General features: G+C 39.8%; 7 protein-coding genes, 2 long non-coding RNA genes and 3 pseudogenes across 36 annotated transcripts; 6 read left to right on the top strand and 6 right to left on the bottom strand.

Annotated features, from left to right (window-relative positions):
- The first annotated feature begins 515 nt into the window (after window positions 1-515).
- On the top strand, window positions 516-45639 carry CCDC90B (coiled-coil domain containing 90B). Of its 3 annotated transcripts, none has more exons than XM_045894532.3 (9): window positions 516-1037; window positions 6932-7051; window positions 8420-8523; window positions 23362-23463; window positions 24116-24157; window positions 24253-24324; window positions 24418-24471; window positions 25803-25917; window positions 27722-35046. In XM_045894532.3, exons 1-9 carry the CDS (start codon window positions 737-739, stop codon window positions 27784-27786), a joined length of 975 nt encoding a protein of 324 aa, XP_045750488.1. In that variant the 5' UTR covers window positions 516-736; the 3' UTR covers window positions 27787-35046. The 3 variants fall into 3 exon arrangements, with proteins under 3 accessions (XP_045750488.1, XP_064432895.1, XP_045750489.1); XM_064576825.1 differs by lacking the exon at window positions 27722-35046 and adding an exon at window positions 44807-45639 and having other exon boundaries at window positions 517-1037; XM_045894533.3 differs by lacking the exon at window positions 27722-35046 and adding an exon at window positions 38409-38885 and having other exon boundaries at window positions 518-1037.
- ANKRD42 (ankyrin repeat domain 42) lies at window positions 34627-114754 on the bottom strand. The gene is made up of 12 exons (XM_064576824.1): window positions 113668-114754; window positions 109908-110071; window positions 99069-99188; window positions 97077-97212; window positions 81552-81752; window positions 70766-70891; window positions 66483-66588; window positions 63074-63249; window positions 48560-48686; window positions 46013-46154; window positions 42557-42639; window positions 34627-39538 (listed from the first exon to the last, which is right to left on the bottom strand). The coding sequence occupies exons 1-12, from the start codon at window positions 113723-113725 to the stop codon at window positions 39508-39510; spliced, it is 1470 nt and encodes a 489-aa protein (XP_064432894.1). The 5' UTR covers window positions 113726-114754; the 3' UTR covers window positions 34627-39507.
- Window positions 106302-106759, top strand: LOC123857574 (transcription factor BTF3-like; annotated as a pseudogene).
- A 51-nt stretch (window positions 114755-114805) lies between the features above and the next one.
- Window positions 114806-124224, top strand: LOC135362363 (uncharacterized). The gene is made up of 2 exons (XR_010406957.1): window positions 114806-114939; window positions 116451-124224. It is a non-coding gene; the product is annotated as an uncharacterized LOC135362363 (long non-coding RNA).
- PCF11 (PCF11 cleavage and polyadenylation factor subunit) lies at window positions 123112-145765 on the bottom strand. 4 transcript variants are annotated; one of them, XM_064576822.1, is made up of 16 exons: window positions 145245-145765; window positions 141423-141548; window positions 139322-139510; window positions 138789-138983; window positions 136539-137656; window positions 135968-136148; window positions 135375-135858; window positions 133266-134830; window positions 132484-132583; window positions 128641-128760; window positions 128034-128136; window positions 126077-126260; window positions 125431-125586; window positions 125085-125177; window positions 124528-124563; window positions 123112-123639 (listed from the first exon to the last, which is right to left on the bottom strand). In XM_064576822.1, exons 1-16 carry the CDS (start codon window positions 145434-145436, stop codon window positions 123424-123426), a joined length of 5058 nt encoding a protein of 1685 aa, XP_064432892.1. In that variant the 5' UTR covers window positions 145437-145765; the 3' UTR covers window positions 123112-123423. The 4 variants fall into 4 exon arrangements, with proteins under 4 accessions (XP_064432892.1, XP_064432893.1, XP_045750481.1 ...); XM_064576823.1 differs by having other exon boundaries at window positions 135768-135858; window positions 145245-145763; XM_045894525.3 differs by having other exon boundaries at window positions 128034-128139; window positions 135768-135858; window positions 145245-145762.
- A 689-nt stretch (window positions 145766-146454) lies between these two features.
- On the bottom strand, window positions 146455-213315 carry LOC123857570 (uncharacterized). 12 transcript variants are annotated; one of them, XR_010406953.1, is made up of 7 exons: window positions 212842-213315; window positions 211841-212305; window positions 184108-199343; window positions 183447-183535; window positions 161137-161208; window positions 160084-160245; window positions 150964-153736 (listed from the first exon to the last, which is right to left on the bottom strand). It is a non-coding gene; the product is annotated as an uncharacterized LOC123857570 (long non-coding RNA). The 12 variants fall into 12 exon arrangements; XR_010406955.1 differs by adding an exon at window positions 172501-172557 and having other exon boundaries at window positions 211841-213315; XR_010406956.1 differs by having other exon boundaries at window positions 184114-184169; window positions 199199-199343; window positions 211841-213311.
- Window positions 213316-213473: 158 nt separating this feature from the next.
- Window positions 213474-297896, top strand: RAB30 (RAB30, member RAS oncogene family). Of its 6 annotated transcripts, XM_064576826.1 has the most exons (6): window positions 213474-213686; window positions 249110-249212; window positions 276026-276126; window positions 279177-279260; window positions 283584-283767; window positions 287929-297896. In XM_064576826.1, the coding sequence occupies exons 3-6, from the start codon at window positions 276034-276036 to the stop codon at window positions 288177-288179; spliced, it is 612 nt and encodes a 203-aa protein (XP_064432896.1). In that variant the 5' UTR covers window positions 213474-213686; window positions 249110-249212; window positions 276026-276033; the 3' UTR covers window positions 288180-297896. The 6 variants fall into 6 exon arrangements, with proteins under 6 accessions (XP_064432896.1, XP_045750479.1, XP_064432899.1 ...); XM_045894523.3 differs by lacking the exon at window positions 249110-249212 and having other exon boundaries at window positions 213475-213686; XM_064576829.1 differs by lacking the exons at window positions 213474-213686; window positions 249110-249212 and adding an exon at window positions 262350-262371.
- Window positions 297897-308236: 10340 nt separating this feature from the next.
- On the bottom strand, window positions 308237-331132 carry DDIAS (DNA damage induced apoptosis suppressor). The gene is made up of 5 exons (XM_045892826.3): window positions 330978-331132; window positions 320793-320921; window positions 313597-313758; window positions 312634-312751; window positions 308237-311337 (listed from the first exon to the last, which is right to left on the bottom strand). The coding sequence occupies exons 2-5, from the start codon at window positions 320903-320905 to the stop codon at window positions 308839-308841; spliced, it is 2892 nt and encodes a 963-aa protein (XP_045748782.1). The 5' UTR covers window positions 320906-320921; window positions 330978-331132; the 3' UTR covers window positions 308237-308838.
- On the top strand, window positions 331098-479737 carry PRCP (prolylcarboxypeptidase). Of its 7 annotated transcripts, XR_010406958.1 has the most exons (12): window positions 331958-332426; window positions 370716-370856; window positions 374433-374534; window positions 379641-379822; window positions 380054-380211; window positions 380780-380952; window positions 391118-391282; window positions 392088-392275; window positions 443276-443384; window positions 444009-444166; window positions 446746-446839; window positions 447165-447326. XR_010406958.1 is itself a non-coding variant. In XM_064576833.1 (10 exons), the coding sequence occupies exons 2-10, from the start codon at window positions 332259-332261 to the stop codon at window positions 403915-403917; spliced, it is 1494 nt and encodes a 497-aa protein (XP_064432903.1). In that variant the 5' UTR covers window positions 331098-331168; window positions 332244-332258; the 3' UTR covers window positions 403918-405903. The 7 variants fall into 7 exon arrangements, 6 of the variants coding, with proteins under 6 accessions (XP_064432903.1, XP_064432905.1, XP_064432904.1 ...); XM_064576833.1 differs by lacking the exons at window positions 443276-443384; window positions 444009-444166; window positions 446746-446839; window positions 447165-447326 and adding exons at window positions 331098-331168; window positions 403701-405903 and having other exon boundaries at window positions 332244-332426; XM_064576835.1 differs by lacking the exons at window positions 443276-443384; window positions 444009-444166; window positions 446746-446839; window positions 447165-447326 and adding exons at window positions 331186-331204; window positions 403701-405903 and having other exon boundaries at window positions 332244-332426.
- Window positions 479738-483908: 4171 nt separating this feature from the next.
- FAM181B (family with sequence similarity 181 member B) lies at window positions 483909-486760 on the top strand. The gene has a single exon (XM_045892825.3). It carries the CDS (start codon window positions 484104-484106, stop codon window positions 485388-485390), a length of 1287 nt encoding a protein of 428 aa, XP_045748781.1. The 5' UTR covers window positions 483909-484103; the 3' UTR covers window positions 485391-486760.
- Window positions 486761-501050: 14290 nt separating this feature from the next.
- Window positions 501051-501654, bottom strand: LOC123856522 (peptidyl-prolyl cis-trans isomerase A-like; annotated as a pseudogene).
- Window positions 501655-535636: 33982 nt separating this feature from the next.
- Window positions 535637-545016, bottom strand: LOC123856521 (tigger transposable element-derived protein 1-like; annotated as a pseudogene).
- Window positions 545017-576716: the final 31700 nt, after the last annotated feature.

Below are 576716 nucleotides of genomic sequence, written 5' to 3' on the forward strand. Positions count from 1 at the left end.
ATCCAGTGTTGTTCCTTTAATGGGCCCCAGTGCTTAGAATGGTCTTGTTATGCAGCTGATGCTTACAAAGCTTTGAAAACAAATAGGTAGGAAAATCCAGGGGTAACTGTTTACATCCTTTATGAGAATACCCTTGATCTCAGCCAAAAGGCCGAGAAGCATACATCCTTTATGAGAATAATTAAGCCTCTAAAACCTAACGACTGTGACCACTTTAGAATTTACTAAGAATACATTAGCATACTTGAACCCCACAACTACTGTGTACTGTTATTTTCAGCATTTTTACTGTGTGGAACAAAGTCTGAAGTAACAGGTCTCAGAGGGGTAAGTGGTGAAAATCAGGTCCACTCTGGAAACGAAGTTTCCCTCCAGACGGGGACTAAACCAACTGAAGTTCGTCCTCCTCTACACAAGAGGGCGGAGCAGCAGGCCATGAAGCCGCACGAATAAGGGCCTCGTTGGACTACACTTCCCAGGTTTCCGCGCGATCCCCCGGAATGCTCAGCTGACGAGGAGTTCAGGTTCCAGGTTGCCCGGCGGTGGGCTGTGACTCCGTCTCCCACCCACGCGCGTAATGGTTGCTGGCTTTTCCGGGGAACCACTGCTGTTGAGCTGTACCTCATTGCTAGGGAACGGGCACTGGAAGGTCTCAGGCACGGTCCCGCTCTCTTAGGGCGGTAACGTCCTGCGCCGTTGGGAAGGGAAGGTGGGAGGAGCGAAGCCGCTGTGAACCATGCTCGTGAGCTGTGGGTCCGTCTGTGAAGAGGCCCCTCTTTGCCTGACCGCGGCTGGAGTCTGCGCTGGCGGTTTGTTTTTGCGGCAGGCGGAAAACTACACTTCCCAGCATCCTCGCGGTGCCAGAACTACCTTGCCCGAAAGCCTGAGTGTGATTCAGCCAGCCTTTCGCCTCCTCCCGCCAGCCCGAAAACCGGAAATGTGGAGTCGTTGTGCTTGGCGGCTGCTGCGGTCTGAGGGCCATGGGAGCCCCTGGGTTTCGAGCCTTTGCGGGGATTTTTCGCCGGCCCTGCGAAGAGGTGAGATGAGTCAGCTTGTCACCGAAGCCTGAGTGCTATCTGGGGAGACTGCCGGTGCTTCTTGCCTGCTCGGCCGCGCGAGGCGACACTGCCACGCCCCTCCCAGCCCCGCCCGGTGCAGACGACCCCGCCGCCGCTCTCGCCAGGTTGCGCGGGGGCGAGGACCCAGTAGAGCGCCGCCTTCTCCGAGAGCCTGGGGTTCCACCTGGTTCCATCGCTAGAGCGTGCCCCGCCCCCCGCCCCCCGCGCCGGCTTCTTTCTCAGGCCTTGTTTCCTTCCTGCTGTCTAATGAGGCTGGCAGTCCTCGCCTTCTGGGAGGTATGTCGGGAGCAATCTGTGTTCTGAGAGTTCTGGTTTCTCTCGTGGCCTGTTCAAACTTAGGCTGTTATTCGAGTGCTGTCTCGAGCCCACGTTTTTGGAAGACCACAGCATACATTTCAGGTCAGGCCGGCTTTATTTTCGCTGTAATTTCTAGTACTCTGCAATCACATAGTAGCCATTCAAAGCAAAACAAAACGTGAGTGCTGGAACCTGCAAGTGTTGAACTTGGTGGCGCCCGTTAGCATTGTGTCCTGAAGGACGTCAGACTTGATGCTGAAAGAGGATTCCAGACTCCATCTCCCCTCACCCTTTTTAAAAATTCTGTAAGGTTGTCTACAGAATAGGCACTTCGTACCAATCTTACCATTCTCTGTTCAACTTAAATCTTCAGTGCCATGTGAAATGAGCCACCCAGTGCCCACCGTACTTTGTGCCATTCTGCTAATTGCTTCATTTCACGCACACAGTAAGATTGCAGTTGTAGATCGCCCATCTGTAAGACTGCTGTTGAGCTCCCAGTGTCTGTCACAAGGTATTTGGTTACATATTTAGGTCTTGGGTATCCTTGTACATTATGATGGACTTTACAAAAAGGAGATAGCATTTTTTGAACCCTAGGAAATCACCCCATTTTCAATCTAATCGTTGTAAATTTTGAGAGAGAATGTTTTCATTTGAATATGTAAACAATATTAAACAATTTTGGAGAATGAACTTTGAAGTACTAGAAAATAATAAGTAAGCAGTGTTGTCTTAACATATTTGTTGAGTTACCCTACTTGAATCTGACTTTCTTGGAGAAATCTTAAGTGGCCCCTTACAACTAATATGATTGTGTCCCTCATCACTGAACAAACAGTAATTGAATGCTTACTGTGTAGTTTAAACTTGCCTAATAATGTCAGTAATGAAGGAACTTAAAAACCTTGACCTTGACCTATGGAAGGATCTCAGTTATTTAGTCCAGTATCCTTTTTAAAGATAAATAATAGAAGGCATGGGAAGGTGATGCAATTTGTCTAAGTTTTAATAGTGCTGGATTCCTAGTTCATTACTGCTTCCCAAATTTAGCAGAATAGAAACCCTGCGGATACTTTCTAAAAATATGTAGTTTTAAGCCCTACTCCAGAACTACTGTGTCAGTCTTCAGGGGTGGAGACCAGGGATCTCTGTGTTACGTATTAATTCTGGTAATTCTGATGTAGCTAGCAAAGCGCCTGCCAACAGATCAGCATATAGAAATATATATTAGTAACCAGCTATGTCACTAAAGTATTGCACCTCTGAAGTTAGCAGTAAGTTAATATAAAACTTGTAGCTTAGATTTAATGAGAGCATTTTACATGTATTATCGAAAGTAAAATCTGGCCTTTCCTGGCAAAGAGGCAGCTTGGTTCAAGGTAAGTCAGAGTGCTAATCCAAGATACACAGTTTAACAGCTTCGTGATGCTGGTTAAGTCTTTAAATGGAGTTTGTTTCTCACTTTAAGAAAACTACAAGATAGGTATGAAAGGAAGGGTTTGGGGTTTTGTACAATTGTATAAGTTCTGGGAACTTCTAAGGTGTTAATGACCTGTTATCCCACCTGAGCTAAGAACAGTGATTCTTGTTACTTCATCTCCTCTACCTATTAATATGCTTGCAAAGACATACTCTTAAAAGTGCTTATGAGGCCTGGGTGGCTCAGATGGTTAAGTGTCTGCCTTCGGCTCAGGTCATGATCCCAGAGTCCTGGGATCGAGTCCCACATTGGGCTCCCCGCTTAGCGGGGAGCCTGCTTCTCCCTCTGCCTCTCTGTCTCTTATGAATAAATAAATAAAATCTTTAAAAAAAAAAAAAGTGCTTATGAGGAAAAAATAAAGTGCTTATGAGTTGAAGTCTTGTGAAGCCCTACTGTGGATATCAAAGCTTTTCCATTTCCTTATTCCCTCCAAAGAAGAGTGCTCTCTAAAGTCCTACTGCAAAGGAGGGTGTAAACACCTACTTCTTAGGATTGTGAGGACTTAGTCAAAGATTACGTAACTATTTGAGTACACCTAAGGAATGAATATTCCACAGATCCTTTTCTATTCTTGTTTCTTCTTATCCCCACAGTAAATAGAGCCCAAGGTAGAAATAGCAAAGGCAGCTCATGTCTTTGTGAATTTTGCTCATCCTTTTCCTCCTGCCTGGCTAACTCCTTTAAAATTTACTGTAACTAGTATCTTTTCCAAATAGCCATTTTTAGAAACTTTTATTTAAATTCAATTAATTAACATATGGTGTATTAGTAGTTCAGAGGTAGAGTTCAGTGATTCATCAGTTGCATATAAAACCCAGTGTTCATTACATCATGTGTCCTCCTTAATGCCTATCACCCCATTCCCCCACTCTCTTCCCCTCCAGGAACCCTCTGTTTGTTTCCTGAGAGTCTCTTATGGTTTGTCTCCCTCTCTGATTTCATCTTAATATATTTTTCCTTCCCTTCCCCTATCATTCTGTTTTGTTTCTTAAATTCCAAATGAGTGAAATCATATGATAATTGTCTTTCTCTGATTGACTTATTTCACTTAGCATAATACCCTCTAGTTCCATCCACATTGCTGCAAAGGGTAAGATTTCATTCAAATAGCCATTTTTTAACCCTTTATTCTCATCGAGGACCAAATATTTCTCCTCTGTATTCCCTTATGGATATATCTTGATAGCACATGAGTTAAAACCACAGTCTTGATCTTCATTGTACCCACAATACCTAACACAGTTCCTGTCAATCAGCAAATGTCTGCTGAGCACCCAGAATTGTATTAGGCATTGGGGATTCCATGATGAGCAAGAACAGGTATGGTTCCATCTCACAGGGACCTTACCATCTTACACAGTGGTCGTCAGTTTTTCTGTAACGAGCCAGGTTATATTGTAGCCATTGTGAGCCATACGGTCACTGATACTATTCTTGTCTTGGTAGCATGAAAGCACCCATAGGTGTAAAAAGGACTGGCTCTTTCTTTTTTATCATTTGAACTTAGAGTTTATATTTAGATACTGTTTTTTAAATTCTCATGTTTTTCATTCATAAGTGAATGAGCATGGTGGTGTTGCAATAAAGCTGTTTAGAAAAATAGGTGGTGGTGGCCTGCAGACTGTGGTTTGCTGACCTGACCCCTGGCCTGGTGGGAAAGGTAAGCAGTTAACAATCATATAAATGTGTAAATTGTGAGGTGCGGCAAAATAATGTCCTAGGATCCTGTGAAAAACCCTAACAAGAAAAAACCTGACCTAAAGGAGTCTGGGCAGGCCTTCTGGTGGAGGAGACATTTGAACTGAACACTGGAGGATAAATATGAGCAGGCAAAGAAACGGGGAACTTTCTTAAATTATTAAGAGAATTAAAGAATTAAGAGTCCTTGAGAGCGGAGGGCCAAATTGAGCACAGTGGGTCATGAGATTGCAGCTGCACCCGGCAGAGATTTGCAGCAGTGGTAGGTATTTATTTGGTCTCTCTCCCATATCAGTGGGAAGCTTCCCTTTGTGAAAGGAGGAAGAATTGTGCACTAATCTGCCTAGCTCTGAGACCATAAGATCTCAGGCAGTTACTTAGCATTTCTGAACCTGTTTTTCTCATCCATAACATGAGAATTTTAAGGATAAATAATAGGTGTGAAAGCAGTATCGTGTTATATAAATATTACTCCCCTTCCACACAGTAAACCCCAAATAAAATACTAAACTTCTAATGAAGGATGGATAACTGTGGGTACTAATCATTCCTAATGCAGTTGTTATTGGAAATATTACTGAAATCTGCCCCTCTTTTTCCTCTAATATTTTCTTTTCTCTTCCTTAGGTTTAATATTGACACACAAAGGCACATTGCTTAACTCTTCTAGATGGCACTCAGAGCCAAAAAGATTGCTGACCACTGCGCTAATATGTGTGTGTGTGTGTGCACGCACGCGCATGCGTGCAAAATTGATCCATCTTTACATCTGATTCCTATTACCTGTAAACAGAATTTATCTGAGTATTTGAATGAATTGATATAAAGGACTGGCCATTACTTTTTCATCATTGAATTTAGAGTTTATATTTAGATACCGTTTTTAAACATATCTTTCCTGCCTACTAGTCCACAAAGTCAGCAAAGACATCAGTTATGTCTGGTTTTGCACATCATCCCCCAGGCCTGGCACTCAAGTATTTGTTGGCTGAAAAGATACATAGGAAAGAATGACATTTTCCCTACACTACCTAGCAGAAACGTAATACCTGAGGTTGCAGCTATGTCTTTTAAGTACCTAGATAACTTAAGCGATTAGGATAAAAAAAGAGACAGCTTAGGGTGACAGAAAGAGCATGAGCTTTGGAGTCAGAAGACTTGAGTCTCAATTCTGATTCTACCAATGACTCTGTAACTTTAGGTAAAATGCTTTATCTTTTCTAGGTTCAGTTTTCTTTTCTAAAAATGTAGATAATATCACCTTGCGTTCATAGTATGTAAAATATCTGGTATATGGGGTGCCTGGACGGCTCAGTCTGTTAAGCATCTGCCTTCAGCTCAGGTCATGATTCTGGGGTCCTGGGATCAAGCCCCGTGTCAGGCTCCCTCTTCAGTGGGGAGTCTGCTTCTCCCTCTGCTCCTCCCACTGTTCGTGCTCACTTGTTCTCTCTCTTTCTCTTTCAAATAAATAAAATCTTCTATAAAAAAATAGGATAGTACCTAGTGTTCAATTAATAGTTACACTAATTAGCTGTTATTTTACTTAGTACATAATAATAGTAATGAAGTTGTATATAGACAGAATTCTGAAAAAGAATGAAATCTTTTAATGAAATTCATCAGTAATATATGGAAAAGGACCAGACTGTGTCTGGGTTAAAAATTGGGAATTTATTGAAATGGGACAATTTATTGCAAAAATGAGAAATTTGCTAGGGCTTTTGTGTTGACAGTAGTAAATACCCCAGGATTTAAAATCAAATACATGGATTGATTCAACAGTAAAATATTGTGACCCAGTTATCTGCCAAGCACCTTTCTAGGTACTGAAAGTACAGTGATGAAAAACCCAAAGTGCCATGGAGCTTACATTCTGGTTCAGAGAGACAAACCAGACAATTACAGATTAGAGCTGAGAACTATGATGGAAATAAAATGGATATGTAAGAGAGTGGGCATTCAAAAAGCTACTTTATATGGGGATGTAGGTATAAATAATTACCATAGCTCTATGAAAAACTTCTGAGCCCCTAGGAGAGTTGGGTGGTTTCTACTGTTCCAGTAATGAGAGACGTGGCAGTGATATCCAAAGCTTTTGATGTATATTACAACTTTTGACTGACTCTTAACAAATAAAATATATCCGAAAGAAGGAAAGGAAACATTTATTCAATGTTTGCCAGGTATAGAATAATGTTAGAAACTTTTCAGATAAAAGAGTGGGCCGCTCAGAAGAATCCGTTTTCTTCCTTGAAATTATAGAATTCCTAGGAGCTGGAACCGTGTGGTAAATAGATAGGAGTGATGCCTTAGAAGCTAAAGTGTCACACTTGTGTTGGTTACTACAAGGAAAAAACCTGTCTTCCTTTTTCAGACTTCTTCACCACCACAACCAAGGAAGGATATGATATGAGGCGAGTGGACATAACTCCTTTAGAACAAAGGAGATTAACTTTTGATACCCATGCACTGGTTCAGGATTTGGAAACTCATGGTGAGAAACGGGTACCTCTTGAAAGAAGAATATTAACAGTCACAGTAAATTACCTAGTGAAGACAATATCATTATTATGAACAATTAAGAGTCACTTTAAATACAAGTGCCATCCATACAGTGGAATATTCTACAGTCATAAAAATGGTGTTGAGGAATATTTACTGATCTGAGAAATACTCAGATTAAGTGGAAAAAAAACATAAAATTACATGTGTAGTATGATTTCAATTGTAGAAAAGAAAAACGAGTTTCTAGGCTGATACTAAAGTTCACGTGGAAGTGCAAGGACATTTAAGAATAGCAAAAAAGAAAAAGAACAAACAAAAGATTACCAGGTATCAAAACAGTAAGTTAAATTATGTGATAGTACAGGAATAGAAAAGTTGATTAATAGAATGGTATTCAGATAGATATAGACATTTTTAGCGAACAATAAAGAAGGCATTACAAATTAGGGAAAGGAAGGGCTATTTAATAAATTGATAAGATACATTACTAGCTGTTTGAAAAAAACAGATACTCTCACTGAAAAATAAATTAGATTGACTAAAAGTCAAATGTAAAAAAAAAAAAAAAAATGAGAGGGCGCCTGGGTGGCTCAGTCATTAAGCGTCTGCCCTCGGCTCAGGTCATAATCCCAGGGTCCTGGGATTGAGCCCCACATTGGGCTCCCTGCTCAGTGGGAAGCCTGCTTCTCCCTCTCCCCCACTTGTGTTCCCTCTCTCGCTGTGTCTCTCTCTGTCAAATAAAATTTAAAAAAAAAAAGAGAAAAGCTATTAAAAATACTAGAATATAGAATATTTTAAGACTCTTAGATTGAGGAAGCAAGACCTAAAACTCAAAAGCAGAAGAGTAAAGACAGATGGGACTACTGAAGTATTTAAAAATGTATATCAAAGGGTATCATTTACAAAGTTAAAAATGTTAGGAACATACATGACAATGAACATATTGCTTTAATATACAAAGAGTTCATATGAATCAATAAAAAAATTTCAGTAATTTTAAAGAAAAATGGTCAAAGGCCAAAAATAGCTCACAGAAAAATATAAATAGGCAATAAATATATGTAAAGTTAGTTGACTGAAGTGCAAATTTTAAGGATAAATAATGCAATGCCATTTCAGTTTTTAATGCCAATTATAAACTCAAAACCACTAGCAATATCCAGTGTTGATGTAGACATGGGGAAATGGATCAGTGGGAATTAAAATTGTAGAGTGCTTTTGGAGAGTAACAATCTGAAAATTTTAATTGTAACCCTTTTTTAAGTGAAAAATTTGATGAGGAAAGTTATTTTAGCTGTTTATGTTGATAAGGATATGCATTTTTAAAAAAACATAAATATGTATTTGCTGTCTACAGGATTTGACAAAGCACAAGCAGAAACAATTGTATCAGCATTAACCACTTTATCAAATGTCAGCCTGGATAGTATCTACAAGGAGATGGTTACTCGAGCTCAACAGGTAATATTTTCATTATTATCAGTTCTGACAGTTTCATCAGTCTTTTTTATACTGCATCTCTGACTACCCACCCACCTTCTAAACACACCTACATCTTCCTTATACTCTACAAGGGAACCAAAGAACAAAAAGCAAAACCCTTTAGTAAAGTCACTATCTAAAGAGATTGAGGAGGGGGCACCTGGGTGGCTCAGTTGTTAAGTGTCTGCCTACGGCTCAGGTCATGATCCCAGGATCCTGGGTCCAGGGTCCCTGCTCAGCGGGGAGTCTGCTTCTCCCTCTCCTACTTGTGTTCCTGTTCTCATTATCTCTCTCTGTCAAATAAATAAAATCTTAAAAAAAAATAAAGAGATTGAGGAGTTAGAAGAGTCATAATAAAATTATTGTAGCACAGAGAATGAAATTTTGTCAAATATTTTGTTATGTGAGAAAATTATTATTTGAATTATTTGAGGTGGTGGTGGTAGATGATTTGTGAAATAACTTTTTTCCCATAGAAAACCTACCACAGTAGAAAAGCTAACTTATAAGATAAAAACATTTTGGGGGCGCCTGGGTGGCTCAGTTGTTAAGCATCTGCCTTCGGCTCAGGTCATGATCCCAGGGTCCTGGGATCGAGCCCCACATCGGGCTTCCTGCTCCGCGGGAAGCCTGCTTCTCCCTTTCCCACTCCCCCTGCTTGTGTTCCCTCTCTTGCTGTCCTCTCTGTCAAAAAATAAATAAAATCTTAAAAAAAAAAGATAAAAACATTTTAGTGTAGTCACGTATATGTTCTGGTTAACTTTCATGAACTTAGAAAGCTGGAAGGGATATAAACATGGCTGGGAACAACTTCATTAATATGCTTTTATTTGGATACACAAATCCTTAAGGTCAAATAATGCCGTTTACTAAGAACTTAGGATGAGAGATGCACAGAGCTGTGGATTTCTCATGTATTATTTTACGTAATTCCTATAACAATCTTGAGAAGTAGGTAGAATTATTCTCCTTTGCCACTGAAGAGTGAATTGGGTTGAGTAATTTTTAAGAATCAATAAAAAAATTTCAGTAATTTTAAAGAAAAATGGTCAAAGGCCAAAAATAGCTCATAGAAAAATATAAATAGGCAATAAATATATGTAAAGTTACTTGACTGAAGTGCAAATTTTTAAGGATAAATAATGCAATGCCATTTCAGTTTTTAATGCCAATTATAAACTCAAAACCACTAGCAATATCCAGTGCTGATGTAGACATGGGGAAATGGATCAGTGGGAATTAAAATTGTAGAGTGCTTTTGGAGAGTAACAATCTGAAAATTTTAATTGTAACACATGTCACGTGGTGCTATGGAGAAAAAGCAATAATTTTATATAAAGCATAGAATAAGCTAAATGAACTTAACTGTGGAATAATTCATAGAACTCATAATAATTCATGAATTAATTCACTGTGTTTAAGAATTTGTTTCCTTCCGGGGGCGCCTGGGTGGCTCAGTTGGTTAAGCGACTGCCTTCGGCTCAGGTCATGATCCTGGAGTCCTGGGATCAAGTTCCGCATCGGGCTCCCTGCTTGGCGGGGAGTCTGCTTCTCCCTCTACCCTCCTCCCTCTCATGCTCTCTGTCTCTCATTCTCTCTCTCTCTCAAATAAATAAATAAAATCTTTAAAAAAAAAAAAAAAAAAAGGAATTTGTTTCCTTCCAATGAAGGGGGGGAATCGGAGGGGGAGACGAACCATGAGAGACAATGGACTCTGAAAAACAAACTGAGGGTTCTACAGGGGAGGGGGGTGGGAGGTGGGATAATGGGTTAGCCTGGTGATGGGTATTAAAGAGGGCACGTTCTGCATGGAGCACTGGGTGTTATGCACAAACAATGAATCATGGAACACTACATCTAAAACTAATGATGTATGGTGGTTAACATAACAATAAAAATTTTTAAAAAAATGTGTTTCCTTCCTATAATTTTATATATATATATATATATAAAAGATGTATTTATATATATCAGTTAGATCTCCCTCCCCCACTTTGGAGTTGACAGATACTTTATTTTTACTTAGGAATTAAGATTTGTCTTTTTTATTCCTCCTTTCCCAAGTGATATACTGTTAAAAATGTGGTTTACAATTTGCAGAAATACTCTTTTTTAGCATTTATTATTGAAATATAATTGATATACAATATTGTATTAGCTTGAAGTGTACAAAGTAGTGATTTGACAATTTTGTACATTACTTAGTGCTCCCCCATGATATATGTAGTCACTGTCACTATACAATGTTTTTACAATGAATGTTATTGACTATATTCCCTATGCTGTCCTTTTTATCTCCAGGATTTATTTATTTTATAACTGGAAGTTTATACCTCTTAATTCTCTTTACCTATTTCACCCATCCCCCCACTTCCACCCCTCTGGCAACCACTAGTTCTTCTGTTTCTGCTTTTTTTTTTTCATTTGTTTTGTTTTTTAGATAATACATGTAAATGAAATTATATAGTGTTTGTCTTTCTCTGTCCGATGTATTTCACTTAACATAATACCCTCTAGGTCCATCCATGTTGTAACAAATGGCCAGATCTCATTCTTTTTTATAATTGAGTAATACTCCATTGTATATATACCACTTCCCTATACATTCATCTCTCCATGGACACTTGGTTTCCTTCCATATCTTGGCTATTGTAAATAAGGCTACAATAAACCTAGGAGTGCATATATCTTTTAAAAAATTAGTGTTTTCATTTTCTCTGGTAAATACCCAGTAATGGAATTACTGGATCATGGTATTTCTATTTTTAATTTTTTGAGGAATCTCTATACTGTTTTTCACAGTGATTGCATCAGTTTACATTCTCACTAGTAGTTCACAAGGGTTCTCTTTCTTTCTACATCCTTATCAACACTTGTATTTCTTGTTTTGATAGCCATTCTGACTAGTGTGAGGTGATCTCTCGCTGTGGTTTTGATTTGCATTTCCCTGAGAATTAGTGATGTTGAGCATCTTCATATGTCCTGTGGCCATCTGTATGTCCTCTTTGGAAAAATGCTTATTCAGTTCCTCTACCCACTTTTTTTTTTCAGGAATAATTTGTGAATTAATTCACTGAATTTAAGAATCTGATTTCTTATATCTTTTTTTAATTTTTCAGATTTAGGTTTCCTTTCTCAGATAAATATTTAACAGCAGAGAAAAATTAGGATTTCTTTCCTAATAAAATTAGAACCTTTTGCATAAAATTTCAATGCTTAAAGAGTCATGAAGCATTGAAAGCTTTTAAAAATTTTACTATCATTTCCAATTAATTAGACTTTAGAATTAAAAGCATTCAACCCTTAGATTTTACTTACCCTTAAATTTTTGTGTGCGTTATTTTAGCTTACTTTATTCAGGATCATGACAGACTACTAAATCCACTAAAAAAAAAAAACAAAAAACTGTCATTTAATTAATTCCCCAGAACCTCTGAGCTACTCTGAAAGGGCTAATGAAGCTACTGACACTTTTTAAAGGTATAAGAAATTAATTTTTCAGGTTCTTCTCAAATATAAAATCAACTTTCCACATACTCAGTGAATATTAAACTTGAAAACAAAGCACTGTAAGTAATTTATCTTTTTTATGAAGTTTTTAATCTTTATTCCTATAAACAAACAATGTTATGGTAGTATCAGATGTACAATATAGTGATTGACCAATTCTATACAGTACTCAGTGCTCATCATAAATGTACACCTATTTCACCCGTCTCCCCTCTTGTAACCATTAGTTTGTTCTCCATAGTTAAGAGTCTGTTGCTTGGTCTCTCTCTCTTTTTTGTTTTTAATCTTTGCTTGTTTGTTTTGTTTCTTAAATTCCACATATGAGTGGAATCATATGGTATTTGTCTTTCTCTGACATATTTCACTTAGCATTATGCTCTACCTCCATGTCGCTGTAAATGGCAAGATTTCATTCTTTTTTATGGCCAAATAATATTCCATTGTGTATATATATATATCTTTATATATCACCATATCTTCTTTATCCATTCATCAATTGATGGACACTTGGGCTGCTTCCATAATTTGGCTATTGTAAATCATACTGCGATAAACATAAGCGCACATGTATCCCTTTGAATAAGTATTTTTGCATTTTGGGGGTTAAATACTCAGTAGTGCGATTACTGGTTCATAGGGTAGTTCTATTTTTCATTTTTTGAGGACCCTCCATACTGTTTCCCACAGTGGCTACACCAGTCTGCATTCCTACCAACAGTGCAGGAACGTTCCTTTTTTCTCCACATGCTCACCAACATTTGTTGTTTCTTGTTGAGTTTAGCCATGAGGTGTTATCTCATTGTAATTTTGATTTGCATTTCCCTCATGATAACTGATGTTGATTAGGCATCTTTTCATGTGCCTTTTGGCCATCTGTGTATCTTCCTTTGGAGAAATGTCTGTCATGTCTTCTGCCTATTTCTTAATAGGATTATTTGGTTTTTTGGAGTGTTCAAATGTCTAAGTTGCATACATATTTTGGATACTAACCCTGTATTGAACATGTCATTTGCATTTCTCCCATTCAGTATGTTGCCTTTTAGTTTTGTTGACTATTTCCTTTGCTGTGCAGAAGCTTTTTGCTTTGATGTAATCCCAATAGTTTATTTTGTTTCTATTTCCCTTACCTTGGAAGACATATTTTAAAAAAATGTTGCTACTGCCAATGTCAGAGAAGTTACTGCCTGTGCTCTCCTCTAGGACTTACAGTTTTGGGTGTTACATCCATTTTGAGTTTATTTTTGGTATGGTGTAAGAAAGTGGTCCAGTTTCATTCTTTTGCATGTAGCTGTCCGGCTTTCCCAGCACCCTTTGTTGAAGAGGCTTTTTCCTATTGCATCTTGTCTCCTGCTTTGTCAGAGATTAATTGACCATATAATTGTGGGTTTTTTTCTGGGCTTTCTGTTCTGTTTTTGTGCCACTACCATACTGCTTTACTTACTACAGCTTTGTAATATAACCTGAAGTCTGGAATTGTGTACCTCCAGTTTTGTTTTGGTTTGTTTTTCAAGATTGCTCTGACTATTCAAGGTCTTTTGTCATTCCGTGCTAATTTTAGGGTTGTTTGTCCTAATGCTGTGCAAAATGCTGTTGGTATTTTGATAGGGGTTGCATTAAATGTGTAGATTGCTTTGGGTAGTATAGACATTTTAACAATATTCTTCAATCCATGACCATGGAATATCTTTTTTTTTTTTTTTTTAAGATTTTATTTATTTATTTGAGAGAGAGCACCAGCTGGGGGAAATGGCAGAGGGAGAGTGATAAGCAGACTCCCCCACTGGGCAGGGAGCCCAATGTGGAGGGCTCACTTCCAGGACCCTGGGATCATGACCTGAGCCAAGGCAGATGCTTAACCAACTGAGCCACCCAGGCACCCCTATCTTTGCATTTTTTAAATTTCTTTAGTCAGTGTTTGAGTTTTCAGAGTACAGGTCTTTCACCTCCTTGGTTAAGTTTATTCTTAGGTATTTTATTATATTTGGTACAACTGTAAATGGGATTATTTTCTTCATTTCTCTTTCTGCTGTTTCAGTATTAGTGTATAGAAATGCAACAGATTTCTGTACATTGATTTTGTATCCTACAACTACTGAATTCATTTATCAGTTCTAGTGGTTTTGGGTGGAGTCTTTAGGGTTTTCTATATATCGTATGTTATCTACAAATAGTGAAAGTTTTCCTTTTTCCTTACCAATTTGCATGCCTTTTATTCCTTTCTGTTGCCTGATTGCTGTGGCTAGGACTATATTGAATAGAAGTGGTGAGAGTGGACATTCTTGTCTTTTCTTCGCCTTATGGAAAAAGCCCTCAGTTTTTCCCCACTGAGTATGATGTTGGCTGTGGGTTTTTCATAAAGGTCTTTACTATGTTGAGGTTTGTTCCCTCTACACCTGCTTTGTTGAAGGTTTTTATCATGAATGGGTGTTGTACTTCGTCAAATGCTTTTTCTGTATTTATCAAAATGATAATATCATTTTTATCCTTTCTCTTATTGATGTGATGTATCATGTTGATTGATTTGCAAATATTGAACCATCCTTGTGTCCCAGAAATAAATCCCACTTGATGCTGGTGAATGATTTTTTTAATGTATTGTTGGATTCAGTTTGCTAGTATTTTTGTTGAGGATTTTTGTATCTCCGTTCATCAGAGATATTGACCTGTAGTTCTCTTTATTTGTGGTGTCTTTGGTTTTAGTATCAGGGTAGTGCTGGCCTCATAGAATGAAATTGGAAGTTTTCCTTTCTCTTCTATTTTTTGGAATAGTTTGAGAAGAGTAAGTATTAACTCGCCTTCTAATGTTTGGTAGAATTCACCTGTGAAGCCATCTGGTCCTAGACTTCTGTTCGTTGGGGCCTCCAATGACTATCTGTCAAATACATACATTTTTAAAAATCTTAAAAAAAAAAAAGTCAGATGCTCAACCAGATGAGCCACCCAGGCTCCCCAGTGATAGGTCCTTTTTAACTCAACAAAGTAAATTCAAGGGAGTTGACCAATGAAATGCCATTCTGCTTGTGAAAAGTTAGGGACACAGATTTTTTTCTTAGCCCAAAATAAAAGAGGTTACCACCCCTTTAGCAACTGTACTGGGAGATACAGATGAAGGTATTATTTTTGTTGGCCAATACCAGAGTAAAGGAAAAGATGTCAGGTACTTATCTTCCTCATAAATTACATTTAGAGGTCTCTAGCATCTTTTAATTTTGCAGCATTGTCAGTGGTCAGGAGCACTTGGTAAAGTCCCTGTCCACCGGCCTTGAAGGCTGTCTTCCTCTGATGATATTCTAGGATACCCTGTCACCAGGCTCTAGACTGTGACTGACGTGTTCTTTTGAATTGGGATCCAGGAAGAACCTGCTGATGATAGGCTTGACCATAAGACGTTAGAGAGAGATTTACAGTAGCTTGGTCATACCAGCATGAGACAACAGGGAATCAGCAGAAGGTTGTATACTAATAGAATTCCAAGAAGCTTGTAAGGTTTGTGCTGAGGCTCCTATGATGTAACTCAACAAAGTGAGTGTCTTGATCACTAGAGGTAGTTGAAAAGTACACCCCAAGTGAGAAACACATTTTTTAACAGTTATGTTTTGTTTTTACTGTGAGGGCATGAGCCTTGCAGCAAGGAAAGGCTTTATCTCATCCAGAAAACACACATACAAGAACAAGAACACTGATAACCCATACTAAGTGGCAGTTGAATGAAGTCCAGCTGCTGGTATTCAGAGGGTCCAGAAGGAGATCTGAAGCCACTGAGAACGAACAAAAACAATTTTTCCAGGATTGTGGACCAAACAGGTCAGACCTTGCTGGTAGACCGCAAGTCTTCACCCCAGTACCTATTCATAATTTGAGTTATCTAAATGTACTACCATGGGTGTGAAGGTATGCAAAAAATGGAAGATGGGATTTGTCAGGGAGCCAGGAAGAACCAAGCCACTGTCTTAGGCTTCCCATACGCTTGTTTATTCAGTTTATAACCATTACTTACCCATCTTAATTTTTCTGATTCAGGAGTACACTATTGCCATGTTACAAGGACATTAGGATGGCAAAAGTCTGGCAGTGAGGTGCCATTTTTGCAGAAGCAGAATGGACTTTGTCCACATGAGCCACAGTTTTACAAATATAAAGAAGGCTTCATATTACTTATTTGACAATGCTTTCCATGTAATTTGCATGTCAAATAAGCCTGATTGGTTTAACAAATCCTTTGGAATATGCCAGGTCAAAAAGACTTCATTTAGAATTTGATTTGGAAAAATTCATCAAAAAGACCATCAAAGATTTTTAAAAATTATTTATTTTGGAGAGAGAGAGCGAGCATGCAGGCGTGGGGGGAGGGGCAAAGGGAGCTAGGGAAAGAATCTACAAGCGGACTCCACGCTGAGCGCAGAGCTGGAGGTGGGGCCACAACCCTGAGATCATGACCTGAGCCAAAATCAAGAGTCAGATGCTTAATGACTGAGCCATTCAGGAGCCCCAAAAATATCAAAAAAGATTTTAAAGCACTTGCCTAAATAAGATAACAGATCATTATGAAATTTAATATTTAGAAGAGAAAGGAACTTTTACAATCTTACCAAAAACAGACCGAAAGTCCAAGAAAACGTTGTCCCTTTAATAGAAAACTAAATTCTAATTTTGCAACAGCTTACTTTTCATATTGGAACTTTTTTAAATAAATTTATTTTAATCTTAACCAGTTTGTGACCACACATTAAAATTCCTTTTTAATGATTCCTTTTTCAACCTTCTGTAATTATTTTTTCTACATCCCAGTTCTGTCCTATGTTTAGTAATTAATGGTTTAGTATTTTCTCTTATTTGGAAATGATCTAGATATTTAATAAATTTAACTTAACAAAACTTTAAGGTTTTACACTACTAAAAAGATTTAGGGAGACTATTTAAAAAGATTACCTAAAATTTTTATTTACTTGTTCTTAACAATTATATTTAAATTACTTACAAAAACTTCATTAAATCTTTGAAAAAGTCAGTCATTATCCAAAGCTATTATTTTTTGTATGACACCTTCTTGAGGTGGCAAACAGTCTAACAGCCTCTAAATGCTCGACTTCTGTCCACCAATTTTTGTGGCTTTTTGGACTCCTAGATACGTGCTCGCAAGAGCCTTTATTTACATAAAGCAAGACAAAATGTGCACCTGAATATACTGGAAGTACTGTGTCCTGGCCACAGGGCCCTGTGTACACCATCAGCAATTCCCATAGAACCTTGCTGGGGTTTTCCACATGGGGAATTGTGGTCTGAAAGCCTTGGCTCCTGGAAGACCCTTCTGCCGGCTCAACTGGGCTCCAGCATAACCATCTGCCATTTCAAGCTGACCTGCCTTGTAAAGGAACGCCAGTCAGGTCAAGAGCTGAACTGAAAAACACCGAAACCAAAAGAGAGAGTCGAGCTCAGAAACAAGAGGAAATTACCACAGCCCTCAGAAACAAGAAAGACTATGAACTCAAAGAGTTTGTGGGCACCATGTCTGTGTTTTTCGTTCTCCTTGAATGCTGCCAGAAGAAGTTTGCTTCGGTTTCTCTGACTGCCACCATTCAACCCAGTAATTTTTTTTTTTAAGTAAGCTCTATGCCCAATATGAGGCTTGAACTCATGACCCCAAGATCAGGAGTTACATATTCTACCAACTGTGCCAGCAGGCACTCCTCAACCAAGTAGATTTAAAGATCTACTTGGCTTTATTAAATGATTCATAAATCAGACAATAGCTCATTTGGCAAGTACAGTGTGGCTCTGAGGAGTTGTACAAAATGGAAGGTTTTTATAGGAGGGTAGGGCAGGGAAGTTATTAGCAGAAGAAAAGGATTGTCCCTTAGGGGAAAAGCATAGGGTCTTATGCAGATAACCTCATCTTTCCTTAGGGGATGGAGTGTGCCCATGTGGCAGACTCATTGACACTGATCCAAAATTTCCTAACCAGATTCTTTTCTTCCATTGTATATTCTTGCCCTTCTTTGTTGTAGATTAATTTACCATACAAGCATGGGTTTATTTTTGGGCTTTCTACTCTGTTCTATTGATCTGTGTGTCTGTTTTTATGCCAGTACCAGGCTTTTTATCACAATAGCTTAATAGTGTATCTTGAAATCTGGAATTTTGACACCTCCAGCTTTGTTCTTTCTCAAGATTGCCACCGCTATTTGAAGTCCTTTGTCATTCTATACAATTTTAGGATTATTTGTTCCAGTTCTGTGAAAGATGCAGTTGGTATTTTGATAGGGATTGCATTGAATTTGTAGATTGCTTTGGGTAGTATGGACATTTTAACAATATGAATTTCTCCAGTCCATGAGCCTGGAATATTTTCCCTTCTTTGTGTGCCATCTTCAGATTCTATCATCAGTGTCTTAAAGATTTCAGAGTACAGTTTTTTCACCTCCTTGGTTTAGTCCTAGGTATTTTATTCTTTTTGGTGCAATTGTAAATGGAATTGTTTATTTCTCTGCTACTTTGTTACTAGTATATAGAAATGCAGCTGATTTTTGGGTATTAATTTTCTGTCTTCCAACTTTACTGAATTCATTTATTACTCCTAATAGGGTTTTTTTGGTGGAGTTTGGAGCTTAAGGTTTTCTGTGTATAGTTTTAGGATTTTCTTTGTATAGTTTCAAGTGATCTGCAGATAGTGACAGTTGTCCTTCCTCACCAATTCTGTGCCTTTTCTTTTTGTTGTCTGATAGCTGTGGCTAGGACTTCCAGTACTGTGTTGAATGAAACTGGTGAGAGTGGACATCTTCATCTTGTTCCTGATCTTAAAGGAAAAGCTCTCCATTATTCACCATTGAGTATCACGTTATCTGTGGGTTTGTCATACATGGCTTTTATTATGTTGAGGTATGTTCCCTCTACACCCACATTGTTGAGAGTTTTTATCATGAATGGATGCTATATTTTGTCATATGCTTTTCTTTGCATCTGTTAAGATGATCATATGGTTTTTATCCTTCCTCTTGTTAATGTGATGTACCACATTGATAGGTTTGTGAACCATCCTTGCATCCCAGGAATAAATCAAACTTGATCATGGTAAATGATCCTCTTAATGTATTGTTGAATTCAGTTTGCTAATATTTTTTGAGAATTTTGCATCGGTGCTTACCATAGATACGGGCCTGTTTTCTTTTTTTTTTTTTTTTTTTGTAGTGTTTTTGACGGGTGGTTTTGGTATCAGGGTAATGCCAGCCTCATAGAATGGATTTGGAAGTTTTCTGTCCTATTTTTTGGAATATTTTGAGAAGAAGTGTTAACTTTTGCTTAAATGTTTGGTAGAATTCACCGTGAATCTATCTGGTCCTGGACTTTTGTTTGTTGGGGTTTTTTTGATTATCAGTTCAATTTCATTACTAGTAATTGGTCTGTTCAGATTTTCTATTTCTTCCTGATTCAGTTTTGAAAGTTTATATATTTCTAGAAATTTATGTATTTCTTCTAGGTTGTCCCATTTCGCTGGCATGTAGTTTTGTAGTATTCTGTTCTAATCTTTTGTATTTCTGTGGTGTCAGTTGTTACTTACCCTCTTTCATTTTTTATTTTATTTGTGTCTTCCTCCTTTTTTTCTTGATGAGTCTGGCTAAAAGTTTATCACTTTTGTTTATCTTTTCAAAGAACCGGCTCTGGGTTTCATTATTCTATTTCTATTGGTTTTTTAGTGTCTATTTCATTTATTTCTACTCTCATCTTTATTGTTTCCTTCCTTCTACCAATTTTAGGTTTATTCTGTTCCTTTTTCTAGTTTCTTTACACGTAAGGTTAGATTATTTATTCGGAATTTTTTTTGTTTCTTGAGGTAGGCTTGTTTCACTAAGTATCTCCTTAGAACTGCTTTCACTGTGTCCCAAAGATTTTGAACCATTGTGTTTCATTTTCATTTGTCTCCATGTATTTTTTTATTTCCTCTTTGATTTCTTTATTGACCCATTGGTTGTTTCATAGCATGTTGTTAACCTCCATGTGTTTGTTTCTTCCACTTTTATTCTTGCGATTTATTTCTAGTTTCATACTGTTGCGGTTGGAAAAGATTACTATGAATTCAGTTTTACTAAATTTAGGGAGACTTGTTTTGTGGCCTCACATGTGACCTGTTCTGGAGAATGTTGTTACGTGTTCCCTTGAAAAGAATGTATAATCTGTTGTTTGGGGGTATGTCCATCTGGTCTAATATGTTGGTTGAAAGACCACTGTTTCCTTATTTATTTTTATTCTGTATGATCTATCCGTTGTTGTAAGTGGGGTATTAAAGTCTCTCAGGATCATATTACTGTCAGTTTCTCCCTTTATCTATTAATATTTCCTTTATGCATTATTAGATGCTCCAGTGTTGGGTGCATAGATATTTATAATTGTTATATCCTCTTATTGGATTGATCCCTTTATTATGTAATGCCCTTGTTTGTCTGTTAGTCTTTGTTTTAAAGTCTATTTTTATTGATTTAATTACTGCTACTCTGGCTTGCTGCACCCCCCACAATCAGTTTGCATAGGGTATCTTTTTCCATTCCTTCACTTTTAGTCTGTATGTTTCTTTAGTACTAAGGTGAGTCTCTCGTACACTGCATGTAGATGGGTCTTTTTTTATCCAATCTGTCGCTCTGTGTCTTTTGATTGGAACACTTAGACCATTTAATTTAATTATTGATGTATATGTTCTTTTTGCCATTTTGTTGCTTTTGTAATTCTCCATTCCTTTCTTGGTCTCTTGCTCTCATTCCTTGTGATTGATGACTTTCTTTAGTGTTTTGCTTAGCCTTCTTTCTCTTTATTTTTTGTGTATCTCTTGCAGGTTTTAGGTTTGTGGTTGCCATAAAGTTCATATATGACATCCTAAGTACTTAGCTGTCTATATTAAGTTGATGGTTACTTAAGTTCAAACACATTCTAAAAGAAACCCATTTTTATCTACCCCCTCCACATTTTATGTATATGTTGTCATATTTCATATCTTTTTAGTTTGTGAATCCCCTTAACTGATTTTTGAATATAATTGACTTTACTGCCTCTATCTTTAATCTTCAAACTCACTTTTTAAGTGTTTGCTGTACTACCTTTACTTTGTTTGCTTTTACTCATGAAAGTTTTTCATTTCATAATTTTCTTCTAATTTGACCTCTTCTTTTCCCCTCAAAGAAATCATTTTGTATTTTTTATAAGGCTTCTAAAGGTGATGAACTTTTTAAAATTTTGTCTGGAAAACTGAACAGTTCCTAATGATAACCTTGCTGGGTGGAGGATTCAGGTTGTAGGTTTTTACAACCTTAAGCATTTTTAATATATCGTACTGTTCCCTTCTGGCCTATATAGTTTCTGCAGGGAAATCAGCTGATAGTCTTGGATTTCCTTTGTATATAACTCATTGTTTCTCTCTTTCTGGTTTTAAATTTCTCCCTTTTATCTTTGACATTTTAATTACTATTTGTGGTGTGGACTTCCTTGGGTTCATCTTTAGTACTCCTCTGCACTTCTTGAACCTGGAGGTCTGTTTCCTTCCCTAAGTGAGGGAGGTTTTCATCTATCGTGTCTTCAAATAACTTATCTGCCCCCCTCTTCCTTTTCTTCTTTTGGGACCCCTATAATGCAAATGTTTTTTTGCTTGATGTTGTCCAAGAGATCCCTTAACCTATCCCTTTTTTTTTTTTCCTTTTTACTGTTCAGCTTGGGTTCTTTCCATTGCCCTCTTTTCCATATTACTAATCTCTTTTCTATCCTCTAATCTGTTGATTCCCTTTAGTTCATCTTTCATTTCATTTATTGTGTTCTTCAAGTCTGATTGGTTCTTTTTAATTTTCTGTCTCTTTGTTCAAGTTCTTACTGAGTTTATCAACCCCAATGTCCAATCCAGTGGGCATCTTTATGTGCATAATTTTGAACTATTTATCAAGCATATTTCTTATTTCCATTCTATTTAGTCCTGTTTCCGAGGTTTTGGTTTTGTCTGAAGCAGACTCCTTTGTCTCCTCCTCTTGCTTTACTTTGTTTCTGTGAATTACATGCAACAGCTACTTTTCCAAAATAGAGTGATATTGTGTAGTCATCCCCTGTGGAGGATGTGTGCCTGATGACTTTGGCTGGCTTTCTGAATGTGAGGATGTCGGAGGCTTAGATCCTGGGGCACCTCGTGTTAGGGCCATTTTGGTGGGATGTACAGAACCAAAGCAGGTACAGGCCGGGTACAGGCCTGGACAGTCTCACAGCTCTCCATGTAGATTGCACCCTGGCCAGAGAGCTGGTGCTATAGTGGGTATTGTCTGGAGGCAGTCCCAGGGTTCTCGCCTGGTAAGACAGCTGAAGCTGAAGAGGTTTCATTCTAGGCAGCTTGGGGCTCTTCGTGGAGCTAGTGCCCTGGCAGGACAGCTTAAGTTTAAGTGAGCCTGGGCCAGGGGCTCCCAAGACCCTTCGTGCAGGTGGCACCCTGGTTGGGTGTGAGCTAATTTGGAAAAGTCCTGGGATGCTCTTAACTGGGGGTATCCTGGCAAGTTATCTGGAGGTGAAGTGTTGGGGGCCTGGGTTATTCTGGGGTGCTTTGCACATGTGCCACCTTGGCGAGTCAGCTGTTGTGAACACTGACCGTGGGTGTTCTGGTGTGGTCTCCGCTGGGGCCACCTTCACAGACACTGTGTTGGTTTGGGCCAGGGGCCTAGTGCTTGCTGAGGTGGTAGGCCAGCTGTGGTGTCTGCTCGCGTCTGTGCTCTCAAGGTGGATGGGGAAGATAAACAGTGATGTTCACCACCCGCTCTGAAGCAGAAAATACCTGCTGAGCTTCTGCACTGTTTGGCAGAGTTCTGGGGCAGGATCTTTTATATTCTAGTTACCCTTTGAAGCCTCATTGTTTTTTCTGTATCCCAGGGCAGATAGATCTGCTCATGGTCATTCAGTACTATCACTCCCACCGTGGCTCTCAGTGTCGGGATTGGGGGTTCCCTTCATGACTGTGTCTCTGTCTTGCCTTTTTGTATGTGATACATCTTTTGCTGTGCAGAAGCTGTTTGGTTAGCTCTGTGTTGTTCTTCAGGAGGAAGTGCTTTATAAATAGGTGTAGATTTGGTGTGTCCATGGAGGAGGTGAGTTCAGGGTCTTCCTGTGTGGCAACCTTGGACTGGAACCTCCTTTTCATTTTGATATGTGGTTTTCACATGGCTTGGTTTTGTTTAGTTAGCCAAGAAACATTATACCTTATAGCATAACAACAGATTATTTTACATTCCATGAAAACAATTCTGTATAAGGTGATGGCATTCTATATCACTAGGTTATTTTAATTTTGCTTTCCAGGAAATAACAGTACAACAACTAATGTCTCATTTGGACTCCATCAGGAAAGACATGGTCATCCTAGAAAAAAGTGAATTTGCAAATCTGAGAGCAGAGAATCAGGTGATACAAGTTTCGGTTTATTACTAATAAAATAACTGATCTCACATGTATTCCACTTGGTGACGAATAGGACCAAATAATGATTTTATGTGGTCAGTCAATAATTATCAAGGTTTTAGATCAAAGTATACTACATGTTTAACCATAACTAATGTTTCTATATATAAATTATGGTTTCTTGACCAAAGATTAAGGGTTGTACCTTACACATGTAAAAGTCACATGGAAGGGAAAATCTTTGAGCTCTATATTTATTATTATAAAATTTCTCATATAGCTCAATATAATGTTCTCAGAATTTAAAGTAATGTGACATTTTCCATTTTATATGATTCTGTGCTAACTTTTGTCAGTTAAAATTAGAAAACTTTCTGTACTTCAGTTGGAATTTTGATCGCTAGCTTAAATATTTTTAAATTTAGAATATCAGTCATGGTTTAAAAATAAAGTAAGTAGAACAAATACTTTTTTTGTATTGTAAAATTCATAAGAATTTTTTGAATATGATGAAATACTACTTTCCTTTTTTGTGTAGTTTTAGTTAATGGTTAATTAGAAATGTGTAGAGATCGTCCAGTTTTTGCTAATGCAGGGTTTCAGATTTGTTGTGTTTGGTATAATGGCAATTGCATGTGATTTTTTTTATACCTAGAAAATGAAAACTGAATTGGAACAAGTTAAGCAGCAACTGATAGTAAGTTTAAGTACTTTTCTCACTTTAGAATATTTTACTAATTTCAGAACAAACATTATGAGATTTCTTTTTTAATATTTTGGTTTTCTTTAAAGAATGAAACCAGTCAAATCAGAGCAGATAATAAACTGGACATCAACCTAGAAAGAAGCAGAGTAACTGATATGGTAATGTGCTTCTTGTGTTTTCTTGGTAACTTAATTCCTTTATTATTCCTTCTGGTCTTTTTTTTTAACCTCTTGATTCATCATATCCTTTAGTTTACAGATCAAGAAAAGAAACTTATGGAAGCAACCACAGAATTTACCAGCAAGGTAAACTAGTATGTAAAAATGTCTTTTATACTGCTCTCATGCCCTGTACCTGAACTGTGATTTCTGTCAGAATCCAGGTAACATATTTTGTAACTAAATTATTTGTATATACAAAGGAACTATTTTTTGAAAGCAAGGATTCACAATTAGCATTTAAATGAAGGCAGAGACTAACAGTAAATATTTATTGAATGCTTATTATGTATCAGATACTGTTTTACTTGCTTTACTTCTGTTAATTCTCCTTATCAGCCTCTGAAGTAGGCCCTCTTTAGTCCCATTTTACCAATTTGGAAATGAGACACAGGGAAGTTAAAGTCACATAGCTAATAAGTGGTCGAGCCAGAATGTGACCCTGGATTCTGAACTCCATACTCTACAACTGTTTACCTTCTCCTAATCCTAAATTGTAATCCATGTTTAATCTCTATAGCTTGAGTAAAACCCAGCTTTTTGACTCAGCCTACAAGTTAAAAGCCATTTGGTCTACGTTCTAACAGAAGAGACATCACTCTTTTTTGCTGTTGTTTTTATTTATTTTAGAAAGAACACGAGGAGAGGGAGGGAGACTGTCTTAAGCAGACTCTGTGCTGAGCTCAGAGCCACAGGCAGGGCTCAGTTTCATGACCCTGAGATCACAACCTGAGCCAAAACCAAGAGTCGGCAGTTTGTGCCACCCAGGTGCCCTGAGACACCACTCTTTCTTAATTATTAAATAGAAGGGAAGGTCTCATTTGTCTTTCCAGGTATCCTATTCTGTTCTTTTCTTGGCCAGACAAAAGAGATAAACAAGGAAATCAAATTCTCCAGAGCTTATTTCTAAGCTCCATATGCCATCTTATCTCTCTCCCTGGTGTTACACAACAAAAGCATTTCTGCCATTCCCTTTAATACTGCTGCCAGTTCACATTATAAATCTGGGTGAGTTTTTTCTTTAAATTGTGCAAAAGTTTTAACTGTGATGTCCTAAGGATTTTTATACACAAAGTGTTTATAGTTCTAGGACTAAAACTTTTTCCTTTCCTTCCTAGTTTACCTTCTTAGTTTATTATCATATATTTTAGGTCTCAAATTTTTTACTATGAGGCTTTTAGTAGAATGTACCCAAAATAAGATAATCCAAAGAAATTAATAATAATCTCCAAATATCAAAAATTGAATATTCTTTTTGTCCGTTTGTAATGTTCATGTTTTTTCTGTCACTGTGCTTTTACTGTTTCCCCAATTAAGACCCTTGCAATACAAAGTTAGCCCTAAGTAAGGGTTTCTAATGTAAATGTTTTGTCCATAATATATAGGGACAGAATTTGTCTCATTTTTATTTACTGCAGGATACCAAAACCAGAAGTATTATTTCCGAGACCAGTAATAAAATTGACACTGAAATTGCTTCTTTGAAAACACTGATGGAGTCTAACAAGCTTGAGACAATTCGTTACCTTGCAGGTAAGGCAATTCGCTATCTTGTTAAAAAAACAAAATTCAGTATAGTAAAGCCGAAGATGTAATTGGCTTTTTTAAACAATTTGGGCAGCTTCTTATTTAGCACGTAGAGGGAATGGAAGCTCGATGCATTGTACATTATAGGAAGGAAGGTGGGGTAAGAAAGTTACTAGCAAAAGAAAAGGATTGTTGCAGGCAAGGTCACTTTCCCATGAGGATAAAAACAAGGGGTCTTTTACCCTCTGGGAGAAGGGAGAGGGCCCATGTGGCAGACCCATTATCACTAATCAGAAGATTCCCTGTTTGTTCAGTTAAGACTACATTTCTGGGAAAGTTTGAAACTGCAGTTAATGTAGGTATTAAGTCCTGGTTTGCAGAATAAGCCTGAGTGATACCATTTGGGGCCTGTGGTTTAACAATTCCCCCATTTGATCAATCTCAGCTTAATTGAAAAATGTGATCAAAATTTAAGGCATTAGTGCTGCTCTCAGTTCCCACTATTTTGTTGTTGTTTTCTCTGGTATTATCAGGGAGGCAGAATGTCCTTTGCCCTTCTAGCTGGTCTAAGAAATTGACATGAGACAGATTAACAGGAGAAAACAGACGTGAAATTTCAAAGACATTCAGGCAATGTGAGGCTTATATGACATCCTGAGCAAAGGACTGGGGGGGTAGGGGGTCGGCGGATATAAAGGGAAGGACAGCCATTGGCAGGAAGGTGAGAGGAGATGTTTGGAAAATAAAGGTTGCTGTTACACAAATAAGCGTCTTAGGTAAAGAGGAATCTCAGTTAATAGCTCTGTATAGGCTGTCCTTTCTGTAAATGTAAACTTAGGCAGTTGATGTGGAGGTAAGGAGCTTTTCCTAAATCTTCTGGGTTTTGACTGCTTTTAAGTCAAAGTAACATTCACGGGCAAAGTGGCCTATCTTAGGGCAACCTGCCCTTGGCACTTGAAGTTTCACACATTTAAAGTTGAGCCCTGGTAGATTGTTCCATCTTGTTGAACCAGTCTTTTAGTACTGGCAATAGATCAGCTCAGGTATAATCTCATTTCAGGAGGCCATGATGCAGGTATATTCTCAAAGTTAGGCCTGTGATTTAATTAAATAATCAGGTGTTCTGTTTCGTTAATTTTTCTGAGTTCTGAGGGTAGCTAGCCATGACTTGTAGATGTCAGGCTGGACGCATCTTCAGCTGGAGTGGGAGCAGGCAATGACAGTCTGACAGATTTTCCTGGTTCATAGTCCACATGTCTCTGATCTTTCAAGTGGCCCCTAGAACAACAGGCATACAGGTTGTCTAGATGTGAGGTAGTGTGATTTTTCTGAAGGTTACCTCAAGTTGTTTTTATTTGGTTTGCAGGGCTTCAGGGAAAAGGGCAGTTTTAGTTCTCAAATAATTCCAAGTCAGAAAGGTAGGAGAAAAATTGAAAATACGAGTTTAAAGAGTTGTAGCTAGTCATTGGAGAAAACTAGAGGTAATCTGGATCTAGTCTAGTTTTTGATGAGCAGTATTAAAATCTAATACACAGGGGTGTGTTTTTCTTTTCTGTAATCACCATTTCCACCAAAGATAACCAAATTGATGCTAGTTTGCAAAATAAGTTTGGTTTTAAAAAAACTTGGCCTGATTAATTTACATAAGTGCAGCAAGAATAGCAGTTGACCATATAGGCTCTTTAAACCTGCTTTCCTGGAACTATTCCTAAGAAATCTCCAGATTAAATTTTCAATAGCCTCTCAACTACTTGCCATAAGACTTCACCTGCAGTACCTATAGATTTGGGTGAATTCTTCTTTTCTCTAGGTTCCTGCATTGGCCAGGAAATGATCTTCTTTACTCACCTGGTAAAGCTGCTGGGAACTCTGTAAGCAATAGTTATTTCCAAGGAAGCTTTATAGGCTCCATAAAGTCCTTAAAGCTGTCTGGTAATATCTGAGTCTGTGTAAATCTATGTCTAAAATAGGACATTCCGTTCAAAGCCTTGATCATATAACCAATTTTCCCATTGTGTCCTGTTACAAGGAGAATAGATTCTTATTTAAATTAAGTAAACTTCCATGAAAACAGAATACTCACTGGGTTTCTGAATGCTGGAGGGATCAGATAGGGAGAAAAAGATAAATGTTTTAAATTGCTGTGAATCAGTTAGCTTAAGAAACAATCTGGAAAAACAAAACATTTTAAAAAGTCAGCAGTGTTTCAAAGTCATAAAAATAATTCTCAGTTCATTCAGTCCGATTTATTCTTGTTCTGTCTAAATCTGGTTTTTTTACTAGTTCAGAAATTCTTACCTGGTTCAGTTTTATGATCTTAAGATTATTGGAAACTTGTACTCAGAGTTCTTTACATGAGTCTCACTGAAGACATTTGCATTAGCATCAGAGTAAAACAGTAACTTAAAGATGACCGTGGTTATAGATCTGATTAGAATTCATTACAATGCAGTTGATAATTCAGTTTATTCTGTCTTATACAACACTTCAAGGTAACATACCAAGATACCAGATTTTTAGGAGTTTCACTTACTTTATTAACATGTCTATACAAACACAATCTAAGAGGGTTTGGTGTCACTTTGACAGTGCTTCCACTGCAGTTTACTATACCAAATTTTCACAAAATCTGAAATGTTAGATTATGATCCAAAAATTTTAGGGTTTGATTTTTGGAAGTATATTAAAAAAATATTTAAAAGGTTTGAACATTTGATTAATTATTATGAAATAGCATTTAATTATTTAACCAAAGTGACAATAAAAGATTTCAATGGCAAATAGAAATGGTTACATCCTTGTGAGCAAAATTTAGCTCTTTCAATATTAAGACTCAGTTTTCTTAAGTCCTCAAAGATAGCCAAAGAATCCTTGTTTTCTCGGCAGATGACTTTATAAAGGTAAAGAAAAGCTTTGTTTACAATTTCTTATTAAGAGCAGACCAGTAGTTCAAGAAAATTATTTACTTAAATTCATCCTGTTCTTTTCTAAAATTATTGTTCATAAACCTTCTACAGCTTTATTTTTTACATTCAGGTTTTGTCCTAAGTTTTCTCTCTTTAAATAACCACCCTCACTTTAGGACAAAATTACTATCTTTTTGTTCAGCAAAACTGTATTTTGTCAACTGAAAGAAAACCAACCTCAAAATAGGTTGGTAAATGCTTTTTTTGTCTTACCAAGGACTAAAGCCTGGGAGACCGTCTTTCATACTGCTTTGAAGAACTGCTCACAAGCACATATACCCCCTCCCTTTCATAACTACAAAGACCCGTAGGTCATCTTAATACATTATGTTTCTCTCATATCTGATTATTTGAAAATATTGCTTGCATGCCTCTGCTTAACTGATCTTCTGTTTCTACCTGTTTGATTTCTCCTTGAGGTCACTTGAGACATCAAGTCAGATAAGGCCAACATTGGTTGCATACTGCAGTTTTAGTGCACAGTTTGTATTCCTCATACTTTCCCTGCATATAGTGTTGTTTCCCTTATTTCTAGTCGTAATTACATTATAATCCTTAACTCTTAGAAACTAGTTTCTAGTGAAAACTATGTAGTAAACAATTGTGAACTGTTCGTAATTTTTAGAAACCTGTGCTTCATAGCAAAGCACAAAACATTTTCTAACATCCAGATTTATCTTTAATTTCTCTGTAAGACAAAAATAGATAATGTAATGAATTTATCTTAATTCGATATTTAACTTAGCAGAACATTAAAGTTTCAAGGTTACCAAAGATCTTGGAAGACATTTAAAAGTTTACACTACAAACAAAAAAAGAAACCTTTTTTTATGTTTATTTACTTGTTCTTAAGAATTATGTTCAGACCACCCATAAAACTTCATGAGGCAATAAAGTCAACCACTGTCCTAAGTTTATTTTCTGGTAAGTTTTGCAAAAGAGATAACATGAACATATTTAACTCTTAGTAAACACATGCATAGTAGACGTGTCTTTAACCAACAATACTAAAGTTAGTCTCTAGCTTTCTGAGTTTTGGACCACCCAGTCCTTACAAGCACTTGTCTTTATAACTTTTGTTTTTATTCATACTTGTCTAGAGGACATTAAAGGCCGGATTTCCAAATACTCCCCCCCACCCCTCCATGAAAAACTTCTCCCTAACACTGGTATTTCAAACAAGGGCTCTTTAATCCTAGAGATGATGGGGGTGGAAAATTTACATCCCAAAGGTATGGAGAGATTATTAAGGTGGAGATAGAACATATCTGCTTGTTATCAAAGACCCTTTTAGAAGTTTGCCGTTTTAATTTTCAGTCACAGGCAGTTGTGGGCTGTGTTTACATTTTAAAGATCTAAGAATTTCAAGGGACAGTGAAAGACTGCAAAACAAACTTTTTTCCTTCAGAGTTTCAGATTGCTATTTAAGATTTGGCATTTTTTCTTAAGTGCAGGACAATTTTGTACCAATATCCTGATCTTTTAAAATATCTATAGACATTGTGAGAGGCATAGGTGGGCTTTGATTTGTTTCTAGAATTGCATTTCTGGTTTTATAGAGATTTGTAAGACAAAGTTGTTACTAATTCCCACAAAATTGGAGTATGGCCTGAATATCAGGGGCTTGGCCTGTTTTTTTAACTAAATTTGCTTTATATCAGATTTTTAACTAAAATTTTAATCAGAAACTTTATGCCTTTGTAAAATCTTTCTGAAGCACTTTAACAAAAGCCTTTTTACTGGGTATACAGTTCACCCTTGGCTTTTCTGTTAGCCCCTGAGTATTGGCATTTCACAAACCATTTGTAGGAGGGTCTAGGAGAAATTTTGGTCATTGTCCCTCTCCAAAGGGGGAACTGTGAATAGTCTAAATTTGGTAGGATTGTCTGAAAGTAGAGGTAAAAGCCTTTACAATTTAAAAGATTTTCTGCTGTCCGGGGAACACAATTTCTTTTGTGGCAGGTGGTCTAGGATCTACTTCTAAAGGACATTGCATAGGAATGCCTGAAGCTGGCAGAGCCTGATTCCAGAGCCCTGGAAGATAGGAGCAAAGAGAGCCTTACTGCCAGTCTTGGGTGCTTTGGTTAACATTTCTGGCTTTCAGCATTTATATGAGCAACATGTATACTTTTAACCTAGAGATTAGGCCAGAGTTCTCTGTGAAATCCTGAAGGGAAATGGGAATGAAAACAAACAGATGAGGCTGGATTTTAAGAAGGGACATTTATGTTGGATATGGACATTGATTTTTGTCTGAAGTCTGATTTCTCTTCATCTTGTCAGGGGAGTCCCTAAGGCTAGCCATTATACTAATACAGTTGAGAGCGCTCTATAAGATAGGTATTTTTAAACCTGTATACCTCTGAAACAAATAATACATTATATGTTAAAAAAAGAAGATAGTAGGAAGGGAAAATTGGAGGGGGAGACAAACCATGAGGGACTATGGGCTCTGAAAAGCAAACTGAGGGTTCTAGAGGGGTGGGGGGATGGGTTGGCCTGGTGATGGGTATCAAAGAGGGCACATATTTAATGAAGCACGGGGTGTTCTATGCAAACAATGGGTCATGGAACACTACATCAAAAACTAATGATGTAATGTATGGTGATTAACATAATAAGATTAAAAATATATATATGTAGCCAATTTAAAGGATCCATTGTCTAGGCATTGACAAATAAGATCTATCAGTAGTAACTCAAATCAATAAGCCTTTAATGGCTTAACCAAAGCCACAAGAGGCATCCAGAGAAGGGTGGAGATAATGTAGCTCCCGTGATCCGAAAGTTTACTCCCAAAATTAATCTAAGGAAACAAAGGCCTTCATTGCACAGGTATTAAGGATAATGCAATGAAAACCGTGTCTCTGATCTCCCACAAAAATGTGAGACTCCTGTCACAAAACCACTAATCTTTGACACCAGGCAGGTGCCACTTAGGAATGGGACTTTCCAGCACTAACAACAAAGGTCCCTATGGCCTGGGACCTCTCATAGGAAACTCTGCTGAGAGGGGCATAGCTAGACAGGGTCAGAACCCATCTATTCAACTGGCCATCAGGGTGTACCCTCTGGATAGCGGAGACCAAAAAGAATATTCTCAGTGGTCACAAAGCCAAGCTCTGAAGACCTAGAATAAGACAAAAGGGAAAAAACCATCCAGTTTTTCTTGTAGCTAAGCCGTGGGGGTCTCTTGGAACAACACTAATACCTGGGAGGCTTATGCTATGGATTGTGTGTTTTACAGCCTACCTTGTTGCACAGAAGTTTTCTGGAAGTTGGCAAGTGACCTTTGTCAATCTAAGCTGTCCAGGACCAACATAGCATGGGAGTCTTTGAGCTAGGTGGCAAGCACTCTACTGGCTTTTAAGTGCCAAAGCTGTGTCCACCAATTTTGTGGCTTCCAAGATGTCCCTTAGCAACAGCCTTTACCTCATGTATGACAAATGACATAAAAGACACAGGAAAACAAAGACAGTCCCTGGGATGAAATGCATCCATAACCAAGGAGTACTCTACTTAATTTACCAACAGTCATTAAGCACAAGGAACTAGTTCCACAAATATTTTCTCCCGCTCATCTTCATTTAGAAAAAGGGTTCTCACCACTCTTGCTCTTGACTCAGATTCCATAGAGATTCCAGGAGATACACATGATAAGAAATCTTACCCTCTGCTGGCTATATGTCAGATTTCCCAAGGATCTCTCTGCTGCAGCAGTGCCGGGGGAGAGTGGTATCCAGTGAGTTTAAAGCATCCTGCTGTTTATGCCAACTGTCTGTCAGGAAGAAAGAATGTCCTCTGCCCTTCAGAGTTCTTCTAGCTGGATCAAGAATCAAATTGACATGACACATTAACAGGAGAAAATCAAATTTGGTTTCATATGGACATGGGGAATCCACAGACATGAAATCCCAACAGGCAACATGAAGCTTACATGACATCCTGAGCTAAGGAGAGGGGTTATGGATCCTGGGGATAGGGGAGGAAGGTCCATTAGCACCAAAATCAAACAAGTCAGAGACTCTGGAAGGAATCATCTTTTTAAGCCAAGCAACCTGTTCTTTGATCTTTCGTAACTGAGTTTCAGCTTCCCCAGAAAAGTTGCTCTAGGCATAGCAGGTGGTCACCAGAGCATAGATACCGCTTTGCTCAGCAAAAAAATAATCAAGAGCTATTCTATTATCAAGGACAACTTTGGCTACAGAATCTAAGGATCTTTGTTGGGCTGCTATTTTTTTAGCAGCAAATTCTGTAATAACTTAGGAATTAAGGAGAAGTTCTTAATCATAGTCTCATTTATATATTTATCCCTAAACAGGGAAATAGGGATTGGCCAAAAGGAGTGAATCCTGAATCAGAAAAGCATCCTGGTATAAATCCTTTAAACTTAGGGGAGTCGAAACACTGTGATGTGTTATTTTGCTTGTGAAAAGTTAAAGGCCTTTATTTACACAAAACAAGACAAACATGTGCCTCAACACAACCAGCAGTAACCAAAATATGTCACTGCAGACTGTCCAAGAGAAGGCCATGCACACCACCAGCAGTTCCCAAACTGAACTCAAGCAGACTTCATTCAGGGACTATGGACTAGAAATGAGGAAAGGACTAAACCAGTAAACCCCAATAACTGGGGGAAGGATTCCAATGTGGAATTGTAGACTGAACCAAGGGTTAAGTCCATTAGAGCCTTCTTTGTTAGTCTAGACTGATTCATTAACCCTGGACTGGAAAGCCAATTAGATGGGTGGCTTGAACCCAAAAAGAGCTGAAACTGACTTACCAAAGGCCCTCAAATGACAAGAAAGTGAACTCTCAGCATTTGTGGGGTGCCACACCTGTGTTTCTCATTGTCCCCAAAAGCCAATAGATGTTTGCTTCAGATCTCAGCGCTGCCACCAAATCTGTTAAAAAAACAAACCTAGTAAACTTGAAGATCTAATTGGCTTTATTAAATGAACTGGGCAGCATCTCATTTAGCCAGTAGAGGGGAGCTCCCAGGAGTTGTCCAAAATGTAAGGTTTTGGGGCACCGGGCTGGATGGCTCAGTTGAGAGAGCATGTGACTTTTGATCTTGAGGTCATGAGTTTGAGCCTCATATTGGGTATAGAGATTACTTAAATAAAACTTAAAAAAAAAAAATGGAAGGTGAAAAGGAGAGTTGGGCAAGTAGGTTATTAGCAAAAGGATTGTTCCAAGTAGTCACTTTCCCTTAGTGGAAGAGCGGGAAGTCTTATGCACATCACTTCATCTTCTTGTGGGGTATGGAGAGGACTCATGTGGCAGACTCCTCGCTGATCCACAGAATTCCTGACTGACTGGTTAAAACCACACTGTTTAAACTACAATCAGATATTAAGCCCCAGTCTGGGGACTTGGCCTCAGTGACACCATTTGGGGCCTGTGGTTTTAACATTGTGTTTTTCAGAGAAAGTAATTGCTGTCATTTGATACTGAGACCTGTTAGCTCCTATCTCCCAGGGTAACCATGGAGCACAAAAGAAAAAAAAGAGCTAGAACACATTTCCTTTATCACTTGACAGTGCTGGAAGAATAGAAGTTTAACAGGCAGTAAGTTTAAGATATAAGTTTAACTGGTGACTCTGCAACCTACTAATAGGAAAAAGCATATGGATATCAAAGAAATACATAAAAACAAGTACAAAGTGATGCAAAGATAAACTGGTTATTCCACAATGCAAAAAAATGAAAATTTTACTTTTATTCCTATGTTTTTCCATAAGGACTTACAGAGTGGACTTACAGAGAAAGATCACTAAAACAGAGGCAAAAACCATAGCAAGCATAGGGGGAAAATTACCCTATACTTTGAATCCAGCTGAGTACAAATATTAGAGACCCAAAAATTAGATTGTCACATACTGAGCTCCTCAAGTACCATGTGACTGACACAGGGCCCAAAGGAATGAGAAGAGTGCCCTACTTTTGTAGTACTTTTCTCTTTCTTTTTATAAGAAGTAATGTGTTGGGCGCCTGGGTGGCTCAGTCGTTAAGCGTCTGCCTTCGGCTCAGGTCATGATCCCGGGGTCCTGGGATGGAGCCCCACATGGGGCTCCCTGCTCAGTGGGAAGCTGGCTTCTCCCTCTCCCACTCCCCCTGCTTGTGTTCCTGCTCTCGCTATGTCTCTCTCTGTCAAATAAATAAATAAAATCTTTAAAAAAAAAAAAGTAATGTGTTTTACTATTAGAGTATATCTCTTTCTAGGCTTTTTCTTCTGTATATAAATATTGCGGATTATTAAAAATAACTAGATTGTATTGTACAGACTACAGCTTTTTCAAATTTAACCAAATGTTTTGAGTATCTTTACATATCAATACATATGTATGTTTTTACTAGAAAGTATTCCATTATATGAAAATGCCATAATTTATTTCTCCAGACCTCTGTTGGCAAACATTCTGCTCCCAATTTCTCATTATTATAAATGATATTGTACCCAACAGCCATGTGTGTGAGACACGCATGTGCGCGCACACACACACATATCTTTCTGCCCTTATGCTAGTAGTTCTATATAATTGTTTAGGACCATCTAAAATTGGGGGTCCAAAAGATATGCACATTTAAAATGGCTTATATTACTGAATTGTTGTCCAAAATAAAACTGCTGATTTATACCATCAGTGGTTTTTCTGGGCAGCCTCTATGAGTGAAGGTGAAGCCCCCAGCCCTCAGCTGATACATACCTCCTTTCCTTTCTTCACCTTGAATCTTTTAAAATATTTTCTCTTTTTAAAATACTTAGCTTCTGTTGAAGATTTATTTGAAAAATTCTAAGGCTAAAGTAAGTTTTGAAAACAACTAGCAAAGTCTCTAACTAGAGATCTTCAGTTCACTGCTGATGCTCAGGGGAAATTACATAATTGCCCAGTTTGCAGTGTTCATTCCCACTCTCAGAATAGATCTCAGAGCAGCCTAGGTTAGGAGGAGCTTCCGATTCTACTCAGCTTCGTTTACCTAGATAGGTATCTTAGTTAAAGTCCCTTTTACCCTCGGTTTGAAGATGGTGGTGATCTCCAGAAAGCTTCCTTTCAGTAGTGGCTGAATGTAAGGCAGACTTGAATAGACTTAGTGGCAGTGACAAAAGAAACATGTCATTGTTTACAAAATACTTTTTCTGAGTGACCTTCCTTTCCTTTTTTCACTGAGGATTTGCAACCAGCCATTCTGAAGGCATTTTCTTTCTTCTACCTTATCCTTCAAATCTGTTATTGCTGCTGTTATTGTTAAGCCTTTTAGGAAATTAAAATTCCATACTCTTCGTGGAAAGGTGTAACATCATGAGTGGATCCACTGCGTGTAGAATACCTGAGATGTTGCCAATAAAACAATAATATTTCACTTATTCACATACTGAATTTAATCAAGAGCAGAGGGGGAGAAAATGAAAAAAGATACTAATAAAGCCCCAGCATTCAAGATCTTGGATTTCCTCAGAGAAGAAACCCTTAAAAAATTATAAATTGTAATCAGTTTGGTTATTTGGTTTCCCAGCATTATCATACATACAAGACTCTTACTTTCAGTGATCATACATCCAACTTGAACTAGCTTAGGCATAAAAAGAAAATGTGTTAGTTTACATATTGAATTATGGAAGGGCACAGGTATAGCTTGACCTCAGGGATAATTGGAATCACAGTTTACTCTGTATCTTGTCTCTGAGTATCTGCCTCATTCTCTTATGCCATCTTTCTCCAACTCCACTGGAAACATGGCTACTTGTAGCTTCCAGATTCCTATCATTCGAGTTTCACCAACCAAGAAAAATTACCCCTTTCCTTATTTCCAATTCAGAACAGCCCTGGGAAGGTGTCTGAATGGCCCATTTTTGAGTCAGACACCACCCTTTGACCCAGATCACTGTTGCCAAGGAGAGAAGAGCTCTAAGATAATGGCCACTCCAGGTGATAGATATAGTTAATGCAGCAGATTCTGTTCTAAACAGACAAGTAAGAAGACAATCTAACATTACAGAGTACTTAAGAGGTACCAGATACACACTCACCTGAGCATCCTGTGTAGGGATGTGTCCTTCACAGGCTACAGAAGATAAATAGCAAAGGTGAAAGCAATTTGGGTGGCGAAATAACACCAGTGAGACATAGTAACCACTCACAATAGAAACTCCAATACAGTAACCATTGTGTTGTATATTCTAAAAAGGAATGAAATGCCTCCTTCCTCAATAATTTAAGTGTTCATTTGGTAGTCTAAGAAAATTCACCAGCTGCTTGACAGGTTAGCAGAGAGTATAATCACCTACACAGCACTATGTGCCTTCAAGAAATGACAGATTAGATTGAATCCCTCAAGTGGCAAGAGGTGAGTAAGATGAACAGAATGGTTTTTAAACAGTAACTCTGGACTCAAGTACACATAATATTGAGTCCTTGTTCCACCACTTGCCAGCAATTTATAACTTTGGGCCGGTTGCCTTATCTCTGCAATGGGATAATATCACCAATCTTATATGGTTTTAATTGTGGTTAAATAAGGTAATGTATATAATTGTTCAGCACACTGCTGTGGAACATGGTACAGAGTATAGGATCCAATGGATGAATGTATAATTGACCAGAATGTATAATTGACAAGAAACTTAAAGGTTACTCTTTCCTCAAATATCCAGCCTCCCTGTGTGTCTTAGGCCTAATCCCATTTCTTAAAATTAAGGAAATGAAAAAAAATTAAGGAAATGACCTTGTCATTAACCAAATTTCAATTAGTTATTAGGATCAAATGGGATAATGTGTAGAGTTATATGTTTAAATTACAGTAGCTTTACTATGAAAGGCTGTTTCTTGAATCTTTAGTCATAAAAGTTTGCCATTCAGTTCTGGGTCTCTATTTTAAAAGTCAAGGCTATTTAAACAAACTAGAAACTAGGAAGTCCCTGAAAGCCTCACCAGATTTAATTTCTTAAAGGAGAACAAAAATGTTTTCTGTCCAGAATCTAGCAAAGAGTAGGTGGCACATTAACTACTTTAAAAGCCTTTTCTTCTACCTGTGATTTTTTTAGAGGATCTTTGTTTATAATCATGAAATTGTTTTTAAATGTACTGAAAAGACAAAGTTTTCTTCTCATGGATGATATGGATGTCCGTCCATTTTATTACATCATTTTTTAATTCTGGTAAGAAGGTTTTCCCACTTAATAAGATCTAAAATTAGATTGCATAATCATTTAAAGTAGTCATTGTTAATACTAATGTTAATGACTTGAAGCACTGTTTATAGATTCTAACTGACATAATTTGTAAACTGTCATCCTTGTTCTGGTTTAAAATACAGGAAGCCTTTAAGAACTGGTATTTATCCTGCCCTAAAGGATATACTTTATCCTTAGCGTAATTTTCTGGGAATAAAACACCTAAGGTAGAAAATTGGTTGGACTTCCTTTGTTTTTTGCTCTTCATTTAATTTGAAGATGACATTATTGTGTCTGTCTCTGCAAAATAATATCAAATGTGTGACCCATAAAATGGTATCTTCTTTTCACAGCCTCAGTGTTTACTTGCCTGGCAATAGCATTGGGATTTTACAGAATCTGGAAATAGTAGAGAAACTACTATATTATGCTGCTGTGGACTTAGAACACTATGCCAGGATACATTTATTCTGAACATGGAAGTTGTGGCAGATACTCAATACAAGGTTATTCAGAGTACATATGGACTAAAAAATATTTTTAAATGGGAAGATGTGCTTTGAGTTTGTGTTTTGTGTGTGTCTTTATTATGTTGAAAAGCTGTCATTCAAACCTGATTGATTTGAGATAGAGGCTTTTTGTCTTTATCCTTTTCATAGTTCATAGAAACCAATCCAGAGTTTTCTTGTGTTTGCTTGAACAAATGTATTTCGTAATGTCTGCTGCAAATTTAAAAACTATTCCCAAGCTTACATACTTGTAATTGTATTCAGCTTCCCTGGTAACTACTGCAGAGTTACCTTTTCATAGAAAATAAAATCTCGTTTTAACAAAGTTGTTTGGATTTTAAAGGCAACTTACCATATATGGAGATTGGGTTTCTTGGTAGTGAATTAAAACATTGAACTTTAAAATAATGTGTGCCCTAGTGCAACTGTAGGACACTTGGTATGAAATCTTCAAGTTGCTATGTCTTGGGCTCTGATTATTACATATACTTCATTTTTTTTGATTCACAAAAACCAGTTTATCCCTGCTTCTTAGGAACCCATCTTAAATTTACATAAAATGAAGAGGGTTTTTTGGGGTTTTGTTTGTTTTTTATGAGTCACTTAAATTCAGTAAACTTCTATTTGGTGACTAAGTAGACCAAGCAGGGTTATATAAGGACTAGTCTAGGGTCAATAAAAACCCTTCACCGTATTTGAAAAACAAAGTTTATAATTCCCATTTCGTCAATCTTTAAGAATTTTGATACATGAATATTTAAAAGTATGCAGTATTTTTTTAATATGAAGAAAAAAAATGAGGCAGTGGAAACAGCAATGGTCACCAATGCTGAACTTAGTGATTGTTGTTTTGTTGAATAATAGCTACCACTGCCTATACAAGGGGGACTATGCTAAATAATATATAGCAACTCACCTTTTTTTTTTTTTCAAAGCAGTCCTCTTAGGTGGGTGGTATTATCCTTATTTTACAGCTGAAAAAACAAGCTAAAAGAAGTTAAGGTCACACAGTTGTAACTCAAACAACTGAGGTTGCCAAGGCTATACCGCAGACAAGCCACACAGTCTTTAAATTCCAGTCTTTAACTTCTTTCTTACTCGGTATTCTAGTCATCAACAGGTTGAGGCCTCTATCTTGATAGATGGGCAAACAATCTAAGGCATGGGAAAAAAACATTTCATCTCTCTAACGTCTTTTTCACTTCTGTTTTTGTGTTTCACTAACATAATGTGCATTATATATATATATTTGGTCTTTGTCCCCAATTCCTGTTCTCCTAAAACCCTTGTACTTTCTTGATAGGGGTAATTACAAGCTTCTGTTTTCTTGGCACAAAGCTCCTAAAATCCTCCAGATCTCCTGAATGGTAAGAGTGTATTCTGTATGTTGAGGGGATAGGCGGCTGGGAGTCCTTCTGTAACTTCAGAATGGGGACTGGTTGCCAAATAGACCAAGGCATGATTATAGATTGGAACGTTCAGCCTCCCTGATCTCCCAACTCAACCTCTGGGAAAGGGAGAAGACAGGAGAGGAGCTGAAGGTTGAGTTCAGTTCCCACTGGTCAATCTACTGAACGCATCAGGGTGCTAGGAGGGTGGCACACAAAAGGAAGTCATGGAAGCCCCATGCACCTCTCACTCCGCACCTCGTCCTTCGCATCTCCGTTTGGCTGTTGCTGAAATGTATCCTTTCTATTAAACTGGTGACAGTCAAGTATTTTTCTTCTGAGCTCTGTCAGTCATTCCAACCAACTGTGGAACCTGAGGAGGGGGTTCAGGACGCCCCCAGATGTACCACTGATTAGAAGTACCAGTGACAACCTGGGACTTGAAAAAGGGTGTCTGAAGTGGCGACATTCTTGTGGGACTGAGCTCTTAACCTGTGGTCTGACACGAACTCCTCTGGGAAGTTAGTATCAGAATTGAATTGTTGAACACGCGACGGTGTCCAGAAAATCCAAGAATTGGTTGTGTTGGAAAACACCACACCTAACAGGACAATAATACATATATGTGATTTATGATTAAATACATATAATTATTTCAGGATTGTATTAACAATTTTGATTCAGTGGCTATAATAAGACCCAAAATAATAATGGTTTAAGTAACAAAGAGGTTTAAGTTCTCTCTTACCTACAGTCTAGGTATAAGCTTTCCCAGGCTAGTAATGTCGGCTCCACGGCTCCACAGTATCCAGGCACAGGATCCTTTTTATCTTATTCTACTATCCCTGGTGTTGCCCTCATTCACAAGGTCCAGTGACTCACAACCATATCCACATTCCAGAAACAGAAAGGGGCAAGGTGTGTGGGCAAGCCCCTTCCCTTTAAGGTCAGGACCCTGAGGTTATATACACACCATTTTTGCCCACACTCTATTGGCCACAACTTGGTGTTTTAGCTGCAAAGGAGATTGGGAAGTTAGCCTTTATCCTGAGCAGCCACAAGCCCAGGTAAGTCCTAACACTGCGGAAAAAGGGGAGAACGGGTACTGGGGGACAACCAGGGAACCTCTTCCTTCAAGGATGCACGCTTCTATGACAACACTCTTCTAGTTATTTCCTACCTCAGTGGTACAGAGAGACTGGAGATGTGGCCTTGAGAAAACTGGAGCAAGAATAACAAACTATGTCCAGAGTAGGGATTCACCTTAGGGTCACCAGCCTGGAAGGAAGAAGGAAGGCTGTGTGTAGTCCCAGAAAGTGAGAAACTGGGTTCGGGAATTCCTGTAGTGGTTAAGAACGCAGACTCGGAACTTGCCCCACTGAGGTGAGAATCCTGGCTCCACAGTGCTGTGTGATTCTGGGCAAATTACTTAATTCCCATCTGTAAAATACACCTATCTATCTCCTACTGCTGTGGTGAGAATTAAAAGATAATACGTGGAAAAGACTCAGCACAGGTCTCACACATAGTACGTACCAAATAAATGTTTTATTAGATCGAAGACCTCTTGCAAACCAGAGAAACTAACAATGATCAAAAGGATAGGTGAAGCATTTTTTAAAACTGGCTTACAGACCCCTGACCAGCCTGAACTGGTCTCACATGCAAACACGCTTCATGTCAGGGCAAACTGGTCCCGATGATACTGTGTCAGAATGGCCTTTAAGCGTTATGGAAAGTACGTGCCAGGGCCCAGAGGGTGGGCAGTCGGGGGTGTGGTGAGAAGGCTGTGGCCAGCAAGGCCCAAAGCCAACGATCAGATCTTCAGGGGGAAGCAGATCTAGACAGCTGCCCCAAGACAGTCACAAATTGGCTACATGGAGGAGGAAGTGGGTAGAGTTAGAAAGGAGGGCATGAAGTCAGGGCTGAAATGCTGTGGTGGTTTTTTTGGTCAGCAACGTCAGGAGGCGGGGGAGGGAAGAGAGAATAATAAAGCCATGTATTTATTATCCTGTCCAGTTGGCCTCATTTTTATATTGCTTTCTTATAAAGCTCGCAAGACAGAACAATGGTTGAATTCTAAAACAGATTATTTAAATCAGTATTTTTAGCAAACATATTATGGGTTTTTTTTCTTTTACAAGAGCAGATTTTTATTTTATATAAAACTATCCTGAGATATTTGGTTGCCCTTTTCTAAAATTTACTCGTCTTATTTGCATTATCTCCTGAGTCCAGATGCTTTTTTAAAAGTCATTTGAAAAGTTAAAAAATGATACTCTCTAGTAAGTAAAAGATAATTTTTAATGTCTATATTTCTTTTGATTACTAGACCGTACCACCTTATATTTTAAAGTTTGTGTGAATACTTGCAAAATCAGTTACTCATAAATATATAAAGTATTTTGGGTGGGGGAGCCCAGCTGAGTACATGTAATTTTAGCAATCCCTTTGATATTATATAACATATTTCTGCCTTCAGAATTGAAATAGTATATAAGATTAACTCTGAGGAGAATTTATATAGATTTACATTTCTATCAATTTAAAAATAAAAGAGAAAAATCAAGGAAGTTTATTTAAAGTTATTTCACTGATCAGTACCTTCTCACAAAAACTCCCCCAGAAGACACCTTTTTCTTAATTCGCCTCTTCTCTTTGCTTGACTCACAAGAAGAGTCATCTTCCTACAAACAGGAAAAGAGGGCCAAATGAGAAAGCTACACTAGACACAATTTCATCTTTCTACATTATCTGTTCCACAAGAAAAATTTTAACCATACTAATATTTTCAACTCTGGATTAAATTTCTTTTGGGATTTTGTGTGAATAAATTTTCCAATCTGAAGTACCAGTACATCATATTCTGTGCTGACTCACAGACTAGAGGACACGTAGAGAAATCAACCAGTCCTGTCTCTACCGAATACATCCCCAAAAGAGAATGCCTAGTTATTTCTGCTTTTATCTTAGCCTAGCACTTCTCAATATACTGCTAACTGACATAAACAGTGTTAGAAAGGCCTCCTTTGGATTCGCTGCAAGCCCCATAGTGCTAGGAATCATTTCTTGGTTCCTCCATTCCCTCCTCTGTATTCACACAGCCTTCTACTGCCCACTCTGCCTGCCACCACTGTTCCCAAATATTTCTCATCCAGCACGGTATTCTCAGGACCCTGCACAGAAGATTCACTTAATGAATGCCATGGAAAGGAGCAAGAGAGGGCTAGAAATACAGTGGATGCTCACTGGATGTTAGTCATCCTCCCTGCACCCAGCTGGTCAGGACAGAGCTGAATGCAGGGGCTCCGAGAACAGCACAAGGCACAGGGTCATGGGCAGAGCCCACCCCTGGACTGAGTATTCCCCAAGCTGTTCCTGCCCACACCCTTGGGCTATAAAAATAGTTACTGTTATCAAAACAGTAATAGTTATTATCAAAAACTAGTTAAGTGCATTATATATGTCAAACTACCCTAAGAAACTACCCTGAGAAATTTTTTCCTGGAGAGAAATTATACTATTACAGATTGTTATTTAGAGGGGGAAAAAGTCTTAAAGGTACAGCTGAATGCAATCATAGGTCCTGACCAGAAGGTGGCAGGAGATTGAGGCAGAATTTCTTGAAGAATCTATAGAAATGAGCACTGAATGGAAAGTTCATTTCATTTCTACTTTATATGTTTACACTCCCAAATAAACAAATTCCTTGTACTTGAGAAGCACTGGGCTCTATACATTTATCTACTGACAATGTTTATTAAACTCGAATACAGAAAATGAAAGGAAGGAAAAAGAAAAGATACACAGAAGGGGGGAATGTACTACCATGAATACTACTAGATAGAAAATACCTCAGTATTTCCACACAGTATTTCATTTAACATCAATACAATCTCATGAGATAGGTTTTTCCCCTTTTTAAAGATGAAATTGAGACTCAGAAGCTTTTGCAGAAAAGCAATGCCAGACTTGCAGCTGCCATTAGAGGTCAATGACATTTGCTCATTTACAAAAATTCGATTAACCTAAAGCAGGACTGCAAAAAAAAAAAAACGATGGGCCCAGAGGACAAGGGCCCTCGAGTCAGCTCTCCTGAAAACCTACACATTGTTGGTAGAGAGCCAAGTTTTGAGGGAGGATGTGCTGGAGAGCATGGAATCAAACCTGACCCTGAAAACAGACACTTCCGGGTAAGAAAATATTTAAACAGCCATTAAAAAACCAAAGTTTTCTAGGCAGACAAATCAATTTGCAACGACTCAAAAGAAGGTGAGGCTTGGGTAATCTCTGAAAGACCGAGGAGCGGGACAAAACCACACACGCTCCCGTCACGGCGGCGGGGTGTGCAGAGCGCCTGCCCCAGGGTGACAAGGCAGCAACAGGGCTGGGACTGCCCGCGGTCGTCAACGGAAGGTAAGTGTCCGCTGGTCCTCTAGCCCACAGCCTGTGACTGCGCGGGCTGGCCTCGCTGTACGAAAGTCCCCCGGGGGCTGAGGGCGGTACAAGGTGAGCACCGCAAAAATGAAGAGAATGGGTTGTTATAATTAATTACGTCTCTTGGAAAATTAAGGACTGGTGAGATACCAAAATTCGGCGAAAGCGTCTGAATTTGTACATGCAGAGAAATACACATACGTGTTTGTAAATGCATCACATGTTGTGTAACAGGCATACCAAATCGTTGCCAGTAGCCTCCTCTGGAGACTGGGGCTTGGTGCGGGAAGGAACGACTGCCCTGTTTGTAACATTTTACAACAAGCACATAGACTATTTTCATATTTTTAAAGTGGCTTTAAGTGGATAAGTTTGTGCTAACTATAAGGAGCCAGGAAGTTTTTTTTTATCAATCAGGTTCGAGGTGATACAGGTCTGGGGCAGAATTAACTCACCCGTGATGACTGAAGAAAACATCTCTGGCTGGAAGGAAAATACGAAGCGTACCTGAATCCCTACGCTGCGCCACAAGAGCTTCCCCAAAGGCCACATCATGGCCGTCTTCACTCACAGAAGAGAGTGAGGGTCACAGAGAGTCCCCAGCGTGCTCTCTGCCTGTCCACTCTGAGACAAGGTGGCCCGAATTTCTTGCTGTTTTCACTCTATTCTCTATATTCTACCTGCTTTTCTGTATTTGTTCTTTGTATCTGTTTGTCATATCCATTTCTTTTCAGCTTCCTTCTACATAGTTGTCCTTCCTGTCACTCTAAAGCATCTTTCTGTATTTTAGAGCTGTATTCTGAATTCCAAATTCATAATTCTAGCTAGAAATTATGAAAAGAGCTAAGGCTAAGGGGTCAAAAGCTAGAAATTGAATACTGGTCCCACCATTACTAGCTGTGTGAATTTAGACAAGTCACTTAAACTCTCTGAGCCTCGGTTTCCTCACATGTTAAATGAGGGCAGATCAAATGACATATGATAACACACGAAAACTTTGTAAAGGTGAAGTGACAAGTGTTAGCTTTCATTACTCTGTAATCTGAACAAAGGACGCTATGGCAACTCCCACTCTGGCTCCTTTCTACTCTTCAAACTCCTCTTGAGGATATGCTCACTTTGGCAGCACATATACTAAAAACTTCTTTTGATGAGCTGACGCTTTCTTACATGGACTCCATTCCACTTTATTTTGGCTATTTAGAATATTAAAATATACATACTCTAGGTGCCTGAGAATTCTTATCACTCTGCTTATAAAAAAATATTTTTTCTTATATGTCTCAATACTTAACTGTACACTTATTAATGAGGATGTTCTAACCAGTGCAAATATGGATATATATGTATGCACGTGTGTGTACATATAAAGTTTTATACAGTTATATATATAAAGATATAGCTATGTAGAGAGATATATTCCTTTAGTCTTTACAACACTTTACAAAGTATAAATTATTATCTCCAGTTTAAAAATAAGGCAGAGAGGTTAAATGACTTGTCCAAAATAAAAAAGGTTGTGGCCAAGAACCAAACCCAGAGTCCCAGTACAAAGCTTATGCTCTTAGCTACTCTTATATACTACTTCTTGAGAGAGATAAATGTGTTAAGAAGGACACCAACCACAGCAAAGTTGGGGACCTGAATCCTTTCCAGTGTCTCCCTGAGTTGATCCACCTCTGCACGATACTCATCCAGCTGACCTTCTAATTTTTCTCTACGAAGCCGTTCGTACTCCAGCTGGCCCTGCAGCTCCTTGATAGTCCTGTCAAAAAGAAGTTTTCTCAATCAATCTCTAGTATCAACTAATAATTATTTTTGGCCAGAGTGAAAAAGCATCCATGGATTGCATTTAAGGCAAATAAAACAAATAATTTATTTGACAAATATGAATGGGGAGTCTACTATGAGCTAGCACTGATCTAGACAGCAGGGATACAGCAGGGAAAAAACAGGCCAAATGTGCCCTCCTGGGGCTTACCTTAGCAGTGGAGGAAGAAAAACAACGAAGAAACAAGTAAATACATGGTACGGGGAAGGTGAAAAATGCTAAGGATGAAAAAAATAAAGCAAGAAAGAATAATATCAAATGTTGTCAAGGAGGGAATTAACACTTTGTACACAGTGGCCAGGGAAGGCCTTACTGAGAATGGATCTTCTAAACAGAGTCCTAAAGGAAATGAGAGGTAAGCAAGTAGACATCTGGGGGAAGAGCATTCCAGACAGAGGCAAGAGCAAGTGTAAAGACCCTAAGGCATAAGTATGACTGGTGAACTGGAAGAAAAGCAGAAGCCAATGTGGTGGAGTAGTTTAAAGGACAAGTTGCCTCGGAGAGGCAAAAGGGAGCCAGAAGAGGCAGCGCCTTGGAAGTCATAGCAAGGACCTACACTCTCACTCTGAGCAAAGTGGGAAGCCACTGGAGAGTCTGAGCAGAGAAATGGCATGATCTGACTGAGATTTGTTTTCTTTTGCTTTTGTATTTTTTTAATGATCTACAAGTTACTATGAGTAAAATACATAAATATCAACTGAACAATTCAATGAGTTTTGATTAATGTGTAAACCCTGTAATCACCACCACAACCAAGATATAGATTTCCATTGCCTCAGAAAGTTCCCCCATGCCCCTCCCAGGCAAACTTCGTTTCCCATAGGAACCACATTCTGAGTATCTATCATGTTAGATTAGTTTTGCCTATGCTTATAAATGAAATTGAATATTATATACTTTTATGTGCCTAGCTTCTTTTAGTCAAAGGTATGTGAGACTTACTGTACCTAGGTTTTAACATGATTACTCTGGACACTGTGTTGAGAACAGACTGCAGGGTATGGGGACTGGGAATTAGGGGGCAGGGAAAGGAAGCTGGGAGACATATCAGGAAGATGTTAAAATAAATCCAGATAAGAGATGATGTGACTTGAACCAGGGTACTTTTCTGTCTTATTGCTGGATGGTGGGGGGACGAGAATTCCCAAAGCAGCCTGGGTAGGATGTCAGGTTCCTAGAAGGGTGATCTAAGAGCATTCAGTAGTAGCTCTGGTATGGAAGTGTGTAGGGTTACGACTGGGAATGGGGAAGAAGAATGCCCACTGTGAAAGCCTAGAATTGAGCGAATAAGAAGAGAAAATCATTCCCAGGACATGGTAATACAACCATGCTTTGTTGTATTTTGACTCTGATCTAACTAACAGATCACAACAAAATTAAGAGGATATCCCTCAAACCAATACTTACCCAGTTTTTCTTGACAATTAGACCTAAAAGCAGGAGTTTGTACCTAAAGAATAAATGTCTTCAGATGTACTCAACACCAAGTGGGCAACCAATGCTAGAAAAGTACTAAAGCTCACTCAGAAGATACCCTTCAGTCTCAGCTGACATCAAAGTACATTCTGGCTCAAAGGCAAAGCAATCTTGAAAAAAAAAAATCTGTTCAAAATCACATCAATAGTATAACCATTTCACAGTGAAATGCTATTATTAGAGCTAGAAGTTCCAAATCATAATCCTCTTGGATAACAGGTTTGCAGGCCAACAGACTCAGGCTCAAATTCTGGCTCCATGTCCCACCCTTCCAGTCCAATTGGATAGGAATGGTTAAAGACGGTTGGTTGAAAAGCTCAAAGTAGCTGTGGTCTCAAAACAAAGTCTTGGGGTGCCTGGGTGGCTCAGTCAGTTGAGCATCCAACTCTTGATTTCAGCTCAGATCATGATCTCGGGGTCCTGGGATTGAGCCCCATGTCAGGCTCCATGCTTAGCAGGGAGTCTGCTTGCGATTCTCCCTCTCCCTCTCCCCTTGCTCATGCTATCTCTCACTCTCTCTCTAAAATAAATAAATATATTTTTTTAAAGTCTTAACTCTATAGAGTTTCAGTTTCACAAGATGAAAAGAGTTCAGGAGATTGGTTGTACAAAAGTGTAGAAGTACTTAACACTACTGAATTGCACACTTAAAAATGGTTAAGATGATACATTTCGTGTTATGCGTATTTTACCTTAACTAAAAATAATCTTAACACCTTCTCCATCTGGGGCCTTAAGAGAAAAACTGGATAGAACCTTACACTCTTTGCTAAGGATGGAAAAACAAGTTGTTCATCAACAAACCTTCACATAGCATTTAGAAAGGTAACTAAAACAAACCATTAGAGTTTTGAGGACATTACTTTTCAGACTCAAGCTGTTCTTTCTTCTGCTTTAGATCTTCTTCTGTTATCCCCCCCAGGTGTTTATAGTTGCTCTCAGCAATTTCCAGCATGTGTCTCAATTCAACAATTTTCTTATAAGCTCTCACTGCAAGACAAAGTTGAAGACAGACCTAGTTTAGACAGACAACAGCTCATGGGCTCACAGGATGCTGCTCCTGAAATACATGCTTCTTCTAGAGCCAGTACCTGAGTGTGGAAGGAAGGTGGCATATACATAGAAGGGTAAATATCAGTAATAAAAGAGCAGGATAAACAATCACTGAAAGACCTAAATGGAGGATTCTTTTTCTGCTATTAGAGGATGTATCAAATTGATATGGCTATTAATACTATAAACAGGAAGGTTTAAAGAAGACCACAGTTTCTTAGGATTAATGGTGTATTACAAGACCATGCATAATCTACTATATATAAGAAAATTAGAAAAACTGAAATATGGTTGATATATTTAAACCAGATCTAACCCAGCCCCCCAATTTTATGTTAGTCACTTGTAATATCTATTTATGCAAGAGAACACTGAGAGAAAGAAATATTGAGGGCTGCTTTTAGCTATTATCCAACTACCAAAACTAGGATTTTTCTATTCTTTGTGGCAGTGGCTCTTAACTTGGGGTGATTTTCAACCCCAAAGGACATATGGCAACATCTGGAGACATTTTTGCTTGTCACACTTGGGGGATGGAGAGGAATAGACGATTGGTATCTAGAGGGTTGGAATGCTATTAAAATCTTAAAATACAAAGGAGAATCCCCCTCAACAATTAAGCATCTGGCCCAAAATATCAATAGTGCAGACGTTGAGAAACCCTGCTTTATGGGACCAAGTTAGCAGTCACAGCCTCTTCTTCCTAACACTTAATACTGTGATTTATCTCTCAGTAGGTTATAGAGCTGCAGGTTCCAAACTGCATACATCAGAATCAACTGGGGTGCTCTTTAAAAATGTATATTTGTGTCCCGTACCAGACCTACAAGTTCAGGTATTATTGGTACTTAGTTTTACTATATTGGGAACCACTGTAACCACTAACAAGCAAGTAGAAACAATTAAAAAAAAAGAAGAAGTTACAGAAGAAAAGATCAAAAGAACTGTGGCTATTTAGCTTATATAATAATTCTTTAATATTTGAGGGCTATGTTTTGAAAGAGCTGTTCTATGGGGTCATAAGAGGTAAGAGGTAGGATTAAATGAGATTAGCTCCAGGAAGAGAGATTTTAACTCAACAAAGCAGAAATTTTCAACAGAAACAATAAGAGCTATCATGCATTTTTGGACACTATACTAACTTCCTTATACATTTTAATCCTCACAAGAACACTGTCAGATGAAAATGGGACCCCTGAGAAATAATGAGTATCTTGTCGCTGAAGGTGACTAAGTGGATGCTGGATGACATGTGACAGGAGTGTTGAGCCAAGAGTCAAACTGCAAATGGGCATAGGGCTCTACAATGCCATAGACTTAAGTATAATTTACTAAAGAATGCTTTGAATTAAGGCTCAGTTCCAGGAATGCTGGGATGACAAGAAATCCAATCAGTCCCCTGTAAGTTCTCTGGCAAAACCTAGTGTCCCAAGAAGAGGCTCTCTTGTCCTTTGGGTTTTGCTCTGGAATAAAATTAAATAGGGACAAGAAAACAGCACATGATTTCATACCTTCACCACCTGCAAACACACTAGGTAGGTATCAGTGAGCTTCACTGTATGGCAAGGGGGTAAGAATACATTTTTATCAAAACACATCACAATAGGAAACTATTCTAGTCACATTCTTGCTCTTTTCTAAAACATCTTTTCAAAATTTTATGATTCACTGACAATGATCCCCTTAAAACATCTCTTACTCAAATAATTTCAGAAGTAAACTGTAAGTCTACAAATCAACTACTCATTTTATGAGGTCCTATGTCCTTGCTCATTCTCAACAGAATCACCAAGAGTAACTTAAGCACAAATAAGAAAATAAAAAGTACATAAACCGAATTTCATCAAAATTAAAAACTTTTGCAAGATTCCAGTCTAAGATGGCGATGAAAGACTCTAAACTCACCTCCTACACAAACACACTAACTCTACACCTATTTATAGAGCAGTTGCCCCTGAATAAGAACCAAGGGCTGACTGAACAGCTTCTGCACAACAAAAGATGGAAAGACCACACAGAGAACAGCAAGAGAGACAGAGACATGGTAATGAAGGGAATCCCCATTCCTGATGTTATGAACTACAGTGGGAAGGGACTAACTACTGAGGAACCATGAGCAGATTCGTCTGCCCAAAGGCCCAGAAAAAAAGCTAAAGCTTAAAGAGGCAACTAGAATACAAAGGAACCACCATTAGAATCCTGTCAACCAGTGGAGCAACTGTTGGAACTCTCTCTGAATCAGAAGGGCTGGCAAGCTGCACGGCTCACATTCCCACTCCACCTCGACAGCACAGATGGAATCAGGATCTGATGGCCATAGCCAGCCTATCCCCTCAGTAAGCCGGAGGCCCCTAGCCCACACCAGCCCCACCAAGACGGGTCCCAATGTGGTGCACACCAGGACACTCTGGTCAGCACTCATTACAGCTCCAGCCACCTCGCCAACATGACACAGGCTCAAAGTGCTCTAGAACATCAAGGCCCATACTACACTGGCTCAGGATGACTTGCCAGGGGATCCCCAGCACAGTGCAAGGAACCCCCAGGCCTGCATCCACCTCAGCTTCAGCCAGGGCATCCTGATTTGCACCCACTTTGGTTTCAGCCCTCCTGCCAGGGCACACTCTGTGCCAAGAGCAGTGGGACACCCTGCCTTCCACCCACTTAAGCTCTACCTGTCCTGCCAAGGTGCCCTCAATGCAAAGAGCCCTGAGCCACACCCACTTCAGCTTCAGCTGTCCACCCAGCATGCCCTCTGCAACTAGAGCCCCAGGAATACCTTGCCCTGCACCAACCTCTGCTCTGGCAATGCCACAAGGGCAGCCCCAGCAGAGTGCTCCAGGACCTCCATCCAGCCAAAGATCCAGCCAGCCAGCCAAAGTCACCAGGCACACACAGACAATACAGGGGACATCCCTACATAAGGCCATTCCTTCAAGTTTAAGAGAAGTAGCTGTTCTGCCTAATTCATAGAAACAAACATAGAAAGCCAAGCAAAATGAGGAGATGGAAGAATATGCATCAAATTAAAGAACAAGATAAAACTATAGAAAAAAAACCTAAATGAAATGAGGATAATCTGCCTGATAACTTGTTCAAAATATTGACATGAAGATGCCCATCAGACGGAAGAGTGGATGAACTCAGTGACACCTTCAACAAAGAGATAGAAAATATAAAAAAGAACCAAACAGAGTTGAAGAATATAATAAATGAGATGAAAAAACACTAGAGAGAATCAACATTGGATCAGAGAATACAGAACAGATCAACAATCTGGGAGACAGGATAATGGAGAGCACCCAGGGTGAAGAGAAAAAGAAAAAAAGAACTTTAAAAAATGAGGATAGGTTAAAGGATCTCTGGGACAACATATATTTGCATTATAGGGTCCTGGAAGGAGAAGAGGTAAAAAGACAGAAAACTTATTTGAAGAAGTAATAGCTAAAAACATCCATAACGTGGGGATGGAAACAAACATCCAGGTTAGGGAACTCAGAGAGTTCTTAAAAAGATGAACCCAAAGACATCCACACCATGACACATAATAATTAAAATATCAGGGATTAGAGAGGAAGTTGGGAAGATGGTGAAGTAAGAGGACCCTAAGCTCACCTCATCCCATGGATACAACTAGATAACACATCAGCATAAATAACCCAGAAAAAGAACCAAAGAATGCAGAACAAACTCCACAACTAAAGGTAAAGAATAGGGCACACCTAAGAGGGTAGGAAGGGAGGAGACACAGTGGAGAGCAAAATGGACCACAACCATCCACAGTCAGGAGGGAGACACCAGTCCAGAGTAGGGCAAGAAAGACTATCACACGGGGGAGTCTACATAAGGAAGATGAAACCCCACAACATTTAGCACTGAAAGCCAGAGGGGCTGAATTTTATGAGTTCTAAAAACCAGAGAGACTTAAAGCATGGAATTTTAAAACCCTGCGTGCTCAGTTCTGGGAGAGCCAAGAGAGTGATAAGAAGCTGAGTCCTCCCCCTTAAAAAGACAGCAGTACAAACAGCCTGCAGATATATAACCCAGAAGCAGCAGTTTAAAAAACCCCAGGGGCACATGGGAGGGACGGACAGTTATTTACTCCTGTCAGGGAGTGTCCTGGAGGGGTAGGGCTCACAGGAAGACCTCTCCAGAAACAAAGGGAGCTGGCAGGCACATTCTCCGTCCCTTGCCCCCCAGCATAAAAACAAGGCCACCTGCGGGAGCCTGCAGGAGCCAGCACAAAGCCAGTATTCAGCAACTAACTTGCTTACACCAAACCCCACCCACCTGTGTATGAGCAGATCTGCCCTTCTCAGCTACTTTTTGCCTCAGTCCCCTCTCCCAAAAGACCTGCAAAAATCTTGCCAACACCATGTCATCCAACCAGTGAATTTTGTGGGGCCTTGATCCTCACAGCAGAAGCAGGTCTCATTTTGCAAGCAGACCTGAGCTCACCTTGTTAAAACTGTGCACCTCACCCTGGCTGGGGACCAAATGATGTCCACAATAGGCAAAGTGAGCCTCTGCAGATGAATGAACTGAAGGAAACAGCAGCCAGGACACAACAGCAGGGTGCATGCAATACACAAAGGAGATCCTCTGAAGTGCCAGGGAACAGGGGTTGCTGCACTGTAAGGCACTATAGGACCTATCCTTCTTAAAGCCATTGCTTTCAAGAGCAGGAAACATTGCTGACTTTACTAATACACAAAAACAGACACAGAGAGGTAGACAAAATGAGAAGACAGAGAACTATATCCCAAATGAAAAAACAGGAAAAAACCACAAGAGACCTAAACAAAATGGATATAAGAAATATGCCTGATAGAGAACTTAAAGTAATGATCATAAAGATACTCACTGGACTTGAGGACAGTGGAGAACATCAGTGAGACCCTTAACAAAGAGATAGAAAACATAAAAAAAGAACCAATCAGAGATGAAGAGCTCAATAAATGAAATTAAAAATACAGTAAATGGAATAAATAGTAGACTAGAGGAAGCAGAAAAATGGATCAGTAACCTGGGGGACATAGTAATAAAAAGCAAGCAAGCTGAACAGGAGATAGAAAAAAATAATACAAAATGAGAACAGACTTAAGGAACTCAGTGACAACATCAAGTGTAATAACATCCACATTGTACAAATCACAAAAGGAGAAGAGAGAGAGAGAAGGGGGTGGAAAATTTATTTGAAGAGATAATAGGTGAAAAATTCCTGAATCTGGGGAAGGAAAAAGAAATCCAGATCCACAAGGCACAGAGAGCCCCCAATAAGTTCAACCCAAGGAGGTCCACACCAAGACACACGGTAATTAAAATGGCAAAAACTAGTGACAGAGAGAGAATTTTAAAAGCAGCAAGAGAAAAGAAGATAGTTACATACAAGGGAAACCCCCATAATGCTATCAGTGGCTTTTTCAGCAGAAATTTGGCAAGCCAGAAGAGAATGGCATGATATATATATATCATATATATATATGAAAGTGCTCTATATAGAGAGCAAAGTAAGAGTACCCTAGGCTTGCCTTATCCCACAAATACAATGAGGTAACTATCAAATCATCCACTAGAGTCATCCAGAAAAATCTGAAGAATGGCAAAACAAACTCCACAACTAAAGGTAGGGAAGAGTTCACACTGAAGTAGGTAGGAAGTGCAGAGATGTGCTTTAGCGGGGAAACAGATGCTGGCTGCCGTGGAGGGGAGGGAGCCGTGGTCACAGATAAAGGCAAAAGAGAGAGGAGCACAAAGAGGAACACACAATTAGAACATTTCCCATAGCCATTGGCTTGGAATGTGAGAGGGGCTGAATTTTGTGAATTCTTGCAACCAGAGGGGATTAAAGCCTGGAGTTTTAAGTCTCAGTGGGCTGGGATTTGGAAGCAGCCAGAAGTATAGGGGCTGCTCTTAGAGAGAAGGCAGGCAAACAACCCAGGGGCAGACTGCCTGTGAACAGTGATCTGAAGAACACCTAGGGCATACAGTGAGTAAATTATTTGCTCTTCTTGGAGCGTATCCCTGAGAGGAAGCATTTGAATGTAAATGGACTAAATGCTCCAACCAAAATACACAGGGTGACAGAATGGATAAAAAAACAAGACCTACCTATATGCTGCCCACAAGCGACTCACTTAAGACCTAAAGACACATACAGACTGAAAGTAGAAGGACAGAAAAAGATATTCTATGCAAATGGAAGCAAAGGAAGGAAGGAAGGAAAAAAGGGAAGGGAAGGGAAAAGAGAAGAGAAAAGAAAAGAAAGCCAAGGTAGCAATACTTATTTCAGGTAAAATAGACTTTAAAACAAAACAAAAACTGTAAACTCACTTCAGACCTGAAGACACATAAAGACTGAAAGTGCAAGGACAGAAAAAGATATTCTATGCAAAGGAAGTGAAAGAAGAGGGAGAGGGAAAGGAAAGGAAAGAAAGCTAGGTAGCAATATTTCTTTTAGGTAAAATAGACTTGAAAACAAAAACTATAAACTCACTTCAGACCTAAAGACACATACAGACTAAAAGTGAAAGGATGGAAAAAGATATTCCACAAAGTGGAATTGAAGAAAAAAAAAGCTGAGGTAGAAATATTTATATCAGACAAAATAGACTTTAAAACAAAGACTGTAACAAGAGACCAACAAGGGCATTACATAATGACTAACAGGTCAATACAACAAGAGGATATAATAACTCTAAATATCTGTGCTCCCAACATCGGAACAGCTAAATACATAAAGCAAATACTAACAGATATGAGGGATAAATGTAATACAGTAAGAGTAGAGGATTTTAAAACCTCACTTACATCAATGGATAGATCATCCAGGATGAAAATCAGTAAGGAAACAGTGCCTTTCAATGATACATTAGACCAAATGAACTTAACAGGTATATACAGAACATTCTTTCCAAAAACAACAGAATACACATTATTTTCAAGCGCACATGGAACATTCTGCAGGACAGATCAAGTTAGGCCACAAAACAAGTCTCAATACATTTAAGAATACTGAAATTACATCATATTTTTCAACTACATTATGAAACTAGAAATAAATCCCAAGGAAAAAAAAAGTGGAAAAAAGCACAAACACATGAAAGCTTCAAACAACATTCTACAAAACCACCAATGGGTCAACAAAGAAATCAAGGAGGAAATTTAAAAAAAAATGGAGGCAAATGGAAATGAAAACACAACAGTCCTAAATCTTTGGGAATATAGCAAAAGCAATTTTAAGAGGGAGAGTTATAGTAGAACAAGCCTACCTCAAGAAACAAGAAAAATGTTAAATAAATAATCTAACCATATATCTAAAGAACTATAAAAAGAACAAACAAGGCCCAAAGGAAATAATAAAGATTAGTGCAGAAATAAATGAAGTAGAGACTAAAAAAAAAAAAAGAAACACAAGAGAAAAGATCAATGAAACCAAGTGCTGGTTCTGTGAAAAGGTAAAACTGGTAAACCTTTAGCCACATTGAACACCACATCAAAAACTAATGATGTACTCTATAGTGACTAACTGAACATAACTAAAAAAAAAAAACTTTAGCCAGATTCACCAAAAAAAAAGAGAGAGAGAGGACACAAGTAAAATCCAAAATGAAAGAGAAGTAACAACCAACACCACAGAAATACAAAGGGTTATAACAGAATACCACAAAAAATTACATGCCAACAAAGTGCCTAGAAGAAATTCGTAGAAACATATACTTTCAAAACTGAATCAGGAAGAAGTAGCAAATCTGAACAGACCAGTACCAGTAATGAAACTGAATCAGTAATCAAAAAACTCCCCAACAAAAAGAAGTCCAGGACCAGATGTATTCACAGGTGAATTCCACCAAACATTTAAAGAAGAGTTAATACCTATTCTCCTCCAACTATTCCCAAAAATAGAGGGAAGGAAAACTTCCACATTCAACAAAGCTAGCATTACCCTAATACCAAAACCAGAGACACTACAAAACAAAAAACAAAACAAAAAAAACAAAAAAACCCACAGGCCCATATCTCTGATAAACATAGATGCAAAAATTCTCAAAGGAATATTAGCAAGCCATACTGAACAATACGTTAAAAGGCTCATTCACCATAATCAAGTGGGATTTATTCTGGAATGCGAGGTTGTTCAATATTTGCAAATCAACATGATACATACACCACATCAACAAAATAAAGGATAAAAACCATATGAACAGCTCAATAAATGCAGAAAAAAGAATTCGACAAAATGCAGTATCTGTTCATGATAAAAAAAAAAAAAAAAACCTCTCAATAAAATGGATTAAGATGGGACATACCTGAATATAATAAAAACCATATATGACAAACCTGCCACTCAGAAAATACTCAATGCTGAAAAACTGAGAGCTTTCCCTCTAAGATTAGGAACAAGATGAGGATGTCAGCTCTCACCACTTCAATTCAACATAGTACTGGAAGTCCTAGCCACAGCAATCAGACAATAACAAAAACCTTTAAAGACATCCAAATTGGTAAGGAAGAAGTTAAATCGTCACTATTTACAAATGACATGATACTATACATAGAAAATCCTAAAGACTCCACCACAAGTAATAAATGACATCAGTAAAGTTGCACAATACAAAATTAATCCCCAGAAATCAGCTGCATCTCTTACACTAAAATAGCAGAAAGAGAAATTAAGAAAACAATTCCACTTAAAAATGCGCCAAAAAGAATAAGATATCCAGGAATAAACTTAACCAAGAAGGTGAAAGACAAAACTGGGGGCATCACGTTGCCAGATTTCAAGCTGTATTACAAAGCAGTGATCACCAAAACAGCATGGTACTGGCACAAAAACAGACATATAGACCAATGGAACAGAAGAGAGAGCCCAGATATGGACCCTCAACTCTATGGTCAAATAATCTTCGACAAAGCAGGAAAACATATGCAATGGAAAAAAGACAGTCTCTTCAATAAATGGTGCTGGGAAAATTGGACAGCCACATGCAGAAGAATGAAACTCGACCATTCTCTAACACCATACACAAAGATAAACTCAAAACGGATGAAAGACCTCAATGTGAGACAGGAATCCATCAAAATCCTAGTGGAGAACATAGGCAGTAACCTCTTTGACATCGGCCACAGCAACTTCTTTCAAGATACATCTCCAAAGGCTAGTGAAACAAAAGCAAAAATGAACTTTTGGGACTTCATCAAGATAAAAAGCTTTTGCACAGCAAAGGAAACAGTCAACAAAACAAAGAGGCAACCCACAGAATGGGAGAAGATATTTGCAAATGACACTACAGATAACGGGCTGGTATCCAAGATCTATAAAGAACTTCTCAAACTCAACACCCAAAAAACAATCAAGTACAAAAATGGGCAGAAGACATGAACAGACACTTCTCCAAAGAAGACACACAAATGGCTAACAGACACATGAAAAAATGTTCATCATCATTAGCCATCAGGGAAATTAAAATCAAAACCATATTGAGATACCACCTTACACCAGTTAGAATGGCTAAAATTGACAAGGCAACAAACAACAAATGTTGGAGAGGTTGTGGAGAAAGGGGAACCCTCTTACACTGTTGGTGGGATTGCAAGTTGGTACAGCCACTTTGGAAAACAGTGTGGAGGCTCCTCAAAAAATTTCAAATAGAGCTACCCTATGACCCAGCAATTGCACTACTGGGTATTTACCCCAAAGACACGGATATAGTGAAAAGAAGGGCCATATGCACCCCAACGTTCATAGCAGCAATGTCCACAATAGCCAAACTGTGGAAAGAGCCAAGATGCCCTTCAACAGGTGAATGGATAAAGAAGATATAGCCTATATATACAACGGAATATCACTCAGCCATCAGAAAGGATGAATACCCAACTTTTACATCAACATGGATGGGACTGGAGGAGATTATGCTAAGTGAAATAAGTCAAGCAGAGAAAGTCAATTATCGTATGGCTTCACTTATTTATGGAACATAAGGAATAGCATGGAGGACATTAGGAGAAGGAAGGGAAAAATGAAAGGGGGGGACTCAGAGGGAGAGATGAACCATGAGAGACTATGGACTCTGAGAAACAAACTGAGGGTTTTAGAGGGGAGGGGGGTGGGGGGATGGGTTAGCCTGATGATGGGTATTAAGGAGGGCATGTACTGCATGGAACACTGGGTGTTATATGAAAACAATGAATCATGGATCACCACATCAAAAACTAATGATGTATTGTATGATGACTAACATAACATAATAAAATAAAATTTAAAAAAGAAAAAGACCGATACTCTGAAAACTATAAAATGCTGATGAAAGAAACTGAGACAACATAAACAAATGTTAAGACATATCTTCTCATGGTTATAATGTCCATACTACCCAAAGCAATCCAAGATTCAATACAATCCCTATCAAAACACCAATATTATTTTTCACAGAACTAGAACAAATAACCCTAAAATTTATGTTAAGTACATAAGATTGTGAGTAGCCAAAGCAACCTTAAGACAAAGCTGGAGGTATCAGAATCCCAGATTTCAAGATATACCACAAAGCTCTTTAAAATAAAGTTATCTGGAAATACTGAAAGGATCATTAACTCTGAGCCTCACTACAGGGTGATCTCGGTGGGCTGTGTGTCGGGAACCCCTGATATCAGCATCTTCAGGTCTTCCCTTGGTTGCATTCCCTGGGGAAGAGGCTCTCACCATCCCCTGGAGAGTAGCAATCTGCCTGACAATGTTCCGGGAGCTCTTACAAATTTTATTTCTTTGTTCATCTGTTTTGTTTATTTATATTCCATATACAAGTAAAATCTTATGGTATTTGTCTTACTCTGTCTGGCTTGTTTCACTTAGCATAATACCCTCCAAGTATATCCATGTTGTCACAAACTGCAAACAAACAACAACAAAGAGAGAAACAGACTCATAAATATGGAGAACTGGGGGCTGCCAAAGGGGAGCAGGGTAGGGAGATGAGTGAAATGGGTGAAGAGGATTAAGAGGCACAAACGTCCAGTTATAAAGTAAATAAGTCACCAGGATGAAAATAGAGAATATAGTCAATAATAGTGTAATACACATCATGGTGAACATTCACAATGTACACAATTACTGAATTACTATGTTGTACACCTGAAATTAATATTATACATCCATTATACTTCCATTAGATCTTCTTAATTTTAAATTTTTAAAAATCTAGACATGAATTAGAAATTTTCCTTATAGAACACATCTATGTTGGTCCATAGAACTGGTCCATAGTTCATAGTTGGTCCAACTAGTTCTTCCTGCCTGAAAAACCAAAAATATTTTCCACAGATCAAGAGGAAGGGAACGGACATTTACTGAGCCTCTATTACGGGTTAGGTACTTCCCATTTGCTAGTGTATTAATTTAATCTTTATAATTCTGTGGGAATGACATTATAATATTCTCATTTTTATAGATGAGGAAACTGAGGCTCAGAGATTAACAAAGCTTGAAAGTCGTGAAGCTCTGATGTCTGAATCCAATGCCCAAGCTCCACTTATACAGCTGCCTTTGTTTTGATTAGCCTCAGTTCAATAGATCCTTCTCACCTTTCTTCTATGAAAGAGCTCCACTGAAACAGTTCTTCTCATTCATTCATATGAACCATGGCTCTCTAACCAAATACCATAAGAAGTAAATAGAGTTATGTGGCATGAAAATACTCCTGAGAGGAGGCCATCTGTGTTGTGACAAGAGCACTATATAGAAAAATCCGAAAGCCTTACTTCCAGTCACTGGGTGACTCTGGACAAGTAATTTAGCTTTTTTGAACTTCAATTTCTTTAGGGGCACCTGGCTGGCTCAGTCAGAAAAGTGTGTGACTCTTGATCTCAGGGTCGTGAGTTCAAGACCCACAATGGGTGTAGAGATTACTTAAACTGAATTTATCTATCAAATATGAATATTCTACTAAACGAGCTTTTCTTGAGATAGAAAACAGAGATATTACCTATTTCACAGGCTTACTGTGAATGATGTATGTAGAAGTATTCTATGAGTGTAAAACACTAGGGAAATGTAAATAATTACCATTAGGATTTTGGAAAATGAAAGTTCTGACACAAGAGTTCTATGCCATACCACCAGTAGAAATGTTAGAGGAATTAAAATTTGCTCCAATTACTAGACATCAAATGAGATCCAGTATGTTCAATAATATAAAATAAAATAAGCCACAGTCCTGCTCATTCTTGAATATTTATTTGCATCAACCTAGTAACATGTCTCCTGAAGAGACAGAAACACATCCACTTTTACTCACTAATTTGGAGTGCTTTAATGTTTAATCCTTTGTTATGGACTCAATGTTTATGTCTCCTCTGAGTTCATATGTTTAAGTCCTAATTCTTAACGTGACAGTATTTGGAGATGGGGCCTTTGGGAGGTAATTAGTTAGATGAGGTCATGAAGGTGGGGCCCTGGTCCAATGGGATTAGTATCCTTATAAGAAAACACACCAAAGTTTGCTTAGTCTCTACCATGCGAGGACACAGAAAGAAGGTGGCTGTCTCCAAGCCAGAAAGAGAGACCTCACCAGAAACAGATTCTGCCAGACTCTGATCTGGGACCTCCAACCTCCAAAACTGTGAGAAAATAAATTTCTAAGCCACTCAATCAATGGTATATTGTTATGGCAATCCAAGCACAATAGGATATCATTTAATGAAGTAAGACTGTCCTTCATTGCTAAATTACGAAAATTAAAACTTTGTTATATATGTCTCCATAATGCAATTCATACGAGAGAAAAAATAAAATGTATTTTTATATAGTTATAAATTTGTATTTCATAATAAAGTGACAACACTATTTTAGGAAATCCCACCAACAAATATGTTATTAATTGTAGGAATCAAGATATCAAGACTTTTAGAGCTTGAAAATGTAAAAAAATCAAGCCAGTTTAAGAAATAAACAAATATGGGAGCACCTGGCTGGCTCAGTCAGTAAAGTATGTGACTCTTGATCTTGGGGTTGTGAGTTTGAGCCCCACACTGGCTACAGAGATTACTTTAAAAAAAAAAAAGAATTATACAAATATGGAAAAATTATCTCTCTGTTCACCAATGTAAACCTAACACCTAGAACAGTGTAAAAGGTATTCAATAAACCTATGTTGAATAATGGGAAAGAAAAAAAGATTTAATTAATTAATTAATAAAGCACAATTTCAGTCACTTATTTTAATACTATATTGAGCAGGTTCAGAATGTTTTCTGAATTCCAGAAAGCAGGACTTTTTCTGATGTCCTGCTCTAGTCCCTTAGCCTAGAGCTGTGCACACAGTATATACTGGAATATAAGTTGGATAAATAGAATGCTTTTTTATTTTTTTGCCTATCTAAATTCTGGCCACCCTTCAGGGCAACTGGGTGGCTCAGTCGGTTAAGTGTCTACCTTCGACTCAGGTCATAATCTCAGTGTCCTAGGATTGAGCCCTTCGCTGGGCTCCCTGTTCACTGGGGAATCGGCTTCTCCCCCTCGCTCCACCCCTTCCCTCTGCTTATACTCTCTTTATCATGTGCATGCACTCTCTAATAAGTTTAATTAATTAATCAATTAATTAATTCTGCCACCCTTCAAGGAAAAGTCCAAATTCCACTTCTGAAAAGCCTCCCCTGCTACTCTATCCTGAGAGAACAGTCTTTTTAAACTCACAACCTAGTAGCCCAGGCCAAGAATCTAAGAGTCAACCTTGATTATTCTCATTCTGTAACACCTCAGATCCAAATCTATGAGCAAATCCTATCAGTTCTTTTTTTTTTAGATTTTTTTTTTTTTTGAGAGACAGAGAGAGAGAAAACGTGTAAGCGCATGTGCCTTGGGGGGGAGGGCAGAAGGAGAGAGAGAGAGAATCTCAAGCACACTCACCGCTAAGCGTGAAGCCAAGATGGGGCTCGATCCCACAACCCTGAGATCATACATACAACACTGTCTGGCACAAGGTAGATATTCAATAGATATTTGCTATTATTATCTGTAAAAATCATTTGCCAACTAACCATGGAAATCCTTGAGATGTTTATTTCCCTGTTTCCTATGATCCACTTAAGTAATTTTTCCTCCTATGTAACTTTTTCCTCCTTGGGGGACAGAGATCATGTCTTACACTCTTTATGTGTTCAAAAACCCCTAGTACAAATATTTGTACTAGGTCTGGTTCCCCCCCAAAAATATCAAAGTATTTTACTTTGCAGATGGTAAATGTCTTTAGAATAATTTCCAGATTTGTGGTAAAAACTGGCTATGGCATTTCTTAAACAATAAATCACAACAGAATTGGCACACTTACTTCTGGCATCTGTCTTATCCGACTCACTGAGACATAAATCATCCTTGGCATCAGTGCTTCCCTCAACACCATGTCTTAAAAAAAACTTTATATCATTTTCATCAATTTCATTCTCATCATCTATGTCATATTTCTGTAGCCCCTCTAGTAGCTTTACAGCTGCTAAATGGGCAAACCTGTAGGAAAGAATCAGTAATTAACAAGATTCACAATGTTCTTCAAATTGAAACTGCAGTTTGCACTTAATTTAGCGAATTACACTCTGTACATTATGTCACCAACCCTACCAGTAAAGGAGCAAAACTGCACCTGAAGGTCAGTGACAATTCGACATACATCCAGCTCAAAGAGTTACTGGACACTGAGGACAAATAGTCATGTTAAAGGCTATTCCATAACTGTTACTGGCAAAAATCCAACTGGGAGAGGAGACCCAATACCAAAAGAATATGTGGGGTGCCCCCAGACAGTTCTGCTCAACTGAATAGAAAGCCCAGAACCACCCTACTTGTTACCTATACTTACTACCTTTTTGGATAGCCAAATTTAGATTTCAGAAATAGTTCTGGTTCCAGTTTCAGGGCTAACTATAGCTCTAGGCCCCTTAATTTTCAACCTTCCTCAACCCAAAAACCTGGCATGGCTTTGAAATTTAATGAAAAATAGTGACTTTTCCATCCACATTTTCTATTTTCTTTGATCTTTACCACATCTCTATGAAGCTGTTGTGATTGCATGTAATCTGCATGGTTTTCTCACATTCTTGCTAATTGAAATGTTTAATGTTTTCTCTTATGACATGGAGAACTACTCAAACACAAAATCTCAAATCCTATTTTTTTCACATACTTATATAACCACATACACACAAATATCCTTACCTTTCACCAGGTACTACACATAATTAAAGATATAGTAACAAACATCTTAGGAAGATGTAAGGTTAATAGAATTCATTATCTCTACTACTAGGTTATAATTAACAGCTATCATTTACTGAGTACTTGTTTTATACCAGATTCATAGTGTTTCTATAACACTACACACACATCTGGCATTTTTTTGGTGCATGAATTACAAAAATTCTAATAGATATATTGTGGAATCTCATTGTGCAAATTTTAATTTGCATTTTCCTAATGAAAGTGATTTTGAGCATTTTTTTCATATACATATTTGCCATCTGTATATTTTCCTTTGGTGAATGAACAATATCAAATACTGGCAAGATAAGAAACAAAAGAAACCCTCATCCACTGCTGGTGAGAATACAAGTTGGCATGGTCGCTTTCAAAGGCACTATGGCAATTTCTTATAAAGTTAAACATACTCTTAGTATATGACCCAGCAATCCTACTCCTAAGTATTTACCCAAGTGAAGTGAAAACTGATGTTCACACAAAAAACTGTAATGACTGTTTAGAGCAGTTTTATGCATAATCACCAAAAAATGGATATAATCAAGATGTCCTCTGACAGGTTACTGGATTATCAAACTATGGAATACTATGGAATTCAACAGCCAATGGAATACTGCTCAGCTATAAAAAAGAAATGAACTACAAATACACATGAAAGAATCTCATATAATTATGCTTAATGAAAGAAGCCAGATATATAAGCGTATGTACTGTACAATTCCATTTATATAAAACTCTAGGAAATACAACCTATGGTGACAGCAGATCAGCATTTGCTTGGGGAAGGGGAAATGGAGAACAGTGGGAGGAAGAGAGATTACAAAGGGGGCACAAGAAGACTTTTGAGGATGATAGGTATGTTCACTATCTTGATGGCAGTAATGGTTCCATGGGTAGGTACATATGTCAGAATTCATCAGTTTGTACTGTACAAATATGTGTACTTTGTCATATGCCAATTAAACCTTGATAAAGCTGTTTTCCAAAATAAAAATAAAGTGGGCCTAAATTGATAATGATCCTAGGTATGTGGTACCACAAAACCATGCTCCAAGGAACTCAAAGAAATCTCTCAAAATTGTAAGGAACATGAACTCTTAAAAATTGCAGAGCAATCACTGCATGATTAGCATCCTGTTGGGCCTCATTTGCAACTTTTTAGCCTACATTCCTACTTTAGATTCAAGCAGTTCTGGACCACATGCAGTTCCTCAAACACACAAGGTACTATCTTACAAGTCTTCCTCCATCAAACATCAGCATAAATGTTGCTTCCTCCAAAAAGAAAAATTTTCCCTGACCTCTATATAAATTGTTTCCCTTCAGTTTCCTTCCTAACTCCCCCAAAACTTTAAAACAGGAAGACCTGGGCACTTTTTCTCCTATGTTCTTATTGAACCTTATACATAACATGTAATATGTTACGATGATTATAATTAATAATAATTATGTATGTACAGTGTGTCTTTACAAGATTGTAGACTTGAGGACAAGGACTGTGTTTTTTGATCTTTGTAATCCTAATACTAACCATAGCAGTAGAGACACGCAAAGTACATAGGAAGTTGAATGAAAAACAACCAAATGAACAAATGGAGGGACTAAATTTTCCTTGAGGACTTGACCTGAATGAGCAGGAGATGCTCAATAACAGGTGTTATATTTAATTCAAAAGTAAATATTAAAATTTGTTTCAAAACCTATGTGACTCCTTTTGATTATTCCTTTTAATAACACAGTATTTCTCAACAGGTAGGGCATTTGGGTGACACAATTTTTCATTCTGTACCACTGTTCTAAGCACTGTAGAATGTTTAGCATTCCTGGACCTGACCTCACTATATATCAGTAATGGTCTCCAGTCATTGTGACACTCCTCCACACATTTCCAAATCCCCCCTCCCCACTAGGAAAGGGGACACTACTACTTCTCAGTTGAAAATCATTACTTCAGTTAGAAGTCAAGCAGAGAAAGTCAATTATCATATGGTTGCACTTACTTCTGGAACATAAGGAATAGCACGGAGGACATTAGGAGAAGGAAGGGAAAAATGAAGGGGGGAAAATCGGAGGGGGAGATGAACCATGAGAGACTATGGACTCCGAGAAACAAACTGAGGGTTTTAGAGGGGAGAGGGGTGGGGGGATGGGTTAGCCTGATGATGGGTATTAAGGAGGGCACGTATTGCATGGAGCATTGGGTGTTATACGCAAACAGTGAATCATGGAACACTACATCAAAAATTAATGATGTACTGTATGGTGACTAACATAATTAAATTAAATTAAATTTAAAAAAAGAGAAAAAATCATTACTTTAGTGAGATGAACTGATTTATCATTAAATGTCAATTCAGCTTGAAAATTGTCATTCCATCACCATTTGATGGAGTCTTATAATTCCATTAAATCCTAAGAGTTTTCTGAGTGTAAGAGAGTATATTTAAAACCTTAAAAACAAAAGAAAGTAGTAAAGCAGACAGGGATACCTCTTAGCCACATCGCTGGGTTTCTCCCCTGCTTTGTTGGTAATATTACTGTCTGCTCCCATTTTAATTATCCACTGCAAACACTCTATGTGGCCTTGCCCAGCAGCTGTTCAAAAAACAAACAAAAAAACAGAAAATACACACAAAAAGTTATTGTTATTAGTAACAATTGTCTCATATCTCGGACAGTAACATTAGAGAGTATTTTCATAAATACTGATCCTTGTAATAAGCAACAAAAGTTGGGCAGATGTCATTCTCTGTTCATTTATGTATGTATTATTCATTAGACAAACAATCAAAAATCTACTGTACTCAGCCCCTATACAGAGGACTTTACATACAGATATAAAAGTTGAAGCTCAAAGAGGTTATTTATTTAACATCATGCAGCATGCAAGTAATGGGTTTGAAACTATAATCTAGGTTTTCCCAATCCTTATCCAGTGTTCATGTGCTGCTATCTATAGCTTCTGACGAATCTTACATCTGACCAGAATATGAGCACAATCCAGCCACAGGGCCCCACACTGACTTCAAAAATCTTGTGTCATCTTATGTAAACAGGTTATTCTTCTGACTCTCACAACTCAAAATTTACAGGCCCCTCAGTAATTACCTGAACTGTTTACCACCTTTTTCTAAATCTTGTCCTTAACACATACATTCAGGATTAATTTTCACCTCCACAACTCTGTTTATGTGTCTTCTTGCCTAATGCCCAGCACTCAGCTATATGTTCATCTAACTTCTATCCATCCTTCTAGATCCATCTGAAGATTCAGGGAAACTGGGGGGAAAAAACTTCATAGATTTAACTGACTTTAGGTCTACTAAACAGTGAGACTGGAGGACAGGACAGAACTTAGCAAGTGGCTGGCACATACAGACCCTCAATAAATGTCTATAAAGTTGATGAATGAATAAGTGAATGAGAATATTAAGAAAATGTCAGCTTTGCTCTTACCAGATGTGTAAGCTCAGTCAAGAAAACTGATCCCTCTGGACCTCAATTTCCTCATCTTTTACAGAGATGATTTCATATTTAGAAGGAGGGTTCATAAAATTACAATAAGGATTAAATGTGATGACAGTTTTACACCCCATTAAGTATCATACAAACATAAGGTATTATTTCTGAATTCCCATGAACACTTCTCTAATAATTTAACCCTTATCAACTTCTGTTCCTCGGTTTCTACTCCTAAATTCCTACTGCATGTATTTTAAGAACCAAATAATTTTTGCCATTAATTACATCCTGACTTCTACAAATCTCTAGTTGTTCATGATTTAAGTATGTAGCTCCTTAACAGTAAGGTCTAGATCTCATAATGTCTACGTGGTGCAGACATATGATTGGTGCTGACTCTAAGTGCCTCTGTAAAATGAATCAAAGACTAGGAACTTTTGGGGAGGGGGGTGGGGAAAGGGGTTAGGCTGGTGTGGGTATTAAAGAGGGCACGTACTGAATGGAGCACTGGGTGTTATACGCAAACAATGAATCATGGAACACTACATCAAAAACTAATGATGTAATGTATGGAGACTAACATAATAAAATAAAATTTAAAAAAAAAGACTAGGAACTTTTGGTATAGCTCTAGTGCCTCAAAAAGTGAATCCACCTCCAATACTGGCAACAGAGAAAAGAGGGCACAAAGTCAGATACAGTGACAAAGTAAGAACTCTTCTGCCCTTCTCTAGTTCACTCAGAGCCATCAGAGTTGGCCCCTGAAAATCCTGGGCTTTCTTGCTCTCCCCTAGAGCAAATCCAAAACCAGTTAAAAACAGTACAAGAGGGGCGCCTGGGTGGCTCAGTCACTAGACGTCTGCTTTCTGCTCAGGTCATGATCCCGGGGTCCTTGGATCGAGCCCCACATCAGGCTCCCTGCTCGGTGGGAAGCCTGCTTCTTCCTCTCCCACTCCCCCTGCTTGTGTTCCCTCTCTCACTGTGTCTCTCTCTGTCAAATAAATAAATAAAATCTTAAAAAAAAAAAAAGTACATGATTTCCCAGACCTCTAGAAATAACCTCACTTTAGACAAAAACAGCAACAAACTCCATCTTTAAGAGTTACAAAATGGTATTTATGAATCATGGATAATTGTTTTATGTAAGATCAATGAGTTTAAGCCAACATTTCCATTTTATTACACAGGTAATATTTACAAAGAGGGGGAAGGGAGGCTAAGTAATTTCCCTAAAATGAAATACAATAAAAGGATTTTTACCCAAGATCCTTGTTGTATATTGGTTAGGATATGTTGATTAATTTTATCAGTGTTTTATAAGAGAACAGATAAAATTATGCTGTGGCTAGAAATTTTTAAGAAATCATTTGAAATACTTATGGCTTAGCAAATGAAAGAAAGGAGCAGTCACAGTGGATTTAACAATCATTAAATGACTAAGAAGAATGCCTCAATAATAAACACAACTTATTTACTGAATCAAAATTAAAATTAAAGAAAAAGAAGCAGAGAGATTAATAAATGTGGAAAATGTGAGTTAAGTTATAAAGAGACATCAACTTTTATTTACCCAATTTGGATATAATCTAAACATACAGATGTTCACCAGGAAAAGCAAATGTACACAAAACGCCCCTTCCCCTATTTGTTGCCACTTATCACCCTCCTATCACACCCCCTGATCCACCCCTGGCCCTAGGAATCCTCAATGGACAGACTGACAAGACAAGGGGTGAAGGGCAAACACTTTTGGTTCCTCAATTCACCCTCACATCTTCTCACAATGGCTGCATCCCAAACGCCCTATTGTTATATATCAAGTCCTTTAGAACCTACTTCCAAATCCCTCATTTCAATCTTAGTTCCAGGGGTGAAGAAATGACTGAGAAAGGCTGAAAACCAGCCATCAATGAAAATCCTTCCTGTGAAGATGCAATATACGCACCACGATCACATTTATCTTTTGCTACAGTGTCTGAATGATACCCCATATATACATTAGTAATAAAAAGTGGTTATATCTAGGATATGAAATGGGGGCTTCACTCCAGGGCAACACATTTTAAAATATATATACATATACATAGCGCACATTTTAAGTTTCCTCCCCATTCACAAATACCATGGTGAAGAATTAAACCCCTAGACAGCCAGCTAAGATGGAGGAGCGAGATTTTCCAAGTCTAGGATAGAGTGTTTGCCAAAATAGGAACCTCTCTGTGTGTAGGAGAAACCCCCTTTGCATTCCCCTTCTTCTTACTTCACCTAACCTCTCTTATAAAACTATTAGTACACATGATGTTTAGATTCTATACTGGAGATTCATTATGAAGTAAACCAACTTTAACAATTAAACTAAGAACCTAACCAACAGGAACATAATCTATGATTGGGACCATCAGAAGTTATTTATAAAATAAAATCTAACTTGAACACATGACTGCATTAACTACCTTACCTGTCTTTTTACTCTAACCCTTTTTTTTTAAGGGTTAAGTAATCTCTATGCCCAACGTGGGGCTAGAACTCATGACCCCAACTTCAAGAGTCACATGCTCTACTGACTGAGCTGGCCAGGTGCCCCTTTAACATTTTTACAAGAATTACCTGTCATTACATTATGAAATAACTTATAATATCACAAATGAAGCAGAATGGAAATTTCACATGCATTAGATTAAAGATTTGGTTTTTGATTTTATAAATAAAAGGAAGACTGGTAAGAATAAATCCTAAAGTACGCACTCCCAAATAAGGAGCTGACAATTTGACAAAGTCTGATTAATTAATATTTTAGAATTCCACAGAGAAGGAAGAAGAGAATGCAGACAAAAGTGGCGGACATCTTGAAAATGTGTTTAAATCTAATGTTCATTGATATTTCTATAAAAGTAAAAACATTTTTGCAGAGTACAAGAAGAAAATTCTGCTATACCTTTTTTCAAATTCTGCTATACCTTTTTCATGCTTTAGCAAGAATTAATAGATCACTTTTATTCCAAAGAAAATATTAGTCCTAAGAAACTTCTCCAGCAGTGAATTTCATATCTTATCATATCAATGTCTTAAGAGATTTTCCACCCGAATTACCCTAAATGTGATAGTGAATTTCTAGCATCATAAAAGGAGTATCACAATTGAATTGAAAATTAAGTACTCTGTATACCATATAAGGTAGACTGATATCCCTTAGGATATTAGGAAAAGTTTTACATTTTCACGTGTTTCTAAGGGACAATTATTTTAAAAGGTAAATAACTTCAACAGTAATTGTGTCAGAACTGAAAATGAAGCAGGAATCATAACTCACCTTTATGCAAAGGAGTTGATCCATTATTATCACGTTCATTAATATTGATTACTCCATCTTCTATTAATTTCTTAAGCATTTCCAAATCACCCTTAAAGGCAGCCACATGACCTGGAAATGCTAAGGCTATGAATAAAAATTCAGCATTTCAGTAAACACATGTGTTCATTCTTTTTCCCTGCCTTAAGCAGTCACACATTTCAGATTTCAATATTAACTCAACTATGACAATGTTATACTGGAATTAGTTTAACTGATGCAATGACAAGTAATAAAAAGAGAATCATAAGATAAGATTATTATTAATTGTGTAGCCCTTTCTCCCCACAGGACTTCAAACATGCCAAGAATATACTGTACCAGAACTATTCTTAGCCATATTCCATTCTTTCCTCAGACCAACACAAAACACAAGAAGATGGCCGTTTTCAACCCTTTGTATAAAGACATACTTGGTCTAAAGTCCTACATTTGCACAGACCACTCCCTCTCTGTTTGCAAGGAAGTGAAGAAAGCAAAATAAACTGGAAGCAGATAAAGTATATGTACATATACAAACACATATACATATACACACGCTTGTGTAAATGTACCTGACCTAGTGCCTAACCATAAATACTTGAGAAAATGTTTTTAATGTAACAACCACATATATTGAGCCCTTACTGAATGCCAGACATGGTAGTTAGCCCTTGTAAGGAATGCCTCATTATAAACCTCTTAACAACGTTGAGATATAGGTATTCTCATTTTTAAATACAGAAACAGAATAGCCAGAGTATTTTTAAAGATTTATTAATTAATTAATTTATTTATTTTTAGAGAGACAGAAACAGAGAACACAGTGAGGAGAGGCAGAGGGAGAGGGAGAGAGTCCCAAGCAGACTCTGTGATGAGCATACAGCCCAACACAGGGCTCGATCTCATGACCATAAGAGATCATGATATGAGCTGAAGCCAAGAGTTGGACACTTCACCAACTACACCACTGAGGCATCCCTTCAAAGTTTTTTAAATAACAAAGCTGGGGAAAAAAAAATAAAACAAAAATAAATAAAATGAAATAAAATAACAAAGTTGGAGACTTACACTACCTGATTCTAAGTCTTACTATAAAGCTATAGTAACCAAGACAATTGTAGTATTGGCAAATAAACAGATATATCAGTAAAACAGAATGCAGAGGCCAGAAATACACCCATACGTATACAGGCAACTGATTTTTTACAAAGCTGACAAAATATTTCAATGGGGAAAGAGAAGCCTTTCCAAAAATATGCTGCCATGACAAGTAGCTATATGTGGGGGAGGGGGGGACCAAAACATACATTTTTCATTTCACCCAAAATTCCACATAAAATTTAACTTGATGTAGATCAAAGATCTGAATTAAAAAACTAAAACTGATAAACTTCTAGAAAACTATAGAAGAACATCTTGCTAACTTTGAGGTGGACAAGTATTTCATAGATAGGACACACAGAAAATGACGTGTAGAAAAGATTGAGAAATTCTACTTTATCAAAATTTAAAACTTTTGTTCTTTGAAAGATACTCCACGGGGCACCTGGGTAGAGTGCCAGTTAAGCGTCCAACTCTTGATTTCAGCTCAGGTCATGATCTCAGGGTCGTGAGATCAAGCCATGTGTCAGGCTCCATACTGAGTGTGGAGCCTAAGATTCTCTCTCCCTGCCCCTCTCCTGTTACTCATGTGCACTCTCTCTCTCTCTCTAAAATAAAATTTTAAAGTATATATATATATATACTGCCAAGAAACCAGGCAAGCTTCAGAATGGGAGAAAATATAGGCCATAACATATATCTGAGAAAACATAAAGAACTGTTAAAAGTCAGTAATTAGTAGACAAACAACCCAATTAAAAAATGGGCAAAAGATTTAAACAGATACTTCATAAAAGATATACGAATGCCCATTTGAAAAGATGCTCAATATCATTACTTTCCAGGAAAATGTAGATTGAAACCACAGTAAGATAACACTACACATCCATTAGAATAGCTAATAAAACAGACTGACCATATCAAGTGCTAGCAATTCCATGGAGCAAATGGAATTCTCATACATATCTGGTGGGGATGTAAAGCAATACAACTACTTTAGAAAATAATAACTTTTTTTTGTTGTTGTTAAGTAGGCTTCACGCCCAGCATGGAGCCCACTGTGGGGCCTGAACTCATGACCCTAAGATCAAGACCTGAACTGAGGTCAAGAGTCAGACTCTTAACCAACTGAGCCACTCAGGTGCCCCAGTTACACAACTTCTTAAAGTTAAACATACACACACCATACACCATACCCCGTACACCCCACTCCTCCATATTTACTAACAGAACTGCAAACATATGTCTATGTAAATGTTCAGAGCAGCTTTATTAATAATAGCCCAAAACTGGGAACAATCCAAATGTTCATCAGGTGAACTGTTAAAAAAAATATATATGGTACATCCATATAATGGAATGCTATTCAGCAATAAAAAGGAATGCACTAGTATTAATATACTTAACAAGGATGAACCTCAAAATGGTTCCATTAGAAAATTCAAACTAATCTACAGGGACAGAAAGCAAGTAAGTTGTTGTGTGAAAGTAAGGGTGAACTTTGAGAGGATATAAAAAAAACTCCAGAGGTGATAGAAATGTTTTATATCTTGATTGTGATGGTTTCATGAGTGAAAACATACTTCAAAACTCACTGCACACTAAACGAATACAGTTTATTCTACATAACTCATACATTAATAAAGATGATTTTGGGGTGCCTGGGTGGCTCAGTTGGTTCAGTGTCAGACTCTTAACGTGGCTCAGGACATGATCTCAGGGTCCTGGGATTGAGCCCCAGGTCAGGCTCCATACTCAGCATGGAGTCAGCTTGAGGATTCTCTGCCTCTCCCTCTACCCCTCCCCCCATTTGTGCACTCTCTCTCTACAATAAATAAATCTTAAAAAAAACAAAAAAACTTAAAGTTGATTTTTTAAAAAGGATATCCTAATCAGAGTGAAAAACCAAACCACAGTGTGAGAGAAAATATCTATATCAGAATTAATAAAGGATTGGAATCAAGACTATACAAAGAACTCAAATTACTTAGAAAAGGACAAAGAACATGATTATTAAAAAGGGAGTATAGGGAGTAAGATGGCAGAGGAGTAGGAGACCTGGATTTCGTCTGGTACCAGGAATTCAGCTGGATAGGGATCAAACCATTCTAAACACCTACGAACTCAACAGAAGATCAAAGAAAAGAATAGCAACAACTCTCTGAACAGAAAAGTGAGCACTTTCTGGAAGGTAGGACATGAAGAGAAGTGAATGTGAGGCGATATTTGGGAGGACAGACAGCGGGGGAGGGGGCCTCCATTGACCGCTACTGGCAAGTGATAGAGCCACGGAGCACAAAATCAGAAGTTTTAGAAGTCAGCTCCACTGAGGGACGTCGCTCCAGTGGCTAAGCAGGGGGTGGAACCCTCACTGGGACAGTGTGGTCTCAGGAACCTCGGGGTCACAGAAAGACCGGGGGTGCCTGAGTGTGGCAGAACTCCCAGGGATCGGAGCAGGGAAGCCAGCTGCAGAGATGGAGCCAAGGAGTGGGCTCTCAGCTGAGGGTTACAATAAACTGTGATCCACGGCACAGTCAGGCCACTGCTCCTCCAGCAGGGACCCAACAAGCAGCAGATATGGGGAGACTCTCCTTCCTCCCCCAGGAGGAGCAGCACGGGAGCACACCGCGGGGATCTGCTGGGTTTGGAGATTCCACATGGGGTTGTGTGCCAGAGATAGAAACGCTCGGTCACAGGCCGGGTGAACGCAGAGTGTGGCCGGAGACCAGGGAGAGGGGAGGGACTGACTGCTTTTCTCTGGGGGCTCACTGAGGAGTGGGGGCCCTCAGTTCTCGGCTCCTCCGGGGCGGAGATTGGGAGGCTGCCATTTTCACTCTTGTCCTCCAAAGCTGTAGGAAGCTTGCAGGGAACAAAAGCTCCTGAGAGCAAACCCGAGCAGATTACTTAGCAAGGAGCTGGCAAGGGTGGGCAATTCCGCCTCCAGCAAAGACATTTGAGAACCACTGCAACAGGCCCTTCCCCAAGAAGATCATCAAGAACAGCCAGCCAAGACCAAGTTTACCAATCAATGAGAATGGCAGAACTTCAGCGCTAGGGGTATACTGCACATAGAATTCATGGCTTTTTTCCCATGATTCTTTAGTCTTTCAAAAATAATTCTTATTTTTATTTATTTTTTATTTTTCTTTTTCCCTTTTTCAATCAACATCTTATCAATCCCTTTCTTAAAAACCTTTTTTATTTTACATTTTTAGAGCCATATTCTATCCCTTCATAGTAGTAACCTTATTTTCGGTATATATATATATATATATATAAGATGTCCTCTCTTTAAAATTCTGGGATACAGTTTCTTCTAACAGATCAAAATATACCCTAAATCTTTAGTGTATGGCTTTGTTCTAGTCTCCTGCCTGATCACATTCTCTCCCTTTTTATTTTTTTTAAATCCTCTTCTTTCTTTTTTCAACCAACTTCTTATCAATTCCTTTTATAAAATCTTTTATACTTTTCATCTTTACAGTCATATTCCATCCCTCCATCATATTTACCCTTATTTTTGTACATATATAAGTTTCTCTTTCTTTAAAATTTTGGGAGGCACTTTCTTCTAACAGACCAAAATACACCCAAAATCTAGTGTGTGGCACTGATCTATGCACCAGCCTGATCATATTTGATCATATTCTGGTTTTGTTTTGTTTTGTTTTTAACTTTTTCTTTTTTTCTTCTTTTTTTCCCTTTCTTTTCCCCCGGTTTCAAGTCTTTTCTGATCTGTTTAGTGTATATTTTCTGGGGACGTTGTTACCCTGTTAGCATTTTGTTCTCTCATTCATCTATTCTCCTCTGGACAAAATGATAAGACAGAAATATCACCTCAAAAAAAGATCAAGAGGCAGTACCGACTGCCAGGGACCTAATCAATACGGACATTAGTAAGATGTTGGAACTAGAGTTCAGAATGATGATTTTAAAGATACTAGCTGGGCTTGAAAAAAGCATTAGAGAAACCCTTTCTGGAGAAATAAAAGAACTAAAATCTAACCAAGTCGAAATCAAAAGGCTATTAAGGAGGTGCAATCAAAAATGGAGGCTCTAACTGCTAGGATATGTGAGGCAGAAGAGAGAATTAGTGATATAGAAGACCAAATGATGGAAAATAAAGAAGCTGAGAAAAAGAGACATAAACAACTACTGGACCATGAGGGCAGAATTCGAGAGATAAGTGATACCATAAGACGAAACAAGATTAGAATAATTGGGATCCCAGAAGAAGAAGAAAGAGAGAGAGGGGCAGAAGGTATATTGGAGCAAATTATAGCAGAGAATTTCCCTAGTTTGGGGAAGGAAAAAGGCATCAAAATCCAGGAGGCACAGAGAACCCCTCTCAAAATCAATAAAAATAGGTTAATATCTCAACATCTAATAGTAAAACTTACGAGTCTCAGAGACAAAGAGAAAATCCTGAAAGCAGCTCGGGAGAAGAGATCTGTAACCTACAATGGTAGAAACATTAGACTGGCAACAGACCCATCCACAGAGACCTGGCAGGCCAGAAAGGACTGGCAGGATATATTCAGAGCACTAAATCAGAAAAATATGCAGCCAGGCATACTATATCCAGCTAGGCTGTCATTGAAAATAGAAGGAGAGATAAAAAGCTTCCAGGACAAACAAAAACTGAAGGAATTTGCAAACACAAAACCAGCCCTACAAGAAATCTTGAAAGGGGTCCTCTAAGCAAAGACAGAGCTTAAAAGTAGCATAGACCAGAAAGGAACACAGACAAAATACAGTAACAGTCACCTTATAGGCAATACAATGGTACTAAATTTATGTCCTTCAATAGTTACCCTGAATATAAACGGGCTAAATGCCCCCAATCAAAAGACACAGGCTATCAGATTGAATAAAAACACAAGACCATTGATATGCTGTCTGCAAGAGACTCATTTTAGACCCAAAGACACCCCCAGATTGAAAGTGAGGGGGTGGAAAACCATTTACCATGCTGATGGACACCAAAAGAAAGCTGGGGTGGCAATCCTTATATCAGACAAATTAGATTTTAAACCAAAGACTATAATAAGAGATGAGGAATGACACTATATCCTACTTAAAGGGTCTATCCAACAAGAAGATCTAACAATTATAAATATCAATGGCCCTAACATGGGAGCACCAATTATATAAGGCAATTAATAACAAAAGCAAAGAAACACATTAACAACAATGCAATAATAGTGGGGGAGTTTAACACTCCCCTCACTGAAATGGACAGATCATCTAAGCAAAAGATCAACAAGGAAATAAAGACCTTAAATGACACACTGGACCAAATGGACTTCACAGACATATTCAGAACATTCCACCCCAAAGCAACGGAATACACATTCTTCTCTAGTGCCCATGGAACATTCTCCAGAATAGATCACATCCTAGGTCATAAATCAGGTCTCAACCAGTACCAAAAGATTGGGATCATTCCCTGCCTATTTTCAGACCACAATGCTTTGAAACTAGGACTCAATCACAAAAGGAAAGTCAGAAAGAACTCAAATACATGGAGGCTAAAGAGCATCCTACTAAAGAATGAATGGGTCAACCAGGAAATTAAAGAAGAATTTAAAAAATTCATGGAAACCAATGAAAATGAAGACACAACTGTTCAAAATCTTTGGGATGCAGCAAAGGCAGTCCTAAGAGGAAAGTGTATAGCAATACAAACCTTTCTCAAGAAACAAGAAAGGTCTCAAATACACAACCTAACCCTACACCTAAAGGAGCTGGAGCAAGAACAGCAAATAAAGCCTAAACCCGGCAGGAGAAGAGAAATAATAAAGATCAGAGCAGAAATCAATGAAATAGAAACCAAAAGAACAGTAGAACAGATCAACGAAACTAGGAACTGGTTCTTTGAAAGAATTGACAAGATTGATAAACCCCTGGCCAGACTTATCAAAAAGAAAAGAGAAAGGACCCAAATAAAGGAAATCATAAACGAAAGAGGAGAGATCACAAGCAACACCAAAGAAATATAAACAATTATAAGAACATACTATGAGCAACTCTATGACAGCAAATTAGATAATCTGGAAGAAATGGATGCATTCCTAGAGATGTATCAACTACCAAAACTGAACCAGGAAGAAAGAGAAAACCTGAACAGACCTATAACCACTAAGGAAATTGGAGCAGTAATCAAAAATCTCCCAGGGCCAGATGGCTTCCCAGGGGAATTCTACCAAACATTTAAAGAAGAATTAACACCTATTCTTCTGAAACTATTCCAAGAAATAGAAATGGAAGGAAAACTTCCAAACTCATTTTATGAGGCCACCATTACCTTGATCCCCAAACCAGACAAAGACCCCATCCAAAAGGAGAATTACAGACCAATATCCTTGATGAACATAGATGCAAAAATTCTCACCAAAATACTAGCCAATAGGATCCATCAGTCCATTAAAAGGATTATTCACCATGACCAAGTGGGATTTATCCCTGGACTGCAAGGTTGGTTCAACATCCGCAAATCAATCAATGTGATACAATACATTAACAAAAGAAAGAACAAGAACTGTATGATCCTCTCAATAGATCCAGAAAAAGCATTTGACCAAGTACAGCATCCTTTCTTGATCAAAACTCTTCAGAGTATAGGGATAGAGAGTACATACCTCAATATCATAAAAGCCATCTATGAAAAACCCACACCGAATATCATTTTCAATAGGGAAAAACTAAGAGCTTTCCCCCTAAGGTCAGGAACATGGCAGGGATGTCCACTATCACCACTGATATTCAACATAGTATTAGAAGTCCTAGCCACAGCTATCAGACAACAAAAAGAAATAAAAGGCATCCAAATTGGCAAAGAAGAAGTCAAACTCTCACTCTTTGCAGATGATATGATACTTTATGTGGAAAACCCACAAGACTCCACCCCAAAACTGCTAGAACTCATACAGGAATTCAGTAACGTGGCAGGATAGAAAATCAATGCACAGAAATCAGTGGCATTCCTATACACCAACAACAAGACAGAAGAAAGAGAAATTCAGGAGTCGATCCCATGTACAATTGCACCCAAAACCATAACATACCTAGGAATAAATCTAACCAAAGAGGCGAAGAATCTGTACTCAGAAAACTATAAAATATTCATGAAAGAAATTGAGGAAGGCACAAAGAAATGGAAAAATGTTCCATGCTCATGGATCAGAAGAACAAATATTGTGAAGATGTCAATGCTACCTAGAGCAATCTACACATTCAATGCAATCCCTATCAAAATACCATCCGCTTTTTTCAAAGAAATAGAACAAATAATCCTCAAATTTGTATGGAACCAGAAAAGACCCCGCATAGCCAGAGGAATGTTGAAAAAGAAAAGCAAAGCTGGCGGCATCACAATTCCAGACTTCCAGCTCTATTACAAAGCTGTCATCATCAAGACAGTATGGTACTGGCACAAAAACAGACCCATAGATCAATGGAACAGAATAGAGAGCCCAGAAATGGACCCTCAACTCTATGGTCCACTAATCTTCGACAAAGCAGGAAAGAATGTCCAGTGGAAAAAAGACAGTCTCTTCAACAAATGGTGTTGGGAAAATTGGACAGCCACATGCAGAAGAATGAAACTGGACCATTTCCTTACACCACACACTAAAAGAGACTCCAAATGGTTGAAGACCTCAATGTGAGACAGGAGTCCATCAAAATCCTAAAGGAGAACACAGGCATCAACCTCTTCAACCTCAGCCACAGCAACTTCTTCCTAGAAACATCGCCAAAGGCAAGGGAAGCAAGGGCAGAAATGAACTATTGGGACTTCATCAAGATAAAAAGCTTTTGCACAGTAAAAGAAACAGTCAACAAAACCAAAAGACAAGCGACAGAATGGGAGAAGATATTTGCAAATGACATATCAGATAAAGGGCTAGTATCCAAAATCTATAAAGAACTTATCACACTCAACACCCAAAGAACAAATGATCCAATCAAGAAATGGGCAGAAGACATGAACATTTTTCCAAAGAAGACATCCAAAGGCCAACAGACACATGAAAAAGTGCTCAACATCGCTTGGCATCAGGGAAATCCAAATCAAAACCTCAATGAGGTACCACCTCACACCAGTCAGAATGGCTAAAATTAACAAGTCAGGAAACGACAGATGTTGGCGGGGATGCGGAGAAAGGGGAACCCTCCTACATAACATAATGATAAAAAAAAAGGGGAGTGAAGTATAGGCAAGCAATTTATAGAAGAGAGAACTAGAATAGCCAATAACTTACAGAAGGATGTTCAACCTCATTCATAATCAAGAAAATGCAAATTAAAATACAAATTAAGCCTTTTCATACCCAATTGGCAAAAATTTTCAGTCTGACAATACTGAATATCGTTTCTCTAAATTCCCACCAAACATTGCCGATGAGAGTGTAAACTTCTCCAACTACTCTGATGAAGAATCTAGCAATTGCTATTTATACTGAAGATGGGCATATCCCACCAAGCAACCCTGAAGTAGAACTGCACACCTATTTACCCAAGCCAAGATCTTAACTCTCAGTCTTCAGAGCAGATAGGCAGTGCCTCAAGAAGCCACATCCAACAATCCCAGTGTGCCATACAAATGGGCTATGTGTTAAAAAGGTAGTGAAGCACTTCTCTAAAGAATCTCTTATACATGTACTTATGGAGACATGTACAAGAATATCCATGACCACACCTACTGTAATAGTGTAAAACAATCTAAATATCAAATTGGAAAATGGATAAATAATGGTTTTCATAAAATGCAATACTATACAAACAAAAAGAATAATCTAAGATACTTCCATTGGCCTAATAAATCTCAAAAACATAGTATTTTGCGGAAAAAAGCAAGGAATAGAAGAATGCATACTGTTTTATATGCCATTTTCATAAGATTTTAAAAGAAGTTTCAAGGACTGCTAGCTGTCCACTAAAATGCTCTTCCTTCAATAGTAAGAGAATTACAGCTGAGGTGAGTCTTCTCAGCTAGGTATTAAATCCTCCAGGCCTCCTCACAGCTAGTATGCCCATGTGATTAAACTTTTGCCAATGGAAAGTTGGCAACAGTGATGAGTACAAATTAGACCTTGAAAATCTCTGGTCCTAATCTTATAGTCTTGCTCCCTCCCCACCTCCAGCTAAATTCGTTACAAGCAGAGAGAGCTAGTTGGGAAGAAAGCCAGTTACTGAACAGATTCACTCTTCAACCTGGGCCGTCATACAAATCCTTAAGCTGCTGAATTTTAGGAGTTCTTAGTTAGAACATGTTAGTCTATTACTCCCAAAACACACACAGTGCATATTTTTGTGAGTACATATACATTAAATATAAAACCTGTAGAAAGGAATTATAAATCCAAAACAATAGTTACCTCTGAGAAGAAAAAGAAATGAATGATATTAAAGAGACAGAGCCAAGAAGCTTTTAAATATATAGCATTCTATCCTTTAATCAGTGGCATAAAAAATGTTCATTACATTACATTAATCTCTATAGATTTCTGCCTAAAATATTTCATAATAAAGAAGAGAAACTGAATGACTGTGTGGACAGTTATATGTAACATATTTAAACGTAACATTCGCCCTATAACTTCTTTTTTTTTCAACTTATTCTACTTATTATATGCTAAAACATTTCAGGTTTATTACTTACTTTCCTGATCTTTTGGATCACTTCCTTCATACTCAGCTCCCTGGATAAACTGCAAAATATTCTGCTTAAAGAACCTCTGGGCCAGATCCAATACATTTTCTCCATTATCATTGAAGGCTTTTAAAGCTTGTGTTGTACTGTTCATTCTACTGAGTAGGAATTTAAAGCAGTGAAGGTGACCCTCCATGGCTGCTAGGTGAACTATAGGAGAAATAGAAAAAATTTAATTTTTAAACTGATTGTAAAATAACTTGAAGAAAGAAATAACAACATTGGCTCTCATCTTCACAGGAAGATGCCTATCCCCTCCCTATTAACAGGGACATACTCTGAGCATGGTAACACCTTTTTTGCAAGCCCACAAGTCCTTACTCAGCCTTCTAGTCATGCCAAAGCAACAGACTAAATTATTAAAGAGTTATACATACTGTGAATGTACAGATGCCAGAAGAGAGATACCAAAGAGCAGGCCCCAGAATATTTTCTTGAAAAGTGAAATCCCAATTATGCCACTTATAATTACATAAGAAAATACTTGCCATGTAAGACAGATGATAAGTAAACTCATTTTAATGTTTTGGAAAAAAGTGGAAGAAATACACCAAAATAGTCACTATGCAAATATGAATGATATTTTTATCACTATGTATTTTGTCACCTTTCCATAGACATTATTTTTATTAAAAACAGGAAGACTGGATCAAAACGCAGACAAAGCCCACATACTACCTCACCATTTCTATTCTCAATCCTTGAAAATAAAAGATATTTTTTGAAGCCAAAAAAGACTAGAAAAATGAATGAGAACACCAAGAACAAACAACAAATGTTAAGAAACCCCTGAAAGAAAACATACTCAGTCAGACTGAAGGAGAACCACAACCCAAACTCTGCAAAAAATAGGAACAGTTCTGGGGTATTACAAGCTTAGAGGCAGCGATTACAAAGGGAGGCTTTACATCTCTGGAGAAGTGACTATTTGGGAAATAGCCCAATCAATATACAAACCTCACCTCTGGAGAAGTAGGGCAGTGCCTAAGTGACCAGTGTAATGCAGGGAAAACAAGATGTAACAACACCCAAAAGATAAGCTGCTGGCACATGCCACTCTACACTTTCTCAGCTGAACCTCAAAAAACCAAAAAACTCCCCATAAAATTTGAGACTCCTCTAACACCTCATTCATTGTATATACACTTACATGTCTTACAGGCACTGGGAATTTAACATCAAAAACTCAACTTCTCATCCCTCTTGCATACATTTTCCTTACGTAGTTTTCCCCATCTTACTTGATAGGAACTCTCTTTTCCATGGAGTTCATGCCCTGGAGCCATCCTTGACTACTCTCAACACCTCATCAATCAGCAAATCTTACTGATTCTATCTTTAAAGAATGCACAGACCCCAATTACTTCCCACTATCTCTGCTACCTCTGCTCTGCTCCAACCAAATAGCAGCATTAAATTATTGCATCAGGCTCCCAACTGCTATATTTCTCCCCTTGCCATCCTCAATCCTCAATAAACAAAATAGAGAAAATGTTCTTAAATGTAGTCAGATCATGTCACTGCTGTGCTCAAAATCCTTCAATGGCTCCTGTTACCTCTCTGACTTCATTATCTATAACTCACCCTCTCACTTCTGTTCTAACCATACTGACTCACTTTACTACCTGCTTTCAAATACACTCCTGGCTCACGAGCTTTCACTGGCTGTTACCTCTTTCTGAAATACCCTTTCCCCATGATGGTCACAAGACCTGCTCCCTCAACTGCTTCAGGTCTTTACCCAATGATCACCTCCTCCTTGAAGGCTTCCCTGACCACCATATTTTAAACTTCATCCTCTTTAACATTCTACTCCCTTCTCTGATTTTATCCACACATATAACCCTATAATTTATATTCTTTCGATTATTGTCTGTGTCCCCACCACCACCACCACATGAAGGCAGGGATTTTTGTCTGTTTTATTTGGTGTGACAGCCCTAGCACCTAGAAGAGGGAATGACACATAGTAGATGCTCAGGAAATAAATGCTGAATTAGTAATTTAAGATAGAGATTTGAACACAAGTAGTCTAGTACTGAAGTCACATTCTTAACCTCTATATTATACTATTAAAAAATATACTATATATGGTCATAAAAAATTATACATGTTTAAAGAAATAAAAGTCGATTTTTTTTTTTTATGAGCAAGCAGAAAGACTTTTAAAAATGATCAGGCATATTTAATAAAGAACCAAATAAAAAAATTGCCCCCTACCTTGTATTACAGAAAAGTTAGTTCCAGGTGGGCTGGAAACCTAAATGTTAAAGTAAAATAATAAAATTTCTAGAAGATAATATAAAAGAATGTTTCCATGATCAAAGAGTAGGGAAAGACTTTTTTAACAGGATGCAGAAAGACTAACCATAAAGGAAGAGCTTATTAAACTTGACTACATTGCAGTTAAAACTATCATCAAAAGAAATCTGAAAAGAATGAAAAGGCAAGCCATAGAATGTGAAAGATATTTAAATAAAAAAGATATTTGCAACACATATTAGTGACAGAGAGCTTGTATCTAGACTATATAAAGAACCCCTACAATTAATTTTTAAAAAGAGAGAAAAACTCAATAAAAAATAGGCAAAATATTTGAACTGGTACTATAAAAAGAAAATAACCAGGGGCACCTGGCTGGCTGTCAGGAGAGCATGCAACTCTTGATCTCAGGGTTGTGAGTTCAAGCCCCACATTGGGTATAGAGATTAGTTAAAAATAAATATGTTTTTAAAATAAGAAAAAGAACAGTAAACATTTTTTTTAAAAAAGAAAGGAAATGAGATGGCCATTAAATATATGAAATGATGTTCTATAATACTGATCAATAATTATTTTAAATGTAAATAAACTATTAAATACTCCAATCAAAAGACATAGGGTGAGTGAATGGATAAAAAATACAAGATCCATCTAAATGTTGACTATAAGAAACTCATTTCAGACCTAAAGACACATACGGACTGAAAGGAAGGGATGGAAAAAGTTATTTCACACACAAATGGAAGTGGGGGGGAAAAGCTGCAGTAGAAATACTTATATCAGACAAAATAGACTTCAAAATAAAGACCGTATGATAAACAAGGACATTAGAAAATGATAACCAATTGTGCAATAAGAGAATCTAACTGTAAGTATCTATGCACCCAGTATTAGAGCATCTAAATACATAAAGCAAATAGGAAAAGACATAAAAGGGAGAAACTGATAGTAATAAAATAATAGTAGAGGACTTTAAAACCTCATTTAAATCAATGGATAGATCATCCAGGATGAAAATCAATAAAGAAATAGTGGCTTTGAGCAACAGATTAGACCAGATGGACTTAACAGATTACATACAGAATACTCCACCTCAAAACAGCAGAATAATACTCATTGATTTCAAGTGCCATGAAACATTCTCCAGGACAGATCACATTTGGCTACAAATCTCAATAAATTTAAGAGGACGAAATCATATCAAGCAACTTTTCCAACTACAAAAGCATAAAACTAGAAATCAAGCACAAGGGAAAAAAAAAAACAGAAAACAACACAAACATCTGGAGGCTAAACAATAGGCTACTAAACAACCAATGGGTCAACAAAGATATCAAAGAGAAAATTATAATACACATGAAGACAAAAGAAAATGGAAACATAATGGTCCAAAATCTTTGGGGTGCAGCAAAAGCAGTTCTAAGAGGAAAGTTTATAATGATACAGGCCTACCTCAAGAAACAAGAAAAATCTCAAGTAAACAATATAACCTTACACCTAAAGGAACTAAAAAAAGAAGAACAAAGCCCAAGTTGCAGAAGGAAGGAAATAATAAAGATCAAAGAGGAAATGAATGAAAGAGAGACTAAAAAATAACAATTATAATAATAAAAAAAGATTAATGAAACCAAGATCTGGCTCTTTGAATAAACAAAACAAAACTGATAAACCTTTAGCCACACTCATCAAGAAAAAAAGAGAAAGAACTTAAATAAATAAAATCAGAAATTAAATGGGAAAAGGGGCACCTGGCTAGCTCAGTTGGTAGAGCACTTGACTCTTGATCTCGGGATTATGAGTTTGAGCCCCACATTCAGTGTAGAGATTACTTAAAAATTTTAAAAAATCTTTTAAAAAATGAAAGAGAGAAGTAACAACTGTCACCACATATACAAAGAATTATAAGAGACTATGAAAAATCATATGTCAACAAATTGGAGAACCCAGGAAAAAAAAGGATAAATTCCTAGAAATATAAAATCTTCCAAAACTGAATCAGGAAGAAATAAAAAAATTTGAACACACTATTTACTAAAATTGAACTGGTAATCAAAAACTCCCAACAAACAAATGTCCCAGATCAGATGGATTTACAAGAAAATTCTACCAAAGATTTAAGGAAGAGTTAATACCTATTCTCCTCAAAATATTCCAGAAAATAAGAGAAGGAGGAAAACCTCCAAATTTATTCTTGGAGGCCAGCATTATCCTGATAGCAAAAACAAAGACACTACAAAAAAAAAAAAAACTACAGGCCCATATCTCTGATAAACCTAGACACAAAAATTCTCAACAAAATATTAGCAAACTGAATTCAACAATTCATTGAAAAGCTCACTCACGCAGGAAAACATGGCAGAGGAGTAGGGGACCCTATTCTAACTGGTCCCTGGAACTGAGCTGGATATCTACCATACCACTCTGAACACCCACGAAATCAGCCTGAGCTGTAAGAAGATAGATTTGGATCTCTACAAACAGAATATTGCAGGCGGTTGATTTCAAGGTATGAAGCGGGAAGCCGTGACTCCACTGGCAGATATCGGCAGATAAACGGAAGGGGGAGGGAGCTGCCATTAGCACTGGTGCCGGGAAGGTGAAATAACACAGGAGTGCAAAATCCTCCCCCGCTGGGGACGGGGCACAGACTTGCAGACTGGTAGCAACAGGGAAAGGACTTTAGGGCAGCTCCCCGGACTGAAACCTAGAGCATGGGGGCGACGCATGAGAACTGGGGGCAGCTGGCAGTTTTAGAAGCACAAAGGACAGAGACATGCCCCCACCTGGAGGCGAGGACTGGGAGCCCTGCTGAGGGGCACACAACCCAGGATGCAGCAGTTTATAGCAGCACAGACAGAAATGGACATAGTGTGGCCTGGAGAGCTGACTGAAGAACAGATTGCAATCTCTTTGCTCTGAGGTAGATGGTTGGAAACTATCTCTTCTGCTCTCTCAGAAGAGATGTGGAAAACCGCCAGCGAAAGCTGCCAGAGAACAAAAGCCCCAAAAAACCGGTTTTCACTGAGCCCATCCCCCCCCACACAGGAGGCAGGGCAAATCTGCCCAAACAGGTTTGCCTGAGTAACAGTGCGGCAGGCCCCTACCCCAGAAGACAGGCTGAGAGAACAAGAGGCTGGCAACCCTAAGGTCCCTATAAAACAGGTGCATCTTGCTTTGGCTGTGGTCAATAATTTGGACTCTGTACATTCCCTCAAACACCCCTCAACAGAATGACTAGGAGGAGGAACCCACAAAACAGGAAAGACTCAGAGACTGTGACTTCTGCCACAGATTTACAAATGGATACAGATATAACCAAGATGTCGGAAATGGAATTCAGGGTAGCAATTGTGAAGACAATAGCTAGAATGAAGAAATCGATTGGGAGTCTGCTTCTCCCTCTGACCCTCCTCCCTCTCATGCTCTCTGTCTCTCATTCTCTCTCTCGCAAATAAATAAAATCTTAAAAAAAAAAAAATTTTTTTTTAAAGAAATCGATTAATGGCAACATTGAGTCTCTAAGGGCAGAACTAAAAGCAGAACTGGCAGAACTTAAAAATGCTATCAATGAGATTCAATCTAATCTAGATAATCTAACAGCTAGGGTAAGCAAGGCAGAAGAACGAATTAATGATCTAGAAGACAAATTGATGAAAAAGAGGAGGCCAGGGAAAAACAACTCAAAATCCATGAAAATAGAATCAGAGAAATAAGTGACACCATGAAAAGTTCCAATGTCAGAATTATTGGGATCCCTGAGGGGGTGGACAGACAGAGAGGACTAGAAGATATATTTGAGCAAATTGTAGCTGAGAACTTCCTGAATCTGGGGAATGAAACAAACATTCATGTTCTAGAGGCAGAGGGGACCCCTTCCAAGATCAAAGAAAACAGGTCAACGCCCTGGCATGTAATAGTAAAACTCGCAAAACTTAGAACCAAGGAAACCATCTTAAGGGCAGTTAGGGGAAAGAGATTCCTTACATACAGAGGGAGGAACATCAGAATAATGTCAGACCTATCCACAGAGACCTGGCAAGCCAAAAAGGGCTGGCAAGACATATTCAGGGTACTAAATGAGAAGAACATGCAGCCAAGAATACTTTATCCGGCAAGGCTGTCATTTAGAATGGATGGAGAGATGCAGAGCTTCCACGACCGGCAGAAACTGAAAGAATATGTGACCACTAAGCCAGTCCTGCAAGAAATATTAAGGGGGATTCTAAAAAGGAGAAAGACCCCAAGAGTGATATAGAACAGAAATTTACAGAGACAATCTATAGAAACAAGGTATTCACGGGCAACATGATGACAATAAATTCATATCTTTCAATAATCACTCTCAACGTGAACGGCCAAAATGCTCCCATAATACGGCACAGGGCTGCAGATTGGATAAAAAGACAGGACCCATCCATGTGCTGTCTATAAGAGACTCATGTCAAACGTAAAGATACATCCAGACTGAAGTTGAAGGGATGGAGATCCATCTTCCATGACAATGGACCTCAAAAGAAAGCTGGGGTAGCAATTCTCATATCAGACCAACTAGATTTTAAGCTAAAGACTGTAGTTAGAGACACAGAAGGGCACTATATCATTCTTAAAGGGTCTATCCAACAAGAAGATCTAACAATTGTAAGTATCTACCCCCCCAACATGGGAACAGCCATCTACATAAGCCAACTGTTAACCAAAATAACAACACCTTAATTGTAGGAGACCTCAATACTCCACTCTCAGCAATAGACAGATCATCTAAGCAGAAAATCAACAAAGAAACAAGAGCTTTGAATGATACACTGGACCAGATGGACCTCATAGATATATATACAGAACATTCCACCCTAAAACAACAGAATACTCATTCTTCTCGAGCACACATGGAACTTTCTCCAGAACAGACCACATACTGGGTCACAAATCAGGTCTCAACCAATACCAAAACACTGAGATTATTCCCTGCATATTCTCAGACCATAATGCTTTAAAACTGGAACTCAATCACAAGAAAAATTTTGGAAGAAATTCAAACACTTGGAAACTAAAGACCACTCTGCTCAAGAATGTTTGGGTCAACCAGGAAATCAAAGAACTTAAACAATTCATGGAAACCAATGAGAACAAAAACACATCGGTCCAAAACCTATGCGATACTGCAAAGGTGGTCGGAAGGGGGAAATACATAGCCATCCAAGCCTCACTCAAAAAATAGAAAAATCCTGGGGCGCCTGGGTGGCTCAGATGGTTAAGCGTCTGCCTTCGGCTCAGGTCATGATCTCAGGGTCCTGGGATCGAGTCCCGCATCGGGCTCCCTGCTCCTTGGGAGCCTGCTTCTCCCTCTGCCTCTCTCTCTCTCTCTAATGAATAAATAAATAAAATCTTTAAAAAAAAAAAATAGAAAAATCCTGAATTCACCAACTAACTTTACACCTTAAAGAACTAGAGAAAAGGCAACAAACGATGCCTAAGCCACGCAATAGAAGAGAAATAATTAAGATTAGAGCAGAAATCAATGAATTAGAAACCAGAAACACAGTAGATCAGATCAACAAAACTAGAAGCTGGTTCGTTGAAAGAATGAATAAGATCAATAAACCACTGGCCAGACCTATCCAAAAGAAAAGAGAAAGGACTCAAGTTAATAAAATTATGAATGAAAGGGGAGAGATCACGACTAACACCAAGGAAATAAAAACATTAGAAATTATTATCAATAAAAAAATGCCAATAAATTAAGCAACCTGGAAGAAATGGATGACTTCCAGAAACCTATAAACTGCCAAGACTGAACCAGGAAGAAACTGACAACCTGAATAGGCCAACAACCAGTAATGAGATGGAAGCAGTGATCAAAAACCTCCCAAAAAACAAGAGTCCACAGCCTGATTGATTCCCTGGGGAATTCTACCAACCATTCAAAGAAGAAATAATATCCATTCTTCTGAAGCTGTTTCAAAAAATAGAAACAGAAGGAAAAAGCTTCCAGACTCATTCTATGAGGCCAGCATTACCTTAATCCCCAAACCAGGCAAAGACCCCATCAAAAAGGAGAATTTCAGACCGATAGCCCTGATGAATATGGATTCCAAATTCTCAACAAAATCCTAGCTACCAGGATCCAACAATACATTAAAAGGATCATCCACCATGACCAAGTGGGATTTATCCCCAGGATGCAAGGATGGTTCAACATTCGCAAGTCAATCAATGTGATAGAACACATTAATAAGAGAGAGAAGAACCATATGGTCCTCTCAACTGATGCAGAAAAAGCATCTGACAAAATACAGCACCCTTTCCTAATTAAAACACTTCAGAGTATAGGGATAGAGGGACCATTACTCAAGTTCATAAAATCCATCTATGAAAAACCCACAGTGAATATCACCCTCAATGGGGAAAAGGTGAGAGCCTTTCCCTTAAGATCAGGAACACGTCAAGGATGCCCACTCTCGCCACTATTGTTCAACATAGTACTAGAACTCCTGGCAACAGCAATCAGACAAAAAAAGAAATAAAAGGTATTCAAGTTGGCAAAGATGAAGTCAAACTCTCTCTCTTCACAGATGACATGATACTTTATCTGGAAAATCCAAAAGACTCCACCCCAAAATTACTAGACCTCATACAGCAATTCAGTAATGTGGCAGGATACAAAATCAATGCACAGAAATCAGTTCCGTTCTTATACACTAACAATGCAACTGTAGAAAGAGCAATTAGAGAAATGATTCCATTTACAATAGCACCAAAAACCGTAAGATACCTCAGAATAAACTTAACCAAAGAGGTAAAGGATCTATACTCTAGGAACTACAGAACACTCATGAAAGAAACTGAAAAAGACACAAAAAGATGGAAAAACATTCCATGCTCATGGATTGGAAGAATAAACATTGTTAAAATGTCTATGCTACCCAGAGCAATCTATACCTTCAATGCCATCTGATCAAAATTCCAATGATATTTTTCAAAGTGCTGGAACAAACAATCCTAAAATTTGTATGGAATCAGAAAAGATGCTGAATCACCAAGGAAATGTTGAAAAAGAAAAACAAAGCTGGGGCCATCACATTGCTGGATTTCAAGCTGTATTACAAAGCAGTGATCACCAAGACAGCATGGTACTGGCACAAAAACAGACATATAGACCAATGGAACAGAAGAGAGAGCCCAGATATGGACCCTCAACTCTATGGTCAAATAATTTTCGACAAAGCAGGAAAACATATGCAATGGAAAAAAGACAGTCTCTTCAATAAATGGTGCTGGGAAAATTGGACAGCCACATGCAGAAGAATGAAACTCGACCATTCTCTAACACCATACACAAAGATAAACTCAAAACGGATGAAAGACCTCAATGTGAGACAGGAATCCATCAAAATCCTAGTGGAGAACATAGGCAGTAACCTCTTTGACATCGGCCACAGCAACTTCTTTCAAGATACATCTCCAAAGGCTAGTGAAACAAAAGCAAAAATGAACTTTTGGGACTTCATCAAGATAAAAAGCTTTTGCACAGCAAAGGAAACAGTCAACAAAACAAAGAGGCAACCCACAGAATGGGAGAAGATATTTGCAAATGACACTACAGATAACGGGCTGGTATCCAAGATCTATAAAGAACTTCTCAAACTCAACACCCAAAAAACAATCAAGTACAAAAATGGGCAGAAGACATGAACAGACACTTCTCCAAAGAAGACACACAAATGGCTAACAGACACATGAAAAAATGTTCATCATCATTAGCCATCAGGGAAATTAAAATCAAAACCATATTGAGATACCACCTTACACCAGTTAGAATGGCTAAAATTGACAAGGCAACAAACAACAAATGTTGGAGAGGTTGTGGAGAAAGGCGAACCCTCTTACACTGTTGGTGGGATTGCAAGTTGGTACAGCCACTTTGGAAAACAGTGTGGAGGCTCCTCAAAAAATTTCAAATAGAGCTACCCTATGACCCAGCAATTGTACTACTGGGTAGTTACCCCAAAGACACAGATGTAGTGAAAAGAAGGGCCATATGCACCCCAATGTTCATAGCAGCAATGTCCACAATAGCCAAACTGTGGAAAGAGCTGAGATGCCCTTCAACAGATGAATGGATAAAGAAGATGTGGCCCATATATACAACGGAATATCACTCAGCCATCAGAAAGGATGAATACCCAACTTTTACATCAACATGGATGGGACTGGAGGAGATTATGCTAAATGAAATAAGTCAAGCAGAGAAAGTGAATTATCATATGGTTTCACTTATTTGTGGAACATAAGGAATAGCATGGAGGACATTAGGAGAAGGAACGGAAAACTGAAGGGGGCAAATTACAGGGGGAGATGAACCATAAGAGACTATGGACTCCGAGAAACAAACTGAGGGTTTTAGAGGGGAGGGAGGTGGGGGGATGGGTTAGCCTGATGATGGGTATTAAGGAGGGCATGAACTGCATGGAGCACTGGGTGTTATATAAAAACAATGGATCGTGGATCACTACATCAACAACTAATGATGTATTGTATAATAGATTAACATAATAAATTTATTTTAACATAATAAAATTAAGTTAAAAAAAAAAAAAAAGAAAAGCTCACTCACCACAATAAAATGGGATTTATTCCAGGAAGGAAGGATGGTTCAATATTCACAAATTCATCAATGTGAAACATCACATTAACAGGAGGGAGGATAAAAACATTAAGGTCATCTCACTATATACAGAAAAAGCATCTGACAAAAGACAACATCTGTTCATGATACAAACTCTCAACAAAGTGGTTGGAGAGGAAACATTTCTCAACATAATAGCCATATATGACAAACCCACAGCCAAGATCATACTCAATGCTGAAAAACTAAGAACTTTTCTATTTTTTTTTTAAGATTGTATTTATTTATTCATCAGCAGGGGGAGTGGCAGGAAGAGGGAGAAAGAGAAGCAGGCCCCCTGCTCAGCAGGGAACCCGATGCAGGGCCCAAACCCAGGATCCCGGGATCATGACCTAAGCCGAAGGCAGATGCTCAACCAACTGAGCCACCCAGGCACCCCCTAAGAGCCTTTCCTCTAGATCAGAAACAAAACAAAGATGTCCACTCTCACCACTTTAATTCAACATAGTACCCAAAGTCCTAGCCACAGCAATCAGGTAAGAAAAATAAAAGGCATCTAAATCAGTAAGGAAGAAGTAAAATTGTCACTATTTGCAGATGCCATGATACTATATATAAAAAACCCTAAAGACTCCACCAAAAAACTATCAGCAGTAATAAATGAAGTTAGTAAAGTTGCAGGATACAAAATTAATATACAGTAATCAATTGCATTTCTATACACCAATACTGAAGTAGCAGAAAGAGAAATTAAAAAAACAATTTCACCTATAATTGCACCAAAAAGAATAAAATACCTAGAAGTAAATTTAACCAAGGAGGTAAAAAACCTGTATTCTGGGGCGCCTGGGTAGCTCAGTTGGTTAAGCGACTGCCTTCGGCTCAGGTCATGATCCTGGAGTCCCAGGATCGAGTCCTGCATCGGGCTCCCTGCTCGGCAGGGAGTCCGCTTCTCCCTCTGACCCTCCCGACCCTCCCCCCTCTCATGTGCTCTCTCTCTCAAATAAATAAATAAAATCTTAAAAAAAAAAAAAAACAACCTGTACTCTGAAAATCATAAGATGACAGTGAAAGAAACCGAAGATGATACAAACAAATGGAAAAATACTCCAGGCTCATGGATTGGAAAAATCAATATTGATAAAATGTTTATACTCTCCAAAGCAATCTACAGACTCAATGCAATCCTTATCAAAATACCAACAGTATTTTTCACAAAACTAGAACAAATAATCCTAAAATTTGAATGGAACCACAAAAAAAACCAAATAGCTGAAGTAATCTTGAGAAACAAGAACAAAGCTAGAGGTATCATAATCCCAGGTTTCAAGAATAACTACAAAGCTACAGCAATAAAAACAACATGGTACCAGACACATAGATCAATGGAACATAATACAGAGCCCAGAAATAAATCCACAATTACACAGTCAACTAATCTACAACAAAGGAGGCCAAGAATATACAATGGGGAAAAGACCATCTCTTCAATAAATGGCACTGAAAAACTGGACAGCTACATGCAAAAGGATTTAACTAGAACACTTTCTTACACCATACACAAAAATAAACTCAAAATGGATTAAAGAACTGAATGTGAGACCTGAAATCATAAAGCTCCTAAAAGAAAACACAGGCAGTAATCTCTTCAACATGGGCCTTAGCAACATCTTTACGGATATTATCTCCTCAGGCAAAACAAAACAAAACAAAAACCCAAAAGCAAAAATAAACTACTGGAACTATACCAAAATAAAAAGCTTTTGCACAGCAAAGGAAACATCAACAAAACAAAAAAGCAACCTACTGAATGGATGAGGTTATCTGCAAATGATATCCAATAAGGGGTTAATAACCAAAATATATAAAGACCTTATATAACTCAACACTAAAAACACAAATAATTTTATTTGAATCTGAACAGGATCTGAATAGACATTTTCCAAAGCAGATGTACAGATGGTCAACAGACACATGAAAAGATGCTAAACATCACTCATCATCAGAGAAATGCAAATCAAAACCACAATGAGATATCACCTCATACAAGTCAAAATGGCTGGCATCGAAAAGAAAAAGAAATAAGTTTTGGAGAGGATGTGAAGAAAAGGGATCTCTCATGTACTGTTAGTGCAAATGTAAATTGGTGCAACTACTGTGGAAAAGGGGGGTTTTTTTCTCTTTTTTTTTTTTTTTTTTTTGAGGAACCTCAAAAAATGAAAAATAGAAATATCATATGATCCAGTAATTCCACTACTGGGTATTTACCCAGAGAAAATGAAAACACTAATTCAAAAAAATATATGCACCCCTATGTTTACTGCAGCCTTATTTACAGTAGCCAAGATAAGGAAACAATCTAAGTGTCCACAGATAGATGAATGGATAAAGAAGATACTTATAGGGGCGCCTGGGTGGCTCAGTCGGTTAAGCGTCTGCCTTCGGCTCAGGTCATGATCCCAGGGTCCTGGGATCGAGCCCCGCGTCAGGCTCCCTGCTCAGTGGAGAGTCTGCTTCTCCCTCTCCCTCTGCCTGCCTCTCTGCCTACTTGTGCTCTCTATCTCTGTCAAATAAATAAATAAAAATCTTTAAAAAAAAAAAAAAAAGAAGATACTTATACAGATATATATACAGTAGAATATTATTCAGCCATAAAAAAGAATGAGATCTTGCCATTTTCAACAACATGGATGGAATAGAGAGTATTTTGCTAAGTGATATCAGTCAGACACAAGACAAATACCATATGATGTCACTTATGTGTGAAATCTAAACAACAACAACAACAAAAAGAGACAGATTCATAAATACAGAGAATAATCTGGTGGTTGCCAGAAGGGAGAAGGGTTGAAGGGCTGGGAGAAATAGGTAAAGAAGATTAAGAGATACAAACTTCCAGTTATAAAATAAGTAAGTCATGGAAATTAAAAGTACAACATAGGGAATATGTATGGTGAGGGATGATAATACACTTATCAAGATAAACACTGAGTAATATATAGAATTGTCAAATCAATATGTTGTACACCTGAAACTAATATAGCATGTATGTCAACCATACTTCAATTAAAAACAAAAAAGAGGGGCACCTGAGTGGCTCAGTTGGTTAAACAACTGCCTTTGGCTGAGGTCATGATCCCAGGGTCCTGGGATCGAGCCCCGCATCAGGCTCCCTGCTCGGCAGGAAGCCTGCTTCTCCCTTTCCCACTCCCCCTGCTTGTGTTCCCTCTCTCGCTGTCTCTCTCTCTGTCAAATAAATAAAATCTTTAAAAAACAGAGAGAGAGAGGTCCAAACTTCCAGAAAAAAAATGATGTTCTACATCTTTAATCAAAGAAAATGTAAATTAAAACCACAATGAAGTATTACACCGAAAAGAACGACTAAAACTAAAAAAAACAAAAAACAAAAAACAAAAACTAAAAATACCAAGTATTAATGAAAAAATGGAGCAACTGAAAGTCTTAAATACTGCTCGTGGGTGTATAAATTCATAACAACCATTGTGGAAAATCAGGTCAGACACAAAAGAATACGAGTGTATTATTTTATCCCATAGAATTCAGAAAGAAAAAAAATACTAATTTTTATGTTAGGAGTCAAGGTAAGTAACTTTGGAAACTCTTGGTAACCAGAAAGAGGACATGAAGAGACTATTCCATTTCTTGATCCGGCTAATGATTACAGAAAAGTACTCATTTGTGAAAATTCAATGAGCTGTGCATTGGAAATGGGCACTTTTCTTCAATAGTTATACTTCAATTTAAAAATTTATTTTAAAAAATAATAAGAGCAAAACAGTAATTTCTAGATATACAAAAATTAAGAATTCATACCAACACACCTTTACTATATGAACACTAAAGGATGTACTTCAGAAAGAAGTAAAACATTCCCAGACAGCAGTGTAAAGGGATGGAAGATGAGGCCAAGGAGGTAGGTTATAGCCAAATTAGGAAGGTACAGCATGCCAAGCTAAGAAATCAGAGCTCCTCAGCAATCTCGGAAGTTTTTAAGCAACAGAGTGATTTGATTAAACCTGTTCATATCATTCTGTCTGGACTTCACTTCATTTGTTTGCTACTTAAGATTCTTTTAAGACACAATTCAAGGATTATTTTTAGTAATCCTCACTCCACTCTATGATCTATCCCTCCTCTGCATTTCTACAGCACCTCTTGGAAGAAGACAGGGTGTTTAGAGTATAGGTTTCAACTGGCCAGCTAATGGCAGACTAGCCAACTGCAGTTAGCAAATTAACTCAAATACGCTAGTGTCCACTATTTATACTATTTTTTATAAATAGCAATCTGGGGGGTGGAGCTGTATGAAGTTAAAAAATAATAAACTAGACAGCAGATGAAGGAAATAGCTGGTGGGAAGAGTAAATCCAAGTTCAATTTTGCCAATTTCTCTTTTGCTGGCATGGCTCCAGAAAGAAAGTCATATGACAGGTACATAACATAGGTGTAGGAGTAAAAAATTAGTTTTCTGGACTGTTAGAATGATGACAGTTTAAATTTCATAAACACAATCAATCATTTAAAAGTTTACATTAACGAAAAACCAAAACATTTGCTTTTGTGAATACCTGGAAGGTTTCCATTGTAGTCCACATCTTCTATTCCACAACCCCATTTAATGAGAAGCTGCAAACAGCCAAGTCGCCCATGAAAAGCTGCATAGTGCACAGGCTTCCATTCTCTCTTATCAGTCACACCGGGATCCTAGAGGTAACATTCACAAGAACTCAGTTTCTTTCCATTTGTAGGAGAAACAGTAAGTCTAGCAGCTTAATTCTGCAAATAAAAATTGGAGGCTGCTCTTAAAAATACAAGGCAAACAATAAATGTAGTAGAAAAATTTACTACTACCACTGATTTAAACATATGAGCTAATAAGGCACTAATAAAATTTTATAAAATAGTCTTTTTAAAAAAAAGAATGTAACTTGATCCATAAAAATAGTTTTTAAAAAGGAACTTAACTAGGGGTGCCTGGGTGGGTGCATCGGTTGAGTGCCTGACTCTTGGTTTCAGCTCAGGTCGTGGTCTCAGGTCACGGGATCTGGCCAAGTTGGGCTCCACACTCAACACAGAGTCTGCTTGGGGTTCTCTCTCCCTCTCCACCATGCCCCGCCCCACCCTCTCTCAAATTAATAAATAAGTCATGGGGTGCCTGGGTGGCACAGTCCATTGAGCATTTGACTCTTGGTTTCAGCTGAGGTCGTGAGCTCATGGTTGTGGGATCAAGGCGCAGGCGCGGCTGCGTGACCAGCAAAGAGTCTGCTTGGGATTCCCATTGCCTCTCCCTCTGCCCCTCCCACTCATGCTCTCTCTCTCGCGCTAACAAAAATAAATAAATCTTTTAAAATAAATAAATAGGGGCGCCTGGGTGGCTCAGTTGGTTAAGCGACTGCCTTCGGCTCAGGTCATGATCCTGGAGTCCCTGGATCGAGTCCCGCATCAGGCTCCCTGCTCAGCCGGGAGTCTGCTTCTCCCTCTGACCCTCCCGACTCTCATGTGCTCTCTCTCATTCTCTCTCTCTCAAATAAATAAATAAATAAATAAATAAATAAATAAATAAATAAATCTTTAAAATAAATAAATAAATCTTCACACACACACAAAAAAAGGGAACTTAACTAATCATTTTACTGGTCACAGGCTTCTGACCAATAAAATGAAAGGGATGGATTCAAATGATCCAATCATATCCCTGAAAGCATAAAGAGTTAATAAAAAAAATACCTAATAGGCCCTTCATTATTTCTCTAACTACAGAAACACCAACTCTTACCATAATGTCTTCAATAAAGGTAGTTCTTTTCTTATAAGTTACTTTTTTACAACCACTGCGTAATATTGAAAATAAATATCACAATGAATGGAATTTCTGGAGATAAAAATCACTTTCTAAAAAAAAAAAAAGAAGATGGCAGGAGGGGAAGAATGAAGCGGGGGAAATCGGAGGGGTAGACGAACCATGAGAGACAATGGACTCTGAAAAACAAACTGAGGGTTCTAGAGGGGAGGGGGGTGGGAGGATGGGTTAGCCTGGTGATGGGTATTAAGGAGGGCACGTTCTGCATGGAGCACTGGGTGTTATGCACAAACAATGAATCATGGAACACTACATCTAAAACTAATGACGTAATGTATGGGGATTAACAACAATTTAAAAAATTTTTAAAAATAAAAAAAATTAAAAAAAAATCACTTTCTAAATTAGTGTATGAAATAAGTTACAAAACAAATAGGTAAACACACAGAAATTCAGAAAGATTTACAATCACTGGTTGAGATGTGTTTGGAAGCTTCAGAATCTTCCCAGTTAAACTCTGAACTGACATGAAGAACCCACAGCCTCTGAAATACTTTGTACTGTTAAACTGGGGTTTTTTTGAAGCTTTATCTAAATTATTGCTCCTATGTTTTAAGACAGAAAAGCTAAACAGAGAGATCAAATTACTTCCCCCAAGTCATAAAAGGGATTTAAAAAGTCAGGGAGAGGTAACTAGGCTACCAAATGCTATTCCATCTATATGATTACACATTCTCACATATTAACAGGAATCTCTCACCACTCCACTTCGGAGCATTATTTGTAAAGTGAAAGAATGTCCATGTGTTGCAGCAAGGTGTAAAGGAGTGCATCCACGATCATCTTGAGCTGCCAGATTTGCCCCGTTGATTATGAGAGCCTAAAAATAGAGAAATAACAGTGAGTGTACATAAATATGTTAAATCATAAATGCAGATATGTAATAGGCAAGCAATTTATCAACCTATAGCTACATTATATAAGTTCTTATACATGTGCCACAAACAAAGTATGAGAAATTCTTAGCTAATCCTAAGAAAATGCTTGAGATCCTTTTTAACCTTGCCTAGGAGGTATTTATAATACTGATTTCACTCATGTACATACAATTTATAAGGCACACTTTTCAGAAACAGAGATTAATAATCACTAAGTTAAATACTTTAATGCTAAGCTAATAAACTGAAAAGTAAACTCACTATTTCAAAAGCAGAGTAATCTGTTTAAAAGAATTATTAGTTAATATTTTTTAGTTTTACTCCCTCAGACCTTCTTTTTTTAACCAGCCTGTATTTACCAGTATCTTAGCAAAAGATCCATCATAACTCATATCAAGAGTTTTAAGAAGTCTTCCTAATTAGCAAAGTAGTCAATAATCATCACAAACCATACCCTGAGTATTTACTGGACTTTAAGAATCACTACAAGGAATATGAAGACATGTCAACTTAGAGAATTAGGACATATGTAGAGACAATGATAATCAATTATATAAAGCAGTCCTTGATAATTCAACAACTACACAGTATAGTACCAAAAAATACCACAACATCTCTGAGAATGAAAAGATCCCTTTGAGGTAGAAAAGGACAATCAGAGCCACGGGAATGGTTTGATCTAATGCTTAGAGGAAGGAAAGCATCACGTAAAGCTTCATTTGACTTGAATGTCCCCTAAAGTTACTATTTTATTTTCTCTTTCACTGCCTACTTCTCAAATTAATACCTCAATGTTTCAACTTCAAACTGACCTGCAAACAAGGTGCCATCCCTACCACTGCATGGAAATACAGCAAACCTCACCCTATAGTGAGCTCTCAAGTCCAATGGCATTCCCTTAGTTTCATCCCATAACTCTGACACTCGGCCTAACACTTCTTCCTTCATTTGTACAGCCCAATGCATCCTGGCTCTCCGATCTCTGACTTCGTCCTCTGAATTCTTTACTCATTTCTCTGCTTCCTACTATCACTACTGGTAACATTCTTCAACATTCAATCTTCAATACTCTATTCTCTTCTCTATACTTTATTACTCCTGAAATCTTTGTCTCAGCACCCTTTTCAACTGCCTGGACCTTCTGCACCAAAATGACCTATAAGCCCCCTAAACAACATGTGCCAAATTGAATTCAACATTTTTGCTCCCCTATCTCCCTTGCCTTTCAGATTTCCTTATCTGTAGTGTCATTATTATCTGCCATTCTGCCTCAAAACTCTAAAATTTTCACTCTACTTTGTCAACTCCTGCTTTGCAAGAGGTCTTCAATCATTTTATTTCTTTCCCACTGTCACCACCTAATTTCTCCCTCTGGGGTTAGTGATGACACCAAAAGTCTCTAACTGCTCTTCTTGCCTTCAAACTGTCTCATCCTAGGTAATCCCAGATATATCTTGTTAGAATAATTTCCTGAAATACTGCTTTCATTACTTCATTCCTCTGTTAACGTTCATGTGCATGTGTATGTATGCATAAGTATGTATGTGTGTTACATGTATGTGTAAGAGTATATATTAGTACACATATAAAAACTCTCTTATACAAATGAATCTTTATTCTACTTCTAAGACATTTTACATACCTGGCTATCCAAACTTAATTCATAACAGTATACAACAAAACATCTACAACTCAGTCAAACTCATATAATAGTTTATCCCCTGAACACACCTAATTTTTCCAATTCAAGTACCTCACATAGAATTACAGCATAGAGATTAATAGAATAAAATCTAGGTTCAAATCCTGGTTTTGTCACTTACTTAGACAAGGTACTTAACTCTCTGAATCTGATTCTTTATCTATAAAAAGGGGAACTCATAAGATTGTTGTATTAAATGAAGTGATGCATGGGAAACTGTAATTCACACATAAAAAATGATAATCATTTTTCATTGCTACTTAACTTTCTGAAATCAACCTGTTCTTTTTGGCTTAGTGAAGTCTTATTGCCTCCATTAATGATTTCTCTATCTCCTTCTAATCATTAGGGCCTTAATCATAGACTATACTTTGTATCATTTTGTAATTCACTGAGTAGAGAGCCTGTTATTCCAAATAGAATCTCAGGCTTCTTAGAGGCAGGAACTGTTTGCTTATACAATTTTGTATTCCTCCAAATTCCAGTCTATTTCAGTATATTGATTATATCTAGTTAATCTAATAAGCTAGATCCTGCACATATTAATGTGAAATTCTGGCCAGGAAATACATTAAATAAGAAATAATAGTTCCATAGTAAGAAGGCATGACAAGCTATTAAGGAGATAATCTGGTCATGTCTGTGATATCCCTTTAAAACAACCCATCAATAGCCAATTACTTCAGAGATAAAAGGATCCCCAGACTTACACAATTTGTTTAAGCTGTATTTGGTACCAAATATCTGAGTCATGGAATTCAATAAATACTTGTTTAAGACAAAGAACTAAATCTATGAGTCAAATTATTAGAATAAAAGCAACAGCCCAACAAAACTATGCTAAAGTTATTAAATGTATTGATTTTTTAAAAGTAGCCAAAGTTGTTATTACCTGCATACAAGCATCCTGACCTCTGATTGCAGCTATGTGAGCTGCTGTCCAACCTCTCAAAGTTACTTGTGCGATATCAGCTCCATGCCAGAGGAGCCAATGAAGACACTAAATTAAGAAAATAACCATGTTAACAAGTGATAAGGCAGATTTTTTTTTAACATCTTTAGATCTTTGAAATTTAGTCTATCATCATGAAATACCACAGCCTGGGAAGCATCATAAGTAAATGAGGGGCTTAAGAAAAACAAAAGCACAAGAACAATGATATGGTAACCCCCACTTGGCCTTATTATTGGGTCAACTGAACAGTGGGAGCTGTGGCAAATTGGGAGATCACATTCATTGTCCATAAGGCGTAATTGCTACTTAATCCCAGCCACTTGTTACTGTAAGTGAAATGCTGATCCCAATCTTATATTTCACCCACACTGTATAAGCCAAACAAAACACATCTATGAGTCAAATTCACTCAATGGCTGCCAATTTGCAGCCTCTGCCACAGATCTTTAAATGGGCCCAAATGCTTCTGTATCAGAGCAAACATTGTTATTCTGATACTCTCTAAAAAAGAAAAAAAGTGGCTTATAAAAAAATGGGGGGAGAGTCAAATGCATCTTCCTTTAATATCTTTTTTAATTAATGTAAATCTCAATAGAATACATTGTGCCACATACAGTGGTACTGTCTTTGTATGTTCAAGTTTGGAGATTCTATCTTCAAGAAGTTTCTTTTTAAAGAATTGGTTGTATCATTGGGATATACTGTCACATCAGTCATAGCCATATCATGTGTTGAAAGGCTTAATATTTAGGTATCATTGGCCTATCACAGAGATCAGTGGCCAATAAAATACAAAGATTAAATAAAAGCTCAACATCACTACTAATCACAGTAAGTCCTCCATTTATCAACAAGTATTTATGGAGAGACTACTACATGCTAACACTGTTCAGTTACAGGAAAATAAAACCACTGCAAACATTCATGTAACAAGTTTTCTATTTCTCCTGGGTAAATATGCAAGCAGGATTACTGGAACATAGGTAAGTATAGCAATGTATAAGAGTTGCAGCTGCTCCATATTCTCGCCAATATTGGTAGTATCATTTTTTGTTTTTATTTTGCCATTCTAATAGGTGTGTATTGGCATCTGATTTTGTTTTTAATTTGCATTTCCTTAATGGCTAATGATGTTGGACATCTTTTCATGTGCTCAATTGCTATCCATATGTCCTCTTGAAGTGTCAAAGTCATTTGCCCATTTTTTAATTGGGTTTTTTGTTTTCTTACTATGGAACTATTAGAGTTTCATATGCTCTGGCTAGAAGTTCCGAGAGATATGATTTGCAAAGATTTTTCTCTTATGTTTTCTTCTAGAAATTTTAGAAGGTTAAGTGTTACATTTGTTTATGATCTGTTTTGAGTACATTTTTACATAAGGTGCCAGATATATCATTTTCTCACTTATGACTGTCCCATTGTGCCAGTACCATTTAATGAAAACACTATCTGTTCTCTATTGGATTTCATTTGCATCTTTGTCAGAAGTCAACTGATCAGGGGCACCTGGGTGGCTCAGGTGGTTAAGCGTCTGCCTTCGGCTCAGGTCATGATCTCAGGGTCCTGGCATCGAGCCCCAAGTCAGGGTCCCTGCTCAGTGGAGAGTCTGTTTCTCTCTTTTTCCCCTCTGCCCCTAACCCCCACTTGTGCACTCTCTCTCTCTCTCCCAAATAAATAAATAAAATCTTTAAAAAAAAAATCAACTGATCAATCAGTAAGACTTCAGAAATGGCTAAGTGAGGAACTTGGCAAATCATTCCCAAGCAATGATGAAACTAGACAAAGTAGGGGCACCTCAGTGGCTCAGTCAGTTAAGCATCTGACTTCAGCTCAGGTCATGCATGATCTCAGGGTCCTGGGATAGAGCCCCGCATCAGGCTCCACCCTCAGCAGGGATTCGGCTTGTCCCTCTCCCTCTGCCCCCTTCCCACTCATGTGTGCATGCGCTCGCTCACTCTCTCTCTCAAATAAATAAATAAAATCTTCCAAAAAAAAAAAAAAACTAGACAAAGTTGTCAAAAACAACCATGTAAAGACTGGGAATTTGTCAGAGGCACATAACAAAATAAGAAGCATTAACTCAAGAAAATGTTCTGAATCTCAGTAAGAACAGGTGGAGTCTGCAGCAGAAAGTCTGAAACTACAACTATCCCTACCCCGAGCTACACTGTGCAGAAGTTCTACCCAGCTGGACAGCTCCATTGCCCTGCTGGAAGGAGTAAAAATTCCATGCCTAGGCACAAAGTCAAAAACAATTCCAACCTCAGGGGCCAAAAACCTAGGAAAGCCAACATCAGAGCTCACCTGAAGTCACGACACTGGTGAAGGCAAACAACAAAACTAAAGACCACCCAGGGTGCCTGGGTGGCTCAGTTGGTTAAGCGACTGCCTTCGGCTCAGGTCATGATCCTGGAGTCCCGGGATCGAGTCCCACATCGGGCTCACTGCTCAGCAGGGAGTCTGCTTCTCCCTCTGACCCTCCTCCCTCTCATGCTCTCTGTCTCTCATTCTCTCTCTCGCAAATAAATAAAATCTTTAAAAAAAAAAAAAAAAAACTAAAGACCACCCAGAAAATTAATGGAAAAATCCAAGAAATGAGACAGCAAGTGGACCTTGCTAAGATTCCACTTATCCCTTGTAATCTACAAGGCCATGTACATGTACAAAGCTGCTTATATTCAGGAAAGACTGAAGAGGGCCCAAATTGACTAGACATCCCTGGCTAAACATAAGGCCTTGCAAACACATTTGGGGGGGAAAAAAAAAAAAAAGGAAAGTCAAGTTGACTTGTAAACTGCTTGGACTTGAAAAACATTCCCCAAGCCACACAGACTCAGCAAAAGATGGAATCCTTACTAGCTCAAGGTATATAAACACAACCTCTGATCAATCACTGACCCAAGAGTGACCCCCAGGAAACCAGACTTAAAAATAGTAACAAGAATTTTTAAAAATCAAAACAAACAAACAAAAAAAACTGAGTAGTGACTACATACTGTGGGGAAACAGACTCCACACAATTAGTCTAAGCAAGTCAATCAAGCAAATACATAGCAACAAGCACATCTGGGAGGGATGGGGTGAATAGCATCAGAATTCAAAGCTGCTACAATATATAATCTAAAATGTGCAGTTTTCAAAATGTCTAGGCAAACTAAAAAATTATGAGATTATAATTATACAAAGAGTGTGTGACCCATACACAGGGGAAAAAAAAAATAATCAATAGAAACTATCCCTGAGAGGGCCCAGATGTTGGACTTAGCATGACTTCAAAGCTGCTATTATAAATAGCTTCAGAGAACTAAAAGAAATTATTTTTAAAAGAATTTATATTTAAAGAATTAAAGGAAAGTATGATGACAATGACTCATCAAATAGAAAATATAGACAAAGAAAAATAAGTCAGAGAAAGATAAATACCATATGATCTCCTTTATTTGTAGAATTTAAGAAACAAAACAAATGAGCAAAGGAAAAAAAGAGAGAGACAAACCAAGAAACAGACTCTTAACTATAGAGAACAAACTGATGGTTATCAGAGAAGAGGTAGACAGGGAGTAGCTGAAATAGGTGATGGGGATTAAAGAGTACACTTATTAAAATATATATATATACATGGGTGCCTGGCTGGCTCAGTTAGTGGAGCATGTGACTAAGGGTTGTGAGTCACCCAATGTTGGGTATAGAGATTACTTAAAAAATAAAATAAAAATCTTCAGGGGTTCCTGGGTGGCTCAGTCAGTTAAGGATCTGTCTTCGGCCCAGGTCATGATCTCAGGGTCCTGGGACCAAGCCCGATATCGGGCTCCCTGCTCAGTGGGGAGTCTGCTTCTCCCTCTTCTTCTGCCCCTCTCCTCGCTTGTGCTCTGTCACTCTCTCTCTCTCTAATAAATAAAATCTTTAAAAAAAAAATAAAAATAGACCTAATCTCAGCTGGTCCACCCGAGACCCCCTGAGCGCCAATCCTTTTCCCCCCGCACGGTCCCATTTCCGCTCCAACAAGATGAAAGAAACTTTCATGAACCAGGAGAAACTCACCAAACTGCAAGCACAAGTGCGCACTGGTGGGAAAGGAACTGCTTGGCAAAAGAAGAAGGTGGTTCATAGAACGGCTACAGCAGATGATAAAAAACTGTAGCTCTCCTTTTTTTTTTTTTTTTTTAAGATTTTATTTATTTATTTGACAGAGAGAGACAGCGAGAGAGGGAACACAAGCTGGCAGAGTGGGAGAGGGAGAAGCAGGCTCCCTTTTGAACAGAGAGCCTGATGCGGGGCTCGATCCCAGGACCCTGGGATCATGACCTGAGCCGAAGGCAGACGCTTAACGACTGAGCCACCCAGGTGCCCCAACTGTAGCTCTCCTTAAAGAAGTTAGGGGTAAACAATATCTCTGGTATTGAAGAAGTGAATATGTTCACAAACCAAGGACCAGTGATCCACTTTAACAACCCCGAAGTTCAGGCGTTGCTGGCCGTGAACACTTTCACCATTCAGGCCATGCTGAGACAAAGCAGCTGACAGAAATGCTACCTAGTATCTTAAACCAACTCGGTGCAGACAGTCTGACTAGTTTAAGAAGACTGGCTGAAGCTCTGCCCAAACAATCTGTGGATGGAAAAGCACCACTTGCTACCAGAGAGGATGATGATGATGAAGTTCCAGATCTTGTGGAGAATTTTGATGAAGCTTCCAAGAATGAAGCAAACTGAATTGAGTCAACTTCTGAAGAAGATAAAACTTGAAGAAGTTACTGGGAGCTGCTATTTTATATTACGACTGCTTTTTAAAATTTTGTTCATGGATCTGATAAAATCTACATCTCTAATATTTTTAAGTCAAAGCCCCTTGGACACTGCAGCTCTTTACAGTTTTTGCTTATACACAATTCATTCTTTGCAGCTAATTAAGCTGAAGAAGCCTGGGAATAAAGTTTGAAACAAGGTTAATAAAGTTCTTTGCCTAGGAAAAAAAATAAAAATAAAATCTCCAATAAAAATTAATATATAGGGATGCCTGGATGGCTCAGTCACTTAAGGGTCTGCCTTCAGCTCAGGTCATAATCCCAGGGTCCTGGGATGGAGTCCCACATCGTGCTCCTTGCTCACCAGGGAGCCTGCTTCTCCCTCTGCCTGTCACTCCCCCTGCTTGCGCTCTCTCTCTCTGACAAATAAATAAAAAAGGTATCTTAAAAAAAAACCTATTTAAAAAAATTTATATATATATGGGCGCCTGGGTGACTTGGTCTTTAAAAAAAATAAAAATAAAATATCCAATAAAAATTAATATATAGGGATGCCTGGATGGCTCAGTCACTTAAGGGTCTGCCTTCAGCTCAGGTCATGATCCCAGGGTCTTGGGACAGAGCCCCACATTGGGCTTCCTGCTCCGAGGGAAGCCTGCTTCTCCCTCTCCCTCGGCTGCTCCCCCTGCTTATACTCACTCTCTGACAGTAGTTACCAGTACCACAGAGTAAAACAAGTATTATGGGAGATGAGGTTGGAGAGAGAAGTCCCTTCTAGTAAATATCTTAAACTTTATTATGACTTATAGGGGATAGAATCACTACATGGACTTAAGAAAGGTTTCAAGTAACATCAGATATTAGTTTTAGAGGGATAACTTTATACTGAATATGAACTAAAGGTGGATGAGACAGAAAAGAAGAAAATCAATTAGCTCGAAAGCAGTGGCTAGGAGGATGGAGAGGACAAACTCAGGAGACAAAGACGGAACAAAATCAAGGATCTAGTAATCAGTTCTCACTGCATCAATGTGCATTATGAAGTGCACCTTCAGACACATGTTGATACTGTGCTTTGCCTCTGGAAAAAACGGAGACAATGCAATAATGATGCAAAGTCATTAGCCTGGAAAACTAAGAAAGGGAGGGAAAAGGATACTTGGTTTAGTTTTAAACCAACTTGAGATCCTATTAGATATGCCTGAGCTGTTGATCAAGCACCTGATACATAAGCCAGAGTTCAAGAGAGAAAGCAAATCAATGAATTATTATGCAGTAGTGATAAAGCCAAGGAACTCTAAAAGACTACCTAGAGAGAGGATATAAAGTAGGAGAGAAAAGGTCATTAGCAGAAGAAAAAAAAAATATCTGTATCTGTACAGAAGGCAGAGGAGGTTAACCAAAGAAGACTGAGAGTAATCAGAAAGGCTGAAAGGATACCAGGAAAGAGAGGACACCCCATCCTATCTGAATATGGCAGAATAAGATCACTTCTTCCTTTCTTCAAAATCATCAAAAAAAAAAAAAAAAAAAAGGCAAGATAAACAGGAAGAAAACCCCATCTTTGATGAAACTAGGAGACATCTGAAACCAGAGAACATATGGGAAATCTGCCAAAGTGTAGATCCAAAAGGGATGCGGAAGGAAACAGAAAAAATACCCACCCAGGGTTATAAACTCAGAAAGAACTGGCAAGGCACATTTCTCCTAGGTGAAAGGAAGCCACTAAAAGACCAAAGCAAAAATCCTTGTTTACAACAGTTCAAGCAGGGCACACAAACTGGTGGAGAGTATGAAGTTATCAGTAGAAAATTATCGCTCTCAAAATAATATCTGATGTTACTTGAAACCTTTCTTAAGTCCATGTAGTGACTCTATCCCCTATAGGATAAAGTTCAAGCTATTTAATATAATTCTCTGGACCAGATTTGGTTCCAAGAAGCAGAGAAGGCCAAACAAACAAGAAATCACACAGAGAAACCATATTCATAGAAAGCAGTCTCTGTGTGGCAGGGGCAACAAGAGACTTTGTAGTGAACAGACCCACTGCAGCCTATATAGGCTGGAGAAATGTAGTCATGAAAATAAGCTCCACACAATCTCGAATCATGAGGAAAAAGTTCAGGTGGCTTTGCACAAAACCCAAGAATAAGTTTTGCATAAGAATATTCACTAAGGGGGCGCCTGGGTGGCTCAGTCATTAAGCATCTGCTCAGGTCGTGATCCCAGGGTCCTGGGATCGAGCCCCACATCAGGCTCCCTGCTCAGCGGGGAGCATGCTTCTCTGTCTCCCACTCCCCCTGTTGTGTTCTCTCTCTCACTGTCTTTCTCTGTCAAAAAATAAATAAAATCTTTTAAAAAAAAATATTCACTAAGCACTACCTGTACTAGCTAAAAATTGAAACCCACTAAATAGCCATCAATCAATAAGTGGATAAATTCTGATATTAATCTAAGAAGACGTTATTGGAACGTGTCTGAAAGAAATGGAGTACATAGATGTAACCACATAGTTAAGGCTCAAAAACACACTGTTGAACACAAAAAGCAAGCTACAAGATGATACACAGGATGATGTCATTTACATAAAATGTCATTAAAAACAACGCTATAACCATATGTGATAACAACATAAAGTATAGATGGGAATATTAAACACCATATTCAGGGTTGTAGTTTTATCTCTGGAGTTGGAAGGAGAGGAATGGCACCTGAGAGGGGTGCTAAGGGACTTCACATGCAACTCTAGGAAAAAGGTTAGGATTGACAGAGCTAGATAGTCATGTTACCCTCTATAAATTACCTTCCCTGCTTGCCTTTGGAACTCAGTCACCACATTGTAAGGAATCACAAACGAGCCCAGGTGTAGAGACCTCACATAAAAACCCACATGGAGAGGAATTAAGGTGGCCAACGTAGAGCCAGCATCTTCCACTAGACATCTGCATAAACAAGCCTTCAGAAGATTCCAGACCCAGCATTTAAATCTTCCAGCTGAAGCCCCACACATCACGAAACAGGAACAAGCTGTCTCTGAGATCCAAATTCCTAATTTACTCCTGAGCACAAATGGTCACTTTATGCCACTACCTTTTGGGATAATTTGTTACAAAGGCATAGTAACCAGAACAACAAATATTACAATGAAATGAAAAGTATTTCCAGTGCCTAGCATAAAGTCTCAGTCCTGTTTGCTAAATTTTCAAAACTGCTAACAGTTGTAAACTTACTTCAGTTTAATAATTTATAGAGCTTCTTACCTCCAAACTTCCAGAATGTGCTGCCCAATGTAAAGGGCTAAACTTATGGAGAATGTCAACTTCATTAATGCAGACTCCTCGTTCTATTATATCTGAAAGCTGCTTTACATCTCCAGCCCGTACTGCATCATGTATGTTACCAAAATGCACCTTCTTCCGGGCACCTATTGAAAATCAAATTGCTTAACATATATTACAAAACTTAAAAAAAAAAAAAAAAAAAAAAAAGACTAAAGCAATGATTCAACAGAAAGCACAAAATCACTTTGGTTTTCCAAACAATTTACCACAAAGATGTTTGTGATTAACATCTCAATCAGACTTCCATTTCAGCTCTAACACATGAAGAGCACCGAAGTTATCACTCCCATAGGTAGAGGAAAAGCTGAACAAACAGAAAATCAACAACTTTTCTTGGACTCATCAGAGAACCAAGGTCTCAGGGCCAATTGCCTCCCTGAGTCTGGAGAGACACACAAATACAGAAAAACACAAACAAGTTCAGCTTACCTGGAGCCAAAACCACTGAAATGGTAATTTTGACAAATTGCTAGAGGCTGGGCAAGTATTAGCCTATGAGTGAGAACTCTCTGGGGCCACAGTCTTAGAAGGCCCCCACATTTTCATAGATTTTTGTCCCACCAGGGTAAATCCCACCAGGTTATCACTGTGAAAAGTCAAAAAGAATCACTTCATGTCTTTGTCAGGGAAAGGGGGAAAGTAACCATTTTGAAATATACCCAGTGCATTCTCCATAAGAGAGACCTACTCTCCAGTGATTTTACCAGAGCCTTATCTCACATAGGCTGATATATTCTATCAATCTATTTTTCTTATCCTTCTCATATGTACTACACTAAGAAAGGAATGGCAGGTCACATGTTTACTTCATACACCCAGTGGTCTTATATTTTATAATTTAATGTTCCAAACATCGAGACTACATTGCGACTGTGAAGTATTTTAATGTGTACCTGAAGCCAGAAGGAACAAAGGTATCTAAGCATGAACAAACAGTTGTTGGAGGAGAAAGAAGAAGAGAGTTTAATCAAAGCATTTCCTAAACAAAAAGACATGATTCCTGACCTCAAATTGTTTTCGAAAGAACTCACCAACATTTCTGGTAGATAATCTATGCAATCTGTACTACTACTTATCTATGTATATCTCCTTTCTCCACAACTCAAATGTTAATTTCTTGAGGGCTGGAATCATATCTTACACCACCCCTTAACAAAATGATGCACATTTTATTCAAAAATCCTTTCTGAGCATCTACCATGTGCCAAGCACTTTGATATTATTGAATAAGGAAAGGGTTAAGGTATAGGCAGGGAAAGACTGGGGGCTCCTGGCTAGGCTCTGAGACTCTTCCTGGCAGGCAGAAGCGCTAAAACAGAGTGAACAGGATATAAGAAAAGACCACGTGGCTTCGGATGCTTGGGAGTATTCTTCTTTGGCGGCTACAGTGTATCACAGAAAATGACCAAACCTCAAAAAATTAAGTCATTAAGGGTGTTATCAATAGTCCTTGCTCAAACCAAGATGGCACAAGAATCCCAAGGCCACAAATTTCCCAGTCAGTTCTCAATAAAAGATAGCCACTAAAAACCCTCAGTGGCAACCCTCTCACTCTCGAGAGCTTTTTCTGTATCCTTGCTTAACAAAACTCTACCACTTTACTCACTCTCCTTTGACTATGAGATTCATTCTTCGATTCCATGAGACAAGAACCTAGCTCTCCCACTTCAATATGATGGAAAATGGACATGGATTTAATACATTTTCTTTCCACCAACACTTTAAAATCTACTTGGATATAACATAACAATAAAAAATTAAAAAATAAATAAAATAAAATCTACTTGGATAAATTCGATAAAATAAAAAAAAACTGACTGATGCACTAAGAAAGTACAGGTAAAATTAAGACTTTGGAGGAGTAAACATTTAAGCAAGACCTTGAAGAACAATTAAGATATATCCATATGGGGAAGGGTACAAGGAAGGGACCAAAAATAACCAAGTCACTTAATAAATGTTTAATGATGTTAATCCCTTAGGTCAGACCTTCATTCTTCTCCTTTAAACTAATACTACAAGATCTACAAATGATGTTCTACCCACTCTAATCCACTTTATACAGAGACACTATCCTGATCACTTCATGCCTCTACTCCACTAACTGCTTCTGGTTATCCACTGCTGGTCTAGAGAACAAAGTCCAAACTCTCAGAATGACAATATATGCAAGCCCATAATTTGGCTCCATCTAATTTTACGCCTTTTTTTTTTCACCCCATCCCATCCCAATTCATTCATTCATCCACCCATCCATCCACTCAACATTAATTTGGTGTCTACCATAAAGATAAAAAGATGAAGACAACATGGTCTCTGTCCTCAAAGAACTCACAGAAAGATACAAATACAAATTTTAAAATAATATGGTAGGAGCAATGACAGAAATAGTCATAAAAACTTATGGAAGCACAGAAGACATCTAACGCAGCCAGGGTAGGAAGAAAGGGGAACAGAACGGATTTCTGGGGAAGGTAAGATCTAAAATGAATCTTCAAGGATTAGCAGGAGTTTGCCAGGTAAAATGGGGACAGGGAAAGGCAACCTAGACAGCATGAACAGTAGGATGTGGTCAAGAAACCACACACACACACACACAAAACCATCCTATTGCTGAAGGGGAGCAAAAAGGCAAGACTGGAGACTCAAGAAGACCATGTTAGAAGAAAGCTACAGTAGTCTACACCAGAGAGGTTGAAACCCTCAACTAAAAGAGTGGCAGTAGGAACAGAAAGGGAGACAGATTCAACAAATATGCAAATAGAATGAATTGAACTTCGATGCATACAGTGGATGAAATAAGGAGGAGAAATAGGATGACTCCAAGCTGTCTGGCTTAGTTACCTGTAGCAGACACCGAAGGACAGAGAGGGCATATGGATTCAAAATCCTATTTTGCACATGTTGATCTTGAGGTGCCAAAGGAAGAGTTCCAGAAGGGAGCTGTATATATGAGTCCGCAGCAGATCTCAGTGTTAGGTGTCCCTCAGTTTTTTCTGATACCCATCCTCACCCCATACTGAAGCCAACAGCACACTACTCTTTATAATATTCATCACACTAGTTATTATTTGCTCAGTATTTATCTTTCTTCCTAGAAGGTAAGGAATGTGCCTGTCTTCTTCAGTGATATAACCTTAAGATACAACAAATAGTAGGCACTCAATTAATATTTACTGGATGATTGAGTAACGCAGAATTCACTAGGGTTTAAGTCATAGTACACGACCAGAAAAAAAGCACTAGTGATGGCATTATCTCGGGCGGGGGGGTGAGCAGCATACTTCTCATACTTTAAGGAGAGGATGGAAGAAAAGTCATCTAAGGGAAAGGGAGAGTCAACAGAGTGGAAGGAAGAAAACTAGGTAAGTCTAAAGTCATCTCCGCAGGGTCAAATGCTGCAGAGAAGCCAAGAGTCCGTAACATTTAACAAGCGTTTATGTCAATCTGGGCAAGAAGTTTCAGGAATAATGCAGGTGGAAAGAAAGAGAGGAAAGCTGAAGTGAAGGAGGATGAGAAACAGATGAACAGCTTTGAGACCCACTTAAAATAGGTCAGTTAAGGGAAATTAGGAGTCACAGCTGAAAAAGGAAACTGCCAGAAAGGGCCAACGCTACTGTGGGTGAAATGAGAAAAGCACAGTGGCAGAGACAAAGGTAAGCGAAGTAGTCTGACTCACACGGGGTTGCAGTCTCCCTAGAGGAGGTGGAGGGGCCTGAATCGGACACCCCTGGCATGGTGCGATCCCTCGGACTCCGGGGAGGACTCGAGTCCAGGCCCCCGCTGCTGCGGCGATCTTCACTTGCTGTCACCCACGAGCCACTGCAGTGGCTGCCTTCGTCGTCGCTAAGACCGGGGACCCGGTCCTCCCTGGTTTTCTCCCAAGAGCTCCGGCAGCGGAAACCCTCGTCTATACTTTCTCTCTCCCAGACGCCACGGAGGCAGCGGCTGGCATCTACGCTCACGCTCACCTCGGAGGAGTCGCTGGCCGCGTAGCCGCGGTCTTCACTTACTCCCTCCCAGGAATTACTGAGGCTGTGGCCGCCATCGACACTCCCTTCCTCCCAAGAGCCACTGAGGCGGCGTCTGCAGTAGTCACTGCCTCTCTCCCCGGAGTCGCCGGGTTGGGGGCCCGGGACTTCTCTGACACCCTCCCAAGAATCACTAAAGCAGAGGCCGCGGTCTTCTCCGACCAGTCCCTCACAGTCACTAGTTCGGTGGCTGCCGACCTCACTTAAATTCACGTCGCTGCTGCTGAAGCCTTGGGCTCCCCTTACTCTCTCCCAGGAGCTGCTGTGACGGCGGCCACCATCTCCCGTAAGTCTCTCGCGAGAGACACTGCCCAGGTCTTCATGGACTCTTCTCGAGTCACTGCGGGAGAAACCGAGGTCTTCACTTAGTCTTCCTGTAGAGCCCCGACAGAGATGGCCGCCGTCTTCACGGATTCTTTCCCAGTCTTCGCTGGGACTAAAGTCCTGGTCTTCGCTAACTCTTTCTCTTAACTGGCCTCCGCGTTGGCCGTGTCGGCCGTTGATCCTCCACACGCGATGGCTACTGAGGCGGCCGCCGTCTTCGGTTACTACTCCTCGCGAGTCGTTCTGGCGGCGGCCGCCGTGGGCTGGTACCCTCTCCTCGGAGTTGCTTTCCAGCGTCTCGACTCCAGCCAACCTGTTGGAGGGGTGGTGGAGCCGTTGCCTTGGAAACGGGTAAACTTCCGGCGTGCTGCCGTCATTTCCACTTCCCCCATGGCCTTGCGTCACTTCCGGCTTCCCCTCAACCTTTTTCAAGGCTTCGCCTCTAGAGAAATCGGAGGATGGTAAGAACCCGTGTTCGTGAAGTTCGGCACGGTCTCACATCCAGCCTATCTAGGCCCTGTCTCTCTAATGGCCTACCATCCATCGCGCTTTCCATGCCTCAGCGACGCAGGTGGAGACTCCAGAACTGCAGTTGCGTAGGTGACCTGTGTGGCGCGGGCCGGGTGGGGCCTTTTTTCGTCCTTGGAAAACCTAGTATAATTTTTCAGTGCTAGTTGGAACATTGAAAAAAATATGTGCGTAAGCTAGCATTTCACAGGTATGGAGAAAGACCCAGAGGAGAAGTTAGCAGCTGCAGCCTCTTTCATTACTGAATGCTTGTTAGTGCCAGGCTCTTGGGTAATTGCTTGGTGCTTAATTCTCAGAATAATTTTGTAAGGTAGGTGTTGTCCCTGATTTGTAGGTGAGGCGATTTAAGGTATCAGTAATTCGCTGAGGACAAACAGGTAAGTTGTGGAGCCAGTGTAAACACAGGTCAGTAGTCAAAAGACTGCCCCAGGATTCCTGACTCCCAATTCCAAGGTTCCTTTTGATGTAAAATGTTGACTTTCAACAGTTTGGCCCACATCTTTTTCTCTAACCTTATTGCTTAATGTGTATTCTTCCATTCACTCTTTATTGAAAATACAGGGGAATGGGAGGGGGCATCTGGCTGGCTCAGTTGGTAGAGCTTGCGACTCGATCTCAGGGTGGTGAGTTCCAGCCCCACGTTGGGCGTGAAGCCTACTTAAAAAAGAAAAAGGAAATACATGGGTTTAGCAGTGGAGAATAGAGAAATTAGAATTCTCTGCCCTCCAAGGGTATCATCCACCTTAATTCCCCTTTCACCCTTTTTTGTTTTTCCCATCCTATTTCTTTGCCACAGGTTTTGTTCTTAAAACACACTTGGGAAATTTCCTTCACCCTATCTTACCTCTCTTGAAATACAGTAAATTGACTTTAACTTCCATAGCCTCTTGTAATATTGGTAATATTAATAATTGCCATTTGCTGAATTCCTGTGAGTCTGACACTGTACTAAGTACTTTATATTAGTTTTGTTATTTAATCCTTAACATAACCTACCAGAACAGTATTACTCTTCCTTTTTACAGATAGAGACAAAAAGCACCAAAGTTAATTGCCTGAAGATTCGCAGCTAGTATTAAGTACCTGAATTAGGTGTCCAGCCTAGATCTTTGATTTTGCTGGACATACTTCTCAAAGTCTCTGAATTTTCACAGCCTTTATTAGACCACTATCGCATTATATTAACATTACCTATTTAACAGTTGATCCTCACCCCGACTCCCCAAGGACTCTGAGTTTCTGGAAGGTAGGGACTATATCATCATTCATCTTGGTTTTCCTGACATTCAGAATACTTAGTTCAAGGGGAGGGCTTAGTAGCTGTGGTGTGGGTTAGCAGGTGGCTTGATGATCAGCTACTTGTCTGGTGGATGAACTGATAGAATGAAAATCATCTTTTTTACAGTCGGGAGGGAATTTGGGATTAGTCATCCCAGTCCCCTTATCTTTAGAAATAGGGCAACTAAGGTGTTTTGTCTTACCAGAAGTCTATTGAGTTATTAATAGGGGCCAGTTTCTAAGCTAAATGATTTGCAAATAGTTTCAAACTTAATCTGTATTATTATTTCTGTTTTTACAGATGAAGAAACTGCTCACATGTGGCCAAGATCACTTAAGTAGGAGGTGGGGAATTGAACCCACTCTGACTGACTCCAAATTAATACAGAGTTTGTAGCCACTTACATAATAATGGTAAAGGCTTCGTTTATTGTGATGTTGTATGGATAAATTTACTGAGGGTCAGCACATCCTTAAAGGATGCACAAATGGCAGGAAGGATCAGAAAAGAAAACTGAAATAGCAGAGAAGCAGAAAAAATAAAATCTCCCAAAATAAACTTAAAGGAATTAATAAAAACAGATACTAATGAAATAGAAAATAAAATTAATAATAGCTTCTGTTTGAAAAGAACAATAAAAAGGGCACCTGGGTGGCTCAGTCATTAAGCGTCTGCCTTCAGCTCAGGTCATGATCCCAGGGTCCTGGGATCGAGTCCCACATCGGGCTCCCTGCTCCGCTGGAAGCCTGCTTCTCCCTCTCCCTCTCCCACTCCCCCTGCCTGTGTTCCTGCTCTCGCTGTCTTTTCTCTGTCAAATAAATAAAATCTTTAAAAATAAATAAATAAATAAATAAATAAATAGACACTTAGCAAATCTAAAAAGAAAAGAAAGCAATATTTGGAAACGGAACATTACAGATACGAGGGACTTCCATAATTAGAAGTGAACCTAGAAGAGCCTTATACTAATAATCTTGAAAATTGACTTGAACAATTTTCCAGGAAAATAGAGATTTCAAAAAATTGGCTCAAGAGTTAGAAAACCTGAATAAACTGATAATCATAAAAGAATGCCCTATATATATATCCCTGACAGAAGTCACCAGGAACAAAGCATAGAGAAGATTGGAGTATGTCCCAACTATGAACGCATAACCATAGCAGAATCGAAAAAGACAATAAAATAAAACCTAGCTCAGTCTCACTTATGAATAGTCATGCAAAAAACCTAAGGAAACAAGCCAACAGTGCATTTAGAGAATGATGTCATAACCAAGTTGGGTTAATCCTACCAGTACAAAGATGGTCAACATTAGACAAGTAATGAAAATTTTCTACATTAGTAGATAAAGGAGAAAAACTATATGGCCGTAAGTGGTAATGAAAACACTTGAAAAATTAGCATCTATTACTGATTTTTAAAAAAATACAATTTATATTAAGCAAGTAACAAAAGGAGGCTTGCTTAACTGGATGAAGGGTATCAACCAGAAATAGCACACTTAATGTCATGAGCCAGGTTATATCTCCTGTCATTCATACAATTCAACATTCTTCTGAGACTTTTGGATCCAGTATAATAGTAATAAGCGAGAGAGAAGTAAGGTATGAAATTGAAAAGGAAGAAATTAAGAAAAATTAAGATAAATGGTATCGTTTACCTGGAAAATCTGTAAGACAGGAAGATGGTAAGCTCTCAGCAACATACAGAAGATTTTTTATAAACTAGATACAATCGACTTAAATGTAAAGAACGCACGTTAGCAACAGTGGTGAAACATTCTAGAAATCTACCAAGAAATAAGCAAAACCTACCTTAAAAAACCATAAAATTTCATTTATGGATGTTATAGAAAATCAGAATAAATGGAAAAATCTGCTGTGTCCCTAGATAAGTAGGCTCAGTGTTGTAAAGATAAGATTCTCCTCAGATTATAAATTTGTTGCATTTCAAGTAAAAATTCTAACAATTTCTAGTGGAAATCAACAAGATGATTTTTTTATCTGGAAGAATGTAGGTGCAAGATTAACCAAAACATTTTTTTAAAAAGAAGAATGAGGGGCGCCTGGGTGGCTCAGTCGGTTAGGTGTCTGCCTTCAGCTCAGGTCATGATCCCAGGGTCCTGGGATCGAGTCCCGCGTCGGGCTCCCTGCTGAGTGGGGAGCCTCCTTCTCCCTCTGCCCCTTCCCCCTGCTTATGCTCTCGCTCTCTCTCAAATGAATAAATAAATCTTTAAAAAATATATAAAAAGAAGAATGAGAACTCCCCCAAATACCCATCAGAACTACAAAGCTAGGGTATTTGTAACAGGGAGGTACTGGAATGGGACCAAATAGTGGAACAAACTAAAATTCAGAAATAACCCCATGAGTACATTTATTATAGAGGTGGCATTTCAAATAGAAAAATAAAAGCTCTTTCATATGCGAAAATTTCAGAATTAAAGATATTAAAGTTCTAGAAGAAAATAGAGAAATTTGTTTTACATATCTAAGGCAGGCCTTCCTAAGCAATGCAAACTCCAAAGATCACAGAGAAAAAATTTATAAACATTTAAAAGGCTACAAGATGCATTAGCATGAAGTTGAGACCAGAGGTAGACAATATTTATTATCAAGTCTGAGAGTAACTCTAGAAGAACTAATGAGCAAAAAGTGTGATTAAAAATACCAAAACAAGTACACCCGAGACTAATGAATGTTGTATGTCAACTATACTTCAATTTGAAAAAAAAAATTTACTCAAAACTCATTGAGAAAGAATGCTCTTAGCACGTTACTATGATAAAAACTAAAAGATGGATAATGAGTGTTGGAAGAGGTCTGAAGCCTCTGCTGGTGAGATTTTAAATTGGTGTGACCCATGAAGGACAATTTGGCAATATCTGTCAAAACTCTAAACATACATTACCCTGAGTCGGGAACTATCCAGTTGTAAAATCTTCAAAATAACGTTCCGTTCTGTTGCAGTAGGATAGTCATTGCAACGTGTTATAGTTGTAAATAATGAGACACTTGGATATCCGTCAGTGAAAGAATGGCTAAATTATGCTACATTTCTATGAAATACAGTTTAGAAATGAAATCTACATCATTAACATGAAAAAAGGGGCAAAATGTATGTAATCTTAGTATTTTAAAATTTCTTTTTAAAATTTTTTTTTACATTTTTTTAAGATTTTATTTATTTGACAGCGAGAGAAGGAACACAAGCAGGGGGAGTGGGAGAGGGAGAAGCAGGCTCCCTGCCGAGCAGGGAACCCGATGCAGGGCTCGATCCCAGGACCCTGGGATCATGACCTGAACCGAAAGCAGACGCTTAACGACTGAGCCACCCAGGCACCCCTTCTTTGTAAAAATTTTTTTCCAAGAATCTATAGATGATTAACTCAGTACTTTATAAAACAAGAAAGATGTGAAAGGAGACTTTTTCTGTATTGATTTTTTAAGTTTTACAAAAATTCTTCCTAAATAAAAATACAGAAGCACAGAAAAACGTTATATAAAGCAAGACAAAGTACTTTTAAGGAGTACATGGGCCAGGGAAGATTAAGAAGTTAAGAAAAACACTGGTTTTGGCAAGGAGTCATTAGTAACACTCAGGAGTCAAGATGTAAAAACCCAGAATGCACGGGATTTCAAGGTAAGTGAGGGACTGATTAAAGGAAATGTCTCAAGTGAAGCATTCGAGAACACAATGAAGTGGGCATCTCAGCATTCCAGAGAAGTGGAGCTCTTAGGAAATTTATGGTTCCACCTCTGTTTTTTCAAAGAGGGGTCTGCCTAATTTCCCATAAACCAGCTCTTTGCGTTTAGTTCCAGAGGAGGGAGCAGGGCCAACCCCAGACCAAAAATTCAATTAAATGCGTTTTGGTAACCAACTTCCTTCTGCCTAAATACTCTCTTCTCTTGCTTCCCAGGCATTCTTGCTCTCCCTTTGATGCCCACCTCCAAACTTTCACCCTGTAGGTGAACTTTTTTGCTCTTAACTTGCTTTTTCCCACCTGCACAGCAAAGTGACCCCATATAGGATTAGGAGAAAACCCTACTTCTGCAGAAGTTCATGCCCTTTTTGATAATAGCCTGACTTTCACATTTTTACCTCCAGATTACCTCCTCTTTAGTCTGCTAAAACTTTCCACTTCCCTGCAGTTAGATGCTGTGTATTTTTCTGAATATTTCATATAAACCTCTTGTAGCATTTAGTAATTGCTAAATAGGTTGTAAATAAAGTCTGCTGGGAAAACAAAACTAGAATCGTCTATTTTAGGTTGGTTGTTGCTTGAAAATCTTTGAATTTTTATCGTATGAGGTTTTTTTTTTTTTGCTAAAGCTTATTTTATTTTTAGCTAAATAACAGATTACTTTGTAGTATTTTCCAGAACAGTAAAGTTAAAACTAAGTTTTAACCAATTATGTTAAAATCAGAACATTGTAGAGTATAAACAATGAAATTTGCAGGTTTTAGGAAATAAAATGCTTTTATCTGTTCTCACAAACTTCAACTGTTACTTCAAAAAACAGTATTCCATCTTACATAAGGCTTCCTTTGGTTTTCCTTGCTACACTTGCCGTTGTAGATTACTCATTCTAGTTCCCAGTAGTAAGTGTTGACTATTACTTTTCCATCTTTTGGGGCTACAGTTCAGTGTTGCTTTCTAGATCAGTTATCAGATCTAGCTGTTCATTAAAATCAACTATGGGGTTTTTTTAAATTCAGATATAATTGACATTATTTTCATGTATAACTATGGAGCTTTCTAAATGGTAGAGGGATCTGAATGAGAATCTACTAAATGAGACCCTCCAGAGATAAACAATCTGTTCTTAATATTCACTGATTGTAATGCGGTTAAATTTGGGGGCCACACATCTAAATCACTACCCAATATCCAACCTCCTACCTCAACGAAAAACTAGGAACTGGATTTTCAATTCCAACTGAATACCTATGATCATCTCAGAGGAAGTATTGCCCCTCTGCCACTCCAGAGCTAATTACTTTCGTGCTATTGATAATCTCTTTTCAACTCTGAGACTGGTCTATCATCTGTCTTCAAGTCTCTCCCATTAACTCCTTTTAACATATATGTTAACATCTTTTTGTCTCATTCTGACTAAATTTCCAGTTAAATTTCATAAAGAGTAGCTCTTACAATTTTGTCACCTCTCACCCAACACAACCCATTGCAACTGGTGTTAACACCCATACTCACCTGTTCTTCAATCAGTTGTTAGAGGATATTTCTATATCGTTCCATATTTTCTTGACTTTGTTTACTGCCCATTCTTCGAAATTTTTTTTACCATTACGGTTTGTTTTCTTTTTTTCCTCAATGGTGCTTTCTTACCCTTCTACTTAAGTCTATATGTTTGCTCCTCAAGGACTTGACCCTTGATATGGATACTCTTGATACACTGGTAGGTTTGAATGTCGCCTTTCTTTTGTCATATACTTTTAAGCATTTGATAAAAGTTATGATCCCCCCAAAAGAAGACAAAAGAAAATTTTGCCTATGTTTTTGGATTAGACCCCAGCATTTCTTCCATGACAGTGTTCGTTTATATTCGTAAATTCAGCTAGCACACAATGTTTTCACCTCTCAAATCCAGTGGACACCTACCAGTTTTTCTTACTGAACCCCTTTATAACATTTGACAATCTCATAAATTTCTATTCACTTGATTCTTAAAAAAGATGCAGATAGGATTTGTTTAAAATTTCTGGTGGCTCCCATGCTCACCAGTGTAATACAAACTTTTAAGCATGACCAAAAAGACTCTTCATAATCTATTCAAAGTTGTTGGATTTTAACCATATAAAAAATTTTTTGAAAACACATGTGTTTTCAAGCCTTTATGTTTGCTGTCCATTCTCCATAGATACCCTTCCCACCAGTGTGGACTCCTAGTTATCCTCCAAGACCCAATACCCCAAATACCACCACCTCCATAAAGTCCTCCTTAAGCCACTTCCAGGTAGTTTGATGTACCTACTTAAGGTATTCTTTTTAATTGTAGAGGTAGTACAGAATAAAATGAAGCAAAACCAGGTCTACATTCTTATTCTACATTCTTATTGAGTGATTCAATCTGTACGTTGGGGATACCATCTACTATGTAGGATTATCTGTAAATACTAAAGATACATATAAAAAATTTGCCAGTGCCTACCCCACAGTAAATGCTCAACAAACAAAATTGTTTTATATGCCCATCTCCTCCAGTAGATGGCAGAAAAGATTAATCTTCATCTCAGAGTTCCTGGCTTATAGCAGGTGCCATGTTCATGTTTTAAAGAACGGTAATGAACAAAGACATAAGAAAAAGAAGTCACATTCTAAAGTCATCCAAGAAATAAAGAGATACAAACTGGAAGTTTCTTCATCATTCTATTTATTACATGTATGAATATTAACATCTCATGGTATCCATCTAATTCAGTCAAAACCAACAAAGGAAAAAGGTTAACCATGTTTCAAATGAACATTCTTACAGATTCCCCTGTAACTTAAAATAGAAATATGTTCATCTGCATTAAATCATTTGACATATTTGAAAAATGTCATTTAAAAAAAAAATCACCTTTAGTACTTAAATATATTTATTAATCGTTTGATGGCATCAGTGTCCAAGTTCAATAAAAGTTGCTTCATTAGATACTTTTCAAAAATGGACATCTGGATGGTTCTCTATAGCTAGAGAGATATATATGCAAAGTCCTATTTCGTTTTTAAAATTTTTTCAAATCTGGCTTTTCTATTTGAGAAAAGTCCTGCAGTGCTCTCTCACACCCCTCTTTTGAAGGATAAAACTAACCAGAATTTGCTTCTTTAATCATGGGAAGCTACTAGAAAAAAAAATCTTACGTTGAGGTTGCTGTTTAATTCCATTTTCACCCAATAAAAAGTACAGAAACACTGTCTTTATTTGATGGTGTGCATAAATATTACACTCCATGGATAGCAAAAATATTTTTTATTTATAATTTACAGTTTCACAAGTGAAAATCGTACATTTTTACACATACAATTTCATTTTGTTAAATTTGCACACATCTACAGAACTTTCACACAACAAGCACCTGAAACTGTGCAGGCAGTAGGAAATGCAAATACTAAAATGTATTTATTAACCAAATGATAGCTGAAGGCCCTGCCTCAGCTAGACAATTTATATAGATATATGTCTATATATACATAAAAAATTCTTCACCTTCTATATCCAACAGCAGCTTTTTTTTAAAAAGAAAAACATACCTTTCTCATTTTATTTAAACTGACTCGACTGTATCATTTTCTGTTTTAATTTCAGTGGGTGTTGCTATGCTTTCCTCTGTACAAGCTGGTGGGGTATCAATTCGTTCTTCCTTAACTTTGGGACTTTCACAGGGTTCCTGTAATTCGTTTTTGACAATGTTCAACATAATGTTCAAAGGGTTTTCAACTGGTGTCTTGCTGGGAGATGGTGTACAATCAAATGAAGATGTCTACAAAATGAAAAGCTCTGTAAGTTCTGATTAAAGTTCAAAAGTATCACATTAAATGACATTTAGTTTAAGACCCCTTGTATGGGCAAAAAAACATACATATACCGAATGCAACTGAAATACCTGCTTCCCCATAAAAAGCCATGAAAGCAGCCAAATAAAAGGTATACTGAGCATTTAATACGTATTCAGCAATGATCTAAGCCAAGAAAAGCAGTAACCAATTTAAGGCCAAAAGAAGTTGATTAGACATACCTCTATTGTTAACCCCAGAGATGGTAACCACTACACATACTCTGGAATTTTTATGACTATCCTAATTTCAAATACTCTCACCTCACAGACCATCAAAACGTCCTAGAAAGTCTACTCTTTCAATGACCTAAATAAATCTTCCAAACTGCCTCCTGAACCAGTGTGTTGTTTGGTTTAAAAAAAAATGGTTACTCTCAAATATGAAAATGTGAACTTCTAAGGTCAATAGACATGTCTTTCAGATTTCACTTGTGATCATTTAAAAATTATTCCTATGTTATATGGCTTAAAAAAAAAAAAAAAAAAAGGCAGTAAGTGCTACCCATAACTCTAGAAACCTGTTCCCATCATGATCCCGATCTTCAGTTTCTCTCACATTTCTCTAGGCCTACTGCTCTAGTTAAAGACATCAAGACTCAAGTGAATAGAATGCAAGGAATACAGAAATTTCAAAATTTAAATCAGATCCTATCAATGTAGCACCAATATTTGGTGAACAACCTAAATGATACATCAAAACACAAAACAGCTGAATACATCAGTAAGGTTAAAATAACAATATTGCTCTGATGCAAAAAAATAACAAAATTTATTCATGTAAATAAGAACAAAGAGTAACCAAAAAGAACTTACATTCTGATAATCTTCATAACATGATGGATGATAAATCTGAAGCAATAAGAAAAAAAAGCAGGTATTCACATGTATATTCATTTCTAACAGACTATTCTGATATGATTTTCTTTTTAAATTTACACCAGAAAATAGCTATCTTTGAAAAGGTAACAAAAACCAATTTGTCACAAATGTGGATTAAAAAAATTTCATCCCAATTTCTCCTTAAACTTGGTTTATACATTTAAGTAGGTAACATGGTATACTCTGAAGACAGTAACAGTTTTTTATAATGAAATATAAATTCAAAATCAAAATAGTGTGGTTAGGCAGAAAGAAGACTAACTAGATTTAGAAGACCCAGTCTGGGTTTATCATTAAGTAGTTATGCAACCTCTTATATAAAATAAGTATAGAACCAGTTGATGGCTAAGATACCTTCCAACTCAAACACTATCAAGTCCAACACCTTTCTTATAAAAATCAAAAAAACAAAAATATTTTTATTTCAAAGTGGCAAGTTACCCCTACAAAAAAATATAATCTTAACACTTTTATAAAGAACTGAAAATTACCTTTCCATCTACTCTAATAGCATTTTTTAAATGCCATTCCTCCTCTTCTTCATCCCAATATTGTTCAAACTGTTCTTGACAGATTTCACAACTCTAAAATAGAATCATATAAAATGAAATTTATAGAACACATTCAATCACATGAGGTAAATATATATAAACAATTAAGGTAGAAGAAGGAATTTAAGAGTTATCTGAAAGTTCAACATATAGTACAGATACAAAATAAGTTTTAAGGATTTTGCATTCTTCCATGCAAAAATAGTTAACATTTCACTGTTTTTGGTAACTGATAAGGAAGTCAGGGACATTACGAGAGGTAGAAAATTTAATATTCTTCTCTTACCTCAACTGCTCCAGCTGGTCCAGCAGGTACACTTTGGAACTCCTTTTCTTTAGCAGCCTCCTGAGTCTTGAGCACGACTTCTTCGTGCACCTTTTCAAAAAACTGGCTCTTTGCACGTTCTTCTAAATCAGCTATTTCCTCAAATTCTATCCAGTCCTTAAAAGGAGTTGATTTAAAAAGAATATTTTCATTTGTTTCTAAACTTTTACTGCTTATCTTTAATATAATGCCACTGAAAGATAAGGGTACAGTTGTCTACAAAATACTTTAATACTGGTTTTTTTTAATTATACCTTCTCTATGAACCCCATAACTAATAGACTACATAAAGCAACTACTGAAAAATTAAGATCTTAATGTTCATTGTCCATTACCTCTAGAATTACAACTACTGATCTAAACAAGATAAACTTCACATACAATTTTTTTACCAAAAAAAAGTCACAGAAAAATTGGAATTCTAGAGTTAGAAGAAACATATTATATACTCTTCAAATTTATTTAAAAATACCTTTTATATTCTAGGGGTCAAATTCTATTCAGAAAATTCATGAAATAGCTCCCAGCAATTTTTTAAACTAATACACTTATAGAACTATATGATTTAAAGGTTAAAAGATGGTTTGGAGGTATACTGATTACTTACCGTTAAACTGTAGTACCAACGTCTATGAGTGACTTTTCTGCTAACATCTTTTTCAGTTCTATTTTGCCGATAATGCCAGTCCAAGTGATCTGCATATACATCTGTCTGTGATGTTGTAAACCTCATTCCACAGGAGTAACACTGAATACCAGTGTACAGTCGATTTATAACACTATCATAACGTCTATTTTGAAAAACACAGAAATCATCTTTAGTTTTGATAACATGGCTAAATGGCCTTTAAAAAAAAAGACAGTTACAAATATTTCAGTTTTCCATATTTTAATAATGGTGAAGCCATTATTATGTGATGAAATAATGTTTCAACCAAAAGCCGGCTGAAAGAATACCCCAAAGATCAGTATTATTCTCTAATAGTGTGTCATTAACCCTCTTTAAAATAACTGGTGAATTTTAGAACATGGGAGTCTATCCTCTTATTGATAGGCCTGGTGCAGTTATTTCCTTTCTAGCTAAAAATGGGAATGATCACCTGCTAACTGCCCCACCCCTCATCTAAAGAAAGGTCAAAGTCGGGCGCCTGGGTGGCTCAGTTGGTTAAGCGACTGCCTTCGGCTCAGGTCATGATCCTGGAGTCCCGGGATCGAGTCCCGCATCAGGCTCCCTGCTCGGCAGGGAGTCTGCCTCTCTCTCTGACCCTCCCCCCTCTCATGCTCTCTCCCTCATTTTCTCTCCCAAATAAATAAATAAAATCTTTAAAAAAAAAAAAAAAAAAGAAAGAAAGGTCAAAGTAGTACACAAGAAATAATGATAGTACAGATTACTAAAAAGAAAAATTAAACTAATGGCAAACTGAGGTCTGCATCAATCCTTAAAATTCTGGGCTCCCTATTTGGAAAGAAATAGGTATACAGACCAACTAACTGAACAAAGACAGCAGTTATTAACTGTTAATACTGAATTATGATTTAATAAAAAATGGTTTTATAACTGTATGAGGAAGAGTTGGTAGGACAATAAAAGAGCTAGCTCAATCTTCATTTTCAAGAAGTCAAGATTGTCTAAATGTGATAAATCAAGAAATGTGACAAATCAGAAAAATATGAATCTTTTAAGAAATAGAGAAGTAAATATAAGGAACCATAACTAAAGAGTTAAAAATGGTTAAAAAATGATTCTGGGTGACGACTAGTACCAGAAGAAAAGGATGCCATCTTTTATTATAAGCCTTTATTGTAAGCCTTTCATTATAAAACTTTAATTATGTGAATTACTTTGAAAAAAAGTTTATTTTAAAAGGTATAACCCACTAGGTGCCTGTATTTTTATAAAGTACCCATGAGGATATAATGAGTCCATAAAGCACCTTTAAGTATTTTTATATGAGCGATACAGGCAATAGAATATTGGGAAAAAATATGCACCAAATGTTAAATGAGTGGTTGTAAGTGAGAAATGTAGGTTGTAGGTTAATTTTATTTTCTTGACCCTGAGATCAAGAGTTGCATGCTCTACGGACTGAGCTAGCCAGGCACCTCAGAATTTTCTAATGTTCTACAATGAACGTGTATTACTTATGAAATGAAAATAGATTTTTTAAAAATTTAAATACTAGACTCTAAAAATCTTTTTCATATCTTCAAAAGCACAAGAATATCAAATAAAGAAAATGTAATGATTAAAGAGAAATGAAGATATAAAAGGAAGACATGATTATCAATAGCTAATATTTTAACTCCCCATATTTACTGTACCAAACACAGATAGTAAAAAATAGTAATTTAGAGAAGACCTTTTGGCCTAAATACTTGTGCAGCAGACATATTTTAAAAGAGAATTTAAAAACTTAAAACTGGTTTAAAAAAAAGAAAATGTGCTTCCTAAATTTTATAAACAGTAAGAGGGGTAAAATGAATAGCACTAATAATAATATCCACTGTTTAATTAAAGTCACTGTCCTTTTTATCTTGGAAAATAAGAAAATCAGATTACATACTGTTTCAATTCTTCAATTGTAAAATTGGTAAGATCTGGAACATCTTGATCTTCATTTTGATCTTCCTCCTCTTCAGGGGGAGGCTGAGCAGCAACTTCATTTACTTCTTCAATTGAAAAAAAAAAAATTTTCTCAATACCATTCTCTAAGCATTCTTATTATAGGGGAACACTATTGTGTATTGTAAGCATAGAGAATCCCATCTTGTCTATTCGTTGTATTTACTGGCCAAGGAAATGAATACAATTCTTTATTTTGATAAGCAATACTAGGTATGATTTCTTAAAAGTCAATTTTCATGAAATTTTATTTCACCAATATTCAAATTATTTTAAAAAGCTAAATTAATAAAGAATACCTAGTGAAGAATCTGCACATGACATTTGTAGGAATGTTAACTGAAACAATGTGCACTATAAAGGTATTAGTGCCATCTTAGAAAATTTTTGAAGAATTTCATTATAAACCAATTTTATTTGATTTTCAGAAAAAAAATAAAAAATCCAATTATTGTAAGAACTTTTATCATAACTTGTATCATATTATACATACATCTTTATAACAGTGAAATTTTGTATAGATGAACATCGTATAGAACCATACTTACGTGTTGTAGCTGAATCAGGCTGAGACAATTTGAGAATTCCTGTTTTTAGCAGTTTTGAAAATAATTCATTTACATCCACCTGACTGAGATGATTATCAGGATATGCCTTAGGAAGAGCTCCTTCAAAAAAATAACACTCTTAATTGAAAGAACTTAAAGATGCATATTATACTAAGCATTTTTTAAAGTTTTCTTCAAGATGCCTTATTAACAATTAATTTGACAAAATCTTGTTAAGGATGAGTGTGATTAGCTCAGAAGCTCCTAAAATGAAGTTTTCATTTAGGTTAGCAAGTCATCATCTCTTAAAAATATATTCTAGGATAAATACTAAAAGCTAACACTGAAAACACTGATACTTTATAAGTATTTATAAGTACTTTATATGTATTATCTTTAAAAAAAAAGTTATTACCTACTTTTGCCCAATTAAATCCATGCCAAAGAAAAGCAGAATACACAGAACAGAAAGCCTCATGCTCCCTTCTACTTAGTGCGGCACCACCTCTAGACCCAACTTCCACCTTTCTAATTTTCTATTTCTCATCTTCTAACCACACTGGGAAAGATAGTTTTGTACAGATGGATAGACTGCTATCTCTCAGCATAGATTTCCAGGAGGGAAAAAAAAACAACCCAAAGCCTAAGTGAAAGTATTCCTGTCCCCCATCCTCCTCCCATGACTACCCAGGGGAACGAAGATGAGCCATGTGGCTCAGAGTATACCTGCCCCTCCGACCTTTGCTGAAGTACTACAATTGCAAAGCAGCTCAGACTACTGCTGAACAGGTGTCAGGGTTATTAAAGCTTCAATAATTTGACTAAATGCGACAAGGATAACAGTCTTCTCTTTAAAGCTCATTGGTGAGGAATCAGTCTTACATATTTTGCTAAGCACTAATCTAATAATTACTATTCTTTAAATCAACTATAAACACAGTATTTTAATGTATCTGTATGTCACTATTATGCACCTCCCAATACGTCTAGAAAAAAGTTCTGAAGTACTATAAACTGCTCTTAAAGGGAGAAAATTCAGTTGGATCCACAATACACATAACCACCACATACTCTACACTTAGCACAGCCCCTTGTACAGAGGTAGGTTAATTAGTATCTGTTAAAATGAAATGTCTGAACATATGAATGAATAAATTAGCCTCAACAGTCAGTTACAACAGCATTTCACACACTAAACATTTGTATTTCATTAGAATTAGCTATTTATGTTTCAGAGTTGTAACTAGCTATCCACAAGTCTGCAGGCAGCCAAGTTTAGTGATCAAGGGCATGAACCACGGAACCAGACACCAGGGATTCTAACTAGAAATTCCACTTTCTAGTTGTGTGACATGACCAGGTTGCTTATTGTGCCACAGTTTTACAAAAGGGTAATAATAACTGTTCTTGCCTAAGGTTGTTATTAGGATTAAATAAATTAATATTTGTAAGGCAATGAGGTGTTTGGAATTAAATACAGTGTTTACTTTTTAAAAAAATGGTCAATAGTGGGCCCTTGGGTAGCTCAGTCGGTTAAGCATCTGCGTTTGGCTCAGGTCATGATCTCAGGGTCCTGGGATCAAGCCCCAGGTCGGGCTCCATGCTCAGTGGGGAGTGTGCTTATCCCTCTGCCCCCCTCCTCACTCGCTCTCTCTAATAAATAAATAAAATCTTAAAAAAAGTCAATAAATCCTGCTACACTATAAATACTTATCATCCCAGCACAATGCCTGGCATACAGCAAATGATCAATATGTTTAAATAAATAAATGAAATGGGGTGCCTGGTGACTCAGTCAGTTGGGCTTCCAACTTTTTCAGCTCGGGTTGGGATCTCAGGGTCGGGCTCAGCAGGGAGTCAGCTTGAGATTGATTCCCTCTGCCCCTCCCCCTGCTCTCTCTCTCAAATCTTTTTTTAAAAAATAAATGAATGAATGAATAAATGAACATATAAGTCTATTTACTACTAAGGAAGGGGTGTTTTTACTTTCATTTTAGAGAAGAAACTTTAAGAGAAGCTGAATATAGAACAATGAATACTTTTCACATCTTTAATAGTAAGAAGAACTTGAAGAAGGAAGGCATATCTAACATCTCAATACCTCCAACCTAGAAGAAAATCATGTGATTTCCTCTGTGACGTGTCTATGCCCTGTATGTATGCACATGCACCCCAAGGTTATAAACACAAAAAGAAAATTTGCAGCCTTTTTATCTCCTACAAAAAGGAAAAAAATTTGCAATTTTTGCACACTATCTCATGCCACCAACCCCAACACAACAAATCCTCTACTCAACAAGAAAAACTTGAGTTCTAAAGGAAAATATATTAATATAGCAGAAGTTACAAAGTACTTTTGCATATACTACCTTATTTTAATCTCTTAAAAAAAAATTCCCAGGCAAATACTGACTTTATTGTCTCCTGACTACAGAGGAAGCAGTTGAATCACAGAGAAGATATTTGCTTATATCCTGCCCACCTATAAAGTAGGAAAGTATAGGGGCGCCTGCGTGGCTCAGTCATTTAAGTGTCTGCCTTCGGCTCAGGTCATGATCCCAGGGTCCTGGGATCGAGCCCCGCATCGGGCTCCCTGCTTGGCAGGAAGCCTGCTTCTCCCTCTCCCACTCCCCCTGCTTGTGTTCCCTCTCTCGCTGTGTCTCTCCCTGTCAAATAAATAAATAAATAATCTTAAAAAAAAAAAAAAAGTAGTAAAGTATAGCTTCTAAGACCCTGGTCTGATTTTAGATCCCAATTCTTTACTTCCCTTTTCATTATAGGGACAACAAAAAACATTAAAAATATATATTAATTAATCCTGTCAATCCAGAAATTTTTTTCAAAAAACTTTCAAATTAATTGAATGAATTCTTGTGATGCCACAGTTTAAGAACTAAAGCATAAACTAGAGCTTGACTAGGACTTCCCTAGTTACTTCAGAAGTTTTGGAAAACTCCCTAAACAGTGCCATGCTAGAGCATGTTTCTGAAAATGTCTGTTTTAGTGATTCAGAAATAAAGCAAGTACCGCTACAATTTGGCTGGGCTAGTTCTCAGTACACTAAAACTTTGCAGTTGTTTTATAAATCACCATAATTTATATACTTCCCATTTTTCTTGTATTAAAACTAAAATTCACTTTTAAAGCTCTCATATCCAATATTGTTATTATATCCATAGCAATATTGTTATGCCTCACCCATAGTAACAAAAGAGCTTAGGGGACCTGGCTAGGGAGTCACAGCTTTTTCCTACTTTTTGTTTTGTTTTATTTTTAAGTAAGCTCTAGGCCCAATGTGGAGCTTGAACTCACGACCTCTGGATCAAGAGTCACATGCTCTACTGACTGAGCCAGCCAGACGCCCCATTTCTACTTTTTTTTTTTAACATATCATGTACGATTATTATTTGAGAGCCCATAAAGACATATGAATTAATCAACTTTAGGCAATATCCCCAGTATTCACTTAATGTTTACTGGATCATCACATACACACACACACAAAACCTCAAAATATCAAATAATTGAGATTTCTGAGATTTATCATTTATTTCATTTTACCTCAATACAAATGTCACCCTCCTATCCCACCCCCTAAACTTCTCCCTTCTCTCTTTTTTATGGTCTGCAAAATCCTGGCTAACCACCTCTAGTTGTAAACGGGATCAGTGTGAATATACATCAACAATGTAAACTCAGAAAGAGAACAAAAAATTCCAACCAGCTTAAATTTCTCTAAATTATATATGCCCTCTCAAAATTGTCATTTCATAAAATTGACAAAGTAGCTACTCAACAAAACAATATTTGTTCAGAAAAACACAAAGTTCAGAAAGTACATACCTGAAGGATTCTGAACAAATGCTCCAGGATTTTGTGGATGAACTGGCAAAAACTGTTGTCCTTGGCCAAATGCTACCGGCTGAGCAACACCAGTAAGAACCTTTAAGAGAAACCTTGGTTTTAAGAACATCCTTTCTATATTTTAACTGAAACTTTAACAATCTAAACATATAAAAACATTGAAGATATTGTAAGGCCTCATTTCTATAATAAAAATTTACAAGTTTAACTTGACTGGGTTGCTTCATTTCTAGACTTTCTACAAAAAAGGAAAAATAATACCTTCCCTTACCTGTTTCATAGCATTATAAGGAACTGAGAATGAATGTGAAGCTTCTTAGGAAAGTTTAAGATACTATGCAAACATAAGGTAGCCAACAAGCTGTGTGACCTTACGCAAATCACTTTACTAGTGCTTTCCCTTGTGCTTTCCCTTATTTTACAAATAGAACTGATATCCAGAGATGTGACCTGTACACAATCATAACAGCTAGTTAATAGCAAAGCTGAGGCCAGAACTCCTGACTTCTTCCCACAGATATCAAAAGCCTGCTTTAATCAATCAATCTATAAATTCTTTTTTGATCATCCTGCTTGGACATCATACTTTGCGTTGCAAAGTAGATTGTAAAAAACAAACTACTGTACAGACATATAAATATTGTATTTGTTGTCAGAGTGAAGTAGGACTTCTGTATGTTGCTGCTATGTAAATATCCAGAAATATTAAAAACAGTTTATATCTGTATAACATCATTCTAGAGTAACTGCAGCAGACTTACCTGTTGAGATGCCTGAATATTTCCTACTGTTATTGGAGCAGGTAAATTGCCAAAGTTTCCAAATTGGGAACTCTGAAGATTCTTTTCATCAAAATAGTGTCCAGAAGCTCTGTTAAGGGGATTGGAGAAGCTCTGGTTTCCAGGGCCATGTGGTCCATTAAAATTTGGTCCTTGAGGTGAATCAAACATTTGTTCATGTCTTTGGAACTGTAGTCCTTGGGATGGGGCATTAAAAGCATTGCCAGGTGGATCATTATATGGACCAGTCTGATTGAAAGATACTGATTCAAGCCTCTGTGAAGGATGATTGTCAAATCGTGTGCTTTGAAGACCAAGAGGAATATCAAACCTTGATGCTTGCTGGTGTTGTGGACCATCAAATCTTTGAGGTACACCATCAAATCTTGGTTGAACCTGCTGTCCAGGTGGTCCATCAAATCTCTGTGGGCCTGGCTGACCAGTTCTTTCAAATCTAGGACCTGGCTGCCCATGCAATCCATCAAATCTTGGCAAGAGTGATGGCTGACCTGGCTGCCCATCAAACCTTAAAGCATGACAACCTTCAAATCTTGGACCACCTTGACCCAGAGGCCCTTCAATTCTCAGGCCACCTCCTGGCACAGAAGGACCCTCAAACCTCATTCCACCTCCTTGTTGGACTAATGGTCCTTCAAACCTTATCCCAACCCCTGGTTGACCATGTGGACCCTCAAACCTAAGGTTCCCACCAAGCTGATTATGTTGTCCTTCAAACCTCAAACCGGCTACTGACTGACCATGGGGGCCCTCAAACCTCATTCCAACTCCCTGCTGTAGCAAAGGGCCCTCAAATCTGATCCCACCTGCTGGCTGACCATGAGGTCCATCAAACCTAATTGCAGCCCCTGATGGACCATGACCCCCTTCAAATCTAAGTCCACCAACAGGCTGACCTCGGGGATTATCAAATCTAAGTCCACCCACAGGCTGACCATGAGGTCCCTCAAACCTTAGACCACCCACGGGTTGACCCCGATGTCCCTCAAACCTGAGACCACCCACAGGCTGGCCCCCCGGTCCTTCAAATCTCAAACCACCTGCAGATCCCTCAAACCTCAGACCAGGGGAACCTTCAAACCGAAAACCACCTCCTCCTGCTTGACCAATTGGCCCCTCAAACCGCAGAGGTGTCCCTACTGGTCCTGGAGGACCTTCAAATCTCAAAGGACACCCACCTCCTAACTGACCTTGTGGGCCTTCAAATCTCAAAGGGCCACCTCCCCCCATTTGTCCTGGTGACCCATCAAACCGAAGAGAACCTGGTGTAGGAGGTCCATCAATTCTAGGGCTTAATTTATTAGGTCCTTCAAAAATCATCTTGGTTGGGCCATCTCTTGTTACTGATGGCCTACTAGGTCCATCAAATAATGGTCTATCTTCAGCTAAAGCTGTAAGTCGCTGATTTGTATCAAGGCCGGCAAATCTTGATGCTGGACTATCTACAAATGGTTTATCTGAATCTTCATATCTAGGTCGCTTAAGTGGAAAACGATCATTGAATGGTGATCTCTGCTCTTCTCGTACACCTTTTAAAAAGGAAAAAAAGTTATTCTCCCTGAATCTGAATTTTTATCAAAATATCTTCTATCTTCTATTTTCATGTAAATGTTTAGCCAAAAATATCCAAAACTATCTCACTTCATTATTACAGGGGAAGGAAAAGACAGCATAATCAAGCAGCAGGTAAGAGGATGCCCGCTAGAGTCAGACACACCTGGGTTTAAAAAAAAAAAAATTCCCCATTCTGTCAACTAATTATTTGACTTTGCGAGCAAGTTATTTAACCTCTCTGGTCTTGATTCCTATCTATAAAATGGGATAATATATATTTAATTGGGTTGTTGTGAGGATTAAATCAGATTACATATATAAAGAACCTAAGAAAAGGACCTAACACATAGAGTGGCCTAGTAAATATTAGCTCCCTTCCCTTCCCTTTGAGGGGAAAAAATGAAACAAAACAAACAAAAGGTAGTCTGAACAGTCACAAAAATCCATCCCCACTTAGCTTGTTCATTTTCCCTTCACTGCTGTGATTCAATAGGGATAATCTGATTTAACTTTTTCTACCTTTAGCAGAGACTTGCTCGTCATGTCTTCTCCGGCCCTCATGGGGTGAAAGATTCTCAGCATAAGTACGACTCCCAGATATAGGAGAAAGACGTCTTGCTCTTTCACTAAATTGTTCTTTTCTGTCAAACTGTGCTCCACTATTCCTACTTGCATGTTTACTTTTGGATGGCTCACATTCTATTCCAGACAACAAGGCATCAGTCAAAGGGTAGTCAAAAATATCAGGATCTAAGAGATCAAGTCTTGGAAATGAATGCTGAACCTGTGTCCTTTTCAGTTTTGCTTTATGTTCATAGTAGGTTAATTCAGCATCAGATAAGAGAGGTTTCTTTTTTAATCCACCTTTATTTTCTTCTGTAGGACTATCCCGTACATTGCATCTATGTTTACCTTCTTGATACTGAAATAGCTGTCGAATTTGATGCACAACAACAAGGAACTCATCCTGTGTAATTTCACCAGATGCTAAACGTTCACTCGTCTGTGTAGGGGTGATAAAAGGAAATCAGATATTTTAAATATAAAAAGTACTTACAAAAAAAAGCTTAGACAAAAGAGAATAATGACTACATGTGATCATAGTTAACTACCTTTTGAAGTAATTCTCTTTTGCTTGCAAGAGTTAACTCTTTAGGAATCTGAAGGTTGGCATCTACACTTAATCGATGCTGCTGCTTTGGGGCTCGAGGTGACAAGATTCCTTTAGTGCTTGACCAGCTCTCCCTATGCCTTAGATGAGGAGATTTACTATGTTCATCACCCTGTTGTAAGCTGAAACCATAAAAGCAGTATGTTACTTCGTAAAAAATTTTTAAATTTCTCAGGACCATATTTCAAAGGATCTGGTTAAACAAATATATTTAACTATAAAAGTTAACTAAATGATTAAGAGCACAAACTCTGAAGTCAGGAAAAATCACACATGAATTCTAATTCTTGCATGTCCTAGATGTGCAGCTTTAGGTAGATTAACCTTTCTAAAGTTTAGTTTCATTATCTGTAAAACAGGAATAATGGTATTTCACCCACAGAGTTATTAAGAAATAAATGGAAAAATTAAGTACTAATATAGCATCCAGTAAGTATTACCCAACTTTTAAATAACACTCTATTTTAAAATGTACAATTTATTTTACTTGATTAAAAATGTTAACATCCTACCTTTTATTTTCTTCCCAACCGGATTTCCATCGTTTGGTAGACTTAGAACTTTGCCAATTTTCTACATTCTCCTTTGGTTCAGTGCCTGACTTTGTAGAATGCTGATTTGCAGCTTCTTGTGGTCGTTCCTCTTCAGTCTTTTTTATTCTCCTTGGATCTCGAATATCTTGTTTATTACTTCTCTTAGCATTTCGCTCTTCCCTGGAAGGTAGTGTAAACTCTTCCATGTGTGACTGCTTAACTCCTGATTGCCGAATCTTTCCAGCTTTGGGTGTCGAAGTTGGAGACATACTCCTTTGCCTTCGTTTGGGTGACCGCCTATCTCTTCTCTTCGGAGAATGTATAATTGGTGACCGAGACTTGGGTGATCTCGATCTTGATCGCTTTCTAGTACTTGATCTCCCTGGTTTTGTCCCTTGTTTTTCTGATTCTTCCATTATTGTATCCTGTTTTTGTACAATGCCATTGATGATTTTATTTCTACTTCCAGCCAGTCTGTGTTCAGATGATTTCATGTGCTCATCTTTATCCTTTTTTTCTGCAGTTTTTCTCTTCTCTTTTACATCATCATCTTTGCTATCAGTCTTATCCTGAAGATGTTTCTTTAACCTTGGATCTCTCTTGCTCATATCAGACACCCTTGCACTTTCAGATTCTTGATTTTTCAAGTCCTTTGTGTGGGATAATTTGTTTTTCAAAGGTGATGGTGATTTAGATTTAGATTTAGATTTAGAATCTAATTGGTCAAGTTCTTTCTTGGTTATTTTTTCACCTGATTTACTTTTCTCTTGCTTGGATGAATTTAGTTTTTCAGAGGGTACAGTTTTACTTGTCTTAGTATCAGATTGGTTCAATGTGTTCATTAGGAATTCTTTCCTGTGACTCTGATCTTTTCCATGAGAAGAATGTTGACTCATCCTATTAAGACGGGGATCCCGATTAGTTCCTTTCAAATCCTGAATTTGTAAGGATGGACCTGGACGGCTTTTCTCAGGTTGCACAGGAACCTGATGGGGAGGTTTAACTGCCATAGGGGGAATTTGTGGAACATGTAATTTGGATGGTGCAGATCCAGGACCTAAGTTGGATGTCTCCTGCTGAACACTAAGAGAAACTGCCTGAAATACAAAAATAAATGTTCATGTTAATACATAAAACACGCAGATTATTTGTCAGGAAATCAAAAACTAAGGAATGTAATGTTTATTCAATAAATCCATTCAATACTACACTTACACTGTATACTTTTAGTGCTCAAGTAGAGATTAAAATGAAAAGAAGAGATTATGGGACTTATTTCTTACTAGTCCTTTACTTACTTTGGGGGTTTTATAATATAATCTTTAAGTAGAATGGAAAAAAAAAATTCTCCATCTTCCTAATTCAGGATTCCTAGCCAGACTTCTACTAAGAAACTGCTAAATAAATCACTGCACTCCACGTACACAAGCATCAGAGTCATTCCAGCTAAATTTTAGGTCATAAAATTTAGTTCCTCCAAATGTCAATGATAATGAACTTATAAAATTTTGCCTTCCTATACTTCCTTACTCTCAAATTCAGGTGCTAAGTAAAATAACTTAGTAAAAGCTTATTCATGCGTGGAAATATGTAATCTTCTTGCCCTCCTTAGTTTTGTGATGGCTTTTCTTTTGTAGGCTTTTTTTCTTTTTTTTTTAAAGATTTTATTTATTTATTTGACAGAGAGAGACACAGCGAGAGAGGGAACACAAGCAGGGGGAGTGGGAGAGGGAGAAGCAGGCTTCCTGCTGAGCGGGGAGCCCGATGTGGGGCTCGATCCCAGGACTCTGGGATCATGATCTGAGCCAAAGGCAGACGCTTAACAACTGAGCCACCCAGGCGCCCCCTTTTGTAGGCTTCTAAGAACCGTATTTCTACTCATGAAACCTAAGCTCATAAAACATTAAAGATTATGCAAAAACAACACACCTACCGTTTTGGGACAGGTATTAAATTCACAAAATGTTAATAAAACTAAGGTGTTATCTTAAAATATGGCAATTTAATAGAAAAGTATTTGAAAGAAAATAGTGTAGTTTACATTCAAGTGACTTTTACAATAAGGAATTAAAAATTTGGTCTAACATACCATAATCTGCAAAATAGAAGTGGAAAAAGAATACACTACTAATAAAAATAACATGCTCATACAATTCAAACACAAAATAATTACTTCTCTATCAGAAGACAGGTTTAAAATATTTAAAATGCCAAATATCCTCTACTTACCAGTTGTGCCTTAGCTTGCTCTAGCTCAAGCTCTAGCTTTTTCTGCTGAAGTTCTAACAACTGTTTTTGTTTTGCCAGTAACTGCTGCCTTATTAGTTGTTCTTGGGTAAGATTCTTTTGTATATCAGGAACAATTGGAGGAGTGGAGATGCTAGGGGAACTGACCACTGTGCCAGGTGTTGAAGGCTCTTCAGGCTATAAGAAAAAATAGTGGGTTAAAAAATATATTTCACAGCTAAAAAAGCAGCTAAGGGGAAACTAAAAATTATCAGCTTATCTCTTAAATACTATCCATAATCATAAATGGCCAATCATGTTTATAAGTGCACAGAAAATTTTTCAAAAACTTAAAAACCAAAGAAAGTATATTTTGTGATACCCAAAAAAGGAGAATGTATTTTTAAATGCACTGTGAACCTGAGTGGAAAAAACATTTTTTTTTTTTTTAACTAAACAGATTCAGCACAGGGTTTTCTTGAGATTTCTTTATAGCAAGAAATTTTAGATAAATCAAAATTCATATTAAAACTTACCGATTTATTTAAAAATTTAGGATTCACATGGATGCTAGATGTATTCACATTGGGGGGCAGAGGTTTAATAGGCCAAGCAGGATCTAACGAATTGACTCTGACATCCAGGGCATAAAGTTTCTTCAAAGGGAATATTTCATCCCATGTGGAACGTAATTTAAATAAACTTTTTCTAGTATTTTCATCCACCTAGAACAACAGAACAATTCTATGGCTTGTTAAGTTACTATAGAATGTTTTAAATATTAAGTATTAAAGCTACATAAATCTCTGTTCTACTCAATATAGCAAACATACTACTCATCCACAAACATATACAGTAGTAATAACTTATTAAAGGTCTATTTTGTTTGTAAACATAAAGTTAATAAATTTCTCCCTCAAAAAAAAAAATTAGAAAAATTAGTCACTATCCCCTAGCCTGTATGAAAGCAAACAACTAAGCAATTCTTTGTATTTTTAAGAGTACAAAATGTTTCCAAATTTTAGGGCTTGATACAGCATTCCTTATGTTACTCTTACTCTGAACAGAAGTCTAAAACAACTAGAAAATAGTTCACTTGATGGCTTAAATTTTATTAAAACAAAACTATCTCACTAACCAATTTTCTGCAATACAATTTGGTTCGCACAAATGAATGAGTTATTTGTGGTATGAAAGGCACCTTAAAAATTGAAATTCACAAAAATCTTACCCACTGATGAGCTTCAGTTTTATAATTTATCTGCTCATGCTTGTGATGGGAATAACAACAATATTCAAAAACTAGCTATCAGAGAAACCTAGTACTTGGGAAAACTGAATTAGAATGTTAACTTTAGGATAAAGCCTTGACCATATTTGAGTCTTTAGAGAATTATACTTACTATAAAGTCATTTTCATCAAATGCAGTGTCAAGGCCCTATTAGATTCAGTAAAAGGTATTCTAACCAAACACCCAACTAAGTTTGAACATAATGAAACTGAAACCGAGAGGCTGGTTTAGCTCCCCAACTTCTTTAATACAAAGTCAGCTTCTCCTTAGACTACAGCTTCAGGTAAGCAGTATTTAGCCAAGGTCTACAATATACTATTAATTAACAAGCTCCTTAATACAATTTGAAATACAGCTTTCCAAATTTCTTCTGCATACACTAACAGTATTTTTTTAGGAACTTAGAAGAAAAAAATTACTCCAAGTAACAGCTACACATTTTCTTTTCTAACAAACAAGTAAAATCCCGTAATAGTTCTTTCAAAATAATCCCAATTCTCCAAGTCTGACAACTGTTAAGATTTCTCCAAACACAACAGGTGCAGCTAATAAAAGAACTACCAATTTTTTGTTAGGAAACAATATTTAAAACTAAACTGCTTATAAATGTCCTTTTGCTCAGTGTGAAAGATAAAGCCTTCCAGGAAGAGAATTGATTACTCCAGCAAATCCCTTGTCTTCCTCAACATAACACTCTATTAACCAAACTACCGGATACAATGTTATGGAAGGAATTTGCAATCTCTAGGTATAGAAACTAACAAGCTTCTAAACACTAAGTGGGGGTTAAAAGTATTTCCAAAATAACCTAAAGCAATTAACTGGCCCACCATTCACACATACCTAGAACATTCACATAAAACACACTTGAACAAAGTAACAAGAGGAAACATTTCAAGAAAAAAAAAATCACAAAAGTTTCAGGCACCAATCACAGGTTGAGACACTGGTAGATTATGCTTTTCTTTTTCAGATAGGAATTGTCAACATCCTAACGCCAGAAACCTAAACACTGAAATTTGAAGTACTCTTTGACAGCTTCAGATCTTTTTGCCTATGTCCTAGTGATGGAACAGATCTTCAATCAAATGAACAAACTCAATTAAAAACGAAACAAAACAAATTCTAAAAGCAAACCCATCTATTCTTGAACAGATAATGTAAAACCCCTAAAATCTGCTCTAAAAATCTAACATAAAACACTAACTTTAGCATGGTACTTGATAAAGATCCAAGAGAATAAAACATTTCACCACCCAAGAAAACCCAACACAAAGACAAGTATTTATTTAATCAGGAACACATTTTTTTTTAAAAATTCAAATGTTTCTAAATGCATATATACCTTTTCAAACACACAAATAAATGTTGCAACTAGATTTTTAGTAAAGGCAGTGAGATACTCTCTTCCAACGTTTTTCACGATAGAATCCATAAGGTACATAACAGGAAGCTTCTCTGAGGAAGGAGCCTGAAGTGATAAAAAGAAACTGAGAAGTTTAGTATAATGAATTGTCACCATACCATAGAATTACTTTTAAAAGTGAGGTTTCAAACCTACAATACAGACTTCTATTTTCGTTGACACTAAATACTTTTGAATTAACCTTTATGAAACTTAAATGTTCAACCAAGTTCTCATCTCTTACAATGATCTTTAGTTGAGCATATAAGCTCAGAACTACAAGAAAAACTGTAACCTTTAATACATTCATTTAACACTCAATGGAATTTCAGGTTCATATGGTAAAGAAACAAAACAAAAAAAAAAGACCTGTGTTTTAAGTGACCACGGGGTGGTAGGGGTATTTTCTGTAACCCAAGTGTAAGTTTTGTGACATTAACTTATTATAGTGTGCCTAGACTCAATGAAGTTTCCAGACTTCTGGCAGAAACCCTAATTTCCATAGGCATATTTTATATGTTAAAGTCTATGACACTTTTGTTACCTGTAAAATTATTAGGATTACTTCTTTATAATCCAATGAACAAAGAAATTAAGTACACTTCACATATGAAGTTAATGGCAAAAAACACTCTTAAACTTGCACATGAACATGCAGGAAGGTGCAAGTTGTTACTGATACAAGAAAAACTGGATGGAGCAGCTGCCGAGTCATGTAAATCAGGTCGAACTTGACTCTGGAAACCAGGATTTGTCCTGAAGATTTTCTTCACAGCATGGACTCTCCGTCGAAATATTTTTCCTCTGACATGCACAAACCAGGGTTTCTAAATTTGTGCAACGCCAGTGTGGTGATGCTGATACAGGTAGCCCTTTCCAAAGCAAAGCAATGTTGCCCCAGTTCAACTGCAATGCCTACCCACCACTGGCTTTTAGAATGTACAGCAAGTTTCCAGAAAGCATCAGCAGGTTCACAGACTTGAGGAGCATTAAGACACACCATATCAACTAAGTGTTAACTCCGACTCCACAGGAGCACCCATGATTTAGAAACAAAAACAAAAAAAACCCCATTTACCCAGCCCATGTGTATCGGAATCTTAACCCTGAACAACACTTACCCATAGCTACCTGTAGCTAGGGTAGGCTCAAAGTTCTGCAGTACACAATGCCATATTTCACAAAACCAATTGCCCATACAAGTGTGTGGAAGTGCTCTTGCTTCTGATAACACCTTTACAACCAAAGTTGGCCAAGGAAACCTTTGAATAGCTTTGTATGAAAAATTTCTTTTACGGTCCTTTCTAATAAAAGGGTTCACAAGGCCACTGCATGTGGGTAAACTAGTAAATACCAACATGTCAAATGCTTTATTGCTGTGTCTTTATCTTACCATGTCATGTTTTACACCATTTTAGTCATTGTTGTACTTATGAAGACAGGCTCTCTTTTAAACCAAAATCTGTTCAGTAGGCTAATTTTTTATTGTACAAGTGAATCCCGTATGTAATATTTTTTCACTACTACTGCCTCATGGGAGGAGTCAAATTAGGTGTGAATCCTTAAGTTTAGTAATGCTGAGACGCTAGAGAATAAGGACACAAACATTCACCTCCAGAAAACACAAAACCAAGCCAGTTTGCTACCAAATGACAGAAAATCCCTCCCCTCACCCTCAACCCCAACCCTTATTATTTCCCCAGTGACTTTTACATCTTTTCCTCAACCTGGCTTTCCAAAAATAACCAGGAAACGTGTGCCAAAAAAAATTTCAGCTTTTATCAGCAAATAGTCCATCTATTTTCACCACTCGTGTAGCCATACACAAATACAAATTTTAATGTGGTCACTATGTCAGCATTTAGTTTTCACTTCTTGAAGGTCTTCTGGATCCATTAAAAACCAGCAAGGAAACTGTTGAGTGACAACCTGAACTGCTAAATATTAGGCTCTGTGGAATATTAGTAATCCCAAAAATACTAATTAGATTTTTTAAAATCAATGTTATTTAAAAAAAAAAGTGGTTTTGTTTTTTTTAAAAAGGCATTCAATGTCAAGTTAAGCCTTCAACACAAGGCAAAAACTAAGTTTTCACGTCCAACATGTTTGTGGTATCAATAAAAAGGATGTTGAGTATGAGGAATGCTTCCTTTTTAAGTCTCATACTTTAAAAAAAGAACAATAGCTGTTTCACAGACATTCACAGGAAAAGGTGAATGAAGACTTGGATTTTAGCTGTCAGACTGAGCATGACAAACTTGTTGGGCCCTTAAAAACAAAACAAAACAAAAAACCTTTACTTTTTGTCCTCTTTAAATTAAGGTATGAAAGGACCACCTGAAACCGTGTATCTTGTGAACAGATTTACCCAAAAGAGTGGATGGAACCTAAAGAATGAACCCAAGTCACTTAAAGACTTTTGTTTAAAACACACAACCACGTAGATAAAAATAAGTCTTGGAAACAGATTCTACACCTTACAAAGGTAAATAAAAAAGACAAGTACATATTTTATATGTTTTATTCACAAATTTTATAATACCAGTCACACATTTCAAAACCATTTATTAGAGTCAGACCACTCAGTTGTACACTAGACAGAAACCGCCTCTAAACAATATATTGGTGGTTGTTGTTAAAGTGGCCTTTTAAAAGGGGTTCACTCTGCTAAAAGGAGGCTCATCCTGTTAATTTCAATCACTAACAACTAGAAAAAACTAAACCATAAGTACAAGCTTGAAAAATAAGAACGTAATACTGGGAAGCTATTAAAACTCATTATGATAACTAAGTTTAACAGTAACTTAAATGACATATCGCTCCCACATGAATCCACAGAAGAGGAGAACTACAGGGAAATAAAGGGTGGCAGAGGACCACTTCTGTCAAGGGGTGAAGAAAAGCACGTCTTCACTATCAGGGAAGGGAGGAAAAAAGAGAAAAGGAAGAGGAGGAGGGACTGAACTTTTCAAAAAAAAACTCCAAGTACGTGTTACCCACTGGGTCAGTTCTCCACCTACAGGTTGGATAAGATCTCCTCCCCCCACCCAAACCCCACCCTCACCCCCAATTTCCCGTATTTTGGGGCAAATTAGACCCTCCGATAGGAGAATAAAAGTTTTATCTAGCCGCCCCCACCCCAAAACGGGGCTGACGGGTGTGAGCAGCTGCCTGGCTGGCAGGGAACGGATTCTCCTCTCTTCCCTTTCGCATCATGTGCTTTTCAGGCGCCATGTTGGGCTCCTAACAGGCGGCTGCTCCACTCGGGGCCAATTCCCTATTCCCACCCCCCAACAGCTCGCTCCCAGGTCCCCCTTCACCTCCTTCCAACCCACAGAGCACAATTACCCAAAAGGGTACGGGGGGTGGGGGGAGGGCTGGGAATGGGAGAACCACCACTCCCCACCCTCCCGGGGGTTAAAATGGTTTTAACTCATACTTCCCCACACCACAAACTGCCTTTTAAGTCTCCCCCTCCCCAAAGGGCTCTATTCAAAGCGTGTGTTCGGGATATACAATGCGGTGGCCTAAATAGGGAGTTGGTAAGCGGAAGTGGGACTCCACCCTTTATCCTCCCCACTCCCTCCCCCACAAGAGAGGCCCACGCTCGAAGCCTGGGCCAAAGACCGAGCCTGAGTTGGAGGTGGAGGGTTGGAGAGGAGGAACACTGTCCCCCTCTGGATGGAAGCGAGACCTGGGATGAGGCTGACACTAAAATCAGGGAGTATTAGAAGAATAGGAGGCTGCGGGGTGTATAAAAACCTTGGCGGTTTGGGCCTCGATGAGAGAGACGATCTCCTTGGCGAAGGGCAGGTTCTCCTCGGCTAGAATGGTCAGCATATTGATGTGCGGTTTGCTATTGAAGGTCAGGTCTTCGAGTGATGACTGATAATCCCGACAGGCGTCCTCCCGGGCCCCCGCAGTACCGGCCTCGGCCGGCGTCTGCTCTGACATTGCGCCGCGGCCCCCCTCCGAGGTCCGCCGCAGCTGAAGCTGAAGCCGCTCTCGACACCCCGCCTCCCTTCCGACTCCTCTTCCTCTCCCCGGGTCTCTCGCGGCTCCGGCTTCACCACATGCTGACCGCGGAGGGGGGTTGGGGGACGACACAGGGGGAACCTCGGGTATGAAACGCCGCCGTCTCAGGGGTGATCTCCGTCCACTTCCAGCCGCCACAGTAGCTTCTTTCTCCACAGACACAAAATGGCGGCGGCAGTGGCGGCTCCAGCTCCGAAAATGTCTGTGTTCCCAACCGCTGCGTCGTGCGAAATGAGCAAGGGGAGGGGAAATGTGCGGTAAAAGGGCGGGGCCGTTGAAAAAACCAGGCGTGATTGGCTCGGCCAGTAACGTCACAAGCCCCGCCTTCGTCCCTTCCGCAGGACGTCCTGGCACCGCCTTCTTCTACGGGCCCTACCCGGGCTTTCGCAACACCTCCTGTTCAGAGGTGCGGTAAAAAAGACGGCCCCTCTCATTGGCCGATTCATAAGGGACTGTTCGGTCATTTGTTACCATAACAACCCATTCGGAGAGGCCAATAGGCTTGGGGAAGGCTGTTTCCCGAGGCCCAACCCAACCAGTTTAAGGGGAAAGCTCCGCCGTTCCCCCTCTTCGTCCCTCCCTCCGCAATCCCCTAGCCACTGAGCGGTTCCGTCCATCATCCTCCCTCCCGCCTGCCCCGGCGGCCGCGGCCGGAGAGTGGGGGCTGAGGAGAACGAAGGCTTTTGGCCCTCCTCACCCCACCTCGCACCTCGCGATTCAGGTGCTCCCGAGAGCCAGGGAGGGTCCAGCTGCGGGGCAGATTGTTCCTCCCGGAACTGAGACCCGGAGTGAGACGCTGAATTTACCCCGACCTGGGGATGAGTCGTTGGAGATGGGCTCCAGCACGGTGCTTCCCACATCTTCAAACAAAAACACCTAGGCCGGCCTTCTTGAGTCGAATCCCCAGGAAAATGCTTTTATTTAGAGGTTGTGTGCGAAAGGCTTTTCTCCAGGGATTTGGGGGATCTGGGGGAGCCTACTCAGATCTGGAGGAAGGGTGTCTCACAACGGCCACATCCAGCCTCGAGCCTGATAGCTTCTCTATCAGTTTTCACTTCGGAACAGCCTAAGAAAACGCTATTTGGGGCACGTAGGAAAAAAATACACGTTTTACTTCCAAGAGTCTTTTCCCAGACTTCTGAAATCCTATTTGGAGGCTGGTGATGATGCTCTCGAAATACAAAGTATTCAAATAGTTCTGCCGTAGAGCTTCATTATAGCACAATAAACTAAAAGGGTGCGTTTTTTTTTTTTATTGACTAGATGATAACCTAAATGTAGTCTAAAAAAAGGTATTAATTACATAAAATTTGCTTCACGATTGTCCTCCTTTGACCACTAGGTTCTGCAGAAATACTTTGTTCCCCAGTAGAAACCGCTCTTAATAAATTAATTCCTTTATTTGTCCCATATAAAGTAACATTTTCATGTCTTACTTTTGTTCGGCTTTGAGTTTTGTTTTTTTTTTAAGATTTTATTTATTTGCGAGAGAAAGAATGAGAGACAGAGAGCATGAGAGGGAGGAGGGTCAGAGGGGGAAGCAGACTCCCCGCCGAGCAGGGAGCCCGATGCGGGACTCGATCCCGGGACTCCAGGATCATGACCTGAGCTGAAGGCAGTCGCTTAAACGACTGAGCCACCCAGGCGCCCTGTTTGTTTTTTTAAGTAGGCCCCACGCCCAGTGGGGAGCCCAACATGGGCTTGAACTCACGATCCTGAGATGAGACCTGAGCTAAGATCAAGAGTCAGTCACTTAACTGAGCCACCCAGGCATCCCTGTTTTGTTTATTTATTTATTTTTAGATTTTTTAAAGATTTTATTTATTTGCGAGAGAAAGAATGAGAGACAGAGAGCATGAGAGGGAGGAGGGTCAGAGGGAGAAGCAGACTCCCCGCCGAGCAGGGAGCCCGATGCGGGACTCGATCCCGGGACTCCAGGATCATGACCTGGGCTGAAGGCAGTCGCCCAACCAACTGAGCCACCCAGGCGCCCTCGGCTTTGAGTTTTTTAAAGCAGCTTTATTGAGGTATGATATACTGTAAACTGCACATACTTAAAATGTACAAGATTGTTTGATATGATATTGTGCTTGCACGTGATATCTCATATGAATGAGAAGTAAAACCTGGGGAAGAGAGCTTGTCTTTCCTCATTTGAAGCTAAGAAATATTGTTGAATAGATTTTATTGATTCAGTAATTTCATACTATTGTTAGTGGTGATATTTATTTATTTATTTATTTAAGTACGCTCCAGCCCAACGTGGAGCCCAGGGGCCTGAACTCACCACCCCGGTATTAAGACCTGAGCTGAGAGCAAGAGTGAGCCGCCTAACTGAGCGTTTGTGGCTATATTTAGACTAACAGACACGGTTAAAATAAAGGAACTTTGAAAGTTCTTGTTTTCTGGGGGGAAATGGGGTAAAAAAAAAAAAAACAGTTTTACTTGTAGTTTTTTTTTAAGATTTTATTTATTTATTTGACAGAGAGAGATACAGCGAGAGAGGGAACACAAGCAGGGGGAGTGGGAGAGGGAGAAGCAGGCTTCCCGCCGAGCAGGGAGCCCGATGTGGGGCTCGATCCCAGGACCCTGGGATCATGACCTGAGCCGAAGGCAGACGCTTAACGACTGAGCCACCCAGGCGCCCAGTTTTCCTTGTAATTTTAAAGGTGAATTTAGTAACTAAACTTTGAGTTATGAACTCTATCTGCCTTTTGTTATTTTTTTTTTAACCTGTTAACAACCAAGTGTGCTTCAGAAAAAGTTTTCAGGGGGGCCTGGGTGGCTCAGCCAGTTAAGCACCCAGACTCTCGACTTAGGCTCAGGTCGTGATCTCGGGGCCCCTGGATCCCACCCTTCCTCTGGCTCTGTGCTCAGTGGGGAGTCAGTTTGAGAATTCTCTCTCCCTCTCCCTCTGACTCTCCCTCCTGCTTGTGTGGGCTCACACTATCTCTCTCAGATAAATAAATCTTTATACATTTTTAAGATTTTATTTATTTATCTGAGAGAGAGCGTGCATGCACACAAGTGGGGGACCGGGCAGAGGGAGAGAATATCGAAGGAGACTCCAGCTGAGCCAGGAGCCCAACCAACACAGGGCTGGATCTCACAACCCATGAGATCAGGACCTGAGCGAAACCAAAAATCAGAGGCTTAAAAGCCTGAGCCACCCAGGCGCCCCAATAAATAAATCTTTAAAAAAATTAAAATAAAGGGGGGCCTGGGTGGCTCAGTCAATTAAGCATCTGCCTTCTGCTCAGCTTATGATCCCTGGATCCTGGGATCAAGCCAGGCAAGGGGCTCTCTGCTCAGTGGGGAGCCTGCTTCTCCCTCTTCCTCTGCCTGCCGCTCCCCCTGCTGTGCTCTCTCGCTCGCTCTCTGTCAAATAATTAAATAAAATCTTTAAAAAATAAATTAATTAAATAAAATTAAAAATTAAAAAAGTTTTCAAAGCTCTTATTTGACTTCTATTGTATCCCTCACACAGTGCACAGAATAAACAATATATGCTTGGCATTTAAATCAAATCTGTGTACCCTCAAAAGACAGGGAAAACTCAGGTGCTGTAGCAATCTTTTTCAAATCATGTGCTAAACTACAACAAGAATCTTTTTTGTTTGTTTATTTTTAAGTAAGCGCTATGCCCAACGTGGGGCTCTAACACACAAGCAGAGATCAAGAGTTGCATGCTCTACCAACTGAGCCAGCCAGATGCCCCAGGAATTTTTTTTTTTTTTGGTATCCTCAGGACAGACTACAGATTAGATAATCAGTATTTTTAAATATACAAATGAATAAATACAAACTTCTCCCATGATAATTTCAGTGCCAATTCTTTCATCAGAATATGCAACTAATGCACTCTTTGCACCAACCTTAAGCCCCAGTTATCTGCCCTCTCTATGCTAGATGCAGTGGTGAACATGATAGGCCCTTAGCCTGGCCTTAATGAAGTTTATAGTCCAATTATAATCTCATGGAATAATATGAAAAAGTACTGCATCTGACAAGGAAATAGTGGGTATACCAGAGCTATTTTCAAAAATCAAACCCACTAACTATTGTGTTTCCACAAAATATGAAGCCTTTCCATTTTTTTGAGGAAAATAACTATACTCCTCCGTTGGCTCACAGAATGTTTACAAGAGGAGTTAATTCCTCCCAAAATAACCTCTGTTCTAGGCAATCAACTACCCTTCTGATGTAAATTATTAATTAGCACTGCCAGTAGGTGGAATTCCCCTTTAATATGTGAATCCACTGTGTGTAAATAATATGCGGGAATAATATCTACATTTATTTATACATATATATATATGTACATACACACACACACAGTTGACCTGTGAGCAACACGGGAGCGGAGGGGGGGGCGGTTGGGGCACTGACCACCCGCATGGAGGAAAATCTACATATAACTTTAACTCCCCATATACTTAACTACTAATAGCCTACTGTTGACCAGAAGCCTTACCAATAACAGTCAGTTAACACATACTTTGTATGTTAGATGTATTCTATACTGTATTCTTACAATAAAGTAAGCTGGAGGAGAAAAAATGTTAAGAAAATCATAAAAAAGAGAAAATACGTTTTATAGTACTGTAAAAAATCCACCTATAAGTGGACCAACACAGTTCAAGTGCCAACTGTACATATGTGTGTGTGTATATATATATATATAAAATATTTAGACATTATACATTATATATATATATATTCTTACTAAAAATATGGACAAGCTTTTTACCTATTTAATCATTCTTTAAAAAAAAAAAAAAGATTTTCTGGGGTACCTGGATGGTTCAGTCAGTTAAGCGTCTGCCTTCAGCTCAGGTCATGATCCCAGGGGCTTGGAATGGAGTCCTGTGTGGGGCTCCCTGCTCAGTGGGGAGCCTGCTTCTCCCTCTCCTTCTGCTGCTCCCCCTGCTTGTGCTCTCTCTCGCTCTCTCTTGCTCTCAAATAAATAAATAAATAAATAAATAAATAAATAAAATGAGCGGAGTGAGGGGCAGAGGGAGAGGGAGAAGCAGACTCCCAGCTGAGCAGGGAGACTGACATGAGGCTCAATCCCAGGACCCCGGAATCATGACCTGAGCCAAAAGCAGATGCTTAACTGACTGAGCCACCCAGGTGCCTTATCTATTTAAACATTCTTATTGTTTACACATTTTATGATTACAAAAATAATTTATGCTTATTCTAAAAAATTCAAATACAAGTATGTAAGTAAAAAATGAAAGTTCTCCCTCTCTGCCCTCGGCAACAGGGTAACTACTGTTCACAGTCTAACATGCATCCTTCCATGCCTTTTTCAATGAACACACAAACAAGATGTGTATAACTTTTTATTTTTGATCTTTACTAAAATAGGATCATTATAAGTAGTTTGCTACTTGCTTTTTTTTTTTTTTAAAGATTTTTATTTATTTATTTGACAGAGAGAAACACAGCAAGAGAGGGAACACAAGCAGGGGGAGAGGGAGAAGCTGGCTTCCCGCAGAGCGGGGAGCCCGACGCGGGACTCAATCCCAGGATCCTGGGATCATGACCTGAGCCAAGGCAGACACTTAACGACTGAGCCACCCAGGCGCCCCTGCTACTTGCTTTTTAAACTCAAGGTAATATGGACATTCTTTCATGAGCAGTCCTAAAACTATATAGTTCAAAATATTTGTTTTTCAAGTTTATGACTTAGGAAGATAACTATCACAAGAATAGAGCCATTCTGGTGTTAGCTCAAAAGGAGACTCTAAAACTGGCATGTAACAGACATTCAATGAATATTTGTTGACTGATCCAGAGCTTCTGATTTCAATTTCACCTTGCTTGTCCCTGTTGTGTTCCTCTGGTTCAAACAGGCAAATGCAGGATTACCTGAGAACCTACAATAGAGGTTGCACTTGACATTACAGAGTTTAGAGATAAGGATTATCAGGGAGGGAGACTGACAATTCAAGTGATGTGAAAACCAGTTCATAGTTTGGGGGCTTAAAATTTTTATTTTGTCAGCAACTCTAGTCTTAGCAATCTTTTTCACATTTTCAGAAAAATATGACTGAATGGAAATAATTTCTCAATTTAAATTTTGCCCCTATATATTTATCTTAACCATTTGTCATTTCCTTCCAGTTGTGGATGAAAAAGGAAAAGAACGTGTAGCAAATGAATAGTAACAGAAAACCTCCCAAATATTATTTCATAACAAGGTATAAATAGATTTTCTCACAAAAAAAAGCTGTTCGTTTTTTCGTTTGTTCATTCAGCATGACCCCTGCTGTCAGGGAGCTCATAGTCTGCTGGGTGAAATAAACAATTAAACCAACAATTACCATACAGGATGACAAGAGTCATACCATACAGTGTGAAAAGATAGCAGCATAAACTGGGAGCATGAAAGAAGCATCTAAATCAGACAGGAGTGAATTGGAGTACCTAGATTAAGGAAGAAAACAGGAAAAAAAAGAAAAAAGAAAACCAACCCAGAGGTAGATCAAGGTTTTGTGGGGCTCAAAGCATATACAACAGTGGAGAAAATGAACACAATATTATAAATATAAAATTTTATGGCCCATGTAAGGGAAGTTTCGCTAGGTTCACTATATATCCACCTGTTTGAAGAGACCTGTTCAAAGGAAATAGATCTTTGAGATCTGTATTTCAAAAGAGATCAAAATGTGTGTAGGAGAGTTTATAAGAACCAATCATAAGTAATCTCTTATGAGCTTTATAGTACAAGAAATGGGAGTCCACTGAAGGATTTTTATGGGAGAGTGGCCAGATGTTTGTATCAAAAAGATAATTCTGGCAGTGCCAGGTTTGGTAAAAATTAAATTACATTTCTTTAAAAATACTTAGGGTTCTCTTTTTTGTGTGTTTAAGGGGAAAATGATGTAGTACAGTGTAAGTTTCATGGGGGGTAAAGTGGATAAAAATCATGTTATTTTGTAGGTTTGTTTATAAAGTTTACTCTGAGAATTACATGAATTAGTTTTAATTAAATGCATCACTGTCTAAAATTAATTTCCCAGACTGTATGGTGGCTGAAATTCTGTGAGTCAAAATAAAAAGCTCTATTCTTCTTATCACTTAAGGAGTTTTCTGGTACTGACTTTTGCTTTGAGCGGCCCAGTTCATCTAATTCCAAGACTGTTCTGTGCCAGGAAATAATTTAGGCCAAGGCAAGAATAGAGCCTGTTATCAGATCACTGAATATGTACATGTATTGCTTGGAGAAACCATAGCTCAGAATAGTGGTTCAAAGTCTGATAAAATGGTTTCACTCCTGTCTGCAGCAGCTTCTTAGCCTGACGACTCTAAGACAGTCATCTAACTTCTTTTTTTTTTTTTTTTTAAGATTTTATTTATTTTTTTGACAGAGAGAGACACAACATGAGCAGGGGGAGTGAGAGAGGGAGAAGCAGGCCTCCTGGCTGAGCAGGGAGCCTGATGCGGGGCTCGATCCCAGGACCCTGGGATCATGACCTGAGCCGAAGGCAGACGCTTAACCACTGAGCCACCCAGGCGCCCCAGTCATCTAACTTTTTTAAGTCCCCATTTTCTTATACATAGAAAGGAATTAATGACAACTCTCACTTCATAAGGTTATTACGAGGATGAAATGAGATGATATACTCTGTATGACTTTACCATAGTATATTTGACCCAGCAATTCCACTTCTAAGAACACAAGATGGATTTTCTCACACATGTGGGAAACAAAATATGTAGAAGAGTATTCATTTTGGCATGGCTTGAAGTTGCAACTAATTGAAAATAACTGAAATGTCCATTAGCAGGGAATGGGTTAAATTAAGGTACATCTGTGCAATAAAACAGCAGTTCTCAAGCTTTTTAGCCTCAGGACCATGTTACACTCTTAAAAATGATTGAGGACCCCAAACAGCTTTAGTTTATATGCATTACATCTATCAATGTTTATCGTTTTAGAAATTAAAACTTAGAAAGTATAAAAAATATTTATTCATTTAAAAATAGCGATTATAAACCCTTTACGTTGAATATAAACAACATTTTTTTAAAATAACTCTGTTTTCCAACACACAAAAAATCAATAAGAAAAGTGGTCTGGTTTATATTTTTGTAAATCTCTTTAATGCCTGGGTTAATAGGAGACAGCTGGATTTTTATGTCTGCTTCTGCGTTCATTTTGTTGCAGTAACACACAACATGTAGGCTCTGGAAAACTCCACTGTACTCTGGTGAGAGTAAAAAAGGAAAATAACATTTTGGTGTTATTATAAATATAATTTCTACCTCAACACCCTCCTGTCATTTTGAGAATCACTGCATGGGAATATTACATGGCTCTAAAGAATGAGGAAGCACTATATGTGTTGTTATAGAATAATCTCTAAGATGCATTGTTAAGTGAAAAAGAAATAAATAAAAGCAAGGTACAGAACTCTGTAATAGTATATTAACAGTGCATTCATTTTAAAAAGTCAGGGAAATAGAACATATCCATACATATAAATACATATTATGTTTATATGTGCAGGTAATATCACTGAAAGAATATGGTAAAAAAAAAAACTGGTAAATTAATTGTCTCTAGATGTGCAGCCTGGGACACAGGGTAAGAAGGAAACTTTTTCTTCATTTGCTTTTTTGCCTTTTGAACTTTCTACCTTATGAAACTATTAACTAATCAAAAAAGTAAATTTGTTTTTAAAGGAGGAGATGATATATATACTTTTCACAGTGGCTGGCAGATGCTTAATAAATTACACATAGTGTCTTTTTATTCTGAGGTAAAATAATTATTTTAAAAGCTTTTTAGCAATCGGAAAAATGTAAAACAATTGAAAATCTTTTATTCTGAATATACACACTCTTATTAAACTGACTTAGAATTAAATACACAAAATCTAAACATCCTGATAATTGTGGTTATTTTATTTTTATTATTTTTTTAAGATCTTATTTATTTATTTGAGAGAGAGCAAGAGCACGTGTGAGCAGGAGGAGGAGCAGGGAGAGGGAAAGGGAGGGGAAAAGAAAATCTTAAGTAGACTCCATGCTGAGCACAGAGCCTGACGTGGGGCACAATCTCACAACCCTAAGATCATGACCTGAGCCAAAACCAAGAGTCGTACGCCTAATCGACTGAGCCACCCAGGTGCCCCGATTGTGGTTGTTTTAGATTTGTTATTAGACTGACCATAACAAACATAGAGATAAGCAAACAAGTGTCTGAAAATAATGTCCAATTCAATCATGCAGCAAATAGATGAGCAACCTGATCCAGAAAGAAACCTTAGACAAATTAGAAAATTTCATAGAGCCAAATCAGCATTAAATTTTATAAAAATGTCTAATACTAACCATTGGTTTGAAACAGTTTAGCCGTATATCAAACAACTTTAAACTCTCAGGGGCTTTTATTTTTAAAGATTTATTTATTTATTTTAGAAAGAGAACACAGAAGAGAGGGGCAGAGGGAGAGGAAGAGAGAGAATCTCAAGCAGACACCCCGCTGAGTGTGGAGCCCAACAGGGGACTCGATTTCACAACACTGAGATCATGACCTGAGCCGAAATCAAGAGTCAGACGTTTAATCGACTGAACCACCAGGGCGGCCCCTCTCAGGGGATTTTAGCAACAAATATGTATTTCCTCTTTCACAGGTCCATAGGCTGGATGTAGCTCCACAAGGCTAGTGTGGAATCAGTTAGGCTTGACTCCACTCCAGGCTGCTGGTTGGGTGCAAGCCTGCTCTGCATGTTTCCTCCTTCTCCTTGGACCAGTGGCTACCTGGGACATGTTCTAGAAGTAACTAGAGTCCAAGAGATTAAGCAGAAACATAAGATGCCTCTTGAGGTTTTTGGCCTGGAACTGGCACGCTCGTTACTTTGGCCCATATCTCGTTGACCAAAACAAGTTAAAAGGCCAAGCATGTCATCATTTGGGGTGAGGAGAGATGTCCTCTGCCTCCTCTAGTGGGAGACACCGAAAAGTCCTATGACAAAGACATAAATGTAGAGGGGTGCCTGCGTGGCTCAGTTGGTTAAGTGACTGCCTTCGGCTCAGGTCATGATCCTGGAGTCCGAGGATCGAGTCCTGTATCAGGCTCCCTGCTCAGCAGGGAGTCTGCTTCTCCCTCTGACCCTCCCCCGTCTCATGTGCTCTCTCTTTTTCTCTCTCTCTCAAATAAATAAATAAAATCTTAAAAAAAAACATGAACATAGAATTCCAATGTAGGAAGGTCATGAAGTATTGGGAACAATAATTCAATCTATCATATAATTTTATTTAATTAATTAATTTATTTATTTGAGAGAGAGAATGAGTCTGAGCACAGGGGAGGGGGAGGGGGGAGGGAGAGGGAGAGAGAATCCCAAGCAGACTCTATGCTGGGCATGGAGCCCAAAGCAGAGCTCAATCCCACAACCCTGAGATCATGACCTGAGCCGAAATCAAGAGTTAAAGGCTCAGCCAACTGAACCACCCAGGAGCCCCTCAATCATATAATTTTTAAAGAGCTCAATAAGCTCCTTAATGTTTCAAGAATAAGGACTGGGTATATGCAGCCCAAGGTACAACATCTCTGGTCCATAAACCATCTTATCCTGCTGAACTAAGAACCTAGGTTCCCTTGGGTGGTAAACATAGAGACAATGAAGTGAATCAAACACTTTTGGAATAATCTGTATAGATTTGGTATTTATCTGAGGAAGAGGGAACCAAGATAGTGGCAGTAGTAGGGGTTTGTGGCCAGTATGAGCTGCCACTTTGCTCTGGCCTGAGGCTGGGTCCTCAGCTTTGAGCCTCGCTGAGCAGAGCAGCTCGAGGCGCCTCTGCCACCACACACTGGGTTGTCATGAAAGACAAGAATACCCAGCAGCAGGGGTTTTGCTATGTGCACGGCAGAGCATGCAACTGAAGGCTGGGCTAGATTGCAAGGACAAGGTCTTGTGGTACTTAGTTCCCAACATGCTACTAGAAGAGAGTCCTCTAATATACACAGAATCTATCTTTTCCTCAAGTCAAGACTAATTAAAGATGCAATCCATTCCTGACCATCTCAACTATTTTTTTTCCACCTCAACTATTGATTAGACCAAAGTGATCGGCGACTCATCCCAGAGGCCTAACAGACAAAAGGACAGGGAGGTAATATGTACTCCAATCTCTATGGTTTGGTTTTTTTTTTTAAACAATGGCTGACATAAATTAAAAACTAAAAGACTTGAAAAGAAGCAGGGCACTGTGACCCAAAAACAAGAGGAAAAAAGTCAATGGAAATAGATCCAAAGACGACCCAGACGTCAAATTAAAATAAAAGGATTTTAATACAGATATACCTTGTTTTATTGCACTTAACTTTAGTGTGCTTCACAGATAATATCTTCTGTACAAATTCGAAGTTTGTGGCAACTCTGTGTTGGGCAAGTCTATTTAGGCCAATTTTCCAACAGCATTTGCTTACTTTGTGTCTCTGTGTCATCTTTTGGTAATTTTCACAATATTTCAAACATTTTCGTTATTATTACATTTGTTATGGTGACCTGTGACCAGTAATTATGAGTCACTGAAAGGTTAGATGATGGTCAGCACTTTTTAGCAATCAAGTTATTTTTAAAGTTATTTTTACTTTAAAATTTTTTAACATTTTTTAGACAGAATGCTATTGAACACTTAATAGACTACAGTATAGTGTAAACACAACTTTTATATGCACTGGGAAATCAAGAATGTTTCATTTGACTCACATTATTGCAATATTTGCTTTATTATAGTGTCTGGACCCGACCCCGCAATATCTCTGAGGTATGCCTGTACAGCTATTATTAATATGTAAAAACAAATTGAGGAGAAAAAAGAACAAAATGAAAGAAAAGAAAGAAGATTTTAATAGGTAAATGAATCTCTAAAAAATGGAAGTTACAGAAATAAAAGAAATAATATGAAGTTAAAAATGTAGCTCAGTAAATTTCTGGGCATTATTTCCTAGTCACCTTGATTCAGTATGTGAGATAGTTTGGTATAGCTGATAGACACCTAGATCCCATCGGCAACATATTAACATGCTACTTCTAAAGTAAATCTAAAGTAAAGTAAAGAGGATTTGTTTCATTCTCTTTATGTTAACAGATATGTTACTTTTTGCCAAAAGTCTGTGAATGCACCCTGTTTAGGACTCATGACCTTGTACACCTTCACCATCCAGAACATTTCAGAGTTCTATTATAAACAAACAAATAACTGTATTTACTTTAAAAATTGTTTTTGTGTTTACAGATTAATCCAGAAAAATCAGCTGCCCTACGATCTCGGAGGAACTAGGGTTCTCATATGCTTCTGTTTATTCAATTCATTTTAAATCAAAGAAAAATTCTGATTGTAAGACATTTTACATGGTTTGATTATTTCCATCCTTGAAATGTTTTTACTCTCCCTGCAACAAATCAGAGGCCTCAACAACTAAAGCCTTTTTTCTTTTCTTTCTTTCTTTTTTTTTTTAGATTTTATTTATTTATTTGTCAGAGAGAGAGAGCACAAGCAGGGGGAGTGGCAGGCAGAGGGAGAGGGGAAGCAGACTCCCTCCAAGCAGAGAGCTGGACATGGGGCTCAATCCTAGGGCTCATGATGTGAGCAGAAGGCAGATGCTTAACCAACTGAGCCACCCAGGAGCCCCCAAAGCCTTTTCTAAGAACATCTGCCTCTGAACCAGAACTGTGACACTATGCCTCAGATAATATTTTTTATACCTTTTATGATATGCTGAAAGAATTCTCATTGTTTTGAGATGAATAGTATTATTTAAATAAACTGATATTACATCAATTTAAGTAAGTCACTTTTAAAAGGTTCTATTTGTAGGGCACCTGGGTGATTCAGTCATTTAAGCATCTGATTCTTGATCTTGGCTCAGATCATGATCCCAGGGTCGTGGGATCAAGCTCCGTGTCAGGCTCCGAGATGAGCGGGATGTCGGTTGGAGATTCTCTGTCTCCCTCTGCCCCTCCCTGCCATGTGCTCTCTCTCTCTCTTTCTCTAAAATAAATAAACAGGGGCGCCTGGGTGGCTCAGTCGTTAAGCGTCTGCCTTCGGCTCAGGTCATGGTCCCAGGGTCCTGGGATCGAGCCCCGCATCGGGCTCCCTGCTCCATGGAAAGCCTGCTTCTCCCTCTCCTACTCCCCCTGCTTGTGTTCCCTCTCACTATGTTTCTCTCTGTCAAATAAATAAAATCTTTAAAAAAATAATAATAATAAAATAAAATAAAATAAATAAATAAATCTTTTTAAAAAGTATTATTTGTAACTTTACAGAATTTAGTATATTAGAGAATCTGACATGTAACTTTATAATTTTGAAACAAAAATATGTAATTGAGGGGCACTTGGGTGGCTCAGTCGGTTAAGTTCAGACTCTTGATCTCAGCTCAGGTCTTGATCTCAGGGTCGTGAGTTCAAGCCCTGTGCCAGGCTCCACACTGGGCATGCAGCCTACTTAAGGAAAAAAAAAATGTAATTGAGTAATTGATTTTAGACTTACAAAACAATTTTACTGTTCATAAATATTATTGCAATATTTAAAAGAACTCAGGAACTTGGAAAGGTTTTGCTTATGAGATCAAGCATTTAAAGTGCTTAAAAGAAAATAGAATGTACTAAGTTTACAAATGCAGTTTAAAAGTTTAAAGAAATGCAATTAACTATGTTGTAAATAGGGTTAGTTGTCTGATGAAGATTTATTTACTCAAGTGGAGTCGATTGAACTTTAATCAGGCAATTTGTAACATTTTTTAGGTGTATAAATAAAATAATCGAATTTGTTATTTTAACTTAAAGACATAATGAATACCAAGTTTCTTTAGTTGTCATCTTAATATGTTGAATATTAATTTTTAAAAACTTCAATACTGATAAAAAGTCTTTTCAATGTACAAAGGGACTCTTGGACAGTTAAAACTTTGCATTAATGAAGTCCTTTGTTGAACCGGGTGAGGTAATAAAAATTAAAAGTATCTCTGATTATTTGAAACGAATCTATCATTCTTTTGTTTTAAATACCACAATAATCACCCTGTTGGAAATCTTGGAATACATTCTTGACAGCCTGACCTTCTTCACTTTGCCAAAGACCTTAGAGGCCAAGCAGTACAGTGTAGGTTCCTACTTTCTCTATTCTGCAGTCAGAGCCATCATTCTAAACATCTGCTGCAAAAACTTACACCCTTCCAAGCTTCCCATTGCCCCCAGGATCAAGTCCCTAATCCTCCAGTGCTTGTCTGCCCCTGAGGCTCAGGAAGCCAGTCTGCCCTGGTTCTCTATATTCCAGCCACTTCGGCAAAGCTCCAAGCCTCTTCTTTTCTCAGGGCTTTAGTGATGGCATCCTCTGCTTGGATTGCTCCCCTCAGTATTTCCGAGCCCCATCATGTGCATGGCTACTATCACATGCCCAAAGAGGCTTTCTCTGACCCTCCAGACTAGGTTAAGGACTCCTGGTTCTAAGTCTTCGAAAAAGCTCAACAGAAACCATCTCTTCATCCTAAGGTTGTTCAGGCAACCTTAACCAATCCCCTCTAAAGAGTACTTACGGGGCGTCTGGGTGGCTCTGTTAAGCGACTGCCTTCAGCTCAGGTCATGATCCTGGGGTCCTGGGGTGGAGTCCCACGTTAGGCTCTCTGCTCAGCGGGAAGCCTGCTTCTCCCTCTCCCACTTGCTGCTGCTCCCCCTGCTTGTGCTCGTGTGTTCTCCCTCTGTCCAATAAATAAGTAATATCTTTAAAATATATATATATACCTACATTGTTTATTGTGTTTAACAATTTTACACAATGACTCATTTAACATCTTTGAATGTTATTAATACACTACAACAGATGCTGTTGGCGCCCTGCAGATATTCCTTTGGCCCTCCCTGTTTCGTTATACTTGGGGATCTCTTTCTACTTCAAGCACTCAAGACTCCTCCGCCTTAGGCTTTCTCAGTGGGAGGAGAGAGTTTGGTCCAGGTATGGGCAGGGCATTAACAACCCAGCAGCCCACCATCCAATGATGGATGGGAATTTGTGGAAAACTACCTCAAGTTTTTGGGTAAGACACCTCTGAGCCAATTCTGTATAGTCCCCCTGAGTAGGACTGAGCCCCAGTTACCCTCAGTAGTAATCTGGTAATTAATCTTGCACCCTGTATGGCTTCTATCACTTTCCTCTCTCACTTCCCTATGCCCTCACCAGTGACTCAGGTCACTGTCCAAAGAAACCACCTACACTGAAATCCTCGTTCAGGGACTAGCACGGGAAGAACCCAGCCTAAAATATTATCATATATTTGCTTACTTAGATTCACTTGATAATTACTAAGGTAACTGGCTCAAGGGATAAGCATTTTAAAGTGTGATCTGTAATGCTAAATGGCTCTCTAAAAAAGTTGGTCTAAGGAATTCTTATATAACAAGGACCATTTAAATTAAAAAAATTTATAACATATATCCTATTTTATTTCACATAGAATTTGAGACACATTTGTAGCAGGATGCAACTGTTTGCCAAATTATTTACTAGGATGTTTTGGTAGCTTGTTATGAGAACAGGGGCTTTGGAGTCAGGTAAACCCAGGTTGGAGTCCCAGATCTACTTATTAGCTTACTTGTTAATCTTACTTGGTAACGATGTGACCTTGACAAGTTATTCACATCTCTAGGCATCATTTTCTTTATGTCTGAAACAAGTAAAAAAAATTTTTTTAAATAATAATACCAATTTCACAGGATTAATGAGATGATATAGTTTAAAAATTTTTAATAGAGTACCTGGAGAGCCCAATAAAGAGTAATTATTATTATTACTGGAAAGAAAGAATAATGACTTATTCATACTTATGACCTATGGTACCAAGCACAGTATATGGGACCTAGAAAATGCTCAAATGCTTATTGAATTGAACTACCTAATCTACACAGCTGCTGTAGAGATCAAGTGACAGAATGTGTGTAAAAGTGTTTTGAAAACTAGAAAATACTGTAGAAATGTGGTGCTACCTGTCCCCTTGCCTGGTCAGGCAAAAAGAAGCCTCACTTCCTTTTCAGAGAATAGTTGGCTAAGTGGGTGTCACTCTTCCTGATATTCTGAAAATCAATATTTTGAGGCATTTTTATTTTATTTTGGGGGATCTATTTTCTTTTTTTTCTTTCATTTTTTAATTTAAATTCAATTAATTAACATATAATGTATTATTGGTTTCAGAGGTAGAGGTCAGTGACTCATCAGTCTTATATAGTACCCAATGCTTTGAAGCATTTTTAAACTTCACTTTGTGTGAAACTGCCAATTCTGGGCCCATCCTGCTTCCAGCAGCCCCGCTGATCTGTCAGGAGCAACAGCTCTGTGCAGACGTCTACTGCCAGTCATCCTAAATCAAACTGCCTGGGCCCACGGGTTTGTGTCACAGGCAGTCAGGTTTTTTTTAAGATTTTATTTATTTGTCAGAGAGACACAGAGAGAGGGCATGCGCACAAGCAGGGGAGCAGCAGGTAGAGGAATAATCAGGCTCCCCACTGAGCAGGGAGCCCAATGCTGGACTCGATCTCAGGACGCTGGGATCATGACCTGAGCCGAAGGCAGACGCTTAACCGGCTGAGCCACCCATTCGTCCCTGACCCAGAATTTTGGGGACAGTCCGAGTTTTAAATATCCAAAGATTTTTAAAAGAGGTTTGTGAATAGTTCTATTTCTTTTTCCTATTAATTCATTATCAACGTATTCCTTCCTTCCTTACATTTTTATTGAATACCTATTATAAGATAAGCAAGTCACAATATTGAACAAGACAAATGTGATCCTGCCCTCATGGAGCTTACAACCTTGTAATTATAGGAGTCACTAGATAGGGTTTAATTTTTATGCTTTTGTAAGACTTTTTATATGAAGAAGTTGGCCAATTGAAAAAAAGTTTTTAAAGCTTATGTCCACATTTTTCATTTTAAAAAATATGAAATGGGGCTCCTGGGTGACTCAGTCAGTTAAGTGTCCCACTCTTGATTTCAGCTCATGATCTTGGGGTCATGGGGTTGAGCCTTGCGTTGGGCTCCATGCTGGGTGTAGAGCTTGCTTGGGGTTCTCTCTCTGCCTCTCTCTGCCCCTCCCCCCCCACTCCTCTAAATAAATAAATAAATAAAGTAACAAAATAAAAAATATGGTCACTTTAGCTGTGAAGAGGTACAAAGGATCATATAAACTTTCCCAATAGGCCTCTCAAGAAAGAGGAGGAGGAAGAAGGAAGAGAATTTTATTTTAGAACCAGGCACTTCACTTAAGTTATCTAATTAAATCATAACAACTTGAGAGGAAGATGTTCTCATCTCCATTTTAAGAAGAACTGAGACTCGGAGAGGCTAAATGTCTTGCCAAAGTCTATCACTAACAAATGCCTTTGCTAAAATTAGACCCCAGCACTGCCTGATTCTCCGACCCAAGCTCTTTCTCCAGCTCCATTCTACCCCAAATTAAGCAACCAACTAGTAAGCCAAATAAGTATTAGCGAATGTTATGCATCATGGATGAGTACAAAAGAATGTGGTTCTTAAATTCCAGAGGCTTAAATCTGTTTGTGACACAAAAATAATAGGAACTAATCTAAGTGACTCCAAGTATGATAAGAGTTCCCAGAAAATACACATAAAAGTGATCTTGAATGGTTCAAACAGTTTCATAGAAAATAGATAAGTTGGCAGAGGACATAAATAGACATTTTTACAAGGAAGACATTCAGATGGCCAACAGACACATGAAAAGAGGTTCAGCATCACCCATCATCAGGGAAATACAAATCAAAACCACAATGAGATATCATCTCACACCTGTCAGAATGACTAAACTCAAAAACATGAGAAACAAGTGTTGGTGAGGATGTGGAGAAAAAGGAATCCTCATGCACTGTTGGTAGGAATGCAGACTTTTACAGCCACTGTGGAAGACAGTATGGAGGTTCTTCAAAAAATGAAAAGTAGAGGGGTACCTGGGTGGCTCAGTCGGTTGAGCATCCAACTCTTGGTTCTGGCACAGGTCATGATCTTGTATCTTGGGATCAAGCCCTGCATGGGCCTCCATGCTCAGCAGGGAGTCTGCTTGAGATTCTCTCTCTCCCTCTCCCCCTACCCCTCCCCCCACTCATGTGCATTCTCTCTCTCTCAAATAAGTAAATAAATTTAAAAAAAGGAAAAGTATGATATGATCCCTGGGCTATTTACCCAAAGAAAATGAAAACACTAATTTGAAAAGATATATGCACCCCTATGTTTTTTGCAGCCTTATTTACAATAGCCAAGATATGGAAGCAACCCAAGTGTCCATAGACAGGTGAATGGATAAAGAAGATGTGATATATAGATATATACAAAAACACACATATATATACACATATACACAATGGAATGTTACTCAGTCATAAAAAAGAATGAAATCTTATCATTTTCAACAACAAAGATAGATCTAGAGGATATAATGCTAAGTGAAATAAGCCTGTGAGAGAAAGACAAATACCATATGATTTCACTCATATGTGAAATTTAAGAAACAACAACAAAGAAAAAAAAGGAAAAACAAAAAAAAGAGTCTTAAATGTAGAGAACAACCTAATGGTTGCCAGAAAGATAGGTGAAATAGGTGTTGGGAACTAAGAGTATACTTATTGAAATGAACACTGAGTAATGTATAGAACTGTTGAATCATAATGTTGCACACCCAAAACTAATATGACACTGTTAATTATGCTTGAATAAAAAAATTAAAAATAAATAGATAAACAAACTAAGGGTAAAAAAGAGAGAGAGAGAGCAAGAAAATATATAAGTTGGCCTAAATTCTTCCAGGCATACGTAGGTCCTGTGTGGCTCAGTGATATCTTTGGTCACATTGTATTCAATGAGTTTTCCTGCCTTCCTTCTCTCCAAGAATATGGGCTCTGTGGGGTGAGGAACCACATTCTTATTTCACTAACCTTTGCGTCCCCACAATCTAACATAATGCTTACTATGTAACAGATAGTAGGTGTTTGAGAAAATTTGAATTAAATCAAGACGGCTCTTGGGTATGGGTATGGGAGGATGATTTAAGATTAACAAGGGGGGCGCCTGGGTGGCTCAGATGGTTAAGCGTCTGCCTTCGGCTCAGGTCATGATCCCAGGGTCCTGGGATTGAGTCCCACATCGGGCTCCCTGCTCCTTGGGAGCCTGCTTCTCCCTCTGCCTCTCTCTCTGTCTCTCATGAATAAATAAAAATAAAAATCTTTAAAAAAAAAAAGATTAACAAGGGAAGCATACTCGGTGGGGTGCGGGTGATAGTGGGGGCAATGGTGAGGAAGTAAGATTGAATGCGGTGAGTGTGGTAGAAGCAGTCTGAAGGGAGTAGAGGGAGAAGGCTGAAAAACTAAACGCCATAGTTGTTGCAGTGTTCATGGGGGCATCTGTGACTTGGAAAGGAGGACTTTTCAGTCCAAACAACTAACCTGAGATTATAAGCACCATAAGGGAAAATGGGAGAAGGTAGTCACAACCATCATGAAAACAGAAGCAGTCGGAGCGCTGGAGAAACGTGCAAAATGCTCACGATCTCCGAACAGCAACGCAGACCCTCTGCAAGCAGCCAGCGCAGAGGAATCAGACTGTAGCTATCACCTCATCGGTGCTGCTAGACCGCATTCCAAGGCTGAGTTAGTGATCCCATCTTTCCATTTGATCCTAAGTATAGCTCTAGGTGAGGCCCATGAAAACATCCCTGCCCTTCTTCCACCCTCTCCACTAAATCATAATGACTCCCTCTCATTGGCTGAGTTATTAAATTCCTTAGCTTGCTAGAGCAAATCAAGGTGAGACTCAAAGGACAAGAGAGAAACAAAAAATGAGTTACACTGTTTCTCACCGAACTAAGAGGAGGCCAAGTTTTAGAGGCTGAGGGAAGCAGGGAGGCCAAGTTTTAGAGACTGCTGAAGCCATGTAACCCAGTTTCCAAGCACAAGAAGGGATTTTGGCTGTTATTTAGTGTTAGATTTGCTGAGGGCAAGGAAAGGCCTTGTCAGAAATATTAATCCTGAATGAAACATGTGCGTGTCCAGGACTGGCTATATCAGAGGAAAGGACAGATCCGAGATGAGGGGCCTCCAAACAGGGGACAGCGTCCCAGAGAAAGTGATGATGAAGCTAAAACTTCAGATTTAAGTAGGAGTGTGCCTGGGGGATGAGGGAAAAAGGCATTCCTGGCAGAACGCACAGCTCATGCAAAAGCATGCAGGAGTGAAACAGTGCGACTTTCTGGTGCAGCTCCTTCCATCAGCACACCCAGCCCTGCGATTTGTACCAGGTACCATTCATTTGTTTTTTTCATTCATTTCCCAAATATTTATCAAGCCCCTGCTGTACAACAGACTCTATTCTAGGGGCTGGGGCCACAACAAAACAAGCAAAATTCCTGCCTTTAAGGAACCTACATTCTAGTGGGAGGAAACAGGAAATAAAAAATAATACATTAGGAGGTGATAAGGGTTACGTCAACATGTATTCACCATAGCATAGAACCTCAGTTCCAGAAATACATTACTTAGTATTTGTTTGGCTGTCCATAACAGAAAAACCCAATATTATAGAGACTTACATAGTATAGAGTTTATTTCTCATGTAAAAAAGGTAATCTACTGCTGTAATGGCAAGTTACCAAGCAGTCAGAGACCCAGGCCCCTTCTAATTCTCTATTCCACCATCCTTAGGGTGTGGCCCTACTTCTCATGTTCCAAGACAGATGCTGGAGCTCCAGGAATCACATCATCACCCAGACAGCACGATAGAGGAATAGAGGAGGGTGGGCCCTCTTCCTTTTCAAAAGATATATGAAGAACAATATATCATTTCTACTTACTTGTGGTTCCACCTAGCTACAGGAAACTTGAAAAATATATTTTTTTAACTGAGGAGCAATGAACTCAGGTAAAAATGAGCATTCTGCTTCTGAAGAAGGGAAAAATGAATACTAGGAAGTATTAACAGTCAAGATCCCAACAGGAAACAATTAATCTCAAAATCAAGGCTGATTCATTTTCAAAGAGACTTTTTCTTTTAATCCCTTTCATCTATTTCACCCATCCCTCTACCCACCTCCTCTCTGGTAACCATCAGTTTGTTTTCTATAGTTAAGACTCTTTTTTTTCCTTTTTCTTTGTTCATTCATTTCTTGAATACCACATATGAGTGAAATCATATGCTATTTGTCTTTCTCTGACTGACTTATTTCACTTACCATTATACCCTCTAGATCCATCTGTGATTTGTTTTGTTCAAAATAGCAAGATTTCATTCTTTTTTATGGCTGAGTAATACTCCTCTGTGTGTGTGTGTGTGTGTGTATCACATCTCTATCCATTCATCTATCCATGGACACCTGTTGCTTCCATATCTTGGCTATTGTAATAAGGCTGCAATAAACATAGGGGTGCATATATCTTTTCAAATTAGTGTTTTCATTTTCTTTGGCTAAATAACCCAGTAGTGGAATTACTGGATCATATAGTATTTCTATATGACCCCGAGATCATGACCTGAGCCAAAGGCAGACACTTAACAGACTGAGCCACCCCGGAGCCCCTTGTTATTCTTTTTCAAGATTGCTTTGGCTATTCGGGATTTTTTGTGGTTCCATACAAATGTTAGGATTGTTTGTTCTAGTTCTGTGTATTTTGATAGGGATTACATTAAATCTGTAGATTGCTTTGGGTACTATGGACATGTTAACAATATTTGTTCTTCCAATCCATGAGCATGGACTATCTTTTCATTTTTTGGGGCATCTTCAATTTCTCTCCTCAGTGTTTTATAGTTTTCAGAGTACAGGTCTTTCACCTAAAAGGGACTATTACAAATGTGAAGATCAGGGTCCCACAAAGCACAGTGGGAGCTGGTAGTGTCAGCCTCGCAGCTGAGCTCTCTTGAAGCTCAACCAACCTCAAACCCAACGTCCTTCCTAACTAATATAGAAATGCCCACCATTAAAAGCATTAAATGAGGAAGGTAGGTCTGAACTAGGTGAAATAGAGGGAAGGTAGAGGTTTAAGGACCTTGATTAAATGAAACAGCTAAGAATAGGGTATACATGTGTACAGATTATTTTCTAAAGTGTGTATAGTATTTTCTAAAATACTTGCTTAGAAATCATGGTTTAACTTTTTAATTACAAAAATTATATGTAGCTACAATTATAAATTACTGCATACTCATTAAATTAAATACAATTTGGAAAAACAGAAAAGAAGAAAAGATTAATTTCCCATAGACTACAAATTAAAAAGAACCACTGTTATATTTCAGTTATTTTTGTCCATTTTTATTTGGTAATATACATAAAACTACACTATATTTTGAACACCCTCTGTGGTTTTGCTGATTTTATTAATTTATACCCTGAGACTGTAATTCCCAAACTTTTCACCATTTAGGCCTTTCTTTCTTTCTCTCCTTCTTTGTACACATAGACCTTATCCCTGCCATCATGGATCCCAGATTTTGAAACATATTGTTAACCAAACTATACTAATTCACAATAATTACTTGTTTCATTATTTTTTAAATAGTCAAGACCATCTGTGATGGACCATCAGAGCTGATTTGTCCCACTGAGTCGACCATTACAAACCCAAAGTTACCACTTTCATTTCATACCCCTTAAATATCCAGGAACCTCATACCGTGAATTAGTCTTACAGGAAAAGTATTTGCTAAGCTAAGGTAAATTTACCCTAAACCCAGTCAAAATTATCACCACAAGTCTAAGTAGGTGATATATAGATTAATGAGGGTTCAGAATCCATTTGTTCTTATGCTAAGTGCTCAGTCCTCACCTTGGAACTAGAAATTTTTCTCATTAAAAACATGCCTTGAAATGGAATAATTTTAGAATCTCTTTTTGAATAGAGTAGAGGTTCTTCTTGAAAATATAAATGTGTGCAGGGCGCCTGGGTGGCTCAGTCGGTTAAGCTTCTGCCTTCGGCTCAGGTCATGATCCCAGGGTTCTGGGATCGAGTCCCACATCGGGCTCCTTGCTCAGCAAGGAGCCTGCTTCTCCCTCTGCCTGCCTCTGTCTCTCTCTCTCTCTGATAAATAAATAAAATCTTGAAAAAAAAAATTAAAAAAAAAAAGAAAATATAAATGTGTGGAAATTCTAGTGGTTACACTGCTTACTTCAAGAAAAGTCAGTGTCCCTAATGATTTCACTAAAAAATATCAACGTAAGAGGTGTCAACCATATTTCCAGCCACATCGTTGAATGTCTTCAGAGGCACACAGAGCAAAACCTACCCAGCAAGGTGAGATGTTAACATTATTGAATCAGAGTTAAATATAACCAGAATCCAGATGTTTTACAATTGGTCTTTATCTTCAAGGTATTTTGGTATCATTAAATTGATGGATAGAGCCACAGACTACCTAGAACAAAATGCTCTCCGGCCCTTATCATGGCTTTAAGTTGGAGCGACTAACTTGGTGTCCCAAAGATTTACTCTAAACGTCATCCTCTTCACACCCTGGGGTGTTTATTATTACAGAGTCGCTGGCCCTGGGGGAATTAGACCTTTGACAGTAGAAGACAGCCCAGTTTCCCCGGCTCCTTTGCACCAGACTGGGTTGGAATTTTAGCCTATGTGCAAAGCAGCTAACAGTTTTGACCAAAGAATAGGTAAGGAGTGCTTTCCTGGGAGTGTGTGGTGGTTCTCTTTACTTTGGTCAAAGGAGTTAGAAGGAAAGACTTGAATATCTCTTTGGTTCCTACTATGTGTGAGGCATGAGTGAGAAAAGTAGAACACAGCGGTTATGAGCATGAACACTGGTACTACATTCCCTGCTCTGCTTCTTACTAACTGTGAAACTGTAGGGATGTCAGTTTCCTCATCCTAAAATTGGAGTTATAATAGTACCTGTTAGGAGGATTAAATGAGGTAATGCTTACAAAGTGCTATCAGTAGAATAGGTGGCGATAGGAAGTGCTACGTGTTTGATAAATTAATTTTGATTGTATTTAGTGTTTATCTATGTAAGTCTTGTTTTTTTCCCCCCACTGAATTATAAAACCCCACGGAACGAATAAACCTGGGAAAAAGAAGGGGAAATTCACATTTCCCTTTGTGTTAGAGAATGCCTTTGTATCTACTCTGACTTAGATTGTATCTTATGCTTTACACACGTTTAATTCCAACCCTCTGAGACAGATGTTATCACCTTTTTACAGTCAAAGAAGCTAAAGCTCAGAGAGTACAGTACTGGAAACAGATCCAAATCTGGTCTAATGACAAACTCCATACTCACTACCTCAAGAGTTACAAGGATATGGAGGGAAAGATCTTGTGCTGGTCACATGGTCCCATTCTCCTGTTGTTCTCTCTTATCAGTTGCTCTAAAGTGTTCAGTGTATGTTTCTGAAAATATACAAGGACATATAGTTGGGGTGCCTGCATGGCTCAGTCGGTTAAGTGTCCGCTCTTGGTTTTGGCTCAGGTCATGATCTCAGGGTAGTGAGATCAAGCCCCATGTTAGGCTCTGCACTCAGCACAGAGTCTGCTTGAGTTTCTCTCTCCCTCTCCCTCTTCCTTCTGCCCCTCCCGCTCATGCGCTCTCTCTTTCCCTCTCTCTCTCTCTCAAATTAATAAATAAATCTTTTTAAAAAATACAAGGACATATAGTCAATATCAGGCCAATGGGTCTTAAGCACAAAAGCATTCATCCTACTTTCCCGGAGTAAATACAAATTTATGTGAGAGGAAAAGAAAAGAATAATAATTATATTCTGGGGGGTGGGGTAAAGGAGTGGGAGGGATAAAGGGGGAACAAGAAGAAGGAAAGGGGGGATATTTGGCTGACTAATAAATTCTATAAACTTAATTCATAAGACTGATGAACGCAAACATGCAGGAAGGATCATAAGGAACATAAAATGAGCTTCTGCCTGGAGGAAAGAAAAGGCCAACAGACAAGCATATCACCGGCCACCAGGAAGCACCCATGTGAACAGACTCAGGTGTGGTCAAACATAGGCAGCATTCCGAGGACAGATGAGTTTCAAGCCAGGTATTAATAAAATAAGAACAAGAGTGAAGAGAAGACTGGGACCCATTGTCAATGCTGCTAACCTTCAGGTAAGGCTGACAAATCAGCGGCTTTTGGAGTTGGGCTTTGAAAATGCTGTTCAGACACTTATGAAAGATTGTTCCATAAGACAAGGAGTTTAATGAGAAGGAGAAAGGAGATTGAGAGAACAGATGTGGGCTAGGGAACAGGAAAGGAAGAAGGGAAAAAGAGAATAGGGTCAGTAGAGAAGACAATTAAAGGTACAGATTAAAAAGATCAGACCATCAGTCAGATATTTTAATTAAGGACCTACTATATGCAGAACACTGAAACTATCTGCTGAGGACACAGCAGAATAATAACACAGATACCACCATTTTCTGAATGTTTACAAAACATCAGGTACTACAGGGGTGCCTGGATGACTCAGTCTGTTAACTGTCTGCCTTTGGCTCAGGTCATGATCCCAGGGTCCTGGGATGGAGCCCTGCATCAGGCTCCCTGCTCTGCGGGAAGCCTGCTTCTCCCTCTGCCTCTGTGCGCGCACTCTGTCTCCCTCTTGCTCTCTCTCTCAAATAAATAAATAAAATCTTAAAAAAAAAACCCATCAGGTACTATGGTAACAAGTTACACACTTTTCCTGTGTTTTAATCTTCACAGCCCTGTGAGCCAAAGTCTCTAGGCTTGAGAGGTTAATCACAGCTAGTTAGTGGTAATCATGGATTCCTAAACCAGGTCTATTTGGCTTGTTTTTTTGTTTTAAGATTTTATTTATTTATTTGAGAGAGAGAGAGCATGAGTGGGAGGAAGGAGCAGAGGGAGAGGGAGAAACACACTCCCTGCTGATCATTTGAATTAAGATAAGGTACTCTCCTTCTCCTCTCTCCTCATCTATCTTTAATTTTTATAGGATTTTTTTTAAAATGCATTTGTTTATATTGTTAATCATAAAAAGGATCTATATTTATTGTAGAAAAACTGGAAAACACTATTTGTACCGTAAAAAGGTAGTAAGATTTTTCAAACTTTTGCTATTTTAAAAAAGTATAAAAAACATCCTCCTAAAGCATGTGTGAAAGATCCTGTTCTTGCACTCATATCAACATTTAAAAAATGAATAGAATAACTCATTTTTAAAAAATGCCCATTTGATAAAAGGAAAGGAAGCTCGTTATTTTAGTTTGCATTTCTCTAATACTACTGAGGTTTTATGGCTTTCTATGTTTCTGGCTTCTTCTACTTTGTTCCATGTGTGATACACTAATATCTCTTCTTCATTTGCTTTTGGAATGTCTGTTTCACACTGATTTGTAAAATTATATTAAAAATATTAACTTTATTACATGTAGCAAACATTTTCCTAGTTTCTCTTGTTTCGTTTATAGGACATTTTGACATAAAGAAGCTTTTCATTCTTGTGTAATCGAATCTATTGAACAATTTGTGTTTTCCTCTTTTGTTTCCTTCCCCTTGGAACGGCCTTCTCCACCCCCACGGTTCACGGTGTTATCTTCCAGTGGGTTGGGTTTTGAAGGAGGCAAGGGACCTGGATTAACCCCGAGGAGGAGGAAGGGACTTAGGGACTCAGGGCAAATGCAAAGATGGGGCTGACGCAGCCAGCAGCAGGGATGAGGCCCAGGGACGGGCAAATAGAAATTGGATTGCCTCAGTCTATAAAAGGCCGACAAGGAGAGGAAACCATAGAGAGCTGGGGCCTGGAAGGCCGGGGTGCAGAGCCCAGTATTGATTGGGTAAACAGAAAGTGGGGACTCCCACCAGCTTCTCCCAAAAGGGAATCCCAGGTGGGAAAAGGACAGTAAATAAGCATAAATTTGCAGGAAGTTGCACAGATCCAGGGAGCCAGAAGAGCTGGGACACTGTTGCTGTAATCCAGGCCCCAGGTGATGACATACTGAATTAGCACAGCTAGCTAGAGAAGTGGAATGAAGAGGCAGGTCCAGGAACTGTTTCTGTAGGGAAAGCAACAAAAAATAAATAACAGCAATAAGAACAAACTCAGGACTCAGTGATTTGGTGCACTAGGAGGCATACAAAAGACAGAGGCTGTGATTTCTGGGTGTTGATGGCAGATCCACAACACCTATCCAGTGGCTGGCATGGGAGAGAGCAGCTCCCTGGTGGAATGAAGGAAGCTTGATGCAAGCAGGAAACCGAGGGGCTTGAGTCTCTCTTCCCCAACACATGACTGTGAGCAAGGCCTGTGCTTAAAGGAAGATAAAGCAGCTTTCTGTCTCCTTGGGGATGTTTGGGAACCAACTGATCAATGAGCACAGATTCTCAAAGGTGTAATTTTGAGAAATGACAACATCCATGTTGGTATCGTTGCTTATGGTAAGACCCTCTCAGAAGGGTTACCAGGTAAAAATACAGATCTCAGTTACGTATGAATTTCAGATAACAGTAAAAAAAAATTTTGGTACAAGTATGACCAAAGGCTTATATGGGAGATAGTTATATCTAAAAAAAGTATTTCTTGTTTATCTGAAATTCACATTTACCTTGGTGTCCTGAAGTTTTATTTGCTAAATCTGGAAACCCTACCCATCAGGAGAGATTCCAGAAGCCTCCAAGAATATGGTAATTTGTACTAGAGGTTGGTGACAGTTGGGAAATGGAAACCATGGCCAGAAATTTCAACTTCCCAAAGCAAAGAAGATGAAAATCAAGTGGGAGGAAGAGATGATAAATGCTGAATTGATGAATTAATCAATTCTTGTTTCTTGAGCACTTGCTTTGTGTTGGGCTGTGTACTTTGGGGGCTTCACTCAGGAGCTTACGGTGCATGTTAAATTAATTCCTAGAGGGCGCCTGGGTGGCTCAGTTGGTTAAGCGACTGCCTTCGGCTCAGGTCATGATCCTGGAGTCCTGGGATCGAGTCCCGCATCGGGCTCCCTGCTCGGCGGGGAGCCTGCTTCTCCCTCTGACCCTCCCCCCTCTCATGTGCTCTCTGTCTCTCTCATTCTCTCTGTCTCAAATAAATAAATAAAATCTTTAAAAAAAAAATTAATTCCTAGAGTCAGTCACTTAACAAGCATGTATTGAGAACCTATGTGCTGGATTCAGGCCTTGGCACTAATGTCTCAGTCGAAGAAGATAGCGTTGGAGCTTAAAACAATAGGAGAGCTTAGAATAACTCAGGAAAAAACATTTGGAGACCAATTCAAGATGGAATCTAACTGGAAACGAAAAGCATGGCTTCTAAGAGCAACAGGGTGTGCTAAGAAGTGATGTCTCCTCCATCTTCAGGGCTTTCCTTAGTTAGCTTAGTTAGGCCATAGTTCAAGGGAAGTATCGATCAGCTGAAGGTCACACATTAATTAAAGGACAGGGGCTTTGAGGCAAGCCTTGAGTCACTCCGAAGCTCTTTCCATGACACCACACTGCTGCTGTAAGAAAGAGCTCATGAAACATGCCGATTGTTTGCCCTGATGTGAAGGTGGAAAAAGTCTGTTCTCCTCACAGGAATATCTTCTGAGGAGAAGTGCTGAGCAGGAGCATTCCTCCTCCAGCCTTCTTTCTCCCAAGACCCTGGATTCTTTGGGAGAGGAATTTCTTCTGTGAGACAGCTGAGAGTGTAGGTGAGTTTTCCTGATGAGGATGAAAGCTGGTGAAGGGGTCCTTGCTTGACCAACCTGGGATAGCTGACCTAGCCCTTCCTTGTGCCAGAGCTCTCCTTCATGTCCTCCTCCACCCTGAAATGTCGGTGGCTCAGCCTCTGACACAGAGTGGCTGGAAGGTTATGAGACATCCACAGTCCATCTGCTGGGAAACCTGGCACCTCCCTTACAGCACTGTATCCTTAGGGCACGACGAGGATAGGACCAGTGACAAAGGGACTAGTGTTTTTAAGAGTACTTCACGATTTATGAAGGGCTATCATCCACGTATTTCTCTTGTTACTTAGAAAAATCCTGGGAATTGTTTTCAGATGGAGAACCCAGATCTCAGAGATGATAGGTGACTAATCCAGGTGCTCACTGCTTAGAAATGTTAATTAGGGTTGGGACTTGGGGTGTAGGTTCTTCTAATTCTAAATCTCACACTTTGCTCACATCATAGCCGCCTGTCTTCTTGGCAATTCCTTCTAAACCTGCAAATAAAACTCTGTTTCTATGACCCATCTTCTGAAGACTTGAGCCCTTGGATATGAGAACTTATTACAAGGGATTTGCCTCTAACTCTCACCCTTCTTTCTCTGGCAATAAAAGCTACCATTTACTGGGCACATTCTGTGTAGCATGCATCATTGCGCTAAGTAGTTTACAGACTCCATCTATTTAATTCTTCACTACCATCATGTATGTGTATATATACGGCTTGTACGTGTGTGCGTGTGTGTGTGTGTGTGTGTGACTTGCTCAACCTCACATGATAGTACTTGATTGGGCCAGAATTCTAGCATTCTATACTTCACTATTATTGTATGTATTTATATTATATACTTTCACATTCCTCTTTCTAGACCGTTGTCCTCATCTCTGAAAGGCACAAAGTGACAGTCAAACATGCTTTCATTTTTAAATTTTCAAATTTCTTTCCTACATGTTTGTTTTGTCACAGATATAAGAAAAGAACAAACTATACTCCCCAAAAGGACATTCAAATTTGGGCTTGATTTTACTAGTTGACGAAGAGCAATCATTTGTGAATACAGTTTTAAGATTATATTTATATTTCTACTGTAAGTCAAAATATTTGTTTAAGCTCTCCAAAGCTTAACTATTGATTTATTTAGGTTTCAACATGTTCTTTTCCAAAACAACAAGAGTCCTCCTATCTCTAAAAATGTTACAGTCTTTCAAGAACCTACCTTTAATAAAGACTCTACCACAATTTCTCAATTATATGTGAATGGCTCACTTTTTTTTTTAAGAGAGAGCGCGGGGTGGGGGGAGGGCAGAGAGAGAATCTTAAGCAGGCTCCAGGCCCAGTGTGGGGCTCAATCTCATGACCCTGAGATCATGACCTGAACCGAAATCAAGAATCAGATGCTTAACCAACTGAGTCACCCAGGCACCCCAGTGAATGGCCCATTTTTTAAACTTCAGGTGAAATTTGCAAGGTTGGGATTTCAAGGAAGGCTCAAGTTTTTTGTTTAAGGCATATATCTTCTCACCTTTCAGTGAGGAGGGCCCTGTGTTGATTTTCCTGAAGCTTCAAGATGAGGGAGGAAGTCACAATGAAGCGGGGGGTTGGGACAGGAATGGGGGCCGATATAGCTCCTGGCAAGGAAGATCCAGAACAGAGTCCCTGTGTGCTCACCCCTTACACTTAGTTGAATAACCAAATAATTACTGAGCACCCTACAATGCCTATGTGCTGGCTGCCTAGATCTCTAGCCATACCCTCCCAGCACATAGGAGTAGACAGAAAAGTTAATAGGTCATTTCAAGTTTCTTCTTCCTACACAAAATGCATGCAGAGTATTATAAAGGGTCAGTGCCTGCCTTTAAATTCTAATCATAGATCCTGATCTACTGGTTGGAGACCATCGATTTGTCTTTTTTTAAGGTCACATATTTTGAGTTTTTAGCATTTGCCTGGTGATGTGCTAAATAGTTTTAGATTCTTCATCCAAGACTCTGTTTCCTTGTCTGTAAAACAGAGGCAATAAAGCTAGCCACCTTTCAGGGTAATATTAAATGAGATGATAATAATAGCTACAATCTGTTGAGAGTGAACCCTGTGCCAGGCACCTACGTGTGGTAATTATTTCATTTAACCCTTGCCAAGCCCATGAGGTGGGTACCATTTTTTGAACACATTTCATAGATAAGCACATTGAGGCTCAGACTGGTTAAATAAATTACCCAAGCTCACACACACAAAATGAGTGGTAAGAGTTTGGACTCTGATATAGGTTGGTCAGAGGTTAAAGCTATATGCTCAATTACTGGTCCATGGTGTGTTCACATAGTAAAAGTACAAGAAGATTCTAAAGCATGGTTTAGTGATGGCTGCTCTCTGTTGGTTGTCTCCAATTCATTCTGCAACACTACAGATAGTTTCGAAAATTAACATCTTAAAATTTTCTCCATTAAACCACATTAGACAGACTTATTTTTGACCAAACAAATAGAAAAACAAGGCCATCCCTCGGGGGTTTGGAAGCTAAAGTGAATATATTTCCACTGCATGCTCCCTTTCTGCCTTAATTATTTTTTTTTCTGGTTAAAAATAGGCTTTGGTGACCTTCAGGAGTAACCTTGAAGGGGAAAAATTCACCAAAGGGCAACACATACACTGAAGTGAAAGTGAGAAGGTGCAGAGTGGGAAGGGAATTAATATTTATTAAACTCTTGTATATGCTGGTTATCTTACGTATGTTATTCACTCACTTTGCTTAACAAGATTTATTGAGCACCTATTGTGTGCTTGGAACTGTGCTGATGATCTATCAAGTTCTCAGCACAACATTGTAAAATGAGGACACAGAACCTCAAAGAAGTTAAGTAATTTGCCCCAGGTCACATGATCAGTTGTTGACAGAACCTAGTTTCAAATTCTGGTCAGCCTACTTTCAATCTGTGCTCTTTTCTTTTCTTTTCTTTTTCTTTCTTTTTTTTTTTTTTAAGATTTTATTTATTTATTCGAGAGAGAGGCAGGAGGAGCAGAGGGAGAGGGGCGAGCCTGACGCGGGGCTTGGTCCCAGGACCCTGAGATCATGACCTGAGCCGAAACGGAGAGTCCGTCGCTTCCCGGCCGGGCACCCCGGTCCGTGCTACTTGCCTTAAAGCTTTCTGCTTTGCCCAGGTGACGTCGGGAAAGGATTCTCTGGGACTCTAAGTTGACAAGCCCATGGTTTTTTGTTTTTTAAATTGGATTGGCTTGTATCACTTGATTTGGAGGATTTTTTTGCTCCAGATGTATTTTACAATGTGTGCTCAGGCAGATACTTTTCTTCATATACTTTATTTACTTATTTTAAAGATTTTATTTATTTATTTATTTATTTGAGGAAGAGTCAGAGAGAGCAGAGCACAAGTAGTGGGGCGGGGCGAGGGAGAAGCAGGCTCCCCGTTGAGCGCAGAGCCCAGACATGGGGCTGATCCCAGGACCCCGAGATCACGACCGGAAGTGAAGGCAGACGCTTGACGGACTAAACCACCCAGGCGCCCCGACAGGCCCGCGTTTAAGTCCCAGCTGGTAGACCCGTCCCTTGTTCTCCATTGGTTGACTCATACTTCCGGAGAAGGTGGAAAATTAGGGGAGACCAATAAAAGATTTCTGTAAGAAATCTTTCTTATAGACTCAGGAAACTAAATGTTGCTTTAACACAATTTTGTAACATTTTCAGTAACTTTGAGTTTGGGTTTGAAGAAATGAATGCCTTTTAGGCATTGCTGATTGCTCTGGAAAGTCTCTAAATACCGTGGTTTCCCAGAGGCTGGAAGTACTGAGTGAGTGTAGTGTGTGCACATCTCAGAGGCAGGTCACTACAGTTGGGGGGGACACAGGCTTATTCACTGACATGTGACAGAATCCTCCAGCCACAAATAGGCTGGGGGCCAACCCCTGCTCTGAGCAGTCTGAATGGAGCTAGAAACAAGAGGCAAGGAGTAGGTATATTGAAGTGGAATAGTCACACAGAACAATTTGACAAAGTATGTCATTAATAAAGTGGTTTTGCAGAAAGGAAAAAAAAAAAAAAAGAGGCAACGAGTAAAATGTTTCACAGGATAAACCACAGGGACAGTCTTACTCTTGCCCCTGTCAGCTATGTGGAGAAGCACATGTTTTTAGAAAGTTTTGAATTATTCTCTTATGCACTGGAAAACAAACATCCAAAAACTCAGCTTGCTCTTTAATTCTGTGGCTGCAGCGATGACCATCTCTATCTCATTTTTTCCTTCTTAAATTGCTTGGTATGATGAAGACACAAATAAACATAGTCTACCTGTCTGCCTGGTGAAAAAAAATATAAATAGTACTGAAGAGTATGAGGTGTAAGCTCTCTACCCCTACTCCCTAATTCAGCCCCTCAGAGGCAACAACGCTCTCCAATCCTTTCTATATCACCCCAGAGAGGTTTAATACTTACAATATCTATCACATATATATCTTTTAAAATTTCATACAGATGATAGCATCCTATACATACCGCTCTGATTTTCGTTTTTTATTTTTGAGATCTTTGTATATGAGTACACATAGATTGCATCATTCCTTTTTAGTGGCTCTGTAGAATTACATTTTAAGGACATACTGCAAGTTACATAACCATCACTCCATTGATAGACATTTTGGTTATTGTCCATCTTTTGTTGTTACAATGGTGCAATGAATATTCTTCACTTATATCTTTGCATGTATATTTCTGTAGGATAAACGGGATGTTGGGTCAAAGTTATGGTCATTTTTTTGTTTTTAAAGATTTTATTTATTTATTCATTTGACAGAGAGAGACAGCGAGAGAGGGAACACAAGCAGGGGGAGTGGGAGAGGGAGAAGCAGGCTTCCCGCGGAGCTGGGAGCCCGACGCGGGGCTCGATCCCAGGACCCTGAGATCATGACCTGAGCCGAAGGCAGTCGCTTAACCAACTGACCCACCCAGGCGCCCTTATTGTCAAACTTCTTGATCTTTGTCAAACTGATGAAAAATAATATCCTACTTAGTTTTAATTTTCAGATCTCTTTTTTTAAGTAAAGTTGAACAATTTTATCATATATATTTTTTTTAATTTGAGAGAGAGAGAGTGAGCACAGGAAGAAGCAGAAGGGGAGGGAAGGGACAAGCAGACTCTGTGCTGAGCAGGGAGCCCGACGCGGGGCTGGATCCCAGGACCCTGGGATCATGACCTGAGCTGAAATTAAGAGTCCATCACTCAGGGGGCCTGGGTGGCTCAGTTGGTTAAGCGACTGCCTTCGGCTCAGGTCATGATCCTGGAGTCCCAGGATCAAGTCCCGCATCGGGCTCCCTGCTCAGCAGGGGGTCTGCTTCTCCCTCTGACCCTCCCCCCTCTCATGCTCTCTCTATCTCAGTCTCTCTCTCAAATAAATAAATAAAATCTTAAAAAAAAAAAAAAAGAGTCCATCGCTCAGCTGACCGAGCCACCCAGGCTCCCGGCACATTTATATCATATTTCTGAATCTTTTTTTAAATTATATGTTTAAAAGCCACCTGTAGATCTTTTTGTTCAGACATAACCTATTCCAATAACAGGTAATTGAATAACATAATAGAAGACAGTGGTTAACATAGAACCCTGTTTGGGGTGCCCGGGTGGTGCAGTCGGTTAAGCGTCCAACTCTTGGTTTTGGCTCAGGTTGTGATCTCAGCGTCATGGGATCAAGCCCCGCATCAGGTTCCGCACTCAATGTAGTCTGCTTGAGATTCTCTCTTCCTCTCCCTCTGCTCCTCCCATTCATGTCCCCCTCTCACTCTCACTCTCTCAAATACATAAATAAATCTAAAACAAACAAAACAAAACAAAAAACCCCACTAAACCCTGTTTGACATCAAAGACAAAAGTTGAGGAATACAAGGTCTGTGCAATAAAAATTGGACATTAAAAGTATTTAGACAAGGGGCGCCTGGCTGGCTCAGGTGGTGGAGTATGCCACTCTTGATCTCAGGCTCCTGAGTTCGAGCCCCATGTTGAGGGTAAACTTACTTTAAAAAATAAAATCTTTAAAAAAAGTTTCTCTAAAAAACAAAAGTATTTAAGCAAGAAAAGTTGACTCATAATCAGAACTGTGTTTTGAGAAGATCTGCACAGTGTGGAAGATGGATTAGAAGTAGCATTACTGGGAAAAAAAAGCAGCTAGACTTGGAGACAAGGGTGTAAATTAAAAAGTTGCGGCAATAATCTAAGCAAGAGAAAATAATATCCTGAACTAAGGCCTTGCCAGAAAGAATGGAGATGATGAAACCAATTTGAGAAGGCTTTTGGAAGCAGAATGACCCAGTAAATGTCAGATATGAAAGAAAGAAGTAATTTAGGGGCGCCTGGGTGGCTCAGTCGTTAAGCGTCGGCCTTCGGCTCAGATCATGATCCCAGAGTCCTGGGATTGAGCCCCGCATCAGGCTCCCTGCTCCGCGGGAAGTCTGCTTCTCCCTCTCCCATTCCCCCTGCTTGTATTCCCTCTCTCGCTGTGTCTCTCTCTGTCAAATAAATAAATAAAATCTTTAAATAAATAAATAAATAAATAAAAAGAAAGAAGTAATTTAGGCGAAGTAATGGATTAAAAAAAAAAGGAATACATGGTAAAGAATTTGGCCTCTAATATTACTAAATATTAAGTAAGGGTTTTGTTAAGTGTATATACATTTATGAAAATCAAACAAGGGGGGAACCTGGCTGCCTCAGTTGGTAGAGCATGTGACTCTTGATCCCAGGGTTGTAGGTTCGAGCACCCATTGAGGGTAGAGATTGCTAAAAATAAAATTAAAAAGAACATGCATTGCATTTATTCAATTTCACCTTATTAGAGAAAACATTATAATCCACTTAACTCTTAAAAAACTAAATTAGAAAAGTTAAGTAACATGCAAAATTAAAAAAAAAACCTGTCAGATTGTCCTGATTCACATCAGAATTCAAAGTCAGACATATCTGACTGCAAAACAAATGCTCTTTATGCTATTCCAAGTTACCTATGCTTAAAGAAAAGATTTAGGGAGAGAAAATTATCTTACATCATGCAGGGAAGTAAACTGCCCACAACACTTGCAAAACACCAGGAATTATTCCCTGAGCTACTGTATCATCAGTTTAGTTTAAATCTGACAATTCTCAGAGGAACCCATTATAATTCACAGCTGTCTCCATTCTGGATTGGCCAGGGTCATCCTCTTTACAGAAAAAAACCTCTTCCTTTCTCCCCTGTCACTTCTCTGCAACTCATTTGGGAAAACCTGTCAAATTGTATTATGTCTTTTGACACTGTAAATATAGTCATATTCAAATGTTACACAAGAATGCCTCACCAAGAAGATAACATGTTCATTAAATATATTGACCGTTAAATTGGATGGGGATTGTGAACACATAATTAACATAACTACTTTGGAAGAGTAATGGGCTGTTGGGGGCGGGGGGTGGAAAGCCTGATTATTTGGAACTGGATGTTACGTAATATGTGTAGAAGTAGACTCTATATTACTGCCTGTCTTGAAGAAATCATATATTTATATTTTACTCTTAACACTAATCAGCTTGCTAGCTTCCTTCCATGTGCATTATTATTTTATTCTCAGTCTTTTCATTGAAAAAAATGCCTTCAGCCTTGTAACAACTAGGGTTTGCTGAGTCTAGCAATGTAACTGATTGCACGGCTATTTAGTTTTTTGTTCCCAAAGCTAATTATACACTTCATACGTTAAGTCCTTAATGAAGACAGTCTTTTAAAAAAGATAAACACTAAGCCAAAACCAAAAATATGAACAAAGTTATCTAACAAATGAACATTAACTTCCCAGGTATTGAATTATAAAATAAAGGTTAAGAAATGACATAATAACGCTTCAGAAAAGTAACACTGAACTACAAGTTTCAAGTTTCCCAAATTTGGATCAAGATAAAGAGGGAATCTGATGTCAGGTCAAGCTCAGAAAAAGGGGGAGGAAGGCTGCCTGGATGGCTCAGTCAGTTAAGCGTCTGCCTTAGGCTCAGGTCATGATCTCAGGGTCCTAGGATTGAGGCCCACATCAGGCTCCCTGCTCAGCGGGGAGTCTGCTTCAACCTCTCCCTTTGCCCTTGCACCCCACTGTTTTTCTCTCTCTCTCAAATAAATAAATAAAATCTTAAAAAAAAAAAAAAAAGGAAGAGAAGATGAGAAACCCCAAAAAGCGACGATCACCTTTGCAAACACCTGAGGAGTAAGCCGCCCACGGAGAGAGGTCAATCTCGTTCTGAAAGAGGATTAAGACAGGAAACTAGAGGACAGGGTCTGCCAGGAAAGAGACCTTCGAAGAGAGTTGTTCCTCTCTCTGAGCTTTCCCAGGGAGGGCAGTGAGGGTTGGTTATTCATGTTTCCTAGAGCCCCGTATAGTACCTGACAAAGAGCAGGGTTTGTGGAGTGAAATGAACAAATGGAAAAGGTGCCATGGGAGATAGTGAGTTCTCCTTCACTGGAGGTGGTTAAGAATTTGGAGTGAATCCAAAAAAACATAGGGTTGGAGGACACACTTGATTATATTTATGGTCCATTCTAACTATGATTCTTAGGTTCTAAGGTTTCCAAGAAGTTGGCAAATTATTAGCATTATATAATCAGCCTGTTCTCTGCCATGCTTCAAAATACATTTCCAGTCTACCTGTTTCTGTCCGTCTCTGTTGCCACTCTCTTAGCTGGGGGACCATCTTTTGGTATCTGCACTATACTGTACTGGACTCCTAAGATGGTTTCTTAGCTTCATTTTTGCAGCCAATGTAGTCTTTATTATTGCAATCTGATTAAACAGCCCTCCTGTTTAAAACTCCTAAATGGAAAAAAACTAAGAGAAATGGAAAGTAGAAAAGAGGAAGTAAATTGTATGTTGTTTATAGATGATTTAACTGCTTACCCAAGGAAAAACAAGAGAATCAACTGAGTAACTATTACAGACAAAAGAATTTACTTTGGTGGTTGGGTTATAAAATTAACCCACAGAAAAATTAATATGCAACCTTTAAGCAAACGAATAATGACCAGTTTGAAAATATAATGGAGTAAATATTTTCATTAACAATATCAACAAAAAGGACAGATGTCTAGGGAGAAACTGTTAAGAAATGCACAAGGTCTATATTAAAATGCTAAGGAAGACAAAAGATTTGAACAATTAGAAAAGCAGCCCCTGTTCATGGATAGGAAGACTCAAGAAGAGACACAGAATCTATAATTTAAAGCTTACCTGGTGTGCCTGGCTGGCTCAATGGGTAGGGCATGTGACTCTTGATCTCAGGATCGTGAGTTTGAGCCCCATGTTGGGCCTAGAGATTACTTAAAATAAATAAATAAATAAATAAATCTATCTCACCTAATAAAAATTCTAACAGAATTTTCTTTTGGAAACAGATAAACTGGTCTCAAATTCATATGAATCAAATAAATAAGAATATCAATACGTATTCTAAAAATAAATTTAAAGTACTATCAGATATTAAAACATTTTCAAGTTACAATAACTAAAGCAGAAATCAGTGACCAGAAGAAAAACTATTAAAGATACAATCAAATATATGTGAGAATTTAATATAGAGAGAGGTCTCATTTCAAATTATTGGAGAAAGGTGGCTTATTCAATAACTGTTGCATAGAAATCAGGATATCCATCTGGGAAAAAAAATGGGCTTAAGGCATACCTCATACTGTATACCAAAAATAAATACCAGATAAATTGAAGATGTATCATTATTCTAAAATTACTAAGAGAGAGGAAGCATTTTATAATTTCAGAGTGAAGAAAAGCAATAAATAAGTTACCACTATTCATACACAATATGGTTATATACAAAGAAAATCCAAAATAATCTACAGATACATTACTAGAATTAGGCTATTGAATCACAGACCTGTACCTCTGAAACAGACAAGATCGGGCGTGCTCAGGGTGGGATGGCCGTAGATTGTACCTCTGAAACAAATAATATATTATATGTTAAAAAAACAAAGAAGAAGAAGAAGAAGAAAAAGAAGAAGAAGAAGAAGAAGATAGCAGGAGGGGAAGAATGAAGGGGAGAAATCACTGGGTGTTATATGCAAACAATGAATCATGGAACACTACATCAAAAACTAATGATGTAATGTATGGTGATTAACATAATAAAAAAACAAAACAAAACAAAAAAGTGAGTTTAAGAAGGTTGCTGGATAAAGAGCCAATGAACAAATCAATTCTATTTTCTATATGCCAACAACAACAAGAATGAAAATTTTTAAAAAGATAACATTTAGAAATTGCAAATACTTAGGAATAAATTCACATACACACAAATCTGCAAGACCTCTACATAGAAAAGCATAAACTTTATTGAGAGAAGTTGAAGAACTAAATAAAGGGATGGCTTTACTATGTTCATGGATTGGAAGATTGAATGATTTTTTTTTAATTTTTTTTTTAAGATTTTATTTATTTGCGAGAGAGAGAATGAGAGACAGAGAGCATGAGAGGGAGGAGGGTCAGAGGGAGAAGCAGACTCCCTGCTGAGCAGGGAGCCTGACGTGGGACTCGATCCCGGGACTCCGGGATCATGACCTGAGCCGAAGGCAGTCGCTTAACCAACTGAGCCACCCAGGCACCCCAGATTGAATGATTTTAAAGATGTGAATTTGCCCCTTATTATCTGTAGATTCAATGCAATTCCAATCCCAAGAAGACTTTTGTTTTATTTATATAAACTCTATAAGCTGATCCTAACATTTATAGAGACATGAAAAGGGCCAATAATAGCCAAGACATTTCTGAAAAAGAACAAGATGGAAGTAATTGCTCCAGCAGATATTAAGACTTATTATAAAGCTATAATAATTAAGCCAGTATATTAATGGTACAAGGAAAGAAAATAGACCGATAGAATAAAACACAAAGCCCAGAAAGGAACTGCCAAATGAACACCTGATTTATAACAAAGGTGGCACTTCAAAACAGTGGGGAAAGGACAGTCTTTCAATAAATGGTGTTGGGTCATTAGATATCCGTATGCTAAAAAAAGGAAAGGCAATATATAAAACTATAAAGAAAAGCAAGAAGTTATCACTATGAAAATTCAGGATGATGGTTACATCTTGATGGGTGGGAGGGGGCATAAGGAGGCTTTGGGGATGCTAGCAGTGCTCTATTTTCCTGATACTGGTGGGGATTACATGGATGTTTGCTTTGTGATCATTCCCTGAGTTATACATGTTGTTTTGTGGACTATCCTGTACATGTTTGTGTTTCACAGTTTGAAAGAATGTTTAAAAAAAAACAAAACCCTCTCTCTCGAGCGAAAGCAAAGGTGGCAAAATGTTAACTATTGCTGCAACTAGGTGAAGGGTGTATGGGTATTGTACTGTTCTTCCAACTTTTCTGTAGGTTTGAAGATTTAAAAACGTTGGAGGAAAAAAATAAAATAAAAGTAAAAGCAGTTAGAGGAAAATCTCTTTTGATCTAAGTTCCCCTGTGGCCACTGCCCCGTTTCATTCCCTTACATTATGGCAAAACTCCTTGAAGTATCTAGAGTCAGGGTCTCCAGTCCCCTGCCTCCAACCATCTCCCTGACATACTCCTACAGGGTTTTGCTTCCACGCAGCAGTGAAACTGCTCTTCTCAAGGTTACCAATAACCTCCCCGTCACTAAACCCAATGATCACGCCTCAGTCCGCATCTTTATATACTATCTGCAGCATTTTACACCGTTGATGTCTCTCCTCCCTAAAACACTTTCCAGCTTCCAGGACATTTACTTGACTTTCCTTTTACTATTCTACATGCTTCTTGTCTTTCTCCTTTCCTTTTCATCTTCCCTGACCTCTAAATACTGGAGTGCTTTGCCCATGGACAGCGTAGAAACACTTCAAATCTTTAGTTAAGTGTAATTTTTTTCAGGGACGCCTGGGTGGCTCAGTCAGTTAAGTGTCTGACTTTGTTCAACTCAGGTAATGATCTTGGGGTCCTGGGATTGAGCTCAGTGCTCAGCAGGGAGTCTGCTTGTCCTCTCGCTCTCCTCCTCCACATCCCCCTCATTACCCCCTCCCCAGCTCGCACTCTCTCTATCATATAAATAAAATCTTTAAAAATATATAATTTTTTTCAGTGAGGACTTGTCTGGCCACTTTTATCTAAAATTGCAACCCTATACTTCTTAACTCCTTTTCTTAGTTTGTTAAAATACTCTCCCTGGAGTGCCAGGCTGGCTCAGTCTGTAGAGCATCAGACTCTTGATCTTGGGGGTGAGTTCAAGCCCCATGCTGGGTGTAGAGATTACTTAAATAAAATCTTTAAGTGGCACTTGGTTGGCTCAGTCAGTTAAGTATCTGACTTTTGGTTTCAGCTTGGATCATGATCTCAGGTTTGTGAGATTGAGTCCTCCATCAGGCTCCATGCTGGGCATGGAACCTGCTTAAGATTCTCTCTCTTCCCTCCCTCTGTCTGCCCCAAACCCCCGCACACACACACGTGTGCAAGAGCTCTCTCTCTCTCTCTCAAATTAAATAAATAAAATTTTAAAAAGGAAATAAAATCTTTAAATTAATTATTATTCTCCCTAGCACTATCTAAAAATGCTATTTTACTTATTTACTGTCTGCCTTCTGTGATATAATGTAATTTTCAAAAGTTACTTTCAGTACAGGTGGGACTAATGCAAAATTGCTTGTCAACTATACTTTATATTAAAAAAAAATTTTACTTTCAATGTTACTGCTGCATGTTCAGAGCCTAGAACAGTGCCTGGTGTACATTAGGCGTTCAATCAGCGTTTGCTGAATATTTAATGAATTGAACTTAAAGTAAAATCCATACTCCTGGCTTATCAAATCCTGCTTTATTTGTTATCTGTCAGCCTCTCCCCTCTTACTTCATACCCCTTTAATTTCTCTACACATACCAAGCCCTACCCCCTACTCAGAGATTTTTGCATTTACAGTTCCCTCTGCTGAGAAAGCTTTTTTCTGGCTACTCACAAAACTGGCACCTCAGGGCTCACTTTAAATACACCCTCCTCAGAAAGGCCCACTCTGGCCACTCTTCACTTCCCATTCTATCTAATTACTCTTTTATACATTTCTCTGTTTAGTTCCTTCATAGTACTCATCTATCACAATTTTTTAAAAAGATTTTATTTATTTATTTGACAGACAGAGAGAGATCACTTGTAGGCAGAGCGGCAGGCAGAGGGAGAAGGAGAAGCAGGTTCCCCACTGAGCAGGGAGCCCAATGTGGGGCTTGATCCCAGGACCCTGGGATCATGACCTGAACCGAAGGCAGACACTTAACCGACTGAGCCACCCAGGCACCCCTATCACAATTTTCTTGTTAATTTATTTGATGACTTTTGTTGTTGTTGTTTGTCTGCCCTGGTAGAATGTAAGCTGCCTGAGGGTAGGGGTTGAGTCTGTCTCTTTTTCATTGATAGATCCCCCAGATCTAGCACAGGTTTGGCACATAGTTAGTGGTCAGTAAATGTCTACTGAGTAAATGAATAAACAACTAAGTAAATAAATGAAGAAAACAACTTTTTCGGGGTTTAAAGCAGGGTTCAAATAGACACAAAGAAGCTGGGCCATCTCTATTCAGAGGACAAAGGACATTTGTCCTGATGCATCAAGAGCCCAAGAAGCACATACTCAGCATTCTTTTAGAGTCAACTTCTTTACAAGATCCTTTTTCCGTCTGAATAGTCTGACCAGTTACTGAAGGATAAAGAGCAAATGTAAAAACAGTCCACCTGCACCGAAAGGGCTCCTTTTGATGTACCAATCAGAGATGCCTTGAAATTCTTGGTTATGGACAATTAAGGAATGACTGGCCTTTGAGACCCAGTAGTTTGTGCTGGAAACAATGACGACTGTGTGGGAAGAGGAGTGGGAGGGTGGCTTCCTGATGGGGGGCAAAGTACACTCTGTGTCCCACCCACTTCTCCATTTATTTTATTATTATTATATGTTTGAGAGCTGGTTTTACAGCAAATTAAGATCAGGCTTAAAGGGAAAAAGAAACCACAAAGAAAAATGCAACTTGGAATGGAGAAGTTAGAAGGACAGACAGCCCATCAATTCATGAGAAGGAGGAGCCACTAAGGGCCAGGCACTTCACTTAACTGACACCATAGGATCCTCATTATAATTCTTCACGGTAAGTATTTAATTCCCATTTAGCAGATGAAGAAATGGAGGTCTAGAGATATGAAGGATTTGTTCAAGTTTACACATAAAGTAAGCAGCACCTTGCTTTAAACTTCCATCCCTCTGATGCCAAGCATATGCATTTTTCACCATATTTGGCAGTGTACCTCCTCCTCTTCCCCAAAAGGAACCCCCAGAACTGTGATGCCTGAGAAGACCGTCCCAGAGTTCCTTTTTTGTAGTGCTAACTTACAATATAATCTTCTCCATTCTCAATGACTAGCATAGTGCCTAGTACATTGCTGGCTCCTCAATAAAGATCTATTGCAAAAAAATTAAAATAAAATAAAAGAATGAACAAATAAACAAAGGAGATGTCTTATACAATATGGCTTCCTTTGTAACTCATGCTGAGAACCAAAAGCACTTAGTTTGTGGGGGCCTTCTTCCCCACTATAGCTCTCCAGAGAAAGGATATCTCTTTAAATACAGTACAAAAGACCTGGCAAAAAAAAAAAAAAAAGAAAGAAAAAAAGACTGCAGTCAGTTTGGCATTGTGCTTCCTCTACTCTGATCTGGGAAATATTCTGATTGTAAAACTTGTAGGATTATCTTCTAGTGACATAGTAGCTGCCAATAGCAATAGCTAGCATTTACTGAGCACATACTATGTGCTAGGCATTGTGCTATGCCCTTTTCATGTTTCACTTTAATCCTAAAAAGACTGAGAAAGAGAAAAATTTATTATCTCTCTTCACAGGTAAGAGAAAGGAGGTTTTGGCTTGACTATAAAAACGAATTGCGATTTGTGAGGAAACTACTGTAAAGTCCCTACTCTTCGCTTTCCTTGCTCTCCCTCTCTTCCCTTCCTAAAGTGTAAAGTATAATGCCTACAGAAACTCAATTGTTTGAGAATAGAGGCATAGGGAAAAGATTTGTTCAGTCAAAAGACTCAAGACCTTGAATTTGCCCTGATGAATGTACCATGATGATGGTACGACAGGGCTGCTCTAAGAAATGCATTGTTTTTATAGAAGATAATCCATCAAATTTGGTATCAAAGGCCCTGGATTCATGACTGACTGTGGGTCTTTGGTTGCCTCAGTATTCTTATATAGGAAATGGGATAATACAAATCCTTTCCTCTCAGGCTTGTACTAAAGGTCAAAAGAAGGAATGTGATTTGGATGGAGTGAATCCATCTATAAATGTTGACTATTCTTCTTCTGTTTGGAGATGAGCTGGGCTTTCCCAGAACTTTCAAAGATCAGGGTCTACCATGTAGACGCAGTACAGTCCTTGCTAGACCTGGTGACAGTGAGCTTGTTTCCAGGAATGGACACAACAGTGCTAAGACTATCAGGAGCTGTTTCTTTAGTTTTGCTTTCTAATACAAGTGTTTGTTTACAGCAACAAAGAAATGGAGGCAGAAAGGTCTCTGAGGCACCAGGACTTGGGTTCCAAGCAGGGTACTGTATTCAGAGCACTAAGAAGCAAAGTAAAGGGGTGCTTCGCTGGCTTAGTTGGTAGAGAAGGTGACTCTTGATTTCAAGGTTGTGAGTTCAAGCCCCATGTTGGGCATAGAGCTTAAATAAATAAATACATAAATAAATAAACAAATAAATAAATAAATAAAAGGCATACATGTATTTAAAAAGAAGCAGAGTGAAGAAGACAGTCTGAACATGGTACATTTCTCCATTTCTTTTTGTCTTTTCTAATGTCTCTGAACAAAGTTTTAGTCTTCCCTTTAGAGATAGACATCTTTTATTAGATTATTCCTAGGCTCTTGGTATTTTTAGTGTTTAATTGTAAGTTGTCTATTTCAGATACTTTTAAAAAACTATATATATTTGTGATATATAAAATGTAATTGATTTTTATATATTATTAGTCTTGTATCCAATGAACTTCCCAAGCTCTTTTTATTTTTTATTTTTTTTAAAGATTTTATTCATTTGACAGAGAGAGACACAGTGAGAGAGGGAACACAAGCAGGGGGAGTGAGAGAGGGAGAAGCAGGCTTCCCACAGAGCAGGGAGCTGGATGTGGGGCTCCATCCCAGGGCCCTGAGACCATGACCTGAGCTGAAGGCAGACGCTTAACGACTGAGCCACCCAGGCGCCCCTTCCAAGCTCTTTTTAAATTTTAATAATCTATATGTAGTTGTTTTGGATTTTCTTTCCTCCTGAATATCTATCTCTCTCTCTCTCATCTATCTATCATTTAAATTTTTTTCTCCTTAGCTGGCTAGGATCTCCAGGACAATGATAAGTAAAAGAAGTTTCTTATTCTTTTTTAAAAATTATATTATTTTTATTTATTTATTTATTTATTTATTTATTTATTTATTTATTTATTTATTTATTTAAAAGTAATCTCTGGGGTGCCTGGCTGGCTCAGTTGGTAGAGTGTGTGACTCTTCATCTTGGGTTTGTGAGTTTGAGCCCCATGTTGGGTGTAGAGATTACTTAAAATTAAAATCTTAAAAAAAATAAAAATAAAAGTAATCTCCACATCCAACATGGGGCTCGACTCACAATTCCAAGATGAAGAGTCACATGCTCTACCAACTAAGCCAGACAGGCATCCAAGAAGTCTCTTATTCTTGACCTCAAAGGGAAACTTTTCATCTTTTTGTTTGTTTGTTTTTGGTTTTTTATTTTATTATGTTAATCACCATACATTACATCATTAGTTTTTGATGTAGTGTTCCATGATTCATTGTTTGCATATAACACCCAGTGCTCCATTCAGTACGTGCCCTCTTTAATATCCATCACCAGGCTAACCCATCCCCCCACCCCCTCCCCTCTAGAACCCTCAGTTTGTTTCTCAGCATCCATAGTCTCTCATGGTTTGTCTCCCCCTCCGATTTCCCCCCCTTCATTTTTCCCTTCCTACTATCTTTTTTTTTTTTTTTAACATATAATGTATTATTTGTTTCAGAGGTACAGGTCTGTGATTCAACAGTCTTACACAATTCACAGTGTTCACCATAGCACATACCCTCCCCAATGTCTATCACCCAGCCACCCCATCCCCCCCCCAACCACTCCAGCAACCCTCAGTGTGTTTCCTGAGATTAATAATTCCTCATATCAAGGGGCGCCTGGGTGGCTCAGATGGTTAAGCGTCTGCCTTCCACTCAGATCATGATCCCAGGGTCCTGGAATCAAGCCCTGCATCGGGCTCCTTGCTCAGCAGGAAGCCTGCTTCTCCCTCTCCTTCTACTGCTCCCCCTGCTTGTGCTCTCTCACTCTCTCTGTCAAATAAATAAATAAAATCTTTAAAAAAAATTCCTCATATCAGTGAGATCATATGATACATGTTTTATGCTGAGCGAAATAAGTCAATCAGAGAAAGACATGTATCATCTTTTTTTTTAAAGATTTATTTATTTGAAAGAGAGAATGGGGGGAGGGGCAGAGGGAGAGGAAGAAGGAGAGAATCTCAGACAGACATGGAGCCCGATGTGGGGCTGGATCTCATAACCCATGAGCTCATGACCTGAGCTGAAATCACAAGTTGGATGCTTAACTGACTGAGCCACCCAGGGGCTCCACTTATTTGTCTTTTAACCATTAAGTATGATATACTTTTTTAAAGTTATCCTTTATCAATTTAAGAAAGCTTTTGCTTCTTTAAGCATAATTTTTAAAATAGCTATACTTTGTCAATTTAAGAGGTTCTCTTCTATTCCACTTTGGCAGAAGTTTTGTTTTTATGAATGGATGTTAAATTTTATCAAAAATTTTTCTTTATCTATTGTAATGTGTTTATCCCATCAATCAGTTAAGATATAAACTACATTTTGATTTTTAAAAATATTAAACCAAACTGGGCGCCTGGGTGGCTCAGTTGGTTAAGCGACTGCCTTCGGCTCAGGTCATGATTCTGGAGTCCCGGAATCGAGTCCCGTATCGGGCTCTCTGCTCGGCGGGGAGTCTGCTTCTCCCTCTGACCCTCCCCCCTCTCATGTGCTCTCTCTCTCTCTCATTCCCTCTCTCAAATAAATAAATAAAATCTTAAAAAAAATATTAAACCAAACTTACATTCTTGATATAAATAAATGGTTATGAGGTATATTTTGGATTTGGTTTGCTAGTATTTAAGATTATTGTATCCATATTCAAAAGTGAAATTAGCCTATATATCCCACTTACCTTTGTAATGTGGGTTTTACCATCTCCATTTTAGTTGTAACTCTTAAAAAGTTGAATAACTGACCAACGTCATATATAGCTAGTTGGTGGCTATGCCGGGGTTGGAAATCAAGTTTGTCTGCACACAAAGCCTGTTTGCTTCCTCTAAGCCACATAGCTTCTGTGACCATTTATCAAGGCTTCAAAACCAATTGCCTACCTCCAGAATGTTTTGAAAATATAAGACTGAGGGGAGGAATTTGATAAGGATAATAGCAACAAAATGTCTTGGAAGGCTGTGCTACTATTCTAATTCACCAAAGTCAAGAAGAAATAATTTATCTGCATTTGAGGAGTAAATGTGAAGCCAGGAGCCTAAGTAGTTATCCGTGCAATTCCATAGGAATCAACTTTGCCAAATAAGTATGAAGGAGGAAGAGGAAAATACAATAGTAGTTACTACATAAAAAAATATGATATGAGATCATTCAGAGACCAAGGCCAAATTATAGGAATTAAATTTCTCAAGATTAAAAATACAGCTCCAGCTAAGTACTATAATGTCCAGAAAATGTGTTAGAGCAAAGGAAACTACTCAGAGAGAAATGACTTGAGAGTAACTTGAGAGAAATCTAAAACACACATTTTAGCTCTTGAATTTGAATAAATGAGGAAAACTTAATCAAGATGGAGGAAGGAGGGGTGCCTGGGTGGCTTAATCAGTTGAGCACCTGACTCTTGATTTCGGCTCAGGTCATGATCTTAGGATCCTGAGATGAAGCCCTGAGTCAGGCTCTGGGCTTAGCATGGAGTCTGCTTGTCCCTCTCCCTCTGCTTCTCCCCACTACAACCCCGCTCGCTCTCTCTCTCTCTCAAGTAAATAAATAGAATCTAAAAAAAAAAATAAATAAAAAAGATGAAGGCTTCCCAGTACATGATTAAAAAATGTATTTGTACTTATTACATATTTTTATAAAACTTAGGGAAATGTGCTGAACTGATTTAGCAGGCTACAGAGTATGAGGTACTGCAGGACTGGTATCTCTATTTCTTGAGGTCTGCCCAGTGGTATCTATGAAAAGCTTTGGAAACCAGAGTGTATGTCAGTGATTCCTGACATTTTCTCACACTCTATCCAGAGGAGTTTTAGATAGTTGCTCATAAGCCCTCTCCTAAAAGTAACCTTCATGTTTCTTAATGAGGTTAATCAACTTTTTTATTGTACATCATGTGCCAGACACTGTAAACAATTTATCTCTCCCTTCTCTGGGTTCTTGTCAAATCTTGTTGTATTAGTCAGGATACGTTAACTGCTATGACAAATAACCCCCACATCTCAATGACTTAACACAATTAAGAGTTTATTTCTAGTTCATATCACAATCCAGTAAAGTTGGAGGTGGGGGGAGAAAAAGACAGGCCCTTGCACTACTGGTTTTGCTGGATCCTCTCCCAGATGAGAGAAGAGAGCATGGAGAATTAGAAGGGCAAGTTTCATGGGCCAGGCCTGAAGGTGATGTTGATCACTGCTGCTCATTTTTCACCGGCCAGCACAAAACAATGTGGCTGCAAGGAAATGTAGTCCTTTTGTGTGCCCAGGAAGAACAGGAAAAATTTTTTTTAAGATTTTATTTATTTATTTGACAGAGAGAGAGCATAAGCAGGGGGAGCTGCAGAGGGAGAGGGAGAAGCAGACTCCCCGCTGAGCAGGGAGTCCGATGTTTGGCTCTATCCCAGGACCCTGGGATCATGACCTGAGCTGAACGCAGATGATTAACCAACTGAGCCACCCAGGTGCCCTGAAAAGGAAAATGTTTTAGTGAAAAATTAGTTAGCTTCTACCACCCTAGTGTATCATGAAGACTAAAAGAATTCTTGTAAATAGTTTAGCTCAGCATCTCTGCACATAGTGAGGGTTCAATAGTATCACATTAAACTTCTTAGTGAGGTAAATACTGGCATTAATCATTCTTATTTCAGAGATGAGAAACAAACTACAAGAGGTTGCTGCTTTCCCCAAATTGCATGGCTAGTAAATAGCCGAACTGGGATTAAGCGTAAGTAGTACTGACATTTTCTTCAAAACTAGAATGTATTTCTTTGAAGCACTTAAAGAATATAGGCTCTGCCTTTGTACAGACAGGCCACATTCTCAAAGTTCCAGCTCTGCTGAGCTCTTCTGATTTCCTGAGAAGTCATATTGTGCCCTTCTCATTTGTCATTCATAAATGAATCTGGATCAGTCATTGCTGAAGATAAGATTGGATATTCCCACTTCATGGCCACAGGTCCTGTTGCTTAGACCACTGACCTACAAAATGGAGTGTGCTCACTCTACAGGTATGCAAGGCAATCTGAGGTGTGACAAGAGTTTTTCTTATACATGTTTCTTATTCATAAAAAAAAAATTAACCTCTATTAATATAGACTGAGTTTGGCATCTCCACATTGTCCCTATATTTAGTGCTCACATGAAGTGTGAATGGGAGTTCTTTCACTTTCAGAATTTAGTGACATATTGCAGTTCCAAAGAGGATTTAGGGGCACCTAAGTGGTTCAGTTGGTTAAACGTCCCACTCTTGATTTTGGCTCAGGTCATGATGTAGGTCGTGGGATGGAGCTCCGAGTCAGGCTCTGTGCTCAGCGGGGAGTCTGCTTGAGATTCTCTCTTTTCTCTCCCTCTGCCCCTCACCCCTGTGCACACGCTCTCTCTCTCTCTAAAATAAATAAATAAATCTTTTTTAAAAAAGAGGATTTATGGATTTTTTCTAGTCTAATTTTTGCTAAATTAAATCTCACAAAATAAACAATTGATTTAAAAAGATTGCTTTAGAAAAACTCTGAATTGAAGATGATACATAAGAGGACCAAAAAATTGGCAGAACTGACACTTCTACTTAGTATCAGTCATATTATGATCGTAAATACAATGATCATTTAATCAAAACTGACAAATGACCAAAAAAAATCCAAAACTATTAAGTAGCCTATTTGAAATATTAATTTATATCCACTATTAATAACAACATGCAGAATCCCAAGAATATTTTGCCCTGAGATAAAATAGTTTATTTCAACTTCATTTCATCCCTTACAATTTTTGGTTGTATATCTGCATTTCATAGTGGACATCTTATACTAGGAAGTAATATACATATATTGGGGGTATTTACCCAAATTAAGTGTACTTAATTTGAGATTATTGGTTTAGACAAAGTCTTTCCACCTTTCTCTAGTTAAAAGTTCTGCTCTGTGAGGGGTACCTGCATGGCTCAGTCGGGTAAGCACCCAACTCTTGATTTTGGCTCAGGTCAGGATCTCAGGGTTGTGAGATTGAGTTGGGCTCCATGCTGTACAATAGTCTCTCTCCCTCTGCCCCTTCTCTCTCCTCTCTCCCTTTCTAAAAATAAGAGAGTTCTTGCCTGTGAACACAGTAGTGACTAGTATCTAATGATCATGCAATAGGAATTAGTTGCTATTATTGTTAGTTCAGTTACAAAGCCCAAGGAGGTACAGATACTTCTGATGCAAACAGACATTATTTGTATATAACTCCTACCATTCCACTTCAAGTAAACAACATAATCTGTGACTTGGAGACACAGAAAGACCTCTCTTGAAACCCCTCCTCTACTAGCAAAAGCCCCACTATTATTTATTTATTCCTGTGAAGATGATGAACCTTATTCCACCCAGGCACACCCCTGCCCGGTTCACCTTCCCTGTTCTCTGCTCCCAATCATGTAGTATAAACCTCAATAACATCACTTTGAATGTAGATATTTGTTCATGTGTCTGACTGCTTGCTGAATAATATGTTCCAATGGGGATAAAGTCTATTTTATTCATAGGTTTTGGAGTTACAGTTGCTGACTATACAATCTTAATCATGCTACTGAACTTCTCTCAACCTAGGGTCTCATTAATAAGGTAGGAAAATACTTTGTAGGGCACATTAAATGAGAAAATATGTTTTTAAAAATATTTGGCTCATTTTACATGTTCAACAAAAGTTGTTACTGTTTTCAGCATCCCTGCCACTGAATACAATAATAAATGCTTTTTGAATGTGTTAAGTAAAAGAAAAATAAATCAATTAATTTAAGCCCAGAGATTCTTATAAAATACGAGTTTTCTCTGAATGACTGTTTTTCAAGAGAATTTACTATGTCTCAGGTACTGTGACATATGCTTTATACTCACTTTAACCTTCACAACAAGTATATGAAGTAGGTACTTAATCCCCATTTCGCACATGAGAAAACTGAGGCCTAGTAATCAATTTATTCACAGGAGAGTGGTAGAGCCAATATTGAAATCGAGGTCTAACTCTAGGATTCATATTCTTAAATGCTGTATTTACTGCAGAGGAATACTTAAGATTTAAATACCCAATTTTAAGCCATGCTTAGGTCTGATCTTGTGTTTTTTATTGCTAAACCTAGAACAAGCTGTGTATATTTGGATTTAGAGCAAATACTGCCTTGGTCTTTTGCAAACACTTCCTTGAGGCCATCCTGTTCCCTCCCCCATAAGGTTCTGCCCTCTGAAAAACAACGTGCATAGCAGTGCCAGGAATCAGATCCTTTGAAGTATACAGCCCATGAAATTAACCTGCCTGGGCTTTGGCCCATCAGCCAGCTCTGAGTCAGCTGGCAGGCAAAAGGGCCAGAGGCTCAGATGTAATCAGTTCCTGAACAGGTTCAACCATGCCACCTCCACCTTCTTCAACCTTTTTTATCTTTCCAACCTGATTTCAGCACAAGAAACTTGTTTGTGGGGGAAGGTACCACTTCTCTCAGAAAAGGCTCAGTAACTCCCCCTTAGTCCCACATTTATGGCCTCCCCCACTATGGACAGCCATATGGACTTCGCAAATGATTGCAAAGATTAATGGTTATATGCTAGAAGCTTTGGTAGTGTACTGGAATGGAGTACAGACTTCAGAGTCAAATCAGCCAGGGTTCAAAGTCTCAGCTTTGCAACATTGTTGGGCAAACTGTCTAATCTCTTTAAATTCCAGTTTTCTTATTGTTGGTGATGACAATGTTAACAGTATTTTACTGAGTTATTACAAAGATTGAGAAACATGTGAATGAAATAAATGCAAATGCACCTGGAACAATGCTTTTGCTTACAGTAAGCACTCAAATGTTAGCTATAACTCTGTATATAGCCTGGGGTAAGTGTACAATGGAGACTCTGTTATTCTTCACCCAGAAATTAAAAAGCTCCTGGCACATAATAAGTGCTTAAAATACTAGTCCATTTGATCGACAAACTCCCTATTTTTCACTTTAAAAATATAATAATAATAATAACTCAATTTTCCTCTATCACAAGCCTGGATGAGATGCTGTCTTGCTGTCAAGTAAAAGCACAGGAGATATTGGAAATTAGATAAGCATCCAAATAACTTCTCTGTACTAGACCCTGGATTTTATATCAAGGTAAGGGCCAGTTGTGTTCAGAAAACTGTAGAGTTTACACAACACTGTTTTCCTTCAACCAATTTGATTCTCACAACTTTATGGGGGAGTTCTCATACCATATTTGGAATTACTTAGAATATTTGTTTTACAAGTCATTGTCTTCCCTTATGAGACAAGGTCATTTCTTTTCACCATCTTTCTCTACCCAGATGAAATTTCACAGATGAGGACACTGGCCTAACAATACTTTAAGTGGGTTTCTGAATGAGAAGTATTGAAGGAAAGGGAAGGGAAGGGAAGGGAAGGGAAGGGAAGGGAAGGAAAGGGAAGGGAAGGGAAGGGAAGGGAAGAAAGAGGGAGGGACGAAGGAAGGAAGGAAGGAATGAAAGGAGGGAGGGAGGGAGGAAGGGAGGGAGGGAAATCATTCCATTTAGAAAGCCAGAGATATGATACTCACATAAAATAAACTTTGGGACAAACCTAATTTCTTCATCTGTACAATTAAACAATTCCTACTTCAAAAATCTTAAAAATATAATGATCTTTGGTTGTAGCACATATTAATGAACCAAAAAGCAAGTTGGATATAATTTCTGCTCATAAAAAAACAAACAAAACAAACTGAACAGTCAGGAAGCATGGTGCGATTTTCTCAAACCTATAAAGGACCAATAAAGATGACAACTCTATAAGCATTACAAGTTAATGTAATTAAGCTCCTAGGCTGTCTAGATATCCAGAGATGTTTCCAGGCCTGAGTTCTTAACCTGGGACACATGAATAAATTGCAGAAAGGCAGAAAACATTCCAAAATTATGGATTTTGCACAAATACAGACATGGAGGTACTTAGGGCAAGGAGAGGGAGTTGGCTGTTTTTTATTTTGTTGTGTTTGGGTAGTGAGAGAGGAGACATCCTAGGTGGGTCCATAGCCTTTATAAAATTCTTAGAGGTCCATGGACCCAAAGAACCACTATTCTAAGGACATGAGAAAAGTCCCTATTCATTCAATAAATATTTGCCAAACACTATGCAGAAGCGCCGTGCTGTTTGTGCCCTCATATGGGAGAAAGACATGAAAAAATATATATTCTGAATAATTCCAATGATTTGTGGGACGAAAGAATTTTTTCCTTTTTGTTATCAAGATAAATAGGCTCCCTTCCTGTCTGTTTTAATCAATGACCTAAAGAAGATAGGCACATACAAGGTACCTAGCACATAGTAGGTCCTCAACTGTTAGTTCCTTTCCCTTCACTTACCAATTGGAAGCCACACACATCTTCCTTCCCTTCTTCCCCTCTCTAATGCTACTTGTAATATTTACTGAAATGAGATCTTATTGTAGGGATATGTTATCCAGGATAGGGGTGGGAGGCATGGTGTGATTTTCCCATACTTGTACACCTATAAAAGACAGCAGCAGTGTAAAATTTCTTAAATAACAGAGGTCAAATACCATACATTAAAAATTCTGGCACACAGACGTACTGAATGAATAGTGACTAATACCTCAAAAAAGCAAAATCAGAATAGGTACAGACCCAGAGGAAATGAGAATAGAAATAACACTGTTAAGTTTTAATGGGTTTCATGTTCATAAAATGGGAAACTGCAAGGAAACTTAAAGTATATCCAGTCATTCTACAAATGAGAACACTTGAGGGCCAGACAGCTAGATCACTGGAGTCCAAATGAGATCAGCATTAACTTTGCCTTGCAGCTTCTGACATCAAACTACATGACATTTTAAGAGATTTTAATACTTGTTAGTTTGATTATTGTTATCTACAGATGTGCCTCTACAGTTAAAATGGGACAGAAACTCAGAACCAACCCCCAACCCAGATACACATACCCAAAAGTTTCACCTCTAGTTGGAGAATACTCAAATAGACTTGAGAATATACTTAATCCAACATTTTTTTTTTAAATAGATGATGAATTTGAGGCCCAGAAAAGGAAAGTGACTTTTCAAGAATGAGTTACTAGCCGAACCAGTTCTAGAATCCCAGGACTGTAGTTCCAGATAACGATATATTGACCAATCTTTACGTGAAGACCACCCCTCTTCAGGACTCATCTCTTCTTTGGTGCCCCCTGAATCTTTGAGAACCCAGGGATCCTATTCAAACATGTTATCCTTATCCTTCTATGCATGCTATTCCACTGTCAGGCCCTAATCTCCTCCTCTACCCCAACTCCTTTCCTCTTTCTAACCTAATGTAACATACCACATACACCCTTTACCTTTTTGAGTCCTAATTCTTTTCAGCAGCTTGATCTACGTAGATGACTTATGATGGTGTAGTGATTTAGCCCTTCCTTGGATATATATATTCTCCAGAGGCTTATTAGAACTTATTAGAAAAGGTACTATCTTAACCCAAAGACATACTTTTTTTGATAAGGAAAAGATGTACATGAAACAGTCAAACCTTATTTTTGGAAAATAATTTTTTTTACCAAAAATTATGAAATATATAAAATTATAAAAGGGGCAGTACAAAAGAACTTTTTGAGGTGATGGAACTGTTCTGTATCTTGATGGTGATGGTATTACAGGACTTTCATGCATTTGTCAAAATTCATGAAATTATATACCAGAGTGAATCTTACTGTATGTAAAATTAACAAAAAGGTTTTAAAAAGAGGGAAAAAGTAATTCCACAGCCCATTGATGCCCCTTAGTTCTCCTGCCCAGAGGCAATCACAATGCAATAATGGTCTTATAAAGAATGACATCCTAATGGTAGAAATTTAGTCACTGAGGCAAGTTTATTAGGGAGATATTTTTGGAAATGATTTTTTAGTCCTCTTAAACCAGGAAATGTCCTATTCCACTATAACATCATATTATACTGCAGGGTTTTTGGTTTTGTCTTTTTGGCTTACAAATATCTTTTTCCACCTCTCTCCCACAAGACAGATTCCCAAGGGCATGTCTGTACCTAGTTATCTTGGTGTTCCTAGAATCTACCTAGTATATCTGACACCTAGTGGATATTCAGTGAATATTTGCCGAAGAAATAAAGGTCCCGTTTTAAGCACACAGGAAATGTGAAAATAAATATGGTATAGCTCCTGCTCTCAAAGAAACGTACAATTTAGTGGTCAGGTACCTTCAATATAGTTACTACAAAAATGTAAGTAGGAGATAAAAGGGCAGAAGGTAGGGAAAGATTGAGTGTAGGCAAAATTATGGAAGCTTTCAACCTATCTTAATGTTCTATTACGAACATTAGTGCTATAGTGTGTAACAGGAGACTCTTTAATGTCCTTTCAGAGCTGGTTGAGGATGAAAAACATTACTGGGTAACAGGAAAATAGACCAGATGGATGCAGTCTATCCAAAAATGCTTTACCTAATTTTATTTTTTTAAAGATACTGAAGATGAAACAGTCTTTGACAAACTGCATCATTTTGGAATCTGTTACTAGAAAGAATCAGGTCCCCTAAGAAAACAATAATTAATGTCACTAAAAACCAAGTCATTCTGGGGTGCCTGGCTGGCTCCGTCAGTAAAGCGGGTGACTCTTGATCTCAGGGTCATTAAGTTAAAGCCCCACACTGAGCCTAGAGCTTACTTAAAACAAACGAACAAACAAAAAAACCCCCAGGTCATTCTGGAGACATTTCACAAGCTTCCTTTAGAAGATAAATGTGTTATAGGAATGGCTTAATGGTCATGGCATTAAACACAAGGACATAAAGCTCAGCTATAAATAAACAAGATTTTATTCTCAAATATCATGGCCCTCTCTACCTCTCCCTTTCAGACTAGTTAAGATATACTGGGAATCAAGGACTCCAATTCAGTCTCCTGTCCAGGCCAGGGAAGGGGGGGTGGGGTGGCTTTCATCAATTAATTAAAGTTCTGTTTCCTTCATTGTCTGAAACAGTCCACTAGTAGAAAATCTGTCACAAAAGCATCAGGTGAGGGGTGCCTGGGTGGCTCAGTCGTTAAGCGTCTGCCTTGGCTCAGGTCATGGTCCCGGGGTCCTGGGATGGAGCCCTGCATTGGGCTCCCTGCTCTGCAGGAAGCTTGCTTCTCCCTCTCCCACTCCCCCTGCTTGTGTTCCCTTTCTTGCTATCTCTGTCAAATAAAACCTTAAAAAAAAAAAAGCATCAGGTGATAAGGGGTGAGGTAAGTCAATGCTTACTTATAGGACTAAACAATCCATCAAAATTTTAACAACTGACTTATCCATTAAACAATTGTTGCATGCCAACTGTGTAGGTACCAAGCAGAATAGCATGTTACCTACTGATAGCAATAACACCTGACTGGTTTATTAGCCAGTCACTTTGCAGCACCGTGCTAAAAGGAAAGGAGATAATGCTTATTTGCATGAAAGAAACTTTGGTTGTTGAAGTTGCTAAAAAATAAAAAAATAAAAGGGAAGGAGAGTGTGAAGATAGAATTAAGCTGTTTCCTAGACATTGTAATCAGCTTTGAAGGAGCACTGTGAATAATAAAGGTGATTTTCTAACCCCGCCTTTGGCCTATAATTAGTCACTGGTTCTACCTTTTTCAAGTCAATGAATGATAGTTATTTATAATTATTTTCAAAATATAAAACTGTCATGTGGCCTGCACAAGAACCACAAGTTAAAAAGAATGCTTGAGGGCGCCTGGGTGGCTCAGTTGGTTAAGCGTCTGCCTTTGGCTTGGGTCATGATCCCAGGGTCCTGGGATCGAGTCCCACATCAGGCTCCCTGCTCAGCAGGGAGCCTGCTTCTCTCTCTCTCTCTCTCTCTCTCCTTGTGCTGTCAAATAAAATCTTTAAATAGAATGGAAATAAGGTCCATACACAACATGCTGTGAAACGTCCCCAGTGGGGTCCAGGGCAGCACACTGTGATCAGTATTTCTGCAGTGAAGTCAAGGAATGTTCACTCCTAGTAACATAGGTAAAACCTATAAATGGCTTCATATTAGTACAGGTTAGACCAGGTATTATTTCCCAGCTATTCAATATCATCTATAACATGAAGTCCTGTTTAACTTCAAGTTATGGATTGACCAACATGACTGCTTCTGTGTTTAACTTCAAGTTATGGATTGACCAACATGACTGCTTCTGTATCACACGCTAATTTAGATATTGGTCTGGGTCTCCCTGTGTGACTCAAAAGTTGAAATCACTCTTCACTTTCGTTAACATTTTCTTAGTCCAAACAATGATGCCTTTGTCTAAACTGCTTTACTGCCTTCTAAACAGGCTAGGTGAAAACATACCCATCCACGGTGGGTGGGAAGAATGGGCATTTAAAAAGCTCTATTAGGGCGCCTGGGTGGCTCAGTTGGTTAAGCGACTGCCTTCGGCTCAGGTCATGATCCTGGAGTCCCAGGATTGAGTCCCGCATCGGGCTCCCTGCTCGGCAGGGAGCCTGCTTCTCCCTCTGACCCTCCCCCCTCTCATGTGCTCTCTGTCTCTCTCATTCTGTCTCAGATAAATAAATAAAATCTTAAAAAAAAAAATAAAATAAAAAATAAAAATAAAAAGCTCTATTAGCTGTAAATTACCAACACAAACCCCTGAAACTTTCAAATGCTTTTCTTGGAGGGTAGAATATAAAAGATGAAAAGATAACAAGTACATTGTGAACACAAAGCAGAAAAAATAACTTCAGCATAGACTGTAACTTACCTATATTTAAAGTTAAAAAAAATATTTTTAAAGACTTTATTTGACAATATTTCTAAATAAAAACTTTTAAAGATGTGCTTAAATAGCTATGGAAATTGTTTTGTTACCCAGTCTGTTTCACACGACTGTACCTCTTTGTGAAATGTGAAAGACCACGTTTGTGTCTTGGCCAAATGGGAGGTAAGATACTTAGGTCTGGGACAGTCATTTCGTATTGTTTTCCAATTCCTCTACTAGTTAATGGGTAACTCTGGGCAGATTTGTGCCTTAATTTTATTTTATTTTTTTTTAAAGATTTTATTTATTTATTTGCGAGAGAGAATGAGATAGAGAGAGCATGAGAGGGGGGAGGGTCAGAGGGAGAAGCAGACTCCCTGCTCAGCAGGGAGCCCGATGCAGGACTCGATCCTGGGACTCCAGGATCATGACCTGAGCCGAAGGCAGTCGCTTAACCAACTGAGCCACCCAGGCGCCCTGTGCCTTAATTTTAAAATGATGGCAATTCCTATCCTCAAGGACTGTTGAATGAAAATGGTAGCTAAACTTACTAAACTAAACACGACAGCATTTATTAGCTTTCTGCTGAGGAGAAAATAAAATATCCCTCTTTATTCACTTACTGAATGTCTAAGGAAGAGGAGCTATTTTTAATTTCTAGTTTGTGGTAGGTTAACGCTAAAATGTTTCAGCAGCATCTAGAGAAATGGAGATACACAGATCTGAGGCTGATCAGGTAAGTAGATTAGCTGTGTGGCAGGCACTTTCCTAAATTTTTGGAATAGATCAGATACAATGAACAAAACAGACAAAAATCCTACCCTCACGGAGCTTACATACTAGTAGGCCCACTTGAGGATGGTAGCCCTACTTGATTCATCTACAAGTGACATCACTTGGGTTACAAACAACCCCTCAATCTGTTCATTTATAGAGCAATGAGCATCTGGTCCCTATTATAGTATTCCACACATGGTGTTGTACCTTAATTTAATGTTCTCTAAAATTATGAACCCCTTATGGAAAAGATAATGCATTTTATTGCTATTGAGCCCTTACTATATACCCAGTGTGGTAGATACAATCTTAAATAATAAACCCATACTTTCACACAACTGCAGCCTCTCCTCCTGTTCATCCGTGATGAAACAAATGAAGTACTTTGGTACTTTTTCAGAAATAACTTTGTACTTTCTAAAAAGTATCAGAGTCTTCACCAGGAAAAACAATTGCATTAATCTACTTTATGGTGTAAATATTGATTTTGAATTGCATCACAAGTTTTTCAGTGCCTACGTACCTAAAGATCTTACTTAGGCCTTGCATACAGCGTGAAAAAGAGAAAGTTCCTATATTAAATAGTTTAACCAGGGTTCTTAATAGAATTCAGTGGGCCCATGAATTTGGATGGGAAAAAACTGCATCTCTATTTTCAATAACTTCTAATAAAATTTGAACGTAGGAACAGATCACAGTAGTACTAGCAGTAGAAGATAATTTTTTATAGTTCAAATTGAACTATACTTTCATATATTACAACTGTTGGAAACAACTTGAAATATCATTTATGCTCACCACTGTTGAAACTGCAGATTAGAGTTACTGCTAGATCTTGTCAATGAGTTAATAAAGCATTTATATTTCTATATAAAAATTTTTGGTAACTATCACTGGCTCCCTTTGTAATCCAATATACTGTACTTTATACATTTTAAAAACTTTTTTGGAAAAGTGATCCATAGACTTCACTAGATTGACAAAGGGGTCCATGACACTAAAAACATTAAGACTCTAATGTGTAGAGGGTCATAGTCCTCTATCTCCAGGGCATTTAACTTGGGAATTCCTCAATACATACAGAATCAAAGAAATGGATTTAGGATTGAAACTGTGCCCCCAAATATTGACACTTTGGATGTCTATAATACTGTAGGGCTTGATTTTTTTTTATCAAATGCTTTAGACGAAGATATAATTTGTTCATTTCCCTAAAAAAAACCTGTATTACATACCTTAATTAAGCAATACTTGTTCATGTGGTTGAGTTTGATTTTTCACTGAATATATGTATGCAGAAGTACTTTATAAATTTTGGCATCTGTGTCTTGGAATAACAGCAGGAATAAGAGCTACTGAGCATGAAGGAAAGTTAGGAACACAAAAAAAGGGGGCCTATCTTTAGAAGTAACTATGGCAAGTTATTTCACCTTGGTGCTTTCAAGTAAGATTAGGTAGAAAGAAATCATCTGGTGAATTTATTTAAAATGCATATTCCCAGGGGACACCTGGGTGGTAGTCAGTTAAGCATCCAACTCTTGGTTTCGGCTCAGGTCTTTTTTTTTTTTTTTTTTTTTTAAGATTTTATTTATTTATTTGACAGAGAGAGAGAGAGAGAGAGCAGGAACACAAGCAGGGGGAGTGGGAGAGGGAGAAGCAGGCTTTCCGCAGAGCAGGGAGCCCGATGCGGTGCTCCATCCTGGGATCATGACCCGAGGCAAAGGCAGACGCTTAACGACTGAGCCACCCAGGCGCCCTCGGCTCAGGTCTTGATCTCAGGAGTCTCCTTGAGATTCTCTCCTTCTCCCTCTGTCCCTCCCCCCATATGCTCATGCACCGCATACGTACTCTCTCTAAAATAATCTTTAAAAAAAAAATAAATGCAGACCCCTGATCCCACCCTCAGATTTTTAAGCAGTGTATCTAGGTGGGACACCAGCATCTGCATTTTTAGCATGTATCCCAGATTCTGATGCTGGAAGCCTGTAGATCATACTATAGAATGTCACCGAAAACCATGTATTTGATGTTAAATGCTACCAGATTCTTAAACACAGATTCAGGGGTGCCTGGGTAGCTCAGTTGGTTAAGTGTCTGCCTTTGGCTCAAGTCATGACCCTAGGGTCCTGGGAATCCAACCCTGCTCAGCAGGGAGTCTGCTTTTCCCTCTCCTTTGCCCCTCGGCCCACTCCTGCTCTGTCTCAAATAAATAAAACCTTAAAAACAAACAAACAAACAAACAAAAAACAGATTCAAAGTTAATTTGCCTAGGCTGACACCTTAGTTAATAATTATCAGACCAGGAATCCAGAACTCAGGCCTGACTCCACAGTATTTCAAGCTATGCCTTTGGAGGTTTTTTTTTTTTACAAATTAACATTAAGTGGGCCATAAAGGCTTAAGTCACTTCAGGTATTAGCAGACCAAACTCTGAAAATGGTTTTTAGACAATACTTCTTTATCTTCTCAATCTTTAAACTGTGTGATACAGTTCTTCAGTTAATTATAAATCATGATATAAACATTATATATAATACACATTATATATACACACACACACACACACATTGGTGAGAACATGCTGTTAAAATATTTGTGAACTAGTTGAGGTCAAAACAGAACTACAGCCTATGCTGTAGTGTGTATAATGATATAAACATTATACATTTTTTTATATACACAAATAGGCTGTAGTTCTGTTTTGACCTCAATTAGTTCACAAATATTTTAACAGCATGTTCTTGTATTACTGGAAAAATTACTTTCCAGTTACCTGCGGACTATTAAGTGCATTTGTTTTTTTTTAAGATTTTATTTGAGACAGACAGTGATAGTGAGAGAGTGCATGAGCAGGGAGGAGAGGGAGAAGCAGGCTCCAGAGCCGAAGGCAGATGTTTAACTGAGCCACCCAGGTGCCCTATTAAGTGTATTTTAAGTGCATTTGACACAGTACCAAAATATATTCCAGAAATTTAGGGTTATCTCAAGTTACAATGGGGTCCTATGTAACTTTCAAGTTTCTACTTAGATTACTGAAAACCAGAACGGGCTCAGGCACATGAATGAACGCCTATGTAAAGTCTACCTCTTAGCTTGGACAACTGAGCAGGTAGGTATTAATTAATAATTACTTGCATTAACTTGGTAGTGTAAGCAGGAGTATCAAATAGGTCTCTGAATCTGGGTATAACTTTGGTCCCATGACAATAAACAATTACACAGTTAACATTTGTTTTCATGTCTTTCCCTTCCTCCAGTTGGAAGTGGTAGAAGAGTGCTGTATAGGCTTACATTCATCAGAAATAGGTATCAGCTTGGATATAAAGTGTTAGCTAACTTGGGGAGTTACGCTGCATGTACAGTGCCTTGCACTATGCGTTATAGTTTGAAATGTAACTTGTAACAGAGAGCAACTCAGTTGGTAGCCACAAGTGTCTTTTTTTTTTTTTTAAGATTTTATTTATTTGTGAGAGAGAGAACGACAGACAGCATGAGAGGGAGGAGGGTCAGAGGGAGAAGCAGACTCCCTGCCCAGCAGTGAGTCCGATGCGGGACTCGATCCCGGGACTCCAGGATCATGATCTGAGCCGAAGGCAGTCGCTTAACCAACTGAGCCACCCAGGCGCCCCACAAGTGTCTTTTTAAAAAATACCTCAAGTTGGGGCACCTGGGTGGCTCAGTCGTTAAGCGTCTGCCTTCGGCTCAGGTCATGGTCTCAGGGCCCTGGGATGGAGCCCCACATCGGGCTCCCTGCTCAGTGGGAAGCCTGCTTCTCCCTCTCCCACTCCCCCTGCTTGTGTTCCCTCTCTCTCTCTCTGTTAAATAAAATCTTTAAAAAAAAAAAAAATACCTCAAGTTATTTCTTCTGGTGCCTATCTCATCAAAGGAAATGAAATCACATTTGGACAGTGAGTTACAGTGTCAGGATCTAGTAATAACCAATCTCTTTTGATATTTTTGATTATACTGAATCCTTACCTGTCTTGGCTATTCCCTTCTTTTGCTGACATCTTTCCATTTATTTTGCCCGTTTTAGTTAAACCTCTGAGGGGAAATGGCAGCTCACTTAAATTATTAGGTAATGACAGTGAATTCAAGCAATGGAATAGTTCATAACTGTCAGACCTGGATTTTCCACTTTTTGTTGAGAGTTCTGTTGCTGTTAATAAGTTAGTTGATGATTTTCTCTTGTGCATTTTTTTGTTTCTACAATCATACCTTCCTCCCATAAATAATTAAAAGAATCTATCTCAGACTTCTCCTCCAGGTAATGTGTCTTGGTAATCATAGCTAGGCAAGGACAAGTTTTGTTCAAATTTAATCTCCTAGTCAAATGAGCAGTTTTCTCTAATAGTGGTTGTGAGGATCCCAGTCAGGTTTGGTTGGTAAGTATTAATGATACTGGTATAAAAGGCAAATACCACCTTTTTAGGACGAGTAATTTCTCAAAAGAAACCTAGACTCTTGGTCATTGCTACGCTTTTTTGGAATGGTCATAAAAATGCACTATTCTTCCAGCAGAAGGTTGGTTAAATATGCAGCCATCAAAGCCTTGAAGGTACACGAACAGAACAGGAATGGAAAGGAAAAATAATCAAATGAAAAGTATGGAGTATTCAGAAAAAAATTACCTAAGTACTTCAGAGCTCTTCCACTTTTCCCCTGGCTCAATCCTGATTCCTTTGGGAAATGGTCAAACTGCCCTGAAGTAGACTGTGATTTTGGCCTCTAAGTAGGAAGATTTAAATAAAAACCCTCTTCATTCCCACATACCCTCTTATTATTTCTCATTATTTCTTGCCTCTTCCAGAGCCAAACTTCATAAAAATAAGTTCTCTATATTCAGTACCTATTTCTTTCCTCACTCCCCAAACTCCTGAAATGTGGCATCTTAGTACTCAATTCTTCAACTTTTCCATTACAAGCAACCCAGAACTCCAACAAATGCCAAACAGGTCCCAGGAATGTGAAAGAGAAGAGCAGAGTTTATCTGGAAAATGAGAAAATCCAGCAACCCATTTCAGGCGAATACACAGCAACATGAAAAGCAACAAAAATTGCTCATAAATTATCTCAGGACCAGCAGGAAACAAAGAAGAAAACAATTTTGGAAAGACTCACAAAGATGAATACTGAAAACTGTTCATGGGACTGAAACTCAAAACAAGCATAATGCCCAGCATTAAATATACAAAGAGTAAACAAAGCAGACTTGAAATGAACATTCTTGCATTGAGACTGTCAAATGTAAAAGGTAATAAATGTAAAATTCATCACCAAAGTAACACTTAACTTTCAACACATTCACAATTGTTGAGACAGAATAAATGTACCATACTATTGTTAGTATTCCATTGAAATAGCAGAAGACGGGACGCCTGGGTGGCTCAGTAGGTTAAGCGTCTGCCTTCAGCTCAGGTCATGATCCCAGGGTCCTGGGATCGAGTCCTGCATCGGGCTCCCTGCTCCACGGGGAGCCTGCTTCTCCCTCTGCCTCTGCCTCTCTCTCTATCTCTCATGAATAAATAAATAAAATCTTTAAAAAAAAAAATAGCAGAAGACTGGTAAAGGTCATTTACTACTACACTTCTGTAAGATGCTAGTTTCAATATAGCAATTTTAAGTGCACTAGTATGACAATGTTGTTTGCAGTTTACTTTTATGTTACCACTTCTGCAATTACTTTATTTCACCATGTGTGAAAACTTGAATTTAAGTTTTTCTCTATTTTTGTCTTATATATAAAATAGTAGGAAACACAAGGAAATGGCTCTAAATATACCTACATTGAGCCAAGAGAATAAATGCCATCTAGTTTGATGAGGACAATTACTAAGAAACTGTAAGATCCCACTTCATACTATACTAACAAGTAAGAGTCTGCAGCGAGAGGGTAAGGAAGGAAGGAAAGCTGAGTTCTGGGCTCAAAGTGTTAAAAAAAAAATTGTCACTTAGGTTATATCAAAGATTATGGTTCCTAATTTTTATCTTCTGGTGGTGGAGTAGCTCAAACAAATCCCCAGGCTATTCAATTTGATAAAGACCTATGTGCTAAATTCATCAAATCAGGAATTAGGTGTTAAGAGGGAAAGTGATGAACATTTCCTAAAAGGTTTTAAGATACAACTCACTGAGAATTAACCTTTACAGCAAATTCAAATCCATATAGCATCCTCAAAAGACTCTATATCAAGTTAAGAATTTTAAATATGTGCCCACTTGCATAATTGCTTACAACTGCACATCTCTATAGTTCCCTTAAAAGGCTTTATATTCATAAACATTTATATTTGATTAAATTCATCTTCACATACTTACTCTTGCAAAGAAATAATTTTCTAGTGCTACAATTATCCAAACCTATTAAAAATTGAAAAATAGAATCGTAGAATAAACAGGGCTCACTTTTCTGGTTAATCATTAACTCTGCACATTTGGATTTTAAATCTTGACCCAGGGATATTTACTGCATTTACCTTCAGTGGCCTATAAAATAAAGCAGCTAAAATTATGCCAATTTTTTACAAACATAATGGGTCAACTAAATAAGACTAGGAAACATACATTTCAGTTATTACTAGTGTAATGCACCACAATAAACACAAATACAGGATGTGGAGGACAACTGTACCCTACCCCCGTATACTCAGTTTTAAAAAATATAGAATAACTGGTTCCAACCTGGCAGAATAATTCAACAGGGATGAGTGGATGATAGCTATACATTTTTAGAGTTCTACAGGTGATCCTGACACTTAACACTGCTGAAAAAACTCTTGCCATAAGAGCAAATGACTCAATACTCTTTAATGAGCTACCTATAATTATAATACAAATCAACACCCTAATTGTAAGTTGTTTTATCCGCCTAAGGCATTCTTAATCCCACTTTTCAGTTTTTCTAACCCAGTGTTTTCTCTGGGACACTGAGGTTATTCTTTCAGAAGCTGGTATCACCAATCCTCAAATATTAACTTTGTAAAAATTTCTAAGGAAGACTGCAGAATTTTTTCCCTAAAAGTTAAAGGTTAAATCATGGAGTTTTTTTTAGATATTAAATAGATGTTTCATTTCATTATGGTTAGATGTCCACCGGATAGAAGCCTGGAAAAACTTCAAACTACCCAAACATATGACAAATTATAAATTATAGAAATCACTGCATTATATAGGTCTAGTTTCTCACCCATAAGATATCTAAGCAATCTGCCCCCACCCCCAGAAAATTTGTCTTCCATAGTAACTCAGACTTGCTTATATAAAGAAATATTTTATACCACGAACAAGAGTCACTATAGGTTTGTAAAATAAGACACACCAGCGAACCACCAACCCATAAAAATAATTTAAGAGTTTGAAACTAAGCCTAAATGCAAAGCTGTCCACTGTTTTCCTCTCTGTTAAATGTAAAATACCTCTATAGTTATACTGAAGGTCAGAAAGAAAACAGCATTTTGTTTCCTTTCCTATACTTACCACAATTACTTGCAAAGGTGTTTCTGAATAACAGAAATATTTGTATGAACCTTTCCCAGTTTGTACTGCATGGATGAGACCAACACATATTATATCACCTTTGTCAAAAATGAAACAAAGCCTTTCATCTTGTGACTTGTGTCCAGAAACATGACAGACGATGATTCTTCTGTTTTTGTAGTTATCATCTGTATACATCTGAAAGACTGTTTCTACCATGTTTTATTATTTTCAATCACTCTGCCTAGCTTTTCCGGATAGGAGAATCCATCCATCAGCTGTAATATTACTAACTACTAACAGAGAGGTGAAATGCATATCCTTAATGACCCAAAGTAACAAGTTAATTTTGTCTTCAGAATAACTGTGCAAAAGGGAGGGAGAAAAACATAAATATATCGCATTTTTAACCCTTCAGACACCCTCAGGAGGAAAAGAAATTTTCCATCTTTCATAGTGTAGACTCTGAAAAAGAACAGATACACAGCATTGTTTTAGTAACACAACTGGAAAAAAAATACAGTTCATTTGAGATACTGAGCAAAGTAACTTAAAGACCAGTAACTTTGGTTTCAGTTAGTTAAAAATAATTAGTTCTTAAGGTAATTGTATATATTGAGTACCACAAATTAAACACTAACTGTATTTTTAAAATAAGTTGGTGATCCATGCTAATGAACATCCTGCCTTCTCAGTATCTACACTCAGTCTATCCAGGAACCCACGTTACTTCGGAACCGACCGCCAGCGGTCAATAGGGCTATCATCAATAATACCCCTGGCACTTTAAACCGGCTGTTACTCCTTTAGACCTTAGTCTTTTCTTAATTGGGGCGCCAAAGCACCGTCCCTTTCCAGGTTGGCTACTAGAGCCAAAATCGATTTCTTTCGGCAAGTCATTCTTGTATGAAAAACCAATGAGGGTCCGAAACCTTGCGGAGGAGTAAGGAAGGTTGGAATATAAGTGACAAAAAGATAAAAATAAAATCGGGAGGTACAACCCAATTCCGTGGGTGGAAGCTGGCTTCTCCGACCGAAGTGTGAAGGGTCGCCGTCCCGGGTCTCCGCACCCCAACAAGGACGCCAAGCGCTCCAAGGGTCCTGCTAGCGTGCCTAAGTGACGCTCTGGGCCCAGAAGTAAACTGACTCCCTCAATCCCTTGGTAAGGAAAAGGACCAGGACGGGTAGGGCGCCTATACAACCTGCTGGACCGTAAGGCCGAGGCCCAGTCAACCTCTTGATACTGCCTCCAGCCGGATCCGCCCTACAATGTCCCCAGTTGCCGCGTCCACACCCGGGTCCCCAGGTTTGGGCCCTAGGCTCTCCAACCGGTTTATCCTCCGCCTCACCGTCCCCACCGCACCACCAATCGGCTCGCGCGCTGCCTAAAACCTCGGCCAGGCTCCGCCGACTGTTCCCGGCACTCCTAACATGGCGGCCGAGTCCCCTTCGCTCCTTTGGCCCACTCTGGGCGCGACCGACCTTGGCGCATTTTGGGCATTGTAGTTCCCGCGATAGCCTCGGTGTCCTGCCAGGCCTTTAGAAGACTACGATTCCCAGAATGCACCGCTCCTGAGCATGGCTATTGGGGCCTTTCGGACAGAGGGATGATGTCATTGCAAAAACCCCACTGCATTCATTGTGCTACGGTCTATCCACCCCCCTGCTGCTGCTGGGCTTGCGATTGCCGCTTGCTCCAGCTGAGCTAAGAGTAGCAGCAGCACCAGGGCAGGGACTGACTCCAGCCCTTGGACTTAGGACATCGCAACACGTTCCCTTGCCTGCGTGACTCATTCGCACATCAGTTCTGTTTATGCCTGGGGTGGGGAGAAATATCCCAAACCAGGTGAGTTGAAGTGATTTATTCAAACGGTTCTACCAAGTTATTCCTCCCGCTTAATTCTCAAGGCTTTCTTTTGGGAAGATGGGGGCGGGAGGATTAGAGAGGTGTTCGCAAGTGCTGCTAAGTGAAAAGCTCTGTGCAATTTGGGTCAGTGCAAAGAACAACTCTAGCAACCTTCCCCCGCCGGAGGACCGATTCCTGCCAATTCCCTAGTCGCAACTCCCCTCAACCTTTTTGAGGATTGGAGAGGGGGGCTGGGTTGGGGAGGATGTTGGGAAGTGCTCTTAGAAAATCAGAAGAAGGCAGAGGTGGGGGACTGCAGTCCTGTCACATACGGCCCCGAGTGCTGAGGTTTGAGTGGGAAGGGGTGACGCGTGGGGAGAAATGGAGACAGTGATTTAATGTGGTTGCACTACTTTAGAACATTTCTATGTCGCTTGGGCAAGTACACGCTATTTATTTTTAAGATGAGCGTGCTTCTGAGTAGGTTAAGTTTCGTGGGGCTCTATTTCGTGTGTATGTGTCTGTGTCGTTTGTCTCGCCTTTTCTGCTGATTTGAGGTGACAGTGTCCTTTAATGGTGCACTCCCCTGCCAGTCAGAAACATTTCACGTGTCTGGGGAAGCTTCTTTTAGGCTGCTGGAAGCAGCATTTTTGTTAAGTGTTTTTCTTCTTCCCACTGCAGGATTGTTTGGAAGTGGACAGATTTGTGCTCGTGTGAGTGTTTTAAATTATGTTGCAGTAGGCTCCTTGCCACTGACAATGGTACCATAATGAGCTGCCTTTTCGTGAAGCACAGTCACCAGTCACAACTAACGGTTTGGAGAAGGGGTCATTAGGGAAACCCTGGTTCATTTTAACGCATTAGGGAAAGGGAAAGTTAGAAGCACTGTTAACCTTCATTTGCCATTACTGAAAGGTACCCAAAAGGTACCTTCTGAGAGGGAGAGTGATCCTAGCCAGGGAAACCAAGGCGCATAGAAGTGGAGGTTTTTTTGGTTTGTTTTTTGGGGTTTTGTTTTTAAGCGAACTGACACATTTAATAGGACAGAAAGCATTCTGGCTTACATGATTTTGGCTCTTGTGAGAGTTATTAGGATGATTAGTGCAATAAATGTTACTTTGGAATAAACAGCTGGCTGACTCCAGAACAGATGGGGCCAGTCTTAGCTGAGAGATCTACAACCTTGGAAATGAATGGACTTGGGGTCAACCACACCCCCTGCTGGAATGTCAAAAGAAGGAGAAATGCCAAAGTATTTTATGCTTAACTCTAAAATGCCAAACCTTTTTATAGCCAGGTCAGGCATTGGGTGAAAGTCATTCCTGGTTCGCTTCTGCTGCTGAACAAATTTTCTTCATTTTCCATTCAGACCCTTAGGTCTCTAAAGTTGCAGCTGGGTAGTGCTTCGTTAAACGCTGCTTGTTACTGAATGCAAAGGACAGTCCATTGTATGGGCTTTGTAGTAGAGTGATTTATTGAGATGCAATGAGCAGCTTTGGGATTTGGGAAAAGACTGCCTGGCTTTGCTTCTCTCTCTGTTTCTCTGATGCTTACTGTCTATTCTCCTGGGCACCTTACCCTTTTTGCCTGTACCTTCCTTGCCCCACCCCTCTATGTCCCTTGATGTTCTTTCAGTTTCTTTCCCTGTTTCTCCATTTACAATTCTCACTTTTCCTCTCTGTTTCAAAATTTCCCTCTTATCACCAATACATCAAGTCTCTTTAAGTCTTTTTCCAATCTCTGAATACCCTCCCCACCCCTTCTCTACCTCACCCAGAAACTCCAGGGTAGAGGTAGACTGTGTATTTATTCCACAGAGTCCTCTTGGAAGCTTTGACTTTTCTTTTTCTTGCAGTGGGTGCTAGGCAGGATGAGCAGCAACGAGCCTGACACTTTGGCCTGGTTTGTGGCTTCTGTGACAGACATAATTTGGCCTCAGCAGCTTGTGGACAATGCAATGTTGCAGTTGAGCCCATGTCACTGTAGTTTTCATTGGTACCTGTATTAAGAACTGCCAGTGCATTAGCAAGGTTTTAAAATACTATATATGAGGGGCACCTAGCTGGCTCAGGAGGAAGAGCATGTGACTCTTAATCTTGGGGTTATGAGTTTGAGCCCCACGTTGGGTGTATAGAGATTACTTAAATAAATAAAAACTTAAAAAGAAGGGGCACCTGAGTGGCTTAGTCAGTTAAGCATCTGCCTTTGGCTCAGGTCATGATCTCACAGTCCTGGGATCGAGCCCCGCATCGGGCTCCCTGCTCCGTGGAGAGCCTGCTTCTCCCTCTCCGTCTGCCACTCACCCTGCTTGTGCTCTCTCTCTCTGTCAAATAAATAAATAAAATCTTTAAAAAAGAAAAAAACTTAGAAAAAAAAATCAAATGCTTTACATGAAATGTTCTCTTAAGTCCCAAAGGAAAAAAAAAAGACTTCAAAGGGCTTCTTCCTCATTTAATACTTTTTTTTTTTTCCTGATTCCTGCTCCAGTAAGTGGTGCAAAGGCCATCTTTTCTGTTGATTGCTGAGGAGCAATCCAGGTGGACAAACTGCCCATTTGTTTTATTTTTTTGAAGACACTTGGAGTAACAACAGTGTTGCCTCCTGTGGTGTCTTCTTTATGGATGAAAAAAAATTTTTTTTATTTGTTCTCTTAAGGAGAAGGGTGTGGTGGTGGTTACGTTTGTCTGTTTAACGTTTATGCTTTATCAGGCATAGAGAGTCTAACTGTTGTTGGTATGGAGGCAACTAGTGTGACAGGCAGATTCAGAAGTTGTCTTCCTAGACCTCTCTCTCACCACCTTCTCATTCCTAATTTTCTTATTCTAAGATGCTCCATCTCCTACCCATGCTGTTCAGTGTTTTGGGGGGACAAATGGGCTAAATGATGGGTTAGATTTGTCTCCATCACTATGTCTGTGACCTTGAATAACTGTGCATTTCTTTCTGCCTCTGTTTACATATTTGCAAATGGATAATGATCCTTGCCCCTTGGCTTACTTAGCCTCATGGCATAGCCTGCTACAGTTTGCTCCTAGCCCATAATTCTGATGACAAATATTAATTGAGCAGCTACTGTGTTTTAAGAACTATGGATACATCAGTGGAAAGAGAAGCTTCCCTGGGTGCCTCAGTTGGTTAAACGTCTGACTCTTGTTGGCTCAGGTCATGATCTCAGGGTTGCGAGATGGAGCCCCACATTGGGCTCTGCACTCAGTGTGGAGCCTGCTTGAGATTCTTTCTCCCTCTCCCTCCGCCCCTCCCTCTGCTTGCTCATGCACATGTGTGCTTTCTTTCTTTCATTTTTTTAAATTAACATATAGTGTATTATTTGTGTCAGGGGTACAGGTCTGTGATTCATCAGTCTTACACAATTCACAGCACTCACCGTAGCACATACCCTCCCCAATGTCCATCACCCAGCCACCCCATCCCTCCCACCCCCCTCCACTCCAGCAACCCTCAGTTTGTTTCCTGAGATTAAGAGTCTCTTATGGTTTGTCTCCCTCTCTGGTTTTGTCTTGTTTCATTTTTCCCTCCCTTCCCCTATGACCCTCTGTCTTGTTTCTCAAATTCCTCGTATCAGTGAGATCATATGATACTTGTCTTTCTCTGATGACTTATTTCGCTTAGCATAATACCCTCTAATTCCATCTACGTCATTGCAAATGGCAAGATTTCATTTTTTTGATGGCTGCATAATATTCCATTGTATATATATACCACATCTTCTTTATCCATTCATCTGTCGATGGACATCTAGGCTCTTTCCATAGTTTGGCTATTGTGGACATTGCTGCTATAAACATTGGGGTGCATGTGCTCCTTCGCATCCCTACATTTATATCTTTGGGATAAATACCCAGTAGTACAATTGCTGGGTCATAGGGTAGCTCTGTTTTCAACTTTCTGAGGAACCTCCATACTGTTTTCCAGAGTGGCTGCACCAGCTTGCATTCCCACCAACAGTGTAGGAGGGTTCCCCTTTCTCCACATCCCCGCCAACAGCTGTCATTTCCTGACTTGTTAATTTTAGCCATTCTGACTGGTGTGAGGTGGTATCTCATTGAGGTTTTGATTTGTATTTCCCTGATGCCAAGTGTAGCTTTCTAAATGAATAAATAAATAAATAAAATCTTAAAAAAAGGAGCGAGAAAGAGAATTTCCCCCTGCCCTTATGGAGTTTCTGTTCTAATAGGGAGACAATCATTGGACAAGTAATCACAGTGTGATGAATGTTACTGCCAAAAGGGGATGTACTATATGGTGGAATAGGAATGCCTCACTGGTACTTTCACCTTCTCTAGGGAAAGCAGGGAAAGATTCCGGTAGGAGGTGACACTTCAAGAAAGTTTTAAGAGTGAGTGGAAGTAATTTAGATTGGCAATGAGAGGTGATTACAGGGAGACAAAGAGGATTTCTGACAAGGGAAACTGCATGTTCAGAGTACAAAGGAAAGAATGGTAAATATGAGGATTCGAAAGGAGGTCAGTCTGTATATGGGAACAGAGCAAGGGGAGAGAGACCAAACCAGACTGGAGAGGTGGGCAGAGTCTAGAAAGTGGACAGTTTTCTGAGCCTTGTGTGAATTTTGGTCTTTATCCTAAGAGCAATAGGAACCTAATAAAGGGCTTTAAATAGCTAGGTGAATTATATATGTAGAATGATATGAAAAACATCACCTTGGCTGTTAAGTGAAGAAGAGATTGGAGAATATTGGCCAAAGTCAATGTGTGGAGGACAAGTAGCAAGTCATTCTTGTAGTCTATGTGAGGGATAATGGTGGCTTGGATTTAGAGTGGTGGCAGAGGGCTTGGAGAGAAGGAAAGAGATTAGGGAGATGCTAAACTTGAAAATTATAATTGATAAGATTACTGATGGATTGGATGTGGGGATAGGGAGAAGGGGGAGTAGAGATGTCCTTGAATTTTTCCTTGAGCAACTGGCAATGCCATTTTCAGAAAAAGAGAACACTGGATAGAGACCAGATTTTTGTTTGTTCAAGGAGGGACCTTTGGCCATCTTGAGTTTGAAGTTCCAGACAGACATCTAAGATCTTTCTCTCCTTCACCCTGTCCAAGTGTAGGGTGTAGCATAGTGGACTTGAAGGGAGCTCTGGTGAAGCTTGCTACATTTTTATTGCTGTATGATGTTGGACGTATTATATTCTTTTTCTGAACTTTAGTTTCCTTATCTGTGAAATATGTTAGTCTGCTAATTTATACTGATTTCCCCCTAGCTGTATATGTATGGTGCTAAGAATACAGAATTGAATAAGATAGTGTTTCCTTAGAAAGAATTCACTCAGGTGAGGGAAACAAACATAAGTAGCTACATAAAAAGAGTTATGTGGGCCATGCTAGGAGAGCACAGCCCCAAGGAAGGCTTTCCTTCTTTCTTATTGGTGAGAGGGGCTGGAGACCTTTGACCTGAGACATAAAGCAAGAAGGAGCTCTCCAGACCATTCCCAGGCACCTAATAGCATGTCTTGCAAAGATTAGGGACTCTGAATGTTTGTTGAGTATATTAACTTAAGCCACTGAGGGTCCATTCAAAGGAAATATCAATACATTGGAAGAGGGCATTTAGTAATGCAAGTGTCAAATCTGAGGCACTTTTAACAAATCCATTAAAATGTATTCCTGAGACCTGCACCCTTTGAGGTGTTATGTAGATGACTTGTAGGGAAATTCAGATATATTTCAGATCTGGTTTCTTTTTGGGCTGAACTTCCTTTATTCAAGTTAGTTTCTCAAAAAATAATTTTATAATTGTATAGAGTTCCCTAAATCAATGGGTCTCACACTTATGAATTGTATAGATAAGCAAAATTACAAAAAATAAGGTAAAATTGGCTGAGCTGTTGACAATGGTTATTTTTCTATAGTAGAGATAGATTTTTTAAAAAATGACCCCTTCACTTTTATCTCATAAAATAAAGGACATTTAATAACAAAAATTGAGGGAGACCATACTTTTAAAATTAACAATATATTGAGCTTTATGAAAAATTCTCTACATTGTCTTTATTTTTCTCATTTTGTTGCAGACTAGTAAAAAAAAAAAGATGAACAAAACATTAGAATGTTATAATAATTTATGGAACCATTGCTGTATTTTCTTGGCTATGGTAGAAATGTGGCCCATCTCCAAATAAGAACACTTCCAAGTATGGAAGAATTTTGTACAGACCACAGATAATTTATTTTCAGTTCCTTCTCCATAGTAATCTAATTGCTGAAAACTAGATAGGTCTACTCAAGATGTGTCTAAGGTCACAGTTCTTCACTTGTCCCTGGAGGATCCTCACGAAGACCATGATCCCTGGGATCATATGTTAAAGTGTGTGTGTATGAGAGAGAGAGAGAGAGAATTCACGTGCATATATTTTTCTATCACTATATATGTGTCTTTGGGCAAGTTATTTAACTTCTTTGAACCTCAGTTTTTTTGCAAGAGGTTTATATGAGATAATACATTTTAAATGTCTGGCACTATGCCTGGTATAGCTGATGCTCATAGTAACTGTTTTTAACATTATATTTATTTATTTATTTATGTTATTTTTTTTAAAGATTTTATTTATTTATTTGACAGAGAGAGACATAGCGAGAGAGGGAACACAAGCAGGGGGAGTGGGAGAGGGAGAAGCAGGTTTCCCGCGGAGCAGGGAGCCCGACGCAGGGCTCAATCCCAGAACCCTGGGATCATGACCTGAGCTGAAGGCAGACGCTTAATGACTGAGCCACCGGTTTAAATATTTTATTTATTGGCTGATCCTTGCTTAGTACCCATAGTGGTAACACAAAGAAAAAGATAACAGTGTAACTAGACAACCTGATGCAATGAGAAGTAAACAACATCACTGATGCAGAATTCTTGCCAGAAATGCTTACCCTAAATCTAATCATGAAGAAATAATCAGGCGAATCCAGACTGTGGGACATACTGCAAAACAGCTGGCCTGCGATCTTTGAAAATGTCAGTGTCATGAAAGACAACCAAAACAAAATAAAACAAGATATATAGGGGACTGATCTAGATTAAAGGAGACTGGAGCTATGACAACTAAAAGCAACATGTAACCCTTGATTGGATTCTGGACTTAAACAAACAAACAAAAAGCTGTGAGGGACATTTTGGGGGACAAATGGGGAAATGTGAATGGGAGTTGTATATTAGATAATCAGTAACAATGTTAGTTTTCTTGGACATGATAATGCTTCCATCTGCTTAGCCTGACATGCTGTGGATATTGGTGTCTAGATCAGTTGCCATTCCTGAATGTCGTCGTTAGGAATGTCACACCAAAGCTAGAAGACATCAAGGGCTGCTTCAGAAGGTAGTGATTTTCTTGGTCACTGCAAGTATTTAATCAGCCTACAGGCTGTAATACCACTTACTGGGAATATTGTAAGTGATTTTTAAATGTCCTTTCTAGGGGTGCCTGGGTGGCTCAGTTGCTTAAGTGTTCGACTCTTGATTTCAGCTCAGGTCATGATCTTGGGGTCCAGAGATCGAGCCCCACATTGGGTTCCACACTCAGTGCAGAGACGCTTGTGCTCTCTCTCTCAGATGAATAAATAAATAAACAAATAAATAATCTTTTTAAAAAAGTGTCCTTTCTAAACACTATCCTGTCATTCTTCTGCAAGAAGAATGCAAACTTCTAGAGCTGGTACTCTACCTTTGATATCACTAGAGATAGTAATACAGGTGGAGTACTAGCTGCTTCCAAAGTGAAGAGGAAAGAATGGCAAGGGGCACATAAATATATATATCTTAAAATTTTTTTTGAGTCTAGACGTACGATTAATCAAAATTTATTTTAGAAATACACAGTGAACTGGATAGGGGAAATTCCCCTTAATTCCACCTCACAAAGATAATCAACTTTGAGGTTTTGATGTATATTCCTCTGTCATTTTTTTCCCCACCCATATACTAATGATATTATTATATATAATTCTGCTTGCTGTCTCTTAATATATTTTGAGCAGTTGCCCCACGTATTTGCATGTCGCTCTAACTTACCTGTTTTCATGGCTGTTAGGCACCGCTGCAGTGAGCATTTGAGAAGGCATCCTTTTGTGATGAACTTGTGGGAATATTTCTGTAGAATACATTTCTGGGGGTAGAAATACTGGGTCAGAGTTCCTCTTTAATTGCCCCCTGATTTAAATTCTTATCATTTCTACATACCTTTGCCAAGTCCATTAGCCACTTGAGCTAAACTCTTACTAAAGGAAGGAAGTTGTGATGGGTGAACAGAAAGTGGGCAAAAATGGAATCACAGAGTTCCTGCTGGTTTTTGTGAAGGCTATAATAATAAAGGTTAGTATGTAAATAATATGGAAACCTCTGGAAAGAGACATAAAATACATCATCTCTACCTACAACACAGCATGATATTTAAAAAGTGAACTGAAACAATAAAGCAGCCAAGAGTTTTCCCCAGAAAATTCTGCAGAAAATTTTTATTTTTGAGTTATGATTAGCTTCACTAAAATGTGGCAGCGTCAACCTTGAGATGAAAATAACCCCTTCTGCTCACTTCCTCTCTATCTCAGTCACACCACCACACTAGAAAGGGGAATTTAAGCTCCACTTTTTAAATATCTGAACCAGGTGGGTAAAAGGTCTGATTTTTATCTTTCTGAATATTGATAGAAGCAATCCCAGGGCAGATTTTTGGCATTTTTCTGTAGAACAGGTATGAATTTAGGAGTGGTCATCAGTGACTCACTGTGCCCTAGCAGAGACCCTGGGGAAAAGACTGTGAGAATCACAAGCTATGAATTATTTCTATTCTTATGTGGCTGGGTGGAGCAAACACAGATTTGAGCTCTGCACTATGTGGAAATTTATCTTTTCAAGTCTCAGTTTCTTCTTCTGTAAAATGGGGGTTATTGTGACACCGAGATGAGATAATGTATATAAAAGGACTTTGGCAAATTTATATGTGCGTGCTGTTGTTAAGGTGCTGCTGTGTCTGACTGGGCCACCTCATGTCGTTCTTTCCTTTAATTCCAATGGCATTTGTATGCCAAAAGATTTTTTAAGGCATTCTGTCTCATAATGTCTTATTGTTACTTCTTCAACATTTTTGAGCATAAACTAAATGCGAGATTCTTTTTTTTTTTTTAAGATTTTATTTATTTATTTGAGACAGAATGAGAGAGAGAGAGAGCACATGAGAGGGGGGAGGGTCAGAGGCAGAAGCAGGCTCCCTGCCAAGCAGGGAGCCTGATGCGGGACTCAATCCAGGGACTTCAGGATCATGACCTGAGCCGAAGGCAGTCGCTTAACCAACTGAGCCACCCAGGCGCCCTAAATGTGAGATTCTGTGCTGGGTTTTCTGGTAAGTAAATAAAGATGAAACCATCAGGAGCCTTCCTTCTTCCCCACTTTTATTCTAGGAGACTAACATCTTTTAATGAGAGTCTTCAATAAAAGATGTTTTACAAAGGTATATTATGTATGCTGTTTTATAATCTTAAACTTAGGTGGTAGATTTTAGTTCCATTTTTTCCAGATAAATGAGGAAATAATTCTTAGTGAGGTTAAGTAACTTTTTTTTTTTTTTTTAAGTTACCTAGTTTAAAAAAAAGTTGCAGATGGAGCTAGGTAGATTTTCTGGAAACAAAACCAAAAGCATCTCCAGCTGCTTCCTATTTTTGCCTTGCCTTCTGATCGAAAGCATAAGCTTCATGAAGGCAGGACTGGCTGGTGGCATTTACTTTGATATGGCTCATTTTACCTGCAGGCACACAAGGAGGAGCTTTCCTTCTGCCTGTTGAGTTTGTTGAGTTAGTTGAAGCCATGATGTGAATTATCATAGCATCTATTAGGTGCCAAATGGTTTACATGTTTTATTTGATTTATTTCCCCCAACTCATTTTGAAAAGTTTCAGATATGTAGAAAAATTGCAAAAATTTTACCATGAACATTCATATACCCTTCATCCAGATTAATTTTTCTCTTTCTGCATCTGTGCACACATGTGTGTCCACACACACACACACACACACACACACAGTTTTCCCCAAGAAATCACTTAAAAGTGAGTTGCAGACATTATAACACTTTATCTCTGCCCACTGGAGCATGTATCTCTTAAGATGCAGGAAGTTCTTCCATCTAACCATAATACTGTTACCCTGAAACATTGAAATTTTGAAGAGTCCAAGTCTGTTGCCTTGGTAATTGGATTGGTCTGATTGTTTTCTCTTTATCAGACTCAGGTTCAACACTTGTAGTAGGAATTCCAAATAGACAGTGTTGCATCTTTTTCTTTGTATCACATTAGGTGACACATAGTGTCAGTTTGTAACATCACTGGTGATGTAAGATTTGGTCATTTGGATGAAGTGGTATTGCCTGATCTCTTCATTGTAAAGGTACCTGTTTCTCTTTGTAATTAATACAATAGTCTGTGGGGAGATACTTTGAGATTGTTTGAATATCCTGTTCCTCAACAGTTTTTATCCACTGGGTTTGACATCTATTGATAATCATGGCCTAGGTCAATTGGCATCTATAAAAGGATGATTTTCTAATTTGCTCTTTCCTTCTATATTTATTACCAGGCATTTTCTGATAGATCAGCTTTCAGCTCCTTTTCTTCCTCCTCCCCCTCCTCTCCTCCTCGTCCTTTATTTAAGCATTATCTGGACCCCTGGATTATTTTTTACCCTCAGGGTGTTATAATCCATTACCAACCTTCTGCCTTTTTCCTCAGAGATTTTGCCCATTTTACAAGTGAGGAAATTAAGACCCAGAAAATACAAGTAACTTTCTGAGAGTTCCAGCTAGTTAGCAGAGAGGGCCAGACGCAGACCTAGTTTTGATTAACTCTGAAGTAGTTTCTGCTCCTTTGTGCCTCGCAGCAGTCCAGGGACAAAAGATTACCTGATGAAATCAAGTTAAAAAGAAAAAACAAGCATTGCATCATTGTTGCTAATAGCAAATGATTGGAAACAACCCTAAGTGTATCAGTGGAAACAGGTTAAATAAATGGGTATGTTCACACAAGGGAAAACTATTAAACCACACACAAGAATTAAGGTGTTCTCTAATACTGATATGGAAAGATCTCAAAGGATATACTAAATGAAAGAAGGAAGAGTAGGTATTTTGTGAAAGAAGTGGGGAGAAGAAAGTATATTTGAATTTGTACAAAGAAACCCTGGAAGGATATAAAATAACAAAGTAACTTGTTACTGGAACAGCGCTGTAGAAGTGAGTGGGGTATGTGTTGTGAGATTTCTTAAGATTTACTATTTTATAATGTTAACTTATAAAATAGCTTTATTGAGATACAATTCACACCTCACACAATTCACCCAATTAAACTGTACAATCAGTGGTTTTTAGTATGTTCATAGAGTTGTGCAACCATCACCACAATCAATTTAGAACATTTTCATTATTCTAAAAGGAAACCTTTTACTCATTAGCATTCATTTATCATCTCCTCCACTCCTGTACCCCACCCTCCCAAACTGCCCCAAGCAACCACTTTCTTGTCTTTACTTTCTGTCTCTATAGATTTGCCTATTCTGGACATTGCATACAAATGGCATCAGGTAATATGTGGTCTTTTGTGACTGGTGTCTTTCATCACTATGATCTTTTCAAGGTTTATCTGTGTTGTAGCATGGATCAGTTCTAGTTTTATTACCAAATAATATTCCATTGTATGCATATACCACACCAATTTATGGACATTTGGGTTGTTTCCCCTTATTTTATTATATTATATTATATTTTATTTTATTTTAGAGAGGCAGAGGGAGAGGAAGAGAAAGAATCTTAAGCAGGCTCCACACCTAGCGTGGAGCCTTATACAGGGCTTGATCTCACAACTCTGAGATCATGACCTGAACCCAAATCAAGAGTTGGACACTTAACCAACTAAGCCAGCCAGGCACCCCTCACTTAAAAGAAAAATTATTTAAGTAATCTCTACACCCAACATGGGGCTTGAACTCAGGACCCCAAGATCAAGAGTCACATGCTCCTCTGACTGAGCCAGACAGGTACGCTGGCTTGTTTCTACTTTTTGACTATTAGGAATAATGCTATCAACATGTACATACAAGGTTTTATTATTATTATTTTTTATTTGCGAGAGAGAGAATGAGAGAGAGCACGAGATGGAGGAGGGTCAGAGGGAGAAGCAGACTCCCTGCTGAGCAGGGAGCCTGATGCGGGACTCGATCCCGGGACTCCAGGATCATGACCTGAGCCAAAGGCAGTCGCTTAACCAACTGAGCCACCCAGGCGCCCTACATACAAGGTTTTAAATGTACATTTGTTTTTATTTAATTTGCATCTGTACCAGGAGTGGGTCAACTGCTAACTCTATGAGTGAACTTTTGAGGAACTGACAAATTGTTTCCAAAGCAGCTGTACCATTTTACATTCCCTCCAGCAGTATATGAAGGTTCCCTTTCTCCACATCCTTGCCAATAGTGCTGGTTACTATTTGTCTTCTTCATTATGACCATTCTAGTGGGTATGCCACATTGAGTTTTGAATCATAGGAATGTAATACCAATGTATTTCAAAAATAAAATTAAAACAAAAAATTTAGAAAGGAATGGCAGCTCAAAAAGAAGTTTCAGTTGGAGAGCCAGAGGTCAGTTTGTGACGAGATGGCCTTAGGGTAGGGATAATTTTAGGTTTTCCTTGTTCAGCCTGGTGTCCTGATGCATATACATTTCCATCTTCTGCATTTTAGTACCAGCTGACTTCTCCTCCAGTGCTCTCCTAGATTCATTGTCCAGAGAGTAGGGGGCTTGGGTATAAAGTACTGTCCTCAGAATTTCTAGCACTTTAGAAGCAGTTCTAGAGATTCAGTGGCTAGGACCATGCTAGTTCTTAAGACCAGAGAAGTACCAGGATTCTGTGTGGGCCATGATAACCTCATACTGTTTTCCCCAGTGCTGATAGTAAGGGCATTAGAATAAGATGCTTTAGCTATTGGCGACTGGTCTAGGAAGCAGTGGGATGCTTTTGAAGAATCTCAAGTGTGAGAGCCACAAAATGGAGTTTGAATTTGTGTTCTGGCATGTTTAAGCTGTGTGATCTTGGACAACTCATGACTTCTCTGAGCCTCAGTTTTTTTCATGAATAGTAGAGGAGCCTACCTAAAGTATCTCCTCACAAGATACTTATTGGGTATAAAGGAGGCGAGAGTGACTTTACAGTGGAGAAACATGGCAGACACCACTTTTACTAGATGATTAAAGTTAATACCAGTGATGGGACAAATCATCATCTGAGAAGGACACATCACCTGTGTGGCATTCCTGCCAAAAATGCATAACTTGAATCTAATCACAAGGAAATACCAGATAAATATAAATTAAGAAACGTTCTACAAATCAAATGGACTGTATTTTTTAAAAATGTCAATGTCATGAAAGACAAAGACAGGAATAGTTCTAGATTAAAGGAGACTAAAGTCACATAGAAACTAAATACAACATATGATCCTGGATTGATTGGATCAGAGAAAAGTTTTCTCTTTCTTTTTTAAGATTTTATTTATTTATTTGTGAGAGAGAGAGTGCGAGCACACGAGTGGGGCGGGGGGGAGAAGCAGAGGGAGAGGGAGAAGCAGACTCCCACTGAGCGGAGAACCCAATGCAGGCCTTGATTCCAGGACCCCGAGATCATGATCTGAGCCAAAGGCAGCTGCTTAACTGACTGAGCCACCCAGATGCCTGGAAAAATTTTTTCTTTTGCCATAAAGGACATTATTTTATTTGGTCAATTGATGATATTTGAATAAGGTTGAGATTAGATTATATAAGTATTAATATTAATTTTCTGATTTTGATCATCATATTGTGAAGATAAAAGAGTATGTCCTGATTTTTGGGGAGATACTATGTTTAGGGATAAACTAATATCTATATCAGAGAGAGAGATAAAGCAAAGTGGTAAAAAATTAACATTTGGGTAATTTGGGTGAAGGGTATATATGAATTCTTAGTAATTTTCTTGAAGTTTTTTTCTTTTTTAGTTTAAGTCTGAAATTAATTAAAAATAAAGAGATAAAAAAGGAGGGAAGGAAGATGCCAGTACTTAGAGCATAGCGTTGCCGTGAGGATTAAACAAGGCCCTGTATGTCAAGGCTCAGTATGGTGCTATCACCTGGCAGCCTTCAAGTACACGTGGACATCCTGGGATGGGCATGGCAGCCAGTCGCTCTTAGCTATTATTGGGGAGCCAAACTGAAATTGACATGTGGCATATGGTGACAATACTGTTCCGAATCCAACATTGGGATTCATGGTCTGAGAAAGAATTTATTTAATTGCAAGTCTTACCAAAAAGAAAGAAAGAAATACATATATACATATATATGTATATATATAGAGAAATACAATCATATTTGGTTACCCATTTAATACATTATCTCAGTATAGTGTTAAATTTACAAGAAGGCATGATTATCCTAGGAAAGTTAGGGGTTATGGTCCCTTAGGGCTATTTTTGGACCAATATTAGCATTTGGGTCACTTCCTCTTACCTTCTCTCTCTTTTTTTTTCCTCTTCCCCCAACTACACAATCAAGTTTCTGATTTTGTCTGTGAGAGTCATTTGAATTAGCCATGTCAAATGTTAGTTGTTTTGGCAGAGAAAAAGAAGCTTGGATAAGCTTTTCCTTCTAAGACTCAAAAACTTGCCTTTCTAAGAGCTAACTTTGGAAGGAATGTTTCTGGTCTGGAAAATTCGGATAGCAACCTCAAAAGGAATTTATGTCCTAGAGGAACTGGGAGTGGGGTGGGGAGCTCAATTTCCTCTGAGACAGATTGAAATAAATTCTTCTGTCTGAAATAGTAATAAAGATCTATTTATTTCTTTCATCTTTTTACTAAAAGCTTCAAAACATGAATTATGATTAAATTCAAAATAGATTTAGCCCAGGCACCAAAAAAACCCTCAAGTAATCCTGATTAAAAAACATTTATGAGAATTTGGACAGGCTGCTTTGCTGAATAAGATGATCCTTAGTATAACGTTTAAGTCTGCCCCTTTGATGTGACAAAATTTCCAGCTCGTGAGCTGCAATTGTATAATTCAAGATTCCACATTCAGTGATACCAATCCAGATTCATTGTTGCTGCTGTAGTAGGGGCTTTCTGTGTTGACTGTTACCTGCTGTAAATTGTTTGGTCTCAGAATTTTTCATATTCTTTGCTTTTAAAGTTACCATGGCCAGGAAGCTAAATGGCATGTTTGTATGTGCAAGTTTGTTTGTTTGTTTGTTTTAAGTAAGTTCTATGTCCATCGTGGGGCTTGAACTCATGACCCTGAGATCAAGTGTCGCATCTTCTACCGACTGAGCCAGCCAGGTGCCGCCAAGTTACTTTTATTATAGAACTTAATAATAATAATAATAATAATAATAATAATAATAATAATAATAATAATAATAATAATAATGGCAAACATTTTTTATGATCTGCCAAGTGCTGTTCTACTGCTTTCCATAAGTTATAGCATTTAGTTGTGGCAAAACCACATGAGGAATCTGAAGCTCTGAGAGCTGAAGTAACATGCCCAAGATTATATGACTAGTAGGAAGCAGATCCAGGGCCAGAAATCAGGGCAGTCTTACTGCAGAGCCTGTGCTTTTCTGCTGTGTGATTTGCCATTTTGCAGATTTTTTGTGGAAGATGATTACTTTTTTGCTTCATCTTTGGAGCAGAATCCTGTCTTAAGTGATGGGTATTTATTGAGTGCCCATCACATGTTAGCCACCTACAGAAGATTGAAACCCAGGCTTTGTCATTAAGAAGTTCACATTCAAGTAGAGGAGATAAAACACATTCATTCCTATATATCCATGTTCATAACATTATTCATAATAGCCAAAGGGTAGAAGGAACCCAAATGTCCATCAACAGATGCATGGATAAGCCAAATGTGGTATGTACATATAGTAGAATATTATTCAGCCTCGAAAAGGAAGGAAATTCTAACACATGCTACAACATGGATGAATCTTGATGACAATATCCTAAAAGAAATAAAGCAGACATGTATGATGAATATTTTATGATTCCACTTATATGAGGTTCCTGGAATAGTCAAACTTATAGACAGAAAGTAGAATGGTGGTTGCTAGGGGCTAGAGGGAAGGAGAAATTGGGGAGTTGTTATTTAATGTGTGTAGAGTTTCAGTTTTGAAAAAAGAAAAAGTTCTGAAGATTGGTTGCACAGCACTGTGAATATACTTAGCACTACTGAACCCTACACTTAAAAATGGTTAAGACTGGGGGCGCCTGGGTGGCTCAGTCGGTTGAGCGTCTGCCTTCGGCTCAGGTCATGATCCTGGGGTCCTGGGATCGAGCCCCGCATCGGGCTCCCTGCTCAGTGGGGAGCCTGCTTCTCCCTCTCCCTCTGCTGCTCCCCCTGCTTGTGCACTCACTCACTCTCTCTCTCTCAATGTCAAACAAATAAAATAAAACCTTTTAAAAAAAAATGGTTAAGACTGTAAATTTTATATTATGTATATTTTATCACAATTTAAAAAACGCAAACAGATATACCCCCCTACTATGTGGTAGAAAGCAATTAGTGAGACAAGAAGGACTGATGAAGTCTTAAGAGTTAGAGAGGCTTTCTAGACAGGATAGATCTGGCTAGGCAATGGAAGATGGGTCAGATTTATGTGGCAATGAGGAAGGTGGAAAGAGCAACCCAGGTGAAGGGAACAGTGAGCAGTTATAGAGGTTTGGTGCTGCTTAAAGATCCAATCCTAGCAAGGAACAAGTCTCCAAATGGCTCTGTAATTATGGGTGTCCCAGCCACCTTCCATGTGGGCAGACTTAAAAGCAAAGTCTAAACCAGGTTCATGAAGTTGTGGTGCACTGGACAGGGACTCATTCATGATTCATTCAGTCAACATGTATTTAGCACATAGTGTCCGTGCTATGCTAGTCACTTTATGTATGTTGGCAGATGCAATACTCCCAACAACTCTGAAGTTATTAATAGCCCTAATTAACAGATGTAGAAATTGTGACTCAGAGAGATGGGGTAATTTGCCCAAAGTCACATGACTGATAGGTAGCCGAAGCAAGACTTGGCCTGTGGAGCCCGTGCTGTCTGTGTCCACGAAACTACACTATCTCCTCTTGGGGGTGAGTGTGAAGTGATGTCTGCCTTTGAACTCACAGTAAAAATGGCATGTGACTGCTACCATTTGTCATTCTCTTGCTGCTTTTGAGACTACCTTGGCTGAGTTACCGACAGGTCTGAGACTCTGCTTCCCTATTTGCGAAACGAAGACCTTGTATTGGACTAGATTATTTCTAAAGCTTCTCCCAGATCAAAACCCCCTATTTATTCATTCATCTAATCCATATGTCCATCCCCCATCCAACACCAGTTTGGTATCTATTATATACCAGGTACAAGCTGGTGGGTGCTGGGACTGGGAATTGAGGTTTGGCCAAACACTGTTCTTTCCTGAAAGGAGGTTGTAGAATAGTGAAGGAGATGAAATGGATGGTTATTGTACAGTATGGTCATAGCACTGGTAGGGGTATAAACAGAAGACTGGAGCATAGAGAAGAGGCACCTGTCCCTATCTTGGATAAGGGGATGTCAAGAGGAGAGGAAATCATCCCAGAGACCAGGAGGGTAATGAGGAAGACTGTAAGAACCTCATCCTTCCTGTTGTTCTAATGGTTGTCAGCACAGTACAAATTTATTAAATTCAGTTAAGCTTTTTTTTTTTTAAAGATTTTATTTATTTACTTGACAGAGAGATAGAGAGCACAAGTAGGCAGAGCAGCCGGCAGAGGGAGAGGGAGAAGCAGGCTCTCCGCTGAGCAGGGAGCCCGATGTGGGGCTCGATCCCAGGACCCTGAGATCATGACCCAAGCCGAAGGCAGCCGCTTAACTGACTGAGCCACCCAGGCACCCCTAAATTCAGTTAAGATTTGTTGACCTTAGAGCTCCTTTTGATTTTAAGCCTTGTGGAAAGCTTAGTTGAATTTAACAGTTAAGTGCAGCCAAACATTGATATAGTTTGGATTCTCTTTCAGATTGGAGAAAGATTATAAAGTTGAAGAGAGACCTAGGAGTTAATTTTTTTTAAAATGGAATTTAGGAAGCATGGGGTAGACTAGTAAGAGGCCTAAGGGCCCAGGGTTATTTGAGGTGTTCACAACTAAAGTCACAGATGATTAAATTTCAAAGAGACAAGTGAAATGGCCAACATATTGGATAACATATATGATTCTTTCAAGACTACTAAGGACCAGTGGATTGCTAAGAATTAGAATGACTAAATATTAGAATTCCAATACCAAGGAATTGAAATGAGGGTTGAGGAAAGGAAGTTAAAAGAGCTAACATGTATTGCACAATTAATATGTATAGGCATTGTGCTATGCCCTTTACGTTTATAATTTTGTTTTATTCTCCCCACAGTCTTACAAGGGTAGGTGTTCTTATCCTTCACAGATACGGAAACTGAGGCTCAAGGAGGTTTGACTTGCTTGTCATAACTAACAGGAGACTGAGCAGGGACTCAAGCCCAAGTTTGTTAAGATCAAGGCCTTTGCCTTTTCTACCCCATGCTTCTTCAGGTTTCTGGAATTTCTACTTCTGGAGAAACTGCACCAGGGTACAGGGCTTCCCTCTCATCCTTGGAGCATAGAAAGTAGTGATATTTAGGGGTGGTCAGCTCTTAAAATTTTCCAACATGCCAAAGGATAGCTCCCCCAATTTCCTATGTCTTCCTTCTGAAGTGGTGGGTCACCAGCTCCCAGAGATAAATGGCTCTTACTAAAATACTAATCCTCCCACTCCTTTTTTGCCTTTCCCAGGTAGTATATGAGTGTTTGATCTTGGCAATTTGTCTCTTAGAAGTGGCTCATAAAAGTCATCTGAGAGAATGCTGATTGAGGCCAGGTTAGTTTATGTATTTGATCCCTTCTCTTTCCCCAACAAAGGGTAACTTCAGGTCATTTGCCCCAGATTCTGTCTTTGGGGTCCTGAGAGAGCTTGTTGCCAAGCTCTCAGAGACCTCCAACTCTGAAGTTCTGACAGGATCACACGGAGGTCTCCACCATTAACCCCTTATATTTTAGGCTCCTTCCTCCTCTCTCTCAAGGTTTCCCCGTGGGCAAAAACTATAGTGTCTTCTCAGGGAGCATTTTCCCAGCTTATTTTGGAGGCCGGCCAGGCATTTGGCCCTGGGCCTTTAACCCCCTAGAAAATTCCCACATGTGGCTGCCCAAATAGCAAACTGTTCCTCCAAATGGGTTGATGAATTATGGCAGTGGGGAAAAGTCTCCAGCAGGCCATTTCTCTGCCCTCGTATTCCACAGTTTGGGCTACTACAGTGAAATGGACAAAGGATGTGGGGTAAAGAGATTGGAGCTCAAGTCTTGGCTCAAGGCACAAATTCTGGGGCTGTGAGACTTGACCTGTCTGAGCCTATGTTCTTAGCTCTAAGTGAAGGACTGATGACAATCCTAACTTCATACTGTTGTTGTGAGAGGCAGATACCTCGATGTATAGTATTGAAGTGCTGTATAACAAGCCCATAGAATGTATAACAGATGTCAGTGCTTGTTGTTATAAAACACATTTGGCTCAATGAGAGACATTTCTGGAAACTGAGCAGGATGCATGCTCTGTCATCTCTGGCCCCAGTTCCTGGCAAATCTTTTCATTGCTCAAGTAGGCATGCATGATATTATTCTCATGTTTATTTTTGTAATCTTTTCACTTATAGTCATAAATACTCCTAGAAGCTTTGGTGATTCTTGAATATTTATCTTTGAAAACTCTGGTCAGGGTTGTACACTCATACCCAGAGCTAGTCACCCCAGAGCAATTATTTGGATTCTCAGAGCTGTATGTGGATCCATTTCCCAAGAAATCCTGGGACAGCAGAGTTGGCTGTGTATGATAAATGAGGTTTGTCTTACTTGCTAGGATTCAGATGGTTGAGAACTCCTAAGGATATTTGATTGTAGGTATAACAGGACTGTTATAACTTCGTATATGTTTCTGGTAAAGAAATGAGAATGGGAAGAGAGTACCTTACTGTAAGTGGTTTGTGAGTTTAGAGCTAGAAGCCCTTGGAAACTGATGAGTCTTTTGTGTATTGTCATAAATTTGTTTGGATTCTTACTCTGTTCTGAGAAATTTTCTAGGTATTCCTCAGACACTTGGGGATTGTTGCTTACCACTATATTCTTGCCATTTCAAATGGTTGTAATTCATTCTTCTTGGCTATGTTTCTCGGAACTCTTTGAGTTGGTAAATGAAAGAAGCCCAACTCAAACTAGCTTGGGCAAAGAGGAAATTGATGGGAAGAATACTGGGTATTTCATATAATCATAGGAAGGATGGGTGCAGCTGGAACCATGACATATTAGAGCAGGTAACTGCCCTAACAACCCCCAAATTTTGGTGCTTAATGCAAACAAAGTATATTTATTGTTTATACAGCAGTTCAGCATAGTTTCTCCTGGTTAAGCCACTTTCTGTGTTTTGGGAACACAGGCTCCTTCCATCTCCCTTCTCCTCTAGATGTGTCAGAATTCTTTCCTTTTAACCTGCAGATGGAGAGGGAAATTCAAGGATCTCATGTGGGAGATTTTCATGGGCCAAGTCTAGAAGTGGCTTATATTATTTCTATACTCATTCCACCAATTATTATTCAGTGCATGCTTCCACCTAATGGTAAATGAGGCTGAGGACTATGGCCTGTTTGCCCAGGAAGAAAAAGACATTTTCTTTTGGTGAGCATGTAGCTAGTTTGAACCACACAGGCAGTCAGATAATGTCAAATTCTGTCTTTTGCCTTTGCTTCTCTCCTACATGGCAGGGAGCATGGCCACGGAAAGCTCCTGAACTTTAAATCTCACTATTGTAGAAAGAAAATAACAACAACAACAACAAAAATCTCACTGTTGTTAAAGCAGAGATGTGACCTATATTCCTACTGGCTCTAAGTAAAAAAATTCAGTGATTGGCTCACTTTGGATCATGTGACCATCCCTGAACCAGTCAGTGGTGGGCAGTAGGGCAGGGTTATTTCGCATGGATGTGGCCACTAGGGCTGCTCTTAGAGAAGGGGAGTCCTTGTGAGCCACATAACCTCCCCATTGACCCAGCCACTAAAAAGGCCCATCCTCTTTTTTTGTTTCTACTCTTGTGGAAAATTCAGTACAATTTTATAGCATCTTTCCAGCCCCTCTTACTACAGCTTTTATTTCCCTGAATTGGTAACAACCATCATTTCTTTTTCTCTCTTCTTTCTTTTATGATTTTATTTTTAAGTAATCTCTACACCCAACGTGGGCCTCGCACTCACAACCCCGAGATCAAGAGTTGCATGCTCTTCTGACTGAGCTAGCCAGGTGCCCCAGACACCATCATTTCTAGCATGTATGACTATTCTATGCACCACTGAGAAAAAAAGAAAAAGTAAGGTTCCAAATAAACTATGACACCATGCCAAGATGCCATCCATTGTAAAAATGCATCCTAATTTCCTGTCAAAATGTAAAAAAAACCATGTTTTGGAATTGATGAAAGTTGACATTCATTACTCTACAGCCAAGCTCTATACTTTCATGCCTTAGTACTGCCGTTCCTTTGTTTCTTCAGCCCATCCATTAATTCCAAAAATATTTATAGGCCAGGCACCAAGGAATAAAACATTCAGTTTGAGCCTTCTTAATGTTTACTGCCTATTCTCCTTTTCCATCCCGTTGTTGTGAAGCACCTGCTGTGTGCTCTGTGCTGTGTGCTGTTGAGCATTGAGGGCTCAAGAAGGAAGATGAAGTCTTTGTCCTTAAGAGACTTAGAGCCTGGGGGAGTAGGAACAGTGGAGTGCGGGAAGACAGTCATACAAACAAAAGGGTAAATAAAGGATCACAGGTCCCGTTATTAAGGCCATTGCAGGGTACAGTGGGCCCCCAAAGTAGAGGGGATGGTCAATTCTGCTTTGAGGAGTGAGAATGGTTGTACTGTGTTTAAGATGACTGTGCACTGTCGAAAGAGGAAGCAAGTCTTATTTGAGTAATAATATGCAATTTTTCCATATATATATATATATATATCTGATAATAACTAAGTAGGCCAACATGTTTTCCAGTGCCTATTTGCTCAAACTTCGTTATTAAACTTCACAATCAAAAGGCACACGTGGGTCTCTTTTCTTTGCGCAAACATTAATGAATAGTCTGCAAAGGCTTTTTTAGAGACAAAGTGAATAAATATCAGATTTACCCTATGGTGGAGGCAGCCTGCACTTCTGTACATTAATTACCTAGACTCCTTCCAGGGATTCTTTTTAATGGTGTGATGATTTTTCGGTCCCTAGTGGATGCTCTGGATCACATCCAGGGGGAGAAGAGCAGGAACATTGAAGGGCTGATGCAGTCACTCAGAGCCATGCTGGGTCCCCACAACAGGGTTTACAGTGATGGGGTTTGGAGAAAATGGGGATGAGGCTGTTTGGGCCTGGGAACAGAGAACAGCCACTGCAGGACTTTTTTTTAGACAGTTCCAGAGCTCTGACACTATAACCTGAGTGCTGGATCCTTGTCTCTGGAGCAAGGGTGCCAGCGAAGGTTAAACCCATTTTTATTGGTTGAAAAACATGAAAACAAGACGACTCTGGGAAGTGAAGAGTTTTTGTTTTTGTTTTTGTTTTTGAGGTTCATGCAGAGGTCCGCAGAGGGTTAGTGTCTGTTTGACTGTTCTGGTGGCTTAATGAGTCAGGAAAAAGGGGGTGCCTGGCTGGCTTAGTTGGTGGAGCATACGACTCTTGATCTCTGGGTTGTGAGTTCGAGCCCCACATTGGGTGTAAAGATTACTTAAAGACAAAATCTTACAAAAAAAAAAAGTCAGGAAGAGAATCTAAATTTAAACTATTCTTCACTCCTCTGGTTTGTGAAGAGCCTGGAAATGAGCATTGAGATATACAGGGTTTTTTTTGTTTTTGTTTTTGTTTTTTTTTTAACTTTCCAGGCCATTATGTCTGGAGCATAGTGCCTGGGGGTGGGGGTGGGAGTGAGATGTGTGAATCCACTCATCTTTGGGTGTGGGGTGGGGGGGCTTCCGATTTCTCAGGTCAGCTGAGAAAAGAGAGAGCTCTAAGTAGCTTCTTTAGAGGAAAGTAGAGAGGGTGGAATCTGTCCATCAACTTTGTAATTCCTGAGGAATAGTCTGACAATGAAATACGTGGTTGGGGTTTACTCTGCCTATCCTAGAGGTGCTTAATTGAGGGATGGCAGAAAAGCATCCCCAGCTCCTTTTAGAACTCCTTGTAGGCATACAGAAAGAGGAAGAGCAAAGGGAAGGTTTTAAAAAACCCCACAAGGGGTGCCTGGGTAGCTCAGTCAGTTAGGGGTCCGACGCTTGATCTTGGCTTGGGTCTTGATCTCAGGGTCATGGGTTCGGGCCCTACCTTGGGCTCCATACTGGGCATGGAGCCTACTTAAAAAACCAACAGCACACAACCAGAAACCCATCCTTTGAAATCAGCACAAGGTATATGCCCAGGAGTGATTTATGGGTGCATGGAGAAGGAACATTAAAAGAATAATTGTTGGCTGTTTATTTTGGAAAAGTATGTTACTGAGAGCAGAACCAGGGAGCTTTATTTTCTCTTTTACCTTGCTCCAACTTCCATTAGTGTTAATAGGATCATATATTCTAGACCTTACTTGGCTTCCTGCCTCACATAAATGTTTGAATTCATTGTTTTGGTATTATATATGAACAGCAAAAGGGAAGGAGAAACAGAATGTTGAAAGCTCAATTATTCTATATGCCTTATTGTGAATGGGATTTATTCTCTTGGGTCTGCCACCATTAAGCTTATCTGATCAGATGATCTGTGTTTCTGATAGCTACATCTAGACAGCTTTATAACTTGTTTGTTTGAAGCAGTTTGTTCACGGGATGGTTAAATGTATTTTTTATTTGGTGGAACAAGGTGAGGCTTAATCGGGTTATCTGAGCTCCAGGCCATCACAGGTGTCACTGTTACCCAAAGTGCCAATAGAACTGTGTGTTCCCCTGTGGTGAGTCGACCCTGGGGGCATTTGTTAGGTGGTCATTTGATACACATTGACCCAACTTACCGTCCTGGTTTGGGATTCAGTTCCTAAGATTGCTGCTACAGATCCATTTATTCAATTAAACAAATAACAGTTGAGGTCCTGCTGTTCCTTGGGTATTGTTTCAGTCTTGGAAATACTCTGTGCGAGGAGCCAGCATCCGACTGTTCAAGGAAACCAGTAGAGTTAGAATGCTAACATTTCTGGGTTTGAAGGGACCTTAGAGATAATCTAATCCAGAGTCTAATCCAGAGAAAAAGCAAGCTTTTTCTGTAAAGGACCAGAAAGTAAGTGTATTTGGTTTAGGGGGCCATATATGGTCTCTGATGCATATTATTATTTTTTTTACTACCATTTAAAAATGTAAATATCATTTTAAACTGGAGGTGGGAGACATAAGCAGGATTGGGCCCATGAGCGATAGTTTTCCCACCCCTGATCTAACCCATTCCCCCCTCCCGTTTTTTAATCAAAGAGGAAACTGAGAGCCAGGGGGTGAAATAATCCCTCTTTGTACAACACTTCCCACCACCACCAGCAAGAACACAGCCAGTTCTTGATACTGCTGGATTGCTGACCCTTAATAAAGGATCCCTAGAGGTTCAGGCCCACAACTCAAACTGCCTACTTACTTTGCAAATATATAGTTTTGGTCCTGAGGGAAGTATGAATTTTTTTTTTTTTAAGATTTTTTACTTATTTAATTGACAGAAACAGGGAGAGAGGGAACACAAGCAGGGGAGTGGCAGAGGGAGAGGGAGAAGCAGGCCTCCCGCGGAGCAGGGAGCCCACTGTGGGGCTCCATCCCAGGACCCTGGGATCCTGACCTGAGCCGAAGGCAGACGCTTAATGACTAAGCCAGCCAGGTGCCTTGGGAAGTATGAATTTAATTATTCAGTAAGTCATTAGGTGCCTACCACATTCCAGGCACTGTGTTTGAAACCGAGGATGTAAAATTCGCATGACAAAATACCAGCCCTCCATCAGTTCGGGCAGATAAGATGGCTGAATGGAAGGTACCACGTGGAGATCAGGAGTGGTTGTCTTAGGAGCACAGGAAGGCATTCCTCCCTCAGTATGTGGGATGCTTCTGTGGGTGTAGAAAGAAATCCACTCATTCATGGCACCTCCCACACTTGTGTTTTGGAAGCCACCACCAGACTAAAGAAAGGGGACAGAGACGTGGCTTCCTCCATACTTGCTTATTTTTTTCTGTAGGGACCGATACCTTCTGTACATCCTGTGTATGCATGGGTGGGTTATGAGATGAAAGGAACTAAGGTGAAAAAGGATAAAGACAGTTTATCTGGCTCTTGAGCCAGTTTATCTAGGCAGTGGCACTGAGACACAGATGAAAACATAAAAGATCAATCATAGAGCCTTTTAATATTTTTGAGCTGGAAAGGATTTTACAGGTCACTTGGCAGATAATGAGCATGAGGCCCAGAGATGTCAAATTTCTTAGTGTGGGTCACACAGAATCTCAGAGTCATAAAGGCCCATAACAGATTTAGTATAGCTATCCAAATAATAATAAAGAACAATAATCAGAGCCAACATTCTTGAAAGTTTTTTGACATGTAATACATATTACCTCATTTAATTCTGACGATAACTCAATGTAATAGGTAAGATTACCATCCCCATTTTACAGCTGAGGAAACTAAGCTTGAAGAGATTAAGTAAAATTTGTCTGAAATCACCCAGTCATTAAGTAGCAGAGCCAGGATTCAAGTACCAAGCTCAAGTGCTTAACCTGCTCAGAGCCCTTTACTCCCATTTAACTGTGACAACTGAATGGGAACTCAGTGGCTGAGGAGACGCATGCCAGGTCTGTGGATGTCTCATCCTTTCGCCAGATGTATATGCTAATATGCAGATGTGAGCCAGGAAAGCCTCTTGCTCTGAAGCTGTCTTTACAGTGGCACAGAACAGTTCTGAGAATTAATGTGCACAGAATTCTGTTTGAACATCAAAGTTCCCTTGAAGACGGGAGAGCCTGGTTGGTTTCCCTGCATCTAATGAAGTTTGTGGAGGCAACTGGAAGATTCTCTCTGCATGTGTTACCTTCTTCCTTTTGCACAAGCATTTAGATTTAAAATTGTAGTTTCAAACTGTAGTCTGAGGCATCCTGGGGTTTGTGGGCTAAAAAACTGAGGGATTCTGTAGGAAAAATTGGTCGTGGATTTGACTTTGATCCAAATGATGTCTAAAACAAATATCTTTGCTGCATTAATTTTTTAGATCTGACGGATAAGAATAACCAACTAATTAGATGTATGGTACCTTGTGATGCTTGTGGTGTTTTCTTGCCTTCTGGTAGAAGTTGAATGTTTTTCTCACCTGACAATGGTAATACATGGATTTGCTTGGAGTTTTTTTGTTTAAGTCAAAGACATTTTTACAGATTTGTAGAGGTAATTCTAAGAAAGCCCTCGTTACCTAGATCACTTCTTTATGTAAGGAACATTGTGAGTTTGTTTGCCATTCATTCATTGTAAGCAGTTTTTCTGTATGGCATAGGAAAGCCAAGGTTCTTAGATTTCAGCTCAGAAAGCTCTATCCTTTGAACCTAGGCCCCTGGGTTGGTATGTATAAGTCAATACACAGCATTATAAAATTGCTGCATATCACTTGGAGGAAGATCCAAATTAAATAAAGAAGGCTTTCATTAGGTCGTGAAAAAACAGATTTAGGCTATCTTGGTAAGAATCTTGAGGGATTTTGCAGAGGGAAGAAATGTAATGCAAGATGGTCTTCTCATTTGTAGGCGTTTGAGAAATCCCTTAAAATAGAGAAACACATGAATATTTGTTTTCTAACAGAAAATAATTCAAAGACCTGCCCATGTGTCTTGCCAAAGCTTTTTTTTCTTTTCAAGCCTCAGCCAACCCGCCAGAAGTTTTTTTCTGATTATATCAGGGAGAAACCTCACTTAGTGATTATGTGCTGTTAATACCTACCTTATTTTTTTTAAAGATTTTATTTATTTGAGAGAGAGAGCGCACGAGCACCCAAGCGGGGGGTGGGGGGCAGGGGGAGAAGGAGAAGCAGACTCCCCTCAGAGCAAGGAGCCCGACGCAGGACTTCACCCCAGGACCCTGAGATCATGACCTGAGCCAAAGGCAGGCACTTAACCCACTTACATTTCTTATCTATTAATGATTGTTTCTTTTAACTATACCAGGGCATATCACTGGTTTACTGCAGCTTATACCTACTCCACTTCCCGCTTGAGCAGCAGTGATCACCTTCAGAAGGAGGAGTAGGAGGTAGACGATAGCTTAAAGAATGAGAAGGGTCTGTTCACTGCATGGTAGTGTGCTGTGTTACCAGATAAATATTCAGCGTCACCATGTTCTGGAGATAGGTGTGCATTTTTTTCTTTCTATCTTTTATTTTAAAAATTTCAAACAAGCAGATTAGTGAAAAGAACATTCAAAAACTCTTAGATCTATAAGTTGTTAACATTTTGCCACATAGGCTTTATTTTCCTCTCTATAGGCAGATTTACATTTGGGTAGGGGGGGCAAGACATCATGATACTTGGTTTCTAAATATACTCGTATTTCTCTCCAAAGTGTAAGGACATTCTTCTTCATAACCACAATAGCATTATCATGCCCTGGAAACTTAACATTGATTCTATAATATTGTCTAATACACAGTCTCTATTTAAATCTCACCTTCAGGGTGCCTGGGTGGCTCAGTTGGTTAAGCGACTGCCTTCGGCTCAGGTCATGATCCTGGAGTCCTGGGATCGAGTCCCGCATCGGGCTCCCTGCTCGGCAGGGAGTCTGCTTCTCCCTCTCCCACTCCCCGTTTGTGTTCCCTCTCTCGCTGTGTCTTTCTCTGTCAAATAAATAAATAAAATCTTTAAAAATAAATAAATAAATAAATAAATAAATAAATAAATAAATAAATCTCACCTTCAATCAGTTGCTTTTTTGCTGTATAACAAACTATGCCAAAACTTTGTGGTTTAAAACAACCACCATTTATTAATACTCATAATTCTGTGGGTCAACTGGTTGGTTCTTCTAATGGGGATCAGGCTCAGCTGATCTTTGGCTGGGGCTCTTCAATGTCTGCAGTCAGCTGCTGGATCCACTAGGGGCTGGCTGGTCTAAGTTGGCCTCAGTTTGGATGGCTTGTCTCTTCCCTAGAGGATCTCTCATCCTTCAGCAGGATAGCCCACACTTGCTTCCATGGCACTGAGGCAGATTCAAGAGAGAGTGGAAGTGTGCAAAATGTTTTGAGGCCTAGACTTGGAGCTAGCACAGCATAGCTTTTGTGTCAGTCTTTTGGCCGAAGCAAATCACAAGTTCTTGATGGGAGGAACTGCAAAGTCGTATTACTCAGGGGCATGGATACGGGGGAGTGAACAATTGCAGGCACTTTTGTAATCTATCATCCCCCTGTTGTCCAAATAATATTAATAGTAATAATGTTAATTTGATAATGCTAATAATATAATTGTTGATCTGTCTTCAAAGATCCAATCAAAGATTACACATTAAATTCAGTTGTTATGTAATCTTTAGTCTTTCTCTCTGTTCTTTAGTCTTTTTAATCTATGATTTTCCTTTTTTATATTTTATGAAATTGATATTTTTAAGATTCTAAGAGTATCTCACAACCTTATTTGTCTAGTTATTTCTCCATGATTATATGCAGGTTAAGCATTTTTGGCAAGAATTCTAAATAGCTGATTTTGTATACCTGCCATTGCTGTGTGAGGGGAAGCACATAATGTTAGTTTATCCCCATTGTTGGCCATGCTCAGTGCAATCACCTGGCTAACGTGGGGTCTGCCAGATTTTGCAATCATAAAGGTGCCATTTCCAGGAGATAGATTTGCTTAAGTCTGGTGCTAAAGTTCTCCCAAATATGTTAACATATATTTATTTTTTTAGATTTTATTTATTTATTTGAGAGAGAGAGTGCATGCATGAGCATACAGGGGAGGTGGGACGGGCAGAGGGAGAGAGAGAATCCCAAGGAGACTCCATACCTAGTGCAGAGTCCGATGGGGGGCTTGATTTCATGACCCTGAGATCATGACCTGAGCCAAAACCAAGAGCTGGTGCTCAACCAACTGAGCCACCCAGGTACCCCATCAACATTTATTTATTAGATACCTACTGCACATCTAGCCTTGCATTTAGTAGTGTGATGAATCTAAAAGAATTGCAAAGAATGTTGCCTGTCTGAAGGAATATGTAGTTTTCTTGAGGTTCAGTTACTCTTTTAAAAACTGACAAAAAGTATAGGAGTGGTGATTCTAAGTTAACTAATTTATAAAAACTTTTTATTGACATATATGTAGAGAAAAGTGTACTTGTAAGTGTAATAGCTTGATGATGTTTTCTTTTTTTTTTTTTAAAGATTTTATTTATTTATTTGAGAGAGAGAATGAGATAGAGAGCATGAGAGGGGGGAGGGTCAGAGAGAGAGGCAGACTCCCTGCTGAGCAGGGAGCCCGATGTGGGACTTGATCCCGGGACTCCAGGATCATGACCTGAGCCGAAGGCAGTCGCTTAACCAAATGAGCCACCCAGGCGCCCCTTGATGATGTTTTCAAACTGAACACACCAATGTACCCAGCACCCAGATTAAGAAATGGAATATAGGGGCGCCTGGGTGGCTCAGTCAGTTAAGCATTCAACTCTTGATTTCAGCTCAGGTCATGATCTCAGGGTCTTAAGATCAAGTCCCATGTTGGGCTCCACACTGCGCGTGGAGTTTGCTTAAGATTCTCTGTCTTCCTCTCCCTTTGCCCCTCCCTCCCCCAAAGAAATGGAATATAAGCACATCTCAATAAGCCTGGTTTTTTTTTAAAGATTTTTATTTATTTATTTTGAGAGAGAGAGAGAGCATGAGCAGATGGGAGGGGCAGAGGGAGATGGAGAAGCAGACCCCCTGCTGAGCAAGGAGCCCTATTCGGGACTCAGTCCCAGGACCCTGGGATCATGACCTGAGCCAAAGGCAGACGCTTAACTGACTGAGCCACCCAGGTGCCCATCAATAAGTCTGATTTTTAACTGTGTAGAACTATATCCAAATGATGGTTGACTTTTTCTATAGCAACTTATTTATGAGTGGCCCAAGGAAATCAATATCATTTTAAGCTTAAAATGGTGTTCCCTAACTTGATTGGTTTGGGGATCCATCCAGCTTGATTCAGAGTAATTTTCACAGTGTCCATCCACGATAGTCTCTCCTCCTTCATTCCTGTCTCAGAACAGAAGATGACCTCTCCTTTCCCATGGGTAGCCTCTCCCCTGTGCATTCCATCCCACCCCTCTTGACTTCCTTGGGTCTGGTCTTTCTTTTTCTTCCTTGTGTCTCTTCCATGTATCATTGGTCTTTGGTTTCTCCTTTCCTTTTGATTCCTCTCTTTCTTTTTTATCACCAAACTTCTTAAAAAACAACCTCCTCTTCCTCTTTAAACCGTTCATCCAAATGCCCTTTGAGACTTGGTTTCTTTCCCCACAATTCTAGTGAAGTTCATAAGCAAACTCCTGGGTGTTAAGTCAGCCTTTTTTAAAGCCTTTGTTCTCTTAGATTTCTCCTTCCTATTGAAGTCTTTTTCATCTTTTCTGCGAGACTGTCTCCTCCCTTGGCTTCTATTTGTGTGCTCTTAGTTTTCAGCTACTACTCTGAGCACCCCTCTAACGTTGGACTCCCAAAGAAAGAACAGTAATTCTGGCTTCTTTTGGTATGTCTGAGAATGACATTTCTTAGGACCTTTCTTCATGGGTTATGGATCAATATCTGAATTTATCTATGACTGGAAGGTAATGGTTTTAATGGCAACCTCTCAATGAAATGAATGTAAATTCTGTGTAACCCTAGTTTCTTAATGCTGTGCCTGGTAAGAACTCAATGTGTGTTTGTTGGAATCATTTAATCATTCAGTTATTCATTTATATGTTCAATAAATATTTACTAAATGTCTAGTCAGTGAATTGATTGTTAAGTTCCACAGTAGGTTACATTTTTTAAATATCTAAACATTTATCTAAATATGTATTCTTTGTCTTTTTTTTTTTCTTTTCATTTTGTTGACTTTTTTTTTTTTTCCAGTTGAGCAATTACTAACTATATGACTCTTAGGCAAGTTACTTAATCTCTAGAAATCTTTACTTTTTAAAACAGGGATAACGGGCGCCTGGGTGGCTCAGTTGGTTAAGCGACTGCCTTCGGCTCAGGTCATGATCCTGGAGTCCCTGGATCGAGTCCCGCATCGGGCTCCCTGCTCGGCAGGGAGTCTGCTTCTCCCTCTGACCCTCCCCCTTCTCGTGTGCTCTCTCTCATTCTCTCTCTCTCAAATAAATAAATAAAATCTTTAAAAAAAAAAAAACAGGGATAACAACGGTATCTCCCTCCTGGGTTGTTGTAAAGATTAGGTGACAAAAAACGCACAAAGAGCACATAGCACATACTAGGATATAGCAATGACTCAATAAATGTTAGTTATCATTATTATTCTTGCTGTAATGGGTCAGTAGTGGACTTTGGTCCTCACAGCAAACATCCTGAATTAGGCATTAGTCTTCCCATTTTTCAGAGAGAGTAACGGAGACTCAAGAGGATTTAAATAACTTGCCACAGGTCACAGAGCTAATAAATTGCAGATCTGGGCTATCTGATTCATATCTTGTGCCTTTTACAAAACTACACAAAAGTATACCAGTATATACTATACTTTCAGCATCTTGTAGGACACTTAGAAGTAAACTAGAGGTCACTTTATAGTAGCTGAAATAAGCTAATGTTCTCGTTTGCCTTCTAAAAGGTAGGGCATACCAAGGAAGTTTTGCCTGATTGGGGAAACTCCAGCCCTAATGGTCAGATTAACAAAGATTGTGTCTTAAAATCACAGGATCCTAGGGGTTAGAAAGATTTTAGGCTTAGAAGGAATTGCCCACCTGATTATTGAATTTTCTTGCTAACCGTCCAGCCAAGGGGTCATTTGATTTATTCTTTAACATTTCCAATGACAGGGAAGTCATTGTCACTTGGAGGCAGCTCATTTCCCTTTCCACAACTCTGTCTTTCTCCATCCAACATCCATCTGAGCTTCTCCTGTGTCTGCCTTCCACCCACAGGTCCCAGCTTGGTTGTGGATGGCCACATGAAGTACGTGGAACCCCTGTTTCTTAGATCAACCTTTCAGGTTCTTCCTGTTTATTCTCCATTTTCATTCCCAGCAGCTCTTCACCAGGTTGAGCAGCTTCAAGCCTTTAATTTACAGCTTCCCCAGAAAAAACACAACTGGGTCTACTCTTTTTTCTTGGTGTAAAAGAGAATAAAATGCATGGCTATCTCATGAGCATTTTGCTTTTCCTTCAGTCTTTCTCATTATATTTGTAGTACCACCGTCCACCCAGTTGGTCAAGCTAGGAACCTAAGAGTTTGTTCCCTCACTATTTACATACAGTCCATCAGCTACTCTTTTCAGTCCTATCTCCAAATATAAAATCCATCTCTTCTACCATCACCCTGGTCTAAGCCACCATCATCTCTCCCCTGATTCCTAACTCCGGACCCCTCCTTGCACACAGCAAGCAGAATTATCTCTTTAAAGCACAAATTCCGGGGGCGCCTGGGTGGCTCAGTTGGTTAAGCGACTGCCTTCGGCTCAGGTCATGATCCTGGAGTCCCTGGATCGAGTCCCGCATCGGGCTCCCTGCTCGGCAGGGAGTCTGCTTCTCCTTCTCCCACTCCCCCTGCTTGTGTTCCCTCTCTCGCTGTGTCTTTCTCTGTCAAATAAATAAATAAAATCTTTAAAACAAAACAAAACAAAACAAAAGCACAAATTCCGGGTGTCTGGGTGGCTCCATGGGTTAAGTGTCTGAGTCTTGATCTCAGCTCACGTCTTGCTCTCAGGGTTGTGAGTTCAAGCCTTGCCTTGGGCTCCACATTGGGCGTGGAGCCTACTTAAAAACAAAACAAAATCAAAATCAAAAGCACAAATCAGATCATGTCAGTCCCCTAATTAAAACTCTTCTTTGATTTCTCATTGCCCTTACAACAAAATCGAGACTCTTTTCTGTGGTCAACAAGGCCCTGCGTCATCTCAAATATTCTTTCTTCCCTGTTATTCATTCAGCCTTGGTCCCTGGTGGCCTTTATGTTCTCTAGACATGACAAGCCTTTTCCTGCAGCCAGCCCTCCTACTTCTTGTAACTTCTGCCTGATCTTTCAGGTCTCAGCTCAAATACCACTTCCTCAGAGAAGCCTGCTCTGATCACTCATCAAAGGCCCTAATCTCATTATTTTGTACCTGTCTTTCAGATCTGCGCTGCCTCTCTTAAGAGCATAAGTTCTTTAGTGACTGGACACAGGCTATCATGTTAGCAACCATATTTTCTGTATGTGGCATAGTAGGTGCCCATAGAAGGTGCTCAATAAATAGCTGCAGAATAAATAAATAGCTCATGATTGACTAGGTATAAGGGTGTTGGAGTCATATTAAAAATAGATTCAATTCTGAAGTTGCCATTTCCTGTGTGATTTTGGGCAAATTATGTTACCTCTCTGGACTTCAGATGCCTTATCTGTACAAAAGTAATCCTATCAAGAAAAAAAAAAGCAGTCCTATCTACCTCATGAAATGTTGTGAATATTTTCTTTGGATGTTGTATGAATTAAGATATTGGCTGCGAGTGCACCTGCCATGGTACCTGGCACAGTTTCTGTGGTGTGCCTGGGAGTGCATGACCCATAAGCCTGGGTGTATCATGCCTGCATCTTCTCTCAGGTAACGCTTGCCTGGCTGGGAAGACAGTTCTAACCCTGGATATCAGCTGTTGTGCTGCGTGATGTTCAGTCTGATAACCCAGAGGTGCCAGGGCCAGAGCCTTCACTGGGGTGCTGAACACAGACCCCAAAACCCTAAACGATCAAACCTGACATTGTGTGGCCCATTTCTTGTCAAGATGGATTGGGGTGCTCTGTCTAGACAGTCATCTCCTTTGGGAAATCACGGTTGCTCTAAGAGGAGGCACATGGTCTCCTGTTAAGAATACAAAATAGGCCTGTGAGCTGTTGGGGAGGGGAGGAGTTGCCGTGAGGTGGGTGGGCCGGTGCAGCAGAGCCTGCAGAAAGGAGCTGTCAGCTTCTGTACTCACAGGCATCTGGGGATCATTGCTGGGAGCCTTCTCCTTCACCCATGCAGTGTCAACAGAGCCCCCCAGTCCATAGGAAGGTACAGATGTCACTGTCAGCCGTCCCAGAGCCAGTGACTCTGTGTCCCCACTGAGGAGTGCTCAGATGACTTGAAAGGTAACCCTGGAACGGGGATAGCCTGCTGGGAAGGGGGGCTGAAGTCTTCGTGCAACTTGTTTGGTCGGTACGATGACCTACGTGATTCTCCTGTCAGTTGTTAAGAGTGAGTATTCTAACATGGGGCTCTAGAATTAGATAGACCTGGTTCAAATCCTGGCAATGTCATGACCTTGGCTGAGTTACTTGACCTCTTGCCTTAGCTTCCCCATCTAAAATGGGGATAATAAGGACTCCCTATCTTATCTGGTCACTGTGAGGTTTAGGTGATCTAGTACATGCAGAAATCTTAGTTAAGTTCCAGGCACAACTGATGTTCAGAAATGATTGTTCTCTTTATTAGGCAGGACAGGTTGGAATTTTGAGTTTATTCCTGAGGAGCCTCACCCATCTTGAACTTTGGGCCTTGATTCTCTGTTTGCCAGCTAGGTCCCTGGGACAACTTGTCTAACCTCTCTGTGTCAGTGTTTTTATCTCTTACATGCAGTTTATAATTCCCACCTCATAGTGAAGGTTCCATGAGATCAAAGTGCCTGACATATGTGTGAGCACATTGTAAGTGCTCACAATACTCATTTCTTCCACCTTTGGTTATGGAGTATCTGAAATACGGTCCCTTTAAGCTTGTTAAGATTCCTCACTAGCCTTGTATGCAGCTGTGTTCAGACAGCTTTGGCAGAAGGAAAGGCTTTTTTTTTTTTTTTTTTTAAATAGACTGTTTCATAATCTGTTGGCTCAGATCTGTTGCTGCTGCACCGTGTGCTTCTCAGGGTCCCTGGGTCCTCCTGCAATCAGCGTGTACCTTGCCTCTCACCTAAACGACCCTGGAAAGTGACTGCCTTGGAAGATGTTGCTGAATGCAGAATGGATTTTCCTCCCTGCTCTTTGGGGTGAAACTGGCTCAGGGATTCTAGGCTGCAGGGAGGAAGGGCTGTCGGGCCTGGACTGCAGTTGGACTTAGTGGCCAAGAGTTTTCTGGTTTTCATTAAAATTCTCTGGCTGTCTTTCAGGATTGCTCATTGGATATGACTGCATTGGAGGTGGTTGTGCTGTTTTCTTGACTACACACACCCAGCAAATCACAGTGGCCCTGAGGATGAGAGAAAATTGAAGGTGGAGATCAGGCTGGCTCAAGGGTCTTGCTCAGCAGTCTTTGTGATAAGGCCCCCTTGTCTACAACTGCATATCATTAGTTTTACAAACTCTTCGATACAGATGGGGAAGCAGGCATAGCCAAGCTGGGAATGGGGTGCAGAAAGAATCCTCTCACACCTTACTCTTGATGACAGACTTGCTCTTCAGGGCAGATAGAAGTTTCCTGGCAGCTGTCAGAGGGTCCCCCAAATGTGACATCAATGACTGAAATCAGTCTGATCTAATCATTTTTCCTGAGGTGCTTATGCCCAAGGGGATGGGGGTTGAGTGGCAGTTCTCTGAGGGTGACAGACTGACATAAAGAAGATTCTGGTTTTTGGGGCGCCTGGGTGGCTCAGTCGTTAAGCGTCTGCCTTCGGCTCAGGTCATGATCCCAGGGTCCTGGGATCGAGTCCCACATCGGGCTCCCTGTCGGCAGGAAGCCTGCTTCTCGCTCTCCCACTCCCCCTGCTTGTGTTCCTGCTCTCGCTATCTCTTTCTCTGTCAAATAAATAAATAAAATCTTTAAAAAAAAAAAAAAGATTCTGTTTTTTAAGAGTTAACTGCTGGTAGTTGAAATCTCACTTGAGATTAGAATTTGAATCTGAAAATCTGGTTTCAAATGATGACTCTGCTATTGACTTGCTTTGTGATCTCGGGCCACTTACTTCCGCGGGATACATTATGTAAAGCTTGTGGCATATCATATGGTCTCAGTAAGTGGTAGATGTTGGTATAAAGTGTGCTAGATTTGACCTGTCACTCCAGCTCACCAAGATGTATCCCAGTTCTGTCATCTAAAACATTTGTTCTACATCCCTCCCAGCTTTGTGTCACTTAAGAATTCGAGGCAAATGTGTTCCCTAGGGCAAGCTGACTCTTCTTTCACTGGAAAAATACATCAAAACCATATTATTATGTTTCCCAGTGAGACGCTTACAACGTTGGATATGTCATCTCTAGGTAACTTAGTAGAAACAAAAAAGGATTTTTTTCTGTCATTCTTGATGGATAGATTGTGAGAGGGCCATTTTAATTGATCTTGGGTATAAATGCCGTAGCCTCCCAAGAGAGCATGACTAAGGCAGCCATTTGCCTTCATCGTAAACTCTGTTTCCAGTCTTTTCTCCTTTTCTCTACTCTTCAAACCCTGTGTTCTAGCCAGACTGGACTACTCACAAAAAAAATAATCACTATGGAACATATCATGTATACCAAAAAGTGTTCTGAAGTGGACTTACAGCTTGAAGAACAATAAAATGAGAATTGTGCATCCACCATTCAGCTTATAAAATTGAATATTATTGGTTCCTCAAATGCTGCTTTTGTATCTTCCGCCCCCAAATCATGTCCCCTTCTCTCCTTGACAGAGTCAGTGTTTATCCTGACTTTTGTGTTGATCATTCCCTTACTTTTTTTTATGATTAACCACACACATTTATATTACTAAACTGTATACTGGTTAGTTTTTTAAAATAAGGAGCAAGTACAAATCTAGCAAGCTTTGTGAGCAAAGGGTGGTAGTGCCACTACTAGGTTTAAAAATCAGCTCATTTGGGTTCATAGTCTGGCTTTAGCTTCTCTAGAGGTTACAAAAGGTCCTAATGGGGAAGTCATTGGGCAAGATTGTAAGTGGATCCTAGGAAATTTAAAGCCCACCATTATTAGGGCATCTGATGGGGCTATAGTGTGGGTCAGGCACTGAATATCTGGTAGGGTATGGTCACAGAGAATGGACTAGTCTGTCTTCTCTACCTCTCATTTCTCCAGCTGTCAGGGAGTAGGTCAGAGAAGAACTCCTCTGTGGGATGAAGTGAATGCCATCAGCTAACCCACACAGCTAGTATGGAAGGGATGAGCAAGTGCTTCATTAGCACAACGTCAAGACAAATAGAATCAGAAAAGAGTCTGGACCAAGTTTACCTATCATTCTTTGGCAAGTTAAAAAGAGAGTATGCAGTTACTATCTATGGAATTTTCTTACCTAAAACTTGACCCCTAAATCTAACCAAACCCTTAAAGCTAACTTTGATTTATTGGAAAGATGGAAGAAATTACACGACACTCTAAGGAAGCAAACAGATAAATGCAGATTGTTGGACGACTGAGTTGGCTTTTGCAACAAGTCAGTGGCATGAAAAAAAATAATGTAACATAAAAATTATGATCAGTGTAATGTATGAATCTTTTTTTGGTTCAGATAGTCTCTGTATTAGTTTGCTAATAACGAAATACCACATATTTAACAGAAATTTATTTAAAATTTTTTAGATTTTTAATTAATTTTTTTTTTTTTAGGGAGACAGATTAGAGAGAAAGAGAGAGCATGAGCTGGGCAGAGGGCAGAAGGAGAGGGAGAGAGAGAATCTTAAGCAGCTTCTATGCTCAGCATTTAGCCCGATTTAGGGCTTGATCTCATGACCCTGAGATTATGACCTGAGCTGAAATCAAGGGTTGGACGCTTAACCAAGTGAACTGCCCATGTGCCCCAGAGATTAATTTTCTCATTGTGCTGGAGGCTGGAAGTCCAAGATCAAGGTGCTGGCAGGTAGATTTTCCCTGAGGTCTCTCTCTTTGGCTTAGAGATGGTCTCCCTCTTCCTCCCTCTTCCCATGGTTGTCCCTCTGTACACATGTGGCCCCAGTGTCTCTCTGTATGTCCTAATCTGTTTTCTTCTTATAAGGATATCAGTCATGTGGGATTAGGGACCACCCTGAAGGCCTCATTTTAACTTAGTTCCTTTTTTAAAGGCCCTATCTTCAATTATAGTCACATTCTGAGATACTGTGGCTTAGGGCTTCAACATATAAATTTGGGGGTCAGGGGAGACACAGTTCAGCCCATAATAGTCTAATTATAAAAAAGCATTTTTGAGATGTTGGGGAAAATTTTATTAGGGACTGATATCAGGGGGTTGCTGTTAATTTTTCTAGGTATAATAATAGTATTGTGATGTTAGAGAATGGGTAATAAAGAGGTGGGTTCTGAAGTACATTGAAATGAAATGATGTGGTATGGAATTTGTTATAAAACATTTGAACAAAGGAAAAATAGAAAAAAGGGGGTAGATTAAGTTAACAGACCAAAATGTTCATATGTTGAATCAGTGATGAGTATCAAGGGCCTACTTTTCAGTATGTTTGAAAATTTTATAATCATATATTTAAAATATTTAGATCAACAACACCGAACAGGGTTTAATGGCAGTAGGGTTTTTGGTGAGGAACATCTTCAATATGTCTGTCCCTTGAGCTCTACTTCTTCCAGTCTGGTAATAGTCATTTTGGGGTCTTCCACTGATGGTCTCTACTCAGTCCTCTGTTTCTTGTATACCACTTGGTGAAAGATATCCTTCAAGAACTTCTTAGGTGAATGGAATGTGAATTTCTGAGATCTCGTATATCTGAAAATATTTTTGTTCTCTTCTCACACTTGATACATAGTTTGGTTAGAAGTCATTTTCCCTCAAAATTTTGAAAGTATTGCTTCATTGTCTTGTTTTTATTGATGATGGTGAGAAGTTGGAAATGTTTTAATTTCTCATTCTTTGAATATAGCCTGTTTGTTTGATTTTCTCCTTTCTGACAGCTTATATAATCTTTTCTTTGTCTGTGGTTTTCTGAAATTTCACAGAAATTTCACACTGTGTTTAGTGTGTGGGACCCTTTGAATCTGGCAACCTGCATGCCTTAGTTCTTCAAAGTTTTATCAAATTATATTACAATTTTTCTTTCTTTTTTTTCTCTTCTTTCTTGGGAATTTCTTTTTTTTTTTTATTTAAAGATTTATTTTTAGAGTGTGTGCGCGCATGTGCAAGTGGGGGAGAGAATCTTAAAGCAGACTCCCCGCTGAGCAAGGAGCCTAATGCGGGGCTCCATCTCATAACCCGTGAGATCATGACCTGAGCAGAAACCAAGAGTTGCTGCTTAACTGACTGAGCCACCCCGGTGCCCCCTTGGGGATTTCTTTTATTCAGATATTGGACTTTCTATCCTGGTCCTCTAGAATATTCTTAACTTCTGCTGATTTCCATATCTTTGTCTTCTGATTCTACCCTACAGAAGATTTTCTCAACTTAATCTTTCAATCCTCTTATTGAGGTTTTTTAGTTTCTGTTTTTGTTTTTAAATTTCTGCTACTAAGTTGTCAATTTCCAAGAGCTCTTTTTTTGTCCTCTTGGTGTTTCCTTTATATAGCATTCTATTTTAATTTCATGGCTGTAATTTTATTTCATTTTTGTGAGAGTATTAATGGTATTTCCCTCCTGCCCTGCTCCCTGCCTCATATAGTATCTATTTCCTTCAAGCTGGTTTTTTTTTGTGTGTGTGTGTGTGTTTGCTGTGGTCTGTATCTTCATTAGAGGCTTTCCCAAGATGTCACTCTGAATGTGATCCTTGGCTGTGTGGTCTAATTAAGGGTGGGGGTAGGGAGAGGGTAGGTTAAAAAAAAACAAAAAACAAACCCAACTGTTAAGACCTTGAGTGGTAAATGAAGGAAGCCACTCACAAAATACTACAGAGTATATGATATCATTTATATGAAATTTCCAGAATAGGCAAATCTGTAAAGACAGAAAATAGAGTAGTGGTTGCCTGGGGGGAATATGGATGGAGTGACTGCTAATGGGTAATGCTTTCTTTGGGGTGATGAAAATGTTCTAAAATTGATAGTGGTGGTGGTTGTAGAACTCTGGGACTATACTAAACACCACTGAATTGTACATTTTAAAAGAGTGAATTGAGTGAGTTTATCTTAATAAAGTTTAATATTTTAATAAACCATCCCAGTGGTGATGGTTGTACAGCTCTGTGAATATACTAAAAACCACTGAATTGTACACTTTAAAAGGGTGAATTGAATATGTGAGTTATATCTTTATGAAGCTGTCAAGAAAACCAAAAAGCTGTCAGGAAACTGAGTATGGGCTGGAGATCATTAACTGGGGGCCTCACTGAGGTGTGATGGGGGTGGGCTGTTTGTTGGAAACCCCTGAGGCATCATCTTCAGGTTTAGGAGTCTTCCCATCTCTTTGCTGGGAGGGGGAGGAGGGAAGTCTCTAGAGGAGAGGGCCTAGGAAACTGTTGTACTTCACCTTCACCAGACATAGTGCCTTTGTCTTTTTTATATTCCCCGTTAACCATACTGGGTACTCCTGGACTAGAGCCACTCTTACTTTTTATTATGGAAAATTCCAAAGATTACAAAGTAGAGAGGATAGTGCAATGAATCCTCATGTTCCTATCACCCAGGTTCACCAGTGATTGCTCCATGGGTATTTTTGTTTCATCCGTGTCCCCCCACCCCCTTTCCCCAGATTCTTTTAAAAACAATGTTGGACGTTTGTTTTATGCTCCCTAGCATCTAAGCCTCCAGAATTCTGTCAGTAAGGAGAAGGATCTAGGGATTTAACTTCTGTTCAAGCAGCTCTCCCTGTTTTCTTCTTCACATCCTGCCCTGCTGCTCTAGGACACGCGATTACTGCCAGTCCTGGGCCAGGTAAGGACTCCGTGGTTCCCAGCAGCTGCACACTCAGCTTTTCCTGACTCTTGTTTAGGATTCAGATTTCTTGCATCTGCGGTCAGTTACTACTTGTTCATCTGTTTCCCAAGCTTCCAAAATTTGACACCATTATCTTCTCTTTCCCTGAACTTGAATGGTTTTGTTATTCAGACAAAAAAGTCTATACTGGATTTTTGTAGGGTTTCGGGAGCAAGTGAAATTAGATGCAGCTGTTCAGCGTGCTGCTTTCCCAAGAAGTTAGCTGCTTCTTTTTTTTTTTTTTTTTCAGTTTTGCTCTATCCTACCTGATTTGACTCAAACCTAGAACCCTATTGGTAGGTAGGTAGGTAGATAGGTAGATAGATAGATAGATAGATAGATAGATAGATAGATAGATAGATAGATAGATAGATTTGCCAGGAAAGCTCCTTTCCAATCTTCTGAGAACTAAGAGGAATCTTCTTATTTTAACACACCTCTCTTTTGACCTGAAGCCCAGGCAGAGTGAAGGAGTGCCTGCCTTTGTGTTTCACTGGCATTTCACACCCACCTCTTATTATAGAATTGTCTGCTTGTACTTTGAATGCTGCATTGCAGTTTGTTTACCTGCCTGTCTTCCCTGTTGGCCTGTGAGGCCGGACTTGGGAGCAGGACTATGTCTTGTTTCTCTCTGTATCTTGAGCACAGTGCCTCACTCCCAGTAAACATTGGTTAACTCACAGACTGGAGAATTGAGCCCTGCGCCTCCAGGGTGGGGACAGACAAGCGTACTATGCCCCCTTCCTCCTGGTCCCTTGCAGGCACTACTGTTTGGTAAATATTAAGGAGGGAAACATCCCTAGTTGGCTCATTATGCAATGCCATTCCCTTTGCTTTTAAGTCTGGTGTTTTTTTACCCAGTCAGCATGTTGGGGAGGGAGGGGGGGGCCGTATATGAGTATAAACATCCTACCATAGAAGGAATGGACTCCAGCAGAGATGGGTTCCTTCCCTCTCTCCCTAGATAGAAAGGCTTGTGGTCTGCACACCGCTTCACACTAAAGGAGGCAGTTTGTTCTGTCTCGACAGCTACTTCTGCAAAGTCTCCCATTGCTTTTCCTTTTGGACCACGTGCCAGGAGAATTTTTTAAATTGCTGATTACATTGTTTAAAAAAATCTGATGTTAAAATATTATCTAGGAGAGGTCCTGTTCAAGTGCAAACATACAACTCTAAAAGGGTAACAGTGACCTCTTGTTTTTTCAAGTACGTTCCTTAAAATGCTACAGATAGCCTCCAGGGGAAAAGGAACAGAGAACTAGTGGGCAAACAAATTTGGGATACAGGATTAAACACACTTAATTAGGGTTCCGTACTTCAGGACTCATCAGAGCCTCCCTCCTGTGAATTGTGAATCTCCTAGGGGCATGCAATAGGCTGCATTTCCTGTTTACCTTACTTTCCGTGGGAGGATCAGGAACATTTTGGTGTTAAGTTTTGTGGAAAACACACAACTCTGGAAACAGCCCCTCGGCTCTTTAAGGTCCGGGTGAAATGCCACTTTCTCTAAGGCTTTCCTGAATTTCCCCAGAGATACATAACCTTTTTCTTCTTTGAATTGTCTTGCCTTCATCTATCTCCCTGCCTCTTCCCTTACCCCCCAGTAGATCATAAACTCCCTGTGCATGTTGTGTCCCTTCTGCATCTGGGACCTACCTGGCACAAAGGTGCTCAAGAAATGTATTTGGTACTGCACTAGTGCCTTAGCTGAGTCATCCTCAGAGTTCAGAGGACACGGTCATGGGGGGGAACTCAAGACAGGTCTGGAGCTTGGGACCCTCGCTGATCAAGGCTATGGTTGAGGGAGAGGGCTCACAGCAAGGACCCAGGGCCAGTGTAAAAGCCTGGTCCTAAAAGGACAGAATAGGAAAGCAAAACCAGGAGATGCTGAGAATATAAAATCAAATGTACTGATGGCTGGTTATATATGCCAGACACCTGTGGTCAACTCTGAATATTTAAACTTCATTCCATCCCTTCGAGTAGGTGATACTCTTCCTATTTCATAGATGAAGAAATGGACATCACAATGGTGAAGTAGAAGTAAGTACTGGGGTGCCTGGGTGGCTCAGTCGGTTAAGCGTCTGCCTTCGGCTCAGGTCATGATCTCAGGGTCCTGGGATCGAGACCCTTGTCCTGCTCCCTGCTCATCAGGGAGTCTGCCTCTCTCTCTCCCTCTGCCCCTCCTGCCCTGCTCATGCGTGTATGCTCTCTCTCACATAAATAAATAAATAAATAAATAAATAAATAAATAAATAAAATCTTAAAAAAAAAAAAAAAGGACGTAAGTACCTATATGCAGCAGGCACTGTGTTGCTGAGGATACAAAGATGAATAAAATTCAGTCTTTTCCTTCAGGGAACCCTTGTTTTATGGCATAGATAGTCCTGTAAACAAATAAGCAATGGGGTGAGTGCAGTGATGAAGCTATGATTGGGGTAATATGGGAGAACCTACCTGAGCAAGGTGGAGTGAGGGTGCAGAGACTGAAGGGACCAAAAGACAAAGCATGGGGTGAGAGATACCATGATAACTTCGTTGTCCTCAGCAGGAAATGTGAGGTAGGCTAGGAGTGAGGAGAAGCTGATAGGATGTTGTGAACAGGTTGAAGCATTTCAGACCTGGTTTTGAAAACCACGGGTTTGTAGAGTTTTCAGCCAAAGAGCAAACTGTCCAGCATGTTTCAGATACATACCCAGGTGGTGGGAGGTCGTCGTATTATTCCTATTTTCTAGGTAGGGGAGCTGCGGTTTGGAAAGTGACTTGCCCAACGTTACTTAGTGTGTTAAGAGTTGGAACAGAGCGGGCGCCTGGGTGGCTCAGTTGGTTGAGCGACTGCCTTCGGCTCAGGTCATGATCCTGGAGTCCCGGGGTCAAGTCCCGCATCGGGCTCCCTGCTCAGCGAGGAGCCTGCTTCTCCCTCTGACTCTCCCCCCTTTCATGTACTTTCTCTCATTCTCGCTCTCTCAAATAAATAAATAAATCTTAAAAAAAAAAAAAAAGAGTTGGAACAGAGCCACAATTTCAAGCCAGATCCACCTTGATCTTTGTACTACTAAGCTACCTCTCAGAGTAACAATGGCCAACAACCGTATTGAATTTCTGACTGGAAAGTACTCTTACTCTCACTGATACTTGAATCAGAGAATAATTTTAAGACTTCATATGATCAAGAGCCAAATTTATGTAGTACTAGTTCTTAGCACTATCAAAGTTCAGAAAAGGAGAGATCAGGGAGTAATTCATGGGGGAGATGACATCTATATTGCCCTGAAGGAAGAGATAAACTAGAACAGGTAATGGGAAGCCAGGTGTGAGAAAGGCGATGCTGTGCCACCATGTGGTCAGGCAGGAGTGGGCCTGGGCCAGATGACGAGAAGCCACTGCTTGGCATCATCACAGTCTCTCGCTTCCTAAGATAGCTGTGTAAAGAAGAGAGAAACAAATGACCATGTACCTCAGTTCCCATCTTTGCTTTTGCTGAATATAAACACACAACTGGCATTAAAAACATATTTTTTTACTTCCTTATTATAGCCACTGGAGAGTTGATTCAACAGTGTGCCCCCTTACACTGCACTGTGATTTATCTCAGTGTCCCTGTCCTCTCCTCAGTCCCACTCTGAATATATAAGGGAAACAACGGAAGGTCCTACAGCTAGTAGAACCACAACCAGGTGTGCAAATAGAAATGACATTTTGGGGCGCCTGGGTGGCTCAGTTGGTTAAGCGACTGCCTTCGGCTCAGGTCATGATCCTGGAGTCCCGGGATCGAGTCCCGCATCGGGCTCCCTGCTCGGCAGGGAGTCTGCTTCTCCCTCTGACCCTCCTCCTTCTCATGCTCTCTGTCTCTCATTCTCTCTGTCTCAAATAAAAAAAAATAAAAATTAAAAAAAAAAAAAAAAGAAATGACATTTAGCCAGTCTGTGGGATGAACAGAGCTTGCTTATATAGAAGGGGGTATATGTTTGTGTTGGTGCTCCAGAGTTCTCTTAAGATTCCTTCTAACTCTGTTCTGATTATCTTGAGGCCTGGAATTGGGATCTTTTGTAAATGCTACTGTATTATATTACAGTCAATGGTGTGGTGAAAAAAGGATGCGCTTATGAGTCAAAACAGTTCTGGATTAGCATCCCAGCTCCCCAGACTACCAATTCTTTTACCTTGGGCACATTATTAATTTTGTTAAGATTAAGTCTTGTAGATTTTTGATCTTGTAATTATGCCCCTTCTCTCGGCCATCATCAGATTTACCCTCATCACTGGATAATTCTCAGTAGCAAATAAACATGCCCCTGTATTTCTTATCTGAAAATGAACAACAACCCCCTCCCCCCACCATCTGAAATCCCAAAATGTTTTCTAATTTTGTCCCTTAACTATTCCAAAATAAATTCACTAATTAGTTTACACCTCTGTTGACATTATATCCCCCTCTAGCTGTCTTCAAGTTCCTTTTCTCAGTAAAACTTATAGGTTGTCCATAGTTTGGGTTTTGACGCCTTTCCCTCACTCTAATCTCTTCCCATTGTTCCACCAGGACTACTCTTGTCAGTGTCAATCAATGAATGACCTTCATGTGACCAAGTCAGTTTCTTTTTTTTTTATTTCATCGATGAATTTTTTTATGTTAATCACCATACATTACATCATTAGTTTTTCATGCAGTGTTCCATGATTCATTGTTTGTGCATAACACCCAGTGCTCCATGCAGAACGTGCCCTCTTTAATACCCATCACCAGGCTGACCCATCCCCCCACCCCCCTCCCCTCTAGAACCCTCAGTTTGTTTCTCAGAGTCCATAGTCTCTCATGGTTCGCTCCCTCTCCGATTTCCCCCCCCCTTCCTGCTATCTTCTTCTTCTTTTTTTTTTTTTTTTTAACAAGTCGGTTTCTTTTAATCTTACTTTTCTCAGCAGCATTTGACAAGGTTGATCGCTGTTTCCTTGGACACTCTACTTTCCTGGGTCTCTCCCTACCTCTCTGGGCTCTCCTCCTTCTCTTCTCCCCCTCTAAATGGTGATGTACTCCATGTTCTGAAACAGCCCCCTTCTCTTCTCTGAGATATAGATATCCTCATCTAATCCAATGACTTTCAATAGCATCCATTTGCTAATGACCTTCAAATTTGCATCTTTATCCTCAAACTTTCTCTGCAACTCCAGACTCATGTCCAGGTAGATGCCTAAGAGGCATTGCACCATTCACGTGGCTGAAAGAGAACTCTTGACTTTGGCTCCCCTCAAAACTTGTTCTTCCTTCAGTCTTCTGCACCTCAGTAAGTGGTGCTACTGTCCCCCACCCACCCCAAGTGCTCAAGCCAAAATAGCCAGGCATTGCTTTTGATTTCTTTCTTTCTTCCCTATCATTATCCGCTCCATCAGCAAGTCCTATCTTTTCTGTCTTCAGAAGCATTCCCAAATGTATCCCCTTCCCACCATCTCCAGCACCCCGCACCCTAGTCCAAGCCATACCACCCTCTACCTAGACCACTTGCAATGGTCTCCTAACTAGACTTCTTGCTTCTACTTGTATCCATACCATAACAACCTCCATCACAGAGACCAGAGAAATCTTTAGCACTGTTTCTCAGTTTGTGCCACACTCCCCGCCCCCCTCCCTGCCCCAGGTAGCCTCCCATTGTGCTCAGAATGAAACCCACACTCCTCACCCTGGCGGACCAAGGTCTCTGTGACCTGCCCTGTGTCACTCAGCCCGCTTCTCATGGACAGTGCATCAGCCTCACTGTGCTGGCTTTGGTTCCTTCAACTTGTCAAAGTCCATTCTCATTTTAGGGCCTTTGCCCTAGTTCTTCCTTCAGCGTGAAATACTCTTCCTCCAATCTGCATGTGCTTGATCTTTCTTGTTCAAATCTCATCTTAAATATAGCCACCTCAGAGAGACCTTCTCTGACCTCCCACTCAAAAATTGCTGTCTAGTCACTCTGTTCCCTTCTTCCTATTTTAGTTCTCTCCTAGTTCTCTACATGTGAGAACTTGGCAGTATCTGATACTTTCCTTGTTCATTAATGTATGTGCTCATTTCCCCATTCATTCATTGCTCTGTTGCCCAACTGGAATGTATACTCTGAAGTGGGGGGACTTTTTCTGTTGGCTTATTGCTGTATCCTCTGCTCCTGGGTCAGTATTTGCACATAGTAGGTGCTCACTAGAAATATGTGGGGTGGGGGAATATGTTTTCCTCATCTGTAGAATGGAGAGGCTAATACTTATGTCTCAGAGTTGTTTAAGACTTACACTATCAAACTTGATAATGCACATGAAGTGCATAGTTCTGTGTCCAGCATATTGTATTTAATAAATAGAAAATATATTATTTTTTAAGTATCTGGCTTATCATAGACACCCAACAAAAATTAATTCTCTTTCTTTCTTACAGTCTAGGTCTCCTGTAGTATTTTATTTTATTTATTTTTTTCAGAGACTATGGACTTCTGTAGTATTTTATATTGAGATAGCCTGCATTCCTGGCAAGGTGAAAGGTTGTCCCCAATCAGCTATGACACTACATTTTTCTGAAGAAGAGGTTTAAAAAGTACTATTCAATGAATAGTCAGCATCAGCTAGTTTAGAACCATTATTAATGTCACTTCTGTACCCATCCCCTAATACACACAGACACTGCATTATAACAAGGTTTGGCTTTCTCCTGGGAAATCATAATTTTCTTCTTCTCTTTGGTTATACGATCTTTTCCAATTAACTCTCCTTAGAGTCAAAGTGTTTGGGGATTTGATTTCTAAATCCTGGTGTTTAGGTTCTCTGAAAAGTATTTCCAGCTTTGTGTGTTCTGATCAATATTTCTTTTGAATTTATATAATAAATATTTAGGGTCGACTGAATGGCAGGCAATGGGGATACAGTTAAGAATTCATAGGGGCCTCTGTCTTGAAGGTCTAGTGGGGGAAGTAGGATACATAAATCAATGAGCATAATAAAGTGTCTATGAAGAGAGTCTTAATAGAACTTCGAGGAGGCACAAAGGAGGGAGTGGCTAATCCACTTGGAGGGGGAAGGAAGGTTTCAGAGATCTATGGTTGCTCACCAGCCAATAAGGAGAGAATGGCTGCGTGAGTAAAGGTGTGGAGGAGTGCAGCTGCCTTGGGGTCTGCACTCTGGGAGCCTGGCGTGGCTGCATGCTCACAGTGGCAGTGGTCATTCAAAGGTCACAAGAAACAAAACTAGAGAGAGGAGCAGGGCCTGAGTCACCGATGGGGCCTGAGTCATGGATGGCTCTGTATGCCCTGCTGGAGAATTTGAACTTTCTCCAACAATAGCAATAATAGGAATAGCACATAACTCTTACCGAGGGCTTCCTTTGTGCCGAGGGCTTTTCTTTGTTCTTTATTGATCCCTTTCTTCTGCACCACGACCCTATGAGGTGGGTACTGTTGCTATCCCTGTTTACAAATAAAGAAACGCAGGCACCAAGAGGATAGGGAACTTGCCCAAGGCCATTCAATTCATAAAGGGCAGAGGCAGGACTCAGTCAGGCAGTTTGGCTCCAGAGTTTGCTCTCTTCACTGGGGCACTGGACTTCCGCTCACAGCTTTGGGCAGCCGGGAGCCCCTGAGGAGATGTAAGTGTGGGAACGACGAGGTCAGATTGGTTCTTTGGATGGGTTGCCGTGGAGTTGCATTGCATCTTGTACCTGGGTTAGCTTCTAAAAGCCTCTAAGGCGAAAGAATGCAGTTACCTTTGTCCTTGAAGTGAGGAGTATTTGAGTGAGGCTTGCTATGCAAGCAGTAGCATCTCATGTCTCACTCAGCTCAAGGCCCCAGCCTTTCCCCTAGCCTTGGAACAGAGGGCAGTCTTTGGTAGAATGCATGTACGAGATGAATAGTCGGTTTGTGTTGAGGGGCCCTGTTGTTCAAAAAGCACAAAAGCGTCACACTCCTGCAGAAACTGAGCCCCTCCATAGTGACAGCAGACTCAGCCTCCCCTCTTACTCTTTCCAGGCCCACACTCACGGAGGGGGCAGCAGAGCTCATGCGCTGCTTGGTGATTTTCCCCGTCTCTGTGTCTCTGTGGAAGGAGTCCACGTGGCCTGGATGTGGGATGGGGGCAGCTACTGCCAAGGTAGGAGAGGTTGGCCCCAATGAAGGTCAGGACAGGTGGACAGGAGAAAAAGGACGTGAGAGATAGAAAGGAGGTTAAATATTCTGGGCCTAACGGCCAACTGGATTTGTTCCCTTCACGCTTTTTTGTGAAAGCTTGGTACATTGTTGTATTTTTTTGTTTTCAAACTCTGGTAAAATTGCTTCCAGTTTCCAACAGTGTCAGCTTTGGTAGCACAGAATTCTCCCTGCTCCTGACTTATGGTTACTGAAATAGGCCTAAGAGTCTCTGCAAGTGTTGAGGAACTTTGATCAATCCATCTGTTGTGACAATGGCGCAATAGGCCCGTTTTTTTGTTTACAAATAGACATTCTGTTAGGTAAATTCTCCTGATAACGCTTGAGAAAACCCACTGCAGTGTTCTCTTGCAGGTCTTATGGGAAGTTCACTGAGTTTTAAAAAAAATTGAAATGATTTTGTAACTGCTTTAAAGAAAACATTGACATGATTACAGTGATAAAAACCAAACCAAACCACCTAGTGCCTAGGAAAAAGAGGGAGGAACACATCAAAATGCTGACAGTGATTGTGTTCCTTTTGGTAATTTATTTTCCCCTTTTCTGTGTTTTTCATGTTTTAAAAAATGTGGCTGTGGTACACACAAAATGTCAAAAACTTGTAAAAAAAAACAAAAAAGGACAAAACTTAAAAAATAAAAAAGCTCCCTGTGTTCTTCCTTTTGAAAAGTCCTTGTTCACATACATGCTTATTCTTCATAGCTGCAGTCCTGAGAAATGCAGCTTTGTGTATTTTCTTTATTTTATAGCCTGTTGTCAACATTATTTCATATTTCCACATAGTTTTCATAATTGGCATTTCTAATGGCTGCCCCGCATTCCATGGTGTTGATGTTCCATATTGAACGATCCCTTGTTGGACATTTGGATTGTTTCCAGTTCTTTTAGATAAGACGTAATGAGCATTTTTGTTCATTTAGCATTTTGAGTTCAGTTCTTTCCTTAAAGTAAATTCCCAGCAGTGAGCTCGCTGCATGAAACGTTTGAACTCTGTTACGGCTTTTGGTTTGTACCTAGTAAGAGCCTGTTTCCTAGAAGAGCAAATTGAATGTGGATGGTCACTAGCTGTGTACGTATGTGTCTGTCCCATGTTTCCCTCAGAGTATCGAGCCTCTATGATATTTTAATAAGGTGTATTATCTCTAAATGTCATGTTTATTGAAGAAAATTTAGAAAAGATATAAATATATAAAGAAGAAAAGAAGCTATCTATAATCCCACTACCCAGAGGTAAGGTAAGCATTTAAAAAATGTATTTCCTTCGGGGTGCCTGGGTGGCTCAGTCGTTAAGCGTCTGCCTTCGGCTCAGGTCCTGATCCCAGGGTCCTGGGATCGAACCCTGCATTAGGCTCCCTGCTCAGCGGGAAGCCTGCTTCTCCCTCTCCCACTCCCCCTGCTTGTGTTCCCTCTCTCGCTGTGTCTCTCTCTGTCAAATAAATAAAATCTTAAAAAAAAAAAAAAAAGTCCAATCTGAGATTCCTAATAAAAGTTCCAGTAAAACAAACTTAAAAAGGCCTATGTTGTCAATTACCATTCTTGCTATGGCTCAGTTGTTAAGCGTCTGCCTTCGGCTCAGGTTATGATCCCAGGGTCCTGGGATGGAGCCCCTCATCGGGCTCCCTGCTCGGCGGGAAGCCTGCTTCTCCCTCTCCCCCTCCCCCTGCTTGTGTTCCCTCTCTCGCTGTGTCTCTCTCTGTCAAATAAATAAATAAAATCTTAAAAAAAAAATAAAAATAAAAAAAAGTATATTTCCTTCCAAGTATATATTTCATAATGTTACATCATGTGGCTCAAAGAAAAACCAAAACAAAAATATAACCTCTTCTCTGTTGTATAGAGGTTTTACTCCTCTCTCCATTCTGGAGCCAATTCTAAGTAATACTGGAATGAACTTTCTTGGGAATAAATCTTTGTACACATCTTGGCATCATTCCTTAGGAAAATTTCCAGAAGCAGAATTGTTGGATCAAAGGGTATGGACATTGTTAAGGCTTTTGATGAATATTGAAAACTTGCTGTTGAGGAATGTGTGCCACTTGCTATACTTCACCTGTTTAGAAATTCATGGCAGTCTGGCTGGGTGACAGTGGAGCTTCGGGCTGGGCCTGAGCCAGCTTAGTGCGGTAGGGACAAAGGTGGTGCCAAGGATGAATTCAGGCTACGTTTCTGACAGAACCTCGCAGGCCTTGGTGACAGAGGGCTTATGGCATGCTGTGTGTGTGTGTGTGTGTGTGTTTTGAGGGGCCATGTTGAGGGAGAGTTTCACATAGGAATTTGCCAGGATGCAGGTAAGACAATTTACAGGGAAGCATTAGCAAACCTGGGTTGCTTTATAGGTGTAAACGCTTATTGGTAGTAACAGTAACTAAGAAATCCCCTCTTCCCCCCCAGGCTGTTTCAAGGGTGAAATGGCCGGTGTGTGTAAAATACATAGGCCCGCAACAAATAGTCATTCTCGTGAGGACCTGGCACACACTTGGGAGAATTCCTGCATTTTATTCTCATCCATTTGAGTCCCAGACCACGTGGACACTTGCTGCCCTTTCCCTTTTTCTCATGCTTTCAGTGAGGAGGGAATCTGTTTAAACAGCTGAAGGAAGGGTCCAGCCTGGAGTGACAGTCTTCTGGCTGGGAAGGAGACACCTCTGTCCTTGAAAGGCTGTGGGTCCCCAAGGCTAGGGAAGTGCTGGAGCCCACCTGTGGGCCGCAGCCCTGCCCCCTGGCTGTCTGGCAAGCCTGCTTTGCGTGCTCTGCCTGGGGGAGGAGGCTGAGGATGCTGATAAGGAGGCCCTTCCGGTCCAGCCAAACAGGCACAAGAAAGCTTCTGCAGAGGAGAGATTAGACGCAGTCTCCAACTTAGAGAACACAACGGGGCGGGCATTGGAACAAACCCCGGAGCACTTTGAGGGCGATATTGTTTATTGTTGGAGAGGGACAGCGAGGGAGCCCGGCCTGCTTGTGCAGAAGACGGAAACAGCAAGTTGGGTCTGGAAAGACCTTTTTTAGAGCAGTTCCACAAACGTGTTTTGCATAAAGAAGCTCCCCATCTTGGAAAGGGATTAATGAGCAGGAAAGGTATCTTTCTTTTCCCTCAGGAAACAAGGTGCCAGTATTTCCTGGCGCATCCGAGACTCTTTGTCAAGCACCTGGGCCCGAGTGCTATGGTGTAAAACAAACTAGTACTGCCTGGGGAGCTGACCGAATGGGGACCCTCTCTCCTCCTCTTACCTCTGAGGAAAATCAGATCTGTGCTCAGTGCAGGGATGCTTTTTCATTAGGGAAGGGGAAAGACCACTATGTCTTCAACAAAAGAATTCAGACATTTGCCTCGGGTAGTGCCGATGAAATGCTGTTTCATGGATTAACTTTCATTTTCCTTACTTGCCTGGTATCCCACATCTGTTGCGTGTTTCTGGAAAATAGGAAGATATAAAGGTGATATATGCGAAGAATAAAAGGAAATGTTTTATTGTGGAGCTCTCAGGCCTACTTTATTTATTTATTTATTTTTTTACATGTCTGAAAAAATATTCCCCGGGGCTGCTTTTGAGCTCTCTCCCACCTGTGGGTCCATGGCAGCCTCCTCTGGTGTTTATGCCTGCAACCTTGCCCAGTAGGGATTTATACTTGCAGACCTCGTTTGTCTGGGTGGCAGCTCTGAGTTAGAGTCAGGGGACCCGGGTGTGTGTTCTTCTGGCTCTGTTGTTCACATGCTGCGTGGCCTGAGGCAAGTCACTCTTTTGATTTCAAATCCCTTTTCTGTGAAATGGGGAGAAAAAGATAGGCCCCTCCCCCTCAGGAGGATTCTGTGTCGGAGGGCAGTGAGTAATTTCTGAGCTATGATTCATGATACATATGTGGGAGAGTTTTGTTTTTACTGGTGAAATAAACAGACTATGGTTCTATCCGTTGTTTTTGGCTGCCATGCAATGGAGGCTTGGTTTTGAGGGAAGTTGGTATGAAAGAATGAGTCCACCATGTAGGGACTTACTGGGCTGGGACATGGTTTAATAGAGAAAGCCGTGGCACGCACAGTGAGCTGGGAAGGGCAGCCCTACAGGCTGGTTGGGACATTCCTTCCCTGTCATGCAAAGGGGTGCATCAGAGCAGAGAAAGAGAAAGACTGAAAGATTGAAACAGAGCACCCCAAACAGATTTTTTTTTTTTTTTAAATAAGGACTTCTCTCACTGTATTAGGAAAACTGTCTTGCCTTGCCTTGCACGCACTGCTGCAGACTGAGAGGAAGGTCAGAATACAATTTGTTGAGTTGGAGGTTACCCTCCTTCCTACAGCTAGATATGACAGCCTCCCCAGAAGCAAACACTGTTGCTGGTTTTCTTGTGTCTCTTTCTGGAGATATTTTATGCATATGCAGATAAATAATTAAATGCCCCCTTTTCATACTATGCACACCATTTTCCACCTTGCTTCTTCCACTTAATGCATCTTGCAGATGTCCATAGCAGGCTGCATGGTATATTGATGTATAGTTTTCATAATATTACAACCATTTTCCTGCTGATGGACTATTGGGTTGTTTTTCATATTTGTTAGTACAGACGTTGTTGTAATGAATATCCTACTACATGTGTCTTTGTGCATGTGTATTATGTTTAAGTGTAGGATAGATACTGAGAATTAGAATTGCTGGGTCAGAGGGTTTGTAATAGTCTTTTTAGTTTTTAATCAATATTGCCCTCCATAGAGGTTGCATTGATTTACCTCCTACCAGTGGTATACCGGCCTTTCTCCATACCCTCTCCTTCACAGAATGAACTCTGCCAATCTGAAATGAAAAATGGCTTCTGATTTTGAATTCATTATAGTTTTCATTATAAATTATCATCTTGTTTAAAATTGTAATTTATAATTATCATCTTAATTGTTTAAAATTATGATTTATAATTATAAATTATACATTGGAGTTTGAATTTACTCTCAGGAGTAAAGCTGATCATTTTTAAAAATATGTAAGTGCCATTTTTATTCCCTTTCTTATGAACTATCTGCTCGTGTTCTTTGTCCATTTTTTTCTATTGATTTATTCAATTTGTCTTATTTTTTTTTAAGATTTTATTTATTTGACAGAGAGAGCACAAGCAGAGGTAGAGAGAGGGAGAAGGAGGCTCCCCGCTGAGCAAGGATCCCGATGTGGGACTCGATCCCAGGACCCTGGGATCATGACCCGGGCTGAAGGCAGCTGCTTCACCAACTGAGCCACCCAGGCATCCCTCAATTTTTCTTATTGATTTGTAGGAACCCTTTAAGCATTTAAGGAAATTAGCCCTTAGTTATATGTATTTCAGATATTTTAATCAGTTCATCTTTTCTTGTTCTGCCATGCAGAGTTTTTAAAAATTTATTTAGTCAAATTTGTCAATCTCTTTATTTTATGGCCTTGATTTTGAGTAATTCTTGGAAAGTCTTCCCCACTTTAAGATTTTATATAGACCCTGCTTTCTTCTAGTACTCTTATGTTTTCACTTTTCAAAATCCAAATCTTTAATCCATCTGGAATTTATTTTAGTATAAGGAGTGAGATAGAGTTCCAACTTGATTTTTTCCCAGAAAGATGTGTGGGTTTGAATCCTGGCAGTTTTGCTCATTAGCTGTGTAATTTTGATGGAAGCTTACAGTGTCCTTTTCTGTAAGCTGGGGATAATAATAACAGTACCCACCTCCCAGGATTGTTGTGAAGTCTGAATGAGCACAGACATGAAGAAGAGCTCCTGGCACATAATAAGCATTGAGTAAGCGTCAGTTATGATTACGGGTATTAACAATGATAGAATGTAAATTCCTTACATCCTCGGTGGCTAGGATGGAGAGGCCACGTTGCACCTCACTAGTGTGGGACTTAGGGTGACACTTCATTACCTCAACTCTCAGTTTCCTCTCTTGCATAATGAATGATAAGAAGCAGCTCATGAGATTGTTGGCAGCTGCAGATGAGATCATGTCTGTGACCACATTTTGTGCACGGTAAAGGTCTGGGTCAGAATGCTGGAGACAATGGCCTGCTGAGTGAGGAGCAGCCATGGGACAGGTGGGTGTTTGACATCCCTGGCCAAAGAGAATAATTAAATTGCAATAACATGAAATAGCAGCTTATGTAAAGCAAGTGAGCTTGCAGCACTTGATTATAGTAATGTTTAGTAATTACCTTCTAGTAATTAAGCACTAATGAGCTTCCTGAGACAGAACCTTGTTAGAGTGAAAGATCAAACACTTTGAATTCAGTGTCTACTTGAACGTGGCCCTGGAATATGCTGGCACGAGTGTCTTGTTGAAGCATGGTCCTTGTCCTTAAGGACAGTCGGGGCAGCAGATGGGTAAAGCACATCCCCCTCCACCAGGCAGGTGCTTATGTGGAGATGGATGTAGAGGAAAGGCCACAGTGCTCTGAGACTGTCCAGAAGGGAGAGACTCCCCTGCAGAACCCTGTTCTATGCCAGTCTGAGCCTGGTCCCTGGAGTCTGGCCTAGATTCTAAAGTACGCAAGCTCAGTAAATGCGTTCTTCAAATGTTACTTGTTGCCCTTTTTTATTCCTCCGTTTGCGGTTTTGGATTCATCAGGCATATCTTGTTTCTCATGCCCTGCCCGTCTCCCTCCACAACTTCTAGGTAGGCATGAGATTGTGTTTAGGGCCTCTGGTTGTAGTATATCTGACTACTCAGATTTTCTCTGGGAAGGATTGCCCAGTAAATTTGAATTTCAGATAAACAACTAATAAACTTTTTAGTATAAGTATGTCCCATGCAATATTTGGGTTACACTTACATACTAAAAAATTATTCATATGTCCCATGCAATATTTGGAACAAACTTATAATATTAAAATGTATTTGTTGCTATCTGAAATTGAAATTTATCTGGGTGTCCTCTTTCTTCATTCCCCTTCCTTTTTCAAAACTTCCTTTCCCTTCTCTTCCTTTATTTTCTTTTCTTTCATGTAGCAACCCTACCTGGGTGGCAACCCGGGTTTCAAGTGCTATAAAATAACATTTACTATACTGATGTTTCGTGGAGCCCTAGGAGCTAGAGATTTTTTTGTTAAGAGGTGTGATATAAGAAAAGAATTCTCAGCTAAAATCACATTTGGTAAATCCTAGGTTAAACAAAGCCAGTTTTCTTCATTATGGGAATTTTTTGGACTTTTAAGTCTTTAAGATTGAGTTATAGTATTTAGTATTTCTTGAAGTTATATCACCATGAAGCTATCTTCTTGCCACCCCTTTCTTGAGTATGTAGGGTCATAGGAGCAAATGTTGAAGGAATGCTGAGGGTCTTTGGTAGTCAGTTCTGTTATTAGACCATGAGTTTTGATTTTTGGGTTTGGGGAAAATACCACTCTATAGAAAACAAAAAAAAAATTGTATGTTATAATTGTTTTGGTTTTTAAAATCCATACATTTAAAAGTCTACACACATACAGATGAATGTATATAAACAAAAAAACCTAGAAGGATGTATACCAAAATGTTAACTATAATTATCCCAGGAGGGGATTTGCTTAGGGAAAGAGATTATAAATGATTTTCTCTTTCTTTTTGTTTGGCTGCATTTTCTGCAATCAGTATATATAACTCTTGTCATATATGACTTGTCAAATATAACATTTGATTATTTTTTTAAATGTCACTTTACATGTATTATCTTATTTGCTTCTGAAGCAGCTCAGTGATAATAGATTCTATTATCCCCATTTTATGGATGAGGAAATTTGATACAGCTCCTCAGCAGACCCAGGTCTCTCTCTCTTTTTTTTTTAAAGATTTATTTATTTATTTGAGAGAGAGAGACAGAGTGGGGGAGGGAGAGGGAGAGAATCCTCAAGCAGACTCCCTGCTGAGGGGAGCCCGATGTGGGGCTCAACGTGGGGCTCCATCCCATGACCCATGAGACCATGACCTGAGCCCAAACCAAGAGTTGGACGCTCAACTGACTGAGCCACCCAGGCACCCCCAACCCAGGTCACCTGATGTCAGTACCCATGCTGCCTCTTTGGTATGAGAGAATGGCAGCACACGCTGTCCTTAGAAGAACCATGGGGCCTATTCACCCAGCCCCTTCAGTTTACTGTTCAAGGTTGAGACCCTGAAAGGAAAAAGGATTTAGTGAGGACACATGGTTTTTGAACAAGGACAAGTCCCCAGAATATAATTTTCTGGAGCAGGGCTGGGGGAGGGGATCAGGCCTCTATTCGCCAGAATCCTTGACTTTATCTGTTATACTGAGCCCTGAAGGGCGAGGGGAAAAGTGTACTGATGTGCAACAGTGAATACAGTGTCATGTTTTTTAAAAGGTCACTTTGATAAATAGTTCATGTTGCGAAAATCACATTGTTTTAGAATTTTTTTTTCTTTTCATAGTATATCGTGTTTCCTATATCTTTTCTAAACTCATTTTTTTCTTTTTCTTTTCTTTTTTTTTTAGGGGAGGGAGGGGTTGAGGGAGAGAGAGAATCCCAAGCAGGCTCCATGCTCAGTGCCGAGCCCAACGCAGGGCTTCATCTCCAGACCTTGAGATCATGACCTGAGCCAAAACCAAGAGTCGGACGCTTAGCCAACTGAGCCACCCAGGCACCCCCCAAACTCATTCTTTTCTTTTCTTCATCTATTTTTCCTTTTTTGAATCTTATTCATATGTCCATTTATTTTGAGCTATTGTGGTAATTCTGATATTTGGGGTTTTGCTGGTTCATCTGAGTAGTCTTCCTGTTTATTGCCCTTGTACCCAGTACTTAGTTACATGGATGAATGAATTGTGGGAGTGGTATCTGGGGGCAAGTCAGCGTCCAGCTCCTAAAAGAGACCTGGGCTCGGAGGGCACAATGAGGAGCAGTGCTTGTATGATCTGGAATCAGCGTGTGGCCCTATCAGTGCAGGTATGCTGCTTCATGAGGAGGGAGATTCTAGAATATTGCAGCTCACAGGGGCTGGGGGTTCCATTCATCTGTGCCTCCAGCTCTTAAGACAGTGCTGACTACCATCGGGCAGGGGACAGTAGCAGCCTATTTTAGGAGGAGCCAGGCTTTGGAGTCAGACGGATCTGGGTTTGAATCCTGGTCCTAAGACTGACTAGCTGTGTGACTTCAGGATAACTTCTCTGTGCCTCAGTTTCCTCTTCTGTAAGCTGGGGATAATGATGGTAATAATACCCACCCCATAGGGTTGTTGTGAGAATTAAATGAGTATATGCAGAAGAGTGCCTGGCATATTATAAGCACTGAATAAGTGTCGGTTCATTACTACTATTAACAATGATAGAATATAAAATCCCTAGAATAGTGCTTGGTCAGTAGCATATCTTATGACATGTTTGCTCCCCAGACAAAGTATGACCTTTGTTGTCAATTTAGCATGTCACTAGCTGATTCTGAATGGTTTCCCCCTCCTGGGATGCTGTCTTATCCCATGGTTATTGGTGATGCCTGAGCTGTTACCTTACTTCCCGATCAGAAGGGCTTCCTCAGAGCATAGTTTTCAGAGCATCTTGTGAGCTTTTCACTGAGCCATGTGATTCCTATTAGAAACAGAACAGTAACCACCGCAGGTAACCTAGAGTTTACAGTCCAGCCTTAGTCACAGACGGTCTGCATTTTTAAAGAGACCAAACATTTTCCCCAGAGGTTTATTAAACACACACACACACACACACACACACACACAAAGAAACAAACAAAAAAGCCCAAAACATTCAACAGAGCATTATAAAGTAATTTCTTAGAGAAATGAGGAGGGCCTTAACGTCTTCTGTGGCTCTCTCTCTCCGGGTAGTAACCACATGAGACGTGACTGTGAGCACGGACTCGGACCAAGTAACTCTTCCCCTTTTCCTGAAGGTGCAGAATTCGGGCACTGTAAACTGCTTAGGAGCCCTGTTTCTCAGGCCTTTCTTTTTGGACATTCTCCTCTGAATGCTCTGCTTTATGTCTTTGACTTCTGCCAAAGATGGAGGAGTAAATGTGTGGCAAACAACCTAAGCACAGAAGGATGCTGTCCAGGCCTATGCTTCCCGTGTTCACTGGCTAATGACAGCTGTGAGTTGTGGTCCATGTGGGGCCCACAGAGCCTCACGTCCTCCTGCTTATCCTTGTCCCTTTCCCTGAGTTTTCTTTTCTTTTCACTTTTAACAGCTTTCTTGAATTGTAATTAACATACCACGTCCCTGAGTTTTCATCCGGAGTCTGTCCTTGATTCTTATTTAAACTACTACAATGTGGTGGAAAGAGTTTTGGATGTGAAGCCAGAGGCGAAGAGAAAAAGGAAATCACATTTTATTGCGTGCTTGCCCTTTATCGTTCAATTCACCAGATTTTTCTTAAGCTCCTGCCACAGGCCAGGCATTGGGAAAGGCACCACAGGTAGTGTGTCAAGGACGTCCACCGGGGCTGGACCTCGGCTACGTGCGTTTGCATTTCAGCTCCACCAGCTAAGTGGGACCTTAACGACTTCTTATTTAACTTCTCCTGTGCCTCAGTATCCCTATATATCAAGTTAGGATGCTAATGGTGTCCACCTGTTAGGAGTGTTGTGAGGATTAAATGAGTTAATAATATAGAATGAGATGAGGATGATGATGATAGTGGCAAGGATGACAGTGACTATAATGGGGAGGGGATAGGATGCGGACTCAACCGGAGAGACACATCACTGCTTCCATGCTGCTCCCGGTCATGCACATGTGTGCGTGTGTGTGTGTGTGTGTGAACGTGTGTGTAGGATGGGGTGCTGAGGGATGGGCTTGGAGCATAAGACAGATGTCAATAAATAAGTACAGTAAAGCATGCTGAGTATGACTGTAGGATGGGGAAGGGTATCATGTGAGCTTATAGCAGGGGGTCGGCCTCCTCCCAGGTCAAAGAAGCATACTAGAGAGTGATGTTTAAGTGAAATTGAAAGGAGAACTCAAAGTTAGCTGGGCTGGAGGTGCTGAGGGGAGGTTGTGTGCTGTGTTCTGGGCAGAAGGAACAGTATTTGTGAAAGTCTGAAGGGGAAAGCCGCCCTATGGCATTTAAGGAACTAAAGAAATCCAGTGAGCCTAGAGCACGGAGTGTGAGCAGAGTGGTGAGAGGTAGGTGCTGGCAGTGAAGGCGGAAGCCAGACCATGAAAACCGTGGTCATATTGAGGAGTTTGGGTGACTAAGAACCAGGTACTGTCCTTGGGGGACAGAAATCCCTTCAAGCATCACAACTCTGTGGTAAAGGTGTTATTAGCCCCATTTTGTTGATGGGGAATTTGAGACCCCCCCAAATTTTCGCTTACCCAGAGGCATAGACTTAGAAGATAGTAGCACCAGGATTTGAATCTAGGTTTCTCCAACTCCAAGGCTAGAGTTCTTTCGGTGACACCTGGCTATTAGCTTTACGACTTCAGGCTCCCCTCAGTTTACTTACCTGTAAACTAGGTAACATAGTAATAAATACCAGCCTCAGAGACTTATAAAAACAAATGGAAATATCCCTAAGGTGTCAAGTATAGTGCCTGGCATATTAGTGAACTCAACACTGCTTATGGCCCCAGATTCTTGACCGAGAACTGTTTTCCTTCACAATCACAGCGAACTGAGAGAGAACCCCATGAGCTGCCACAGGCATTTTGGCTGGGTTGTCAGTCATCTTTCCAAGGATAAGTTAAAACCCACACAGAAATCATCTGTGCACATAGGGATCTGCTCCCCTAGCTACTTGACTGGTTTCCGTGCACTGGGCTCTCTTTCGATTCTGTGACCCTGCAGACACTTGAGCTTCAGCTCTGCTGGTAGGAGTGACCCTGGGGGCTTCTTCCAGCTCTCCCAAGCACCCTTTCCCTTCTGGGCTCGCTGGTTGTCCTTCTCCTCTTCCTCCAGAGTCTACGGGCTTGTTCTGCCTGCACCTTATGAAATGAGCTCCACTGCTGGTTTGAATTGTATTTAACTTTGTGGTGGTTTTTAGCTTTTCTCACATTAGTCTCCAGGGCAGAGACTGGCTCATCTCCATATTTCCTACAACGATTAGCACAGTACTATAGTAGGTACTCAAGAGATAATAATGGTTTTCACCAGGATGGAGCTTTGTGGATGCCAAGGCTCTTTTGTACAGTTTTTAAAGTCTTTACAACTGTTCTCTGAGGTAGACAGAGCATGTGGTATTCTTTTTAGCACAATTGGAGAAACTAAGGCCTAAGCTTCAGCAATAGGCCTATTAATTAACTCTTTAATTCTACAGAGTACACATTTGCTAAATATAACTGTCCCATGCGTGGGCTGGGAAAATAGAGCCGAAAAATATAATCCCTTTCCTCAAGGATGAGGCAGGCCTTTAAAGTTTTAGGACAGAGGAATGATGAAAGTGTTTCACTTTATTTGGGGAAGAGCAGTGAAAAAGTCAGAGAGAAAGAGTTGCTTGCATTGGGCCTTACCAGGATTGACTTGGTGGCACAGAAGGGGTGGGAGGGAGGGCCTCCTGGGCAGAGGATGTGACACATGCCACAGCCCATAGGAATGAGCAGACAGGCACTTGGGGAGGTGCTGCAGGGTTAGCCTGGCTGGCAGAAGGTGTGTAGCCACGGGCTGGTGGTAAGGGGAAGATGGCCATTACTCCCACCGTTAAGACCCCAAGACGCCCAGGACTTGCAGGGGACTGAAAGGTTTCTTCCTAGTTCCTTCCCCTTTGTTCAGTCTCCCGGTCCCTTGGCATACACTGTACGCAAATAAACGGCTTTAAAGCTTTGGATGGGCTCCCCCTTTGTTTCTGCTTCCTTGAACCCCCGGCTTATCTGCACATAGGCTTGTAGTCTCCTTTCCATGCTGAAAGAAAACAGATCTTAACCATAGGAGTGACCTGACGACTTGGAAGAATAAAGGTTACCAGGTGAAAGGACATTTGTGTCATATACTCTGTGTGGCATGAGGTGACTGGGAAGGAGTAAAGTTCGTCTGTGACCAAACACCTGTGTTCCTCTCTCAGTGTCGAGATCACCAGAGGGAAGCATTAAATTGCTCTTCACATGAGTCAGATCTGTTGTTCCTGAGGAGACAAGGCTGGTGCAGCTTGAGCGCTGTGGGCAAGTCTGACCAGGTCCCATCTCATTCTTGCCTGTGTTTGCCTTGCAGCTGCGTAAATGAGTATGGAAGATTATGATTTCCTGTTTAAAATTGTTTTAATTGGCAATGCTGGTGTGGGAAAGACGTGCCTAGTCCGACGATTCACTCAGGTAAGAGAACTTGGAAGTCCGGGGTTGGGTTTCTGAGTCTAACCTGTGGGGTCAGGTGGGCATAAGAGAATGGAGGACTGGGCCCAGTGCTGGCCTCTCAGCTGCTGGTTCTTAATGTGCCCTTTGAGAGTGCGCTGACTTTATAGCCTGGGCTAGAGTTTTTTCAGCCATCTCCAGGGAGTCTGGCTCTGGGGTCACCACCAAGCCTCCCCCATCTTGTGTGCTTCCTTTATGAAAGGAGCAAATGGTTTGCTTTCAGTGAATACTATCAAAATCAGATTATTACATTAAAATAGATTATCAATCAATAATCTAAAGGTGTTAACAAATGAATCTGTACTTCAGACTAAACCTAAATATTAATTTAAAAAAACCCTCAAATACAAATTAAACCAATCAAACTCCCTTCCTATGCCCTCTCACATCCTCCTAGGCAACTGAGTGAGTCATTCTGGTTTAGAACCAAATATGCTGATGTTTTTAAGTCTCTTAAATGGGAATGAAACGAGAACAGTGAAGGACTATCTGAACGAAATTAAATGTTCCCTCTGGACTGAGTCCTTATCGTATGATCGAAGTACAAGTCCCCTTTGGGGCTGCCCTTTCGAGAGTTACTGCCAGAGATTATATGCCTGTTTTTATACAGAAATGAGTGAGAAATCATTCTGAAGTTGACCTTCTTTTGTGTTTTCCCTGGAAAAATATGAATGGCATCCTTTTCAGGATTATCGTGCATACATCTTGCATTTTCATAAAGTGCTAGTTGGGAACGCTGAGACTAGCCCCACTAAGGCATAAGACGGCTGGGTGCTGTGGAAAGAGCACCAGCTGGAGTGTGGAGACTAGGGTTCTGGTCCCAGCTCTGCCCTGGCTCATCCTGTGAACCTGGGTTCCGTTCCCTCTGCTGTGTGGCCTCCCTGTCTCCCTGCCACACAGGAGAGGCTTGGTGACCTGCAAAGCTACCTCCAACGCTGACAGTCTGTGGTTCTGTGCAAAACTGGACAGGATAACACAGACCGCTTTAGGGCAGAGAGTCACCTTTGGAAATGCCACGGTTAACGAACCCAGAAGGGAACTCGTGCTTTTTACTAAGCCTGGGCCTGGTGAAATCAAAAGTAAGATGCTACCAGGCATCCTCGCTTAGTCAGCCGCCGTGCCGTGATACTGGAAACTCCAGCTGGCTTTACTTCCACCTAGCAGTAATCTTTTCTGCTTTTGGCAGGAAGACAAGCCTGCAGAGACGTGGAGGAGTTTTTAGTCTCTTTATCAAAAGTTCCCTTGACCTTGTCTTATTATCTAAGGAAAGATCCCTTAGAGATTATTCAGTCTACTCCTCCCGTTATACAGATGCAAAATTGAGGTCTACAGGGACTAAATGACTACTTAGCATCATACATCCTGTTAGTGGCAAGGCTAGGATTAGAACCCACGTCTCCTGGTTTTTAGCCTGATCATTTTTATTTTTGGTGGCCTAACCTCTGAGACCATAGGAATCTGGCTTTTCTCTTTAAAAAAAAAAAAAAAACCTTTGTCTTTAAAGGTAAAAATGCTTCCATTCTGAAGACTAATTTCTACCAATAAGCACACCACCCCTCTCTTTTCTACTTTTTACCCCCCCCCAGCCCCTTAACTCCCCCCAAGAGTCACATTCCCTAGACAGTATTATGCTTGGTTTTGTTGTTTAGCAGGCAGTTAAAATGAATTGGATTCAGCTGTTTTTGAGGCATGAGGAGTTGGGGAACAAAATGATGAGGGAGACATTGGGAAGGATTTGTTTTATTTTTTTTTGGCATTTATTAGACTGCAAAACAGCTGGAGTGATAAACTCGAAACTTGGCAGCCTTGTGTTTGAGCCAAACCAAAATAGAGGAAAATTGATTCAATATTTTTACGTACAGTTATGAATGTTTATATTTACATCTTTTGCGGACATGCAGTGGAATATTTTCTGTGGGTTTGAAGCTCAGTCTTTTAAGTTCAAACTTTAATTAAAGAACTCGCTTGTTAGGGAACAGACTTAGTTAAAGATGCCCCAATCTTAGCTGCCAGAGCTAATAGAGTCCATTTTACTTTAATTTCTGGCAATTCAGGAATATCAGTGGAAAGGGAATAGAAACTAGGTGAAGAACTCTTCCTTATTAGAATTCCTTCCTACCTCCAGGTCCCTCCCTAAGCCTCCAGGAAATATTATATACCAGTAACCTACATTGTACATGTAATCTTCCTAAAATCCTATCTTTCTAGCTCAGCATCCAGTTTGAGGTACAGCTTTGTTTTATTTTGTTTTCTTTTGAAATGCTCATTGAATTCGAGGCCCAGAGAGGGGGACTGATTTGCCTGAGGCCACATAGAGATCCTCCAGCCTCCTGATTTAGTGCTGTTCCTACTTGACTTTCTCCCGAATGATTTTATTTTTTTCCATGATCTTCCCAGGGTCAAGGGCCCCAATTTCATGTAATTACATATATGTGGTACATTGCATTAAGGGAAATAGTTCTCACCCTCAGAGCAGAGGGAAATTCAAAAGCTTCACTGCCTCGCTCATGTTTCCTGTAAGCGTGTTCTTGTTTGTTCATGTCGGTGGTCCACTCCCATGGCTGTCCATGCCCTAGACTGATAACCAGTTTTAATCTTCCTGGATTGTACCTCTCTGGGAGCACCTATCCGTTTTGCTCCTCTTCTAACAATCCTGATTTCATCCCTGCGGCTTCATGCTCCTCAGTCTTATCCTTGTGTCTGAGTTCTGTTTCAGTCTTTGAAATCCGTCCCTGCCCTTTCCCAGTTCTCTTCCTTCACCCTCTCTGTCTTCCTCCCCCTTTCACGTCCCCCTTTCACTCTTTCCTCTCTTAGCATTCCTCGCTCCTACTTTCTCCCTCCTTCCTCCTCCCCTCAAAGCATACATACAAAATTAAATTCAACACGGCTCCCATGACTCTAAATCTCAACTCAGCCAAGGAAGGGGCTGGTGGTGTGTGGTGAGCGGGGAGAGGGGAGAGAATTTCATTTAACTGAAAGATTTGCTTAATTATTTTCCTTTATGTCATCTTTAGGGTCTTTTCCCCCCAGGACAAGGAGCCACGATTGGAGTTGATTTTATGATTAAGACGGTGGAGATTAATGGTGAAAAAGTCAAGGTAAGATGCTCAGTGCTCAATAAGGCTTTCATTGTGATGAGAGGAAGTAGTGTTTTCATAACGCTTATTAATTCCTAATTGAAACCCACATTGAAAATAATATATTCAGCCATGGTGACTTATTTCCGAATAGAGTTCTTCTATTCCATTTGTAGGTGTTGCATTTATTGATGGAAAGACAGAGAGAAGGTCTGAGGCAAGTGGGTCCTGTCTCCTGTCATGTCAGAGGTGATGTGAAAACAAGGAAGAAGTTTCTTTTCAGGAACTCCTGAGTTGGGCCAATAAGCAGTACTACCTCTTGAGAACAGTAGCTCCATGAAAGAGCCTACTGATTCCCACATTCGTTATGGGTCATTTGGTCATATGGATCACTTATTGGAATTATTGTGTCTCCCACTGTATCCCCTATTTGTAACAAGGGAGAGATCCTAAATGGGAGGTCCAGGAAGGATCCTTGAGCGCTCTCTTTCCCTCTGTAGCCTCTGGACAGTTTGGTACCTGTAAGAACCATGGTATATCTGGTAACCGGAGAAGGGAAATAGTGTTTATTGAGCACCTAATATGTCAGTCACACTGCTACGTGCTTTTATATGAGCTGTCATATTTAACTTAGTCCTCACTGTAACCCCTGTGAGGTAAATGGTAAGTTACCTTCCTTTTATAGGTTTCAGAGAGATTGAGCCACTTATCTATCCATGGCTACACAGTTAGGAAGGGAGGTAGGCGGGATCTGAACCAGTTTTGGGAGTGGGTGCATCTGCTTCCTCCCTGGGGTCTCCCCTGTCAGGAGAGAAGAGGGGGATGAAGGCACAGCAGGCCTGTCACTTTGAAGCAAGGACAGGAGGAAGGTGATGGGAAGAAATATGGAATAGGACTGAATTACGTGGAAGGAGGGGAGGGAGGCTGATCTTTGGCTCTGTGCTCTACCTGCCTCTCAGAGTTAGTGAAATTCCACTCTCAGGTCTTTCAGAGCTGAGTCCCATGGGAAGAAGCAGTGGCCCTCGGATCAGCAGCACAATGAAAACTGTGGCATCGGATTTCCAGCTAGATCCCAACCTAAGCACCCCAAGTTTAAATCCATGTCTTTTGCATCCTTCTCCTGGATGTACCTGCACTCCTGCCTTCAGATGCCTCGGGAAGGGCAGAGAAACTCCAGCCTGCTCTTGCCACATTTCAGAGATACACCGAGAAGTATGTAGGGTGAGGCTCCCGAGTGGGGGACAGAAGCACTCCCAGGGTCTCTTCCAGCCCTGACTCCTCAGAGTGGTTCCTTCTGCAGAGACATCCACACCAAATACAATAGTGAATGGAGAGCTAGGGGCACTGGAAAACAAAGCAGGGTGTGAAATCCATGTCAATGCCAACCAGAAAGCTCAGAAAAATAGTGCACTGAGGTGGGGAGAAGGAGCTAGGGAGGGGGAGTAAGAAGGAGACAGGAGTGCGTGCATCCAGGAGGCATTGGCAGAAAGAGCCACTTGTAACCGTGATTCCAGCAGGGTGGAGGTGATCGCCACCCCTAGGAGTTGAGTAAAGGTAACTGCTGTTGCAGGCATTTTGCTTCCTGAAGTTGGGTTTCCTAGCCATATATACATACCTGTGTGAGTTCACTCCTTCGACCACAAGTGTTAGTGCCTCTGATACGTCAGGCCCTGGGCATGAATAAGGGTGACTAAGAAATGGTCCTCGCCGTTACAGAACAGGCTTATTTTTCTTTTCTGAATCCCCAGGTTCAGGGATTACATTTATTCCATTTTCTGCAAACCATAACCTCATTGTTAAGCGCTTATTACATTCAGCTAAAATCCATCTTTTCCTAACCTCCGATGCTGCCACGAGACCCCAAGCTCCTCAGGAACCAGGTTTGTGTCTCACTCCTCTCCCCATCCACAGCACAGTTCCTGTTCTCTCACCGCTTTAGGCCTCTGGACCTTCATCTTTAAACAGGAGGAGTTGGTTAATCTCCTAAATTAATGAGTCCTAATTAATTTGCTTGAGTTTCTTTCTAGCCATGTATGTGGAACCAAGATTTAGAATGACCCTCTTTGACCCCATTAATCCAAAGGCCTCACAACATGGAGACATGTGAGGAGCAACGTCTTCAATCTTTCCGTAGAAGAGGACAGAGCTGCCCAAGCTTCACCAGGGACACAGTTGTCTCATCGTTGTCCTTGTTCTTTAACATTACTGAACCTCTCTTCTCGGTGATGTTTAAGTCTCTTTTCGCAAGTAGTTTGCGGGCTTTCTCAGAGTCCTGCAGAGTCAGTGGGAAAGAGAAGCTGCTGGTGGTTTGTGGTTTCTAATGATTGACAGTATTAAATTCAATGACAAGTGTTTTTCAAGGCTCACTGTGGTATGAAAACAATAGTCTGTTGTTCTAAGACACATCCTGGCAGAGGGGAACCATGTCCCTAGGTTTAAAGCAGAGCAGAGAAATAGCTTTTGTCCCAGCAAAAGCCGTAACATCTGTATGGTCGCCTTCAGCACACACAGACTTTCATGTACCTCATAAAGAGCAGCTGCGACTTCAGATCAAAGGAGAGCCTTGTGCCACTGTTTGGGGACAGGGACCACCGGTCCCTCATTAGTCTTCTCAGCTAAACTGGTATGAACAGAGGGTGACACCAACTAACTCATCCTCTTTGGATGCAGATGTCTATTAAAATCAGGCTCTGGGGGCAGAGGCAGCATGGTGGTGGGTTGCATCCTCAACTGGGAATAGAAAGCCTGGAGTCCGATCCCCAGCCTTGTGGGTAGCCAGTTAGGAGATGGAGGGGAGGCATAAACTGGCCTACCTCCCTGGGTTGTTGTAAAGATTAAATCAGACCCGCAATAAATATTTGAACATCTACTATCTGCCAGGTAGGCACTTTATTTGGTGTAGGGGATTCTGTGAGTAAAATGGACCACTTCCCCTACATGAAGCTTTCAGTCTAGTGAAAAAGACTGTTATCAAACATATTATTACAAATAAATGATTCAAGTGTGTCAGGTGCCATGAGGCAGAATTACAGGGTGGGTTGCCGAAGAGAAAATGTGGGGATGGGGAACCTGGCCTAATCTGAACGTTCCAGAAGGTTTTCCTTGAGGAAATGATGTTCTCTTAATGGTGTGAATGCATTTTGTGACATGACATTTATGCAGTTTAGAAGGGAGCATTCTTACTATTGTTGATGTTATTTCTCAGGGCCTTCTGCATTGTTCTGCACTCAGGAGGCTCTGGAGTATGGCTCTCTTTGCAGTCTTCTGCTCTGTGCAGGGAAATCTGGGGAGAAGTGTTTTTTATTTTCTTCTTTATTATTAGAACCATCAGTTATTAGGTCTTAGAACTGGTAGATGACTTCAGAAAATATGAACTTCCAGTAGGCTTGGATATTACTAATGTCTTTTTATAGAGAAACCACTGAAACCCAGAGATCAAGTGACTTGCCCATGGTCTCAGAGCTTAAAAGTGGTGGAGGGAAATTATTTTATCTGCCACGCATTGTTCCTGTTTTCATTAACAAAGATAATATCTTAATAGATTCATTTGAGTTTTGAACTGGAAAAGGTGGCTGAGGTTGGATGTTCTCGTGCTCCAGTTGCTGACTGAAATGGCAGCAATCACAGAATGACAGCTTGCTCTGTCCCGACGTTTGTAATACGTCACTGTGGTTACCAGCACAAGCTCTGGGACCACAATGCCTGGTTAAATTGGCTCTGGGACATTGAGCGACTTAATTAATCTCTCCGTGCCTCAGTTTCCTCGTGTGAGAAATGGATATAGTTATAGTACCTACTTCAATGAGTACATTACATGTAAAATGCTTAGAGCTTGACACATAATTAATGCTCAGTAAGGTTTTTTAAAAAGATTTTATTTATTTATTTATTTATTTATTTATTTATTTATTTATTTATTTATTTATTTGACAGAGAAAGAGAGCATAAGCCGGGGAGGAGGGGAAGGGGAGAGAGGGAGAAGCAGGCTCCCGGCTGAGCAGGGAGCCCGATGTGGGACTCCATCCCAGGACCCTGGGATCATGACCTGAGCTGAAGGCAGTTGCTTAACTGACTGAGTCACCCAGGCGCCTCACAATAAGTTTTTTGTTTTTGTTTTTTTTAAGAATAAAAGAAATGCTTAGGTAATATAATAAAGAAAAAACCCCCCAAAACAAAGCAAGCCCCTCTCCATAATCAGATCTACCGCATTAAAAAAAATTTTTTTTGTTTGTTTTTTAGGGCAGAAAATAACCATGAAATTGAGCGAGGTGTTTCCATTTATAAAGCAAGGCAATGCTTTCTTTTCTGCTTCTCCAACCTGATCTTTGTCTTACACCTTTACAGCTTCAGATCTGGGACACAGCAGGTCAAGAGAGATTTCGGTCCATTACCCAGAGTTATTACCGAAGCGCCAATGCCTTGATCCTCACCTATGACATAACCTGTGAGGAATCCTTCCGTTGCCTTCCTGAGTGGCTGCGGGAGATAGAACAATATGCCAGCAACAAGGTCATCACTGTGCTAGTGGGTAAGTGAGGACTAATGAGGAAGGAAATTGATTTGTGGCCATCGGAGAATTTATAATCACATAGTGCTTGTGCCTTGGTACCTTCCAGTAACATAGTCTACAGCCATATAATTCATGAAATCGACATTCGGTCCTTCTGAAATTGAAGAGAAAATGAAATAGGTCATATCTCAAGGCGATGGTTTAGAAAAGTAAAGTAGAAAATATTGCTGATTGATTTTTCTGTCAATGAAGGCTCTAGGGAAGAAGGTAGACTGCCATGAAAGTTCTGTGGGCTGCTAAACATTACCCAAAAAATCTAGTTACAAAATCATAGAAACTGCTGGTCTAGAAGTAAAGCCTATCTCTTAAGTTAATAAAGAATTTATTCTTAAAGTAATTGCTTATTGCCTAAAAAAAATGGACTTCTCTTCTTACATTCATGCTGACTTGAGAAATTCTAACTTAAGAAAGAATCCACTAAGGGAAATTCTGCAGTTTGTTTCACCTTGTGGGAGAGTAGAACCCCTGTTTAGTAAGGGGGGAAAGCAGAAAACAACCCATGATTTTCTGTGGTGACAAACATGCCCATTAACAATGGGATTGCAGTGACATGGATTGGATTGTTAAAAACCCCTGTAGTGTGATGAAAAGTGTTAATAACATATGGCTGTTAAAATGTTTTCTTCCTATAAAGGAACATTGCTGTAGAGTCTAGTAAGACTTGAATTTTGGAAATCCAGGTAGAGAATCTCAGAAACATTGTTAAGTCACAAATTATGGTTAACATTAAGCTAAGTAAACACTTATAGTAAGCATTATAGCTAGCACCCATGTGCCAGGAATCATATTAGGAAATTTATGTGTAATGATTCCTAATTTACATATGAGGAAACCATGGCTCAGAGAGGTGAAGTTCTTTGCCCAAGGTTGCACAGCATGTAAGTGTAATGTGCTGCTTTGTAACAAATTGCTGGACTTTTCTTTCAGGCTGCTGGGTTAAGTATCTGCCTCTCTATGAGCTAGTGCTCTATGCCCACTCCTGAAAACCCTCTTGCACACTGGAGAATGTTTGTCATGAAGCACTTGAAAACACCTATCTCAGGAGTTGGGCTTTCTTTCTATTCCACAGAAAGCCCTTGAGAACTTGAGTCAAAGCATTATTCCTTGGGATTCTAAGGAAGTTAAATGGAGATTTGATGGGAGATAATTAGTCCATTCAGTATGAAAGAGGCACTGGCTTTAAAAAAAAATCTTTTTATTATGGAAAATTTCAAACACAAGCAAAAGTAGAAAAAACAGTATCATGAACTCCCATGTATACATCTCTCAGCTTCGATGATTATCAATTCATGGCCAATCTTATTTTATCTGCTCCCCCTCTATGTTGTCTCCCCTTGTCTTCAGATTATTTTGAAGCAAATCCCAGATGTTGTATTAGTTTATCTTTCAATATTTCTGTGTATATCTTCAAAAGAGGATTTTTAAAGAAATAGAACCTAACCACAAATCCATTTTTTTTTTTTAAGATTTTATTTATTTATTTGACAGAGAGAGAGATAGCGAGAGCAGGAACACAAGCAGGGGGAATGGGAGAGGGAGAAGCAGGCTTCTTGCCGAGCAGGGAGCCCGATGTGGGACTCAATCCCAGGACCCTGTGATCATGACCTGAGCCGAAGGCAGATGCTTAACGACTGAGCCACCCAGGCGCCCCACAAATCCATTTTCACACCTAAAAATTATTAAGTTCTTTAATAGCATCAAAAATTTAGACAGTGTTCAGAGTTCCTTGATTGACTCAGACATTTCTTAAAAATTTGTTCAAATCAAAAATCCAAATAAGGCTCATATATTCTCATTGGATTTTGTGTCTTTTAATTCTCCTTTTGCCTGTAGGTTATCCCTCCATTTTTTCTCCCTTGAATTTATTTGTTAAAGCATATGTTTATCCTTCAGAGTTTTCAAGTCTGAATTTTGTTATTTTGTCACCGTAGTATTCGTTGACATATTCCTCCATCACCTGTATTCCTTGCAGATTTGCAGGTAAATTTAGAGGCCTGGTCAGATTCAGTTTTTTTGTTTTTCCTTTTAGCAAATATACTTCCTAGTTGATATTCTGAGGTACAGTTCTCATAGGACAGCAAGAAAAATGCTTGATTCCCTTTTTTTAAATTTCTCACTTTTTAAAATGAGTTCTTTCCCTAGTATCTTCCAAAAGTAACTACTAAAATTTGTTTATATTTTGAATATTATTATAAGTTTAAATATATTCAGTATATTCTAGGCCCTTGCAACTGTTATCATTGATGGTCCAATTGTTCCAACTCTGAGAGTGGAGCTGCTTCAGATGGTCTCCTAGTCCTTTAGATATGACCTTTTGACAATGACCATCGCTTGCTTTCTGGTATAAGCGTTCCAGGCACAACTTGTGCGTTTCCTGCCCACACCAGGAATTAGCCATTTCTTCGAGAAGCATTGCTTATTATTAATGTGAAGTTATATTTAGAGGCCACACCTAAGGTGATAAGAATCTTCCTTATTAGTGGGTGGTCATTGCTTTTAGGCTTTTCAGTGGACAGAACTAGTGTGTGTGTGTGTGTGTGTGTGTGTGTGTGGTGAATTGTGTAGTGCCCACAGGGAGTTATATATTAGGCTCCACCAAACACTTTGACTGACAAGACTACTCGATAGGCCACACTTGGCATGACGTTCACTTAGATGAATACAGGACAGAAAATATGGCTTCATAGCAGGTCAGCATCAGACATTCCTCTTCAGGGGAATTAATCCTCGATAGCAGTCCACATAGTGGTCCAGGACCTTCCAGGCCAGTTCCAGTATAAGGAAAAAGGCTCATGTCAGGCACCTGATGGACCTGCTGTGACCTAGAAGCCTTAGCAGGGACCAGGCTTTCTTATAACAACTCCATGGACCTAACTTTCAGGGTCTCTTCAAGTGAAGAGTCCCCCCACTCAGGGATGCCCAAAGTTGTGGCTTTCCACTAGAAACTTAGAATTCATACATAGAATTCCCAGGCCAGATGGAATTTATCAGTCAGGGGTCACTTTTACCATAAGCTGTGTTGCCAGATAATGCAGTTGATGTATCACTTTTGTCAGGTTTCCAGAACAGAGGTAGAAAAAATTTTAAAGATAAAATCCACCATGAATTGTTCACACTGATACTTCCATTTATCATTCAGGACTGTAAAAATTTTACTTTACCTCATTAATCTTTCTCTATTTCCTTTTTCTCATGCCCCAAATCTCAGACCCAGTGATACTAGTACAATTACTCATTTGCTTTATGCCCTAAAACCCACAGAGCAGCCTTAGAATAACAGTTCTCACACTGCCTCTGACAGGATGATTACTGTAACAGTTCAAGATATTTTCTTTCAGGTCTTTTTGTCCTTAGAGTATATACCACTGAGGACGCATGGTTAAAATCCTAGATCTTGAACTCACTTGGAATTGTTCCCCTCTGTGTGGTTATGCCATTTCATGATAAACAGGTTTATTTGTTTCATTTTGCTTTTCCATTGGTAGGGGTTGCTTTTTAAATTTAATTTTGTATTAATCATATAGATGTAACTGTATAATTATGTGAAACATTTCTAAGATTCTGAAGTCAAATCTATTAGGACAAGGTATATTTAGAGAGGTTGAGTTTCTGTCCCTCCCTATCTCCTCAACCTTGTTCCTTTCATGGGTAACCATTATTTTTAAAATTAAAATGTTGGCTTATTATCACATCAAGAAAATAAAGTTTGTGAATGTGCATGTGTGTATTTTTTAATCCCTTTTTCTTAGACAGTTGTATGTTCTATATCTTTTATCTGTTTTGCTTTATTTGCTTAACAGTATATCCTCGTGTCTCATTCCATGACAGTATATGGAGCCATTCCTCATTGCTTTTTACCGAGGCAAATCACTGTATTGCGCAGATGTACCATACTTCATTCAAGCCAGTGCCCAACTGATGGGCATTTGGGTTGTGTCCAGTTCTTTGCCATTACAAATGGCATTGATATCTTAAACATTCCAGTAATCACAGCCACATTTGCTTTGCTTTACTTGCCCATGTGTCTGATTTGACTTCAGATATGAAATTGAATTTTGATGCTTCCGAGCCTGTACAAAGTCCAATGATGTTTCCTTCTTTGATTTATCCCTGTTCTAGGCAACAAGATTGATCTGGCTGAAAGGAGAGAGGTCTCCCAGCAGAGAGCTGAAGAATTCTCAGAAGCTCAGGACATGTATTACCTGGAGACCTCAGCCAAGGAATCAGATAACGTGGAGAAACTATTCCTTGACTTAGCGTGCCGCCTCATCAGTGAAGCCAGACAGAACACACTTGTGAACAATGTATCCTCGCCCTTACCCGGAGAAGGGAAAAGCATTAGCTATTTGACTTGTTGTAATTTCAACTAAAGGCTGAGGCAAGGAGAAGCGAGAGGAATCAGCAGCTGCCCCGATGGGCCCCCAAATTGCTGGGGGAGGTCTGGTGATGACTATGGCTCCCGCTCTCAGACCTTCTGACTCCTGTGGGATCCGGGCTTACAAAGCATGGCAGCCCAGAGGTTTTGTCCACAGGCCAGCATTAGCAGAACATATAATGGTTTCACCCTTTTGCAGTCAGGAGTTGGAGCAAGGAGAAAATTGCACTAGGCGCTCCATGATCTGCAGAGCATGTTGCTTTTGTTCTTTTAAAAAAAAAAAAAAAAAAAAGCAAGTAAAAGCGCATTCCTGAACAGTCCAGGGGAAAATGTACCGTAGGGAGATCCCTCCTGCACGTCAGTGGGTGCATGTGGGGGCTGTGCTTTAGGGCTTCTGGGGCCCTGGCTTTCTTGTCTACCAGATAAACCCAAACTGGGAAGGCCAAGTACTGCCTCTGGGGTGTGTGTCGATGACTCTATGGAGACGTTGAAAAGTGTTATTTCTCTTGTCCACAGGCACTTTCAAGAACTTTGCGATGTAAAAATGAAATGAAACCTTTTCCCATGACCAACAGTAACCATCATTGGTTTAATAATATATATAAGCTCCATGACTCCTTTTGGTGCTAATGAGTCCACTCTTTCACAGACCAAACATTTTAGTACATTGATGTCCTTAAATGTATTACATTGAAATAAAAAAAAAAAATAAGGCAAGTCCATGAATCAACACTCTTTCTCAAAGTCTCATTACTACCTTTTCTAGGGTGGATTTGTTGGAAAATAAAATACTTTTCCTTTCATGTTCTTTCCCCTCTAAATCTCTACCATTTTCTTCTTCTATTCTCTCATCTGTCCAGCCCTTTAGGTAAATGAAAACATTAGAAAAAATGAAAAAAAAAATGGCTGGTGATATTCTAATATAAAAGACTAGCTCTAAGACATCACGAGTAGTATGAGAAAACAGACCTGATCTGACCAAAATACTGTGGATGAATGGACTGCGATGCAGAGTTCTAAGCAGAGCACAGTCCTCAATAGCAGGTGACATCTTTTACTTCCTGGTACTATCCATCTTGGACAGGCCAAGGCTTAGAATTTTGTACATGTTTTTGGTATCACAAGTGACAATAGCAACAGATGAAAAGTCTCATGAACCATTTTTGTATCTTCAGTAACCTTAGAAAAATTCTGCTTGTGGAAGCAGGTGGAGCTGGCATTTGTCAACTCATTCATGTAGTGATGTTACTCTCAGACTCACGACCATACATTCTTTCCTATTTCCTTTTCTTTTCCTTTCTCTCCTGTCTCCCCATTCTTTCCTCTCTTTTCCTCCCTCCCTTTATATGCATGTGTTACTGCAAATCTCCAATTCAAATGGAGGTGTATATGCCTTTACTTAGCCAATTTTAAAACAAGACTCGAAATGGAAGATGTGCTGCTGGATACGTGTTACTAATTTCTTTAGTGCCATACTTTGATGCCTTCCAATCTGTTCACTGATATAAATGCAAATTGGGGAAATAATTAAACCTGTATGCTGTTGATGTTGTCGGATGTTTCTGTAGCTTGCCGCTTGGCATCACTGAGGGATGCGTAATGGAATAAGGGCAGGATATGCAGTTCTGTTGTTGTAGATGGTGGCAATCTCGGTCCTGATATGTTGATGTTTGAAAGCTGTTTAATTTTAAAGAAATGAGGCGCATAGAGACACGACATCGATAAAGCATTTCCAGTGTTCCTCTAGCAGATTTCAGAGTGACTCATCTCTTGTATACGGATTATACATATTGTATAAGGGATTGATACTTTTGGTTGGCTTCACTGTGTTTGTTCTGATCCTATGGGTGAGAGAAAGAGATCGTAGTAGTTTGAATTGCTTTTATTTTGAATCTGTTTCTGCAGGAAAGAAAAATCATTTTAATAAATGCCAACCAAAATCATTTATAATAATTGTTGCTTTTCCCTCCCTGTTTCTCCACTAAGCCAGCAACTATAAAAGTTTTCAGAAAACAAGTTGATCAAGGTGGGAAGAAGAACTTCTCTGTTTAAACTGTGAGGAAATGTCCATAGGTTTGTCTTTCATTTAGGGCAAAAATCCAATATCCCATATCATGGCCTAACTTTGTCTCCACAGCAGCAAGCATGTAGAAACTAAAGCTGCTTTGTGAACGTAGACTGTCAGGTTGGACAAATTTAGTCGTAGAACAACAGCTTCTAGAATCGCTCTTGCATTCCGAAATTCTTATTCCCTAGAGCCCTAGGGAATAGGCCATACTCATAGGGGATTAGAAAGTTCTGCTCTTGGTCCCTTCCTTCACTGTTACTCCTCGCAGCCTTTCCGTAAGGTACAATCACCCATCTGTGGCCCGTCAGCAGAGATACATGGGAATTTAGAGCTTTTCTCCCCGCCTTAGTTGTATGAATTCCACGTTAGGCCTTATGGACACTTATTTACTGATACATCTCTAGTTTTAGAACAATCCCTGACCATATTGTAGGTGCTCCATAAATATTAGTTGAATAAATGACTTAGTTCTGAGTGGAGCTTTGCTGATCACATGGAAATTTCTCAAATAGAACTTGAGAAAGGATACTAATTAAATGTGGTCATCTTAACCTAGACCAGGAACTAAACTCACTGGTTTGCTTACTGGTGGTTATTGCCATGGCAACATTTGCTAAGATGAGCCTTCTTAAATAAAAATGAATTTTTATTTCATGGTGGATGAAAAAGAGTTGCTTTCTCATAATTCAGTTTGGCTTGCTTGATCTGCCTCACACTGAGTCCGTGTCTGCTTCCATTTTTTTCTTCTTTTAATGAATTTACTAAATATATGGCAAAACTTCTCCATTTCCAATGAAAATGCATATTTATGTCATAGAGTCAGGTTTGGGAGAATCTGTGAAATCATATAGCTCGCTGACATTAATGGTATGTTATTATGGCTTTGTGTAGACTGTATCCTCATAGGATTTTGTGCTTTTTCCTTTACCTATACAAGGCTTTTTGTTTATATGCTTTTGTTATTTCTATTGTATTTATATTTAATTTTGATTATGCAGGGCCAATTGTCCTTTCTGCAGATTAGATTAGGCCATTAGCATTCCTGGCCTTTCTTTTTCCCTATCTTCTCTACTCATTTCCTGTTACCATCTCTTCCTGAGTAAAGTGGCAAGAGTGTAACTAGAAATGAAAGTCAAATGGATTGATTTGGCAATGTGTCAATTTCTGAAAGAAGGGTAAAAACCACTGGCCAAAATAATATATTTGGATTAGGATTATTTGTTTTAAGCAATTTAGATTTGTTGGAGAGAGGAGGCAGAATTTAACAGAGGACTGGATTCTATACATGAATGATACCTTTGGAGGACACTGGTGATTTCCAGTGTTAGGTCAATGATTTGCCTCATTTATCTTCTCGGCTATTCCATAATTCTTCCAGATTCAGCATCAAATTTCAGTTAATGAATCATTTTGAATAGATACCAGTTGCAAGTGATTTTGAATTGCTCTTCTGACTAAAGTGAAAACATCTTTTTTTCTAAACCAAGCCACATAAGTAAGATATCATCTTATAACCAGAAAAAAACTTTCATTTTCTTACCCACATATCAAACCAATGGCTCTAAAGATAGACATTTTCTATTTCTTAAGCCTCCAGAACTTTACATTTCATAGCCATCCGTACTTTAGGGAATACTGCCCCATTAGCTTCTGGAAGAGCTTTTAGGGTTTGCCCTTTGTTTTCTCTAGATTTTTTTTTTTTTAACTGCAACTGGTTACTTACTTTCCTCAACCATGGTCCTGACAGATGCATTTTAAAGCAACTATAATACTTTTGAGACTTAACTAGAAATTCAAAACCAGTGAAAAGATGTGTATCTCATTGTTCAGACGAACAGTACTCCACACAAGCAATCTGGTTGAGCACTAATTTTGGGATAAGAGGGGGATGTGCTCTTTTCTTTCTTCTTTTCGAATTTCATTTCTGTTCCATGAGTGTATTTGTGTTTAAAAGGAAAGCTGCCTTCCCTTACATTCATCACACTAGGTAGAAAGCATACTGAATTAAGAAGTTATCATCCCTTCAAACAGCTAATTGATATAGTAACCTTGGAACAAGAGAGATGACACTTCATCTTCTTTCCTAAGTCATCTTTGGGAGCTATCCTTTGAAATTAAAAACAAATTGAAGCATAACAAAGATGGTGAAGGAATTTAAAATTTATGACCTTTGAAGAATATTTGAAGGATTTGGAGAGATTTAGCCTGGGAAAGAGAGAGGAATACAATTAGTGAATTAGTGCAAGACTCTGGTTCAGAGGGGGTGGAATGAGGTCCACAGAATGAAGGCTATAGGGCCACAGATTTGGGCTCTGTGTCAGGGAGAACTTTCTCAAAAAGGTGGCTCACCATGGAAGGAGCTGCCTTAGGTAATAGTAACCATCAAGCAGACGCTATATGATGTGGAAAGGATCTCAGCATTGGTTGGAGGTTCGATTAGATGACCTATTAACTTATGTTGTAGCACTTTGCCTCTCACATGTTCAGTTAAATATCTGTTGACCTACAGCTAATGTAGGTTTTTTTTGTTGTTGTTGTTTTTAAGGGTGTTGCTGTTTTGCCAATCCTCCTGGAAGGAGGTTGGTTACATGTTGTTTGGCTAAGAGACTGGCTTGTCATTGTGGCCTAGGCTGGAATTGCTTTGTCAGTCCATTCACTGATGTCCAGTTCAAATCACAAACTGGCTCTTGAGTTAAAAAGAAGAAAAGGTATTATTTTAATAGAAGTTACGTAAAATCATGGAAATTACGTTTTTGTTACTTGCCAAACATGCTCAGTTTAGTGAATAACTGGTATCCAGGATTTCAGACCAGGCCTTTTTAGCAGAACAGAATCTTCAGTTAAAGATCCCATAAATGGACCAACATGAAGTTTTGCAGCTTCCATTAGAGATGGACTGGGGCGTTAATGGCATAAAGCAGACCCTAAGATCTATTTTGGCAGAATCTCAAATGACATTTCGTTAGTTGGTTTGATTCTCTTGAAAAAACATGTTCTGCAAATTATTTTAATAGAACCAAAGCCAAATTTCTTCATGTAGAAAAAGTAACAAAACATGGGTTTTCAGAAATCAGAGATAACTATAAGCAACACTTACTAATAAAGCCCATGACCACATGATTCCACCTACAAAATAACTTACATCCCTGTTAAGCTGATAGATGGCTTTTCATTAGTCTTTATAAGAAGTCATTGGTCTTGCATCAGTATGGTGAGAAACACTTGAGTTTGGGTAAGACTTTCTTTGACTCCTTGAATTAGAGCAGAATTTTTGGAGATGTTGTGTCCTAGTTCCTAATAGAATACTTGATTGGTTATAACTTTAACACTTCAAGGAGTGATGTAGGGAGGTGTGTGAAGGGGGAACACCAGGTTAGATATGAGGAGTCCTAGTACTCCTAGTACATGAATTAGCTGTATCTTTATGCAAAACACAATCTCTTGAGCATCAGTTTCCCCATCTATGAGCTAGACTCATTATACCTGTCAGAATTATTGTGAAAATTAGGTAAGATAAATTGAAAGTTAGGACAGTGCTCAGTAAATAGTAGGCAGTCAAATATTAGTTCTTGTCTCCTTAATTAAGGGCAGACTTTGGATGGTCTGATACAAGTAAAGATCCTTAGGACAAAACAAAGAACCCCTCTCAACTTCAAAGAAAAGAGCACCATTTCTGAAAGGGCCTTAAAAGGAAGTCGCTTATTTGATCCATCTTTCTGCCTTTGGCCATTACCTTCACCCAAGAGTCTCTTTATTTCTTTACATATTTCAGGAAAGGTATTCTTGCACTCTTTCCCAATGGGCAATTCCAGGTTGCAAACTCCTCATTATCAGGAAACTTAACTGTATTACTGAAATACCTCACAGTGCAATTTGAACCTCTTTCTTCTTGAGCCCATTCTCCATGGGAAGAAAAATGGGCTGATCCTATCTTCTTTTTAAGGGACCATGTTTGCCATTTATTGTTGCCCTTTGCCTCATTTTTCTCCTTTAACGACAGTCAGAAAAAGCTCATTAAGGTGATAATCATTATTCTCTTGGAGAATGTCAAACTAGGTATTTATAAATTCTTAGTTTCTTATGAGTATCTGATTTAGATCACAATCTTACTGTTGATTAATTCTTCAATTATCCATGTATTTTTCTTCCTTATATACTTGATAACAAAGTGTGCTTCTGAAGAATTATTCTGGTTGTGTGGTTGTTTTCTCCTCTTGGTAAAAATAGAGTCATGAATCCTAGTTTTGTCATCTGCTTTTAGAATTTCATTTTGTAGATGACGTATATTTGATGGACGTAATTACCAACATCCAAATTTAGCAGGGTTTCTTTCCCTTTCTACATGTGCACTGTATTCTGAAAGAAAAATTGGAGTACCAAATGCCTAATAAAGCAAAAACTCATGTACAGAATAACACAAGAATCTGGTCTGTTAGGATAATTTATCATTAGTTGAATGGTCCACAGCTTTGTTTAAGGTTATACAGTTATGCCTGGGTTAAATAACAATAGCAAAACTTGATAAGCCCTCTGAAAAACAGCTGCTAAACATATAGCTTTCTGGAATGTAATCATTAGAAATATTCTCTTATCCTATACAATTGCAGAATGCTAGTGGAACTTTCTTGTAGGCTATTTGACAATGAATGTCAATTGATTTAAGAAAAATTTTTAATCCTCTTATCCCTTTAAGGCATGTTGGGGCTTTCATGTCCCTTTGTGGAAAATTTCAAATGACTGGAATGCTGGCTTCTAATTTCTGCTCACTGAAGTGTCCTCTAGACATACCAGATGGTTGGAGCTCCTTTGATGATATGTAAGGGAGCTACATAAATGTATTTATGTAAATACACTTACATAAATGTAAGTGTGTGAGTAAAGTTGCTGTTTTCAGCAACACACATGCACACTCTTCCAAAAAACTCGGCTTTTAAAATTTCAAATAATAAAGGATTAAGAAGAGATTTTTGATCATCTAAAGGGAAGAAGTTGTGCCGCACATATATTGTTACTATACCTTAGTGCATGACTTTTAGTGTAGGGATGAAATAAAATGCAAAATATATCATTCTGGAGGTCTTCTCAGCAGCTAGTTAAAATATTTAGAGAAGCTGTTTTATGAAGACTTAGAGAACCCCTGATTTCCCCCCTTTCCTTATCTCTTTCCTTTAAACATGGACCTTTAACATACACATAGTTTTAACAAACATGTTAATCATCAAATCTTATGAACTCCGTTATTAATATTTGGCTGGTTTTAAGCATAGGCTCTCAGTAATATTTGAATACACCAGTGTATAAAATCTATCTGATTCAACACAGGCATAATACTTGGTTTTAAATGTTAATATGCAGCACACTGTATTGTCCTATGTGTTCATGTATTTTGTTTGTTTAATAAAAAGCCTGTTAGAAATATAAGCCCATAATGACCTGAGAGCACTTAGCTGAAAACACTCTATAGAAAGGCAATTGTATGAAAACTTCAATCAGCATTAAAAAGGGGGTATCAGGAACAGGAATGTGAAAAATTCTTTAATGAAGTTGCATCCCTCTTTTTAGAATTAAGATATAATTCACACACAATTCACCCCTTTAAAGTGTTCAGTTTGGTGTTTTTAGTATTTTCACAAAGTTGTACAACACTCACCACTATCTAACTCTAGAACATTTTCAGTATCCCCAAAAGAAACTCTGTACTCATTAGCAATTACTTCTCCACCCTCTCCCCCAGCATCTGGTAACCACTAACCTACTTTCTGTTTCTGTGGATTTGCCTATCTTAGACATTTCATACAATATGTGGTTTTCTGTGTCTGACTTCTTTCACTTGGCATAATGTTTTCAAGTTTCACGTTGTACCATGAATCAATATTCTTTTTATGGCTAAATAATATTCCATTGTGTGTATATTCCAGAATTTACTTGTCCATTTATCAGTTGATAAACATTTGGGTTGTTTCCATTTGGGGGTTGTTATAAATAATGCTGCTATGGACATTTGTGTACAAGTTTCCTGTGTGGGTATATATTTTCACATCTCTCTTAAAAGCGATTAGTCTAACAAATCATTTGTGTTCACTTAAGCAGAACCTCTTAAAATCCCACTTGGAGAATGCAACTTACAATCTTAGGTCAATTGGTCAGTTAGGGGACCCTGAATAATGGCTAACTTCCCAATATGTCCATAGGAATCTTTCTATGAGCCTACCATTTATATATGATAATCAATTTCATGAAGACTGTCTTGTAGAAATTGAGCTGTCATCACATAGAGAATTTCTAAAGTTCTCTGCATTGTTTCAAGGGATAGCTACAAACCATGTTGGAAAGGAGTACTCATTCAATCTTCTAAGATTCAATGAAGGAGCACTTTTAATATATACTTTCCTTTACATATTGACTGTCTTTAAAGTTTGGATTTTCCATCTTGAAAAAAGATTGTCAAATCGCCAAACCACCTGACTGTCCATTGTAGCTTAAGTTTTTATTAAGAAATAATTCATACTGAGAGTAAAAGTAAAAAGAATGTATTTTGTGTGCAAAGGATGAATGTATTAATACTTTTTATTTGTAAAAATTTTTTAAAAAGATGAATGGAAATTGCTTTCTCATGTACTTGTATATAAATAAACATTTCCTGTTACCCACATGTGGAGTATCATACGCTATCAAAGTAGGTAAAAGCAAATAAGCTTTAAGTACATGAATGTCCTTCAGCATGAGGTGGATTGTGCTCTGAATTTGGGCACCTGAGTTTGTTTAGCTCTAATTGGCTCTCCTCTGTATAATAAGGGACTAGACTAAATAATTTTAAGGCCTTCTGATTATAATACTAAATAAGGCTACTCTGCTACATTCAGGATATGAAAGTTACATGCTAATTATTTCTAATGGCAAGAAAGATGCTTTATCTGAAGATAATAGTGGAAGGAGTATTACACTGAGAAGCAAGAGACATAAATTCTAGTCCCAGTTCTGACACGGACAAGCTGTGTGACTTTGGGCTAATCATTTAATTTCAAGCCTTTATTTTCTCAACTACAAAATACACAGTAGATTAGATATCTTTAAGATCACTTCATCTAAAACACATTATATGGTTCTATATTCTTTAGAGACATCACTTAAGATCTTATCTTTCACAATTAGGAATGAAACTACTTACTTATCACTAATAAGGTATTTGTTCATTCACCCATTCATTTATTCACAATTTACTAGCATATGCTATAGGGCAGGTGTAGGAATCTATCCCCACATGTACGGCAGGAGTCATGGATTTGTTCTTTTTCTTGAAATTCATCCCCTCTCCAATCCTTTCCTCTTATCCTCTGTGTTGGGACATGCACTTGAAAAATGAGTGTCTTGGATTAAGAGTGAGTACAGTGGGTCATGGAACATGGTAGAGTTAAGAAGATAATGAATCAAATCTGATTTTGGGCTCCCTGACAAGTGTTCTGAGCATAGGCAATCTGTAATCTTACTTGACATTATCATTTAGTGTTTATAAAGTATTGAGCTTTACAAAATCACTTACTATAATTTTATGTTATTATCTAATTACAGCTTTTCTACAGTTGGTATGAGACTCTTATTTTTGCTATTTTAGCACCTTCATTAAAAAGATGTTTTGTTTTTGAATTTCTCTCCTGAATATACATGCTGTTTTAAGTATTCTATTATTAATATTAATTTGAACCGTATGAAATTTGTAAGTTAAAACCAGTCAGATATGACAATTTCATATCATTCTAATATGACCTAGTATGCTGTCAACTGCAAAGCTTGAGAGGCAAACACTACTAGCTAGAGGAGAAATTTTGACTCATGTGTTTATGGTTTTTTTTTTAAGATTTTATTTATTTTATTTGACAGAGAGACAGCAGAGAGGGAACACAAGCAGGGGCAGTGGGAGAGGGAGAAGCAGGCCTCCCGCAGAGCAGGGAGCCTGATGCAGGGCTCGAACCCAGGACCTTGGGATCATGACCTGAGCCGAAGGCAGATGCTTGACGACTGAGCCACCCAGGCGACCCTCTTATGTGTTTTCATTCTATTTTGCTTTTTCCCACTAAGGAAATTTGGACAAGTTATTTCACCTTGAACATCGTTTTTTCCCATTAGTTCAATGGGATAAATTGCAAATTTGAATAGGATTTTAAAATACGTGTGCATGTACAAATAATCAGATCATTTTAAGTATGAATGTGGTTTATTCTCCAAATATCTAAATGCTTAGATCATTGTGCTTCTCATTTGGGGAATGTAATGCTTCAGGTACAGAATTCCTTGGCAAACTGAAAGTGGTGTTTTGAAAAACTTTGAGGATAACTATCCTTAATTGACTCAATTAGTCCACATCTGCTAACAGGCAGACTGTACCTCATATAAGCTATCTATATACCCCAAAACACATCTGCAGCCGAGAGATGAAACGGGGAGCTATGTTTAAACCACAGTCATGTGCTTGTACTTTTGGCCAGGTGCTCACCTCAGAATATTTCAATAACTGAAATATCTTATTTCCATTACTTACTTGCAGGAAACCACATGTTATTAACATAAGACAGCCTATCTAAATTTTCATACTTGGAATTTATTCAGGTTTCCTAGAAAATAGTTATATTTTCACATCTAGATAAAAATAAGCTTGAAGAAACAGGCTAGTCTGACTTTGATCTTAGAGATGAAACCACAAGAACTAACAACTATATGTGGCCTGACATTCTACAAAGTTTAATGATGCTCATATTCACATTTAATCCTCATGGTAACCTTGTGAAGTACTTTCTGCAGCTGGAGTAGAAAGTACACAAGTTCTGATGGAAGATAAATGTTAAGACCCTGGTTTGAACATGGGAAGCATTCCAAACAAGAGGAATGAAGAGGAGAAAAGCTTTAAGTCAAAGTATCTGTATTGCTTGGGGCAAGTTACTTAGCCTCTTTTTATCTTGCTTTCCTCATTATAAAATGAGGATCTCAATGCTTCAATTATTTGTCAAGCACCTGCTATGTGCCAAGAAATGTTCTAGTCACTGAAACTATAGCAGTGAACAAAATATAAAAACTTACTTTAATGGAAATTATAGCATGGGAAGAATAGAAAATAAAGAAATACATAGTAATGTCAGATGGTGATAATTACTGAGAAGAAAATAAACCAGAGCAAGGGAGAGAAGCAGTGATGGTGGAGTGTCACTCTTTTATACAAGGTGGTTAAGGAGATATCTCAACGATAATGTCATTTGAAAATAGAGCTGAAGGAAAAGAGGGAATGGTGTGTCTATTTTGGTGGAAGTGTTCTAGGCAGAGGGAAGAGAAAATATAAAGGCCTCAAGGTGAGAGAATTCTTGTATGGCTAAAGCACAATGAATGAGTGAGGGTCAAGGGGAGATGAGGTTTGAGGGGAGTGGTGATATGGATCATAGCAGCCTTTGGAAGGTTTTGAGTAGAATAGTGATTTGATTTATATTTTAACAGGACCACACTGCTGCTGTGTTAAGAGTGGATTATATAAGGGTAAAGGTAGAAGCAAGGAAACCATTTGGAAGATGATTGGTATAATCCAGGAAAAGAAGATGACTTGGGCCATAGGAGTAGATGTGGAGATTGTGGGAAGTGTTCATATTCTGACTATATTCTATTTAACTGTTTTCGTCAATTGAGGTATAATTGACATATAACATTAGTTTCAGGTGTACAACATAATATTTGATATATGTAGATATTGTGAAATGAATACCACAATAAGCCTAGTTAATATCCTAAACACACATAGTTAACATTTTTTTTTGGTTGTGATGAGAACTATGGGATTTTTTATTATAGAAAATACCAAACGTAAAGTAGAAGAGTAATGAACCTCCATGGACATACACATCACCCACCTTCAACAATCATCAGCTCATGGTCAATCGTGTTTCTTCTATATCCCCACTCATTGTCTCCATTCTATATTATCTTGAGGCAGGGCCCATACATTATATAATTTCATCTAGAAATATTTCCATAATTAAAATATGTGTTTCAAAAACAATCACAATATCATAATCATATCTAAAAAGTTTTCTTTGAAGATTTATTTATTTTAGAGTGGAGTGAGCAAGCAAGCGTCGGGGGAGAGGAGGGGCAGAGGGAGAAAGAATCCAAGCACACTCAGAGCTCAGTGTGGAGCCCATCTCAGGGCTCGACCTCACGACCCTGAGATAATGACCTGAGCTGAAACCAAGAGTCAGAGGCTGAACCGACTGTGCCACCCAGGCACCCCAATATCTAATAAATTTTAAATAGTTTTTAAAAATACTTAAATATGGATTCTGTATGTACTTGAAAGATCGAGACTATAGGTCTCGCTCAAGGTTTAAATGTAAAGAAAGAAGAGTCAAGCATGACTGCAAAGTTTTTGGCTTAAGCTGCTGGGAGTGTTTCATTGACATTTGCTCACATGAAAAACACTGCAGGAGGGGCGCCTGGGTGGCTCAGTTGGTTAAGCGACTGCCTTCGGCTCAGGTCATGATCCTGGAGTCCCGGGATCGAGTCCCGCATCAGGCTCCCTGCTCGGCAGGGAGTCTGCTTCTCCCTCTGACCCTTCCCCCTCTCATGTCTCTCTGTCTCATTCTCTCTCTCAAATAAATAAATAAAAAATCTTTAAAAAAAAAAAAAAAAAAAACACTGCAGGAGGAGCAGTTTGGGTGGGTAGGGTGAACCAGGAGTTTGGTTCAGGATGTGTTAAGTTTGAGATGTCTATTAGATATCCAAATAAGAGATATTAAGTTGGTAGTTGTAGATATGTGCCTGAAATTTGGGGAGAGATTAGGCTGGAGATAGAAATTTGGGAGTCAGTAATACGGAGATAGTATTGAATGCCTTAAAATGACATCATCAAAGAAGTTAGTGTAAGTGAAGAGACCTGAGGACTGAACCCTGGGACACTCCAACATTTAGTTAGGGATAGGAAAGAACCAAGAATCAGCAAGGGCAATAGAATGTATGACCAGTGAAATAGGGAGAAGAGCAGTGTTCTGAAAATATTCCAAGGAGCTGTGGTCAACTGTGTCAAATGCTGCTGATCCGTTGAGAAAGATGAAGAGTAGGAGATGACCATGGATTTAGTAACCTGAAATTCATTGGTGACACTATTATTTTAGTGGAGTGATGGGGATGAAAGAATGCCTTGCATGAGTTCAGGAGAGAAAGAAGAGAGGAAAAGGACAGTGACTATGGAATAAACTCTTTTAAGGAGTTTTTGCTGAATAAGGGGTGTTGAGGAATGTGAGGCAAAAAAAGTTTTGTTTTTAAAGCAGGATATATTAGTGCTGATGGGAATGATGATGGAATGATTCATGATATAGGAGAGGAAGATAGTATCTGGAGAGGTGTCCCTGAGTGCACAAGGGGAAGAATTAACTTTGAGTCATCACAAGACACTTCATATGAATGAGCAGGAAGGAATGCAGGGTCTCTGGGCACCTAGGTTGTATGAGTGAGACAGTGAGAATGTGAGATAATACACATGAGTACCTAACACATAGGAGGCATACAAACGTCAGTTCTCTTCACTTGGGCTTTTTTTTTTTTTTTTTTAAGATTTTATTTATTTGACAGAGAGAGAGTGTGTACAAGCAGGAGGAGCAGCAGAGGGAGAGGGAGAAGCAGACTCTCCGCTAAGCAGGGAACCTGATGTGGGGCTTGATCTCAGGACTCTGGGATCATGACCTTAGCTGAAGGCAGACACTTAACGACTGAGCCACCCAGGTGCCCCTCGGGGGCCTTTTTTTTTTTTTTTAAGAGTTAATGCTAACAACCTAGAGCCACAGATAGCTGTTTTTACTAATTAATGGGTCATGGAGAACAGAATTAGGTAGCTTTAAAAAATTATGAAAGGCAAAATGTAGGTGTAATACTGATACATATGGCATATTGGTTAGGATTACTTGGCTATATACAATTAAAAAAAGAAAGAAAAAACAAGACAGGGTTTCTTTTTCTCATGTGAAGTAAGTCTAGAGCTTGGCAGCCTGGGGCTAGTACTGTGGTTTCATGGTGTTGTCAGGGGGTATCTCTCAACTCTGGCCTCTATAATTTCAAGACAATGTATTGTCCAAGATGGCTGCTAGAGCCCTAGCCATCATGTCCCTGTCCCAGCAATGGGAAGGAAGGAGGAAGAAGGGCTTGATCCCTTCATTCCATGGAGATTTCTTGGAAGTACCATGCAACACTTCTATTTATAGCTCTCTGGCCAGAACTTGGCCTGCAAGGAAGGCCGAGAAACAGTCTTTCAACAGAGTATATTGCTCCCTTAGTAAAATAGGGGTTTTATTACAAAGGAGGAAGCAGAGAACTGATATCAGGGTAGACAAGAGCATGGTTTTAGGTGATTCCTGTTTGAACTCTAGCTCTACCATATACTGATTATGACCTTGAACAAGTTACTTTATCCCTGTGCCTCAGTTTTCTCTTCTCTAAAATTGAGCCAATACCACCTACTAAATGCTATTCTGAGGATTAAATGAATAATACAAGTAATGTGCCATAGTGTTTGGCATAATAATAGGCACATAATAAGTGATACTACCATGAAATAAAAAAATTAGTCAACTAGCAGGCCTCTAAGAGATACGGTCTTAGTCTTTTCAGGTCGCTTTAACAAAATACCATAGACTGAGTGGTGTATAAAAACCAAGAATTAAAGATTTCATTTTTAAGTAATTTCTTCAGCTAACATGGGGCTCGAACCCACAACCCCAAGATCAAGAGTCACATGCTCCACCAACCCAGCCAGCCAGTGCCCCAACACCAGAAATTTCTCACAGTTCTGGAGGCCAGGAAGCCCAAGATCAGGGTGCTTGTAGATTCCATGTCTGGTGAGGCCTTGTTTCCTGGTTCATAGATGGCTGTCTTTTTACTGTGGCATGACAGAAGTGAGGGAGCTCTCTGTGATCTCTTTTATAAGGTTACTAATCCCATTCATGAGGTCTCTACTCACCCGACCTCATCAATTCCCCAAAGCTCCACCTCCAAATACAATCACACTGGGGATTAGGTTTCAACATATGAACTGAATATGAGGGAGGGCAAGTGTTGTGATGAGCACTGGGTGTTACACGCAACTAATGAATCGTTGAACACTATATCAAAAACTAATGGTATACTATATGCTGGCTAACTGAACATAATTAAAAAAAAGAAATAAAAATATCACATAAATTATGGGCACCTGGGTTGCTCAGTTGGTTAAGCAACTGCCTTCGGCTCAGGTCATGATCTTGGAGTTCCGGGACCAAGTCCCGCATCGGGCTCCCTGCTCGGCAGGGAGTCTGCTTCTCCCTCTGACCCTCCCCCCTCTTGTGCTCTTTCTCTCTCAAATAAATAAATAAAATCTTTAAAAATAAAAAAAAAAATCACATAAATTAAAAAAAAAGAAACCTAATTCAATCTATAGCAGATGCTGAAGAGTTCAGGTTGTTGGCTGCTCAGTTACAGTTTTAATGTTAGAGGAACTGTATCAACTTCAAGGAGAGTTGGAACACACTGTCAAAGGCATTTGTTGATTTTCAGTCCAGTTAATGGACTGAAAATGACTTACGGTCTTTGGGAAAGGATTATAAGCATTGATTAGCTTTATACTTTTATAAACTAAGGGTGCATGGTGTAATTCCTAGGGTATAAACAAAAAGAAACAGCATTTAATTTCCAAACCTAGAAAAAAAACAGGAATGATAAAAAACAAAAAACAAAACAAAACAACAACAACAAAAACCAACCAGAAAAGAGAGAAGGAAAGAAACAATGAACAGGCAGGATAAATAGGAAGTATGAAAGAAGATAAACCCAAATGTATTTTGGTTACATTGCTAATGGACTAAATGTTCAGTTAGAGGACAAAGATTCTCAAACTGGACAACAATACAAAACCCAACTAAGAGTTTTATAGGATACACATCTAAGACATAAAGATACTGGGAGATCAAAAAGAAATGGAGAATAAACAAAGCCCCAAAACCTCTTGCAAATACTAACCAAAACAAAGCTAATGTAGTATAGTAATAACAAGTGGATATTAGCACATAAAAGCGTTCATGGTGGGGCACCTGGCTGGCTGTCCATAGAGCATGCAACTGGTGATCTTGGGGTGTGGGTTCAAGTCTCATGTTGGGTGCAGAGATTACTTAAAAAAAAAGTATTCATGGTGATGAGATGAGCTTTTCCAGATAGACTTTTCAGTCTATCGGGAAGATACAAAATTGAATTTGGTGCCTAATAATGCAATCTCAAAAAAAAAAAAAACCACTAAAATGCAAAACACATTCACAATCATAGAGGGAGATTTAAAAATACCTTCTTCGATAATTGATAGAATGGGGGAAAAATCAGTACAAATAACTTGAACATAATTAACATATCTAGTATATACATACAAAATATTGTGTCCAGAAACTGCAGGATACATGTTCTTCTCAAACATACATGGAACCTTTACAAAAACTGACTATAGATGGGGCCACAAAACAACTCTCAACAAATTTCAAAGGACTGAAGTAATATAAAGTAAATTTTCTGACCACAGTGTATTTAGGTAGAAGTCATTCATAAAGAGACAACTAGAAAAAAAACCTTATGCTTGAAAACTAAGAAACACATTTGTATAAAACTCATGGGTCAAAGAAACCACATGTAGATTATTAAACATTTTGAACTGAATGATAACAAAAATACTAACATACAAGTGTGATCTCAGGAGAAAGTCTAGATAGACAGACTTTGGATTAAACAGCCTATGGGTGGTAACCATAGATAAGTGGATGAATTCAACCAGAGTACATGTAGAAGGGCCAATAACAGAACACTGACAGGCACCATCTTTTAAAGTGTAGGCAAATAAAAAGGCAAAGACAATAAGGGGAGATGATCAGACAATACTTCCAAGACCTGAGTATACAGGGATCCTGCCCCAGCACCCACGCTTCAGGGAGACTGGTGCTTTAGAGTGCCTTCCTCAAGATTTTCTAAGTTCTCCAGTTCCTGGAAGTAAGCAAGACACCCTGAGCCCAGATCTGGTCCCACATGGGATCTGGTTGCCGGAAGTACCTCTTAAAATTTTCCAAATTTCACTTTGGTGCCTGGCATAGGTATCATTTCTCCCCTTTGAGGTACTCTCCAACCCTCTAACTCATGCTAGGTGTGGAACACATGCCCCGAGGAGTCATGGGTCTTGTACCTCTGAAACTGCCTTGGGTCTGAAACAGTAGGCCATTCCTGCTGACTGAAGCAATATTTCTTTCCCATGACACTATGTGATTGGGCTGCAAGAATAGTGCTTTGTTTAGGTGATTCTCCTATTGGACAAACGAATTCCAGGTTCTGGGCTACCAAATGTCACCACTGACCGTTAGGATTGAGGTGTGTGTGTGTGTGTGTGTGTGTGTGTGGGCGGGCCCGTGCATTGGCTCTCACCCGTCTGTTTCACCTGTGGTGCCGTCTCTGGTCTGTAGACCCCAGGCTTGTGAGGGTGGTGGCGGTTGTTCTTCACTCTGTTCACCTCCTGCCTTTGGCACTAGGGAGATCACCTTACGCCTTTGCAGGTTCTGCACCTTGTGTCAGTCCAGGCCCTTCTCATCTGAGGCCTTTTAGGACTGTTGCTCACAATGCCAATTGTCCTTCTAATCAATGTCCTCTCTTGTTTCTTTTCTAAGATTTTATTTATTTATTTGACAGAGACACAATGAGAGAGGGAACACAAGCAGGGGGAGTGGGAGAGGAAGCAGGCTTCCCGCCAAGCAGGGAGCCCGATGCAGGACTTGATCCCAGAACCCTGGGATCATGACCTGAGCCAAAGGCAGACGCTTAACAGCTGAGCCACCCAGGCGCCCCTCCTCTCGTTTCAATTGATAATGACACTGTGCTCTTCAGGTTTGGACTTAAAGCCATGCTGATGAAGGAATGGACATTCCTTGCACAAATGAAACCACTCTTCTTGCTCCACCCCTGGGCCTCTTGCCTATTATTCCTGGGTGTGACCAAGAGATCACAGTCTAGGAATGCAGTAATTATAGCCTAAAAAGTTTAAGAGAAGACATGGTTGGAATATGTATTCTATGTTTATGCTATAGTAGTCCAAATGGTAAATATGACCAGAAAATGTATTATTACTCATTTTATATAAAGAATATATAAAGAAGATATAAAGAATCTTCACATGTACTGACTGAGCAATAAACATGTACTCTTTCTCTTATCATTTATTCTAAATCTTTATTGACAAAACACTCTACCTTATGTGGGCTCATGAATTTTTCAATTTACTTTAAAATCAAACTGTTATATAGACAAAGGCCTTGCAAAAAAAAATCTGCCCTGTAGGCAGCCATGATCAAAGAGGAGCAGAAACTAGGCAAAACCAGGAACCATGAGAATAGTAACTTGGAAAAGGAAGAAGGGCAAAGAGATCAAATAACGTAAGAAATGACAAATCCACTGGATTTCAGGGTTAGAAAACCACTGACACTATAGCCACTGGAGGTAGGAAAGACAGACTGCAGCAGGCTGAACAGTGAAAAAGTTGATAGTGACCATTTTTTAAAGGAGACTGGCTATGAATAAGAGTAACTAGCAGGGACGTAGCAAGTAGTATATAATACAGAGTGTCAAAAAGAATGAGTGCAATTGAATAAAAAAAAGGTACTTTTACAATAGTGAGATCTGGTAGGCAACAAATGAACCAGGCAATCTAATTTATTATCACTAATAGACAGTGACCCTGTCTCCTAATGTGATTCAATATGAAGTACACAACGTAACTCAGGACATATCTCTGCCAATACCTGGAAACTAATCAAGTCTTCAGGCTTTTCTTATAGGAAATACTGGGGGACAGAGTCAAGGTACTGATATTATAAAGAAGAAAACATACAAATCTAAGAAGTGGGACATTCTATAACACAATGGTCTGAATTCTTCAAAAAAGTCAATGTGGTGAAAAATAAAAGGTAAAGTTCTAGGAAAAAAAACCCCAAGAAACACAATGAAACACCATGGATGAAACTTAAATCCTGCTTAAACTCATCAACAATTATAAGACAATCTAGGGCAAGTAGAAAAATTTGAGTATTAGATGATGTTGGACAACGACTGTTATTTTTCTTTGGTATGATAATGATGCAATTATATAGAAGAAAAAACCCTTACTTTAAGGAAACTCAGGTTAAAGTATTTGGGAGTGAAATGTCCTAGCTCTAGCTTATCTTCAAACAGTTTATCAAAAACAACTATGTATCTATCTATACAGATACAGTAAAAGCAAATACACACATATACAAAAGGCAAAGTGTTAAAAATGATTCAATCTAAGTGGTATGTATAGATGTTATATCATTTTACTATTCTTCCAACCTTTCTTTATTTGTAAATTTTCTAAAATAAAAAGTTGGAGACAGGGGAGAGAGCCAAAAAGTCCGTAGTAAGAAAGCAAAGATGGGTGTAATAATCAACAGCCCCAAGAGATTAGCACTAAATAGAAGGTGTGCATCACTTTCTGAGATTAAAGAAGCTGTGGATGAGTACAGACAAGTGGGTAGCTGAGGGAATACCAATGATCTCAATCTTCTCCATGATGCATGAGGCAAGGAGAGTAGTATAGGTTGGAGGTATGAAGAGTAAAGATTTGGAATAGCTGCTGTGGCAAATGGCAAGACATAAAACATTTTATATTTTACATATGTAAAAGATTTCACAGGGTGCAGCTTAGATGCTGCTAAGGAGAGTCTAGACACTTGTTTTTGCTCCTCTAAGCTCTTCAAGCTTATCTCCTATCATAGAGCTTACCAGATGCTTACTGTTTACACTACTAGGCCAGGAGTTTCTTGAAGGAATGGGCTTGACTTTCATTTTTGAGTTCCTAGTACCTAGCCCAGTGCCTGGTATGCAGTAACCATTCAATAATTACTTACTAAATAAAATAATGACAGTTTCACATTTAACTCTAAACAGTAAGTATTTATTGACCTTTCTTGTCCCCAGCCCATAGATGTTGCTGGGTTAATTGATTCTCTACCATGCTCCCATAGCAACATAAATGTTTTAGTACCCATTAAAAACCTCTATCATTACATTTACTGCATTGTACTGAAACTGTCTATTATGTCTGTCTTACCCAGCAGACTAAAATCTTTTGAGATTACGGATCTTGTAGCTTTGTATCACAAACTCAGTACAGTAGTTGGCCCTAATACATAGCAGGCATTTTCTGAGCTGGGCAGAACAATTAAGACTTTAAGTTTTGGTTTGCAAAAGCTTTATTTCTGAATGTGCATGTGATCTTAACAAATACTTTTTAACAAGCAAAATTAACAATATTACTAAAGGACAATCAACAATAAGATAAAGTGCCAAAGTATTTGAACAAGGGTATTCTGGATAAAACACTGGGAAAAATAACGGCTTTACATTTTAAAAAACACAACAGTGCCTATTTTCTATTTGCTTCTGTTCGAGTTTTCAAAATTCCAGATTGCTTTCCATACTACAGGAGGCAAAAATTTCTAAACAGACTTACCTTTAAAAGCTTAACAATTGGGTTCAGGTTGACTTTTTATGAAAATAATTCAGGAGACCAATTGCTTTTAGTCTCAGGCACGGAAGGTGGCCAATTTTCTGAAAATGGAAAGCAACACTGGACTTCTGAACAAGATTCAAGTCCCAAAACTGACTCTTTGGATAGCCAGCCTGAACTTGTTGTTCGTTTGACACATTTCAGTTTTTTTCTTGGTAACTCTTTTTTATCAGGACAATCACAGGCAGCAGAGCATTTCCTTAGACCCACGGCTTGGAATCCAAGCATTTCTGAAGGAAATACTTTTTTTGTGGTAGGGGGGACCCACTCATTATCAGTTTCAGGACACTCAGCAATAGGACTATTGTTGAAAATCTCTGGTTGTGTAATACCAGATTTAATAGGGCTTCTGAATTTCTGGCTGGGTGTCTTTACATTGTTTGGACAGCTAGGGATGGCTTGCTGCGCATCATTTTCAGAGGAAATCCTTTTTTTAGAGTTAACATCAAGCTCCGAATAAAAGGCAAGTAAATTTTTGAAAGCTCCTTTCATCCCATGAGTTGTTTGGTGGAATCCTGCAACTGGAGTTGACTGTGAACATGGAACAAAGTCTTGGCTATCTCCAAACTCATATTCTGAATCTGCCTGAAAATGAGGTGGAGAAGAACATGTTCTTGGACACACAGAGGCAGATATGCTTTGCAAAGATAACTTTTGTGAAAACTGGCTGGAATTCTCAGGAAGTGATCTCAGGGAGAAGTCTGATTCTGTATGATGACTTTCTGTCAAAGATTTTCCCCACTGTAACAAAATATCCAGTGACTTTTTGGTAGTTTCTGTTGTAATGTCCATTTCTTTAGCACTATCATCAAAGAGATCAGCAGAAGCATTGTAGCTACCTTCATGACCAGTAGAATAGTTCTGTGTTAAGTTATTGTTGATATGTCCACAAGGCATTTCTTTCAGTGTATTTGTACTTCTATTTGGACTACTGCAAAGTGCTTCTAAAGGATATGTAAGTTTCCTGCAGACTGTATAACTGTCACCTTGGTTCTTTGGCCACCTACAATGTTGTTGATTTTCTAAGTTGCAAAGGTCAGAAATACTATTATATCTCCTTGAACACAAAGTTACCAACTTTTCACTCATTTCTGAAAGTGATTTTCCTCCACATCTTTTGAAATATTTGCTATTGAGATAAGAATGGTCACTCTCTGAAGTATTGCACTTAAGTGAAATTTCAGCCCTATGCGGTGGAATTCTGGTAGACTTAAGAGTACCTGTTGTTCCTAAACACTTTGAAGATGGAAACAGAGCTGACAGATAAGCATTTGGTGGAAAATATTCAGAAATATCACTTCCATTACTACTTGTAGAGACAGCCTCTGCTGTGTTATTTGACTGTGACTCCTTCTGAACACTAGGACTTGGATTTGCTTCACAGCGGGAAAGGAAGTTATCTTTGCTACAGCTTGCTTTGACAGTTGCTTGAGATGATCTTAAAGCTATAGGCAGTGCATGCACGGCTCCAGTAGTTCTCTGGGAAGTCACAGATAACCTGCTGTGGTCTGCATGTAATCTATCAATGTCATTATCTAGATGACATTTCCTACTACTGGCATGTGTTTGGGTTATAGCAATTTCACTTTCAATAACTGCCAGAAACTCATTCAGGCTTTCAGAGAATGGCAGATCATCCCAAATCTCAGGGTCACAGTTCTGGGAACCACCAGCTATCTCTTCAAGTCTGAGTGATGAAGGTGGACAACATGTAGATCTCTCCTGAAGGCTATCGGCGTTATCTAAATCATGATACTGGTGACATGTTAGCTCCCGTGGGGAGAAATTTTTAATTTCCACTGCACTGTAGAAGGATTTTTTATTACTTGACTCCAGGGGTTCTTGCATTTTCAAAGGGAAAAAATTAGAGTCAGTAACTCTGATTTCCTGACTGCTATGGACTGCAGTGGGCTGATAAGCTTGTAAGCCAAATTCTTCACCCAACTTCTGTGCTGTACTCTTTTTATCCATGTATGAAACAAGGCTCCAAGAACCCTGAAAGGCATCGTGGCAGCTGCTGGAACCAGTGGCGTCTGCAAAAGAGATGCACTTTCTGTTCTGGTAAAGAGTACCAATGGCCTTGCTTTGTTCTGAAGCTGAAAAATCATCATTTGTTAGGTGTGGAAGAGTGGAACTGAGTTCAAGTGATGTCTGCCAGAATCTTGAAAAATTGTCTCTGCTATGGCACTTGAAAAAACAAGAACTGCTGTCAGGGCCACAGATGTTGCTGAGATCACTATTTGTGTGTTCTGAAGCAAGTAAGTGGCTATTTGATGCCTGAGAGCCACCATCAAGTTTCCTGAAATCAGAAATCTGCAAAAGCTGATGGAAGTAGTCAATGACAGTGAAGCCTGCAATACCTGGGTCTGGTAGAACAATCTGGCAAGCGACTAATGCTTTAACTTCTCTCCTGTGGTCAGAGCATTGCTTTAAGAAGTTACTGGAATCTGAACCTTGTCCGTGTCGGTTTCCAAAATTCTGTGAAAGAAGTAAATGAATTTAAATGAGAACAAAAATTTCTTCCTTTGACTCAAAGGTGAAACAAGGGTGTAACATTAAAATAGACACAATTATAAGTCCTACCCCTATAATTTCAATTCCTAATAGGAGTGTTATAGGCAGAGTAGCATAAGTAATAGAAATAAACCTTGGAATAAAGGTTTTACTAGTGTTGGGGCTTTGGACAAATTATTTAAATTCTCTGAACCTTAGTTCTCTCATGTATAATATAAGGATAAATATGCAGAACTATTGTATTATTAATAACACAAGGAAAACTGCAGTGCTAAGCAAATAGTAGTTGCTCAGTAGTACCTACTATTATATTTCTCATTAGATTCCAGAAACTTTGAATGTTTAAGGGAAAGTTCTCACTCATTAAAAAAAAGAAATGAGGGGTGCCTGGGTGGCTCAGTCATTAAGTGTCTGCCTTCCGCTCAGGTCATGATCCCAGGGTCCCAGGATCAAGCCCTGCATTGGGCTCCCTGCTCAGCGGGAAACCTGCTTCTCCTTCACCCTCTCCCCCTGCTTGTGTTCCCTCTCTCTGTCAAATAAATAAATAAAATCTTAAAAAAAAAAAAAAAAAGAAAGAAATGAACAAAAACCATCCCTAAGATTTTAACAACAAAAAGTTCTGTAGCTCCTGATTTCACTGTTACTTTGAGTTTTTCTCAATGTTCAGCTGTGGAATGCTCTATTCCCTCTTTTGAAACCTTGATTCAAGGGTGGGCAAAATTTCCATTTGTTCCCTTTAGCATAGATAAGACAGAAAACGATTATTCCTTCAGAGTCAGTATATTCTTATAACTTCTACAATCACTTTTGTAATTATTTTTGAAGACCATCCTTCCCACCTGTTCTTAGAGTAACCAATACTCAGATACTTTCCTTTCCATGTTAGTTCTCTCCTCCTTTTACAGATAATAGAATCAAACCGGTAAGAGTTGATAAAAGTTTTACTACAGAATTTAAACAAATTTTGGAGAGTGAAATAAACACCAAATATCAAAACAAAATATCTAACTATTCTGACTTTAAAATTAATTTAGATTTTTTAAGCTCTGAAAGCATTTTAACTGGGCTCTTCTGACTTTTGAAAGAGGAAGCTGTCACACATGGTGTTTTAACAGATCATGGTTAGTCTATTTTTACAGTTTAAAGGGCTTCTACAGACTTTCACATTTATGACTCCTAAAGCCTATTCAGAAAATTCAAATTATTTTAGTACAATGGAAACATTAGCAGAATACTAAAAAGAAAGCTAGTCTCAATTACCGTCACTCCAAAAATAAAGCTTTGTCCAACAAAGCAAATTTCAACTGCTTTAGTTAATAGGTTCCGAACTGCATCACTGTCCAGTGTTTCTGAAATTTCATTAGGATCCTGAATGTACCTTGATTGGAAAGAAAAGTAAAAACGTGAAGATAAAAGCTTTGAAATTTTAACTTGCCATTAAAAAATACAATTAGTTTGAAATGCAGCATAAACCTTTTGAATTACATATGGAAAAAAAAAAACGACTATAAAAATAGGCATTTTGCTCCCTCTAGTTTCCATAGTTTAGAAAGTAAAAAAATGATCAAGTGTGTATAAAGTACATGCCTTCCTAGTAATCAGGCCCAGCATTTATTCCAAAAGTGGCAGTAGGAGTAGTAGTGGGATCTCTAGCCCTCAAAGCAGAGGGAAGTCTTTCCTCCTTTGGGTGACTAGGGGAGGAGAGTAGAAGATGGAACGGAAGAAAAAGCTTTAATTGCTTATATCATTCTTACATCTCAGGACACCTCAACAGGTCAAACTATGCAGGTGAAGTTGCAGTGCAAGTGAGAGAAATGACAATTTTCAACCTCTGATATGCAAATATTCCCTCAATGGCTTCTTTCATCTTAAAGGACTTTAGCTACTTGAATGCTAACCTCAGTCTGGATAATCCTTTAGTCTGAAACAATTTTACCTTCTTATCTTATATTCCTCTAATCTCGATTAGAGTATTGTAAACTGATATTTTTACGACAGCTAAATTGCCCTGAATAAAAGGAGCTTGGTTTAACATCAATCACAATATGTAATCAGGAAATAAATACCTTTTTATTTATTTGATTATCTTTTAAAGGAACTGATGAACTGAGGTCAAGTGATTATCTTTCAACTAAATGCATATTACCTTAAAAACACGTATCTTCAAATTCTACTGATTACTAAAAGAGTAGCTAGGGAAAAAAATGCTTTAAATATTCTTACCTGTGCAAACCAGTGGCTGTAAGACCAAAAAATGCATCTAAGCAGCTTCCAAATACAGTAATGCCAAACAATTTGTTTGATTCTGCAACTTTTAAGGAAAGTTTGTATCTGTAACTGGCATTTTCAGCTTCACCAGTAGAGCCACATTTTGGACAATGAGACCTGGAGGAGTGGAGGAAAAAAAGTATAGAGATGTTCACTAATTTTTTTTTATACTATGGAAAACAAATCTGGAAACATAAAGATTAAAAATAATATTTTGTGTACAAATGTACTTACATAACTTAAACGATTTTAGGTCAGCATCTTTTCAATTTCTCTATTCATAACAACTACTTTTACTGACTTAAATTAAGTAGCAGCAAATTGATAGAAAACTGAAGGAGTGCCTGGCTGGCTCAGTTGGTAGAGCATGCGACTCTAGATCTCAGGGTAGTGAGTTTGAGCCTCACACTGGATATGGCGCCTACTTAAAAAAAGGAAAATAAATAATGAGGAAAAACTGTGTGCGTGAGAGGAGAGAGAGAGAAAAGAAGAGGGAGAGGGAGGGAGAGAGAGGATAAGGAGGAGGGGATGAAGAAAGATATTCTTATTAGCTAGCTAAATTACCATTAACAAATTGAGGCATATATTAGTGTGGAATTGGGGGGCAAAGTAAACAATGAAATGAGGACCACACCAACAGAAGACCTGATGTTTAATGTATATCTTTTGTTAAGAGAACAATATCTGTTAAGAGAATGATAATCTTGAAACCTTTAATATTGATAATACAAAGCACCTAGTTTTCTTTTTCTCACCAATATAAGAATAACCTGTACTTTCTTAATTCTTTGGAATATGCTGAGAATTTATTAGGTTACCAAAATTAGGTGTGAAACATCTTTTTAAAGTTTTTTTTTTAATTTGAGAGAGAGGGAGATAGCGACAGAGATTGTGAGAGAGAGCATGAGCAGGGAGGAGAGGGAGAAGCAGGCTTCCTGCCAAGCAGTGAGCCTGATGTGGGGCTCGATCCCAGGACCCTGGGATCATGATCTGAGCCGAAGGCAGACGCTTAATCGACTGAGCCACCCAGGCGCCCCTTTAAAGTTGTTTTTAAGGCAATATATATTTATGGCCAAAGGCTTTCTTGGCAAAAACTACTGTGGTCAACTGTAACTCTACTGTTACATATGTACTAGTGGTCTGGTCTTGGGACACTTATGAAGTACTTAAACCTTGATTTTCTAATCTATAAGAAAAACGGGGTTGAAGAATAAAATGTGACAAAGTATAAGAAAGAAAATAAAGAGCGGCACCTGGGTGGCTCAGTCAATTGAGCATGGGACTCTTGATTTCAGCTCAGGCTATGATCACTGGGTGGTGAGATCCAGCCCCAGGTCCAGCTCCAGGCTCAGCCCGGAGTCTGAGATTTTCTCTTTCCCTTTCCCTTTGTCCTTCCCACCACTTGTGTGCACACGCTTGCATGCGTGCGTGCTCTCTCTCTCTCAATAAACTCTTAAAAAAAAAAAAAAGTAAGGAAAGGATCTAGTGCAGATCTTGCCAAATTAATAAGTGTCAGTCTGCTTCTTCTTCGGAATTACATTAAATACTGTGATGATTAATGTCATTTCTACCTAGTGTTTCCCTTTCTAGTTGTCTGCAATGTCTTTTAACTCTGATAGTCATCTTTCATGTTAATTTAGCAAACTGACCTCTTAATACATCTTATGGTAATGTTAATCCTAGGACTTTATTCTTCCTTCATGTCCCTAATGATCTGGCTTAAAAATGAGTGGCAAAATGCAAATAGAAAATAATGTTAGAGATAGTTGTGTAATTTTGATTACCGCCAGAAAGCCACTAGGGGGAGCTTAAAATCCATAGCTCACAAGGTGACTATTTTGAACAAAGATTAATCCTTTGTATAAGTTACTGATTCACCATCACTAGATCCATGCTAATTATTATTTTTTTTGCCACACTGAAAATGGATCCATGCCAATCCATTCATCTAACCTTACCCTTATGTATTAATAATGCATTCAGGTCTAATGTAAAGCTCTTAGCAAATCTTAGAAAAATATGTATCAGCATTTTACAGTTTACAAATGTTTTTAAGCAACCCAGGGATTTCTATGCATATTAAAGTTTAAAAAGCTCTAGTCTATTACTCCATACTAACATTTATTTATTTTAATCCAGATTTATTCCTCTTGGATTATACATATTTATGTTAAATATTATAATGATAATATAAATATATTAAAGTATATATAAGTTAGTGTGCATGCATTAGTACTAATAAACCTAGTTTTTGTTAGACTATCATTGGTACTCTCTACTTGCAAGATAGTTCATCATTAGCCTTATAGTTCTTACAGTTATCATAAGACATCTTTGAGGGAAAAACTGCAGGCTAGGAATTGAAATCCTGAGATTTGGGTCATAAAATTCACCTCAATTGCTCCATTTGTAAATGGGGGTAAATACCTTGTTTACTTTGTTAAAATAAAGATTCTGATTCATTAAGTTTGGGACAAGGCCCAAGATTCTGCATTTCAAATAAGCTCCCAGATGCTGCTGATACAGCTGTTCTCAGACCGCGTTTTGAGAAGCAAGGGTAGAGACAACACATTCAAATCATAGTCCCCTGATTTAACTTCTAGAGGCACCCCTATTTTCCAAAATGTCATTTGTTACGGAATAGCAGTCTTCAAATTTTTTGGTCTCAGGACTCTATATTCTTTTTTTTTTTTTTTTTTTAAAGATTTTATTTATTTGAGAGAGAGAGAATGAGAGAGAGCACATGAGAGGGGGGAGGGTCAGAGGGAGAAGCAGACTCCCTGCAGAGCAGGGAGCCTGATGCCGAACTTGATCCAGGGACTCCAGGATCATGACCTGAGCCGAAGGCAGTCGCTTAACCAACTGAGCCACCCAGGCGCCCAGGACTCTTTATATTCTTAAAAACTACTGAGAACACCAAAGAGCTTTTGTCTATGTGGCTAATATCTACCTATATTTTTAACTGAATGAGAAATTAAATGAAAATAAGAAGTTAAAATTGAGAAATCTAAAAAAATATTAATTCACTCACATAATAGATCCATTGCATGGTTAACTAAAAAAACTTATTTTTATGAAAAATAACTATGTGGGGCACCTGGGTGGCTCAGTTGTTAAGCGTCTGCTTTCGGCTCAGGTCATGATCCCAGGGTTCTGGGATCGAGTCCCACATGGGGCTCCCTGCTTGGCGGGAAGCCTGTTTCTCCCTCTCCCACTCCCCCTGCTTGTGTTCCTGCTCTCGCTATCTCTTTCTGTCAAATAAATAAATAAAATCTTAAAAAAAAAAAAAGAAAAAGAACTATGTGTTCCAAAATAAAAAAATTAGTGTCAAGAGAGTGGCTTTGTTTTATAGTTTGCAAATTTCTTTAAAGTCTGACTTAATAACTACAGCTGGATCCTCATATTTCCTTCTCTGCTCAATCTGTTGTGTACCTAAACAGTTCAGTCAGAGCTCCCTTACCCAGGGCATCTTAAGCTCTGGGAAAGAGAGGGGGCAGTGATGTCATTCTGGATACAAATTCCACTGCTAATGTGAAGGTAATATAATGATTATGAATGTAGACAGAGGGCAAATTGTTTAGGCTTGAATATGTTTCTTTTTTTTTAAAAAAAAGATTTTATTTATTTGCCAGAGAGATAGAGAGTACAAGTAGGCAGAGAGGCAGGCAGAGGGAGAAGCAGGCTCCCCGCCCAGCAGGGAGCCCAATGTGGGACTCGATCCCAGGACCATGGGGATCATGACCTGAGCCGAAGGCAGCCGCTTAACCGACTGAGCCACCCAGGCGCCCCTTGAATATGTTTCTGCCACTAACTAGCTAGCTGTGTGATTTGGGACATGTTACTTAACTTTTCTAAGCTTTAATTTTCTCCTTTGAAGGCTAGCATTAACAATAGCCATCACTCATAGGGCTACTGTATTAAAAGATATGCTTATAAAGCTCCCAGCATAGTGCTTAGCATATGATGAACATTCATTAATGTTATCTATTGTTATTACCAGGCTGAAGAGTCAACAATGGCAATATTGTTCAACAATATTGGAGTGGAGCTCTGAACTCCACCTGTAGGCTTTCCCACATTTTTACATATAAAAGATTTCTCTCCACTGTGAATTCTTAGATGCTGACTTAGATATGAACTGACTGAAGGTCTTCCCAGCGTTATTTTGTTGCAGATTATCTTGATAAGAAATGACTTGGTAAAAAACAAACAAAACAGTTTTAAAAATATTTCACATGTACTGACTACTGATTATTATTACAGAAATTCTAAGCATTTCATGTATATTAACTCATTAGATCTGTATATAACAACACTATGAGACAGATATTACCGTCCCCATTTTGAAGCCCAGATAATTCAAGTGACAGGGTTGGGAGTTTAGCTCCAGAGAATTATGCTTTTTAATCACCATGATATACTGTAGTAAGTATACTTATAAACACTACCATATTGTCATTTATTCATTCACTTAACAAACATTTTCTGTGTATTTTCTATGAACTAGGCCTTTAGGCTGGATGCTGAGGATTTAATGATGAATAACGAAACAGGGTGTTTCTGAGTTTACAAATGAATGCTTGAGAGAATGGCTCAATAAAAGAACAGTGATAACTACTAGAAGGATCCCTTAGTCTAGATAGGGGTTGGAACTGCTAATCCTTCCCCATTAAATGCTAACTTGACTATTTAAGAATATTGCTGGCATACTATTCTTACTTACATACTACCAAGTACTTACTGTATATTCTCTCCTCTAGGAAGAGAGAAAGTATTCTTTAAAAAAAAAAAAATTATTTATTTGAGAGAGAGTGCACGTGCCAGCAAGTGAGGGGAGGGACAGAGGGGGAGAGAAGAACTCAAGTAGACTCCCTGCATGACCTGAGCTGAAACCAAGAGTTGGACACTTAACTTACTGAGCCACTGAGGTGCCCCAAGTATTCTTTTATCTATTTATTTATTTGAGAGAAAGAGAGAGAGAGACAGCAAGCACCTGAGCACAATTGGGGGACGGGGTGGGGGGGAAGGGGCAGAGGGACAAGCAAAATCCCCATTGAGCATCGTAGGGCTCCATCAGGACCCTGAGATCATGACCTGAATCGAAGGCAAATGCTTAACTGACTGAGCCACCCAGGCACCCCAGAGAGAAAATATTCTTAAGGAACTCCAACCCTAACCCTGACTTGTACTTTAAAAATCAAAGAACCTTAGACTTTCAGGTATAGTTGGCCTGCATCTTAGCACCACAATAAAGGATTATGTGTCAAGCTGCTGAAAGGTAGAGATTTCTCTAACAGTCCCTGTTTCTCGTAACAGTCCTGTTATGAAGGAATTTATTTATTTAAAAAAATAATCTACGGGGGTGCCTGGGTGGCTCAGTCGTTAAGGGTCTGCCTTCAGCTTAGGTCATGTGGGATTGAGACCTGAGACCTGTATTGGGCTCCCTGCTCAGCGGGAAGCCTGCTTCTCCCTCTCCCACTCCCCCTGCTTGTGTTCCCTCTCTCACGGTCTTTCTGTCAAATAAATAAAATCTCTAAAAAATAAAAAATAATCTAGGTATCAAGTGAAAATAAATAAATAATAAAAAAACAAAAAAACCCTACACCATTCCAGGGATATCCCATAAGTGGAATAAGTTTTTGCATCAGGATTGGATTTACTCTCAAGAAGTTATTTTTCTCTTCTAAAGCAGGTACTTAGCAAAGGCTTGGAGGTAACTTGAAACCTCCCTTTGGCACGAGAGTATTACCAGACAATTCTGTTCTGGATTTAAAGAACCAACTCAAGAGAATCTGTCCTGGTATATGGTGATTTTTTTTTTTTTAAGGAATTTATAACTTTTATGTGATCTAGCTCTACAACTGATTAAACAAAAGTACAATTCTGTTTAGAGGTGTTTTCACTTTCAGCCCATTGGGCAGGCTCTTCTTTGCAATGAATTTTCTGATGTCTAAGGAGCTCTGAACTCCACCTGTAGGCTTTCCCACATTTTTACATATAAAAGATTTCTCTCCACTGTGAATTCTTAGATGCTGACTTAGATATGAACTGACTGAAGGTCTTCCCAGCGTTATTACACTTACAAGGCTTCTCTTCTCAATGAATCCTCTGATGCTGAACATGATGAGCACTCCACCTGAAGGACTTCCTATACTCATGACATTTGTAGGGTTTTTCTCCTGTATGAATCCTGATGCTGAATGAGGTTTGAGCTCTGGTTGAAGGTTTTCCCACAGTTGCTGCACTTAAAGGGTTTTTTCCCAGAATGAATTCTCTGGTGGATTATAAGGCATGAGTTATAAATGAAGACTTTGCCACATTCACTGTATTTATGGTCTTCCTTCCCTGTGGGAGTTATCTTATGGGTGACAATCACCTGCCTGAAATGTTTCCCCTGGGCAGGGGACTGCCTCAGTCTTTCCACTTTGGGATCTCTCTGTTGCTGCTCTAAAGTGCCCTCAACTTCAGAGGTAGCTTCAAATGTAGAGGTGCTAGTGGAGAGTTTTTCTGAGAACATCTGTGATTCCACTTCAGTAATGAGTGGTTGTGACGGTGATCCTTTGTCCCCAGACTCTGGGTCATCTTCACTCTCTGGGAAAGGCTGGGTCTCCTGAGATGCACACTTGAGCTAGGCCTCCACACTTGGTGCCTCCTCCTCCCACGGTTCTTCCTGTGCAGGTGCATGTGTAGGACCTGGGACCTGGAGGTGATGAGGCACCACCAGGTCTGTGTGGAACCAAAACTTCCAAGGAGACTTAGAGACTCTCTTCAGGGTCAGCACAAGATGAAGGAAGAGTAGCTAGAGTCTTGTTCGGGGTTTAAGGGTAGAAAAGACAGAGATAGAAACATACACTAACTGCTCTATCTTGCCTCAGAGAGATCTGAACTTGGCAACTCCCCCTATTGCTGTCCCTCTGTCCAGCCTAAAAGCCAGTGCTCTGGCTCCCACAACAGATCACGTGTCCCCTTCCCACCTGTAGTCCTGGTTCAAATAAGTCCTTTCCCTAAACACTCCAGCATAGTTAGTCTCCTTTCCATTCTTGGGATGATGTCTGGAATGGTGAATTTAATCCTTATTTGCTGTTGAGCTGTAGGAAATCTACAGTGTACACATGTATTTCCTCTCTCATGCTTACAGACTTTACTTTTACCTTTTGGAGACCAGGATTATCCGAGAGAAGCACTTCTGACATGAAGGATATATAAAACTGGAATTCTGGAGAGCAAGAACTGAGGCCAGAAGAAATTTTCTTTCTCTATTCATATGTTCTCACCGTGGCCTGCAAAACAAAATAGTCACGGGATGAATGGCAAATGTTTAACTGTATGTATGTAATTCATTTCTCAGGAAAACAACTTAGTCTCCACTGTAAAGTGAATAGATGTCTTTTGTGGTAAGTGTCAAGGTATTGGAAAACTCATTTTATTTTTCTGCCTAATTAAAAATATTAATAGTAAGAAAATAAGATTTAAAACAGAGTAGCTCAAACAAATATTCTGTTTTTGAATAAATGCTGCATCCCTGTAATTTAGGAATGATATCATTTAGCCCTTTTCACATCTTTAGAAGAGGTATAAGAACTTGTTCCTTCCGTTAACAGGAAGGAACTTAAATAAACTTATGTGATTCTTTTAAAGAACCTAAATTGGGTAATGGTTCTTTTAGGCTGAAAAAAAAATCACTTTATTAGATTTCATTGTATATATTTTTATACAACTTAAAGAAAAAAAAGACAATTCTGATTCTGCAAACAGAAAAATAAAAACATCACATGATCAAAAGAGTACAAAGTGCTTTAAGATCCTTGTATAAAACACTGAGAAGTAAAATAGCAATGTTCTCCTCTTTTTAACTTTCTTTTTAAAAATTCAAATGTTGGTTTATCAAAATTTAAAAAATTGATTAGTTTACTTATAGCATAATATAAATGTTCTGAAATAAGTCTCTGTATATGTTCAAGGTAGAACTATATCAATAAATTTTTCATTTGTAAACACATGGCAAAGGTTTCAATTTCTGAAAATGGGTGGAACTGTTTCTGTGACTGCCATCAGCAAAATCAGACAAAACGGAAGTTAGTTTAAAAATCATAAAAGAATCTTTTAGATATAGCTCTTCCTAAGGATGACCATAAATGTAGAAATGTGGTGACTATGGAAGGGAAATCTAAAGTGATACCAATTCTGTCAATCAAAACATTTCTGTGAAAATAAAATCTTGCTACCTAAAGCAATAAGATGAAAATTTGCAAAGATGAAACATAAAAGAACGTATATAAACCACTGACCTATGTTATTAAAGGGAACATAGAAAAAAATCAAAAGTCTAATTCTAATTCTTTGTTGTCATCTTTGTTTTGGGACCCTTAGGATACATGACTAGTAAGGTTCTACCATAAGAAGATATGTATTCCAGGGGCGCCTGGGTGGCTCAGTCATAAGCATCTGCCTTTGGCTTAGGTCATAGTCCCAGGGTCCTGGGATCGAGCCCTGTCTCGGGCTCCCTGCTCCACGGGAAGCCTGCTTCTCCCTACCCCCCTGCTTGTGTTCCCTCTCTCGCTCTGTCAAATAATTAAAAAAAAAAAAAAAAAAAAAAAGATATTTATTCCAAGATTTGGTTGTCATCTAGGTCACATGGCAATCTCTAAGGACAAAGTAGAGGAGGTGAATGGAATACAAGGGGAAGACAGGAAGGCCACAAAATACTGCATTAGTGCTCCTAACCTCAAGTTTCTTTCCAACACAACAAATGATAGAAATGTAGGTCAGCAAAGGCATCTTCCCTCCCTCTACCATCTCCTCTAAAATCCAGTTTGGGGAAGGGTATAACATGGCGGTACACCTACCTATGAGCTTTGGGAGATAAAGTACGGCAAAGCTCCCTAATGAAAAATGTCATTTCTTACCGGCTTAAAATTCTGCTATTTAGAATGAAGCCTCAGTTCCTTACAAGGGCGATGAGGCTCTTGGTCATCTAGCCCCACCTTCTTACCTCACCCTATAACACTCTCCTGCTTAATCTCTGCACTTCAGTCCATGCTAGCCTTCTTTCTGCTCCTCAAACACATCAATTTCTCTTCTCAGGCTTTTGTGCCTTTCTCTGCCTAGAGTGTTCTTCAAATAGTTGGCTCATTCTCATCCTTCAATCTATAACTCTAATACAACCCCTCAGAGAGCCCCACTTAATCTCAAGTGGACACACCTTCCTCTTAGTTTTATGACATCACCCATTTTATTCCTTCATAGTACTAATCCTGCTTGTGATATATCCAACCATGAAAATGCATATATCATCTTATTTTTGCTTGTTCTACCCCTACTAGTCTGAAAGTTCCGGGGCGCCTAGGTGGCTCAGTCGTTAAGCATCTGCCTTCAGCTCAGGTCATGATCCCAGGGTCCTGGGATCAAGCCCCGCATTAGGGTCCTTGCTCAGCGGGAAGCCTGCTTCTCCCTCTCCCACTCCCCCTGCTTGTGTTCCCTCTCTGTCAAATAAATAAATAAAATCTAAAAAAAAAAAAAAAAGAAAGTTCCTTGAAGAAAGGGATGTGGTCTAACTTGTGTTCTACTATATATCCCAGTGCTTAGCACAGAGTATGTTCTTAATCAATATTGACTGAATAAAAAACTATAAGCAGCAGAATTTTGCAATTTAAGAAAAATTTTTATGAGTAGGTATATGCAACATAATAGGATTTCCTTCCTTTTTAATTTAAAGGTTCCTTTAAAAAGTCTTCCACTATTAACAAAGAGGTCTGACCACTTGTTTTCTTTATCTAGTCATTTCTATTTGGTTTTATTCTCCTTAATTCCTTTTTTCTTGGTTCTCTTGTTCTTTATGTGTTAGTAATTTATGCTAAAGAGAACACACAAAAATCATCTGAGTTGCATCCCTTGTTCTCTTCCCTACCCCCCAACACTCCCCTACTACAATATGTTTTACATTTCTCTGCCTTTGCTTCTTCTTCCTCTGTCTAAAATTTTTTCACTTTCCTGGCTAATGCTTATTATTCTTTAAGAAGTCTTCTTAGAGGCCTTCTCCAGGATGCTTTCCCAGGTAAAGGACCCTACTTTTTATTTATTTATTTTTTTTAAAGATTTTATTATTTATTTGACATCAAGACAGAGACACAGCAAGAGAGGGAACACAAGCAGAGGGAGTGAGAGAGGGAGAAACAGGCTTCCCATTGAGCAGGGAGCCCAATGTGGAGCTCGATCCCAGGACCCTGGGATTATGACCTGAGCCGAAAGCAGACGCTTAACGACTGAGCCACCCAAGTGCCCCAGGACCCTACTTTTTAATTTGCTACTTATCACATTCTATTCAGCTTAGCTGTTTAATGCTTTCTCCTGGAACCAGAGTAAGATCTTAGAAGGACCATCGCATTATATCCCCAGGGCCAAGCTCAAAAACCATCCATCTGAACTTCAGCTGTTAACTTCTTTCCTGATTTTCAGTTTGCTTCTTCCTAAGCCAATTTTATCATATACCATAAATATAAAACACAATTTTACCAAATCACAAAATAATCTTATATTTGTATATACATCAGAGGGTACAGAGTAGTTTCATATATAGTATCTTATTTGAAACTTATTTTAATCATTTGCATTATATCCTCATTTCCATTTTCCCCCCTTAATTGCGGTCATATAATGCGCAGAAACTATCTTCTTTAGGGCTCTAAAATAAAATTTTATTTTGTACCACAACTATATGGGCACTTATGTCAAATCATATTCTTCACACAACTGTTATCAAATTCAAACTTTAGGAAATGGATTAAACCTTAAAGATAACTAGGATATTGTGCTAAATGTTGTAGAGGAAACAATGAAAAATAAGATGCTTACTGTCTAATTGGACAGACAGCTCACCAAAAAATGAAAAACACAAGCAGAAATATTTGGGATTTTCTAAATTAATTGTGCAAGCACTAATTGCGATATTTTTAAGTAAAGGTGGTTAAATTGTCTTTATTTAAGGGTCTATTGCCCTCTAGTGCATCAAATAAGTATGTCTAAAAATACTACAGTATTTACAACTTAATGGCAAATTTGAGAACTAAAATGAAAAAGGTCAGTTAACTATTTTTACTATTTGTGTTTCACCTGGTAAGCTCCAGAAAATGGCAAAAAGTCTTCTCATTAATTGTCTAGAGGACAAAAATCCAGTAAGATCCTTTCAGGCAGTCACTGTTACTCTTTTTGCTGTTTTCATAGTATTTCCTTTATGACACTTGTGATCTAGTTTATCTCTTTCTCTACTGCTTGACTTGTAGTGTGGTGAATTCATGTTTGATGGAGAACTGAATGAAGCATCAGGAACAAGTAAATACCAAAGTTATGAAAACCTTATAATGGACTTGGGAACGATTTCATATGTAGTATCTCTTGCAATTTATTTTTCTTCTTGATTTTACTGGGTAGGATGGTGATAAAGCATTAATTTCTTTCAGCTCCATCACAGCCAGAAAATCATATTCCAATTCAATTTATCAGTTATCTGCTGTGCAGCTGCTAAATACCAGGTATTGGGGATAAGTGATGGGCAAAATGGACAATAATCACATAAAAAATTTAACTGATGTGCCAAATTCTATAAAAGAAATGTACATAACGCCATGAGAAAATATAATAAAGGGACTAATCTAGTCTTAGCTGGGAGGAGGGAGAATAGTTAGACAAATACATAATCTTTTTTTGAAAACTATTTTCTCAGAGTTGTCAGATTAAAGGTGATTTTTATTTTCTTTATATGTTTAAAGTATTTTGAAAATGTATTACATTTATACTTTAAAAAATCAATAAATATAAAAATACTAGGTAGAGAACTTAGAAATAACATACAAAGAAAACCCTGGATCCTCTCAGTCCCTCACACATAAAAGTAAAAACAAGGAGATTGAGATAGAAGGGGAGAAAAATATATGTTAGGATAGGTTGATGGGAACTAACTAGGGCCTCAGTTGGCTTTTGTTTTGAAGTCCCAGAAGATTTCCCAGGAATGTCCAAGAATGAAAAAGACTGACTTAGATTTATTAAAATACGTGGGGTCCAGTATTTAACACGGAATACTTACTTTCTTTCTACTCAAGCTATATGGGGATCTAAACCATATCCAAAGATGCTTTACTAATTTACCATGAAAAATTACAGTCACAGGGAAGGGACACATCTTAAACCCACATTTTCTTTTGGGTATAACTATGTTAAACGAAATTATAAAGAGAAAGTTGCTTGAAAAAGGGGCATTAGGTGAATTGAGTATTTTAATGGAATCAGGCTAATATAGCTGATGTGTTCTTTTTTTTTTTTTTTTAAAGATTTTATTTATTTATTCATGAGAGATAGAGAGAGAGAGAGAGGCAGAGGCAGAGGGAGAAGCAGGCTCCCCGCGGAGCAGGGAGCCCGATGCGGGACTCGATCCCAGGACCCTGGGATCATGACCTGAGCTGAAGGCAGACGCTTAACCGACTGAGCCACCCAGGCGTCCCAGCTGATGTGTTCTTTTCTCACTAGAGATGGTTTTGTCAATGGGCCCAGATACATAACTCATTAATTACCATCCATTTTCATACTAGCCAAGTGGTTCTCAAACTTCAGTGTACATCAAAATCACCAGGAGGGCCTGATAAAACGGATTTCTGGGCCCCAACTTGAGTTTGATTCAGTAAGTCTGGGATGAGGGCCAGAGAATTTGCATGTCTCACAAGTTCCCAGATAATGCTTACGGCGCCCACACTTGAAAATCACTGGCCTAGCTACTGAGGCTGTCTGATGGTAAACAACACTTGTGACTGTGGTTATAGTTAAATCATAAAGCCTGAGAGCATTACAGTCCCTTTCACATGACTTTATAAATCTTTGCTCTTTTTTTTTTTTTTTAAAGATTTTATTTATTTGACAGAGAGAGAGAGAGCACAAGCAGGGGGAGCAAGCAGGCAGAGGGAGAAGCAGGCTTCCCGGGGAGCAGGGAGCCCGATGCGGGGCTTGATCTCAGGACCCCGGGATCATGACCTGAGCTGAAGGCAGATGCTTAACCAACTGAGCCAGCCAGGAGCCCCAAATCTTTGCTCTATTATCTGGAGAACTTTTATCTAAACTCCTTCACTACCAATTTCCTGGAAGGCACTTTAATATGAAAAACTATGGGCGCCTGGGTGGCTCAGTTTGGTTAAGCATCTGCTTTCGGCTCAGGTCATGATCCCAGGGTCCCGGGATCGAGTCCCATGTCGGGCTCCCCAGGGAGTTTGCTTCTCCCTCTGCCCCTCCCCCCACTCATTCTCTCCTTCACTCTCGCTCTCGTGCTCTCTCTCAAATAAATAAATAAAATCTTAAAAAACAAAAACAAAAACCATGCCCCTAAATGCACACACACTGACGTAATTTTTTTCTTCTTTGGGCTAGACTAGAAAATCTAGAATAATTTTTATTAAATGTTAGATCATGCAGAAAAGTTTAATTGTTTAACGTTGTTGAGGACATGAATTCCTGTCCTCTTCAAGGTCCTTTTAGCTGCACTAAGAATCAAAATGACATGAGACAGATTAACAAGAAAATCAAATTTAGTTGCATGCATACATGCAGGGAATCCAGACAGACCTGAAAATTCCAGTCAGGCAAAATAAGGTACATACAACACCTCGAACTAAGTAGAAGTGGGTAGGGGTCCAGGACTTCCAAGGGAAGGCATGCAATCCTCAGAAAAAATAAAAAAGGAAAAAAAAAATAAATAAATAAATAAAAAATAAAAAAGGGTAAACATTTGGCAAACAAATGTTTGCTGGGCCACTCAGAAACAATGGGAATTAGAGAGGACTTTGATCAAACAGGCCTTGCTGGGTTTCTCCTTTCTACCATACTTTACTATATATCATAATGTAGATCTCTGTGGTGATAGTTCTCTTCTTGGATGAGGTCCTCTATCTAAATTCTTTTTAGGCAGTTATGGGGGGAAGTAAAGAGCTTTTCCCGAATCTGCTGGGTTTTGATTGCTTTTTAATTCAAAATAATCTTCATGCCAGAGTGGCCCATCTTGGGGTGTTCTCTATACTCCCAAAACTGTTCTTGCTGTGCAAGAAGATCTGTCACCTTGTTGCTCTCAGATTACCTGTTTCATGTTATACAGGCCAAGAGGCCTCAGCTACTTTGAGTTGTTCACTTAAAACTACCTAATGGTCACCCTCAAGGTGCATACTTTGTCTAATTTTTCTAAAAGTAGTCATAACAAGTCCTTGAGAAATGATTTACTAACATTAACATGAAAATTCTAGAAAGGGATGAGAAGGCAGGAGACAGAAAATTAAACAAATAAAAAACAAAACCTCTTTTATTTAGAGAAATATTGGTGAAAAATACTTTTAAAAACACTACCCAAGAAGGGGCTGGGGGCTGGCTCAGTCTGTAGAGCATGTGACTGTTAATCTCAGGGTCATGAGTTCAGGCTCACGTTGGGTGTGGAGCCTATTTAAAAAAACAAAACAAAACAAAACAAAACAAAAAAAACCCCTAACAATAATAACAAAAAACCCAAGAACCACCCAAAAAACTCTTAGTGAGTACAATAGTTTGTCCATTGAATTTGTGGTAGATGAAGTACTATTTTAGGGATGGGGAGGAGGACAGAGTTACAGATAAAAAAACACAGGCTGCTGTGTTCAAGAAATTTAGAAACTGTTGGCTAAGACAATGTGTAACTACTAAGGAAGTGACACAAAGGTACATACAATATCTGCAAGCTCCAGACTTTCACATGGAGGGGACAGTTATGGAGAGCCAACTATTTTGATGTCTCATAGACATCTCAAGTTTTAATAAGTAAAAAACTTCTTAGTTTCCTCTTAAACTTCTTTGTGGAGACCGCTTTTAGACAACAGGCTTGAGCAGTGTAATGCAGAGCAAGGCAAAAGGGCCCACAGTGACCACCTGGCTGAATACAGACAAGCCCATCAGGCGACCTACCTCAAAATATCCATAGGCCCTAACAGACCAATGGGTACTTACAACCAGGAACAGTTACCAAAAAGTCCTGAAGTACCAAAAAGAAAAAATTCCATACGTCGCCATACCTCCTCACTTTCCCCCTTGAAATACAGCCCCACTCACTCTGTTGTGGCAGACGGTCTCTCCTTTGCTGTCCTGCCTGCCACTCCCTTGTGAGGTATTCAATAAACTTCTATCTCCTTTGTGCTGCCTTGGGTGAATCCTTTCACTGCCAGTGCCACTGGTTTCCACCTGGTCATTGCCCCACATCTGGAGGCCCCCATCCGATTGGACAGACACCACATTCTTTTCTTACAGTTTTCTCCATTTCAGCAAATACTCTCCAACCAGTTAAGTCAGGTCAGATACCTAGAAATCATCTTTCATTCCTTTTTCCCCTCAAATCCCACATTATACCCATCTGTATGTTCTTGGATCTATTTCCGTATCTAAAAAGCACCATCCACTTTCCCCCATAAATCTGCCACCCCCTTAATCCAAACCACCATCACCTGTTGCTTCTGCTGCTGCATTAGCCTCTTAACTGTGTGATCTGGTCCCTGCCCATCTCTCAAGGCTCATCTTACCACCTGTCCTTTCTGAATATGTTCCAAGAAGCACGGGTCTTTCCTTAAGTTCTTGAGCACTCAGATGCCAAGCTCTTTCCTGCCTTAGGACCTTTGCACAACCTATTCATTCTGGAATGTTCTTCTTTTTCTCTATTGCATGGCTGGGTCATTCTCATCTTTTAGGCCTTACTCTAAGTGTCAACTCCTTTGTTAAAAAGCAAACCACAGGTCCAAAACGGAGTCATTTAGGCAGAGGGCCCAAAACCGAGTCATTTAGGCAGAGTCCCCCAAATGGGGCTTACTACCTAACCTAACTGCAGTTTTCAACCTCCCTCAGAAATACAGAAATATAAGGGATTTCCCAGATCAACGCCAACAAGAGCTCTGTCCAGACCATCAAAGGTAATCAGCATGGTAAGACTCCCTGCTCTTCCCCCAGAGGGAGAGTGACCTTGCTTGGAACAATCCTTTCTTTTGCTAATAACCTTCTCACCCCACCCTCTTTCCTATAAAAACCTATTTTGTACACCTCTTCGGAGCTCCCCTCTACTTGCTAGGTAAGATGCTACCAGAATCATTTAATAAAGCTAATGAGATCTTCGAATTTACTTGGCTGAATTCTGTGTTTTAAGACCTCAGAGAGGCCACCCCAGACCAACCTAACTCAAACAGTTTCCCTAATTATCCTTTACTCCATCCATCAAAGGTTTAAGTTCTATTTGGTGAGGAATCTAACTTGTTCACCATTGTAATCCCAGTACTTAGTAATTCTTGGCAAGGGAGGCACTTAAAACTATCTGCAGAATGACTAACTACTGGGTACTTTGTGACCCAATCTTGCAGGGTCAGGAAAGGCTTCCTGACTTAAAAGGCTTAATAAACTGAAAGTTAAGGAAGGAGTAAGAATTGGCCAAGGTGGGGATGGGGTTAGAAGAGGTCTGGTGGTGAGGTGGGTTGGTGCATTTGAGGAACTCAAAAAAGACATTTCATTGGGCTGGAGTCTAGGGCTAGAGTGCTGAAAAACAGTGCCTGGAGAGGTAGGCAAAGGCTAGACAAGAAGGGACCTGTAAAATAGTGAAGGAGTTTAGACTTAAACCTGAGGGCAAATAGGAGGCAAGGAAAGGTTTTCAATGGGGAGTGCCCTGACTGCTACTTACCGACTTATCATATAGCCTGGCAATATGGAGACTGGATTGGAAAGTAACACGACTGAAGTAAGAGCCAGCTGGGAGGCCGGTCACCTACCTATGTAGCAGTCTTGGTGTTAAAAGTGGCAAGAATTGTATGGTTTTGAGATATTCAAGAGGCTGGTAATGACTAGCTGCATATGAGATAAGGAAGGAATCTAGAAAACTTTGAAGTTTCCGGTTTGAGCACACTGATAGATAAGCACTTTTTTCTCTAGGCCATCAAAGCCGTTTGGAAAAGACCCTTTTCAGCACGCATTACTCGGCATAGCCTGCAAAATCCCTATCTCTGAGCACCTCAAAAGCTGGAGTAGTGCTTTTCCTCTTTCTATTACCGGTTTCAGACGCTCACCCACATCTAGCTCGATGGCGTAGTAAATGTTGAGTAAACGCTCGCTGAACTCTATCAACAGCGCTGCCTAACATTTAAATGACTGACCTTTTCCCTCTTCACTCCCAGGACCCTTTTACAGAAAAGACTAACTCCTGAAAAAAAACAACATAGAATGCTCTAATTCTCATTTATAACGACACTGAGGACCTCGTTAGGAGTCTCGCCCTTTGCGCTCCCCGAGAATCTCTTCCCACAGCTCCTCACCTGAGGCAGAAGACCGAGACCTGCCCGGGCGACGCTCGGTGGCACAGACCCCCAGGACGTCGCGACAAGACCGGCGCCTTCCAATCGAATCTCCCGCGTCCTTTTCCGCCGGAAGTGACGTTTTGGCAGTGCTTCCTCACAGCCAATCAGAAGAAGGCGCCGCCGAGGGTGGAGATTGAACACTGCATTCTGTGAGTTTTGGGGAACGACCATTTTCGTCAAACTGGGTAGAGACAGGGTTTGGCGGATGTTCTTCTCTGGTGGAGTAGTGGCACAGTCTATAAAGTTGGTTTTGGGGGTAGCGTAGGGATCCCAGGAAGGGGTGGTAGCGCCCCTCCAGTCTGGGTTCAGCAGGGTGACTGGAAGGAGGACTGGAAGCTGGGCAAAGGGGTTGGCGCGGTGAAGACAGAAGGGGGTGTGGAATCGGGGCCTGAAGCGGGCTACCCCGAGCCGGGTGAAGAAAGGGGGCGTATCCTGGAAGAAGGGACCAGGACCTAACGGGATGCGGGGGCTCTCTGGGCCCCGGCGACTCCAGTTAAGGGATGGATTATGTGGGCAACAGGGATGTTTGGGGTGATCCATGAACAGAGTACCACAGGAAGTGGTTGGCTGACTTAATGGAAGTGGGGTGCAAGGAGCCAGACCGAGCGGTTTGCGGAGCCTGCACCCCTGCCTCCTGAGTGACCCAGTGCAAGTCCCTACACCTCTCTCGGGGCATCAGTTTCCTCTGTAAATGGGAGTAGCAGTCATTCACGACACACAGATTGCTGTGATGCTTAAGTTAGATGAGTTGATGTGTGTGCCATTATGCCTAGCGATATAGTGACATGTAGAGAACGCTCAAGAAATTGTCATGGTAGCTATTATTATTATTATATGGGGTTTGCGGAGGGCAATGGGTGTGGCAATGGAATTGAAGCGGACAGGGAATGGCAGGAAAGGGGGGCTTGTGGAGCGCTCTAGGAAAGGATGGGATTCCGGCGGTCAGGTAGGAGGGGGTCCTGGGATGGTAAGGGTCGACTTGGACTGTGACCGCAGTGAAGCTGGACTCTAAAGAGGGGACTGCACGAGAGGAACATGAAAAGTTTTGGCTCCCTCGGGGTCGGGGGAGGTGTGGTTTGGGTGACCAGGTTTAGGCGGTGTTGCTGCGGGCGGAGCTGCTTTGGGTTTCACCGGGGAGGAGCTTATCTGCGGTGGGCGGAGCTGCGGGCTGGGCTCGGGTCTAGCTCCCGGCATCTGCCGGTCTCGTTCCCACCCGCACTGCAGCCGGCATCCTGGGCCATGGGGCGTCCCACCGTCCTGCTCCTGCTCTTGGCTTTCCTGACGCCTGGGGCCGCCATCCGTGTACCGCCGGCCATGAAGGCCCTCAGCAGCCTGCGTTGGTCAACCAGTTTCACATCCCGCGGTACTGTTGCCAAGAAGTACTCGATTCACTACATCGAACAGAAGGTAAGGCGGGGCGGGGTGGGCGTGGGGGACGACTGGGGTTTCGAAGTCCCCGGCCTAATAGACCCGAGCCTAGGCGCCGTAACCCACCCGGAATTTCAGACCCCTAATGCCTAGGACTTGTCCGATCTTTGGCTCACAGCTTCCAGGGGGTGGCATCAAGTCTCACTTCTATTTAAAATCTCTCCTCCCGTTACCAATAATTTAGTATCAATCCTGATTCCACACTCTCTTCTGTAATTGGCTATGACAGTCACTTCAACTTCTTCTCCTAGAGGATGCCCTAATTCAAATTCCCCTGACCCTCCGTCAAATGAAAATTATTTAATGCCAACTCTGCCTCCTACTCCGTGGTGACAGTCATCCTTTGTCCCTAAGCAGCCTCTAAATACACATTTCCAATATCTTACTAGATAGTATTTAGTATTCAACCTAAAACGCCAGCCTGTCATCTCTTGCTTAGCTCAAAGTTGATTCTGTAGCCCTTTGATTAAGAGTTTTTAACCATTCCTATTCTCCATAAGACTGAACATATGTGTAGCCCATGCTTATAGAAGAAGTTGTAGAAGAAAGTCAAGATTTGAGGGTGGGGGTTAGCATCTCTACGGTTCTGAAGCTTGAATTTAGAATTTTAAAATAGGCTTGATGCCTTTGTGCTTGGCTGAAGCATGAGGCACTCTTCTGACAAGCGTGGATAGAAAAGTACATCTTGTGTAAAATGACAGGATCTCTTACAGTTCTGTATTTCTGGGAGCCTGTATAAAGATAGGCAAAGATTAGGGAAAGGTGTGGATTTAGAAAGAATAAAAGAGTCTGAGGTTTGGCTTTTGGAGTCAAGTAGAACAGCATTCCACTCTGCTAGCTCTGTGACCTTGGGAAAGAGTACTTCTCTGAACCCAGTTTCTTGGGGCGCCTAGGTGGCTCAGTCGGTTAAGCGTCTGCCTTAGGCTCAGGTCATGATCCCGGGGTCCTAGGATCGAGTAGGGCTTCCTGCTCAGCGAGGAGTCAGCTTCTTCCTCTCCCTCTTCTCCTCCTCTGCTCGTGCTCTCTCTAGCTTGCATGCTCTCTCTATCTCTCTCAAGTAAATAAATAAAATCTTAAAAAAAAAAAAAAAATCAACCCAGTTTCTTGATCTGGGGATTTGGTGATGGTTAAATGAAAACAGATGACAAGTCCCCAGCAGAGTATTTGGCCCTGAATTTTGAATTTTGATAGAGGGATTGCATGAATTTGTAACATACAAGAAATTATTTTTAACCCAGAAATTTAAATTACAGTTTATGAGGAAGAGAAAATATTATTTCAGCAGAGGTACCAGGAAACAGGGGACTTTTTCTCAGACAACTTACTTAAATTAACTCTCTAGGGTACCATTTCTTCATTTGTAAATTGAGAGGGTTGAACAAGGAACAGCATATTACACACTCTACTGAGGAAAATTAAGGGCTTTTTAGGGAGCTGTCTGGTGGGTAAAGGCCCAAGTGGTGGGCCAAGTTAAGGTGCTCCAGTAACCCCTCTCTCCCTGAAATAACTTTGAGCCTGAGCATTATGCTTTGGTCTGTTTCATATATTGGGATTTTGTAGAGGATTATTTGCAGAGTTTTATTGGCACAGTAAAACTGAAGGGGAACTATTGGAATGAGGATCTCTGAAATCTCTTTAAATGTGATGAAGGGGCACAGCCTGGGTGGCTCAGTTGGTTAAGTGTCCCACTCTTGATTTTAGCTCAGATCTTGATATCAGGGTGGTGAGATCGAGCCCCACATTGGGCTCCCAGCTGAGCATGGAGCCTGCTTAAGACCCTCTTTCTCCCTCTCCCTCTGTTCCCTCCCCACAGTTGTGCACATGTACTTGTGCTCTCTCTCTCAAAAAAAAAGAAACGATGAAAAAGAGAACTATCAGCAGAAAAGGGAGAACAAAAGAGGGGAAGAGACCAAATGATCTGTGAGCCCTTAATTTATATTCCTTCATTATACATTCCTTCCTTGACCACGTAACTATTTAGAAATATAGTTTAAGATCAGTTCTTTTTCCATTTTTGTTCGTTAGCTAAACCTGACTTTACTCAGTCACCTTTTGCTCTCTGGCTTAGTTTATATTTTAGGACACAGATTCCACATATATGCTTATTACTATAGTAATAATTTTCCTTACATCAACTGCAATTGAGTTTTATTTCATTTTTTTTTAAAGATTTTATTTATTTTATTTGAGATAGAGAGAATGAGAGAGACAGAGAGCACATGAGAGGGGGGGAGGGTCAGAGGGAGAAGCAGACTCCCTGCCGAGCAGGGAGCCCGATGCGGGACTTGATCCTGGGACTCCAGGATCATGACCTGAGCCGAAGGCAGTCGCTTAACCAACTGAGCCACCCAGGTGCCCCGAGTTTTATTTCATTTTTTTGAGAAAACATCCACATATGTATTTATTACATAATAATGATTATAGTAGTTGCCAATTCTGGACCATAGATTTTTAGTTGGGACTGACTATGTCTGTATAAACTCAACTTCCATTTTTTTTTAGTTAGAGGACATGAAATACTTTTGTGCCTTTTGATAATAGACATCATAATTAGAATTGTAAAGCTTGGTTTTTATTCAGGGTTGAATTTTTATCAAACTTTGTAATGATTTTCTTGTTTTTTTTAAAGATTTATTTATCTATTTGAGAGAGAGAGAATGAGAGACAGAGAGCATGAGAGGGGGGAGGGTCAGAGGGAGAAGCAAGCTCCCCGCCGAGCAGGGAGCCTGATGCGGGACTCGATCCTGGGACTCCAGGATCATGACCTGAGCCGAAGGCAGTCGCTTAACCAACTGAGCCACCCAGGCGCCCTGTAATGATTTTCTTTATCTGTAGTTATATCTGTCCAGTTGACCAAGCCATTCCCAGCTGTCCTTATATGCACATAAGTTCCATGAATGGTATAGGTATAAAGGCTTAGCCCATGGCCCTTTCCCTCCCCTTCACTCCTCAACACACACGTACACTTTTAGCAACATAGAACATAGACTCAATTGAATTTTACAGTGTTGGAAATTCTGTCTGGAATATTGCTCTCTTCTCCCCAAATTAAACTCATACCTGTATTCCAGCTGAAATGTCACCTCTTCTGTGAAGCCTTCTTGACTTTACGGCAACTTAGTTGTTTTTTTTTTTTCACTCTGCACACTTACTATTTTATATGTGTCCCCTATAGCTAGATAGCACTCTCCAGTACCTAGAAGAGCCCATAAAAAATATAAAGTACAGAATGATTATTTGTTGAGGGAGTGAATGAATGACTATCCAAAAAAAGCCTAAACAAAGCAAAGTCTACCATCATTTAATTGACACGTTATTTTTTATTTTTCTTTTCATTTTTTACTTCTATTCTTCACTAATTATTTTTCCCCTTCTTTCAAAGTCTTCAAAGGTTGTTGATTTAGTAGGAATATTTTTTTTATTTGGTTTCTTGTATCCGAAGTAACTGAACCAGGAGACCAGACAAAGGATATAGTACATCACTTGGTTACATCCGGGCTTTGGGTACATGTGTGATGCCAGGGTTGTAAGGGGCTCCTTGGAATCTATGGCTTGTGGTTACAAGGTTTCCCTTCTTCTCATTACCCTCCATCTCTCACCCTAGCCCCTCAGAGTTGAATGTGAGTCCTGAGGGCATTTTACTGTGTGATGTAGTGGGAAAAGAGAATGGGTCCTTTGAGGCTCTCATTTTCCTCAGTGTTACTAGGAAACAATATTTACTGTATTAGAGTTCTCTAGAGAAACAGAACCAAAAGAATGTGTTTCTGTGTGTGTGTATCCCTCTTTTCACAGGGATTGATTTATTTTAAGGAATTAGTTCATATGATTATGGAGGCTTGGTAAGTTCAAAATCTACAGGGTAGACTGGCAGACTGGAGACCCAGAGAAGAGTTGCAGTTTGAGTCCAAAGAGAGCCTGCTTGCATAATTCCTTCTTGCTCAGGAGAGGTCAGTCTTTTTTGCTATTCAGGCTTTCACCTGGTTGGATGAGACCCATTCACATTTTAGAGGGTAAATCTGCTTTACTCAAAGTCCACTGATTTACATATTAATCTTTTCCAAAAAAACACCTTCCTAGAAACATCCAGAATGTTTGATCAAATATATGGGCACTGTAGCCCAGCCAAGTTGACAGATAAAATTAACCATTACTTCTACCAGTGTTGTTGTGAGGGTTAAATATGGTAACACATGAAAGCACATGCATAGTGCCTGGGAGATGGTAGGAACTTAAGGAACATAATAGAGTAAATGCTGGTTTCTTCCCCAATCTGTCCTAAAACCACAATCCCCATAGTGTTAGCATTTCAGATTGATCCAAATGCATGACAGTTGTGGTAATGCCTCTTCTAGAAACTTAGGGGTCAGTAATCTATACTCAACTATTCTTATTTAACTACTGACCAGTGTTTATGTTAGAACTCTGCATCTTGACCCAGCGTTAAGCTCATGGCCACTGATTTCTGCAAAGCCTTCCCACAGCTCCCTCCTTGTCTGCTGTGAGGCAGTCACATCAGTGGGCTAAGCTATTTCTATTTATGTACATCCATTACGGTTCTTTTAGTTCCTACTCCAGGTTCCCCTTTTCCACTCATGCCACAGTGACCCTAATGTCTAGTAAAATATTGATCTTTCTCCTCCTCCTCTCCTTTTTATTTTTTCCCCTCTTCTCCACTTTTTGTTATTGGTTCATCTATATGAACCATCTATTGATGGCTTTCCTCTTAGGCCCAGAGTATATGTCACAAATATTATGTGACTTCTGAATTGATTTCTGTTTTTACCCCTAGACTCATTGCCAGAAGGGGTCTTAGAGATCATGTAGTCCACCCCTTAGATATGATGAAGTAACTTTGATCTAAATTATGAAGAGTCAGGAACTTGATAGAGATTGATTACCATACAAATTTGAGAACAAATTCTGTTTCTCCCATTAGCTGAGTAACTTCAGACAGATTACTCTGAGCATCTGGTTTTATAATCAGCAAGATGGGGATAATTATACTGTTCATTTCATAGATCTGTTGTGAAATGAGCTAATATGTGTAAAGGACTTAATAGCACAGTTTATATATCACTTTACTCAAAAAATGATAAATATTTTTATTTTATCTTGCGGTTTCTTAATATATATGGCTTTAACTTACCCCCTCTCCACACAGAATAAAATATTCAAATCATCACTTACCATACCTAAAATAGTTATTCTGGAAAATACGAAAATTTGTATGAACTGTTTTCAGTTATTTAAATAGTATATATATTCCTTTTTATCAGTGGGGTATAATTTAATATACTTGTAAATAAGACAAAGAAATTAACTTTTTCCTTGTTTGAAATAATTTTCTTTCACACAAGACTGATCCATAATGAAAAGCATAGGAAGCTATTTCTATTATTTTTTTTCTATGCTATTTTGCGTTTTGGTAAATTGCGGCGGGGACATATAATGCATGTATCCTTTTAGATTTTTGCAAGTATCTTTTCTATTTTATAATAATACTAAATCTAACACTATCTTTCTGATAGCTTTCGATGTTTTATAAGTTAATGCTAAAATATAATTTCGGTAAAGATTAATTTTAGGGTTTTGCACTGTCATATTTATATCTCTGTGCAGCATATTGCAAGGACTTTTTTTTTTTTTAAAGATTTTATTTATTTATTTGAAACAGAGAGAATGAGAGACAGAGAGCATGAGAAGGAGGAGGGTCAGAGGGAGAAGCAGACTCCCTGCCCAGCAGGGAGCCCGATGCGGGACTGGATCCCGGGACTCCAGGATCATGACCTGAGCCAAAGGCAGTCGCTTAACCAACTGAGCCACTCAGGCGCCCTTGCAAGGACTTTAAAGCACTTAAGATATTTTCGAAGTTTGGGTTCTAGTATCAGACTTGTCACTAACTCATGGAATGACCTTGGGTAAGTTGCTTACCTCTAGATCTCAGTGTAAGATCTCTTACGTAAGATAAGAGGATTGGATCTGATGACCTGTGATGCATCTGTAATTCTGTTCACTGAGTGCTTCCTGTCTATAGGGCCCTGTATTAGGAGCAGTGGGGATTTGAGTACAAGTTTTGTTTTTCCCTTTGCCATTAATTGCCTTTGGCATAGCGGACCTAAACAGTTTTTCCATCTCAACTTTAAATTAGACACAGACTCATATCATGTAAAGGTTTTTTTTTTTTTTTAATTAATATTACTCAGCTTTACCATTAACAAAGTATAACATAGAACACTGTATTTATATTTATGATTTTAAAGTTTGCTTGATTATGGGTGGATTGGAGAGAAAAGAATCATAGGGAAGGAAAAGACCTTGATGACATGTCTTATCTTATTTGTCATCATATTGCTAGAGCATTGCACAGTGCCCTCTACATAGTAGTTTTTTTCTTTTTTAAGATTTTATTTATTTATTTGAGAGAGTGAGCGAATGAGAAAGCATGAGAGCAGGGGGAGGAGCAAAGGCAGAGGGAGAAGCACACTCCCCTCCCCGCTGAGCAGGGAGCCGGACTACGACAACGTGGGGCTCGATCCCTGGACTCTAGGATCATGACCTGAGCCGAAGGCAGACACGCTAACAATAGAGCCACCCAGGCGTCCCTACATAGTAGTTCTTAATAAAGATTTTTTGAGTGGAAAAAATTGGCTATAAATTAAAATGAATAAGGAGTAAGAGGAGGGAGAATAAAATGAAATATGTAGTATATAAATTATTGAATGCACTAGTGATGCTAATCATCTGCTACTGTTTATTGAAAGCTTTATATGCCCTAGGTTCTAAGTACGTAATAGACATTCATTCATTTATTTATTAAGATTTTATTTATTTGAGAGAGAGAATGAGAGAGAGAGAGAGAGCACATGAGAGGGGGGAGGGTCAGAGGGAGAAGCAGACTCCCCGCTAAGCAGGGAGTCCGATGCGGGGCTTGATCCCCGAACTCCAGGATCATGACCTGAGCCGAAGGCAGTTGCTTAACTGACTGAGCCACCCAGGAACCCTAGACATTCATTTATTTAATGTTCTATGAGGTAGATGCTATTATTGTTCCACTTTATAGGTGAGAAAACGATCATACAGAGAGGTTGAGTTACATGTTCAAGATGCTTATCTGTCTCATTTTGTTTTTCTGAAAATAAACTGTAATGAGTTTCTAGTTCTAAAGCAAATGTCATTACCTTGCTTATTGTACTAGTCCCGATAAGGCTAGGTTATGCTGCTGTAGCAGAACTGCAAAATTTTAGTGACTTAAACCCCCCAAAATATATGACTCAAACTGTATTTCCATTGGGGTGAGCAGAGGGTTCCCTCATTACATTTACTTAGAGACTAAGGAGCTTATGGAAGCTTTCTCTCAACATACACTTTCGTGATCACCATAGCAGTGAAAGAGGAACATAGAAAAATAATAAATGCTCCAGTCTGGAAATTGCACATCACTTCCTTTCATAATTCCTTGGCCCAAACTGGTTATATTGCTGCATCTAAGGACAGGGCAGGGAGACAAAAAAATACTGACTTTGGAGATCCTAGAAGGAGAAACAACATTAATGACTACCACACTCAATTAGTCTCTTACCCACCCATCCACCTACTCAGTGTTCATCCACTTCCTTTTATATGTCAGGCACTGGACTAGGTCCCAGGAAGGCAGAGATGATTACATCCTGGAGGACTTCACATACTTGTTGGCCATTCCAGTCACACATACTCAAGCTTGTATCTGAAAAATATGTAAAAGGACTGACAAATGTGTAATGTCTTAGCATTATGTGGCTGCAATTTACAGATTGCTTCAAAAAATCCCTGAAGGTGGCACCCCTGGGTGGCTCAGTGGTTAAGCACCTGCCTTTGGCTTGGGTCATGATCCTGTGGTCCTGGGATCAAGTCCCGCATCGGGCTCCCTGCTCAGCAGAGAGCCTGCTTCTCCCTCTCCCTCTGCCGCTCCCTCTGCTTGTGCTCTCTCTCTATCTCTCTGTCTATCAAATAAATAAATGAATAAATAAATCTTAAAAAAACAAAAAAATTCCTGAAGTGAGGCTGGTCTACTTGATATTTTCTTGCTCAACTTATCATTATGAGCTTTCACCGACCTGATGTGTATATACATTGAAGCATGTGATTAATAAAGGAATTCATTTATTCATACTGTCACTCAGTACTTAAAATAATTGTTTTGCCTGTCTTTTTCATAATAAAGGAAACAAAACTGATATAGAGATTTATGTAAAAAATCTGAATTACGCTTTGTAAGTGTCCATCAAAAGGAAACTTTTGCATTGACAATGTGTATGTTATTGGGGAGTTATAAAAATCTTTTTTAAAATATTTTTTTAATTCTGGTTCACAATTTAGGAAAAGTAGTCATTGTTGTTTATGAGCAGTGAATGAATAAACATGATTGTCTTATCTGGGCTAGGTATTATTTTAAACTCTTTTACATACCTGCTTTTAATTATTACAGTCACTTTTAAAAATAGTTGGTTTAATTGAGGTTCATAGAAGTCAAGTGACTTGATCAAGCTATTGAGGGACAATATATTTTAATCTTTTGCTTCCAAGATTTGTGATCTTTCACTCAGTTGACATCCTGATGCCTCTGTTTTCAAAACTGATGTTTCTGTATCTATTTATATTCCACATTCAGTCTTTAAAACAATCCTGTGAGGTAGATATTATGCTCATTTTTAGAGGTGAAACTATTAAGTTTCAGAAAGATCAAAGGAAGAAACATCCAAAATATCCCACTTGTAAATTTCCTGGTTTCTCAATCCCAAATTATAAATAATTTGTGGTACATCCATAAAATGAAATATTATTATGCCTTAAAAATAATGATCTTAAAGTATATCTTTTTTTTAAAGATTTTATTTATTTATTTGAGACAGAGAGAATGAGAGAGACAGAGAGCACATGAGAGGGGGGAGGGTCAGAGGGAGAAGCAGGCTCCCCACCGAGAGCCTGATGCGGGACTCGATCCCGGGACTCCAGGATCATGACCTGAGCCGAAGGCAGTCGCTTAACCAACTGAGCCACCCAGGCGCCCTTGAAGTATATCTTGTAATGTGGGAAATGTTCATGAATTACTGATAAATGAAAAAAGCAAAATAGAAAACTTGAATGTACAACATGTTTCCAAATTCATTTACTCTATTTTTGCTAAGTTCTTACTATTTGCAAGGCACTCTTCTAGGCTCTGGAGCAAGAGCATTCAAGGCATAGAGAAAAGCAAGTACAAAACCTGAAGGTAGATGTATACCTGGCAGGAACAACTCAAGGAGGCCAGTATGGCTGGAAGAGGGTAGCAGGGGATGAAGACAGTGAGGAGGAAAGAGAACAGAAATACTCTTCTAGCAGAGAAGGAAAGTAAATGGACTAGGGACTTACAGTTTGATTACCGGCAGCTTTGAAGTCTCATGCATGTTAGTAAGACCATTTGATAGGCTGTATGTTTCTCTAGCTACCTTTACTTTCTTGGGTATGAATGAAAAGTTGGTGGAGAGTTCTTTTTAACCAGGATTATCCTTTTGCCAAATCAGTAAAAGAAAGTGAGAGAGAGAGTCATGGGGATTCAGGGACATATGCAAGGGAGTAATTTATTCATTGACCATGAAATTTAAGCCAAGTAAGGAAGGGAGTGAGGATGGGGTGAGGGACAGTGAAAGGTGGATTATGTGAGGTTGAAGGTCCTCCTTGCTACCTGCATTTAGCCCTCTACTGCAGTCCCCATGGGTCACATTAGTTACTTCTCCCATCAAGCACTCTTCTCCTCAGAGCCTGCAATGATTCCTAATTGTTTGCTTTTTTTTTTAAGAGATTTTATTTATTTATTTGAGAGAGAGAGTGCAAGAGAGTGCACAAGCACGGGGAGGGGCAGAGGGAGAGGGTCAAGCAGACTCCCCACTGAGCAGGGAGCCTGACACCAGGCCCTATCGCAGGACCCTGAGAACATGACCTGAGCCCAAGGAAGACGCTTAACAGACTGAGCCACCCAGGCACCCCAGCTGATTGTTTGCTTTATTTAGAACAAAATCCTGTAGTATTCAAGGCCTTTCACCCTGTGACCCCAATCCACCTTTTCAGTGTGCTAATCTATTCTTCACACATGCTCATTCTTTTCCTGTTTCAATGCTTTAGCCCACATTGTTCCTTTTGTCTGGAATACCTCTCCCAATGCCCTTCCCCCTTTTATCAATCCTATCCTTTTTTTCAGCCTCGTCTCAGACACCGCCTACCTCCTCCATGAGGTGTTTCTTAATCTCCTGGAAAGTGTGTGATCAGTCAGATCTGTCTTTGTACTTCTCTTCATGGCACATGTCTTATTCTAGCCTTGTGTTAAAATCTTTTGTACTCTTGTCTTACTCCCTTTTTAAAGCAGGAACTCTATCTTGTAAGTATCTGTACTCCATAGCATGCTGCCCATAGTTTTACATAGTTTTATAGTTCTAGAGTATCATTATTACAAATGTTTGTTGAATCTGTATCTTTCCCCCTCTCTCCTGCTTCCCTATACAATGAGATAAGGAAAGTGTGTGTGTGTGTGTGTGTGTGTGTAGGGTGGGAAACGGTATGGAAATTTGATTCTCAACTGTCTAAAATCCTTTTAGGAAACAATGTAGAATGCCAGGCAAATAAAAACAGGCCCACTTATTCACATTCTCTTATTCTGATGATCTGGAAACTGTAGCTAGTTGTCTGTACTGATCCTTCTCCCCACATATGTACAGAGAAAGAATCATGGGAAGGAGTACAGCAAAGTTTGCTCTTTGTTTTTTGTCTGGGTGAGGGCCAGGGAAAGGATAAAGAATGAAGACATTAGGAAAAATGTCCCCTTAAAGCCTACTCCTGTGGCATTTGTGTACTGCCCATATTTATTAGAGAGCTAAGGTAAATGCAGTACTTTTTATGGTTCATTTGCAAAAGGAAGCCAATTAACTATGTATATTTGTAAATCCTTACTTTCTATTATGTACATATGTCAGTTCCAAGTTGCCACACAGTGCTGCACCTGGAGAGGGTCAGCTGTCCTATCTCTGTCAAGCTCATGATGTTCTCTTTCTTGTTGCTCATGTTGTGGGGATGCCAACATGGGTTAAGAAAAGACAGATTTATTAAAGTCAGATTTCTTTAGGAGCTTTCTCTGAACAGCTCTGCAAGGTGGTTATATGATACAATGAAGTATCATTCTGTTACAGTAGATATGATATCTAACATACAGTAAAGAAGCACAATTGTATGTTCATCCAGAAATATTTATTGAACTCTTCCAATGTGCCATACACTATGTTAATAGCTGGGGATAAGTGGAAAGCAAAGACAGACCTCATGAAGTTTACAGTTTAGTGGGAAAGAACATAGTGATAAGTAATTACAAGTGTGACAATGTGTGCTTTAAGGAAGTAGTTTGTTGTGGGATCTACAATGGAGTCCTGAGTCTTGTATATTAGAGAATCCTATAGGCAGCAATGGATCAAAGTAGAGACTGGGAAGCTAAATAGGAATTAGCCAGGAGAATGGAGATGATTGAGATTTCTGCCCAGGTAGAGGGTGTATCCTAAGGTAGGAAAGAGCAGTCCATGTTGGGGGAACTGAAAGTTCAGTAATACTGGGACAGGGGGTCAGACTCTATGAGGCAAGAGGTGGGCACTCAACAGTACGAGGTCAGTATTATTACTATTTCCATTGGCACATGCATGGTATTCCTTCTCTGAATCTTTCATTGACTTTAAGAACATAACTTGGTGTTGAAGTGGTAAGGGGCAAAGCACTGCTCTGCTCCCCAGAGTAAATGCATTCACCTTGTGACAGGTACAGCCTAAGTGCTCTTAATGTATTATCTTCCACCCTGCAAGGAGGTACTACATCTTTTTTATAAAAAAATAAAGGGCTCAGAGGTAAAGTGATATATCCATTATCACATAGCTGATAAATGATAGTGCCGGGATTCAAAATGAGCTCTGTTGACATCAGAGCCCTTGATCTATGTTGCTTCTGTACTAGCTGTATTTCTGGAATAGACAGAAGATTGTGTAATTCATGGCCTAAATTAGAGATAGTGTGGAAGTCACATTTGTTAAGGAATTCCAGATTAGACAGTAATAAAGTCCATTCTCTAGCACCAGGCTGGATAATTTTGGAGAGAAAAAAAAATCATAATGGAGGTTTTAACAATACAGAACTTTCTTCTGACTTGGCTTTTGTGTTTCAAAAAGAAGGCTTTTAAATGAATGCGCTTTAAATAATGGACCATATTAACAACAGAAGGGGACTATGAAAACTTCTAAGATACAGAGTATGAGATCTTTTTGGAAGGCTGTATACATTGTAGAGTAAAGGATGTCAAGAGACCTCCACTGATGATCACAAAAAGGTATTCTCCAAGAAATAAAGGAGGAGACTAAACTGGTGGGGCAGGAGTGAGGTCACTACTTTAGAAATTGTCCCCTTAAATTTGGTGCTCAGTACAGTTTACCCTAGTTTCATTAGGGAATCCTCCTTTTTAAGCTTTCCCAACAGTCTGTGTACAAAATTTGGCTTGGAATAAGTTAATTAAAGTTCATGTAAATGTTGCTCATCTATGCTGCATGAATTAGTTACTGCTATATATTCATCTTCTATTCATTTAAATGTTCCTCTTTTGTCCACTAACTCAAAGGAACAGAGGTCACCATTTGGCACTTGCTCTTGAAAGTCTACCTTGATTAGAAAGTCAAGTTCAGGTAAACATACCTATGTATTTGTTTTCTCTGAAAGCCTGGATAGTGGTCTCATCTTTTTTTTAAAGATTTTATTTATTTTAGAGAGAGAGAAAAGGAGTGAGAGAGAGCAAGAGAGAAAGTGCGTGTGAGTGAGAGAGAACCAGCGGAGGGAGGGACAGAAGGAGAGGGAGAAGCAGGCTCCCCTTATGGGGCTTGATTCCAGGACCCTGAGATCATGACGCCAGTGGAGCCGAAATCGAGAGTCGGATGCTCAGCCAACTGAGCCACCCGGGCACCCCTAGTGGTCTCATCTTTAAACATGGTGCTTAGAATGATAGTATTATTCTTCAGTTTAATAAAGTATTATCATTTTAAAGGATATTAAACTGAAAATTTAAGCTAATCTCTTTAACTACTTTTACGAGAAACCTGGCTATTTGAACGATGAGTCTAATTATATTATTCTGATTCCCAAGAGGAAATAAGCAGTCCTTTGAGATGTGGACTCAGAATCTTCAGCATATGGGGTGATGAAAGTGATGCTACAGATTATTTTAAAATTCTTTAGAAATAAGATATTCAGTCACCTTTTATTTTTGTGATTTGTACCTTTCCTCAAAGCTACATAATTCATATAGTGATGAATGTGTAACTAAAGGTATATTGCACTGTCTGTCACAGCACTGGATAGAAAGTCAGAAGCAGGGGCACCTGGGTGGCTCAGTCGTTAAGCGTCTGCCTTCGTCTCAGGTCATGATCCCAGGGTTCTGGGATTGAGCCCCGCATCGGGCTCCCTGCTCAGCAGGAAGCCTGCTTCTCCCTCTCCCACTACCCCTGCTTGTGTTCCCTCTCTCACTGTCTCTCTCTCTGTCAAATAAATAAAAATTTAAAAAAAAAATCAGAAGCAAAAACATATCACATACCAGGCCATGTAATATTTAGTGTGTTAGAGACTTTCACTGTCACCAAGTCATTGCCTTGTTGCTGTTTTCAGTTCCATGATAACTGCAAATTTTCTTTTTTTTAATTTTGCTTTGCAAGGTCATATTGTTTTAAGCAAAAAGTTGGAACAAATTGCTAAAGTTTTTTTGTTTTTTTGTGGGTTTTTTTTGCTAAAGTTTTATATCACTGGGATACCTGGGTGGCTCAGTTGGTTAAGTGTCCAACTCTTGATTTTGGGTTAAGTGTCCAACTCTTGATTTTGGCTCAGGTCCTGATCTCAGGATGGTGAGATGCATCCCTGCCTCGGGCTCTGTGCTCAGCCAGAGTCTTCTTGAGAGTCTCTTTCTCCCTCTGCCCCTCCTCCAAACTGCACTTTTGTGTGTGTGTGTGTGTGCGCGTGTGTGCGTGCAGCCGTGCATATGCTCTCTCTCAATAAATAAATGAATAAATAAATAAATGAAATCTTTTAAAAAAGTTTTATATGACAATTTCTTCCTCATAAGTAGTAATAGTAAACATATATCTTGTGTATGTTTTTGCATGTATTTGGCAGTGGTTTCAGATTTGGGAGGTGCATGCTAATAAAACATGCTCTACAAAATATACTAGTAACACATCAAGCTCTCACTTCCTTCAGATCCTTGCTAGGTACTTGCATGCATGTATTATCCTACTTAATCATCATAAGACCTCTCTGAGGGGTGCCCTGGGTGGCTTAGTCAGTTAAACATCTGAATCTTGATCTCAGCTCAGGTCTGAGAGCACCACTCAGGGGGGTGAATTAAGGTGTTGGGCTCCATGCTGAGGGTGTGGAGCCTACTTAAAAAAAAAAAAAGACCCCTCTGAGATAGGTACTATTTTTTTTTTTTCATTTTACATATAAGAAAACAAGCCCACAGACATGAAGTAACTTGTTCAAATTCGAATAGCTCTAATAGATGGCAGCATTGGCATTCAAACTCAGATCTGTCTGCAAATTCCTTTCTCTTTTTGCTACCTTACAGATCATTCCTTTGTGGTTTTCAGGAGAGAAAAAACAAAGTTTTTGAAAGATACCCTTGGTACTGATCAGATTTTATTAGTGCAAAAGTGTGTGTATGTGCACTTAAACCTTGACACTGGTATTTTTGATAAGTTTTCCTGATGGCTTATAACTAGCATGTTTGGCCTGCATCATTGTGATTTAATAACCTAATTTAAACAAGAACTACAACCCAAACAATGGCTCTGATTCAGCCGATAGGAAAGTGAGGAAGTACTTGTTATCATTTGTCAGTGAATTCTTATTTTTATACAGTTTGAACCGTGGGTCACACTGCAGACACTATCCTTTAAAACTGCCGGAAACCTCCGTCACTTCCTGAGCACTGATGGCCTCTTCCTTCGAGGGAGCAGCTCATACAACAATTTCTGAAAGCAGTGGTGATGACTCCCTTCTCCTTGGCCCAAGATTCCTCCTTTCTCTTAAACAATTGGCTTTAAATGATAAGGACTGGTGTGGCTAGTGCAGACCAAAACAGGCTTTCTGTTTGCCTTTTATGTAGTCTGATTTCTAGAAAATGACGGTAGTTTAAAAGAGAAGGTAATTACTATTTGCTGACCACCTGTCTGTGATCTCTTCAAAGGCAGCAATGTTGGGTCTCATTCATCTGTGGGTCTGGGAGGCTGCAGTACCAAGGTTTGTACACGTAGAGCTGTGCTGATAGAATGACCCTACATGTCATGTTCTGTGTTATTGAAAACATTAAATGCAAATATCCAACATTAGGCAAGGTATAAAAGAGCTTTCTTGCTGTTACTTACATACCCCCAGTGCTTTGGTTCATCTCTGAAGAATTTGAGTGTAACATGATGAAATGAATGTTGGCTAAGATGCCGGAGAAGTTACTCTCCAAAAAAATGGATCATGGTTTTTAAAGATTTCCAGAAGGGCTTTTTGCAGTTAAATTTTTAACATTGCCAAACCCTTTTATTAGTTTGAATTTATAGTCATTTTTCTATAATCTCTGTTCTCTAGATGATCTTTCTCCATTTCACACTCCAGACAAGCATATACATACATTTACTCTTGCCTATTGGTCTTCCTCTGAAGATTTATTCTTTAAATACTTCTTGAGTCTTCAAGGCATCTGGCCTGTTTAGCACTTGCTTGTTTCCTTCTGTTAAAAAATATTCCCCTCCAGGAAGCCCTTCTTTGTTAATTGGAAAAGTAGTGAGGTCTTCTGTTGTTTTTTTGCTCCTGTTTCACATTCCCACTTAATTCACTGTCCTTGTTTCATCTTTGCTTACACACATCTAAGATGTGCAGACAACTCTAGTTGATTTGTGAATTCCATGTGCTTAATTTTTAAATTCCCAACTGCCTCACCCATGCCTTCCAGGATATTTTGATTGCCCTATCCCTTGTTCAGCGTGTATAGGCTTAGACAAAACAAATGGATTTTAGGATCAGCCTTTAAAAACATAATCAGAGAAATAACTCTGCTAGAAAAGAATCTCTAATATTTTGTTATTTCTTATTGACACTGTGTGCCAGGCATTACACATTGGTCATTTCACTGTTTTGTACACACTGTGCTGGGATGTGGCTCAGACAGTACTGGTATCTCTCTGCTTTATTGCTCTCTGCTATGGTTTATCTTCCTCCTTTCTCTGCCTGGCACTCCTGTCCATCCTTCACGGCTCAGGTCTTATATCACCTCTGTGAAACTTTATGGGACTGCTTTGTTTCTCTTCCCAGGCTGTGTATTGACTAATATCCCCTTTGTGCCTTCCATTGCACTTTGTAAATACTTCTTTTTTACTACTACTCTGGATTGCAGTGATTTGTTTATATGTTGTTCTCTGTATTAGGATGTGAGCAGCCTGACTGCTGGGACAACACCTATCAGTGTATCTACAGTGTACACCCTCAACAGTTGTTTAAATGAATAACTGGCCCAAGCTGAGGTGATTATTCCCTTTTCTGAGTGCTGTTAACACTTGCTTTTGTTATATTTTGCCTAGTACTATCAATATGGCATACACCCTGCCCAATTAGAAGAGAAGCTGGTCATAGAGCTGAGGCCTTTTATAGTGCCATGGGTTAGTTCTTTAGACCTGAGGTCTGGAGAAGGAACTGAGACAGTGGGATGGGTGGGCATAGAGTGGGGGTGGGCATCACTCAAGGTGCTGAGATAATTATTTGCTAACCGGTATAGAAGGATTTCAATATTTTAATAACTGGCTGAGTATCAGCCTTGGTTCTTCCAAGTAGTGGGTGCCTTAAGAATAGGATGCTGCTTAAACTGGTTAGTATCCCTCATATGGATAGTTAGGTGCAACTGAGAGGTATGGGTGTTCAAAGCAAGTTAAACTTTTATAAAAAATATTAATGTCATTACATAATACTCCCTTCTAAAACTCCTTGGATTTTTTTTCACATTACTGTCAATGGCACTAATCTCCTCCTGGTCACCCAGGATTAGAGTATTTTGGAATCATCGGATTCCTTCACCTTCACCTCTATACCAAAGTCCAATTAGCCACCACGACTTTTCCATGATTCCTTCCTACTTTATGCCCCTTCCTTTGCATTTCCAGGGTTACTAGCTTTTATAAACCCACACAATTCCAAGCTAAACTATTACAATAGCCTCTTCAGTCCCTTTGTTCTGTCAGCCTCAGGCCAGGCCAGCTGGCACTATGGTTTTTTTCTCCCCTCCTCTTTTCCAGTCCAGCCTTTACTGGGCCCTGCTTAAAGCCCACCTCCTCAGGGTAACCTTCCCCAGTTGACCCATCCTAGTAAGAGCTATCCTTCCCTGGGCTCCGCTAGTACTTGCTGTCTGTAACATTCGTTAACTCTACATTAACTTTGTGAAATGGCTCTTGTTGCCTGAACTGTAATTACATCTTAGAATGTGATTTAGCAGGCAGTTATCTCTCAAGCAGGAAGCAAACATGCCCTAGAATTCATATCCTTACAGGGTCATAATAGTTCAGGACACTTACAGTTTTAAAATTTCCTGATTGACATAATTTAAAATTCTGTAGCCAGGTTGCTGAATAGCATGTAATTTTGTTTGAAAGAAATGCTGACTGTGACCCACTAACTTGAATTTATAACCATGAATGGATCACAACCTCCTTCTTATGAAACACTAATCTAGACTATATGGATCCTATAAAGATGAATGTTTCTCATATAATGGAGAGGTAAGGCCTGGAAGCAAAAATCTTTACTATAGGGTGAATGTAATATAGAGATATAGATATAGATATAGGATATAGATAATATAGATATATATAGATATCTATATATATAAAACACAAGATTTCAGAGGAGGGAGAATTGCATGGTGAAAACTACTTCCTATTGTAGGAGGATGATTCTGTTTGGGGGAGAAGGCAGTTGGTATCGCTTAACAGTCTTAGAAATTTTCCCTTGATAGTTAAATCATTCCTTTCAGAATTTTTTGGTTTTTGTTTTTTTGTGCTTTATTATTACCTTTTTTTTTTTTTTTTTGCAAGAGCACATAGGAATGATATACATTCATTTCCTTTTTCTTTATTTCAATTCTAGTATAATTAGCACACAGTGTTATATTAGTTTCAGGTGTACAATTTTAGATTTCAGGTGATTCAACAATTCTAGTGCCCATGTCAGTAAGTGTACTCTTAATTCCCTTCGCCTGTTGCACCCATCCTCCTCTCTGGCAACCATCAGTTTGTTCTCTGTTTTCTTGATTGCCTCTTTTTTTCTTTGTTCATTTGTTTTGTTTCTTAAATTCTACATATGAGTGAAATCATATGATGTTGGTTTTTCTCTGACTTATTTCACTTAATATTATATTGTCTAGATCCATCCATATTGCTGCAAATGGCGAGATTCCAGTCTTTTTTTATGGCTGAGTAATATTCCATTGTGTATATACACCAACTCTTCTTTATCCATTTATCTATCCACGGACACTTGGGTTGTTTCCATAATTTGGCTATAGTAAATAATGCTGCTATAAACATTGGGGTGTATACATCTTTTTGAATTAGTGTTTTTGTATTCGTTGGGTAAATATTCAGTAATGGAATTACTGGATCATATAGTAATTCTATTGTTAATTTTTTGAGGACCCTCCATACTGTTTTTCACAGTTGCCACACCAGTTTGCATTCCTACTAACAGTGCACAAAGGTTTCTTTTTCTCCACATGCTCAGCATCACTTGTTTCTTGTGTTTTTGATTTTAGTCATTCTGATAGGTGTGAGGTGATATCTCATTGTGGTCTTGATTTGCATTTCCTTGATGATGAGTGATATTGAGCATCCTTTCATGTGTCTTTTGGCCATCAGGATGTCTTTTTTGGAGAAATGTCTGTTCATGTCTTCTGCCTTTTTTAAATTGTATTATTTGTTTTTTGGGTGTTGAGTTGTGTACTTTAGATACTAACCCTTTATTGGATATGTCATTTGCAGATATCTTCTTCCATTCAGTAGGTTGCCTTTTAGTTTTGTGGATTGTTTCCTTTGCTGTGCAGAAGCTTTTTATTTTTATGTAGTCCCAGTAGTTTATTTTTGCTTTTGTTTCCCTTGCCATAGTAGACAAATCTAGAAGGATATTGCTATGACTGATGCCAGAGAAATTACTGCCTGTGCTCTCTTCTAGGATTTTTATGGTTTTAGGTCTCACATTTAGGTCTCTAATTCATTTTGAGTTTATTTTTGTGTATGATCTAAGAAAGTGGTCCAGTTTCATTCTTTTGCATGTAGCTGTACAGTTTTCCCAGCAGCATTGTTGAAGGGACTTCTGGTTTTCCCATCACCATTTGTTGAAGAGACTGACTTTTTCCCATTGGATATTCTTTCCTCCTTTGTTGACAATTAATTGACCATATAATTGTGGGTTTATTTCTGGGCTCTCTATTCTGTTCCATTGATATATGTGTCTGCTTTTGTGCTAGTACCATACTGGTTTGATTATTATAGTTTTGTAGTATATCTTAAAATTTGGGATTGTGATACCCCCAGTTTTATTATTCTTTTTCAAGATTGTTTTGGCTATTCAGAATCTTTTGTGGTTCCATATGAATTTTAGGATTATTTGTTCTAGTTTTGTGAAAAATGCTGTTGGCATTTTGATAGGGATAGCAGTAAATCTGTAGATTTCTTTAGGTACCATGCACATTTTAACAATATTTGTTCTCCTAATTCATAAGCATGGAATATCTTCCCATTAGTTTGTGTCATCTTCTATTTCTTAAATGAATGTTTTATGGTTTTCAGAGTATAGGTCTTTAACTTCCTTGGTTAAGTTTATTCTTAGTTTTTAAAAATTATTTTTATGCAATTTTAAATGGGACTGTTTTCTTAATTTCCTTTTCTATGACTTCATTATTAATGTATAGAAATGCAGTGGGTTTCTGTATATTGATTTTGTATCCTGTGACCTTACTGAATTCATTTGTCAGTTTTAGTAGTTGTTTTGGGGGAGTCTTTAAGGTTTTTTATATATATAGAATCATGTCATTTGCAAATAGTGAAAGTTTTACTTCTTCCTTATCAATTTGGATGCCTTTTATTTCTTTTTGTTGTTTGATTGCTGTGGCTAGGACTTCCAGTACTATGTTGAATAAAAATGGTGAGAGTGGACATTCTTGTCTTGTTCCTGACCTTAGGGGCAAAGCTCTCAGTTTTTCCCCATTGAGTATGATGTTAACTGTGGATTTTTCATATATGGCCTTTATTCTGTTGAGGTGTGTTCTCTCTAAACCTACTTTGTTGAGGATTTTTATCAAGAATGGATGTTGTACTTTGTCAAATGCTTTTTCTGCATCTATTGAAATGATCATATGGTTTTTATCCTTTTTCTTGTTGATGTGATGTATCACACTGATTTGCTTATATTGAACCATCCTTGTATCCCAGGAATAAATCCCACTTGATTGTGGTGAATGATTTTTTAAATGTATTGTTGGATTCAGTTTGCTAATATTCTGTTGAGGATTTTTGCATCTATGTTTATCAGAGATATTGGCCTGTAGTTCTATTTATTTGTAGTGTCTTTATTTGGTTTTGGTATCAGGGTAATGCTGGCCTCGTAGAATGAATTTGGAAGCTTTCCTTCCTCTTCTGTTTTTTGAAGTAGTTTGACAAGAATAAGTATTAACTCTTCTTTAAATGCTTGGTAGAATTCCCCTGTGAAGCCATCTGATCCTGGACTTCACATTCATTTCCTCTTTATTCACCATCTTGTTTTCCTTCTAAGTGTTTTGTGCTTGCATAATAGCAGAGCTTGTAATTGAGGTTTCCTGACTTGGACTGTATTTCTAAACATTAATGAGCAAAGCAGGATACCATAAGGGAAAAGATTTATTTCTTTTTTAATAGTCATGCATTTTGGGGACAAACAAAAATGACTATTTTTAAAATGGGAAGCTCTAGGAGGTACTAGGTTATGGGATGAAAATATTACTAATGAATAGTTTACCTTCTCATTGTAGGCTGCTTGGATTATAGTTTTAAAGGGTACAATGTCCTATAGCAAGTAGTGTTGGGAGGTTATAATTATTACTCCTGAGTTATATAATTACTCCTGAGTAATTTCCTTTAATGTGCTGTTTGTTTTTTATTGATTTTTCTTTTTAAATGAAATGAGCTCTCGAGGTGAAGCTTTTCTTGGTTATATCCTTTGTGGCAGCTCTTTTCTCTTATAGAAGATCCTTTATGTAAATGTCACCTTACATTATTTTTTCTGCTTCAATGAGGACAGAATTGTTCCTGGGGAAAATGTATCATCAAACTGCTTTTTAGGTTTCCCAGGGGTCACATGCCAAAATATCCAAATGGTTGTAATGTACTTGTGTGTGTGTGTGTGTGTGTGTATGTTTGAATATCACAAGGTGTAATTACTGATAGCTGTCAATTACCAGGGAGTATTTGCTATAATTCAATAAATTGGGGGCCTTTACTGTGGTCAGGGATTTATACACACACTGCCTTGAATCCTTGCAACCTTCTAGGGAAGATATTAGTACCCCTTTTACAGATGAGGCAACTGAGGTTCAGAGATGTGAAAAAATGTGCTGAAATTCACCTAGCTTGAAAGTGGCCCAATCGGCATTTCAACTCAGAGCTGTCAGGCTACAAAGCTGGGCTCTTCCCACTGGAGAAGCAGCACTCTCTTCTGGGCCTGGGGTTGTCCTGGAAAGCCCTACGGCGGGGGTCGGGTGGGGGGGGTGGTGAACAGTGCTTCAGTGAACACATGGATGGATGGAGGATGAAATAGGGAGTTTTCTGTAATGACATGTAATGTCGTGTAATGTAGAATATTCCAGGTGGGGAAATTTCACATGCAGCAGCCTGGAGACTTGGGAAAGCATATTATGTCCAGAGGGTTTCTGAATTATGAAGTAGGAGAGGGCAAGTGATAGAAGATGAGGTTGGAAAAGAGGTGGGCAGGGCCCCAGTATAGGCATTATCATATCCTCTGAGTTTGCCTTCATTGGATTTTATCTCCTCTTTGCTGCTATAACAAACATTCTGTGCTTACCTGCATTCATAATGTGCATCCCTTGTGTAGAAATAGTTTCTTTGCCTGCTCATCTCAACTAGACTGTGACCTCTTTGAGAGCAAAGACTGTGTCTTTTATCCTTGTGTCCGGTGTAGCCAGGAGCATGCAACAGGCACTCGGGAAGTAGTGGGAGGATGAAAGGACCTTGTCCTTGTTGAGAAGAATCAATATTAATCATAGTCACCTCTGTATTTAACACTCTTCTACCCTTTCAAAGTTGAGTTGGATTTTTAACTTGACAATTTTTGGATCTGTTCATATTTCCTGTGGCTAACACACCTGATAGATAACAGTGTCACTGGTGAGACAGGGGCTGAGAACAGAGTTAACTGGTATAATCCAAGTTCAGCTAGGACACTTGGTCTTCTGGTGTCACATTACACTTCTCACTTTTTCTACCCAGTTCAACTCCACAGTCATTGATGAAACAGTCCTATGCCCACTGTGCTTTGTACTGTGGGGATTCACATGTGAACAAGAGAGGGGAGGCAGTATGATGTGGTGGGAAAAGTCACCCTCTACACTTCATAGAGTTTCTGTGAAGAACAGATGAGAGGATGTACCTTTAGGCTTTAGGTGTGGCCCTTGCATTATTCACAGGGGCAAGAGGGACTAATACATATGATTTGATCAACAGATTCTGACATCTTATATGGGGTTACCTTAGTCTTGGGTTAATAACAGTATGACAGGTATAGGATATGTATATATATAAATAACTATAGTGAAAGAGTATATTTTAAAAATGCTATAATAGAACTAAAATTACCATGGAAGCACAAAGAAGGCAGGAAGGCCAAGGACCGCTTAGTGTAGGAAATGACATTGAATAGAATCCCCTGGACCTTTTCACACAATGACATACCTGATAGAAGCCTGTAGAGATTTTTTTTAAAGATTTAATTAATTAATTAATTAATTAATTAATTAATTTAGAGAGATCTCAAGCAGATTCCCGCTGAGCATGGAGCCCAACGTGGGGCTTGATCTCGTGACTCTGAGATCATGACCTGCCAAAATCAAGAGTCAGAAGCTTAACCCACTGAGCCACCTAGGTACCCCTGAAGGCTGTGGAGATTAAAGGCTTAATTAACGATTGTCTGCTCTGAGACCCCTTCTCTGGCCACTGTATTAAAATCAGATCTACCTTTGTATTCTCTGTTGGAATCAAGCCTGCACAATTGTGGTTTCCAAGCGTTTATTTGTGTATTTGCTTGTTTGTTGTCTGTTTCATTCATTAGACTATAAGCACTGTGAGGGCATTGACCATATCTAGCTTGTCCACTGTTGCCTCACTAGCACTTACCTATGGTAGGCACTCAAGAAATGCTTGTTAAATGAATGAATAACTATACCTATTCACTGCCACTTCTATGTACATCCTATTAACTCTGGGCAGTTGCTATAGAAGATGGTGACACAAAGGCAAAAGCACCTGCAAGTAATCAAAGAAGCGACTTGGTCATGTTTGAACTTGTCATTGTTCTGAGTTTTTTGGTTTCAGCTGAGGATATCCTTTTCCTTTCCTTTATCTTTTTTACAGTGTCCTTATCACTCAGACCGGATGAATGCTGAAAACAATGAGTGGACTATAGAGTATATTTTTAAGTTGATGATTAAAGGTCTCTAGAGGCCATTTTATAGTGAAATCAGGACTGAAAACTTTGACCTTTGGAGTTCCCCATGAGGAAAAAGCTACTTTTCTTCAGTTGCTTCCTTTTGTGGGTGATTTTCATATGAGGATTTCATGAAGTTTAATATTTTGAAATGCTAAAAGCGTTTAAAATCTTGTATTATTCAATGTGATAAAAATAATTCATTTTAAAGCAATCTCTAAAAATGAACTCTGTAGATTTTTGTTGCAGTGATTCTCACAATGTGATTCACAGAAGATCTTCCATGGGGGAGGAGGGGATGCATTTTAGTATTGTGTTGTAGTATCTTGTTCATAGGTACCACTTAAAAAAAAGATAGTTTGTTAATTTAACAGAGGTAACAAGGTAAAGATTGTGGTCCTTATGTCTTTTGTCTCATTAGAGAGAAACAGAGACTATAACTGAGAAATTTGGAGTCTCATTTGTACAATTTTTTAAAAGTAGTTTTTGGAGGAAAAAGATAGAAATAGGGTCTACTTTATTAACTTCCATTAAATGCTAAGAGGAGCCTGATGGCCTTCGAACTCTTGCCCCAGTTTAGTAGGGCTCTTACTATTTAGAATGCCCACAGTCAGGGTCAGTGCAGAATTAGTTATTGAAGAGCCGCAGTGGTGCTTACAGTTGTTCAAAAGACTTCCTTTTACTGATTGCTGTTGTGAACATACTGCTGATATTAATTATACACTGGGACCTTTTAGATTGTGATCTTTCCTGGGTGTAGTATGATTTTGGAAAGTGAACATTGTTTTATGTGTTATATATGTAGCAGTTTAAGTGACTTGGGTTGAAACTGAGCTTATTTATCATTCTTGCCATGATCTCTTACCTGGACCTTTCAGTAACCTTCTGTTTAATCTTTCTCCCTTTTTTAAAAGTTTTTTTTTATTTTTTAAATTATTTTATTTAAAAAAAAAAATATTTTTAAAGATTTTATTTACTTGTTTGACAGAGAGAGACACAGCGTGAGAGGGAACACAAGCAGGGGGAGTGGGAGAGGGAGAAGCAGGCTTTCCGCGGAGCAGGGAGCCCGATGCGGGGCTTCATCCTGGGATCATGACCTGAGCCAAAGGCAGACCCTTAACGGCTGAGCCACCCAGGTGCCCCTGATCTTTCTCCCTTTTTAAAACATCATCTCCTTCTCCAAGCCAGCCTCCACAGACAGAGTGATGTCTTTAAAACATGGATCAGAACAAATCTTTTTTTTTAAGAGAAGAGGAGAGAGGTGGGGGAAATAGGAAGGGGCAGGGGGAGAGAGAGAGAATCTTATCTAGGCTCCATACCCAGTATGAGCCCCAAACCCCTCATGAGCCCAAAGCAGGGCTCAATCTCATGATCTTGGGATGCAGGGCTCAATCTCAACCACCCTGAGATCATGACCTGAGCTGAAATCAAGAGTTGGACGCTTAACCAACTGAGCCACCCAGGTGCCCCTGGATCAGAACAAGCCTTAAAACTCCTAAGGCTTCCCATTTTCTTAATGTTAAATTTAAACTCCCTACCCTAAGCCTCATCCCATACTGTTCTCCCTTCTTTTGTACCATGCTCCAGACACTCTTGTCTCCTTTCTCTTTCTAACATGGTAAGCCCTTTCTGGCTTCTGGGCCTTTGTATTTCCATTCCTTCTTTCTGGAATTCTTCCCCTGGCTGGCTCCTTTAAGCTTTACTTCCAATGCCACTCCATGGAGAGTACTTCTGTGTTTGTTTCTTAGGACTGTTGTAACAGTACTACAAACTGGGGGACAGAAATTTGTTTTCTCGCAGTTCTGGAGGCCAGAAGTGCAAAATCAAGGTTTTGGCAGAATTGCTTTGTTTTGGGGGCCCAAAGGGAGAATCTGTTCCATGCCTTTCCTAGTTTCTGGTGGTTGCTGGCAATCTTTGGCGTTCCTTGGCTTGCAGCTGCATGATTTCAGTGTCTCCTTCTGTTGTCACATGGCTGTCTTTGTTTTGTTTATCAGTGTCTTTTTTTTTTAAGATTTTATTTATTTATTTGAGAGAGAGAGAGAGAGCACGAGCGGGGTGAAGGGCAGAAGGAGAAGCAGACTCCCTGCTGAGCAGGGAGCCCAATGTGGGACTCAATCCCAGGACTATGGGATCATGACCTGAGCCTAAGGCAGATGCTTAACCGACTGAGCCCCCCAGGTGCCCCCATTGATGTCTTTACATGGCCCTCTCTTCTCTGTATTTGTCTCTGTGTTTCTTCTTATAAGGACACCAGTTATATTGGATTAAGGGCTCATCCTACTCCAGTATGACCTCAACTTAATTGTATCTACAATGATCCTATTTCCAAATAAAGTCATATTCTGAGTTTCCAGGAAGGACATGAATTTTTGAGGTGTTGGGGAAGACACTATTCAACCCAACATGCTTTTCCTGAACTCTTAAAGTAGGCTGCATTAGTGGAGCTATATCTATAAACATACAAATTATTTTCTTCTAGCCAGTGGTGAGCAAGACACTTCATTAGACCACATTTCATGCATTGCACTCAATTCTGGGCATGCCATCCATGAGAGGAACATAATTGAATTGGGATATGAATGGGATTATGAACATTTCAAAAATGGTGTTATATGGGTAAGAACCAGGGTTGCTCTGTTGGTAAGATCTGAGAAGTCCTCACAGCCCTCTGCAGGAAGACTGTCCCTTCAGAGGAGGGGAAATACAGAAGACTGGGTGGTTTTACATACACAACAGGGCTATAATCCTGTATTTGGAAAGCATGGTTTTGCCTTTTTAGGGGTAAGGGTGGAATCTTTATTTTTTTATACTGTACCTGATTCCAGTCTCCCATCTTTCAGAAGATCTGGCATGGTATACAATTATAACAGTGCTACCAGAAGAATATTTTGCATGTCCAGAAGCATTCAGAACAACAGAGTATAAAGGAAGAAAAATATTAATAATACATCATATTATATTTAACAAAGAGGAGAATATAAATGTGTAAAGCTGTGTTTGGTAATATACAGCATTATATAACTTTTATAAGATTACTGTTGAAATGCTTATGTACTGTATATATGAGTTCTGTCAAGGTTTTTTTACTCCATAAAATGGAATAAATATAGTCTAGATTCCCTTGCAAGTCAGCAAGTGGATTTTGGCAACGTTTGTCTATGGTGTAGAGGACCTCATGGTTCTAGGTATTCATGCTTGCATGGAGATCAGGAATGACCTCAGTTCCCTTTACCCTGGTCCTTCTGTCAGCCTCTTTATGGAATTCATGTTCTAGTTTTATACAGCCGTTAAATGTTTCTGCTCCTACTCCTGGGTTGTGGACCTCTGCTGAAGCAAACCTATAACTAGGCAGGTTGTTGTGCCTGCAAATCCAGCCCCCACCTCAGGGACCCTCTGGAGGCCTAAGCATCAGTTCCTTCTTCCATGTCATGCTTTTACTTCTGTCTTCAAATTGTTGCAACACTATGCTCTTTTAATAGATAGCCCTGCCCCCTACTTGACTGGTTAAAAAAGTTAAGGTGTTGTGTAAGAGGCATTTTAGCTAGAACCCCTTCAGTTTCTTCCCTTTCCACCTAGAAATGTAACTCCTCCTTCACTCATCTGTTACCCAGTGGAGGAGAGGTTCCTCCTCCTGTCCAAGTCAAGTCCCTCCATATTTGCTGTTGACCCCATTCCATCTTGCCTCCTCAGAACCCCCCTACATCACGAAATGCCTCCTTACCGATAGTTTTAACTATTCCCTCTAATCACTTTTTGCTCTTGGCTTTGATACCTTTTATGTGTTTCTTCCTTCTTTATAAAACTCTGTTGTTGAGAAAATGTATCTTAAACATTGATCAAATCAACATTTGGTGGCATATTCAGGTTTACCAAACACCAGTATGCTGCCAGATATATACATTTTATGATGATATACATTTTACAGGTAGCTGTCATTCAGGTTAGATAACTGTGCACTGGCTGAGAGCCACACCTTTAGATCCTTTCCAGCCCTAAAAACTGCGACTATACCCCTGTCACAAGTCAAGTATATTTTAGGTTATATACTTCAGAAAAATGCTGATTAGTTTTCCCCTGCCCCTCCATCCAGATGCTGGCTTTTGGTCTATATTAATTTCATAGTTATTTATCTTCCTGTTTCTACTCCCAGCAAAGGGCATGCAGTTCCTGTGTCCTCAGCAGCCTGTATAAGGCTAAACTGTTCTGAGTTGGTTTTAGATTTTATGCTTGGGTTCTCCCTTGGGCATGTGATTTGTCACTGGGCAAAAGACACAGCCAACCACAGGGTTGTGCAACTCTTCCAAAGTCAGTTACAGGCCCATGCAATAAATGAACCTACACAAACTTGCTCTTGGGCACTTTGATCTCCATTCTCATTGCTTTGAATCATGCTGGTCTTTGAAGCAATGTTGGGTCTTTTTTTAATACCAATAGCAGAGCTAGGATGTATGCATGCAATCATTCATTCCCTGTGTATTCACTGATCTTCTATTACGTGCCAGACATTATACTAGTCACTGGGAATTTCGAGGACAAACCAGATAAAAGTCTTTGCCTCATTAAGGCTCTATTTCTAATGAACCAGTTTCATTCAATGTTAGTTTAGAGAGGCAAACTCAAATTTCAGTTAGGTTTCTCTTGATAGGAAGATTTTCATATCTACATCTGGAGGCAGCCTGATGAATATAATCTTATCTCCCATTTCTTCCCCTCATAAACTATATACCTCCTGCCATAAAACAACAACAGTTCCTGAATATGCTTGTCCTGCACAGCTTAGCTTGCTCCCTTTGCTTGAAATGCTCTTCTGTCTCTTCTGTACCTGAAAAAAAAAATTGTTACTCTTTAGGGTTCAGCTCGGATATTTCCTCCTTGGTGAAGCCTTGCAGGATTACCTCAAGCAGGATGGTAACTTCCTCTTTTGAGCTCTCACAGCACTTTGTAGAACTTAACCACACCATCCTGTGATTGTTTATTAGCATGTTCACCACTTCTGTTAAATTCAAAACTTGAGAGATGGAATACTATCTTAGTTCTCTTAATGCCTGTCATTTAATGAGTACTCAATACACATATTTTTAAATGAAAGAAAAATCTACTATAAATGTGATTTAGTGCAGTATAATTTACATACGATTATAGTGAAATAGAAATGTAAACATACATACATTATAAAATAATTCATATACCTTAAAGGAAATCTTAAAGGTTTATAAGTCTATTTTGTTGATTATCGTATACATATAGAAAAATGCACCATCCTAATTCTAGAATCTCCTCATTCTCTTTTAGAGTCATTTTTCCCCTACAAGAGTAACCACTATTCTAACAGTGTGAATTTTTGAACCCTTACTTTAAAAATGAAGGATGATGAATGCCATATTTCAATTATGTGAATATATCTTTTTTTAAAAAAGAGAGATTTAAAATAATTGGCATCTCTGTATCTGAGATTTTTTCACCTAAGAGTTTGGACTTCAGATCTAATCTGAAATTTTATGAATCTAATATTTAAAACTTAATGGTCTCCCCCACCTTTACTTCTTATACAACAGCGCCCTCTGATGGTGTAACATTTCCTAAAATTTATGTATTTAGTAATCACTGCTGCACTTTCTAATTTGAGAACTTAAAACTGTGGCCAGGTAATTCTAGTAGTACAAAGCTTCCTAAAGCCATTGGGAGTTGATCATGTGATTTATTGATCATGTGGTGCTTTGTGAAAGCCAACAGATGATGCCAGAATCTTCATCTGATGCAACACTTAACTGTTGTTGACAAAACATGTTATTTCTTGATTTACTGTAATGTTTTAGATGTTTCAAGGGCACGATATCTCTACCTCTGTTTTAGCAGTAGAGCAGAGAGTATTTTGTGTTTGTAGAATTTTGGTAATTTAGAGTGTGTTTTCCCCTCTGGGGCCCACGGTCTTTGGTCAGAGGAAAAGGGAGTTACTGAGCACTGCAGTTACTGGAGAGGGTGCATGAGTCCATTTTCTTGCCCAGCATATACTATTTTTTCAAATGTAATTAGACGCTATTGTATATTCATTTATACCAGTATTAAATTTATATTAGCTTCTCTTGTGTATTTTCTCAAACATGGACTATTAAAATAGAACATGCATGCAAATTCCAACATTAACAAAAGGATTTCATACATAAAAATAGGAGGAACCACTGATTAGAAGAATTGAACTGCATTCATTTAATAATTATTTATAAAGTATCTGTCTTATACAGGTACGCTTTGGTAGCTATTGTGTTCTTGCCTTTCTAACTATCCTTTTATAAATATAAGAGGCTGGATAGTCTAACTTTTTTCTACAGGGGACTCTCCCATATCATTTCTTTTCTACCCCCCTTGTCATTTTCTCTTTAAATAAATAATTTATTTCTTTTTTTAAATTTTTTTTAAAGATTTTATTTTTTATTTATTTGAGAGAGAGAGAATGAGAGAGAGAGCATGAGGGGGGGAGGGTCAGAGGGAGAAGCAGACTCCCTGCCGAGCAGGGAGCCCGATGCAGGACTCAATCCTGGGACTCCAGGATCTTGACCTGAGCCAAAGGCAGCTGCTTAACCAACTGAGCCACTCAGGTGCCCAAATAATTTATTTCTAATAGTCTCCTTTTTAAGATTAGAGGTAGGTTACCAAAAATGTATAAAAGGAGGGAATACATTTCTCTCTCCTGGTTAATATGGACAGAGGGGTATGTGCAGAACAGTGTCTTACTACACAGAATGATAATTTCATTTGAAGGGTATATCTGAGGAAACGTCTGCCTTCCTTGTTAAAATGGAAACTATACCTGCTAAGGTTGGCAATGAAGAAAACAGCCCTGTGGGAAGAGAAGGACAGTCCTGTCTCTTAGACCCACCTTCTTCTTGGAGGGATTTGGATCATTTCCTTTGTCACTACCATACTGTCCTCGAGGGATATTGTTGCCCTTTTAATTCTTGAAGTCACATTTACTCTCCAGTCCTTTCTGTTTTCATAATACAGATAAGCAAATGTAGAACATTTTTTTTAAAGATTTCATTTATTTATTTGAAAGAGAGAGAGCACATGAGAGGGGGGAGGGTCAGAGGGAGAAGCAGACTCCCTGCCGAGCAGGGAGCCCGACGCGGGACTCCCATCCAGGGACTCCAGGATCATGACCTGAGCCGAAGGCAGTCGCTTAACCAACTGAGCCACCCAGGCGCCCCGCAAACGTAGAACATTTAAGCGGGATTTTCGCATGGCCTTGACATAATAAAGTGGAAATATCAGACTCATAAGATATGGTTTGCTCTCCCTTCTTGTTTTAGCTTTGGGCTACTCCTGTATGAGGGATAACTTAACTTAGTAGGACTCCATTTGTAGATATTCATCCTTCTCCAACTATAGACCTATGGCTTGCCTGAACCTTACCTTCCTTCCAGGTTTTGACTCCTTCTTTGAAAACTTGTATCCTTCTAACATGAGGGTATCTCCCCTTTAGGGGAGATCAACCTTGCCTAGAAGCAATGTGTCTTCATTTAGGAACTCTAACTGAATGTACTGCCACACTTCCAAAATTAATACAGGACATACATATCAAGTGGAAGAAAGTGGGTCTTATTTCTTTTTACTATCTTTGGATTAGAATTGGGAACCAGTGAGCCATCTTTCAAGGTACTTTGATTTATTGGAAGTGTGACTCCATTTTTTTTTTTTTTTTTTTGGTCCTGTATATCTCCGAGTATACTTTTCCTATCTTTAGTAAAATTTCAGTTAGCTATGATCATATATCTGGGTGCATAAATAAAACTAACTGTAATACTGAGTTTTCTAAAATGAAAAGCTACTGAGTAAGAGTTAGTGTGATTTTGTTTTTTATTAGTGCCTAATTAAATGAGTTAAAAATAGTTGTATAGTAACAGTTATTGGGTTAGGCCAGTGAAAAGACCAATATTTCACAGATTCTTCAGTTTAACTTTTAGTAAATGGCTGGGGGATATGTCCTTCATTTTACAAATTTGGAGAAAGATACTCTAGTGTCTCCTATTGAAGGTTGAAGTTGGTAGTCAGCTCTCTTTGCAATAGGGTATTATAGTGAAAAATCAGACTGGGTTTTGTTGGAGGTAGGATTGGGTAGGGGATAAAAACGTGTGAAAAATTGTATTTGGGGGGGCACCTGGGTGGCTCAGTTGGTTAAGCATCTGCCTTCGGCTCAGGTGATGATCCCAGGGTCCTGGGATTGAGCCCCACATTGGGCTCCCTGCTAAGCAGAGAGTCTGCTTCTCCCTCTCCCTCTGCCACTCCCCTTGCTTATGCGCTCCCTCTCTTTCTCTGTCAAATAAATAAATAAAATCTTTTTTTTTTAAAGATTTTATTTATTTATTTGACAGAGACAGAGACAGCGAGAGCAGGAACACAAGCAGGGGGTGGGAGAGGGAGAAGCAGGCTTCCTGCTGAGCCGGGAGCCCGATGTGGGACTCGATCCCAGGACCCTGGGATCATGACCTGAGCCGAAGGCAGTCGCTTAACCAACTGAGCCACCCAGGTGCCCCAAATAAATAAATAAAATCTTAAAAAAAAGAAAAAAATGTATTTGAGTTTTATTTATTAGTTATGTTATCTTGGGCAAGTTATCTGACCTTTCTGAGTATCAGCAACCTTTTTTAAAACTAGTGTAATGAAAGTGCCCCCAAGGGTAATTGGGAAGATGATGTGATCTGTATAAAGCACCAGCATGGTGCCAGGCATGTAGTTGGTGCTCTGTGTTATTTGCCTTCCCTTCTCCCCCGCACCCCCAAATTGCCAACCAAATTGTGTCTAACATGTGTAATGTTCTAATGGACATTTCTGAATATGACTTTTATTCTTGAACGGTTTTGAAGTCCAAATAATTATTTTTGCTACAATATATTTTATTTAAAGATGTTCTCTATGTTCCTTTTTGCCTACACATTCTTATGGATCTCTTTCTTCTCTACAAGGTGAAGGAGAGAAGTATTTCTTGAAATTTCTTGGACTACATTTTAGAAAGGACTACTATATGTGACTAGAGGTGTGTTTCTTTTTTGAGGTCATGTTTTGTTGCTTTTACAACACTATTATTTATTTTAGTTATTTCAATAAACCGAATTGCAAAAATAATTAAAAGATCCACTTCTGCCTCTAATTTGTGACCTTGGCAAAGTCACTTGACCTCTTTGAGCCCAGTTTCTTTAGTTGAACGACACAGAGCAAATGGTTTATAAAGCCCTTGTCCCCTTTCCTGTTGTGATTTATAAAATCTCTTAATTCAGGAACACAAAGCTGAAAGTGGCATGTGGGTCTCAGTTCTCAACGGCAGAGGGCACACTGCCCCTAGTGTGCTGGGCCCTTAGGTATTGGAAACCTCTGTAGTTATGTAGCCTGAAGTTGATATCCTTGATGATAGGAAGGAGCCAAGGAAATTCTGTAAACTAATGTTTTGCAAAAGAGATTTTATGGCCTGTTTTCTAACTATTTACTATTTAGGTGAAACACACACACACAAAAAAAGGAGATTTCGACATTCCAAGGGTACTTCTTACAATTATATGAAGAACTTCTCTTTTTCTTTTGTGAAGAGCTTTATCATCTCCCTCCACCTTATTTACCCCATCCAAGTACTCCATACTTAGGATTGGTTTACAAATGGGATGGAGAGGAGAACTAACATTTATTGAGTACTTACTATATATTAGAAATTATACCTGGTACTGTAAGTACATTTTCTCTAATTCTCACAGCAATCCTTTAAGTTGTGTGTTATCCTTATTTTATATAGGAAGATACTGGGCTCAGAGAGGTGAAGTGACTTGTGTGAGGCTTCACAGTAGAGATTCAAGTTCAGGTCTGTTAATTCACAAACCTGCTTTCTTTCTTTCTTTTTTTTTTTTTTAAAGATTTTTAAAAATTTATTTGACAGAGACACAGCGAGAGAGGGAACACAAGCAGGGGGAGTGGGTGAGGGAGAAGCAGGCTTCCCATGGGGCAGGGAGCCCGATGTGGGGCTCGATGACCTGAGCCAAAGGCAGATGCTTAACCGACTGAGCCACCTGGGCGCCCCAAACCTGCTTTTTTTCTTCCATACCAGAGTTCTTCCTTTTTTCTCCCAATTTAAACAATTAGGGATGAATTACTAGGAGCAGGCATGGCCAGACAGTGGTCACACATAGAAGTTTGACTTTCTCTGGTTCTAAAGTTTTGGTGACCCTTATAATTCTAGATGGAAGTTTTTCCTCTGACAAGAATTTTTTACCATTTATGTTTAACATGCTATATACAAACACATACCCATGTTTTCAAATTTGAAAACTTTGGATTATTGAAATATGTTTTTTGTGGGCTACTTTTTAAGGGTACAGCAATATCTCATTTTATAAGAAGGCTGGGTTCTAAAGTCAGGTAAGGTGAAAATCACTACAGTGGAATAATCTTTGAGAATCCCATGGTAAGGCATCTTGTTAGAGAGCCATGTACTTCCTTTCTTTAAGTCCAGCACAGCCAGTCTTTCCTTCTTTGGTGAAACAGATCATGGTTTTTCCTGTTGAGCTTCAAATAATGAGGTTGGCTTGTATTTGGGGGTCATGTTGGGTGCAATGCACATCTTTAAACATCAGACTCTCATTCAGCATGGTGAGATGCTTATAGTATTAGAGGTATTCTGAAACCTAGATCAAAGGAAAGAATAGCAGAGTCATCTCCTATTTGAGGGCTTAGGCTAACTCAAAACTTCAGCTGTACATCAGAATCACAGACTACTACATTCTACTCCACAGTTTCTGACTCAGTAGGTTTGGGATTCAGCCAGAGTATTTGCATTTTTAAGAGACTCGCAGGTGATGCTGATTCTGACTTCTGGGGACTTTGCATGTAGGACCGCTGTACTAACTGAATGGAGGCAAGTGGAATCCCTTGTCTTTCTTCCCTCCACTGTCTCTCTTGCTCTATTATTTTTAGGTGAATGGGTATAGTTGAATTCATTTAAATTAAATGTAGGGGGCGCCTGGGTGGCTCAGTTGGTTAAGCGACTGCCTTCGGCTCAGGTCATGATCCTGGAGTCCCGGGATCGAGTCCCGCATCGGGCTCCCTGCTCAGTGGGGAGTCTGCTTCTCCCTCTGACCCTCCCCCCTCTCATGTACTCGCTCTCTCTCATTCTCTCTGTCTCAAATAAATAAATAAAATCTTTAAAAAAATAAATTAATTAATTAAATGTAGGTGTTGTGGCTCAGCCAACACTTTATCCCATTGCTTAGCTTACTTCTTGGCCCAGAATAGGAACTTGGCGATTCAATAGACACTTGTTGAATGAGTGATTGATTATATATGTTGAATTAATATATAAAATGGGAGGGATTTTTAGCACATGGACATCATTATCATATGCGTGTTCTATACAAACCATTTATTATCCTGAGGTGTAGGCAGTGTTTAGATTAGAATAGCTTATATTTTAGGACTATATATAATGATGATCATGGACATCAGAAAGTATGTAATTAGTGCAGTTTTGAGAAACTTGCATTTTGGGACCTCTGGAATAATGTGAAGTAGATATGTGTGTATAGATGGAGCTGGGTGTGAGGAGTCCCATCTGTTTTAGAAGGGCTAGGGAAGTCTTGCAGAGCCTGGTTTAGGTCTGACCCAGACAGTCTGGAGCAGCACTGGGGCATCCGGTGCCAGATGCAGCACTTTCACTTCTGTCTCCAAAGTACTGGGGAAATTCAGCCCCATAATCCTAAAGGCTCAGTGGGGCTCTGTACTATGGATAACACTGTAAATTCAGGTAGTTGCACATGAATCTTACCATGTTGTAGGATTTGATAATTATATTTTAAATGGTGAGTTTATTAAGGAAAGGGTAAAAAAAAATCTCAAAAATTTAAAGTTCGTTTTAAGCTTAAAATTATTGTATCATTTTTCTCATTTTGGACATGTTTTATATTAAGCCTTGCAAAGTCTCAGTATTCTGTGTTTTGTCTCTTTCAGTATAGATTAAATTTTCTTCCTTTAAATTCATCTGACTTTTTTATGCTGAAATATTTTCAAGTAAATTGCAGACAACATGACATTCTATCTCTAAATCCTTCAATGTACAGCTGTAAAAAATAAAAACATTTACTTATGTAGCCACAGTATGATCACTCCTAACAAAATTAACAAGTCATTAGTACTATCTAATACCTAATCCATATTCAGATTAACATAATTGCCCCTAAATTATCATTTGTATCATTTGTTTGAACCAGAATACAACCTGGAATCATGCATTGCATCTGGTTATTTTGTTCCTTAAAGTTTATTTATTTATCATTACATTGACTTACCATTGTCTTATCACACATTTAGATTTGTCTGATTGCTTATTCAGAGTGTCTTTATCTTGGTCATCTACCCTGTGTATTTCCTGGAAACAGGAAATTAGATCTAAAAGAAATTAGATCTGAAGGCTGGAAAAAGATACAAGTTGAACATTTTTTGGCGTGATTTTGTCATAGGTGAAATTTGCTTTTGTTGAACCACCTGAGGAGATGCATAATACATGCCTGCCCCACTGTTAGTGATGCTAATTTTGATCACTAGATTGAGGTGATGACAGCCTGATCCTTCCATTGTAAAATTACGTTTTGCCCATGTGACAAGAAGGTACTCTCCATGGTGTTCCTTTGGTACTAATATGAATCTTCATTTCCCTGTCATTCATTCTCCTAATGCTTTTAACACCATGTGGTAATTCTTACCCAAATCACTAACTTCATAAGGGTTTGCAAAACTATCATTTGTCTAATTTTGTCATCCCTTCTGCTTTAGCTGACATTTAATTGAACAGAGCTCTTTTTCATTAACTGGGACTGTTTGTTACCTTGAAACACAATTCTGCTGGAAAGGCAGGTTAAATGTTGAGTTCTTTACTTTTGTATTCCCAATTTTTAAGTTAGGAGTTGGTTTAATAGACACCTTAAATGGTTGCAAATGACTCTATACTTTGCTTTTTCCTTTTTGATATCCTTCTGAACTAGTAGATTTTTGTGAATTGAATGTTTCAATCAGCTAATGAAACTATAGATTGTAAGGGATATCTGTATTTTTTAAAAGATTTTATTTATTTATGTGAGACAGAGTGTGCACAAGCAGGGGGAGGGGCAGAGGGAAAGGGATAAGCAGACTTCCCACTGAGCAGGGAGCCTAATGCTGGGTGATCCCAGGTCCCCGGGATCATGACCTGAGCCAAAGGCAGATGCTCAACCAACTGAGCCACCCAGGTGCCCCAGGGATATATGTATTTTAAAAGTTAATGGATTCATATCTCTGTTTCCAATTTAGTTTTAACTACTGTGTTTTTAAATAGCTCCTTCATTTTTTTTTTTTTTAAAGATTTTATTTATTTGACAGAAAGACAGCAAGAGAGGGAACACAAGCAGGGGGAGTGGGAGAGGGAGAAGCAGGCTCCCTGCTAAGCAGGGAGCCGGATGCGGAACTCGATCCCAGAACCCTGAGATCATGACCTGAGCTGAAGGCAGATGCTTAACAACTGAGCCACCCAGGCACCCCTAAATAGCTGCTTCATTTTATAATTGTTATCTCTTCTCTTACACTGAAAATCTTGAGTACTGATAACATTGTTTTTTTATTGTTTTCTTTTTAAGATTTTATTTATTTATTTGAGAGAGAGAGCACAAGCGGGCGGTGGGGAGGGGTAGAAGGAGAGGGAGAAGCAGACTCCCCACTGAGCAGGAGCCGACATGGGGCTCAATCCTAGGACTGATCATGACCTGAGCCCTGAGCTGAAGGCAGATGCTTACTTGACTGAGCCACCCAGGAGCCCCTGTTTTTTTTTGTTTTTTGTTTTTTGTTTTTTAATTATGTTATGTTAGTCACCATACATTACATCATTAGTTTTTATGTAGTGTTCCATGATTCATTGTTTGTGTATAACACCCAGTGCTCCATTCAGTACATGTCCTCCTTAATACCCATCACCAGGCTAACCCATCTCCCCACCCCCCTCCCCTCTAGAACCCTCAGTTTGTTTCTCAGAGTCCATAGTCTCTCATGGTTTGTCTCTGCCTCCGATTCCCCCCCTTCATTTTTCCCTTCCTACTATCTTCTTCTTTTTTTTTTTTAACATATATTATTTGTTTCAGAGGTACAGATCTGTGATTTTTTTTTTTTAAGTAAGTTTCACACCCACTGTGGAACTTGAACTCATGACCCTGAGATCAAGAGTGGCATGCTCTACTGACTGAGCCAGCCAGGTGCCCCTAATATTATTTTATCTTACAGTATAAAGAAAGTAATTTCAAAATAACAGTGCCAATATTACTACTGCGACTAAAATCAAATGAAGTTTAAAAAGTTTTGTGATTATTTTTGTAACATAAGTTGATTTTAATAGAAGAATAAATTTACTTTTTTTGCTGATCTCATTTAATTACTTTCCTCTGAAATTTGTCTACTTTGTTTTTGTCATAGGTTAATCATTTTGGATTTGATGCTGATAAAACTTTTAAACAGCGGTACCTAATAGCTGATGAACAGTGGAAGAAAAATGGTGGATCAATACTTTTCTACACTGGTAATGAAGGGGACATTACGTGGTTTTGCAATAATACGGTATGTGCAAATTCCTATGCTCAATATGCCTTTTATTATGGCAAACTGGAAAAAAAATGTTTTGCAGTATATATGACCAAGTATTACTGTAACTAATTCTGAAGTTCTTTAGAAAATAACAGATAAAACTCACTAATAATAGAAAAATGGCAGAAGCATATGAATGGGCAGATCACAAAAGAATGAATACAGATATCCAATAAGCCTACATGTTCTGCCTTAAAGAATTATACATGAAAAGAATGAAATATTATTTTTGGACAATTGCATCTTAGATTTTTTAAAAATCCCACCTTATTTCTAGAGTGAATAAGGATATGAGGGACAAGGGAGTAAGAATGTTATTGCAGGGATACCTGGGTGGCTTAGTTAAGGGTCTGCCTTAGGCTCAGGTCATGATCCCAGAGTTCTGGGATGAAGCCCCACATTGTGCTCCTTCCTCAGCAGGGAGCCTGCTTCTCCCTTTGCCTGCCACTCCCCTTGCTTGTGCTCTCTCTCTCTGTCAAATAAATAAATAAAATCTTAAAAAAAAAAAAAGAATGTTATTGCATATAGATTTTTTTGGTTTTTGTTTGTTTTGATTATGGTCTCTAGAATGTAAACACAAGGGCATGAATTTTTGTTTGTTCAGTGTTGTATATTCAGTCTAAAACTGTGCTAGGCATATAGTTGGTGCTCAATAAATATTTGTTAAATGAATAAATGGATAAAACCTAAACAAAGCCAGGGCAAATAAGAAAAAAAAATACAAGTTTGTTTGTCAAATAGGATTTTTAATTTAGCTTTCCTGTTCTATTTTTCTTATATTTGTGAGGGTTAAAAAATTGTATAGATGTTAGCTTGCTTCCCTGACTATACATTCTATCATCTTTTATAATAACACTTAAATCCATTAACAACATTTAATTTAGAAGGACACTTGAAAGGAAGAAATTTTCCTTTTTTATGTTCCAAAGCTATGACTAGAGAATGTCAACTTTCTACCAAAAAGCTAACCTGTGAACTACCTTAAAGTGAAGACTGAATTATATTTTTTCCACTGCTAATGGTGCCTGGTATTCAGGAGGTCTCAGTAAATGTTTGTTGAACTAAACTGAACTGAAAGCAAAGATATGAACCCAATTATACTGTTATTGCATTTCCCATTTCTGATTATTTCCTTAGGAATGTTGAGTCTAAATATGTTAGTTGAAAATAAAATAATTCCCTGAGAAATGAGATCCTAGGATGTCTGTGTCTCTTAGATCAATGACAAATGAAGTTAAGATTTACTTTCCATCAGATTCCTGCTTACTTTTTCTATGGAACAACTGAGGCTGCTTTAGCTTTTTTTTCTTTCTCTTGTGTGACTTCCCATTTATGCCAAGGCCATGGGGCAGCTTCTCCTGCCCAGTTATTTTTCTAGCTCCTCTTCCTCCTCCTCCTCCTTCTTCTTTTTTGAGAGAGAAAGTGGGAGGGGAGGGGCAAAGGGAGTGGGAGAGAGAGAATTTTAAGCAGGCTCCACATTCAGTGTGGAGCCCAACTTGGGGCTCAGTCTCATGACCGTGAGATCATGACCTCGGCTGAAATCAAGAGTCAGACACTTTAAAAAAAAAATTAAAAAATAAGAGTAAATGAAAAAAAGAAAAAACATTAAAAAAAAAAAGAGTCGGACACTTAACTGAGCCACGCAGGTGCCCCCCCTTTTCTTCTTTATTATAGATAGGCAGCTGTTCCTGCCTCCACTGCTCTGACAGACACTGCAGCATAATTTAAGGCTTGCCTCAGAAGTGGTAGAGAGGAAGAACAATACAGTGTAGGAGCAGTTCCAAGAAGTGGCTAGAAGTAGATCCTTAGGAGGATCCTGTTTTTTTCCCAGCCCTAGACACCTCCCTGTACATACTAAAATGTCCTGGTTGCATAGTCACATATTCTGGACATTCACCTATTAAGAGACAGTGTAGCAAAATGGTCAGGAGTGATAGACTGATAAGGACTGTCAAGAATTGAATTCTGGTTTTGCCATTATGCTGTGTGACTCTGGGCAGTTTCTTCTGTGCCTCAGTTTTCTTATCTGCTAAATGGATATATTAATAATCTGGTTCATAGAGTTGCTGTGAGGACTAAATAAGAATTAGGAACTTAGGACAATGCTATAATATTATTAAATGCTAATATATTACATGGACCTCTTCTGAAAAATAAAAATACCCTGAAATAGATGCAGGCAAATAATCACTTATTATAATGTGAATCATTTCAATTAAATTGCTTCCTTTAAAAGCCTGAGGTCAGCTCCTCAGAGGTGTGGCTATTTTGATAAATGATCCTTACCTTTAAGAAGCTCATAGTCTGGTACGGTAAGACACACATTTAAGCAAATATTGCAACACAGTAATAGAGAGCTATGTCTAGCACAGTGGTGTTGAGAGGCGGGAGTGATCAGCGGTGCCAAAATAGGGCAGGCAGAAGAGGGCATCTTGAGCTGGTTGTTATAAGATATGCGGATAAATGGCAGGGAATGGGCAAGGTGTTAAGAGAGAAAGTGAGGGTTATTGAAACCATCACAGATAACAAGGTAAATTCTCCATCATCACATGCAAACAGATCTTTTAATTGTTCAATTATTGACCAAAATGAGCAAAACCTTTTAGAGGTTCTTAGTTGTTGTTAGGGAGCAGCAGTTCATTAAAAAACAGCAATGTGCCCTAGGAATGACAAATAGTTTTAATCTGTGCTAAATCTAAATCTAATCAATTGATGTTGGCTGCCTAGAGTGCTTTGTCAAGAAGGATTCTGAGGGCACCATTTGAGGTAAGTGAAAAAAATGCAGTGATTGATTAATTACCAGCATTAAGTGTGGACATAAGGAGGTCGAACAGCACTTGATGATTGTGCCGTGAAGCCAGACAGCCAGTGCTCGAATCTTGGCTCTGCTACTTTCTAGCTGTGTGACTGTCATAGGATATTTAAACTACTGTGTCTCAGTGTCCTTGTCTCTAAAATGGGGATAATAAAAGTGCCTATGTCCTAGATTGTTATGATAATTAAGTGAATTAATATATATGAAGTATTTAGAACAGTGCCTGACACACTGGAAGCACTCGATTATTATTAGCTATTGTTAGCTATTGCTTATTTTCAAGTAAATAAGATTAATATGGAACCCAAGGGAGTCCAGTATGCTTATTTGTATTGTTTTTTTTTTCTTTTATGTTGTAAATGTTTACGAGTAGGCAGCTAACTTAGATGTCCTCAGTTCTTTCCTAGACTATTTGGTACACAGTGCAATTTGAAGACTAATATTTCCGACATAATACTGATTCTACAGCTAGAATGTTAGAATAAGGAGAGTTGGAATGACTGGTGTTTGAGTGACTTGGGCTTATTTTTAATTGTTTCACTCTAATATAGTGTGAGATTGATGTGCAACAATGAAACAACAATTTTTTTATCTGTAGAACAAATATAAATTCTGCGGCTTCTCAGAGCTCTTTTTGGTCTGGTTTAACATTCACTTCATATGAGTTGCCAAAAGGTTCAATGACTTTTTTCACATCCTGATTTTTATCCTGTGGATTTGTAAATTCTTCCCAGGGGTTCATGTGGGATGTGGCTGCTCAACTGAAGGCTATGTTGGTGTTTGCAGAACATCGATACTATGGAGAGTCCCTACCTTTTGGTAACAAATCATTCACGGTAAGTACAGGCATACCTTGTTTTATTGCATTTCACCTTACTGTACTTCACAGATCATGTGTTATTTGCAAATTGAAGGTTTGTAGCAACTCTGTGTTGAGCAAATGTATCAGTGCCATTTTTCTAACAGCATTTTCTTTCTTTGTGTCTCTGTGTCACATTTTGGCAATTCTTGTAATATGTCAAACTTTTTCATTATTATTATATTTGTTACGGTGATCTGTGATCAGTCATCTAAGATGCTCACAGAAGATGGCAGACTTAATTGATAAATAATGTATGTGTGCTGACTGCTCCACCGACTGGCTATTCCCCCATCTCTTTCCGTCTCCTCAGGCCTGCTTATTCCCTGAGACACAAAAATATTGAAATGAGGCCAATTAATAATCCTACAATGGTCTCTAAGTGTTCCAGTGAAAAGAAGAGTTGCATGTCCCTCACTTTAAATAGAAAGCTAGAAATGATTAAGCTTAGTGAGGAAGGCATGTTGAAAGCTGAGAGAGGCCAAAAGCTAGGCCTCTTGTGCCAGTCATTCAGCCAGGTTGTGAATACAAAGGAAGAGTTCTTGAAGGAAATTAAAAGTGCTGCGCCAGTGAACATACAAATGACAAGAAAGTGAAACAGCATTATTGTTGATATGGAGAAAGTTTGAGTGGTCTGGAAAGAAGATCAAACAAGCCACAACAGGCCCTCAAGCCAAAGCCTAATACAGAGCAAAGCCCTAACTCTATTCAATTTGATGAAGGCTAAGGGAGGTAAGGAAGCTGCAGAAGAAAAGTCTGAAGCTAGCAGAGGTTGGTTCATGAGGTTTAAGGAAGAAGCCGTCTCCATAACATAAAAGTGCAAGATAAAACAGTAAGTGATGATACAGAAGCTGCAGTAAGTTATACAGAAGATCTAGCTGAGATAATTCATGAAGGTAGCTACATTAAACAATAGATTTTCAATACAGACAAAACAGCTTTTTGTTGAAAGAGGATGCCATCTAGGACTTTCATTGCTAGAGAGAAGTCAATGATTGGCTTCAAATCTTCGAAAGGACAGCCTGACTCTCTTGTTAGGGGTTAATGTAGCTGGTAACTTTAAATTGAAGCCAATGCACATTTATCATCCTGAATATCCTAGGGCCTTAAAGAATTATGCTAAATCTACTTTGTGCTCTATAAATGGAAGAACAAAGCCTGGATGACTGCACATCTGGTCATAACATGGTCTACTGAATATTTTAAGACCACTGTTGAGACCTACTGCTCAGGAAGAAAAAAAGTTCATTTCAAAATATTATTGTTCATTGACAATGCACTGGGTCATCTAAGAGCTCTGATGGAGATGTACAATGAGATGAATGTTGTTTTCATGTTTCCTAATACAGCATCCATTCTGCAGCCCATGGATCAAGGAGTAATTTTGACTTTCAAATCTTATTTAAGAAATACATTTCGAACGGCTATAGCTGCCACAGAGTGAATCCTCTGGTAGATATGGGCAAAGTCAATTGAAAACCTTGTGGAAAGGATTCACCATTCTAGATGCCATGAAGAACATTCATGATTTGTGGGAAGAGGTCAAAATATCAACATGAACAGGAGTTTGAAAGAAGTGAATTCCAACCCTCATGTATGACTGACTGTGAGGGGCTGAAGACTTTAGTGGAGGATGTAACTGCAGATGTGGTGGAAACAGCAAGAGAACTAGAATTAGAAGTGGAGCCTGAAGATGGGACTGAACTGCTCCAATCTCATGATAAAACTTGAATAGATGAAGAGTTGCTTTTCATGGATGAGCAAAGAAAGTGGTTTCTGGAGATGGAATCTACTGCTGGTGAAGATGCTGTGAAGATTGTTGAAATGACAACAATGAATGTAGAAAATTATATAAAATTAGTTGGTAAAACAGCTATAGGGCTTGAGAGGATTGATTCCAGTTTTGAAAGAAGTTCTGTGGGTAAAGTGCTATTGAACAGCATCACATGCTACAGAGAAAGCATTCATGAAAGGAAAAATCAATCATTATGGCAGACTTCATTGTTGTTTTATTTTAAGACATTGCCACAGCTACCCCAGCCTTCAGCAACCACCAACCTGACCAGTCAGCGGCTGTCAGCATTTAGGCATGATCCTCCACTGGTAAAAAGATGAAAGCTCAGAAAACTCACTGAAAGCTCAGATGATGGTTAGCATTTTTTATCAATGAAATATTTTTAAATTAAGGTATGTACATCTTTTTAGAAATAATACTAATGCACACTTAATAGACTACAGTATGGTGTAAACATAACTTTTATGTGCACTAGGAAACCAAAATAGTAATTTGATTCACTTTATTGTGATACCCACTTTATTGCAGTGGTCTGGAACTGAACCTGCAGTATCTCTGAGGTGTACCTGTATACTTTTTATTTTTCAGTTTAAAAGTTTTTTTTTTTTTGAAGTTTAGGAATTACCTGTTCTAATAACATGTCCCACTCTAAGAAAGAAATGATAGCTTTAATTTGAACAGCTTGAAAAATTTTTATTTAATCTTTCCTTTTTATATGCAATTGAACAGATTAAGCCTTTTTAAAACCATAATATTATTACTTATAACGTTGGTCAGTCTAACTCCGTGTGATGAGATTAGCTGTCACCAGCGAAATCTTAAGGTATGGCTGCAGAGACTGAAGGGAACTTCACATTGTTTCAAAAATGTCAGTAAATAATTCTGCTTTATAAGTTATACACTTAAATTCCTGGGTCTACCACTGGAAAAAATACAATCAGCACTCAAATATTTAATAAGGTATTTTTCAGTAAAATGAGGACAAATTATCCCTGGTTCAGTGAGTCCAACGGGCCACTTGGATTCTCTTCTAGCCTGTCCTGATCTCACAAGGAGCTTTGGCCTTGACTTAAGACTCTACACCTAATAAAAAGGATACTTTTTCCGCAACTAAGTCACTCATGTACTACCTTTGTGATTCTGAGTGTATGAATTTGCCATTTGCGTTATTATTTATGTAATGTTTTTCTTGAAACAACTAACTTTTCAAACTTTGCATTACCTTAACAAGGGCTTAATGTACTAGTTATGTTTTTTCTAAATGACATTAAAACAAGTATTAAATTAAAGAAGATTGTGCATTATACTAAGACCATCATGCATACTACCAGTATACACATACCATCTTTTTGGGGAACTCTGAGTTAGAAGAGCTTGGGGACAGTAATTTTCTAGGCTGCCTATTTTGAAAGGAGTTTTAATTTTTGTTCCCAGAGATTTTATTAGCTCATATTATAAATAAATAAATAAAAAGTCCTTGTGTTGTAAATGAAAAGCAGAACAATTTGCTAATAGTTGTTGGGCTGCATGGGAAACTCTATTCTTTAGCTTATTATTCTGCATAATTATCTGATTAGGAGAGTTGATAGGTCCTGAAACCACTGGGAAGTAGTCAGCTTGTTGCAGACAGAAATATAATATCCTTTTCTAGATCCCTTCGGTTCATACTTTGTTAGCAAAATGGAGCAGAAGGCTCTCTTTGATATGCTTCTTTCTCTTCATGTGCTCACAGAATTTGTCAGTAGCATGGGGGATAATATTATAAATATTATGCGAGGATTAGAAAAAAATCGCACTCAACTATATGTAGTGCCATGAAAATTGGAAGTAAAAGACTAGTGACAGACAATAAGAAAGAAGGTGAGAGGTCAGAAGGTATACATCTTGGATAAGGGGGAAGGCTAAAGGAGTAGGTGACATACATAGGAAAGAGGAAAGATGGGAACTGTGTGGTTTTGGAATGTGCCAAACGATGGAAGAAGTCAAACAGAGTGGTGAGACCAAAGCATGAAGATCGAATAGGACAGCCTAATAGGTATATAGCCGTACATACCTATTGCTATGTAACAATATACCTCAAACCTTAGTGACTTAAAACAGCAATAAACATTTATTGTCTCATAGTTCCTATGGGTAAGGAATTAAAAGTGGCTCAGCTAGGAGGTTCTTTTCCGAGGGGTCTCATGAGGTTGAGATGTTAGCTGGTGCTAACAGTTATCTGAAGGCTTGACTGGTGCCAGAGAACCCTCTCCTTTATATGGAGAATCCACCTGAGTGACAAAACATTGCTGGATGTTAGCAAGAGGCTGTAGTTCATCTCTTCCAGGGTTTCTCCAAAGGCTTACTTGAGTGGCCTCATGACAAGGCAGCTGGCTTCCCTCAAAGTCGATAATCCAACAGAGCAAGGTGGAAACTGCAGTGCTTATTATGACTTAACATTGGAAGTCACATATCACTTCTGATACATTTTATTGGTTAGAACCAAGTCACTAAGTCTAGTCCAAGTTCAAAGACAGAGGACTTAGGCCTTGTCTTTTAAAGGGAGATACTTTATTAGCCTCCTTAGCTTAGCAGGATCCTGAGCTCTACCTCCCTATGTTGAAGTGAGGCAGTTGTCTTTAGGCAGAGAATTAGATGATCATGGAACTTACTTTATGAGTATCCTTCTCTCAAGGATCAATGTCTTATGTTGCCTGTTTTCTAATGCCTGAATATAATTGCTCTATTGGTTTTTGTTTTTAACTCTAATTTTATATTGTTTACAACAGGGTAATTTCCAGTTGTTGGTATATCAGACATAATAATTATCTTTCTGATTAGAGAGGATGAAATTTATTTTTATTGATGATTCTTCAGTTTTTCACAGGATTCGGTCTACCTTTGCCTGTATGGTAGCCATTTTAAATGTTTCAAGTTTTAAAATAAAAATTATAATACAGCAGTTGTCCGTTAAGCTGAGAATTGTATTCTGTTACATTTGCTGTTAAATGTTACAGTTTGTTTCTGTTGTTTCTACAACCTCAACAAAATCTTTGGTAAATAGCATTTAATAGAAATTACATTTAAATGCAAAATACATTATGTTTGTCCCACAAACTTAAAATCATTTTTTTTTAATGATTTGTTTAAATCAGCATTGCTATTATGTTGACTGGTTATTTTAACTCAATTGCCTAGAAATTTTATTTGGAGAAAAGCTTATCTGACTGGCTTTTTTCCTGGATCTGTGCTATGCCTAAGCTGCTATTATGTGCACATTTATACGTGTTCTTTGTTACTTTTCTTTAGGATTCCAGACACTTGGACTTTCTGACATCAGAACAAGCTCTGGCTGATTTTGCAGTGTTAATCAAACACTTGAAAAAAACAATCCCAGGAGCTAAAAATCAACCTGTCATTGCCATAGGGGGCTCTTACGGTGGCATGCTTGCAGCCTGGTTCAGGATGAAATATCCCCATATAGTGGTTGGGTAAATACATTTATGTTGGACATGAGCACTTCTTAATGATTATCAAGGCATACCTAGAGATTTGTTTTGGGTAAAACATGTTCTGTTGTACTGATATTTCTACTTTCTATCTCATTAACAACTGTAATTTTTCTCGCCATTTTTGTTCAGTATCAGTTTCAATTTTAAAATTTGAATTCAGTGAGTTACATTTTTTCTCTTTTCTTCTTTCTTATTTTTCTCACCATTTAGAGCTCTTGCAGCCTCTGCCCCCATCTGGCATTTTGGTAATCTGGTACCTTGTGGTGTATTTATGGAGATTGTAACTAAAGATTTTAAGAGAAGTGGTCCAAATTGTTCAGAAACCATTCGCAGCTCCTGGGATGCTATTAATCGATTCGCAAGAACAGGTAAGCTTTAATTAATAGAATGGAATCACAAAGTTTTTTATCCTTCACTTGTTAATTCAACACTTCTCAGTTTTTCAGTAACCTTTTTATTTAAGTAAAACATACAAAAATGTACACAAAATATATCACTTGATGAATTTTTACAAGGGAAAACATAATCAGTATGGTATAATAGTATACTCATCATCCAGTATAATCAGGAACACAGTGTGTATGTTTTGTGTCTGCTGTTTTTTGCTCAGCACTATGTCAGATACATCCATTTGTTTTATTTAGTTGTGGTTTACGCATTCTAATTGCTCTCTAGTGTTCCATTTGTTTACTTTTTACTTATTTCAATAGTATCTTTGAAACAGGGAATACTTCATATAATTTCTGGCAGACTCCATGTGAGGATAGACAACTTATTTATCATGGGATTATCCAAATGCTCTAAAAGTATTTTATTGAATGTTGAAAAAGCATTCTTGGAGAAATGGTGTAGAAGATTGAGTTTTCTAAAATACCAATTAAAGCCTTCTGTCAAGTAGTGCTTTTTAGATTCCAAACAATGTGATTCTGTTCTCAGGTGCTGGCTTGCGTTGGCTTTCTGAAAACCTTGACTTATGTACCGCATTAACAAATATTCAGGATGTCCAGCATTTGAAAGCCTGGATCTCTGAAACCTGGATAAATCTGGCAATGGTGGACTACCCTTATGAGTCTGACTTTTTACAGCCTTTGCCTGCTTGGCCTATCAAGGTAACAGGAAAATGTCCTTTCATCACTTTTAATACAAACTTCTCTCTCTCTCTCAGTGTACTATTAGTTTCAGGATTTTGTTTTGTTTTTTAAACTGGTACTTTCTGTGACTTTTAGCATCAAAGGACTCTCCAGTGACAAAGGGGCTCTGGGTTTGACTAACCTGGGCAGAAATCCTGGCTTCTGTCACTTTCTGGTTACTCACCTTGGACATCTTACCTAACTTTTCTTTCTTTCTTTTTTTTTTTTTTTTTTAAGATTTATTATTTTTTTTTTAGAGGGGGAACGGGTAAGGGAGAAGGAAAGGGAGTCTTAAGCAGACTCCATACTGAGTGTACACAGCCTGATGCGGGGCTCATCTCATGACCCTGAGATCACCACCTGAGCCCAAACCAAGAGTTGGCAGCTTAACCAACTGCACCACCCAGGCATCCATTATGTAACTTTTCTGAACATCAGTTTCCTCTCATTTGGATAAAGGAGACAGAATGTATAGATTATAGAGTTGTATGAATTGGAACTAAGACTAGTAGTTGCTGCTAATGGAATGATTACTATGTGCCAAGTCTTGTGCTGTACACTTTGCATGGACAGTTTACTTTATTACTTCTTTGTGATGTATGTGAGACACATAGACCTATGTCATATATGGTTAGTGCTTAATAAATGGCAATTGCTATCACAGTGCTATGATTCAGTCAACTGCTAATGTGTTCTGAGTGCTACACTTATCATAAAGGAGTGATCTCCATGCAGCAGGGTGGAGTGGAAAGAGTACTGACTCTGGATCCTTGATCTAGAACTACCATTTACCAGCTGTGTGATCTTGGGTAAGGCTGTCTTCTTCTGAGCTTCCATGTCTTCCTCTGCAAAATGAGATAATTATACTTATGTTCTCTGTAGGGTTGTGCTTAGGATCAAATAAAATATTAGATGTGAAAACATTCTGGAAAGTGTGAAGACACATTACATCATAAATTTTTAGGTTCTTTACACTGCAAAATTCTTTATTTTGTATCCTCTTTTAAGCATTTCTTTGTAAAGAACATTCTTCTTAGTTTTAAAATCAAAGTTTGGCCAACTTGATGGTTAAGTTTAGAGAATATAACTGATTCTACAGCTAGAATGAGTGCTGGAAATGTAAATAGACTGATAATATGAGAACCAGTTTTCAAAAGCACTTTTAATTTAACACAGTCCCTTTGAACTTAATATTAAATGAATATTTTGCTTAAAACTTCGTAACCCAAATGGAACAAGGTCATTTGCTATTAGAGATAATTTTCTTCATCTAAGAAGTAGAATGACAAGTGGATGTCTTGTACATAGCAGGCCAGAGGTGAATGTGTATTGAATTAAATTGAATTTAGACAATACAGAATTATTTAAAAGAGCTGATCTCTCTCATGGTAAGAAAACCTGGATCAAAATAATGAGAAAAAACTAAATTTGAGTTAGTTGGCCTCCTTATATGTCTTTGTGCTAATAATCCCTTAACCAAATTATTTTACTATTTGCAGAACACTTTCATATATTCTATCCCATTTAATCCCCATAATAATATAATATTCTATATGTTAATATAGGAAATAATATATATTATTTATATATTATTACAATAATATAATATAGGAAATTATGTAATATAGGAAAAAGAAGTACAATGGAGAGGAAATTTTTGGAGTTTTTTGGAGAGGAAATTTAAGCTCAGTGAAGAGTCGGTGAAAGTGGGATTTGAACTTGGGTCTACTATTGTTGAGAGCCTCTGATCTTCTACCATATTGCACTGGATTAGGAGAGGATTTGGCTGAAGTTTTGGGTGGATCAGTAGTCGCATTGTGACAACTATCAGATTTAACTGTATTCTCTGTACAAAGTGAGAATTACGTTTGCATTTTTGTGCCCACTTGAAGAACAAATGAATTGTCAGGTTATAAAAACATATGGGGCATTCCCTTGTTATTTAGAACAAAGACTGGCAAACTTTATTTGTAAAGAACTAGATAGTAAATATTTTATGTTGTGTGGGCCATTCGGTTTCTGCCGCAATTAGTTCTGCAGCTGTAGCGAGAAAGTAGCAATAGACAAATATAAATCAATGAGGAACACTGTGTCACAATAATACTTTATTTATAAAACAGGCAGTAGCCTGGATTTGGCCTGGGGGCTATAGTATGCTGACCCCTGATTTAGAAAAAGCCGGAGGAATACGGCTTTTTAGTGTTCATTTGTTTATGATTTGGAACAAGGAACACTAACTTTGCTTTTCTCCCCATTTCTTTAATGTTCCTTTTGAGATATTTTGCTGTTGCATCTTAAATGTAAATATTCTATCCTTTCTCTCTCCTAAATATTCACTCAAAGTTAGTGGAGTATATCTCAAATCTTTTGTCATCTGTTTTTGATTTAGCACAATCCTTCTTTTATCTTTTGTATATATACATTATAAAAGTTTATTTTTAAGACAAGGTAACTTGTGTCTTTGCCTGACAATCACCTTTTACTTTTCTTCAAGACTACTTCTTGTCATTCTCTTCAGTTATTTCTTACTAGTTTTATCCTTTCTTTTGGCATATTAAGGAATTCTTGATTTCTTATAATATATTTATGACTCTGTTTCTTGCCTGCACCCCAACCAAATTGCCCCCTGCTTGGGAAATTTCCATTGCCTCTATTTCCAGTTTTATCCTATATGATTTCAGAGTATTTCTACTACATGTCTCCCTCCCAAACTTTTAGCTTCAGATCACTTTCTTTCACTGTTCATTCTATTTCTCCTTTCTTGACCTCATCTCTGTTCTCCCAACCCACTAATCCCAGGAACACTACCCAGTTGGGGACCGCTCTTTCACTTGGATAGTTCCATTTAAGCAGGACTCCTCCTCCCTCTGATACACTTCCTCCTTTTTAAAGGGCTGACAAACAGCCGTCCTTTTCTAAGTCTGTAACTCAGGCTTAGGATAGTGAGATGTGTAACAGTTGGGTTATGAAAAAAAGTAGGTGATTTCCAATTCTGCCTGGACGTTGTATGGTTCTGAAGGATCCATAGGCAGTGATTGAATGTCTTTTCCGTGTCAACTCAAGTATCATTCTTTTTAATTGTTTGTGGGCTTTGCACACTCGGACTCCATTTGCTTTTGTTTACTGTTAACAGAAGCTGCAACATTCATGCAGAAATAATCATGGACTTGGCTGAGGGAACACAAGAAAGAAGAGAAAAGGGAAATAGAAAACCTCTCTGTCATTTGACTGCTCTGTCAGCATAAAAACTACTAGGTCTATTCTCAGCTTAAAGAGCAGTTTTTAAGGATACTATAGAGGTTGTTTATTTTGAGTAAGTTTTTAGCTGATAACTCACCAAATCTTTTGACTTAGCTTTCTGAGCATGCAGATAGATAGAGTGAAATAATAAGACATAAGATGGAAAATCTCTTCCGTTTGTCTTGGTATTTGATAATGTATGCGACCTCTCTGGGTGGTTTAAGCGGTTTAGGTGCATTCTATGAAAAGAGAGCTTTTAATGACAAAACTAATGTGATTATCTGTGAGTGTGAGAGGGGTATTGAAACCTTAGAGAAAGAAAATCTGTTAGAAAAGCTGAATGTATCTGCTTAATCCTTTCTCTAATGTGGATGAACCATGCTTTCTGAGAGGAGGTTGGTCTTTTTTTTTTTTTAACCTATCTTCTTTCCTTCTTTAAAAAAATTCTTTGCCCCCTTTTTCTTTCTCTTATTCAAATGCTTATCCTTATAGGTAAGGGGACACATAAAGTTTTTAAACAAATAATTATCTTTACTTTCTCTAGTGTATGTGGGGTCAAAGGGCAGAATCTAAATATTTGGGTGCAGAGCTAATTAGTTTGGTACTAAGATTGGAATATTCTATCTATTTCTATACTCTTTAAAACCAGAATTCTTAAAATGGATGTGTAATGCTCTTTTTAGGTTTTTTTCCTGAACGTTCACCTTTGTTCTAGGAAATAGAAAGTAAATTAAGTATTTCATATGTTGATTTTTGAGCCTCATATTAATTAGTATTTTACAGTTTTTTTTGTTGCATAATAAAAAAGTTGTATGATTTTTTTTTAAAGATTTTATTTATTTGACACAGAAAGAGAGAGAGAGAGCGCGTAAGCAGGGGGAGCAGCAGCAGAGGGAGAGGGAGAAGCAGGCCCCCCACTGAGCAGGGAGCCCAATGCGATGCGGGGCTTGATCGTGACCTGAGCCGATGACAGCCACTTAACTGACTGAGCCACCCAGGTGCCCCAAAAAAGTTTATGATTTTTATATTGCCACAGAATCCCTTTTATTAAATTTTTTTTTTAAAGATTTTATTTATTTATTTGACAGAGAGAGACACAGCAAGAGAGGGAACACAAGCAGGGGGAGTGGGAGAGGAAGAAGCAGACTCCCTGCAGAGCAGGGAGGCTGATGTGGGGCTTGATCCCAGGACCCTGGGATCATGACCTGAGCTGAAGGCAGACACTTAACGACTGAGCCACCCAGGTGCCCCCTTTTATTAAAATTTTTACCTAAGACAAATAAACTTAGAAAAATATAAAGATAATCTAAGAATAAAAAAATTTGCTTAAAAAATTAAGCATGAGACTACAGGTATATTTAGGCACCGTTTGTGTTGTTATTTTTCTCTTATACTACAACTTTGAAGTTGGGTATGTGTAGTGTTGGTTATTACAAATGGAAGTTCCAGAGTGAGCCTTGCATTTGAATCCCAGCTCTGCCACTTCCTGACTATATGACTTTGGGCAAGTTTCTTAACCTCTCTGTGCTTTAGTTTCCTCATCTGCAAAGTGGGGGTATAGTATTTGTAATGCTTATTAGGGTCATTATGAGAATTTAATAGGACCCCGTGTATAGTAAGCACTAAATTGATACTAGTTATATAATAATAACAGTAGCTATTGTTATTATATAATAATAGAGGGACAGTGTTATGCCAGGACTTTGTGGCCAAAGTCTGGGTTCAGAACTTATATTCATAGTTTTAAGATTGTATATCTGTAGCCAGACCTCTCCGAGCTTGTTTTCTCCTCTGTGATATGGGAATGGCCTTATGCTTTTCCCTGGGTCATTGTAGAGAAAGTACCTGACCTCAAGGAATATTCAGTAGTTGTACTAGCAGCTTCAGTCCCGGATGCCCTCATATCAGTGAATTTATGGCATAAATAGAAATGCTATACCTTATGTAGAAATTGTTTGGAAGAAGCTAATTTGATAGTGTCCACAAAATAAATAGAAAATATAGTACAGAGGCTACATGGGTGGTGAGTATTCTGAATGGAAGTGGTTGGCAGAGACTCTTTCCTTGTTGTCTGAGTAGATCATAGCCCCTAAATAAACAATCAGTAGACCAAGTGCTTGTACTCATCAATTGGCTAATAACTGCAAATTATCAGGCTTACGGTGAAGTGGATATTAGATGAGGTTGAACCAAAGAAGCTGATATCTGACTGTGTTTGACTTATAAACATGGCAATTTCATGTGGTTCCAACCTAACATTTATGTTAAGTGTTTTGTGCATTCTGTGGATCTTTAATGAAAGTACATGATTATCTCCTTTTATTCTTTTTTTGTTGGTGTTTTGTTTTTGAAAGATATTTATTTATTTATTTTAGAACTAGGGGAAGAGAAAGACAGAGAAAGACAGAGTGCTTGTGCGAGTAGGGTGGGGGGAGAGGAGCAGAGGGAGAGGAACAAGCAGACTCTGTGCTGAGTGTGGAGCCCAACACAGGGCTCGATCCCACAACCCCAAGATCATGACCTGAGCTGAAATCAGGAGTCTGACACTTAACTGACTGAGAGACCCAGGTGCCCCATAATTATCTCTTTTTGAATAAACATGGAAACAGTGCTGAGGTTTTGCTAGTATAACTTCAGTATTTTTTTGAAAACGTCATTCATTCTTTACTACCATAATTGTTAAGAAAGTACATAGAGATATGTAGAGATTGTGTTCTTTATGCTAGAAGATGATGCTTTGACTCACAGAAGTTTTGAGCTAGAAAGGAACTTTAAGAGCACTAAAATAATAAAATTCTCTTAGTAAATTTGTAAATATTTTACAAAAAAATTTTGAGTGATTTTTTTAGGCCTTCTATTATCTAGCATACCAGTAGAATTATAAATTGGTACTTTCTTTCTATAAGGCAGCTTGACAGGATGTAGCAGAGGCCTTACAAGTATTTATTTCCTGGGGCACCTGGGTGGCTCAGTCGGTTAAGCATCTGCCTTCAGCTCAAGTCATGATCCCAGGGTCCTGGGATGGAGCCCCGCATCAGGCTCCCTACTCAGCGGGGAGCCTCTTCTCCCTCTCCTTCTGCCCCTCCCCACTGCTGCTCTCTCTCTCTCTCAAATAAATAAACAAAATCTTTAAAAAAATGTTTATTTCCTTTGAATCAATTAGCTCAAGAAAACAATTAAGGGTATATGTAAAGATTTAGCCCCAGGGTTATTTATTGTAGCCTTTGTAGTATGAAAGATTGGAAATTATACAAATGAGCAATTGTAGGATTGCTTCAACTTTTCCTCAACTCCCCATCCTGATTTCTCTGTTGGTCATTGTTCTTCTTAAAGTGTGGTGCTCAGAACTGGACCCAGTACTCCAAAGGAGCCCTGACCTCACAGAGGACAGTAGACCCAGGAGTGGCCTTAATTTGGACATGGAGTTTCTATTAGACGCCAAGTTTCTGACCATGATGTTCTCTCTGTGTAACTGGGGCTGCCGAAATCCAAGTATTGTCAGCTGGTGCCGGTCCCCAGCCATGCTTGTGTCTTTTAAGGAGTGACAGTAACTGCTGTTTGCAGAGATGGCTATTCATGGGGACTCCTTTTCTTTGCCTGACAGAGGGCCAGTGTTCTAGCTCTGAGAGGGGATCTGATGCCAGCATGTGAGTCACACTTAACTTGCTACTCTTCTTTTCCAGAGTTTTAGGCTACTTGTTTATTGTTGCTCATCAGTACTACCTTTTCCTCCTGCCCAGCTTACATTGTCATCCTGCCTCATCTATCGAGCTATGCTTGAACTTAATGCTCTTCTATGCATCTCATGGGTCCATTCCATAGTTTTATGCTGCATTTGGAAAGAGCTGAGTCCACTGTTAGTGTCCACAGTCAAGATGGAATGCTGATCAAATGTTGGCAATAATTAGTTTAACAAATTCTGTGATTGGTTCTTGATTTCCATATTTTCTTGTTTCTGATTGGCATATTTCTTAGGAACATGTTCTGAAAAAAGTGCTATGCAGGGGCACCTGGGTGGCTCAGTCATTAAGCATCTGCCTTCGGCTCAGGTCTTGATCCCAACGTCCTGGGATCGAGCCCCGCATCGGGGTCTCTGCTCCGTGGGAAGCTTGCTTCTCCCTCTCTCACTCCCCCCTGCTTGTGTTCCTGCTCTTGCTGTCTCTCTCTCTGTCAAATAAATAAATAAAATCTTAAAAAAAAAAGAAAAGTGCTATGCAAATATTAGGTATTTTTTGACCTACCATGAATAATTGAAAGTTGTCAGAATAGTAAAACACTATTTTGCCTTTTTTCTTCAGCTTGCATTTTCTTATTCCTTTAGGCTTGATAGGTTTGCTCAATTCTGTTTCTTTATGTACACCTTTTCAGGTGTATATTATTCTTATGACCTCACTGTTACTTTTTTAAATTTATTTTTTAATTTTTTTATGTTCAGTTAGTCAACATATAGTACATCATTAGTTTTTGATGTAGTGTCCAATGATTCATTAGTTGTATATAACACCCAGTGCTCATCACAACACATGCCCTCCTTAATCGCTGTTACTTTTTTAAGGTATATCCAAGTTATTTGGACATCTTAATTTCTGACTTTTCTTTCACTTATTATTTCCAAAACTTACTGGGAATAGTGCACACTCTGTCTTCCTTTTGGAAAGTCACATTGCAGTTGAGCATGTTAAAGGCCCTGAGGAACCCTGCAGTCAAGTAAACTGTTCACATTTGCCAATATAACATTTCTTAAAATTATTTGATTATGAAACCTTTTTTTCACAAAGTACCATTTAACATTTTACAAAAATATTTTTGTGCTGAATGCATTTGGAGAGAGACATTGAATTTTCCCTGATTCATTTCTTCTGCCTTTTCACATTTCCCTTTTTTATCAGAAAGGTGTTGCTGTAGGGGCGCCTGGGTGGCTCAGTTGTTAAGCGTCTGCCTTCGGCTCAGGTGCTTCTCCCTCTCCCACTCCCCCTGCTTGTGTTCCCTCTCTTGCTGTCTCTCTCTCTCTGTCAAATAAATAAATAAAATCTTTAAAAAAAAAAAAAAAAGAAAGGTGTTGCTGGAAACTGGTCCTAAGCAAAACTGTGATGAGAGGCTGGGTTTGCTTTCTGCTGTTCACTTCCTTTCTCAGTGTCCTCCTTTCCTGAGTGGGAGCACGTCTCCAGCCCAGGCCTTGTGGCTTCTGCTGCCCAGAGTCTCTCCCTGAAGTAGAGTAACTAGACTCTTTATTTCTTGGCTTTTTCTTCTCTGGACGTCTCTCTCTCTCTCTTAATCAGAACTTGCCTACTGTATACATTTTTTCCCTATGAAATGAGAAAGGACCAATCACTGACTTCTTGTCAAGGTGTTAGTAGAGGATGCAAGCTTAATGAATGTGTTTTCCGTGCCATCGTGGCTATTTGCAGTTTTACAAGGGATGCTTTCTAAGCTGTGTAGCATAATGAATAAGATGTGTATTTCATAACTAGAGAGATCTGGGGTTGTATCTAGATCTTAACATTTACTAGCTGAGGGACCTCGAATAAAGTGGTTTAACTTAAGATTCAGTTTCTCTATGTAAAATAGTGGACGATAATATATCTGATAAGATTGTTTGAGAACTGTATGATATAATGGTTGTAAACCCAGAACTCAGTAATTAATAGCTGTTGTTTTTCCACTGTGATTTCATTGCCTGTGATTTCCCCCCAACATTTTATTGTGAAGATTTTCAAATATAGAAACATTAAAATAATTAGATAGTGAACAACCATAAAATACCACCTAAATTCTAGAAAAGTATTTCGCTGTATTTGATTTAGCACATATATATTTGCCTAGCCATCCTTCTATCCTTCATTCCATTTTATTTTTTAAATGCATTTCAAAGTAAGTTGCAGATATCAGTACACTTCTCTTGAACACTTCACCTTTATCATCATTAACTAGAGTTCAATATTTGTTTATGATTTTTTTAGATAAAATTTATATACAGTGAATTGCACAAATTGCAGTAAACTGTTGTATGTTGTATAACTGTTTGTTGTCTATGAGGATATGGAATATTTCCCTACCCCTGAAAGTTCCCCGTGCCCCTGTCTAGTCACTCATGCCTTCACTCCTGACCCCGAGTATTGTCTATGATTTTTAATACTAGAATTTCAGGTGCTGATTATAGTCTAGTGATAGCAATATTTGGAAGCTGGGTTGCTGCCTGGTATGCTTCTTATCACACCACAGACGTTGGAGCTTGGTATCGTTTTTCCATGAGAAATTTTATAAATTTTGCAGTTTCATAAAAATGTATTTAGTTGCCAGATATTTTGCTAAGTGCTGAGTGAGATGCTCTGGAATCAAGTGAGTACAGTGCCGTGTTATAGGGGCTCTGCTAGAAACAAGTACATGGCATAAGTAGAAGCACAAAGGGAGTGATTTAGTTCTTTCCAACTTGAGGGCATAGCTAATGATGGCCTTATAGAGGAGGTGATACTTGAGCTAAATATCATATAAAATGAATTAGTGTTTGCCAAACATTAATGGAGTGGGAGAGTGGGAAAAAGGTATTTCAGGGTGAGTAAAGGCAAAGAGGAGAAAAAGAGCCTGGTGTGGTGGTATGGTTTTGCTAGACTGGAACAAAGGATAAGGCTACAGTGGTAGATGTGGAGGACTTCGCATACCATGCAAATGACTTTAATTTATTTCTATAGCTAAGAGAGTAATTTAAATTTTATACTTGCAGTGTAATGGTTTATTCATTTATGAACAGGATTATACTCAAGAGATAAAAATTGTCAAGCAGTGCTGTTAGATGTTTAAGATTGTTTTATAGGCAAATCAAAATCATATTCTTTTTTTCACTAAAAATTATGATTTTATAAATATATCCTGACTCTTCTTCCTTTACATCTCTTTAAAATGACAGGTAGTGTGCCAGTATTTGAAAAATCCCAGTGTATCTGATGCACAGCTTCTGCAGAATATTTTCCAAGCTCTGAATGTCTATTACAATTATTCAGGCCAGGCGAGCTGCTTGAATATATCAGAGACAACAACTAGCAGTCTGGGAACCCAGGGTTGGAGCTATCAGGTAAGTGTGTATTATTTCCTCAAGTAGAACCCACTTTTCACTGATATGGTTGTACTGTAACAGAGTTCATGAGATTTTGTCACTAACCTGGATCCAAATCTGGGCTCCATTATCTTACACTGTGAGACCATGGATAAGTTAGTCCCTCCCTCCCTCCCTCCCTCCCTCCCTCCCTCCCTCCCTCCCTCCCTTCCTTCCTTCCTTCCTTCCTTCTTTCCTTCCTTCCTTCCTTCCTTCCTTCCTTCCTTCCTTCCTTCCTTCCTTCCTTCCTGTATTTAATCATCACCAAATATATTCTGGGTACTTACTGCATGTCAGACAACATTCTAGGCTGCAAAGGTACGAAGATAAATAGGACATGATCTCTCTTTCAAATATAGCTCAGTGAAAAAGATACTTATATTACAATAGATCTTGGTAAGTCCTATAAAGGAAGCATTTTATGGTTACAGAAAAGAAGGGCAGTCTAACTTGACTCTCCCTGAGCCTCCATTCCTTCATATGTATGAGACTAGTAATAATACTTTCCCTCCAGAGTTGTTTTGATGATTATTTATGATAATAGATGTGAAAGAAAGCAGTTTACAAAGGAAAAATATATAGCCCTAACTTTTGTAACTTCTCAGCTGAGCCTTTCCAGGAATAATGAGAGGTGGTATGACAGAGGTAAAGAGCAGGTGCTCTGGAGTCAGACTGCCTGAGTTCAAACCCTAGCTTTGCTACTACTAGCTGTATGACTTTGGATAATTTATTTAACTCTGTGCCTCATTTTCTTACTGGATTCCCTTTTGGTTTCCTTTTTTAGGCCTGCACAGAAATGGTCATGCCTTTTTGTACTAATGGTATTGATGACATGTTTGAACCTCACTCATGGAACTTGAGGGAATTTTCTGAGGACTGTTTTAAACAGTGGGGTGTAAGACCGAGGCCTGCCTGGATCATTACTATGTATGGAGGCAAAAACATCAGTTCACACACGAACATCATTTTTAGGTGAGTTTTTACTGATGCAAAGGAAATCTTTGGTTGATGGAGACATTTGTAGAATAGCTGAGAAGATAGAACAAGAAAAATGCTGACAATAAACAATATAGAATGCAATAGTGGTATTCATCATGTCTTTCCTTGAAAGACAGAGGACTCTGCGTAAGAGATACAATTTTATATTCTATTACCAACATGCTTAAAGGCTTAAAAAGAATAATAGCAACAAAATTTAAATATTTTATTAAAAAAACGCTAGCACAAAATGAAGCATCATCTGCTGCTCTCAATTTGTGTTGCTGTTGTTACTATTGTTATTAATAAAGGTTTTTTAATATTTATTCAACAAATACTTTTGAGGTGCCTACTCTGTTCTGTTTCAGGCACTATGTGAGGCACTTTAAATAAATGGCCTAATTGAATCCTCACAACAGTCGTGTGAAGTAGTTGTTATAGTCCCCTTTTTACTGAGGAGGAAATTGAAGGTCACTGTGTTCAGTCACTTGCCAGACCTCATCTAGCTTTGTTGTAGTTACTAAGTGATAAAGCCAGATTTCAACCTTGGCCTGTCTGACTACAAAACCTGTGTTTGTTCTTCTGTGTTACACTGTTTCTTTAGAAGGGATGTATTTGGTATTGGCTCATGTCAGACTTAATTGAGTAGACTCCTATATGTATCTGATTGTGACTTTAAAATTTCCATATTTTGGTTTGAACACTAGGCTCTCAGCTCTTAAAATAACAACAAATTACTCAAAAAATTTCCCCAAATCTACATGGAAATAGTAGAGAGATAGCATATATACTTCTTAGCCTGGAGCCATTATTTAAACTGTAAATGTCATTCTTTTACAAGCTCTTTAAAATGAGAGTCAAATTTGGCCTTCTGGACATGGCCAATAGCTGAAGGATCGTTCTCTAGATTTAGGGTGGTGGCACTGCCCACTTTGCAAAAGAGCCTCTGTCTTATTAGATTCATGCTGTTTGCTCACCCAACAGGGTACCTGCCCCAAATAAAAGGTGAAACATTTAAATGGGAAACTTAAAGATTCTTTCATTTAATTTCTTTAAGTTGTGTTTCTTGTTCTCAGTAGGATTCTTCAAAACTATACTCTTCAACTTCAACCTTATAAAGTGATGGTTGAGCAAATAAATCTATATAAATATAGATTATTTAAGGAAACTGTGCCAAAGTAGGGTGTGTGAAATCAGGAAAACATGAAGGGACCTAGAGGACTATAAAAGGCTTAAACACAACTTTGGGTGTCCAGGTTCATTTTTGTTCCTCAGAAGAGGAAGTACTTTGTCAATTTCTTGTTTTTCTTTGGTAATTTATCTCCATATAGTATTTAAATGGATTTTGGTAGCATGCTGGTACTTTAAGCTCATCCTTCCTTGCTTTGACCTTATAAAGCTGAAGTTCAAGTTGAATTGTAGAGTCTTTAAATCCTTGTATGAAGGTTTTAATATATGAGTTTTGGTTAAATCCTTTTTTACTGGATTCAGCCATTATAGATGTGTATTTTAGTTATCTGTTTGCCCTTTTATATTATTTTGCTTAGGCTATCAAAATCATCATCATCATTGGGGAAGGGGGCATATTTTGTGAGAAAAGTTTGGAGAATAGAACTGAAGCCAAGAAATGTAAATTATAACTGTTAGAAACTTTTAACTGCGTATTAAGGTGGGACTTTCTAATAGAACTGTGCAAAGTTCGAATGAGCTGTTTTAAATAAAACTACTTAAGCTCTTGGATCCTCAGTCTTTTTTCTGTAAAATGCTAATAATAATACCACTCACCGCACAGTGTTGTGTGATGCTTAAGAGTTAACCCAAGGAGGGGCGCCTGGGTGGCTCAGTCGTTAAGCCTCTGCTTTTGGCTCAGGTCATGATCCCAGAGTCCTGGGATCCAGCCCCGCATCGGGCTCCCTGCTCCGCGGGGAGCCTGCTTATCCTTCTCCAACTCCCCCTGCTTGTGTTCCCTTTCTCGCTGTGTCTCTCTCTGTCAAATAAATAAATAAATAAAAATCTTAAAAAAAAAAAAAAAGAGTTAACCCAAGGAAGTATTTGGCCCAGATTTGACAAATACATATGCTCAAAAAATATTTGTTGAATAAATAAATGGAAATACACTCTCTGCCTTGTACTTATGTCCTAGCCACAGGGAACTTTTTGTCTTTGTATGTCCTTTCCCTTCCTCTTTTTCTCCCTTTCTTAAGACTCAGGCATCCAAGAAACCTTCCCTGAGTCCTCCAGGAAGGTTAGATTTCCCCCAATCCCTTAGGTCCCTTGGTCTGTGAATATCACTTAGCACTCTGTATGGAAATTATCTATTTGTGTTTCTTTCTGCCCCATGAGATTGTAAACTTTCTCAATGACAGAGACTTTGTCTTAATCATAGCTGTGCCTTTAACACTTACTCTGGTGACTGACACATATTGGATGCCCAAGAAATGTGTGTGTTGATAAAAACAAGGAAGAAAATACAAAGCTTAGAAAGGCTTTGGAGGCATATGAAAGTTTAAAGGCAGGACTATGTGAAGATACTGGTTTATCTTTTTGCAGTGGCAAGTCTATTTTTAAAAAAGAAATCTTTATGCTGCTAGGTGTCAGAAATCCAATGTAAAAATTTTAAAGTAAAAAATTAAAAAATTTCCTGCTTTTCTGAAGAAAACACATTCCCAAAGTAAAGAAACAGCCTTAGGTGTCTCTGTTCTGTCTACTTAGTGGCTACCAGCTAGAAAAAGGTTTTGGTTGATGAGTAAGTAAATGTCCAAGGAACCAGGTGTAAAGTATCTTTGTGTCCATGCCTCTCTCCTTAGGTCATCTCACACAAATCCAGTTGTGACCGCTTTTCTGAATGGAAATTTCAGTCTGTGTTTATCAGATAGGAGGTTTGTCAGTTAAATGAAAAGTTTGGGCTTTTAAGTCAAGGAGACCAAGTTAGCTGTATAGCCTTAGGCAAATTGCCAATTTGTTTAAGTTAGTAAAAATGACTACGAAACAGGGTTATTTTAATGAGTAAATAGATTATCATGGAAGTAAGCACCATGAGGGCAGAGATTTTGTCTGCTCACTCTTGAATGCATCATACACACTCGGTAAACATTTGTTGAATGAATGAGGACTTAATAAATAGTAGCCATTAATTGTTTCATTTCAGTAATTTTTTTTATTCCACAGTTGTTTTGTTAGAAGGATTTATTTTTCCCCCAACCCCAACTGGTAACAAATTATCTTACCAATGGTCATACTCAGTTATTTAAATATAAATCCAAAAGGGAGTCCCTGAGGAGCTGGTTAGTTTAATATCATTTCTCAGGCAAATTAATTGTTGCCAGTGATTAGAAGCTTGCTGTTGGGAATTTTATCCAGGCATCTAGACTCTCATGAAAGCCGGTATTTTTTTTTTTTTTTTTTTTTGGTAAATGTCCCAGTAGCTGGTTTAGCTTTCACGTGTCTAGGACCAAGAAATTCAAGTCCATGTGCATCTTGGGTCTCTCGGCAACTCCAAACACTGTTGCTAAGCCACTGGGCTGATTCAGATGACCTTTTAAATCAAATGCAGTTTGCTTATTATGTGGCTGTTGGGATGGCTTTTTTGTTTTGCAAATAATGGAGAGTTTCCTATCTGGGTTGGTCCTGTCAAATTGGAATAATGATAAAGGCTATTTGTTCACAAAAGAGAATCTAACCCCTTGTAGTTTATTTTAAGAATTTATCTGGTAGTTGAAAACTAAGGCTGCTATTTTGCATGTGAGTTATCCTTTTTGTTTTTAACAAAATCAAAAATCTACATCTTTGGAGTGATTTTTTTTTTCTCCCAAGAATGAAGTTGTTAAGTTGCAATTGAATTAACTTTGTTTCTAAAGAGAGGTGTGGTGAGAATAGAACAGGGCCTTCTTTTTTTTTAAAGATTTATTTATTTGAGAGAGAGAGAGTGAGGATATGAGTTGGGGGGAGCATATGAGTTGAAGATAATTCCTTCTGAGCATGGAGCCCATGGTGGGCTTGATTCCATGACCCATGAGATCATGACCTGAGCTGAAACCAAGAGTCGGACGCTAACCCGACTGAACCACCCAGTCGCCCCTAGAACAGGGAGCTTAAAATTGTATTTCAAATACACATACACATACACACACACACACACACAATGTACCTAAGTGCCTCTTTTCTTATTTTGTTTGTACATTTACCTGGAAAAAGTTGATCACATTACTTTTCTGGCCAGATTTCTGTGAGACATGCTTTCACATTCTTTTTCATGATTCATTTACTTCTCAGAAGTATTAACTTTTCATGCTTACAGAATATGATAATAATAATTATAATAATACTGTATGTTTGTGTATTATTTTATAGTTTATACCTTACTGTCACATTATTATTTAACTTGAACCTCACAGTATTTCTGTGACGGAGGGACATTATCTTTTCTTTAAAAAAATTTTTTCGGGGGGCGCCTGGGTGGCTCAGTTGGTTAAGCGTCTGACTTGGTTTTGACTCAGGTCATGATCTCATGGGTCAAGGGATTGAGCCCCATCACGGGCTCTGGGCTGAGGGGGGCGTCAGCTGGAGATTCTCTCTCTCCCTCTGCCCTTCCCTGCTGCTTTCTCTCTTCCTCTCTCTCTTTCTCTTTCTCTCTAAAATAAAAAAAATCTTTAAAAATATAAAATGTATTTCTTTGTAATACATGTGGGAATTAAGGTTCACAGAGGTTAGATGACTTACCCATGGTCATGGGCTGGTAACGGTATAAAACTTAGATCTTCTTAGTTAATTGTTCTGGCCACTACCACACACAGGTGAAGGTCAGTCTCTCTATATTTATATTAATCACTTATATTAACTCTGATTTCCCATGTAAAAAGTACTGAAGTGATTTCATGTTCCTGAACTTGCATACATATATTTATAGATATCTTTTTTTTTAATTTTTTTTTATTCTGATGTTAATCCCCATACATTACATCATTAGTTCTAGATGAAGTGTTCCATGATTCATTGTTTGTGCATAACACCCAGTGCTCCATGCAGAATGTGCCCTCCTCAATACCCACCACCAGGCTAACCCATCCTCCCACCCCCTCCCCTCTAGAACCCTCAGTTTGTTTTTCAGAGTCCATCGTCTCTCATGGTTCGTCTACCCCTCCGATTTCCCCCGCTTCATTCTTCCCCTCCCGCTACCTTCTTCTTCTTCTTTTTTTTTCCTTAACATATATTGCATTATTTGTTTCAGAGGTACAGATCTGAGATTCAACAGTCTTGCACAATTCACAGCACTTACCAGAGCACATAACCTCCCCAGTGTCTATCACCCAGTCACCCCATCCCTCCCACCCCAACCCCCACTCCAGCAACCCTCAGTTTGTTTCCTGCAATTAAGAATTCCTCATATCATTGAGATCATATGATACATGTCTTTCTCTGTTTGACTTATTTCACTCAACATAATACCTTCCAGTTCCATCCACGTCGTTGCAAATGGCAAGATCTCATTCCTTTTGATGGCTGCATAATATTCCATTGTATATATATACCACATCTTCTTTATCCATTCATCTGTCGATGGACATCTTGGCTCTTTCCACAGTTTGGCTATTGTGGACATTGCTGCTATAAACATCGGGGTGCACATACCCCTTCGGATCCCTACTTTTGTATCTTTGGGGTAAATACCCAGTAGTGCAATTGCTGGACCGTATGGTAGCTCTATTTTCAACTTTTTGAGGAACCTCCATACGGTTTTCCAGAGTGGCTGCACCAGCTTGCATTGCCACCAACAGTGTAGGAGGGTTCCCCTTTCTCCGCATCCCCGCCAACATCTGTCGTTTCCTGACTTGTTAATTTTAGCCATTCTGACTGGTGTGAGGTGGTATCTCATTGAGGTTTTGATTTGGATTTCCCTGATGCCGAGCGATATTGAGCACTTTTGCATGTGCCTGTTGGCCATTTGGATGTCTTCTTTGGAAAAATGTCTGTTCATGTCTTCTGCCCATTTCTTGATTGGATTCTTTGTTCTTTGGGTGTTGAGTTTGATGAGTTCTTTATAGATTTTGGATACTAGCCCTTTATCTGATATGTCATTTGCAAATATTTATAGATATCTTTGTAGGGCATTTAGTACAAGGCCACAGACAACTAGACACTTACATTTATTTTTTCATTCATTCAATAAATATTTGGCTCTTACCATGTGCCAGGCCTGGTTCTAGGCACTGAGGATATAGTAATAATCAAAAGAGACAAAATCCCTGCCCTCCTGGAGTTCTAGTTGGAGAGATAGGTAAAGATTGTACCTATAAATACGTTAGAAGGAGCTAAGTGCTAAGGAGGAAAAATAAACCAGGGGAGAGGCTGTGAAATGTCTGGAGGAGGGAAAACATTTGCAATTTTATTTTATTTTATTTCTTTTATTTACTTAAGTAATCTCTACAGTGAATGTGGGGCTCGAACCCATGGCTCTGAGATCAAGAGTCACATGCTTTTCCAACTGAGCCAGCCAGGCGCCCCAAGTTTGCAATTTTAGGTGAGAGTTACCAAGGAAGACCTCACCAAGGGGGAACTTTTGAAAAATGAACTAGTGGAAAAAGAGAGCCATGGGGTTGGTGGAGGTAAGAACACTCTAAACCGAGGAGTAAGCAAGGGCAAAGGCCTTGAGAGGTAAATGTCTTACCATGTTCTCTTCCAGGTATAGTAAGGAGGTCAGTGTGGCTGGAGTGGAACTAATGAGGGAGAGAGTAGCAGGAAAGAAAATCAGAGGCCACAGAGGGCCCAGATTATGTAGAGACATGTAGATCCTAGTAAAGATTTTGGTTTTTAGTCTGGGTGAAATGGGAAAACTCAAGTGTTTTGAGCAGTGAAGTGACATAATCTAATTCAGGTTTTAACCAGATCAAATTGGCTGCTCTAAGCAGGGAGATAAGAATAAAAGCTGGAGGATCAGTTAAAACACTATTTAGGCTAGAGATAATGGTGATTTGGGTCAGAGTGGTGGCAGTGGGGGCAGTGAGAAGTGTTGAAATTCTAGATATATTTTTGAAGATATAACTGACAGGAATTGTTGACCCATTGGGCGTGAAAGAAAGAGAAGGTTAAAGAGTGACATCAAACTTTTTGGCCTAACCAACTAGAAGGATAGGGTTGCTTTTTTTTTTTTTTTTTTTTTAAGATTTTATTTATTTATTTGAGAGACAGAGAGAATGAGAGACAGAGAGCATGAGAGGGAGGAGGATCAGAGGGAGAAGCAGACTCCCTGCCGAGCAGTGAGCCCGATGTGGGACTTGATCCCAGGACTCCAGGATCATGACCTGAGCCGAAGGCAGTCGCTTAACCAACTGAGCCACCCAGGCGCCCAGATAGGGTTGCTTTTAACAAAGATTGGGAAGATAGTGAGAGGGCTGGTTGGGAGTTGGGAGTATTAAGAGCTCTGTTTTGGACCTGGTAAGTTTGAGGTGTCTAATTAGATTTCCATGTAAAAATGTCAAGCAAGATTTTGCTTTTCAAGTTTAGGGGAAAGGTCCTTGCTAAAGATATTATTTGATAGTCATCTGTGTATAGATTGTACTTAAAGATGAGACTTTTAAAAATGAAAAAAAATGATTATGTAGATTATCTGTAATGTGACCCTAAAGATTTGTTATTTCAGGCTTTGTGTCAGCAAGATGGGATGTACATGAGACAAATGTCAGAATGTACATAAAAATGTTCTGTAAGTGAAATCAAGTGATATGTAGATAAAGATATACCAAGAAGTGCAGTACCAGGGGAAAGTGATCTTAAATCCAGGAATTTCAGTCTTTGTTTTATATGAGGAATCTAAACTTCCATGTGATTAGGAAGGAGAGAAGCAGACCTAGGAATGGAACCCAGGTGTGTCTAATCCCAAAGTTCATGCTCTTCTTACTCTACACCACACAAGTCAAGAGGATATGTGCTGTTCATTTCCAACCTGTATCCATGAAATGCAATGTAGTATAAGAGTGAGCATTGGACTGGGGTTACAAGGCCTGAGTTTGTATCTCAGATTTGCCATTTCTAGCTGAATGATTTGAACAAGTCTTTTCATTTGTCTGGATACTAGTTTTCTCATCTATAAAAGAGTTGTAACCTCACACAGTTGTTATAATGGTCAAATGTGAAAGGCTTTGTAAACTCTAAACCACTCTATGCAGGTGTGGAGTTAATGCTAGGGAGCAATTTGATTTACGATAGCATCAAGAATAAAACACTTAGGAATAAGTTTAACAAAAGAAGTATAAGACTTAATACACTGAAAACTACAAAACACTGTTGGAAGAAATTAAAGATCTAAATAAATGGAAAGGCATCTCATGTTCTTGTGGAAGAGGTAATATTGGTAAGGTGTTAATATTCCACAAATTGATCTACAAATTCAGTGCAATCTCTATAAAAATCTCAGCTGTTTTTTTCACATAAATTGACAGAATGATCTTAAAATTAATATAAAAATATAGGGGACCCAGAATAGCCAAAACAGTCTTAAAAGGAAGAACAAATTCGAAGTACTCATACTTCCTCATTTCAAACTTATTATAAAGCTACCATAATCAATACATTATTATACAGTCATAAAGAAAGACATACAGATCTTTCAAAGAGAATTGATAGTCCAGAAATCAACCCTTGTTATGTGTATGGTTAATTGATTTTCGACAAGGGCCAAGACAATTTATTGGGGAAAGAATAGTTTTTTTTACCAGAAATGATGCTGGGAAAAAGGATATTCACAAGCCAAAGAAAGAAGTTGGATCCCTATTTCATAACCATACAAAAAAATTAACTCAAAATGGATCAAATGATTTTAATTGATAACTCGATTTAAAAAGTCAAGGATCTGAATATATATTTTTTCAAAGAAGATATATACCTGGCCATTCAGCACATGAAAAAATGCTCAATACCATCAGTCATTTGGGAAATTCAAATCAAAACCACAGTGAAATTCCATTTCACACCCACATAGGATGACTATAATCAAAAAGATAATAGGTATTGGCAAGGATATAGAGAAATTGGAACCTTTATATTAATGGAGGATAGTCGGAAGAAAGACAGGCAGGGGAAAGGGGGGCCCTGTTCTAAGAGGAAACTACTCTTGGTTCAGGGTCCTCAGGTGGTATGTAGCGTGACTGAGTGGTCTAAGGTGCTGGATTAAGGCTCCAGTCTCTTCAGGGATGTGGGTTTGAATCCCGCCACTGCCAAAACATTTTTTTGGGTGCCTGGGTGGCTCAGGTTGGTTAAGCGTCCACCTTCAGTTCAGGTTACAATCTCAGGGTTCTGAATTTCTATGACATTTATGATATTTAAGCAAAGAGCTTGATCTGGTGGCCTGCGACTGACCAGCATGCCTTAGGGCAGTGGCGGCTGCAGTCCTCTTGATCCCTAAGGCTTCGAACACCACTCTGGAAGGAGCCCTCCACTCTTTCCCACATGAACAACTACCTGATAGGTAGATGAGTGCGTGGACAAAAACTTGATAGGGTGACAGGTGCGTGGAGGGTTAATCAGATTAAATCAACCTGCCAGAAATCTCATAAAAATGCCTGGACTTAGAAACTCTGAGGGCAATCCTCTCAGGTGCTCTCCCTCTTTGCGAGCTTTGTGCTATCAATAAACTTTGCTTTGCTGCCCACCACTGTTTATGGGGTCTACCTCTTCATTCTTTGAAGTGGTGTGACCAAGAACCATGGGCACTAAAGGAAAAGAAACAATATGTTGCTAGTGGGAATGTAAAATAATGTAGCCACTTTGGAAAAAGTTTGACAGTACATTAAAAGGTTAAGTCACCATATATCCCAGAAATTCCATTCTTAGGTATATACCCAAGAGACATGAAAGCCTGCACCCATGCAAAAACTTGTATACAAATGTTCATAGAACCAATGTTCATAATAGCCAAAAACTGGAAACAATACGCATGTGCATCTGATGAGTGGATAAATAAAATGTGATATATCCATACAATGGAATATTATTTGGCATTAAAAAGGAATAATGTACTGATATATGATACAACATAAATGAAACTTGAAAACATGCCAAAGTGAAATAAGTCAGTCACGAAAGACTACATATTATATAATTCCATTTATATGAAATGTAAATGTAAAGGCAAATTTATAGGGGTAGAAAGTTGATTAGTAGTTGTCTGGGGCTGAGAGCGAGGAGGTATGGGGGAGGGGAATAGGGATTGACTGCCATGAGTATGGGTTTTGTTTTGAGGTGATGAAGTTTTCTAAAATTGATTGTGGTGATGGTTGTAAACTCTGAACATATTAAAAACCATTGAACTGTACATTTATGTAGGTGATTTTTGTGATGGGAATTATATCTTAACAAAGCTGTTAACAATATTAAGAATGCTATCAGTGGAGTATTGGGTTTTTACTCAGCTAAACTAAATAGCCAGTTTTAATGACTGATCCTGTTTACATCATTCTGAAATGTTGTGTGAACCAGCCAAGACTAATAAAATACCATTTCTTTAACTTAAAAGGTAATATAAAATGAAGATCTTTGAGTAATACCCAAAGTTTCTGATTCCAGATCCAGGGGAATTTTTTCAGTTCTACCATCCTATTTCCCAAAGTACTGTACTAAGAGGAAAATATTATTTAAAAAGAAAAAGAGGTGCCTGGGTGGCTCAGTCGGTTAAGCGTCTGCCTCTTGGCTCAGGTCATGATCCCTAGGTCCTGGGACTGAGCCCCATGTTGGGTTCCTTGCTCAGCGTGGAGCCTGCTTCTCCCTCTTCCTCTGCTCCTCTCTCCTGCTCACTCTCCCTCCTGCTCTCTCTCCTCTCAAATAAATAAATAAAATCTTAAAAAAAAAAAAAAAGCATTTTTTTTTTTAAAGCTGAGATAAGTAGCATTTTTAAATATGGAAGGTTTTTTTGTTTTGTTTTGTTTTTAATCATTCTGGTAGTTGGGTCCTAGAAAAGAAGGAAACCGGTATTAATTGAAGGACTCCTCTGTGCCTGACACTTGTGCTTATTCAGTACAACCACATCTACCATCTGGTTTAACCTTTATAACACCTTAGGAGGTCGGCCTTATTATCTCTATTTAAACAGATGAGGAAACGGAGTCGGGTAGCTTGTGTGTCATCTAGCATTTGAAGCTGGGATTGAAATTCAGCCTTCTGAATTCCAAGTCCTAGTGTAATCTGGGTTGATTCATGGAGCACCACCTTCAGCCTTCTCTGATTCTGTTTCTTGCACCTGGCTGCAGAAATGTTATAAAACTCCAGCATGAAGCAGCTTTTTATATGACAGATTAGATCCTCATATCAAATACCCCAGGTTATGAACTTGTAATTTTAGATGTTATGCATATAATAGGTTTCTCCTATCTTATCTGGGTGTAGTTATGAAAAACTAACCATCTTATTTTTTCTTCTTTCCCTCACTTAGCAATGGTGAACTAGACCCCTGGTCAGGAGGTGGAGTAACCAAGGATATCACAGACACCTTGGTTGCAATCACCATCCCAGAAGGGGCCCATCATCTAGATCTCCGAGCCAGAAATGCCTTTGATCCCACGACCGTGCTATTAGCCCGCTCCTTGGAAGTTAGACACATGAAGCAGTGGATCAGAGATTTCTATGCCAATCAGAGAAAGAAGCACTGAACAATTTTGATCATTTTCAGTTTCTTCTTTTATGTTCATTCTACCCATGTTCCCATTCACTTTGGTTTTCTGCATGTAATTACTTTTCCTTGTTTGTCATTAGATTTGGTGGGGCGAAGGTTGAGATAGAAGAGAGGGTGACGGTGGTGACGGCAGACATCCCACATCCCGGGTCCTCGCCATCTTCACGCCACCTCCAGGAAGAATCTCTTTGTGACAGCTTTCCTACACCATCAGTGGCCCTCATAACTGGAGCAGAGTTCCTGACTGCCTTTCACAAGAGGGAGAGTCACTTCTTTTGTTTCTCTGCAAGCAGGGCTTTCTCTTGGTTTTGAGGTTAAAGTCTCTTTGGTCCATTTGTCACTCCCCATCCCTCCCCCCCCAAAAAAGAAAAGCAGAAAATAGATAAAAATGATGTAATTGCAGCTGGTAGGAAGGATGTCCGAGCCAATCCAGGAAATGGAAGCCATTTCTTTTGTACTTGATTTAATGACTTTGAACTGTGCTATAAATAAAGAGTAAGGCTGGACCTTATACCTGTGTGTTGCTTCTGAAGCTCACTCCAGCTGTTGGGAATGCTGTGTACCCTGGGCTTGGCTGCTTTTGGAAAGTCCTTTAATTTTCTCTCTTCTATTTGGCAGCTTTTCTCTGTTCTGGGATATTTGCCACTGTGGTACTGCCAGTAAGAAATCTGGCCTTTTTCTGCTCCATTTCTCTTTGTTCCTCAGGTCAGTTTTGTGGTAATTTGGTTACATTTTGCCAGTTTAGGAGAATGACTCTGTTTTGCTTTTGCTTTTACATCTGAGGAAGCTTTTATATACTGCAGTCACTGACAATACTTCAGTGAGAAGCCTTTAAAAATTGGTGAATCAACTATTTAGAAGATAGAATGTAGTTATATTCAGCATTTTGTTTTTTAAATTTTATTTTCTGGTGGTTGTTACTGCTGTCATTAAAGTCAGAAGTGTCAGGGTGCTAAGAGGCAGGTGCACGAGAACTTTTCTGTATGGCTTCCAAAAGACAAGCTGACTAATTCATGCAGGCAGCATATTTGACATTAATAAATGGCCAAGCCATTCCTATTTCCAAGGGGTTGGCTTCTTTCAAGCAGTTCTTACACTGAGACCTTTCTTCAGAAGAGCTTTTCTAGGATAACAAATAGGGTTGGATCAAAACCTTTCAGGAACACAGAGAGAGACTAACAGTTTCTACTCTGTTGAAAGATTTCTTCCCCCTTGTTTCTTTTTATTTTCTCTCAGTAATTTTTTTTTTCTTCACCCTGCCTTGGGAACATTTTCTGCTTTTCAAAAACTGTACCTTGAGCTCAGTCATTTCTAAAGCACTTAGTTTTTTAGAGTGCAGATATAGAGTGCATTCTTGGGTGGGAAACTGAAATATTTCCCTTACTTTCCCAGCATCTGGGAGATAGAGAAAAAATCTTTGTCTGGTTTTGGAAGCCTTCAGTTCTCATTGTAATGAGTTGTCCATCAAAGCATTTGGTCACTATTTTTGTTTCAGCATCTAAGAAAAGTCTGCTGGAGTGAGAGTTTAAGGGTCAAAACAATACTAGTTTTTATTCTGTATCAACTAAGAAGTTATATAATGCAGGGTTTAAGGGCTTAATAGAGGAGATGCCTACTATTTATTTTAGGTACTATTGATTTTGTGATATTTTTCTTGAAAACTTATACTTGTTTAAAATATTTAAAATATTTTGCCATTTGATTTAATATTATTTGGATGAGTTACATTTTTGTGAAGAGACGTATTGCCAAAAATTGCTATATTTTTCTGCAGGTATAATTTGGTCTTATGTACATGTTTTTCAATATATGTTTCATTACAGAAAGCAACCTTAAGTTAACCTAATTATGCTAGAATTTAATTTTAAGTTGAAAAAGAATTGGAACAAGAAATAAGCCTTATTTAAAGCATTTCTCTCATCAGTAGATGATGCTTTTGAAAGACATGGAAAGAGAAACCTAAAGAATTGGGGTGTTTTTATTTCTATTTTTGTTACTTTAACTACCTGGAGTCAATAGATAGAACTAAAGAAATAGGAATCTTTCAGGCACCTGGGTGGCTCAGTTGGTTAAGCAACTGCCTTCGGCTCAGGTCATGATCCTGGAATCCCTGGATCGAGTCCCGCATCGGGCTCCCTGCTCGGCAGGGAGTCTGCTTCTCCCTCTGACCCTCCCCCCTCTCATGTGCTCTCTCTCATTCTCTCTCTCTCAAATAAATAAATAAAATCTTTAAAAAAAAAAATAGGAATCTTTCTTTTTTTTTTTTTTTAAGATTTTATTTATTTATTTGACAGAGAGAGACAGGGAGAGAGGGAACACAAGCAGAGGGAGTGGGAGAGAGAGAAGCAGGCCTCCCACAGAGCAGGGAGCCCAATGCGGGGCTCGATCCCAGGACCCTGGGACCATGACCTGAGCCGAAGGCAGACGCCTAACGACTGAGCCACCCAGGCGCCCCGAAATAGGAATCTTTCTTAAGGGATCTGTAGGATCAAGAGATTACCCAGAGGAATCAATGTCTAGTCTAGTATATTAGAAGGCGAGGGCACTCAGCTATCATCCAGTCTAAACCCATCATTCGTAGGTGATGGCATTGTGGCCCAGAGAGACAGGACTTGTCACAGCTTATTTCTGGTAGAACCAGGTCTTGAATCCAAGTTTTGTTTTGTTTTGTTTTGTTTTGTTTTGCTGTTGTTTTTAAAATTGATATAGTGAAATAGTCTGTTTGGATAAGCAACAAAACCTCACCAAACCAGCTTAAGCAAAAGAGGGAATTTATTGAAACTATGCAGGAATAGCTCCAGGATTTGAATAAAACTAGGAATTGTGAGGGAGTGGAACCAGGGTCTAGCAAGTCATGAAAAGTCAAGACTGCTACTTTCTGTTTCATCTCAACTTTCAACAGAGGTCACCAGCCTATGGATGAGATTTTTATAATTTGGCCAGCAGTATAAAATGTATATGAGCATCAGAGTTACCTAAAGCGCTTGTTAAAACACTGAATGCTGAGCCTCACCCCAGAGTTTGTAATATGTCATGGGGGTGGACCCTGGGAAGTTGCCTTTCTCACAAGTTCCTAGGTGATACTGGGGCATCATACTTTAAGAACCACCAGTTGAAAGAATTGTGAATTTGAGTATCTCGAGACAGGAAATGCCCCGTCAATTCACCTCACTCCTGTTATCCTGCCTGATCCCATCTGAGTGTGGGATCCTCGCCTAAAGCGTCTCATCCCATGGTTGCTTCATTCTTTCTCTGCAGACGAGCTTCTCTGCTGGTACAAGGCCCATGACAACTTCCCAGCATGATGTCCTCAGGCCCCTGTGGCTGCACCATCTCACAAGCCCACGACTCTCAGGTGTTTAGGGAGGGATGAGGTTATAAAACCATGGCTTTAGAGATACACTGTTTAGGATGGAGAGGAAGCAGTTCAGGCAAATATATATATATGTATATATTTGTCTCAGAGTGTTTTCCAGAACATAAGTATCCAACAAAATGCCAATACTTATGTAGTAGAAAGATCCACAGTTAAGCTAGTTTGAAAAATGATGGGCTAAACAAAGTTAAATACTTGTTCTTTTTTGTTTTTAATCTGTAAATATGCATTGTGACTCTCCAAAATGGTAATGGAGAATGCAGCTTTTCCTGTTCTTACAGAGCAATCTACAAGGCATAAGGCATTCTGGGACTTGGAGAAAACAATAGTGAAAGAGCAAACACAGTATCTGTTCTAATAAAGTTTATGTTCTAGTGGTAGAAAGACATGAAATGTCAAGTTATACAATGAGTTGGTATAAGTGCCCTGAAGAGTGGGGGTTATTAGCAGGGAATCTGAGCTAGTCTACAGGAAGAAGAGAATGCTACTTAGAGATGTGATGTTTTAGCTGTGATCTAAGTGTGAATGGAAGCTATATAGGAAGAGGAGTGGAGAAAATGGCATGTGCGAAAGCCTGGAATGTAGCATATTCCAGGAACTGAAAGAAGGCCACTGTAGTAGGATAGCAGACCACAGGGAAAGTGACATAAGATTAATCTGCATATTTGGGCAGGGAGAAAGCTCATTCAAGTAGACGATGATTAGGAGTCATTATAAAGAATGAGAAATCAATGATGGTCCTAGGTCGGGAGTGACATGAACACATTTTCATTTAAAAAGGTCACACTGGAATATGCATTGTAGGGGGCAAGCATGTGATGTAGAGACCACATCATTTTTGCATTTGTCCAGGTTAGAGAAGAGGGTAGCTTTGACTAGGGTGGTAGGTGGCAATGAGAAATAGATGAATTTGGGAGAGATTTAGTAAGGAGTGTCAGTGGGATTTGATGATGTATTCTCTGAGATATGAGTTGGGCAGGTGTCAAGGATGATTTTTGGCTTATGCACTTGGATGGATGTGGTGCTGTACACTGGCAAAAAAGCACCAGAGGGTAGAGGGTGAGCAGGTTTGGCAGGAAGAATATGGGTTCAGTTCAGTTTTGTCAGGCTGAGTTTTATGCAATTTGAAATAGCCACGTAGAACTAGCTGTCAAGTAGGGCTGTTGGATGTAAAGATCTGGAATCCAGTCTGGACTGGAAAGCCTTGGTGAATAGATGGCAATCAAAGCATGGGATGTCAGTTCAAGGAACTAGTGTTCAGGAAACTTCAGGAGCCACTACTCTATTGTATCTACCATGTTACATTAATTAAGCCCTAAACATCTTAATTCTACACTGTAGTACATCTGGCTCCACTTAGCCAACTACCACTTGTGCTGCGGTACAGCCATGGCTTAGATTGGGATCTACCTCTCTGCACTCACTTCCCTTCCTTATTTGCCACCTATTACTTCCCTTATGCCCTGACATTCAGTCAAATCAAATTTCCTCCGACATTCCCTTCCTAGCATTACCCTCCAGTATGTTTTCACTGACAAACTTTTGTGCATCTTTCAAAGCCCAGGCCAACTTGATTACTTCCACTGTGAAGTCTTTCTCAGTTTTCCTAAAGGGAATGAATGGTTTCCTTATTTATGCTCTCAAAGAACAAGGTTCATACCTAGTATGTCAGTGACAAGGTAAGCTCCACCAAGGTAAGGATTGTCTGTTTTATTCATTTCTGCATCTCTAGGACCTTAAACGGTACCCAACTACCTCTAATTTAGTACATATATCCCAAATTGTGATATTTTGCTAAATGTTCTCACTGTCTTTTTAGGAAGACCAAGCTCTTTGAGAGCAGGAACTACGTCTTATTCTTTCTAGTAATCAGCATCTAGAATGGGGTCTGGCAGCCAGGTCTCAGTAGGCCCTCTGTAAATTTATGTGAGTAGATACATTTCAGGGTGGAAAGGCCAAGCTTTCTATCCATTGGTCTCTGTAGCAAAGGACCTTTCACAGCTCTTTTTTTTTTTTTTAAAGATTTTATTTATTTATTTGAGAGAGAGAGAATGAGAGACAGAGAGCATGAGAGGGAGGAGGGTCAGAGGGAGAAGCAGACTCCCTGCCGAGCAGGGAGCCCGATGCGGGACTCGATCCAGGGACTCCAGGATCATGACCTGAGCCGAAGGCAGTCGCTTAACCAACTGAGCCACCCAGGCGCCCCCTTTCACAGCTCTTATGTGCATGTGACCTCCTGTCCCAGGCTTTCCTAGATTTTGGAAAGGGGATGTCTTAGTACTCAATACCCCTAGGACTCAGACTTCCTGATTTACCTTCTCTTCAACTGAGTGTGCTGTTGGCTCCCTCTCCCACTCTGTCAGCCTGGCACTCTTTGTCACGGTGCTGAATGTAACTCTGTCTTGAGGTTAGGTGGGAACTAGACCATTAGAAACAGAGACATGCAAGTGGATGGATATCTCTGAAGCCGTTTTTCAGTGCAAAGGGTTAAAGAAAGGGCTGGTTCCAATAAATTTTGTTACCTACTAATGGAGATGGGAGGATGGAAGCTTCCAGTAGCAGAGCGTGAACTCAGTCTTGGATTGTTTAGTTCTACATGTGTGTTTAATGTGGCTGACACCTTTAATAAGAAGCTCAGGCCTGGAGTGTAGAAGTTACCTGCCCAAGGTCATATAGCTAACATGTTTATTTAATATTAATTTTTAAATTTTTGTTACATCTGCTTCTAAAGGTGTTCTAAAGATATACATTAAACACAGCAAGAGTGGGACAGAAGAGATTTAAAAGGGATAGAGATGTAAAATGGATCTAGGGAAGCAAATCATAAAGCAGCATTTATCAAATAGGTTCCACAGAATGCTAATAAGGCCAGATGTTAGTGGGTGTTTCATCAAGGAAGTATACATGATAAAAATGTTTGAACATGGTTGAAATAAATTTAAACAGATTATCTTTACTACAGAATCTCTCAAACTTTGATACGCTACGTGCATTGTGAAGAATGCAACATTTTCCAAACTTATTTGATCCAGAACCCCTTTTCAATATTTGAAGAACTAGTGCTTTGCCAAACACTCACTGAGAAATACTGCCATGGAATTCTATATATTTTTTAAAGACAGGGGCCAAGAAAATTTAGCTAAGTTTTCTAGCAGCCATCTGCAAAGAAGAAGACAAAATCAGTTAAACAGTTCACACTGTGCATAAAATAAATCAGATCAATCAACCTGGAGGACCCAGGCAGGAATTTCCTGATGGAGCCTCATAGAGGGGGAAAATGTGGTGAGATCTTCATCTTCTTTACACATATTGCTAAATTTCATTGTATTCATCCTTACACAATCCTTTAGTGTAGAGGAAAGGCTTTATTTTTTTTTAAGATTTTATTTATTTATTTGACAGAGAGAGAGCATAAGCAGGGGAAGCGGCAGGCAGAGGGAAAGGAGAAGCAGGCTCCCCGCTGAGCAGAGAGCCCTTACATGGGGCTCGATCCCAGGACCCTGAGATCATGACCTGAGCTGAAGGCAGATGCTTAACTGACGGAGCCACCCAGGTGCCCCTAGAGGAAAGTCTTAACACCATACTACAACAATTATTCTATAATGAGCTAATGAAATACACTACTGGAATATATATTTTTTGCTGATCTGGCTTAATCTAGAAATAGATTCTACAGTGTTTGGAGGAACACTCTTAGCCAAAATTTTGCCAGATAAACGTTTCTTGGCCAGTTTCTAATGCCTTAGTAGACAGTTGAAGAGGGAGAAGGAATGATGTTTTATAACACAAATGAAGTAGTTTGAGAAAAACAAGCCTCAGACATGCGAGTATACTGTGAACTTACGGGACCAACGGTAGCTCACCAGCCATGTGGAGGCAGAGCCCAGACAAGGAATCAGGTGCTTCTTCCACTGCAGAGATGTTTACGTCTGTTATCAAACTTCCTCTGTAGCTATGGGGGATGATTTTAATGAGTATTTTTCTTTCTTCTGTAGCTCCTGAAATCTATAGAGATAAATAGACAAAGAAAGATTTACAGAAACCATCAAGTCAATAACTTCAAGGTAAAGTCTAAATGAAACTTTTTGCTCAGGTGCTATGTAAAGTGCTATGATACTGAGGGTGTACAATAAGTGCCCCTGAATATGTGTAATACAGTGAAGTAGCTAGATGACTTGATAAATAAAAGGCTCCCTTCTCTCATCAATCAGCAAGGGCTATCTATCAGATTCCTGTTTCAGAAATCTCCCTCGTGGGGCACCTGGATGGCTCAGTTCATTAAGCGTCTGACTCTTGATTTTGGCTCAGGTCATGATCTCAAGGTTTTAAGATTGAACCCCTTGTCCAGCTCCATGCTCAGTGGGAAGTCTCCTTGAGATCCTCTCCCTCTGTCCTTCCCCACACACACATGCACACTCTCTCAAATAAATAAATTAATCTTAAAAAAAAAAAAGAAATTTCCCTTGCAGTTGACAGAAGATGTTTTATATGTTACCATGATGTTAGTTCATTTGGTCAAACTTCCTACCTTCAGAATAGAAGGTACAATATAAATCAGCAAAATAAACCATGTGCTTTATCTTTAAGGAACTTATGGTCAGAGTTCCACCATCTCTTTTGTCTGATGCCACATAAACCCTCACCTGCAGGAATTTAGTGCTTAGGTATAAGCAAGTGGTTTTCAACTGGTATCAATTTTGCCCCCCTAGGGGACATTTGGCAATGTCTGGGGGTATTATCGGTTGTCACAACTTGGGGTTAGGCTGGTATCTAGTGAGTAGACCTCCTACAATGCAGAGGACAGCCTCCCACAGCAAAGAGTTATCTGACTCAACATGGCAATAATGTTGATGTTGAGAAACTAGTCTAACCTTTAATCTTCTCTATTGTAATTTAAGTCCCTTCCCTCAAGTTTTACCCTACAAAGGAGATGAAAAACATCATTAATCCAATTTACCTATCAGTCTTACATTGTAAATAATACAATAGCACAATGTTTAGTACAGACACACTCCTCTCTAAAATTTAATAACTTTTATTGTAGAGACTGATTCTTAAGTTACTCCTTGAATTTACCTTTCCTGGGCCAAATAACTGTAATTCTTTAGATCGTTTGTTTATTTATCATTTGTTCATTGAAACATTTATTGAATGGTAACTCTATGCAGTATAGTGTTAGATAGTAAAAATTCGAAGGCAAAGGCAGGTTGTTTTCAAGAAGCCCAGTGTTAACAGGGGGAGGTGGTCACAATGTCAGATGATGGGGCTAAGAATTTGTGTTGCATTCAGGATGCAGTGGAAGCCTGAAAGCACATGTGATGAATTCACCCTGCAGGTTTGAGGGAGTCTTTAAAAGAGAAGTAACATTTGTATGGAGACTTGAGGGATGAGCGTTTGCAGGGTGGATGGAGCTTTGTGAGAAGGGCAACAAAAGCATTATTAAAAAAAAAAAAATTCAGTACACATGTACCAAGCATTAGGCACCAACCATGTTACTGTGAAAAAAAAAAAAAAAAAAAAAAAAAGACCTAGTTTCTATTGTTAATGGGGTTCATAAAATGAAAACCAAGGGAAACCTCCCCTGTAATGCTGGTGTCATACTTTATAGATCTCAGAACTCTGCTGCCTGTCTTTTCTCATTTGAGTCCCTCAACATCCCTGGGCCTCTGGGAGGCAAGGCAGATATTACCTCCATTTTATAAAGGAGGATCATGAAGCCAAGAGAAATGACGTGACTCTTCCACCCCCAACCATGGCCCCAGATCTAGTAAGCAACAGTTGTCTGATTTGTCTGATCCCAAATCTTGTGCTTTTCTACTCTTCCTTGGTTCCAAATGCAATTTTCTGTGCATAGAGGCAAGCATACTTCTTTCTACCCCCTCCTTGCCCTACTGTCTTCATCTCTGTCTTAACTTTTGTTTTCTGCTGGCCTCAATGCTGAAGGAGTTTTCCGGTCTTCCCAGTTCCACTGCCAAGGGAAGGGAGGAGTGAGAATTGTTGCCCTGCCACTGTCTATTTGAAAAATCATCTCTTCCTCTATTTCCCAAAAGTTTTTGAGGAATAAGGAAAACTGAGATGTGGAACAGAAAATCCCTTTTGTTTGTCTTGGTGTTTGATAATGTATGCAACCTCTCTGGGTGGTTTAAGCGGTTTAGGTACTTTCTATAAAAGGGAGCTTTTAATGACAAAACTAATGTGATTATCTGAGTGAGTGTGAGAGGCGTATTCAAGGCTTAAAGAAAATCTGTTAGAATAGCTGAATGTATCTGCTTAATCCCTTCTCTAATGTGGCTGAACAATGCTCTGGGAAGCCATTGGTCCGTTCTTTCTTCTAGTAAATGCCTGTCTCCACAGGTAGGGACTGTTTGCCACTTTTGATACCCTTACGCTTCACCTTCTCAGCTGCACAAAAGCACAGGAAAAGTCTAGAGGAACCCAAAGGACTGGCAGAATGCAAGTGTTTTCTTCTGAATGCTGAGGGCAAAATGTACAACACATGCCTACTTTCTCCACAGCGTGTGGAAAAGCTGAGGCTGTGGTCATCAGCAGGAATGGTATCTCTGAGAAGGGCCCAGGTCTTAGCGCCTGCTTTCATTGAGTGCTGGGTGAGGGATCACTTGTGGAAGCTTAACATCTTACACCTGAGTTAAAGAGTGGCTTAGCTGCTCCTTTTTTTGAGGGCCGGCATGGGGAGATGGGTGGGAAAGGGAAGCTTAAGAGAAGAGCAAAGTGATACAGGTTTGGATTCTGCAAATTGCTCTGTTTACTTTGGGCCAAAATTAGATCCCTCTGAGTCTGTTTCTCTAATCTGTGAGCTCGGGGTAATAATGCCTGCCCCTTAAAGTCACTGTGAGAACCATCCTGAAAATGTGAACATAAATATGAAAGTGCCACAGTCAATCTAGAATATTGTCAAATAACATTGTACACTTTTTATTTTATCTTACTTTATTTAAAGTATTATTTTTAATTGTTCTTTTAAGAATTCTCTTCTAAATGTATAATTCATTTTAACTCAACAAAACATTTGTTGGCTACTTACTATATGCTGGGCATTATGCCTAATTCTGAGAATACATATATGAATAGGTGTGTAACCCTTAAGGAAGTCACAGTCTTGTAGGGGAGGCAGGCATGTAAAATTCAGCTTGATAAATGTGCATCAGAATTGATTATTTCAATAATAATAGCTAACTCTTACACAGTGCTTTTTATTTGCCAGGAGCTTAGCCAAATGCTTAAGTTACTTCATTCAGTCCTTATAGCCCTGTGAGTTAGGAACTGTCATGCCCATTTCACAGATGAGGAGGCTGAGGCTTGGTCAGGACCTCGAAGTCACTTTTCCACTGTGATAAGTGCTGAGCCAAATTAGAGTCCCAGATCTGTCTGACTTGAAATTCTAAAGCCTTACTCATTATGCTGGGCTATGCCTCAAATCAAGAAAGACTACCCAGAGGAATTAACCATAGCTGGGTTTCAAAACAGATCTAGAAATTTTCCAGTATACAGAGGAGAAAGGGCATTCCAAGCAGATGGGATAGCATAGGTAAAAGTACATTGGCTAGAAAAGCATTTATGCCGTTCGAACTAGAACTGGAAGCAGTTTGTGATTAGTCGTGGAGTGGGCAGGTTGGAGGAGTACATAGGAGCCAGATTATGATCTCTCACTCTGTACCTTTGTGAAAAAAGTAGGTAAATTATTTATTTTAATTAATTTCTTGATTTATATTATGTTTATCAAAAGAGTTTTGCAGCAGAGTGGCAACTCTTGCCATTTTATGGTGCAGAAGTACAAAATATACTTCAAATTTTGGAATGAGAAAACTTTCAGAATAGGGAGCACATAATGTAAGAAGAAATCAAGGCTGACTCCATACAAAGGTCTTTATCCAGGTTATAAAGCAGTTTAATCAGCTGATCCAGGAATATCTATGTTTTTTAGATGGATTATGAAGTGAAAGTAAACATTTAATTAGAGTTACAAAAAAAATACAGGATTATCTTCAGGTGCATTTATAGAAATTGGTAAATTGATGGGATGCCTGGGTGGCTCAGCTGGTTAAGTGTTTGCCTTCGGCTCAGGTCATGATCCTAAGGTCCTGGGATCAAGTCCGCTTCGGGCTCCTTGCTCAGTGGGGAGCCTGCTTCTCCCTCTGCCTGTTGCCCGCTTTTCCCTCTGCCTGCCACTCCCCCTGCTTGTGCTCACTCTCCCTCTGATTTAAAAAAAAAGTAAATTGAAAAGAGGGAGAGATGTGTAGTAGATAATTCTGGGGGATGGGTATAATAAAGTCCTTGACTGAAGCTATAGTTTCCCCACTGGGAAACTTAATAACAGCCATCTTTGGAGAAGTGTGTTGGATATGTAAGTGAGTATCTTGGCTGAAGTGACACTGGGAATCAGGTTTGTCTGGAGGAAAGAATTAGGGGATACCTTCCTATGTCTATTTATTAATTTTCTTTGGCTACTTTAAATGGGGGCCCTGCAGAGATGTGGTTTGGTTCTTGTTCTTACTGAGCTCATAATCTGAAAGACAGGACAAGCAAGAAAACAGGTTATTGCAACCAACTGGAGTTAGTCCTATAATAAGGCAAAACCTTTCGTATGGCTATGGCAGTCCCAAATGGGCATGAGTTACCGGACAGTGTTACGGATGGGTGAGGAAAAGCTTTCTGGGTTGAGGGAGTGACACTTAAAATAAGACCTGAAAGATGAGTAAGAGTGTGGTGAAGGTGAGGGCGAAGAGTGCTCTAGATAAAGGGAAGAAGTGCTCAGAGGGGAGAGACTACTGCATTGGGGAACATTAGCTTGAATGTGCTGTTCCCATTTGGTATAGCTGATGTGTAGTGTGTGAGGTGGGAGTGACATGAGATGCTCTTTCTCTGACTCTCCTTTCCCCAATAAGCAAGATTACATAGACAGGTAGTTTACTGGAATGTGTCACAACTCTGACAAAAAAGATTGGAAAACATTTGGGGTGCCAGAGAGAGCAGGTGCTGACGTGCTGCGGGCATACTAAAAGATTGCACAAAACAAAACCTCCAATGTTCCCCCTTCCTATGTCACCACACTGACCTGAGAACTAGTCTCCTCAAAGAGGCTACTTCTTACCTCTAAGATGGAAAACAAAAGGCATGAAATCAATGCTCTGAATGTAAACTAGACAAATAAATGCCAGGGCAGCAGGAGGGGAGAGCAATAAAGTGAGCAAGCCTGAGTGATGGCGGTAACCTGCTGAATTCCCAGGTCACAGAGTAATTTACTGACTGGTCCTAGGCCACTAGATAATTACCCAGACAGGCCCAATTCTGGTGCAAAGACTCCTGCTGCTCAGGTTATTAATACCAGCAGCAACCAGCGGGTGTTGGTGGGAGCAGAGAGGAGCCAACTGAGCCCCCAGGCTGCTGAGTGAACGCAGAGTCACCTGCCAGGGCCCTCTGAGCTGGACCTCCCCAGAAATGCTGGCTAGCTCCAGCATTTAGCTCTTAGCCCAGCTGCTGCATGGTCCCCAGGGAGAGTCTCTCCAAGGATGGATGAGGGCTTGGGCAAAGGAAGAAGACAACCAAGTCCTGAAGTTTGACCAGCTTGTGCCAAAGAAAAATCTGCTCTGTTTCCCCTTGGAGCTGACCGAAAAGTGATTTTGAGGCCTCCCCTGAATAACTTAAATTAATATCCATGGAGTAATGTCAAATACTCCTCTTTGACATGGCGTGGGAATTAGACTTCACTGTGCTCAAATGGGGCAGGAAAAATGATGGTGTCTGTCCTAGGATTAAATCATTTGGGAGCTTGACCTCAGGTAATCCGGAAGGGATTTCTGGGGGCAGGTGGTGTGGGGGTGGGTCTCTCTTATCCCATATTCCTCTTTAAATTATGGTAATATATGTAGTGGTCAGCACTTTGTAGATGTTTTCAACCAACGTGAGTACACTTCCTTCTTCCTCCTATAACATTATCTGGTGAATGGCCACCTGAATGGTCTTTCATTTTCTTTTCCCTTTAGGACAGTGGTTCTCATCAAGGGGCAGTTTTGCTTCCCAGAGAACATTGCCAATTTCTGGAGAGACATTTTTGGCTTTCATAACTGAATTCTACTGGTACTTAGTAGCTAGAGGCTAGGGATATTGTTAAACATCCTACAATGCACCGGATGCTCTCCCACAACAAAGAATTAACCAGTTAAAATATCAGTAAGTGCCAAGGTTGAGAAAACCTGCTTTAGGAGATTTTACACACTATAGCCATGGTAATTCTTTTAAACACAAATCTTAAATCACTTTCTGGCTTCAAAAGTCCCAAATGGTTTAGCCATCATAAATTCATTCCTAATTATTCACTCAATATGTATGGAATTCTGTTCTGTGGTAGACACTGTGAGATTACAGAGATACATCTGCATAGACCCTGCCCTTGAATTCATGATTACAAAACACTGACTTTGTGTCATCTCCAGGATTTAGTCCAATCAACTGAGGATAGAGACAAGATGTAGGCAAATAGAAAATGAGAACTTGGTTTTGGGACACGAGGAGTGATTCTACTTGTGAGACATCTCGGCAAATTGGACAAAAAGGACAAGAAATACCACTCTAGATGGAGCAGAATGTTCTACAACCAGAGGGCTGAGGGTAGGGTATTATTTCTTGTTTCAGTAAATAGAACTTCCACCTTCTCAGGTCCCGAGCCTGAAACCTAGGCTTTCTTCTTGACCCTTCCCTCTTCCTCGGCTACTAAATCTTTCTCATGTATTTCATGAAGGAATTATGCCTCACTGCTTAAAGTATCCATTGTGTGTAATGAATTAACTTTTCTCCATTGCATCTAGAAATGGTCCTAGCTATGCACCATCTTTAGGAATTAAAAAAAAAAGTAGTTCAAAATATTTTCTGTAAGATTTAATTTCATCAGGGGATTCTCATTGAGAAAGATTGCCAAGTATCATGTCTCTATGGCTTGTGTTTTAATTGAAGATAAGATATCATGATCTTTAAATATTTTTCTCTTGGAGAAATGTCTATCTAGGCTTTTTTTGTTTTGTTTTTGGTCCGTTGTTAATCAGGTTATTTGTTTTTTTGCTATTGATTTGTAAGAGTTTCTTATATATTTTAGATATTAACCCCTTATCAGATATATGGCTTGCAACTATTTTCTCCTATTCCATAAGTTGCCTTTTCATTTTGTTGATTGTTTCTTTTGCTATGCAAAAGATGTAGTTTCTTTGATGTAGTCCCATCTGTTGATTTTTGCTTTTATTCCTTGCGCTTTTGGTGTCAGATCCAAAAAATCATTGCCCATTGCCAAGGCCAATCTCAAGAAACTTTTTCCCTGTATTTTCTTCTAGGAGTGTTATAGTTTCAGGTCTAGTGGTGATGAACTCCTTTAGCTTTTCTGGAAAACTCTATGCATATCTCCTTCAATTCTGAAGGACTACCTAGTTGTAGGTGTGCCAAGACCTGGCAGTGTCCCAAAGGGGAAGATCAGATTCAGTGTCCAGATGAAGGCTGATTAGAAGCTGGAGCAGCTACTGGGCAAGTATGCATTTAACCCCATTCCAAGTTTTTACTTGCTTCCTCTGTGCTTGGCCCAAGTGTGTAGCCACAGGGGTGTACTCCTGCACTCATTAAGAACTGTGTCTTTGCTACAGTCCTGTGACAGTTGTGAATGCAAGCCCTGTTGGCTATTAAAGGCAGATGATATGGGAACCCAATTCTTGGGTGGTGGCTGCAAAAACTGGGCACAGACATGTGTATATACCCTTCCAGTTTAATACTGGTGACTTGGAGCAGGCTAGAGGGAGAAAGTGGGGAAGGTGTCCACTGTGGTAAATTAGAAGCCTGACCCTTAGGCAGCAGCTTTCAAAAGTATACAGATAGACTCCTTTTGGGGAAAGACTGGAAAATGGACCTTTTTTTCCCTGTTCCTTCTGCATGGATCCCTGGGGGTATAGCTGTGGTGAGTAATTGTGCACCCATTAAGAACTGCTTCTTTATTTACTGTAGTACTGTGGGACTTGTGAATGCCATCCCTGTAGGCTTTTAGAGCTAGGTGTTTTGGGGACCCATCACTCAGGAGTCTTAAAAGTTAGAGCACTAAAAATGGGATCCAAACTCTGTGCACTTTAGAGAGAAGCCAGGACTTGGGATTTCCCTCCCAAATGCATGGCACTGCCCTGGGGGTAGAGTCTACAATAAGAATGTATCTCAGCCTTTCCTACCCATTTCAATTTGGGCATTTTTTCATCTGCCTTATGTGTAAGAGTTGCTCAGCTAGTTTCTGGATTTCTTTCAGAGGAAATTGCTCTGACTAGCTGTATATTCAGTGTGTCCATGGGAGAAGGGGAGCTCAAAAGCCCCTCTGTTGCCATCTTGGTCAACCTCCTGAATGTCTTGAAGGTTTAAAAAAATGGATGTGATGTGAGGGGAAACATGTATGTGTGTATTTTGACTGGAAGGTGAAGTGGTGTGTGTGTGTGTGTGTGTGTTAGGGGAAGGGGAAGAGGAAGATGCTAGGTGTGTATAAAAGACTTCCTTAGAGGTTGTTGTGATGATAATAATGGTTTTACCATACTTTGGAAACTGTTAAGTGCTGTTGAAATGTAGTTGCTGTTAGTGTTAGTGCCTTGGAGCAATATAATCCAGGCTCTTGGAGGTGGCACCACATTGAGCCAAGCACCAGGATTTTCTCCTCTAACCCCTTCAAGCTTTGTTTCCTCTGTACTACCTTCACAGGGCTTTTCTTGGCTTAGAAGCAGATGGGATGTATAGAAATTATACCACCTGTCCAAGTCAAAACAGATTAGAGAGGAAAGCAGAACTTTGTACTGTTCATGGTCTCATTCTCCTTCCCCTTGCAGCAGGGAGTGAGGACCCGAAAGAGGCTTCTTGGTAGTTTGTATTTGGCCCAAACTGAGATGAGACATCATGTTGGTTCTAGCCACACAGATACTGCCAAAGGATATTGCCTACTTAAAATGCATAGTAGCCAGGCAGTGAGCTGCAAGATAAAATGCTGCTTCTCCAGATACAGGTATAGACGTTTTATTGTCTCTGGAGGGATCTCAAAAGTGAGCACTAGCCTGGGTGTCAGGACACCTGAACTCAAGGCCAAGCTTTGCCTTTTCCCAAGTATGTGACCCTGGGGAAGCTCCTTCATCATTTTGGGCCTCAGTTTCCTTAAGTGTGAAATTAGGGAATAGGATTTAGATTTTAAGGGCAAATACAAATTAAAAATAAGAGACTTAATTCTCCCTGTTGAGAGTAAAAGACTTTCCTTCTCTTTTTTCTTAGAACATTTTCTTTAGACAACTTATAAATTCTTTCTCAGCTTTCTCAGACCCTTTCAGATGTATATAAATCTTTTTAAAAGCGTCCTGCCAGTTTTACAACCCGAAAGTCTTTCTCAAGGGCTTCTCCTTTTTTTTTTTATTGTGGTAAAATATATATAATGTAAAATTGATCATGTAGACCATTTTAAAGTGAATGGTTCAGTGGCCTTAAGTATGATTCACATGGTTGTGCGGTGACACCACCATTGATCTTGTGAACCATCCCTTTGAAACATAATCATCAAGGGAGATAAGATAGCACCCCTACATCCCAGTTCTATGGGAAAGGTAGGAACCTAACTTCAGTGGGTGCCCAGCTCCAAGTTGTAAAACTACCTCCTTTCATAAAGATAGGAAAATTATATTTTAATTTTTTTAAATAAAGCCAGTTAGCCAACATAGATGCTCACCTCAATTACTAGGTGAATCTAGGACGAATTATGTGTGTGATAGATGGTGCTGTCAAGTCCTCTCACCTGAGGACTAGTTATTGTTTATCTTGAGAACATGTATGAAATGGATTGCATCTGCTTGGCTCTTGGTTTGCTAGGGCTGCCATAACAAAATACTACAGACCAGGTGGCTTAAAGAACAGAAATTATTGTTCTCACATTTCTGGAGGCTGAAGGCGTCAGCAGGTTTGGTTTATTCTGAGGCATCTCCTTGGCTTGCACATGGCTGCCTTCTCACTGTGTCCTTGCATGACTTTTCCACTGTGTGCACATCCCTGATGGCTTTTTTTGTTGCAAATTTTCTTTTCTTAGAAGGCTACCAGTCAGCTTGGATTAGGGTGTTCCCTTTAACTACTTCTTTATTTTTTATTTTATTTATTATTATTATTTTTTTTAAGTAGGCTCCATGCCCAACATGGGGCTTGAATTCATGACCCTGAGATTGACAGTCACATACCCTACCGACTAAGCCACAGGTGCCCCTTACCTTCCTCTTTAAAGGCCCTATCTCCAAATGCAGTCATATTCTCAGGTGCTGGGGTTATGACTTCAACATATGAATTATTAAGGGAAAAAATTCAGCTCATAGAAAACTATATAAAAGGGTAAGTTTTCTTTCTGTCTTTGTAATCTCTTTGTGGATTGATTTCCCCTGATATGCATCATACTCTGGTTTAATGCTTATTCGATAATAAAATTGTTTTCTTTCTCTTCAACCTTTGTGGAGAAGTTTTCTGGGTTGGGAAGAGAGTTTGTTTTTAATTTTATTTCCCCAACAGTATAAAAAATACTGAGGTGGGAACCAGGGTCAAAGTTTGAGGTCTGGCTCCTATGGAAAGCTGTATGAGTCACTTCCTGTTTGGGGCCTTGGTTTCCCAATCCTGATGGGCAAGTGGAGGGTTGTTTTTGGTTGGGATTCAAGTGATTTCTTCAAATTCTATGTCTTATGGAAATAAAAGCTCTCAATTCTTTTTCTTATGAAACACATTGGTGATAGTGGTTTGGGGAGAGTGGGGGAGGGGGAGAAACCCAGAGCAAGAACAGCCTACGGGAGCACAGTCTCTGAAAGACAGCAGTTCCAGTTGCCTCCAGACCCCTATTGAAATATCTGGGTGAATGAAGCTCTTCTTATTAGCATTCTTCAAGGGGCTCTAAGACTCACACAGATTACCCTGGGCCTAAGGAGTCACTTGCTGTAAGATGGCCACAAGTTGATCTCTGAACCAGTTTCCTACTTTCTATCCCTTTTTGACAGAGCACAGAGGGGCGGCACCTTTTTTGTTGTTTTTGTTCTGAGTTGCCTTATTCTTCCTCTTTTGGTCTTCCTACTGGGTCAAGTATTCATTTGTGCCCTCCTTCATCCAATGCCATACAGTACATGGAGGACATTAGATGAAAAAGAGGGGTACAATGCTAAGAAGCTGTATTGTATAACAGTTAGCTAACCTTGGGTTCTGGAGCCAGAATGCTTGTGTTCAAATACAACTCTGCCACTTCATGGTTGTGTGACATTGGGAAAACTATTAAGCCTCTCTGAGCTTCCGTTCCTCATTTAAGAAAATCGGGATGCTAGATAGAATTTACCTTATGGTGTTATTATGAGGACCAAAAGAGTTAATTTATGTAACATGCTTAGAACAGTGCCTGACACATAATAAGTGTATAAAAAACATCTATAACTCACTGAGGCAAACCTCAACAATGAGGATATACAATTTATGAATAAGGAACAATCCACTTCTTGGGCTTTATTCTACACACTGTAAAGTACCAGAATATTTATATAAATATATACCAGAATATTTAATAAAGACTTTTTTTGGTAATGCTAAAATGGTGAAAAAGAAAGAACAGCTCTTTCTATAATGATATGGAACAATGTCTAAGGTAAATTGCTAAGTGGAAAAATACAGGTACAGAACTGTGAGTATAGTATAATAACATTTGTGTAAATAAAAGAAAGTATGCAAACATGCTTTTATTAGTGGAGAATATATTTTCCCAGGTAATATATTCTTTTTAAAGATACACAGGAAATTGGTAGTTACCTCTGGAAGGGATTAATGGGAATGGCTGGGGGACAGGTAGATTTCCTTTCCATTGTAACCTTTCATACTTTTAGAATTTCTTTACCATGTGCATGTATTTTCTAGCCAAAAAAAAAAAAATGTACAAGTGGTCAAAAAACTATCTGTAAAAAGTAATTTTTGTAGATTAACTTTACATAGACCTGATTTTTCACTGGAAAACCATTTGACTTTCTAGTTTCAGGTGTTTTTGCAAAATTCAGCAAACTAAATCCCTGGATTTTAACTCAAATATAATCAGTTAAGTCACTTAAGTCAATTCATTAACAGACCTATAGTTTTTTCAGTTAGAGGCTACTATTGTTCCAGCGTTGTCATCTCTTTAAACCAACAGCAGGTGTGCTCACCCGGTTGACAGGGTTGCCAGAGGAATATCTGATAAGGGTTTCAACAGTAATTCATACAGGTGATGGAGTTACAGAAGTGGGGTCTGTTACAATTTAAGGATGTTGGGCAAAATTTAGCCAAGTGTCCTCCCTCCAGCTCATCAATTCCAGAAGCATAAAAGCATCTAAATTATCCCATTGTTGTGGTTTGTGGATCTACTCAGTCTGCTCTTTCCTCTTTACCCTGAATGAGCAACTCTGTCTTGTTTCTTGTGAGATTAATTTGGAGCATCACCATCTTCCTGCCACCAAGCCCACCCTCAGCCATCTTTGACTTCCTCCACTGCCCTCAACCCATGTCCAATCCATTGATAAGTTCAGTGGCTTCTGTCATGGAATCTCTTCATCTGTTATGGAATCTCCACTCATACAGCCCGCAATAGCTGCTTGATGTCCTTTCACTGGTCCTCCCCCTCAGATGGTCCTCCCAGCTTCCTTGACTTGGTGAATTGTTACTTGATTCTCAACACTCAGATCGAATTTGGCTCTTCATTAAATCTGTGCTGAAACTTTCCCGTGAGGGTTACTATTCTGTGTACACTCTACTTCATACTTATTTTGTGCACACCTTTTGTAGCCTTTGTAATATCACAAAATGCAATGGACTGAATGTTTTTATCCCCCACCCCCAAATTCATGAAATCCTAACCCCCAATGTGATGCTATTAGGAGGGTGGCGCCTTTGGGAGGTAATTATGTCATGAGAGCGAAGACCTCGTGAATGGGAACACAGAAAGAAGGTGGTGGTCTGCAACCCAGAAGAGGGCTCTCACCAGAATCTGATGGTGCTGACACCCTGACTTTGGACTTCCAGTCTGCAGAGCTGTGAGAAATAAATTTCTGTTGTTTATAAGCCACCAGTCTATGCTAATTTGTTATAGCTGCCGCAACTGACTAAGACACAATAGGACTACTTGTTTATCGTATTTGTTGTTTTCCCTAGACTGAGGGGGCTCCAGACAGGGACTAACTGCCCTTCCCCTTTCTAAACTATCATTTATTGATTAACTTCTATGTACCAAGCACATACTATATAAGAATTTTGCCTATATTGTCTCATTTCATCACTCCCTCACCAACTCCTGGAAATAGATATGAAATCCATGTTAGAGGTGAGATTCTAAGAGCAGAGAGTTTAAGTGACTTGCTGAGCTGAGATTTGAACCTTTCCTTTTTACATTCTGTGCCATCATCCAGCTCCATGACCAGGCATGTGACAGATGTTCAATGCTGAGTTATAAACTAAAATTCCTGAATGTAAGCCTCGGTTTAGATACCACCCATTCTAGGAATCTTTCTGTAACCTAATGTTGCCTCTTAACACACGAACCCTGATCAGGCCTCTGTTACCACACTTATCACTCTGATTTGTGATCTTTCACCAGGCCAGTCAGTTTTCAAAGTCTGTTGAGTGGACCAGGTGGATTTTGCTTCTCCTCTGGTGAGAGTGAGCGGGGCAGGAATGGGAGGCTGGCCTGCTGAGCCAGCTCAGGAAGAAATGCTCCCAGAGCACCCAGGGCTGAGGCAGTTAATTTGCCCCAGTGGTGAGGAGGAAATTTCTTGTAAAAGCTAGCTCCCCTCAGAACAATGTGGCCTTTTATTTTTTAGCTTTGGAATGGAGCCTAGCTGTCCATGGAAACAAAGAGAGGAGAGAATCACTGAACCAGTCTTGCACATAAAAAACTGACCATGTCTGTCTTTGAAGTCTCCTTTATGTCGTTTAGAAAACTTTGGATTATAGGGGTGTTTTTTCCTCCTTTTCTTCCTCAGTTCCTCACCCACCCCAATTTTTTTTTTTTTTCAGAGAAAAGAGAGAACTGGGTGTAAGGGAACCTTTCTTTGAAACAGGGCAGAAGTCATTAATTAAGGCTCCCATTCATTCCTGCTGACACTTGCTCATCAATCAGATTTCCGCTTAGCATTCTGATGACCCTGCTGACCTGGGGTCCTCCATACTGTCTGCCAGACAGAATTGCAACTCAGACCACACACCAGAACAGAGGGAGTGGGCTCTGGCTCCTGGCTTCCTGAGATTGAGGAGAAAGAGTCTGGGGACAAAGCTGGCTGATCAGGAGCTCTTCTGAGTTGAGGTAAAGGTAAATAGAGAAGATACTTTCTTTGCGGAAGCAAGTGTTGCTCACTTCACTGAAGCAGTGATCTATAGTTGCTCTTCCCTTTCTCCCCCTCACCCAGGGCTAGCCATGGAGCTCGGAGCCCAGCCAGCTGAGCCCGGGAAACGAGGCTAGCAGTTCCCCTTTGCCAACTCGGCACTGCTGAAAGAAGTTAACAACTCTAAGCCTTTTCTCAGAAAAGTCCAAGGAGCTGTTCTGGAGATGACAGTGGCATTTGAGAGGAGGGGGGTAGTTCAGCCTGAGGTGTAGGACCTTTATTTCATTACTTATTCATCATTCACTCATTCAGTAGCCATTTACCTGGCACCCAGTTTGTAGTAGGTGTTGTGGCAGGTGCCGTGGAAGAAGCAGATGCACTCTTCATCCTCATGGAGTTCATAGTCTAGTTGGGAATATATCTGGGACTTTGCTTCAAGAAAAATTAGGGTTAGGCAGACTCATGGTGGTTATGTGCAATTAAAGTTCAATGAATATTTATGGATCTCCTTCTAGGTATTAGGCATTGGGCTAGGAGCTGGGAATACCAAAAATTAAAAACAAAAAGAAAATGCCCCCAACCCAGGTCCTCAAGGAATTAACAGAGTAGGCAACAACAGAGCGGTAAACAAGCTCATTAGTATTCAGTGTGAGAAGTGTTATCACAGTGGTACACACAGGATTCAGAGAAGAGAGAATGGTTTGCTCTATGGAGTTCCTTGGCTCTTATTCTGAAGGAGATGGGAACCACTAACGGGTTCTGAGCAGAGGAGTGAACAATCTGACACATTTGTAAAAGTTTGGAGTCAAGGGAGGAAATAGGGACATTGGTTAGGAGGTTTATTGCAAGAACCCAGGTTTAGTATCCTGGACCAAAGAGGTAATGACGTGGGTATGGAGAAGAGGTTGGATTTTAGATGCTTTCAAAATACAGCCAGCAGAATTGGCTCTAGGTAGGAGCAAAGACTACCCATTCACAGTAACAGGAGGGAAGGTAGAGAATGTAGGCACAGACATGTGTGAGGGCAAATGGGCTGATGTCGCTTCAGGAAGTTCTACGTGACTGTTTCTCCTTCCTCTGAGAAAGAGGAAGCAGTGATGGAAGAAGGGGTGGTGGTTTAAAGGGAGGAAAATCCATGAAATACTTCCTTAGGAAAGCTGGAGAGTGACTAGATCAGGGGGATGACTCCTGAGCAGTTCCAAGAGTCTGCTCCAGTTGAGGAGTCATGAACATAAAGTCAGCCCGGTCAGCACAGCTGTGTGTTTACCTCCAACCAGGTACAGCTGGTCAGAAGCAGCCTGGGAGAAGTGAAGAGGTGGCTCTCACTGAGATTGGAGTTTTCAAGGTGAGTACAATGAAGCAAGAAAGGGAAAAGGAAGTTGAAGGTGCACATAAGGGAGAAACTATTATGACAGAGTATAGACTCTGAGCTGGGTAAAGTGAGGAGTGAAGCCACAGAAGGGTGCTCTAGTGGGCAAGAGTGAAAAGGAGTGGAATTTGCAGATTGCAGGTTACTGTGTGGTCAAAGATTTCTTGGACTTGGAATACTACGACACGAAAGGTAAGAGGGGGTGGTGATCAACAGGTGGCATGTTTGAAACTGAGACTAGATAAATGCCAGTATTGATAATAGTAAGCTGTAGGATAAGACTATAGGAATGAGTGGCTAGGTTGAACTGCAGGATAATATCATGGGAGGAGATGAGGTCGAGGAACACCGAAACCAGGATATCGGGAGGAACATCTATATGATTATTGAAATTATGTCTCAGTGAAATTATTGAATTATAACTAAGTAAGAATAAAAGTGAAACACACTCCAAGAAATAAGGAGGCATGACTTAGAGGTCAGTAGATGACAGAGACCAAGAGTGGGTAGTGGGCAGTATGGTCTGGTGACATGATTTAAAACTAGGAGTTTTAGGGAGATGCAGAGGCATTGTAATAGGCAAGGAGAACCCCACCTGGGCTCCATAGTTTAAGGAATTTGGAGATAAAAAAAAAACCCAACCACTTGAGAGGGTTGCTGGGGAAGCAATGTCCTCCCAGAAGGGTCAGGTTTCTGTTAGAACAAGAAGGCAAAGGGAAAGTACAAGATTGAGGATGTAAGGGTTTTGCTGATGACTGGCTTTGATTTCCAGGGGGATACAGTAGAAGGGTTTCCTAAGGTATCTCCTGAGGTCAGTGGCATCAGAAGAGAGGATATAGAGAACCAAGTGGGGATGAGAACCCAGAGGATGAGGATGTCCAGACTCCTTTTGATGCCCGGCTTTAGCAGGTATAAAGGGCATGTGAGATGAACTCTGACGGTCTCAAGGCAGATGGTAGTATGAGGCTATGGGTGTTGAGCTGGGGGAGGAGAGACAGGTGAGAGTCCCATCAGGAGCACAGAATTCTGAGAAAGGTGGTCTTATCTGGATTAACCCAGACTCCAAGGCACTCTTCCCATATAGCCCAAGGTGCTCTGAGGCTTGCTCCTGCCTCTATTGGTGATTTTTTTTTTTCCTGGTGAAACTAGGTGGCACTCACTTATATAAAACTGTTTGTGTTGACATTATATAATCCAGACCTGCCTTAACTCTCCTTTTAAATTGGGGTCTTGGGAAATGGCCTGGCTGGCCTACCCCTAAATTTGGCTCTAGGAATAATAAATAACTCAGTTTGGCTGAAGATAATCCCTGGATTATTAATAGACCATTTGTGATAGGATAGAAGTCAATCAGAACATTTTTGATTCTGAGATGTCTGGCAAGACATCAGGGAGTAACAAGTCATTGAATCTTGGTGATTTCCTTGGGCCAGGGCTGCCAGTGGTGTACATACTTTTCTGCAAGGTATACTGAGGATCATACTTTTTAGACTATTCAGATGAATTTTAATATACATTTTATTGTCTTGTGGCTTCTTACTCAGTGACTCAATGTCATTATCTTTCACTAGGCCAGATACCACTAGAGCCAAGTGCCCGTTATTCAGCTTTCCTTTTCAGACCTGAGTTCTTTGCTGAATCCTTAGAAAGATAGTTTTGAGAGTCAGACATTTTTGAAAGAAAAACTTGATTTCTAGCGGTCTTAAGCTACTCATATATCAAAAGCAAAGCTTAAATTCCTTAATAAGAATTTAATTTTAGGGCGCCTGGGTGGCTCAGATGGTTGAGCGTCTGCCTTAGGCTCAGGCCATGATCCCAGGGTCCTGGGATCGAGTCCCGCATCAGGCTCTCTGCTCCTTGGGAGCCTGCTTCTCCCTCTGCCTCTCTCTCTCTCTGTCTCTCATGAATAAATAAATAAAAATCTTTATAAAAATAATAAAAAAAAAGAATTTAATTTTAGCCAGGTATTTTCAGACTTTTTGACCACAATTCATGGGGATACATTTTTTTTTCATCACCTAACACACACACAGATACGAATATATTCATGTAAAATTGAAACAAAAATTTCAGGAAATAGTATTGCCCTTCAGGGCAGACATCCCCCCTCTCCTAGCATTGTTAATGTTGAAAGGAAGAAGAGAGCATGGAAGAGGTAGGAAAAAATAGACAGACACCAGAGTCCTTATCCCCTTGCCCCCCTTTTAAGGGTATGATCTTGAGGTATGTTTGTAGGGAGAGAGAGAGAGTGTGTGTGTGTGTGTGTGTGTGTGTGTGTGTGCGCGCGCGCGTACCATAGAAGTCTTCAGGTAAGTGTGAGGGAACTGAAAGCATTGGGACTAGTGGCCTGGGACCAGGGTCCAGGGATGCTACCAGCCTCTAGTAGAAGCTGTACATTTGGCTTAGCACTGAGTCTAAGCAGAGTCAGGAGCTGTGGCTGAGAAGTCTTCTTGCTAGGTGGCATAAGGTAGCACCACTGGTTCCTCCAACTGAATACAGGGCATTCAGACGTTTTCTGCTCGTCTTAGTATGGGGCTCAGATGTGCTGAGATTGGTGGTATGATATCCCCAGAGACCTGGTAGGATCAGCAACACCTCCGTGTGCACCAGTCTAGGGGACAAGCATAAGGAACTTCCTAAAGAGATATGAGGGGCCTCCTCCCCAGCTGCCACCAACCCAAATAACCCCTCCTTGCAGACCCTAATGTCATTTCCTGGGTGGATCAGAGGAAGGAAAAGAAAACAGAATGCCTCAGCATTTACCTCCAAAGACACCAGGATACACGAAAGAGACTGTTAAACCAGAAGAGAAAGAGATATTTAATTGAAATTTTTAAATCCTCTTGCTCCTTCATCTTTTCAGGAAGATTGGAACAATTAAAGAAAACATGAAATGGTAGTTTGTTAAATCTGCATCCCCATTAACTGGAGTACCAGTTTCCAGATGTTTTGTCTTAGTGATCTGGACAAACAAGATCTATAAGCTAGGCACTTTCTTTTTTATTTTCTTATTTTTTTAATTCTCTTAAAAAAGATTTTATTTATTCATTTGAGAGAGAGTGAACGAGAGAGAGAGAGAGTGAGAGAGCATGAGCCCGGGGGGAGGGACAGAGGGAGAGGGAGAAGCAGGCTCCCCACTGAGCAGAGAGTCCAATGCAGGACTGATCCCAGGACGCTGGGATCACGACCTGAGCCGAAGGCAGACGCTTAACTGACTGAGGCACCCAGGTGCCCCAAGCTGGGCACTTTAGACAGTGTATCACTTAAACTTAACCTCGAAAGTGTATGCTATTAGCCCTATGTTACACAAAAACTTAGGACAAAGAGACTTGGAGAATAATAGTGTGTCACATGTCACATAACTAGTAAGAGGCAACACTGGACCCCCAGCCTGTCAACATTCAAAGTCTTGTGTTACCTTGCAGCTGCTGTGGTGATCTAATTAGGCTGTTGTCCCAGTGGCTGAAGTTGCTAATTCCTTCAGTGCCACTGGGCAAACATGGTATACACAGGAAAGAACTGAAACAAGGGGATGGTAAGATGATAAACACATTCAGAACTAGATAGTCTCCAGAGAGTCATCAGGTACTCTTGATAATCACATATACAGTGCTTTACACTTCATAAGGCTCATCACATTCCTTAGCTGACCTCCACAAAAACCTGGAAGCGGGTGTTCATATTATCCTCCTTCTACAGATGGAGAAACCAGGTCTTCGATCAAGTAAGTTTCTGGAAGGCACACAATGAAAGGATGGCATGAAGACCTTCAGCCTGATCTTTTTACTCCTAGAGAGACACACATCATAAAACTCTGCCTTCCTATGTAGATAGAAAGACAGTGGCAAAACATTGTCGCCTTCCTTTCTTCTTCCCTGCAAGTGGGATACAGGCCCCTTGACCCTCCTCATGTCGTTCTTACGCTCTGACTGGTGGTTGCCTTTTTGTGTCTGACTCCTGTTCAGGACAAGCGGAGTCTGAATTTTTGACAGGTGATAAATGGCAATAGTTTATTTGCCTTTCTCCAGTCCGAGGGCTGGCAACGGCTGCAGCTGGGAAGCAGCTGCCCAGAGCTTGGGTGTGTGGTGCGAGAGGGGGCCTCTCAGGATGTTTGGCCATAGGTGGAGGCAGTTATGCAGGCTTCTGTTTCCAGAGCCTTTGCAAGAAGGTCCAGCTTGAATGCTGACCTCTCTGACCAGCTGGTTTGGCACCTTTTCCTTTTTGGTTTTGAGGAGTCGGAGAAGATGAGGAGTAAGGAACACAACTTCCTGCTGACTAGAGACCTAGCTTGAATGTCTGAATAAATGGGCTTCCATATTTTTTTTTTTAAGCTCTAAATGAATCGTGAACAGAAGAACTGATGTGTCTCTTATCAGTCTGCTGCCTGTTGACTTTGGCTGGGAGATAATCACCATGGTTAACAAGGATCCTGGCAGCCAGTTATTACTCATTCCTGACCATTCTCATTCACCATTGTTTTGGCATATAATACCCTGAAAGAATATGAAATCCCAATACTCTGAAGCATTGTGGTTTCTCTTTATGAACCCCAACCTCCTCATCCTTTCCCCAGCTCTCTCTCCCTTCCTGCTCCCTTCCCCCAACTCCTACCAACAGCGAGGGACAAGGAGGGGGCTGAGCAGGCCTTCCAGACCTACCCTCACTCCAGCCCACCACAGGAGCTCTGCTACTATCTGCCTTATGAAATGACTTACTGGGCATCATTTACTCCAGAGTGTTTCTTTGGGAGATAGTTGAAAACCACATGCTCTCAGAGGTTCATGATATACAAGCTCTGACAGGGGTGAGGCATTGCTTGTAGGCTTCCTGTTCTCTGCCCATTGTGTAAGTAAGAGCAAATTATTGTTAGTGTGTGTTAACTGTCCTCCCTGCATCTGCGGCACCAGAAAGCAGGTGGAGAAACCTTGGCACTGATCGAATTCATTTTTTTAGTCAGGCCCAAGCCTCTGAAGGCCGAGCTGATTTTCCTGGCAAGGAAATGAGTCACCAGTCTCAAGTTTACTTAGTCTTGATCCAAACTTTGGTCCTGGGGTAGGTTTGAAGCTCCACAGGTTGACAGTGTCCACATAGTTCTGTTCCTTTAACTAACCAGGGCTGGTGACTCAAGTGCATGGTGGGAGCAGCAAGGGAGCGGCAAGCAATCCTGGCCTCCAGCATGAATTTGGGCATCACCATGGGCTTATTCCCTGGTACTCGATTTGGCTCTCTTCAGTTGACATACTATCTTGGACTCATTTTTCTGTTACAACATCAGCATCTTCCTTTAAGATGTATAAAATTAAAAGTCACTCTCTGGATCCATAAATTGCAACTGGGTATAAAAGTGTTTCCCTGGCCAAAGCCCCACTCCCACCAGGTCTTGGGCGGATAAATTCTAGGGCAGGCTCCTACCTGGATTTTTGTCAGGGAAGAGAAACAGGAACGTGCCCACTTAAGGAAAGTCCAGAGGAGAGAGCAAAATCTCTGTTAGGAATGGGAAATTGGGCTGATTAAAGTCATGAATCATTACCAGGCCCCGAGGCAGGTAATGAAGACCCAGCTTTTTTTTTTTTAATTTTTTATTTAAATTCAATGTAGTTAACATACAGTATATTAATAGTTTCAGGGTAGAATTCAGTGATTCATCAGTTGCATATAATAGCTGGTGCTCATTACATCATGTGCCCTCTTTAATGCCCATCACCCAGTTACCCCAACCCCCGCACCCCTCCCCTCCAGCAACCCTCAGTCTGCTTCCTAGAGTTAAGAGTCTCTTATGGTTTGCCTCTCTCTCTGATTTCGTCTTATTTTTTCTCCCTTCCCCTATGTTAATCTGTTTCTTAAATTCCACATACGAGTGAAATCATACGGTATTTGAAAGATCCAGCTCTTACCTTCATGGTGTTCATAGGCCAATGGAGGAAGCGGCTTCCAAAGCAAATTAATTCCAATACATTTTGTTGAAAGTTATCATAGTTTGAGGCTAAGGCAAAAAATAAAAGAAAAGAAAAGAAAAGAAAAGAAAAGAAAAAGTTATCATAGATTTTGTATCAAAAACCAAAGGAAGGAGAGAGTAAGTGTTGGACTGTAAGCTCTATGAGAGCAAAGATCCTGTCTATTTTATTCACTGCTATTTATCTAGAACTCAGCATAGTATCTGGGACATGGTAGTATTTAATATATATTTGTTAACTGAATTGATTCATTTATAGCAGGTATATCCAATGGTTTGATTGACTCATTCAATTATTTAATCATTCATTTAATCATATTCACTTAAATACTGTTAGCTATTTTTAAGTAGCAAGGCAATTGATCACCATTTAATTTGGATGTGAAATTATTCTTAAATAACAGTAGGAAGAATTTTGATTAAATATAAATGAGGGTTATGAATTTGGACACATCTAGCTTTTACTGGACTATCCCTGTGTGCTAATTCCTTACAAGGTACATGTATCATTCTCCACAGACAGATAAGAATATATAAGTTTATAGAGCTGAAATAACTTGCCCAGCTCACGTAATGGGATTCAAATCCAGGCCAGAATGCCTGACTCCAAAGGCTATGATAATTGCCCGCACAATACTGCCTCTGCTAGAGTGTGTGGGACCTTAACAGCAGGCCCTAGAGAAGTGGAGGGAGCTGGATTTAGGCAGGGACAGGGGAAGTAAACTCTCTGTAAATCTGATCCCTGAGGGGGATGGCCAAGAGCCTCAGGGGTTGTGACGAACTTTATTTGATCTGAGCTGGTATTAGGAGGCAAAGACTTTTATCTGGAAACAGGGCAGGACGTGACTTAGTCCCAGGCAGTGTGGATACTTAGATCATTACAAGGCCTGGGGGGTGGGGGGGTTGGGGGGAGGAATAGGGCAGCCAGGATTTGATATAGGACTATAGTTAGCGAAGATTGCAAGGTAATGGTGAGAAGAGGCTCCGTTTAGAGAAGAGGCTCCTGAGCAATGTTTGGGAGGGCCTTGGAACCCAGGTAAAGCAGGCTGGATTCAGGAAACTAACGCATAAACCAGAAAACCTTTTGCTGAATTGCATTGAATGTTGCTTTTTGGAGCCTACTTCTCATTTCTCCTTTTTGTTGGTATCTTAACAACAAAGCAGCAGTGTGGTGCAGTGAAAAGAGTTAGACTTGGGGCTCCTTTCTTTCTACTTGCTAGCTTTCAATGTTTTGTCAAGTAGCCTCCTCTCCTTGGATTTCATTTTCCTTATTTTAAATGTGGACTTTTTTTTTTAAAGATTTTATTTATTTATTTGACAGAGAGAGAGAATTAGTGAGAGCAGGAACGCAAGCAGGGGGAGCGGGAGAGGGAGAAGCGGGTTCCCTGCTGGGGCTCTATCCCAGGACCCTGGGATCATGACCTGAGCCGAAGGCAGACGCTCAACGGCTGAGCCACCCTGGTGTCCCTAAATGTGGACATTGTAACACTGGCTTCACTTAGTGGTTAACAGGATGATATGAGGGATAGGTTGTGTTTGGATGCTGAGGCTTTGTATCCAATGAAGTCTTATTCTTATGTGTTAAACTTCCCATAAAACCAGGGCTTGAAGCTGTGTGAGAGGACAATAGGCCAGAAAGCAGAAGTTGGAATGGTACATGTCAGTGATTATAGGCAATGGGGCATCGATTAAAAATAGACTGCAGCTTTCTTTGGAAGAGGTAGTGGGACTTAATGGAAAGTAACAAGAAACGCTCATAAAACAGTTCTTTATGCACAGAGGAGCCAGTTTTTGCCTTGTTGCTAAGGTCCCAATTGTTTCCTGGCTGTGTTTTGTGTGTCTGTGTCAGGCCATTCTGTGGGTTCCTTTCAAGAACTTGGTGATATTGGCCTGCAGATAATTAGATCAGTGTCATCACTTTCACTGTCCCCCTTTTTATTCTGCTGGGACCATTTGCATGAAAATAAAAGTGGGTGATACTCCTTTCCCATTAACAAGGCTTAATTTCTTACTGGGATATAATTTGGGAGACTCATCACATATAGCAGCTTTGGAAAAAAGTCCCAAGTCAATATGTAAGTGAGCTTGCTTTAAAGCGGCTTATAAGCGCTGTGAATTGTGCAAGACTGTTGAATCTCAGATCTGTACCTCTGAAACAAATAATGCAATATATGTTAAGAAAAAAAAAAAGAAGAAGAAGGTAGCGGGAGGGGAAGAATGAAGCGGGGGAAATCGGAGGGGTAGACGAACCATGAGAGACGATGGACTCTGAAAAACAAACTGAGGGTTCTAGAGGGGAGGGGGGTGGGAGGATGGGTTAGCCTGGTGGTGGGTATTGAGGAGGGCACATTCTGCATGGAGCACTGGGTGTTGTGCACAAACAATGAATCATGGAACACTTCATCTAAAACTAATGATGTAATGTATGGGGATTAACATAAGAATAAAATAAAAAAAAACTAATGATGTAATGTATAGGGATTAACATAAGAATAAAATTAAAAAAAAAAAATAAAGGGGCTTATAAGACCCAAATGTTCAGCTAAGCCTTCCACTTCCCAAACTGACCCTTCAAAATCTTCCCCTTGTGATATAGAAGATCTTCATCTGGGGTTAATCAGGGTACAGTTTGTGCAAGAGAAACTCTTAGGAAACTTACGTTCTATAGTGAAACTGGTTCTGAAGTTCATAAACATGTATGTTTCTGTAGGTCTTTCCTCAGCTTAGGGCTTTTCAAAGAGCTAGACCTAAAAGAAACCCCAGTTTGCAACAATGAAGTTTGGGAGAAAGATTCACATATTTGTCATTAATTTGTTATAAAGCAATGGAGGTGTAGTAGAAAGAGGATTGATTTAGGTGTCAATCAGAATCAGATTTAAATATTAGCTCTACCATGTATTAATTGTGTGATCTTGATGACCTTGTTTTCTCATTCTAGAAAGGGGATGACAAATCTATCTTGCTACTGTCACTGTCACATATAAAGATGTGACTTGTATAGCAAAGGCCTATCAGGGTAAGAAGCACCATTCATTGCTCACTAATGTTAATTCCATTCCTCTTTCCTCTTTCCTTCCTCATATTCCTTAGTAATTGATAAAAAGATAATGATATCATTTCTGCACCATACTTCCTGGATCAACAGTTTTTACACATGAACTGTTTCCAGAACATGTGAAATCCATGATATAGGCAGTTTCTTTTGATGGTTACTTTTCCAGTGGTAAGAAACGGAAGGGAGAAAAAAAGGGAACATTTTTTGAGTCATTTATGAAGCTAATTTTATTCTTAGGTCAGGATAGATATTTGAGATATTAGTTGTTTGTTTGTTTTCCCCCACACTTCCCCCATTTTCTTTCCCCTTTCAAGCAGGTAGCCAATCTTTGTGTTTCTTGCTTTAGGATTTGTGGTAAGATAGAGAGCAGGGGATATTCACATCCTCCTTTCCTGGCTCTTGTTTTCCAAAAGTCCAAGCTTTCTGAAGGGATCTTGTCATGTGCCCTGAGAGGTAGAGGGAGGGAGAAAACAATTTGAGAAGCAGCAGGGCAAAGAAGAGAGGTTCTAGGAGACTGAGAAAGGGATAAAGATTTGTGGGTCCCTTGAAAATGGCTTTCTACTCCTTGGCATTCTCTCCCCGCCACTCCCGACAGGGGATAGATGTAAAACTTTAGTGGAGTTCCTAGCCTTGCCCAAGGTTCCGAGGCTATAATTAATTAAAGAATAATAATAGCTAACACTTATATACTGTGTGTCAGGTACTTTTGAAAATGCTACATACTGTAATTTATTTTTCACATAAACTCATTAAGTATTATCATTCTCCCCATTTTATAGATGAGGAAATTGAAGCTCAGCTTGGAAGGAGTAGAGACAGGGTTTGAACCTGGAAGTCTATCCCCTGAGTCCATTTTTATAACTGGTTTTCTGACTTCTGGAAAGAACAGAGACTCTGGCCTGAATGGGCCTGCAAATTTTAAGAGACTGTGTCTCAATGAGAATGACCTGTGACTGCTGACTGGAGAATTTATCCTAAAGTTTTAATGCTCTTTTAGACCTCAGAATCTTGCAATACCTGGCAAAAAGGTATCCCCAAGGATGACTGAGGTTAAATTTTCTGTCTGTAAAGCTGGAGGGATGCTTGGTATTGAAGTTAAAATTATTTAGAGAAAATAAAGAAACATAGGGGTTTTTTTTGTTTTTGTTTTTGTTGTTGCTGAAATTCTTACCTGCTAAACTTTGATACCAAAGTTTGGCAAAAGAAGTATAAAAAAGTATTTGTATTATCTTAAAATATTAACATCAATAAAAACTTGCACCTAATTGAGTGCTCACCATGTGCCATGAGACATAGATCTTATTTAATCCTTGTGTGGAAGGAATTAACACTTTAGGGAAATTAAATAAGTAGTTGAAGCTCAGATAGCCATTAAGTTGTGGAGTTAGGATTCAGATCAAGGATGATCTGATTTCAAAGCCAATGTTCTTTTCCAGTATGAAGCACTATAATGCCTCTATACTGCTGCATAGAAATGTCTTTAATAAAATAACTAGGTTTAATTTATGACTATATTAAATGATGAATACATCATATAAAATGTAGTTTAATTATAGAAGTATTAGGCAAATCCAATATTAGGAAAGGTAATAATGTAATATATTGTAATAATAATATAAAATAATTGTAATGTATTATCACCTGTAAATCATCTTGATAAGAGTTAAGACATCATTAAAAAAGAATTATACACCATGCCCAAATGGGATTTATTCTAGGTGTTCAAGGCTGGTTCAACATTCAAAAAACAATTAATATGATTCATCACATCAACAGGCTAAAGAAAAAGCATGAGCATATATCATAGATGCAGAAATAAAAATTTCTAACAAAATCCAACACTCATGCAAAATAATAAAAACTCTCAGCAAACTACAAATAGAGGAAACTTCAAGTTTAGGAACAAGACAAGAATGTCCCCTTTCACCACTTCTATTCCACATTGTACTGGAAGTCCTAGCTAATGCAATAAAACAAGAAAAGGAAATAAGAAGTAGACAGGTTGAGAAGGAAGAAATAAAATTATCTTTCTTTGAGATGATAAGATTGTCTATTTAGAAAACCCTAAAGAATCCACAAAAATACTCCTGGAACTAATAAGTGATTACAGGTTAATATAACAAAAGTTAATATACAAAAGTAAATCATTTTCTTACATGCCAGCAATGCACAATTGGAATGGGATTAAAAAAGTAATGCCTCTTACATTAACACCAAAAAAATCAAGATATGTAACTTATAAACATAAACCTAAAGAGTAAAATGTCTATATGAGGAAAACTATAAGTCTCTGGTGAAGAAATCAAAGAAGGTCTAAATAAATGGAAAAATATTCCATGTTCATAGATAGGAAGCCTAATTATTATTAAGATGTCAGTTCTTCCCAACTTGATTTATAGATTCAATGTAATCCCAATCAAAATCTCAGTGAGTTATATTGTGGATAAAGTGAATCTCAAGTGTATATGGGAAGGCAAAAGAACCAGAATAGTCAACACAATACTGAAAAGGAACAAAGAGCATTGATACTAACTTCAAGACTTACTATAAAGCCATAGTAATTAAGACATTTGCAGAATAATAAACAAATACATCAATGGAATAGGATAGAAAGCTCAGAAATAGATCCATGCAAATATAGTCAACTGGTCTTTGACAAAGAAGCAAAGGCAAATCAATGGAGAAAGGATAGTCTTTTTAACAAATGGGCCTGGAACAACTGGACGTTCACATGCAAAAACATGAATCTGAATGCAAACCTTACACCTTTCACAAAAATTAACTCAAAACAGATCACCAATCTAAACATGGTACACAAAGCTATACAACTTCTAGAAGACAACATAGGAGAAAATCTAGCTAACCTTGGATTTGGTGATTATTTTTTGGATACAACACCAAAACACCAAAAGTATGATCTATGAAAGAAATTATTGATAATTTGAACTTCATTAAAATTAAGAACTTCTGTTCTGTGAAAGACACTGTCAAGAGAATCAAAAGACAAGCCACGGAGTGGGATAAAATATTTGCAAAACACATATATGATAAAAGACTTGTATCCAAAATACAAAAAAAATTCTCAAAACTCGACAATAAGAAAACAAAGCATCCAATTTACCCCAAGGACATTTATATAATATAATTAAAAATAATATACAGATATTAAAAGTGTGGGCTGGGGTGCCTGGGTGGCTCAGTCGGTTAAGCCTCTGACTCTTGATCTCAGCTCAGGTCTTGATCTAGGGGTTGTGAGCTCAAGTGTGGGCTTAAGAACTCACTGAGTGTTTTTTTCCTTGGTTTCTGAATGCATACTTGGAAAAGACCTGACAGAATTTCCACATTGCCTTTCTGACTTGTGGAATGAAGGTCATTATGGTAGGAAAGGCCAAGTGAAAGCCATGGAACTGACTACAGTAAATAGTCTCATAGGGGAAATTCAGAGTTTAGTGTCATCATCAATACCTTGAAAGATATAGGGGTGGTGATTCACCTCATTTAACTTGCTGTTTGGCCTGTGTAGAAGGTGGATGGATTTTGGATACTGACAGTGGATTATCACAAATTTAATTAGGTGATGACTACATTGTAGCTGCTGTTTCAGATACTGTCTTTTTTTGCAAGCAAATCCACACAGCCTTGCCACCTGTAAAGCTATTTATCTGGATATATCTCTATATCTGTATCTATCACTCCAAAATGGAAGACAAGTTGCTACATTATATGCTGTATCATGAAGAAATAAAAACAATTTGGTGTTCCTTTTGGATTTGGAAAGGGACATATGCTGCATTTAATTGTGCTGCTTGGACCTATTTACCAAGAGATATTTCCAGTTGAAGCTCTTGGTTTTCAGTGGAGCCCAAAGAAAGAGAAGATTCTGGAGCAAAATTAGGCTACAGGGCAAGTAACTATGCTGTTTTATGGTCTAACCAAGCTAATGATGCTTAAATTCAATGTGACATATTTGGGTACTATAGAGGCTATGGCATGCTTCTGAAGGAACTCACATTGTAGGCTCTTAGGATTTGGGAACAAAGCTAGACTTTCTCTAGAAAATTACTCTTTTCCTTTTGGGAAAACTTCTGAATTGCTATCAGGCCTTGGTGGGTAGAAGCTTAATACCTACCTGATCATAGGACTCTAAGAGAACATACTGCTGGAGATGCACATTATAAACTGGGCATCACTTAATCCAAGCCATGATGTTGGGTGTGTGCAGCAACCAAGGTGACTAATTTTCCCAGTTTACCTGGACTGAGAAGGTTACTAGGATTTGGGATTTTCAGTGCTAAAACTGAGAATGCCCTAGGCAAACTGGGAAAAGCATTACATCAATTAAAAGTGACTTAGATGTAGAATGGGACTTGATTGCACAAGTAAGTTGTATGATTCAGACATCATGTATCTACTGTTGCTTCGCCAACTTTCCCTAAACCCATTCCATGGCCTCATGGGGAATTTTCTGTGATGATTTGACAAAGGAAGAAAATTCTAGCCTCGTCTATGTATGGTTCCACATGTTTTACTGGCTCAGCTAGAAATGTACTGTAGGAGCAAAAGAGCCCAGCTTTGTAGAAGTCAGTCTGTCTTTTTTCCCAGTCATTCTGATGCTTGCTCAAGGTTCTGCATGGGTTGTTTTTTTTTAAGATTTTATTTATTCATTTGACAGACAGAGAGAGACAGCGGGAGAGGGAACACAAGCAGGGGGAGTGGGAAAGGGAGAAGCAGGCTTCCCGCTAGGAGGGAGCCCGATGCGGGACTCGATCCCAGGACCCTGGGATCATGACCTGAGCCGAAGGCAGATGCGTAACGACTGAGCCACCCAGGGGCCCCTGTGCATGGGTTTAACAACATGGCACCCCCCTCCCCTCTAAGACTGAACCACCTGTGATCACATCTGGAAGCCCAGCTTGCCAACAGCAAAGACGAGTGCTATACACTGGGAGTACCAGCCAGCCACCTGGTAGCAAGTTGATTTCAATCTCCTTTCAATTACTGATGGAACAAATTTTCTCACTAGAATATTTGTTCTGGGTATGGATTAGCTTTTCTTCCCAAATGCTTCTGCCAACTCCGTCACCTATGGACTTATAGAATGTCTTATTTGTCATCATAGCATCTCACATTTCATTGCTTTTATTCAAGGAAATAATTATTGACAGCAGAGGGGGTGAAGCTATGGGCTCTAGCTCATAGCATTCACTGTTTTTGTTGTGCAATCATGTTGCCTACTATTCAGAAAAGCTGGCTTTGCAGGCTAGTAGAATGGTCCAGTTACATTAGCTGGGAAAAAATACTTTCGGAGGTTGGATGCTATTCTACAATGTGGAACATATGCTTATCTAGCAACCAATATACAATTCTATTTATCTTTTAGCTAGAATACACAGGGCTGAAATTAAGGAGGTAAAGTGGGAATTGCTTCTTTTACTACCCAAAAAGCTGCAACATTTTTTCTTTCCATCTTTATGTGTTTGGTCACTGCTGATTTTAGAGGGCTTAACGCATAAAGAATGTTTTTGTTAGGAGACATGCAATAGTTCCATTGAATTGGAGGTCACCTGGCAATGTTGGGCTCCTTATGTCACTGATCTAACATATAAAGAAGGGTGTGACTGCAGTGGCTGAGGTGAATGATTCTAATTTCCAAGAAAAAAATGGATTGCTGCTGCACAATGGGGCAAAGAGAACTATCTGGAAACCAGGGTATTCTCTAGGTGCACTATAGTGACCCAATAAAGGTAGGACTGCTAAATCTTCAGACCCTTTAAAAATGAAGATTTGGGTCATTTCACAAGCTTGTGAACCTTGATCAGTTGAGGTGATAGCTGAAGGAAAGAGGAACAAGTCAGTGGAATAAGAAAGTGTAAAACTCAATTACGGCATTGAGATCATTTATAGAAATGAGACCTATAGCAGATACTATTCTACCCCTTGCTTTTATGTGTATATTAGTATGTATTAACTATTTTCCTTACTCTTTTTCTCTATTATTTTACATAGAAATTGTTCATTGGGATTAACCTTACAGTTTGATATTTAGGTTACAAAATATGCAGGTGGAATTTGACCAACTAAAACAAAAGTTAACCTCATCCAGAGATGGATATGATGGCTTCTGGGCTCTGTCTCCCCTTTTCAGGTGACAGTGTCTTCCTTTGTATAAATGTTAGTTGCATCTTCTTAGGAGGCAGCATGAAGTTGTTACTGTCGTTGTATGGAAGTTTAGTTATGGGTAAAGGGGTGTGATTGGATACTGAGTAGGCTGAGGGATATATTGTGCATCTCTTTTACTTATCTCTTATCTCATAGACCTAAGCCCACTATTCTATATTCTGTTCTGAGATGTTGGAGCTGGGACCCTGCAAAATACTTTTCCTAGATTTCCTTGCTAGCTGGCTTCCTCCAGTTAGGTGGTGCCAATGGGAGACACTGGTGGGAAATTGGAAAAAGAGAAGAGAGGGTATAGGACTTCCTTCCTGCTTCCAGCTCCTGTTAGTGTCCTTCCAGCCTCAGGGAACAGCTCCTTAATGGCACTCCTAGTACCAGTTATACCATATCCCCTCAGTTTGAGCACCAGCTATGTGAAGGCCACTCCTCCACATCTGCAAATTCTGGTAATCCTGTCTCTTCCCTGTGGTTTCTTCAGTCCCAAGGGTGGTCTGCTGCTTCCTTAGGTTACTAATATTTGCCTTCCCTCACATGTCCCTTTTGGCTCTTTCATTCAGTCTTCCAACATCAGTATAAGTAACGCCTTATATTGAATTCCTATGTTTAAATTTCCTAGAGTGGTTTATTTTTTCATGATGCGGCCCTGACTGATGTAAAAAGGATCCAGTGGGGAGAGGTATTTCCTGGTATTAAGAACTGAGTAGGAAAGGTAAATGGAAGATCACAGTAAGCCAACACAAGATAACTATGAATGGCTCAGACCTTTTACAAATGAAGATTTGGATTGCCTTACCAAGTAAAAACACTGACTAGGTGAGGTGCTAACTGAGGCAAAAGGATCATGGAACTGGTAGTGGAAGAAGGTCATTATAAATACCAACTATCGTCTTGTGACCACTTAGAGAAATGAGAATGGTGGTCATTATGCATATTGCTTTGTCATGAATATTGATGTATTTATTAGCCAATTTCCTTTATTCCACTCTTCCTTTCCCTTACTACTTTATATAAGGTATATTGATGGTGCTTAATTTTATAATTTGGTTCATTAGATTATCAAGATGGGATTGTGGCTGAGGTGGAAGAGAAAAGAACATCACCAGTAGATGAATACTGAGAGTGATGGGGCTTTGGGTGTAAGCTCTTTTTTATGGATAGAGGGTAAGTGCATTTTCATTTACATGAGGGATAGCTATATTATATTATATTATGTTATATTATATTATATTATATTATATTATAGCTGCTATTTTGTTGATTGGAAATTTAAATATGGTAGAATTTTGTGTATCAATATTATGTCAGCAGAGGGGTGGAATGTACTATCTATTGTCTACTGGCATTTAGCAATTGTTTCTACCTCTTCTATGTTCTCAACCTCTCCTTATATTGCAGATTTTGGAAAGGTAAAAACTTCATTTCACAGACTCACTTGTTACTAGAATTCTGAATGTAATTTAGGCTCTTCCAATGAGGTACACTTGTGTTAGATTTGGAAGATGGAAGGAAGGTAGAGGCCATTCTTATTGGGTGGTGGCAGCTGATGTATGGACTTTGGCTGGCGAGAGTTTTTGTAGTGACCAGATTCCACATTCTATCGTTCAGCCAACAGCTTTGTGACAGCAGCATTGATTTCCTAGTTCTCTGAGCTTTGGGTAGCAGAAATAGTTTCCTGACTGTGAAACCTAGTGGTGATGTGACCTTAATGTGTAGTACTGGCTCCTTGACTACCATTCCTTTAATCCTTTTAATGCTTTTTAAAAAAGATTTATTTATTTATTTAAGAGAGAGTGCTTGAGCAGTGGGGAGGGACAGAGGAAGAGAATCCTTGAGCAGACTCCCCACTGAGCATGGAGCTCAACACAGGGCTCTATCCCAGGACCATGAAATCATGACGTGAGCCGAAACCAAGAGCTGGCTGCTTGACTGACTGAGACACCCAGGTACCCCCCAGCTTTTAATGATTTTAAAAACATTTAGCTCATAGTACACCGGAATCACCAGAGTATAAAATCCTTGAACTTGAACATAAATCAAATAGAAATCTGCAGTAAAATGCAAAGAAAACAGAGGGAAAAAAACAAAAACAAATAAAATAGAGCATCTGGAGATATGGGGCAAATAAAAAAATAAGTCTAACACATTTGTAATTAGAGTCCAACAAGGAAAAGAGAGAAAGAAAGAAATCAGACAGAAGAAATATTTGAAGAGATAATGGTTGAGTAATTTCTACCTCTAATTTCTTTTTTTTCATCTTTTTTTTAAACAGTTTTATTTATTTATTTGACAGAGAGAGAGTACAAGCAGGTGGAATAGCAGGCAGAAGGAGAGGGAGAAGCAGGCTCCCTGCAGAGCAAGGAGCCAGATGCGGGACTTGGTCCCAGGACCCTGGGATCATGACCTGAGCCGAAGGCAGTTGCTTAACCAGCTGAGCCACCCAGGTTCCCTCTACCTCTAATTTCTGTTCAAGTAAACTACCTTCAACTCATAGCTATTTCTCCTTCAATGTCACCTTTACATTTTTAATTAATATGCTTAAAATATTTTTATTTTGTACTTAGAGATATTTTTAACAGATATATTGAGATATAATTCATATACCATAGAATTCATCCATTTAAAGTGTGTGATTCAATGATTTTTAGTATATTCACAGTGAATATCATCATATCAATTTTGATCCTTTTTATTACTTCAAAAAGACCCCCCCCCAAAAAAGAAACCCCACGTGCCTTAGCCTTCACCCCTTGTATTAGTCAGGGTTCTCCAGAGAAACAGAATGAATAGGAGGTGTTTCTGTGTTTCTGTGTGTGTGTGTGTGTGTATTTTAAGAAATTGGTTCACACAGTTGTGAGGGCTCACAAGTCTGAAGTTTGCTGGGATGAGCAACAAACTGAAAATTTCAGCAGGAGTCAGTGTTGCAGTCTTTAGTTCAGAGGCAATCTGGAGTTCTTTCCTTGTAAACGACTTCAGTGTGTTCTCTTAAGAACTTCAGTTGATTGGATGAGGCCCACTTACATTATAGAGGGTAAGCTGCTTTACTCAAAGTCTGCTGATTTGAATGTTGAACACATCTTAAAATGCCTTCAGAGCAACATCTAGGCTTTCACCAAGCAACCAGGTACTGTAACCTAGCCAAGTTGACACATGGACTTGTGATAATGAGATATAAGTGTAGATTCATCATTGTAACAAATGCACCACTCTGGTATAGGATGTTAATAGTAGGGAGGCTGGGGAGAGGGGGAGTATATGGGAATGCTTTGTATTTTTTTTTTTAATGAGCACAGGATTAAAGTAAACATTTCTCCAAAGTACATATACAAATGGTCAATAATAATATATAAATGCTAAACATCATTAGCCATTAAGGAAATATAAATCAAGGTATAATGAGATACCACTTCACACTCACAGAATGGCTATAATCCAAAAGACAGAAAATAAGTATTTTTGATGAGGATGTAGGAGAATTAGAGCTCTGATATACAGCTGGGGGGAATGTTAAAGAGTATAGCTACTTTGGAAAACAGTCTGGCAATTCCTCAAACTATTAAACTTAGAGTTACCATACATTCCAAAAAATTTAGTAGCATTTTGGGTCACTTGGGAAATGGGTTGGAGTAGCACACCCAAATGAGAAATAGGTTGACTCAAAAAAAAAAAACAACAAAAAACCAAAAAACTAGACATTGTGCCTGTATTTTTGTTGTAGGAGTGACAAGATGCAGCACTTTATCCTTAATCTTAGAAGGAATATCTCTACATGCCCCACACCATTGGACCTCAAGAAATTTCACTGAGGTAGAAGGCCTCTGAATTTTTGTTGGATTAATTTCCCACTCTCTGACACACAAATACCTGACCAGTAAGTCTAGAGTAGTCACTCCTTTGCTCAGTAGGTCCAATCAACATAATGTCATCTCATTATAATGGACCCAGTGTCATATATTGTGGAAGAGAAAGATGATCAGAGTTCCTGCAAACTAAATTATGATATAAGGCTGGAGAGTTAATATAATCCTGAGGTAGGATAGTGAAGTTATATTGCTGGTCTTGACAGCTGAAAGAAAACTGCTTCTTGTTGTCTTAATTCAGAGATTAAGTATGGTATAAGGAGATGTGTATGGGCGCCAAGTTGACAAGGGGCGGCTGGTGATGGTTAATATTATGTGTCAACAAATGTAAAGAGGTACTCACTTTCTCACTCTCATGGTTACTTGCATGAGTTGAGAGCGAGTACGTCCTTCAATTTTGTGCCCTGAGCACCTTGCTTGCCTCACCCCGTCCATTCTTACCCCTCCCACCTCCAACATCTCCAACCCCTTCCTAGTTCTATGTGTATGTTCAGGTCAGAAAAGAGACCCCCGTGATCCAGTAGCTATCCCTTTTCAGACCTTGTCCCCAGGACTTTAGGAGGGTGAAAATAGCCAACCATGTATATGTAAGTCAAGTCTCCCAAACTGCCCAAATTTACCTCCACTCCTCCCAGACTCCATCTCTGTTCTCTTTCTCTTTTCAGACACATTTCAAATCCAAGGGCCCTGTGAACCCGGTGGTTCTGCCCTGATCTGCCCTGCTTCCTTTTTCCCATTCAAAGCACTACCAACATACAGGTAAGCTGATTCCGTTCCCTGTCCTCCCAGGTGGTGTACCTGTACAAAATTGGAAGGGACCAGTTTAAGGAAGTCATGCAGAAGTATTTGGGGCGAAGGTAGAGGTTTAGAAATGGATAGGGACTATTTGTGTTGGACTGTGTTGGGCTCCTATCTAGCTCAGGAGTCTAGATCCCTATCTTTTGTTGCCAAGACTTCAGAGCCTCAGTTTCCTGCCCCATACATTGGGGTCTAGTCCATAGCAGTAACTCTTCAGGAGGAGGGCAGGAACATGTGTGCAGGGAAATGAGTTTAGAACCTGACATCTCTCTCTTTCTCTTCCCAGTTCTTAGCCTAGATCCTCACTTCCATGTGGAGGTCACTAAGTCCAGAGAAATCCAATTAGAGTGCAACTCAGGAGGCTTGTTCCTTCAGCCAAAGGTTTGGTGGATGTACTTGCAGGGAGGGAAAATTCCAGCTGTGTCCGAGTCTCAGATCCAGAACAAAAGTGCTCTGTTCCATGTAATAGCATCACTTCTCTTCAGAGAACCTTCTCAGAAGAATTTAATATGTTCGTTCTATCTGGAACCCAGTACTGAATCAGAAAAAGGAAGAACGATTGTCCATAGCAGGTCAGTTTTCTCTTTCCCTTCACTGTGCCCCCCAAAATGGGCTTTTATGCTCACACTCCATAAGGCAGTGGCACCTCTAACCTGGGTTTGGTGGATATTTTCTCATGTTAGATTTAGATTATGTATTTTAGGCAGGAGTATCTCAGAAATAATTCTGTATTCTTCTTGATGTATTCCATCTTAGTAGAGTGTGATTTCAATTTGTCCCATTACTGATAATGTTTATTTTGATCATTTGACTAATGTGGTAACTTCCAGGCTTTTTTACTATGTAAAGTTACTCTTTTCTACTTTATTATTTTTTATTATGTTATGTTAATCACCATACATTACATCATTAGTTTTTGATGTAGTGTTCCATGATCCATTGTTTGCATATAACATCCAGTGCTCCATGCAGAATGTGCCCTCCTTAATACCCATCACCAGGCTAACCCTTCCCTGCACCCCCTTCCCCTCTAGAACCCTCAGTTTGTTTTTCAGAGTCCATTGTCTCTCATGGTTCATCTCCCCCTCCAATTTCCCCTCCTTCATTCTTCCCCTCCTGCTATCTTATTCCTTTTATTTTTTTTTTTAACATATAATGTATTATTTGTTTCAGAAGTACAGGTCTGTGATTCAACAGTCTTACAATTCACAGCACTCACCATAGCACATACCCTCCCCAATGTCTATCACCCAGGCACCCCATCCCTCTCACCCCCCCACCACTCCAGCAACCCTCACTTTGTTTCCTGAGATTAAGAATTCCTCATATCAGTGAGGTCATATGATACATGTCTTTCTCTGATTGACTTATTTCGCTCAGCATAACACCCTCCAGTTCCATCCACGTCGTTGCAAATGGCAAGATCTCATTCCTTTTGATGGCTGCATAATACCCCATTGTATATATATACCACTTCTTCTTTTTCCATTCATCTGTCGATGGACATATTGGCTCTTTCCATAGTTTGGCTATTGTGGACATTGCTGCTATAAACATCGGGGTGCACGTACCCCTTCGGAGCCCTACATTTGTATCTTTGGGGTAAATACCCAGTAGTGCAATTGCTGGACCGTATGGTAGCTCTATTTTCAACTTTTTGAGGAACCTCCATACGGTTTTCCAGAGTGGCTGCACCAGCTTGCATTGCCACCAACAGTGTAGGAGGGTTCCCCTTTCTCCGCATCCCCGCCAACATCTGTCATTTCCTGATTTGTTAATTTTAGCCATTCTGACTGGTGTGAAGTGGTATCTCATTGAGGTTTTGATTTGGATTTCCCTGATGCCGAGCAACGTTGAGCAGTTTTTCATGTGTCTGTTGGCCATTTGGATGTCTTCTTTGGAAAAATGTCTGTTCATATCTTCTGCCCATTTCTTGATTGGATCATTTGTTCTTTGGGTGTTGAGTTTAAGAAGTTCTTTATAGATTTTGGATATTAGCCCTTTATCTGATATGTCATTTGCAAATATCTTCTCCCATTCTGTCGGTTGTCTTTTGGTTTTGTTGACTATTTCTTTTGCTGTGCAAAAGCTTCTTATCTTGAAGTCCCAATAGTTCATTTTTGCCCTTGCTTCCCTTGCCTTTGGCGATGTTTCTAGGAAGAAGTTGCTGTGGCTGAGGTTGAAGAGGTTGATGCCTATGTTCTCCTTTAGGATTTTGATGGACTCCTGTCTCACATTGAGGTCTTTCAACCATTTGGAGTCTACTTTTGTGTGTGGTGTAAGGAAATGGTCCAGTTTCATTCTTCTGCATGTGGCTGTCCAATTTTCCCAACACTATTTGTTGAAGAGACTGTCTTTTTTCCATTGGACATTCTTTCCTGCTGTGTCAAAGATTGGTTGACCATAGAGTTGAGGGTCCATTTCTGGGCTCTCTATTCTGTTCCATTGATCTATGGGTCTGTTTTTGTGCCAGTACCCTACTGTCTTGATGATGACAGCTTTGTAATAGAGCTGGAAGTCCGGAATTGTGATGCCGCCAGCTTTGCTTTTCTTTTTCAACATTCCTCTGACTATGCGGGGTCTTTTCTGGTTCCATACAAATTTTAGGATTATTTGTTGCATTTCTTTGAAAAAAGTGGATGGTATTTTGATGGGGATTGCATTGAATGTGTAGATTGCTCTGGATAGCATTGACATCTTCACAATATTTGTTCTTCCAATCCATGAGCATGGAACGTTTTTCCATTTCTTTGTGTCTTCCTCAATTTCTTTCATGAGTATTTTATAGTTTTCTGAGTACAGATCCTTTGCCTCTTTGGTTAGATTCATTCCTAGGTATCTTATGGTTTTGGGTGCAATTGTAAATGGGATTGACTCTAATTTCTCTTTCTTCTGTCTTGTTGTTGGTGTATAGGAATGCCACTGATTTCTGTGCATTGATTTTATATCCTGCCACCTTACTGAATTCCTGTATGAGTTCTAGCAGTTTTGGGGTGGAGTCTTTGGGGTTTTCCACATAAAGTATCATATCATCTGCAAAGAGTGAGAGTTTGACTTCTTCTTTGCTGATTTGGATGCATTGTATTTCTTTTTGTTGTCTGATTGCTGTGGCTAGGACTTCTAATACTAGGTTGAATAGCAGTGGTGATAGTGGGCATCCCTGCCGTGTTCCTGACCTTAGGGGGAAAGCTCTCAGTTTTTCCCTATTGGAATGATATTCGCTGTGGGTTTTTCATAGATGGCTTTTATGATATTTAGGTATGTACCCTCTATCCCTATACTCTGAAGAGTTTTGATCAAGAAAGGATGCTATACTTTGTCAAATGCTTTTTCTCCATCTATTGAGAGGATCATATGGTTCTTGTTCTTTCTTTGATTAATGTATTGTATCACATTGATTGATTTGTGGATGTTGAACCAAACTTGCAGCCCAGGGATAAATCCCACTTGGTCGTGGTGAATAATCCTTTTAAAGTACTGTTGGATCCTATTGGCTAGTATTTTGGTGAGAATTTTTGCATCCATGTTCATCAAGGATATTGGTCTGTAATTCTCCTTTTGATGGGATCTTTGTCTGGTTTTGAGATTAAGGTAATGGTGGCCTCATAAAATGAGTTTGGAGGTTTTCCTTCCATTTCTATTTCTTGGAACAGTTTCAGAAGAATAGGTATTAATTCTTCTTTAAATGTTTGGTAGAATTCCCCTGGGAAGCCGTCTGGCCCTGGGCTCTTGTTTGTTGGGAGATTTTTTGATGACTGCTTCAATTTCCTTAGTGGTTATAGGTCTGTTCAGGTTTTCTCTTTCTTCCTGGTTCAGTTTTGGTAGTTGATACATCTCTAGGAATGCATCCATTTCTTCCAGATTATCTAATTTGCTGGCATAGAGTTGCTCATAATATGTTCTTATAATTGTTTATATTTCTTTGGTGTTGGTTGTGATCTCTCCTCTTTCATTCATGATTTTATTTGGGTCATTTTTCTTTTTGATAAGTCGGGCCAGGGGTTTATGCGCACTGCTTCAATCTTGTTAATTCTTTCTAAGAACCAGCTCCTAGTTTCGTTGATCTGTTCTACTGTTCTTTTGGTTTCTATTTCATTGATTTCTGGTCTGATCTTTATTATTTCTCTTCTCCTGCTGGGTTTAGGCTTTATTTGCTGTTCTTTCTCTAGCTCCTTTAGGTGGAGGGTTAGGTTGTGTACCATAGACCTTTCTTGTTTCTTGAGAAAGGCTTGTATTCCTATATACTTTCCTCTTAGGACTGCCTTTGCTGCATCCCAAAGATTTTGAACAGTTGTGTTTTCATTTTCATTGGTTTCCATGAATTTTTAAAGCTCTTCTTTAATTTCCTGGTTGACCCATTCATTCTTCAGTAGGATGCTCTTTAGCCTCCATGTATTTGAGTTCTTTCCGACTTTCCTCTTGTGATTGAGTTCTAGTTTCAAAGCATTGCGGTCTGAAAATAGGCAGGGAATGATCCCAATCTTTTGGTACCAGTTGAGACCTGATTTGTGACCTAGGATGTGATCTATTCTGGAGAATGTTCCATGGGCACTAGAGAAGAATGTGTATTCTGTTGCTTTGGGATGGAATGTTCTGAATTTGTCTGTGAAGTCCATTTGGTCCAGTGTGTCATTTAAAGTCTTTATTTCCTTGTTGATCTTTTGCTTAGAGGATCTGTCCATTTCAGTGAGGGGGGTGTTAAAGTTCCCCACTATTATTCTATTGTTGTTGATGTGTTTCTTTGCTTTTGTTACTAATTGCCTTATAGAATTGGCTGCTCCCATGTTAGGGGCATAGATATTTACAATTGTTAGATCATCTTGTTGGATAGACCCTTTAAGTAGGATATAGTGTCCTTCCTCATCTCTTATTATGGTCTTTGTTTTAAAATCTAATTTGTCTGATATAAGGATTGCCACCCCAGCTTTCTTTTGGTGTCCATTAGCATGGTAAATGGTTTTCCAATCCGTCACTTTCAATCTGGGGGTGTCTTTGGGTCTAAAATGAGTCTCTTGCAGACAGCCTATCAATGGGTCTTGTTTTTTTATCCAGTCTGATAGCCTGTGTCTTTTGATTGGGGCATTTAGCCCATTTACATTCAGGGTAATTTTGAAAGACATGAATTTAGTACCATTGTATTGCCTGTAAGGTGACTGTTACTGTATATTGTCTGTGTTCCTTTCTTTGCTGAGAGGACCCCTTTCAATATATCTTGTAGGGCTGGTTTCGTGTTTGCAAATTCCTTTAGTTTTTGTTTGTCCTGTAAGCTTTTTATCTTCTATTTTCAATGACAGCCTAGCTGGATATAGTATTCTTGGCTGCATATTTTTCTCATTTAGTGCTCTGAATATATCCTGCCAGTCTTTTCTGGCCTGCCAGGTCTCTGTGGATGGGTATGTTGCCAGTCTAATGTTTCTACCATTGTAGGTTACAGATCTCTTCTCCTGAGCTGCTTTCAGGATTTTCTCTTTGTCTCTGAGACTCGTAAGTTTTACTATTAGCTGTCGGGGTGTTGACCTATTTTTATTGATTTTGAGAGGGGTTCTCTGTGGCTCCTGGATTTTGATGTCTGTTTCCTTCACAAATTAGGGAAATTCTCTGCTATAATTTGCTCCAATATACCTTCTGCCCCTCTCTCTCTTTCTTTTTCTTCTGGGATCCCAATTATTTTAATGTTGTTTCATCTTATGGTATCACTTATCTCTCAAATTCTGCCCTCATGACCCAGTAGTTGTTTATCTCTGTTTTTCTCAGCTCGTTTATTTTCCATCATTTAGTCTTCTATATCACTAATTCTCTCTTCTGCCTCATTTATCCTAGCAGTTAGAGCCTCCATTTTTTATTGCACCTCATTAATAGCCTTTTTGATTTCGACTTGGTTAGATTTTAGTTCTTTTATTTCTCCAGAAAGGGTTTCTCTAATAACTTCCATGCTTTTTTCAAGCCCAGCTCTTATCTTTAAAATCATCATTCTGAACTCTAGTTCCAACATTGTACTTATGTCCGTATTGATTAGGTCCCTGGCAGTCGGTACTGCCTCTTGTTCTTTTTGCTGAGGTGATTTTTTTCTGTCTTGTCATTTTGTCCAGAGGAGAATAGACGAATTTGAGAACAAAATGCTAACAGGGTAAAACGTCCCCAGAAAATATACACTAAACACTCAGAAAAGACTGGGGGAAAAAAAAGGGAAAGAAAGAAAAAAGAAAAAGATAAAAACAAACAAAAAAACAGAATATGATCAAATATGGTCAGGCTGGTGCATGGATCAGTGCCACACACTACATTTTGGGCGTATTTTGTTCTGTTAGAAGAAAATGCCTCTCAAAATTTTAAAAAGATATATATATATATACCAAAATAAGGGTAACTACTATGAAGGGAGAGAATATGACTCTAAAAATGAAAAATAAAAAATATTTTTTAAAAAAGGGATTGAGGGGCGCCTGGGTGGCTCAGTCGTTAAGCGTCTGCCTTTGGCTCAGGTCATGATCCCAGGGTCCTGGGATCGAGTCCCACATCGGGCTCCCTGCTCGGCAGGAAGCCTGCTTCTCCCTCTCCCACTCCCCTGCTTGTGTTCCTGCTCTCGCTGTCTCTCTCTCTGTCAAATAAATAAATAAAATCTTTAAAAAAAAAAAAAAGGGATTGATAAGATGTTGGTTGAAAAAGGGAAAAAGAAAAATTCAAAACAAAAAAAAAGACAGTTAAAAAAAATTAACTTTGAAAGACTAAAGAATCATGGGAAAAAAGCCATGAATTCTATGTGCGGTATTCCCTTAGCGCTGGAGTTCTGCCGTTCTCATTGGTAAACTTGGTCTTGGCTGGCTGTTCTTGCTGATCTTCTGGGGGAGGGGCCTGTTGCCGTGGATCTCAAATGTCTTTGCCAGAGGCGGAAGTGCCGTGCCTTTGCTGTGTCCGAGCTAAGTAATCTGCTCGTGTTTGCTCTCAGGAGCTTTTGTTCCCTGCAAGCTTTCTGTACAGCTTTGGAGGACGAGAATGAAAATGGCGGCCTCCCAATCTCCACCGCAGAGGAGGAGCTGAGAACTCAGGGCCCCACTCCTCAGTGCGCCCCCAGAGAAAAGCTGTCAGTCACTCCTGTATCCCTGGTCTCTGGCTGCTCTCCGTGCCCACCTGGCCTGTGACCGTGCATTTCTATCTCTGGCACCTGACCCCATGTGGAGTCTCCAAACCCAGCAGATCCCTGCAGTGCGCTCTGCGCCGCTTCTCCCAGGGGTGGAAGGGGAGTCTCCCCCGATCTGCCAATTGTTGGGTCCCTGCTTGAAGAGCAGTGGCCCGACTGTGCCTCGGATCATGGTTTATGGCAACCCTGAGTAGAGAGCCCACTCCTCGGTTCCATCTCTGCAGCCGGCTTCCCTGCTCTGATACCTGGGAGCTCTGCTGCCCTCAGGCACCCCCAGTCTTTCTGTGACCCCAAGGGTCCTGAGACCACACTGTCCCTGAGAGGGTTCCATCTCCCACTTAGCCACTGGAGTGACATCCCTCAGTGGAGCAGACTTCTAAAAGTTCCGATTTTGTGCTCCACTGCTCTATCACTTGCCGGTAGCCAGATGATGGAAATGCCCCCTCCCCGCCGCGGTCTATCTTCCCGTATATCACCTCAGATTCACTTCTCCACACTTCCTACCTTCCAGAAAGTGGTCGCTTTTCTGTTCAGAGAGTTGCTGCTATTTTTTTCTTTGATCTCCTGTTGATTTCGTAGGTGTTTAAAATGTTTTGATCCCTATCCAGCTGAATTCCTGGGACCAGTCTAAATCCAGGTCTCCTACTCCTCTGCCATCTTGCTCCTCCTCTTTTCTACTTTACGTATAATACGTATTTTGTGGGGAGGTAATTTAAAGCTATGTAAATATTCAATTTCTTATCAAAGTTTTAATTTATCTGTTTATCTAAGTATATCTGTTTGGACTCATGGTTTTTAGTTTTATTTATCTTGATGCTCAAATTGTTTTCTATTTGATCAGTGGGAATCCCTCCAAGCTTGCTTCTGAGTCCTTTTGACAGATTTCCATCATTCTTGGAGCATTTCCTTTCCCTGGCACAAAGAGATATTCCAGGCTCATCTCGTACTTTCCCTCCTCAGTACTAGAATCAGCTAATTATCCAAGGAGTCAAGATCTGAGTGCAAAGTATGTTTATTGCTATTGGCCTGTGGCTGCTCCCAGTTCTTCCCAGTAGACAGGACTAGGGAACACACGTTTATGTCTATTTATTTCTACATTTATCTACATATATTAAAACCCGTAAGTTCACATCAAAGCCTCCAGTTCTAATCCAATACCACAGGGCTTATTTTAGTGCCCCTCCCCTTTGAATATTTGTAACTCTCTTCTCTGAAAGTAAGAATCCTGGCTCTTGATCCTTAATATATTTAATTTTTGATCAGTCCCCCTATATAAAGCCAATTTCTCATCACTGTCGTTACCCCTTGTCCTACACGAATGCCCTCCTCAACCCTCTCCAATATTCTGTGCTGGGCCTCTCCTCCACATAGATGCCTCCTTCTCTTGTTTGGGCTCTGAGCTGTCATACCCCATTCCTCACTGTGCTCTGGCTCTGACTCTCACAGGGAGCTCCCTTCCATGGACCCCCCCCCTTCCCCATGTCAGGCCGACACATGGGTTGATATCCCTTTGCTGCTTGGGCACCGACACCTTACTTCAGTTCTTCTATACCCCACCCTGTCTCACTGCCAGGACACATGTTGACTCTGGTCTGCCTCTCCTGGGTGCTTCAGGACTAGATTGTTCAGGAAGAGAAAGGTAGGGCAAGAAAGGGAAAGGAAAAAGGAATGGGAGAGGAAGGGAGGCTGTGGCCCTCCCTCCTCTTTTTAAAATAAAGACAGTTGTGAGAGACAGGATGGGAAATAAGCCTCCCCAATCAATTTTAAGAAAAAGTACATATGAGGGGCACCTGGGTGGCTCAGTTGGTTAAGTGTCTGCCTACTGCTCAGGTAGCAATCCTGGGGTCCTGGATCGAGCCCTGAGTCAGGCTCTCTGCTCAGCGGGGAGCCTGCTTCTCCCTCTTCCTCTGCCTGCCTCTCTGCCTACTTGTGCTCGCTGTCTCTTTCTCTCTGTCAAATAAATAAATAAAATCTTAAAAAAAAAAAAAAGAAAGAGTACATATGAGATTTGAGGGTATGGACATTCATTTTGTTACCATTACCCCTATCCAAATATTTTGAAGAGCCTTTTTATACCCTCGGATGTATATACACTCCAGTTTGAAGACCATTGATGTAGGGGTCACAGATTAAATGAAAGAGAAATGCCTAAGAAGACACTTCCTACCTCAGAATCCTGGCAAACAGGCCTCCAGAGCTTTTAATGACCATAATTCCTTTACCTTAACCTCTAGTGTTCTATTCCCCTTTTCCTCCTTCTGTCTTCTTTCATCCCTCTTCCTGTCAAGAAGCAAGCTCTCTCCTTCCACATCTCCTCCGTGCAGTAGAATCTTTCATGTGACACTGACTCAGGCCCTTTCTTCAAACTTCCTCTTCCTCCAACTTTGGGATGGACCCCCTTTATGGGTGGGGCTGCAGAAGAGACTTACTTTACCTCTGCTGTGGGGTTAGGTGTCATGGCCTATGGTATCTCTGATTAGAGCTCAGGGCTGGGAGCTCTGAGGGGGTCTGGGTTAGAAGAAGGATGTCAAGAGGTGCTGAAAGGAGAGGAACTTTGGGAGAATGAGGTATTTTCTGATGGGCTATGGGCTTGGGCTGGGACTATATATGTGCCATATCTAGGGTGGAAACAAGTCCTATGTTTCACAAAATGATATTACTAGATAACCTTTTTTATCGTCACTATTTTAGAATGTGGAGCTGAAAACCAAAGAAGGAACTTGGCAAAGATCGTGAAAATAAAAGAGCATGTAATTAGACATATTTCCTATAAATTTATGATTAACAACCTCAGGTGAACCTGAAACACTGTCTGGCAGTCATACCAGGTTCCTGGAATGTGCTCCTTTACCCATTTTCCATAATGGCTTTTCATACTTTTTTCTCTTTCCTCAAGCCTCTTTCCTCACTCTGCTTGTCTTCTCAGCTGCCTCCTTGTTTCATTGACCAAAAGAAGCCATTGGTTGGGGACTTCTTCATCTTCTGTGCATCAGATCTACGTATCTATACCCACTCTCTCCAAAACAAAGCCCAACTATATCTGTCTCCAGTTTCCCCCTTTTTGTTGAAACAGAGAAAGCAGTCTTCTATTTCCATGCCCTAGCCCTTCCTATCATTTTGCAGACTCACAAATTGTGTGTTAAATTTCTGCTTGAACTATCTATAGATGTTTCTATTTCAAACAGTATTTTATGCTGACTGATACACTGAAGTCCAGTTTTCTAGATTTTTAAGTGGGTATAATAATAATATCTAAAATATTTGGGAAAGATGGGTCCTTGCCTGGGTCCCACACTTCAGAGGCATCACATATCACAAACACATACAAAAATGCATTTATTAAAAATCATGTAGACAGCACTGTCACTTGGTCATTGGTGCTTGTACTCTCAAACATCTGCTTTCATAATTAACACCATTTAGGCCCCAGGGAAATACACCTTCATATTTTTGTCTTGTATCCTGAAAACAAAAGACAACTACATCTAAATATAGTAAAAATTTGTGGTTGAATTGTGGGTTGTTTGTTTTATTTGGTGCCAATTTTAAGTATAGTTTTATTTAAAACATTGTCTTTTCCACAATATAGTACTGTAAGTGTAATGTTATTTCCTTTCTCTGCACACATATTCCATATTTAAGTATCAAGAATGTCCAGTTATTTACTATAGCAGCTCAACTTTAAATTTTTTTGTTTTTTAAGATTTTTTATTTATTTTTTTGAGAGAGAGAGAATGAGAGACAGAGAGCATGAGAGGGAGGAGGGTCAGAGGGAGAAGCAGACTCCCCGCTGAGCAGGGAGCCTGATGCGGGACTCGATCCCTGGACTCCAGGATCATGACCTGAGCCGAAGGCAGTCGCTTAACCAACTGAGCCACCCAGGCGCCCTATAGCTGCTCAACTTTAAAACTGTCGTAGAGGGGCACCTGGGTGGCTCAGTCGTTAAGCATCTGCCTTCGGCTCAGGTCATGATCCCAGGGTCCCAGGATCGAGTCCCACATTGGGCTCCCTGCTCAGCGGGAAGCCTGCTTCTCCCTCTCCCACTCCCCCTGCTTGTGTTCCTGCTCTCGCTATCTCTCTCTCTGTCAAATAAATAAATAAAATCTTAAATAAAACCAAAAACTGTCATGGAATTTACTACAAATTTGAGTCCCTTGATGTTCTGTGTGGAACAAAGCTACACCTATGCTCAGGTTGGCTTAATCAATCTCTTCATCGGTGGGCCCAGAAGAAGCACCACCAGATTGGGGAGCTCTACCATGAGGGGAGCCCTCAGGCATTCCTCCTGGCACACCTCCTGCACTCTGTTGCCTTTTGGTAATGGTGGAGTTGTAGATGAATTTCTCCAGCTCTTTCTGCTGATATTCACATTCTTCCTGCTCTGCAGTCTGCTTAATTTGCATTTAATTTCTTCTTCTTTTCCTAGTTTCTTAAAGTGGAAGTTTAGATGATTGATTTAGATTTTCCTTGTTTTCTTTTTTTAATTCTTTAATTAAAAAAATTTTTTTAGATCTTTCTTATTTTCTAATAAATGCATTCAATGCTATAAATTTCCTTGTAGCACTGGTTTTGCTGCATCCTAAAAATTTTGGAAGATTATGTTTTCATGTTCAGTTCAAAATATTCTTTAATTTCTCCTGAGGTTTCTTCTTTGGCCTATGTGTTATTTAGAAATGCATTGTTTAATCTCCAGGCATTTAGGGATTTTCCAGCTCTCTTTCTGTTATTGATTTCTAGTTTAATTCCATTGTAGTCTGAGAGAAGACATTATATGATTTCTTTTGTAAATTTGTGAAGGTGTGTGCTTCATGGCCCAGAATGTGGCCTATTTAGGTGAATGCTCCATGTGAACTTGAGAAGAATGCACATTCTGCTGTTGTTGGATGAAGTAATCTATAGATGTTCATTATATTCAATTGATGGTGTTAAGTTTAACTATGTCTTTACTGCTTTTCTGCCTGCTGGATCTGGGGTGTTGAAGTCTCAAGCTTAATAATGAATTTATCCACTTCTTGCAGTTCTATCAGTTTTTGCCTCGTGTATTTTGACACAGTGTCTTGGGCCATCAGAATGTAGGTGATGTGTGGATTTTTTTGTGTGTGACTGCGGACGCCTTTCAGCGCCACTTTCTTGGCCTTCAAAACCTTTGCTCTGGCTTCGGCTTTAGGCGGGCTTCCTTCTCTAGCTTCAGTGCCATCTGAAAAGGCTCCATCCATTTACTTTTAATCTATATGTGCTTTATATTTAAAGTGGGCTTCCTGTAGACAAAATAAAGTTGGGTCTTATTTTTTAATCCATTTTGACAACCTCTGTCTTTAAATTGATGCATTTAGACCATTGTCGTTCAAAGTGATTATTGATATAGTTGGATTATCTACCATATTTATTGCTGTTTTCTATTTATTGCCCTTAATCTTTGTTCCCTTTTTTTTTTTTTGTGGTCTGCTCTTTTTCTGCCTTTTTGTGTGTGTTTTTTTTTTAAGTATCTTTATTTAGTCATTCAAGACACAGAGATAGAGAGAGAGAGAGAGAGAGAGCATGAGCAGGGGGAGAAGCAGACTCCCTGCTGAGCAGGAAGCCTGATGTAGGGCTCGATCCCAGGATCCTGGGATCATGACCTGAGCCGAAGTATTTTATATAATTCCATTTTTTTCTCTTTTCTTAGCTTATCAGAGTTTGCAATATACATTTACAACTAATCCAAGTCTGTTTTCAAATACTATACTGCTTTATGTGTAGCATAAATGCCTTATAATAAACAAATTAATCCTAACCTCTCCTTCCTGTCCCTTGTATCATTGCTGACATTCATTTCATTTGTACATAAGCATATACATATATATACGCACATAACATATACATAGCATACATATCGAATGCATTATTGCTATTATTTTTTGAACAAGCTGTTGTTGTTAGATCAGTTAAGAATAAGAAAAATAAAAATTTAAAAACAAAAAGAAAAATAAAAGTTGTGTTTTTTTTTTTTACCTTTACTTATTCCTTCTCCTTTGCTCTTCCTTTATGTAGATCCAAGTTTCTGACCTATGTTATTTTCTTTCTCCTAAAGAATTTCTTTTAACATTTTTTTTGCAGGGTAGATCTACTGGCAAAAAATTCCCTCAATGATTCTTTGTGTGGGGAAGTCTTTATTTCTCCTTCACTTGAAGGATAAGTTTATAGGGTACAGAATTTTAGGTTGGTGTTTTTTTTCTTAAGCATTTTAAATATTTCCCTCTACCGTCTTCTTGCTTTCATGGTTTGTGAGAAGTTGGATGTATTTTTACGTTTGCTTCCCTATAGGTAAGGGGTTTTTCCCCCCACCCCTGAGGCTTCTTGTGGGTTTTTTTCTTTATCTTTGATTTTCTGTAGCTTGAAAATGATATCCCAAAGTGAGTTTTTGGTTTGTTTTGGCATTTATCCTGCTTGCTGTTCCCTGATCTTCCTGGATCTGTGATTTGGTGTCTAATATTCATTTGGGAGAAATTTTCAGTCAGTATTGTTTCAAACATTTCTTCTGTTCCTTTTTCTTCTCCTTCTGGTATTTTCAATACTTGTGTTATACCTTTGGTAATTGTCCCACAGTTCTTAGATATTCTGTTATGTTTTTTCTCAGTCTTTTTTCTCTTTGTCACTTAGTTTTGGTTGTTTCTATTGAGATATTCTCAAACTTAGAGACTCTTCCCTTGGCCTGCCCAGTCTACTGCAAGGATGAAAAAGCATCCTTTATTTATTACAGTGTTTTGGATCTCTAGCATTTTTGTTTGTTTGTTTTTAGAATTTCCATTTCTCTGCGTATATCACACATCTGTTCTTACATGCTATCTACTTTATTATTAGATCTTTTAACATATTAATCATAGTTAAATTCCTGGTCTGATAATTCCAATATCCCTGCCATATATGAATCTGGTTCTGATACTTGCTCTGTCTCTTCAAACTGTTTTTGCCTTTTAGTATGCCTTGTAATTTTTCTTGATAGTTGAACATTATATACTGAGTAAAAGGAACTAAATAGGACTTTAGTAATGAGGTGGTGAAGTGTGGCAGGAGGGGAAGCATTTTATAGACCTATGATTAGGGCTCAGTCTTTTTGGGGACAATGAACTTCACAAGTGCTTCTCGGTTTCTTTTTTTTTTTTTTCTCCTCCCCTCAAGAGGGACAAGATGGTTCATGTGAGCTGGAGTTGGATATTTCCTTCTCCAGATAGGTCAGGCTCTGGTTAGTTTTTCCTGAGGGCAGGCCTTGTTCAGAACAGAATGCTCTGGAATATTTCAAGGTGGTTCTTTTTCTGCTGCCCCTGCTAGAAGCACAAGGGGATTTTTTCCTTCATTATTTACTGTGAGAACTGGTAGACCTCCAGGAACTAAAACATACAAAATTTGGAGGAATCCCATGATGACAGGGTCCCCCTGAAGTTTTTATCTATCAGGCTTTTCTACACTGACCCCAGCATTTTGCAATTACAGTTCAGGTTATCTTACCCCAGCACTGGTCCCATGGATGTTTCTGCTCCAGTAAGTGTGATTCTCTGTCTTTGCCTGTCCTTCCAGTTTTGGGGGTTTGCCCTGTGACCTTATTTCTCTTATGGATCTAAAAAGAGTTGTTGATTTTTCAGATTTTTCAGCTTTTTACTTATTTGAATGGGGTAGCAACTTCTTATAGCTAGGACCCAGAAATCTCTTAGCTTTCTATTTATAGCTCTTGGTGAAATTATTTGGTTTCTAAAACAATAAATCTAATCATTTCCCCAAATGATGTATTTTAAATATGTGAAGGAAGCTATTATGTTGTTTCTAATTTTCCTTGGGCTAACATCTTCCTTTCCTTGCCTCACATTCCCTTTTTTCTCTTTCCTTATCTTCCTTTTCCTCCTCTCTTTCTTTTATTCCCTTGTCAAATAGTTATTAAATCTCTACCTGTCACACTTCCTGTTAGACACTGTGGATAACTTCTTTCCTTTCCTCAGAAATATTATGGACTTGTAGGAAAAAAGAAAAGCACATAAGATTTTATTCATTAAAATGAATAGAAGAATTAATAAATGTTCTGAATCCTATAGAAGCATACTTCCTCCTGTGCTTTGATTTTGATCACCATTGCTTTCCCAGTCATTTTCCTTTAGATAAGCTGTAACATAGTAACATTCTCCTTAACTTGTAGTCTGGCTGTAGTCAAATCTGTGCAGATTCAGAAAATTCTCTTATCTCCGTCTTTAAGCTAAATATCTTTTGAATAGTTTAATGTTTGCTTATGTAGGAATAAGTCATGACTGGGACAGTGTGTTTCAATGACTGATGCCACATGTAAAAGTTGGACTGGTCTAATATGTATTTTCTAATGAATATTTATTTCACTGCTAAATGTCAAAATGTAATAGTCCTCACAATCCACACAGGATGGCATAGCCATTTTGGAGTCTGGAGATCTTTAATGGAAGGTGAATGAAACTTTGTTTATTCTGATGCAGGTGTAGACCCTAATAACTATCAGGGCTCACAATGACCAAGGTCCATTCTAGAATTTGTTAAAATAGGCAGCAGTTTTATTATGAATCCAGAATTTCATGGTGTGGAGAGCCCATGATTTATATTGGTTGACTGTGACTCATTAGTGGTAGATGAATGAAGAATAAAACAATACTATTTACTGGATCACCATAGTTACTATTTAAAATGAATACATGCACAGATTTGTTTTTTTTCAACTTCAGGATATTCTCAAGGTGGTTTTGAATTGCCTAATGCAGAATCCTAAAAAATTAAATCGATGGCTTAGAATTCAAATGAAAAAGTAGGTTTCAGAAAGAGAGCATATAACTTCTCAAAAAAGAAGTTTTGCCTTTTCTATACAGCTTTGCAACTGAAAATCTGTGTTTGGATTCCAGTGACCCTGAACAATAAGGGTGGAAGTGGGCCTTTATTTATTTCACATTGCCTTTCAGATTTCTCTTTAAATTCCCTGTGATGAGTGATTGTCGTTTTTGACGGTCAAATGATGCTTAACGATGAAAACCAGAAAAGGCCTTCACTAGGGTAGTGAAGCCTGTAACATACCCAGGAGCAGATTCTATATAAAGATTTGAAACATGAAGGATAGGGAAGCATGTTGAGAAGAATTCCCAGCTCACAGCAGCTTAGTGGAGAAAAGCTAAGATCACAGTATGGTTAATCTATCTGCCAAAGCACAGTGGCTTTTGCTTCTTGCACCTGAGAATTATTGGAAACTATAACATTCCAGCATATGTTAGTAGACATTCTCTCTCACCATGCCAGGAAGTTATATAACTCAGAAAAAGAAGTTGAAAAGAAAATTCTTTGGAGCACTTATGCGTACTTCCGAAAATCTCAGACCTAAAAGAGGGACTACTGAGTCAGATGTCAAAGCACGATACTTAAATCAAATATATAACTCTAAGGTGTAGCGTGAGGAGAAACAATTGGATTCCTCCCAGAGAAAGTTCTTATTCCTGAAAGAGAGCAGAAAAACTGAAAAGAATGGTTCTTGGTCCTTTGAATGTTCCAAGAATGAAGGAGAAAACTTGATCTTAAAATACTTTAAACATTTTAAACAAACAAACAAACAACACTTCTTGTGATATATTGCAGAGTCTCCTCATATTTCCTTCTCAAAATGAGATCATTCTTTTGTACCATTTAAGAGCTCAAGACACACTTTGCGATGGTGCATAAAAAGCACCTCTATCTCAAGCCTGCATTCTGAGCTTTTATGTCTCATTGCCTGTCACAAGGAAGCTTCCTGGACATTTTAAACTTTTTAAAAACGTCAATTCAATAAAAATGAAGATTTTCCTTTTAGGTCACCATTTCTTCTGGCAGACTGAGTCTAAAATGCACTTTATTTCCCTTTAATTTAACAGCTCCAGCAGCTTTTCCAGTTAAATCGACTGTTCATTATTGAGCCCCATTTATGAAGGGGCTGTGCAGTGCAGTTTAATGAATCCTTGGCACAAAGCTCCCTTTCAGGACTGGGAAAGAATAGGGGCTGTTCAGGCCCTGTAGGGCTGTATGTCAAAGCCAGCCCATAATGCCTGTCAGCCAAGGGCAGAAATTCCCACTGATATAAGAATGTGCAAGAAATCAACTTTCACCACCGACGAGCAGATTAAGACACGATCAGGAAATGAGACTGTAGGTTTAGAACAGTGACACCTGTTTGAACAGAGGGATTTTCCCATCCCTTGATCACTGTGTGCCTGGAGTGGGGGCTGGTAGAAGCAGCAAACAGCCGAGGCCTCAAAGCCTTCCAGGGTCTTCTGAGAAGGGAAGGAAAGACCAAAAGACCATTGCGGGTGGGGGCACCTTTGGGCTAGGTCTTGTGCTAAGTACTTTCACCTTCTTTCTTCTACTTTAATCCTCATAAGAAGCCTATGAAGATTATTTACATGTAGGAGGAGAGGAAACTAAGGCTCATGGGGATTTCATTTCTGGTTCAAGGCTATACTGCTAATTAGCCACTAAATGGCAATGAGGAGATGGAACGGAGGCCTGTCTGGCTCCCGAGTGTCTGTCTTTTCTAGTGCTCTGAAGTGAGGCTCATCAGTAGATTTGGTCCTTTAGAAATATTGAAGTTCTAGTCACTAGGAAGAGTTAAAAATTTTTAATTTCATGGGATATACATTGATTGCCTACTAGGTGCCAGGCATATGTGGTATACATTGGGATTACAGGCATTTGAGCCACGGCATGATGGTATGAAGAGTGGGAGTTATGGGCTTTCTAGAGTGCTAGACAGGCCTGGGTTTGAATCCTAGCGCTGATGATACATAACGTGCATACCTTTCAGACCTGGGAAACCTTGGGAAACTCCCTCTCACTAAGCCTTGGCTGTGCCGCTCTTTCCCCAGCCTTCACCCCAGCCACACAGTGGTCAAGGGATGGTGGTTCTGGTGACTCTGGTATTGCCAACTACTGTCCTAAGGGTAACACAGTCCAGATGATTTCTACAGAAAGGAATCCTTTGTGTAGATACCATGAGATCCCCTAATTATCAAAATGGCTGTGTGGATTGTTTTTGTCTGTTTGTTACTATATGTAGGCTCCACAACCAGCATGGAGCCCAACACAGGGCTTGATCCCACCACCCTGAGATTGAGACCTGAGGTGAGATCAAGAGTCAGACACTTAACCCACTGAGCACCCAGACACCCCATGTGGATTGGTTTTCTTTCAGCATCATGGAGCAGATCAAGCCTGATGAAGTATAATTTTTAAAAAGGTAAAATCATGACTCTCAGGCAAATATAAATGAACCACATGTAAAAGAGTCTATTTAACTCATGAATTAGCAAAGAAACCATTAAGATGTTATGATTGGTTCAAAGAACATTTCAAAAGCCAGGTATATACTATTGCAATATTATGGTATGTTTACTGGTTACATAAAAACTGAGCTATAAATCTTTGTGGTTCCATGAATAGAAATTATTTGCATATCTACTAGGCAAAACTCTACCAGGTAATAAGTAATTTTACTAAATCTGGAATCTTCAACTATTGGCAAATGGTGAGAAAAATTAAATTCATTACCCTAGACAATCTCTGGGGGGTCTTTGTGCCTGCATAACATTGAAAGAATGCAGGACTCACTTTTTAGCCTCATTTCTAAGTTTTTCATAACTTTTCTGATAAGCCTTATATTTTATAGACAAGTAAATTTGGACCCACCTAGAGAGAGGAAATGAAATGATTTTCCCACATCATAGGGAGTCATTGGCAAAGCCAGAACTAAAACCCAGGTCTCCTCTCTCCCTAAAAGTGTTGTCCCACTTTACTGTTGTGGAACCACATAGCAACTCTGTCTCCTCCACTAGAGACCAGAGAAAGAGAGGACTCGCACTTTCCTGATTTCGAAGAGTGAAGAGGCATGTGTTTTCTAGGGCAGCTTTTAAATTGAGATCATTTAAATATAGGAACAAGAAATAAATACTAACTGATCCATTTTACTAAGATACAAAATTAAGAAGTTTATTTTGGGGTTTACCTCTTACTAGCAGCACAGAGGTAGTTTGGTTCCTCAGATAGGGATCCCTGGAAACAGATCTTGAAGTGGAGTTGTGTGCTGAAGGTTGATTGAGGGAGACTCTCTTCCCCATCCCTAGGGAAGAGAGGAAGTCAAGATTGGGCAGAAGCTGACCTGCTCTCAGCTTGACTCAAATTGAAGCAAGGTGGTGGGAGGGGCGGGGTCTGGCGTTTGTAACCCTGCATCAGCCAATCATTGGTTTCTGGTGCACTTGGGGAAGGATATGACCTTGGGCAAGGCAGTTTCCCTCAGCTGTGGGCAATGCTTGGTGAGAGCTCTAGCTGCCAGCCATTAGCAGACAGTAAAGTCAGCAGCTGGGGAATGGGTTCATCAGCTCCCAGAGGCGATCTGGGCAGAGGATCATGATTTCCAGTATGTCTGATTTCTGTTACAAGGTTACCTGTAATAAAGAGATTTCGACTCAATGGCCACAACTGATGGATTAGTAGTGTCAGGAGTACTATGCTGAGAAATTTCTAAGCTCATCTGGGCTGTGTGGAAAGAATGTGAGGATTGATTAGTGATGTCTGTAGGAGAGTGATTCACGATGCCATGATTCTGCTTGGATTTAATGTTGGAATAGGGTAGGGTGACAACACCATGCAGTTTTCCTAGGACCATCCTGGTTTATGTGTGTGCTTCCAGTGTAATTATTAATAAGTAATGTTACCTTTAATTCTCAAAATGTACTCCCTTGGAAAATTAATGTTATGGTCATCCTAAGAAAGAAGTTTTCAATCTTGCCATTCCTGCCTCTCTCTTCTGAAAAGTGCTCCCTTCTCTCTGGACCCTATTTGGGACAAATAGCCTACTATCCTCAGTGCATTTAGACTTTCAAAGACTGGCAGAGAGGGTTTTCTGTAGGAACTTCTGCTTTTGCTTAGCAACACAAAACTCTCCTGAGGCATAGGTGCAAACATCCTAGCAACCTTCTAGAATAGGCAAAGAGTTGGTGGAGGATGGAGATATGAGGCAAAGTACAGGGAGAATAAAACAAATTACAACCACAGAAAATTATTCTGCTACATGGTAAAGCAGAACTTTGTAGATATAGCTACCATCTGGCCCAGCTAAAGGCATGTTGACCCTGCATTTAAAATCAGAGATTATTTTTCTTTAAAAAATTTTTTTTTAAAAATTTATTTATTTAGGATGCTTGGGCGGCTCAGTTGGTTAAGCGTCTGCCTTTGACTCAGGTCATGATCCCAGGGTCCTGGGATCGAGTGCCACATTGGGCTCCTTGCTCAGCGGGGAGCCGCTGCCTGCCACTCCCCCTGCTTGCAAGCTCTCTTTCCCTGACAAATAAATAAATAAAATCTTTTTTTAAAAAGAGACGGAGAGACAGAGAGCATGTACAGAGGGGCAGGGGAGGAGGCAGAGGGCTAGGGAGAGAGAATCTCAAGCAGACTGTACTTAGTGCAGAGCCTGATGCAGGGCTTGATCTCAGGACCCTGAGATTACAGCCTGAGCGGAAACCAAGAGTCAGATGCTTAACAACTGCCCCACCCAGGTGCCCCTAAAATCAAAGATTCTTAAGTCTGAAAGGGAATGTAGAGATCATCTGTTCATTTTATAGCTGAGAGATAGGCCAAGGTTACACTCTAAGTACTTGTAAAGCTGGGATCAGGACACTGGTTCCTTAAATCTCCCAGTCTAGAGCTTCTTCCACTGGACCAGCTTCTGTTCACCAAGGAGAAATTAGCAGAGTCTGTAGCAGTGACAACAACATGAAGGAGGCAGCAATTTGGCCTTGGATAAAAGAGAAAAATTGCTCTCAGACCTGGGATGACTTGGCAGAGGGGCTGGCAAGAAAATTGCTATACACAAGAGCATGGGCATTATTTTTCCTCTGTAAACAGAGCATGGCATCAGTTTGGGGGCCAAAGTCTTCTCTGGTGCCAGGAAAGTGACAAGTGATAAAAACTGCTACCATGGACAAGGCAGTGTGCCACATGCCATGGAACACAAAGATAAATAAGCTCCTCTGCTCAGAAATCTCCAGTGGTTCTCTCAGTTTTCATAAAATCAAGTCTAAGCTCCTATTCATAGCGTTTGAGGTACCCTTTCTGATCTTATCTCCCTCTACTCCCTGCCTCACACCCTATATTCCAGCTGCATGGTACTACCACAATTACCCTGATGCTACCCTGCAGTTTTATACCTCCATGTCCTGTCCCATGAGGACTTTTCTAGGATGCCCTTCCCCGCCGCCTTCTTAAAGAATTATAGTTACCAAAACTCCTTATCCTTTTTGGCACAACTCAATGGCATCTTCTTTATGAAGCCTTCTTCCCCTTCTGTGCTCCAGTAACAATCTGCTTGTGCCTCTGTTCAAGCACTGTCCTAAGGACAGAAGGCATGTCTATGGCATTTCTCCATGCCGAGAGCATGGTGGACCTAGGATACTGCAGGTGCTCAGCAAATGTCTGCTGAATGAATAAACTGACATGACAGTCAGACTCAGATAAGTCGTTGGGAATATGTCTGTTTTCTTAGGACCAGGACTTAATTATGTATCTTTTGGTGCGTAGGATGGTGCCTAGCATATAGTAGGCCCCAAAAGATATTTCTTAAGTGACAGAGATAGTCAAGTACACAAATAGCTGATTCACGGCAGACTGGGCATGGGGACAGTGGATTTAGATTTGAAGGTAGATGCTGTCCGTACCAGCTCTTTGACTATCGGCAAGTTGCCTAAACTCTGTGACTTTAGGTGCCTTCAGTAAAATGGGGATGACATTAACTATCTGAAAGGGCTATTGTGAGGATTAAATGAACACTGAAGGTCCCCAGTATGCTTCAGATGTACAGTGGATGCTCAATAAATGCTTGTGAGTGAATGAATGAATGAAGAAAGAAGTGCCATCAAAGAGATTGAGGTTAAGTATCAGGAAAGCAGGAGGGAAGGAGATAGAGCAGCCTGAGTTGGTGGTAACAAAGACCTGGGAGGGCTTTTTGAGAAAGGTTAACATTTGAAAGCAGAATAGGATTCTCAGAAAGTGCAATGGAATTCGTGATACCCTAATTCTGCCACAGAGAAATATAATCTGGTATGTTTTTGGCCACCCCAAATGATACGCCTGACAAAAGTCACTTTAATAATGATGGGGAAAGACCAAACATAGTTTAGTAAAAGAAGCCTTAAGCAGGGGAGTCTGAATTCAGGTTCTCTTTTCATAAAAGTGATTTTGAGGGGTTGGGGGAGGGAGATTGAAAGGTAGGTGTGGAATCCTAAGACTTGAAATCTCCCCTGTAATTCATTTCCTCCTTGATGCTGTCAGGACATGCTTTCCGGAAAGAACAGGCAGGTTTAATGCAATTATGTTGTGTTGGCCCTCCCCAGCTTGGCCATGTGCTAGGCAACTCCAGCTGGCCTCACACAAGAGAAAACAAACTTCAGCTGCCCCTTAGGCCATTGTTTTAGCACTGCGCAGAGAAGTGTTCCAGCGGCTGATCCGAGCTGCTTAAGCTGTTTAATTGAATGAATTCAGCCTCATATAATAGGATCTAGGTCTTTAAGCATTTCTGTCTGGCATACCGGATATTGGGCTGAGGGCTGCTCAAGTTACCCAGGCTTGCTGAGACACTGAGTGTCTCTGGTGTCTGCCCTTGTCACATTCTGGTGTAAACCTCGGTGGGCTCAGAGCAGCCTTATGCTGTGTCCTGATGGATATTGCTCCACACTGATCCAACTGAAGTCTCTAAGAGAGGTACGCACAATCAGGTATTTGAATGAAGTCTGAACAAAAGAAGATTCCACATGCAGGGACTTGTGTAATTTTTCCCATTTTCTTCTTAATGGGAACTGAGCACACATGCATGCCACCATTTCTTTTAAGATATAATTCATATGCCACAAAAATTCACCCTTTTAAAGTGTATGATTTAGTGGTTTTTAGTATATTAACAAAGCTATGCAACCATCACCACTATCTAATTCCAGAACATTTTCATCATCCCCAAAAGAAAACCAATTTTAGGTAAATGAAATAAAGTTTTAAAAAATTAATCCTAGATTATAGCAAGAAACACAGCTTTAAAAAGTAATAAAAAGGTTGGGGGGATGGAGTAACTGGGTGATGGACAATAAGGAGAAGGTGATGTAATGAGCACTGGGTGTTATATAAGACAGATGAATCACTGACCTCTACCTCTGAAACTAATAATACATTATGTTAATTTAAAGAAAAGTAATGATGAACTCATATGCAGACTTTCACCGAAGTGATTATATCCAGATCAATAACAGATTGCTTCAGCTATAGGTCAGATTCTATAATTAGGTAATTTTGCTTATTCTGTATAGAAATTCTGACTCCCAATTATAGCTTGTTGGGAATAACAGCAAATGTTTGTTGGTTCTGTTAGACAGTTCTGGATATTTGGATCAAACAAGGCATCTTATCCATTATATACCCATCAGCCATCCTTTCCCCTTCTTCCCTGCAGACAGAACATTGATCTGTTTGGGTGTTGGGCAGAGATCCCTCCATCTCAGTAAGTGTAGATGCCAAGGCAGCTCCGGGGGTAGATTATAATTGGACTAAACAAAGCAAGGTAGTATCTTTTTCCTTGGTCATTGAGTAGCGTGAGGGTAAGCATGTAATCTAGTTTTGGCTAATGAGATGTTTTTCTGGGAAGGGCTTCCCTTTATGTATAAAATCATAAGGCCTCCTGAGGAAAAGGCCCTTTGACCTTTTGGAATAGTGGTGTGATGTTTGGAAGTGAATCAGCTGTCTTGCACCCAAATAAGGATGACAACTAACACGTTAAGGAAGATGGAGCAGAAAAATAAGTCTGGGATCATGGTGGTTAACAACAGCTGAACCAATGCCATAATTTGCTCACATTAGGATCTCTTTCTCTTCTCTATCTATCTATCTATCTATCTATCTATCTATCTATCTATCTATCTATCTATCATCATCTACCTACCTACCTACCTATCTGGTTTTCTATGACTATCAGCCCAATTGTAAAGACCTAGAAATTATAAAGAGATTTTTAACTCAACATCCCATCAGATGTTAATTTTACAAGCATAACATACCTGAATATTTTAATTTGGGAATTAATGGTGCATGGACTTCCGATTCTAATTTTAGCTGCATTTGGTTCTAGAAAGTACTTTTTAATACTCCATTGCAGTATGTTGATATAGTTTTGAAATATTTCTCAATAATATGCCTTTAGTTTCTTTCTTGGGTAAGTGAAGAAAATCATCACCTAAAAGGAAAAAATCAGGCTGCTTTAAACCACAGTTCTATTCCTAAATATCCTGTTACCTTATCCTCAACATAAAATAGTCTTGATATCTCAGCTGGAAATTACTGATTAGGCCTGGCTATTCAGGATACTGAATATGTTACTAAGATAAGGCACTTGAGAAATATCCTTGACATTGTTACAAATTAACATTATAGTGTCATAATTTCTATTTGGAATAAAGTAATTGTGAACTAAATGAAAAAGCTCTTGTAGAATTACTTTTTAAATTTAGATTTTAATGTGTTATTAAAATAGGTATGTGCATGGCTTTTAAGGAAAAAAGTATTACGGTTTTCTTCTGCATTATCCCTATTTCTGACTCTCACTTTAAACATTTTTTTAAAAGATTTTATTTATTTATTTGAGAGGGAGAGAGAGAGAGAGAGCGAGCACGAGCAGGGTGATGGGCAGAGGAAGAAGCAGGCTCTCTGCTGAGCAGGGAGCCCAATGCGGGGCTCCACCCCGTGACTCCAGGATCATTACCTGAGCTGAAGGTAGATGTTTAACCGATTGAGCCACCCAGGCGCCCTCTCACTTTAAACACTTAAAAACTATTTCTTCTTTCTATTTTTACCTACATATTTCATAATAATCTTATGTGACAAACATGGAGACGCACTGCCCAGATCCCTCTTCAAGAAAGGACTCATTGCCTAGCTGATGCCAATATGGCAAGTGGTAGTGTTCAGGTGTTAGCTTGCTCAGGCTTCCTCCTCTTCCAAGCTGAGATCACACTCTCATGGAGGTGACCCCTTCAGAAGATGACTGCACAAAGCAGTGACGCAAAGGCCTAGCTACTTCTGCCTAGTGTAGTGCTCCTTTAATGTGTCACCTTAGCTGCAGACATCTCCTGCAGGCTTGCAGAGACTTGTGTCAGATCCACTGAACTGTCTGAGGCCCTCTCTGCTGGACTTGGCTTCCTCTTTCCTTTCAGAGGTCTCAGGTCTGCATTGGAGTCTGAAGGCTCTCCTTGTCCAGTTCTGCTTTCTCTTCCTTTTATCTTTTGTGTTACCCCTCAAAAGGCTGCCTCCCCTGAAACTGTTGCTTATAGAACAGTTAGACCTTTTCCACCAGTGGGGTGCTGTCCCTCTAACTTTTCCCAGTCCTCCCCATGTAGCTCCAGCACAAGGTTGGGTTAAATTCATATTCAATGATTATTCTATTATTATGTAAGTATTCTTCACAGTTCATTTATATTTTACTGAAATTTCTTGTGCAGTTTTTTGTTTTACCTGAAGTTAATAACTGCCTTATTTGGGGGGGGCGGGGACTTAGTTTTCTATGTACATTTCACTAATTCTTCCCTAAACACATTAACAGAAGGATAACACCTTCTTAGAGAATTTAGAATGCTTTCGATTGCAAGTAGCATCATGCCCAACTAAGAGTAGCCTAAACAAGAGGTTTATTATCTCACTCTTTTTCTTTTAATTTAATTAATTAATTAATTAATTTTATTTGAGAGAGAGAGAGCACAGAGGGAGAGAGAGAGGAAGAAGCAGACTCCCCGCTGAGAGGAGAGCCCCATGCGAGGCTTAATCCCAGGACCCTGAGATCATGACCTGAACCAAAGGCAGGTGCTTAACCAACTGAGCCACCCAGGCACCCCTATTATCTCACTCTTAAAGAAGTCTTAAAAAAAAAAAAAAAAGGGCGTCTGCCCTGTACAAAAAATAAAAATGGTGCCTGGGTGGCTCAGTCAGTTAAGCGTCTGGCTTCAGCTCAGGTCATGATCCCAGGGTCCTGGGATCCAGTCCCGCATTGGGCTCCCTGCTCAGCGGGGAGCCTGCTTCTCCCACTTCCTCTCCCCCCGCCATGCTCACTCTTTCTCTTTCTCTCTCTCGCAAAAATAAATAAATAAAACCTTAAAGAAAAGAAGTCTGTAGATAGGGAGTTTGAGGGTTGGTTAATTCAGTGACATTATATAATGTCATTGAGGATCCTGGTGCTTTTCACATTTCTGGTCTGCCAGCCTCAGCATGTTGATTTTTCTTTTTTAGGCTTTCCCCCTCATGGTTATAAGATGCCTGCCATAGCTCCAAGTATCACTTATAAATGAACAAAGGCACGAAGGGGAACATTTCTTCCTCTCTCTCTCTTTCCTTTTTCTCCTTTTATCTTTCTTTTTGATACATGGGAAAGGGGGGACTTTCTAGAATCCCAAGAGTAATTTCTCCTAATGTCTCATTGGCCAAGATTGGATCTCAAGCCATGCTGTAGTTAAAAGGGAGGTAACAATTGTCTGTCATATCCAGCTTCCACAGGAGTAGGTGGGCTCTGTCAGGTAAGAATAAGTGTGGGGTTGGGGCGCCTGGGTGGTTCAGTCATTAAGCGTCTGCCTTCAGCTTGGGTCATGATCCCGGGGTCCTGGGATCAAGCTCCGCATCGGGCTCTCTGCTCAGTGGGGAGCCTGCTTCTCCCTCTCCCACTCTGCCTGCTTGTGTTCCCTCTCTCACTGTCTCTCTCTGTCAAATAAATAAATAAAATCTTAAAAAAAAAAAAGAATAAGTGTGGGGTATTGAAAGCAGCGAGGATATCTGCCACCTCCCACCATCATGCTCAAATACCTAAGTATATCTATTACTTTCATTTATTTTTCTTGGAGACATCCCCTCCTCCAGGAATTCTCCATTCTCCTGTTTCAATTTGGATTGATTGTCATCACTCAGCCTGCTATATGGTTATTATTGTGATACTTCTCTTGGTCATCATCCAGGGAATTCTATTGATTCTATCTCATGATGGATCCCCTGTTTTCTGGATACTCTTTTCTTCTATTTTTTTTCATGAAGCACATTATTCAGTGGTTCCTTGAGAAAAGTTTCTTGAGAGACAATTTTATAAGGTATTATATGTCTGAATATGTTGCTATTCTACACTCACGCTTGAGTGATTACTAGGTTTGGTATAGAATTCTAAGTAGGAAATAATTTTCTGTAAGATTTTTAAGATCATTGCTCCATTGTTTTCCAAGTCCCAGTGTGGTTAATGAGAGGTCTGATCTTCTTCTTCTTCTTTTTTTTTTTAGAAAGAGAGAGAGAGAGAGTGCAAACGGTGGAGCAGGGAGGTGCAGAGGGAGAGGAGAGAGAATCTTAGCAGGCTTCACGGGCTCAGCGCAGAGCTCAGTGTGGGGCTGGATCTCACAACCACAAGATCATGACCTGAGCTGAAATGATGAAACCTTAACTGACTGAGCCACGCAGGTGCCCCTAGGTCTGATGTTATTCTGATTCCATTTTTGTTTTTATTTATTTTATTTTATTTATTTATTTTTAAAAGATTTTGTTTATTTATTTGACAGAGAGAGAGTGCACAAGCAGGGGGAGAGGCAGGTAGAGGGAGAGGGAGAAGCAAGTTCCCTGCTGAGCAGGGAGCCCAATGTAGGACTCGATCCCAGGAACTTGGGATCATAATCTGAGCTGAAGGCAGATGCTTAACTGACTGAGCCACCCAGGCACCATTTTTATTTTTTGTACGTGATGTTTATTTTTCCCTAGAGTCCTTTATTTCTTGATATTCTAAAAATTTATAATGTGCTTTGGTGTGCGTCTTTTTCTTCTCCATTTTGTCTTTTCTCTTTTCTGAAATTCCTCTAGGCTTAATGTTGAACATCTCTGACTTTTTTTTCTTACTAGGAGATTTCCTCAACTTTATCTTCCAATCCTTCTATTGAGTTTTAAAAATGTATTACCACAAATTTCTAAGAGCTCATCTTTATTTTTGATTCCCCTCCCTTTTTTGGTATCATCTAATTCTTGTTTCATGATTGCAATATTTTCTCTTGTATCTTTAATCTTATTTTATTTCTTTTAATTATAATTTATATGGAAGTTTTCCTTTGTTCTTTGCAATGTCAATTTCCTCTGGGATTATCATCCCCCAGGGTTTTTGTTTTGTTTGTCTCTGACATCCATGTTGAAGATGTTGCCAAGATATCTGATGAAACTTGGATGACTATTTTTTTTAATAGATTTTTTTTATTTATATATTTGACAGAGAGAGACACAGCGAGAGAGGGAACACAAGCAGGGGGAATGGGAGAGGGAAAAGTAGGCTTCCTGACGATGTGGGGCTCGATTCCAGGACCCTGGGATCATGACCTGAGCCGAAGGCAGACACTTAACGACTGAGCCACCCAGGCGCCCCTTGGATGACTATTTTTAAGAGTGGATAACTAAAAAGGTTACTGGAAATCCATCCAATTTTTTCTCATGTACTATAAACCCTTCAGAGAAGACTACTCCAATTTCCTGATTGAGGAGTAGATAACCTGCTGCAAAAATTCTAGAAACTGACTGATAATGTTGAGGGTCATTATTCATAATGTGGAAACTCATTTAATCCTCTGTTTTCAGGACGATATCTCATTGCTCACTCTCCATTGCACAAGGAATGCCCTAGACTGGAAACATTCTGGTTCTGATTCCATAGGAAATAAAAACGTTGTTTCCAAATCCAACTGGAAGAGAGGTTGTTTTGTGGCTGCATGAGATGGGGAAGAGATCTTAGAGCCTGTTTCTTACACAGGCTTTCAACCAATTCTCCTACGTTCAATCTCCCTCCTCACTCTTGCTTTCTCAAATACTGAAGCTTTCCTGGGTTCTGTGGCCCAAATCAGCTAGTTTCCAAATTTCTTCTTCCTTTTTCTTTTCTTTTGCAGTGTTTTATAAATTATTATACTCACAGATACATTTATGCCAGCGTATACATTTTGTATTCTCATTTGTCTTATTCACTATATATAATATATAATGTTTTTAATATTTTTCTCACTAATTTAGTACTGCAAAAACTGCTTTGAAGCTGTTGATCTACTTTCATAAATTTGAGATCCAGATGTGTACTATATTAATAACGAAGAGAATGAAAATGTAACCAACAAAAACTGTAATGTGTAAATTACATAAAAATGAAGTGAAAAGCACATCTATTAACTGATTGGTCACATAATTTAGCTGGAACAAACATATGCAGTCCTTGTAATACATGTGTAGTCACTAGGATGTGATTATAAAGAATAAATTGTGATTTCTATGAAAGTCATAATTTTTAATTTAAAAATTTATAGAGTATATGTGCACAAAATGGTTTCAGCTCTTTTTCCTTTGAAATCACTGGGGATCACCTGAGCAATCAATCTTTGATGACAAGCACGGGATGGAGGGCACAGTTTAGGAAACACTTAGTAGGGATCGTCTAGGGTAGGAGAATCTAATGTTGATTTTATGCATGTACTGCTACCCAGGTTTGGCAATATTCTGGAAAGCTCATAGCATTTTTTAAAAAATTGGACAAATAGAGATTAGTAGAATGCTTCCCCATTTGCAAAGTGCTTTCACATCCATGATCTCATTTGAAGTGGCAGGGCAGGGATTATCTTGCTCAAGAGATATTTCCAAGGTGTTCAGTTAGAATGAAGGCTTTCTGATTAGTTGCTTTGAAAGATTTATTGGAATGTGGGGCTATTCTTCTACAGTGAAGACTATTATTTAACAAATAGCCCACGAAACTTGTCCCATAACAAACCATCCCAAAACTTACTGGCTTAGACCCAAAATTTATTATTTCATACGGTTGTATCGGTTGGCAATGTGAATGGTTCTTTTGCAGGTCTTTCCTGGAACCTCTCACGTGACTTCAGTTATCTGATGACATAACTGGGTTTGGAGGGTGCAAAATGGCCTCACTGACATGTGTCGCAGTGCTGGCTGTCATCAGGGGTAACTTGATTCTCCTGGGATTGTTCATAGTGTGGGGTCTCAGTGTTCCAAGAGTATGAAAGTGGAACTGCCAAATCTCTTAAGTTGAAAGTTGCAAAGGCTGGAACTTGTGTACTGTTTCTAGCACAGATTTAAGGTGTGGAGAAATAAACTCCATGGGAAGAGTTCCAATGTCACATTGCAAAGGGGTTGGGAACCAGGGATCAGTGATTCACTGGGGCCATTCTTTTTTTTTTTTTTTTCCTTTTACTAAGTAGACTCCATGCTGGGCTTGGAGCCCAATATGGGGCTTGAACTCATGACCCTGAAATTGAGACCTGAGCTGAGATCAAGAGCCAGACACTTTTTTTTTTTTTGAAGATTTTATTTATTTATTTGACAGAGGAGGCACAGCGAGAGAGGGAACACAAGCAGGGGGAGTGGGAGAGGGAGAAGCAGGCTTCCCACTGAGCAGGGAGTCTGACTTGGGGCTTGATCCCAGGACCCTGAGATCATGACCTGAGCCGAAGGCAGACGCTTAATGACTGAGCCACCCAGGCACCCCAAGAGTCGGACACTTAACCATCCCATCCAGGCACCCCAGGGCCATTCTTATAATAATCAACCACAGATATTGTGTATGAAGATTGTTCACTCCATTTTACATTTCCCTCTTCATAAGAACTTTTGAAACAAATACCTGACTGGCTCTAGTATGGAGGATTCTTCTCTTTATCCTAAGCAATCCATAACTACACTGATATTATGAAAGGAGCACCAGACTAGTAGTTAGTAGATCTTGGTTTTTCATTGAAGCTATTCATTGTAGCACTGTTTGTAATATAAAAGACCTGGAAGAACCCCAACTAAGTTAATCATAAGAGCACTGGTTGAATAAACTGTGGTAGATTCACTCAGTGGAATATTACACAACTATAAAAGAAAATGAATGAAGATATATTATTGTTAAGTGAAAAAAAACAAGGTAGAGGAGGGGTGCCCAGGTGGCTCAGGGTTAAGTGTCTGCCTTTGGCTCAGGTCTTGATCCTGGAGTCCTGGGATCAAGCCCCGAGTTGGGCTCCCTGCTCAACGGGTGCCTGCTTTTCCCTCTCCTCCCTGCTTGTGCTCTCTCTCGCTATCTCTGTCACTAACTGTCTCTCTCTCAAATAAATAAGTAAATAAAATCTTAAAAAAAAAAACAAGGTAGAGGAAAGCATGTATAATAAAAATAAGATTATCTAACAAAGAATAAGACTGAACCCAAACAAAACAACAATGATTACTTATAGGAAGAGGGGAGAAAATAGGGTAGAGGGGCTACAATGGAAGCTAGCCCTTCCTGAATATGTCTTGTGGTGTAGTTGTAACTTTGAAATGTAAATTTTTAAAGATTATAAAACAAAATTAAAGATTTATAAAGCAATTTTATATAAAACAAAGTAAAACAAGTGAACCTACCTTTTTGTTGAATTGATGGCATAACCACATAGGATTTTTTTTAAAAGATTTTATTTATTTGTCAGAGAGAGAGCACAAGCAGGGGGAGCAGCAGGGGCAGAGGGAGAAGCAGGCTCCCCGCTGAGCAAGGAGCCTGATGTGGGACTCGATCCCAGGACCCTGGGATCCTGACCTGAGCTGAAGGCAGCCGCTTAACCCACATAGGATTTTTGAAGTGAATTTAAAACGTAGTAATTGGACTGTTCCTCACTAGTGGGATGTTTGGAGGATAAAAGGATGGCAGAAAAAAAAAAAAAAAGAAGGAAAGAGAAAGAATTGTTTGTAGTAATTACATGATTAGTAAAAATATTGGCATTGTTATTATGAAAGTATTATACATATTGTAGCATATATTCTATAGTGTGTGTGCACGCGTGTGTGTGTGCGTGCACACTACAGCATAAGATCGAACATGAATCTGATCAAGACTCTACATCTACTTCCCATTTACAGGAAACCAGCCAGAGAAACATGTTAAATGACACTGTGGAGGTGGATGCAACTAACCAAGTTCAGAATGTGGAAAAGATGACAAGGCAATGACTAGTTTCTTCAATAAACCAATTGCAGAGAACACACAGAAATGGAGGCAATATAGATTAAAAGAGATCAAGAGATGTACCAAACCAATTCTTTGCTATTTCTTCCATTGACGGTTGGATTCTAATTTCCCTCCCCTTGAATCTGAGCTGGCTTTAGTGACTTGCTTGACCAGTAGAATGTAGTGAAAGTGACATCCTGGAAATTCTGGGACTATTTCATAAGAAGCCTGGGAGTTGCCAGATGGGGCCACTTGCGGCACTGTCTCTGGGATTCCTGAGCCTCCATATAGGAAGTCTGAGTATTCTTAGATCGGTATGTTGCAGAGGCCAGAATATATAGGCCCAGGGGCAGTCATATGAATGACACCATCTTGGATCCTCCAGACCAACCATAGTCGATGTGGAATGGACCAGAAGGATTACTCAGCCAAGTATTGCTCAAATTACTAATCTATAATATGGTGAGATATAATAAAATGTCGTTTGTTTTTAGCTACTCAGTTTAGGAGTAGTTTGCTCTACAATTATAGATAACCGAATAACAGCTAATATTTTAAGAGGGACATTAAGATCTAGTGTTAGTAGAATGTGGTTTGCAGGAGGAAAGGATGAGGAAGAAAACAAGAAATATGTTTTTGGGTGTGCACAATTTGTGAGGTAATGTTATTTCATGATGAAAATGATACTTAATAAATAGTGTGGTGAAACTGAGGAACTGATTTCTTTTATTTGAGGTTTCAAAAATAGCTATGGGAAATTGGCATGGGGGGAAGAGAGAGAGAGAGATGCATAATTATTTTTCCCTTTATGAATGTGCATTCCTGACATCTCTGAGGATGAAGATTGTCCTGCAGGGAGTATGATTAAAGTTACAAAGAGGAAAACAAAATAAGTAAGTCAGCTCTTGATCCTGCTGCTATATTTACCCACAAGAAAGGAGGCCGCTCTCAGGTGGGCTTTTGTCTAAGTAATGTCCTGAAATCCAAGTGTAAAAGAACAATATGAAATCTCAATTCTCCCAAACGGTTTGGGGCAGTTCAGCCCTTGAGCCCCTGGGGGGCTTGGTTCCCAAGGAGACTAATCCCACTTGCTTAGCATTAGGTATCACTGGGGCAAAAGAGCTCTAGTTTGAAGCTCTGCAGAGAGGCCCTCGTGCAGGCTGGAGCTGGGTCCCTCTGCCCCATAGGATGTGAAATGTATTGATGTTGAAGTCATTCAAGTGAGTGTGGCTCACTCAGGGTGTAGGAGGAGGGGCCGATGGGCCTGGCAGGAGCTGGCCACTGACTATTGAAACTAATTTCACCCCAGATAGAGCTCTTCCCCAAAGGAAAGTAGATCAAGGGGGAAAGCATCTGAGACCATGAGGTGGGGTCTCCATGTACAATTTAGTTGGATATTGGAAGCTCTAAGGATTTATTTTGGCCTCAGGTACTAGTTATTTCAAGTACAAGTTGTTCTTTGTTGCCTTATTATCTGTAGTTTTCCATAAATACCCTTACTTTCATATGACCATGCCTCTGCCCAGGCTGTTCCCACAGATATGGCTTGCTTGCTCGGTACACTCGAATGCATCATTTAAATCTTAGCTCAAATGCTACCTGCCTATGCAGGCTTCCCTGCCATTTCTGAGCAGACCTGAGGGTCCTCTGATCCCATCAAATATTGCACCTTTAAGTTACTTCCACTGAGGCATGTACTGCATTGTATTATAATGACTTGTTTGCATGTCTGTCTTTCCATCAGGAAAGAGATCATGGCTTCTCATCTCTGTATTTCCCAGTCCTAGCTCCAATACTGTTGGTGTCAATAATGTCTGAATGAATAAGTGACTACATGGATATTTTATGTATAAGGATCAATTTTGTGAATCAGGCTACAGAATTTCTAAGCCATGAATATCTTATATGTATGTATATAGAGAGCTTTATGGTTGACAAAGAACTTCCTCTTGTATTAGCTCATTGATTTTCACAATAGCCTTATCAAATAGGTTCACACTGTTATTCCCATATTATAGATGGAAACATTGGGCTTTTCTATAATCAGTTGGATAATAAAAGGCAGGATTGGACTCCAGTCTTCATCTCAGGCTCTTAATTTTAGCTCTCCCTCTGCTACATTAGATTGCCTTTTTCTAAGTTTCTACAGCCTTCAAGTGGAGCTGCTCTCTTGCATTTGAAAATAGTCACTTTGTTGGGGGAAAGGACAGATGATGCTGATTTTATAGAGTGATGTGTTGGTAAGGAACTGGTGAGGCCTAAGGAATCAAGAACATGGATATTTGTTGAGCCCCTATTTCATGCCAGGAACTTTCATATGCACCGACTCACAAAATCTTTGAGGAGTTGAAATTATCTTTATTGTACAGATGAGAAAAGTAAGACTCAGAGGTATTATTTGTCTTTTATGTCATGTAATTCTCACAAAGACTCTGAGAATAGTTATAACCATTCCCATTTTTCAGATAAGGAAACTGAGCCTCGGGAAGATGAACTGACTGGTCCAAGAACCCACTAGCAAGTGAAAGGCCAGAATTTGAACCTGTCCTCATCTAACTCCAAAACAACTCTGAGCTTAAAACTCCAAAGGTCTGGAAATGAAGAGACTTTCACATATGACACCCTTAATATTCTATTTATTTTGAATATGATTATGTTAGGGCTTAGTTAACTCTCTGCAGATTAAGAGAGATTTTTCAGACTAAAGATAACAAATGTAAAGTCCTATGCAATCTGTGTCTGGGGATTTGTAAGACCTGCTCAGTTAAAAGAAGGTGAAAAAAAGAGTGCTCTTAGCTGCCAGACATGGAGGCCTATGGAATGGTCCTGTCAAAAAGGGGAAGGGAAGTGCTGACATCCACATCTGACAGGTGAGAAACACAACTCAGTAACAGGCTCACACAATTTTCTTAGTGCAAATGTCACCAAGAGTAAAACAGATAGTCCAGTGATTGAAGACAAAATCCTGAGTGTAACTCTAATGAAAGGTAAATTATAATTGAGCCACCTTAATTAAAAAAAATTAAAAGTTTGATTCAGCTATGTTGGTTTAGGAAGTGTCTACTTCATCTCCTAAATGGAGAGTGCTCATCTGGGTTCTCTTCTTTGATAAGTCTGTGCCTTCAGGGTGCTCAAAAATCATTTTGCTACATCCTGAAAAATGAGGCTTAAAGAAAAGAGTTTCATAAGAGATGGTCTGCATCTCCCTGAGGCAGACTCTGCATCTAAACTATCATAACTTAACTTATTTGTTTATTTTTAAAGATTTATTCATTTATTTGGGGGGGAGGGGCAGAGGGAAAGGGAGAGAGAGAATCTCAAGCAGACTCCCTGCTGAGGGGGGAGCTCAATCTCACAATCCTGAGATCATGACCTGAGCTGAAATCAAGAGTCAGTCACTTAACCGACTGAGCCACCCTGGTGCCCCTATCATAACTTATTTAGAGAACACTTTATCACACACCTTATATGTCTTTTCTATCACTGTGTGTTCATATATGTGATCTCACTGAATCCTCATGAACACCCTGTGACAGAAAATACATAAGGGAATATAGTCACCTTCTTGTGTTTTAGAGAAATAAGGGTGAATACTCATCACAGGGTATGCAAGAGTCAACAGATAAGGATTTTTCACAGGATGTTTCCTTTAAATATGACAGGTGCCCATAAGGTGGGCGACCCTTACCTGCATTTAACGTGAGTAAATTAAGGCAGAGAGAGGTTGGCTGGTTTGGCCAAAGCCATGTATTTATCAGAATATGGATTTTAACCCAAATCACAGAGCTACTGAGTGGTGGAGCTAAGACAGAATGGGGAACAGACACATCTTCTCTGAATCATCTTCCGTGATCTACAATATTGCTCATTTTTTCTATCCCAAGAGGATCGCCCAGGTGAAACCAGATCCAAGTGAACTTCAGGGTGATCCTTGAAATGCAACTGAAGTTCCAGAAGGACAACTTAAATGGCATGACAAGTAGGGGAGAGGTTCCCATCCATATTTTGTCCTAAGATGCTGTAAGTTTTATACACACACAGGGTTCTCTCTCAAGCACCAGCTGGCTTAGGGTAGTGACTCCATTCTCCTTTGCCTCCTGCTGTCTCTCTACAATATTAAAAGATAGGTCCAGTGCTTGCCTCAGTTTACTATAAGCTAATTGTTATTTGTAACAATAGAAAGAAGAGTATAATAGAAATAGGGTAGAAGAAGGATTACCGGTCTTGAGAGTCCTGTGGAAACTCCAATTAGAGCCTTAGGAGCAGGTCTATAGCTTGAAGACACATTAGTTGCCTTCTCTCATCATATAGATGAAGAGGAAAGGGCCAAGTCAAAGCACAAATTCTGTGAAGGACTTAGGAATGGCTTTGGAGTTGAACTGGACTGAATATGGCTTAGGCCAACTCACCGAACCCTCTGAGGCTGCTTCTTCATTTGTTAGATGGTGATAATAATATGCACTTATTATTAATAAGGGATATTGTTCAAAAATGAAATGTGATAATGTACACACAGCGCCTGGCATAAGCAAGCCCCCAATACCTGGTGGCTATTATTGTTACCAGAGCAGGGGGCTGAACCCACCTCCTTGGACTCTTGCCTTCTCAGCCTCAGGGAGAGTCTCCCGCGCCAGAGCGTGGTGGTCCAGGAGCTGGAGTTTGAGGCCAGGCCATCTTATCCTCGCCTCGTGCTGCTGCAGCTAGCCCACAGAAACGCCGCAGGGAAACGAAGGGGTTAAAGTGATGAGCTTGAGAAAGCCCTGAAAGCTGGAAAAACGCCCTCCCTCCCCCCCACGCCCCCGGCCTGGCTAAGTAAGCCCCTCCCCTTCGCCACCGGGGCGGTAGCCTTGCGCTCCCTCCCTCCGCCCCTCGCTTACAAGACCTAATGAGCTCCCCCGCGAGGCCAGCAGCGAGCCCGGCCCCGAGCGAGGAGGCTGCGCCGCGCGCGCCGCGCCAGGGCGGGAGCCGGGCCTGGGTCGCGGGCGGGAATCGGCCAGGGGCGCACCAGCCGCGCGGCGGGCCGCCTGGGAGTCGCGGCGATGGCGGTGCAGGCGGCGCTCCTCAGCACGCACCCCTTCGTCCCCTTCGGCTTCGGGGGCTCCCCGGACGGGCTGGGGGGCGCCTTCGGAGCCCTGGACAAGGGCTGCTGTTTCGAGGATGATGAGACCGGGACACCAGCGGGCGCGCTGCTGGCCGGCGCCGAGGGCGGGGACGTGCGCGAGGCCACCCGCGACCTGCTCAGCTTCATCGACTCGGCGTCCAGCAACATCAAGCTGGCATTGGACAAGCCCGGCAAGTCGAAGCGGAAGGTGAACCACCGCAAGTACCTGCAGAAGCAGATCAAGCGCTGCAGCGGCCTCATGGGCGCCGCGCCCCCCGGCCCGCCCTCTCCAGGCGCAGCGGACGCGCCGGCCAAGCGGCCCCCAGCCGCCCCCGGCGCCCAGACCGTCGCGGTCCCGCCCCACGGCAAGGCTGCCCCCCGGCGGGAGGCGTCTCAGGCCGCGGCTGCCGCCAGCCTGCAGAGCCGGAGCCTGGCTGCACTCTTCGACTCGCTGCGCCACGTCCCCGGGGGCGACGAGCGGGCCAGGGGTTCGGTGGCGGCGCCCGTGGCCGGGCTCGGTGGAGCGGGCGCTGGGGGCTCGGGAGGGGACGCGGCCGGCCCCGCGGGAGGTACGGCCGTCCCCGGCGCCAGGAAGGTCCCGTTGCGGGCCCGCAACCTGCCGCCGTCCTTCTTCACCGAGCCGTCCCGGGCGGGAGGCGGTGGCTGCGGACCGTCGGGGCCCGGCGTGAGCTTGGGCGACTTGGAGAAGGGCGCGGAAGCCGTGGAGTTCTTCGAGCTGCTGGGGCCGGACTACGGCGTCGGCACCGAGGCGAGTGTCTTGCTCGCCGCGGAGCCTCTCGATGTGTTTCCCACGGGAGCCGCCGTCCTGCGGGGCCCCCCGGAGCTGGAGCCCGGTCTCTTTGAGCCGCCACCCGCGATGGTGGGGAGCCTACTGTACTCCGAGTCCTGGAGCGCCCCGGGCTGCCCCCCGACCAAGAAGCCGCCCCTGGCCGCCCCCCGCGGCGGCTTGACCTTGAACGAGCCCTTGCGCTCCCTGTACCCCTCTGCGGCGGACTCTCCCGGCGGAGAGGACGCGCCCGGCCTTTTGGCGTCTTTCGCCCCCTTCTTCTCAGACTGCGCACTGCCCCCGCCCCCGCCCCCGCCGCCGCATCAGGTGTCCTATGATTACAGCGCGGGCTACAGCCGCACGGCTTACTCCAGCCTCTGGAGACCGGACGGCGTTTGGGAAGGGGCGCCCGGGGAGGAGGGGGCGCACCGGGACTGAGGGAGAGGTACCGTTGCCTGTTTGCGACTGCTGTGGGGAGCTCCCGCCTCCGGGTTTCTCCTAAGCCTGAGAACGATAGGAAAGTGCACGTGGAGATGAAACGGGATTTTAAAATATTCAATTAATAAAAGAAACTTAAAAAAAATGAAGAGGAGTTGGGGGGGTTGTTTTAATCACAGCCTCAAGTGTTAAAAAAACAAAACAAAACAAAACAAAAAAACCCGAAAAAAGCCGTTGGTAGGTTCTTCCTGGACCAGACAAGCAAGAAACCACGCCGGGCTTTGGGGAATGGGGTGGGGATGGTGGAAGGGACAAGGGGTGGCTTCTGTAGCCACCTGACCCTTCTACAACTTTTCAGCAAAAGGTCAGTGTGTTCAGTGTAATTGCCCCATCCAAACAGTGCGCTGGTTCCTCCCTTTCCTTCCCTTTTGAGTGCATTATGAATTAAAGCCTCTATTGAAAAGACTGGAGCGAAGATACGTTATTGATTGGGGTGTTTTCTTAGAGGACGGTTTTCGGTATGGTCTCCTTGCCTTGCGAGGTGAGAGTGGTATTGAGGACAGGAGGTCAGTGGCCCACTGCTGACCTCCTGTGCGCTGATCCTTTTGCGTGCGACTCTTCTCTGACACTCAGTGTTCTCTGCTCCCTTCCTCTTCCATCTCATATACTTCTATTTCTTTCCACTCTCTCCAGTGCTGTTGCTTACTTTCCTTCTCTTTCTATGGTCTCCTGTTGCTCTCTCTTGATATTTTTTTCTGTCAGCTTTTCTTTATGTAGAAGTTTAAATTTGGCAAACCTTGGGGTCCATTTCTCTCCTTTTCCCGTTCTTCAGCCACTTTGCTAAGGTGGCACTGGGCAAGTTACAATATCTTTGTATCTAAATTTCCTTATTTGAGAGGAAGGGGATAATATTCCTTCTCTTATCTCTTCTTTATAGGTTGTTGGGTAGCTCAGAGGGGAAATATATAAAACTCCTTGGGGCTGCTTCATTGGTTTTGCAGGTATCCATATTTTATATACATGTATCAATAGTTTATACAGATGGAAGCCATTAGGGTTGTGAGTCTCATGCTCTTTTTTGGCCTATGCCTGGTGATTGCCCTTTCCCTTACAAGCTGTAAATGCTATCTACCCTTTCTCCCTTCTGTTCCACTCCCCACCCCACACCCCCTTGCTTGGTTTCTGCCTCCCTGTGTGTCCTCACTCCCTATATTCACACTCTCCCCGTGGAAGGGAATGGTGAGGGTATGAGTTTCCTAAGGAGTCTCTATTCCCTAAATAGCAGGGTTGATGAATGGAATTTGAAGGGCCCGGAAGAGTCCGATCTGTTATCTGAGAGAGATTTGGGGGAAAAGTCAGATAAATGTTTTAACCAGCCATAATGTGGCAGAGAGAACAGATGATGTCATCGGTGTGGTTGAGGGGCAGAGAAGGAAAGACTGGGTGGGGAGGGAAGCAGCTGGAAAGAAAAGAGGGAGCCCTTTAGTTCTGCAGACCTGCCATGAAAATGCATGAAGACCAACATTCAGGATGTGTAAGGAGATGTCATTTACTGATTAATGACATTGCAAAGAGCTGCCTCGGTTCAAGGCAGATTCTAAGAATATCTACATGTGAGAAAGTAGAAACCCCCGTGTTACTGCAAAAGATGTTAAAATCCAGATTAATGTTTGTACAAGTCAAAAGTGCTGTGACATTTTCAGAAAGGAATTTGTCAAGAAACTAATGGGTATCGAGACATGGCAGACAACTTTAAGTGGTATTACTGAGTCTCTTTTATTCTAAATAAAACCTTTCTTAAGATAGCGCCACAGGAAATAGAGCAATGAATCTTGTTAATGATAAGAGAACTTTTTCAACTCCAGAAACTTGGTGTCTATCAGATTTCTTTCAAAGTGATAAAAAGTGACTAATTCCATTGTGTTAGCAGAATATTATTCAACAGTCGTTTAATTTCTCTGAACTACTTTATGATGAGTATTACCCAGGGTAGAATTTCACAGGAGGAAAACGTTAACAACCCTGTGTCGATTACTAAGGCCATAGCAGGCACTGCAATGTTTCTTTCTTAATTTCTTCTTTCTTTTTATACCCAGTTCAGTAAAACAGGTTCTTTCTCTCCCAGGATTTTTCCATGCCTTTCATTAACAGTGATAATACCAACACTGTGTGTTTCCCTGTGCCTGCACTGAGCTCCTTAACGGTGCCATGAGGTAGGTGCTATTATTATCCCCGTTTGAAAAGAGAGGCTCAGACTTGTTAAATAACTTGTTGAAATCAAGTAATGGGCCCAAGATCCAGATCTACAAATATCCGAACAGCAAGACCTGCTGTGCTTTGCTAGTGTGTAGGGTCCCCAGTCCCCTGCATTATACTACCAACAGGGGTTCTCAACCTCACTGCTATTGACTTTTTGTTCAAGATAATTCATTGCTATGCAGGCTGTCCTGTGCATAGTAGAATGTTTAGCGCATCCCTGGCCTCTACCCACTAGATAACAATGACACTGCCCCAGTAGTGACAAGAACATCCCCATTACCACGTGTCCCCTGAGGGGCAAGATGGCTGCCAGTTGAGAACCACTGTCCTAGACAAATATAGAAACAGCGTCTATGGGGGGTCCCTGGCACTTTTGCAGACATGGTCTCATTTAATTTTTTTTTTTTTTTAAGATTTTATTTATTTATTTGACAGAGAGAGAGACAGCGAGAGCAGGAACACAAGCAGGGGGAGTGGGAGAGGGAGAAGCAGGCTTCCTGCCGAGCAGGGAGCCCGATGTGGGACTCGATCCCAGGACCCTGGGATCATGACCTGAGCCGAAGGCAGATGCTTAACGACTGAGCCACCCAGGCGCCCGGTCTCATTTAATTCTTACAAAGGCCTGTGCTTAGGTATTTTTATAATCCTCATGACAAAGGAAGGCTGAAGGGAGGGGTTCCATCAATCAATTTAGCTATATCTTAGCTGTGCTAACTTACCAGCGGTGGACCAGTTACTCGGCCATATTGAGACACAGGCTTCCTGTTGGCAAAATTGAGTAACAGTCTTCACAAGGAGTTATCGTGGGGATTTGGCATAGGGAATGTATTAATACCCACCAAGAGGGAAGGGCTAGTTCTCAGTACCAGCCAGCCAAGGCTTGGCATTACGCCAAGGTTCCAAACCCCCATGTTATCCAGGACTCGGAGAACGTGTGCTTGGTCACTATGCAGGCTCCAATTGCCCCATGTCTGATTCCTCTTCTCCCCACATTGCCTTCCCATCTGAGCACGTGTGTGTCTGACCATGATCATGCCACCTGCTGTAGTACCGTAAGTAGCAGCCATTAATAATAGTCCGGCCAAGGGCTGACGTTATTGTTGCTTCCTCTCATATGTTATTTTCTAGTGCAGCCTGTTAGAAAGTATTTTTGTCTCTTGTTGAGTCACATAAGTGCTTGTAGAGATTTTTTGGGGGGGGTACAATGATAGATATTTTTCAAGATAAGAAATACAATATGCTTGCAATTGTATGACTTTGGACAGGCTACGGATCTTAACCTAGTTGGTAATAATTACAGTGTATGCTGCATATTCATGATTGCCCACCTCAAACTTGGTGCCTGGAATGTGTTGGAGTGTCTTCCTGCATCCTTTAAGTGGCTGTCCTAAGCCTTTTCTCATCTCCATTCAAGCCTCTGCCCTACCCCTCTCCTCACTCCCACATCCCGACAAGATGGAGAGCATCTGTTTTCATTTCCCTCTATTTCCCATCCCCTCTTTCACAGTTTTTCTGGAGTTTTTCTCTCCAGCAGGCAGGACCTTCTCCTGCCTTCGAGGCTCAGCATCCTGCCCCTCCTACTTCATGAGAACAATATGCTGCTCCATCAATCATCTTTAGTCATCTGTATCTTCGGCCTCACCCTCACTTGTTCCTCTCCTCCTAGAAATAAACATTTGATATGGATTAAAAATAAGAAAGAGAGAGAATAAAGAAGTGGAAAGCTCTTCTCTAGATATTCCTTTGTTGTCTTCTCTTTAGAGTTGAGTCTTTCAGGAAAAGAATCCACACTTTTTGCCTCCACCTCACCTATTTAAACCTTGCCTATTTGGGGTCCTAACCACCCCAGTTTGTGTGGGACTGTCTCGGTTTTAGCCCTGAAAGTTCCAAGAAGCCCCTCAGTCCTGGGCAAACTGGTATGGATGGTCACTCTACTTCTGCCTAGTGTTTCCCCAAAATTGTTCTCACTGAAGTCTCAGTCACCAACCACAGGGTCTTCAGCCTTCAGCTTTTTTGACCTCAGCACTGCATCTGAACAACTGGGCCCCACCTTCCTAAAGCTCTCCTCCTTGGGTTTTTGGAATATCATCTTCTTTTGGTTTTCTCCTAACTTTGTGGCCATGCCCACTTCTTGCTGGAACTCCCATCCACTGATGTGCCTCTGGCTCCTCTCACTTCGGCCCTTTGCTCTTTATACTCCACACATTCTTTCCCAGTGATGGTGGCTCTTCCCAGGGTTCCAGCTATCACTGATGCACTGAGGACCCCCCAAATCTAGGCCTGCTTGGCTTCTTTCCTCCATCCTAGACCCATTTCCCCTCCTATTTCCTAGACAACTTCTCTTGGAGGGGTGAGGGCTCATAAGCTCTTCAAACTTTATGTCCGAAATTGAATGCATACACAACTGGAGTAGCCCACAGTCAACCTGGCCACACTCTTCTTGTAGCGGCTCTCATCCTGACCAAACAGTTGCCTAGGCTTAGTCCATACTAGCTTCTAAGTCAGTATGTCTCAAATATTTTTCTTCATCACCTTCAGAAAAACCTCATTTTATGTTATGTCTCAATATATCCATTTCCTATTCATATAAGTTCATATCCATATAAACATACTCACATTTAATAATTTAGGTATTATTAGATTATTATCTATATTAATATTCAATGATCTATTTTAATAGATCATTGAAAATTTTTTTTACCAAGCCCAGATTCTTACTAGGAGCTATGTGAAACACTGATATTTTCTTTTCTATTTAATAAAACCTGGTTATTATCCACTCCGTGGCTTTTATGGCTCACTAATGAGTTGGGCTTGCTGTTTGAAAGATGCTGTTCTAAGCAACTCTTGTGTGTCTCTTCAGCACTCCTTTGCCAATGTCACTTCCTTAGTTTGAACCCTCATCACCTCCCACCTAACCTAGTGTAAGGATCTCCTAATGACTTTCTTGTCTATGAGGTCACGATCCTTTAATCCATCTTCACCATCACTCCCTGAGCTGTTATTTCTAAAAAACAACTTTAGTGCAATCATTACTTTCCTTAAAATCTTTCAGTGGCTCCCTGTCATTTCCAAGGTGAAATTCAAAGTCCTCAGCTTAAACATGTGGCTCCTGCCAGCCTCTCTGGTCTCACCTACTGGTCCTCCATAGTCCCTGTGTTTTGGGAATTTAGTACTAATTATAAATAGTTGCTTGAATACTCCATATCTATATCACTTCCATGAATTTATTCCTGCCCTACTTATACCTAGAATGCACTCCTCATTTTCTCTACTTGCTAATTTCTGTTAACCCTGTTATTCTCAGCTTAAGTCCCAACTTCTTTTTTAACTTCCCTAGATCAATTAAGCCCCTCTACTCTGGAATCATCTATGATACTCTCAAATCCCAGGCTTATCTTCTTATAGCAATTAATTACACTGTTATAACAGTTGTTATCTCTCTGCTTCCTTTATTGGGAGCAGGTAATTGCCTCTGCATTCTTATCACTTTCTGGAATCTGGCAATAGTAACATGTAATAAATGATTACTGGATGAATTTTATGGTGCTTTAGAGATGAAAAAGAAACTTCCCACTCATCCACATGTTTGACCTTCACCCCAAACTTGTCAATTGCCCATATAATCATATGTCACTATTTGTTAAGAACCTACTGTGCAAAGAGACCCCTCTTCTGTGGGAACCCTAACTGTGGCAGGAATTATGTGTGTGGAATAACAACCATACCAGTAATTTTATCAAACCAGCAAGCAGAGTTGTTTTGCCTGGAGCAGGGCATTTGGTGACAGGCACTGAAGATATTGTGACAGGCTTTCAATCATTTGTCCCATGTATAGAGTGTGACCAGAATTTTCTTCTGTGAGATCAGCAATAACTAGAAACCCCGTTTTTAATGAGTCTGCAATTGAGGTGAGCAGTTGACACAATGAAATGTTCAGTGTCAATATGGAAGTGAAGAAACAAAGCAAAATATTTTAAGAGATGTCATAAAGTACTCGATAGTTTTGTTGCTAAATGAATGATATAGGCAGTTTTTTTTTTTTTTCACTTTCAAAAGGTGATATTCTTAGGGGCGTCTGTGGCTCAGTCGGTTAAGCAGCTGACTGTCAATTTTGGCTCAGGTCATGATCTCAAGGTCCTGGGATGGGCTCAGTGCTCAGCAGGGAGTCTGTGTGAGGATTCTCTCTCCCTCTCCCTCTGCCCCTCACTAACCCTGCTCTCTCTCTCTAATACATAAACAAATCTTTTTTTTTTTTAAATGGTGATGTTTCTATAAACATATTCCAAACTCCCAGACCCTCAGAATGTGACCTTATTTGGAAATAGGGTCTTTACAGAGGTAATCCAGTTAAAATGAGGTCACTAGCGTGGGAGCTATTCCAATATAACCAGCATCTTTAAAAAAGGAGAAATTTGGACACAGAGGTAGATCCAGATAGAGGAAGACAACATGTAATGACGTGAAGAGGGAAGACAGCCGTGTAACTGGATCGATGCAGTGCAAGCTAAGGAGGACCAAGGACTGTACAGCAAACACCAGAAGCTGGAAGAGGCAAGGAAGGATCTTTCTCTAGGACTTCATAGAGTGTGGTCACACTGACACCTTGATGTCATACTTCTAGCCTCCAGAACCACGAGATAATAAATTTCTGTTGTTTTAAGCTACCCAGTTTATGGTACTTTGTTACAACAGCCCTAGGAAACTAATAAAATAATGAACACCATGGCAACTAAAAATTAATCCTATTATTTGTGTCACACAAAGTGGGTTTTTTTTGTGCTTAAACAAGTCTTATGTAACCAAACCACATTTATTTCATTTTATGTCAGGGAATTCTAGGAAAGGGACTCTGTACAGATATAAGAAAAACTCTAGAAGCTGTCCACAATTTGAGGGAGGGGCTCTCAGTAGCCAAAAACGCTAGAGAGTGGTCGGAGCAGTTCTGTTCAGGCCCAGGCTGGAGGCACATCGGCAGAGTGTTGTGGCTATTTGTATGCCCTCTGAGGCTATTGTTGAACCTCATCACATACAGCTGCACTGAGCTGTAGATACTCGGCCTCTGGACCAGTAAGGGCTTCCTGACAGTGCATGGGAATCTGCTCCTTACAGAGAGGTACGTCTAACGGCCACCTTGGTACCACCTGGTGGTGGGGAAGCAGGCAAGTCTGCTCAAGATGGTGTAGCCTTTCGTCTACCCTCCTTGGTGTGTGCTTAATGTGCGTGGCATGGTTTTTGCCCTGTCTCCCACTCAAGCTCAGGGAAGTCTAGAGCTCTATTAGGATGCCTAGTTCATTTAGCTGGGGCTGGGACCCTTCCTCTTTGTTAAACTTGAAGCTTGTGAGCGCAGGCACTGTGTGTTATACCTCTGGGACTATCTGTCTGACATACAGGGTCTCAAACATTTATCATGGGAACAAATTGCTAGCCTTCTTTGCTATTGGCAAGACTCTGTCCTTCCTTGCTACCAAATTCTCTGCACTTCCAGCCACTGCTTAAAGTAGAATCAAAGATGCCTTGGGATGAGAATCCTGCCTCTCATGTGATCACCATTCATTGAATTTAACAACCCTGAATGTCTCACCTGCCCTTCTCATCCTGTTCTCCCCCCGGGCACATATCCAAGTCCAAGTCATACTTGCCTTCAGCACCTCATGACTAAGCTGCTGTTTCGCTTTGACTACATCACCTCTCTCATAGGCCAGCATAGCACCGCACCTAGAGGATCTCCTGGGCCTACAGTTTTTCCTGTGGGAAAAGAGAACCCAAGGTGGACATCCAGCTTCCCCAGCATTCTGGGATGCTTCCCAGGAGGCCCACTTTAGTCTTACTTCATCACTAGGGGAATCAGCAGGGCTAGACCACCAGGGATCAGCTAGAGACTGAGAAGAGGGAGAGGCTCACAGCAAGCATGTGGATCTTAGCCCACTATATTCCTGCTGGTGGTGGCACCCCAGCAGAAAGCCCAGCCAGGGGCCCTACTTATCTGCAGAGCTCAGCCAGTAGCCCTGTCTGGCCAGGGGGGTTGGTTGGCAGTTCCACCTGGTTTGGGTTCCCAGCCAATGGGCTGTCCCAGCTGTAGATCCCATTCTATGGCCTTGCCCAGATAGGGTGGCAAGCTAACAGCCCTGCCCAACTACTGAGCATAGCTTCCAGCCCTGCTCAATGAGAGAGCCTGGCCAGAGACCCTGGGCAGGCTTGGAGCTCAGTTTACCACCTGCTTTGGCAGGGAGCCAAGTCAGCAGCCCTGCCTAACTGCAGAGCACAGCTTGTAGCCTCACCCAAGCAGGGAGCCTGGGCACCAATCTTGCCCAGTTTCGTAGCCTAGGTTGATTGCTAAGCATAGTCTGAAGCCCCACCCTATCAAGGATCTTGAATAGCAACCCCACCCAACAGGAGAGCATAGCCAACAGCCTGCATGGAATCCAGGGGGTGGTCCCAGCCAACTACAGGTACAACCTGTGGCCCTTCTTGATCATACTAGTCAGCCAATTTTATGAGGCCAGCATTATGATGAAAACTCTCAACAAACTAGGTATAGAGGGAACATACCTGAACATAATAAAGGTCATATATGATAAACCCACAGCTAACATCATACTCAACAGTGAAAAGCTAAAACCTTTTCTTTTAAGATCAGGAACAAAACAAGGATGCCCACTCCCACCACTCCTATTCAACATAGTACTGGAGGTCCTAGCTAGAGCAATCAGGCAAGAAAAAGAAAGAAAAGACATCAAATCAGAAAGGAAGAAGTAAAATTGTTTCTCTTTGCAGATGACATAATATTATATATATAAAACCCTAAAGACTCCACCAAAAAAACTGTTAGAACTAATAAAGCCTATAAAATTTCAGGGCGCAAAATCAACATATGAAAATCTGTTGTGTTTCTGTACATTAACAGTGAACTATCTAAAAAAGAAATAAAGAAAATAATCTCGGGCGCCTGGGTGGCTCAGATGGTTAAGCGTCTGCCTTCGGCTCAGGTCATGATCCCAGGGTCCTGGGATCGAGTCCCGCATCGGGCTCCCTGCTCCTTGGGAGCCTGCTTCTCCCTCTGCCTCTCTCTCTCTCTCTCTCTCTCTCTCTGTCTCTCATGAATAAATAAATAAAATTAAAAAAAAAAAAGAAAATAATCTCACTTACAATAGCATAAAAAAGATAAAATACATAGGAATAAAATTAACCAAGGAGATGAAAGATCTGTACAGGGAAATCTATAAGACTTTGATGAAAGACACTGAAGAGGATACAAATCAATGGAAAGATACCCTGTATCCATGAATCAGAAGAATTAATATTATTAAAATGTCTATACTACTCAAGACAATCTACAAATTTAATGCAATCCCTATCAAATTCCCAATGGTATTTTTTACAGAACTAGAACAAACAATTTTAAAATTTGCATGGAACCACAAAACCCCCAAATAGTCAAAGCAATCTTGAGAAAGAAGAACAAAGCTGGAGGTATAGCCCTTTCTCATTTCAACTGTGTTGCAAAGCTATAGTCATCAAAACAGTATAGTGTTGGCATAAAAACAGAAACATAGACCAATGAAATAGAATTGAGACTTCAGAAATAAACCCATGCATGCACAGTCAGCTAATATTTGACAAGGGAGCCAAGAAGACTCCTTGGGGAGACTCTACTGGGGAAAAGACAGTCTCTTCAATAAAAGGTCCTGGGAACACTGGATATTCACATCAAAACATTGAAATTGGACCCCTATCTTATACCATTCACAAAAACTAACTTGAAATGGATTAAAAGACTTAAATATAAGATGTGAAATCACAAAGCCCCTAGAAGAAAACATAAGGAAAATGCTTCTTAACATTGGCCTTGGAAATGATTTTTCAGGTATGACAACAAAAGCACAAACAATAAAATAAAAAATCAACAGTGAGACTACATCAAACTAAAAAGCTTCTGTACAGAAAAAAAAATCAGTGAAGTAAAAAAGCAACCTATGGAATGGGAGAAAATATTTGCAACAATACATCTGGTAAGGGGTTAACATCCAAAATATGTAAGGAACTCCAAAAGCTCAATAGCAAAACAACAAATAACTCGATCTAAAAATGGGCAAAAGACCTGAATACACATTTCTCCAGACATGCAAATGGCCAACAGGTATATGAAAAGGTGCTCAACACCACTAAACATCAGGGAAATGGGTATCAAAACTATAGTGAAATGTCTCACACCCATTATATTGGCTAGTGTTAAAAAGACAAGAGACAAATATTGGCAAGGCTGTGGCGAAAAGCGAACTCTTGTGCACCGTTAGGAATGCAAATTAGTACAGTTATTATAGAAAACAGTATGGAGTTTTCTCAAAAATTTAAAATAGAACTACCATATGATCCAACAATCCCACTATAGGATATATATCAAAAGAAAATGAAATCGCTATCTCAAAGAGATTTTGCATCAAGTTCATTGCAGCATTGTTCACAATAGGTAAGATATCAGAGCCACTGAAATGTTCCCTGGTGGATGAATGGATATATAAAATGTCATACACACGAATGTTACTCAGTCTTAAAAAAGAAGGAAATTCTGCTACTTGTGACAACATGGATGAAACTTAAGGGCACCATGCTAAGTAATATAAATCAGCTAGAGAAAGACAAATCCTATATGATCTCACTTAAATGTGGAATCTACAGTCAAACACATAGAAAAAAGAACAGCTTGGTGATTGCCTAGAGGCTGGGGGGTGGGGATAATTAGGAGATGTTGGTCAAAGGGTAAAAACTTTTGGTTATAAGATGAGTAAGTTGTGAGGTGTAATGTGTAGCATGGTGACTATAATTAACAATATTGTATTGTATATTTGAAAGTTGCTAAAAGAGTAGATCTTAAATGTCCTTACCACTACCCCAACAAAAAGTGGTAACTATATGAGGTCATGGGTGACTCATCACCTCATATAATATAATTAGCCTTATTGCAGTAATCACTTTGCAATATATATGTTTATCCCATTATCACATTGTACATCTTAAATTTATGCCATGTGGTATGTCAGTTATATCTCAATAAAGGTGAAGAAAAAAAGAGAAAGAAATGTCATCCAGGTCATCTTATGGAGAGATCTCTCAACAAATCTAAATAATCTGTGTCCCAACCTGCCATCTCAATTATGCCTACGTGGCCCAGGCTGCTGGGTTATGACATGTGAAGTCAGAGTACCTCTGGTTAGTTTCAGAACAGCAAGCATGTCTGAGGAAAGTGCAAGGGAGTGTCATATTCTCTATGGAAAAGAGAGGGAAGGATGTAACAGGCATTTGCAGAAATTTGCTCTGGGCAAATGTGTGGGCAGGACCACTCCTCACTCCTGCAGTCATGGCAGACATTGTTAATTCAACACAGTACTCTTGCTCTCTGAGCCTGAATTTACTTCTATTTACTATCATCCGCCCAGGTGAAAACCTGTTTTCCATCTGACATTTTAGTCAGTGCCCCAGAATTGATCCAATCCTAGAAGACTGACTCACACTGTCTAAGTTCACAAGAGATTCCAGGGTATAAGCCATAAGTCCTCTTGCAGTGAGAAACATAAACATAAATCTGTTCATGCCTGACCAGGAGAATCCCTAGTACCTATTAGACAGAAAACACGAACACCAGAACAGCACACAGTGAGCCAAAACTAGGAGTGGGAGAAGTGGTATAATTTGTGTGAACAACTCCACAATTTGGGGACAGCTATGGCTAGGGTTCTTTTATGTTCAATTAATTGCTCAAGCACCTACTGCTTTATTTGCATAAAGTCTTAGTATTTCTCCCCTTAGAGTCTTTTCCTCTCCCCAGAGAGTGCCTGAACCCCGGAGACTTATATAGTCCAAAAGACATACAGTCCCAAAAGGAGACTCAGACTGGCTTTGTCAAGTGAGTCTAGAACAGGGTCTGATAAACCTGCTACTATCATTGCTAGTCGTACAACTCAGGATCACAGAATTGTATAGATCATACACACTGTGGAGCCTGCAGAGCCAAGGAGATGGTGAATGGAAACTAAAATCCAGCCCAGGCTTACCCTGGTCTCTCCAAGCTATGCACCCAAGGAATGGGATGCCCTCACCTTTCTCCTCTTCCTCCCACTTCTTCAAATTTGCACAAGGGCACTGTGTAAGTAGCTGTGGCCCTATGGGTCATTGGTCCTACTCAGAACAGACTTGCTATTATTTGCTGAGAAGGTCTCATGTGGGAAGACAATCTCCTCCTCAAGACCAGGGTCCAGGAACATTGAGTTGGGACTGGCTCTGGCTTCTGTCACCTCAAGGACCCAGTACCACCAATATTCCCCCTTCCTCTCTTTCTACAATCTACTTGGGTCATCAGCTCTTCCTTTAAAAAAAAAAAAAAAAGATTTATTTATTTATTTTAGAAAGAGGGAGTGCATGGGGGGTAGGGGCAGAGAGAGAATCTCAAGCGGACTCCACTCTGAGTGCAGAGCCTGACCTGGGGCTTGATCTCACGACCCTGAGATTATGACCTGAGCCAAAATCAAGAGTCAGATGCTTAACTGACTGTCACTCAGGTGTCCCATCAGCTTTTCCTTTTTTAAAGGGTATCTGAACTGTGGGTACTATGGACTGAATGTTTGTATCCACCCAAAATCTGTTTGGTGAAAATTAATCTCCAATGTGGTGATACTTGGAGGGGAAGGCCTATGGGTAGTAATGAGGTCATGAGAGTGGAGCTCTTATCGATGGGATTAGTGCCTTTATCAGAAAAGGCCAGAGAGCTAGCTCATTCTTTCTGTCATGTGAAGACACAGAAAGACGACAGCTGTCCATAAACCAGGAGAAACATCTTCACCAAGGACACAACCACACTGGCACCCTAATCTTGGACTTTCAGCCTCTAGAACTATGAGAAAGAAATGTCTGTTGTTTTAGTCACTGTGGTACTTTGTTACAGCAGCCCGAGCCAACAAAGACTGGGGCTCCTTACTTTTAAGGGAGGGGCGCTCCCTCGATGTTTCTAGTTTATTTCCTGTTCCTGCCTATCCTCGTCCCTAGCCTAGCTGGCAACCCCAAGCTTCTGGTAGGACCCACTGTGGGTGGGTCCTGGCTACATTAGTCAGGTGGGCTGAATGCTGAGGGGCATCTCTGGAGCCTCTGCGGTCAGAGCTGACTGTTCATTCCTGCCTTTCCCTTTTAGCTGTGTGCCCTTGGGCAGATGACTAAACCGGAACCTCAGTTCCCTTTGTCTCTGGCAATGATGATATCACATAGGATTGTGGCTGCCCTAGGTGAGGTATACAGAGGCCCTAGCATTGTATAAGACCCCTTTTAAACGGTAACTATTATTGTTACCATTATTGCCCAAAGAGACCTCAGCAGGGAGCTGAGACTTCTCGGTCCCCTCCCTTCTCTGCATCCAGTGAGGAAGGGCTCTGGATGCCCCAGGATTTTCGTCTCAGGGGGTAAAAGGTCACTGGAAGCTCTGGCACTGAGAAGGGCCCATCCCTCCACCATGACTCAGAACCGGTGACTAACTGGTCCCTTCCCATGAGCTGGTTCGGAGAGGAGCGATGGCAGAGTGAGGCTTCACTCCGAAGATAAAACAAACTCCCCCCCAAAGGACTCCCAGCAGTGGTGGGGCCGGGAGCACGCGTCTTCGCAGCTCCGTGTGGCTGGTCCTTCTCCTGGGGGGAGCAGGCCCCCCTCTGAAGGCCCCATGGTGGACGGTCAGTGTTGTTCCCAGGGAGACCCCGGACGCCCGAGTCCTGGGTGCAGAATGCGGCTCAGAATCTGATCTCTTAATCAGTTCTGTCCATAACAACAGGACTTCAGTGCATGGCAGGGGATAAAATGGCTGAGAGAAACTCGGGACACATTTGAACAGTAGCCCGGAACTCAGACAGAATCTGAATCACCTTGGCACAGGCCCGGGTCTCGGTTGCTGCCAGGACATTGTAAGAAAAGCTGTTCTCGCCCACACAATGGCATGAGGAAACAGGAAGTGTGGCAGCATGACTTTAATTACTAGCCTCTCTGTGGGCGGGGCCACGATTCAGGGCAAGGGCCTTACCTTTGCTCCTGTACATGACCACACACCAAGTGCTGAGAGCAAGCTGGAAAACAGTGGAAAATGGGAACAATCCCAGATGCGACAAGAGCAGTGACCCTGGGCCAGGAGTTGCCACACCGCACTCAGCACAGACCCAGGCTGACCTGTGCTGAATTCTGCGGCTGTCTTTTCCCAGAGATGCCATTGGAAGAGTAATGGAACTTTTCTAAGTGTTGCTTTTCTCACCTGGAGAGTGGGAATATGAATATTCCCTGCTTTCCAAGGTTGGTATGATGATTAGAAATCATAGATATGGCTACTGGCAAAGGGCCAGGCAAGGGTGGGCATCGTTCTTTCTTTCTTTCTTTTTTTTTTTTTTTAAGATTTTATTTATTTATTTGAGAGAGAGAGAATGAGAGACAGAGAACACGAGAGGGAAGAGGGTCAGAGGGAGAAGCAGACCCCCCGCCGAGCAGGGAGCCCGAGGCAGGACTCGATCCCAGGACTCCAGGATCATGACCCGAGTCAAAGGCAGTCGCCTAACCGAGCCACCCAGGCGCCCCTCTTTCTTTTTTTTTTTTTTTTTTAATTTTTATTTATTTATTTGACAGAAAGAGAGGCAGGGAACACAAGCAGAGGGAATGGCAGAGGGAGAAGCAGGCTTCCCGCGGAGCAGGGAGCCTGATGTGGGACTCGATCCCAGGACCCTGGGATCATGACCCGAGCCAAAGGTAGACGCCTAACACCTGAGCCACCCAGGCGCCCCGGGTATCGTTATTTCTAACACTTGGAGGTAAACAACCCTGTTACTTATAAGCACTGAGTGAGTCAGGCCCTTGACCAGTTTTGAGTATGTGTTCTCGTCATTTATCAAATGGGAATGTTGGTGTCTCCGCATGGTGCTTATAAGATGAACTAAAACACAGTCTCCAGCATAGTGTCTGCTACGTGCAAGGATCAGTAACTATTAGCAGGATCTGAAAATCCCAAGGTCAGAGAATACAATCCCCTCTTTAGCTGTGAATTTTTTTTTCCATTTCATCTGGAGTCTGAGGAAGATCCAAGTCCTGTTGGCTATTCAGTGGTTTCCAACTCTATCACTAATAACTTGTAGCTGAGTTTTAGGTCAGTTTGATATTATTTCTTCTTTTTCTTCTTTTTTTTTTTGTTTAGTTTTTATTTCATAATCATAAACTTAACTCTGCAATGCAGCTGGACTTGGAGGGGAGTGAGGAAAATACGAAACCTAAAAAGTGCAGGAAGAGCACAAAGATATGGGATATTTCGAGCAGATGGGGGTGAGGGGTGCTCTCCTGAGCTACAGAAGGAATGGTCTGGTTGTTAAGATAAAACACAAGTCAAATATATCAGAGTTGTCCACAGTCAGTGATGGCGATCTTCTCGCTGGTCTTGCGGGTCCTGCACCCAAAGTGCTCCATGCCTTGCACAGTATCTGTACCCTCTTTCCCTTTGCCCAAGACCACACACTTGCCACCCAATCGCTCAGCGTGTTGGCTGTGCAGATGAAAACCTGGGAGCCGGTTGTGCTGGGCCCAGCATTTGCCATGGACAAGATGCCAGGACCCGTATGCTTCAGGATGAAATTCTCATAATCAATTCTCTCCCCATAGATGGACTTTCCACCAGTGTCATTACGGCGCATGTAGTTGCCACCCTGTGCACAGAAATCCTGGAATAATCCCGTGAAAGCAGCAATCTTTAGAACCAAATCCTTTCTCAGTGCTCAGAGCACGAAAGTTGTCTGCTGTCTTTGCAACTTTGTCTGCAAACAGCTCTAAGAAGACATGGCCCAAGGGCTCGCCTACCAAGGCGGATGTTAAGGAACACAGTGGGGTTGACCGTGGCTGGGCGGAGTGGGGGGCTCCCGGGTGGCGGGGTCTGCAAGGCTGCCATCTGTTCTTCTGAGTGAGATTTGTGTTTCCTTTTGGCTAAGGTAAAAGTTTTAGACATAGGAACAAATCGTGGACTTGCCTTGGAGAGCAGAATGGTCCTCCATCCTGGCTGATCTTCAGAATCACCTGGGGTGAGGAGAGGGCTTGAAAAACAGACCCAGCTCCACTGACACTTGCTGAGGTGACTGGGGCAGCTGGGCCAGGGTTGGAGCTCAGTTGGAGAACCGCTGCTCTGTGCTACATGCTTCTTACAGAGGCGGTGGAGGCCTGGCTGCCTATTCTATCACTTGCTTTTTCCTCAGCCTCTGTGAACGCCTTTCTGGTTTTCCTTTTCTTTTTTTTTTTTTGTATTCACATAGTTGACAAAAGGTTCAACTAAAGCACGTAAAGGGCAGGGCTAATCTTGACACTGGCCAAAATTATAGGATCACGTTTGATGGGAGAGAGGAAAAAGGTCTTTTCTAAACATCTAAAAAGAACGTAAATATTTATACCCAGTGTGGCAGCGAGTGGAGAAAATCAGCCCTTTTTGGCCAATAGAAGTCTTTTGTGGTAAGGTTAAAAAAAAAGCCTCTTTTATGAGGAAATCTGGAAATGTGAATTATAGCCCTAGCCCTGCCAAAATGGGCAGGTTGATTAAACCTCCCTGAATCTCAGTTTTTTCCTCTATGAAAAGAATACAATGATGACATTACTTGTCCTGCTTATTTCCTGATGTGGTAAGTCAAGAGCAGGGGAGTCAAAGCATTGGCCGTGATTTACAGAACGCAAAGAACAGAACAGTGGAGAGAGTCACGAGCTCTGCATCTGCCCCCAGCTGCCTTGTGATCTGGCGCAAATTAATTTTCATTGTAGTCCCTTAGTTTCCCCAACTGCAAAGTGGGACCTTTAATGCCTAATGCTGATCTTGGTGGGACGTCAAGGGGACAAAGTAGAGGGCATTTGTTAAAGTGTTTGAAAAAGCCGAAACCTTGCATTACACTACAGTAATGTTTAGTCTTTATTTCACAGATGATGAAACGGAGTTAGTGTGAGGTGACAATCTCTGAGCTCAATGTCTCTGCCTCCTGCAGACATCCTCTATGCCCTGCTTAACAGCACTGACTTCTCTTTACTCTCAGTGGCTAATCTTCCTGAGGTGAAGGCAGGCCCAGACCCATTCTTGGGGTGAGACCAGGAAGAATAAGGCCATTTATATCTCTGCTCAGATGACCGGAAAATCCTTTTATCCCGCTTCACCCAAAAGCATCTCAGAGAGAAACTTGGGGAATCCAAAGGCTTAAAGTGCCATCTAGTGGCGACACTGGTGAATGACTATATTTTGTCGGTAGCTTCAACGGCATGGGGGTACCAGGAACAGATTTATTTTCTTCCTCCCTTAAATTTGTCTACCCTGGCAACCACCAAATGGAAACTGCTGTAATTCTCCACCTTCTCTGCTTGTAGACCAGACTGCAGAGAGGTGCTGGATGCACACTGGGAAGCTCTGCCGGCCTGAACTGCTCCAAAGTTATGCTTTCCGCTCTTAGGTCCGGGCTTGCTGTCAGATGCGTCCATGTGACCGAGTTTTAGGTGGTGGAATGTGAGCGGAAGCAATGTGCTTCACTTGCAGGTCGGGCTCATAAAACTTCCCACATGGGATCCTCCATGCTTTTTCTCCTTCTGCGGTTTGATGCCGATGGGCACGGCAGTCTGGGAATTCATGCCTAACTGTGTGGCATTGCTTAGTGAAGTCAGTCGCTCGACCCACTGGGCTTCCCCTCTGCCCACCTGCCACTGGGCTATCACTGTGGTTCTACTGACAGGTAGTGTGGGAGACTGCACCCTGTCACCGGGCATCTCCGCTGTGACTGTTAGGAAAACCCTGCGGTGCAATGCGACGGTCTGTGTCATAGTCACTACCGTGACCATTTCTCCTAGTCTTGGGTCTAAGAAAACCAAAGATTTTCATTCACACCATAATCTTTTAAAATTCCTAAAAAACTGACTTCAATTTTTTAAAAAGGATTTTATTTATTTATTTGAGAGAGAGAGAGCATGAGCTGGCGCAGGGGTGGTGGCAGGGAGGAAAGAGAGAGGGAGAAGCAGACTCCCCGCTGAACAGGGAGCCCGCCGTGGGGACCCAGGGCCCTGGGATCATGGTCTGAGCCGAAGGCAGATAGTTAACCGACTGAGCCCCCCGACTTCAGTTTTTATTCTGCATAGGCTTGTCCGGCAGAGTCAGTTCAGGTGTTGCCACATAGACTTAGGGCAACCATTCCGCAGCAGAATCTTCTTATCAAGGCGTGTGCAGACGTACCTGCTCTACCTGTCCCACCACTTGCTAGTTCTTACCATTTGAGCAAGCTACTTAACGTCTCTGCTTTGGTCCTCCCTTCCATAAAATATAGATAATAATAGTAAGATCTACCTCATAGTGTTATCATGTGTTATTATGAGGAATGAATGAGAGAATATGCTCAGAAGGTGCTTGGCACACTGGAGGTGATAATGCCTAGTAATTTAAGCAGAAGCTCCATTTTCTAGCAGCAGGGGAATCCCTTCCTCATCACAGTAATTCCTGGCCTGACCAGATAGTCTTCTACAGAACAGGCAGTTACAAGCCAGGGAAGGGGAAAGGAAAAAGGAAGCATTCCAAGCTTGAGCCTTTTCACTCAATAACTGTTTACTGAGTGACTTCTCTGTTTGCCAGGCTCTGTGCTGAATAGCGGGGATGAAATGGTGAGTGAAATGGGCAGGGTCAGTTCATCCCTGGAGATTATAGTCTAGTGGGGACACTTTTTTTTTTTTTAAAGATTTTAAGTAATCTCTACACCCAATGTGGGGCTTGAACTTACAACCCTGAGATCAAGAGTCACATGCTCTACTGAGTGAGCCAGCCAGGTGCCCTGGGACACATAGTTTAATTAATTAATTACATAATAAATAAATCAGAGGGGACTCTGATAAATGATATGAAGGTAGGGTACATGTGCGAACGTGCAAAAGGAACATCAACATGGACTAGTCTGAGAAAGTTGTCTGCTGCCTGGGAGATGCCCAGCTCATCTGAAGTCAGTTTGCTTGAGGGTCTGAGGAGCCCTAAAAAGGACCTTGCCTTGAGGGGGAAAGTTCTGGATAAAGGAGACCCCACCGGGAGTTCTTGGTGGCTGATTGGGAGAGGAAGTTTGAGTACGTGTGGTGTCTGCTATTTCAGTTTTTTTCCTCATTCAGTCCCCATTGGTTCTGGGTCTGAGTTTTTGGAAAGTGGAGAAGAGTGGTGGGAAGAGGAGAGAGACTGTGGCTTGGCTTTGCTCGAGAGCACAGGTTAGACATGTCTCAGGAGTTCTTAGAGAGATTCTGAAATTATTTTGCAGAAGTTGAGGTTCGCATACACAAGTAGAGGCAGGAAAGAGTAGAATTTGGATTTTGACCATTACTATGACCCCAACCTCATTCACAGGTAGAGTTTGAAGTTTTCGGCAATATGGGACCCATACAAATTTCAAGTATATTCTTTCATTGCCTGGAGCAGTTTAGACTCTGGGTTATCCCAAAATATACCAGGTGCTGGGTTGGCATTAACTTTATGTAACACAGCTTGTGCTTGGCTCACAATTTGGAAGGGGATACACAGAACTCCAGTGCAAGGCTGACCTTGAACAAGAATTTTGTGGGAAGGTCCAGGTCACCAGTGACTTCACAGTTTTGCAACCCTGGGAGGAGGAATTGAGATCTATATTATCAGTGTGGTTTAATCATGGCAGGAAAGACTCAATGAAAATTACTCTTATATGCTTGAACCCTAAGAAATGAATAACTGCAGCCATCTGCCCATTAAAAAGGAAGGCAGAGGACACTTGGCTTGTCTTTTTTTTTTTTTTTTTTTGCCCTGAGATAGTGATCTCCATGTTGTTTTGACAGAAACAATTCCATTCTGGAATCTACTTCAATGAGTTTTAATCCTCTAATTAAATCACTCTTCTGGATTATCCAAATACATGTTCTGGGATCAAATATTTTACAAGATTTTCCTTTAATGAATCCCAGTGGGGTCTAGTGGAAGCCTAATTAGTTCTCTTAATTGGTGTGTTCTATACGAGGAGGCTCAAGCCAACTGCTGATACTAGGATGCTCACTCCGCTAAGAGCTTCAGCCCCTGGTTTTTGGCAGTTATCACTTACCCAGACAGATGGTGGCTGGGCCCATCATCCCAATGACTTGTGTACCCAGATGAGGAGGACAAATGTTTGCTCCACTCAAGAATATTAATTATCTCTCCAGAAAGTGGCTTTATGAATTAAATAAGGTTTGCTTCCAATTTTTGTAGCCACTATGACATAACTCTGGGTCAGTTAGGCAAAGCTTACTTGCATAAGAGTGTGATATCCATGGAATACCTTAGGCTGCCTCTGATACTAGGATTTATAGCCTGTTCTTTGTCTCGGGCCCGGTTCCTATACCAGCCCCGCATCAAGTCCCCTTTGACCTCCACTACAGGGGTAACATGGGGTCATGGAAAGACTATGGGTTTTGAGCAGCACTTAAATTTGTATCCCATTTCCACTTAAAGGTAGCTTTGCGACGTCGCACAAATTCCTTAATTTTTTGAATCTCACTCTCCTGAGCTATACAAAGGAGAGAAAATATACTCAGCAGTGTTATTGTGAGGATAAAATCTGATAAACTAAACAATAAGTATTATGCAGAACATATCATTTCTTCATCTGTGCTCTTCAAAGTACATGACTTATATCTCTAACTAGCATTTACTGCATTCTCTCTTGTATTGCAGGTAGTTTTAAAATTAGCATGTGCAGGCTAGGCGTGTAATAGCATGTAATGGACCCAGGCATGTAATGGTTCAACACAGTAGAAGTTTATTTCTTGCTCTTTCTCTTGCTCCAGAGGCCCATGGAAGGGGATTTGTTCTATGTAATAGAAGAAGATGTGGCTGGGAAAATTTGGATAATAAGGCACATAAAGATTAAGACATTAAGCAAATACCAGATTAAGGGTGTTATTTTCCCACTCAAGTCTTTTCTTTTAGCTAGTCTCAAAGTAGCTATCCTCATCATGAAAGGGAGAGAGAAGCATAGGGACTAGCTAGAAAAGAAATAAAACTTCAGAGCTGTTTCTGGGAAAGAAATTAGATTGTGGTAATTGACACATAAAACTGACTCAAAGCAAATTACATCCAGTCCAGTTGTGTATATACCTGTCTCTTGCTAGAATGCAGGTTCTTTAAGAGCAGCAATGTTGCTTAATATTCTCTGCATCTCCTTTTACAGTACCTGGCAATTTATAAATGCTGAATTGAATTGAAGCTCATGGATCCTTTGAGTGAGGGGTACATTAGAGACTTAAATGCCAGCATTTGGACACTGCCAGGAGGGAGGGGTGGCTATAAGCACTTCGAGGCTAGTGATAAGAAATGGGTCAAGGTAGAATCCCAGAGCAACCAAGGAGGATATGATGTTTATTAAATGCGCCCCCAGAAAATATTTTGCTCGTTATAGATTCACAAAACCTTTAAAGAGAGCGGGTAATATTCAATGGCAGGTGTTTTGTTCCTTTTATTGACTTGAAAACTTTGGTTCTATAGTTTTGGATATAAAGGGAGAAAATATGGAGTTTCTGGGATAGGGGATAAGGTGAGGACAGCTGTTGGGGTGAGGTAAGGGGCAAAGGAAGGAGGAGGAAGAAGTTGAGACAAGAGAGACTGGAAGCAGGTGAGCTGAGGGGTCCTTGAGGCTCCGTGGTGAAGGGCCTCAAGGCAGTGATGAGAGGATGCTGACCATTCCACTGGAGGCTGCTTCCATGCTGTGCTGTGTAACTCCCCTCCCCCCCGCCCCAAATCTCCAGCTAAGGCAAGCAGCCTACGTATGCACAAGTGAGGGGAGGCATCCTTGTGAACTCAGAGAAGAGGAAAGCTTCCATTCTGGCAAAAGTGGTGTAAACTAGAGAGAAGTGTGGAGAAGCAGGCGCCTAGAAGGGGAAGTAGTGGAGACTAGGAGCTGAAAGCCCCACTTCTCTCCCCAGGGCTCAAGGGCTTTGTGCTTCTGCAGTACACGGCACTGAGCTCATTGTACCTTGAGCCCCACAAGCTGGTGGCCCCAGCTGGTGTCTCTTCCTTTGCAGAGAAAGTGTTCAGAATTTGAACGTCTGAGCAAGAGCTTCCAGGGACAGTACTCATTCCTTCCGTGTCCCAGAAGGCAAAGGGGCAGTCTTAATTACTAAGGGAGCTGTGGTCCCTAAACACCTCTGTGGGTCCTACCCTAGTTGGGTCAAACTACCTATGAGTGTTACGGCCTCCTGTCACCACGACTAGAGGTAGGTCAGAAGGCCCTCTGTGCCTGCAGCTGAGCAGGGCGGGGAAAATAAGCATTCATCATCTGTTTCATTCTAATTAGGTGTCAGGATCTATTCTAGGCATCCTAGCATAGTTAATCCTTACAGAAACTTTACAAAGAGGTATTATTATCCCCAATTCATCTATGAGCAAACTGGGCTCAGAGAGTTTAAGTGGCTTGTCCAAAAGCACATGGCCGACAGAAGGCAGACTTAAACTCATATTCAGGCTATTATTTATTGTGCATATGCCTGTTCATACTATACATGTATTTTAGATACACAATGTGTTACATATAATATATACATAAAACATTGTTCTAAGTGCTGAAGTTCCAATGGACAGCAAGACACCATCCCTGCCTTTACAGAGCTCACAGTGCAGCTGGGAACACAGGCAAGGGAATTAGGAGTTAAAGATATAGAAACCAAGGAGGTGGGTGCTGGGTTACTGCAGGTTTCCAGGCAGGTTTAAAGGAAAGCCAAAGGGGTCTGAAATTAATGGAAAGAACAAGAAAGTAGCTCAAGTGAAGAATCTTGGGATGGAAGTTTCATTTTTTCAATCTTCATTTTTTTCATTTAAGAATAAGGAAAATAGTGACCACCTCACCGTCCTGTTGTGAGAACCCCATTTAATCCGAAAATATACTTGAAAAAGCTCTTCCAGTCGTTCATTCTTTACTCATGCAACTTAGGCATTTTTGATGCCTATAACGTTCTAGGACTATGCTTGGTGCTGGGAACACTCTGGGAACAAAGCAGATGTGGTCCCACCCTGCCCTCTTGCAGCTGTCAGCGTGTGGGGGGCACACACATTTATCCAATGATCACAGAAATATTTAAACTCTAACAAATGCTCTGCCTGTTATTGAAAACTGGAAAGACAAAACAAATAAGCAAAGGGGAAAAACAAGTAAGAAAGAGAGGGAGACAAACCAAGAAACAGACTGTTAGCTATAGAGAACAAACTGATGGTTACCAGAGGGGAGGGGGTGGGGGATGGGTGAAACAGGTGATGGGGATTAAGGAGGGCACTTGTGATGAGCACTGGGTGATGTATGGAAGTGTTGAATTACTATATTGTACACCTGAAACTAATATAACACTATATTAGCTAACTGGAATTAAAATATTAAAATAAAATGAAACTTACAAGAATAAAAAAACTGAAAAGAAAGATGAATGGCTGAATGTCAGATATTATGAAAAACTAGTGTGAGAGGGAATTAACTGAACACAAGTGTTTGGATCCTATTGAGTCTGGGACCTATTCAATCCTGTTGAAAGCAGGGAGCTTCTCTTTCCGCTACACAAACCCAGCCTGCACATGTTTAGTCAAATGGTGTTGTGGATGGAACTCACTTTTTTTTAAAATTTATTTTATTTTTTTTTATTCTTATGTTAATCCCCATACATTACATCATTAGTTTTAGATGAAGTGTTCCATGATTCATTGTTTGTGCATAACACCCAGTGCTCCATGCAGAATGTGCCCTCCTCAATACCCACCACCAGGCTAACCCATCCTCCCACCCCCATCCCCTCTCGAACCCTCAGTTTGTTTTTCAGAGTCCATCGTCTCTCATGGTTCGTCTACCCCTCCGATTTCCCCCGCTTCATTCTTCCCCTCCCGCTACCTTCTTCTTTTTTTTTTTCTTAATATATATTGCATTTGTTTCAGAGGTACAGATCTGAGATTCAACAGTCTTGCACAATTCACAGCGCTTACCAGAGCGCATACCCTCCCCAGTGTCTATCACCCAGTCACCCCATCCCTCCCACCCCACCCCCCACTCCAGCAACCCTCAGTTTGTTTCCTGCGATTAAGAATTCCTCATATCAGTGAGATCATATGATACATGTCTTTCTCTGTTTGACTTATTTCACTCAACATAATACCTTCCAGTTCCATCCACGTCGTTGCAAATGGCAAGATCTCATTCCTTTTGATGGCTGCATAATATTCCATTGTATATATATACCACCTCTTTATCCATTCATCTGTCGATGGACATCTTGGCTCTTTCCACAGTTTGACTATTGTGGACATTGCTGCTATAAACATCGGGGTGCACGTACCCCTTCGGATTCCTACATTTGTATCTTTGGGGTAAATACCCAGTAGTGCAATTGCTGGATCATACGGTAGCTCTATTTTCAACTTTTTGAGGAACCTCCATACAGTTTTCCAGAGTGGCTGCACCAGCTTGCATTCCCACCAACAGTGTAGGAGGGTGGAACTCACTTTTGAAGTCAGGTAGATCGGAATTCACATTCTGGTTCTGCTCTTTACTAGTGGGGTCACACTGAATAAGTTACTTAGCCTCTCTGTGCCTCAGCTTCAAATGATTGAGGGGGGTGGATGATGATGATGAAGATGATGAAAATGAGAACTAACATTCATTGAGTTCCCACTGTGTGCTTGGCAAGGTCCTGAGTGTATGAATTCATCTAACAAGATTGTTGTGAGGATTAAATGAAATAGCATATTTAAAGTATGTAGCACGGTTTGTCGACAAAGCAGGAATCTAAACACAGTAGCCAATAACTGTGGTGTAACAAGAGTGGGGCAGTTGAAGGGTCTGCTGCCGGTGTGAGCAATAAGGGGGTGCATTGTCCGTGGAGAATTTATAAACAGTAATAAAGCTGTCTGGAAATTGGTTTGCTTTTTATTGTCACCATAAACTAGCAATTCTAAACAATGTCAGTTACAAAATACTTGTCCTGAAAAAACAAAAACCAACCAACCAACCAACCACTGTGGGTACTGTGGAGTTTGAATAATTTCTTTTTTTTTTTTTTTAAGATTTTATTTATTTATTCATGAGAGATAGATAGAGAGAGGCAGAGGGAGAAGCAGGCTCCCCGCGGAGCAGGGAGCCCGATGCGGGACTCGATCCCAGGACCCTGGAATCATGACCTGAGCTGAAGGCAGGCGCTTAACCGACTGAGCCACCCAGGCGTCCCGGAGTTTGAATAATTTCAACATGCACACATATATATGCATCATCTAGTACATTTTTGTTACTTATCTTTTATTAAAAATTGTAATTTACGTGGAAATTAATTTGGAGAACTTCCAGTTACTCCATGAGCCCCTGACACACGTGGACTCAGCTGTATGGGGGGGTTTGGAAAGGAAATTTGAAACCATGTGAAATTGTTTTAGCCCATTTTGGGCATGTATTTCTGCCTTTAAGCAGTAGATTCAAAATAAAAATGGATAACACCGTGATTGAAAGATGAAGAAACAGAGCTTGAGTTACTCCAGTTCCTTCCTTCTCTGTGCCAATCAATCATTCTTGGAACAATGTGCAGTTCAGTCTCTTGGTAGCATTTCGTTACATGTTTACAACCCTCTCTTTTAAAGTAGCTAACATAAATATGAAGTGTCAACCCATACTTGCTCCCTTTCTACTTTAATTATTTCAGTTTTTATTTGAATGGCATGCATAGATATACATAGTGCTAAAAAAGAACATTTTTAGCGCTTGCATTCCTTGTTTTATCATCCTGATTATTTGTTTTATTTCATGATTATTACCGAAATTAAATTTATTTTATGGAGGAAGGAGACGTTAAAAAATGATCCCCACCAGATGTCAGATATGCTAGGTATGGACCATGAGTGTTACTTTCTTCACTATTCTTATTTCTGAGGAGATTAGAAGCTTCATTGTTTTTGCTCACATAAGCTTGTCGATAAAATACTATTGCTCCGACCTCGCTGCTTCAGTTTTGCCTTGGAAGGAGGTTGAGGTGGGGGTGAGTGATGACTCATTGACTTTTCTGTGACCACCGAAGAAATTCCTGAAATGCAGGCAATTAGTGGTCATTTATATTGAAAGTTCAATCACAGGAATGGAGGGATGTGATGAAAATACATGAACGCCTATAAACCTCTCACCTGAGGCAGAGAAAGAGCGAGGCTGTTCACTGGATTGAAGAGCTGGAGTGACAGGGGAGAAATTCTCAGGCACGCTTGGGTCTCGGTAGCACCTGAAACTGCCCCCTAAACACTCTTTCTGTGGGAGGTGATCTGGGTAAGGGAGCGGGCGCGGCCTCTTCCATATTCACTGTGACGTAACCATCTTTACTGGTGATGGCGGTGGGCTGGGCTGTGCAGTCCATCGTGCAAGTTTCCACTGAACAGCCACGGTTGCGCCTGGGCTACATTCTCTCCTAGATTTTATTGAGTGCCTGTGATGTACAGGTACTGTGCTAGGAAGAATTTTCACATACACTCTTTTAAGAACTTGTGAAGCACTGTTAAGAGATGGCAATATGTGAAGTAAAGAAGCTGGGCTTTGTTGTTACACCAACAAACCTAGGTTCAAATACGAGCCCTGCCCGTTCCCAGCTCCGTGACACTGGGCAAGTTGCTTAACCTCTCTGAGCCAGCACTTTCTCATCAGTAAAATGGGAATAAATAATAACAGCCTCCCTGTGTCATTGAGACAAGTGAGGGCAACAGGCTAAGTAAAGCCCAAGCATAGCATCTGACACATAGTAGGCCATAAAATGGGGACTGTTTTTACTCCTGTTGCAAACAGAGAATACCTAGAGAGGTGAGTGACTTATTTAGACTGTAGCAAACCAGCCACTCTTACGACTTTGCATGTTTATTTCTTATTAGGGTGCACTCTGTTATGGGTTTCCTCCAGGGGTTGGTGAATCCACGCTTCTTTTGTTAAGAGGGGTCTCTCCCCAATGTTGGTGCCAATAGAGGTGATGGAATCACATACAGACATAACAGCCCTGGGAGAACCATGTGGTTAGAGCAAGAAGAGAGTACTTCCCAGAAGATGAGGTACCCCAGATGTGGAAGGTGTGCAGGTGCTGGATGGACAGGAACAATGGGTGTCCACTCAGTGATGTTCTGCATTTTGTTAACCATTCAAAGCTACTAGAGACAACATGCATGCCCTTAGAACGCCTGGCTTTCTCCTCTTGCTAGGTCATATGTAGTCTATACGATATTGGGATTTGTGAGGCTGGTGCTGAGTGAAGATGCTTCAGTGCCCTAATACTGAAACGCATGATGGAAGAATTGAGGAGCTCACATTTAGAAAACTGGTGGGGAATTCCCAGGACCTGCATCTCTGAATTAGGGGTCAGAGTATCGGTGGCATCTGATACCTCCCCAGGAATGCCCTTAATTGCTTTGGTTAAGGAAAGGGACTAAAGCCAAGAAGGGTAATAAGATGCTGTCACAGGGAAAGTCCTTTTTTTTCACTTCTAACTTAAAAAAAAAAATTCAAAATGTACTCTTTGAATCCATGTAGGAAATATTCATCCCCTTTCCCCATGATTGGCAGGTCACAGGACATTGATAAAGTATCAGTGTGGCCCTGATGTTCTATTTCTTTTGGTTACTTCAGGACCCCAGAGAGGGTTTTGGTACTATGAACTAGTTCACCAGTTTTATTTGTAGTCTCGCCTGCCTATAACCAGCTACGGAGTCAGGAGCTGAATTTAGACTAGTTTAAGCTCCAGATTAGAGAAATAGAGAATTTGGTCTTGTGTCTTTTTCATTCCTTAATACACACAGGCTTAGTAGATGCTTCTTAAATAGGTGAACAAACAGAGATACTTCCACATTTCAGAGGCAGCGCTGTGGGAATAGATTCTGTGATGGAGTGTAGTGTGCAGGATGGTTATTAAGGTGTGACCTCCAGATAGACACCTATGGAAGAGAGGGATAAGGAAGCATGACTAGGGACAGGGGGAAACTCTTTAAAATGCAGATCCAGTGACAGCCTCAGCCAACCCCTGGGGGAACTCTGGAGCGAGAATGACTCTTCAGAGGTATCTTTAGTTGGACCAGGATCACCAGTCTTTACATCACTGCATCCATCAGTCATTGTATGCGAGTCTCCCTAGGAAGGATGTGACCTTGGGGAAGGCAACTCTCTGCAGCAGAGGTAATTCCTGGAGCTGACACGAAAAGGCTGTCAGAGTACTTAGCTAAGAGTACTTAGTTTTCCATCAAGAAGCAGCTGTAGCACAGGGGTTCAGCCCATGGTTCTCAAGAGGTCACATGCCTGGATCTATATCTGACCCTTTCTACTACTTTCCAGCTGTGCGAATTTAAGCAAATGACAATCACTTGGCTAGAACTATAATTATAGTTCCTCCATCATAAGGCTTCTGTGAGGATTAACTGAGAGCTAATTCATGTAAAGGGTTAAGTACCTGGCATATACATACAGGGCTAACTATTATTTTCAATATTTTCTATTAGTTCCCAAATTTTTTTTTTTTTTTTAAGATTTTAGTTTTAAGCAATCTCTATACCCAGCATGGGGCTCATACTCATGACCCCGAGATCAAGAGTCACATGCTCCACCAACTGAGCCAGCCAGGCACCCCTAGTTCCCCAATGTTCTTGAGCATCTATATTTTGCCAGGTCCTATGCTAGTTGCCTGGGAAGCAAAGATGAGCACAGAACCCTCTGAGACAGGTGCACATATCAGGCAATGAAAATGAGGTGTGAAGTCCAGGATTGAGTTTATGGGAGCAGGAGGAGAGGCACCAAACTCATTCTTGATGGGGAAGGGACATCAGTGAGGAGTTTGGGGAAAGCTGCCAGACTGGGGTACTTCTTCTTGAATGGTCATTAAAAGATGAGTAAGAGTTCCACAAGTGGGGGTGGAAATGGATGGCTGGGCAAGAGGGGACAGAAGGGAAGCTCATGAGAGAAATTTGTGAGCAGGGAATAACTGGTGAGTGCTGCCGAAGGACCAAGCTTGAGTATGAAGTGCCTCACAGACTTTGTCATGACTGGTGACAGTCTTTGGAGGTTTTAAGTAGGACAGTGCATCCAGTGAGCAGGCCCAGCACTCAGAGCAGATTCAGTGTTAATGGATGAGTGAGTAAAGGCTGAGTAGGATTTTAGCAAACCAGTGTAGGGAGTATCAATGGGATGAAGCTCAAGGTGGATGATGGCATCGGTCCAAGTCTAGAGACTCATTGTAAACAACAAATATATGTGTCTATATTGTGAAGGCAATGCATGCTTATTATAAAAATAGTTGAGTAGTACAGAAGGCTATATATTAAAAGGTAAAACTTCTCCTCCCATTTCTTCAGTCTCCTAATCCTGACTCCTGGAGGTAACTAATGTTAAGAATTTTCTTGGATTTCTTTCCAAGTGTGGGCAGACCCACCTGCAGAGAAAAAGGAGGTGCGGTGCTGAGATGCTGGACCCTGGAGCCAGCCAACTCTAAGTCCTTGTTAGCTTCTTGGGCTCACTGCAGTTACATGACCTCCCTGGGCCTCAGTTTTCCTATGTGTAAATGGACACCTACACTATAGGGTCAGTATGAGTAGTAAATGAGTTAGTATGTGCAAGACACTTAGAGTACCTGGCTTAGAGTGTTATTTTTATAGAAAATCTTTTTTTTAAAGATTTTATTTATTTATTTGACAGAGAGAGGGAGAGGCACAAGGAGGCAGAGCAGTAGACGGAAGCAGAGGGAGAAGTAGACTCCCCTCCAAATCAGGGAGCCCAACGTGGGACTCGATCCCAGGACCCTGGGATCATGACCTGAGCTGAAGGTAGACACTTAACCGACTGAGTCACCCAGGCGCCCCTTTGTAGAGAATCTCTTAAAAATGATAAAGGATATGATAAAAATGTTTTGCAGTATGGCTTTTTCTCAGTTACTAGAGAATCTTGCACACCTTTTCATATCAGTAAACATAAATCTACCGCATTGCTCTTAATGCTGTGTAGCACTGTATGGTATGGATATACTCTAGTTTATTTAACCACTCTTATATTTATGGACCTTCAGGTTGTTCCCAGTTTTCTGCTACGAAGGCGATCATTGTGTCCTTGTTCAAGTAGTTCTGTAAGGCAAATTCCTACGAATCACACTTCTGGTATAAGGGAGAGCCCCGCCATCCATTCACTATTCTTTTTCGGTGAAAGTAGCTGGCAACTGCTCTCCCCCTCGAGCACATCTTGAGGGACGACATCTTTCATCTGCAGCTGTCCACCGGGCTGCGTCCCTGCCTTGAATAAACGGTTTAATGGAGCCAGTGGGAAACTCTGGGGAGGAGTTAGGCCAACGGATGTAAGAAGTCCCTCTGGGAGGCAGGGGGTTCTACTCCTCTCTCCTTTCCTTCCTGGTCTCAGCTTCTGCCTGAGATTCGGAGTTGGGGAGAGCTTTGGGGGGTAGATTTGGGCGATCCTAGCGATGTGGAAGAGTGATGAGTGCGCAGGAACCGGCTCTCCGGGGGCTCCCTTGCTTTCTGGGGACGTGGCTCTGCCTGCACAGAGGGGCCGTAGCCCCTGCATGGAGCCCTGTGGTCTGGCTGTAACCCAGGCGCTCAGAGACTCTCAGAGACCTCGGATACCCAGAAGAGGGTCCAACACCAGCCGCTCTGGCAGAGGCCAGCTCTGTCACAGCGCTCAGGCGCGGCCTACTCCCAAACATTCCGGGGCATGTTTCCACGGGGCCAGAGCACCACCCCTCAGCCCGGGAAGGACAGAGGCCGGACCGCACCTCCACACTGGGAGGCACCCGCCAGCCCCGTGGAGGCGAGTGCAGCCCTCCCCCCAATCTGGAGCCTCGCTTCCCGGGGTTCCAGTTGCTCCTGCTTCTCCACGGTCTGGAAGCAGGCGACCGTCCTCGTGACGAAGCGTCAGAATACGTTGTACGTACGAGTACGTCACAATGCCTGCGTCATTCCTTCCCCGTCATCTCATCACGCAGGCGTCTTCCCCGCGGCGTCGCCAGAAGAAGGGCAAGTCCGGCGCCGTGAGGTATTTTGAGAGGGAGAGTATACACAGTAGATTGTTATAATTGTTCTGTTGTTCTGTTTATTATTAGCTATTGTTGTTTACCCCTTACCGTGTCTATAAATTAAACTTTATCATACGTAGTGTTAACTTTAAACAGGGCGAAGAGCAACTTCGTTTAAGTAAAAGAATGAGTTTACTCAGGAAAAGCAGAGGAGCTGCAATTAGGGACAAGCAGGCTGTGGTGAATTGTAGGCGAGTCTGCAGAAACAAAGGGAAGGTCAGCTTTGATTAGGCTTTAGGAGGAAATTGGGGAGGGTCGTTCTGAACAGAAGTTCACTGAAGAAGGACAAGAGTTTGAGGCTGTGGCCGTCTCAGTGGCTGCAGGCGGTGGTTGGTGCGTTCTTACTGGGGCGGGGTGGGCGCTTCCTTTATTTAAAGGCAGGAGATAAATTCCCATGTGAAATGGGCCCTCCCTTGTTGAAATAGCACCTTCATTCTTCCTGCTGGTTCTGTAGGCTGTGGGACTGCTGTGTACATGACAGCTCCCCCTTCAGGGTTTACGACTCCATTTTAAACGAGGTTTCCTTTTATTTTCACAGTATTTATGTATAGGAAAAAAACATAGTATATATAGAGTTTGGTACTACCTGTGGTTTCAGGCATCCACTGCGGGTCTTGGAATATCCCCCCCATAATGAAGGGGGACTTACGCAGTTGTGTGCAGAAAACCTCGAGGGCCCCGGTGTGATGGGGAGCCTGCTCTTCCGAGGTGGCCCTGGGAGGTGGGCATCTCCCACTCTCGAAGAATCCCAGTGACGAAGGCAGGGACCACAAGGGAGATACATGCAGTGGGCAAGAATTGTCTGAGGAACACTCCGGAGCTAGCTGCCCACAGTGATTCAGAGCTGTGGGGAATGAGAAGCACCTTTAGGAGCAGACATTTAATTTTCAAAATCTCTTTTTGCTGGAAGATATGAGCAGGGCTGACAGCCACCCTTTAATTCTGAGAAGCCCTTGGACTTCCTGGGGTAGCCCCTCAGGAAGGACATTCTGCACCTGCACAAGAGAGCATGTGTGTATAAAAACAAAAAACAATGCTAGTATTTGCACCTTGAATTGGGAAGTAGATTTTCCGAAATTGTTCTTCTAAAAATTTGGACTAGTTTATACTTCCATAGTGTATGAAAGTGCCTATTTTCGCTCATCTTAAGCTTTACTTATTTTGCCAACGGATCAAGATGTAAAGTGGCATCCCCATGTTGATTTAATTTGTATTTTCTTGATTATGAATGTAACTGAACATATTCATATCCACTTATTGGATGTTAGCGTTTCTGTTTGGCTGTGTGGCTTTTCCTCATTGATTTGTAAAAACTCATTTTATAGTAAGGAAATTGGCCCTTTGTCTAGCAAATGAGTGGCCAATATTCTCCTAAGTTTTTGTGTTCTTTAAACTTTATTTTCTTGTGCAGAAGTATAAACACTTTATATAGTCAGATTTAGCAGTCTTTTCCTTTAGGGCTTCTGGGATCTATGTCATACTTAGTTGTTTCTTCACTCCAAGTGTATAAAATTATTAACTCATTTTTTTTTGTTTCCTGTTTCTTCTCTAATTGTATTTCTTTGCTTTTATGTAAATGTTTTTTAAGCCTCTGGAATTTATTTTGGTATAGAAAGCGAGGTAAGAATCTAGCTTTATTTCCTTTTCTAAAATGGCCAGCTAGTTATCCCAGTGCTATTTATTGGCTAATCTTTCTTTTCCCTGCTGATTTGAAACACCTCCTTTTTCATGTGTCAGAGCGTCTTGCTCTCTGTACTTAAGACATCTGGGTTCTGTCTCCATGTCTGTCACTAATTTCATGTGATTTCTGCAAAGCTCCATCCTCATGGGCCTTAGTTTACTCCTGTGTAAAGTGAAGGGTTGAGAGAGATGATGTTTGAATCCCTTTCTAGCCTTCGTACTGTAGGCTGATGCCACACTTCCATCATGATATCAGACCCTCCCTCCTCCAGTCTTTGCCAGTCAGTTGTGGAGACAGGCTCACCAACCACCCAGGGCTCAGGGCCTGTTGCTAGGGCGGTGTCTACGCCCTTTTATTGTTACCTTTCTCTGCATGAGGTCATTATGTTTGAATCTTTGAAAGGTTAAACCCTCTCTTACATGAATTCTTGTGTGGCCTCTTGTAGTGAGACAGAAGGAAAGAAAAGGGTCTTAATAGGAGGTTCTTAACTTGGGTCTCTGGGGAGGAGGGTTAGGAAGAAAGTGATGGGAAGTTATTTAAACACTTTACAAGCTTTAGGAAAATGGGACCCATGGACTGATTTCAACATTAACCTTCCTTGCTTTGGGTTAGAAGACTGTCTATACAGTAAGCTCACAGTGGGCTATGCTGCTGGTGGTGGTAGCGTGTATGAACAAACATTTACTGATTTCCAGGTGTTCTACATACAGAATTGATTTAATGCTTTACTAACCTTGCCAGATCAGTACAACTATCTCCATTCTGAAGATGTGGAAGCTAAGCAGGAACTTGCCTTAGGCCACCCAGTAGGTGTAGGGCTCAGTAGGTTTTGCATTGGAGAATTTGAATTGAGGTCCACACAACAATGCTTTCCCCTCCCCCCCAAACTTCCCACACTACAGGTCCCCAGGGGAAGGTCTGATTGGTAGTTAAATATGTTGATTGCTAAGAAAAGGGCTAATGGATCTCTTTCCCTTGGTAGACAATCATGATACACACCTGTTAAGCATTGGCCCAGATGGAATTGCTGGGCTCCAGAGGTTGGTCCCTTTGACTGTGGGATTAAAGTAACTGTGTTGGCCAGAATTCCCACCAGGTGGCGCTGCAAGCTCAGCAATGGAGTCCCTGAAGCAGCCACCTTGAGCCCACAAGTGCCTCTGGGGAGCTGCACACAGATTCAGCATCCCCCAGCAGATGGAATTTCTCTTTAAGCTTACTCTGAACTCTGGCCAGGTAGGACACAGCTGAGTTGGTTCTCCTTGGAGTTAAAGAGGGTTGGGGTGATTCCTCTCCCCTCTCCTTTCCATGACCTTCACTGGTACAGGATCTGTGTCCTTGGCAATTAGGCGGCGCAGGATGGGGCTCCTATGCTGTGGGGTGGTTGCACCGCTTGTTAAAACAGATGGTAGATTTCAGGTTGAGGGAGATCTTTCTGCTTTTGTTTTTGATGTGGTACAGGCAGGAGCATTTACTAAATGTGGACTGGAAGGTCCCAGTGGAAAGGTGAGAATTGAGTTATGAGACCCTGGTGTCCTAGAATTAAGGCAGCAAGAAGGAAGCAGCATAATGGAGGGAACTATTATTTATTGAATGCTTATTCTGTGCCAGGCACCGAGAGGGGAGCTTTCCCCATGTTGTCTTACTTAGTCCCCACACTAATCCTGTGAGTTAGCTACTATTATTGTCCCCATTTTATAGATGAATGGACCTGCTTTGGAGAGTTGAACAGACTTGCCCAAAGTCTCTAAGGAGGACAGCTTTGCAGTTAGGATTCTGTACCAGTTCATGCTCTAAGGACCAGATCCCAAAGACTTGGGAAGAAGGGGTACACGGAGGAGTTCTAAAACCCGTCATTTAGAGGTGCAGCCAGCACTAAACTCCCTCTTACCTTCTTAAAACTTTTGTTCCTGTAGATGTTCAAGAAACTATTTGTAAAAAAAAAAAAAAAAAAAAGATGGGGTGGGGGAGGGAATGCAGTATTATCACCATTTTACAGATGAGAGAACTGAGACTCAGTAGCACAGCTAGGGTTCAAATAAAGTTTATGTGACTCAGAGTATCTGCTCTGGAATATGCAAACTCATCACTCATTCACTCAACAAACACTGACCAGGCAGCAACTAACACCAGGCATGGTAGCAGCTGCTTTCACTTAAGATTAGTCCTTTGTAAATATTCTTTAGTCCTCCAGGCTCATCCTTGTATCATCCATCCTAGTGTAGTGTCCTGCATCATAGGCAGTCAGTAAAGCCTTATTGAATGGAATGGGGTTGAATTGAACTGATTGATACAGCTGGAGTGCTTGATGTGCTCCAGGTCCTTGGACTTTCCAAGTCTTATGAATCCAAATTACTGGAACTATTCACTTTGGTTCAATGCGGCCAGCACTTGTTGAGTGACTGCCATTTTATTCCTTTACTGTTTGGCTAATTTTGGCCATATCACCCAGCCTGCTGCTAAAATTAGATTGTACATTAAAATATAATGCTACACTAAAATCAAAGCAAGGGCAGAACATACGAGCTTCATCCTGGAGGGAGGTAGAACAGGGGAACCTGACACTCTAGGCTATGGAAAGGTGGTATTTTGTTTACTATAAAGCTGTTTTTGAAGTTTGGTTATTTTAACTAGTGTGTGAACTTGCACAGATAACATACCTTTCTGAATATCAATTTCCCCCTTTGTAGGATGCATTCTTCATCTTATTGGATCATCACCAATTTCAGCAACTTGAGGACAGTACAGTCTGAGTGCTGAGTGTTATATTTTCAGTTCCAGGCAGAGGACCTGGCAACTAGTTAATGCTCAATAAATATTGAGAGAAGGACACTGTTCTTCAAAGTAGGTAGGACAAATTCCCAGTTTTATAGATAGGGAGACAGGTCCAGGGGTTTTGTTGAATGAGAGAATTAATTTGAGATTTATTCAAGGTTATGCATCTAAAAGTGGTAGAAGCCAGGTTTTCTGAATCCTGGCCTTGTAATGTACTGATCTGAGTTTTCCTGTGAAAATAGCCTCCTAAGGGATCTATGTGGTCCTTTGTAACCCAAGTATCCTATGAGTTTAGGTAAGTCACTCTGGAAAGTGGAAGAGAATATGATCCAAGATCATAAACAATAACCAGGAATAGTATAGGCATTTGGAAAGTTACATTTATTCATTCATTCATTCACTCATTCATTCATACAGCAATTATCCTTTAAGCACTTACTTTGTGCCAGAGCTTATGTTATATTTTGAGGGTAAACACAAAGATGAAATACAGTCCTACCTTCCACTGAGCTTACAGTCTGGTGTAAAGAACAGAAAGCAGCAATCAGGAACAGGCTGTTGGTGCTAGGACTGGGGGGATAGAGGGTGTATGGGAGTGAGAGTGAGAGAAAGGAAGGATCAGAGAAGGCTTCCTGTGAGACATGTTTTGTGGGAGCTTGATACTTTAAATGTAAGTAGAGGCTAATGAGAAGAGTTGGAAAGAAGAGTCTCTGTGTGGTGTGGCTGGTTGTTCATGTCCTCTGTTAATGCTCTTCTCACCTGGAAAGAGGGAGAGGAACATGCATTCTCTGAGGTGAAGTATGAAGCATGTATTTCCTTTTGTAGGAAGGAGGTCAGCACAAGCTTACTTGGCCACTTTATCTCAGAGCATTCATGTTGACACAGGCCTATCTCTGATGACTCTTATTTCTAGGTTGATGGCTTTGGTATTTTGGTTTAGGTTCCCGAGAATCAGACCTTGAGATGAAGATTTGAATGCATTTGGTTTATTGGACGGTGGAAGGAACATAGAAGGTGAGGAGGAAGTGATGGGAGAAGAGACGTCAGCCACTTAAGGGAAAGCTTTAAGTCAGTCGTCACGGTGGGAAATTGTTACTTTATTCCATGGAGAAACTCTAGAAAACCCTGCAAAACACATGTCTCAGAATTCTCCCAGCCAGTGGAAGAAGGAGCTGGGGTATTTGTAGTTATTGGTCAAAGTCTGTCTACCCCTCCCTTCCCTGGTGTGTATGTGTGTGTTAAATGCCAGGCATTTCCAGCATGTGCAATGGGTTCTGTTAGCTTGAGGTAGCCCTCCAAGAAGACACAGGTGGTGACATGAATGTAAATAGTGAGGGATCTGAGGGGATCTGGACAGAGCACTGACAGTGTCTCCTACACTTGGGGCCTTAGCATCACATTGTTAAATATTGTATTATATTGGTGATGCTTCTTCAGATGTCATTAAAAGCTTTTCAGTTGTCAAATTCCTTCTAGTTCCAGGCATAGCCCTTCAGATGGGCAAAAGATGGATACCTAAGTTCAGGACAGAGAGCATGGTCTTGGTGACTAATCTGGAGAGTTCCTGGTTTATTGCAAACTCTACAGGAATTCATCTATGAATCCTCTTGCTTTTCATAGTGTTTGAGCTCCACAAGTAAGACATACCACAATACCAACATCTGGTCCCATCTAGAGACATGACTCCAGTAACAGGAAGAAAGTGGATCATAGGACTTCTCTCTCTTGATCTACATGGACCTGTAATGTGAACAGACCTAAATCTCTGGTCATATGTATGGACCACATGCCATGTGCCAGATACTTTGTGAAAATGAAAGATATAATTATTGTCCTTCAGGAGCAAATAGATTAGTTTAGAAAGCCCTATACATGCATAAGAGACAGTTAACCATACCAGACTAAGTACTGAATATTCCAAAATGGTGCCTCAGGTTCCAACAATGATTTTCCTAAAAGGAAGAATAAATGTGGGCCTAATTGGTGGGGATGTGGGAACGAGAAGGGCCTTGAGCTAGACTTCGAAGGATAAGGTAGGGTTTAGACAGGCAGAGGAGAGGACAGAAAGAATTCCAGTTGGAGAAATCACTGCAGGAAGAGGTGAGGATGAATAGGGCAAACTCAGAGGGAGCTGAACACTCTGAAGGAGAAGGTTCACCTTAGAGAGGATGAGACAATGAAGAGGCATATGGATATGGTTATGAAGAGCTTTAGAGTTCAGCTTTAAGACTGTAAGTAAGTGGTTTTCAAAGCATTTTTCATGATGTTTCCTACTCCTTTTCATTCCAATTTTAGTATATGTGCTGCCGAAGCGAGCACTCCTACTCCTTTTCAGAGACCAGTGCTAGAGGAGGAGGGACAGTGGGAAAGAGTCCAGGCCTCCTCCTCAACTTCAACCTGGGTAGCTCTACTTAATGCCTTTGTGTTTTGGGTTTCCAAATAAACTCATTTTACCAAAGGTTTCTATGGGTAAAAAAAGGACTGAAAATCATGGTGGTAGTGATGGGGGAGCCATCAAAATTTTAAGTCAGTGGACAAATTGTTAATAAGTCATAATTGGACACTTTATTACCACATGCTGGGCAGTGGGGGATGTACAGATGAGTAGGGCAGTGGGGTGCAGATGGTGGTCATGGCACTGTGCAGGGTAGATGCGGGGGAGGATATCTGCAAGCACGGAGACAGATTAGTAGCAAGTTTTAGTTGTCCTGACATGAAGTGATAACATCTGGAACAGTAACTATAGAGCAGCGTTTTAACTCTTTCCTCCACACCTTCTGGGCTTTTGCATTTACTTTGTGGTAAATTTCCTGCTGATACTTCCACCCTATGGGAAATATTTCTCTTGTATTTTTTTGGACGTGCCTAATGACTCTACGGTTAGAGGATCCAGCAGTGCATTTCTACATCTACAACGAGCAGTGAATGAGTACAGTGGCCAAGAGTGAGGCAGTAGGGTTTGGGAGTCACAATGACCTACAGAGCTCTTGCTAGGCTATTTAGACATTCAAAGTCAATGAGAGAAAAACCATGAATGGGCCAAACAATAGACGCCTGTGAGCTGGCTGTCTGTTCTTGTTCAGTTCTTCTGATCCATGCCCATATAGCACATGACTCTTCTTTGTATTGGTATATACCTGCAACTTTCTGTATCTTTCTTGACTGCTCTAATGTGTTGACTCAGTGTTTTACCTCATGCCTGAGCAAAAGTTATTTGCTGAATCTTAGAAACCCACAACTTTGGCAGGAACAGTGATGTGCAAAGGGATGTGCTCACACCAATGCCATCTTGGGCATATATAAAAAAGATTTTTAAAGGAAAAATTTAGAAGCAGATGTGTTGAAGGACAAAGGACAAAAACTCTGTAGTCTCATTATCCCACAAGGATAGGTTTCATGCTTGGAGTTCCAGGAGAGAGATGTTCTGTTTCTACTTCCAAAATGCTCTACATATGAAGGACTATGGAGCCAGGAGATATCTATATTACTGTTAGAATAGAAGATGCCTGGTCATTAGGGTTACCAACCATCCTGTTTTGCCTGGGACTGCTATTCATGTTATAGAACTTCATGTCCTGCATCCTGGGAAACTCTTTAGCCTCCTGCAAACTGGAATGATTGAACAAGTAGACTTGTTAGAACAAATAAGTCATCAGAAAAGCTCAGGAACTGATCATTGAATGTTTATTTGTTGAGCTAATCCATATAGAGGCAGTTCTATTAAGTTACAAAAGGGGAGATGGAAGTCAGCCTCCTCCTCCAAATCAGGATTTGTCTTTCCTTACTCTATCCCCTACTCTTGGGGGCTTATGAAATTCTGTTTCCCCAGCTGATTCTATAGCAATGTGTAGGAGTGGGGAAGTCAATAAAGTTTCTTGCAGCTGGGTTTGATAAGGAGTTATATATTCAACATAGTGATGAGTTCACACTCTAATCCAGTGTTTGGGATTCTCAGGGAGAGCTCTTTGGCGCTCTTTGACCATATCTATAATAAAAATGCAGAAAGTTATTCTCCATCTGGATTCCCAAGAGGTAGGTCTGTTATTCCTTTTTGAGGATTAAACAGACTGTCTACCCTTTTACTCCAGAGTGCAGAAGCAAATTCAAGGCCATTGTCCATTTGTCCAACCGGGGGGGCCTGCCCATACCAAATCATCCTGCATTCCCTAGGTCAAAACCTTATTGCTTAAGTTTCCCCCTGATACCTTTGGGTCTGCTATAACCATGCCAAGCTATCCCAGAGTGGCCACAACCTTGTGTTGTTTAGTTGCATACACTTCTTCTGGGAAATCTCAGTGGGCTGTGGATACACAATTCCAAAAAGTGCCCAGTATAAGACAGCAATTCTCCCATTGTTCTTAGTCAGCTGGAGATCTCACTCTGTGGTGAGAGTCATATGAAAGTCTCCCCATAACAGGCCAGTCAGCTTCATTCAACAAGGCTGATGGCATACTTCTTCATGCAAACTAACCATTCAAATCTCTAAGGATGTCTCTGGCTTGGAGACTTATTATAGCTGCTCATCATAAGCGACAGTCTTATTCTAACACTAACACACACTAACACACTTGCTTCTGGTGATGTTTTCCTTGGGCCCCTGTTAGATATGCTACATTTAATATCACCTTTTTCATATCTAGTGGGGTTGACTGCTGTGGCTTGAATAGTATCATAAAGGGAGCCTGTCTTGCTTTTCCTTCTGGATATGCTTTCCCTGTTTCCAAGGGAGTCAGTTGCCCTGTTCACTGAATCATAGTCCTGTAGAGGGTGGGATGCCCTACCTCTCTTTCTCCAAGATAATCTCTTATTACTTCTCTTTATGGCACAAAAAGACTTCCAAGTTAGTAAAAATCCTCATGTTTTGAGCATTCTTATCTTCTTTAGGTGCTCTTTAACCGCAGATCTATTGCTCTATAGCTTCCATGTTTAAGGGTATAACTTATCCAGCTATCCAGTCAGTGACCATCCCAAATGGCTGGTGACCTACCACTGTTCCCCAGCAGTGAGGTTTTTCAATTGAAGTAGTCTGGTTAAATTCTTTTTTTTTTTTTTTTTTTTAAAGATTTTATTTATTTATTTGAGAAAGAGAGAGCACATGAGAGGGAGGAGGGTCAGAGGCAGAAGCAGGCTCCCCACCGAGCAGGGAGCCCGATGTGGGACTCGATCCAGGGACTCCAGGATCATGACCTGAGCCGAAGGCAGTTGCTTAACCAACTGAGCCACCCAGGCGCCCTCAATTGAAGTAGTCTGGTTAAATTCTTTTCCCACTTCCCAAATCCCATAACACTAGAATGAATGAACCCACGACATTCGATACCTCTCTATACATGGTGCATAGTAATCCACGCTACTAATGATGTATGGTATTACCTATGAAAAGACTTACTGAGAATGATCTACAAGCAGAGGAGTAGCAGAGTATATAGGATCCCCTGAGCTTTCACGGTTGTGCAGTGAGGTGTGTTTGGCCTACAGAGCTGGATAATGCTATGGAAAACACTCTGGTAGAAGAATGTTGTTAAGTGCCTTACATATTTATAGGGAAGGCCAGGAAGGAGAGGCTGGGGTGAGGGATCACTTAGTTTTCCATGTAGCAAAGGGAGTAACCCTGAAGAACCTCCTAGTTTAGCTAGGGAGTTTGTGAAGCTACCCTTGCTAGCAGGGATACCCTCACTTCTGTTTGATAGTCGAACTAGTTTATTGTGAAGACCTTTGGACATGGAGAAGAGGTGGATGTCCTTTGGCCACTGGAAACCAAATGTTTGTCTTTCCTCAAAAAGGCATGCCTAGATTCTGGTTTGGTAGAAATATATTTCTTTCATTTGGCTACAACTTCCAGTATATCCATACTGTAAATCCTCCCTGATTTCTGTAGCTCTGGGGCTCAACTCTTAAACTATTTATACTCACTGTCTTGGGCTAATAATAAAGGATTTAAAATCAGAAGACGTAGGTTTGAGTACATGCTTGGCCATTTGCTAGCTATGTGGTCTTGGAGAAGTCATCAATCTTTCTGAATCTGTTTTCTCATCAGTAAAATATCTAACTCTTGGGACTTCTCTAAGAGTCAAATAAAACAACAAATGTCAATGTTCTTTTCAGACTCCGAGGAACTCTACAAGAATTTGCTATGATTATTATTGCTACCTGCAGAATCCTAGGGAACCTGACGGCACATAGATGGTACTGCTTGGCTCACCCTGAAGCAGCTGTTCTGGTTCTGTTTACCGCACATGGGTGAATAGTTTAGTCCAAGGGAATAGTTTGCTCTGTACAGGATTGTGACTGCTACAAATAGCACAGGGTGCCTCCCACCTCATGTAGAACATGGCCTATGCCATCCCAAGAGCCAGCTAGATGCCACACTATGTGTGCAATAGAGAGTAGCCAGACCTGCTGTTTTATAAAAATGTAATGGCAGGTATCTAATGTGATTAAAGTTTGGGTGAAGAAGCCTGATTCAATGACGTGTTGTTCTGAGTCCCGTTACAGACATTTTTGGACAGCAAATTCCATTTTTCATCTGGTTGCCCATATGAATTTTCCTGAATTTGGCTGAGCCCTCAATTTGCTCTTCATTTTAAGCAATATGGTACAGTGCAATGAGCATTTACTTGAGAGAATAAACAGACCTGGGTTCAAATCCCAGCTCTGCTTCTTAAAAATGGCCTTTGGTGACTTACTGTAACTCTCTGAGTTTTCTCACCTGTAAAGGAGGAATAATAATTGTAGTGTTGTTGTAAGGAGTGAGTAAGATGATGTATGTAAAGCACCCAATCCAGTATCAATGATACTAAGCTGTACATAATGTCGACTGTACAAAAAAAAAATGGCTAGTGAGGCATCTGCAGCCCATCTGACCCCAGAGTAGGATCCAATTAGGATTCATTAATATGTTCCAGTGCTTTTCAGGTTTCACTGTGCCTACAAAGCAGCGGGTAACCTTGCTAAAATCCAGGTTCAGACTCAGTAGGTCTAGAGTGGGGCTTGAGAACCTACATTTCCCACAAGTTTCCAGGTGATACCATTGCTATTATTCAAGGGCCATATATTGACTAGTGACATGTTTTAGCCTTAAGTAGCACATCTAACCTAGTAAGCTAATACAGCCCAACCATCTGTCCCCTACTGCTTTTGCTTAACTCAGAAGTTCTCAAGCACCATTTAACTAACCGGTGCCTATATGACTGCAGAGGAATCAACTGTAAAAATTCTTAAATCTACCCCAGGAGATTCTATTTCTTTTTTTTTATTATATTATGTTAATCACCATACATTACATCATTAGTTTTTGATGTAGTACTCCGTGATTCATTGCTTGCGTATAACACCGAGTGCTCCATTCAGTACGTGCCCTCCTTAATACCCATCACCAGGCCAACCCATCCCCCCACCCCCTCCCCTCTAGAACCCTTAGTTTGTTTCTCAGAGTCCATAATCTCTCATGGTTCATCTCCCCCTCCGATTTCCCCCCCTTCATTTTTCCCATCCTGTTATCTTCTTCTTCTTCTTTTTTTTTTCTTTAACATATAATGTATTATTTGTTTCAGAGGTACAGGTCTGTGATTCAACAGTCTTGCACAATTCACAGTGCTCACCATAGCACATACCCTCCCCAATGTCTATCACCCAGCCACCCCATCCTTCCCGCCCCCCACCACTCCAGCAACCCTCAGTTTCGTGAGATTAAGAATTCCTCATCTCAGGGCGCCTGGGTGGCTCAGTCATTAAGCGTCTGCCTTCAGCTCAGGTCATGATCCCAGGGTCCTGGGATCGAGCCCCACATTGGGCTCCCTGCTCGGCAGGAAGCCTGCTTCTCGCTCTCCCGCTCCCCCTGCTTGTGTTCCTGCTCTCGCTATCTCTCTCTCTGTCAAATAAATAAATAAAATCTTTAAAAAAAAAAAAAAGAATTCCTCATCTCAGTGAGATCATATGATACATGTCTTTCTCTGATTGACTTATTTCGCTCAGCATAATACCCTTCAGGAGATTCTATTTCTATAGGTGAGGGGGTAGGGGGCTTGAAGTCTGTATTTTTAAAAGGCACCCTAGATGATCCTAATGGGAACCAGCCATGCAACAACTGCTGCCAGGTGTTGAGTCAGCATGTTGAGATCTATTAGTTATTATAATTGAAACTGAACACAACTCATATATAATCCTGAGAGCTACATCAAGAAACTGGGCACCATGGAGGCTTACTGATGGAAGGGTAAACAGGAGTGAGTCAAGTCTCTTTGGGCAGTTGATTCACATCATGACCAGTATCAGAAATCCCTTTCCATTTGCCACTATTATTAATAAAATAGTCATATATCTACACATTTATGGGATTCTGAGTATGTGGCCACTGGTGGCAAAACTTGGATGTTCCTGACTTTTGCTTTGCAAAGCAGCAATATGCAGTGTTTAAATGCTTAGGCTTTGGGGTCAGATAGACCAGGGCTTAAATCCTGGCTCTATAGCTGAAAAGTTGTATGATCTGTGGGTAAGTCACTTAACCGTTTAAACAACAGTTTTCTTATCTGTAAATGCAGATAACATTACCTACATCATGGGTTTCTGGTGAGGATTATCAAGACAAACATTTCCATTTTCTGTCTTTCCCACATTAGAGGATGGCAACCTGATCCCTCCAATTTCTCAGGTCAGAAGTCATATAGTCGTCCTTGACTCCTCTCTTTCTTATAGCCTACATTTAACATGCCAGCAAATTCTATGCACTTCACTTTCAAAATAAACACAGAATCCAGCTACTTTTCATCAACTCCTCTGTTGCTCTCCTGGTTTGTGCCACCATTCCTGTTTTTGCAATAGCTTTCTAACTGGTTTCTTGGGTTCTACTCTTTCCCTGCCACCTTTTATTCTTAATATATTAGCCAGACGTATTGGGTTAAAATGCAAGTAGATCATATCGCTCATCTGATCCAACCCTATGCCCATTTTTCTCAGATTAAAAGCTGAAGTCCTTACATTGGTCTTTTACCAGGTCTTACGTGATCAGACTCCCTGTTACCTCTCTGACCTCATTTCTGATTATTCTATCTCTTCTGCACTCTATTCTAGTCATGGAATCCCCCTTAATTTTTTGACCGACATGTCAGGCAAGCTCCAGCCTTTGTTCTTTGCCCTGGAATATCCTCTGTCTGCAGTGTTCTCTCTGACAATCTGCATGAACCATCTGCTTCTGCTTCAAGTCTTTGCTCAAATATCACAGTGCTGCCTACCCCAGACCACCCCATTTAAAATCTCCTCTTCCCCTGTCCCAGGACTCAGGAGCCCCTTTGCTCAATGACACCTTTACCTTTTCCCCATCATCTTCTAACACATCGTATAATTTATTTTTTTATGTTTGCTGTTTATTGTCTGCCTTGCATCACAGGAATGTCAGCTCCATGAGAGCAAGGGTTTGGTTTCTTCTCTGATGCATTTCTGGACCTACATGTACCAGCATGTGTTACATAGTGGATGATCAATGCATATTTTTAAAATATGTGGATAATAAATATAAAATGCTGATCACAGTGCCTGGCATGTAGACGGCATTGAGTAAATGGCAGTTTTTATCACTTGTGCAACACCTGAAAAACTGTTCCTGTCTTGGAAACCCCTGCCTAGAGCTCTGCACAGCACATGTTTTCACCTCAGAGAATCTCTCACCACAGCCCTGTGAGGTGGGTGGGCTGGGATTCCCACCCTTGTTCTGTCAGAGATGAGCAACTAGACAAATGGGGCTAAGTGATTCACATAAATAGTGTGTTGTAGAACCAGAGCAGAATGGATTCCTGGTCTCTCAGTTCTGAGCCATGCTCTTTCTGTGCTGCGAGGAAAATCAGAAAGAAGAAGAGGACTTCTTACACCAAGTTCTTTCCCAAGCCTGGATTACATGTTAATCAAACGTCCAAAGTGCTGAGGTGTACAAGTGCCAAGATAATGTCAATAGTCTAAAGTGAGACTCATTTATCTACATTTCCTTGAAACAAAGATCTGTAAATTTGGGTGACATTGAATTGAATGACAAAGATCAATTATAAGAACTTTCACATGGTGGATAAAAAAATCACTGATTCCCCAAAGAGATTGTAAATGTCTTGTCTTTTTCTGTTATTTGGCTAAAAGAAAGTCAGTTTGGAATAATGCTAAGCTGGAGTAGAAATAAGATATATTATAATAAAAAATGTACTGAAAATTTAAAAATGAAGACCAAAACATCTTATAATTCTGTTACCCTTATAAATCCATAGTTGTCACTTTAATATTTTCTTCTGCTTTTTGCTTATAACGTATGTTATTTTTGCATGACATAGTAATTTTCTCTTTTTGATTTAATGTATCCTGTACTTTTTAGCTTTAACTATCCAGTATTTAGAAATGCTCTAACAGTTACATAAAATACCATCTGGTTGGTGTACCACAGTTCATTTAACAATTCTGTTGTTGGATTTGTGGTTTATTTTCAATGCTTTGCTGTTTACATGGCATTGCAATGAATGTCTTTGCATCTGTAGCTTTTCCTGTAGGGATCCCATCCTCCCACTCCCCCCTGCCTTGATATCAATTCCCAAGAGTGTTTCTACTGGATTAAAAAAATATTTTATAGTTCCTTTTTTTGCTCTTGTTTATGGTTTGGGATGGTTTCATCAGGTGGCTAATATATGTTTTATATATGGGAAATTGGAAAATAGACCATCATCCCTTGCTTGTTAATTTTCTCATCAAGACAATAGCTTCTTTGATGACTCCATCCTGGAGATGATACTATTGGAATTGTTTTCTTCTCTGGAAATATACTCAGTAAATAAGGAGGTTTCTCTTTTTGGAGGATTATATTGTCATCCATTAGATATCTGACCTCTTTTGTTTTTTAAAAAGATTTATTTATTTGAGAGAGAGAGCATGCTCATGTGAGCTGGGGCAGGGGTAGGGGAAAGGGATTGAGAGAATCTCAAGCAGACTCCCAGCTGAGTGCAGAGCCTGATGCAGGCAGCTCAATCCCAGGACCCTGAGATCATGACCTGAGCTGAAACCAAGAGTCAGATGCTCAACTGACAGAGCCACCCAGGCACCCCTAGGTATCTGAAATCTTGTTTTGATTCCCTTGAGACAGGCTCTTGTGGGAAGAGGGTTGGACTTGGAGTCAGAAAACTTGGATTTAAATCTTAGCTATGCCACTGATAAAAAATACTTCATAAAGTTCTTTACATAGCAAGGTATTATTATCTTTTTATTATAAAGAAAAAAAATCCAGTTATCCAAATGGACTCCCAGATTCCCAAAGAATGTTCCAAGGGTTTAGATTTCTGCTTTGGTTTTTAGACCTGACTCATCAGAAAGGTATATCCCTGGTGCATGTGCGATTGTGTTTTCCAGTGGGTTGGTTGTATGCGGTAGAAAGATAGACCTGGATTTGATTCTAGGGAGATTTGACAACATCTCTGGAATGGGGATATTAATAGGGCTGGAGGGAGAATTAAATGAGACAGTATAAGTCAAAGTCATGTGGAGGGCTTCTCTAGTGTGTTACCTGCCCCCTACCCCAACTCAGAAGAGGTTAATAGATATTGTACAGATTTTTTTTCAGAAGCTTTAAGGGAGTAAGAGTTTACTGTAGTACCAATCCATTTTATTTTGGTGTCCATAAAATATTTAGAAGGATTTTAAGTAGTGTTTTCTTATTTCAAGGGCATCTTGAATTATTTCTGGAGATAGTCAACCCAGCTGGCTATTCAGCAAGCGAGAGCCTACATTAAGTTATTTATTTCAGTGTATTTGCTATGCACTGTGTCTTTCCTGTTGGTCCAGACAGAATGCATTTATTTTCAAGTCAAGATGAATGCTGATGTCCAAGCCTCAGACTTTGGATGCAGAATTGCAAGTATTGGTAGTTTAAGAGCATAAATATTGCTGCAACTTGTCCATGAGATGGAAAGTAATAATTTCCTTCATCTATTGCAATCCTATTTAAAAAGGTCTTTGTTTTACTGTTGAAAATATAACAGTTCTTTCCATTTCTATACCACTTTACATTTTATATAATATGTTCACGTGAATTACCTCAACTAAATCTTACTACACTTCCTTGAGGGATTCAGATTCAAAAGGCATTTATTATTAAACACTCACTATATGTTAGGTTCAGTCACTAAGCATGTCCACATGACTTTCTCATTTAATCTTCACTTTCAACACTTGATGAAATGTAGGTAATTGGAAAGCAGAGTAACCAGGCCACAAACCCAAGTCTTGGTTTCTTTGTCTAGTGCTTTATTTTTCTTTTTTTCAATGATCTTATTCCTCGAGTTGATAGCATGATGCTTTTGAAAGAGCACCAGCTTGGGCGCCTGGGTGGCTCAGTTGGTTAAGCAACTGCCTTCGGCTCAGGTCATGATCCTGGAGTCCCGGGATCGAGTCCCACATCGGGCTCCCTGCTCAGCGGGGGGTCTGCTTCTCCCTCTGACCTTCTTCCCTCTCTTGCTATCTGTCTCTCATTCTCTCTCTCTCAAATAAATAAATAAAATCTTTAAAAAAAAAAAAAGAGCACCAGCTTGAGTCAGAGGGCTGGGTCTTTAATCTCAGTGAGTGGCTCATGGGATCTTGGGGGAGTCCTGTCCCTTTTTTGGGCCTCAAGTACCTCACTTATAAAATGAAGAGCTTAGATGTTATGGCCTCTTTGGTTTCTCCTTGCACTGACAATCCATGTGCCTTTGGGACACACTCCTATAATGGGAAGATTTTGAGGGTGTGCTTTCACTGGATCACTGTCCAGATTTGGAAAGAAGTTTATGAGATGACCTTTAGCTTTGGAATGATCTCCTCACCTGACTCTACCCCAGTCACAACAATCTTGACTTTCAGTGCCCCAGACAGCCTGCTCAGGAAAAACCAGAAGTCTGATCTGATCTTGCTTCCCTGTTTAACACAGAAGACTTTTTATTCATTCTCAAGGAAAATAATGAGAAGAGAAAATGGAAAGAATTATTCTGATCTATTTTTAGATTTGAATTAAATTAGCCAACATACAGTACATCATTAGTTTCAGATGTAGAGTTCAGTTATTCGTCAGTTGCATATAACATCCAGTGGTCATCACAACATGTGCCCTCCTTAATGTCCATCACCCAGTTACCTCATCCCCCCCCCACCTCTCCTCCAGCAATCCTGATCTATTTTATAATAGCCTCAGATACATAGACTGTTACTGTTGGTAGGCACTTTGGCAAGGATTTGTTTTACCCAATAATTTAGAATTCTAGGAAACTGAAGGCCAGATCAAGGGAGTGGAAGGAGGCCCAAGGCCTCAAAGTCGAGTCAGAGGTAGCCTGAACTAGAAGTCAGGGCTCCTGGCTCCAGTCCTTTTACTTCCAGTAATTGGGAACTTGGAGTAATGCTTGTTTGGAGTTCCTGCTAGCCATCAAGTATATAAAGCTGTGGGTTGTCTAATGCAGTCTTAGATTGCTTCAATAGGAGCAGCAGAAGTACAGTGTGTAGTACCGATAAGAACTTAGGTTTTGAAGTTACCCAGGACCTGCAAGTGTTGTGGTAAGACTGGAGCATAGGGGGTGAGGAGAAAAGTGGTGGCAGGTAAGACTGAAGAGCCAAGTAGGACATATGTCATGGAGAGATTTTTATTCTTGAATGTTGTGTCTGGATATACATCCTTCCATATCTTCACCTTTTTCTATTTGGGGAATAGAAAGAGAAGGGGATCTAATATGGAAGACCAGATTTGTGTTTTTAATTTGTGTCATCTTGGGCAAGACATTATCTATAAGCCTTCTTACTTCACCTTTATGGGATCCCTTTTGTGTACTCAGTGCCTCACATCTTCTTTGGTTCCTCTGGGTTCCAATTCAGCCATTGTAACAGTTCTGCTCAAGTTTCCACCAACTTCACTGTTAATAGCACCTCAATAAAGTGTGTGCTGCTTTCTTTCCTAGTATGCTTGCAAGAGCTTGCCCAACACTCACACATGTACAACCTGGATGTATGAGAGAGTTAGTGCTCCATGGAGCATTTCTCAACCAGTGGGAAAGGAAAATGGGGACTCTTCAAAGAGGGGGCTAGGGATGAGGCTGCCTATTTTGCAGATGTGGAAACTGAAGCTTATGTGCTTTCTCAGCTTGTTGAAAGTCATGCAACTAGTGAGTGTTAGCCTGAAATTGAAGTGGGCTGACTTTAGAACCCAAGTTCAAACCCAGAGTCCCTATACTACATTAGTTCAGTTGGTTCCTCTTCAACATTTTCCTCATGGTTCAGTTATACAGACATACCTCAGAGATATTGTGGGTTCAGTTCCAGACCACCACAATAAAACAAATGTTATAATAAAACAAATCAAATGAACTTTTGGTCTCCCAGTGCATATAAAAGTTACATTTATACTATACTGTAGTCTATTAAGTGTACGATAGCATTATGTCTAAAAAACATGTACATATCTTAATCAAGAGTATTTTATTGCTAAGAAATGGTAAACATCATTTGAGCTTTCAGTGATTTATAATCTTTTTGCTGGTGGAGGGTCTTGCCTCAATGTTGATGAATACTGACTAATCAGAATGGTTGCTGCTGAAGGTTGGGGTAGCTGTGGTAATGTCTTAAAATAATACAACAGTGAAGTCTGCCACATTGATTGACTCTTGATTTCATGAACAATTTGTCTATAGTACATGATGCTGTTCGATAGCATTTTACCCACAGTAGAACTTCTTTCAAAATTGGGGTCAATCCTCTCAAACACTGCTTCTGCTTTATCAACTTAGTTTGTGTAATATTCTAAATCCTTGTTTTCATTTCAATAATCTTTACCAGGAGTAAATTCCATCTCCCAAACCACTTTCTTTACTCATCCATAAGAAGTTATCCATTCAAGTTTTATCATGAGATTGCAGCAATTCAGTCTTATCTTCAGGCTCCACTTCTAATTTTAGTTCTTTTCACCACATCTGCAATTATTTCCTTCACTGAAATCTTGAACCCCTCAAAGTCATCCATGAGGGTTGGAATCAGCTTCTTTCAAACTTCTGTTAATATTGATATTTTGACCTCGTCCCATAAGCCACAACTGCTCTCCATGGCATCTAAAATGGTGAATCCTTTCCAAGAGGATTTCAATCGACTCTGCCCAGATTCATCAGAGGGATCACTCTCTACAGGAGCAATAGCCTTACAAAATGTATTTCTTAAGTAATAAAACTTGAAAGTTGAAATTACTCCTTGATCCATGGGCTGCAGAATGGATGTTGTGTTACCAGAGAGGAAAACAACATTCATCTTGGAGCAACATGGCGGAGGAGTAGGAGACCTGGATTTCATCTGGTCCCAGGAATTCAGGTGGATAGGGATCAAACCATTCTAAACACCTATGAACTCAACAGGAGATCAAAGAAAGCAACAACTCTCTGAACAGGAAAGCGACCACTTTCTGGAAGGTAGGACGTGTGGAGAAGTGAATCCGAGGCGATATTCGGGAAGATAGATGGCGGGGGAGGGGGCCTCTGTCGGCTGCTTCTGGCAAGTGATAGAGCAGTGGAGCACAAAATTGGAACTTTTAGAAGTCAGCTCCACTGAGGGACGTTGCTCCAGTGGCTAAGCGGGGGGTGGAACCGTCGCTGGGACAGTGTGGTCTCAGGACCCTTGGGGTCACAGGAAGACTGGGGGTGCCTGAGTGTCACAGACTTCTCAGGTATCAGCGGGGAAGCCAGCTGAAGAGCCAGAGCCGAGGAGTGGGCTCTCAGCTCGGGGTTGCCATAAACCACAATCTGCGGCACAGTCGGGCCACTGCTCTTCCAGCAGGGACCCAACAAGCGGCAGATTCGAGGAGACTCCCCTTCCTCCCCCGGGAGGAGTCGTGTAGGAGCGCACTGCAGGGATCTTCTGGGTTTGGAGACTCCACACGGGGTCGGGTGCCAGAGATAGAAACTCTTCGGTCATAGGCTGGGTGAGCACTTAGTGTGGCCAGAAACTGGGAGACAGGAGTGACTGACTGCTTTTCTCTGGGGGCTCACTGAGGAGTGAGTTCTCGGCTCCTCTGGGGCAGAGATTTGGAGGCCGCCATTTTCACTCTCGTCCTCCAAAGTTATACCCGAAAACTTGCAGGGAACAAAAGCTCCCGAGAGCAAACCCGAGCAGATTACTTAGCCCAGACCTGGCAAGGCCAGGCCAATTCCGCCTCAGGCAAAGACATTTGGGAACCACAGCAACAGGCCCTTCCCCCAGAAGATCAGCAAGAACAGCCAGCCAAGACCAAGTTTACCGATCAATGAGAATGGCAGAACTCCAGCACTAGGGGAATACTGCACATAGAATTCATGGCCTTTTTACCATGATTCTTTAGTCTTTCAAAGTTTATTTTTTTTAAACTTTTTTTTTTGAATTTTTCTTTTTCCCTTTTTCAACCAACATCTTATCAATCTCTTTTTTAAAAATCTTTTTTATTTTTCATTTTTAGAGTCCTATTCTATCCCTTCATAGTAGTTAACCTTATTTATTTTTTTTTTAAGATTTTATTTATTTATTTGACAGAGAGAGAGACAGTGAGAGAGGGAACACAAGCAGGGGGAGTGGGAGAGGGAGAAGCAGGCTTCCTGCCGAGCAGGGAGCCCGATGCGGGGCTCAATCCCAGGACCCTGGGATCATGACCTGAGCCGAAGGCAGACGCTTAACCGACTGAGCCACCCAGGCGCCCCGTTAACCTTATTTTTGGCATATATATATATATATAAGTTCTCTCTTTAAAATTTTGGGATACAGTTTCTTCTAACAGACCAAAATATACCCTAAATCTCTAGTGTATGGCTTTGTTCTAGTCTCCTGCCTGATCACATTCTCTCTCCCCCCCCTTTTTTTTAAAATCCTCTTCTTTCTTTTTTCAACCAGCTTTTTACCTTATCAATTCCTTTTATAAAATCTTTATAATTTTCATCTTTACAGTCATATTCCATCCCTTCATCATATTAACCCTTATTTTTGTACATATATAAGTTTTTCTTTCTTTAAAATTTTGGGAGGCACTTTCTTCTAACAGACCAAATATGCTCCAAATCTAGTGTGTGGCACTGATCTGTGCACCAGCCTGATCATATTTGATCATATTCTGTTTTTTCTTTTTGTTTGTTTTTTATCTTTTGCTTTTTCTTTTTTCTTTCTTTCCCTTTCTTTTCCCCCGGTTTCAGGTCTCCTCTGATTTGTTTAGTGTATATTTTTCTGGGGCTGTTGTTACCCTGTTAGCATTTTGTTCTCTCATTCATCTATTCTCCTCTGTACAAAATGACAAGAAGGAAAAAAATCACCTCCAAAAAAAAAAAAAAAAAAGCGGCAGTACCAACTGCCAGGGACCTAATCAATATGGAACTAGAGTTCAGAATGATGATTTTAAAGATACTAGCTGGGCTTGAAAAAAGCGTGGAAGATATTAGAGAAACCCTTTCTGGAGAAATAAAAGAACTAAAATCTAACCAAGTCGAAATCAAAAAGGTTATTAATGTGCAATAAAAAAATGGAGGCTCTAATTGCTAGGATAAATGAGGCAGAAGAGAGAATTAGTGATATAGAAGACCAAATGATGGGGGGCGCCTGGGTAGCTCAGTTGGTTAAGTGGCTGCCTTCGGCTCGGGTCATGATCCTGGAGTCCCAGGATCAAGTCCCGCGTCGGGCTCCCTGCTCAGCAGGGAGTCTGCTTCTCCCTCTGACCCTCCACTCTCTCATGCTCTCTGTCTCATTCTCTCTCTCAAATAAATAAAATCTTAAAAAAAAAAAAAAGACCAAATGATGGAAAACAAAGAAGCTGAGAAAAACAGAGAGAAACAACTGGATCATGGGGGCAGAATTCGAGAGATAAGTGATACCATAAGATGAAACAATATTAGAATAATTGGGATCCCAGAAGAAGAAGAAAGAGAGAGAGGGGCAGAAGGTATATTGGAGCAAATTATAGCAGAGAACTTCCCTAATTTGGGGAAGGAAACAAGCATCAAAATCCAGGAGGCACAGAGAACCCCCCTCAAAAATCAATAAAAATAGGTCAACACCCTGACATCTAATAGTAAAACTTACGAGTCTCATAGACAAAGAGAAAATCCTGAAAGCAGCTCGGGAGAAGAGATCTGTAACTTACAGTGGTAGAAACATTAGATTGGCAACAGACCTATCCACAGAGACCTGGCAGGCCAGAAAGCACTGGCATGATATATTCACAGCACTAAATGAGAAAAATATGCAGCCAAGAATACTATATCCAGCTAGGCTGGATAGAAGGAGAGATAAAAAGCCTCCAGAACAACCAAAAACTAAGCAATTTGCAAACACAAAACCAACCCTACAAGAAATACTGAAAGGGGTCCTCCAAGCAAAGAGATAGCCTAAAAGTAACATAGACCAGAAAGGAACACAGACAATATACAGTAACAGTCACCTTATTGGCAATACAATGGCACTAAATTCGTATCTTTCAATAGTTACCCTGAATGTAAATGGGCTAAATGCCCCAATCTTTTGATTGGGGTATCAGATTGGATAAAAAAATAAGACCCATCGATATGCTGTCTGCAAGACACTCATTTCAGACCCAAAGACACCCCCAGATTGAAAGTGAGGTGGTGGAAGACCATTTACCATGCTAATGGACACCAAAAGAAAGCTGGGGTGGCAATCCTTATATCAGACAAATTAGATTTTAAACCAAAGACTGTAATAAGAGATGAGGAAGGACACTATATCCTACTTAAAGGGTCTATCCAACAAGATCTAACAATTGTAAATATCTATGCCCCTAACATGGGAGCAGCCAATTTTATAAGCCTAGTAAAAACAAAAGCAAAGAAACACATCGACAACAATACAATAATAGTGGGGAACTATAACACCCCCCTCATGGAAATGGACAGATCATCTAAGCAAAAGATCAACAAGGAAATAAAGACTTTAAATCACACACTGGACCAAATGAACTTCACAGATATATTCAGAACATTCCATCCCAAAGCAACAGAATACACATTCTTCTCTAGTGCCCATGGAACATTCTCCAGAATAGATCACATCCTAGGTCACAAATCAGGTCTCAACTGGTACCAAAAGATTGGGATTATTCCCTGCCTATTTTCAGACCACAATGCTTTGAAACTAGAACTCAATCACAAGAGGAAAGTCAGAAAGAACTCAAATACATGGAGGCTAAAGAGCATCCTACTGAAAAATGAATGGGTCAACCAGGAAATTAAAGAAGAATTAAAAAAAAGTCATGAAAACACAACTGTTCAAAATCTTTGGGATGCAGCAAAGGCAGTCCTAAGAGGAAAGTGTATAGCAATACAAACCTTTCTCAAGAAACAAGAAAGGTCTCAACTACACAACCTAACCCTACACCTAAAGGAGCTGGAGAAAGAACAGCAAATAAAGCCTAAACCCAGCAGGAGAAGAGAAATAATAAAGATCAGAGCAGAAATCAATGAAATAGAAACCAAAACAACAGTAGAACAGATCAATGAAACTAGGAGCTGGTTCTTTAAAAGAATTAACAAGATTGATAAACCCCTGGCCAGACTTATCAAAAAGAAAAGAGAAATGACCTAAATCAACAAAATCATGAATGAAAGAGCAGAGTTCACAACCAACACCAAAGAAATATAAACAATTATAAGAACATACTATGAGCAACTCTATGCCAGCAAATTAGATAACCTGGAAGAAATGGATGCATTCCTAGAGATATATCAACTACCAAAACTGAACCAGGAAGAAAGAGAAAACCTGAACAGACCTATAACCACTAAGGAAATTGAAGCAGTCATCAAAAATCTCCCAACAAACAAAAGCCCAGGGCCAGATGGCTTCCCAGGGGAATTCTAGCAAACATTTCAAGAACAATTAATACCTATTTGTCTGGAACTGTTCCAAAAAATAGAAATGGAAGGAAAACTTCACAACTCGTTTTATGAGGCCACCATTACCTTGATCCCCAAACTGGACAAAGACCCCATCAAAAAGGAGAATTACAGACCAATATCCTTGATGAACATGGATGCTAAATTTCTCACCAAAATACTAGCCAATAGGATCCAACAGTACATTAAAAGGATTATTCACCACGACCAGGTGGGATTTATTCCTGGACTGCAAGGTTGGTTCAACATCCGCAAATCAATCAATGTGATATAATACATTAATCAAAGAAAGAACAAGAACCATATGACCCTCTCAATAGATGCAGAAAAAGCATTTGACCAAGTGCAGCATCCTTTCTTGATCAAAACTCTTCAGAATATAGGGATAGAGGGTACATACCTCAACATCATAAAAGCCATCTATGAAAAACCCACAGCGAATATCATTCTCAATGGTGAAAAACTGAGAGCTTTCCCCCAAGGTCAGGAATGTGGCAGGATGTCCACTATCACCACTGCTATTCAACATAGTATTGGAAGTCCTAGCCACAGCAATCAGACAACAAAAGAAATCAAAGGCATCCAAATCGGCAAAGAAGAAGTCAAACTCTCACTGTTCATAGATGATATGTTACTTTATGTGGAAAACCCAAAAGACTCCACCCCAAAACTGCTAGAACTCATACAGGAATTCAGTAAAGGGGCAGGATAGAAAATCAATGCACAGAAATCAGTGGCATTCCTATACATCAACAACAAGACAGAAGAAAGAGAAATTCAGGAGTTGATCCCATTTACAATTGCACCCAAAACCATAAGATACCTAGGAATGAATCTAACCAAAGAGGCAAAGCATCTGTGCTCAGATAACTATAAGATACTCATGAAAGAAATGGAGGAAGACACAAAGAAATGGAAAAATGTTCCATGTTCATGGATTGGAAGAACAAATATTGTGAAGATGTCAATGCTACCCAGAGCAATCTACACATTCAATGCAATCCCCATCAAAATACCATCCACTTTTTTCAAAGAAATGGAACAAATAATCCTCAAATTTGTATGGAACCAGAAAAGACCCCGCATAGCCAGAGGAATGTTGAAAAAGAAAAGCAAAGCTGGTGGCATCACAATTCCAGACTTGAAGCTCTATTACAAAGTTGTAATCATCATGACAGTATGTTACTGAGGGGCGCCTGAGTGGCTCAGTTGTTAGGTGTTTGCCTTTGGCTCAGGTCATGCTCCCAGAGTCCTGGGATCAAGGCCCACATCGGGCTCCCTGCTTGGCAGGAAGCCTGCTTCTCCCATTCCCGTTCCCCCTGCTTGTGTTCCCTCTCTCACTGTGTCTCTGTCAAATAAATAAAATCTTAAAAAAAAAAAAAAAAGACACTATGGTACTGGCACAAAAACAGACACACAGATCAGTGGAACAGCCAGAGAGCCCAGAAATGGACCCTCAGCTCTATGGTCAACTAATCTTCAACAAAGCGGGAAAGAATGCCCAGTGGGAAAAAGAAGCCACATGCATAAGCCACATGCAGAAGAATGAAACTGGACCATTTCCTTACACCACACACAAAAATAGACTTAAAATGGTTGAAAGACCTAAATTTGAGACAGGAGTCCATCAGAATCCTAAAGGAGAACACAGGCAGCAACCTCTTCAAACTCAGCCACAGCAATTTCTTCCTAGAAACATCGCCAAAGGCAAGGGAAGCAAGGGCAAAAATGAACTATTGGGACTTCATCAAGATAAAAAGCTTTTGCACAGCAAAAGAAACAGTCAACAAAACCAAAAGACAACTGACAGAACTGGAGAAGATATTTGCAAATGACATATCAGATATAGGGTTAGTATCCAAAATCTATAAAGAACTTAAGCTCAACACCCAAAGAACAAATAATCCAGTCAAGAAATGGGCAGAAGACATGAACAGACATTTTTACAAAGAAGACATCCAAATGGCCAACAGACACATGAAAAAGTGCTGAACATCGCTCGGCATCAGGGAAATCCAAATCAAAACCTCAGTGAGATATCACCTCACACCAGTCAGAATGGCTAAACTTAACAAGTCAGGAAACGACAGATGTTGGCAGGGATGCAGAGAAAGGGGAACCCTCCTACACTGTTGGTTAGAATGCAAGCTGGTGCAGCCACTCTGGAAAACAGTATGGAGGTTCCTCAAAAAGTTGAAAATAGAGCTACGATGCGATCCAGCAATTGCACTACTGGGTATTTACCCCAAAGATACAAATGTAGGGATTTGAAGGGGTATGTGCACCCCGATGTTTATAGCAGCAGTGTCCACAATAGCCAAACTGTGGAAAGAGCCAATATGTCCATCGATAGATGAATGGATAACGAAGGAGTGGTATATTTATACAATGGAATATTATGCAGCCATCAAAAGGAATGAGATCTTGCCATTTGCAACGACGTGGATGGAACTGGAGGGTGTTATGCTGAGCGAAATAAGTCAATCAGAGAAAGACAGGTATCATATGACCTCACTGATAAGAGGAATTCTTAATCTCAGGAAACAAACTGAAGGTTGGTGGAGTGGTGGGGGGTGGGAGGGATGGGGTGGCTGGGGATAGACATTGGGGAGGGTATGTGCTATGGTGAGCGCTGTGAATTGTGCAAGACTGTTGAATCACAGATCTGTACCTCTGAAACAAATAATGCAGTACATGTTAAGAAAAATAAAAGATAGCAGGAGGGGAAGAATGAAGGGGAAATCGGAGGGGGAGACGAACCAGGAGAGACTATGGATTCTGAGAAACAAACAGAGGGTTCTTGAGGGGAGGCGGGTGGGGGAATGGGTTATCCTGGTGATGGGTATTAAAGAGGGCACGTTCTGTATGGAGCACTGGGTGTTATATGCAAACAATGAATCATGGAACACTACATCAAAAACTAATGATGTAATGTATGGTGATTAACTTAACATAATAAAAAAAAAGAAAACAACATTCATCTTGTACTTCTTCATCAGAGCTCTTGGGCGATCCAATGCATTGTCAAGGAACAGTAAGGTTTTGAAAGGAATTTGTTTTTCTGAGCAGTAGGTCTCTACAGGGGCCTAAAATACTCAGTAAGCCATGCTGTAAACAGATGTGCTGTAATCCAGGCTTTATTGTCCCATTTATAGAGCACAGGCTGTGTAGATTTAGCATAATTCTTAAGGGCTTTAGGATTTTTGGAATGATAAATTAGCATTGGTTTCAGCTTAAAGTCACCAATTGCCTTAGCCCTTAATAAAGCCTGTTCTTTGAAGCTCTGAAGCCAGACATTGACTTCTCCTCTGTAGTTATGAAAGTCCTAGATAGCATCTTCTTTGACTAGAAGGCTGTTTCATCTACATTAAAAATCTGTTGTTGAGTATAACCACCTTCATGAATTACTTCAGCTAGATCTTCTGGATAACTTGCTGTAGCTTCTACATTGGCACTTGCTGCTTCATCTTGCACTTTTATGTTATAGAGACGGCTTTTTTCCCTAAACCTCATGAACCGAACTCTGCTAGCTTCAGACTTTTCTTGTGTAGCTTCTTTACCTCTCTTAGCCTTCATAGAATTGAAAAGAGTTAGGGCCTTGCTCTGGGTTAGGCTTTGGCTTGAGGGAATGTTGTGCCTGGTTTGATCTTCTATCCAGACCACTCAAACTTTCTCCATACCAACAATAATGCTGTTTCATTTTCTTGTCTTTGTATGTTCACTGCAATAGCACTTTTAATTTTCTTCAAGAACTTTTCCTTTGCATTCACAACCTGGCTAAATGTTTGGCATAAGAAGCCTAGCTTTTGGCCTCAGCTTTCAACATGCCTTCATCACTAAACTTGATCATTTGTAGTTTTCGATTTAAAGTGAGAGATGTGCAATTCTTACTTTCAGTTGAACACTTAGAGGCCGTTGTAGGGTTATTAGTTGGCCTCATTTCAATATTGTTGTATCTCAGGGAATAGGGAGGCTTGAGGAGAGGGAGAGAGACCAGGGAATGGTTGGTCAGTGGAACAGTCAGAATATACACACATTTATGTATGTATGTATGTATGTATGTATTTAAAAGATTTTATTTATTTGAGAGAGTGAGCAAGGGAGAGAGCACACAAGCAGGGGAAGAGGGAGAAGCAGACTCCCCACTAAGTAGGGGGCCCAATGTGAGGCTTGATCCTAGGACCCTGGGATCATAACCTGAGCCAAAAGCAGACGCTTAACCAACTGAGCCACTCAGGCGCCCCCACACATTTATTGGTTAAGTTTACCATGTTATATGGGTGCAGTTCATGGTGTTTCAAAACAGTTACAATAATAACATCAAAGATCACTGATCACAGATCACTGTAACGAATATAACACTAGTGAAAGAGTTTGAAATACTGCAAAAATTGCCAACACGTGACACAGAGACACAAATGGAGCAAATGTTGTTGGAAAATGGTGCCAATAGGCCTGCTCAATGCAGGCTTGCTCCTTGCTCCTTCCATTTGTGTGAAATACAATATCTGTGAAGTATAATAAAGTGAAGCAAAATAAAATGAGGTATGTCTGTAGTTACTCCTATATATCTAGGGAGTGTAGATGATTTTAATTTCCTTTTTTTAGAGACAAGAACAACTTTACCAGAATGAAGCCCCCGTGACAAAGGAGCCCAGGAAGGAAATCTCATCAGAAAAATAGAGGAAGTTTTCATGGAGTTGTTATGAGTCAGAAACTTTTAATGAATCCAGTTGTATTGTTTACCAAGTTAAGACCCTCTCAAATGTCAGGAGATAGATGTGTAGATGTCAGCTCATAAAGTACCGTTCTGGTGTGATGAGAAAAATATGAGAGGCTGGAATCCCTCTGTGCAAAGAGATAATGAAGGAGGCCAGAGATAAGTTGGAAGAAACACTGGTTACCAAGAAGAATAGCAATTGTTTTTCGTTAAATCAAATATTTATGAGACTGGGATTTGATTACCCATGGTTTAACAATTCAAGGAAAGATAATTTTCTAGAGATGCCCAAGGTGTTGGTGTAATTCAGATAACTGTACCTTGTATGAAAATAATTAACCACTAGAATTTGAAATGCATGCAAATTATGATGGGGGTAGAAGATGTTTTGCAATATGAAGGCTTGATGGTATAACATGGTGGAAGGATTAAAATACATCCTGTTGTCATAGGCACCATTCCAATTCTTGTCAATACAGAATATTTGATTTTGATATTTGATTTTACTAACATTTATGGAATGCCTATTGTGTGTCAGACACTTTTATATTGGCTTTAAAATTTTAATAATCCTAAAAACCATTAAATTATATATTATTTCTTTTTATGCAAGAAGGATATTCAGAGAAATTAAAGGGTGCTCAGGCACAAGGAAAATGAAAATTTGATTTGGTACTTCTGTCTCTATGACACCAAAATCCACAGTCTTTCCCCCGTGCCACTCTGCCACTCAGGCATTCCTAAACTATAATTTCTGGGGGGTTATGGAGACCTGGTATGAAATCTGTAGTCTAGGTGGAACAAAGAAAGCAATACATTATTTTGAGTGAGGATAAAATAAGGGAGGTCAAAATCATTCATCAGGTGTGCGCACTGATTCATTGCTGGAAAAGTCCTGCTCATTACCTTTGGTGAGAAATGAAGCAAAGTCTAATCGAGCTGAAGGAACCTGGCACTCATGTGATTCAACCCCCTTATTTTACAGATGAGTACTCTGGACTCCATAAGGGGTAAGTGATTTGTCCAGGCTTGTTATGTGATGATCCAGTGTCGGAGCTTGCTCACCAGAATCCTAGATTTTTGCAGCACAATTTTGGATCTGTTCTCTGGAACTACATGAGAAAAGACTAATTCTTCTACATGACAGCCCTTTAAATATTTGTGCTCCAAGTCTCCTCTTCTTCAGTCTAAGCAGGCTTTCATAGTCAAATGCTTTCATTGTGGCAGTCTCCAGATTCCTCACCACATTCAGTCTTTTCCAGAAGTGTATCATATTGTCAATTTTCCTCTCAAACATTGGTATCTGGTAATGAATATGTCATCCCAGCTTATATCGTTAAAATATTTAATGAAGGAGAGTGGATATAAGTTCTTGCAACTTGCACAATTAAGGTTGAAGCTACAATTTTGGTTTTAGGATTATGAATCATGAATATTGGCAAATAGAAATGAAATGGAAGGACTGCTTTTCTTCAAATTTATGAACATGTTGGATACAGTAACAAAAGAACTTTTACATACATAGCTGAAGAATAAAGCAAGAACAGAAAATACCCAGATGCCAAAACAAAGAGGGAGCTCAGAGTGGTAAAGCTGACAAAGCTTATATAGTTATTGTAACATCATATAGAATTTTAAAGTCCAGGGACTGGTGATTAGAATTTTCTGATATTGGCATCAGGAGGTTATTAAAGACCTCAGATGTCAAGCTTATGCTATTGATGAACTACTTGTCTAAAAGCAGGAGTCATGCAGATCTCTCTATTTCTGAATAAGGACCAGAAAAACCTGGCCTGCCTCTCCTGGGAGGCAGCAAGGAAGTTTGTTTTCTATCCAGGGCTGTGTCCGGTAAACAAATCACCAATGAGAAATTAGAATTTCTGCATCACACATGGCTGTGGGATATGCATCAAAGTAGTACCAATGTAGTATTAATACCAAACCAAAAAATTAACAAAAACTAGTTTAACACCAGTGAAAACTGTGGAGACTAACAGAGGCAGATTTGAAACAGGGATACTTTTTTTTTTTTTTAATTTTATTTTACTATGTTAGTCACCATACAATACATCATTAGTTTTTGATGTAGTGATCCACGATTCATTGTTTTCATATAACACCCAGTGCTCCATGCAGTATGTGCCCTCCTTAATACCCATCACCAGGCTAACCCATCCCCCCAGCCCTCTCCCCTCTAAAACCTTCAGTTTGTTTCTCAGAGTCCATAGTCTCTCATGGTTCATCTCTCCCTCTGATTTCCCCCCATTCATTTTTCCCTTCCTTCTCCTAATGTCCTCCATGCTATTCCTTATGTTCCACAAATAAGTGAAACCATATGATAATTGACTTTCTCTGTGATACTTCTAAAGTACCATGGCTCCCAAAGTAATGGTGAAGGTGAGCACACATCAAATATTAAAAATCATACAATAGAAGAAAATGCCATGAGAGAAATCAGCAGGTAAAACATATATCAGCAGATGAGCTAAATATCTCTGTGTATAGCAATAATAGATCAATCTAAAAGATATTAAAATAAATAGATTTAAATTGATCAAAGAAATAAAAGATCAAAGAGGAATAGGAACGAAGGCACAAACCAGATAATTTGAAAAATCATAGGTAGATTTGAAACAGAACCAAAATGAAATGCTAGAAATGAAAGAAAAAAAGTCATTAAAATAAAACACTCAGTTGACAGATGAAGAGAGAAATAATCATTTTGAAGATAGATTTGAGAAAATTATCCAGAATATAGCATAGAGAAGTAAAGAGATGGGAAATATAAAAAAAGAAATTGAGACACAGAAGCCAGAGATTCCAACATTAAAGAAGTAATGGATGGAGACAATAGGATAGAGGCAACTTTGAAAGAAATAATAGCTGAAAACTTCTAGATTTAAATACTTGAATCTATAGACTGAAAGAGCCTGACACATGTTCTGGTCAGGATAAATTGATTAATTTATTTAGTAAATACTTAATGAGCAGGTATTATATGCCAAATCTGTTGTAAGTGCTGAACCAAATAGATAAAAACTTTGGCCGTCATAGAGCTTACATTTTAGTTGAAGCTGGGGAGAAATGGACAATAAACACAAATGGGAGATTAATCCTTACCCTCTGGTCATCTGATACCTGTACAGCCACTCTGCCCATGTATTTTCTGTTGTGCTTGGAGTCAGAGGTCTGCTCTTGTTTGTCTCTGCACAGGATGAGGCATGCTGTATCATGGTTCCTGACACAATCTGGATGTCCAGTCAAAATCAGATGAATTTAATGGAATTAAGGTCTCCATAATCTTATCTCAGCATCTTTTTGCTCTGGTTAATCTCATCTTATTGATTTCCAAGGCTGTACTCATCTGTTCTTGGAAAGAAGTAACCAAGAACTTTATTTTCTACCTGCCTGCAGCCATGCCTTTGGAATTGTCATCCTCATTTTGTGCTTGTCTGCTCATCTATATCCTTAGTGTTATTCCCTTATGTTAGTTTTCATGGTCTCTTTTTTAAATGATTGCAACTCCTCCTTAATTGGTCTTCCTTAGTCTTGTCTCTCTCTTCTCCAAACACTATCCAGACTGGCAGTCACAATGATTTTTTTCTAGAATATATTTGAGTGTATAATTTTCTTGATTAAAGTCCATCAGTGTTCCTGTAGCTTTCTTAAACTTCACAAGGCATTCTGTCATCTGGCTCCTTCTTACCTCCCTAGCTTCCCTTCTCCCTCTGCCTCTATTCTACCCCATGTGCCATCCACATCAGAGGACTTACAGTTCCTTGATTGCTTTCAACATGTTTCTGTCCCTTTATTTATAGTAGCAATGTCCACAATACCCAAACTATGGAAAGAGCCAAGATGTCCATCAACAGATGAATGGATAAAGAAGATGTGGTATATATATATATATATATTCTGCTACATCTGACAAGCTTTTCCTTTCTGAATTCCCATTCGTGACTGCCAGACAAGTCCATATTCATCTTGAGATTCAGTTTAAGTGACATCTCCTCCATGGTGCTTCTCCTGACCCCCGTCTTGTAGTAGAACTAATCCTCTGTTTTTTTTGAGATCCTGTGTTACTGATCAGAGTTTTGTCATAATGCCCTTATGCTTGCTTTGAATTTCTTGAGCATATTTGCCTTTGCTAATCTTAAAAATAGATGCCATTTCTTATTTTTCTCTCTTTCCCCTCCAAGTATCTGACACATCTCTCACATCCAGTAAATGTTTTCTGAGAAGGGAAATAGATAAAGGAATGATGATTGGCACAAAGAAGATGTCTATTTTGAAATAGAGAATTGATTTAGTTGGCTTTGTTTAATCCTGGAAGCCTGGTTTGCTACTTTTTGGCCATGGAGAGGTAATCAACTTGAAGTCATAAAATTATGGTTTTATTTTTTCTGTCTGTATAGGAAGCCTCCAGCCACTTGGAGACCTTGAAAGTCCCCCTCAAAGGTAAAGAATGACCACATTTGCTTTAACCACAGAAGCAATTAACTCTCCAGAAGTGTGGAAAACAGCTTTTGAGCTGTATTTATTGATGCATAGATTTCACAGAGCTGTGATATTTGAAGACAAATGGCTGTGTCCATAATTAAGACTGCTGAGGAATTGGCAAGTGTGATATGATGATGGAATACCCAGAGAAAGGGCAAGGGGATGAGAGTGGTCAAGACAGTATTGTCTCTGTGACCTTGATACTCTCTTTCTATTCATTGATTTTCCAATTAAATATAACTTTTCATTCAGTCAGTTCCCATATACTGCAAGGTATTGATGCCCTGCTGTAGAAAGTAAAATGACCTACAGATGAAACTGTAGGGGAGGATGATCTCACTTTATTTTTTTTATTCAATATAACAAGATGCTGAAGAAGAGATTCTCTGCTAATAATCTTTTCTATGAAGACTGTTTCATTATATAATAAAACTCAAGCAGGAAGCAGTCAAAATTGGCAAGACTCGGCTTTGTACAGGGCTTGAGTTCTGACTCCACCATATTTAAATATTATGTCTCATTTAATCCTCACAAAAAATTGCAAGGTATTGTGATCCCCATTTTAGAGATGGGGAAGATGAGTCTTAGAGAAGTTAATTGGTTTTTCTAAAATCACACAGTAAGTGGTGGAGTCATTTGGTATCAAACACTGATTCCAGAGAAATAAGAATACATGTTTTTATTTATTTTGGGTATCAGTCTCACTAGTTATGTAAAAATTAGGGGTCATAATGATTCTCCACCTTTCATGAGGTAAAATTCAAGATCATTGACACGGCACGCAAGGCGCCTCTATGTTCTGACTTCCATCCACCTCTCTGGTTTCATCTCCTTTCCTCCCTGCCTACTACCTTGTGTTCCAGCAATATGAACTGCTTCTAGTTCCTAGAGAGCACAGCTCTTTTCTTATCTTTGCTTTCGCTTATGCCTATTCCTTACACCACTCCTAACTCCTACTATGCTACTTAATACTCAATGTACTAAAAAAATTCAAATAAAAAAGGGTATTCTTGAACTACTTCATTCATGTAAACTTACTTGAACTTTCCAAGTTGGGTTAGGGACCTCTTTGATATACAGTGATGATATTCTGCATATCCTAATATTACATTCTTCTCATTGTATTATAATTATTTCTTTGCTCTCTGTGTTTCCAACTAATCTGTGAACTTTTTTTTTTTTTAAGATTTATTTATTTATTTATTTGACAGAGAGAGAGATAGCGAGAGCAGGAACACAAGCAGGGGGAGTGGGAGAGGGAGAAGCAGGCTTCCCGCCGAGCAGGAAGCCCGATGTTGGACTTGATCCCAGGACCCTGGGATCATGACCTGAGCCAAAGGCAGACGCTTAACGACTGAGCCACCCAGGAGCCCTTAATCTGTGAACTTTTTGAAGGGAGGATCATGTCTTTGTAATTTGAGTGTTTAGCAAATGTCTGCCACTTTGTAGGTATAGTACATATTTGCTGAATGAAAGGGTATTAGTTAGGGTTCTCCAGAGATACAGCTAATAGGATATATATAGATATATGTAAGATAAGATTTATTATAGGAATTGGCTCACATGACTGTGAGGGCCAGAAAGTCCCACAGTCCTTCATCAGCAAGCTGGGGAACCAGGAAAGCCTATGGTATAATTCAGTTTAAGTATGAAGGCCTGAGAACCAGGAGCTACAAAGTAGAAGGGCAAGAAAAGATAGATGTGCCAGCTCAAGAAAAGAGAGAGAATTCACTTTTCCTTGACTTTTTTATTGTTTGAGCTCTCAAAGGATTGGATGATACTTACCCATGTTGGCAAGGGTGGGTCTCTTTACTCAGTCTACTGAATCAAATGCTAATCTCTTTCAGAAACATCCTTGCATACATATCCAGAAATGATGTTTTATCAGCTATCTGGGCATTTGTTAGCTCAGTCAGGTTGATACATACAAGAACCCCTGCAGAAGATACTGAGACATCCACTTATATTAATTTATGATACCATTTTAACAGACTCAGTTGGTTGGATTGGCTTTTTGACCAGAGGAGACTCAGGTGGTGGTAGAGCTCAGGAGTCTAGGCTCTTACTGCTCTAGCACAAGTAGGATACAGGTACTGAAGATATTCAGCTTCTAGGCTCAGTTCCTCTTCGGGGTGAGGTGATGAGTGCTAGATTTGTTGCTGTGCTGAAATTTCCTTTATTAAACACAAGTAGAATTTGGACTTAGTCTTATTGTCCTTGGAATGAGACTTGGTAATGGACATGTCTTTTGGGCATATATTTTTTCCTTAATACCCTGTAGGTGCATTTAGGGTTTATGACTGACCATACTATGAAACTTCCTCTCCTTAGGGATAGTTATTTCCCATGAAGTTACTTGAACCCTCAAGAAAGTAAATCCCTGGATCGCTGACCCTGGACAACACATATGGGCCTGAGCCTAGGGTTCAAATTCTCCATGTATAAATCTGTTGCCAGCTATAACCCAGATATAACCAGATAAATAGGGACAGTGAATATCATAAATGACCATAGGTTCCTGCTGCTATATGCCATCCTATAAAATCAGACCCTTCACCTGTTGATGCCAGCCTGGATCAGACCTAGGTTTTCCAAACCCCTTTAAACAGAGTTCTTTGGGTTCTATTTAAGGCTTACTTTATTCTTTTTGGACCACATTCAGGTCTGGCACGTCTTGTAACCCAGGTTTTTGGGTTATGGCAGAGAAATGGGGATGGTGGGAGAGGTCTTCTGTAAGTTTTCAAGGTTTGAACAGCTCCATCTGGATGAAACCAAAACAAAGAAAAATTCTGATCATAAGTGTAATGCCTTATGCACTTTAGGGAGATAGATACATCAACACAATAGTGAAGAAGAAATTGAACCATTCGAGAAATTGAGATACACAGTATTTTTGAGTAAGTCAGTCATTCTCTTTCTTTTTTTGGACAGCTACAAGGTCATGCCTTCTTGGGGGAATTTTAGAACTCTGAGAACTCACTGGGCTGGCTTTAATCAGACTACAACCATTTCCTTTTCTGTTTCCTTGTCATTGAGGGGGATTTGGTCAGATGCCATCTCTCCAGCCCATAAGTCGTAATGCGAGTTTTTATGCCTGGCCTGAACATGTAGGTTATAGATGGTCCCCAAGATGCTTGAGAAGATTGCCTATGACTTTGCCCTCAGCAACTGACTTTCACAAACTGGAGGCATCACCTTCACAGGGGCAGCTTCAGTGCCTCCTTTGAAAAAGTAATTTTGTTTTGTGAGTAACATGCTGTGCCATGGTTTACAACAATGGGAAGAACTAAAAGCCATAGAACCCAGGAGGCAAAGAAGGGCTGTCTGTCTAAGGAATAACAAGAACTGATTTTATTCTCTGCCATGCAGTGATGAAAAGGCATCTTGTAAAAGCTTTTAGTTGGTTTTCTCTTCTCCTAATCATGTTCAGAACGCATCTAATGCATTTTGTGGTTTTCAAAGGAAAGAGGAGAAACATTTTAAAGAAGAATTGCCTTCATTTAAAAAGATTTTATCTGACTGGAGTTGGAGACATGGGCTCCTTATGAAGTATACAAGCCAACACCATACTATAGGAACATAGGAGAGTTAGCATGAACTCTGCTGGGAGACTCTGGAAAGGTTTCACACAGGAGTGACATTTGAGCTGGACCTTAAAGAGTTTATAGGAGTTTTCTAGGTGAAAAACAATGGACATTCCAAACAAGGGGAAAAGCATGTGCAAAGGCACAAAAGCATTCCCAAAATCTTGACATATTTTTTAAATAAGCACTCAGACTGCTTTTTTCCTGGACTCAGTGTAAGAAATGCTGCTTAGGTTTTCAGAGTAGACAAAAATTCTACATTAGCAATAATGTACCTAAAATATTGAATTAGCAGTGTATTTTTTTGTTACAATTTATAACAGTACCAATGTTTTTGAGTACGTGCACTGTTCTAACTGCACAACAGCTAGGTGATATAGCAATAAATAAAACTGATAAAAATCTCTTCCCTCATTGTGATTAGGGCTTCTTAATACTTTATAACATTTCTGAGAGTTTTGATTTGAGGATGCTGGAAAAGCAGTTACCTTCTCTCTCTTTCTCCTTCTGTGTGTATTTTAGTGAGAATATATGGATACTTCTGTGCTGATGCAACAGAAGTATATGTCAGGGATGGGAAATACAGGCACATGTGGTCTTTCTCCCTGCTCTTACTCCTTTTTCAGACAGCTAATTATGACTTTGTTTTGTGTTAAATCTGGATCTAGCCTTGGAATCCTTCTCAATGTAGCACTTCACATAGCCACTTCCAGCTAATCAGAACTGACTTGTGAAATGAAAGCTCAGGTCAGTCACTCTGTGTAGTCTTAAATTTGGGTGGAAAAGGGTACTTCAGCAGGCTTTGTCCTGGATGTGGGAGTCAGTCCACCCTGGCTGATAATGATAGTGATAAATGTTTAGCCTTCTGCTTAGTTCAGTTCAACACAGAAATTTCTTGGGCACATACTATGTTTTGGGGTGAGTTATGATTCTTGCTATCAGGAGCTTAAAGTCCAGTGAGTAGGGGATAGAGCTATGTTAGCCAGTCCTTACAGTGGAGGGTTAATATGCATTATATAGATTAGGATAAAACTTGCAGGGAAACAAAGGCAGGGATGACCCACTCTACTGTGGGGAAAGGATCATGGAAGACTCAGAGAATATGATACTTCATCTATGTTTTAGAAGATAATTAGGAATCCATCAGGTATGTGGGCAGTTGAAGTGAGAGAATTCTAGACAGAGGCAAAGGCATGGAAGTATAAAAACATTTACATTATCATTGCATGGATCACCTGTGTTATGGAATCCTAGGCTTCTGCTAGGTACCTGTCCTTGAGAGAAGAATCACATATTAACATCTGCATAGCACCTAGCTCAATGTAGGTGTTCAGTAAATATAGAAAGAATGAAAGTTATCTAGTTTTTCCTTTGTCTCTCTGATAGTATTACCTATTTTATTAATTCTTATGTCTACTGATGTTTTCCAAGTGTTTTAAGTTCAGTTGCATTGAGAAATCAATTTGATTCTGTTCAGTTAATCAACATTGAGTGCACATTCCACATAAGGTCCTACCTTGGAGGATCAGAAAAAGGTTCAGGAGGAGCTAACTTTTGAAATGAGCTTCCTTTGAATATCTACAACTAGGATGGCTCTATAATTTATCATCCAAACCTGAGCCTTTTTGGAAGTAAAAGTGTGTGCTACTAATAATTACATTGGGATAACAGGCATGAGCTGAAACTGTCCCAGGTGAACAGGGGCACATGGGTCACTCTACCTGTAACTAATGGGCTTTGGAATCAGTCTTGAATTTAAATTTCTTCTTCTTTTTTTAATTAACTATATGGCTTTGAATATGTTCCTTAATGTCTCTAAATCCTAATTTCCTCAACTGGGTAAAGCTGAAATTATTATACATGCTTCATAGCATAGTTGTGAAGACCAAATGAAATAATGTATATAGAGTTTGTGATGGTCCCCAATGGTCCCTGCTTGTATTCCCTGATATAATCCCCTCCTCTGAGTGAAGACTGGACCTAGTGACTTGATTCTAATGAATAGAATGTTGTAAAGTGTAGGGTTGTCATTGTTGAGATTAGCTTATAAAAAAACTGATTTCTGTTTTGCTCTTTCAGTTCTCAGTCTGGGAGAAGCAAGCTGCTATGTTGAGTGTAGCTCTGTGGAATGGTCCATATAACAAAGAATTGATATCGCTAGCCAAAGGCCTTCTGATAACCTTATGACTGAGCTTGGAAGCATATCTTCCCCTATTTGAGCTTTGATGTGAGATGGCAGCCTTGAGCAAGAACTTGATTTTAGCCTTCTGAGGGAAACTAAATCAGAGGCACCCAGCTAAACCATGCCCGGATTCCTGACCCACTGAAACATTTTTTTTTTAATTAAGTTTTTTTTTAAATTCCAGTGTAGTTTATAGCATAGTGTTATATTGGTTTCCAGTATATAATATAGTGATTCAGCACTTACATTCATCACCAGGTGCTCGTCATGACAAGTGTACTCCTTAATCCCCATCACCTATTTCACCCATTTCCCCACTGTCCCCCTCTGGTAAATCAGTTTGTTCTTTATAGTTAAGAGTCTGTGAAACACTTTTGTAAAAAAATATTTATTTATTTATTTATGATCACACTCATTTGAGGAGCAGAGGGAGAGGGACAAGTAGACTCCATGCTGAGTGCAGAGCCTGATGCAGGGCTTAATCCCAGGAAGCTAAGGTCATGTCCTGAGATGAAACAACATTAGGACACTGACTGACTGAGCCACACAGGCACCCCTGTGAAACACTTTTAAGTCACTAAGTTTTAGGCAGTTTGCTACACAATAGGGCCTGATGCATTCTTGTTGCTAAATAATTTCTCTTCTAATGGAAATACCTGTATAATCCTTTATTAATTAATTCTCTTCTGATTTCCCCTTCAGTAACATCTTAGCTTTTTCATTGCCTTTGATGAACAGCACTAAAAATGTGTCAGGAGGCCTAATGCACTTTAAGTTGTACAATTTCACCCATTTGCTAGATGTTCACATTGGTTTGGAGATAGTTTCATATGATAATGAAATCAAGATATCAAGAAAATGCCATTTTGAGTCAATTCTTGTTGGACTCCTAAGTTTCTTAGAACTCTCTATCATCAGCCAATTTCTGAAATTCATCAAAAGCACCTAAAGAGAAAAATCAGATTCATGTCTTTTTCTCAAATGCTATATAGTTTACAAGGGAAGATAAGACATGTTCACACTTAGATGCAAGGCAAGACAGGAAATGAAGACAGTCAACTTGAAGTAATGGAAGGAGCAAACTATTTGGGGTAAAAGACTCTGGATATAAACCCCAGGTCTGTCACCTATTAGGTGTGACATTGGACAATTACCTGTTCATCTTCTCTTATAAACTGAGTTACCTTTCTCCTATAATGTGGAGATAATCACAGTGCTTTGTAGCATTGTTGCTGAGTGGGAGCATAAGGGATATTTGGTGTAAAAGGGCTTTGTCGATAATAAAGCAGCACAGGATTATTTATAGTGGGTTATAAGAACCAAATCAATATGTTATAACTAATGATAATGGCAATAAATTACAGACTATGAGGGTTCAGCAAAAATAGGGGAGATGATTTCTGACTAGAGGACTCAGTGAACCTTCACAGGAGAGCTGACATTTCAGGTGGGTTTTGAGGAATGTTTTGGGAGTGGGAATGTAGGCCAATGGGGGTAGAGTTGGGCTAATGCGGTACATCAGAGTTTATGTGGTACATCTGGGAAAACAATGAGCTGTTTAGGGTTTTTGGAATTATATGATAGGGAGGCTGGAAGTTGGACCCAGGCTAAAAAATTCTCAAGTTACAGGCTGAGAAGGCTTTTTTATAAAAAAACATTTTAAATTTCATAATTCTATCATCATGCCCACAAAGTTTAGGAAGGCTTAGGCATAGTCTATTACCTTAAGGTATCCTATCTTTTTTTTTTTAATTTTTTTAAAAATTATTTTATTGTTATGTTAATCACCATACATTAAATCATTAGTTTTAGATGTAGTGTTCCATGATTCATTGTTTGTGCATAACACCCAGTGCTCCATGCAGAACGTGCCCTCTTTAATACCCATCACCAGGCTAACCCATCCCCACCCCCCTCACCTCTAGAACCCTCAGTTTGTTTCTCAGAGTCCGTCGTCTCTCATGGTTTGTATCCCCCTCTGATTTCCCTTCCCTTCATTCTTCTTCTTCTTCTTCTTCTTTTTTTTTTAAACATATAATCTATTATTTGTTTCAGAGGTACAGGTCTGTGATTCAACAGTCTTACAAAATTCACAGCACTCACCATAGCACACACCCTTCCCAAAGTCTATCACCCAGACACTCCATCCCTCCCACCCCCCACCACTCCAGCAACCCTCAGTTTCTTTCCTGAGATTAAGAATTCCTCATATCAGTGAGGTCATATGATACATGTCTTTCTCTGACTGAGTTATTTCACTCAGCATGATACCCTCCAGTTCCATCCAGGTCTGTTGCAAATGGCAAGATTTCATTCCTTTTGATGGCTGCATAATATTCCATTATATATATACCACTTCTTCTTTATCCATTCATCTGTTGATGGACATCTTGGCTCTTTCTGCAGTTTGGCTACTGTGACATTGCTGCTATAAACATCGGGGTGCACGTACCCCTTCAGAACCCTACATTTGTATCTTTGGGGTAAATACCCAGTAGTGCAATTGCTGGATCATATGGTAGCTCTATTTTCAACTTTTTGAGGAACCTCCATACAGTTTTCCAGAGTGGCTGCACCAGCTTGCATTCCCACCAACAGTGTAGGAGGGTTCCCCTTTCTTCGCATTCCTGCCAACATCTGTCATTTCCTGGCTTGTTCATTTTAGCCATTCTGACTGGTGTGAGGTGGTATCTCATTGAGGTTTTGATTTGGATTTCCCTGATGCTGAGTGATGTTGAGCACTTTTTCATGTGTCTGTTGGCCATTTGGATGTCTTCTTTGGAAAAATGTCTGTTCATGTCTTCTGCCCATTTCTTGACTGGATCATTTGTTCTTTGGGTGTTGAGTTTGATAAGTTCTTTATAGATTTTGGATACTAGCCCTTTATCTGGTATGTCATTTGCAAATATCTTCTCCCATTCTATCGGTTGTCTTTTGGTTTTGTTGACTGTTTCTTTTGCTGTGCAAAAGCTTTTTATCTTGATGAAGTCCCAATAGTTCATTCTTGCCCTTGCTTCCCTTGCCTTTGGTGACATTTCTAGGAAGAAGTTGCTGTGGCTGAGGTCGAAGAGGTTGCTGCCTGTGTTCCCCTTTAGGATTTGGACGGACTCCTGTCTCACATTGAGGTCTTTCAACCATTTGGAGTCTATTTTTGTGTGTGGTGTAAGGAAATGGTCCAGTTTCATTCTTCTGCACGTGACTGTCCAATTTTCCCAATACCATTTGTTGAAGAGACTGTCTTTTTTCCATTGGACATTCTTTCCTGCTTTGTCAAAGATTAGTTGACCATAGAGTTGAGGGTCCATTTCTGGGCTCTCTTTTCTGTCGGATTCATCCATGTGTCTTTTTTTTTTTTTTTTTTTAAGATTTTATTTATTTATTTGAGAGAGAGAGAATGAGAGAGAGAGCGCATGAGGAGGGGAGGGTCAGAGGGAGTAGCAGACTCCCTGCTGAGCAGGGAGCCCAATGCGGGACTCGATCCCGGGACTCCAGGATCATGAGACCTGAGCTGAAGGCAGTTGCTTAACCAACTGAGCCACCCAGGCGCCCTATGTGTCTGTTTTTGTGCCAGTACCATCCTGTCTTGATGATGACAGCTTTGTAATAGAGCCTGAAGTCTGGAATTGTGATGCCGCCAGCTTTGCTTTTCTTTTTCAACATTCCTCTGGCTATTCGCAGTCTTCTCTGGTTCCGTACAAAGTTTAGGATTATTTGTTCCATTTCTTTGAAAAAAGTGGACGCAATTTTGATAGGCATTGCATTGAATGTGTAGATTGCTCTAGGTAGCACTGACATCTCCACAATATTTGTTCTTCCAATCCATGAGCATGAAACGTTTCTCCATTTCTTTGTGTCTTCCTTAGTTTCTTTCATGAGTATTTTATAGTTTTCTGAGTACAGATGCTTTGTCTCTTTGGTTAGATTTATTCCTAGGTATCTTATGGTTTTGGGTGCAATTGTAAATGGGATCGACTCCTTAAGTTCTCTTTCTTCTGTCTTATTGTTGGTGTATAGGAATGCCACTGATTTCTTTTTTTTTTTTTAATTTTTTTATTCTTATGTTAATCCCCTTACATTACAACATTAGTTTTAGATGAAGTGTTCCATGATTCATTGTTTGTGCACAACACCCAGTGCTCCATGCAGAATGTGCCCTCCTAAATACCCACCACCAGGCTAACCCATCCTCCCACCCCCCTCCCCTCTAGAACCCTGTTTGTTTTTCAGAATCCATCGTCTCTCATGGTTCGTCTACCCCTCCGATTTCCCCCGCTTCATTCTTCCCCTCCCGCTACCTTCTTCTTCTTCTTCTTTTTTTTTTTCTTAACATATATTGCATTATTTGTTTCAGAGGTACAGATCTGAGATTCAACAGTCTTGCACAATTCACAGCGCTTACCAGAGCACATACCCTCCCCAGTGTCTATCACCCAGTCCCCCCATCCCTCCCACCCCACCCCCCACTCCAACAACTCAGTTTCCTGCGATTAAGAATTCCTCATATCAGTGAGATCATATGATACATGTCTTTCTCTGTTTGACTTATTTCACTCAACATAATACCCTCCAGTTCCATCCACGTTGTTGCAAATGGCAAGATCTCATTCCTTTTGATGGCTGCATAATATTCCATTGTATATATATACCACATCTTCTTTATCCATTCATCTGTCGATGGACATCTTGGCTCTTTCCACAGTTTGACTATTGTGGATATTGCTGCTATAAACATCGGGGTGCACGTACCCCTTCGGATCCCTACTTTTGTATCTTTGGGGTAAATACCCAGTAGTGCAATTGCTGGATCATATGGTAGCTCTATTTTCAACTTTTTGAGGAACCTCCATACAGTTTTCCAGAGTGGCTGCACCAGTTTGCATTCCCACCAACAGTGTAGGAGGGTTCCCCTTTCTCCACATCCCCGCCAACATCTGTCGTTTCCTGACTTGTTAATTTTAGCCATTCTGACTGGTGTGAGGTGATATCTCATTGAGGTTTTGATTTGGATTTCCCTGATGCCGAGCGATATTGAGCACTTTTTCATGTGTCTGTTGGCCATTTGGATGTCTTCTTTGGAAAAATGTCTGTTCATGTCTTCTGCCCATTTCTTGATTGGATTCTTTGTTCTTTGGGTGTTGAGTTTGATGAGTTCTTTATAGATTTTGGATACTAGCCCTTTATCTGATATGTCATTTGCAAATATCTTCTCCCATTCTGTCGGTTGTCTTTTGGTTTTGTTGACTGTTTCCTTTGCTTTGCAAAAGCTTTTTATCTTGATGAAGTCCCAATAGTTCATTTTTGCCCTTGCTTCCCTTGCCTTTGGCGATGTTTCTAGGAAGAAGTTGCTTCGGCTGAGGTCAAAGAGGTTGTTGCCTGTGTTCTCCTTTAGGATTTGGATGGACTCCTGTCTCACATTGAGGTCTTTCAACCATTTGGAGTCTATTTTTGTGTGTGGTGTAAGGAAGTGGTCCAGTTTCATTCTTCTGCATGTGTCTGTCCAATTTTCCCAACACCATTTGTTGAAGAGACTGTCTTTTTTCCATTGGACATTCTTTCCTGCTTTGTCGAAGATTAGTTGACCATAGAGTTGAGGGTCCATTTCTGGGCTCTCTATTCTGTTCCATTGATCTATGTGTCTGTTTTTGTGCCAGTACCATGCTGTCTTGATGATGACAGCTTTGTAATAGAGCTTGAAGTCCGGAATTGTGATGCCACCGGCTTTGCTTTTCTTTTTCAATATTCCTCTGGCTATGCGGGGTCTTTTCTGGTTCCATACAAATTTTAGGATTATTTGTTCCATTTCTTTGAAAAAAGTGGATGGTATTTTGATGGGGATTGCATTGAATGTGTAGATTGCTCTAGGTAGCATTGACATCTTCACAATATTTGTTCTTCCAATCCATGAGCATGGAACGTTTTTCCATTTCTTTGTGTCTTCCTCCATTTCTTTCATGAGTATTTTATAGTTTTCTGAGTATAGATCCTTTGTCTCTTTGGTTAGATTTATTCCTAGGTATCTTATGGTTTTGGGTGCAATTGTAAATGGGATCGACTCCTTAATTTCTCTTTCTTCTGTCTTGTTGTTGGTGTATAGGAATGCCACTGACTTCTGTGCATTGATTTTATATCCTGCCACTTTACTGAATTCCTGTATGAGTTCTAGCAGTTTTGGGGTGGAGTCTTTTGGGTTTTCCACATAAAGTATCATATCATCTGCAAAGAGTGAGAGTTTGACTTCTTCTTTGCCCATTTGGATGCCTTTGATTTCTTTTTGTTGTCTGATTGCTGTGGCTAGGACTTCCAATACTATGTTGAATAGCAGTGGTGATAGTGGACATCCCTGCCGCGTTCCTGACCTTAGGGGGAAAGCTCTCAGTTTTTCCCCATTGAGAATAATATTTGCTGTAGGTTTTTCATAGATGGCTTTTATGATATTGAGGTATGTACCCTCTATCCCTATACTCTGAAGAGTTTTGATCAAGAAAGGATGCTGTACTTTGTCAAAAGCTTTTTCTGCATCTATTGAGAGGATCATATGATTCTTGTTCTTTCCTTTGGTAATGTACTGTATCACATTGATTGATTTGTGGATGTTGAACCAACCTTGCAGCACAGGGATAAATCCCACTTGGTCATGGTGAATAATCCTTTTAATGTACTGTTGGATCCTATTGGCTAGTATTTTGGTGAGAATTTTTGCATCCATGTTCATCAGGGATATTGGTCTGTAATTCTCCTTTTTGATAGGGTCTCTGTCTGGTTTGGGGATCAAGGTAATGCTGGCCTCATAAAACGAGTTTGGAAGTTTTCCTTCCGTTTCTATTTTTTGGAACAGTTTCAGAAGAATAGGTATTAATTCTTCTTGAAATGTTTGGTAGAATTCCCCTGGGAAGCCATCTGGCCCTGGGCTTTTGTTTTTTGGGAGATTTTTGATGACTGCTTCAATTTCCTTAGTGGTTATAGGTCTGTTCAGGTTTTCTATTTCATCCTGGTTCAGTTTTGGTAGTTGATACATCTCTAGGAATGCATCCATCTCTTCCAGGTTATCTAATTTGCTGGCATAAAGTTGCTCATAATATGTTCTTATAATTGTTTGTATTTCTTTGGTGTTGGTTGTGATCTCTCCTCTTTCATTCATGATTTTGTTGATTTGGGTCATTTCTCTTCTCTTTTTGATAAGTCTTGCCAGGGGTTTATCAATCTTGTTAATTCTTTCAAAGAACCAGCTCCTAGTTTCGTTGATCTGTTCTACTGTTCTTTTAGTTTCTATTTCATTGATTTCTGCTCTGATCTTTATGATTTCTCTTCTCCTGCTGGGCTTAGGCTTTATTTGCTGTTCTTTCTCCAGCTCCTTTAGGTGTAGGGTTAGGTTGTGTACTTGAGACCTTTCTTGTTTCTTGAGAAAGGCTTGTATTGCTATATACTTTCCTCTTAGGACTGCCTTTGCTGCATCCCAAAGATTTTGAACAGTTGTGCTTTCATTTTCATTGGTTTCCATGTATTTTTTTAATTCTTCTTTAATTTCCTGGTTGACCCATTCATTCTTCAGTAGGATGCTCTTTAGCCTCCATGTATTTGAGTTCTTTCCGACTTTCCTCTTGGGATTGAGTTCTAGTTTCAAAGCATTGTGGTCTGAAAATAGGCAGGGAATGATCCCAATCTTTTGGTACTGGTTGAGACCTGATTTATGACCTAGGATGTGATCGATTCTGGAGAATGTTCCATGGGCACTAGAGAAGAATGTGTATTCCGTTGCTTTGGGGTGGAATGTTCTGAATATGTCTGTGAAGTCCATTTGGTCCAGTGTGTCATTTAAAGTCTTTATTTCCTTGTTGATCTTTTGCTTAGATGATCTGTCCATTTCAGTGAGGGGGATGTTAAAGTCCCCATTATTGTATTGTTGTCGATGTGTTTCTTTGCTTTTGTTATTAATTGCCTTATATAATTGGCTGCTCCCATGTTAGGGGCATAGATATTTACAATTGTTAGATCTTCTTGTTGGATAGACCCTTTAAGTACGATATAGTGTCCTTCCTCATCTCTTATTACAGTCTTTGGTTTAAAATCTAATTTGTCTGATATAAGGATTGCCACCCCAGCTTTCTTTTGGTGTCCATTAGCATGGTAAATGGTTTTCCACCCCCTCACTTTCAATCTGGGGGTGTCTTTGGGTCTAAAATGAGTCTCTTGCAGACAGCATATCGATGGATCTTGTTTTTTAATCCAGTCTGTTAGCCTGTGTCTTTTGATTGGGGCATTTAGCCCATTTACATTCAAGGTAACTATTGAAAGATAGGAATTTAGTGCCATTGTATTGCCTGTAAGGTGACTGTTACCGTATATTGTCTGTGTTTCTTTCTGGTCTATGTTGCTTTTAGGGTCTCTCTTTGCTTAGAGGACCCCTTTCAAGATTTCCTGTAGGGCTGGTTTTGTGTTTGCAAATTCCTTTAGTTTTTGTTTGTCCTGGAAGCTTTTTATCTCTCCTTCAATTTTTAATGACAGCCTAGCTGGATAGAGTATTCTTGGCTGCATATTTTTCTCATTTAGTGCTCTGAATATATCCTGCCAGTCCTTTCTGGCCTGCCAGGTCTCTGTGGATAGGTCTGTTGCCAATCTAATGTTTCTACCATTGTAGGTTACATACCTCTTCTCCCGAGCTGCTTTCAGGATTTTCTCTTTGTCTGTGAGACTCGTAAGTTTTACTATTAGATGTCTGGGAGTTGACCTATTTTTATTGATTTTGAGAGGGGTTCTCTGTGCTTCCTGGATTTTCATGCCTGTTTTTTTCCCCAAATTAGGGAAGTTCTCTGCTATAATTTGCTCCATTATACCTTCTGCCCCTCTTTCTCTTTCTTCTTCTTCTGGGATCCCAATTATTCTAATGTTGTTTCGTCTTATGGTTTCGCTTATCTCTCGAATTCTGCCCTCATGATCCAGTAGTTTTTTATCTCTCTTTTTCTCAGCTTCTTTATTTTCCAGCATTTCATCTTCTATATTACTGATTCTCTCTTCTGCCTCATTTATTCTAGCAGCGCCCCCATTTTTGATTGCACCTCATTAATAGCCTTTTTGATTTCTACTTGGTTGGATTTTAGCTCTTTTACTTCTCCAGAAAGAGTTTCTCTAATAACTTCCATATTTTTTTCAAGCCCAGCTGGTATCTTTAAAGTGATGATTCTGAACTCTAGATCTGACATCGTACTAATGTCCATATTGAGTAGGTCCCTGGCAGTCGGTTCTGCCTCTTGTTCTTTTTGTTGAGGTGATTTTTTCCGTCTCGTCATTTTGTGCAGAGGAGAATAGATTAATGAGAGAACAAAATGCTAGCAGAGTAACCACGTCCCCAGAAAATATACTCTAAACAAATCAGAAAAGACCTGAAGCAGTGGGATAAGAAGGGGAAAGAGAGAAAAAAGAAAAAGAAAAAAAAAGAAAAAGATAAAGATAAAAACAAAAACAAACAAAACAAAACAACAACAACAAAAGAAAAACCAGAATGTGATCAAATATGATCTATATGGTATATGGATCAGTGCCACACACTAGATTTGGGGTGTGTTTTGGTCTTTTAGAAGAAAGTGTCTCCCAAAATTTTAAAGAAAGAAAAACTTATATATGTACAAAAATAAGGGTTGATATGATGAAGGGATGGAAAATGACTGTAAAAATGGAAATTATAAAAAATTTTATAAAAGGAATTGATAAGGAGTTGTTTGAAAAAAGAAAGAAGAGGATTTAAAAAAAGAAAAAAGAAAAAGAAAAAAAAAGGGAGAGGATGTGATCAGGCAGGGGAATAGAAAACACCATATACTAGAGATTTAGGGTATATTTTAATCTGTTAGAAGAAACTATCTCAAAATTTTAAAGAGAGAACAACTTATATATATAAGCCAAAAATATGGATAACTACTATGAAGGGATAGAATATGACTCAAAAATGAAAAATAAAAATGTTTTTTTTAAAAAAAGGGATTGATAAGATGTTGTTTGAAAAAGGGAAAAAGAAAAATTCAAAAAGAAATAAAAAGACAAAAAGACAGTTAAAAAAAAATTAACTTTAAAAGACTAAGGAATCATGGTAAAAAAGCCGTGAATTCTATGTGCAGTAGTCCCTTAGCGCTGGAGTTCTGCTGTTCTCATTGATCGGTAAACTTGGTCTTGGCTGGCTGTTCTCGCTGATCTTCTGGGGAGGGGCCTGTTGCCGTGGTTTCCAAATGTCTCTGCCGGAGGCGGAATAGCCCCACCCTTGCCCCCTCCCGGCTAAGTAATCTGCTCGGGTTTGCTCTCCGGGCCTTTTGTTCCCTGCGAGCTTTCCGTACAGCTTTGGAGGCGGAGAGCGAAAATGGCGGTCTCCCAATCTCCGCCCCGGAGGAGCCGAGAACTCAGGCCCCGCTCCTCAGTGAGCCCCCAGAGAAAAGCCGTCAGTCACTCCCATCTCCCCGGTCTCCGGCCGCACTCTGTGCTCACCCGGCCTGTGACCGCGCGTTTCTATCTTTGGCACCCGACCTGGTCTGGAGTCTCCAAACCCAGCAGATCCCTGTGGTGCACTCCCGCGTGGCTCCTCCTGGGGGAGGAAGGTGAGTCTCCCCGGATCTGCCGCTTGTTGGGTCCCTGCTAGTGGAGCAGGGGCCCGACTGTGCCGCGGATCACGGTTTATGGCCACCCCGAGCTGAGAGCCCGCGCCTGGGCTCCGTCTCTGCAGCCGGCTTCCCCGCTCCGTTATCTGGGAGCTCTGCCGCCCTCAGGCACCCCCGGTCTTTCTGTGACCCCGAGGGTCCTGAGACCACACTGTCCCGGAGGGTTCCACCCCCCGCTTAGCCACCAGAGTGACGTCCCTTGGCGGAGCAGACTTTTAAAAGTTCCGATTTTGTGCTCCCGGCTTTATCACTTGCCAGAAGCGGCCGACGGAGGCCCCTCCCCCGCCGTCTATCCTCCCGAATATCGCCGCGGATTCACTTCTCCGCACCTCCTACCTTCCAGAAAGTGGTCGCTTTTCTGATGAGAGAGTTGTTGCTCTTCTTTTCTTCGATCTCCTGTTGGTTTTGTAGGTGTTCAGAATGGTTTGATCCCTATCCAGCTGAATTCCTGAGAGGAGACGAAATCCAGGTCTCCTACTCCTCTGCCATCTTGCTCCACCCCCGCCACTGATTTCTGTGTATGGATTTTGTATCCTGCCACTTTACTGAATTCCTGTATGAGTTCTAGCAGTTTTGGGGTGGAGTCTTTTGGGTTTTCCACATAAAGTATCATATCATCTGTGAACAGTGAGGGTTTGACTTCTTCTTTGCCGATTTGGATGCCTTTGATTTCTTTTTGTTGTCTGATGCTGTGGCTAGGACTTCTAATACTATGTTGAATAGCAGTGGTGATAGTGGACATCCCTGCCACATTCCTGACCTTGGGGGAAAGCTCTCAGTTTTTCCCCATTGAGAATGATATTTGCTGTGGATATTTCATAGATGGCTTTTACGATATTGAGGTATGTACCCTCTATCCCTATATTCTGAAGAGTTTTGATCAAGAAAGGATGCTGCACTTGGTCAAATGCTTTTTCTGCATCTATTGAGAGGGTCATATGATTCTTGTTCTTTCTTTGATTAATGTATTATATCACGTTGATTGATTTGTGGATGTTGAACCAACCTTGCAGTCCAGGGATAAATCCCACTTGGTCGTGCTGAATAATCCTTTTAATGTACTGTTGGATCCTATTGGCTAGTGTTTTGGTGAGAATTTTTGCATCCATGTTCATCAAGGATATTGGTCTGTAATTCTCCTTTTTGATGGGGTCTTTGTCCGGTTTGGGGATCAAGGTAATGGTGGCCTCCTAAAACGAGTTGTGAAGTTTTCCTTCCATTTCTATTTTTTGGAACAGTTTCAGAAGAATAAGTATTAATTCTTCTTGAAATGTTTGGTAGAATTCCCCTGGGAAGCCGTCTGGCCCTGGGCTTTTGTTCGTTGAGAGATTTTTGATGACTGCTTCAATTTCCTTAGTGGTTATAGGTCTGTTCAGGTTTTCTCTTTCTTCCTGGTTCAGTTTTGGTAGTTGATACATCTCTAGGAATGCATCCATTTCTTCCAGGTTATCTAATTTGCTGGCATAGAGTTGCTCATAATATGTTCTTATAATTGTTTGTATTTCTTTGGTGTTGGTTGTGATCTCTCCTCTTTCATTCATGCTGTGGATCACAGTTTATGGCAACCCTGAGCTGAGAGCCCACTCCTCCGCTCTATCTCTGCAGCCAACTTCCCCGCTTCGATACCTGAGAGTTTTGCTGCCCTCAGGCACCCCCGGTCTTTCTGTGACCCTGAGGGTCCTGAGACCACCTTGTCCCAGCGAGGGTTCCACCCCCAGCTTAGCCACTGGAGGGATGTCCTCTAGCAGAACAGACTTCTAAGAGTTCCAGTTTTGTGCTCTGTTGCTCTATGAGTTACCAGAAGCAGCTGATGGAGGCTCCCTCCTGCCACTGTCTATCTTCCTGAATATCGCCTTGGATTCACCTCTCCGCATGTCCTACCTTCCAGAAAGTGGTCGCTTTTCTGTTCAGAGAGTTGCTGCTATTCTTTTCTTTGATCTCCTGTTGAGTTCATAGGTGTTCTGAATGGTTTGATCCCTATCTAGGTGAATTCCTGGGATCAAACGAAATTTAGGTCTCCTATTCCTTTGCTATCTTGCTCCTCCCCTCCTGTTTTTTCGTTTCTTTGTGTCATCTTCAATTTCTTTCATCAGTGTTTTATAGCTTTCAGAGTATAGGTCTTTCACCTCTTTGGTTAGATTTATTCCTGGGTATGTTGTTATTTTTGGTGCATTTGTAAATGGGATTGTTTCCTTAATATCTGTTTCTGCTGCTTCGTTAGTGGTGACTAGAAATGCAACAGATTGTTGTACATTGATTTTTATTTTTTGAGACTTTACTGAATTTATCAGCTCTAGGAGTTTTTTGGTGGAGTCTTATGGGTTTTCTGTAGTATCATGTCATGTGCAAATAGTGTTTTACTTCTTCCTTACTAATTTGGCTGCCTTTTGTTTTTGTTGCCTGATTGCTCTGGCTAGGACTTCCAGTAATATGTGGAATAAAAGTGGTGAGATGGGACATCCTTGTCTTATTCCTGACCTTAGGGGAAAAGCTTTCAGTTTTACCCCATTTCAGATGATGTTAGCTATAGATTTTTCACAGTGCTGAAGTTATATTCCCTCTACACCTACTTTGTTGAGGGTTTTTATCATGAGTGGATGTTGTACTTTGTCAGATGCTTTTTCTAGTTCTATTGAAATGAGTATATGGTTCTTATCCTTTCTCTTATTGATGTGATGTATCACATTGATTGATTTGTAAATATTGAACCACCCTTGCAAACCAGGAATAAATCCCATTTGATTGTGGCGAATGACTTTTTATATATATTGTTAGATTCGATTTGTGAATATTTTGTTGATTTTTGCATCTATATTAATCAGGGATATTGGCCTATAATTCTCTTTTTTAGTGGTATCTTTATCTGATTGTGGTATCAAGGTAATGCTGGCATTATAGAATTAATTTGGAAGCTTTCCTTCCTCTTCTATTTTTTGGAATAGTTTGAGAAGAATTGGTATTAACTTTTTTTGAAATTTTTTGTAGAATTCGCCTGTGAGGGCACCTGGTCCTGGACTTTTGATTGTTGGGAGTTTTTTGACTACTGATTCAATTTCTTTGCTGGTTTTTGGTATATTCAAATTTTCTATTTCTTCCTGTTTCTGTTTTGGTAGTTTATATATTTCTAGGAATTTATCCGTTTTTTCTAGGTTGACCAGTTTGTTGGCATATAGTTTTTCATAATCTCTTGGAATTGTTTGTATTTCTATGGTGTTGGTTGTTATTTCTCCTCTCTAATTTATGATTTTATTTATTTGAGTCCTTTCTCTTTTTTTTTCTTGATAAATCTGGCTAGAGGTTTAACAATTTTATTGATTTTTTTCAAAGAACTAGTTCCTGGTTTCATTGATCTCTTCTACTGTTTTTTAGTTTTTAAATTATTTGTTCTCTAATCTTTATTATTTACTTTCTTCTGCTGGTTTTTGGTTTTGTTTGTTCATCTTTTTCTAGTTCCTTTAGGTGTAAGTTTTGGTTGTTTATTTGAAGTTTTTCTTGCTTCTTGAAGTAGGCCTGTATTCTATAAACTTCCCTCTTAGAACTGCTTTTGCTGTATCTTAAAGGTTTTGGATTGTTGTGTTTTAATTTTCATTTGTTTCTGTATACTTTTTAATTTCTTTGATTTACTGGTTGACCAATTTATTGTTTAGTAGCATATTATTTAACTTTCATGTATTTGTGGTCTTTCCAGATTTTTTCTTATGTTTGATTTCTGGTATCATAGCATTATGGTCAGAAAGTATGTATGCTATGACTTTTATCATCTTGAATTTGTTGAGGCTGAATATATATGTTAAATCCATCTGGTCCAGTGTATCATTCAAAGCCATTGTTTCCAAAATCATTGTTGATTTTCTTTTCTTTTCTTTTCCTTAAAGATTTTATTTATTTATTTGAGAGAAAGAGAGAGCACAAGCAGGAGGAGGGGCAGAGGGAGAAGGAGAAGTAGACTCCCCACTAAGCAGGAGCCTGACATTGGGCTCGAGCTCAGGACTCTGGGATGATGACCAGAGCTGAAGGCAGATGCTTAACTGACTGAGCCTCCCAGATTCCCCATTATTGTGGATTTTCTCTTTAGATGTTCTATTGATGTAAGTGGGGTTTTAAAATCCCTTATTATTATTGTTTTATTATCAATTAATTCCTTTATGTTTTTAATTAATTGTTTTATGTGTTTGCTCCTAAGTTGGGTGCAGAAGTATTTACTATTGTTATATCTTTTTGTTGGGTTGTCTTCTTTATTATTATATAGTGCCCTTCTTGGTCTCTTGTCACAGTCTTTGTTTTAAGTCTATTTTGTCCAATACAAGTATTTGCTCTCTGGCTTTCTTTTGACATCCATTTGCATGATAGATATTTCTCCATTCACTCACTTTGAATCTTTAGGTCTTTAGGTCTAAAATGAGTATCTTGTAGGCAGCATAGATGGATCTTGCTTTTTTATCCATTCTGTCAACCTATGTCTTTAGAGTATCTAGTCCATTTACATTCAAAGTAATAATTGATAGATACTGTATTGTCATTTTGTTATTTGTTTTGTGGTTGTTTCTGAAGATTTTCTCTGATTTTTCTTGTCTTTCTCTCTTTCATAGTTTGTTGAGTTTCTTTAGTGATATATTTGGATTTCTTTCTTTTTATTCTTTGCATATTTATTAGTGGTTTTGATATATGGTTACCATTAGGTTTGTATATAACCTACTCTGCATATAGCAGTCTATATTAAGTTGATGGTTAAGTTTGAACCCATTCTTCTCTCCTCCTCATGTTTTAGGTATATATTATTATATTTTACATCCTTTTATTTTTTGAGTTTCTTGACTGATTTTTTACAGAAATATTCATTTTTACTCCTTTTGTATTTCCTACCTTTATACTGTTGCTTTTGGTCTCTTTCTCACTCAGAGAGTTCCTTTTAAATTTCTTGGCCAGCTGGTTTAGTGGTCATGAACTCCTTTAGTTTTTGTTTGTCTGGGAAACTCTTTATCTCTCCTATTCTGATTGATAGCTTTGCTGGATAGAGTATTGGCTGTAGATTTTCCCCGGGCAGTACTTTGAATATATCATGCCTCTACCTGCTGGGTTGGAAAGTTTCCACCGAGAAATATCCAGATAGCCTTATTGTTTTCCTATGTAAGTTACTCTCTCCTTCTCTTCCTCCTCTTCTTCTCCTCCTTCTTCCCCTTTTTTTCTTACTGCTTTAAAATTTTTTTCTTTATCACTATATTTTGCCAATTTAATTATAATATGTCTTGGTGTGGGTCTGCTTTTGTTGATTTTGATAGTTCTCTGTACCTTCTGGATCTGGATATCTGTTTCCTTTCCCAGATTAGGGAAGTTTTCACCTGTTATTTCTTCAAATAAATTTTCTGCCTTCTTTTCTCTCTCTTCTTCTGGGATTCCTGTACTATGTATGTTACTATGTTTGATGGAGTCACCGAGTTCTCTAAGGCTGTTTGCATTATTTAGCATAATTCTCTTTTTTTCTGTTTTGTTCAGCTTGATTACTTTCCATTACTCTGTCTTCTAGGTCACTAATTCATTTTTCTACTTCTTCCATCCTGCTATTCATTCCATCAAGTGTGTTTCTCATTTTGTTTATTGTATCATTTATCTCTGCTATTTATTGATTTCTCTCTGTGTTAAGCATCTAATGCATGTCTTCCACTTTTTTCTCAAGTCCAGCGAGTATCCTAATGATCATTACTTTAAATTCTCTATCTGGCATGTGACATATCTGTTTTGCTTAGATCTCTGACCATGGCCTTGTCCTGTTCATTCATTTGGTATTTCTCTGTCTTTTCATTTTGCCCAAGTCTCTGTGTCTGTTTTTGTGTGTTGGGGAAGTCAGCTATATCTCCTGTTCTTCAGGGTAATGGCCTTATGAAGAATAGGTCCTGTAGTTCCCTGCTGTGTGGTGTTCTCTGTTCCCCAGGGCCTTCCAGGAGTATCTCCACTGTGATGTGTGCTTTGTGTTCTCTGCTGTTTTGTCCTGGCCACTTTATCTTTTAGGCTTGTTATCTGCAAAGACTCTCTGCTTGTTGTGGGGAGTGTTTGGTCCCTGCCTGAATGTGGTGCATTTTAAATAGGTGTGCTTTTGTCTGTTTGTGAAGTGAGACCTGTCACCACTGCTGCCTGAATGAAAGCTCTGCAAAACTCCCATGTCAGGAGACATGGTGTTGGCAGAAGTTTGGGCTGGTCTTTTGGGGGAGTGTGCCCACCATGCTGGGACTGAGACAAGTGTGATTGAGAGGGGTAGTTCCACTAGAGCACAGCAGGGTGGGGCTTGGTGTAAGCAAACTAGATAGTGTGGACACTGTGCTGATTCCCGCAGGTGGCCCTATGCTTATGCTGAGGGGCAGGGCAGCAGGAGTGGTGCCAGCCAGTTCTTTTGTCCCTGGAAGGGTCTCTTCATGAATGCTGTCTCTATGGCATGTGCTCTGATTTGAGTGAATAACCTCCCCACTATGTGCTCCAGGCACTGTTAAGATCATGCTTCTACACTGTGCATCTGTGGCTTGTTTGCTTGCCATCTCTCTAAGAGCAGCATAATACCTTCTTGGCTCCATCCCAGCCAAGTCTGCTGGCCTTTAAAATTCCAGACTTTAAGCCCAGCTTTTTTTGGCAGAAGTTATGAAATTCAGCCCCTCTCACTTTCCAAGACCATTGCTGATGGGATTTATTTCTCCCATGCACCCCCTGTGTGTTAGTCTGTCTCTCACCCTTCTCTGTGACCATGGCTTCCTCCCCACTGCAGCAGCCATGATCTGTTGTTCTCCCAAATTATATCTTTGCAATTCCTACCTCTTTTGATGTGGCTTCTTCTCTGCCTTTAGTTTTGGAGTTTGTTCTGCCACTCTTCAGGTAGATTTCTGGGGTATTTAGGATGATTTGATAGTTATCTGTTGTATTCATGGGGCAAGGAGAGGCTAGGGTCCTCCTACTCCACTGCCATCTTCCTAGAATCAAATATTTATTCTTTTTTCTGGTTTTGTCTCCATGCATAGTCTATTTCCTTAATAAGTTGCTAACTTATGTTTGTTTGACTTTTGTTTTTCATTTGAAAATGTTTTTCTCAAGTAGCTGCTGATCACTATTGACCATTTATATTTAAGAGTGGGATATAAAAAACTTAATTGTGAGCTGTATGCACCTGGTTAGGGCTTCTTTCCAACCATGGGTGGGTTTTCTTGCCACCTGTGAGCTTTACCTTAGAGAGATCTGCCTGAACAGTTTCACTGGGGAGGCCTTATTATCATTGTCTTTGGGTCTTTTTCTTTAAGCTGGTCAGATTCCCCATAAGAGTATCTTCTCATCTGTTGCATCAAAGATGTAGTTTGGGTTCTCTGGGAAGAAGAGATTAGCAAGCAAGAACTTTGTTAGAGAATACGCTTGGGATCAACACTAGTAGAAGTGAAGAGAGAAAATCAGGACTGTGCAAAGAGAATTTGGGCTATGATGTATTTTCACTGAAGTCCTTAGCCAACCCTATGGGAGCTCTGAACCTGGGATGGCCCTTCTAAATCATCTGCATGGATATGAGTGGTGGCTGGGTCTTTATACCCTTAGTCAGTCATTGGATGTAGGTGCCCCTGACAGGAGCCATGGCCTTGGGGATTCTTCAGCTGAGACATTTCCTGAATAGGACTGACAGCTGAGAGTTGTCTGCTGTTAGAAATTCTGGCACCTGGGTGGGAGTTCTTTAGTCCTTGAGATGATTAATTTTATGTGTCAACTTGACGGGGATAAGGAATGCCCAAATAGCTGGTAAAACATTCTTTCTGGTTATGTCTGTAAGAGTTTTTGGGAGAGATTGATATTTGAATTGTAGACTGAATAAATAAGATGCAGGAGGACATTATCCAATCTGTTGAGTGCATGAATATAACAAAATGGTGGAGGAAGGGAGAATTTGTCCTCTTGGCTTAGGTTGGGATTTCCATCTTCTACTGCCTTCAGACATCAGTGCTCCTGGTTTTCAGGCCTTTAAACTTGGACAGAGACTTATACCATCAGCTTTCCTGGTTCTCCAGCTTGCCCATGGCAAATGGTTATGGGACTTATTGGTTTCTATAATAGTGTGAGTCAATTCCTATAATAATGCTATGTATCTTCTATATCTTTATCATCTATATCTATCTAATCTATCAGTTTTGTTTCTCTGGAGAACCTTGAGCATTACAGTACTGAAGAAGCATGTAGGTGGCACACCACATCATTCAGTATAGTGGTATAAGCTTGGCTTTTAGAGTTCTGCCTATTAAGTGGGGGTAATAGGCCCTTGGAATGTCTCAACATTTAGTATGTATGTGGAGTTCACAGGTGAAGAAAAATGTTTGACAAATTATTGAATAGAAATGTGAATATTTTATTCTTCTAAAATATGTGTGGTAGATACCAGAGTTGTATTCAGCAACTTGAAGCCCACTATTCCCCATTTCCTCTTTATCTGCTAACTTTTATTCATTGTTTTATTTTGTCATAGTTTATTGTCTATATATTTATTTTTGCATCCTTTTCTCCTAGAAGGGTGCTTGATACATAGTAGTTACCCAATGAATGTTTATTTTGTTAAATAGGAATTGTCTACTAGTAATATATGCATTACCTAATTCATGTATTTTTTTGAAACTGATGCTGTCCCCTCATCCTTAGCCAAAAAACTGGGTAAAGATAATCAGTGAGAGAGATAAGGATATGGTAAAGTCTCTATTAGTGAGCTCCCTGGAGTTCTTCTTTTCTCCAAGTATCATCTAAAGGGGCTTTGTGCCCTCACCTTGGTGGCCTTTTGTGTCCTCTTACTGGTAAGGTCTCCTCCTAATCTTGGCTGGGGCTCTTACTGCTGCTTCTGGGTGGCTCAAATGGTAGCTGAGATTGCATTGTTCCTCCTGTGAGGCCCAGACTGTTCCTTCACTCCTACTGTTGCCAATTTATAATCATTCCTCCTGAGCCCATGTGATTTTCTCCGCTTCCTTGCTCTAATAATTGCTCTTACTGAGATCAGGAAATGGCCCTCTCTGCATTGACCCTTTCTTTGATCAATGCCTCAACTTTTATATGATTAAATTTTTATTGTTTCTGTATTTTTAAAAGAATTCCATATATATTTTTTAACTTTCTGAGCCTGCACCAGTTGGCATTCCCACCAACAGTGTAAGAGAGTTCCCCTTTCTCTGCATCCTCACCAACATCTGTTGTTTCCTGAGTTTTTAATTTTAGCTATATGTCAGTGCTATGGTCTGAATGCTTGTGTCCCCCCCAAATTCATATGTGCCCAATATATTGGTATTAGGAGGTGAGGTCTTCTGGAAGTGATTAAGTTGTAAGGGCTCATGAATGGGACCCTAGAGAGCTCCACCATGTGAGGATATGGTGATGACATATGAAGAGGGCCATCTGTGAACCAGGAGTAGATTCTCACCAGATAGGGAATCTGCCTAAATCTTGATTCTGGACTGCTCAGCCTCCAGACCCAAGAGAAATGAATTTCTGTTGTTTATAAGCCAACCAGTCTATGGTGTTTTTGTTACAACAGCCCCTGAGACAATAAGGAACTATAAACAAATTCTCTCTAGGACCAGTGGTAAGATGTTAGTGACACCATATGGCTTTATAGTCTAAATAGTCTCTCTTCATTTACACATAGCTGGTATCTCTGTCCTGACTCTAACCACTTTAGCTATTTCCTATTTCAGGACAAATCTGTTGTCTATCTGAGATTTTCCCCAAGATTTAGAAGGAGGATTTTGTTCCCTATATTGGATTATGGACTTAAATCTCAAGACTGCGGTCAAATATATACCAATGTGCAGCAAGCAGAAAGAACCCTGAGCTGGCCCCCTGCCCTTCCCCACCAATTTCCCGCCTACAGAATGGATACCTCCATCAGGTTCCCTCTGGAATCCTCTGCACACAGGATGTCTGAAACATGCATTCAGTGAAATACATAGTAGCAGAGTACCTGATATGCAATAGCAGTTCAATAACTGTTAGGGAAAGGAACCAAAAGTTTTTATTTATTTT

This window comes from Mirounga angustirostris, unplaced genomic scaffold (genome assembly GCF_029215605.1).
Source record: "Mirounga angustirostris isolate CCGP_5_RB_7025 unplaced genomic scaffold, mMirAng1.0.hap1 SCAF_13, whole genome shotgun sequence".
Classification (NCBI taxonomy): domain Eukaryota; kingdom Metazoa; phylum Chordata; class Mammalia; order Carnivora; family Phocidae; genus Mirounga; species Mirounga angustirostris.

Bases quoted from the DNA above. Each gene is read 5' to 3' on its own strand.
- CCDC90B (XM_045894532.3), top strand. From the start codon at position 737: ATGCTCGTGAGCTGTGGGTCCGTCTGTGAAGAGGCCCCTCTTTGCCTG. The intron at 24,158-24,252 runs GTAAGTTTAAGT...TTTTCTTTAAAG, and splicing joins AAGTTAAGCAGCAACTGATA to AATGAAACCAGTCAAATCAG. The intron at 24,325-24,417 runs GTAATGTGCTTC...CATATCCTTTAG, and splicing joins GAAGCAGAGTAACTGATATG to TTTACAGATCAAGAAAAGAA.
- ANKRD42 (XM_064576824.1), bottom strand. From the start codon at position 113,725: ATGCCAGGGGTGTCCGATTCAGGCCCCTCCACCTCCTCTAGGGAGACT. The intron at 70,892-81,551 runs GTAAGTAATAAA...TTTTATTCATAG, and splicing joins TGATCCAAAAGATCAGGAAA to CCTTAGCATTTCCAGGTCAT. The intron at 48,687-63,073 runs GTAAGTGTGCCA...TTTGTCTTGCAG, and splicing joins GGATAAGACAGATGCCAGAA to TGAGAGCTTATAAGAAAATT.
- PCF11 (XM_045894524.3), bottom strand. From the start codon at position 145,436: ATGTCAGAGCAGACGCCGGCCGAGGCCGGTACTGCGGGGGCCCGGGAG. The intron at 139,511-141,422 runs GTATATATGCAT...CTGTTGTTCTAG, and splicing joins TTATTTGTGTGTTTGAAAAG to GTGGATGAAAATACTAGAAA. The intron at 136,149-136,538 runs GTAGGATGTTAA...TTATGGTTTCAG, and splicing joins GGTTGGGAAGAAAATAAAAG to CTTACAACAGGGTGATGAAC.
- RAB30 (XM_064576826.1), top strand. From the start codon at position 276,034: ATGAGTATGGAAGATTATGATTTCCTGTTTAAAATTGTTTTAATTGGC. The intron at 276,127-279,176 runs GTAAGAGAACTT...TGTCATCTTTAG, and splicing joins TAGTCCGACGATTCACTCAG to GGTCTTTTCCCCCCAGGACA. The intron at 279,261-283,583 runs GTAAGATGCTCA...ACACCTTTACAG, and splicing joins TTAATGGTGAAAAAGTCAAG to CTTCAGATCTGGGACACAGC.
- DDIAS (XM_045892826.3), bottom strand. From the start codon at position 320,905: ATGAATAGAGAAAGAAAATTTCTTCTGGCCTCAGTTCTTGCTCTCCAG. The intron at 312,752-313,596 runs GTAAGAATATTT...TTTCCAATCAAG, and splicing joins ACAGCCACTGGTTTGCACAG to GTACATTCAGGATCCTAATG. The intron at 311,338-312,633 runs GTAATTGAGACT...CTTCTTTCACAG, and splicing joins GCTTTATTTTTGGAGTGACG to AATTTTGGAAACCGACACGG.
- PRCP (XM_045894517.3), top strand. From the start codon at position 332,055: ATGAAAAGTTTTGGCTCCCTCGGGGTCGGGGGAGGTGTGGTTTGGGTG. The intron at 332,427-370,715 runs GTAAGGCGGGGC...TTTTTGTCATAG, and splicing joins TTCACTACATCGAACAGAAG to GTTAATCATTTTGGATTTGA. The intron at 379,823-380,053 runs GTAAATACATTT...CTCACCATTTAG, and splicing joins TATCCCCATATAGTGGTTGG to AGCTCTTGCAGCCTCTGCCC.
- FAM181B (XM_045892825.3), top strand. From the start codon at position 484,104: ATGGCGGTGCAGGCGGCGCTCCTCAGCACGCACCCCTTCGTCCCCTTC.